We start from the raw sequence: 567,506 nt of genomic DNA on the forward strand, positions 1-567,506 counted from the left end.
GAGAATGCCAAGAGTGTGCAAAGCAGTCATCAAAGCAAAAGGTGGCTACTTTGAAGAACCTAGAATATAAGACATATTTTCAGTTGTTTCACACTTTTTTGTTAAGTATATAATTCCACATGTGTTAATTCATAGTTTTGATGCCTTCAGTGTGAATGTACAATTTTCAAAGTCTTGAAAATACAGAAAAATCTTTAAATGAGAAGGTGTGTCCAAACTTTTGGTCTGTACTGTATATATATATATAGATACGTGATAATTCAGCCAATGTCAGGAAAAAAAAATAGGGTATGTTTATTAGGACGTCCCGTATAATGTTTCATCTATATAATATCTGATTCATTGATATGTGCTCTGAATTATGGACTTGTACACACATATGACAGGGATCTTTGGAATGATATCTATGTATACATATCAGGGCGCCTTCCATCGCAGTCTATCAGATTTCTGCTGATCCCCATGGATACGTCCTGAATGCTAAACAGGGCGCGCATGCGCTGAAACCAAGATATGCGCTATACCTGTCTATTGGCCTGGGCATATGTCTCTAAGGAGATGACTAGTACACTGTAGAGGGAGCACATTCGCACTATACACTCTTTTAAACATTGTGCATGCGTGTAGTGCGCTCTATACTTTATGTTTGACCCGGTGTAACAGGCCAGATTAACCCCCCGCCCAGAATATATCTGGGGTTAAAGTAGCCTAGGCCAAACTATACCCCGGGATATAAATTGGCCTAGGCCAGATTATACCCCTCCGGGTCAAAATATACCGCAACTGCTGTAGATCAGATTTTTCTAGCTTTTGAGAACTATTGAGTGATATACTCAATAAAGGGGCCCCAGGCAGCACACGGGGCCCCAGGCAGCACACGGGGGGCAGAGACAGCGCACGGGGCCCCAGACAGCGCACAGGGGGCAGAGACAGCGCGTAAGGGGGGGAGAGACAGCGCGCAGGGCCCCTGTGTGCTGTCTCTGCCCCCCAATGCTCTGTCTCTGCCCCCCTGTGCACTGTTTGGGACCCCCTGTACGATGTCTGGGGCCCCGTTCTTGAGTATATCACTCAATCCTGTGCAATGTCTGGGGCCCCTGTGCGATGTGTGATGTCTGGGGTCCCTGTGCGTTGTCTGGGGTCCCGTTCTTGAGTATATTAAAGATTAAAGTATATTAAAGATCAGATTTTTCACGTTTATGAGCACCATTGAGTGATATACTCAAGAATTACATAATTTTTCAACATTTTATTGTTTAAAACTCTAAACACACAGACTTTTTTTTTTTTTACTTCAACCAGAAAACCTTGACGGTTCATAAAAAACTTGACTGTTCAGGATATAATAAAAGTCATAACATTCTGAAACTTCAACTTATAAAGGTACCTTTACATGGGGCGATTATTGGTTCCAGAGAGGCTTTCGGCTGATAATCATACACATGGCTGGTGACAGGACACTACAATATAAACGTTCAAAGGTAAACATTGATAACAACATTAAAATGGTTAGTAAACACTGATAACATTAAAATGATCATCCTTGTTTTTAAAGATAAAGTGCATGTTCTGTTGTTGGCTGCAGATTGATGCTTGCGGGATAGGTCAACCAATCCATGGTGTCACCGACTTTTGTGTGGATGACGATGTCACAACTCAACAGATTTGCTGTGGCCATGACTTCTGCACCAGTTGCTCAGACTCCATCACGAGAGATGCCAGAGTGTTCACATATTCATTCCCATCTTGATTAAAGTAGCCCTGTAGTTTTTTGGACAAGTCAGTTTTCATATGGTGGATGACTTTAGCTCTGATAAGGGAGTAGTTGTCCTCTGTTCCTGTCAGGATATAGCTGATGGCCCAAAAGTAGCAGTTTCCATCACCTTTGGTTTTATATGTATTTGACGCCTCTACTCAGAAAGCCCGTGTTTTACCCTGGGTGTTGGGGGACTCGGTGTCGGGCCCTGTGTTGAAGAGATGGGATGCAGCCATGGCCCGGGCCCGACCCGTGCTCAGGGCCGTCACATTAGAAAGAGATGGTGTGGGCTATTCCGGGTTGAGTGGCTGATTAACGACTACGCCACCTGTGGTGTCTGGTGAAGGGCCACCAGCGCCGCTACAGTCCGCTGAGGCCTGGTGTCATGGCGGCTAAAGTCCTCACTGCTCCCCACAGGCGGAGCAAGGCCTCAGAGCAGGCAAGACAGGATGAAGGGGGGGTAGTAGTGCAGGGAGTACGGGCACCGTGTCGCGTGGTATGGCGCGTAATGAACAGTCCGAAGGTCATAGGGGTGAACTTCCAAAGCTTTACTCACTCAGAGATGTTAGCGGGAAGGCGACTCCCTGCTCCCCGCGGAGTCCTGCGGCCACCAGGGACGGGGGTCCGACTACCTCCGAGGAAGTCCAGTGTTCGGTAGCGACCCTATACCAGAGTGTTCCTGCACTACAGACTTCACCCTTTCCCGTCATTGCGTGTGTGGATAGGCCGGCTCTCCCTCTGAGCTCCTCTCAGGTGTAGGGCTCGGGTGGCAATTCCTCTCCATCCGACGCCTGGCGGGATCCTCAGGGCCTAACCGGGCTTTCCCGTCCTGGACGTAGAGTACGAGGTTGGGTGTCGGGGGCCGGTACCCCTCTTGCAGCCGGAATCCCTCTGAATAGATCAGGTAGGCGAGGACAGGTGGCGTGCTCCGCTCCGTCTGCATCCTCCCCGGGACCCATTTGCTAGGGAGCCACACTCTAAAGCTCCCGGGACTTCTTGATCCTGGTCCTCGGCTGGGTTGAGACATTCCTTGTCTGCAACCTACCTCTCGTCCCAAAGATTGGGGTACGAGGGCTGTGTCCCATGAGGGTGCAGGCCCACACAGGATCTGCGCTCCCGGAGGGAAGTCACATTACACACAGTATTTTGACAGCACAGTGACAGCTGACAGACTAGCAAAGGCTAGACTGATGGACCAGAGAAGAAACAGCAGAAAAGATCAAAAAGAACCTAAGGACCAAGATCAAAGATGGCATTCTATTAAATATGAAATTTGAAGTGTAACTAACTAGTGTTCCTCCACCCACACCCACTAACTGGTTCCTACCACTTTGTGTTCCCTAGTCTCCCTGTAACCAGGGGAGCAGCACTTAGTGCATACTAGCTCCCTCTGGTGGAAATGTGGTGTTGGATGCAAAAGGCTAGATCACTACCATCACACCGGCCTTACCTCAGAGGAGGAACACCACACTCCATTGGAGAAGTGCAGCATTCCTGTGGCGGTCGAACCCTCAGGGGCGCCACATGTACGCCGTGGTTGTCCAAGATCTCTTGTGCATCCAAAGTACACAACCCTACTAAGCGTAAGGTCAAGAGTGGTGGTAAGATACTTCCTTCCTGAACTTGGTAGTGGGTTGAAAGTCTTGCTTTGCTTGTGTTTCTGTGTGGCAGAGTCACTGGGACAGTCATCAGGGAACTGGGGTGGTAGAGCAGTCTCTTCATCCTGGTAGAGAAGTCTCTTCATCCTGGTAAATCTTAAGGTTGCTGGCATGGTAGGTGTTGCTTAGTATCTTGCCAGTTTTATTGTTCTTACGTTTTACTCGTCCTTTGGTTAAGGATTATACAACTAAGTAGGGTCCAACCCAGCGTGGTTCCATCTTTGAACCCATGCGATGAATACGACATTGATTCTTGACATAAACAATGGTGCCAGCAGTGATTTCTTTGTTGCTGTTGTGTCGGCGATCAAAGGCACACTTTTGGTGTTCCTGAGCAGAATGAATGTTGGTACTTACAGTTAAGTGGATCCTGTTATGAATGGTTGTGAGTGTACTTAGCACATCAGGGTTGGCATCATCTGAAAGAGACATGACATCCACAGTGTCATGTGCTGATGGATTGAGGTCAATAGGAAGCTTGGCCTTTCGTCCATACATGACCTCAAATGGAGTGCACTTGGTTGAGGCATGCACAGATAAGTGATAGGCAAAAAAAACACCAGGGAAGAACTGGTCCCAGTTGGTTCCTTGGTCATTGACAAGCTTGCTAAGAGATTCTTTGAGTGCTCGATTGTCACGTTCCCTCTGGCCATTTGTTTGTGGAGGGTAGGCAGATGAAATGCAGTGATCTGTTTGAAAATGATCCATCAGGTTGTCGATGATCGAGTTCACAAACTCTCTTCCCTGGTCAAAGTGTCCATACAAAGTGTCCATACAGCCTAAGCGGCAAATAATGGTGTACAAAAATTTTGCTACTGACATGGTACTCTTGTCTGGAACAGCTGTTGCTTCAGTCCACTTGGAGAAATGATCAGTGACAGCAACTATATATTTGTTGATGTTTCCTGATGAGAACCGATCATATCAATCCCAACTAAGCTCCATACTTTTCCAGGCACTGGTATACTGTGAGTGGCGGAGCTTCTTTGATGATTTTGGGACTTGTGACAAAACATTTTTGACAGCCTTTGACATGTTGGTGAGCATCGTTCTTCATTCCCTTCCAGTAATAACGGTCAGAAATTTTGGCAAATGTTTTATCTCTGACAAAATGGCCACCAGAAGTTCGGTTGTCGTGACAGGCCTTCAGGATATTTGGCAGTCGGCTTTTAGTGAGAACCTCCTTTTTTCCATAGTAAATAATCCCTTTCTCTGCTCGATATGGCTTAGATGTTTGTCTAAACTGGCACTTGCCATTTGAACATTTCTCTGGAGGTAGATCGTAGATCCACTCGGGGTACTTTTGTTCTGTTGCAGTGTAGAATCTCAAAAGCTGATCATACAGTTGGTCTTCCATTGTTGTCAAAATTGGAAAATTTATTTTTTTGTTAGAGGTGTTCCAAGTTCACTTTATATACCTTATCAGGATAGAATAGGAACTCACACTGGAGAACTTAAAGTGCATATCATAGAGAGCAAGGAGAAGCATACATAACAAGTTACAACACATAACATTAACTATGCACTGATGGAACTGCACCATCTACTGTCAGTTCAATGTAATGCCTCCAACACATGCTGTAAGTCTAGTCCACCCGTTCCCATGCACTAAATTTGCTGCTGATTTTCCACAGGGAAAAAATCAGCAGCCAATCTGCATCAAAATACGCATCCCAATGATGTGGATTTTTTGTGCGGAATCTCAGCAGATTTCTCCATGTCACGTGGAAGAGGGAAATCTGCTGCAGACCGCATCAAAATCTGACAAAAGCCGCATGAAATGGTATATGGTTTGTGTCTGTGCATCTATATATACTGTAGCATTACAGCAGCAAAAACACACTAATATTCTGCCCTAGAGGAGTATAGACCATGGGTATTTTATAGCCTAGGCCAAACTATACCCCGGGTTATAAATTGGCCTATGCCAGATTATACTCCTCCGGGCCAGAATATACCCCTGCTGCTGTAGATCAGATTTTTCACGCTTATGAGAACCATTGAGTGATATACTCAAGAACAGGGCCCCTAACATCGCACAGGGGTCACAAACAGTGCACAGGGGCCCAAGACGTTGGACTGACTGGGGCCCCGTTATTAAGTATGGTTCTCAATGGTTCTCAAAAGCATGAAAAATCTGATCTACAGCAGTTGGGGTTTATTCTGACCCGGAGGGGTATAATCCGGCATAGGCCACTTTAACCCCGGGTATATTCTGGGCGGGGGGGGGGGTAATCTGGCATGTTACACTGTTACACCGGAATTATTGATATTTCACTTCTCGGTCATTACCCTGTATTCCTCTGTCCTGACTTACTGCTCATGGACATGGGCAACATGGTGGCCGGTCTGATGGCGGCTTTCCTCAGCTGATACTGTTTAAGGTAATTATTTAATGATATATAAAATACTTGACTAGATGAATTTCACCATCATTATTTCCTCCCTTGATGAAGCCACCCCAGTAGTGGCGATACGCGTGAGGTCGGGGGTCTCTTTTTAACCTATTTGTGTATCTTTGTATTCACCACATGCATGGCATTATGGGTATTTCTCCCAGGTAAAAGTTCTCCATTTTTCTAAATATGGTTGTGGCTACAGCATAATAGATTGTATGTGAGTATCACTTCTCATGTCCTTTGCCTTACCTTGTATTTCAAGTGGGTATTAGGTATAATGCTATAACTTTGGAGTGTGACAGCTTGTACTTACCATGACCCTGTGCTTGGGGTTTAGTCCACATAATATTGTGGTGTAGCTTGTTGTTACATTTAAGCCTTGCGCTTTTTAAATGTTTTTAATTTTTGGAATGTTTGTCTAGTTGTTTGTTCAATAAAAGTATGTGATTAAATATTGGTGATCCCTGTCTATATATACTTCTTTCTTCTTGCATACGATATCCGGTTTTGGCTGCAGAAAAAAAAGCATAAAAAGCAACGTGTGAATATAGCCTAACATACACAATACATTTATTTAGTTGAGAATTGTCCTTCATTAGTACCACTTACTTTTCCAGCCTTTTGTTAACCCTGTAACAACTTCAATTTCTAAATACAGTAAGCTATTTTTTCTATTTTTTTCAAATGAATGGATAAAAGTGTCACTTTCACATTACACTTGGATTGAGCAAGGTCGCGACCATCTAGGTGGCACTTGACCACATATATGCAAATCACATGCATTGCGGTCATGCGGGCGCCATAGCATCCTCACAGGGCGCAGTGTGCCCAATGTGAGGATTCACACGTCTGCAGTGGCTCATGCTAACTGAGAGGCTGCACCATACACCAGATCTTTTGGCCACATAAAGGGTGCGCTGAGCACTTTAATTTGCATATCAAACTATATGTTCTTTAGGTGCAACAAATGTATACTACAACAAAGTTATGTTTTTTATAGGGGCCAAGTCCTCCATATGATTATGGGCTGAATTTAAATAGTGATTTTGTGGTAGCAGAATCCTTTTAACATTTAAACCTGTTTAAACAAAAGGTTCTTCTCCGATGACAAATTCCGTTAATGTCTTGTTGCATCATTTTAGTTTCTGTCTCATGACACCAGTCGCCCTAGTGTACCCCTTTGATTATAACGGGGTCTGCATTATGATAAGAAAAGCACAATGTAGAGTTATGAGAAAAGAACTGTTGTTTATTGAAAAATACAAGTACGGTACGAGTATAAGAACAGATGTCCAGCAAGATGACCGGACCTGTATAATCATTGTACTGCATGTCATGTAATAGTTTTCTGTGTTCCATATGTGCATCATAAAAAGCGGCTTCGGTTTTCAGACACTTTCTATGAACATCAGGAGACGTCGCGCACCTTCCTGTATGGTTTTACCCCTTTCCAGATACTGAGTTTATGACTGATTGAGTCTTTATGTGAAATCAATTTGTATAAGCCGCTGTTCTGTGGTTGTTTTATGACAATACTTAGTACATTTCTAATAGTGATGAGTTACACAGAACATTACCTCTATATAGATGGAATCGAAAGGAAACGCGCTGGGGATGTATAAACTGAAGGTCGTATTGATCTAACATTCTTGTTCTATTTAATAGAGATGTTTTTTCACCTCCTGACATTGAAGTTCTAATGACAAAAGCAAATCCCATTAATACAATGGATATTTTCTTATGCGATGTATCCTATAGATTAACACATATAGTTAATTATACAGGCTCTGTGTATCCACTGGAAATATTAAACCTAAAAATATGATACACAATTAAGAAAATTATAATCAAATATCAATTTTTATTATTACAATAAACAGAATAAAATTAAAACCAGTTAGGGAAAAATATCCATAAATGGTCTAAAAAATATGCAGGAGGTTGGCTTGATAATAAGACACAATTATAAAATATTGAAATTGATACACCAATATAATAAGAATAACAAGATATTTCAAAAATACTTATTATAAGGAATGAACGGATGTATATTAAATAAATATATCGATACAAATGTTATAAAGACTAATATAAAACTTATAGAAATCAATAAAACAACTGTTCGGACCAAATAAATTAATACTAGTATAAGATCAATAAATAACAATTAATGTGTCACAGAATAATATGGCCAGTAGAATCATATTACTATAATTTTAGAGTATTAATACATATAGATTAACAAAAATAAATAATAAATAGAATGAAAAAGTGTAAATATATGTATATATAAATAAATAAGGAATACATTTCATATATAATGTATATTAAATATTAAATAATGTAGCCCATGATTAAATAAAGTGACAATGCTGAAAATGTTCAAGAACTACATAATCCGGTGTATGAATAAATAAATATACATACACTACAGACCAAAAGTTTGGACACACCTTCTCATTTAAAGATTTTTCTGTATTTTCATGGCTATGAAAATTGTACATTCACACTGAAGGCATCAAAACTATGAATTAACACATGTGGAATTATATACTTAACAAAAACGTGTGAAACAACTGAAAATATGTCTTATATTCTAGGTTCTTCAAAATAGCCACTTTTTGCTTTGATGACTGCTTTGCACTCTCTTGGCATTCTCTTGATGAGCTTCAAGAGGTAGTCACCGGAAATGGTCTTCCAACAATCTTGAAGGAGTTCCCAGAGATGCTTAGCACTTGTTGGCCCTTTTGGCTTCACTCTGCGGTCCAGCTCACCCCAAACCATCTCGATTGGGTTCAGGTCTGGTGACTGTGGAGGCCAGGTCATCTGGCGTAGCACCCCATCACTCTCGTTCTTGGTCAAATAGCCCTTACACAGCCTGGAGGTGTGTTTGGGGTCATTGTCCTGTTGAAAAAATAAATGATGGTCCTACTGAACGCAAACCGGATGGAATAACATGCCGCTGCAAGATGCTGTGGTAGCCATGCTGGTTCAGTATGCCTTCAATTTTGAATAAATCCCCAACAGTGTCACCAGCAAAGCACCATCACACCTCCTCCTCCATGCTTCACGGTGGGAACCAGGCATGTAGAGTCCATCCGTTCACCTTTTCTGCGTCGCACAAAGACACGGTGGTTGGAACCAAAGATCTCAAATTTGGACTCATCAGACCAAAGCACAGATTTCCACTGGTCTAATGTCCATTCCTTGTGTTCTTTACCCCAAACAAGTCTCTTCTGCTTGTTGCCTGTCCATAGCAGTGATTTCCTAGCAGCTATTTTACCATGAAGGCCTGCTGCACAAAGTCTCCTCTTAACAGTTGTTGAAGAGATGTGTCTGCTGCTAGAACTCTGTGTGGCATTGACCTGGTCTCTAATCTGAGCTGCTGTTAACCTGCGATTTCTGAGGCTGGTGACTCGGATTAACTTATCCTCAGAAGCAGAGGTGACTCTTGGTCTTCCTTTTCTGGGGCGGTCCTCATGTGAGCCAGTTTCTTTGTAGCGCTTGATGGTTTTTGCAACTTCACTTGGGGACACTTTCAAAGTTTTCCCAATTTTTCGCACTGACTAACCTTCATTTCTTAAAATAATGATGGCCACTCAATTATCTTTACTTAGCTGCTTTTTTCTTGCCATAATACAAATTCTAACAGTCTATTCAGTAGGACTATCAGCTGTGTATCCACCTGACTTCTGCAAAACACAACTGATGGTCCCAACCCCATTTATAAGGCAAGAAATCCCACTTATTAAACCTGACAGGACACACCTGTGAAGTGAAAACCATTTCCGGTGACTACCTCTTGAAGCTCATCAAGAGAATGCCAAGAGTGTGCAAAGCAGTCATCAAAGCAAAAAGTGGCTACTTTGAAGAACCTAGAATATAAGACATATTTTCAGTTGTTTCACACTTTTTTGTTAAGTATATAATTCCACATGTGTTAATTCATAGTTTTGATGCCTTCAGTGTGAATGTACAATTTTCATAGTCATGAAAATACAGAAAAATCTTTAAATGAGAAGGTGTGTCCAAACTTTTGGTCTGTACTGTATGTACCAGTATGGGAGACATATATACCAGGATGGGGAACATAAATACCAGGTTGGGGGCCATATATACCAGGAAGGCCCCAGGATAGGAGACATACCAGTATATATCAGGATAGGGGACACATGTCTCCCATCCTGGGCCCATCCTCGTTTGGTCTGTACTGTATATAAGTAGAAAAGTGCAAAACTGAGGCATGTCAGTCAATCAGAATACCATTAAATCTATCCAAATAAAAAAATGCCAGTGCAAAAAATGAACAAGCTGACCAATTACTACAGACCCCACACACACTGCAGCTGCCCAACGTGCGTTTCACCTGAGCTTTGACAAGGGAATCATCCTATGGATCATACACAAGTGCAGGTTCAGGTCTTCTCAGCATATAGAAAGCATGCAGCTGATTTAAAGGGTTTTTCCTATTTTGGAAAATCCCAATTCCTCAGCTAAAATTTGTTTTATAAAATTAAACTATGCCTTACTCATCCTCCCTGGGTACAGCACTGAGTCTGTGTTGCTGCTCTCAAAGTCTGTTGTTCCGTGCAGTGCTGATGTCACAGCCACAGCATTTGCAGCCAATAACTAAGCTGCGCAGCTATGCCCAAGCTGAAGGCACAAGCCACCCGGAGCCACTGGACTCATTGATTTGGCTGCAGCACTGTCAGCATGACTTCCTTCAGTGCTATGAGCAATAACAGATACTGTGAGCAGTGGCGGAGACTCAGTAATGGACCTGGGAAGGGTAAGTAAAGCTCAGTTTGTTTGTTTTTAAAGAAACTGCAGCCAGGTGAACAGGGGTGTTCTGAAAAGGGAAACTACTTTTTACAAATCTCATCAACACATTGTTGATATTATCTGCACCTGAATTGTCTTGCAGTACAGATTTTCTAATCCGCAACATGTAGATTCTTTTTGCGGAAATTCTGCAGATTTCACACTTCCAAGTGCACTTACAGCTTGTTTTCTACACTAGATTTTGTATGACTGCAACAATGGATTTCTACAAAAAATGTATCATCTTTATTAGGGGACATGCGCTTAAACAGCCATAACGTGATGACTAGTTCCCTTTAAGCAGAGGTGAATCTAAGTTGTCCAGCACCCAGGGCAAAAAAATTCAGTTTGGGTCCCCTCTCCTATAAACAGCCTAAACAATTTGGGTAGTCGACAAGTAATCACTCACCTGCAATTTGCACACTTATAATGACGTGCTGACTAGCTGCTTTTCCCAATTCTCTCAATGCTCAATGAAATACTATAGCCCCTTCTTTGTTTGATAGAAGCCTTAAGAGGAGCTTTTTGTCAGGTGACCATAAGAAAAACACATATGAGTGGTCATATGATGACCGCTCAAACTGGCAAGCAGATCTAAATCCTGACAGAGTATGTTACATTTTGTTAGGATTGGGCATGCTACAGTGATTCATTTTATAATTAATTATCCTAATATAAATACAGATGTATTAACCCTTAATTTGTCAACCGACACAATACTTAATGTGATACATGACTATGTTAATAATCTGACAAGTTATGGATTGTTACATGTGTACAGGATCAGAACCAATAACAGTACAAGAATACAGCACCAGAACCATCATCAGTACAGAAATGCAGCACCACAACCACCATCAGAACAGGAATACATTACCAACCTTAGCACAGCGATCAATTGTAAGTCAGCTCAATATACAATGATATCGCATGAACCTACAATTCCTAAGATGTCCTTAAAAATGTTAAGGAAATAGTTGGAGTTGTTACCAGCCATCACTAGACTGCAAACCATACAGTAGCCACAGCACTGATGAGATGCAGTCAGTATCACAAATAAACATTTACATCCAGTTACCTTATAGGTGACATCTTCTGTGATTAGAGTCGTTCTTTTTATTTTCTTCTCCATCTTATCCAGGTGCCATGATGACTTTTCACATCCACAGCTCATCTCTGCAGACTTCCCTTTTCACAGGCCTTCTGTAGCACATCCTGACATGGCGTACTTAAAAATAACAGTGCTATTATAATGCTCCTGAATAAAAATATCTGCCCTATGCAGTGCCCCTTAATAATTGCCCCTCACTGTGCTCCCTGCACAAAATATGACCCCACAATATTCCTCTTATTGTACATGCCCTCTATACTGTCCCTCACATTGTGTTCCCCTATACTTCCCAGTCTCTATACTGTGTCCCCTCCTCACACTCTAACCTTTGCATACTGTCCACTCCATACTATGCCCTCACACTGTCCCCCATGCTGCTCCCTCTCTATACTGCCTCCCAAACTACCCAGTCTCTATACTGTGCCCCCACAAACTTTTCTCCCCCATACTTTCCACTCACACATTTCTCCCCCCATACTGTCTCCTCACACATTCCCTCCCTGCCAATACTGTGTCCTCATACATTCCCCCCCCCCCCACCCACACTATCTTATCACACCTTCCCAGGCCCCGTGCCCATACTGTGTCCTCATACATTCCCAACCCCCCGCCATATTATCTCCTCACATATTCCTAGCCCCCCTGATTTGTATTGAAGTAAACTGCTCCAGATTTATTCAGAGGTGCATGCCTCCTCAATATATTTTGCCCATCTTTGTCTATGTGCAGATATAAATTTGAGCTACAATCTGTACCAATATCTGGAGTAATAAAAAGTGTATTCAGATTTTAGTAAATGATGGCATTTAAATAGGACACCACTGATCCTGAGAATTACCGTAAATGCTGCTTCTGTGTGTACCCCTCAAAGCTTTTCCACTGCCCAGCCACTCACTACAGCCTGGCTCCATCAAAAACAAAGTTGGCAAAGTGCAAAGTTACTTTTTTTTATTTTAAATGCCATTCAGCAATTTGAACATGTTTAAAAATGTTCACATATCCTTCATAATATACCGATGAGTTTAGCAAATCACAATAAGGCTGTGTGCTCACTGTGCGTTTTTGGTGCATTTTCACAGCCGTTTTTTTCCGCACGGAAATGGTCCAAAAACACAAGGGAATCCGTGTGCCAGCTAATGCAATGACAATCCTGAAGTGCTGTGCACATGATCAGGAATTTTCCTGTCTGGATTGTCATTGCATTTAAATCTGCAGCATGTCAATTCTTTGTGGGTTTTTGCAGTGTTTTTCACCCATTAACTTCAATTGAGTCAGTCAAATCCGCAGCAAAAAATGCAGGTATAAAAATATTTGCGTATTTGCAGTGGAATTTTGCTACGTATTTGACGGACTCAATTCAAGTCAATGAGTCAAAAACGTGGCAGAAACGCACAAATAGGGAGACTATTCCTCACATCAGCCTACGGTCGCTCTTGCTAATAATAGCAAGAGCACTCGCCGCTGAGGGGAGAAGTAATCTCTTTCAGCTGGCGTCTGTGCTCAGTGTAAAAAAAGTTAAAATAAATAGATATTAAAATAAAAAACACCTTATACTCACCTATCCGTCGTAATAGGGAGTGTCCCATGGCGATGATCAGCTCATGAACTACGGTGACCTCACTTACTGCACAGCTGTGTGAGAATTTTTTTCTGGGGTTCCCCTGTAATATAACCAGCAAAGGCTAAGCAAACAGCTGTGGGCTGTTATTAATAGCCAGGGAACATTTTTGGCTAATGGCCCCTTCCCTGGATAGTAATATCAGCCCCCAGTGGTCGGCTTTCCCTCTGCTGGTTATGAAAATGACGCAGGAGCCCACGCCATTTTTTTAATTTTAGGCTATGTGCCCACGATCCGGACATTTTGCTGCGTCCAAAATGCTGCGTTCACTGAACCATGTGGATTTACTGCATTCCATACATTCTAGTGGTCAAATTTCTGTTGTAGAGACTAGCAACTCCACAAGAGAAATTGACATGCTGCGGTCCTGAAAGACGCTCCGCATGTCAGTGACTGTGGGTAATCCGCAGCGTCAGATGCACGCATAGTGGACATAGGATTTCTAGAAATACCATCCACTATGCTGTAACATTTGGCCACTGTGCGTTTGATGCTGGATAAATACGCAGTTTCAAACCAGCAGCATTTCCCGATTGAAATGTCATTCCATGCTGTGGATCCCCATGTACTGACAAAACAAGTGTGGCATTAGGAGTAGTGTTGAGCGAACATGCTCGACACTGCTCGGTACTCGCCCGAGCATCACGCTACTCGGGATGTTCGGCGAGCACCGAGCATTTCCGGGTTACTCGGGCGGGAGCTCGGGTCTCCGCCCTGCATGTTTGGCGCTCTTTACAGAGCCAATGAACATGCAGGGATTGCCAGCCAGTCACTGTAATGCTGCAGCCATGTTGGTTGTGGGCATTACAGTGATTGGCTGGCCGCACAGCGTCACCTCGAGTATTTAAAACCGGGCGCCGCCATCTTGGACACAGTCGCTCCGGATTAGACAGTGTAGGGACAGCGCTGCTGATTTAGGGAGAGATATAAACTGCGAAATAGTTAGTGTAGGGTCTGTAAAGGCTGCCAGAACAAACAAACAGTCCTTTTCAGGACTAATATCCATCCCAGATACCAGGCAGGCAGGCTGTATAGGAGACACAGTGTTTATACCAGCAAACGCTGCATTACAGTCCTGTGTGCTCCTGTTGCTGAAATTGCTGGACTTAGCACCAGGTGTCGGGGGCCAGGAAAAATCCTTTTTTTTTCATCTAAATCCTCCTTTTTTTTTCCTCCTTCACACTGAACAAATACCCGTCTTATTAACCTTTTGGTGTGTCCCCCCCCCCCCCCAAAAAAAAGCGTGTCTCTGATTTTTCAGACACAAATATAACTGTTGAAAATAGTCTGGTGTAGGCTAGAGAAACAGAAGTGTTGTTTTGCACTTCCACGGTTCAAACCTCTGTATTATCCATTTTGGGCCATTTGTTTCTGAAAAAAAAAAACAGTTTGAGTGTGTCGCTCACTGTTCAGCCGCAAATATCTCTATTTAAAAAAGTGTGGTATACCCCAGTAAACAATAACTGTGGTTTTGCCATCCCACGGTAAAAAATCCCTATTATTCAGCTTTTGGTAGTTTTTTCCGTAAAGAAAAACAGTAGTGTCTCCTGACTGTTGTGACGCAAAAATATATCTGTTGAAAATAGTCTTGTGTAGGCCCGACATCCCAGTGTGGTTTCGCAGTTCCACGGGTCAATTCGCTGTACTATCCAGTTTTGGGCCTTTGGTATCTAAAAAAAAAGCAGTTTGAGTGTGTCGCTCACTGTTCAGCCGCAAATATCTCTATTTAAAAAAGTGTGGTATACCCCAGTAAACAATAACTGTGGTTTTGCCATCCCACGGTAAAAAATCTCTATTATTCAGCTTTTGGTAGTTTTTTCCATAAAGAAAAACAGTAGTGTCTCCTGACTGTTGTGACACAAAAATATATCTGTTGAAAATAGTCTTCCACGGTTCTAATCTACTCTTTATTACCCTTTTTCCATTGATAGTGCAAGTGTAAGCTATTTTATTTCATTTACATTGGGCAAGGCGCGTGGCAAGGGACATGGAAGTGGACGTTCTGGTGATGGTTCGTGCAGAGGACGGGGCCGTGGCCAAGGTGAAAATGTGCCACAACCAACAGCCACATCTTCTCGCTCCCACTTCTTGACCGAATTACTAGGGAAGCACAGAACAACACCAGTATTGAAAACTGATCAGTGTGAACAGGTTATTAATTGGATAGCAGATAATACTTCAAGTTACCTGGGCACCACCACCTCCGGTCTGTCTTCCACACGGTCAACTCTTAGTAGCCGTGAGTCTCGACTGCATACTCCTCCTCACCCTGATGCTCCTTCCTCCCACCATGCCGAGTGTCGTCAGACAGCAAGTGATCCCACACTTGGACACTCTGAAGAGCTGTTCACTGGTCCATTTCCATATTTGGGCCCCTCGCCTGATACGCTTGAAGTGGTGGAAGAGGAGATCCCATGTTGCGATGCCCAAATATTTGAACAGCCACGGCCACAGGAAGTCGACGTTGGCAATCTGTCACAAGAGGTGGACGATGACGAGACACAATTGCCAGGAAGTGAGGAGGAGGATCGTGGTGCGCAAGTGGAAGAGGAGGAGGTGGTGGATGATCTAGTAACTGACCCAACGTGGAAGGAGGACATGCAGAGTGAGGCCAGCAGCACACAGGGGGAGGGAGGCAGAGTACCCCAACAGGCAGGAAGAAGCAGTGTGGTGGCCGCAGACAGAAGGCAGGCAACCGTTCCCCGTAACACCAACACGAGGGACGTTGCCAGTACAAGCGGTAGGTCTTCCAGAGTCTGGAATTTTTTTAAAGACTGTGCTGATAACCCCAAAAAGGCCATATGTTCCACCTGCCATGCCAGCATCAGCAGGGGTGACAAAACTACCAGCCTGACCACCACCAGCATGATCAGGCACATGGCAGCAAAGCACCCGACTTTGTGGGGCGAAACCCAGGGTCCACGACCAGTGTCAGCGGGTTTCACCACTGCTTCTTCCACTGTTGTGCGTGCAATAGAACCCCCTGTTGTGTGTGCAAGGCAATCCCCTGTCCATACTGCATGTAAAGATGCCCCCTCCTCTCAGTCTTCACTTGTTATGGCAGTTTCTCAAGAAACAGCATCAACGTCCACGTCCACGTCCCACCGCAGCGTTCAATTGTCCATATCCCAGACCTTTGAACGAAAGCGGAAATTCGCAGCTAACGCCCCACAGGCCACAGTCCTAAATTCGCACATTTCACGACTGCATGCATTGGAAATGCTGCCTTTTAGGCTGGTGGAGACGGAATCCTTCCGCAATCTAATGGTGGTGGCCGTCCCTCGGTACTCGGTCCCCAGCCGACACTATTTTGCCCGGTGTGCCATCCCCGCACTACACAAGCACGTGTCCCAAAGCATCTGCCGTGCCCTCAACAACGCAGTTACTGGGAGAGTCCACCTGACAACGGACACGTGGACAAGTGCTTGTGGCCAGGGACGGTACATCTCTCTGACGGCACACTGGGTAAGCATAGTGGAAGCCGGGACCCAGTCGGACCTTGGGACGGAACACATCCTCCCCACACCGAGGATTGCGGGCCCTATGTCAGTCAGAGTTGCCCCCACAGTGTACAGCTCCTGCGCATCCTCCTCCTCCTCATGTTCAGCCTCCATCTCAGATATCACCACATCAGTTACAAGCTGGAAGCATTGCAGTACTGCCTCCGCCAAGCGGCAACAGGCTGTGCTGAAACTCATAAGCTTAGGTGATAAACCTCACACTGCTTGTGAGTTGTGGACAGCTGTGAAAGAGCAGGCAGATCTGTGGCTGAGACTGCTGAACCTACATCCCGGCATGGTCGTGTGTGACAATGGCCGTAACCTGGTGGCGGCTCTGAGGCGAGGTGAGATCACACACGTACCATGCCTGGCTCATGTGCTTAACCTCGTGGTTCAGCGGTTTCTTAAATCGTACCCCGAGTTGCCAGATCTGCTCGTGAAAGTACGCCGCCTGTCAGCTCATGTTCGCAAGTCGGCTACAGCTTCCGCCGCCCTTGCTGTGTTGCAGCAGCGTTTGCAGCTTCCAGCACACCGACTGATGTGTGATGTCCCCACACGTTGGAACTCTACCCTCCACATGTTGAAAAGGATTTGTGAGCAGAAGAGAGCAGTTGTGGAGTACCAGCTGCAACAAGGCCGTCGATATTCAGGTCAGACTCCACACATAAGACCTCAGGAGTGGACCTGGATGTCTGACATATGTACCATCCTGACAAACTTTGAGGAGGCCACCAAGATGGTGAGTGGCGATGATGCCATCATTAGTGTCAGCATCCCACTTGTCTGTCTTTTGCAACGCTCTCTGCAGAGAATTAAAGAGGAGGCATTGCAGCCAGAGTATGATGAGATGGATCAAGAAGCCGTAGCGGGCGATTACACACAGCCCAGCCTCATCTCATCCCAACATGCATTGGGGGACAATGAGGGAGAGGAGGAGGAGGAGGAGGAGGAAGAACAGGAGCTGCTATCATGCGTTGTAGACGGTAGTACCTGTACAAGTGTCATACCGTCGGTTCAGCGTGGGTGGCCTGAGGACAGGGGGGAGGAGGAAGAGGAGGAGGAGGAGGAGAGCATGGTCAGTCGTCATCTTGGTGAGGACACAGAAATCTTGCCCGTTACCAGTCTGGCACGCATGGCTGACTTTATGTTACGCTGCCTTAACCGTGTCCCTCGCGTTGTCAAAATGTTGGGTGACAGTCATTACTGGTTGGTGACACTTGTAGACCCCCGCTACAAGGAGAACTTTCACTCTCTTATTCCTGAGGTGGAGAGGTCTACAAAAATGGGGCAATACCAGAAGCCCCTTGCTGCAGAACTCTTAAAAAAATTCCCATCTGAACACGCTAGCGGCAGAGGTCACAGTTCGTTGCCCAACCAAGGCGTACAGGCGAGAGAGATGCAACTCCAATCCAGCAGAGGCAGGGGAACACTGTCAACGTTCTGGGACAGTTTTCTGACACCCGCCCAGCTTACAGGCCCTGAGGCGCGGGGTACTCTCACAAGGAGTGGAAAGTTTCAAACCAGGGGAGGAGTCCTGAGGAGATAATTTGCATATTCCCACTGCATTTTGGGGTAAGTGAAGAGTCTCCGCGAGCTCAAAGAACACTGGATTTTGGCTGTTGGAGCTGAAAAGAGGACATCGGTAAACCAGGGGAGGAGTCCTGAGGAGATAATTTGCATATTCCCACTGCATTTTGGGGTAAGTGAAGAGTCTCCGCGAGCTCAAAGAACACTGGATTTTGGCTGTTGGAGCTGAAAAGAGGACATCGGTAAACCAGGGGGGGAGTCCTGAGGAGATAATTTGCATATTCCCACTGCATTTTGGGGTAAGTGAAGAGTCTCCGCGAGCTCAAAGAACACTGGATTTTGGCTGTTGGAGCTGAAAAGAGGACATCGGTAAACCAGGGGAGGAGTCCTGAGGAGATAATTTGCATATTCCCACTGCATTTTGGGGTAAGTGAAGAGTCTCCGCGAGCTCAAAGAACACTGGATTTTGGCTGTTGGAGCTGAAAAGAGGACATCGGTAAACCAGGGGAGGAGTCCTGAGGAGATAATTTGCATATTCCCACTGCATTTTGGGGTAAGTGAAGAGTCTCCGCGAGCTCAAAGAACACTGGATTTTGGCTGTTGGAGCTGAAAAGAGGACATCGGTAAACCAGGGGAGGAGTCGTGAGGAGATAATTTGCATATTCCCACTGCATTTTGGGGTAAGTGAAGAGTCTCCGCGAGCTCAAAGAACACTGGATTTTGGCTGTTGGAGCTGAAAAGAGGACATCGGTAAACCAGGGGAGGAGTCCTGAGGAGATAATTTGCATATTCCCACTGCATTTTGGGGTAAGTGAAGAGTCTCCGCGAGCTCAAAGAACACTGGATTTTGGCTGTTGGAGCTGAAAAGAGGACATCGGTAAACCGCGCGCCGATATTTTGAAGCTTTTTTTTTAAGCTTTTTTCACTGTTTTCAGAAGATTAACAATAAGAACATGGAAGAGTCCAGGAGCCATTTGGTGAGCTGCATATCCTGCTACATGTTCACAGACTTGCCAGTGGAAAAGCCAGACTTCACATGCCAGAAATGCAAGCTTGTGTCCCTGTTGGAGGAAAAGTTGCGAAATCTAGAAGAGAGGTTAACTACCTTGAAAATCATTAAGGAAGGTGAAGAGTTCTTAGACAGAGCAGAATTATCTCTTCATGATTCAGAAAGAGAAGAAATTCGAACTGCACCTGACGAAACAGAGGAATGGAAGCATGTGACCCACAGAAGCAGGAGGATCGAGAGGCAGTCAGCACCCATACTGCTCAGGAACCAGTACCAGGCTCTCACACAGGAGAACCATGAAGAAATACAGCAAGATAAGACTTTGCCAGCAATGAATAACCTTGTAAGCCCTCAGAATCCTCCTGGATGGAGAAAGAAGAACGTTGTGAAGAAAAAACGGAGAGTGGTGGTCATGGGGGATTCCCTGTTAAGAGGAACAGAGGCCGCTATCTGCAGACCAGACATAACCTCAAGAGAAATGTGCTGTCTTCCAGGAGCAAAAATTAAAGATGTGTCTGACAGGATATCAAGACTCTTCAGACCTACAGATCACTACCCATTCCTGCTAATACATGTGGGGACAAATGACACCGCAAGAAAGGACCTGGAAACCATCTGCAGTGACTTTGAAGACTTAGGCAAGAAAGTGAAAGAATTGGGAGCGCAGGTGGTCTTCTCATCCATCCTCCCAGTGGATGGCCATGGAACAATGAGGTGGAATAAGATTCTACAGGTGAACAACTGGCTACGTCGATGGTGCCATCAACAAGGATTTGGATTTCTGGATCACGGAATGAATTACCTATACGATGGACTACTTGCTAGAGATGGGGTGCACCTTACGAAGACTGGAAAACATGTATTTGGAAGTCGCCTTGCTACACTCATCAGAAGAGCTTTAAACTAGAACAATGTGGGAAGGGAAGCAAAAGGCCAGAAAAAGCCATACAGCTGACAAATACTATTGAGATCTCTGCTACTGGAAGTGGAAAAGAAGAACAAAGACAAAAAAATCTAAATAATAAAAATATGGGAGGAAGAGAAACCAATCACAAACTAAAATGTTTTTATACAAATGCACAAAGCATGGGCAACAAACAAGGAGAATTGGAACTACTAATGCAGGAAAAGGAATATGATGTCATTGGAATCACTGAAACTTGGTGGGACGATACACATGATTGGAATAAAAGGCTAAAAGGATACAACTTATTTGCAAGAAACAGACTTGATAAACGAGGAGGAGGTGTTGCATTGTATGTTAGAAAAGCGTATATCTGCACAGAGATTGAAGCTTCAGAGACTGGGAGTTCTGTGGAAACTGTTTGGGTAAGAATACAAGGAGAGAACAACGGAAAGGACACCATTGTAGGCATTTACTACAGGCCACCTGGGCAAGCTGAAGATATGGATGAACTCTTTATGTATCAAATGACCAAGTTCTCCAAAAAATATGACGTAGTGGTCATGGGAGATTTCAACTATCCAGACATTTGTTGGGAATCTCTCTTAAGTAAAACTAACAGGTCAAGCAAATTCTTATCCTCTCTTGCTGACAACTTTATCTTCCAAAAGGTAGGGGAGAAAACAAGGGGATCTGCTACTTTGGATCTAATCCTTATAAACAGGGAGGAAATGGTTGAGGAGGTAAAGGTGGCTGGGACCCTAGGAGGCAGCGATCATGCTATTATAGAATTTTGGATAACTAGAGGAGGAAGACATGTGAAGACTCAAACTTCAAGGTTAGATTTTAGAAAGGCAGATTTTAAGAGACTCAGAAAGAGAATAGGAGGGATCCAATGGCTGGATGTCCTTAAGGACAAAAATGTCCAGGAAGGATGGGAAATTTTTAAAAATGAGATTCTCAAAGCACAATCGTTAACAATCCCGAAAAGTAGGAAGAATGGGAAGCATTTAAGGAAACCAGGATGGATGAACACAGAACTTAAACACATGCTAAAAAGAAAGAAAGAAATGTTTATTAAATGGAAAGAGGGAGGCATATCTAAAGAAGATTATAATGCAGTCTGCAGATCTTGCAGGGCACGTATCAGGTTAGCTAAAGCTGACAATGAATTAAGGCTTGCAAGAGATGTCAAAAGCAATAAAAAAGGATTTTGGGGGTATGTCAAAAGTAAAAGAAAAGTCAAAGATGCTATAGGATTTTTACAGGATGAAAATGGCGAAATGGTAAGAGAGGATGTTGAGAAGGCCGAACTTTTTAATTCCTATTTTGCATCTGTTTTCTCTCAGAAAGAAAATGTAACATCAACTGATCTTCACTGTCCTTTTAAAGGAATAGAGGAATCCAAGTTATCAGTAAACAGAAAGATTGTGAGGGAATATTTAGCTAACATAAATGAGTTCAAGTCTCCAGGTCCAGATGAATTACACCCCAGAGTACTGAAGGAGATTGTAGAAGAAATTTTAGAACCACTCTCCATAATCTTTGAAAATTCTTGGAGAACAGGAGAAGTCCCAGAAGACTGGAGAAGAGCAAATGTTGTTCCTATCTTCAAAAAGGGGAAGAAGGTGGACCCAGGGAACTATAGGCCGGTGAGTCTGACTTCTATACCAGGAAAGATCTTTGAACAAATTATTAAACAACATGTATGTAAGTACATGGATAAGAATGAAGTGATTAACCAGAGTCAGCATGGGTTTGTAACTAACAAGTCATGTCAGACTAACTTAATTTCCTTCTATGACAGAATCACTGACTGGGTGGATCAGGAAAATGCTGTAGATATAGTATATCTTGACTTCAGCAAAGCATTTGACAAAGTATCTCACATCATCCTTATTGAAAAAATGACCAAGTATGTAATGGACCAGGCAACTGTTAGGTGGATTCATAACTGGCTTAGTGATCGGACTCAAAGGGTGGTTGTAAATGGCTTCACATCCAGCTGGATGAATGTCTCAAGTGGGGTACCACAGGGCTCCGTCCTGGGACCTGTATTGTTCAACATCTTTATCAATGATTTAGATGAAGGAATTGAGGGTAAACTGATTAAATTTGCTGATGACACAAAGCTAGGAGGGATAGCTAATACTAGAGAAGAGAGAGAGAGGATTCAAAAAGACCTAAATAAACTGGAGCAGTGGGCAGCAACCAACAGAATGGTTTTTAACAGGGAAAAATGCAAAGTACTACATCTGGGCAATAAAAATGAAAAAAGCATATACAGAATGGGAGGAATAGAGCTAAGCAACAGTACATGTGAAAAAGACTTAGGTATACTAATAGATCATAGACTGAACATGAGTCAACAGTGTGATGCAGCAGCAAAAAAGGCAAATACAATTCTGGGATGTATTAACAGGAGCATACAGTCTAGATCACGTGAAGTCATTATCGGTCTTTACTCCTCTTTGGTCAGACCTCATCTGGAATACTGTATACAGTTTTGGGCACCACATTTTAAAAAAGACATCGACAAACTGGAGCAGTTCAGAGAAGAGCGACCAGAATGGTGACTGGTCTGCAAACCATGTCCTATGAGGAACGGTTGCAGGATTTGGGAATGTTTAGCTTGCAAAAAAGAAGACTGAGAGGAGACTTAATAGCTGTCTACAAATATGTCAAGGGCTGTCACATTGTAGAAGGATCATCTTTATTCTCATTTGCACAAGGAAAGACTAGAAGCAATGGGATGAAACTAAATGGGAGGAGACACAGATTAGATATTAGAAAAAACTTTTTGACAGTTAGGGTGATTAATGAGTGGAACAGGCTGCCACGAGAGGTGGTGAGTTCCCCTTCAATGGACGTCTTCAAACAGAGGCTGGACAGACATCTGTCTGAGATGATCTAGTGAATCCTGCTTTGAGCAGGGGGTTGGACCAGATGACCCAGGAGGTCCCTTCCAACTCTACCATTCTATGATTCTATGGTGAGGGAGTACCTTGCCGATCGTACCAGCGTCCTCCGTGATTCCTTTGTGCCTTTTAATTATTGGGTATCCAAGCTGGACACTTGGAATGAACTCGCTCTGTACGCCTTGGAGGTCCTGGCCTGCCCTGCCGCTAGCGTGTTATCGGAGTGTGTTTTTAGTGCCGCTGGGGGAATTATAACTGATAAGTGCACTCGCCTGTCAACTGACAATGCTGACAAGCTGACCCTTATCAAAATGAACAAGGGCTGGATTTGGCCAGACTTCTCATCACCACCAAATGACAGCAGAGTAACATAAAGTCAAATCCACTGTGTTATTTCGGGAGGTGTATTCACATGCACCGCTTCACACCCACACATGGGTATACGCTTCCTCGTTTCGGCTGTTTAATCTTCTTCTCCTTATCCTCAGCCTCCACCACTACTATACCACCAGGGTGCCAGCATTGCAAGTTCCTCCGTCCTTATTTTTGGCAGCTTTTGCTTGCAAGGCATAAGCAAATACTATGGGACACCCACTCCCCAATAATGGGACTTATGTTTGTAATATGCTGTACTGCATGGCTCTTGTAAGGGGCATTGCAAGTTGCTCCGTCCTAATTTTTGGCAGCTTTTGCTGGGAAAGCATAAGCAAATACTATGGGACACCCACTCCCCAATAATGGGACTTATGTTTGTAATATGCTGTACTGCATGGCTCTTGTAAGGGGCATTGCAAGTTGCTCCGTCCTAATTTTTGGCAGCTTTTGCTGGGAAAGCATAAGCAAATACTATGGGACACCCACTCCCCAATAATAGGACTTATGTTTGTAATATGCTGTACTGCATGGCTCTTGTAAGGGGCATTGCAAGTTGCTCCGTCCTAATTTTTGGCAGCTTTTGCTGGGAAAGCATAAGCAAATACTATGGGACACCCACTCCCCAATAATGGGACTTATGTTTGTAATATGCTGTACTGCATGGCTCTTGTAAGGGGCATTGCAAGTTGCTCCGTCCTAATTTTTGGCAGCTTTTGCTTGGAAAGCATAAGCAAATACCATGGGACACCCACTCCCCAATAATGGGACTTATGTTTGTAATATGCTGTACTGCATGGCTCTTGTAAGGGGCATTGCAAGTTGCTCCGTCCTAATTTTTGGCAGCTTTTGCTGGGAAAGCATAAGCAAATACTATGGGACACCCACTCTCCAATAATGGGACTTATGTTTGTAATATGCTGTACTGCATGGCTCTTGTAAGGGGCATTGCAAGTTGCTCCGTCCTAATTTTTGGCAGCTTTTGCTTGGAAAGCATAAGCAAATACCATGGGACACCCACTCCCCAATAATGGGACTTATGTTTGTAATATGCTGTACTGCATGTGACGCGCCCCCTAGGCCGTGTGTACACGTGTGTGGGATACCCGGTGCCGGGTCTCTGGGGTCTGTAGTCTTCGTGGCGGTGACCCGGTCCCGTGGCTCAGGCTGGTCAAACCAGTGGCAGTCTTTCTTAGGTTTTGAGGTTAATTGTCCGACTGCGCCACCCGTGGATTGCGGTCAGGGAGTACCACCGCTGCGAGGCAGACCGCTGAGGCTGGTGTTGTGTGCGCAGCATAGAATGGGATAACTCCCCTCGGGAGGAGTATAGCCTCAGGGCAGTGAGTGTGGATGATGGGGGTGATGGTGCACGAGCGCAGCAGGAATGACTCAGAGTCTTTGCAGTGCAGTTCAGGGTCTTTACTGATGATTATAAGGTAGACCCTCCCGGGAGTACTGGCTAGCATAAGAGGCCTGGTCAGTCTGTGAGCAAGCAGGAGTTACCCTGGCCAGGTGGAGTTGTAGGCCTCCCCGTCTGTCTGCACTCTTCCTGGCTACCTTGCTGTAAGCGGGTAGAAGTAGCCCACGTCCCTGAGTGTACCGTGTAGTGCTCACCCGTATGGCTGGTGACTTGGGGCCTTCTGTTAGCCTCCGCTCCACGACGGCGGTGCTGGTCCCTTGCTTGTGACTGAGCCTCCGGGCTTCTATGGCCAGAGGACCTGAAATCCCCTGCCGGCTGGTTTCTGCTGCTGGATATATAAGTCCTCACAGCTTCGGACTCCTGTGTCCAGTTCCTATTGTCTTCTGCCAGGGCGAGCTCTGCTCAGCTTCCAGCCCCTGGTCTTTAGCTCCTAGCTCCTACAGAGCTCCTTGCTGTTACTTTCCCTTGCTCTCACTCTGACTCTGACTGTTCTCTGACTCACTCAACCCCGCCCCAGATCCAGTTTATAAGGGCAGAATTCTCCCCTCCCAGGATTGGGGCAGGAGGATGTTGCATGTTTAAGGGATCCTGACCAGGAAACCTCCCACTTGCTCTCCGACGTAATATCTCTATTACTGTGGTGACCAGACCCCTGGGTGCCACACATGGCTCTTGTAAGGGGCATTGCAGTTCCTCATAATTTTTGGAAAGCCTTCCATTCACTGCTTAGGCCAACAGTGCACGGGAGACCCAGTTGCTATAAATGGAAAAAAAGGTTTAGTTAACGCCCTCTGACCTCCATGTCATTTCCAAGGGGCATTGGAGTGGCTCGAAATTTTTGGTAGGCATTGCACTCACTGTATGCCCTATAACTGTGTAGCCGAACCACTCCTTTTGTTACAGAAACATATCCTACAAGACATATCTGGTTGACTGGCCTGATATTGATGTGAATGGTCCCTGTTCCTCCTGCTCTTTCTCCTTTGCCACTACCTCATCCATCATTTATCACCTGAAGCTTTGTTTTAACGGGAGTCATAGAACTTGGATAGTAGCAGGAAAACATCCAGCAATCCTCGGAGGAGGTAGGATATGCGCCAAAACGCTGACCACCTCAGGCCTAGCCGCTACTACATACATGCACTTGCATTACAACAAAACAAAGCAGATGCTAACTTCTATCATCCTCATCATGCTCCTCACCTTGACACTCTCAACTCCCCTGATGGAGAAGCCAGGGCCCACCGGAGGAGTCTGATAGTCCGGTGGGCTCGGCCAATGCTGCCCTAAAGCAGGCCAGGCTAAGAAAAGTGTGGGAAAGGTTACCGGGACAAATAGGGGTGGCTGGGGACCGAATATGTACACCCGGCCACCCCCTGGAGGCTGGGGAGCAAGCGGGGACACCCGGCCACCAGGCGGCTGGGGACTGGGTATGGATACCAGGCCGCTGACACAGCCATGGCGTGGTGGCCAGATTCCGCCTCCACATGCCTAAAAGGCCCAATTTAAAGTGCAAGCAAGCAAGCAGTATGGTATTGCAGCCTGGGGGTGGGTGGGTGGCAGGCTGCATACTTGCGCTTGCATTGCAAGAAATGGGAGAGGTACAATTGAACACTGCCCTGGGACAAGGACTTGAATGGGGATAGTTGCAAGTCTGCAACGACAGGTGCAAGGTGGGAGGCATCCTCACATGTACCATGAACAGGGGTTTGGCATGCACACACTACAGCGGAATAGGCTCTCCTTCCCACTAAATGCACTGGGGAGGGCACAGGTAATGTTTTGGTATACGCGCTTAATCTTATGTATAAGGCACACCAGGACAAATATGGGCGGCTGGGGACTGAGTATGGATACCTCGCTGCCGAAGCAGCCATGAGGTAGTGGCCAGCTTCGGCCTCCTCCAAACTAAAAGGCCCCATTTCAAGTGCAAGCTAGCAGTATGGAATTGCAGTCTGGGGGTGGGTGGGTGGCAGGCTGCACACTTACACTTGCATTAAAAGAAAACATAGCAGATGCTAACTTCTGTCATCATCATCATGCTCCTCACCTTGGCACTCTCAACTCCACCGATGGAGAAGTCAGGGCCCACCGGAGGAGTCTGGTTCTCTGGTGGGCTCGTCCAATGCTGCCTAAAGCAGGCCGGGCTAAGAAAAGTGTGTGGGGGGATGTTCCAAGGAGAAATAGGGGCGGCTGGGGACCGTTTATGGACACCCCGCTGCCCCCAGGCGGCTGGGGACCGTGTGTGGACACCTGGCCGCCGGGCGGCTGGGGACTGAGTATGGATTCCAGGCCGCCAACACAGCCATGACGTGGTGGCCAGTCTTCCCCATGCTGTTCCCTTGTCTTTTCAGCACTGTATGCATGTGTCACACAGCACATGGCCAGATAAGGTTGTAAAATGTTAAAATGACATTTCACGGTGAATGCATTTGTCATAGTTGAAAGCAATATAAAAGTGCAAAAACGCATAAAAAATGCTACTTGTGAACATAGCCGAAGGTGTGGAGGAGTATTTTTGTTTTTGGTCATTTATTTTAACTTATACACAAGTCTTTACCCTGGAAAGGATGTTCCTTAACATATTTCACAGGAAAAAAGTTTCACTTTCGTTTTTGAACGTTTTATTGTGAGCCTGTAAAACTGGCTTAATACCTCTGACCACATGGTTGACAGCAGTGACCTGGGGGTCAGAAATGCTTCCTGGGGCGATCCCCATGCTGTCCCCATGTCATTTGAGCACTGTCACTATCGTTTTGGGCACTTGTTAGGCTTTTAAAAGACTGCCGGGGGTGCCACCGCAAAAATGCTCGAGTCTCCCATAGACTAACATTGGGCTCGTTGCTCGGGTCGAGCACCCGAGTATCACGGCGAGCTCGGCCCGAGCTTCGAGCACCCGAGCATTTTAGTGCTCGCTCAACACTAATTAGGAGTAATGGGATTAGGGTTAATGGGATTAGGTGTCACTGACACCTAACAATAGCTTTGGTAATGAAGAGGTGACAGCCAGACAACTTCATTACTAAACCTGTAAGTAAAGAGTTAAATAAACACACACACTTAGAATAAAACACTTTATTTGAAATAAAACAGACACATTCTTTAATCGTTTAAATTAACCAATATACTTACCCCAGGTCCGACGGTAATCCAAGGGTTAAAGCGATGTCCCACGTTTCTTTTTTCAAATATCTTTATTTAGCTCCAAAAAGCATTCTTTTCAGCAGCCACATGGACATAAGCAGCCATACACTGATTGTGACACTATTGCGTAGTATTGAGGTATAAACGAAGCATGGTCTGAGCTGGGCAAATATCATTCTGAAGGGAGGGAGAGGAAAGCAACTGTGAAGGGAGAGAGAGGAAAGCAGCTGTGAAGGGAGAGAAAAGAAAGGAGCTGTGACATCACCTATAGTGAATGGTGGATCCTGGGTATAGAGGTGTTATCTTTTATTATAATCCTGTATGTAATGCTAATAAGACTTCATAAAAGTATTTTAAGTATGAGTCTAGTATTAGCTTATTGGCCAGTGCGAAAAATTGTTGTTTTCATCTAATATTTGTATTGAAATAAAAAAAATAAAAAGATCATATAAATAAAGGGTTGTTCCCAAAAAATCAAGGTATCAGTGGGACGGGGGATAACTTGCTGGTTGTTTAACCCCTTAACCCCCGAGGGTGGTTTGCACGTTAATGACCGGGCCAATTTTTACAATTCTGACCACTGTCACTTTATGAGGTAATTACTCTGGAACGCTTCAACGGATCCCCCTGATTCTGAGATTGTTTTTTCGTGACATATTTTACTTCATGATTGTGGTAAAATTTCTTCGATATCACTTGCGTTTATTTGTGAAAAAAAAACGGAAATTTGGCAAAAATTTTGAAAATTTTGCAATTTTCAAACTTTGAATTTTTATGCCCTTAAATCAGAGAGATATGTCACACAAAATAGTTACTAAATAAAATTTCCCACATGTCTACTTTACATCAGCACAATTTTGGAACCAAAATTTTTTTTTGATAGGGAGCTATAAGGGTTAAAAGTTGACCAGCAATTTCTCATTTTTCCAACAAAATTTACAAAACCATTTTTTTAGGGACCACATCACATTTGAAGTCACTTTGAGAGGTCTTTATGACATAAAATACCCAAAAGTGACACCATTCTAAAAACTGCACCCCTCAAAGTGCTCAAAACCACATTCAAGAAGTTTATTAACCCTTCAGGTGCTTCACAGGAATTTTTGGAATGTGGAAGAAAAAAATGAACATTTAACTTTTTTCACAAAAATGTTACTTTAGACCCAATTTTTTTTATTTTCACAGGGGTAACAAGAAAAAATGGACCCCAAAATTTGTTGTGCAATTTTCCCTGGGCACGGAGATACCCCATATGTGGGGAAAAAACACTGTTTGGGCGCACGGCAGGGCTCGGAAGGGAAGGAGAGCCATTTGACTTTTTGATTGTAAAATTTGCTTGAATAATTAGCGGACGCCATGTTGCGTTTGGAGAGCCCCTGATGTGCCTAAACATTGGAGCTCCCCCACAAGTGACCCCATTTTGGAAACTAGACCCCCAAAGGCACCTATATAGATGCATAGTGAGCACTTGGAGCCCCCAGGTGCTTCACAAATTGATTCGTAAAAATGGAAAAGTATTTTTTTTCCACTTTTTCATTTTTACGAATCAATTTGTGAAGCACCTGGGGGTTCCAAGTGCTCACTATGCATCTAGATAGGTGCCTTGGGGGATCTAGTTTCCAAAATGGGGTCACTTGTGGGGGAGCTCCAATGTTTGGGCACACAGGGACTCTCCAAATGCAACATGGTGTCCGCTAACAATTTGAGCCGATTTTCCATTCAATTTGTTAGCGGACACCATGTCGCGTTTGGAGAGCCCCTGATGTGCCTAAACAGTGGAGCTCCCCCACAAGTGACCCCATTTTGGAAACTATACCCCTCAAGGATTTTATTAAGGGGTATAATGAACATTTTGAACCCAGAGGTACGACACAGAATTTGATGACATTAGGTCATCATATTGAATAAGTTGTCATTAGTCTTGAGCGCAAGTGCTCGCTACTTGAGTTTGCATCGGGTACTCAGGTATGCACCATGTACTGCGTGCGCTCGAGTGACATGCTCGAGTCCCTGCCCCGCATGTTTCACGGTTATTAGACACCCAAAAAAAAACATGCGGAGATCGCTCGTGTATGACAGGCAATCCCCGCAAAGTTTTTTTGGCCGCGAAGCATATGGGGCGGAGACTCGAGCATGTCACTCAAATACCCACGATACTCAATGCATACCCGAGCACCCAATGCAAACTCAAGTAGCAAGCACTTGCGCTCAACACTAGTCGCCATCTTTTTTTCTTACTTATGAAAAAAATCCCAACCCCATCACAACCCTAACCCCAAACCCAGCCTTAACCCTAGCCCTAAGCCTAGCCCAACCCTAACCCGAGAGTTTATTTTTTACGCCTTTCCTCGTGCGGTATAAGTGATTAGACGACTTTATTCTTCGAGTCGGTGCGATTACAGTGATACTAGAATCATATGAGGTTTTTATGACTGACAGCTGTCACACACTAAAAGGCGCATTTTTTGTAAAATCTAGTTTTTGCATCGCCATATTTTGAGAGCTATAATTTTTCCAGATTTTGGCAGACAGTCATGTGGCGGCTTGTTTTTTGCTGGATGAGTTGACGTTGTTATTGATGCCATTTTCAGGCACGTGACATTTTTTGATCGCTTTCTATTCCGATTTTTGGGAGGCAGAATAAACAAAAACCGACAATTCAGGAATTGTTTTTTTTTTTTATTATTTTATTCTGTTCCGCGTGTGGTAAAATTGATAAGGCAGCTTTATTCTTCGGGTCAGTATGTTTACAGCGGTACCACATTTATATCGTTTTTCTATGTTTTGCATTTTTACATAATAAAAGCAATTTTATAGAAAAAAATATTTTTTAGCATAGCTTTATTCTGAGAGCTATAACTTTTTTATTTTTCGGCTGATGGAGCTATATGGCAGCTTGTTTTTTGCGGGACGAGATGACGTTTTCAGCGGTACCATTTTTATTTGTATTCGTCTTTTTGATCGCGTGTTATTCCATTTTTTGTTTGGTGGTATGATGATAAAGCAATGTTTTTTGATTCGTTTTTTTTTTTTTTTTACCGTGTTCACTGAAGGGGTTAACTAGTGGGACAGTTTTATAGGTCAGGTTGTTCCGGACGCGGCAATACCAAATATGTGTACTTTTATTGTTTTTTTTGTTTGTTTGTTTTTATAATAATATTTATTGATGGGTACATTATATTTTTATTTTTGGTGGATTATTATTATTTTTTTTTTTATATTTTTACATTTTTTTTTTTTTTTTTCACTTTCTGACAGTTTTTACACTTTTTTACTCTGTCCCACTCTGGGACTTTCATTTATTTTATTCTGATCGCCTGCATGGCACAGGAATGCAGCACCATCCCTGTGCCATGCAGGCTGTCAGCGCTGGACAGGGAGAAGATAGTTTGGAGATGCACTGCGCATGTCCAAACAATCTTCCTGTTGTCTGGTGACCCGGATGTTGTCATGACGACATCGGGTCGTCATGGCAACATCCTGGAAGCCACGGCAGACAGCGCTGGAGGCCGGAAGAGGAGGTGAGTATCTGCGATCACCTCCCCTTGCCACCGCAAAGCTGCGATCGACTTCGATCGCAGCATTGCTGGGGTTAATGTGCTGGGAGCGGTGCAGGACCGCTCCCTGCACATAGTACCGGGTGTCAGCTGTGACAATCAGCTGACACCCGGCGGCGATCGCGCCCGCACAGCCTGTGTGTGCGGCGATCGCGATGACGTACTAATACGGGTCTGGCTGTTAAGTCCCAGGGCACAGACGCAGGGCTGGCGTCAGCACCCAGCGCACCCGGGCAAGTGCCGGGGCCCTGGACAGCAGAGGGGCCCTCTCATCTTAATTGGCTGCTATGTGAGCGCTGGTGCTGCCCGCGGCGTCCTGTGTTACCGCCGGCCGGCAGATCCTCTTCTGGACAGCGGGGTGCCCGCACTCACCTTGGTTGCTATGTGAGCGCTCCCGCCGCGTCCTGGGTTACCGCCGGCCGGCAGAGCCGCAGATGCATCCTTAGCCTCCTGGTGCCGCAGAGCGCGTGCGCAGGCAGCGCACACATCCAGTCAGATGATGGCACCATCTATTTTCACCTGTCAATAGCGCATGCGTTGCCTTCAGTCTGTTTCCCTCCTCCGAGCTCGAGCTCCTGAATATTCAAGCACCAGCCACAGCCAGCAATCACGGACCGCCGGTAACTTTATCTGACTGACAGACACTGCATTTCTTATGTAAAGTCTTTCTATATATAGATACAGTGACAATCACATGCATCATCATGTACAGTATCTTTATATATAGAAAGACTTAGATATATTAAATATAGTCAGCACAGCACTGTCTGCAGTCTGTCTGCAGCATCTTACAGGAAATCCTGGTCTGACCTGTCTGTCTGTGTGGAATGGCAGAGAAGGAAGTGGCAGGCAGGGGCAGGGATGATGGTGACAGTCTTCTCCACTATATGAGGGCTATACTGTAATGGTATGTGACCCTTTCTCCTGGCACTGTCTGACCACCTTGTGCCCATCTCTCCACTATGTGGGGTCACTGGGTGAGTTACTTCCATGGCTCCTGTCAGGACTATGTGGGGCCCATTATAGTGTATAGAGGACTATGTGGGGCCCATTATAGTGTATGGAGGACTATTTGGGCCCATTATAGTGTATGGAGGACTATGTGGGCCCATTATAGTGTATGGAGGACTATGTGCGCCCATTATACTGTATGGAGGACTATGTGGGGCCCATTATTCTGTTTGGAGGACTATGTGGGGCCCATTATACTGTATGGAGGACTATGTAGGGCCAGTATACTGTATGGAGCACTATGTGGGGCCCATTATACTGTATAGAGGACTGTGGGGCCCATTATACTGTATGGAGGACTATGTGGGGCCCATTATACTGTATGGAGGACTATGTGGGGCCCATTATACTGTATGGAGGACTATGTGGGGCCCTTTATACTGTATGGAGCACTATGTGGGGCCCATTATACGGTTTCTGAGCTATTGTAGAATTTAGATATCACTCATGTAATGTAAGAAGTGGAATCTTTGGCAATGAGATATATATATATAATTAGTCTGCTGTATCTGTGCATCATGAATCATGGTATTTGTTAAAGGGGCCCACTGAGACTCTTTCGCCCGGGGCCCACGAAATCCTGGAGCCGGCCCTGCACAGACGTGTATTAGTACGTCTAATGTTGTTAAGTGGTTAAAGTCCATCTGCTGAGACCATTAGTGATCTAGAGATCGGGGCTCTGCAGCCCCAACCAGAATGGAGTGGAGGAGCGCATGCTCGACCTCGGCTCCACTCAGTGCCTCCTGCCAAGTACTGAATTCGGCTTTCTCTGGAAGTCCCGCAGAGATGGAGCACCTTTGCTCCATTCAGGATGGGACTGCAGAGCCCCAATCTCTAGACCCCCAGCGATCCACAAGTTATCCCCTATACTACAGACAGGGCATAACTTGATTTTTTTTGGGAATAACTGTCAGGGATTCCAACTCACACTGAGGAACGACACCGTGGAGATGTTGCTGCCACTTTATACAACACCACAACCGCTGCAGCTCTCGATTCGGTCGCCCCCCTCACACATACCAAGGCTCGCACAATCAACAGACAACCCTGGCACACTAGCCTAACTAAAGAACTGCGACGGGCCTCCAGGGTTGCTGAGCGTAGATGGAAAAGGTCCCACTCCCATGAGCACTTCATCGCATTCAAACAGTCCCTCACTACCTTCAAGTCCACACACACTGCAGCAAAACAAACATACTTCACGTCTCTCATATCCTCCCTGTCTCACAACCCCAAACAGCTATTCAAAACCTTCAAATCTCTCCTCCGTCCCCCAGTGCCTCCTCCCTCTCCTCTTATTTCAGCCGAAGACTTTGCCTCATTCTTCAAGCAGAAGATTGACACCATCAGACAAAGCTTTTGCCTAAAGCCCCCACAGCCCCTCCCCACACCTACTCAACCCTCTTCCTCCAAAACCACCTTCTCCACCATTTCTGAAGATCAACCTTCCTCCTTACTCTCCAAATCACACCTCACCACCTGTAAACTTGACCCAATCCCGTCCCAACTCATCCCAAACCTTACCACTATCTTCATCCCAGCCCTAGCCCACCTCTTCAACCTGTCACTAACAACTGGTGTCTTCCCCTCATGCTTCAAACATGCCTCAATCACACCCATCCTCAAAAAGCCCTCCCTTGACCCATCCTCTGTGTCTAGCTATCGCCCCATATCACTTCTCCCCTATGCCTCAAAACTACTGGAACAACATGTCCATTCTGAACTGTCCTCCCACCTCTCCTCCTACTCCCTCTTTGACCGCCTACAATCTGGTTTCCACTATTCTACTGAAACTGCACTGACTAAAGTCACCAATGACCTACTAACAGCCAAATCTAAGCGACACTACTCTGTCCTCCTCCTCCTAGACCTGTCATATGCCTTTGACGCAGTGGACCATTCCCTCTTACTACAGACTCTCTCATCTATCGGCATCACAGACTTGGCCCTATCCTGGATCTCCTCCTACCTAACAGACCGGACATTCAGTGTCTCCCACTCACACACCACCTCCTCATCTCACCCCCTATCTGTCAGTGTCCCCCAAGGTTCAGTTTTAGGACCGCTGCTCTTCTCCATCTACACCTTCGGCCTGGGACAGCTCATAGAGTCTCACGGCTTTCATTATCACCTTTATGCTGATGACACACAGATCTACCTCTCTGGACCCGATATCACCTCCTTACTAACCAAAATCCCACAATGTCTGTCTGCTATTTCATCCTTCTTCTCTGCCAGATTTCTAAAACTTAACATGGACAAAACAGAATTCATCATCTTTCCGCCATCTCATTCAACCACCCCCAACTGACCTATCTATCAACGTCAATGGCTGCCCACTCTCCCCAGTTCTTCAAGCTCGCTGCCTTGAGGTAACCCTGGACTCTGAACTCTCCTTCAAACCACATATCCAAGCCCTTTCCACTTCCTGCCGACTCCAACTCAAAAATATCTCCCGGATCTGCACATTCCTCAACCATGAATCTGCAAAAACACTAGTACACGCCCTCACCATCTCCCGCCTTGCAACCTCCTGCTCTGTGGCCTCCCCTCTAACACTCTCGCACCCCTCCAATCTATCCTAAACTCTGCTGCTTGACTAATCAACCTGTCCCCCCGCTATTCCCCGGCCTCTCCTCTCTGTCAATCTCTTCACTGGCTCCCCATTGCTCAGAGACTCCAGTTCAAAACCCTATCCATGACATACAAAGCCATTCACAACCTGTCTCCTCCTTATATCTCTGACCTAGTCTCCCGTTACATACCCGCATGCAACCTCCGATCCTCACAAGATCTCCTTCTCTACTCACCTCTTATCTCCTCCTCCCACAATCGCATACAAGATTTCTCCCGAAGAAGCTAATGCGAAACGTGCGCGTCGGGGCAGGAAGCAGGAGCATCTACATTGGTATGGAACAAGTACCTTATACCTTATTGTTTTGATATGCCTGTGTATTGAACGTACCCATTTAGTATTAGGTGTTAGTGACAGCGGGAGATCTTTGTTTATTTATATGCACTGGTTCGATCACTTCGGCCGCAGGTGCTGGTCATGCTATGAATGAATAGTGCTGGTCTATGCACTTATGTGCACGAGAGCACTAGTATGCTACAGCGCTGCTGCCCTGTGGATTCGATCCAATGTGTGGCATTATGAATTAACTCTTTCTGACACTCCACGCTGCTATATATAACACCACTATATTCCTTTTATTTGTGATGAGTGCTTCATCCACAGCATAATCTAATTATCATAAGACTACTCAAGTTTTCCCAAAGATTTCAGTGTTGTTTCTCCTGCCTCCTCATGTTTGGTACCTTTCTCTTTTATGGTTCTATTTTGGATTTTAACATGTCTAAATAAAATATTTATTTTTAAATTATTTTTGGTACTTCATGTTTTACTGGGTAATCATAATATATCCTGGTAAAAAAATGTTGTGTGGTAATAAGATTTCTCCCTTGCTTCCCCCCTACTCTGGAACTCTCTACCCCAACGTATCAGACTCTCGCCTACCGTGGAAACCTTCAAAAGGAACCTGAAGACCCACCTCTTCCGAAAAGCCTACAACCTGCAGTAACCACCGCTCCACCATACCGCTGCACGACTAGCTCTATCCTCACCTACTGTATCCTCACCCATCCCTTGTAGATTGTGAGCCCTCGCGGGCAGGGTCCTCGCTCCTCCTGTACCAGTCGCTGTCACATTGTGTTCAAGATTATTGTAATTGTTCTTGTATTTCACATGTAAAGCGCCATGGAATAAATGGCGCTATAATAATAAATAATAATAATATCTCGCCGTTGCTGTCACGCCGTCTGTCTTTCATCCGGAGGCATGAGCACGCGATCCAGACTACTCGCTACTTGGATATCGGCAAGCGACCAGTGAGCGTATGGCGCCACACCTCGGGGATTCCAAAGCCTTGAATCCGTGTTTAACGCCCTCTGTATGGTCACTGTCAGCTTCACGATAGCCCAATTATTAATATTCGCTGATACCACCGACCGAGTTTAAAATATAATACAGGCCTGGCCGGACGCCTGCATTTTGGTAGCGTATATGGCTTCGGGGAAGGGAACGATTACAGAACAAAAGAAACAGAGCTATAAAATTTTATGTTTAATCCAAAAGGGAGGCAGTGTTTAGGAAAAATATATACATAAGGATGTTACAAAAGAGACATTAAAATACATAAGCAGTTACATAAAATAAACAGGATAAAAGAAGATAACTTACACTAAATGAACATGGAGACGAATCAATATAGGTGGAGGAGGGGTTCCCCAGTTGGATTATGCTGTTATTGAACAGGACCCGTTGCTTATAATTCTTGTTCCCCCCTGGCAATGAGTGCTCCTGTCTTCTCCATGGATTCTCTTATACCTAAGGGGAGATCTGCCCACACGCCCCTTGTGGTGACATCATGTGGGCCGGTCTCCAGCCTGTACATTTTTTATTAAAAACGCTAACTTCGGCGATGACTCATTACTCGTTGATCGCAGAAGCTTGCAAACTATGCCATTTTTTCCCTTATGATTTTATCTTTATTTAGAGATCACACATCACATAGCTGCAGTCTGCTATTCTAGTGTCTTTGCGTTACAGCTTCCTGATTTTGCTTACAGCCCTGGAAAACTACCTATACATTCCTGGGCTGATTTGGTCACTAAACACATGGGTCCTGTTACTGTCAGACGTATGGAACTCACAATATTTCACAGTTCATATCGTAGTCAGCGCGTATGCAAATTTCCCTTTGAGGCTCGGGAAGCAGCCTCACGGTTACACGCAAATTAGTGCAAGCCTGCGTTTTAATTACCTCCTGCATCTTTCAGAGACAAGATGCTTGCTTCCTAATGAAGTTATAACACTCCTTGTCAGGAAAATGTTCTTCCATATTTGCCTGACAATAACCCTTTAACATAAATTCTGATTTAAGAAAAAATATGTCAATTTCTGATGACACATTCCCTTTAAATGAATATACTATGTTTCTTTCCTTCCTCTTAAACCATTGCTCCAGGTCATACAGAACTAAATCCAGCGCCTCCTGTTCCCTTTGTTTGCTATCCTCTGACTGCTGGATAAATAAGTGATCAATCTCCTGACACAATTATAGTGTACACACAGTGCATGTGCAGATCCTGGCCACAGATAGCTGTTTATCTCTGTTATGAGAAGTTTGCTCTGCTTTTGGCAAGCTATTAGATGAAGCCATTGATTATCAGCCTAGAGTAAAAACATTACAGGGGCCTGTGCTGATTAATGAGTTAAAAGGATAAGGTGTCATGCACCAGGTTGTACAGAGAGGTTATAGAGCCACCGCAGAGGTGCAAAGGGCTTTACATCATGCCACTGTAGGCCTCCTAGTTATTTCTTTTACTCACTTATATAGTGCCATTAATTCCACAGCGCTTTACAGACATTATCAGCACTGTCCCCATTGGGGCTCACAATGTAGATTCCCTATCAGTATGTGTTTGGAGTGTGGGAGGAAACCGGAGAACCCGGGGGAAACTCACGCAGACACAGGGAGAACATACAAACTCCTCGCAGATGTTGTCATTAATTAACAAAACTACAGTGCTAATCACTGTTTATTTCTGAGAGACATCAAATTCTGCATCAATCAATCATAATATGTTTGGGGACACATATTTTTTTATGCTATGCCACACCAATAACCATGACCAAGTCCTTTTTATGCACCCACACAGATAAAAATGCACCTATTGAAGCCCCTTAGTGTTCCCAAACACAGTACACTACCCCGCATAGAGTATGATGTCCTAAAGATACTTCCAAACACACACATTATGGTGCCCCCAAAATGTATTCACCCATGCAGTATGACACCGCCACACAGTATTATGCCCTCACAATGCCCCCGCAAACACACACAGTGCTCACTCTACATTGTATTTCCCCCACAAAGTATGTGGTCCCACAGTGATTCCACACATATTATGATGCCCCCCACTGCGCGACCACACACTAAGATGCCCACTCAGTTCATGCCTTCCACGGTATGATGTCCTGACAGTTCGCCATAAAGATAATTTCATTGCTTTTATTAGAGGATACCTGTGTACTAATTAATAAGATGAAAAATGCCACCAAAGAGTGAAAAAAAAGAGACAAAGAGAGGAGCAGCATGGAGGCAAAACAGATCATTTTTATTTTATCTTTTATTTTCAAAAAATACTGCAGTATCATGAACATCCACTAGGTGGTGAATGTGTCCGTCCTCTAGACACTGAACACCCATAGTCATCTTATCACATAGTTATGGTCATGGTCCCTATAACATAAAGCAGGTTATCGATCATGAACATATTTTATTGATAAACTTTGCATGAGCAATATTTTTTGTCATAATAAATTACAATCCTATAACACTCAACAATATAAAAAAATATTAAAAAGTGTGTATGAAATTGCACAGAATGTTACACAGGCCGCCAATATAGTATGTCTGCCCCTGTTGCTGTACATACGGTTGTAACTGTAACTGTTGCTGCGGCTCATTCCCATTCACTTGAATAGTAGAGATGAGCAAATCTATTGAAATTTGAATTTACCCATTTCGTCGAATTTTCCCAAAGAAACTCGATTCATAGTGAATAAATGTGTGCAAATTTCAGTACTGGAAAGCTTGTAATTGGTCGTAAAATACACGTGGGGGTGAGCAGAGAGAGGACCCCACGGGGTGCATTCTACTTCTGCTATGGGGCCCCATGACTTCTATTAAAGAACGGCAGAATGGGGGACATATACCAGGATGGGGAATATATATTTAAGGATGGCGCCCAGGATAAGGAACATGTACCAGCTGTTAATGATGGCTTAGGTTTAGCTTTTCTGTATGTAAATTCCATTTCCTTTAGGCGGCTTCTTACAGTTCGGTCACAGACATTGACTCCAGTTTCCTCCCATTCATTCCTCATTTGTTTTGTTGTGCATGTCCTGTTTTGGAGACATATTGCTTTAAGTTTCCAGTCTTGACGCTTTGATGTCTTCCTTGGTCTATCAGTATGTTTGTCTTTAACAACCTTTTCATGTTGTTTGTATTTGGTCCAGATTTAAGACACCGCTGACTGTGAACAACCAACATCTTTTGCAACATTGCCTGATGATTTACCTTCTTTTAAGAGTTTGATAATCCTCTCCTTTGTTTCAATTTACATCTCTCGCGTTGGAGCCATGATTCATGTCAGTCCACTTGGTGCAACAGCTCTCCAAGGTGTGAACACTCCTTTTTAGATGCAGACTAACAAGCAGATCTAATTTGATGCAGGTGTTAGTTTTGGAAATGAAAATTTACAGGGTGATTCCATAATTTTTTCCTTAGAATTGAGTGATTGCATAATTTTTTCCCTCTGCTTGGTCTGAAAAAAATTACCCTTACTGAGTACCACATTTTTAATCTTGATTTCTTTTAGTGTTTCTTAAAGCCCTAAAGTTGCCATTTGAAATGACTTTAGTTTTGTGCCATGTCTGTGATCTGCTTTTTTTCAACAACATTAAACAACTGAATGAACATCCTCCGAGCCCGGTGATTCCATAATTTTTGCCAGGGGTTGTATACAGTGGGGAAAATAAGTATTTGATACACTGCCGATTTTGCAAGTTCCCCCACCTACAAAGAATGGAGAGGGCTGTAATTTTTATCGTAGGTACACTTCACCTGTGAGAGACCGAATCTAAAAATAAAAAAAATAAAAAACAGAAAATCACATTGTATGGGATTTAAATAATTAAATTGCATTTTATTGCATGAAAAAAGTATTTGATTAACTACTAACCAGCAAGGATTCTGGCTCTCACAGACCTGTTAGTTTTCTTTAAGAAACCCTCCTACTCTGCACTCATTACCTGTATTAATTGCACCTGTTTGAACTCGTTACCCATATAAAAGACACCTGTCTACACACTCAATCAATCACACTCCAACCTCTCCACCAAGGCCAAGACCAAAATGCTGTCTAAGGACACCAGGGACAAAATTGTAGACCTGCACAAGGCTGGGATGGGCTACAGGACAACAGGCAAGCAGCTTGATGAGAAGGCAACAACTGTTAGCACAATAATTAGAAAATTGAAGAAACACAAGATGACTGTCAATCTTCTTTGGTCTGGGGCTCCATGCAAAATCTCACCTCATGGAGGAAGGATGATTCTGAGAAAGGTCAGGAATCAGCCCAGAACTACACTAGAGGACCTGATCAATGACCTGAAGAGAGCTGGGACCACAGTGCAAACATTACCGTTAGTAACACATTACGCCGTCATGGATTAAAATCCTGCAGGGCATACAAGGTCCCCCTGCTCATGCCAGCACATGTCCAGGCCCGTTTGAAGTTTGCCAATGACCATCTGGATGATCCAGAGGAGGCATGGGAGAAGGTCATGTGGTCAGATGAGACCAAAATAGAACTTTTTGGTATTAACTCCACTCACCGTGTTTGGAGGAAGAAGAAGGATGAGTACAACTCCAAGAACACAGTCCCAACCGTGGAGCATGGTGGGGGAAATATCATACCTTAGGGGTGCTTTTCTGCAAAGTGGACAGGATCACTGCACAGTATTGAAGGGAGGATGGATGGGTTCATGTATCGCAAGATTTTGGCCAACAACCTCCTTCCCTGAGTAAGAGCATTGAAGATGGGTTGTGGCTGGGTTTTCCAGCATGACAATGACCCGAAACACACAGCCAGGGCAACTAAGGAGTGGCTCCATAAGAAGCATTTTAAGGTACTCGAGTGGGCTAGCGAGTCTCCAGATCTGAAGCCAATAGAAAATCTTTGGAGGGAGCTGAAACTCAATGTTGCCCAGCGACTGCCCCAAAACCTGAAAGATCTGGAGAAGATCTGTATAGAGGAGTGGGCTAAAACCCCTGCTGCAGTGTGTACAAACTTTGTCAAGAATTACAGAAAACGTCTGACCTCTGTAATTGCAAACAAAGGTTTCTGTACCAAATATTAAGTTCTGTTTTTCTATTGTATCAAATACTTATTTCATGCAATAAAATATAAATTAATTACGGTATGTAAAACTCATACAATGTAATTTTCTTCATTTTTCTTAGAGTTCGTCTCTCACAGTTGAAGTTGTAGGTGGGAAAACCGGCAGTGTATCAAATACCTATTTTCCCCACTACAGTGGCATGTTAAAGTTTGGGAGAGGTTTTCTTCTGATGACTCTTCCATGATGGCCATATTTGTGCAGGTGTCTCTGAACTGTACAACAATGTACCACAACTCCAGACTCTGTTAAATCTTTCTGGAGGTCTTTTGCAGTCAAGTAGGGGTTATGATTTGCCTCTCTAGCCGCTGACCTTTACAAGCTTACACTCTACAGAAGAGACAGACTTACCCTTTGACTCTGGAGATAGAAAACGACTCTGCCGTGCAAACTGTGCTCCGTTGGGAATTGGTGATCTGTGTTGTCCAGGGTACTAAACACCACTGTGCAAAGTATGATCATCCGCTAGATGTCTTAGCTGCAGTGCATTATGGGGAAGCCTGTATGGCCATGCAAAATTACATTAGCCCGCTCTCTGATGCTTCAGGAGTGTGAGAAATTGTGTAATGTGCATGGGGCAACTTGTCTGTCTTGTACTTATGATTAGTGATGAGCGAACACTAAAATGCTCTGGTGCTCGATGCTCGGGTCGAGCACATTGGAATACTCGGGTGCTCGACCCGAGCAATGAGCCCAATGTAAGTCTATGGGAAACTCGAGCATTTTTCAGGCGGCTCCCCCCAGCAGTCTGCAGAGGGCCTAAAAATTGCCCAAATCGATGGGAACAGTGTTCAAATGACGTGGGGACAGCATGGGGAAGACCCCTGGAAGCATTTCTGACTCCCAGGTCACTGCTGTCAACAACGTTGTCAGAGGTATTACACCACTTTTACGGACTCACAATAAAACATACCAAAACGAAACCAAAATGGATTTTCCTGGGAAATATTTTAAGGAACATCCTTTCCAGGGTAATGACTTGTATATAAAGCAAAATAAATAACCAAAAACAAAAATGTTCCTCCTCACCATGGGCTATGTTCACACGTAGCGTTTTTGATGCGTTTTTTCACTTTTGCATTGCTTTCAACCGTGACAAATGCATTCACAAGGAAATGTCATTTTAACATTTTACAACCTTATCTGGCCATGTGGTGTGTGAGATATCATCAGACACATCCTGTTTCATTTATGAAGGAGGGATTCTGAAAGTCACAAAGCCCATTTTTATAGGGCCATCAGGCGGCCTTTAATATTCTTAAAGGACTAGCAGTCGGCCCTCACTATTCCGGCTATGTTTTATTGTTCCCATTACTAAAGAGTGGGTCTCCTATACTGTTATTGCGTATGCAGTGAGTGCCAGGGCTGCCCAAAATTTGGACGTACCCAAATACCACTTTGAAAATTTGGATGCACCCCAATACCCCTTTGAAGAGGCTTAGAGGAGGGCCTCCTGAAAACAACGTTCCCATTATTAAGAAGTAGGTCTCCCATTGTGTTTGCCTATGCAGTGAATGCAAGGGTTGCCAAAAATTTGGAGGTACTCCAATGACCCTTGGAAGAGACGTAGAGGACCTCATGAAAAAATGTTCCCATTATTAGGAAGTGGGTCTCCCATAGTGTTGACCTATGCAGTGAATGCAAGGGTTGCCAAAAATTTGGAGGCACTTTAATGCCCCTTGGAAGAGACATGGAGGTCAGAGGGCCTCCTCAAAACAATGTTCCCATTATTAGGAAGTGGGTCTCCCATAGTGCTGGCTTATGCAGTGAATGCAAGGGTTGCCAAAAATTTGGAGGCACTCCAATGCTCCTTGGAAGAGATGTAGAGGGCCTCATGAAAAAATGTTCCTATTATTAGGAAGTGGGTCTCCCATAGTGTTGACCTATGCAGTGAATGCAAGGGCTGCCTATAATTTGGAGGCACTCCAATGCCCCTTGGTAGAGACGTGGAGGAGGGCCTCATAAAAAAAATGTTCCCATTAGAAAGGAGTGGGCCTCCTATACTTGTAATGCTCATACACTAAGTGTATAGGCTGACAAACATTTACCCCTGGGGGGTATACATGAACATACTGTATAAAACATTTTTTCTACGGGCATCATAAACACCCTTTAAAAAAATTATGTGGGTGTTGCATTACGGACCACGTTCACCCTGGTGATATGGTGGTGGAGGATGAGGAGAAGGAGGAGGACAAGAGCAAATAGCCAAAATCAGGAAGCATATACCCATGTCTGGGTGTGAAAAGGTGTATGGGAATACACCTCCCAAGAAAAGACACTGGATTTGAGTTTATGTTACGCTGCTATCATTCGGTGGTTGTGAGAAGTCTGGCCCAATCCAGCCCTTGTTCATTTTTAGAAAAGTCAGCCTGTCAGCATTTTCAGTTGACAGGCGGATGCACTTATCAGTTATAATTCCACCAGCGGCACTAAAAACCCGCTCTGATAAAACGCTGGCGGCAGGGCAGGCCAGGACCTTCAAGGCATAGAGAGCCAGTTCATTCCACGTATCCAGCTTGGATACCCAATAATTATAAAGCACAGAGGAATCATGGAGGACGTTGGTACAGTCGGCAAGGTACTCCCTCAGCATCTTCCCAAACTTTGCACTCCTTGTGAGAGTACCCCGCGCCTCAGGGCTTGTGCGATGGGAGGGGCTGAGAAAATTCTCCCAGAACTTTGACAGTGTTCCCTTGCCTCTGCTAGATTGAAGTTGTGTCTCTCTCGCCTGTACTCCTTGATTGTCCAACGAAGTGTGCCCTCTGCCGCCAGCGTTTTCAGATGGGAATTTTTTTAATAGTTCCGCAACAAGGGCCTTCTGGTACTGCCCCATTTTTGTACACCTGTCTGCCTCAGGAATAAGAGATATAAAGTTCTCCTTGTAGCATGGGTCTAGAAGTGTCACCAACGAGTAATGACTGTCACCCAAAATTTTGAGAACGCGAGGGTCATGGGAAAGGCAGCGTAACATAAACTCAGCCATGCGTGTCAGACTACTAACAGGCAAGACTTCCGTGTCCTCACCAAGAGGATGACTGACCATGCTCTCCTCCTCCTCCTCTCTGTCCTCTGGCCATCCTCGCTGAACAGACGGTATGACAGCTGTGCATGTAGTACCATCTATAGCACATGAAACTAGCTCCTGTTCTTCCTCCTCCTCCTCCTCTTCCTCATTGTCACCCAATCCACGTTGGGATGAGATGAGGCAGGGCTGTGTGTAATCACCCTGTATTGTTCCTTGCTCCAACTCATCGTGCTCCGCCTGCAATGCATCCTCTTTGATTGTGAGCAGAGAGCGTTTCAGAAGACAGAGAAGCGGGATGGTGACACTAATTATGGCATCATCGCCGCTCACCATCTTGGTGGAGTCCTCAAAGTTTTGGAGGATGGTACCTATGTCTGACATCCATGTCCACTCCTGAGGTCTTATGTGTGGAGTCTGAACTGAATACTGATGGCTTTGTTGATGCTGGTACTCAACAACTGCCCTCTTCTGCTCACAAATCCTTCCCAACATCTGCAGTGTAGAGTTCCAACACGTGGGGACATCACACACCAGTCTGTGAGCTGTGAGCCGGAAGCTGCAAACGCTGCTGAAACACGGCAAGGGCGGCGGAAGTTGTAGGTGACTTTCTAAAATGGACACACAGGCGGCGTACTTTAACAAGCAGATCCGGCAGCTCCGGGTAGGATTTGAGAAACCGCTGAGCCACGAGGTTAAGCACATGGGCCAGGCATGGTACGTGTGTGAGCTCGCCTCGCCTCAGAGACACCACCAGGTTCCGGCCATTGTCACACACAACCATGCCTGGCTGTAGGTTCAGCCGTGTGAGCCACAGATCTGCCTGCTCTTTCAGAGCTGTTCACAACTCTTCAGCATTGTGCGGTTTGTTACCTAAGCATATTAGCTTCAGCACAGCCTGTTGCTGCTTGGCCGAGACAGTGCTGCAGTGCTTCCAGCTTGTGACTGATGTGGTCATTTCGGAGATGGAGGCTGAAGAGGAGGAGGAGGATGAGGTGCAGGAGCTGTAGACCGTGGGGGCAACCCTGATTGACCTAGGGCCCGCAATCCTTGGCGTCGGGAGGACGTGTTCCGTCCCAAGGTCCGACTGGGTCCCGGCTTCCACTATGTTAACCCAGTGTGCTGTCAGCGAGATGTACCATCCCTGCCCACAAGCACTTGTCCACGTGTCCATGGTTAGGTGGACTTTCCCGGTAACTGCGTTGTTGAGGGCACGGCTAATGTTTTGGGACACGTGCTTGTGTAATGCGGGGACGGCACACCAGGAGAAATAGTGGCGGCTGGGGACCGAGTACCGAGGGATGGCCGCCGCCATCAGGTTGCGGAATGCTTCCATCTCCACGAGCCTAAAAGGCAACATTTCGAGCGCAAGCAGTCGTGAAATGTGAGAATTTAGTAGTGTGGCCTGTGGGGCGTTGGCTGCATATTTGCGCTTGCGATCCAAGGACTGGGGTATGGACAACTGAACGCTGCGCTGGGACTCACTACAAATGACTGAGTTTGGAGCGAACTTGTGTGTGATCCGTGTGACGGAGAAAACAGAGGTTTAAATACCTGGCCTGTAGGTAAGTAGTTTGAACAGCAAACTGGTGGGAATTGCTTCACTGACACACTGAAACAAATTTTAAATGGAGGCCAGAAATGCCAGTATTTTCTGACAACGTACATGTGATCCGTGTGATGGAGAAAACACAGTTTTGAATAGCTGGATTTCTATCGCTTTAATATGTAATATTCAAGCAAATGGTGCAGAAAAACGGTGTTCTCTGGATTGCTTTTTAAGCAAATAATGAGGATTAAGATCCAAAAAAAGTATTCCTGGCCCCTGAGTCCTGGGCCTTTGTCTAGAAATATCTAACAGCAGCAGAAGGCAGAATTGGAATGGATCCTCTTCAGCTATATGCACTGCAGTCTGCTATATACACTGCCTGTCTATATACCCATACCTGCCTGATATCTCTGCAGATGGATTAGTCCTCAGAAGGACTGTTTGTTAAGATGGATATGTGTAATGTACATTTTTTCTCCCTACACTACCTAATACACAAGCAAATCACTCCCTGACGCAGCAGAACCTCTCCCTACTCTGCCTGATTCCGCAGTGACTGTGACGAGCACAGCGGCGCCAGGTCTGGTATAGACCTGATGACGCTGTGCGGCCAGCCGATCACTGTAATGCCACAACCACCATGGCTGCGGCATTACAATGAGTGGCAGGCAACCCCTGCATGTTGATTGGCGCTCTTTAGAGGGAGGGGACCTGAGCATCCGCCCGAGCATCTCGCAAGTACTTGGCGAGCTCTGAGCATCTCGAGTACTGAGATGCTCGGGCGAGTACCGAGTACTTACGAGTATGCTCGCTTATCACTACTTATTATGTTTCCCAGATTCTGAAATCTGCTTTGTTATAGACCTTGCAGCCAGAAATCATGAGGCCCCATAACAAAAGTCCAAATTTGGGAAAGAACAGGCGATTAAATATCTGGGGATCAATATTTCAGCCTCCTATAAAACTCTGTACTCATCCAATTTCCCAAATCTTTTTAGGGACCTAAAAGGACTATTAACCAAATGGAAGACACTAACAATTTCTCTAATAGGTAGAATATCAGCAATTAAAATGACCTTACTGAATGTTCTTTTTTGAAACCCTCCCAGGTAAAGTCCCAATGAGTGACCTTAAATCCCTACAGGCTAGTCTCATGAGATTTACAGTGCATTGTGAAAGTATTTGGCTCCCTTAAACTTTTCTACCTTTTGCCACATTTCTGGCTTCAAGCATAAAGATATAAAATTCTAATTTTTTTGGGAAGAATCAACAACAACTGGTACACAATCGTGAAGTGGAACGAAATTTATTGGATATTTTAAACTTTTTTAACAAATTAAAAACTGAAAAGTGGGGAGTGCAATATTATTCGGCCCCTTTACTTTCAGTGCAGCAAACTCACTCCAGAAGTTCAGGGAGGATCTCTGAATGATCCAATGTTGTCCTAAATGACTGGTAATGATAAATAGAATCCACCTGTGTGTAATCAAGTCTCCGTATAAATGCGCCTGCTCTATGATAGTCTCAGGGTTCTGTTTCAAGTGCGGAGAGCATCATGAAGACCATGGAACACACCAGGCAGGTCCGAGATACTTTTTTTATATAGAGAAAGGCAGAGTCTTCACAGTTTAGAAAATAGTACATATTTTATTAGACAAAGTACATTAGAAAAAAGAACCCAAAACATCAGGGTAAAGTGCAAGGTGAACAATGATATGAACGGCCAGACTAAACACAGCCCACTATATAAGGTGCTATATACTCATTCAATTTGTGCAAAGTTGCAAGAATTGGTACCTAAACAGCCAAGGAATTAAGACACTACACCTGTAGCCCCCGTTACTGGACAGAGGATAATCAATCGCTTATTATTAGAGCCAAAGTCACAGAAAAATATGTAGTACACCTGTGGCTCCGAGAGCTTATTGAGGGTGATAGTCACACCATGACTGGCAGGCTGACAGTAGGCTGGCCAAACTGTTGTGGCGAAGTTTAAAGCTGAATTTAGATACAAAAAGATTTCCCAAGTTTTAAACATCTCAAGGAGCACTGTGCAAGTGATCATATTGAAATGGAAGGAGTATCAGACCACTGCAAATCTACCAAGACCCGGCCGTCCCTCTAAACTTTCATCTCGAACAAGCAGAAGACTGATCAGAGATGCAGCCAAAAGGCCCATGATCACTCTGGATGAACTGTAGAGATCTACAGCTGAGGTGGGAGAGTCTGTCCATAGGACAACAATCAGTCGTACACTGCACAAATCTGGCCTTTATGGAAGTGGCAAGAAGAAAGCCATTTCTCAAAGATATCCATAAAAAGTCTTGTTTGAAGTTTGCCACAAGCCACCTGGGAGACACACCAAACATGTGGAATAAGGTGCTCTGGTCAGATGAAACCAAAATCAAACTTTTTGGCCACAATGCAAACGATATGTTTGACGTAAAAGCAACACAGCTCATCACCCTCAAAGCACCATCCCCACTGTCAAACATGGTGGTGGCAGCATCATGGTTTGGGCCTGCTTTTCTTCAGCAGGGACAGGGAAGTTGGTTAAAATTGATGGGAAGATGGACGGAGCCAAATACAGGACCATTCTGGAAGAAAACCTGTTGGAGTCTGCAAAAGACCTGAGACTGGGACGGAGATTTATCTTCCAACAAGACAATGATCCCAAACATAAAGCAAAATCTACAATGGAATGGATAAAAAATAAACGTATCCCGGTGTTAGAATGACCAAGTCAAAGTCCAGACCTGAATCCAATCGAGAATCTGTGGAAAGAGCTGAAAACTGCTGTTCACAAACGCCCTCCATCCAACCTCAATGAGCTCGAGCTGTTTTGCAAGGAAGAATGGGCAAGAATTTCAGCCTCTCGATGTGCAAAACTGATAGAGACATACCCCAAGCGACTTGCAGCTGTAATCGCAGCAAAAGGTGGTGCTACAAAGTATTAACTCAAGGGGGGCCGAATAATATTGCACGCCCCACTTTTCAGTTTTTAATTTGTTAAAAAAGTTTAAAATATCCAATAAATTTAGTTTCATTTCACGATTGTGTCCCACTTGTTGTTGATTCTTCCCCAAAAAATTAGAATTTTATATCTTTATGTTTGAAGCCAGAAATGTGGCAAAAGGTAGAAAAGTTTCACAATGCACTGTATATGGGGGGAGAAATATCACAGAATATCAAAACAAATATTAATTTCTCACAAACGTGATGGGGACCTATCGGTTCCTGATATTACCAAATACTACTGGACGGCCCACCTGAGAAGAATTCCCTCTTGGTCCTCACTGTGGGCATATAACAAAGAGACAGAGATAGAAAAACTGTGGTTAGCTCCAATACATCCAAACTCATTATTATGGTCCTCCAAGTCTCCTAAAACGACAACCCCACTTTTGGGACCTATTCAGTTCACAAGAGATATTTGGACAACGTGTAAGAAAAGGTTTGGTCTATTGTCACAAAACTCTCCAATGGTTTCTTTTATATTTCAACCTCTACTACCTAATAGCTCGCACCCCTCAATGATTTACCCTTGGATCTCGGCAGGTCTCTTTAGATGCGCAGACATAGTGGATAAAGATACACTTGAGATCCTTCCATTTGACAGCATTAAATCCAAGTTCCAAATAACAAATAGGGAATTATTTCAATATTTGCAAATCAAGCATCTGGCCTCAACCCTTTATGGATCGGCAAAAGTTTCTAGACCAACGGATTTTGAGATGTTGTGTAAGAGAAGTCCTTCAACCAAGGGCTTGATCTCTAACATATATAGCATTCTTAATGCCCCCAAAAAGGATTCCTTTATTAAGCATTCTTATATGGATAAGAGGGAGAGGCTCCTCCAAAGGGTTATTTCACCCTAGGACTGGCAGACCATTTGGAACAAGGCGTCAAAAACATCCATTTGTACATTGTACAAGGAGAGTCAGTACAAAATATTAATGTTTTGGTACCATACTCCAGAATTTTTGCATAAAATTGATCACCAAATACCAGATCTCTGCTGGCGCTGTGGTTCCTCGGGAACCTCTCAGTTCCATATTTTTTGGTCCTGGCCACTGATAACTTGGTTTTGGGAATCAGTGAAATCCCTTCTCCAAAAGGTATTATTTGTGGATATCCCCCTTGACCCACTTATATATTTGCTTAATACTACTCCGAAGGGATTGGGGAAAAGTTCTGCTAAATTGCTCCTTTACTTAATGATGGCGGCCAGATGCTTGATAGCGCTTCACTGGAAGAGAAGGGCTCCTCCTTCCTTGAGTGATCTAATGAATAGAATATCGGATATTAGAAGAATGGAACATATGACGTCTATATTGAATGACAAAGTGTCCGTATTTGATACAATTTGGGCCCCCTGGGATTACTACTGGGCTCAGTATAATTGTTGATTATCTCACTTCACTTTATCCCTCCCACCACCCTTCCTTATGTCTCTGTCTTTGTCCATTAGTCTGTTTTATTTATGTTAATAAGCATTGTTTTCTTTAATGACTTGGAAAGGTTTTATAACAATAAATGGAAGGCCTTGACACAAAGGTGGGATAAGAGACTGGTCTTGGGGCCCGTTTGTGCCCTCATCTTCTCGAGCTTATTACTTCATTGTCAACCAGTCATAGGATAAAGAAGGTCTTCCTAACTATAGGAATGTTGGTTTTCCATTCAATCAGACTACAATGTAATGTGTTATTTGTATTATTTGTGGTAGGTCGACTCGCTCGGCTGCTTCCGGAAGTAGACTCAGGAACCGGGTTTTCTCTGCAGGCTTTATTATATGGCATAAAGCCCTGCAACTCCAGCAAAAAATAAACACGGCCTTACTGGTAAAACAAAACAAAAGATAAACGATAGCACAGTCCATATGTGTGTGTGCGGTTCGCTCACACAGGTTAAGCCCAGCCTTCAGCTCCCTCCTGAGCTATGGCTGTCCAGTCTGGAGACCTTGCTTCTCCTAACACAACACAGAGAAAAAAAACAGGACTGAGCTTTTAAACGTTGCTCAGCCACACCATGAGGTGGAGGTATGGGGAATGACGTCCCTCCCATCTCTATGTCATTCACATAAAACCACGCCCTTTAAAAGAGTTACCCCCCCAGCATATAACATGCTGGAAGAAAGTTTATTGGTTCTAGTTCACACAGGCTAGCAACCTGCGTGACACATACCTCCTGACATAAACCACACCAGTGACTCTGTCACATATTGTTTTGTATTATTCTATTTTATAATTCAATAAAAATTACAGTTAAAAAAGTTCAAATTTGACAGAAGCAGTTGGGTGAAAACGTTAGAAGGTATGGCTGGCCAAGCTACAAATCTTGTCTCTGTATTTTGGCCAGCTGAATCTACTTATGTTTCTGGCTAGACAGGATGCCAGGGCCCATGAGTCCAGGATTCGGCCCTTCCCATATCACAAACCATATAGCTGCTTGTTGGCAGGGGCGTACAGTACATAGTGGCAGCCCACACAGCTGCTATGGGGCCCATAAGACTGGGGGGCCCGATGTGAAACAGCATCGGACACTTCCATCCCCCATCACAATTTCAACAGTATCTGCATTCTAGGATGCAGATACTGTTGCGAACAGAACAGCAGAGTGGCTGTTTACAGCATGGCCCCTGCTCTCCCTGCCCCCCTGCTCTGTATGTTAGTGCTCTGCTCTCCCCCTCCCGCTCTGCAATTACAGCAAGAGAGGAGCGAGCTTTGCAGTCGGGCCCCAGGAGGACGGGAGGCTGCACCACAGAGGAGATGGAAGTACAGGCTACAGGAAGAAGAAGCTGGCAAGTGAGGGCCCCACTGCTGTCCAGTCATCTGCAGAGAGGGTAAGTGCATTTGTAATGTGTATGTGTGTCTAATATGTTTCTGTGTGTATCATGTCCATGTACATATGTGTACATACTGTATGTGTATGTGATGCCCATTTATTTAGTACATCCATGTATTCATATATGGTCATATGTGGCATTTCAGCTCCATTACAAGTGTAAGAAAGACCCCGTGTCCTGGGGCTTAAGTGCCCCATGTGACCATAAGGCTATGTTCACACATGTTGTATTTTTTTCTGCAGCTAAATCTGCTGACAACTTTTCTCTGGCAGGAAAACAGCTGCGTCAAAAATGCAGGTTTTGCTGCTTTTTTTCAGCGTTTTTTTTCACTGTCCTTCTGTCTCTATTCATGTATATACATAAAGTTCTGTGAAGTTCTGTGAAAAAAAAATCTCCTTCTGTTTTTGGCATAGTGGGGGAGGTGAATTGTTTTGTATTGCCCAGATGTAGTACTTAGCATTTTTCCCTGTTAAAAACCATTCTGTTAGTTGCTGCCCACTGCTCCAGTTTATTTAGGTCTTTTTGAATCCTCTCTCTCTCTCTTCTCTAGTATTATCTACCCCTCCTAGCTTTGTGTCATCAGCAAATTGAATCAGTTTATCCTCAATTCCTTCATCTAAATCATTGATAAAGATGTTGAACAATACATTTCCCAGGACAGAGCCCTGTGGTACCCCACTTGAGACATTCATCCAACTCTATGTGAAGCCATTTACGACCACTCTTTGAGTCCGATCACTAAGCCAGTTATGAATCCACCTAACAGTTGCCTTGTCCATTCCATACTTGGTCATTTTTTCAATAATGATGGTGTGAGATACTTTGTCAAATGCTTTGCTGAAGTCAAAATATACTATATCTACAGCATTTCCCTGATCCACCCAGTCAGTGATTCTGTCATAGAAGGAAATTAAGTTAGTCTGACATGACTTGTTAGTTACAAACCCATGCTGACTCTGGTTAATCACTTCATTCTTATCCAGGTACTTACATACATGTTGTTTAATAATTTGTTCAAAGATCTTTCCTGGTATAGAAGTCAGACTCACCGGCCTATAGTTCCCTGGGTTCACCTTCTTCCCCTTTTTGAAGATAGGAGCAACATTTGCTCTTTTCCAGTCTTCTGGAACTTCTCCTGTTCTCCAAGAATTTTCAAAGATTATGGAGAGTGGTTCTAAAATTTCCTCTACGATCTCCTTCAGTACTCTGGGGTGTAATTCATCTGGACCTGGAAACTTGAACTCATTTATGTTAGCTAAATATTCCCTCACAATCTTTCTGTTTACAGATAACCTGGATTCTTCTATTCCTTTAATAGGACAGTGAAGATCAGTTGATGTTACATTTTCTTTCTGAGAGAAAACAGATGCAAAATAGGAATTAAAAAGTTCGGCCTTCTCAACATCCTTTCTTACTATTTCACAATTTTCATCCTGTAAAAATCCAATAGCATCTTTGACTTTTCTTTTACTTTTGACATACCCCCAAAATCCTTTTTATTGCTTTTGACATCTCTTGCAAGCCTTAGTTCATTGTCAGCTTTAGCTAACCTGATACGTGCCCTACAGGTTCTGCAGACTGCATTATAATCTTCTTTAGATATGCCTCCCTCTTTCCATTTGATAAACATTTCTTTCTTTTTAGCATGTGCTTAAGTTCTGTGTTCATCCATCTTGGTTTCCTTAAATGCTTCCCATTCTTCCTACTTTTCGTGATTGTTAACGATTGTGCTTTGAGAATCTCATTTTTAAAAATTTCTCATCCTTCCTGGACATCCTTAAGGACATCCAGCCATTGGATCCCTCCTATTCTCTTTCTGAGTAGCTTAAAATCTGCCTTTCTGAAATCTAACCTTGAAGTTTGAGTCTTCACATGTCTTCCTCCTCTAGTTATCCAAAATTCTATAATAGCATGATCGCTGCCTCCTAGGGTCCCAGCCACTTTTACTTCCTCAACCATTTCCTCCCTGTTTATAAGGATTAGATCCAAAGTAGCAGATCCCCTTGTTTTCTGTCATATGCCCCTAACAGCCGCGGGTGGAATCGCGATCCCGGGATCTGCAGGAGACCCCTCTGGTTGTCATAGTTGATCAGCTATGAGCGCTGTTCAGTGGTCGGAGCTCATAGCAGATGAGCACTTTTGTTACACTTAGCAGGGCTGAAGCCCTGCTGTGTGGTAGCACAGGCGACTCCTCCTATGCGCCGTTACCCCACCTACTCTACCGAGAGGGAAGGGGGGGCCCAATTAGGATTTTTGCTATCGGGCCCCATGATTTCTATGTACGCCACTGCTTGTTGGTTTTCCTGCATTTGCGGTATGCCACTGTTCACACCTGTACTATAAAAGGCTTTATTGGACTTTTTTTTTAGACATAAAATATATTTATTTATTTTTTTCTGGAGGGGGAATCCAGTCCATTTGTCTGTGTACCTTTGTGCCTTTTGGCCTATCATTTGTAGACCCATATCATTCTTGATTTCTAACTAACCCTACTGTAAAAATTCCCTGGCCCTAAGATACCTGCCTATTTTTGTGGTGGCGAAGCATGCCTAAGCTCATGCCCATGCCATCGTGTGTTGGCAATTTAAGAGCAGAGATCATCCTACAGCAATGACCAGATTCATGTCAAAGGTCACATACCCTCTATTTTTTGTGTCCTGAAAAATAATAGCTCAGTCAGATGACTGTGTAAATCGGACTGAGATCGGACGGCAATGTTCGGATTGGCTCTACTGACCCAAGCATGACAGCTTTGTATATTTCTATGCAGCTGTCACGCTTGGATCAGCTGCTGGCCAGTCCGTGCACTGCTGTCTGATCTTGGTCCCATTTATATGGCTGTCTGACTTATCCCTTATGGATACTCATAGACCTGCACGGCCAAATCTGATCTGCAATAATGGGTCTGAATAGGACATGAACTGAGCTTAAGGGAACAGACACACGGATCTGTTAAAAAAATAAAGTGTGAATAGTTTCTTTAAATTATATAGGTCTGTTTTTAAAATGGAAAACCCACTGAGGAGAAATACAATAGTGTGAATGTGCCTTAAAGAGGTTGTCCACTACTTTTAGATTGATGCCCTATCCTTAGGATAGGTCATCAATGTGTGATCGGCTGGGGTCCGACACCCGGCATCCCCGCCGATCAGCTGTTATCGGTGGCGGAGGCTGCCGGCCGGAAGTACTTAATTGCGGAGCTGGCCGTCTACTTGTAGTTGATGGGGCTTGGGACTGCACATCCCCCTCCTATTCAAATCAATAGGCGGATGTGCAGTACCAAGCCTTGTCCACCGATAACACCTGATTGGCGGGGTGCCGGGTGTCAGACCCCGGCCGATCAGACATTGATGACCTATGCTAAGGATAGGCCATTGTAGCATCGGCGTCTCTGCCCCCTGCCAGGCAGAGACGCCGTCCCACTCACCTCCTCGCTCCCCGCTCTGCGTTCACCAGCGCTCCTCTTCCTGCTGCCGGCGCACGCAGCTCCCCAGGCACTGTGCTTAGGGCGCGCGCGCTCTCTCCCTCCCTCTTAAAGGGGCCGCGCGCGCCATCCTAAGGAGTCCCCGGCCAATAGCTGAGGGTCCTCCCATATATAGCGCACCTCCTCCAAAATGGAGGTGCCCGAGCAAAAGTTGTTGCACAGTGTTTCTGACCTCTGCTTCAGCCCTCAGGTCCCGCTGCTAGCCTGACTATCAGTCTTGCCCGCCAGCCTGTTACCTGCCTGTTACCTGCCGTGCCAGCCAGCCCGCTCACCTGGGAGCACTTGCCTGTTGCCTGCCTGTTACCTGCCGTGCCTGCCAGTCCGCTCACCTGGGAGCGCTTGCCTGTGACCTGCCTGTTACCTGCTTGTTACCTGCCGTGCCTTCCCGGAGGCTCCTGCCGTCACTTGCCATGACCACCTAGACTCCTGCCGTCACTTGCCGTGACCACCTGCCAGCCCACCTAGAGACTCCTGCCGTCACTTGCCGTGTCTACCTGATAGCCTACCTGGAGGCTTCTGCTCATCAGTCTGCCTGCTGTGCCTACCTGCTATTCCGGTCAGTCCCTGACATCTGTACCGTGAGAGTCACCTGCTCCCTTACAAGGTCGTCCCCATAGTAGCACCTGGTCCACCGGCTCGGTCCCTCCCTGGTCACGGAGTCGTTAGCCGCCGTACGACCAGGGTCGGTCCGGGTTGATACTTAGTTACGCCCCTCTGGGTCCCTCCTTGCACCGTAGCACAGAGGTTCCACCCCCCGGACCAGTAACAGTTTGCTCGGGCTATGGAACTCGGTGACCCCAGACCCCTGTAATCTCCGACCTGCACCAGGAGGTCTTACGTCAGAGGGCTCAACAGGAGTCGGTCCTGTCCTTCCTTCGGTCTGTTAACTCTCGCCTAGGCGCATTGTCCGATCCGTCTGTGTCCATCTCTGGTCAGGCAGCGCTTGCTTCCGCGGCACCACAACCTAGTCCTATTATGGCGTCCGGCTATGGACCCCGGCTCTCGGCACCTCCACGTTTTGCTGGCAACCCCGCCTTAGCTCGAGGTTTCATAAACCAGTGCACGCTGCACTTTGAACTCTTGGCATATCAGTTCATCTCCGACCAGGCCAAGGTGGCATTCATCATGTCCCATCTCACTGGGGAAGCACTGGCATGGCTAAATCCCCTGTGGGAGAGAGGGGATCCCCTGGTGTCCGACCTATCGTCTTTCTTCGCTGCTTTCCGGAAAGTCTTCGATGAACCAGGACGAAAATCCTCTTCAGCCTCCTCTCTCTGCTAAGTCTCTGCCAAGAGAGTCTCATCGTGGGCCAATATGCCATACGGTTCCGTACCCTCACTTCTGAGCTTGCCTGGGACAATGAGGCTCTGGTGTCCGTCTTCTGGGAGGGTCTTTCCGGTCAGATTAAGGACGAGTTAGCCGGTCGGGACATTTCTACCACCCAGGATGACCTAGTGTCACTAGCTACTCGGATTGACTACCCTGGAGAGAAAGTTTCCTCGCCTTGCTCCTACTTTCCAGAGACCTGCCTCTCAACCAGTCACTCCCCGCACTCGCCCAAACCTATGCAGATCGACCAGACCAAGATGGTCAAATCTCGCCAGGAGTCACGCCGAGCCGAGGGGAGTTGTTTCTATTGTGGCAGTAAGGAGCATTTCATCCGTTCCTGCCCAGAGAAGCCGGGAAACACCAGTGTCTAGGACCGCTCGGAGAGGTCGTCCTAGGCAAAAGTAAGCCCTCTCCGTCCCTGACTTTGTCTGTCTCTAACGCCTGGGGAGAGAACCGTCACTTTGAAATTGCTCACCTGGATTCTGGAGCTGCTGGAAACCTCATTTCCCAGTACCTAGTAGAGAGATACCGGATTCCCACCAAACCTCTGGCTGAACCATTGTCAGTTGCCTCCGTGGATGGAAGACTCCTTCCGGTGACCATCCTGCTCGTCACTGAACCCATAACCCTGCAGGTGGGAATGCTGCACTCTGAGAAGATCTCCTTCCATGTGCTGTCAGGACTCTCTTACTCCCTATTGCTAGGTATACCCTGGCTCCAGACACATGAACCCGTGCTGAACTGGCAATCCGGTGAAGTACTCCAGTGGGGGCAGGACTGCCATAGGACCTGCCTGGTTCCGGTTCGCCCGGCTCGTCCTTCACCTACCCCGGCTAATTTACCCGGTCTACCGGCACCTTACTGGCCCTATGCAGATGTCTTCGGTAAAAAGGAAGCAGAGACACTGCCACCTCATAGGCCATATGATTGCCCGATCGACCTGGTACCCGGCGCCACTCCACCCCGTGGGCGTATTTACCCGTTGTCGTCGGCCGAAACCCGGGCCATGTCGGAGTACATCGAGGAGAATCTGGCCAGGGGATTAATCCGGAAATCTACCTCCCCGGCTGGAGCCGGATTCTGCTTCGTTAAGAAGAAAGTTGGTTCATTACACCCCTGAATTGACTATAGAGGATTCAAACAAATCACGGTAAAGAACAAATACCCCCTGCCGCTCATCTCCGAGTTGTTTGACCGTCTTAAGGGAGCTAGGATCTTTACCAAGTTAGATCTACGTGGGGCGTATAACCTGGTCCGAATCCGTCAAGGAGACGAGTGGAAGACGGCATTCAATACCCGGGACGGTCACTATGAATACCGTGTGATGCCCTTTGGTCTCTGCAATGCTCCTGCCGTCTTCCAAGAATTTGTCAACGACATCTTCCGTGATCTTCTTTACTCTTGCGTGGTGGTGTACCTGGACGATATCTTGGTCTTCTCTCCGGATCTTCCCACACACCGGAGGGATGTTCGTCAGGTCCTGCTTAGGCTCAGGCAGAATCACCTCTATTCAAAGTTCGAGAAGTGCCTCTTCGAGCAGACCTCTCTTCCATTCCTGGGCTATGTTATCTCCCAGACAGGCCTACGAATGGATCCCGAGAAGCTCTCTGCTGTCCTAAAGTGGCCCCATCCTGAGGGGTTGAAGGCGATTCAGCGATTCCTGGGCTTCGCCAACTACTATCGTCTCTTCATCCTGCACTTCTCTTCCCGGACTGCTCCCATATCTGCGCTCACCCGTAAGGGAGCAAATCCCAAGGAGTGGTCGCCCGAAGCTGAGGAGGCCTTCCTTTCCTTAAAGCTAGCCTTCTCCTCTGCCCCAGTGCTGCACCGTCCGGATAGCAACAAACAGTTCTACCTGGAGGTTGATGCTTCCTCCTCCGGAGCTGGAGCGGTGCTCACCCAAAAGTCTTAATCCGGGAGAATGGTAACCTGCGGCTTCTTCTCCAAACTCTTCTCCTCGTCTGATCGCAACTACTCCATAGGAGACCGAGAACTCTTAGCCGTTAAATTGGGGCTGGAGGAGTGGCGTTACCTGCTTGAAGGGGCTTTATACCCGGTGATCATCTATACGGATCACAAAAACCTGGCATATCTCCATAATGCCCAAAGACTCAATCCGCGTCAGGCCCGGTGGTCTTTGTTCTTCGCCCGCTTCGACTTCGTCCTACATTTCTGCCCGGCAGACAAGAATGTCAAAGCCGACGCCTTGTCCCGATCCTTCCTGTCCTCCGATCAAGAGGAGGAGCCTATGCACATCATCGACCCCTCCAAAGTGATGAATGTGGCCCCCTTGGATCTGACTAGTCTTCCACCCCGTAAGACGTTTGTAGCAGTACCAGATCGTGAGAGGGTTCTTCACTGGGGTCATTCATCTAAACTAGACGGCCATGCTGGCCAAAAGAAGACTTTCCTACTCATTACCCGGCATTACTGGTGGCCTACCCTGCGCAAGGATGTGGTAGACTTCGTCTCGGCCTGTTCGTCCTGTGCCCGCAACAAAGTTCCCAGACATCTTCCAGCCGGTCGCCTCCTGCCTCTTCCCGTACCTGCTGCCCCGTGGCAGCACATTGCCATGGACTTTATTACTGATCTCCCTGTTTCTGCCGGTTGTACAGTCATTTGGTTGGTCGCCGACCGCTTCACTAAGATGGCCCACTTCATTCCTCTGCCTGGTCTCCTGTCTGCATCGGAGCTGGCCAAGGATTTTTTCCGTCATATTTTCCGTCTCCATGGCCTACCCCTCCACATTGTATCGGATCGAGGGGTTCAGTTCACCTCGCGTTTCTGGAAAGCTACCTGTAAGCTACTGGATGTCACCCTGGATTTCTCCTCCGCCTACCATCCACAGTCCAATGGCCAAGTGGAGCGTATCAACCAAATCCTTACCAGCTACCTCCGGCACTTTGTTAACGCTCACCATACCGATTGGGTGGAGCTCCTACCATGGGCCGAATTCTCCTACAACAACCATGAGAGCGAATCTACTTCTAAATCCCCGTTCTTCGTGGTCCACGGTCAACATCCCCGGATTCCGTTTCCCATATCCGCCTCGGTGGACAACCCTGCTGCGGAGGCTCTTGTCAGCGAATTCTCCACCATTTGGGAAAATACTAGGTCCGCACTTCTTCAGTCCTCCGAGCGGATGAAGAAACATGCTGACAAGAGACATCTGGATCCACCTCAATTCCGCCCGGGAGATAAAGTCTGGCTCTCTTCCAAACATGTCCGACTCAAAATACCCTCCTATAAGTTAGGTCCTCGGTTTAACGGTCCATTTGAAGTTCTCAAAAAATCAACCCAGTGGCCTGCAAGTTAAAACTCCCGGCCACCTTACAGATTCCCAACTCCTTCCATGTATCTCTCCTCAAACCAGTTGTGTTTAACTCTTTTCCCCCTGCTCCAGTTTCCGCTGAGGACGTTTTTGAGGTAGAGAACATTCTGGCCACTAAGAGGGTAAGAGGAAAGACCCTTTTTCTAGTGGATTGGAAGGGGTTTGGCCCAGAGGAGCGAACTTGGGAACCCAGGGAGAACATTCATGCCCCGTTTCTGCTTGAAAAATTCCTTTCTGGCCTAAAAAAGAGGGGGCGTAAAGGGGGGGGGGTACTGTAGCATCGGCGTCTCTGCCCCCTACCAGGCAGAGACGCCGTTCCACTCACCTCCTCGCTCCCCGCGCTCCCCGCTCTGCTTTCACCAGCGCTCCTCTTCCTGCTGCCGGCGCGCGCAGCTCCCCAGGCACTATGCTTAGGGTGCGCGCGCGCTCCCTCCTTCTTAAAGGGGCCGCGCGCGCCATCCTAAGGAGTCCCCGGCCAATAGCCGAGGGTCCTCCCATATATAACGCACCTCCTCCAAAATAGAGGTGCCCGAGCAAAAGTTGTTGCACAGTGTTTCTGACCTCTGCTTCAGCCCTCAGGTCCCGCTGCTAGCCTGACTACCAGTCTTGCCCGCCAGCCTGTTACCTGCCTGTTACCTGCCGTGCCAGCCAGCCCGCTCACCTGGGAGCACTTGCCTGTTGCCTGCCTGTTACCTGCCATGCCTGCCAGTCCGCTAACCTGGGAACACTTGCCTGTGACTTGCCTGTTACCTGCTTGTTACCTGCCGTGCCTTCCCGGAGGCTCCTGCCGTCACTTGCCATGACCACCTAGACTCCTGCCATCACTTGCCGTGACCACCTGCCAGCCCACCTAGAGACTCCTGCCGTCACTTGCCGTGACCACCTAGAGACTCCTGCCGTCACTTGCCGTGACCACCTGCCAGCCCACCTAGAGACTCCTGCCGTCACTTGCCATGTCTACCTGATAGCCTACCTGGAGGCTTCTGCTTGTCAGCCTGCCTGCTGTGCCTACCTGCTATTCCGGTCAGTCCCTGCCATCTGTACCGTGGGAGTCACCTGTTCCCTTACAAAGTCGTCCCCAGAGTAGCACCTGGTCCCTCGGCTCGGTCCCTCCCTGGTCACGGAGTCGTTAGCTGCCGTACGACCAGGATCGGTCTGGGTTGATACTTAGTTACGCCCCTCTGGGTCCCTCCTTGCACCGTAGCACAGAGGTTCCACCCCCCCCCCGGACCCGTAACAGCCATTAATGTAAAAGTAGTGGAAACCTCTTTAAGAGTTAAAGAGAGAAAACCAGGAATGGCTCCCCAAGATTATACTTCTGGATCTGGACTCTGACAATTGGATTGCAGCTTTGGTAGAGTCCACTATCTCACTCTCCAGTAACTAAATTGGTACAAAATGTGTTATTGCAATAGAAAACTTCTATGAACTTATTAACACGTCTGCAATATTCTCATAGAAGACTACGGCATCCAAAAATCTTCCATGCCTTGTCACAAATGTCTCATTGCCTTTTAAATATTAGACCATATGTTATCGAGGATTATCGGGTTATCTTTAGGGAGGTGTCTGTGAGAAGCAGGAAGAACAACAAAATGTAGCTGCCAATATGAAATTCCTCTGTGACAAACTGCATGAAAGAATGTGTCCATCCTGAGAGGTGAAGGTCGTTCTAAGGGACAAAATATCACGCAGTGACAAGGCTTATTTTAGCCTCTGGGTGAATATAAATTTGTACATTATGGTAGAAGAGATCTGGGGCATAGGACACCTGATAATTGTCACCTGTCACAGTTCACACATAGCTATGGAGGTGTTTCCTATTAAAAGGAAACCTCCAGTGTAAGAAATTCAAGAGAAAACATTGAGATAAAAGCTACAGTTATTTCTGTCACCAGCGGAGAAGCTCACTGAATATGAATTGTGGGTTCAGGGGGAGCTGTATAAATGCCTTTGTAGTTAGCTCCCCCTTGTGGTTGCGGCAGGCAAACAGCATCCTATTATTCTACCCCATCCATAGGATTTTGAAAGCCAAATAGTGGAAAACTAAATTCCAACTCTAAGAACTAAACTCTGCCTCCTTTGTGGTCTAGTTGGCAGGAGTTTTGTGTTAAAGAAGCACACCCATTAAATGAGTGTCCATGCATGTAATGTAGTGTGAGTGTATTAATATACTCACCTACTGCTGCTCTCCGGGGTCCACTGCATACTGTCCAGGTCACGCTGTACACAAAGTGCATAGAGTGAGCAGGATAGTCGCATTTGCGGTGATGTCACTCTGATTTTGCTGATGTCACTCAAAATCGACAGCATAGAGTAAATGATGAAGGTATCAAGTGGAAGAAGAAAGCCAAAACTTTACTATCCTGTCAAATGTAAACAAAATAAAATAGTTGACAAACCATATGAGACATACTTGCTTAGCCCTATTCCTGTGCCATCTTTGTCTAGGTTTGGGAGGGGAAGCTAATGGCAAGGCAAGGCGCCAGCAAGCTTATCAGTAACGTTTTTTTTGTGCATTTGTCCTACCAAGTCCTATTATCTCCTTCTATATCCAGCCTGCACTACTATTGAAGTAAGTGTTAATTTGCACTGCTAATGCGGCTCAAATCAAAGGGGTGTTACCAGTGTGAGATATGTAATGACCTCTCCTAATTTACATGTCTCACACTGGTAACTCCCCCTTTCATTTACCATAAGCTCTGGAAGTAGATTCTCAGGGAGATCTATGTCCGGCCCATAGATCTTAACAGCTCGTTTGCATATAAGAAAAATTTGTTTTTCTCTGGAACAAAACATTGGACCGCAGATATCAAAGTATCATTTTCTTCAGCTTCCTATGACTACATGCCCATATAGATGCCTTAGGAGGGTTGATCCTACTGACAGATTTGCCTTAAGTTATTTTTTAACTAGACTTTCGTTGCTGCATTAGAGATCTTTTTTTAGAAGCACACATCATTATGGGTTAGTGTGGTTTACCCGACAGGCTTGCTTTTTAGTTCCTGCCCAGCCCAACAGAGGTGTGGCACAAATGAACTATAATAATATCTAAAATGTGGCTTTTGCAGTTGTTTTAGGCAAGATCTGTGCCTGATGATAACTGGCAATTATAGATGTTCTAGGAGCAATTTTGACAAATGATACAGTGAACATCTTGCTGACCCCTCCTTTTCAGTAAATGTAGCACCATGTATCGAAATACTGTGATACACAGATCTCGTGTCAGCAGGAAAGTATATGCAAGAATGAAGAGCCTCTCAACATTTGTTTCATCATCTCCCCCATTGCTGCCTGTTCCGTTTTTCTTACGACATGGGTGATGAGAAACATGAAAACGAATAAACCTACATGCAGATTTTTTATTTTTTAATGGTATCCTATAGTAGGCATTGAAACCCATTTGTGTCAAATTCTGTGCATGTTATCAGGCCAAAATCACCAGGGTATGTGAACTTTTGATCTGGGTCATTTGGATGTTTTTGGTTGTCATTAAGATTTAAAAAGAGAAAACACAGTAGTTTGACAATAAATGGCTTCACCCAACCAATAACCATGAGTGGAGAAAAAGTTTTTTTATCATTCATATTCTCTGAAACAAGGCCAAGAAAGGAAAAATTCTGCCGGGGTATGTAAACTTTTGAGCACAACTGTAGGAAAATACATCCTATAAGATACACTGAGACTGTTGTGTATATATCTCATAAGATACACTGAGACTGTTATATGCATCCAATAGGATACACTGAAACTGCTGTGTATACATATTATAGCATACAATGATACTGTTATATATATATATATCACATAAGATACACTTAGATTGCTTCTTTTATACATCACATAGGATACATAGGGACTCCTGTATACATCACATAGGATACATAGGGACTCCTGTATACATCACATATGATACATTGATGCTGCAGTATGCAAGATACAGGATAAACTGAGACTGCTGTGTACATCACATAGTATGAACTAAAAGTGCTGTATAAATCACATAGGATACACTGAGTTTCATGCCAGTGACTCTCACAGCTTGTAAGCACCGTCCTACTCACTGCGTGCACCGCTCTGCTCCTCCCAGTGTCAGACCCTCTTGCTGAGCTGCCTCCTGCAAACATTTCCAGCACTACTATATCCTCCTGTTGCTGGAGAGCCTCAACCTGGCTATAGAGAGGCACGGCCATACTCTGCAGGAATTTAAGACCACTGTGTGAGGCAGAGTTTTGCTTCTTTGGCATATCCCCTGCCAGCTGTGAATATATTAGGCAGCTCCTTCCACCACACCTTGCCTGAGCTTAGGTTCTGCTGCAGTTCATCTCCAGTTCTCAGTCTAGGTGTATTATTGTCTTGTCTCTCCTGTTACCGATCTGGCCTGTTACTTGTTTAGTTTGTTTTCTATGCTCCTGACCTCAGCTTTGTATTTCTAACCTGTGCTGCTCGCCCTGACCTCTACCTGTCTGACCCCATCTCTGTCTTTTCTCTCAGTAGTTTGTATCTGTGCTTTGACCCACAGGGCAGATGTTACAGGTCCGGGGACTGCCCTAAAATGGTACCTAGTGACTACCATAACTGCCCAAGCCTATCCTCAACATCCGAGGCTCTAGTGAAGACCAGGTAATCACTTAATTACGCCCCTCAAAGGTAAGCTGAACTAGTGGCGCAGTGGGTCCTCACTCACCGCCGTCACACTTAGGCTGCTGTATATACATCACATAGAATACACTGAGACTGATGTATCCATCCCACAGGATACATTTAGACTGTTGTGTATACATCCCATAGGATACACTGAGGCTGCTGTATACATCACATTGGATACACTGAGCCTGCTGTATATACATCACATAGGATACACTGGGACTGCTGTATACATCACATAGGATACTGTAATGCTGGTGGGTATGGACCCACTGCGCCACAGGCTGGGCTTACCCTGGAGGACGTGACTTAGTGTCTACTGGGTATTCACTAGAGCCTCTGATGGTGAGGATAGGCTGAGCCGCTGGTAGACACCAGGTACCACTCCAGGGCAGTCCCCGGTACTGTAGCTGCTGACCAGAGGGTCAGAGACTCGGGTACGGTACAGGTGGACAAGACAGAAGCGTAGTCAGATGGTCTGAGGTCGGGACAGGCAGAATGTTCAGAATTCGTAGCCGTGGTCAGGAGCAGCGATATCATCATAAAAGAGAAGGCAAGGCGGGTCGATAACAGGTTAAAAAAAAACAGGAAAATATCAACACAGGAATCTAGAGACTGAGCTACTAGGACCTAAGTTCAGGCGAGGAATGGAGGGTGGAGTCACCTGATATATCACCTGCAGGTGATAGGCCGGGAACGCAGATCTCTGGAGGACAGAATGGATACAAATTCCTGCAGAGTTAGGCCGCGTTCTCTGTGACTCACAAACAGCCAAGCTGGAAGTGAAGTACAAGGTAGCTCAGAGCGATGGTCAGGTACAGGGTGGAGCAGAACGAAACACGTGGTGTGTTGGGCGGCGCTTAGAGGGCATGCGAGTGACCATCGTCACAGATACACAGAGACTGTTATATACACATCACATAGGATACACTGAGGCCTCTGTATATACATCACATAGGGTACACTGAGGCTGCTGTATGCGTCATAGGATACACTGAGACTGCTGTATATACATCATATTACATAAACTGAGACTGCTGAATTTATATCACACACAATACACTGAGATTCTGCTGTATACTTCACACAGGACACACTGAGACCAGTGGCGCGAACATGCCATTGGTCTGAAGTTTTATTCTTCAGGAGCGCATCACCCCATGTCAACCAGAAAAAAGCTGGAGAGGAAAAGCGGTGTGTTTCTGAAGACAGAAAATTAGAACATTCTTAAGGTGTTAATAATAGCCTATGCTGATTCAAAATAGATACAAAAATATTGATGGGGTGCTTCTTTTAAAGGTATGTGTAACACTAATGCTGTCGCCTCTGGATGGTCCCCCCCCCCACTCCATGCAGGGAAGCCGACATACTCACCTACCTGGCCGCGTTATGAGCTCCCAGTCTCCTGCTTCCTGTCCCTGCGGTCTGTGCATGCCACACAGATTTTCCGGTGTGGCGCCTGGTGCGCGGACGCAACCCTGATCTTAAAGGTTAGGGAGGTGCCTGAGCAACGTTCTCCCGTGTTAGTTTGTGTGCAACTAGTGAGTTGCCATATCTCCTGTTCTAATCCATTGAAGTTTGTTTGTTATCCTGATTCTATTTCTGTATTCCTTTATAGTGTGTATGACTCGCCCCCTGGGCCGTGGGGCACTCGGAACCGGGCTTCAGTGTGATGATGGGGGTAGTAGTGGCAACCCGGTCCCGTGGCTCAGGGTGGTCAGACCAGTGGCAGTCTTCTATATGTTTTGCAATGTCCGACTACGCCACCCGTGGATTGCGGTCAGGGATGACCGCCGCTGCAAGGCAGACCGCTGAGGCTGGTGTTGGTGTGCACCACAGGGATAGGATAACTCCCCACGGGAAGAGTGTAGCCTCGGGGCAATATAGGTGAATGCTGGGGGTGGTGGTGCAGGGCGTCCCAGTACCGTTAGTGCTGGCGAGGTAAGAAACGCAAAGACAATGTGTTGCAGTCCAGGGTCTTTTACTCACAGTTCGTATACTCCAAGCCACTTCTGTACAGGTAGTGACCGCCCAAGCCGTGCTGCGTCCACCAGGTGAGGGGCTCGGTCAACCCCCAGGAAATTCAGGAGCATGGCACAGAACTCCCTTCTATCCTTTCTCTGGCCGTGCCCCACCAGTGACCAAACGTCTGTCCGGCTGCCTCGGGCCTTCTCTGGGAGAACTTGGCGCCAGCTTCCCTGGCCCTATGCGGTGCCTTCCTAGTAGGTTTAGCGAGGGGTCGCACCATTAAATGATCACGACCTCCGATTCTTGGCTGAGGATTATTTGCTCTCACTTTCTCCTCACAGACTGAACTTCTCCCAGAGCTAAGATGGTGCCCACCTTTTATACCTCCTTCTCTGTGTCTGAGCTCAGGTGACCTGCATCCAATGAGCTCCTTCCTATGCCCAGAAACCAGCCCCTATCTGCTCCCACATCACTAGGTTCCCCCCCTCCCCACTCCAGCCAGGGACATAGTCAGTCGTGCCTGCATACTAATGGGAGCACCGTAGAGCTGTCCCCTGGAAATGAGGAGTGTATATGTGTGCAGCTAACTGAGCCCTGGTCCATACTCCATCTTTACCCGGGAGTGGAATACCACACCTCTGGTTGAGGTGCAATACCCCTGTAGCGGCCGAACCCTCGGGGCACTACATTCCCCCCTGGTAAACCACAGCACGTCCTCGGGCTGGAAAAGAGTAAAGACATTTGATTACAAGACATGCACAACTTTTTCAAAACTTTTCACATTAGAAAACGGACGACATTGTTCAATTCCCTTTATGGGAAACACTTTTCTCTTTTTCAACATTTTTCTTTCACTGGATATCGTTAATAATACCGGAACTCTTTTGTCATATAAAACATTCTCATTATCATATAGCAGCATATAAAACTCATCATATAAAACATTTTTAAGTAAAACATATTCTTGGGTACTGGCCGCGGTGCAACTTGCGACCAGATGTTCATTCTTCTGAAAGGTGCAACACTCTAGTAAATTTGTCTTGACGTAGACGTTGCAGTTCTTTCATAAAACCAATAGGGGGCGCTTTAGGAAGCGCAACTATTTACAGGGACGGCTGCTCTCAGTCCTCGGCCAGGTGGGAAAGGGGATGGCTGTTCTCAGTCCCCAGCCAGGTTGGGAGAGGGGAGTGGCTGCTCTCAGTCCTCAGCCAGGTTACTTGGGGAAGGGGACAACTTTAACAGGTAACAGTCCCAACGGGGCAACTAAACAGTTCCTTCTACACACTCACTCATCAGTAACGGTGTCCTCCTGATGCTCCATCTTCCTCGTACTGATCTTCAGACCCGTCCGGGCCCTCTTGATATTCTTGGGCAGAGTGACGCTGTTCCTCCTCTTCTACCACTCTGTGGACGTGTAGGGCGTACCACCCCTTGACGCCTTGGTGTCTGGTGTAGGTCACCACGTCCCCAGGATACAGGTCTCGCCCTCGGTGGCCCTCCGGCAGGTGGCTCTCTACATCCCTCCGGGTCACGAACACGTCACTGATCGTGTTCGGGTCTCTGATGAAACCCCAGCCGTGCTCCATTTGGAACTTGACGACAGTCCCGGTGGCTCAGGAACTGCGGGCAGCTCGGGGGTCTCGCCGGGTCCTCATCTTCTGTTCTGCACTTTGGGCCTGTAGCTGCTCTTGCCGGACACGCCGTTCCTGCTGCTCCCTCTCAAACATCGCCAACTGCTGGCGGCAGGACTCCCGTCGGCAGGCTGCGTCCGCCCGTGTCTCCTGGGTGAACCCCATTAGATTTTCTCCGGTCGGGTCCCACTCAAACTGGGCATCCTCGAGCGGGGGTTGGGAGACTTCCATGTGCTCTGGAGTAGGTATCAGGGGTTCAGGTGGGACTCTGGCCTCCGCGGACAGGCCTCTTCGTAGGCGGGGGTTAACATATCCGGGGGGCCAGATGAAAGGGAGCCCATCCGGACCGGTGTGCTGGGCGAACAGATTCGCGCCCAGGGGTGGTACAGCAGAGGCAGGGGGCGCAGACGGGGCAGCGGCGCCCGAGGGCACTAGGCCTTGCGACCAGGCCTGCTGTGGTCGTCTCCTGGTCGCGCCCGGGGGTGGCACAACGGAGGCAGGGGGCACTGGCGGGGCAGCGGCGCCCGTGGGCACTGGGCCTTGCGACCAGGCCTGCGGTGGTCGTCTTCCGGTCGCGCCCGGGGTCAGAGGGCACGGCGTGGGGCTGGGCTCAACGGCGGCGTCTACGGCTTGGGGCCCAGTTGGTAGCGGGGGAGGTGTGATGGCAGCTACGGCCCCCGGGGCTTCGGGTGCCGTGTCGGGAGACAGGGACAGGGTTGCGGCCCTTGGACTCGGGGTAAGGAATTCCCCGTTACCTGCCTCCGCGGCTATGGCCTCCTCCGCGGCGTCGTCCTCGGCCTCCGATCCACTCTCACCGCCCTCGGAGGCAGGCGTGCTGCTGGGTGGTGGCAGTGCCTCCTGCTGCTGGGTCACGGTCCGCCGGGCCATCTCCTCCTTCCACCCAGCAATCACGTCCCGCTGCGCCCGGACCATCCTCCGGTCCAGCTCCACCAACGCAGCCCCCACATACTCCGGGTCTTCTTTGGGGAGTTGTGCTAGCAGCTCCGTGAAGCTGCATGGTGATTAGGCCGGCAGCAGGCCCCTCGCCAGAGTACTGGAGCTGGCTCCTCTCTCCATCTCCGGGTGTGGTCCGGTGAGACTGATCCAAACCACACCCGGCCCCACAGTTTTCTTCTCTTTCCGCACCCATTGGGGGTGGTCTTGGGGCAATCTGCTGACAATCACTTTCAGGGCAGCCCCCCCACCTTGATGGACATCTCCACAGCCGCACTCATGGCTGCTGGGGGTGGGCTCCTTCTTTGGCGCCATTCTGGGACCTGGCCCACGATGGGAGGTGGCTTCCTGTTGTCTTTTGGCGAGCACATTATGGCGTCCGTTCTTCTGGGGCAGGCGCCATCTTTAATACAGTGAAACAGTCTCTTTTCAGGCACGCAATACCTGTTTGTGGCGGGTTGGTCATGATCCTGCCGACTACGCCAAAGCTGACTTGCCCCCTGGGTCGTGGGGCACTCGGAACCGGGCTTCAGTGTGATGATGGGGGTAGTAGTGGCAACCCAGTCCCGTGGCTCAGGGTGGTCAGACCAGTGGCAGTCTTCTATATGTTTTGCAATGTCCGACTACGCCACCCGTGGATTGCGGTCAGGGATGACCGCTGCTGCAAGGCAGACCTCTAAGGCTGGTGTTGGTGTGCAGCACAGGGATAGGATAACTCCCCACGGGAAGAGTGTAGCCTCAGGGCAATATAGGTGAATGCTGGGGGTGGTGGTGCAGGGCATCCCAGTACCGTTAGTGCTGGCGAGGTAAGAAACACAAAGACAATGTGTTGCAGTCCAGGGTCTTTTACTCACAGTTCGTATACTCCAAGCCACTTCTGTACAGGTAGTGACCGCCCAAGCCGTGCTGCGTCCACCAGGTGAGGGGCTCGGTCAACCCCCAGGCAATTCAGGAGCATGGCACAGAACTCCCTTCTATCCTTTCTCTGGCCGTGCCCCACTAGTGACCAAACTTCTGTCCGGCTGCCTCGGGCCTTCTCTGGGAGAACTTGGCGCCAGCTTCCCTGGCCCTATGCGGTGCCTTCCTAGTAGGTTTAGCGAGGGGTCGCACCATTAAATGATCACGACCTCCGATTCTTGGCTGAGGATTATTTGCCTCCACCAACTTGGGATCCGGTACCCTTTTCTTGCCTGACCCGTCACCCGTAATCTCCTGGGTCCTTAGGGTCCCTTCTACCTTCGTGTTTCTGGGCCTTTCTGTTCTGTTCCTTTCTCTTTCTGTTCTGTTCCTTTTCTTTCTCTCCCTCTCGCCCTGCCCGTGTCCTTGGCCTGGCTCTGGAGCAGAATTCCAGCGGAGCCTCTGCTCCCCTCCTCCTCCACTCTCACTTTCTCCTCACAGACTGAACTTCTCCCAGAACTAAGATGGTGCCCACCTTTTATACCTCCTTCTCCGTGTCTGAGCTCAGGTGACCTGCATCCAATGAGCTCCTTCCTATGCCCAGAAACCAGCCCCTATCTGCTCCCACATCACTAGGTTCCCCCCCTCCCCACTCCAGCCAGGGACATAGTCAGTCGTGCCTGCATACTAATGGGAGTGTAGAGTCGGCATCCCTGCCTCCTGCTAGGCAGGGACGCCGTTTCCCTCACCTCTCCGCTCCGTGCCCGGCGGCTTCCTCCCGCTCTGCTGGCAGCGTGCGCTGCTTCCCGGCCTCTGTGCTTAGGGCGCGCGCTCCCCCTCTCTTAAAGGGGCCGCGCGCGCCGTCCTAAGGAGTCCCCGGCCAATGGCCGGAGGACCTCACCATATATAAGGCACCTCCTCCAAAATGGAGGTGCCCGAGCAATGTTGTTGCAAAGCCTTCCAACTCTGCTTCAGCCCTCAGGTCCCGTTACCAGATACCTGCCAGTTACCTGCCAGATCTCTGCTTGATACCTACCTGATTCCTGTCTATCTGCTTGCATTCCTGCGGTCCGACAGTCTGCCTTCCAACACTTGTCAGTCTGTCTATGGACCTGCCCGCCCGCTCACCTGGGAGCGCTCACCTGCTACCTGCCTGCTAGCCTACCTGGAGGCTCTGCCGTCACTTGCTGTGACCACCTGCCTGTCCAGAGACTCCTGCCCGCTCACCTGGGAGCGCTCACCTGCTACCTGCCTGCTAACCTATCTGGAGGCTCTGCCGTCACTTGCCGTGACCACCTGCCTGTCCAGAGACTCTTGCCCGCTCACCTGGGAGCGCTCACCTGCTACCTGCCTGCTAGCCTATCTGGAGGCTCTGCCGTCACTTGCCGTGACCACCTGCCTGTCCAGAGACTCTTGCCCGCTCACCTGGGAGCGCTCACCTGCTACCTGCCTGCTAGCCTATCTGGAGGCTCCGCCGTCACTTGCCGTGACCACCTGCCTGTCCAGAGACTCTTGCCCGCTCACCTGGGAGCGCGCACCTGCTACCTGCCTGCTAGCCTATCTAGAGACTCTTTCCCTGCTGTCACTTGCCGTGACCACCTGCCTGTCTAGAGACTCTTACCCTGCTGTCACTTGCCGTGACCATCCGCCTGTCAAGAGACTGTCCCCGTCACTTGCCGTGACCTCCTGCCCTTCTACCCAGAGACTGTCCCTGTCACTTGCCATGACTACCTGCCCGCCTTCCCTGGAGCCACCCGCTTCCTTACAAGGACTGCCCCTTTGTATAGTTGCTCTGAGGTTCCACCTCCCAGACCCGTTACAGGGAGCACCGTAGAGCTGTCCCCCGGAAATGAGGAGTGTATATGTGTGCAGCTAACTGAGCCCTGGTCCACACTCCATCTTTACCCGGGAGTGGAATACCACACCTCTGGTTGAGGTGCAATACCCCTGTAGCGGCCGAACCCTCGGGGCGCTACATGTACGCTACCCTAAAGCCGCTCCGGCGGTACCTGCACCCTGAAGCTGCTCCGGCGGTACCTGAACCCTGAAGTCGCTCCGGCGGTACTTGAACCCTGAAGCTGCTCCGGCGGTACCTGAACACTGAAGCCGCCCCAGTGGACGCAGAACTGTGACAGTATGGACGCCTTTGACATGGAAAAAATTGTTAAGATAGTGGTTGCCTTTGTTTATTAAAATTGCACTAAGCTTCAGACTGGAATCTTCATCTCTTTCTTCATTTTCAGACTCATTTGCAGCGTAATCTAAGTTTTAGATATTTATCTTGTGAGAGTGTGTCTCCCAGTAATATAGTCTGAATGTGAGATCTGTGTATCCAGGGTGCTACTGTCTGCAATAGTTTATATTAGCTTATATATCAGCATAGCTTCTACTCTGTGCTTACCTCCTCTTAATATGCCTTCCTTCTTTTCCACAGCCTGTATTCTCTTCTCTCTTTAAGGCCGGTTTCACACGTCCGCAGATTTCAGGTACTGGAAAAAACGGTTCCGGAGATATCAATGCCCCGTGTGTGTCACACACACGTGTCTCAACCATGTGCCACCCGTCTGCCGCATCAGGATCACACGGACCGGTGCCTGGGAATTGGCGCTATATTTAGCTCTGTTCCCAAGCACCGGTGCTGACACTGCGGGAAATAACTACTACTACCCTCATCATTGTCGCTGGTGCTGATCACGGCACCGGCAGGGAACCATGATGAGGGCAGTGTTCAGCACTAGGCGCTTGTGGACAGCGCTAACTGTACCGCTGATTTCAAGGCGCCCGTACGTATCACACGGATGACACACGGATGTCATCCGTGTGGGATGTTTTGCGCAAAAAAACGGACATGTCAGTGTGTGGAGCACACGGACACACGATCCGTGGAAACACACAAACGTGCACAGACCCATTCATTCATTCACGTGTCTCCGGTACGTGTGGAAACTGTCACCACTCGAACTGGACACACTGATGTGTGAAAGAGGCCTAAGGCTGGGTGCACACTATGCGGTTCTTCAGCTGATGAACCCCAGTGACCTCCTGCAGCACTGTATACTGACAGGGGGTAATTTTACACCCCTGTCAGTATACAGTGCTGTATTATACAGCTGTGACATCACTGATTTCTGATGTCACAGCTGTAGAAGTGACATGGATCATCGTGGGACCTTGGCGGTACGTGGATTGCGTCGCTGACGGTGGACAAGTGAAGAATATTGGGTTTTTTTTTACTTTTTTTTCAGGAGATCGAGGGCTTTGCGGAGGCGTGTAATAAAAAAAATTGTAGAACCGTGTGTGTTTTATTTCATTAAAATACTTTATTTTGGCCGTGTCTTTTATTGAAAAAGCGGCGACCATTTTACCACGCGGTATGTAATGGGAGCGTCTTATAGACGCCCTCCATTACTAACCTGGGCTTCATGTCAGCCGCCAATACAATGCTGACGTGAACCCCAACCTCATTACCCCACTCGCCACTGCTACAGGGCAGTGGGAAGAGCCAAGGATGCGCCATTTCTGGGACTGCTGAGGGGTGATATTAATAGCCGCGGAGGGGGCTAGTATTCATGGCCCCATCCATGGCTATTAATATCAGCCAGCAGCTGTCGATTTTAGCGTTTGTTGGTTAGATTTTATATATCAATTTTTTTTCTGGGGTCCCCCTGTAATCTAGCCAGTAAAGGCTAAACAAACAGCTGTGGGCTAATATTAATAGCCAGGGAACATTGTTGGCTAATGGTCCCTTCCGCGGCTACTAATATAACCTGGGAGTTATCATGCCTTGTTTGCTTTGCTTGCGTTCCACCGCTATCAGCGTGTGAAGCGCAAGCGCTCCAGATATGAGGATACCAGAAGTGACGTTGTATCGTCATTTCCGGTTGCGTTCCACCACGATACATGGTGTAGCGCATGTGACTTCCAGATGTGACGTGGACGGCGGTGCAACACGCATGACGCATCCTGTTCTTTGCGCTCCATGTCCTGGGACGCACGCTGTTCTAGGGCCGCCAATGCCTTCTTCCTTTTTTATTGCATACATCACTTAACAATGGTCACATGTTTCCCTCATTCTGGTATTTAAACACGAGCCACTCACTGGCTCATTACCCCTGACGAAGCTGCTGGTTAGCAGCGATACGCGTTGGGTCCACACACCTTGCATGTAACTATACTGGGATCAAACCTGGGAGTTATCATGCCTTGTTTGCTTGCGTTCCACCGCTATCAGCGTGTGAAGCGCATGCGCTCCAGATATGAGGATACCGGAAGTGACGTTGTATCGTCATTTCCAGTTGCGTTCCACCACGATATATGGTGGAGTGCATGTGACTTCCGGATGTGACGTGGACGGCGGTGCAACACGCATGCCGCATCCTGTTCTTTGCGCTCCACGTCCTGGGATGCACATCGTACTAGGGCCGCCAATGCCTTCTTCCTTTTTTATTGCATACATCACTTAACAATGGTCACATGTTTCTCTCATTCTGGTATTTAAACACGAGCCACTCACTGGCTCATTACCCCTGACGAAGCTGCTGGTTAGCAGCGATACACGTTGGGTTCACACACCTTGCAGGTAACTAAACTATATGTATTTACCCCATATATTCTTTTCAACTGCCTAGGTCATTTGTTACCGCACATATTGACTGTATACTAATATATTAGTGTTGTGGCTCTTGATCTAAGGTGCTGTCCTGGTTCATTTCACCTGGACTTAACATATAGAGGATTTTTCACAGTGCCTGCAAAGTTAAGAGGTTTTCCACACCTTTTGGCTACCATGTCCATACCTCTTGGTTTATAATATTTCCTGCACATGAAATGTGTTTTAATTGTTTTTACATTTTGCTTGTGTATTGTTAATAAAGTTTTTTGATATTTTGCATAATTTTTGGGAGTGCACGGCTCTTTGTTTTGCCCAACTTCATTTTCTCTTCTCCACATGAATTAAAACCCTTCTGTAGCACCCCTCCATGTGTATATATATATATATATAACTATTGAGCTGTGCACGCCAATTATTTTGTTTACATTTAGTCTATTTATCAGTATTCCTGATTTTTCTGGGCAGCTGCACGCATCAAAGGATCTCTATGTATTATCATGTTTTTCATACTCCTTGTTTATATTTCTTTTTAGATTTGTTTTCTTTATAGTTGTGACCATTGTTCAGTGGATATGGCCTTTGATTTTGATGCCAGGGAAGCAGCCTGGAATAAGCAGAATTTGACTGTCTTCCCTCATACGGTTCCGGTGGAAGATAATGATTTTAATGCCCTTGCACAGGATTTAACTGATTTGCATAAATCAATCACACGGGTTTGGTGGAACATTTCCAGCCTAGAGGAATACCAGAGATTGTCTATTATACCACGAGGATTACGAGTCCAAATTTTCCCAGCTTGGGAGGCGTCCCCCAATTTTAAAACTGCATGGGAGACTGGTCTAATACAATGCTCCAATATCTTGATCAACCTATTATTGCAGCATGACAGGGAGCTATTTCAAACATTAAAAACCCGTATTAAGGGGCTTGAGATTCAAATGGCCAAATATGATCAGGCCAAGCTAGTTTTACCATATCAAGCTAACCTAAAGGAAATTATAGATCGTCTTGACAAAGACATCATGGATAGGAAGAGGAACAAACTCACTCAGGATAAAAGGGACTATGAGAAGAGCCAGACATTTAAGTGGAGACATAGAGGTAACCCCAGAGCTCCACCATCTGGTAGATACAATGAAGCGCCCTCGACAGCCGGCACTGGTAACAGTGATTTTTTAAGCACGGAAACGAGCGATACCGACAGAGAACGAGATGCGGAAGACGTAAACAGAAAATCAGGTCCCAAGTACAAAAAAGTGACAACTGCCAGAACGAACAGGAGGAGGAATAAATACTAGGCTCTGCTAACCCTCAGCTTCAAATCGTCAACCTTACTTCACATGTTCTTACTACTTCTGAAAGGTCAGTATTACAAAAAGGGCTCACTTTTTCTCCGATGGCTCCGGTCGATAAATTTACCTTATTGAAAGATTTGTATTTATTTTGTATGAAAATTATTTTTAAGGTGATCTACAGCAAACCAGATATGGCGGCCGGCCTGTCCTCTCCAACCGACAGACATTTTTTTTCGGACCTATTAGGTCTCCTGCAGGAGAACCAGGCACACCCAGGTAGGCAGAAGTTCCCGCATTGTCTGCCTTCCAGGGTGTTACCGGAACTGTCTATGGTTCCCGCAGTCTCTACATTATTTGAAGTCATGAAAAATGAGATTAAGTGACTCCCCATTAATAATTTTACTCATTAGAACTTATCGCCCCAAGAGAAACTTGCCCTTAGTGATCTACAGAAGAACCAAGACTTCTTGATTAAAGAAGCCGACAAAGGGGGCAATATTGTACTGTCGCCCAGGGATATGTATATCTCTGAGGTACAGAGACAATTGAATAATATTAATTATTATCATAAATTCCCGTCCGATCCAACATCTGTTTTTTCATCTAAACTGGATAATCTACTGTTGAGGGCACTTAATATGGGTATCATTACTAAACAAGAAAAGGAATATATGTTCGTGAATAAACCTACTATACCTACCTTTTATATCTTGCCCAAAATTCATGAGAACTTGGAATGTCCTCCGGGAAGACCTATTGTGGCCGGAATCGGTAGCATTAGTGAGAGGGCATGTATTTATGTGGATTACTTTTTGCAACCGTTTGTGTCTAATCTATCATCTTATCTTAGAGACTCCTTGCACTTGATTCAGATCTTGGATTCTCTCAACCTGCCAAACCAGGTGCTTCTGACAACCACAGACGTTGAATCCCTTTGCTCGAATATCAAACATCAGGATGGACTAACAGCAGTGCTATACTTTTTTAACTCCACAAATGGAGGTAATCAAGCACATAATTTGTTCATTATTGATCTCCTGAATTTTGTACTGATGCATAATTATTTTGTCCTTGATTACAATTTTTATCGTCAGATTTCCGGTACCGCAATGGGTGCACGTTGTGCGCCATCCTTTGCCAACGTATTCATGGGTTGGTGGGAGTGCCAGCACGTGTACCCTTTGCTGGGTTATCAGAAATACATTTTTAGATGGTTTTGGTTTATAGATGACATCCTAGTCATTTGGACCGGCACAGAGATGGAAGCATTGGCTTTTATTGTGGAGTTAAATAATAACAATTTAAATATCCATTTGACTTACCAAATATCCTCTGTTTCAGTCAATTTCGTGGACCTGGAGATTAAGGTGATAGACAACGCCCTCACGACCAAGCTGTATAGAAAGGTGATGGCAACTAACAGCCTTCTACATTACAATAGTTTTCATCCTCTGAACCAAAAAAATGGCATACCTGTCAGCCAATTTTCAAGGATTAAGAGAAATTGTACTGTCTATGATGATCAGAAGATTTTGGCCAAACCCCGTGAAGAATTGCTGCATTCTCATGTTAAAATGGATGACAATCAAATTTGATTCATTACACGGTTTAACAACCAATGGAGCCAACTTAATAAGTTATTTTGCAGGCAGTGGGATATCCTCAAAACGGACAAATGCATCTCAGGTCTGATACCCGAGTGACCACTCATGACGGCCAGACGTGCGCCTATTCTTAGGGATAAGCTCCTAAGGAGCCACTACACATGTCCCACGCACAATACTTCTGGAGGGAAACGCTTTTGGGGATCATTTCCGTGTGGGGATTGTTCTGTGTGTCCGCATATTTTGCCAGGTAAAATTTTCACAAATCCAGGGGATAACCAACAGTATCCTCTAAGGCAGGGGTCTCAAACTCAGCTGGGTATATGGTCCACACACGGAAAAAAATTAATTTGGGGAGCCGCATTCTTTGCATGACAAAGCGACATTTTTAGTGATACAATATTTTTTCTATACACCTTTTGAACTGGTCCTCATCTTGTAGTAATGCCCCATCCTGATCCTCATTTTGTAGTAATGCCCCATCCTGATCCTCATCTTGTAGCAATGCCCCATCCTGGTCCCCATCTTGTAGTAATGCCCCATCCTGATCCTCATCTTGTAGTAATGCCCCATCCTGATCCTCATCTTGTAGTAATGCCCCATCCTGGTCCCCATCTTGTAGTAACGCCCCATCCTGATCCTCATATTGTAGTAATGCCCCATCCTGGTCCCCATCTTGTAGTAATGTGCCCATCCTGGTCCTCATCTTGAAGTATTGCCCAATCCTGGTCCTCATCTTTTCGTAACGTCCCCCATCCAGGTCCCCATATTGTAGGAATGTCCCCATCCAGGTCCCCATATTGTAGAAATGTCCCCATCCAGGTGCCCATATGTTCCCATCCAGGTGGCGATATGTCCCCATCCAGGTGGGCATACGTCCCCATCCATGTGGCCATATGTCCTCATCCAGGTGCCCATATGTCCCCATCCAGGTGTCCATATGTCCCCATCCAGGTGCCTATAGTGCCTATATGTGCTCACCCAGGTGCCCATATGTCCCCATCCTGGTGCCCATAGTGCAAATAACAGAGAAAAAAAAAAGATTCTTCTCACCTGTCCTCCGTTCCCTCGGCATCCTTCTGCACATGCAGCATGCAGGCACCATAGACCCCTTGACAATCGCGGCCCAGTCCAGGAGCCGCCGACATCAGCGCTGTAGTGCAGTGTATTGCCGCGCAGAGACCGGCTCTCTGCACAGCAATACCAATGCCAGCCGTTGGCCTATCAGAGGCCAGCAGCTGACATCTGCGCATGTCAGTGACGTCATACGCCGCTGTGCTGGGACGCAGATGTCAGTTGCTAGCCTCTGATAGGCCGGCGGCTGGCATTGGTATTGCTGTGCAGAGAGCCGGTCTCTGCGCGGCAATACACTCCACTACAGCGCTGATGTCGGCGGCTCGAGGTCTATGGTGTCTGCGGGCCGCATGAAACAGCCGGAGGGGCCGCATGCGGCCCGCGGGCTGCGTGTTTGAGACCCCTGCTCTAATGGATTACATTAATTGCAGAACATCGAATGTAATCTATGCTCTGAGGTGCACCTGTCCCAAGTTATATGTGGGACAAACCTCTCAGGAATTACGGAAAAGGGTACAACAGGACATGTCTAATATCAATCTTGCGGAACAGGAACTAAAGAAAGGTCGGGCCATCACGACTGTTGCATCACATTTCTTGCATTTTCATTCTGCTAACTCTAGACATCTGCATGTGATAGGCCTGCAGAAAATACAGCCCAATTTTCGTAAAATGGACTACACGAATGATCTTTTGAGACTAGAGTCCAGATGGATTTTTCTGCTTGATTCTGTTGCCCCAAAGGGACAATGAGGACCTTTCATTCACGGGGTATCTTAACTAGACATCCTGTAATTATCCTCATTGGTGACCCTTTAAATGGCTCCTTTAGATATATTGGATTGTTTAACGACTTGCGGTCTAACATATCTGATTCATTAAGTTGAATGCATGCATCTTCTACAAGTCACAATGATTTAGCAATAACTCGTTTTTTTGTGCGTTATGGTGGGTATAAACCTGTTACATGTTGTACTGTCTGATATGTTTTTCTTGGGGTATTGATTTGTATTCACACTATGGGTGTTCTCTGTGATTGTCATTATTTTATTAGTTTGATGTTTTCTCGGTCTTGTTGTATGTTCCTTCATTTTTTGTTTCGTTTTATTTTCAATATTTTTTCATACAAAAATAACTTTTTTCTAAAATGTTTTTCTTATTTTAGTTTTATTAGTTTTTTCATTTTTTATTCACATATTTTTCTGTATTTCTACCGGTTATTCATCTGGCAGACGCGCCATCCTTTGGTCTCTCATTCCAGAATGTTCTTATCTTATTTCTGGGGACCATCTAACTTTGGGACTGGGATCAAACCTGGGGTTATCATGCCTTGTTTGCTTGCGTTCCACCGCTATCAGCGCGTGAAGCGCAAGCGCTCCAGATATGAGGATACCGGAAGTGACGTTGTATCGTCATTTCCGGTTGCTTTCCACCGCGATACATGGTGGAGCGCATGTGACTTCCGGATGTGACGTGGACGGCGGTGCAACACTCATGCCGCATCCTGTTCTTTGCGCTCTATGTCCTGGGAAGCACGCCGTACTAGGGCCGCCAATGCCTTCTTCCTTTTTTATTGCATACATCACTTAACAATGGTCACATGTTTCCCTCATTCTGTTATTTAAACACGAGCCACTCACTGGTTCATTACCCCTGATGAAGCTGCTGGTTAGCAGCGATACGCGTTGGGTCCACACACTTTGCAGGTAACTATATGTATTTACCCCATATATACTTTTCATCTGCCTAGGTCATTTGTTACCACACATATTGACTGTATACTAATATATTAGTGTTGTGGCTCTTGATCTAAGGTGCTGTCCTGGTTCATTTCACCTGGACTTAACATATAGAGGATTTTTCACAGTGCCTGCAAAGTTAAGAGGTTTTCCACACCTTTTGGCTACCATGTCCATACCTCTTGGTTTATAATATTACCTGCACATGATATGTGTTAATTGTTTTTAAATGTTGCTTGTGTTTTGCTTGTGTATTGTTAATAAAGATTTTTGATATTTTGCATAATTTTTGGGAGTGCACGGCTCTTTGTTTTGCCCAACGTCCTTTTCTCTTCTCCACATGAATTAATCCCCACGTGGGGCTTCTGTAGCACCCCTCCATGTGTATATATATATATATATATATAACTATTGAGCTGTGCCCGCCAATTCTTTTGTTTACATAATATCAGACCCCAGCGGTTGGCTTTCCCGCTGCTGGTTATAAAAACGACACGGGAGCCCATGCCGTTTTCTATTTTTTTATTTTATTTTAGGCTCTGTGCCCATAATACAGACCTAGCAGCGCTTTGGAAGCAAATTTTGGCTGCGTCCAAAATGTTGCATTCTATTGAACGCTGGTAAATCCACATGTGTTCACTGAACCATGCGGATTTATCACATTCAATACTTTCTAATGGTCAAATTTCTGTTGCGGAGACTAACGACTCTGCAAGAGAAATTGACATGCTGCGGTCCTGAAAGACGCGCTGCATGTCAGTGTCCACGGGTGATTCGCAGCCTCTGATGCACGCATAGTGGACATGGGATTTCTAGAGATCTCATCCACTATGCTGTAACATCCGGACGCTGCGGATTTGACACTGTATAAACAAGCAGCGTCATACCTGCAGCGGCTCCTGATTATGGCCATGTACCTAAACTCACCCGCAGCATGTCAATTTCTGTAGCGAACATGCCAGTCTCCGCTGCAGATTTTGACCGATTGAAATGTCATTATATGCGGTGGATTCACATGTACCGACAACAAAAGTGCGGCATTAGAACACGTTTTGGACGCAACATAAATACGTTGTGTCCAAATCGCTGCTGAGTGCTGATCGGGGATGGGAGACATAGGGGTAATGAACCAGCTGTGAGATGTTAATTATGGCCAGGGAAATGTTTGCCTAATGGCACCTTCCCAGACCAAAAAAAAACAGCTCACAGCAGTCGCATAAATTACATGAATAGAAATGCTAATGAGGATTTGGTGAATGGGACTAGCTGACACCCATCTCTTTTGTTTGATGATGTCAACGTATCAATCAGACCTTTTCATGACCAAACAAAGTAAAGAAACACACAGACACAGTGTAAACACTTTATTTGAAATACAACAGACCCATTATTTAATCATTTAAATGAACCAATATACTCACCCCAGTTCTATGGTAATCCAAGGGCTTAAGCAATGTCCCACCAAATAACTTTAGCTGCAAAAATCATTAATTGATGCTCAAAAAACGCTTAAAAAAACGCATGTAAAAACGTGTCAAAAACACATGTAAATCCGCATGCGTTTTTTTCTGCCAGGGAGAGGCAAAAACGCTCAGGAAATTTCGGCTTCTAATCCACATCGTGTGTACATATCCTTAGACTGTACATGCATTCTCTCTTTTCCATGCTGTGGAGATTTGTGTACAACTTCTTTCTCCTCCCTGCTATTATGTCTTACACTAAGATAAGGGAGGGGAAGAACAAAAGGAGCAATCAGAACCAGGAGCATTTTTTGCAAAGCACTCATCTATATAAAGGACTTACAGACAATCTACAGCAGGAAAATGTTAGAAAATTGTTAATGAAGATTTTTTACAAATTTACTTAAAGGGTAACTGTGCTTTCAAGTAACTTTTCAGAATAAGCTGTCTTATGTATGTACATAAGGTATAATACTATAGCTGGCCATTATATAACTGGTATCAAGCATTTTAACAAGTATAATGACCCCCACATAGCCCTCCAAATAGTATAATGGCCTCCACATAGCTCTCCAAATAGTATAATGGGCCCCAAATATACCTCCATACAGTAAAATGGGTTCCACATATTCCTCCTCCATACAGTATTATGCGCCCCACATAGTCCTTCATACATTATAATGGGCCCCAGACAGTCCTCCATACAGAATTATGGGCCCCACATAGTCCTCCATACAGTATTATGGTCGCCATATAGTCCTCCATAAAGTGTTATGGGCACCATGTAATTCTCTATACAGTATTATGGGCCCCATATAGTCCTACATACATTATTATAGGTCCCATGTTGTCCTCCATATGTTATTATGGGCCCCATTTATAGTCATACATACATTATTATGGGCCCCCTAAAGTCATCCATTCTTTATTATGGGTCCAATATAGTCCTACATATATTGTTATGGGTCCCATATAGTCCTACATACATTATTGTAGGTCCCATGTAGTCCTCCATACTTAATTATGGGCCCCACATTATAAATAAATAAATACTCACCTCTCTCCATTCCCCGCTGCTCCGGTCTCTGCAGCGCATCCTCTGACCTTCTGCACTGCTCAGCACAGAGGGCGTGCTGTAGTGACATAATTGTGCCCTCTGCGCTGAGACGTCACAGAGCTCAGACACAGAGGGGGAATGATGGGCGTCAGCTGCCGGCTCCTTCTCCTATCATTGTCTTCAACTGTATCGGCATCCAGGACCACTGCTCTGTGGTGTACGGTGTATTGTATCATGGGAAACACTCACCCCGGTTTGCCTTTCTACTTTATCTAACTGCATTGTCCTCCGTATCATTCATTCTCTACGGCAGGGCCGGCGTCAGCACCCGGCGCACCCGGGCAAATGCCGGGGCCCTGAGCAGGCAGAGGGGCCCACTGGCGGTCGCGCACCCCGCTGGGCTATGGGCGGAGGAGAGCGGTGTCAGCACCCGCCCTTCTCCGCCGCTTGCTCAGGGCCCCGGCAGCTGGATACTTACCTCTCCCCGTGCCTCCACAGATCAGCTGTCTTCCTGCTCTGCGCTCCCTGTGACGTCTCAGGTCAGAGGGCGCGGTGACGTCTTTACACCGCGCCCTCCCCTGAGCCGTCACAGGGAGCGCTGTGCGGGAAGACGCTGACAACGCTGGAGTTCGGACCCGAGCAGCAGGCAGCGGGCAGCAGGTAGCAGGTGAGGAGAAGGGAGGTGAGTATTTGATTTTTTTTTTTTAATGTATGGAGGCATGGGGCAGTATAAAGAGAAGGGGGGGGGGTGGCATCCTCCATGGAGCATTATAAAGAGAGGGGGGGGGCATCCTGCATGGGGCATTATAAAGAGGGGGGGTGACATCCTGCATGGGGCATTATAAGGTGGGGAACAGCCTGCATGGGGCATTATAAAGGGGGGGGGGCAGCCTGCATAGAGCATTATAAGGGGGGGGCAGCCTGTATGGGGCATTATGTGGGGGGTAACAGCCTGCATGGAGCATTATAAGGGGGGGGCAGCCTGTATGGGGCATTATGTGGGGGGTAACAGCCTGCATGCAGCATTATATGGGGGCCAGTATCCTGTGTGGAGCGTTATAAGGGGACCGGTATCCTGTATGGAGCGTTATAAGGGGACCGGTATCCTGTATGGAGCGTTATATGGGGGCCAGTATCTTGTATGGAGTTTTATAAGGGGACCAGTATCCTGTATGGAGCGTTATATGGGGGCCAGTATCCTGTATGGAGCTTTATAAGGGGACCAGTATCCTGTATGGAGCGTTATATGGGGGCCAGTATTCTGTAGGGAGCCTTATATGGGGGCCAGTATTCCGTATGGAGCCTTATATGGGGGCCATTATTCCGTATGGAGCCTTATATGGGGGCCAGTATTCCTTATGGAGCCTTATATGGGGGCCAGTATTCCGTATGGAGCCTTATATAGGGGCCAGTATTCCGTATGGGGCCTTATATGGGGGCCAGTATTCCGTATGGGGCCTTATATGGGGGCCAGTATTCCGTATGGGGCCTTATATGGGGGCCAGTATTCCGTATGGAGCCTTATATGGGGGCCAGAATTCCGTATGGGACCTTATATGGGGGCCAGTATTCCGTATGGAGCCTTATATGGGGGCCAGTATTCCGCATGGAGCCTTATATGGGGGCCAGTATTCCGTATGGAGCCTTATATGGGGGCCAGTATTCTGTATGGAGCGTTATATGGGGGCCAGTATTCTGTATGGAGCGTTATATGGGGGACAGTATTCTGTGTGGAGCGATTCACCGGTCTCTGAGCTATTGTGGAATTTACAATAGATATCACTCATGTAATGTAAGAAGTGAAATCTTTGCATTGTACTATATACAGTATATATATATATATATATATATATATATATATATATATTTCTCCGCCGTATCTCTGCATCATGAATCATGGTATGTGTTAAAGGGGCCCACTGAGACTCTTTCGCCCGGGGCCCCGAAAAACCTGGAGCCGGCCCTGCTCTACGGGACAGCTCTGTACTCATATTGTGCATTTATGCATTTAGTAGGGCTATAGGAAATTATTGCGCTTGTTCCACATCATATCTGTAGATGCGCTCACTACGGTAATTAGACTTTGGTTAGGGCAACTTTAAAATATAATAACACCAAAAAGATAAATCGGAGTACTTTACTATCAATTTTATTGAAAAAAAATCAAGATGAAAATACAGAAATTCATCACAATAATAATTACAAAGGTTAAAAGGACGACCAAAATTTGTCCCAGTATTGTGCAGAAAATTATCAGAGTATCACTGTAATTGTGTAAGTGAAGGACAAGCATTGATAAGGGATAATGTACGATAACTGACCACCACAGTAGATTTCAAAGTATGTAAATGGGTTACAAAAATACATAGAAATAAGGGATATATACAAAAATTGCTTGCTGTTAATATCAAGGTGTAGCTTGAATACTATTATAAAGGTGATCAGGTATGGTGCATAAAAGGGGTATACAGGTGAAAGGATATTAATGTCATGATCAGGAAGAGGGTTAGAGGATATGTCATCTGTATCAGGAAGTAAGTAGAGATTCTTCACCCAAATGTCATGCAGTATGCTTAATCCAAAGGTGGCCCCAAAAAGATCATAATATTTTTAAAAGAAGTGCTTACCCATTTTGTTAGAATATTGCACAAGATCGGACAAGACCCCTGAAGCGCGTTTCACGGTAGCTTTTTCAAAAGGGAGTGCTCATAAAGCCCAAAAGCTGGTGCTATATATCCTGTCTAATTAGGTTGCACAGTCAATGCGCATGCGTGCTGCCATATGACCCAGAAATAAATCTTTCAATTCAGGCATTCACTGAGGGCGCACGTCACAGGGAAATTTCCGGGTGATGTCAGGGTCCTGTGCACGTAGGTATTTGAAGCCATCATGGAAAGTTTCACATGGAAATCACAGGGCACATGCGTGCAACGGAGGCCATTTTTATGGAGTCAGATCAGAAATCGCTACACTATACTCACAGCCATATTTTGGAGGACATGCTCCCATCATCATAAAAGAAAACTATTGGTCAGTATGCATCCGGTGAAGAGAAAGCCTTACAGAAAAGGGGGGATTTTGATGTTGACTATAATGAAATCATAGAAAGTCATAAAGGAAAAGTAAAATGCACAATTATGAGTGGTTTAGGGAAGAAAAAAAAAAAGAAAAAATTGATGAAAAAATTAGACAAGTCCATTGTTATGTACCCCACAAACGCTTCACATTTGAAATGTTCAGGTGCCTTTGTGTAGCTGGAAATTCCTGATCTGAAGATTTTCCATAGCGTTTCTTCAATTGATGTTCCTCAAGACTACCATTTAACACGTATAAATGATGGTGCTCCAGTCTACCAGGGCCAAAATGATCATCATTGAACTAAATTAAAACAAACACAAAACCTGTTAAAATCAGTGAATCTAAATACACAGAGAACCTATAGAAAGATGACCATTTCCAATAAATTTGAACTTATAAAAATGGGGCAAAACTCAGTCTTTCATTTAGTCCTGTAGGGGAAACGGTGCTCAGGGTAGCAATCATCTGCATTACATTGGTGCCAAAACCCATTTCAAATTTCCTCCTCTGATGCCACAGTGCACACGAACAATGCCTATAATTTGCAGATATTTGGGCTCACAGCCATGAAAGATCTGGAAATGTTTAGGAAGAGGTTTCAGCGAGGTTAGATCTTCCACTTTTTGGGCATTAATGATATCCCGGACATGTTCGCACACGTGTATACATATCTGTCACAAAGTTAGTCCGATATAGACCTTGAAGGAAGGACATGTGGCATGGTACACCACATGTGTAGTGTTGCAAGTAATGTGGTGAACAATTTGAAAATTCCTTTTTCCGTCTGCTGAATCGAAGTGAATACCCCTAATGAGGTTTTTATTTTTGCATGCTAGACAATCACCGCATGGATAACATCCCCATTTTGAGCGTTTGTTGTCAGGATTCAAAGGGTTAGTTATTTTTGCCACGTAGTGGCTATTGACCAAGAGGTCTTTCAGATTTTTCCCCTTTCTTGCCGTAATTTGGGGAGTGTCCAATAAATTTCCAGCCAGCACTCTATCCATTAATAGAATCGGCCAGTGTTTTTAAACTATTTCTCACATTCTGTTTTAATTACAATTATACGTAGAAATAAATCTAACATTTTGGTTTTATTTGGCTCAATTGTGAGAACAAAGCAAGAGTTGTTGTCTCAGAGTTTTCTTAGTTCTCAAATATCCTTGTTTTATGCAGCGATTGCTATATCCTCGAGATCTAAATGTTACACGCACGCCGCCTAAGTTCAGATAGGGGCGAGACGGGTTTCATGAATTCTTTGGAATCCTGGGGGAACCGTTACTCAGAGCAACCATAGGCTGCAGCTTCTCTTAGGCACATGATAGATTCAATTGCTGACCAGACACATCTGACAAGAGTCTTTTTCAACAGTTTAACAGTGGAATTTATTCAAGAAAGGCCAGTACCATTTAACTCTTTGAAGAAACAGGCTTTACCACAGTACAGTCTATTAAAGCAGCACAGTAATGGCAGTCTCTTCAGTAGCATAATTCAGCATAGATTAGATCTCTTAGCAGCACACTTCTATGCATACACAACCACAGGTTTTTCCTTCACAAGGACACAATAGTACGCAGCATTCTTTATCCTACATGGAGATGGAGGGGGGGTGGGGGTGGAGGGTTTAATGAGGGAGATGATCCCTGTGACACAATTCCTTCCAGTCCTTATCTTCCTGCCCGATAATACTCTGCACTGTTAGTTCAAGGAGTTTATCTGACTTGTGTTTAGTTTCTCTCCTGATCTGAATCCTGTTCAGTTGTCTTCTGTCAGATACAGTTAACACACCACCTCACTCTTCAGCTTCAGCCAGACTACAGTACAATAACAAGTTCCCTACAATCCCCCTGGGGCTCTGCTAAAACACTCCCTGTCTCCTGTGACTGTGTTAACCCTTATAGTTGCTGGATGCTTTTGAAGCAACAGCACTACTTCTCCATGTCACATAACACTATCCTTTAGGTCATTGGATTGGCGCTCAAATCTTTGATCTGTCTAACAGATCCGTCTCATCCTGAGGAACTGTCCAACTGGGAAGGCTTTGATCCTGTGTGGAGTGTGGGATGAGGATGCATGTAGTAGAGTTTACAGAGGTATTTTTTCTGTATACATCTGTATGTATAGATCCATCATCTCCCACCTTCAAATGTATGTCCAAAAAAATCTATATTTTTCTGTGTCTTGTATGTCAGTCACACTCCACACACTCTTTAATATCTTTTCACGTGTATTCCCCTTTTATGCACCATACCTGAACGCCTTCATAATAGAATTCAAGTCACACTATGATATTATCAGCAAGCAATTTTGTATATATCCCTTAATTCTATGTATTTTTGTAACCCATTTACATACTTTGAACTCTACTGTGGTGGTCACTTATAGTACATTATCCCTTATCAATGTTTGTCCTTCACTTACACAATTACAGTGATACTCTTTGATAATTTTCTGCACAATACTGGGACGAATTTTGGTTGTTCTTTAACCTTTGTAATTATTATTGTGATGAACTTCTGTATTTAAGTCTTGATTTTTTTTAAATAAAATTGATAGTAAAGTATTCCGATTTCTCTCTTTGGTGTGATATGCTATAGGAGTTTACGATTAAAAAAGGGAAAATTTCACTAAAAAAACAAATAAATGGGGGACTATATGTTTTGATTAACAATATGCTCCTAACCTACTGTACGTGTATCATTCATATGAACTTAATATTATTTAAAACATAATAATGATAATGGTCCTGCCTAGTGTCAAGTTTATTTTACAGGCTTCTGGAGAAAAGCACAATGCCAGTCATTCAAGGGCCAATTATTTAGATCACTGAGAGGGACTTTCTAGCCAGTGAAGCATCAGTAATAAACACCTGTGGTAACTATGGCAACTGTGCTGATGTCATAACCACATACATCTATGATACAGAAGATTCCGGAACCACAGGTCATTCAGCCGTATGAGGTGCCGTACTTGATGTGTCTGGAGACCAGGAGCTTCATCACTCCACAATCTATAAGGGAGGAAGGGGATACCGCCTAGCCAGCCAGATCAGCCATACCGCCTAGCCAGCCAGATCAGCCATACCGCCTAGCCAGCCAGATCAGCCTAACCCTAGCGATCAATGAGGTGACAGATGTTGCAGCCAGATCTCCCTCACGTCCGGTAGTAGCCGCCTTCACCTTCATTTGTACGGCTTGGAGAGGTCGCATTAGGCTTCTCCATACGGCGCTCGCGCAGGGCACCTGCTTTCACCTTTTCAATTACTGTCTGTTTTCTGCTGATGTAATGTGTAATCTGTGTGACTATGTGAAGTCACTGCTATCATATCATAAGTGGATGTATATTATGTCTCACTGTAAATATGATACAATGTACAAATTCTGCTACAATTTACTGTTATGTGTTGGCATTAACCTTCTAAGCCCAAGGGAAGGGCAGTCCTTCAGCCATGGTTCCCTAGAGGTTTCCTCTACAGGGGGTTTTCCTCTCCTGAGTTCTGAAGGAGGATTCTTCGTGAGTTGGAGGTTTGCCATTTTCAGTGTCTTTTTCATAGCAATTGACTGATTCTATATTTCAGACACTGAATAAAATAATAATGTGATTTGTAATAAAATTCGGTTGATTTAACATCCAATAAAAGTGTTTTGTGCATTTCTTTCATAATTTTGGGTTGGTGGGATTTTCTTGGGAATCAGGATCCAGCATCTATGATAAAGCCATGAAGCCAGATATGGAGTCGGAGCATTTTTAACTCTTTGTGGAAGACAGGACGGAGCAGAGATGACAAAGTTGACAAAGTGTTACTGCACAATTAGCACAAGTTCACACTCTTCCTTACATTCAGATAATGGAAGTGATAAAGGTGTTCCTGGCCATGGAAGCAAAAATATAATGTTTTGTTCACTGAGCCACTTAGGACTTTTGCCTTGTGACATGGCCTCCCTCATGCTGGAAAAATCATTGTTCATCACCAAATTGCTCTAGGATCATTGAGAAAAGTTGCTCTTGGAGGAGGTTTAGATCCCATTCTTTATTCATGGCAGTGATCTTAGGTAAAATTGTGAGTGAGCCCCCTCCATGGATTAAACCCCCCCCCCCCACATGACTGGTTTTACGATGCTTTACTTTTGGCATGACAAATTGAAATGACACATTGCTGGAATCAGGTTCTCTGCCCCTACATCATGCTGCTCTCAGATTAGGTGACAAAAACTTGCTGACAGATAGTCCTTTAAAGGGGTTGTCCAGGCTGATAATACTGATGAGAAGAGGTACTCTCACCAATTAGGTGTTATTAGCTACTGGCAGAATAAAGATGTAAAGAGTCCAGCTCCGCTCAATGTGTAATGGTTGTTTTTGAGAACTGCAGCTCTGTTCCTACTGAAGTGAATAGGCACAAAGTTGCATTTCTCAGGAATGTCTATTAGGCCTCTGTCACACATCAGTGTCTCCAGTACGTGTGGTGACAGTTTTCACAGGTACTGGAGACACTTAGATACATTCAAATGAATGGGTCTGCGCACATGTCAGTGTGTTTCCATGGACCATGTGTCTGCGAGCAAAACACGTTCACATGTCCATTTTTTTCACACTGCACGGGCCGCAAAACGTCCTCACTGATGACATCCATGTGTTATCAGTTTGACATTTACCGGCACCTGGGAATCAGTGGTACAGTTAGCGCTGTTCCCAAGCACCGGGTGCTGAAGGCATCTCTCATTATTGTCCCCTGCAATCAGCACCAGCAGGGGACAATGTTGACAGTTGTATTCACCCCCCCCCCACGGCTGTGTCCAGCTAGTGTAAAGATAAGAATAAAATAAAAACACATTATACTCACCTTTACACCTAATTCCCTGAAGCCATTGTCCTCTGTAAAAAAATAAGAAAAAACAACCATAAGGCTGTGTGCCCACGATGCGTTTTTTAAGTGTTTCCGCAGCGGCAAAAATGCTGCAGAAACGCTTAAAAAACGCATGGTAGAAGGCCTGCCATGTTCCCCAATGATAATCTGCATGTGATGTGCACATGCTGCGGAAATTTCCACTGCGGATTATCATTGCGTAAAAAAACGCAGCACTACCAATTATTTTTCAGAAGTGCTGCGTTTTCGCCGCCATTGACTTGCATTAGAACGCATGTATTCCGCTTCACTAGATAAGCACATGCGGAATACATGTGTCTCAATGTGCGGATAGTACCCGGGTCTAGAGGAGAGGAGACTCTCCTCCAGACCTGGGAACCATAGAAACTGTAAAAAAATAAATAAATAAAAAATAAATATGATACTTACCTTCTGACGGTCCCCGGTGAGCTCCTCCTCCTTTGCCGGCAGATCGCGATGGACTGGAGGACCTGCGCTGACGTCATAGTCATGCGACGGGTCACGCGACGCTGACGTCGGCAGGTTCTTCAGGGGACCGCGATCTGCTGGCAGTCAGCACCGAGCGAAGCAAGAGTGCGGGGGCCATAGGAAGGTAAGTATAGATTTTCAATTTTTTGACATTCTCTCGGGTCACACTATATAAATCCATGCCTTTTGCATGGATTTATATAGTGTGACCAAGTTGACAAGCACTTTCCAAGTGATGCTAAAATCGCTTGGAAAGCGCTTGTCACCCCGCATGCGGAAATGCATGTGAAGAACGCTTCACATCCGCAAGTCCCTGGCAGGAAAACGCATGTACAATCCGCATGCATTTTTTTCTGCCAGGGAGATGCAGAAAAGCTCAGGAAAAATCCTGAGCATTTCTGCATCGTGGGCACATAATGAGAAACACAAAAGCCCACATTAAGAGATTCAAAATAGGGTGGTATGGATAAGTAACCACTCACACCCCATATTATGTAGCCAACTTGAACAAAATATAATAAGACAGGAGAAAGACAAGTATAATGGCATACAAAAGTTTATTATAATTTCACGTTAAAAAGATCCATATATAAAAAATAAAACAGTAGGGTGCTGACAAATAGATCCAAAAGACAAAAATAATAAATAATAAGATAGAACAGAGTAAGAAATAATGTGACACAGTGTATAGGGAACACAAATACCATTGTCCTGCACAATGATTCCATTGCTACAGTGTGTATAAAATACGTAGTAGGGGTAACTCAGCCCAAAGTATCACACATAGCTAGGGACATATGAGGGCCAATATCTGCCAGAAAGGGCTACCTCAAAGAATGTGACACTTAATATATGGGTAGCACATATACCATAGTCCTGCACAATTGCACCATTACTACAGTATATATCAAGTACATGGTAAAAGTAACTCACCCCAAAGTGTCACACGTGGCTAGAGACAAGGGAGGGCCAGTGTCTGTCAGAAGAGGCTGCCTCGACACGCGTTTCGCGGGTGCTTTATCAAGAGGCGTGGGCATATAGCCTAATACTCATCTGTCTGACATACTGTCCCACGCCGCCATCCATCTGACCGACAAATCTGCATCAGCGTCTGCGGTGGCTTGAGGTGGCCGCAAACGCTGAAGGGCAGAGGAGACTGACTCACTGCAACGAGCAGACCACTGACCTGCGCTGACAGGACACTGCTCACTGAGCTCAGCGCAGGGCAGGGGCCCGCTCGCTGGATCGAGTCATTCTCCTCTGCTCCTCAGTGTTTGTAGTAGCTTCAAGTCACCACAGACGCTGATGCAGAATTGTCGGTCAGATGGATTGCGGCATCGGACAGGTGAATATTATGGTCGTTTTTTATTTTATTTCTTTGTAAAGGGGACAATGGCTTCAGGGAATTAAGTGTAAAGGTGAGTATAATGTGTTTTTATTTTATTCTCATCTTTACACTAGCTGGACAGAATACAACTGTCAACTTTGTCCCCTGCCGGCACTGATTGCAGGGCAAGCAAGGGACAATGATGAGAGATGTCTTCAGCACCCGGCGCTTGGGAACAGCGATAACCGTATCGCTGATTCCCAGGTGCCGGTACGTGTGATACTGATGCGGCACACGGTTGCCACACATGTACACATGGACACGGATATCTCCGGTACTGGTTTTTCCAGTACCGGAAACATCTAGACATGTGAAAGAGCCCTTACACAGTGTAGAGCAGGACTATTCCACTCCATTCACTGTTCACATCCGACTTCTGCTGGAGCTGAGAAAAGCTGATCGGTGGGGGTGTTGGGTGTCAGATCCTCACTGACCAGATAGGGGCGGCCCATCCTGAGGACAGAACATCAGTATCAGAAGTACAAATCATATACACTTTTAACCCCTTCACGACCTACGTATCTATATGTCATCAGTCTTGTCCCTGCCTTTGATGCAGGCTCCGGTGCTGAGCCCGCATCTTTCCATGCACATGACAGCTGATTTGATGAAAAAAAGTTGTCGAGGAAATAGAAAAAAAAAATAAAATGAAAAAGTGGTAAAAAACGTCTAGAGAATAAGACACAAACTCTAAAGCCAATAAAAGGGAGCAAATTAGTCCTGAAACCTGATGAATCGGGACAGACAACTTCCAGAGGGGCTTAGGAATGGCTGCCGCACATTCCCAGCCCGGGACATCTTGCCCCACCATCATATACACCTCCAGAATTACCCCATGGACACTGTATGGCTGCCTGTAGTGCGCAGACTCCGGACTGATGATCAGTAGTGACCGCCTGCAGCGCTCACATGTACTGGTATTGCAGCAACATGTGTAGAACATGTCGGAAGACTACGCTTTATTGACACTGCGCCCAGCCAATCAGTAAAAAGGTGTGGTAGGTAAACCGATATTCTAGCCCAATCACATTACGCAATACCATATGGGCGGGGTCATGTTTTCAGCAGTAAGCCAATCGGATCATTGCATCTCTTCTTGGAGGGGGCGTTACCTCTCTTACTGCTTCAGCCAATCCCACGCGTTATAGGAGGCATCGCTGTGTGATTGACAGACTGATGTCTGTCTACATGCTGCGTTTTAGACATGAAGGAGGCGGAGCCTCTCGGCTAATAATATTGACACCTCAGCCATCCAATAATATTTCCGGTTTTTATTTCCACGCCCACCTTCCGCAGCCAGCGAACCAATGAGAGTGTAGCGTGTAACTAACGTCGGGGAATCGAGGGGGAAGAGAAAAGAATAGAGAGGCTGAGAGTGGGAAAGAAAGAATCTGGACGTTTTGCGGGAACGGGTTGGAATTGGACTCGGATGGAAATATCACCGAGAGCGGCACAGGGTGTGAATCGTAGGCGGCAGCGGTTAAAGTCAGCGGACGTGTTGATAGGAGGACAGCGGAGGAGAGCGGATCCGGAGCTCCGCGGTATTATCCGGCCCGGTGAGTGCACACAGCGGGGGGCAGCGCAGCCTGCACGTTACATCAGTCAGCTGGTCCCGGAGCTAGCACTCTAATGTGCCCTGATCTCATGACTAATGCTGCAAGCGGTGGTCACCGAGAAGTGCCTGTATGTGACCTGCCAGCAGCACAGGGGGCAGCACAGAGTACACGTTACATCAGTGCATGGCCAGACGAGACGTCAGTCCCTAATCTGGTCCCCGGAGCTAGCACTCTGGTGTGTGCTGATCCTATTACTAATGGTGCAGGCGGTGGTCACCGAGAAGTGCCTGTATGTGACCTGCCAGCAGCACAGGGGGCAGCACAGAGTACACGTTACATCAGTGCATGGCCAGACGAGACGTCAGTCCCTAATCTGGTCCCCGGAGCTAGCACTCTGGTGTGTGCTGATCCTATTACTAATGGTGCAGGCGGTGGTCACCGAGAAGTGCCTGTATGTGACCTGCCAGCAGCACAGGGGACAGCACAGAGTACACGTTATATCAGTGCATGGCCAAACAGGAGACGTCAGTCCCTTATCTGGTCCCCGGAGCTAGCACTCTGGTGTGTGCTGATCCTATTACTAATGGTGCAGGCGGTGGTCACCGAGAAGTGCCTATATGTGACCTGCCAGCAGCACAGGGGACAGCACAGAGTACACGTTATATCAGTGCATGGCCAAACAGGAGACGTCAGTCCCTTATCTGGTCCCCGGAGCTAGCACTCTGGTGTGTGCTGATCCTATTACTAATGGTGCAGGCGGTGGTCACCGAGAAGTGCCTGTATGTGACCTGCCAGCAGCACAGGGGACAGCACAGAGTACACGTTATATCAGTGCATGGTCAGACAGGAGACATCAGTCCCTTATCTGGTCCCCGGAGATAGCACTCTGGTGTGTGCTGATCCTATTACTAATGGTGCAGGCGGTGGTCACCGAGAAGTGCCTGTATGTGACCTGCCAGCAGCACAGGGGGCAGCACAGAGTACACGTTATATCAGTGCATGGTCAGACAGGAGACATCAGTCCCTTATCTGGTCCCCGGAGATAGCACTCTGGTGTGTGCTGATCCTATTACTAATGGAACAGGCGGTGGTCACCGAGAAGTGCCCGTATGTGACCTGCCAGCAGCACAGGGGACAGCACAGAGTACACGTTATATCAGTGCATGGTCAGACAGGAGACGTCAGTCCCTTATCTGGTCCCCAGAGCTAGCACTCTGGTGTGTGCTGATCCTATGACTAATAGAGCAGGCAGTGGTCACCGAGTAGTGCCTGTATGTGACCTGCCAGCAGCACAGGGGGGAGCACCTGCGCTAAATCTGTACATACTGCCCCATAGTGAGTGGACGGTGGTGTTATAAGATCCTGGACCCTGATCATAGCCGGCTACATCACTGATCTGCCAGAGACACCCCCTCCCCTCCTACCCTGGTCTGTGGATTAGACATTTATGGAGGAGCCTTCTCTCCCATTTGAGAGAGGTGCTGTCGGACCCCCTTTTGTAGCACCTTTCTTCGGCAGCATGCCGGATCTTTCCTTTCTCCTGTAGCTGGAGTAGTCGGGATTCCCCTATACACATAAGGCGATCTTCTGTCTTTCGGTGCTGCTGATTTTTTTTTCTTCCAGGACATTTTCCACTATCACTTAAAGGGGCTGTCTGCTACTTCTCACTTTACATCCGCCTTCCCTGCTAACTGACCCGCAGCGCGCTTCTCTTTTACGTTTTTAATGTAGTAAACTAGAAGTCTCTGTTCTGCCGCTGCTTAGGAAGTCTAGCTGAATTGTCCTGCTTGGTTCCTAAATATCAGGATGTGGGCCTACTATAGTGGGACTGCTAACAGTGCCAAAAGTGTCGCCTGATAGCATCTGCTACATAGCCTCCATTGTGGTGTCTGACAAGTCTTATATTCTGCAAGTAGGAACGGATGTCATCGCGATGACCCTGTGTAACGATCATTTACCATCTATTTATTATGGGGTGGTCTGAGGTGCCATGGATGCCCATACATGCTTGGGCTTCCATTGCAAGTTGCAGATGGCAGCCGGGTTCATGTACAATGGAGCAAATGAATGGCTCCTAGCACGTTGTCCACCGCTGGTCGTACAATATTCATCCACAGATTGTAGCAGCTTCAACGTCTCCAATGTTTTCCTCACTTCTGCTGGATCCATCTGACGTGGAAAGTTGGCGCATATTATGTGTGTGTGTGACTTAGGTGTTTGACGGCGTAGCACTCGCACCAGGCATCATTGCCCAGTAGTCTGATGGTGATATCAGTAGAAGTGTTGGGGGTCCGGGTTTAGAGCTATTTCTTGGCTTTTACAGAAGTGTGAGGAGCACTTGATGGTGGAGACTATCAGTGATGCCCAGAGGCCTGCAGCCAGGTGTAAGGTTGAGAAGACTTTCCTGAGCGTTCCTCAGACTCGTTGTGTCCCAGTATCCTCCTCACTATAATCATTATCTGCCCTCTGGTCCTCAGACTGTGATCACATTGTCCTCCTGGTTTCCGTTTATTGACTCATTAATAATTACTTGTTGCCTCCGGGGTATTGTCTGACTGCGGTGGTGTCTGACCCTTTCTTATCTGGATTGTGACTATTTCTATGACTAATGTTTAGTATTCATTAACCGTAAAGATGAAGAGCTTTCCTCTTCGGCCTCATTCACAGCGCAGTGAACCTCCATGACTCAGACAGCAGCTCGTGGGCCCCAATGCAAAATCTACAACAGAGCCCCATCCGTCAAGAGTCTTTAAAAGGCCTGGTCTTCTCATATGGGGCAAAGGGACCTTTTGGGGTTCTCCAGGATCCGTCTCCAAAACCGTTGGACTGTGTTTGCCTCATTAGACTCAATGGCTCCTCAGGTTCCACAATCTGGAGAATAGTGGTCCTTTTCTCCCACAGTTAGCACTTCCAGCAATGAGGAGCCTATCCAGGTGAGGGGGTCTTCACTGAGGACCATGGGTGTTTGTCACAATGCTCATAAACCACATCGGACAGTGCAAAATGAAAAGAGGGCTACCAAAGCTAATCACATTAGAATGATCTTAGTCTGCCGAACCTGCCGTCTGGTGTGAATGGGGGCTCTCCCCTGAGGAGATAAGAAACGCGGTATATTTCATTTCAAGTGGCCGACCCTTCTGTTCCAGGGAAGATAAACCACCATCAGATCTCTCCAGCAGCAGCAGCTCTTTCCCCTCTACCTACTGAGAACACATACATGCTCATCTAGGCTGATCATGACTGTGTGGGATGTAGGTTAATGGACAGTGTGATTGGCCAAAAGTCATCTAATGTGTATGGTCCGCTTAAAGGGAATCTGTCAGCAGGTTTCTATTAATCTGAGAGTAGCATAATATAGGGGCAGAGATCCTGATTCCATGAATATGTCACTTGTCAGGCTGTGTGCTGTAGTTTCAACACAATCAGTGATTTATCAGCAGGAGATTATCACCTCAGGACTAGGCTTCTGCTACTATGCCAGGTAGTGAAGCTAATCTGTGTAACTGTGTTAGCTGTTAGTGGTTGTAAGCATGGATGCCTAAGCACACTGGGTAAGCAATATACCTTATCAGAAGAACTATACTACATTTCTAATGGGAGGTATTTGCTAATATTATTATTACACCTCCTACATATTGGGATAGGATCTTGGAGATGGGAATACCTGTTTAACAGCACAAGCTACAGAACTCTGTTATCAGCTGCAGTGCTGTCAACGTTGCTGGAGACAATAAGACGTCGGGAGCAGCGGTGCAGACTCTGCACTGGACCAAGATAGGGTGAGTAAAGCACAAAACAAACTGAAGCTGGAAAACTCCTTTTTAGGTTTTAAAAATCTGTAAAATCTCATTTGTTTGTATCGTTCGTCTCTGTGTGAGATTCCTGATGGGTAATCCTTCTCAAAAATCCGCAGCAAATCCCTCTGCGTATGACATGATGTGCCTGATGGGGTTTGTATCCCTCCCGGCATATATCCTCTGCTGTGTATACACTTGGTGAGATTCCGGGAGATCGGACATTGTAACCTTCATTTCCCCCTATATCAGGATGGATGCGACGTTTACTCCTCTGTGACCGTAGCCAGATGTGTGGAGGTCACCGGCAGACTGTATGTTCTCCTCCACAGACACCTGTCTCATATAGAGCATCAACTTAACCTCAAAAACTAAAAAAAACTTTTTTCTGTGTGTGTATTTGTATGAAAAGTTATCTTTTTTTGTAAACAAACTCGACAGTTTTATTGAAATTGGTGACATTTTTTGGGGTTATTGTAGTGGTAGTATCGTCTGATTTGTTTCCTATGAAAAAGATGTTATCATATCACCTTATACATTTTTTTTTTTTTTTTTCAAACCATCTTGCTGGAGCTGCTGCTTTACAATAGGCAAGTGCAAGTAAAAACTAGCATTCGTTTACCCTACGAGATCGACGGTTGTTTAATAGCCCATGCACAGAGTGATCAGTAATAGATCCTTCTGAGTGTCACTGTTCTAGGCAGCACAGGTCTTATTTACACAGGACGATGTGCTGCCGAGAGCGATGATTTGTATGCAAACTAAAAATCAATCCCCCCCACCCCGGCAAACGAGCAAAGCATCCTTAGGGTGATCAGAGGCCTGTTTGCACTGCATGATTAGTGAAAAATAAGCGTTCTTTTCGATAATTGTGAAAAGTAGATGTACATTCAGATAGAGAACTGCTGATTTAATGTAGCACATTAGCATCTTGTTTGGAGGGGGAGTGTGCTGTGACATGGAGGATGAGAAGGTGCTGAGCTGCCTCCATCACCTGCTGTCACTGCTGTTATCAGGTGATGATAAGATGACTGCTGACATGTGCGCTCAGGAAACCTCCTCTACTGTGAAAGCTCCACTAGAGGCTCATTACACGAGCCAACCGTGGCCGTGGCTTGTTTAGACGGGTGAACCAGAATTGTATGAGCAGAGAATGTTTGTTGGTACAATTGTTGTGTGTACATAGAATATCATGTTACTGACAGCTCATCGCCTGTGTAGAGGACTGTGGTGTCGATAGTAATGACAATAGAGCCCATTGGTTGGCTGATCACTAACGTGCTTAGACAGGCCTGGAGCAAGCCTTCCTATCAACAGTCATTTTATGATTAGGAGCATTTTTTTTATTGCCCTTTCTGTTAGCCATCAATATAATTTGTGTACGGTGTGTTCATAAAAATACATACACATGGTGATCCGTTTCCAGCAGAGCTGTGGAGTCGGTAGGCCAAACCCCCGACTCCTCAATTTCCATGTCACAGACTCCGACTTCCTCATACACGGCTCATGTTTAGGTGATAAATTTACTGCAGCACAGATTCATCTCAGCTAAAAGTCTAGACCCTTATATCAGGAATAGGACAGACATTTATAGGACATTTCATAACTTTCCTAAATTCTTATGAAAAAATATTCCCCACAAAGTCGAAGTCGATCCATTTTCCACAACTCTGACTCCACAGCACTGGTTTCCAGCGCTGCTTCGGGCCTCTTGCGCCGTTTCCAGCGCTGCTTCGGGCCTCTTGCGCTGCTCCGGGCCTCTTGCGCCGTTTCCAGCGCTGCTCTGGGCCTCTTGCGCCGTTTCCAGCGCTGTTCCGGGCCTCTTGCTCAGTTTCCAGCGCTGCTCCGGGCCTCTTGCGCCGTTTCCAACGCTGCTCCGGGCCTTTCCCACATCATGTGACTGCAGCTTTTTCTTGCGGTTCACACCTTGCCTTAATTCCTTTCTTAATGTAAGCCTACTACAGCCTTGTATGGAGTCTTCTAGACTTTTATATTGAGAGAGTGACTTCTGGTCCACACAAGACTCTGTGTGATCAGTCCGATCACAACTCCAGTCACAGGATGAGGAGAGGACCGGGGTAGCGCTGGAAACTGTAGAAGACAGCAATATGTATTTGTTATGTAGATACTGTACACACATTGATAATGGCTAACGGAGGGGGCAATAAGAAAAAAAAATAGCTGGGAGTGCTCCTTTTATATGTTCTTTTACATGGGCCTGAAAATTGACCAAACATACAATCTTACAAATCAGTCTTGAGATCGGACCACAATGCACAGATTGGCCACAGCTCTTCCGACCCGAGTGACAACCTCATAGAAATATATTAAGTTGTCACGTTCGGGCCGGGAGAGCCAAGGCCAGCCTGTGTTTGGACCAATTGGTGCAGACATCTGAATGAACCTTTAAGATCACTTATTCCCGATCATTGGCCTGTGTATACACTGCAGGGATCATTCTAATACCGACCTAAAAGTTCATTTCGGCTATCATAACCAGTTTCAGAGCGGCACTTACAAGTTGTACTGAAAAGAGCCTGTAAGCCCTGCTTAATTTTTCTAATATAAGAACATGGGAACGGATCTATAAAGGGGTCCTTCTCAATCACTATGGTCCCCCCCCCCCCCCCCCCATGTAAAATAATAGTGTGAACGCCTTTCTAGCGATGTCGGTGCCTGCTCGCCTGGGGCTCTCATGATGATATCGCATGTTAGCCCTGCAGTCAATCGGCGGCCGCTTCCCTCTGGACGAAACAGACACCCCCCCCCCCTCGGAAGTGAGAGCAGACTTCTCTCTGACTTACCCGTTAAGCAATCATTTGCTTATGGTTTTTTTTTGTTTTTTTTTTACATAACCCCTTTTTCTCTGTTTTTGCAGTGGATTCTATGGTTGTCATGTGTTTCCTATACTTCTGCTTGTCATCCCCTATTTTTAGTATAGAAAAACAGAGTTGTATTCTGCTATGCAAAAGAAAATAAAAGCCTTAAAAACTAGCTTTTTCAAGAGAACTGATCTCAATGTAGAGCTGTATATACGGGTTCCCACTAATGTGCTCCATCTGAATTAGCCCTTACTGTCACTCCCGGATTAAAAGCTTCATTGAGGAGTAATTATTGAGTGTGCTAGTTGGGCACACAGCAAAAAGACTATGCAATACAGGGTAGTACATGTCATCCAGGCTGGTGACAAACGCTTCTATTACTTGTGCGAGCATGTCCATGCCGGCCTCAGAAACTGTCCTGTATTTTGGTGCTTCAGCACTGAATGCATGTGACAATAATCCGTCACCATTGTGTGAGCTCCCAGAAGCTTCAGAAACATTCGGCCAGACTTCAAGGGCTTACAACTTTGCCTAAAATATAAATGCAGACGTTCTCTGAATCTGGCGTTTTTCTTTTGATCCTGTGACTCCGTTCCCGAGATACATGGCCGCCTTCTTCCCTTTTATTATCTCTATTAATAATAGAGGTTTTTGGAGATTTGATGAATGAGGAAAACATCAACAAAATCAGATCTTGTAGTATAAAGTCAACTTCTGATTGAATTGTTCTTTAAAGGGTCACTCCATAACTTACTACTGAAATATCAGCTTCCTAAACTGTACTGTCCTACACCAACTCATTGCCCATGATTGCCTGTTCAGCCATTGTCTTCTGTACCACACTAAAAAGGAAGCATGTTATTGACCGATATTTCTCGGTTACCGGTATAATGTTTTTTTTTTTCTCCGGAACAGCGCCACTGTTGGCTGTATCTGGTATTAGCTCCATTCAATTTAAGGGAATCTTTCACCTGATTTTTCATACTGAGAGCAGCATATTGTAGGGGTAGAGACCCTGATTTCAATGCTGTATCACTTACTGAGCTGCTTGCTGTCATTTTGATAAAATCAGTGGCTTCTCTGCTGCAGATCTAGCAGTGCTATGAATGCTAAGCTCTGTATAACTGCGCTCCCACCACTGATTGTGCAGAAAAAGCTGCCAATCAGTGGTGTGAGCGGAGTGATACAGAGCTCATGAGTATGGTGACTATCGAGCAGTATGTTTACTAGTCTTCTAGCGACTCTTCTAGTCACTGTTTTATCAGCAGGAGATTATCAAAACTACACTAAGCAGCCCAGTAAGTGACACATTTCTGGAATCAGGGTCTCTTTCTCTACATTATGGTACTCTCAGATTAGGAGAGAAAAAACTGGTGACAGATTCCCTTTAAGTGAAGTAGGTAATGCCCCCACTGAATGCTAGAAGAATGGGCTGCAGGCCTGTGCTGATTGAGGGCTGGGTTTCATAAATATAGGTTACAGGTCATATTTTGCCCATAATCCTGATTTTAGGAAAGTTGACCTGAATTGTCTTGGCAGCACAACATTTTCTAGCGTTCGGACCCTCATGGATCACAACTTCTGACATTTACAACAAAGAAGGAACAGAGTGTCCTTTCATTTTCACGTACTGCATGAATATTGCATGGAGCCAGGTGTGGACTACACCTTACAACTGCGGATGCCTAATTTTTCTGTGACATGTTATAAGTTGGCCATCTCTGATACAGAAGCAGCAGGCATGGTTCCCTTCCACATTGCTGGTCTGTACAGGTTTCATGGACATAATCTGCATAATCTGGTAATGGCGCTGCCTTTACGAGCCGCTCTTACGCAGTGCTCCTTTGGTCCCGGAGAATGAAGCTTTACATGTGCTCTGTTATTTGAGCCCTGTGTCCTATACACTAGTCAGGCAGAAGAGCATTTCCACCACAAATTGAAATATGCTGTTGTCTGATATGATCTGCATGGCAATTCGGAGGGACAGAAAAAGAGATTATTTCAGTGTGCATTAGTATGCCTTTCATTGGATCCCACCTGACATCATTATTTAGTTATTGTTATTTAAGCAACTCCCTGATTTATTAAGATTGGATAAACCTGTAATATTTAGTTTATAAGTAAACTTGCAAAAAAATGGCAACTATTCGCATCTCCATAGATGAAGCCACAGAAAACAACCCTGAAATATTTCTATTGTAGAAGTCTGCCGCTTCCTGCGGAGCTGCGCTCAGTGACATCTGTACTCTGGCAGAACACAATCAGTACATAAGAGAGCGAGACACAAGTCATGCTGACATTTAACGCTTACGTTGAAGCGTCCCTGACAACTGGAGGATCGGAATCAATATAATCACAAACTGTGACAAATGCTGTGAAGATCTGGAATCCAGCACTGCGGACAAAGTCCCAGATATTTGTACACGGATATTCACGTTAAAAAAAATACTTTTATAAGGGCAACCCCCCCCCCCCCCTCCAATTGTGAGATTATTCCTAAATGTGTTATCACAGCTTATTAAATGTGAGATTGAATGGATTAACCCCATGCAGGACTGCGGGGAATTACAAAGCCTCTGCGCCTTTTATTCAGTAGCAGAGTACAAGCTGTCACTGACGCCTGGATTCTGCCTCCTCTGCACACAGGCTGTTATACCATGTAGATATGATATAGCCTGTCTGTATATGATACGAAGTATATGGCTGTGTGCCCACGATACGTTTTTTTAAGCGTTTCCGCAGCGGCAAAAATGCTGCAGAAACTCTTAAAAAAAAACGCTTGGTAGAAGGCCTGCCATGTTCCCCAATGATAATCCACATGTACTGTGCACATACTGCATAAAATTCCGCTGCGGGTTATCATTGTGGAAAAAAACGCAGCACTACCAATTATTTTGCGGAAGTGCTGCGTTTTTGGCGCCATTGACTTTCATTGGAACGCCTGGAATCCGCATCACTGCATCTGTACATGCGGAATCCAAACGTTTCAATGTGCGGATGGTACCCAGGTCTGGAGAAGAGGAGACTTTCCTCCAGACTCGGGTACCATAGAACCTGTAAAAAAATAAAAAATAAAAAAAAAAAAATAAATATTATATTTACTTTCTGACGGCACCCGCTGCGCTTGTCCTCCCTTGCCGGCAACTCGTGGTGGACTGAAGGACCTGCGCTGACGTCATAGTCATGTGACGGCAGGTCCTTCAGTGTGGTGTTCCGCGAGCTACCGGCAGCCAGGGCGGAGCGAAGCAAGACTCCGGGGGCCATCGGAAGGTAAGTTTAGTTTTATTTTTTTATTTTTTACCATTCTTTCGGTCACACTATATAAATCCATGCCGTTTGCATGGATTTGGAAGTGCTTGACAACTTGGTCACACTATATAAGTGATGCTAAAATCGCTTGGAAAGCGCTTGTCAACCCGCATGCAGAAATGCAAGTGAAGAACGCTTCACATCCGCATGTCCCTGGCAGGAAAAACGCATGTACAATCCGCATGTGTTTTTTCTGCCAGGAGATTCAGAAACGCTCAGGAAAAAATCCGGAGCATTTCTGCATCGTGGGCACATAGCCTATAAGCTGACTGAGGGAAAGTGCAGAATTACTAAGAAATCTTAATTTTTTTTTACTGCTACAATGCATTGAAGTTTTAAAACTTGCCACTTTCATGAAGATCTCCTGCTGGGCACTTCCAGGCTGGTCCTGCAGTCATGGACTGTGTATAGCCTTTCATCTCAGGTGTACGCTCATCATGTATTCCCCCCCCCCCCCCCCCAAACGCAGGTTTGTGAAAAACTGTATCCCAAGCATGTGATGACCTTGTTGATATGTTATTTTTATTTATTTTTATTTTTAAACCTCAGAAAAAAGTTATACTGACACCCATCAGCACGACAACGGCCAAAACGACACTCTATTTGCCTCCTTTAGGTGTAGGGCGGCCTACAGGTACATGTAATATATAAGTTGGCAATTTTTCTAATTTATCTTAAAGGGTTATTCCCAAAAGCAAAAGCTATCCCCAATGCATGAGGTAGGGGATTACGCGTTGATTGCTGGGGGTCTGACGATTGAGAACCTTCAATGATCCTGAGATTGGGTCTTTGGGACCCCGAGTACGCGCATCTGCAGCCCCGTTCTGAAGGAGCAAAGATGCAAATGCTGCTTCATTCATTGTCTATGGGAAAACAAAAAAACTGGGCTGGTCTATAAGCTGGCTTACGTTTCAAGAGTAAGAACAAGTTCACACTGTGTCTATTTCACAGACAAAACGCAAGAAAAAAAAGAGCATATACTCTACAGCAAGTAAATAGTAATAGTACATGTAAATAACATCAGGTACTTAGTTAATGCTATTTTGAGCAAAAAAGCATAACAGCCATCCCACCACAACAAGGTGCACCCATCAGGACGATCCTAACCTGTCTCTAGTATTAAAACCTTACCATGTGTCAAACGACCTAAGTATACTAGAGACAGATTAGGACCGTCCCAGTGGGTACATCTTGTCGTGGCAGAAAGGATTTTATGCTTTATTGCTCAAAATAGTGTTAATGGTACATGTTATTTACATTTACTATTTACTCGCTGTATGGCATATGCTCATTTTTTTTTTTTTTTTTCGGATTCATTGTCTATGGGACTGGCGGAGAAAGCAGAGCGCGGGACTTGGCTATTTCCGGCAGTCCCATTGACAGTGAATGGAGTAGAGCTCAAGCATGTGCACCTTTGCTCCATTCAGGACGGGGCGCTGCAGAGGCCATTCTTGGGGTTCATGGGCCCCAGTATCGCAATTGGGATGGTCCCAGAGGGCAGGCCCCCTACCAATCAGAAGCATGTTATCTCCAATCCTGTGTTTGGGGGTAGAACATGTTATTTTAGGAAAAACCCTTTAAGCATATGGCTAAGGCACAGGGAGCATAGAGTTTTACTCTCGCATGTCCCGTGGTAACTTGTAATTGGCATTAAGGTAAGAGAGTGTGACTGCAGTATTGTGTTCACACATAACTTCACTTTAATTTTGCAGGAGAACAGCGGTTCCACTTGTAAAATCGTGTGGGCTCTTAATACCTGCTGCGCAGGTTTGCATATAAAACATCTGTCTCCCTGCAAAATGAAGGGATCCTTGAATGAAGAGGTTGAGGCCGCTGCGGTTTTCGGCTGTTAGCATGTGGATGCTGCCTAACTCTAGACCAGGGATGTCAAACTCAAACACACAGAGGGCCAAAATTAAAAACTTGGACAAATTCTCGGGCCAACCAGTATACAGTATAATGGGCCCCACATCATAGTCCTCCATATTGTATAACAGTCCCCACATAGTGGTTCTGGTGTCATGGGCCAAGTAAAACCACCCTGCGGGCCAGATTTTCCCATGGGCCATAGTTTGACTTGTATGCTCTAGGAAGTGTTTGATAGTTAACATGGTGACATATGGGTGTGCATAAGAGCTATATACACAAAATACCAGGTTTTTAGTCACTTATTTGCATGTTTTCTTCCTTTTTCATTCTAGATACTTTGGGAAATAATTGCAGTGGTACAAATTACTCTTTAATTAGAATATAGACTATATTCTATCACTGACTTCTGACCTTTGGAGATGCTGCTTCAGGCAGGGATACAGTATGATTGTTATATAATGGTATATGAACACAATAACTAATTGTATTCTTGAGGTTTTTCTGCTTGAAAACACCAAAGATTTGACTACTGAATCATTTGAAGAAGAAAAATGTGCGAAAATGCACCCAAAAAAGTTTTTTCTTCTTATGCAGATGTTAGACGAGAATTTTTCTGCCAAAAACTGTCTGAACATACCCTCATTGTTCCTAAAGACCCACACTAAAGGACTGATTGAAACGCTATAAGGAAGCACTACAGGTCACATAGCTGTCAGAATATAGGATTATAAATTCAGCTCCTTTCCCCTAATAGCCGGAGCGTTTTCCCGTCGTTCCAGCATCGCTCCCACCAGTGATTATAATTGGTAGGTTCCCAGAGGCTGCGAGTACAATATCATCGCTGCTCTTCTAAGGCAGTTCTTCCTTACAAGACGTGACTTTATTATTCGGATTGTACATGGGGCATTTACATGTTTTTCGACTAACATTTAGTGCAGACTGACAGCAGAGACCAGGCCCGGCCTCACGGATGGCTAGCTTCCCATTTACGTGCAGTCATCGTGACATTTTGGCTTTGCCAATATTCAGATAAATGTAAACTGTTATGGCAGCAGTTACTGTGAATTGGGAATGATGACTTCGGGTCATTTATTCTCAGTGTTCGTCTTAGTGGAGCATTTTTTATGCTCAGTCATGTACCCCCAGGACTCCATAGATGGGGTCTTGCTGCGGATGGGCTGACATCTTACCCAGGGGTAGGGGCACTATGATGGGCTCAAGCACCATGAATTGCATTATTCCCTAAAAGCAATGCTTCAGGGGGATGATGAATTTCTGGTAAAGATGGCGGAATGTTTTACTTACATTTTCTTGAGTGGGATAACTCTGGTAAAGACAGACAACATCAGTAATGTTTTACTTGCCAATCATACATATTTCATATTGAAGTGTTCTCCTGTGTCTGTTCCTGAATAAGTGCAATAAATTGACTTTCTACCGATCTGTTTAACACCCCCTGCAGCTGGGTAGACCTCCAAATATTATCTTTGCTTCCATGCTTGTCTGTGTATGGCACAGGATATAATCAGGGGGGCTGGCTTAGCACAAGGGGGCTGGCTTAGCAGGACTCGGGGATGGTTCAGACATGCTGTTTGCCCCGCTTGACAGTCGTCAGCATATGGTGCCCGGCGTAGTAATCGGAGGAACTTAGAAAGCTGATTAGAGGTCACAGAGCATGGTGGCGACAGTTTGATAAAATCTGATGACATTTTCTTCTTTTTCATTTATTACCACTAATCCATATAAGCAAACTGTTTAATGTAATAAGGAAGTAAAATATTAATGACTTTACATGATCTATTGACTCTTTGAGTTTATTATATGTTCATAACTAAAGAGGACCTGGCACCAGGTGAGAAGTGGATCGTTTTTTGTTATTTTATTACCTGTGTGTGTGTGTGGTGTGTGTGGTGTGTGTGGTGTGTGTGGTGTGTGTGGTGTGTGTGTGGTGTGTGTGTGTGGTGTTTTTTTTTTTTTTTTTTTAACCTGCCATATAGTTCCAGATATAGGCCTTTTTAATTAAGCCCTTAAAATATAACTTTTATTTGTATCCACTAAAAGACAATCACAAAAATACTCTCAAATTATAAGATAAAAAAAGATAGATGTCTCCATATATTGTGTTTTATTAGGCCCCAAAACAAATTCCTACAAGGGGTAGGATACCAAGGGGCTAATTCCCTAATTTGTACCTACCTGGCACCCTCTTAATGATGGCTAGCCCTGTAAACCCTAGTATACACCTAATCTATCACCAAAGTGCAGCACTTGGTAGTGAACCAAACTTTAATATACCGAACTACCGTGGATAGGTACAAATTGGAGAATGATGGGGATAATTAGACCCTTAGTACCCTAACCTTTGTAGGAATTTGTTTTGGGGCCTAATAACCACAGTATATGGACACTTCTATCTTTTTTATCTTCTAAGTTGAGAGTGTTTTTGTGATTGTTTTTTAGTGGTCTGCTTTTCTTGCTGCTTTCATACCCAATTAGGGCCCCGCTCTATACATATTTTCTGGTTGTTTCCTTTTTAATTATGGCAAGGAAGCGTTGCTTACTGAATTCTCTGAGGGCCTTCTTGGTAAAGACCATAAAAAGTAGCACTAAATAAAAAGGCACATATATCTGGAACTGTATGGGGAGATTAAAATAAGATAACAAAAAATGAAATACTCGGGAGCAGTGGGAATTTTAAATAAGAGCAAAAACTGGTCACTTTTCACCTGGTGACAGGTCTTCTAAGGCTGCGTGCCCACTGTGCGTTTTTCAAGCGTTTTTGCCCCGGAATTTCTGCAGCGAAAACGCTAAAAAACGGTTGGTAATACGTGCCCCATGGCCCCCTATGATAATCCGCATGTGCTGTGCACATGCTGCGGAAATTTCCGCTGCAGATTATCATTGCGGAGAAATACGCAGCATGTCCATTAATTTTGCAGACACACAGCGTATTAGCCGCCATTGACTTGCATTGAATCGCATAATATCCGCATCACTACATGTACACATGCCGATATTAAGCAACTCAATGTCCGGATGGTACCTGCGTCTGGAGAAGAGGAGACTCTCATCCAGACCCGGGTAACATAGTACCTGAAAAAAAAAAAAAGAGTTTAAAATAAAAAATATACATTATATACTCACCTTCCAATGTCCCCCTGTCTCCTGTACGATGCTTCCTGGCGGCTCGCAATTGTGTTAAAAGTACCTTCCATGACGTCATTTAGTCATGGGACAGGTCACGCGACTGCTGACTGTGACCTGTCCCATGACTAAATGACGTCATGGAAGGTCCTTTTATACCACCGCGAGCCGCTGGGAAGCATCGTACAGGAGACCGCGGGCTATCAGAAGGTGAGTATAAGGTTTTTTTTTTTTCTTTTTTACCATTTTTCTTCTTTTTTTTTTTTTATTAACTATTAACTTGGTCACACTATATAAATCCTTGCCGGTTGCATGGATTTATATAGTGTGACCAAGTTGTCAAGCACTTTTCCAAGTGATACTAAAATCGCTTGGAAAAGCGCTTGATAACCCGCATGCGGAAATACAAGTGAAGAACGCTTCACAAACTCTTCTACCTGGCAGGAAAAACGCATGTAAAATCTGCATGCGGAAAAAATTGCAGCATTTCTGTATCGTGGGCACTTAGCCTAAAGGGGTTTTCACACAAACAAAGCTTTATATTAATCAATAGATCTTGGAATAATAATAATTTCCACAATTGGATGTGTTTAAATAAAATATTCCTGTGCTGAGATAATCTTATAAATGTGCCCCTGCTGTGTACTGTGTAATGGCTGTGTCTGACTGTACAGGAACATGGTCTGATCATACCACAGCTCCTGGGCAGGGGAGGAAGCAAGAGAGTATACAGATTATTTGAGGTAAAACATTGTTTAAAAACAGGAAGAAAATGTTTTACATAACAAAAAGAATGAGCAGCAATCCTCTGCTGTAATGTCTGTATACTCTCTTGTTTCCTCCCCTGCCCAGGAGCTGTGGTATGATCAGACCATGTCCCTGCACGGTCAGACACAGCCATTACACAGTACACAGCAGGGGCACATTTATAAGATTATCTCAGCACAGGAACATTTTTTTTAACACATCCAATTGTGGAAGATATTATTATTCCAAGATCTATTGATTAAAATGTACTTTGTTCATGGGGGGAAAAACCCTTTGAGGTGATGTCCTCTCTGGGCCCTCCATACTTGTATAATCCTCGATAGACCAAGCAGTGAAACCCCTGTTGTACAGCTTCTTCCGCTCATCTTCTGTAAGGTTTTGTTTGCGGCCCAGGACTTCCTGTGTGCGCTCTTAACCCCTGATGTTACAGCACTATGTGACATGTCTGCTATTTCTGTCCTGTGCCTTGGAAAAGGTGTCGATGTGACGGTGTTTGTACAGATTTCTGACGGGCACATGTGACCTTTTGTCTCGGATTGTACATACAGGTATGAGCATTCTCTTTTTCCTGGGGTCTGCCACACATGTCGCTGTCTGCTCGGCTGGTGGGACATTGTCTGGCTGGGGGCATGCTGCTGTATTTCTGTGATGTGTTCTGTCTACTAGTTGTCAGGTTCCTGGAGCAGACTGCGGCCGCAGGAGGTATGTGACAGGATGACGACTCACGAGGTGCAATTCATTGCTAAGTTACTGGATTATGTCTACATTCTTTCGTTTCTGCTCAGTGAATTCCTCTAAGGCCTAGTTCACATGATTGCATTCTGTTCCCACCTTTCTTATTTATGGTCTGTCCACGGCATATGCCATAATGTCTAATAGATGCAGGTCCCACCTCTGCTCCGGTGTGGACACACAATACAGATTGTTTTGACCGTTGTGGTCTGTATTTACTAAGACTGTTTGTTTTTTCTTTTGTAATAAATGTACCCCTGGTACCTCCACCTATCCTGAGAATGGTCCTTCCAAATTGCAGTGTGTATCCCGCTTTAGTGGGCATGTGTGACCACTGGTATATTCACTCCTGTGGGTGTATGGGGCATGTGTGACCACTGGTATATTCACTCCTGTGGGTGTATGGGGCATGTGTGACCACTGGTATATTCACTCTTGTGGGTGTATGGGGCATGTGTGACCACTGGTATATTCACTACTGTGCATGTATGGGGCATGTGTGACCACTGGTATATTCACTCCTGTGGGTGTATGGGGCATGTGTGACCACTGGTATATTCACTATTGTGCGTGTATGGGGCATGTGTGACCACTGGTATATTCACTATTGTGCGTGTATGGGGCATGTGTGACCACTGGTATATTCACTATTGTGCGTGTATGGGGCATGTGTGACCACTGGTATATTCACTCCTGTGGGTGTATGGGGCATGTGTGACCACTGGTATATTCACTATTGTGCGTGTATGGGGCATGTGTGACCACTGGTATATTCACTCCTGTGCATGTATGGGGCATGTATGACCACTGGTATATTCACTCCTGTGGGTGTATGGGGCATGTGTGACCACTGGTATATTCACTACTGTGCGTGTATGGGGCATGTGTGACCACTGGTATATTCACTCCTGTGGGTGTATGGGGCATGTGTGACCACTGGTATATTCACTACTGTGCGTGTATGGGGCATGTGTGACCACTGGTATATTCACTACTGTGCGTGTATGGGGCATGTGTGACCACTGGTATATTCACTACTGTGCGTGTATGGGGCATGTGTGACCACTGGTATATTCACTCCTGTGGGTGTATGGGGCATGTGTGACCACTGGTATATTCACTACTGTGCATGTATGGGGCATGTATGACCACTGGTATATTCACTCCTGTGCATGTATGGGGCATGTATAACCACTGGTATAGTCACTACTGTCCTTGTATGGGGCATGTGACCACTGGTATACTCACTACTGTGCATGTATGGGGCATGTGACCACTGGTATATTCACTCCTGTGCATGTATGGGGCATGTATGACCACTGGTATATTCACTCCTGTGCATGTATGGGGCATGTATGACCACTGGTATAGTCACTACTGTCCTTGTATGGGGCATGTGACCACTGGCATATTCACTACTGTCCTTGTATGGGGCACGTGTGACCACTGGTATATTCACGCCTGTGGGTGTATGGGGCATGTGTGACCACTGGTATATTCACTCCTGTGGGTGTATTGGGCATGTGTGACCACTGGTATATTCACTCCTGTGGGTGTATTGGGCATGTGTGACCACTGGTATATTCACTCCTGTGGGTGTATTGGGCATGTGTGACCACTGGTATATTCACTCCTGTGGGTGTATTGGGCATGTGTGACCACTGGTATATTCACTCCTGTGCGTGTACGGTGCATGTATGACCACTGGTATATTCACTACTGTGGGTGTATTGGGCATGTGTGACGATCGGTCCCATAGACAGTGATTGGATCAGTGGTCAGTCGTGCCTAACACTGCTCCATGTACCTGAGGCACACCGGATCACAATACTCATGAATGTCGGGAGTCTTTGAAGTTGTTCCGCCCCAGATCACCATCCTTAGGATAGGCAATATGCATTGTTTGTGGGATTGCCTCCATTAACAAAATATTTAACTATGTTTTTGGGGATAACCTCCATTTTTCTTAAGGAGAAAAGTTGCACATGTTACTGTCATCATTTGTGATTTTAGGCTTGCACTACTTAAAGGGGTATTCCAGTAGGTAGAATTGACCGTCTATCCATAGGTCAGGTAATAACTAGTGATGATGAGCGAATGTGCTCGTTACTCGAGTTTGCTTAGGGTTCTTGGGTATGCACCGAGTATTGCTGGTGCTCAATTGACATGTTCGAGTCCCCAGCCCGCATGTTACGTGGCTTTTAGGCAGACAAAAAAATATGCATGGATAACTTATAAATTAGTGGGGTTTGACTGCTGGGACCTGCATGAATAACTAGAATGCAACACATTTACCCCAATTAGAATTGGGCGGCAGTGTTTCGCTTCATTCATTTTCTGTGGGGCTGCCGGAGACAGCGGGGTATGGCACTCCAGCAGTCCCATAGAGAATGAATTGAACAGAGGTCCCAGGTGCCCACTGCCTTTGTAATGGAGATAAATGGGATTTGTGGAGGTCTCAGCAGTTGGAGCTCCACCAGTCACCTATTTTGAGGAGAATGTCTACTGAGCGGATAGCCTTAGAGTGGTTTTCCCATCCTGTACCATAAGATTGGCCATATCGCTGTCATTGGGGCCCTGCAATAGTTCCCTGCACAGCTGGATAGTCAGGGTGCCATTGTGCCGATGACAGATGTAGTGTTACGTAACATTGAACCAGCACTGGGGCCCCTTCATTCTCAGGATCAGTGGGGGTCCCAGAGGTTGAACCCCCTTAGATCCTAGGCCATTTCATGAGATGGTGAAAGCTCCTCTAATAAATGTAGGCCATATTGGTCTCCTTGGCAGTATTGCATTTTTGGCCTGGTGCTTTGGTCGTGGTCCGGTGCTGTATCTGTATTTTATACCACGGTGCTCGCGGTGAGGTAACGCCATGGGTGAGGTGTTTGCGGTGAGGTAACGCCGTGGCTGCGGTGCTGCGTCCTTGCCAGCAGTGAGGATTTCGTTCATGGAGCCGGGCACATAATGCCGGCTTTTCGGTCTTAATGAAAGCAGTTGTTCAGCATTCTCTTGATTAAAGGCTTGCTGTATGATTTAGGCCAGATTTCCCAGAATGAGAGCGTGCCCGGCCTGTTTATGAGACGCTCTTATCTGTAAGTCTTTCTGGGTAGGACTGGCAGACGTGTCCCTCTTCTCCATGGCAGTTTGTAGGAAGCGCATGGACGCTGCTTTATATAAGCTTATGGCGGTGCAGCATTAATCTGTGTCATCCTGCATCTGGCTCCCCAGGATGAGGGGCTCTGCCATCTCTGAGCGGGGATCAGTGCTTTTAGCGAGTGACTAATCTCCCTAAAACAATGAAATGGGTTCTTGTTTATTCGTCTCATCATGTGGCGGGGAGGGGGCGCCGCAAGCAACCGCCATTAGCTTCCCACTGTGAGAAGACGGGAGTCCGGGGCTGTAATAAAACTCACTTTTCCGCCTTTGTACATTGACTTTGCACACACGTATATCTGCAGCTGCCTGCCATGGGGACTTGTGAAAGAGACGGACCTGTTACCATGACTGCTGTGCGCACAGACACTTGTATCTCAGCAAGCAATGCAGGCAGCGGATTCACAGGCCACCAGCATGCAAACACCTAATGCATTTCTGGGACTAATATCTATTGTTCTCCGTTATCAACCATTGAAGGCTGAAAGGTCTGACTTGTGTGTTCTTTAATGGCTTTACTGTCAGGAAATACAAGAAATGTTTGCCCCATCACTACTTTATCTCACATACAATACAGACCAAAAGTTTGGACACACCTCATTTAAAGATTTTTCTGTATTTTCATGACTATGAAAATTGTACATTCACACTGAAGGCATCAAAACTATGAATTAACACATGTGGAATTATATACTTAACAAAAAAGTGTGAAACAACTGAAAATATGTCTTCTATTCTAGGTTCTTCAAAGTAGCCACCTTTTGCTTTGATGACTGCTTTGCATACTCTTGCCATTCTCTTGATGAGCTTCAAGAGGTAGTCACTGGAAATGGTCTTCCAACAATCTTGAAGGAGTTCCCAGAGATGCTTAGCACTTGTTGGCCCTTTTTTCCTTCACTCTGCGGTCCAGCTCACCCCAAACCATCTCGATTGGGTTCAGGTCTGGTGACTGTGGAGGCCAGGTCATCTGGCATAGCACCCTATCACTCTCCTTCTTGGTCAAATAGTCCTTACACAGCCTGGAGGTGTGTTTGGGGTCATTATCCTGTTGAAAAATAAATGATGGTCCAACTAAACACAAACTGGATGGAATAGCATGCCGCTACAAGATGCTGTGGTAGCCATGCTGGTTCAGTATGCCTTCAATTTTGAATAAATCCCCAACAGTGTCACCAGCAAAGCACCCCCACACCATCACACCTCCTCCTCCATGCTTCACGGTAGGAACCAGGCATGTAGAGTCTATCCGTTCACCTTTTCTGCGACGCACAAAGACACGGTGGTTGGAACCAAAGATCTCAAATATGGACTCATCAGACCAAAGCACAGATTTTCACTGGTCTAATGTCCATTCCTTGTGTTCTTTAGCCCAAACAAGTCTCTTCTGCTTGTTGCCTGTCCTTAGCAGTGGTTTCCTAGCAGCTATTTTACCATGAAGGCCTGCTGCACAAAGTCTCCTCTTAACAGTTGTTGAAGAGATGTGTCTGCTGCTAGATCTCTGTGTGGCATTGACCTGGTCTCTAATCTGAGCTGCTGTTAACCTGCGATTTCTGAGGCTGGTGACTCGGATAAACTTATCCTCAGAAGCAGAGGTGACTCTTGGTCTTCCTTTCCTGGGGCAGTCCTCATGTGAGCCAGTTTCTTTGTAGCGCTTGATGGTTTTTGCCACTGCACTTGGGGACACTTTCAAAGTTTGCCCAATTTTTCGGACTGACTGACCTTCATTTATTAAAGTAAAGATGGCCACTCATTTTTCTTTACTTAGCTGCTGTTTTCTAGCCATAATGCAAATTCTAACAGTCTATTCAGTAGGACTATCAGCTGTGTATCCACCAGACTTCTGCACAACACAACTGATGGTCCCAACCCCATTTATAAGGCAAGAAATCCCACTTATTAAACCTGACAGGGCACACCTGTGAAGTGAAAACCATTTCCGGTGACTACCTCTTGAAGCTCATCAAGAGAATGCCAAGAGATCAAAGCAAAAGGTGGCTACTTTGAAGAACCTAATATATAAGACATATTTTCAGTTGTTTCACACTTTTTTGTTAAGTATATTATTCCACATGTGTTAATTCATAGTTTTGATGCCTTCAGTGTGAATGTACAATTTTCATAGTCATGAAAATACAGAAAAATCTTTAAATGAAAAGGTGTGTCCAAACTTTTGGTCTGTATTGTATGTCCTTGTCTGAGGACCTTCAGAGACATTTACAGCCTAGGACTATAATAAAGCACTAAAAGGGCAGAACGGTAGCTCAGTACTGCAGTCTTGCAGCGCTGGGATCCTGGGTTCAAATACCACCAAGGACAACATCTGCAAGGAGTTTGTATGTTCTCCCCAAGTTTGCGTGGGTTTCTTCCGGGTTTTCCTCCGGTTTCCTCCCACACTCCAAAGACATACTGATAGGGGATTTAGATTATGAGCTCCAATGGGGATAGTGCCCCTAATGTCTGTAAATTGTCTGAATTGTAAAGCGCTGCGGAATATGTTGGCGCTATATAAATAAAAATATTAATAATAATAATAATATTATTCTAGAAACACGCCTATCAAAATTTTTATCTTCTTAATATATTGCAATCCTCATATTATATTGCACTGTGTACTTGCAATTGCTCATTTTGCCTTTGTACTCAGTTAATTCTTCTCTTTTCCATTCTGTCTGACATCACGTGATTAAAAAAACTGAGTAGCTGAATCCTTCTAAGCTCTGCCTAGATACAGGAGGTCAGTTCTGCCTGTATGACTCATAAGTCACTGCAAATGTGCCTACCAGGGGGGAGGAGGAACAGCTGGGTCAGGAGTTGAAGAGGGGATGATAAATGCAGGGACAAGAGACTTCCTGTTTCTACATAGAGAATAATTAACTGGGTAGAAGGGCAGAATGAGCAATTGTAAGTACACACTGGTATACAATATGATTTCAGTATACTAAAAGGATAACAACTTTGATGAGAGGAGTGCTTCTTTAATCTTTCTTTAAAGGGAATCTGTCAGTAAGGTTAAACTGACCCTCCCAACCGCATATATCTGCAGATCTTAGAGGACATGAAGGTGTTGATAGTTTTACACTTCAGTCTGTTGCATTCCTGAGAAGTTAGCATTTTTATTGTGTATGCAAATGAGGGTTTAAGTGCTCTGGGCATGATCAGAGCACTTAAAGGGGTTGTCCAGTCTTAACAGTCTAGTCGGCTTATGGCATACTCCCGGCCACAATCCGACTAGACTGTTTCATATGTTACTCATTACACCTGCAGTGAGTGAGGCTGCCGCGCTCTAGTCAGATTGTGGCCGGGAGTATGCAAATCACATACTTGTGGTCACATGACCCCCGTTCCCCGGCGCTGACACCAGAGAATCCTCAGAGTATGCAGTGCACGCAATGTGAGGATTCACAAGTCTGCAGTCACATTAGAGTGACTGCAGACTTGTAGTTTTAGACCGGTCATCCCCTGTAAGGAGGTTGTTTTTCCCACCTGAACCAGCCTATTTAGCTTGATTGATGGCTCGCTGTCTGATTTTTCTTGGCTGGCACCTGACGTCTCACACACAGTATGCGATCAATCTAGCTGAAGAGGTTGGTGCTGGGTTGGAAAACTCCCCGGGTTGTAGAGGCTCAGGAAGTGCTCTGTTACGCCCAGAGCACTTAACGCCTCCTTTTGCATATGAATAACAGCACAAATTTTTGATGACTGCTGCTGCAGATGGAAGATGTAAAGGTATTTATAATGGTGGCCTCAAGCATATCACAGGCTACATTGGCCAATATTGGATTTTTTTCGGCCAAGTCCGTGTTTATCATCTCCTTTGACCTTCTTTACTTGTCTGCTTTTAAATACGTACTTGGGAAAAAAATGGCACCGGTGTCATCAGTTTGTCCATTTTTTACCATCAGTGTTTTTCACGGATGGATAAAGATAATGAAATAAATGAAAGCTTCTCCTATACTTTACAGTGTTAAACATGGACAGCTCAGGATTACACATAGATGCCATCTGTGTACTGTATGTGTTCTTCACGGACCCATAGACTTGTATTGGCCCTTTTTATCCGTACTGCCAGAAAAACAGACGTGTCTCTTTTGCATGGATGCACAGCAGCATAGAAATATAATGTGTACGTGTTGTATCCGGATACCACACGGATTTCTGAATGAGGCCTTATACACAGGAGATTTATAAAAATACTGTCTTTGCGGCAAACAACCAATCGCTGCGCAGCTTTCATTTTTCACGAGCACTATAGGAAGTGAAAGCTGAGCTGTGATTGGTTGCTATGGGTGGTGCTTATGTTGGTTGCCTGATCCGCGCAGTCGCTGGAGGGGAGTCTCGGACTCATCTCGGGGTAACTTCTAGGCTCTCCTACTCCCTAGACCTGAAACACCAGGTTTTAATATGGACGTGTTTAGAACACTAAATGCCAGCAACATAAATATATACTGGTGGATTAGTGGCCCAAAACCAAGTACTCTGGTCCTCTACCAGATGCCGTCCCTCCAGCTCCAGCAATGATGCGTGTTCACACACGACTGCTGATGCCAGTGTTAAAATCTCATTCACTCATCTGCTACTATACATAAAATCTGCATCATTTCCACCCAATGTTTACTGGGATCTGGGAAAGCGGAGTCTTACTGCCTTCCATTTATTTAATGGTGACTTGCTTTCCAGATAGACGAGTTCACACCATGCAGAGACGTATTGAATTTTTTTGCTGCGTAGTCTCTTATGGAAAATCTTTTGGGTTTTACAGTGCTAGCATAGTACAGGAGATTTTCAAGGGAACCTGTCATGTCCCCAAATGATCTGGGGGTTAGTAGCGTCACAATTCTCCCTGTACTGAAAGCGGTGAAATCATGAGAAAATGAACATTATTCCTCCTGGGAGTCGCCGGTTTTTAGTCAGAGGCGTACACAGAGCTGCTTCATGTAGCGCTCACAGCATTGTTACAGATACGCACCGGCACTTTGATTGCCATCTTGCTCTGCATAGATGCGCTGCAGAGCGAGCGGTCCTAGTGCCAGGCATGCTTACAGTGATGGGAAGTTCACTTTTTCCCGGTATCCGCACTTTTAGTAAGGAGGCCGGACAGCGTTGTGATGCTATCGATCGGCAGATTAACAGATTTAACAGCTGTTGGGGCCATGACAGCTTCCCTTTAACATTCAGCTGGTGAGCTGGGGTTTTCCACACCCCAGGGAATTTTTGTTCGGCTGCCATTCTTTGAAAAATGCTGGTATGAGGATACGTGTCTCACTAGCTTCCATCCATCTGTAGGTGTCAAAAATTTGTAATACTCATGTGTAATCAATCGCCAATAAGAAAACCATTAAAACAAACGTGATCTTTGCATTTTCTGTAAAAATAAGAGATTTCTAAACACTGGGGTATAGGAAACCCCACATCACCAGTTGCGTGACAAAAACCCCACTTCACCAGTTGAGGGTTAAGAAGTCTCATACACATGGTGTAAAATTTTACCCGCAGCATATATTGACTGGAAGTACCTACCGCTTTGATATCGGTAGCACGTTAATTTATGCTGTTGATATAGGTGCTAATTTCACCCTGTTGCAATACAAAAGGTAAAATGTGCGGCTCCCCCACTCCTTCTTCACAATGATAATCCTCATTGGTAAATGCCGCTACAGTTTTTCCGCCATGGGAGATCTACAGTGGCGAATATCACCTTAAAGGAGTTGCCCGAGGAGAACAAGTTATATTCTACCCTTAGGCTAGGTGATGATTTGTTGATCAGTGGGGTCCGACTGCTAAGACCTACACCGATCAGCTGAACGAGAAACTATTATTCCCAGTATGAATGGAATGACAGTGCGCTTGCGCGACTGATGCTCCATGAATTTTCCATGGGGCTGCCGAGTGCAGTTTGTCTTTTTCCGGTGCCTCCATAGGAAATGAATGGCGAGGGGATCTAACCTGCGACACCATCTTGTAACTGGGATAAAAGTTTCCCGTCAAGGATAGAAGTTCTGCCAATCTATGTGGATGCCAGGTGTCGCACCCCCACCGAACAGTAAGCTGTCACCTATCCAGTAGAGAAGTGATAACTTGGCAGACAATCCCTTTAAAATTCTTGACACAATATAGTGTTTTTCATGTCCGTCACTCACACTTCTGCTTTTTAGACCTTTGAAATTTTATGTATCTATACAGCGTTACTTAATTACACAATTTTATGAACTTAAAATTCAAAGTGATTCCGATAACGTTTGACCACTGTCAGAAAGCTTCTATGTAGTAATTTTTTTTTTTTTTGTTTTAAAGGTTAAAATTGGATTCAGATTTTCTACCCAAAAAATTGCATGTGAAAAATCTGCAGCGTAGTAAGTAGCCTTATTATATTCCACTAAATCTCATTTACAAGATGCATAAGAAATCAGCAGCGTAATTTAAGCTGCCATGTAGATTTTCTATCGCCAGCAAGTTAATTTATATTAAGGATTTTCTCTGTGGATTAAACTTTCTGAAATTTGCTGTAAAATCCACAGCAAAGTTTGCAACAAAACCCTCAATTTGTGATGCAGATTTTCCACTGCATATTGGTCTTCTGTGGAGGCAGCCACATATTGCGTTTTTGCTGTGTTTTTTTTTTTTTCTGCAGGCATAACCTGCTCCCTTGGCAGTAAAGAATCTGCTTGCAAAAAGCAGGTTTTGCTGCGTATTTGCTGCCTTTTTATTGTCTCTTGTGCTTGCTGATGAATTTTAGTGAACCCAAAAAAAAAATAATAAAAAAAAAAGATACAACTTCCTAAGGTTTTTGCATCAAAAACGCAGCAAAACCTGATATCTGTATTTTTTACTGTGTTTTTGCACTTACTCATTGCTTTCTGAGTGAAAGAAGTGACATGCTGTATTTGTGAAAACGCAGCAGTTTTCCAAATCAGTCAGAAAAAAAAACGGTGTGTGTGCATGAGATTTCTGAATTCTTATAGCTTTTTCTAGTTCTCTGTAAAACGCAGCTTAAAATTTGCATGAAAATAAATGAAGCAAAAACGCAACGTGTGAACATAGCCTAAGTTTGGACCTATCACTGTATCAAGTGACCAGTTATTGCTCCTCTGAGTGTTGTGGTTTTTGTTTTTCATGGTACTTATTTAATGCTTATTTTTATGATTTTTACAGAGGGGATGTGGCTCATGGGATTCTCTAGGGGCATGTCTTAAGCATTACTACCCTGTGAGCACCTGCCCGCTTGTAGAGACCATACAAATTAGAGAATTAATTCAGAATCCATCAGTGATGAGTTTTTAACTCTTCTCTTCCTTTTGTGCCCCTCCCAGCTGATTTATGACTACATAATAGTTGGGTTGATCTTTGTGGTCATTGCTGAGATGTTGCAGTATTTTTAATAAAGCCCGATTGCAAAAATAATTTTCTGCCAAAAATATATGCCTTTGGATGAATGAAATGCCACTGAAGGTGTCCATATCCTTTAAAGAGTTATTCTCGTCCTGTTCAGGAGTGCGCTGTTCCCCAGCCTCGAGGCTTCCTGATTGCTGGGGGTTGGCTGCGCCTGGTTGACTGACAGTTTGGACCTGCAACATCGTCAATTACTGGCCTGAAGTGTGTGCTACCAATGCTGCTGTATGAATCAACATCGGATGTCTAGTGTCACTGAAGTTGGCCAAATCTGGAGATAACTATGCAATACAGCGATGCTAGCCAACCTTAGGGCAGTGCTTACAAGCTCTATTGGAAAGGGCTTGTAAGCACTGCACATGTTGGGTTAACTCTTGATGGACCACATGTGTAGGCGATGAGCAATAATAAAACAAAATTAAGATCTTGGAAACGGAAAGGATTTTTAATTTCCAATAAATCACAAACTTGCTTGTTTTAGCAGTAGCTCCTCTTAGTAGCAGTGTCTGAATAAAAAGCAATTTCACAACAACCAGACCTCTAATATGAGGCGTAGAGATAAGTATGGATTCACATTTCTATCACCTGTATGCCCATATTTGAGGTCAGATAAGTCCCAGGGGGGACAGATTCCCTTTAAAGAGTGTCTGTCTACCAGCAAAAATAAGTAAGTAATAAGTCCAAACTAAGCAGACCCTTAATACCGCCCTAATAAAAACTGACCCTTTAATGTTCTAATCTGTTTCCTCAAAATAGTTTGTTATACAGATATGTAATGATGTACTCTGTGTATCCTTGGCATGGCCAAGAGGGTTCAGTTACCGCTTTACTTACTTGTTGACATACACACGTGGTCAAAATTGTTGGTACCCCTCGTTTAATGAAAGAAAAACCCACAATGGTCACAGAAATTACTTGAATCTGACAAAAGTAATAATAAATTAAAAATCTATGAAAATGAACAAATGAAAGTCAACCCTGCTTCCACAGAATTTAAAAAAAAAAAAATTAAACTCATGAAATAGGCCTGGACAATTTTGACCACGTGTGTATGAACTTTACAAGAGTCAACTCTGTTAATCAAGAAACTGGGACAGAGATGGATACATGTCTTACAAGTAGGTAGGCAGGTCCACTGAACTACTCGGCCACGCCAAGGGTGCACTGAGCCCCTCATCATATTTGAACCCGGAAAGATTTTCGGCAATAACAGAGTAGACCATTGAAGGGTCTAGTTTTATCATGGCTATGTCCCCTATATAGTTAGTTTTGACACTGAATTGGGTCAGAGAAAATCCTTTTGGATTTCGCATCAACATCTGCTTGTTTTCCATTTTTGTTGCATATTTGCCTCAATTTTCAACAAGATATTTGCACAGATCTTTATTTCTTAAAATGTTACCCAAGTTGCTGCTACGGTAATGTGCTGTGGATATTCCAACCTCCGACCCAGACGGAAAGTCCACTGCACTTACACAACGTGTGAACGTACTCTAGAAGTTTAGACGCTGAGGCGGTAGACTAGTTTCATGATTCACTGCCAGACTCCCGATAGCATCTACTTTTTTTTTACTTAAATATACCCTGCTCAGATATTTTTATCCAGCAGTTCCATCAATCGAGCAGACAGGTAGAGTTTGGCATAGAGCAGCACACCTTATTATCATGTGCCAGATGTCGGAGAAGAAAGCAAGCACTTGAGCGCAGAGCGGCGGTCTAGACTATATTAGTGCTCTTAATTGCACTGAAGCCTGGATGGAGACCACAGTCTAGACATGTCAAGTGCTTCATCTGACTCCGTCATGTTCTAATCTCCTCCCTAGTGTTGTATATGTAGAATATAGCCATAGAGTCGACTACCCCTATGAAGAAACCTTCAGATCTGGAATCTGTTTGATTTATTGTGGCTATGACACTTTAATGATGTCCTCTTACTACAGTATTGTTACTGGCAGGGATGCGGTGTGTTCTCATCACGTTTGTTAAAAGGGTCCTACTGTACACTGCATTATTGCTTCCAGCTATTAACCTGCCTACACTTCATAGTTCTGTACACGGAAGCTAAAATTGTAGGTCTGAGGGAATTTTATGAGTTGTTCCTGCTAGAAAGTTAGACTTCTGTCAAGTTATTAAATAGTTAAAGAGGTTATGCAGCGCTTTTAAAAATTAATCTTTGATTAGTGTGGGTCTGATCGTCATACCCATCGTTCCCCAACAACTGTTTGAAGCAATTTTAATTTTTACTTTCTGCTTTTAAGGGGGTGCCGATGGTTAGATCCCTACTAATTTAATGGTGATGGCTTATCCTAATGATCCACTAGCTTTAAAACACTGAAAAACTTTTTAAAGTACCCCCTTAATTGTCTGCCGAACAATAGTTGCCTTTCCTGAGTCCCCCTTACCCAGGAACACTCGGCTAGGCTGAGCGCTCATGTGTCCTTTATGAGATAGTCCCTTGCCAGATTCCTTATTTCCCGGAGAAAAAAAGAATCGGCTCTTGGAAATCTGACATTTTAGATTCATCTCTTCCCTGACGTCACCTGTTGGGAGAGAATCGACATCGTTGGACTGTTGGTCAATCCCACCAATATTAGTTTGAAGGTGTCGGGTGGTCTTACAACTGCACAACACATCCACCATAAAACAGGTACACTCTCACCTGGAGGATGGGGATTTCTGAAAAGTACGTAGTAAGCCCAAGATCTTACCAAGCCAACATCTACCTCTAGATATCCTGCCAACAGCTCAAGTCTGCCTTTTATCATTAAAAGTTTGGCGATCAGAAAGCTTGTAACCATATTTACAAAATTATATATACTAAAGTTATGTCTCTTATGGGTTGAGGTTTCATGACAGGGGTGTAGTTATTGGGAATGTAGATGAAGGAGTTGCACCCAGGCCTGGAGCCTCAGGGGGCCCAAGTGACCTTCTACCACATAAGATACCAGTAGGACAGGGTTACTGGGGCCCTGTTTCAGGTTTTGCATTGGGAGCATTGTGTACTTGGTGCTTCTAGAAGTTTGCTCTTGGGTGCCTAATTTTTCTGTTACAATTTAGTGTCCGCAGTTGCTAAATGCATTGCACAGTTACGAAAGCTCATTCCAGTCTCTATCGATATCACCATGACAGTAGTGAGGCGTTACAGCTCACAAAAAGCCCTTTTTGAACATATCCCCAGGACGTGTGTGCTGAAAATAAGGCTGCCTATTCTTGTATCTTTACTTAAATTGAGTGTCTGAAAAATTCGGACACTGAACAAAGACAAGGTTATCCATATTTTCTTAATTGATTCAGAAATGCAGGTTTTGCTTCAGTTTTTTTAAGCCAAAGTCAGAGTGAGTCCAAATGGAAGAATAGAAATAAGAACTTATTTTTCTCCTGATGGAGCCATGTTTTGGCTTGGTTTATAAAACTACACCAAAAACTGGGCAATTTAATTCCTGTGTGTGTGTAAAAAAAAAAAAAAAAAAAAAAAAAAAAAAAAAAAAAAAATTCCCACTCTTTATCTAAACGTTACCAAAGAGAAGCCACCCAAATAAAAGAAGCCATACGCATCTCCTGAATATGCCCTCCGCTTTATCCTTGCCGCTCAAACTGTATCCAGCGGATGGGAAGTGATGACGTTTTGACCTCCAGTCACCGTGACTCCAATCAGTGGTCTTCCCAGTCAGGTTAGGGGTGGTAATCCTCTTTGGTCTGGTGGAGACAATCAAGGCATTGGAACAGATTATGGGGTATATATGGCTTCTTTTATCTGGGGGCTTCTCTTCCAAACTACCTATTCCCAGGAAACGAGTTGGCTGGTTTCAAACATTGGCATTTTTATGGTCGTCAAAATGCTTCAAATATTTTGTTGCTGATGTCTTTTTTTTCTCTGTGGTCAAAAAACTTCTCCTAAGTATAACCTTAAGAAAAAAAAGTTTGATGGAGATATTTTTTTTTACCAAACATGCATACGGGAGCTTTCTTATCCCCTTTAGTACACCTCCTGCTGTTTTGCCTGATGTATAGGCATCCATAGACAGCTGGAACTTCTAGTTCTCAAACAGATGGGGCGCCCCAGGTAGTGTCATTCTTCTCTGGATCTTATGATTGACTTGCGCTTTCTCTGCTCATTATTTACCGCATTCCAATCAAGTTTCTGATTTGCATCTATAACCGGGCGCATTTCACTGCCGTTCAAAGACATTTTTGACTCTTTGATGTAAAATTAGAAATGCAGAAAAAAAAGTACAATTCATACATTCTTACTCCTTCCTTGCTCTGCCTCTCACAGTAGGAAAGAAACAAGATTATCTCATAATTACTGATTGTGCACATTGCAGATATATTTTTGGATCACAATGTGAATTGATTATTGAGAGCTGGCTTATTTAATGTTTTATTGCAGCCCAGCGCCATATTCTTCTTGAAATGGGAATATGTTTCCTGGAAAAGTACAAGTAATTATGTATGGTGAAGTATTGGAATGCCAAGGATAAAGGAGTTCTCTTGCTTTATTTAAACGTCTTTTTGGTGTTGGGGAAAATCTCTTTCCCTCAGTTGTGGTTTAAGCCTTACTCACTCTCCCCAGGTCCGTCGCTGCCTCTCCGTCACTGACTCCGGTGTGCACAATGAGCACACTGATTAACTGCAGCGTTGTTGATGTGACCTCAGCGCTGCAGACAATAACAGACAACAGGAACAGCAGAGACTCCTTTCTTGACCCAGGTATGGGAAGCATAACTGCATCCCAGGGACAGGAGTTTTATGAGACTGGTAAACGCCTTTAACTTGTCTTTGTCGCGTCTAAAATTGCCGGCTGCAGTTGTATGGGCGTGCGATTCCAAACACATGGCAGATGCCGACTCTCCCATAGACTTGAATGGCCTGGCATGCCTGTCTGCCTATGGGTGAGATCTAATACAACCCTCCAGATCCCTGATGGAAATCATCGATGTATCAGGTTTTACCATCAGTGATTATTTAACGTGTACATAATCTCTTACCATCAGTTTGCAAAGGAGCAATTTAGGGTGAAAATGTAATGCTGTGTAAAAATGTTTTTTTTTTTTTTATAATATATATTTTCAATATAATTTTAGTGGTCGTGCTCACTCTGGCCTCATTCAGACATCTATCTTTAATGCACATGTTCTGCCTATGTTTTTCACGGGTAGACCATGTACCCATTGTATTCTATGGAGCTATTCGCTGTTTTGCGGAGACAATCTCAGAGACCTGTCTGTTTTTGATCGGATTCATGGAAAAAAATTACCCATACAAGTCTGTGTCTGTGAAAATCACTGACAGCACATGGTGGCATCAGTATACAGAACGTGTGCTGTCTGTTTTACAACAATGCTATGATAGAAGCTTTGCAAATTTTTTTTTTTTTTTACTAGAAAATAACTGCTTAAACACTAATGGAAAGGATGCTAGGTTGTGAAATGTCTGAGCGGTGTCCGATTTTTTTTTAGTTATTTTTTGGGCAGCACTCGGACCCATAGCCTTGTATAGTGTTACAGATCCATTCACACTTTTAAGGCTCATGCTCATCTGCGTTTAAAACGGACGAGTGCAATCTGATAAAAAATTGCACTCTTGACTAATGTTAGTCAATCATTCTGTGTTCATCTGCAATTTTTTTTTAATTTTTCTCAGCTGCGAGTGGCCGAGTATATCTGACGAGACTCGCCAATGAAAGTCAATGGGCGAGAGAAAAAAATTGCATGGCAAACGGACCATGCGTGTGCCGTGCGACTTTTACACACCCATCTCATAGGAAACCCGACATTTCATCTGCTGAGTACAGTAAAATTGCAACGTGACCCGTCAGAATAGAGTACAGATATGTAATTAGTGCAGTGTGTGTATGTGTGCGTGTAGCTAACTGTGCATGTAATTAGCTAATAATTAAATAAATTTAAGAACAAAATGGCTTGGGGTCCACCTTAATTTTCTTAACCAGCTGAGGGAAAGCCGACAGCTGGGGGCTGATGTCAAGCCCAGGGGTTAGTAATGCAGAGGCGTCTATAAGACACCCCCATAGTCAAATGTAATAAAGACAGAGTAAAGTCCTTTATTTTAAATAAACACTCCCCACCTTCTTTTACCCATTTATTAATGTAAAATTAAAAATAATAAACCACAGTATTCCTCACCTGTCCACTGATAATCCATTTGTCCCACAAAGAAAAGCCCAACTCTGCTACATCTGGGATGCATAGGTGAGCAGTGGCATGGTCACATCATGCCAGTGCTCAGCTATGTATGCAGATGTACAGTACAGACCAAAAGTTTGGACACACCTTCTCATTTAAAGATTTTTCTGTATTTTCATGACTATGAAAATTGTACATTCACACTGAAGGCATCAAAACTATGAATTAACACATGTGGAATTATATACTTAACAAAAAAGTGTGAAACAACTGAAAATATGTCTTATATTCTAGGTTCTTCAAAGTAGCCACCTTTTGCTTTGATGACTGCTTTGCACACTCTTGGCATTCTCTTGATGAGCTTCAAGAGGTAGTCACCGGAAATGGTCTTCCAACAATCTTGAAGCAGTTCCCAGAGATGCTTAGCACTTGTTGGCCCTTTTGCCTTCACTCTGCGGTCCAGCTCACTCCAAACCATCTCGATTGGGTTCAGGTCTGGTGACTGTGGAGGCCAGGTCATCTGGCGTAGCACCCCATCACTCTCCTTCTTGGTCAAATAGCCCTTACACAGCCTGGAGGTGTGTTTGGGGTCATTATCTTGTTGAAAAATAAATGATGGTCCAACTAAACGCAAACCGGATGGAATAACATGCAGCTGCAAGATGCTGTTGTAGCCATGCTGGTTCAGAATGCCTTCAAATTTTGAATAAATCCCCAACAGTGTCACCAGCAAAGCACCCCCACACCATCACACCTCCTCCTCCATGCTTCACGGTGGGAACCAGGCATGTAGAGTCCATCCGTTCATCTTTTCTGCGTCGCACAAAGACATGGTGGTTGGAACCAAAGATCTCAAATTTGGACTCATCAGACCAAAGCGCAGATTTCCACTGGTCTAATGTCCATTCCTTGTGTTCTTTAGCCCAAACAAGTCTCTTCTGCTTGTTGCCTGTCCTTAGCAGTGGTTTCCTAGCAGCTATTTTACCATGAAGGCCTGCTGCACAAAGTCTCCTCTTAACAGTTGTTGTAGAGCTGTGTCTGCTGCTAGAACTCTGTGTGGCATTGACCTGGTCTCTAATCTGAGCTGCTGTTAACCTGTGATTTCTGAGGCTGGTGACTCGGATAAACTTATCCTCAGAAGCAGAGGTGACTCTTGGTCTTCCTTTCCTGGGGCGGTCCTCATGTGAGCCAGTTTCTTTGTAGCGCTTGATGGTTTTTGCAACTGCACTTGGGGACACATTCAAAGTTTGCCAAATTTTTCGGACTGACTGACCTTCATTTCTTAAAGTAATGATGGCCACTCGTTTTTCTTTACTTAGCTGCTTTTTTCTTGCCATAATACAAATTCTAACAGTCTATTCAGTAGGACTATCAGCTGTGTATCCACCTGACTTCTGCACAACACAACTGATGGTCCCAACCCCATTTTTAAGGCAAGAAATCACACTTATTAAACCTGACAGGGCACACCTGTGAAGTGAAAACCATTTCCGGTGACTACCTCTTGAAGCTCATCAAGAGAATGCCAAGAGTGTGCAAAGCAGTCATCAAAGCAAAAGGTGGCTACTTTGAAGAACCTAGAATATAAGACCTATTTTCAGTTGTTTCACACTTTTTTGTTAAGTATATAATTCCACATGTGTTAATTCATAGTTTTGATGCCTTCAGTGTGAATGTACAATTTTCATAGTCATGAAAATACAGAAAAATCTTTAAATGAGAAGGTGTGTCCAAACTTTTGGTCTGTACTGTAGCTGAGTTGAGCTTTTCTTTGTGGGATAAATGGATTATCGGCGGACAGGTCAGGTATACTGTACCTTATTTTTAATTTTACATTACTAAATGGGTAAAAGAGAGTGCGAGTGTTTATTTAAATTTTAAGGACGTTGTCTGTGTCTTTATTACATTTGACTTTGGGGGTAGTAATGGGGGTGTCTTATAGACTCCTTTCCATTACTAAGCCCCGGCCTTGATGTCAGTGGCCATAAAACAGTTGATATCAACCCCACAACTATTACCCCACTTGCCACCACACCAGGGCAATTGGGAAGAGTGGAGGCTAAGCGACAGAATTGGCATAGCTGATGGATGCGCCATTTCTGGGGCGGCTGAAGGCTGATGTTCTTAGTCTGGGAGGAGTACAATATCCATGGCCCCTTCCTAGGCTATTAATATCCGCCCGCAGCTGTCAGCATAGCCTTTACTGGTTGTTAAAAATAGGGGGGACCCCACACCTTTTGTTTGCAGTGTCATCCTTTGTTAATAACCAGTAAAGGCTAAGTAGACTGCTGTGAGCTGATATTAATAGCCTGGGAAGCTCCATGTTTATTACCTCCTTCCCAGACTGTAAACATCAGTCCCCAGCTGTCAGCTTTCCCTCGTCTGCTTAAGAATAATATGGGGGACCCCATTCCATTTTTCCCTTTTAATTCTTTAATTATTAGCAAAATACATGGACCATAAGCTACACATGCATGCAATGATGATATATCTCACTGACATATTTATTTCTATCATCTATCTAATATATCTGTATAAACTTGCTTGAAATTACATAGAGAATTGCTGTATGTAAAAGCTGATGTTAAAAACGCATTGTATACGCATGTCATACGGATGCTAGGTAAGAAAAATCGCATTGTACTCGCATGACACTAGTCTGATTTTTCAGGAACAGCATCAGACCGGTTTTATAAACACAGATGAGTGTGAGCCCCTAATGATTGGTCTGGGAATGAGATCCGTGAGGCTCGGAGCTTGTCCTATTCTGATCCAATGTTGAGGATAATAGGACGTGCTCAGTGGGTCTGGTAAAAAAATAATAATAATCAGGCAGCGCTCACTCATTCATACGGATGTATGCATGCTCCCTGAATCTGATAAACCGACCAAACGCTGATGAAATCATGTAAGTAAAAGAAAAAGCGTCTGTCTGAATGAGGCCCAGTTTCTCCATGGTGAATAGCAGGGATCCAGGTTGGACTCCTCTTTGGGGCCTCTGCAGGGAACGAGCTCAGGATTTCCAGTCTCTGCATGTCCAGTCATCCATTGACAGAAATGTGGTATTATACAATTATGACATGTTTATGTTTCTACCAACCAGAAAGTCTCTGTGACCCTCCTACCGAATATCTGTTATTCTTGTCATAAATGTTTTGTGTTTGCGCTCGTGTCTGTTGTGTCTGGATGTCTGACATCAGCTGCTCCTGGTTAGAATAGCTTTTAATGGTAATGTATTAAGTCAGTATATGGTCGTCTTCTCATTTACATCCCAAGATCTAAATCCATGGCAGGTCTAATAACAGAAGCCGGTGTGCTTGAACTTATAAGGATATTCTGAGACACATTAGACGTCTATGGTGTCTTGTTGGCTCAAGTTCTTAAAGCGACCATGTCGGCAAGGTTTTACATATGGAAGTAGTGATTATGGCTGTATAGGCGCTTTTTTTCCTAATTAAAAGGACCTTTTTTGTAGAAATCAAATGTCCGTCATGAGAAATATAACATGAAAGACGTGTGCATAGTAGGCTGGAAGTGCACAAGGGCGTGTCTATGCCCTTGTACTGCTTCTTTCAAGGCAGCGACACGCCCCCATTGCACTTACAACCTGATTTGCATATGTCTTCTACACTAGATTTCTCATGACTGCACATTTAATCTCTACAAAACGGGTATTCTTTTTATTGGGGGGACAAGCCCCTACACAATCCTGGGTGGATAGGAGTGTGGTTCTGTTAACTGCTGGGTGATGCCAGTAAGTATGGCACTTAGGCTCCTGAGGCCACTGACCCTTTTAATCCTGACCTTGCGGGCACCCTCGTCTCTATATACTCCCCTTTAGGAGATTTGGGACATGACGTGCTCATGGACACAGGTGTTTTGTGTGCTACTAATGGTCATGGAACGGCTGATAACAGGGAACAATGGCTTGAGCTGCATTACACCACAATTGTATCTATGACACTGGATGCTCATTAGGAAGACTGTATTTCCATGCATCCATGTCTGTGTATTATGTGTATATGAGACGGGGAGCGGTCCTGCTTGTTGCAGGTAGTCAGACAGCTGATGTCCCTGAGGAATCGGCAGAGGCTGCAACCAGATAGACGTCTCAGGGGGTACATTCATTTCATGGATGAGTCTGCCGGTGTGTTGGGTCTCTGTTCAGACGACGTCCCCTATTTTCATATAGAGGTTTTATCCTAGTGCTGTTCACATGTCCATGTTGTGGGTGTGTGTTTGTTTAAAAAAAAAAAAAAAAAAAAAGAAAACATACAAAAAAAAAACCCTGTGGAGATTTGTCAGTTTTTCATCCTAAGTCGTTGGGTCCATGAAAATCGCACTCGGACACCAGCCATGCTGTCTGTTTTTTACATTTTTTTTTTTGAATGTGAGAAAATCACTGACAGTAAAAACAACAAAAAAAAAACTGTGAAAATCCGATCCAGCACGCTGATGAAAATGAGCCCTTAATTGCTGTGATTTCCGCATTATTACATTTATTGATATTGCTGTCTAATAACCATATCATATGAAATCTGCTTATTGTAAACAGACAGTTCTTTTGCCTGCGGTTACACACAATAGAGGCCGGAGGAGACGGCGCTGGGCGAGGAATAGAGCTGGAGTGACGGAGGCTTCAGATCTACCATAGCCCTTCAGTTTCCTTTGCATATCAATTCAAACCCTGATTTCTCAATAATGGCCAATTGGTCTGGCCATATGATGGCATTGCTGGACTTGTCCTGAAAGAGCTACTGTACACACATATAAAATGTCTAGGGGGTGAAATCCTGCTGACAGATTCCCTTTTACATTTGTCGATGATTGCTCGATCATTCCCACAACATAGTCAGCGAGTGATCAGCAATAATTTTGTTCGACTCTATCATAGAGATGTGCTGCTAGAATGTGGAGTCTTCCATGAGAATGATCGGAAGTGACATTGTGTGAATAAAGCAATGGACAATTGTTTGAACAGAGTATACGGACTGCACACGGACAAGTGAGGGAAAAAAATCAACCCACTTTTCTGGATGAAGCTTTTTATACGTTAGTGTGAACCTACCCTTATGGTAATCACTATTTTCTAGTTGGTTTTTCATAGTGTCATTTCTCCCATTAATGCCATTGTGCCTGTGCTGCTGTTCTGGCCTTGAAAGAACTAGAATAGGCTGCAGGCTGTACCTTCATATGTGACTGCATTCTGCCCAAGGTCTTCTTTGTGTGGTGGGGTAATTAACAGGGATCAATTATTTGTCTTTCATCTTGTTCCATGCATATTTTCAGAAGTTATCCTGAATGTTCTGTCAGTGATTTTTTTTTTCTTCATTTGCACACAGACACATTAACAACGTTAAATAAAAAACCACAACTGCCTGAAACGGAAAAAAAACATAAATTGAGGAACTTTGGATTATGTGAAAGTGAACATGACTGTAATAAGCAAGCCACTGTGCCCTTCAATGTATCGCATTTATGTATGTGTGTGTGTGTATATATATATATATATATATATATATATATATATATATATATATATATATATATATATATATATATATATATATATATATATATATATATATATATATATATATATATATATATATATATATATATATATATATATGTGTATGTATATATATATATATATGTATATATGTGTGTGTGTGTGTGTATATACCGTATTTTTCAGACTATATGTCGCACCGGACCATAAGACGCACCTAGGTTTTAGAGGAGGAAAATAGGAAAAAAAAATTTGAGCAAAAAATGTGGTCATGATGCCCTGTTATGGGGGAGGTGGTCTGCTGCTGACACTGTTATTGGGGTAATGTCCCCCAATTCTGGTAGTATCCTCCATCCTAGTATACAGTGCCCCCATCCCATCCTGGTATACCTGGCCCTCGTGCCTATCCTTGTATGCATGGCACCCCTTGATCCCCCATCCTTGTATGCATGGCACCTCTTGGTCCCCCATCCTGGTATGCATGGCACCCCTTGATCCCCCTTCCTGGTATGCATGGGACACCTTGATCCCCCTTCCTGGTATGCATGGCACCCCTTGAGCCCCCATCCTGGTATGCATGGCACCCCTTGAGCCCCCATCCTGGTATGCATGGCACCCCTTGAGCCCCCATCCTGGTATGCATGGCACCCCTTGAGCCCCCATCCTGGTATACATGGCACCCCTTGAGCCCCCATCCTGGTATGCATGGCACCCCTTGAGCCCCCATCCTGGTATGCATGGCACCCCTTGAACCCCCATCCTGGGCTGCATGGCACCCCTTGAGCCCCCATTACGCTGCCCACAAAAAAAAAATAAATAAACAGTCATACTCACCTCCAGCGCTGTCCTGCTCTGCTGCCGACACTTTCACTGTGTGAGCCGCGCATGGCGTCCCTGCCATGCGCCCTCAAACAGTGTGAGACTCTGTGCTGGAATAGTCACTGCTCCCCACGCCGGGACTCTGTGACCATTCAGTCTGTTAAATAGCACGCACACTGTACCGCAGCGCGGCTCCTGCTGCCGCTCTGCTGTAAGTGTGCCTTCTATTAAAGATCATGGATATTCACTACAACCCATGGGAATGGGTTGTAGGGAATATTCATGAGCATTAATAGCGGGCTGCTGCCTCCTGTACCCCGCTGATCCCCCCCCCCCCCCAGCTGCTGCTCCCCCACACCCACCACCACGCTCAGCCATGTATATAGTATTCAGAATATAAGACTCACCCCCCCGCTTTCCTCCAGAATTTTGGAGGAAAAAAAGTGCGTCTTATAGTCCGAAAAATACGGTACGTGTGTGTGTATGTGTGTGTGTGTGTGTGTGTATATATACACACTGCTCAAAAAAATAAAGGGAACACTTAAACAACAGAATATAACTACAAGTAAATCAAACTTCTGTGAAATCAAACTGTCCACTTAAGAAGCAACACTGCTTAAGGCTGAGTTCACACGATGCGTTTTTCATGCGTTTCCGCGGCGTTTTTGCAGTTGCGTAAACGCCGCGGAAACGCATGAAAAACGCATGGTAGAAGGGCAGCAATGTTCCCCAATGGAAATCCGCACGTGCTGTGCCCATGATGCGGATTTTTCCGCAGCGTAAACGCTGCGGTCAAAAATCCGCAGCATGTCAATTAATTTTGCGGAAACGCTGCTCTTTTGCCGCCATTGACTTGCATTAGACCGCATGGAATCCGCATCACTGTATATGTTGATGCGCTTTTCATGCGGTCTAATGTGCGGATGGTACCCGGGTGTGGATGAGAGGACTCTCATCCAGACCCAGGTACCATTAAAAAAAAAAGAATAAAATAAAAAATATGTATATTCTCACCTTCTGACGGCACGCGCTGCGTCCTGCCGGCTTCCCGCGCACTTCGCGGTTGAATGAAGGACCTTCGCTGACGTCAGAGTCATGTGACGGGTCACGTGACGCTGACGTCGGAAGGTCCTACAGTCTTCACTGCCGGCAGCCGGGACCGATGAAGCAGGACACCGGGGGCCATCAGAGGGTAAAGTATAGATTTATTTTTTATTTTTTGACATCACACACTATATAAATCCATGCCGGTTGCATGGATTTATATAGTGTGAAGTTGACAAGCACTTTCCAAGTGATGCTAAAATCGCTTGGGAAGCGCTTGTCAACCCGCATGTGGAAATGAAAGTGAAGACCGCTTCATTTCCGCATGTCCCTGGCAGGAAACCGCATGTACAATCCGCATGCGTTTTTTCCTGCCAGAGAGATGCAGAAACGCTCAGGAAAAAATCCTGAGCATTTCTGCATCGTGTGCACATACCCGAACAATCAATTTCACATGCTGTTGTGCAAATGGAATAGATAATAGATGGAAATTATTGACAATTATCAAGACACCCTCAATAAAGGAGTGGTTCTGCAGGTGGGGACCACAGACCACATCTCAGTACCAATGCTTTCTGGCTGATGTTTTGGTCACTTTTGAAAGTTGGTTGTGCTTTCACACTCGTGGTAGCATGAGACAGACTCTACAACCCACAGAAGTTGCTCAGGTAGTGCAGCTCATCCAGGATGGCACATCAATGCGAGCTGTGGCAAGAAGGTTTGCGGTGTCTGTCAGCGTAGTGTCCAGAGGCTGGAGGCGCTACCAGGAGACAGGCCAGTACACCAGGAGATGTGGAGGGGGCCGTAGGAGGGCAACAACGCAGCAGCAGGACCGCTACCTCCGCCTTTGTGCAAGGAGCAACAGGAGGAGCACTGCCAGAGCCCTGCAAAATGACCTCCAGCTGGCCACAAATGTGCATGTGTCTGCACAAACTGTTAGAAACCGACTCCATGAGGGTGGTATGAGGGCCTGACATCCACAGATGGGGGTTGTGCTCACAACCCAACACCGTGCAGGACGCTTGGAATTTGCCACAGAACACCAGGTATGGCAAAGTCGCCACTGGCGCCCTGTGCTCTTCACAGATGAAAGCAGGTTCACACTGAGCACATGTGACAGACGTGACAGAGTCTGGAGACGCTGTGGAGAGCGATCTGCTGCCTGCAACATCCTTCAGCATGACTGGTTTGGCTTTGGGTCAGTAATGGTGTGGGGTGACATTTCTTTGGAGGGCCGCCCAGCCCTCTATGTGCCAGAGGTAGCCTGACTGCCATTATGTACCGAGATGAGATCCTCAGACCCCTTGTGAGACCATATGCTGGTGCAGTTGGCCCTGGGTTCCTCCTTATGCAGGACAATGCCAGACCTCATGTGGCTGGAGTGTGTCAGCAGTTCCTGCAAGATGAAGGCATTGAAGCTATGGACTGAACCGCCTGTTCCCCAGACCTGAATCCGATTGAGCACATCTGGGACATCATGTCTCGTTCCATTCACCATCGTCCCATTGCACCACAGACTGTCCAGGAGTTGGCGGATGTTTTAGTCCAGGTCTGGGAGGAGATCCCACAGGAGACCTTCCGCAACCTCATCAGGAGCATGCCCAGGCGTTGTAGGGAGGTCATACAGGCACGTGGAGGCCACACACAATACTGAGCCTCCTTTTGACTTGTTTTAAGGACATTACATCAAAGTTGGATCAGTCTGTAGTGTTTTTCCTCTTTAATTTTGAGGGTGACTCCAAATCCAGGCCTCCATTGGTTAATAAATTTGATTTCCATTGATGATTTTTGTGTGATTTTGTTGTCAGCACATTCAACTTTGTACAGAACAAAGTATTCAAAGAGAATATTTCATTCATTCAGATCTAGGATGTGTTATTTGAGTGTTCCCTTTATTTTTTTGAGCAGTGTGTATATGTGTGTGTATGTATGTATATGTGTATATGGCGCCCCTCATCCCCTATCTCGGTATGCATGGCACCCCTCATCCCCTATCCCGGTATGCATGGCACCCCTCATCCCCTATCCCGGTATGGATGGCACCCAATCCCTCATCCTAGTATGCATGGCACCCCTCATCCCTATTCTGGTATGCATGATACCCCCTCACCCTGGTATGCATGATACCCCCTCACCCTGGTATGCATGATACCCCCTCACCCTGGTATGCATGATACCCCCTCACCCTGGTATGCATGATACCCCATCCCTCATCCTGGTATGTTTGGTACCCCTCATCCCTATTCTGGTATGCATGGCACCCCTCACCCCCCAATCCTTTTATGCATGGTCCTCCCCCCCCCCCCCCATCCCAAATCCTGGTATGCATGGCACCCTTCATCCCCGAAACCTGGTATGCATGGCACCCCTCATCCCCGAAACCTGGTATGCATGGCACCCCTCATCCCCGAAACCTGGTATGCATGGCACCCCTCATCCCTATTCTGGTATGCATGATACCCCCTCACCCTGGTATGCCTGATACCCCATCCCTCATCCTGGTATGTATGGCACCCCTCATCCTGGTATGCATGGTCCCCTCACCCCCCCCCCCCCCCAATCCTGGTATGTGTGGTACCCCTCATCCTGGTATGCATGATCCTCACCCCACAATCCTGGTATGTGTGGCCCCCTCATCCCTTTCACACTGTACACACATACAAAAAAATAAACACTTATATTATACTTGCCTTTCTTCTCTGTGCTCCAGCGCTGCTGCGTCCTGTTCTGCCGGAGACTGGGGAGGAGTGCGGCGTTGGAGCACCGCGCTGTCCGGCGCCATTTTGCTGAAGACAAACTGTAAATGTGTCTTCAGTAAATTGGCGCCGGATAGCGCTATGTGCATGCACCGATCCGACGCCTCACTCCTGCCCCGGTCTCCGGCGAAGAGAGGCGCCGCGGCAATGCTCCTCCCGGTCAGGTATGTAAGTATGGCGCTGGAGATCGCGGTATACGTTCAGTGCCTACGCATACCGCGATCTCCGGCACCATACACTCCTCTTACCTGTAACTGCTGGATGCCTGCTTCTGTCTGGAGCCAGACTGCACGTAGCGCATGCACAGTCTATCGAGGCTTCCGACATAGACACACATCCCCGGTTATATTATAATATCTATCGATCGATTTATCTATCTATCTTTATTTACTTTTTTATGTATAAACTATATTTTCTGCACATTGATACATCAGCCATCTTGCCTGAGCTTGTAAGTTGCATTAGAGTTCTAGTTTCCAGTACATGGATCATATGAAACTGTAGACCTGATGATCACTAACTTTTATGAGTGTTGTGTGCATGCTCTGTCATCTGTGCAGAGGTCACTGTGCAGGGAAGGGAGAAGGTGGCTCTCTCATAGAGAATATAGCAGCAATCAGCTGAGCTGTCTTCCCATGTAAAGTCAGGAGAGAGCCTTCGTTGTGAAGATCTGTTCTGATAATTTAAAATTGGGTTTTCTAATAATTTTGGAGTGATGTCTGCTAGTTATTAGAATGGCAGCGTTATTCAGACTGAACATAACGAATCTGGATACTTCGTACTTATATGCAGCTCATTCAATTATCCCAAATTATTTACAGATGGGGGTGTGGTATGCTGGATGCCATGGAAAGTGCTGCAGTCATAATGACGCCCTATGGGTGATGCATCTGGTCTGTGGAAATATTACATTTGATATTTCATATTTATTCCCTAATTGTCTATTAAACCATGTATCCTGTGGTTGTTTTTCAGTTTTACAAGGGTCCGGTTTGGCAGACTGACTGTCCTAACGGCTCATCAGCAATGTTTTAGCACCAACATATGAGGCATGTGGGGATGATGGAAAAGCATGTGAAACAATTTAAGTCTTTTTGTCCTTGTGAGCGGTCTGCCCTGCAAGACTGGGTGTGGGCAGAGAATCTGGAGTATGTTGAGTATTGGATGCCTGCTGCACAGACATGGCATTATCCTGGCTTTTTGTCCATTGTGTGAATAATTGACTGTTTTACCCAGCGGATTCTAGTTTAGGTATGAACTGCTCGTATCACGTGTCTGTATTTGGGGGCACTGCCATATCTGTGTATATGAGGGATTTAGGTACATGATTATCCCGGTGCTCCAGATTAGGACAATATGTCTCCAGAAGAGGGTAAGTCATGATGGGTTTGTGCTGTATCCCTGCTGCTGGCGATTTACTTGTAATATATAGAGTTATTTTAACCTATTACTACATGTTAATGTAATGTAGTAGCGCTACTAATTAATGCCGATTTTTAGTGAATGACTCTACTAATTTGTGTATCTGACAATTGGTTTTGGCCCTTCCTCTGTTTCTCTGGCTGCAGACCCCTCTTTCTCCTAAACATGCCAATTCGTGTAAATTAGATTCCTATAGTGATATTGTGATCAGCAGATTGTCGCTTATAAACCTTCTCGTCTTCGCAATAGGATTGCACTTGTGTGATCTCTTCCTCCTCATTTCATTTTAAGGAGCAGTCTAGCAGCCCTCAAGAACTTCTGATGTGGAAGTTTGCTGACTTTCTTATCCTATTGCGATTAGTTGTAGATGCATGAACACAATACAGGGAAAAAAAATCTTGGTGCGATCCTGTCCCTAAAGGGACCGATTAGTGAAGATGGCGCCATGCGTTGGTCTACGTTCACACCTCCATTCGGAGATTCCGTTTGTCTGTTCTGTTTCATTGACAAAAACGGATCTGTAGCATAACTGATGCAAGCCGACGCAGAGGGGCTCTATTGACTATTATGGGGCCTGTTGTGTTAGTATGGGGGGTACAAAAAGTTTGACCTTTTTTTTTTTTTTTTTTTTTTTTTTTCCTGTTCCAAAATCAGACACAGAATAGAAGCCAGGAGGACCTCATTATAATGGAGACCTCATTTGGGTCAGTTTTACAGCCAATACACTTTGGACATTACATGGGGTTGTCTCATGATTGTTAATGGTTAAATTTGTAAAAACAGGCAACTTTGCAATCTTATTTCCCATTAAAGATCATCTCCATTCTCAGCTACAGAGTGATTTTTAGTTTCACAGATGTAGTAGGTTACTGGCCCCTTCAGTGGTCATTTTCCTTGCCAAGAAACCTACACTAGCAAACTGTTTCCTGTGCAGCTTGCAAGTGCTGCTCTAAAGCTGGTTAGATCCCTGGAGCTGGCCATCTTCCGTGCCCCTATGCTGCTGCCTCTGTTAGCGGCATTGGAGATTGCATGCAATGTGTGCAAACTGCTCAGCCGCCTTCCGAAACTATGAACCTTCAGGAGCACAATGCTCCCTGACAAGCAGGAAGTTGGGGGGCAGAGGAGCGGCATGCTCCTGATGAACAAACACGAGATATTCCCTTTAAGGCCACAGCCCCACTATCAGTATTTGGTCAGTATTCGGTCAGTATTTTTTCTCAGGAGTGGGAGCCAAAAACAGTTGAGCAATCAGAGAATAGGTATAATAGAAACAAGTCACCAATTCTGCATTTATCACCCACTCCTGGTTTTAGCTCCCACTCCTGAGAAATAATACTGACCGAATACTGATAGTGGAGCCGTGGCCTAATTATGTTTCTCTGTTCTTCAAGAAGGAACAGGCGAACAATGTCCTAGCAGATGGGTGATCGTAGCATGACCTTTCATACAAAATAAATGACCTGTGAAACTTGTAGGCAACCGTTTTTATTTATTTTTATATTGAAAGGTTTTATTTTGACCTCCCCCGAGGACCTTTATCCAATTGCCCCTTATTTGCCCCGCGGTCCAAGCTACCTGCTCAGCTTCTTATTGTGATGGAAATTCCCAGTTCTGCCTTTTTCTCTCTCGGCTGAAATCTTAGACCATGCTTTGTTTTTTGTTTTCTGGGAACAGTGGCTTCCAAATTTTGATTGTGTTATGGTAGATTTTATCATCCCCTCTCAGCCGGGCTGCGATAATTAGGAAGTTGGATCAATTGTGTATTAATTTGGTAACTTGTTTGTACAGGGAGTGTGTTTCCCATACATGACTGGCTTCCCATTGTTTGCCAGTGAGAGGAAGCCTGTTAGTTCTTGTAAGAACAGACTAGAGATAAAGAGCGTCTTGGAGGGAGCTGTATGGTGAAGGGGTCTGTATCGCCATCCAGGAATGTCTGTGGGAAGAGGAGTGGGCCGATGCCGGCTGCTGCGGTTACATGTCTGGGCATGCGGCTGTGTACTCAGTGCTTTCCATCGCCCCTTCCTTACAATGTCCCCTTTCCTGCTGCATTATGCTTCAGACAAGTCACAGCGCAGATCCCAGTGACTGACTTTCGCTATTATGTCATTACATAAGACGTCTGGTAAGGCCTGAGCATGTTACCGTGCAGAAATGAGACATCTGATAGCACAGAAAGGCCACTTATTGCAGTTTTTACCTATTATATTTCCTAGTAAATTCTTATTAGTGTATGTGCACACATCGGCTTTTTCAGGCGGCTTCCTCTCAGAATCCACCTAAGAGAGAGCCGCAGAAAACATGAACAGCAATGTAACATTACTATCCACATGTTCAGTCTTATGTTACTTATTTTTTACTGCTTAAAGGGTTGTCAATTCTTCCTCAACTTGTTAATTCTTCAGGCAGCTTCCGCTAGGAAACTGCTCATTACTATAGTGGAAATTACACAGCAAAGACGCCGGCGGTAGTGCCACCGCAAAAATGACGGCAAAGCTGCCAGTGAAGCTCTTTCAGGAAAATCACTGTTTTCCTAAAGCGGTTTCACCAGAAAAAGATGATGTGGGCACATGTTCTTAGAGGGGTTTGCTGGTTTCAAAAATCCCCTGGCTTGCAGTTTGATTTAAAAATAAGCGTCTTTACCCGCCCTCCCCGGGCCCAGCACGGAGTCTTTACCCGCTGCTCCCAATGTCTGTCATTGCCTGCAGCACCGCCAACATCTCAACAGCGTTGCAGACCATAAGTGTCACGGGTGTATCAGGTTTAACAGACAGTCGTTCTGGCTCCAGCTGTGGAAGGTCTCTGCGCTTGGCTTTGCAGACGCCTTCTCGATTCTTTCATCTCTGTAGTGTAGTGGTATCCTTCTCTCACTAGGACCCAGCGGTGATCTCCACCTTCTGCTGCTAATTGACACATCCTTGCTTGATCTTCAAATGCCCGTAGTGTCTCCAGAGAGTCGCCAGTGATAGTTAATTCCTCTGTTTAGGTCTGGAGTTCTGGAAGTCGGCTAGATTAGTCTTGGAGTTCCTTTTGAGGATTGTTGTGGTAATCTCACTGTTGTCTTCTCAAAACTAAGTGGTTTCCCCTTGTCTGTTTCCCCTTGTCTGTTTCCCCTTGTCTGTTTCCCCTTGTCTGTTTCCCCTTGTCTGTTTCCCCTTGTCTGTTTCCCCTTGTCTGTTTCCCCTTGCAATGGGGCTGACTAGTGCTTACCCCTCCCCCTCCCTACCGAGGGCCCAGTTCTAGGGTCAGCCAGGTATCCTGCTCAGCGATGGGTGAAGAACCTATCTAGGGACGATAGGGGCATCATGGTGTTGTTAGATCTACCCAAAGGCCTCCATCCGCCCTTTCCCTAGTTGTTGGACCCCCCCGCCTCCCTTTTCCTGTTGTCGTTCGCTGGGTCCTTCCCATACCTAGAATGACAATAAGTAAGCTCAGCAGCTCTGCCAGAGTTCACACAAGCCGATCAGAGCTGCTTCGCTCACTGATTGGCTGCAGCGCTGTCAGCGTGACTGCAGATAATAACAAGCATCAGTGGAGACTCCGCGCTGGACTTGAAGGGTGAGTAAAGTACATTTTGTTTGTATTTTTTTTCAACTCAGACTGGACATGGGTTTTCCGCAACCAAAAAGCCCCCTCTTGGGTGTGGTGTGTGTGTGTGTGTGTGTTTAGCTTTTGCGGAACAAAACTACATGCATTGTACTTAAAAGCAAAATGTGTAATGCAAAGGTATTTCACTGCTGGACTGGCTTTAGGTCACCATTGAGCCCTATTCTGACCCAAGTGTGGTTCAGGAGAACCTTGCAAGGTCCCCGGGATTGTGGATACAAGAGTGACTGACTCTAAAATCTGATTCCATTACAACTGTATGAAAGCCTTTATGACCCATTTACAGTCCCCTACTACAGGCCAGTGACCATCGCTGGTCATCTACAAGCAACTCGTTTGGCTCTTTTTTTTGGGGCTTGTTTCCACAGGTTGATGAACAATAATGGGGACAGAAGGATCGCTTCTCATGCTCTCCCCAACACCACGTCCTTTATTATACGAGGCGATGTGCTGACTGTAGCGGGGCTTTTATGCTGTCCTCAGCCATTGGCACGGGACTGATGATCGAGAATATTTTCTGATCATAATCTGCTCATCTTAAAAACCCTTGGGCTCTTCTGACTGCAGCTACTACAAGGACTTCTAGGTCTGAGCCGTCGTATTGGCACTGCTGGGGAACCTGTATGGGTACTGTTGTTCTGACTTGGCCCCATATAAGCCTTTCATCAGTATCTTGTTTTTTTATACCAGCGTCATTTCCTTGCACAGTTGGCTATAATTTAATATTAATTGGCACCTGTTAGATGTGGCCGATACACAATAAACTTGCTCTAATACCTTGGTAAAGTTTCAATGCAGTTTCTTATGGCAGCTTGAACCCATGCCATTTTGTCTTTGAGCCATTTCCAAGACGTTGGTAGGTTTCATTAAGGCTTCCTCATGCAAATGTCTTTGAAATATAAAAGAATAGTCATTATATGCTGATTAATAACTTGCTGAACCTGAATGTCCATATTGATTTCTCTTGATCACTTTGCCAGTTCATATCAGTAGATGCGCTTAGTGACTTCTGAAACCAGGGCCAAGAAGGAATAAACCAAATATCTGGTGACCTGACACTCTACAAACACGGATTGTTGCAAATAGTTACACATCACACATGGGACTATCATCTCGACAAGACGTTCCGGCACAGCTTCTCATTTCTGCTTTCATTTCTGATCTATAGAATACTTATTTTTCTTTCCTGAAGTCTCTTGTAGCCTACTCCATTGCCAAAAAAGTATGCTTACATAGCCATCAGATGAGAAAACCCAAGCACTTCCAGATTACCTTGATGTCAGATATGGACTATTAATTATTTGGAGTTGTCTCACTTCTAATATTGAGCTTTAGAAATGTCTTTTTTTTTTTTTTAAATATTAAAGGGGTCTTCCGGTTTCAATTTTTTTTCCAGCTCATGGACTTGCGCTAGCTAAAATGAATTGTTGGCATTACTCGCCTTCCCCTTCTTCAGTGCCAGCTCAGTTGTTTTGGTGAATGGCTATAAACTACAGCTAAGCTGACTGCTGCAGCCAATCACTAGGCTCAGCGGCTCGTGGCAGCAAAGCCACTGAATAGAAGGATTGGTTGCAGCTGTCCTGTGATCTCTTGCAGTGATGGCACCACTGTAAGGCTATGTTCACACATGTTGTGTTTTTTTTTTCTGCTGCAAATCTGCTGCTAACTTTTCTCTGGCCGGAAAACAGCTGCGTAAAAAACGCACATATTTGTGCAAGTTTTTGCTGCGTGTTTGCTGCGTGTTTGACCACCCATTACTTCCTATGGGTGAAAAAACGCAGCAAAAACGCTGAAAGAAGTGACACGCTCTATTTTCCAACTACGCAAGCAAGGCAGAAAATACGCTGCAAGCAAAAAACAACATGTGTGAACAGAAAATTCTGGCTTCTCATAGACTTTGCTATGCAACGCAGCTAAAATTTACATAAAAATCTACTGCAAAACACAACGTGTGTGAACATAGCCTTAGGCTATGCAAATCCGCAGCAAAAACTGCAACAAATACGCAGCAAACACACGCGTTTTTTACACAGCTGTTTTCCTGCCAGAGAAAAGTTAGCAGCAGATTTGCTGCAGATCTGCAGAAGGAAAAAACACAACATGTGTGAACATAGCCTAACAGGGAAAGATGACTAAGGCCTCATCCAGGCGTAGGTGTTTCTCCTACAAGTTCTATCCATGTTTTTTACTGACTATAAAAGGTCCGAGCTCAATCAGTGAGTCAGTTTTCACTGTCAACGTTTCATCAGTTTTTCTTGGATGAAAAAAAATAAGTTTCTTAAACTTCTATCAAACAGTTCATTGAAAAACTGACCGCATGGACCTATAGACTTGCATTAACAAGTTTGATCCAAGACTTGGATCAAAATCGGCCTTATCTCGGTGGTTTTTGTGCGGACCTCTTGTTCTGCAAAAATGCACCAACATGTGAACAGTCCCATAGACTGTAAAAGGTACGAGTACTATGGGACTGTTCACATGTCACATGAGATCAAACTCACCAATGCAAGGCTATGGGTCCGTGCTGTCAGTGTTTCCATGAAGTGTTTGATAGAAGTTTAAGAAACTTGTATTTTTAATTTTTATTTTCATCCAAGAAAAACAACTGATGGTAAAAACCGAGACACTGACCAAACACTAATGGAACGTGGACCCTTTTTTGCATACAAGACAAATCGCTGACATCTGAATGAAGCCTTAAACTGATTTTATTACTTTTAGCTAGCACAGGCCTATGGGCTGAAGAAAATTGAAAATGGAAACCCCTTTTAATACTTGTGTTTAGTAGTAGATGATTTGACTATCATGGGTTGGTTCCACCATATAGAAGGATAATTTATGGTATAATCTGCTGATATTCATTGTTGATGACGTGCGTCATGATAACGATATACCGTAAATGCATTTTCCTCCGCGATTCTCACTTCTGTTACTAACATCAGCAGGTCAGTGTCTGTAGAAATTGTGGCTGACGTTACGTGATTGTCTGGATGCTGTAATAAACCATGTATTCCTATGTCTTCACGACATGGGAGTTGTTGTACTGCTATTAGCGCCATAATGGTTTATCAACTTGGGTCTCGTTCACACAGCAATATTCTGCTCCTTATTTATAATCCAATTGCTGCTTATGAACCACAAACCAAGACTTGGTCTAAAACACTTTTTTTTTTTTTCTTTCTCTTAGTTCCTATTTTGGTTACAAATACGGTCGCAAAATCCAAAAGTGTGAATGAGGCCTTTATCCTTCTAGTTTCTCCTCTTTTTTTTCTCCATGTAGATTAATAAAGTGTAAAGGCGAATATGCAAGAACTAGATGTGTTTTCTGAATGTTTTTTTTTTTTTTTTCTTTTTTCTTTACCAGCTTGAGACAAGATTGATAAATGTTGGATATTAAGCATTAAAGCAGAACAGCTCCGATCAATGCCTTGGGGTAAGTGTTCTACTAAATTTTTGAGTAAGTTCACATAAATCATTAGACAATCACGGGAAAGTGTCACCAAATTGGGCAGAATAGCTGATGGTTAGCAAACAAAAAAGAAATATACCAAAGTGATCCCCTGTGTCTATGGCCTCCAGTCATCACATGGAGGTCCTTGGTCTACACTCTCATCTAAACACCTCATTATTGCCCCCATATATTAGACTACTCAAAATACTGTTTTTTTGTTGTTGAGTTCGTAAGTTTCCGTCAAGGAGAAATGGCTGTTATCTGAATGATTGTGAAGGGGCTGCAGATGGGAGTGTGGACGATAACAAACCGAACCTGCAAGTGACTGGCCAACATGGAGGTTGGTGAAGTATAGTAATATAAATCACCAATGAACGTCTGAGTGTGTATTGTTCTGGTTTCAGCAGGCCGGCCCCTTCTATTTTAATAGATTGGAGAACACGGTGCCCTATAATTTTCCATGGCGTTGCATCCTGTATCACTGATTATGCATATTCTTCTGAAGTAAAAAATCAGCCTTTGTAACTCAATCAGACCACGTCCTTTTCAACATATTCAGCATTTTCCCTCTGAGAAGTTTTTGCTGGTTCAGCTCTGGTACCGTTGAATAGGCTCGTCAGCAACCAGGCCAAAGCTGCTGGACCTGGAGCCGCTGAGGCCATCTGATGATACTGGTTCACGTCAATGATTACACCTTCAGGAGAGAGGTGGCCAGTTACATCTATAGTGACGCAGGCTTTTATTGTTTTTCTTAATCCCCCAAAAGCGATCTGAAATTGCCTTAAAGGGGTATTCCCATCTCCATGATCCTATCCCAATGTGTAGTAGTAGTAATAATATTGGCAAATACCTCCAATTAGAAATGTACACTGCTAAAAAAAAAAAAAAGAAAAGGGAACACTTAAACAGAATATAACTTCAAGTAAATCAAACTTCTGTGAAATCAAATTGTCCACTTAGGAAGCAACACTGATTGACAATCAATTTCACATGCTGTTGTGCAAATGGAATAGACAATAGATGGAAATTATTGGCAATTATCAAGACACTCAATAAAGGCGTGGTTCTGCAGGTGGGGACCACAGACCACATCTCAGTACCAATGCTTTCTGGCTGATGTTTTGGTCACTTTTGAATGTTGGTTGTGCTTTGACCCTCGTGGTAGCATGAGACGGACTCTACAACCCACAGAAGTTGCTCAGGTAGTGCAGCTCATCCAGGATGGCAGATCAATGCAAGCTGTGACAAGAAGGTTTGCTGTGTCTGTCAGCGTAGTGTCCAGAGGCTGGAGGCGCTACCAGGAGACAGGCCAGTACACCACGAGACGTGGAGGGGGCTGTAGGAGGGCAACAACCCAGCAGCAGGACCGCTACCTCCGCCTTTGTGCAAGGAGGAACAGGAGGAGCACTGCCAGAGCCCTGCAAAATGACCTCCAGCAGGCCACAAATGTGCATGTGTCTGCACAAACGGTTAGAAACCGACTCCATGAGGGTGGTATGAGGGCCCGACGTCCACAGATGGGGGTTGTGCTCACAACCCAACACCGAGCAGGACGCTTGGCATTTGCCACAGAACACCAGGATTGGCAAAGTCGCCACTAGCGCCTTGTGCTCGTCACAGATGAAAGCAGGTTCACACTGATCTCATGTGACAGACGTGACAAAGTCTGGAGACCCCGTGGAGAGCGATCTGCTGCCTACAACATCCTTCTGCATGACCGGTTTGGCAGTGGATCAGTAATGGTGTGGAGTGTCATTTCTTTGGAGGGCCGCACAGCCCTCCATGTGCTCGCCAGAGGTAGCCTGACTGCCATTAGGTACCGAGATGAGATCCTCAGACCCCCTTGTGAGACCATATGCTGGTGCGGTTGGCCCTGGGTTCCTCCTAATGCAGGACAATGCCAGACCTCATGTGGCTGGAGTGTGTCAGCAGTTCCTGCAAGATGAAGGCATTGAAGCTATGGACTGGCCCGCCCGTTCCCCAGACCTGAATCCGATTGAGCACACCTGGGACATCATGTCTCGCTCCATCCACAAACGTCACGTTGCACCACAGACTGTCCAGGAGTTGGCGGATGCTTTAGTCCAGGTCTGGGAGGAGATCCCCCAGGAGACCATCCGCAACCTCATCAGGAGCATGCCCAGGCGTTGTAGGGAGGTCATAGAGGCACGTGGAGGCCACACACAATACTGAGCCTCATTTTGACTTGTTTTAAGGACATTACATCAAAGTTGGATCAGCCTGTAGTGTGTTTTACGACTTTAATTTTGGGGGTGACTCCAAATCCAGGCCTCCAATAAATTTGATTTCCATTGATGATTTTTGTGTGATTTTGTTGTCAGCACATTCAACTTTGTACAGAACAAAGTATTCAATGAGAATATTTCATTCATTCAGATCTAGGATGTGTTATTTGAGTGTTCCCTTTATTTTTTTGAGCAGTGTAGTATAGTTCTTCTGATTCGCTGTATCGCTTACCCCATGTGCAGGGCGTTGCAGTAGTAGTGTAGGTATCGAGCTAATGGTCACTATATGATGATGCCTAAAAGGCCATAAGCATGTGGTCGGTCATGAATACATTAATCCAAAATCAAGAGACCTACAAACCAATTTCATAGAAAAGACAAATATCTTTAAGTACTAACAGACAAAAAATCATGAAAAAGACAAATAGGCGGGGCTTGTGAAAAACAAATGAACAGAAAACCAAAACCGGATGATGAATGACACTCCATAGACGAGGTCCAAGTACAAATTCATACTCGCTCATATGTTGTGTGCATACATTAATAGTCAATACCCATAAGGTGGTCAATGTATATATAGTTATGTTAATTCTGTTGTAAAGGATCCCTAATATCTTCAGAAAAATTGTAGGAATAATAATAATAATGTAAAGAGATCAATTCACCACAGAGAAATTTAGGACATCATCCATGGTGGTGGAGTCGATAACACATTGCATCAATAGTTCATGATATAATAAAAAAAGATTACACAAGGTTCCCCCTTCTGATGAAGCAGCTTGATGAGGGTGTGTATTACAGAGATTTTTGGATGCCTTTATTAGGGTTTATATGGAAGATCTATGCTATCTATTGTTCAATAGCACAAAGCACTTAATATTGAGCTACATTTTTGGATATTTACTAGCTCCACTTGGAGATAGTGTGATCTTTTTTATTATATCATGAACTATTGATTCAATGTGTTTCCTATATAGTGATTCTATAAAGTACTAAGCACCTTTATTTCCTGATGCTTGTGCTCTAGATTTGCAATTCAGACATTTTGTGTTCTCATTTATGGTTCTTAACCTAGGCACCATATGACTGATACCAAATTATCGACTCCACCACCATGGATGATGTCCTAAATTTCTTTGTGGGGAATTGATCTCTTTACATTATTATTATTCATCATTAATTCCTACAATTTTTCTGAAGATATTAGGGATCCTTTACCACAGAAGTAATTAGTATAACTATATATACATTGACTAATGTATGCATATACCATAGGAGTATGAATTTGTAGTTGGACTTTGTCTATGGAGTGTCATTCATCATCCGGTTTTCTGTAAAAAAAAAATTCCTCAAACCCCACCTATTTTGTCTCTGTATGAAGTGTTTTTAATGATTTTGAGTCTGTTAGTACTCAATATTATTTATTTATAATAATATTTATTCATAATATTTGTCCTTTCTATGAAATCTGTTACTATGAGTGGTCGTAACCATGGACACCTAAGCGTCTGCAATGTCCTGCACATGGGGTAAGTGAAATAGCAGAAGAACTACACTATTTTTTTGATTGGAGATATCTGCTAATATTATTATTATTATTATTATTATTATTATTATTATTATTATTATTACACCTACTACATACTGGATAGGATCTTGGAGATGGGAATACCCCTTTAGGCTATGTGCCCACGATACAGAAATGCTCTGGATTTTTCCTGAGCGTTTCTGCATCTCCCTGGCAGAAAAAACACATGCGGATTGTACATGCGTTTTTCCTGCCAGGGACATGCGGATGTGAAGCGTTCTTCACTTGCATTTCTGCATGCGGGTTATCAAGCGCTTTTCCAAGCAATTTTAGCATCACTTGGAAAGTGCTTGACAACTTGGTCACACTATATAAATCCATGCAAACGGCATGGATTTATATAGTGTGAACCCAAAGAATGGTAAAAAATAAAAAAATAAATCTATACTTACCTTCCGATGGCCCCCGGAGTCTTGCTTCGCTCCGTCCTGGCTGCCGGAAGCTCGCGGTACACTACACTGAAGGACCTGCCGTCACATGACTATGACGTCAGCGCAGGTCCTTCAGTCCACCGCGATCTGCCGGCAAGGGAGGACAAGCGCAGCGGGGGCCATCAGAAGGTAAGTATCATATTTATTTTTTTACTTTATTCTTTTTTTTTTTTTACAGGTTCTATGGTACCCGGGTACAGAGGAGAGTCTCCTCTTCTCCAGACCTGGGTACCATCCACACATTGAAACGCATGGATTCCGCATGTACAGATGCAGTGATGCGGATTCCATGCGTTCCAATGCAAGTCAATGGCGGCGAAAACGCAGCGCTTCCGCAAAATAATTGGTAGTGCTCCATTTTTTTCCGCAGCATGTGCACAGCACATGCGGATTATCATTGGGGAACATGGCAGGCCTTCTACCATGCGTTTTTTAAGCGTTTCTGCAGCGTTTTTGCCGCTGCGGAAATGCTTAAAAAACGCATCGTGGGCACACAGCCTTAAAGGGATTGTCTTTGATGAAAACTCCTTTGTGCCTCACATTCTGCGTCGACTGCTCTTCCTGCAGAGGCCACTACACTGTACAGAATGAATATGTATGTAAGTTTACACTGAATGGCCACTTCAAAGCGCATGATTGGAGCTTCCTTATATGAATATTAGACCGTTTTCCGTGGACCAGTTTCTGTGCGACTCCTCATTATAATTCAAAAATCGAACGATCTCTGGGACTTTGAATGAAGCTCGGTCATTGGTGCTAGACCCAGCTGGGGACAGTATTACAAAAACTGACAACCTTTTGGGGTTTTCTCATGCAATGGTGTTGGGAGTTTACCGAGAAGGGTGTGACTGGGAAGAAATGTCTGACAAAAGGGTTTCCTGTGAACATGCAAAACAAATCAAGGAATGAGGTCAGAGGATGATGTCAAGAATCGTTCTCCCGGACAGGCGGTACTCTGTTGAGCAAATTGCAGCCGAAGACAATGTGGTACTCCAGCTAAAGTGTCCAAACGCTCACACAGCTCATGGCTCCTTAGCTTGGACAAAAAAATGGACAACGAAGAAGTGGAAAAACATTGCCCAGTGAGATAAATCCAGATTTCTGTTGCATCATGAATTAATGATCCCTTCCTGTCAGGTGTCAATAGTTCAGGCTGATGGAGGTGGAATAATGGTATTAGGAGTGTTAAATTGGCACACCCTGGTTCCTCTGATACCTGTAAATAAGTTTGGACAGTAGGGTTTACCAAAGCATTGTGACTGCCCATGGTCATCCCTTCATGGCATCTTTGTAGCCTATCCTGAAGGACTCTTACAGCAGAACAATGTACCATGCCACAAGGGTCGTATAGTTATACATCTATTCCAGGAACATTACAGTGAGCTTTCTTGATTGTCTACTTCTTGAACAATTGCTTTTCAATTCTTCCCCCATTTTATAAAATAGAACCTATTCTCACTGCTGGTGCTGTTCCAGTGGTGTCGACACTGGCTCTCCCCGGGCTCACATCACATTACGTCACACAAGCCCTGCAGCCAGTCAGCAGCTTCTTCACTCTTCCCTCCTTCAGACGTAACTGATATCCGGAGGAGGCGAGAGCTGCGGCTGATCTTCAGATGTCTGATTTGTCCAAAGAAGGGAAGAATGAAGAGGCTGGTGATTGGCTGCAGGTCTTGTGTGACATAAGGTGATGGGAGAGCCAATGCCGGCGCCATTTCATCGGTGAGTATGTGTGTTTATTATTTTATAGAGGAGGAACATGGTTATTGAAAAGGAGTGGGGCAACCCGTTTAATCCTATAGAGCAGGGGTAGGCAATTAATTTTCCCGAGGGGCCACATGACAGACTGAGACTGTTATGGAGAGCCGAACCAATAGGCTGAATTATGCTCAGTATTAATATTAACATATTAATTACAATTCTAATTATTATATTTATATTATCACTTAATATTGAACAAAATGAAGTATGCTGACATCCCCTTATATACAGTATGAGCCTCCACACAGCCTTCCTATATACGGTGTGATCCCCCCCACATAGCCCTCTGTATACTGCGTGGGCCCCCACGCAGCCTACCCAGTTACAGTGTGGGCCCCCACGCAGCCTCCCCGGATACAGCGTGGGCCCCTACCCTGGCCGGACTGGAACTGCCAGAAAGCCGGTGGGGCCCGCGGGCTGCACGTTGCCCAGATCTGCTATAGAGCATCTCAAAGTCCAGATAGAACAGACTGTTCAGAGCATGTCGGCACCTTCCAGCTAATTTGTGGTAACTGTGAGTTGCTATAAAGGCCACATGGTCCAACATTTCTACAGAAATCAATGCCATGCGAATTGTTTGGTTCTGAAGACCAAAAAAACTTCAGTGCCATACTCCTAGGATGTCCGATTTGCATCCAGAAAAAAGAGAGCTATTGTCATTCTTATAATTTCCATTTTTATACATCATCAGTTATTAAAATTTACAAGACCAAATACAACTTCCCATGTTAAAGAACTGCAATGGAGCCGTAAAAATCGGCAAGTCTCATCCAAACTACGGAAGAGAATATTTAAGGCTGTGACTTTCTTTTTTTCCACGCAGACATTCTGGATGTGAATAAAAAAACCCTGAACGGCCCATTGGTCAGGGTGCTGTCAGGCACTTGAAACAAACATACAGTCGTGTGATTGCAGCCTTAAAGTGGCCTTTCCCATATATTTCCCTACTCTTTTTTTTTTTTTTTTTTGCTCTTGGCTGTAAAGCCTATGAAGTACGGTAGTTAATTTTGTGACTTCTATGTGGCATATTGCTGGGCATTGTTTTGACCATGTAAGGTTGTATTTTGGGTCAGGAGTTTCCAGGCAGTGGTTCACAGCGGTGACGCTCCTGAGCGCACTTGTTTATGTTCAGCTGTAAACAGTAATTATTACAAAGTGACAAATGTGTTGTTTCCACATCATCCTCACACATGTCATTGAGCGCTCTTCGGGTGGGGAGGAATGTCCCCAGTCGGGCACTTCTACCTATAGTAATCACACGATGACCTTAACTGGGATGTGTTGTTTTTTTTTTTTTTCTTTAGTTTTTGTTGTCTTTCAGTTCCCGTGAGCTTAAAATAAAATAAGCTCTCATTGAAAAAAAAAAATACTGAAAAAAAAAAAAAAAAGTATTAAAGCTATAACAATTCTGTTATGCAAATATGTAAGTGCATTGTGGTGGTGTGATAGATGGATCTGTCTATCTCCTATAAAGATATTTTATAAAGATATTTTATATCAACCATTTATAAAATGTACACAAGCGCTGTTCACACTGCCTTTTTGGTAGTTTATCTTAACTTATCTATTACTTCTGAATAGACAGTGGGCATTCATTCAGATAAAACCCAAGTAGATCCCATTTATAAGACCATAAATGGATGGATTGTATAACGGCTTCAGCACTGTAGTGTGCCTTTTGTTAATGTGAACAGTGCCATACTATATTGACCGGGTTTTCCCAAAATAACAAATTATCCCCGAAGGATAGAGGATAACTGGTCACTGGGTGATCCAACCACTGAGATTGCCAGCAATTCCGAGAACTGGGTTCAGGAACCCGCGGAACAGGGCATTGTAGACTACCGGCTTGAATGAAAGCGGTGCATGTGCTCTGCCTCCACCACTTTTGCTGTATTTAATGGGTGGGTGTAGCCGCTCATTGGCTCTGGTGGGACTGTGGGTATGGCCCCTCTGCTCCCTCTGGTGTCTTTATCTTCTTCTTCATTTAAATTTCACATTGGCGTCATCCTTGGTGCAGACGGCACTTGCGCCGATTGATCTGGTGGCAGACTTAAGGAAAATGTAATCTCGGCTCAATGATGAACCAAGATCTCATTCTGCACAAGTTCTGCCACCTGCGCCATTTTACTGAAGACTGCCAGAGGTCGATCTGCACAAGTGCCGCCACCGACACCATTTTACTGAAGACTCCCAGAAGATCAGTCTGCGCCTGTGCAGTAACCGACACCATTTTATTGAAGCCTATCGAGAGATCAATGTGAGCACCGCCCGAGGCGAAGACTGAATTGGCGCAGAATGTAAATAAGGAAGAATATAGACAGCAGAGGGGCCATGGCAGAGCCGATGACCCGCCCCGATGCACGAAGAGTTTAGGAATCCGAAACTATTGATTTAACAAAAACCAGGCTGCAGATTTTTACACTGAACGTATCTATTAAATCCATATGACGGCGTCATTATGCCCATACCTTTTAGTTTTAACATGAATAATCCTGATGACGTTTGTTTCTTTTTACATTTGGCTCATGTATTTTTTAATATGGCAGGATATCTGGTAAATGTTAGATTCCTCAAAGTGTACCCCCTTTTTACTCTCATGACCGCTTTAAACGCCATTGCCATTTTCTCAAGTAGCTTCATCAGGTAGTCATGTGGAATGATATCCAATGAACAGGTATTCCTCGTCAGATGTTCATTGTTGCTTTACCGTCCTTCAGAAAGTGTTTGTCACCATCAGGTGTATTTTGCAGAGGCTGTGTTGGTATATAATGCTGAGCCCTATTCCACAACTGTTCTAATCCAGAATATGGTAAGAAGCACTTAAAGTAATGGAGGGACTGCTATTTCTCATTACTTAGTTAAGACATGAAAGTCGGTCAATCCAGAAAATTGCTAGAACCTTGAAAGTATTCTGAAAAGCAGTCATGAAAACATCAATATCTATGATGAAGCCAGCTCTCATAAGTACTAGGAAAGGAAGGTGAAGAATTACCTTCCGCTCCTGGGTTTGTAAAGCTGTTATCAGAGTAAGGTCACGGCCCCACTATCAGTATTTGGTCAATATTTTTTTTTCTCAGAAGTGGGATCCAAAACCAGGTGAGGAACAATCAGCGAAAAGGTATAATAGAAACAAGTCACCAATTCTGCATTTATTTACCCACTCCTGAGAAAAAATACTGATCGAATACTGACCAAATACTGATAGTGGGGCCGTGGCCTAAAAGGGGAATTACATTGAGAAGTCTAAGGATTCACACTTTTTTTTTTTTCTCAACTCCTTGTTTCCATATGTGTCTCCTTCATAGTTTTGCCTTCAGTCTGAATCTATAATGTGCACATTCATATACGAACAAAAAGCATTGCAGCTCTTGCATGTGAACTTATATCATAAGTTCCTGCAAAATCCACATCTGTTACCAACTATGTTATATACGGATTTTGGGATGCTTTGCAATAGGGGAGATCTGCAACACATAAAGCATGCTGTGTACCCCAGTTAATTATAATGTACTATACTTTGTTTTGGGAGCTTGATACTATGTAAACCTATGTATTTGAAGGTCTTAAATCTGCTTTAACCCGTTAACGACTGCCGATACGCCTTTTAATGGCGGCAGTTAAGGGTACTTATTACTCAGCACCGCTTTTTAACGTGGCTGAGAAATAAGTCAATAGCGCCCCCCAGCGTCGGACAATCTCTGGGGTTTCAGCTACCGGGGAAGCTGAGACCCTGGAGAGTATGATCGGGACCGGTTTTTATGGTCCTTTGTCACGTGATCGCCGTTATTCACCGGATAAAGGCGATCACGTAAAAAAAACAACAAAAACAAATTAAGTCTGATTTAAAAATGATTTCTCTCTCCTCTGACCTGATTGAACAAGCCAGAGGAGAGAGAAATGATGTCCCCAGACCCCCCACGGTACCTAGGTACTGGCGACTCCATCCCCTGGCCCTCCTCCTGTTCCCGTAGCAAAATGGCGGGCGCATGCGCAGTGCACACGCCAAGATCTGCTGGCCAACACCCGGCCAGGGATTTTTACTATTGGTCCCTGACTTTTGATCACTGTGATAGCAGCAATCCTATCCAGATCCTCTCATAAGAAAGTGGGTAGCAAACTGTGGGGTCCACTTTATGGTGTTACCTGTTGCAGAAGTGAGAAATTTGCAGACCCTTCAAATGGGACATGGTGCCATTTCAGCCAAATTTGTGTTCCAAAATTCAAATATTGCTCCTTCCGCTCCGAGCCCTGACGTTTGTTCAAACAGAACTTTTTGACTACATGTGGGGTATCACCGCACTCATAAGAAAGTCTGTAACAAACTGTGTGGTCCCCTTTTTGCTGTTAACACTTGCAAAAGTGAAAAAATTAAGGCTAAAGCAAGGTTTTAGAGGTAAAATTTAAATGTATTTATTTTTTATTCCACTTTGCATTAATTCCTGTGTAGCACCTGAAGGGTTAAAAAATTTACAGACAACAGTTTTTGAAGTATTTGAGGGGTGTGGTTTTTAAAATGGTATCCCTTTTGGGGAGTTTCCTATATATAGGCCCCTCAAAGTCTACAGTTAGGTCCATAGATATTTGAACAGAGACAACATTTTTCTAATTTTGGTTCTAGACATTACCACAATGAATTTTAAACAAAACAATTCAGATGCAGTTGATGTTCAGACTTTCAGCTTTCATTTGAGGGTATCCACATTAAAATTGGATGAAGGGTTTAGGAGTTTCAGCTCCTTAACATGTGCCACCCTGTTTTTAAAGGGACCAAAAGTAATTGGACAATTGACTCCAAGCCTATTTCATGGACAGGTGTGGGCAATCCCTTCGTTATGTCATTCTCAATTAAGCATATAAAAGGCCTGGAGTTGATTTGAGGTGTGGTGCTTGCATTTGGAAGGTTTTGCTGTGAAGTAAACATGTGGTCAAAGGAGCTCTCCATGCAGGTGAAACAAGCCATCCTTAAGCTGTAAAAACAGAAAAAACCCATCCGAGAAATTGCTACAATATTAGGAGTGGCAAAATCTACAGTTTGGTATATCCTGAGAGAGAAAGAAAGCACTGGTGAACTCATCAATGCAAAAAGACCTGGGCGCCCACAGAAGATAACAGTGGTGGATGATTGCAGAATAATCTCCATGGTGAAGAGAAACCCCTTCACAACAGCCAACCAAGTGAACAACACTCTCCAGGAGGTAGGCGTATCAATATCCAAATCTACCATAAAGAGAAGACTGCATGAAAGTAAATACTCAGGGTTCACTGCACGGTGCAAGCCACTCACAAGCATCAAGAATAAAAAGGCTAGACTGGACTTTGCTAAAAAACATCTAAAAAAGCCAGCACAGTTCTGGAAGAACATTCTTTGGACAGATTAAACCAAGATCAACCTCTACCAGAATGATGGAAAGAGAAAAGTATGGTGAAGGGGTGGTACAGCTCATGATCCAAAGCATACCACATCATCTGTAAAACACGGCGGAGGCAGTGTGAAGGCTTGGGCATGCATGGCTGCCAGTGGCACTGGGTCACTAGTGTTTATTGATGATGTGACACAGGACAGAAGCAGCCGAATGAATTCTGATGTATTCAGAGCCATACTGTGTGCTCAGATCCAGCCAAATGCAGCCAAACTGATTGGTCGTCGTTTCATATTACAGATGGACAATGACCCAAAACATAAAGCCAAAGCAACCCAGGAGTTTATTAAAGCAAAGAAGTGGAATATTCTTGAATGGCCAAGTCAGTCACCTGATCTCAAACCAATTGAGCATGCGTTTCACTTGTTAAAGACTAAACTTCAGACAGAAAGGCCCACAAACAAACAGCAACTGAAAACCACCGCAGTGAAGGCCTGGCAGAGCATCAAAAAGGAGGAAACACAGCGTCTGGTGATGTCCATGAGTTCAAGACTTCAGGCAGTCATTGCCAACAAAGGGTTTTCAAACAAGTACTAGAAATGAACATTTTATTTACAAGTATTTAATCTGTCCAATTACTTTTGGTCCCTTTAAAAACAGGGTGGCACATGTTACGGAGCTGAAACTCCTAAACCCTTCATCCAATTTTAATGTGGATACCCTCAAATGAAAGCTGAAAGTCTGAACTTCAACTGCATCTGAATTGTTTTGTTTAAAATTCATTGTGGTAATGTCTAGAAGCAAAATTAGAAAAATGTTGTCTCTGTCCAAATATATATGAACCTAACTGTATTTAAATCTGTATAGGTCCCCAAAGAAGCAAACATTGCTACTAAACTTTTAACCCCTTTTAACATCCCAACAAAATAAAACTAGGTTTCAATAATGATGCAGATGTCAAGTAGACATGTGGGAAATGTTGTTTATTTATTTTGTGTGCTATAAGTATGTGATTTAAGGACGTAAAAATTAAAAGTTTGAAAATTACAACATTTTTGAATTTTTTCGTCAATTATGATATTTTCAAAAGTATACTAAAGTCATATACACCAAAATTTACCACTAACATTTAGTGCAATATGTCACGAAAAAACAGTCCAGAGTTATTACCACATAAAGTGAAACTGGTCAGATTTCTAAAATTTGGCCTGGTTGTTAAAGGGGTTGTTCACTACTAGGATAAACCCTTCTTGAGCTAAATGTACTGCCTTGATTAAAGTAAAAAAAATAAACTATACTCCTCTCCCGTTCCGGCTTCATTCCAGTAGTGACGGCACTCGCTCTCTCACCGGGGCTGTGATGCGGTGGAATGAAACATGATGTCCGGCGCCCAATCACCACTGGAGTCACGGTCTTCGCCTTTGGACAAATCGTACGTGAAGAGGAATCCAGGGCTACAGCTGATTCCGGACTTCCTCTTCATGTTCATTTTGACAGGAGGCAGGGCCAGTGACACCAGTGCTGATTGGGTGCCGGGCATCACATGTCATTCCACCGCATCACAGCCCCGGGACTGAGAGTGCCGACACCGCTGGAACGGCGGCGGCACGGGAGGGGAGTATAGGGTTTTTTTTACTTTATCAGAGCCGAACATTTAGTTCAAGAAGGGGTTGTCTAGTTGTGGAGAGCCCCTTTAAGATCAAAATTGGCTCGGCCAATAAAGGATTAAAATAAATAAAATAAAAAGCCATAGCTGAGCTGTCTTCTTCTTTTTTTTTTTTTTTTTTTTTTTTTGTAGTAAGTTTCAAATAAATGGTAGCAATTACCCTAAATTACACAACAATTTGGTCTTCATTTAGAGTCAGCTGCCACCATATTAGAATATATTTACCAAATATATCCATAGTCTAGCCATGGAATATAACTTCATGCCAACGAGTATCTTATGACATTATTTCTACCTACACTGTTTAATATAGGGGCATTTTAGGGTAAAAACGAACCTGTATATCATATGGTATATTTCTTCATCAATGGGAAGTAATGGGCGACAAATACAGCTGTGTGGTGTACAGTCACATATGTGGAGTCTCTAATGTCCGTGTATATGTCAGGAGATCTTCCCGGAATAAGTGAGATCCTAAATGTATGAACACAGCCGAAAATGCACTTCCCCTGTGGTTTGGACTAATCTTTGTTTTGCACATATGTTCATGACCTGCAGGTGGAGTTGTTGTCTTCAAGTCAATCTTATATCAGTCTGCACTTCCTTAGACTGAAATAGTCAGACCATCTCATTGTAACACTGTATGTGTCAGATCTCTTCACTAGAGAGAGAAAAAACATGGAAAATAAAACCCGGCCCTGATTCATCGTCCTTTTTTACAACCTTTTTTGGGGAGTGAAAGTTTAGAATTTTGGACCTTTTTTATTTTATGGCTTTTGCGACATTTTTACACTAGTTTTTGTACTAATTTTTATATATATATTTTTTTTATATTATTTGCACAGTAATACTTCAGTACCCTGCTGGAATGCTAATGTTTTTCTTCCCTTTAAGCAGTTGAAGACTAACGTGCAACATATCAAACTTTATTGAAAGGATTGTACAACCATTATTCTAAGAGGGCAGAGGGAAATCCTAACAAAGACAGCACTTTATTTTTAATTTTTGCCAAATTCATCAAACAATTCTGCATCACTTTTGACGAATTTGGCGCAGAGTCAAAAAAACCAGGGGAGGAGTCCTGAGGAGATAATTTGCATATTCCCACTGCATTTTGGGGTAAGTGAAGAGTCTCCGCGAGCTCAAAGAACACTGGATTTTGGCTGTTGGAGCTGAAAAAAGGACATCGGTAAACCAGGGGAGGAGTCCTGAGGAGATAATTTGCATATTCCCACTGCATTTTGGGGTAAGTGAAGAGTCTCCTCGAGCTCAAAGAACACTGGATTTTGGCTGTTGGAGCTGAAAAAAGGACATCGGTAAACCAGGGGAGGAGTCCTGAGGAGATAATTTGCATATTCCCACTGCATTTTGGGGTAAGTGAAGAGTCTCCGCGAGCTCAAAGAACACTGGATTTTGGCTGTTGGAGCTGAAAAAAGGACATCGGTAAACCAGGGGAGGAGTCCTGAGGAGATAATTTGCATATTCCCACTGCATTTTGGGGTAAGTGAAGAGTCTCCGCGAGCTCAAAGAACACTGGATTTGGCTGTTGGAGCTGAAAAAAGGACATCGGTAAACCAGGGGAGGAGAGAGGACATGGGTAAACCGCGCGCCTGTTGGCGCGCGCATTTTGAAGCTTTTTTTTTTTTAAGCTTTTTTCACTGTTTTCAGAACATTAACAGTAAGAACATGGAAGAGTCCAGGAGCCATTTGGTGAGCTGCATATCCTGCTACATGTTCACAGACTTGCCAGTGGAAAAGCCAAACTTCACATGCCAGAAATGCAAGCTTGTGTCCCTGTTGGAGGAAAAGTTGCGAAATCTAGAAGAGGTTAACTACCTTGAAAATCATTAAGGAAGGTGAAGAGTTCTTAGACAGAGCAGAATTATCTCTTCATGATTCAGAAAGAGAAGAAATTCGAACTGCACCTGACGAAACAGAGGAATGGAAGCATGTGACCCACAGAAGCTGGAGGATCGAGAGGCAGTCAGCACCCATACTGCTCAGGAACCAGTACCAGGCTCTCACGCAGGAGAACCATGAAGAAATACAGCAAAATAAGACTTTGCCAGCAATGAATAACCTTGTAAGCCCTCAGAATCCTCCTGGATGGAGAAAGAAAAAACGGAGAGTGGTGGTCATGGGGGATTCCCTGTTAAGAGGAACAGAGGCCGCTATCTGCAGACCAGACATAACCTCAAGAGAAATGTGCTGTCTTCCAGGAGCAAAAATTAAAGATGTGTCTGACAGGATATCAAGACTCTTCAGACCTACAGATCACTACCCATTCCTGCTAATACATGTGGGGACAAATGACACCGCAAGAAAGGACCTGGAAACCATCTGCAGTGACTTTGAAGACTTAGGCAAGAAAGTGAAAGAATTGGGAGCGCAGGTGGTCTTCTCATCCATCCTCCCAGTGGATGGCCATGGAACAATGAGGTGGAATAAGATTCTACAGGTGAACAACTGGCTACGTCGATGGTGCCGTCAACAAGGATTTGGATTTCTGGATCACGGAATGAATTACCTATACGATGGACTACTTGCTAGAGATGGGGTGCACCTTACGAAGACTGGAAAACATATATTTGGAAGTCGCCTTGCTACACTCATCAGAAGAGCTTTAAACTAGAACAATGTGGGAAGGGAAGCAAAAGGCCAGAAAAAGCCATACAGCTGACAAATACTATTGAGATCTCTGCTACTGGAAGTGGAAAGGAAGAACAAAGACAAAACAATTTAAATAATAAAAATATGGGAGGAAGAGAAACCAATCACAAACTAAAATGTTTTTATACAAATGCACAAAGCATGGGCAACAAACAAGGAGAATTGGAACTACTAACGCAGGAAAAGGAATATGATGTCATTGGAATCAATAAAACTTGGTGGGACGATACACATGATTGGAATAAAAGGCTAAAAGGATACAACTTATTTGCAAGAAACAGACTTGATAAACGAGGAGGAGGTGTCGCATTGTATGTTAGAAAAGCGTATATCTGCACAGAGATTGAAGCTTCAGAGACTGGGAGTTCTGTGGAAACTGTTTGGGTAAGAATACAAGGAGAGAACAACGGAAAGGACACCATTGTAGGCATTTACTACAGGCCACCTGGGCAAGCTGAAGATATGGATGAACTCTTTATGTATCACATGACCAAGTTCTCCAAAAAATATGACGTAGTGGTCATGGGAGATTTCAACTATCCAGACATTTGTTGGGAATCTCTCTCAAGTAAAACTAACAGGTCAAGCAAATTCTTATCCTCTCTTGCTGACAACTTTATCTTCCAAAAGGTAGGGGAGAAAACAAGGGGATCTGCTACTTTGGATCTAATCCTTATAAACAGTTAGGAAATGGTTGAGGAGGTAAAGGTGGCTGGGACGCTAGGAGGCAGCGATCATGCTATTATAGAATTTTGGATAACTAGAGGAGGAAGACATGTGAAGACTCAAACTTCAAGGTTAGATTTTAGAAAGGCAGATTTTAAGAGACTCAGAAAGAGAATAGGAGGGATCCAATGGCTGGATGTCCTTAAGGACAAAAATGTCCAGGAAGGATGGGAAATTTTTAAAAATGAGATTCTCAAAGCACAATCGTTAACAATCCCGAAAAGTAGGAAGAATGGGAAGCATTTAAGGAAACCAGGATGGATGAACACAGAACTTAAACACATGCTAAAAAGAAAGAAAGAAATGTTTCCATTTAATAAAGAGGGAGGCATATCTAAAGAAGATTATAATGCAGTCTGCAGATCCTGCAGGGCACGTATCCGGTTAGCTAAAGCTGACAATGAATTAAGGCTTGCAAGAGATGTCAAAAGCAATCAAAAAGGATTTTGGGGGTATGTCAAAAGTAAAAGAAAAGTCAAAGATGCTATAGGATTTTTGCAGGATGAAAATGGAGAAATGGTAAGAGAGGATGTTGAGAAGGCCGAACTTTTTAATTCCTATTTTGCATCTGCTTTCTCTCAGAAAGAAAATGTAACATCAACTGATCTTCACTGTCCTTTTAAAGGAATAGAGGAATCCAAGTTATCTGTAAACAGAAAGATTGTGAGGGAATATTTAGCTAACATAAATGAGTTCAAGTCTCCAGGTCCAGATGAATTACACCCCAGAGTACTGAAGGAGATCATAGAAGAAATTTTAGAACCACTCTCCATAATCTTTAAAAAATTCTTGGAGAACAGGAGAAGTCCCAGAAGACTGGAGAAGAGCAAATGTTGTTCCTATCTTCAAAAAGGGGAAGAAGGTGGACCCAGGGAACTATAGGCCGGTGAGTCTGACTTCTATACCAGGAAAGATCTTTGAACAAATTATTAAGCAACATGTATGCAAGTACATGGATAAGAATGAAGTGATTAACCAGAGTCAGCATGGGTTTGTAACTAACAAGTCATGTCAGACTAACTTAATTTCCTTCTATGACCGAATCACTGACTGGGTGGATCAGGGAAATGCTGTAGATATAGTATATCTTGACTTCAGCAAAGCATTTGACAAAGTATCTCACACCATCCTTATTGAAAAAATGACCAAGTATGCAATGGACCAGGCAACTGTTAGGTGGATTCATAACTGGCTTAGTGATCGGACTCAAAGGGTGGTTGTAAATGGCTTCACATCCAGCTGGATGAATGTCTCAAGTGGGGTACCACAGGGCTCCGTCCTGGGACCTGTATTGTTCAACATCTTTATCAATGATTTAGATGAAGGAATTGAGGGTAAACTGATTAAATTTGCTGATGACACAAAGCTAGGAGGGATAGCTAATACTAGAGAAGAGAGAGAGAGGATTCAAAAAGACCTAAATAAATTGGAGCAGTGGGCAGCAACCAACAGAATGGTTTTTAACAGGGAAAAATGCAAAGTACTACATCTGGGCAATAAAAATGAAAAAAGCATATACAGAATGGGAGGAATAGAGCTAAGCAACAGTACATGTGAAAAAGACTTAGGTATACTAATAGATCATAGACTGAACATGAGTCAACAGTGTGATGCAGCAGCAAAAAAGGCAAATACAATTCTGGGATGTATTAACAGAAGCATACAGTTTAGATCACGTGAAGTCATTATCGGTCTTTACTCCTCTTTGGTCAGACCTCATCTGGAATACTGTGTACAGTTTTGGGCACCACATTTTAAAAAAGACATAGACAAACTGGAGCAAGTTCAGAGAAGAGCGACCAGAATGGTGACTGGTCTGCAAACCATGTCCTATGAGGAACGGTTGCAGGATTTGGGAATGTTTAGCTTGCAAAAAAGAAGACTGAGAGGAGACTTAATAGCTGTCTACAAATATGTCAAGGGCTGTCACATTGTAGAAGGATCATCTTTATTCTCATTTGCACAAGGAAAGACTAGAAGCAATGGGATGAAACTAAATGGGAGGAGACACAGATTAGATATTAGAAAAAACTTTTTGACAGTTAGGGTGATTAATGAGTGGAACAGGCTGCCACGAGAGGTGGTGAGTTCCCCTTCAATGGACGTCTTCAAACAGAGGCTGGACAGACATCTGTCTGAGATGATTTAGTGAATCCTGCTTTGAGCAGGGGGTTGGATCAGATGACCCAGGAGGTCCCTTCCAACTCTACCATTCTATGATTCTATGTATTTAATGAATCTGTGTCGCTAAAATACAAAAATACTGCTAATCCTTTATAGGTTGAATATAACATATATTGACCCGTAATAGACTTGTCACCTGATTGCACAATACAAAGCATATAATATTAAATAATCTTAGACCTGATGATTATAGTGTACTTACTATGAAAATCCATGCCCTACTGGATATATAATCCTTTATGTAAATGTCCGTGACTAATTTTAAAATTAGTATTTTGAGTCCAGCTCCTGCTAAAATGCTCATCGTACCCTCAGTATTATACTTTCATTCGGACCTAGATTTTCAAAGGCAGTGCAGCAGCCTCATCAGGTCTAATAATGTTTTTTTGTATAATGTATGCAATTTATATTGTGAAATCTGGTGACTTGTCCTGTGAATCTTGTTAATCTTGCACTTTACTTTACCATGCAGATCTTTAATTAAGTCTTCACTAAGTTTATAGTTTTAGTTGTGCGTGTGTATATCATGTACGTAGTAGGATTGGGAAATTTCCGTACATTAATAAATTAAGGCGGTTACAAATGACAAATGTGTGTACGTGCCCTGACAAACACATTACACATTAACACCCCTTAGGGCAGCTTTTTGGTTCTGTACATTTCTGACACTGGTGTAATTGTTTGTGTTATTTCAACACTTCCAAGGAGTGCGACATGTGCAATGTGCCAATCTTTGTATGCCGACAGAACATCTAGATTTCTTATGTCTACATATTTTATTTGAAATAATAGATACATATAAACAATTCAGTGTCTGTGAATAAAACGAGAACTTTTTAGCTGGCCGGTATAGTTTGTCGGAATAGCTGTAGCTAGCTCTACATATGATTAGAGATGAATGAACTCGAACTGTAAAGTTCGGGGTTCGTCCCGAACACCTAGTGTCCTTCTCCCAGAAGTTGGTTTTAGCATTCGGATGCTGAGGAGGGAGTGACTGACTCTGCTTCCTTTGTCAGCCACCTACCCCTTACTACGACCATTTTACATCACCAAAGTTCAGGTCCCCATTGAGTTTTATGGGGTTCGGGTAGAGTTCTGGTACCTGAACCGAACTTTGGACTAAACATCCACGTGTCCGCTCATCCCTACATAAGATGTAAATATCGGTCAGATTCTTCCAGACTCTCAAGGGACTTTCAGTGTTAATTCCACCATGGTTTGAGCAGCATGAAAATGATGAATAGTTCCCTATAAGCTTTTAGGCTACCTCTGATGGTGGAATCCTGAAGAAAATTTGGAGTCATATGTCAGCAAACCATTGCTCCGAGCGCTATAAACATGAGTGAAGCGGTTCAATTGCACTGAATGAACGATTGAACAATTTAAAGGGAACCTGTCAGTCGCATCATACTGCTAAAATCATTGGCGTTTTCAGAGAAAACCTAGTTTGAAGATCGGCCCCGGTCGGCTTTTCCCATTGCGGCGTCAGGTGATTGACAGATCTCTTCCTATGTGCACATATGGGAGAAACCTGTTAATCAAACAGAGTGTTGCGGGGAGAAGACGGCCGTGGCGGCGCTGGGTTAGTCACGTCTCTTCCTTTTGGTTTATGGCCACATCTTCAAACTTTATTTTCTCTATAATAAAATGAATTTGCTACTCCAGAATAGAAGCAAAAAAATACGATTTTTATTGTACAGATATTCCTCTGTTTGCATTGATTAACGTTTCGGCCAACAGTTATCTGTTCGACTGCAGAGGTGGCGCCGTCTTCTCAGCACAGAATTGCCTTAGACCAGCGCTGACACAAAGACTTTGCCTGTTCCTAGCGCCTGCCTTCCCTTGACATTAATCGCCTTCTCAGACCATAGGCCTGCATTCGAACAGTTAACTGTTCTGAAGAAGACCATAAATTGGCCAGAATGTTAATCAGTGCAAACAGATTAAAATCTGTACAATAAAATCTTATTTTTTGCTTCTATTCTGGAGTGTCAAATTCATTTTATCTAAATTGGAGTGGAACCCTATTTGAGCACCCACAATAGGAGTGCCACGCAGCCTTAACTTTTGTATTTTCTCTATATACAATTGGAACCAGAAGTTTACATTCACTATATAAAAAGACATATGCATGTTTTTCTCAATATCTGACATGAAATCAGAATAAACCTTTCTCGTTTTAGGTCAATTAGGATTACCATAATTTTTTAATATTTGCCAAACGCCAGAATAATGAGAGAGAATGTTTTAAGGCATTTTTATTACTTACTGCAAAGTGAAAAGTTTACATACACTAAGATTACTATGCCTTTAAACAATCCTGGACTTCCCATATGATGATGTCATGTGTTTTGAAGCTTCTTAATTAAAGACACCTGTGGATGTATTTTAATGCACACCTGAAACACACTGCTTCTTCGTAAGATACCAGGAAGAGAATTGTGGACTTACACAAGTCTGGCTCATCCGTGGGTACAATTTCAAGATACCTGAAGGTGTTCATCTGTACAAACAATTATACGCAAGTACAAACAAGATGGGACTGTCCAGCCATCATACCGCTCAGGAAGGAGATGGGTTCTGTGTCCCAGAGATTAACGTGCTTTGGTCCGACATGTGCATATCAACCCAAGGACAAAGCAAAAGACCTTGTGAAGATGATGGCAGAAGCTGGTAAGATTATGTCAATATCCACAGTGAAACGAGTACTGTATCAGCATGGGCTAAAAGACCACTCTGCCATGAAGAAGCCATTACTCCAAAAGAAACATAAAAAAGCTAGATTAATGTTTGCAAATGCACAGAGAATCAAAGACCTCAATTTTTGGAGATATGTCCTGTAGTCTGATGAAACTAAAATTGAACTTTTTGAAACACGAGGGTGGCAGCATCATGTTGTGGGGTTGTTTTGCTGCAGGAGGGACTTCACAAAATAGATGGCATCATGAGAAAAGAAGATTGTGGCAATACTGAAGCAACATCTCAAGATATCAGTCAGGAAGTTGAAGCTTGGGCTGAAATGGGTCTTCCAAATGGACAATGACCCGAAGCATACCGCCAAAATGGTAACAAAGTGGCTTAAGGATAACAAAGTCAATGTTTTTGAGTGGCCATCACAAAGCCCTGATCTCAATCCTATTGAAAATTTATGGGCAAAGCTGAAAGGGCAAGTGTGAGCAAGGCGACTTACAAACCTGGATCAGTTACACCAGTTTTGTCAGGAGGAATGGGCCCAAATTCTGACCAACTATTGTAAGAAGCTTGTGGAAGGATATCCTAAACGTTTGACCCAAGTCATTCAGTTTAAGGGCAATGATATCAAATACTAATGAAATGTATGTAAACTTTTGACTTTGCAGTAAGTAATAAAAATGCCTTAAAACATTCTCTCTCTCATTATTCTGGCATTTGGCAAATATTAAAAATGATGGTAATCCTAACTGGCCTAAAACGGGAAAGGTTTATTCTGATTTCATGTCAGATATTGAGAAAAACATGCATATGTGTCTTTTTATACAGTGTATGTAAACTTCTACTTTCAACTGTACATGGTTGCATGAATCAGCTGACTGGTTCCCTTTTAAAATATAAACCTTTTTAATATTTTTCTATTTGTATATTTGTATTTGGGACAGAGCCTTCAATGTCGTCAGTGTATGGGGTGTATCTTCTATAAATCACTGTCATATGATATTAGTATTTCATACTCTGTAATGATTAGACATTCTAATTATTATAGCAGTCATGTCGCCTTTCCTGTTGTCTGTTTTAGGCTATGTGCCCACGTTGCAGAAATGAAGCAGAAAATTTCTGCTTCATTTCTGCAATTAAAAACGCATGCGGAATTCCGCACGCGTTTATCGCGCGATTTCCACATGCGGAATTGCCTTGCGTTTTTGCATTGCAAAAGTCAATTCCGCTTGCGGAAACGCAAAATTAATTAAACATGCTGCGGATTTTTGTACGCAGCATAAACGCTGCGGAAAAATCCGCAGCATGTGCATAGAACTTGCAGAATCCCATTGGGGACCATGGGGTGCGGATTACCTAGCGTTTAGCAAGCATTTACGCTGCGGAAATTCCGCAGCATAAACGCTTGAAAAACGCTACGTGGGCACACAGCCTCAGTAAATAAATTCTTTACACATAATAGAATTATTCTGGAGCATCCTTTCTTAGAACTCTGCCTTGTCTTGTTTCTTGGTTATACTTCCTGGAAATATATGGATAATTTGACAGTGGACTGATACAAGTTGAGGGTGTGTGTTCCTACACAGTCTGACATTGGCCTAATCAGGGCTGTCACAGCTTTTGGATAAGGGGAAATGGTAACACTCAGTTGGCATTGTATTTTTACATTTCTAGGAGGAATAATAGAGGAACAACCACAACACAAACTTGTTATTTAATAAGGAGTGGCGACCGATCCCTCATTAAGGTGTGACATTACTTTGAGCAGGATGTGTGGATTGTAGATGTGAACTGGAGAACTTTGAGTAACTCTGCACATACTTTCCTGCACTTATGTGGTACAGAGCTTGAGTTACATCATGTCTCCTACTCCAGACACAGGCAGTGACTCCTCCACTTGTATCCCACCCAGTTTGGTACTTTGGTTGTGCGGATGTGTGTGCCAGAGGTGTGGCGTGTACCCGAGGCACTGTACAGGAGTGTAGAGAAGTCATTACATGCTAAACATTTAGGGTTGTATCCACATAATGCTGATGGATTATATTCTGCAGCCGCAGCTCTGAATGCACCACTGAATGTACGTAGGCTGTAAGACCTAATGAAACAGAAAATCAGTACAAGAAAAAGTAGAGCAAAGTATCTGCAAAGCTGCACAGCAGTAGGTGTAGCTCATGTGGATTTGGCTGTAGAGTAAGTACATCTGCTGTATAGACATCTATATATTCTGGTATATCGTACTGTGACTTCGCCCTGAACTTCACTGCCTGAATACGGTCCATGTCCCAAATAATTGATGTATGTGTTCCTCTCCTTTCTAGCTGCTGCAGCTCACTGAGTTCTGATGCTTCCTCGCCTGGCTGCCTACTCAGCTCTACTGCTCAGGCTTCCCGATATTAAGATAGATGCACTGAACTCCAGCACATCGCCGCCTCCTGACTGCAAGCAGGTAAGCACACTCTCCTTCATCACTTTCACATTAAAGAAATAAAGATAAACCTTGTTTGTCCATTTGTGTAAAATATCTTGAGGCTGTATATCTTGAGGCTGAAAACTTGTAGATGCTAAATAGCTACCTCTGTGTCACATCTAGGTAACTCCCCACAGAGGTCCAAGCACAGGTTTCCTTCTTGCCCTGACCGTTTGCCTTATTGTATCTGTGTTGGTTGAATGTAGCAGCTTGTTTAGCTGGAGGTTTGCTCAGGTTGTGCTCAACTTTTTGGCAAAGAACAGGATTAGGCCGTTGGATTTTTCAGGATTTTTTCTTCTACGAGTTAACAAGAATCCCAATCACAGATAGTAAATGGCGAACTAGAAAATGGTTGGGAATTGAAACAAAAAGTATATGGATATTAAGAGGTATTCTGTTATATAGGGTGGCTCTCTTCTTAGCTAGGCGTGGGCCGCAGCGTCCCTCTTCTTAGCCAGGCGTGGGCGGCGGTGGCTGTCTTTTTAGCCAGGTGTGGGCAGCGGCGGCGGTTCTCTTCTTAGCCAGGCGTGGGCGGTGGCGGCGGCTCTCTTCTTAGCCAGGCGTGGGCGGCTGCTCTCTTCTTAGCCAGGCGTGGGCGGCTGCTCTCTTCTTAGCCAGGTGTGGGCGGCTGCTCTCTTCTTAGCCAGGTGTGGGCGGCTGCTCTCTTCTTAGCCAGGTGTGGGCGGCTGCTCTCTTCTTAGCCAGGTGTGGGCGGCTGCTCTCTTCTTAGCCAGGTGTGGGCGGCTGCTCTCTTCTTAGCCAGGTGTGGGCGGCTGCTCTCTTCTTAGCCAGGTGTGGGCGGCTGCTCTCTTCTTAGCCAGGTGTGGGCGGCTGCTCTCTTCTTAGCCAGGTGTGGGCGGCTGCTCTCTTCTTAGCCAGGTGTGGGCGGCTGCTCTCTTCTTAGCCAGGTGTGGGCGGCTGCTCTCTTCTTAGCCAGGTGTGGGCGGCTGCTCTCTTCTTAGCCAGGTGTGGGCGGCTGCTCTCTTCTTAGCCAAGTGTGGGCGGCTGCTCTCTTCTTAGCCAAGTGTGGGCGGCTGCTCTCTTCTTAGCCAGGCGTGGGCGGCGGCGGCGGCTCTCTTCTTAGCCAGGCGTGGGCGGCGGCGGCTCTCTTCTTAGCCAGGCGTGGGCGGCGGCGGCTCTTCTTAGCCAGGCGTGGGCGGCGGCGGCTCTCTTCTTAGCCAGGCGTGGGCGGCGGCGGCTCTCTTCTTAGCCAGGCGTGGGCGGCGGCGGCTCTCTTCTTAGCCAGGCGTGGGCGGCGGCGGCTCTCTTCTTAGCCAGGCGTGGGCGGCGGCGGCTCTCTTCTTAGCCAGGCGTGGGCGGCGGCGGCTCTCTTCTTAGCCAGGCGTGGGCGGCGGATCTTTCCTTGGCCAGGTGTGGGCGGCTGCTGCTCTCTTCTTAGCCAGGCGTGGGCGGCGGATCTTTCCTTGGCCAGGTGTGGGCGGCTGCTGCTCTCTTCTTAGCCAGGCGTGGGCGGCGGATCTTTCCTTGGCCAGGTGTGGGCGGCTGCTGCTCTCTTCTTAGCCAGGCGTGGGCGGCGGATCTTTCCTTGGCCAGGCGTGGGCGGCGGCGGCGGCTCTCTTCTTAGCCAGGCGTGGGCGGCAGCTCTTCTGTATGTGTAGCTGCCCTCATCCCTGTTCTCTTGATTAGGGCCGATCATCAGTTCCAGGCACAACAGCAACCACGTATTAGCTGCAATCCATGATAATCGGTGGAGGGTCCTTGGTTCCTCCTGCTGTGCTGCTCATGGTCGATGTATGCCACTTCTAGGGGTAGACAATCAATTTTATTTTTTTTTCTAGTCTTTTAGAAAAAAAAAGCAAAAACTTTTTAAGCCTCATTTATATAGATAAGGTTTTGCCTTAAGGGGATTTTCAAACACTTCTACAGACACTCTCTTGATTTTATCTAGAAATGTCATTCAACACTATGAAAATATGGGTAATAACCAAGGCTTACTTCAAAAATTTCAAGCAACGATTAGACTGGAGTTGCACAACGGGTCGTGAGAAAGTAATTCTTTGACAAGTCACACTAATGTTTCTGGTCGCGTGACATTTCTGTGAAACGGCCTAATTGCAGACGGGTCTCTTGCTGCAGTCTGTGACCAAAAATACAACTGGGTATATATATCTTCTTCTTTTTTTTTTTGTGACGGTCAGTCTGAGTTTCAACGCTACACCATTGTCAGTCATTCCAGTTGATCTTCATGTCGCGCGACCAAAGTCATCTTCTAGCTGTAGCCCTAATGTTCTCGGCACAGTATTGTCTCTGCTCGCCCTTCCTGTCTGTCGCCAGCATTTTTTTTCCCTTTCATTATCTACCCCCTTAGCCGTACAAATTATGTTGGTGGAGAGAAGGATCTGGCAAGTCCGATTTCAGATTGCAGAACCAGAAGCCTCTACCAGGCTGTCAAAGGTGTCTGTTAGAGGCTTTCTCATAGAGTACAAAGTAACCTGGCCGAGTGCCCCTATTTATGGAGGGTTGGGAAGAGATGTCTATTGCCTGAGCAATCATTGTGACAGATATCTATTGTTTTATTTGGGGGTTTTTAGTCATTGAGGCTCTTATAGACTTACATTGAGAAAGTCACTACTGGTCCATACAGAACATGCTGTGTGAGCCGCCGAGGTGCCAGAACTGCAGTCATGTGGTTCAGAAGAGCACTGGTACTGCTCTGGGAACGGGAGAAGGCAGCGATCTGTAAATATTTTAATACATGTAACTTATACATAATACCAAATTCTAAGGGAGTACTACTTTAACCAATAACTATTTGGAGCAGCCAGCAGATTGGCTTAGCTGCACATCTCGCTGTGCTGTAAAACAGCTTGTTATGTCTGAATTACCGTCTGCCGCACAAATTGTGTCCTGGCTTCCAGTCTGTTTGTGGGAGTCAGTCGGTGATTGCAATTAATAACATCAACTTATCCATTGTTCACATCATCTTCTCTTTGGCTTTAAAAATGTAAATTCAGATCTGCCCGGAATTGCTTGCTAATACTGCGCTAATTACAATCGGACAAAAGGGAAGAGTTTGCTTTGATTGTTCCGAGGCGTCCTCCTTAGTGAGGATTTAGATACAGCCTTTCATCAATGAGAATACAGTTAATGACTTGACGGGATAAGTGGAAGCTTCTGATGACACCAGGCCTCATGTATGTTTCATTAGTTGCAGAAATGTAGATGAAAAATTGCCACATTGTCTGGTCCGTTTTATCACCCAACCAATGTTATTTTTCAGCTGAACCCTGATAATTAGCGCGTCTAATGTCGGGCTAGTCTGTTTCCTCGTCTGCTGAATACGTAATGAAGGATTTGTTTCATCTGATACATCATACAAATGTCTGGAGGATGCAGGAGACCCGGCACAACATAAACGCCCACATGTTATCTATCAGCCCCTGAGAGTCATCTCAGGGGTCTATTGCTGTATTTGTGTGTTTGATATTTTAACGTAGGGAAAAAATGCATGATCCCTGTTCAGTTCTCATTGCCAACTCTCTGATGGTCCTTTCCAGCCTTTATTTCTTTATTTTTTTTGTTTTCCTGCAGTAATCGCCTTACCTGCATCCACATGACCCCTGCAGCCAATCATTGGCCTCCATTGGTGATGCTAGAAGAAGCCTGCTCAAGGCCGTGATTGTCTGCAGCCGTGATGTGAATGTAGGGGAGGAAAGGAAATAAAAATCGGAGTGAACTGATGCAGCATCAGCACTGGAGACAATTTTTGCTGTTACTGCCCAGATTTTTCAAAATCCTGGACAGATTACTATATGGTGCTGGAAATGCTGGGCTGTCGGGGCACGCGCACACGGCGTCTCTTAGACCATGGCGACGTACCTGATGAGTGTTTTAAACAGAAGATGCTACAGGAAAACTCCGGTTTGTGTTTTTCATGAAATGTCTTTTGGTTGTGTTTGCGTCATCTTTTGCCACCAGCATCTTTCTTTTTTTTTTTGCATAACATAAACTAGTTTGTGGTTTGGAGAATGGGTCATGTCAATTCTTTTAGCCGCTTCATGGCTTTTCGAAGCCTGAAGCGATTAAAAGAAGCTCGGAAAGACAGAACATATGCACAGCAAGTCGTTGTGACATTCACTGCATATGTTCATTCTTTTCTGCATTTTGTAAGGGCTGATTTTAGGCGAAAGCCGCCTGAAAATTGTCGTGTGCACATAGTATACACTAATGGGCTTCACCCATGTGTTACTGATTCATCTGTATTGGGTATATTAGAAGAAGATGGTGAATAAACCAGCGGTGACGCACATGCAAATATTACTTTTTTCCCCTTTTTTCCCCCTTACATATGACAGCATAGTCTGATCAGCATTATAAATGGATGCGATCAGACTACTATATTGTGTTTATTCTGATTATTCCTACAATATTGAATCGTGGTTGTAATAATTTCCAAAGCTGACTATTGCTGATTGATAAAAGTAAAAGTTCTCCAATTAAGTTATATGTAGTCAGTGAAGCTGCTAATTATGAAGACATGACATTGTGGTGAGTCCTGACGACCTGTAGATGGCTATTTACAGGACGTAACATTTTAGGACTTGCACCATTAGTTGTTTTTTGTAGTTTTTGTGCTCCTACACTAAGTTATAATGAAGCCGCTCACCACGCCAGCGTTCACTTTCCTGTTCCAAGCCATTCTTCTGGGCCGCTCCTTACAGGGCAAAGGCTTTTACTAAATAAACACGTTTTCATTGATGCAGATTTCTGTGCTTAAGAAATTTCATTAGCTGGGAGGATGATGACAGATGACAGCGGCACAATGTGTTTATTCAGCCCTGCTGAATTTGTTTTTATCGTGAATATTTTTACGGTGGCCATTCACAATAGACAGTAGGAGATTGATGGTTGGACGACGGTTGGACAATCAATCATCTGGTGAATGATCGTTGCACCTTTTGGTCTCTGTTCACATATGCTTTTTTATTTTAGTATTTCTGCTCCGTTGTAAGAAATAGAATACAAATATAACGGACGTGTCAGACCCCCCTCATGTCATACACCACTGCCTCCAGGCAGACCCTATTAACTTTGATGGGGTCCATTGTGGTGTTTGACACTTTGTTTTAACACTGTACAACCCCTGTGTGTGGGGTCATGAGATGGACTTTAGTTCTACACTAATGAGATTCTTGTCACATTTAGCCCTCATTGGATACATTTTAGGAGTGTCTTAGGCCAGATCCACACATTTGGGTGCTTGTTACCATCCTACAGAAACAGACTGATTCCCCCTCCCCCCCCCCCCCCCCCTCCCCGCACCCCTGCCTCTCAGGGGTCATCCTAGTAGCCTCAGTTTTTTTTCCATCCCCTTTTTTTTTTTTGACTGACGCAGGTAGCGTGTCTGAACTATTTTATCCACTGACTCCTAACAATGTGTCCATTACAAATGGATGAAACTTAGATGGAGAACTGCAGTATGAAGTCTGTCTTCCTAGATTCATTCAATCCTCATAGACTTTAGTGGCCGCATCTCATCTGCAAAACTGCTGCAAACAGGATCTGAGTCTCTTGGTCCAGAGACCCGAACTCATATTTAAAACTGATGTGTTTATGGTTCAATGAAACTATGGGTCAGTGTGCTGTCCTAGAAACCATGGCCATCAATAGGAAGTGTGACACGGATGTGAGAGCGTGCGCTAAGGCTGGAATCAGGCAATGCCAATACGGACTCTAGACTTACACTAAATAGCCTCATATAATGCCGATACACAATTTGTGTGAAACAGGCCAAAGATGGCTAGAAATTTGCTGCTGGTGTCTTAAATTTTTTCGCTCTATAACCCTTTTTTTATTTATTTTTATTTTTTTGTCATGCACCCTAAAATGTCTGGTTTAGCCACTGCTTATAACGTCAGAGCACAAGACTCTTCCTTTTTTCTCCCAAATTTAGCATTGTGCCCCCTTGCCTCCCCGCGGGCTCCTCCCTTGCCTCCCCGCGGGCTCCTCCCTTGCCTCCCCGCGGGCTCCTCCCTTGCCTCCCCGTGGGCTCCCCCCTTGCCTCCCCGCGGGCTCCCCCCTTGTCTCCCCCCCCCCCCCCTTGCCTCCCCGCGGGCTCCCCCCTTGCCTCCCCCCCCCCTTGCCTCTCCGCGGGCTCCCCCCTTGCCTCTCCGCGGGCTCCCCCCTTGCCTCTCCGCGGGCTCCCCCCTTGCCTCCCCTTGCCTCCCCCCTTGCCTCCCCGCGGGCTCCCCCCTTGCCTCCCCGCGGGCTCCCCCCTTGCCTCCCCGCGGGCTCCCCCCTTGCCTCTCCGCGGGTGCCCCCTTGCCACATTATTTTTCTTTTTGTTACTAATATTGTATTGCTTCTCCATGAGCGATTATTATCATGCGTATACACTTATGTGACAGCGCCCAGAAGGCCGCACTCTTTTCTGCCATAGAACGTCTTTAGCTTTGGATGTGATTTATCTGGTGGGTTATGGAGCAAGTTCTCACTTGGCTTTCTTCTTGCTTCTTCCTCCCTTTAGGCCTTAGGGGGAGCTCTATCCCCATGTCCTAGGAGGCTCTCACCCTGTGTAGCAGTGTGTAGGTGATAAGACTTATCTCCTGCTGCAGACTATTACTCCTCCCTGCTCCCTGCCTTCATGCCTTATCTAGCTCCAGCTAACAAGAAGTCCTCTGGGCACTTCACCCTATCTGCGTTGCTAATTTGGTTGTTCTGTGCGGTATACTCTACAGGCAGTTATGGAGTGCCGGTGTTTTATGAAGCACATTGCAGTTATTTTATGAGGCTGCTATCTGTGGCTTTTATCAGTTTGTACAGTAAATACTGCGAGGATCTGCTCCATAACAGCTGGCTTGTTGACCTGTTCTTGTCTGGCACCACCCAGGTTCACATGACATCACTATGTAAAGCAAGCCGGGCTAGTCCACCTTAATGTTATTTCAAGGAAGCTGTGCATACACCTAACCGTGCCCTGGCTGCTGGAGCGTTGTACATTAGCTGTCAGGGATGTGATGGGACATGGCGTTTTTAAAAAGGGTAGTAGTACCCTCCTCCTTTTCGGGTGAAGTGGTCTTGGATGTAGGAAGCACCTTGCGGGAAAGTGCCCCCAGGCTCCTGAGGATGAGGAGGGTGAGCCTGCTTTCTCTAGGACAGACCATTGACGAGGACCTCGAGACACATTTCCAGGTGCAGAACATGCACAGGCCAAAGAGGAGGCCTCTAGGTACGTTTTACCTTTTCACTTTGGAGACCATGCCAGAAGTGTTGTATTTGTGTGGGAGAACCATACGTCACATTGCATTGAAAATTCATGATTTTGAGGATTATATTAATTGATTCCTTCATATTTGACTGGAAGGAAAGCGCAACATGCGACATTCCTCCTGTCAAAATGAGAGGGACTGCAAAACCTGACAGCGCATTATAAGCGGCCTGGTCTGTCTTGAACCATTGGGGTCCGTAATGTGACATGCTGTCATTTTCTTTCTTTTTTTTTTTTTCATCTTATGTCAATGTATCTGTCCTGTTCTAATAGGACAGGTGCAAAGTACAGGCTTTCTCCTAGGTATCGGTAGATGTAATGTCCCCATCTCTACTCTTCTCCTGATACAGAAGTGAGAGGAGCTGGAACAACCCTGTAAAGAACTTGTACATGTTAACGTTTTATTCCCAAAATGACATGTTAGGGGTCACTCAGACATCTGTGGATCTCGGTTTGATCACGGACTGGCCATGGGTCTCCCGACCTGTGCATGACCTCTTCATATGTTTCTATGAGGCTATTATGCACTGGTCGGGAGACCCATGGCCAGTCCATACATTGCGGTCTGTGATCGGACCAAGATCCCCAGACTTCTGCATGAGCCCTTTGTACTCTATCAATTAAATTGATTGCTGGGGATCCGACCATTAGGTGTCCCTGTGATCCTGATTTCTGCAGCCGTGTCTTGAATGGAGCGGAGATGTGTATATGGAGCCTCTGTGCCATCGCTGCTGGAATTAGCAGAGCACAATACTTGGTTTTCTACGGCCGTCTCATACACAGTGAATGAAGCAGAGGAATCACATGAACATCTCCGCTTCATTCAAGATGGAGCTCTAGAGTCCTGATCTCGGGATCCCTGGGGGTCCCAGTTGTCTGAACCCCAGCAATTAGCAATTTATCCCTAATTTTTAATGAATAGGGTATAACTGCTGATTTTGGGATTATTCCTTTAAAGACAAGTCATCTAAATTTACTGATATTATCTAATGTGTATGACAGTCTCCCAATCGCCTATGACAGGTAGGGGGGGAATGGTTGACATTTGACCCTTTTGTTCTCCCGGAATATATGTCGCTGCCCTAGAGGTCTGGCAGCTGCTTAATCCCCTCTCTCCTTTAAATACATACATGATCATGCTGAGCAAAGCGAGTGTGTATGGAAAGGGTGCTTGATGATAGCGAAGGTGTATGGCTGCTAACACTCTGATAGTAATTTTACTTTTGTTGTTTACATCTTTGTTTTGTTAGCTTCTTATTGTTTTGTGCGGTTTTGACCGCTTTGTATCCAGCCATAGATTGGTCTTCTAAATCCTTTGCGTGCAGAAAACCGAGCGCAGGTCGGGATGGAGATCCTCTCATGCTAAGCAAGTGAGGAAAAGTACACCTTTTGTAAGCTCATCAATCAGGTGTATTTAAACACTGCTCTGGGAGGGAAGTGTTTGCTCTTGGTGGATTTTAAGATCAAGATTTAAATGAACATTTAACACCCTTGTTATCTTTTTGTAAAATTGCAAATAATGACGTGCTAATCACTTATGTCGCCTCGTTTCTAAAATTACAAATTCTAAAAAAAGAAAGGGCTGTGCCACTTTACAGTATGTGCTACTAATGGTGGACACAATCCAGAAAGTTGGCAAAACAAAGAACATTTATTTTTTAATTAATTATTTTTTTAAAGCACATGCTTCAAGACCTAAATAAAGCGGTATTTACCGCCCTCCACATGGTCACACTGAAAGAACAAGAAGGAGCCTGCGCTCTTCCTTTACACCCGCAGCCACATGGCAGCATTTTTGTTGAATCAGTAGATGAATTTGAGCACCAAGAACCATGTGGTTGTGAAAATGACATTGTTTTGTGTCTTGTAGTCCCAAGTGAAGAGCAAAATGACTTGTTGAGGATTTTTGTTCTTGATCTAAAAGGAAGATTTTATTTTTTTCACTGAATTTTGAATTTTTAGTAAATGTTCCCTCAAGTTCTAGATAATTGTTTTTCTATTATTTTACATTTATATAGGTTTTTTTTTTCCACTTTCATCCACAATGTAAAAAAAAAAAAAAAAAAAAAAAAGTTTCATGATCAATTCCTGTTGTACATTAAACTACCCAAAAATGAATAAATTCATGATTGACTATAAGGAATGGCTATATTGCTATTGGTGCCAATCCTTCTGTAAAAGGGATGGATTAATGGGGAATTGTAAGACTTCTCCAATGAACTGAATTAAGTGTTCAATTAATTTATTGGATGAAAAGTGAATTAGGGATGAACTACAATACCAGTCATAGCTTATATACAAAAGTGGCGTTATTTCTGGAAGAGACCCTTGTTTCACATAAGTTTATTAATGAACTTCCTTAAACCAGGTTTGTAGCGCCGACATATTACAAAGAAAGTTTAATGAGTATACCATCGATATTACATGTGGACTAGGGGTGCATTTACCCGCCTTATTTTACAGGCCGTATTTGGGCCACAATGCGAGACCTAATCACTGGTCTCCAGCACTGGGCTAACAGCCCCGTGTCTGCCTAAGAGACTGGTTGTTTAGGTCCAGAAACCCCACAATGGGAGAGAGCATTGCAGCCTGAACACGGACTGTAAAATACCATCTCGTGAATGTACTCTTACCCATGAGTAATACCGATGGTTTGTCTTCTAGGCAGGAAATTGAACTACACAAGACTACTGCTATGAAAAATTAAAGGATTAAGTACAGTTGACATATTGATGCAATATGGAACATGTATAGGTCACATACGGCTGCATTTGTATTTTAAAGGGAACATGTCAGCAGGTTTTTACATAGGATAGTAGTGGTACCATTTTTGTAGAAATCAGATGTGCCAATCATGAGAAATGTAGTGTAGAAGCCCCATGCAAATCAGGCTGAAAGTGCACTGGGGCGTGTCCATGCATTTGGAAGAAGTGATCCATGTGCGCAGGTATCATTTTTATTGTGGAACAGTCCCCTGCACTGCTGCCGTCCCCTGCACAGCTGTACCATTACTTCCGTGTAGTAGCAGGCTGCCAGATTCCCTTTTAATCACACCTACTATGACATTTGTCGTTTTCTAGCCACAAAACAGATGAAAGTAGTTTGTGCTGCATATTTTATTTTGCCTTTGTGACTAGACTCATAGATTAACATTCGCTCTGTAGAATAGACAACACAAAGATGATGGTTGTGTGACAGCTGCCCGTCTCTTTGGCTTTATGCCTGTAATATGGCTCTGTACATCTGATTAACAGGATACCATCAGGAACAGCCTTGTACCAATTGGATCCAATCCTGTCCTTGGGTTTGGATGTAGCCTAGTCAGGCACTGGTCCTATCTGTGATTTTCACAGCTAGAACATGTATCCGTTATAGTCTATAGATCTCATCACATGCCCGTGTTTTTTACAGACCGTGTGTCCATGCAAAAATCATGGAGACATGCCTGTTTTTTCTGACATCATGGATGAAAAGTATCAATACAAGTCTATGGGTCCATGAAAATGGCAGACTGCACAAGGTGGGCACCGGTGTATCATTCATATGCTGTCCGTGATGAACATTGCAGTGTATAGGAGATGCTTTGTAATGTATTTATTTTTATATGTGAAAAACGCTGATGAAACACTGATGGTAAAAACTGACACGCTGACCAAACACTGATGAAACCTGGATCCAAAACATTGATGACATGCTTACCTTAAAGGGGTTTTCTGGTCCAAATCGATAAGTCTGCAATCACTCTGTGTGACTGCAGACTTATGAATCCCCCCCCCCATCGCAGGCACTGTGCACTGCGGGGATTCGCCGGTTTCTGAGTTATACATACTCCCGGCTTGTGGGTGTGGCCTCACTCCATACACTTGTATGGACTTCTAATCTGCCAATCCTACTGGACGCCTGCGTCACTAGATGGTGCATGGCCTCGCTGAATACAAGAGTATGGAGTGCGGCCACACCCACTGGACGGGCCCTGGCCGGGAGTATGTATAACTCATACATACCCTCCGGTCCCGGCTCAGAAACCAGCGAATCCCCGCAGCTCTCAGTGCATGCTCAGGGGGGGATTCATAAGTCTCCAGTCATACCCACTGACTGCAGACTTATCGATTTGGACTGGACAGCCCCTTATTGAGGCTTAATATGGCTTACTGTGGCCTTCCTTTCAGAGGCTAGGTTCATACTACGTTACCACCTAGTGAGCAGATCTGACATATGAAGGACACAGATTGCATCTAATGGACCCCGTTCACTATAATGGGGCCTGCAGGATTTCCTTTAGGTTGCCTGTCTTGATTACTGTATTGTGTATCGGCAGCTGGAGCGTCTTATTAGCCCTAAAATCAGTGGGAACTATCATAGATTTCTTCGCTCTGTGAGTCCTTCTGGCTTCCGCCTGGTTAGATTACATACAAAGTGATCAATGGAGATGGCTGATATAGTGAGGAACTTCTAAAAGCACTACATGGTTTCTGTATTAGTAAAAAAAAATAGAGATTATACTAAAATGCTTATATTTAATCACAGTGCTAATACGATCAGGATTTTCTGGCTTTGTACAGTATCGGCAGCAGGTAGAAATAAACATCACGCTGATCAGTCCATTTATCGTGAAATGTATTCGGGGGTGAAAGTTTTCCCACCGCAGAGACTTCTGTAATAAGTGCCTTACTTCCTGTCTATCATCTTGATTGGTCTTGGCGGCTGACATTTTCCACCTGCATTGTCAGAAATATCTGCGGTTTCTGGCATTAGAAAAGCGGCTTAAAAATGGAAAATAAATGTATTTGCTGAAAAGCTGCATCCACAAGACGCTTTTGTTTTACACTGTAGAAATCCATAGACTTTACGTTCTAATCCCATGCAATTTATAAATGTGATGTGCACATGACAACTGGAAATGCAGCTGAGCAAAGCCAGAGAATCTGGCAAGAAACTGTTGACTGATCACTAGTGTTGAGCGATACCTTCCGATATCAGGAAATATCGTATCGGATTGGATCGGAATGAAAATAAACCCTTTCTTTCCTTGTAGGTTAATTCTACATGAAGTAAAACAACTAAGAATAATGTAGAATGACATGAAAAGCCGGCAATTCATCAGCGGCATACACCGGTATCCGACAATTTACAACAGAAAGAATAGAGCTTCACACATAGATTAGATAGATAGAAACATGTCAGTCACATATATATGAAGTACAGTGACAGTGTTGATTACTGTACTTGTCATTTAGTGTAAAGGATTTATTTAAAAAAAATAATAGTGTTTTCATGCACCGTCTCTTTAAGAAAGCCGGCCGGCAATTCAGCATCTGTACCCGACAATTTAGAACAGAAAGAATAGAGAATCACACATAGATTAGATAGATAGAAACATGTCAGTCACATATATATGAAGTACAGTGACAGTGTTGATTACTGTACTTGTCATTTAGTGTTAAAATAAAGGATTTATTTAAAAAAAAATTGGCGTGGGGTTTCCCTTAATTTTAGGCTCTAGCGGAGGTTAAGCAGACAGCTGGGGCAAATGTTTGAAGCCTGGGAAGGGGGTAATACCCACGGAGCTTCCCAGGCTACTAATATCAGCCCCCAGCTGAATACCTAGCCTTTACTAGCTATTAAAATGGGGGAACCCCCCCAAAAAAATAACGTGGGGTCCCCCCTAATTTAATAGCTAGCACAGGCTAGGCAGACAGCTGGGGGCTGATATTAATAGCCCAGGAAGGGTGCCATGAATATTGGCCCCCTCCCAGGCTAGAAACACCAGCCGTCAGCTGCCCCAGAAATGGCGCATCCATAGGATGCGCCAATTCTGGCACTTAGCCTCGCTCTTCCACGCTGCCCTGGTGCGGTGGCAGGGGGTAATAGGGTTGGGGTTGATGTCAGCTTATAATGCCAGCTGACATCAAGCCCAGGTTAGTAATGGAGAGGCGTCTATAAGACACCCCCATTACTAACCCCATAGTCAAAGTTAAAAGAAAACACAAACACCCAGAATAAAGTCCTTTAATTGAAATAAACACACAATTCTTTATTGTTCTAAATTAAACCATACTTACCATCACGCCCATTCCAGCTGAAGCCAACGATCTCCTGCAATAAAAGAAAAATAATAAAGCAACCTCATCCTTACCTTTCGATGGTTCCCAGGACAGCTCCAGCTCTGCTACATCGAGATGACAGGCTGGACCGCAGCAGAAAGCTGCGATCCAGCCTGTCATCCCGCAGACACTGAGAAGCGCAGGCATGCTTGCGCTCCTCAGTGTCTCTCTGTGACGTCATCCAGATGAGCCGAGTTCATGTCCAATGAACTCAGCTCACCTCATGTACGTCACTGACAGCGTGGGAAAATTCTCCTGCACTCAGCGCTTCAGCGTGAGAATTCTCCCACGCTGTCAGTGACATACATGAGGTGAGGTCATGTCCAATGAACTCAGCTCACCTCATGCACGTCACTGACAGTGTGGGAAAATTCTCACGCTGAAGTGCTGAGTGCAGGAGAATTTTCCCACGCTGTCAGTGACGTACATGAGGTGAGCTGAGTTCATTGGACATGACCTCGGCTCATCTGGATGCCGTCACAGCCAGACACTGAGGAGTGGAAGTATGCCTGCGCTTCTCAGTGTCTGCGGGATGACAGGATGGATGGCAGCGTTCTGCTGCGGTCCAGCCTGTCATCTCGATGTAGCAGAGCTGAAGCTGTCGTGGGAGCCATGGAAAGGTAAGGATGAGGTTGCTTTATTATTTTACTTTTATTGCAGGAGATCGTTGGCTTCAGCTGGAATGGGCGTGATGGTAAGTATGGTTTAATTTAGAACAATAAAGAATTGTGTGTTTATTTCAATTAAAGGACTTTATTCTGGGTGTTGTGTTTTTTTTAAATACTTTACTAGAAATTCATGGCGGTCATGTCTAATACTGGCGTGACCCCATGAATTTTGGGCTTAGGGCCAGCTGATAATGCCAAGCTGGCCTTAACCCCTTTATTACCCAGTGAGCCACCGCACCAGGGCCCTGGATGAGTTGGGTACAGCGCCAGAAGATGGCGCTTCAATGAACGCGCCATTTTCTGGGGCGGCTGCGGACTGCAATTTGCAGCGGGGGTGGCCCAGAAAGCTTGGGTCTCCCTGCGCTGCGGATTCCAGCCCCCAGCAGCCTAGTTGTATCTGGCTGGGCACAAAAATAGGGCGAAGCCCCACGCATTTTTTTTTAAAATTATTTCATGAAATTCATGGAATAATTAAGAAAAAAAGGGCTTCCCTATATTGTTGTGTCCGGCCAGGTACAAATAGGCAGCTGGTGGTTGGGGGCAGCCTGTTCCTGCCTGCTGTACCTGGCTGGACACAAATATAGGGCGAAGCCCCACGTCAATTTTTTTTAAAATAAATCCTTTATTTTAACACTAAATGACATTTGAGGAGTTAATAAAGATGCAGTCCCTAAATTATTATTTATTTTTTAATTAATTTTTCCCAAAACTTTTGACATGGGCTTCGCCATATTTTTGTATGCCAGCCAGGTACAGCATCCAGCTTCTATGAACGCGCCATTTTCCGGGGTGGCTGCGGACTGCAATTTTCAGCGGGGGGGGCAGAAAGCTTGGGCCTCCCTGCGCTGCAGATTCCAGCCCCCAGCTGCCTAGTTGTACCTGGCTGGACACAAAAATAGGGAGAAGCTTCACGTATTTTTTTTTTTTTTAATTATTTCATGAAATTCATGAAATAATTAAGAAAAAAAGGGCTTCCCTATATTGTTGTGTCCGGCTAGGTACAAATAGGCAGCTGGTGGTTGGGGGCAGCCCGTTCCTGCCTGCTGTACCTGGCTGGACACAAATATAGTGTGAAGCCCCACGTCAATTTTTTTTAAATCATGTCAGGAAATTCATGAAATAATTAAAAAAAATTGATGTGGGGCTTCGCCCTATATTTGTGTCCAGTCAGGTACAGCAGGCAGGAACGGGCTGCCCCCAACCACCAGCTGCCTATTTGTACCTAGCCGGACACAACAATATAGGGAAGCCCTTTTTTTCTTAATTATTCCATGAATTTCATGAATTTAAAAAAAAAAAACGTGGAGCTTCGCCCTATTTTTGTGTCCAGCCAGGTACAACTAGGCAGCTGGGGGCTGGAATCTGCAGCGCAGGGAGGCCCAAGCTTTCTGGGCCCCACCCGCTGCAAATTGCAGTCCGCAGCCGCCCCGGAAAATGGCGCGTTCATAGAAGCGCCATCTTCTGGCGCTGTACCCAACTCATCCAGGGCCCTGGTGCGGTGGCTCACTGGGTAATAAAGGGGTTAAGGCCAGCTTGGCATTATCAGCTGGCCCTAAGCCCGAAATTCATGGGGTCACGCCAATATTAGACATGACCACCATGAATTTCTAGTAAAGTATTTTAAAAAACACAAACACCCAGAAAAAAGTCCTTTAATTGAAATAAACACACAATTCTTTATTGTTCTAAATTAAACCATACTTACCATCACGCCCATTCCAGCTGAAGCCAACGATCTCCTGCAATAAAAGAAAAATAATAAAGCAACCTCATCCTTACCTTTCCATGGCTCCCACGATGGCTCCAGCTCTGCTACATCGAGATGACAGGCTGGACCGCAGCAGAACACTGCCATCCAGCCTGTCATCCCGCAGACACTGAGAAGCGCAGGCATACTTCCACTCCTCAGTGTCTGGCTGTGACGGCATCCAGATGAGCCGACAATGAACTCGGCTCACCTCATGTACGTCACTGACAGCGTGGGAGAATTCTCCTGCACTCAGCGCTTCAGCGTGAGAATTTTCCCACGCTGTCAGTGACGTGCATGAGGTGAGGTCATGTCCAATGAACTCGGCGCACCTCATGCACGTCACTGACAGCGTGGGAGAATTCTCACGCTGAAGCGCTGAGTGCAGGAGAATTTTCCCACGCTGTCAGTGACGTGCATGAGGTGAGCTGAGTTCATTGGACATGACCTCGGCTCATCTGGATGCCGTCACAGCGAGACACTGAGGAGCGCAAGCATGCCTGCGCTTCTCAGTGTCTGCGGGATGACAGGCTGGATGGCAGCGTTCTGCTGCGGTCCAGCCTGTCATCTCGATGTAGCAGACCTGAAGCTGTCGTGGGAACCATGGAAAGGTAAGGATGAGGTTGCTTTATTATTTTACTTTTATTGCAGGAGATCGTTGGCTTCAGCTGGAATGGGCGTGACTGTAAGTATGGTTTAATTTAGAACAATAAAGAATTGTGTCTTTATTTCAATTAAAGGACTTTTTTCTGGGTGTTTGTGTTTTTTTTAAATACTTTACTAGAAATTCATGGCGGTCATGTCTAATATTGGCGTGACCCCATGAATTTCGGGCTTAGGGCCAGCTGATAATGCCAAGCTGGCCTTAACCCCTTTATTACCCAGTGAGCCACCGCACCAGGGCCCTGGATGAGTTGGGTACAGCGCCAGAAGATGGCGCTTCTATGAACGCTCCATTTTCTGGGGCGGCTGCGGACTGCAATTTGCAGCGGGTGGGGCCCAGAAAGCTTGGGTCTTCCTGCGCTGCAGATTCCAGCCCCCAGCTGCCTAGTTGTACCTGGCTGGACACAAAAATAGGGCGAAGCGCCACACATTTTTTTTTTTTAATTATTTCATGAATTTCCTGAAATAATTAAAAAAAAATTGACGTGGGGCTTCACACTATATTTGTGTCCAGCCAGGTACAGCAGGCAGGAACGGGCTGCCCCCAACCACCAGCTTCCTATTTGTACCTGGCCAGACACAACAATATAGGGAAGCCCTTTTTTTCTTAATTATTCCATGAATTTCATGAAATAATTAAAAAAAAAAAAACGTGGAGCTTCTCCCTATTTTTGTGTCCAGCCAGGTACAACTAGGCAGCTGAGGGATGGAATCTGCAGCGCAGGGAGGCCCAAGCTTTCTGCCCCCCCCCGCTGAAAATTGCAGTCCGCGGCCGCCCCGGAAAATGGCGCGTTCATAGAAGCTGGATGCTGTACCTGGCTGGCATACAAAAATATGGCGAAGCCCACGTCAAAAGTTTTGGGAAAAATTTATTAAAAAATAAATAATAATTTAGGGACTGCATCTTTATTAAGTCCTCAAATGTCATTTAGTGTTAAAATAAAGGATTTATTTTAAAAAAAATGGCGTGGGATCCCCCATAATTTTAGTCTCTAGCGGAGGTTAAGCAGACGGGTGGGGCAGATGTTTGAAGCCTGGGAAGGGGGTAAAACCCACGGAGCTTCCCAGGCTACTAATATCAGCCCCCAGCTGAATACCTAGCCTTTACTAGCTATTAAAATGGGGGACCCCCCCCAAAAAAATGACGTGGGGTCCCCCCTATTTTAATAGCTAGCAAAGGCTAGGCAGACAGCTGGGGGCTGATATTAATAGCTCAGGAAGGGTGCCATGAATATTGGCCCCCTCCCAGGCTAGAAACACCAGCCGTCAGCCGCCCCAGAAATGGCGCATCCACAGGATGCGCCAATTTTGGCACTTAGCCTCGCTCTTCCACGCTGCCCTGGTGCGGTGGCAGGGGGTAATAGTGGTGGGGTTCATGTCAGCGCCAGCTGCCATGAAGCCCAGGTTAGTAATGATGGGCGTCTATAAGACACCCCCATTACTAACCTACAAAGTGTTAAAAAGAAAAAACACACTACACCCAGAAAAAAATAATTTATTTGAAATAAAACACCATTTTATTTAATTCTTAGTTTACTAAAAAAAAATAGTTACCTGTCCACGTTCCTGCGCTGCCATGCACAGCTGTCACATCTGGAGATGGTGACAGCTGTGCATGGCTGCTGTAAGCTCACGCTGCCGGGAACACGTCCGCCTTCCCGGCAGCGGGAGCCACTGACTGAGGTTACCGGAGTGCATTCTGTCAGCGCAGCTCCGGAGACCTCCTTTACGGCAGTGCTGTACCGTGGGAATTTCTCACGATACAGCAGTGCCGTAAAGGAGCTAAACCGGAGCAGCGCTGCCTGAACTCCGGTGAACCCTTATGGCCCCGTCATTCTAGCGGCGGCAGCGGTTCAGAGCGGTCACATTCTATGTGGCCGCTCTGAACTGGAGATCTTCGTGGGACACTCGTGGACTGCTACGGAGGGGTAAGGATAAGGTTGTGGTTTATTATTTTATATTTTATTACAGGAGATCGATGGCTTCGGGGAATTAGGTGTCTAGGTGAGTATAGGTGTAGTTTTTTATTTTTTACTTTATTTTAGGTGGCGATCGGCGGGGACAGGTAATGTATGAACTAATTTCTTTTAGGTAACCACTGGCCACCAATGACATGTATTTAACATTTATTGGGGACACAGTAGGGCAATTTAAATAGCAGGATCAGGCTGATGGGAACTACTGCTCCCATCGAGCTGATCCTGCTGGCAGGAGTGGACGGGGGACAGACATAGGCCGATGGGAGTAGTAGTGTCACATCGGCCTATGTCTGCCTGCACGCACACACACCCCGCACACACACACACCCCGCACACACACACACCCCGCACACACACACACCCCGCACACACACACACCCCGCACACACACACCCGCACCCCGCACACACACACACCCGCACACACACACACACACACCCCGCACACACACACACCCCGCACACACCCCGCACACACACACACCCCGCACACACACACACACACACACACACACACACCCCGCACACACACCCCGCACACACACCCCGCACACACAGTAATCATGACGGGTCTGGGAGGTGAGGCTGACCTGTGCCGCCGTGGGAAAGTTCATGTGAGTTCATGCAATGCAGTCAAGCATGAACTCACATGAACCCTCTGAGGGCACCGCGGCTACTTCAAATGAACAGCTGATCGGCATCACCTGATACCTCAGCTGTTCATTTGAAATAACCGGCGGGAAAGCGCAGCACAGAACGGGAAAGCCGGCGGTGAAGTCTTTTCACTGCCGGCTTCCCCGCCCGGGTCCTTCGCTCCTTGGTGCTGCGCTCCCCGCCCGGTCCTAATTTACGATTGCGATTGGTGGTGTCGAGGCGAGCGGACGATCGGGGTGGGAGGCTGCCGGGAAGCAGTATGGGGCTGCGTGATTGTTTAAAAGCCGGCGGCTTTTTACCGCCCGCCGGCTTTTAAACAATCAGGAGAATTCTCCCACGCTGGGATGGCATTCTAATGACAAGCTGGATCGCAGCTGAGCGCTGCCATCCAGCTTGTCATCCTTCACAGACACTGCAGAGCGCAGGCATTATGGGAACTTCCGATTCCGGTATTCGATATTATAAAAGTATCGGAATTAAGTATCGGAATTCCGATACAGTGAATATCGGCCGATACCCGATATTTCAGTATCGGAATGCTCAACACTACTGATCACATAGATACATTTCTGTACCCGCAGAATTATCAGCGGCCATCACTGCAGTGTGTGCACATCTGTCCTCCTGTCTGTCTATGGCCTGCATGACCAAAAGTATGTGGACACGACAAACAAGACCTTCATGTGAGCATGTAGGACATTCACTCTAGATAAAGGGTTGCCCAGGCAGTCTGCTAGTTTTTACCCAGTAAATCCACTGCCAGCCGGGCATGTCTTTTTCAGGGGCCACTCCAGATAAAGTGTGGTCTAACATGGCGCTCACTTAGATCACTGGCTACTCTTGTTATGCAAAGATGACTCTCCATTCTGGCTCATACAGACGGATCCTGAGTAGGGGATCCAATCTGTGATGTCTGGTAGAGCAAATAGTCAGGGCTTGTCTTCATGAGATCTCCCCTTTTAATATAAAAGGTCTCAAATTGCTGATTTAGGCTATGTGCGCACGATTAGGATTTGAAGCGGAAATTTCCTGAGCATTTCTGCATCTCCTTGGCAGAAAAACGCTACGGAAAAAACACGCGTTTTTTACCCGTTTTTTTTTTTTTTAAGCATTTTTGAAGGTTTTTGTACATCAATGAATGCTTTTTGGAGCTAAAATAAAGTTATTTGGTGGGACATTGCTTAAACCCTTGGATTACCATCAGAACTGGGGTGAGTTTATTGGTTAATTTTAAATGATTAAAGAATGTCTGTATTTCAAATAAAGTGTTTACTCTGTGTTTATTATTATTATCATTATTTAACTTTCAACTCTATGTGTTATTATTTAACTCTTTACTTTAATTAGGTTTGGTCATGAAAGGGTCTGATACACCTTGTCATCACCAAACAAAAGAGCTAGGTGTCAGCTAATCCTGTTCGCCCAATGTCATTCGCATTTTCATTCATGTAATTTGTGGCAGCTGTATTTATTAACAGCTCACAGCTGGTTAGCCTCTACGTCCCCCCCCGATCAGCACTCAACAGCGCTTTGGATGTAGCGTATTTTTGCAGCGTCCAAAACGCGGTGTTCTGATGCCTCACTTTTGTTGTCAGTACATGTGAATCCACCACATATAATGACACTTCAATTGGTCAAAATCTGAGACTAGCGTGCCCGCTACAGAAATTGACATGCTGCGGGTGAGTTTAGGTACGTGGCCACGGTCAGGAGCCGCTGCAGGCTTGACGCTGCTTGTTTATACAGCGTCAAACCCGCAGTGTCCAGATGTTAGATCATAGTGGATGGGTTCTCTAGAAATCCCATGTCCACTATGCGTGCATCAGAGACTGCGGATCACCTGTAGACACTGACATGCGGCGTGTCTTTCGTCAAATTCTCCTGCGGAGTCTCTAGTCTCCACAACATAAATTTGGCCACTAGAATGTATTGAATGCGGTAAATACGCATGATGGTTCAGTGAACACATGTGGATTTAACTGCGTTCAATAGAATGCAGCGTTTTGGACGCAGCAAAAAATATGCGTCCAAAGCGCTGCTATGTCCAGATCGTGGGCACAAAAAAAAAACAATGGCGTGGGCTCCCCCATAATTTTTATAACCAGCAGAGGGAAAGCCGACCGCTGGGGGCTGATATTAGTATCCGGGGAAGGGGCCATTAGCCAACAATGTTCCCTGGCTATTAATTTCAGCTCACAGCTGTTTGTTTAGCCTTTACTGGCTAGATTACAGGGGGACCCCAGAAAAAAATTGATGTGGGGTCCCCCTATAAATTCTAACCAGCAAAGGCTAAACGGACAGCTGAGGGCTGATATTAATAGCCAGGGAAAGGGGCCATGAATACTAGCCCCCTCCGCGGCTATTAATATCACCCCTCTGAAGTCCCAGAAATGGCGCATCCATTCATTAGTCTTCGCTCTTCCCACTGCCCTGTAACAGTGGCGAGTGGGGTAATGAGGTTGGGGTTCACGTCAGCCTTGTATTGGCGTCTGACGTGAAACCCAGGTTAGTAATGGAGGGCTTCTATAAGACGCCCCCATTACTAACCGCGTAGTAAAGTGGTCGCCGCTTTTTCAATAAAAGACACTTTATTCTGGCAGTATTTTAATGAAATAAAAAACACATGGTTTTAATATTTTGTATTATTGCATTCTGTCCGCGAAGCCATCAATCTTCTGAAAAAAAAAAGTAAAAAAAGCAAACAACTATATCTCTCACCTGTCCGCCGTCAATGACACAGTCCACGATTACGCCAACGATTATCCCTCGGCAATCCGGGTCACTTCTACAGCAGTGACATCAGCAATCACTGATGTCACTGCTGTAGAAGACAGCAGTGTATATTGACAGGGGTGTAAAATCACTACTGTCAGTATACATGCTACTGCAGGAGGTCACTGGGGTTCACCAGCTGATCAGCCCCTGGGAGCTTACCACTATGGGAACATTCTTCTGAATTTTCCCACGGTGAGGTCACGTGAGCTATCAGCTGATCGCTCACATGACCTCAGGTCCTGGCAGCGCAGTACACTGCGGGGAGTGGGCGCGCTCCCCGCAGTGTACCTTCAGGCTGAAGAAATCGCCGGGGACCAGGAGGACACCAGGGGGTGCCGGACAGGTGAGTATAGTGTTTTTTTTTCCTTTTTTATTTTCACTGCTGGCACGCCGGCTCGGCAGAGCAGACTACTTCTCCTCCCAGCCGACCCGTTATCAGCGGGAGCGGCGATTGGATGAGAGGAGTAGTACTCCTCCTCCTCCCGACCTGGGTACCACCCGCACCGCGTTTCCGCTGCAGATTCGCAGCTGTTGGCTTTAATTGAAATGCAGCAAATTCGCAGGTGTAAATACTATATTTGCGGATTTGCTGTGGTTCAATCCTAGTCAATGGGCGCGAATTTGCGGCGTAATCGTGCAAACAATGGCCATGCTGCGTTTTTTTCCCCATTGCTACAGCTGGCAGACCTATTAAGCGTTTTCGCAGCCGAAAAAAACACAGCGGAAACGCATTAAAAACGCTTCATGTGCACATAGCCTTAGAAGGATATGATATTTAAGAGCATAGCGGCTAGAATTTGTGTCAGTCATAAGAGGGTGTTACATAGCCACGCATATGAGAGAGGTTGGCTCACACTAGCCATTATGGTTTTTCGCCAAACAAAAGGAGTTTGTTGGCGGGGCTGACGAGCTGCTGAGCCAAAGCGAAGCCAAAACGCCCCTATTTTTCCACACTCCGACTACTTCATAATTGGTCAATATTTAGTAATACTTATAAATGTCTGGCAATAAGAATTAAGGGTCTTGGAGCAGTAGGAAGATACCTGGCATAAGGGACAAGAGAGGCAACAACTACCTTTTCTATCACCACTAGAACACCTTAGTTTTGTTTTTTATTTTACCTCTTATTTTTACCGGTCAGTAAGTCCCCTGACCCCCCCCCAGTATTATACCCATCAGTCTTCATCTGTTATCGGCGCCGCTCCGGTTGGTAATCTGCAGATTCTGACCTGCCAGATCGCTACAGTGTTTGCTGGCCAATCTGGAAGTCGCTTCTCAATGTAAGTCTATGAGAGGCAGAACAAGGCCAGAACGAGGGTTTCATAGACTTACACTGAGAACATGTGACTGTCACCTCTCACTTCCGGTCAGTCAGAAGTTGCAGTCACAAGATGACTGATCGGGACCAGAGTGGTGGCTGGAGAGTATAATACTAGGGGCAGGGAACTTACATTAGTGGCACCAATCCAGCTCTGAAATAAAAAAAAAATAATAATAAAAAAAACGCTGGAGTGGTACTTTAATGTTTCTCAACTTAACGTTAGATTCATTGTGTTGTGTTTTTTTTTTTGTTATTTTTTTTTTTTTTTTAACTCTTAGAACATAAAATGTTTGTTTTTTTTATATATTTCTAAACTTAAATTCCTAAGACAGACAATTAATTATACAGTATTAATACCAGATAATGTGTATGAATATATAGTATTCAGCATAAATGAGTACACCCCCTTTCAAAATTAAGATTTTAATCAATATCTCACTGAACACAAGAACACCTTCCAAACTTTTGAAAAGACTGAGTTTAATAGAACATTTTTTAACCCATGAAAGTAAGGTAATATAACGTTTATTACATAATATTCCGTTTTTGTCATATTAGTTGATGCAAAAATGAACACACCCCACATCAAAAACGACTACATCTAGTATTTTGTATGACCTCCATGATTTTTAAGGACCACACCAAGTCTTCTAGGCATGGAATGAACACGTTGGCGACATATTGGAACATCTATCTTTTTTCATTCTTCAAGAACGACCTTCTTTAGAGCCTGGATGGTGGATGAAGAGTGATGACAACTTGTCTCTTCAGAATACCACATAGGTGTTTGATTGGGTTCAGATCAGGAGACACTTGGCCACTGAATCACTTTCACTCTGTTCTTCAGAAATGCAACATGTATGTTTTGGATCATTGTCATGTTGGAAAAGTGCACGTCTACCGAGGACACTGAGTGATGTCAGCTTCTTCTTTCAATATAGAGCAGTACATCTGTGAATTCATGATACCTTCAATGAAACATAGCTCCCAGCACCGGCATCACTTGTATTGCCCCACATAAAGACACTGCCACCACCATGTTTCACTGTAGGCACCATGCATTTAGAAAAATTTAATTTAGAAAAATGCCTGGTGCCTTCAGTGAAACATGGATGTGGCCATGTCCTTATGTGGGGCTACATGAGTGTTGGAGGTGTCAGTAGCTACATTTTATTGATAGTATCATGAATTCATTGAAAGAGGATGCTACCCTCCGTGCCTTTGGTAGACGTCAACTTTTCCAACGTGACCATGATACATATCACATATGTTACATTACTGAAGGACAGGGTTGAAAGTGGTTGTGTCCTCAAAGTCTTGATGCAGAGTTTAGAGCTCATGAATTGGCTGCGTTGCTGACATAGGATGATCCAGTTGCAGAATGTATGGGATAAATGAAGACTTTCTTTATGATGTTTACATGTACTCTTTTCAGGGTCAAACTGACCCCTTCATCAGGACAATATCATCATCTATTTTTTCCTTCCACTGTAGTTTTATAGATAAAGACACTGACCTCTTATGGATGTGTGCAGCCTCTGAATTGTACAGAGCAGTAATAAGACTCATAGCGGTATATATGGCCTGTCTTCCTGTAAGCATTCTGTATAGTGACCATGGATCATGGCATCCTCCATTGCACTCAATATTATACATTTATCGCACCTTGTAGTTTGCTTCAGTGGCCCATTACATGGCTTCTGTTAGTAAATTGATGCGTTATCTGCTGGTTACATACATATTATGTCCCATTATAGGGTCGCTGTATTTGAAGGGTTTGGAGCTGTGAGCTGCTGAAGAAAAAGTTTTACAACATAATTTTTATAATCCGTCATTCCTTTCTTTTGTAGTGTTAAATAAAGTTAATTTTTTACACATGGGGACATAGTTGTGCCCTTGTAAAACGTTTTACAGGAGCAGTGTGGCCTTGGTGATCATATTCATTTGCTGCCTTTTTTTTTATTTTTATAACTTTTACTGAGGATTTTCATGCCATCATAGCAAATGACGGAAAAATAAAATTTCCATGCTCATGTGGAATATGATTTTTTTTTTTTGTCTATTCCTGTATAAAGTTTTCTTGATTACTGGGACTTACTCCTTCAAAATATGTTGTTCTTGTGCAGGTTTTTCACCTTGTGGATATGTCTTCACTGTAGTGGGTGTAACCAGTAGAACCCAAAAATTTCTTAGGGCCACAAACTTTGATCCCTGGCAGTTTTTTTATGAAGCTTATTAGTCGTCCAGTCTTGCTGACCATTTTAGAATATAACAGGAGGATGAAGAAAACATTTTCAGAATCCGATGTCATCACACAACATGTGCAGATTTTTTTTTCCATTTTCCAGTAAACTGAATAGATTTAAACAGCAGTCTGTGAGAATTACATGAACCGTTCCTAATAAACTGTGACCTAATTATTCCGCCGTTAACAAGCATTTACCATGGTCTTTGAGTACCAGTGATTACAAAGGTAATTTTCCATCCTCCAGGAATCTTTATCCTCTGGGTATACTGGATTATATGCTGAACACCTGGTTTATTCCTTACTTTAATTTAGGTTTAATAACACTGGAGGAGTTCTTTCTTGTTTCCTGGACTTGTACCAACTTACATCCAAAGTTACTTTTTTTTTTTTTTTACTACTTCAATAATTTACTTGTCATGTCCTGTAATAAGTCATCCCATTTTGACAAAAGTGACTTATTACAGCCCATAACATCATAAGGTGGTGTTAAATAGATAAGAAAATATCTTTGTCTTGGAGGACCTGACATTTTTCCTTAGATGTCTCTTGTAGTAAATACTAGTATTTCCCATGAAATATTAATTCTGGAGCTTTTTTTTTTTTTTTACTACTTTGCGTTGTGCTGTTCCTCTGTTATTCCCCCTAGAAATGTATGAACATATTGGATGATGTCATTTGGGGGGTGTCCCAGCGCATTCGCACAACTCTTGATTGCACAGTATTAGAGTGCAGGGACACCCCCCCCCCCCCCCATCTGGCGACACCCAGTATTCAATCTATCTATAAATATCTGGGGGGAATATCAGGGGAGTGGTGAGAAAAGATGATCCACAATTGTTGTTAAGAATAGATAAAAAAAAAAAAGTCATTTCCTAGGTAAACAATAAAATCAGAAATGTTGGGTCTAACCTGCACACTTGGTCCTTTGCTCTTCTGTGCGTCGTTTCTCTACACCTGTGCAGAGTAGGTAGTGTCTCTGTACTGTGACATCAGGGCGTAGATGTGCACTATGACCATTCAGCTGCTCTCCCTCCCCTCTCACAGCATTCGCAGCACACATTCTTATGAAGGAAAGAGACAGTAATACATGACCTCACTTTCCCTCCATTACTCCTGTAACATACTTCTTTAACCTCTTAGTCACCAAGCCAATTTTTTTCAAATCTCATGCGTCACTTTGTGGTAATAACTCTGAAATGTTTCTACATAGCCTAGTGAGGTTTTTTTTCCAATGATGCACTGTATTGTGTTAGTACATTTAGGTCAATGTGTTTTTCATTTATTTATGAATTATCAGAATATTATGAATGATCAGATATTTATAAATTATCGGAAATTTCTCAATTTTAGCAAAATTAGCAATTTTTAAACTTAGAAAATTCATAGCCATCAGCCAGATAATCATACCACTCAAACTGGTAGTACACATTTCCCATATGTCTACTTTATGTCAGCGCCATTTTTCAAATGTTTCGTTATTTTGTTAGGATGTTAGAAGGATTAATAGTTTAGCTGCAGTTTTGAGGTGACGTGACTTTGAGGGGCATATGTATTGGAAAACGCCCCAAATCGTTTCGTTTTAAAAACTGCGCCCCTCAAAGTATTTAAAGCAGCTGCCAAATGGCTTGTTAACCCCTCAGGTGCTTCACAGAAATTAACACAGTAGAATGAATGAAATTGAAATTTATATATTTTTTTCCACTAAAATGTTGGTAACATGCCACCCTAGCTAGAAGACCCTGTGGCCAGTACTTGGCCTTGGATTGCCATGGCTACCATCGGGGCAACACAACAACGATCTTGAGGTGCCAATGGCGTTAGAGAGGGAACCCTCTCCCTCTGTTAACCTGTCACCATGTCAAAAAGGACAGTTTTTGTTGTCACTTTATTCCCGCTGCCCTCCTTTTACTTTTTTTTTTTTATCTGCAATATGGTTCTAGAGATTTGGGCACTTTTTATTGAGTGCTACATTTTTATGGCCTTTACAAGGGGGCATGGCTCATAAAATAATAATTAGAGCAGCCTAAAAACAACCCCCCTACCCCAAGAGAATCCTGTGAGCACCACCCCCTTGTAACGACTATAAAAATTAGCACTAAAAAATGGCACACATTTCTAGAACCATATAGCTGATTTTAAAATGGAATTAACACTAAATAAGTGCAAAAACTGGTCACTTTTGACCAGGTGACACATCTTCTTTTAAAGGTTTAACCTAAAATACAAGGAGGTTGATTCTTCGACACTAGTGTAAGGGAAAAGTGGAGTCGCTGCCTACAGCAAGCAATTAGATAACAGCCCAACAGTTTCTCAAAGGCCCTCGAAATCAGTCAACTAATTGGTTGCCTCTTCTCCTATGCACTTGGTTTATTGAATCTCCTGGGTGTTCGCAATAAGTTTTTGTTCTTTTTGTTACTTTTGGCCTTCATTCTGAGTCAGAATTTCTGGGTTTTGCGTTCCCTTAGGGATGGCATTATAACACCTCAAACTTAGCTGGAATACTTTTTTCTACATATTTTCTTGCTCCTGAGACTCCCTGTGTTCTGATAGCTCTCTATGGGAACAAGACTTGCTGAATCATCCTGTCTGGCAGCGCTTTTTATATTACTTTTTAAGTAACGCAATGGAAAAGAACAGATGGAGGCAAGCACCAACCTAGGAATTGCGAGTATTAAAGTACAAAGGCAGCCACTGTGGAGATGTATAGACGGATACCAGCTTAACATATGCCAAGCAACAGGCTTGTCAGGAGGTGATTATTTACCCTGTTGTGGCAGTACAGTTGTGCTCTGCATTTAATCCATGTATTTCACAAGAAATGGCTGATTTCCTGATTTCCTGTGGATCATCTCTGATTTGCAGAAAGAAATCATTAAGGGCATCTGTCAGTACGATCAACCCTGCTAATTCGTCTATATGGGCATGTAGATCGTAGAAAGTTGAATAAAATGATACCTTGGTATTTTCGATCTGGTGTGGTATTCTAGAGAGATCCATGTTTTTCTTAATATGTAAATGAGCTGTTAAGATCTTTGGGCCGGACATAGATCTCCCTGAGAATCTGCATACAGAGCTTGTTTTATATTAAAGGAGGTGTTACCAGTGTGAGACATGTAGGAGAGCAGAATGTCAGTCATTACATGTCTCACACTGGTAATGTCCCCTGTCATTTAAAAGAAGCTCTGGAGGCAGATTCTCAGGGAGATCCATGTCATTCCCTCGAACAGCTCATTTACATATTAAGAAAACTTGATTTCTCTGGAATAAAACATTGGATCACAAATATCAAGGCATCATTTTATTCAGCTTTCTATGTCCTAAATGCCCATATACTGTAGACGACTTAGAAGGGTTGATCCTACTGACAGTTTCTCTTTTCTATTATAAGTACACACACACACACACATACACATACACATACACACACACACACACACACACACACACACACACACACACACACACACACGTATATGTATACAATACATACAGTGCCTACAAGTAGTATTCAACCCCCTGCAGATTTAGCTGGTTTGATAAACTGCAAACGAAAGTAGGTTTTTGAACAGAAGCATAAATCTTACAAACCAAAAAGTTATGTTGCTCAGTTGAATTTTATTAAATTTTAAACATAAAAGTGTGGGTCAATTATTATACAACCCCTATGTTTAATATTTTGTGGAATAACCCTTGTTTGCAATTACAGCTAATAATCGTCTTTTAGAAGACCTGATCAGGCCGGCACAGGTCTGTGGAGTTATCTTGGCCCACTCCTCCATGAAGATCTTCTCCAAGTTATCTAGGTTCTTTGGGTGTCCCATGTGGACTTTATTCTTGAGCTCCTTCCACAAGTTTTCAATTGGGTTAAGGTCAGGAGACTGACTAGGCCACTCCAACACCTTGACTTTTTCCCTCTTGAACCAGGCCTTGGTTTTCTTGGCTGTGTGCTTTGGGTCGTTGTCTTGTTGGAAGATGAAATTACGACCCATCTTAAGATCCTTGATGGAGGAGCGGAGGTTCTTGGCCAAAATCTCCAGGTAGGCCGTGCTATCCATCTTCCCATGGAGGCGGACCAGATGGCCAGGCCCCTTTGCAGAGAAACAGCCCCACAGCATGATGCTGCCACCACCATGCTTGACTGTAGGGATGGTATTCTTGGGGTCGTATGCAGTGCCATCCAGTCTCCAAACGTCACGTGTGTGGTTGGCACCAAAGATCTCGATCTTGGTCTGATCAGACCATAGAACCTTGAACCAGTCTGTCTGAGTCCTCCAAGTGATCATGAGCAAACTGTAGACGAGCCTTGACATGACGCTTTGAAAGTAAAGGTACCTTACGGGCTCGTCTGGAACGGAGACCATTGCGGTGGAGTACGTTACTTATGGTATTGACTGAAACCAATGTCCCCACTGCCATGAGATCTTCCCGGAGCTCCTTCCTTGTTGTCCTTGGGTTAGCCTTGACTCTTCGGACAAGCCTGGCCTCGGCACTGGAGGACACTTTAAAAGGCTGTCCTGGCCGTGGAAGGCTAACAGTAGTTCCATAAGCCTTCCACTTACAGATGATGCTCCCAACAGTGGAGACAGGTAGGCCCAACTCCTTGGAAAGGGTTTTGTACCCCTTGCCAGCCTTGTGACCCTCCACGATCTTGTCTGTGATGGCCTTGGAATGCTCCTTTGTCTTTCCCATGTTGATCATGTCTGAGTGCTGTTCACAAGTTTGGGGAGGGTCTTAAATAGTCAGAAAAGGCTGGCAAAAGAGATCTTTAATCCACACATGTGAAGCTCATTATTCTTGGTGCCTGAACTACTTCTTAATACTTTAGGGGGACCAAACAGAATTCTTGTGGTTTGAGGGGTTGAATAATAAATGACACTCTGAATTAACTTTTTACGTTTTTTAAAAAAAAAAAAAAAAAAATTTGCTGCAGTGCATTTCCCACTTCCAGGCTGATCTACAGTACAAATGTCACAATGCCAAGATAATTCCGCATGTGTCAACCAGCTAAATCTGCAGGGGGTTGAATACTACTTGTAGGCACTGTATATATATTGTACACAAGTGCTTCTCACAAAATTAGAATATCATCAAAAAGTTAATTTATTTCAGTTCTTCAATACAAAAAGTGAAACTCGTATATCATATAGAGTCATTACAAACAGAGTGATCTATTTCAAGTGTTTATTTCTGTTAATGTTGATGATTATGGCTTACGGCCAATGAAAACACAAAAGTCATTATCTCAGTAAATACAATACTTTATAACAACAGCTTAAAAAATGTTTTTAAAATCCGAAATGTTAGCCTACTGAAATGTATGTTCAGTAAATACCCTCAATACTTGGTCGGGGCTCCTTTTGCATCAACTACTGCATCAATGCGGCGTGGCATGGAGGCGATCAGCCTGTGGCACTGCTGAGGTGTTATGGAAGCCCAGGTTGCTTTGATAGTAGCCTTCAGCTCGTCTGCATTGTTGGGTCTGGTGTCTCTCATCTTCCTCTTGACGATACCCCATAGATTCTCTATGGGACTAAGGTCAGGCGAGTTTGCTGGCCAATCAAGCACAGTGATAATGTTGTGTGTAAACCAGGTATTGGTGCTTTTGGCAGTGTGGACAGGTGCCAAGTCCTGCTTGAGAATGAAATTTCCATCACCAAAAAGCTTGTCGGCAGAGGGAAGCATGAAGTGCTCTAAAATTTCTTGGTCGATGGCTGCGCTGACTTTGGTCTTGATAAAACACAGTGGACCTACACCAGGAGGTGACATGGCTCCCCAAACCATCACTGATTGTGGAAACTTCACACTAGACCTCAAGCAGCTTGGATTGTGGCCTCTCCACTCTTCCTCCAGACTCTGGGACCTTGTTTTCCAAATGAAATGCAAAATTTACTTTCATCTGAAAACACCACCTTGGACCACTGAGCATCAGTCCAGGTCTTTTTCTCCTTGGCCCAGGTAAGACGCTTCTGGCGTTGTCTATTGGTCATGAGTGGCTTGACACAAGGAATGCGACACTTGTAGCCCATGTCCTGGATACGTCTGTGTGTGGTGTCTCTTGAACAATGACTCCAGCAGCTGTCCACTCCTTGTGAATCTCCCTCAAATTTTTGAATGGCCTTTTCTTAACAATCCTTTCAAGACTGTGGTTATCCCAGTTGCTTGTGCGCCCTTTTCTACCACTAACTTTCCATTAATATACTTGGATACAGCACTCTGTGAACAGCCAGCTTCTTTAGCAATGACCTTTTGTGGCTTACCCTCCTTGTGGAGTGTGTCAGTGACTGCCTTCTGGACATCAGTCAAGTCAGCAGTCTTCCCCATGATTGTGGAGCCTACTGAAACAGACTAAGGAACCTTTTTAAACGCATCGGAAGCCTTTGCAGGTGTTTTTTGTTAATTATTCTAATTGACTGAGATAAAGACTGTTGTGTTTTCATTGGCTGTAAGCCATAATCATCAACATTAACAGAAATAAACACTTGAAATAGATCACTCTGCTTGTAATGACTATATAATATGAGTTTCACTTTTTGTTTTGAAGAACTGAAATAAATTTACTTTTTGATGACTTTCTAATTTAGTGAGAAGTGTGTGTGTGTGTGTGTCCTTACAGAACCCGGCTACCCATATGCCTCAGGTTTCGGATTGCCTCCCTTTTCCCATTGGCAAAAATAGCTTTGCAGACTATAATAATAATTTTATTTAAATAGAGGCAGCATATTCTGCAGTTTACTATAGTATTCTTGCCATCACAAAATGTGAAAAGCGCCTTGGATAACTCCAATTTATATGACCTATGGGACATATTAAGAAGAATACCATGAACATGGGTATCTCTTGAAGGACACTTATTTATGTCAATTGTCATGGTCAAACAGATTTACAAATACCAGAATCCACAATGAATATTCCTTTGAATATTAGCTGGGATTTCCAGCATCAAAGATAGGTTTGGCTTTCTTATTTGTCAGTGGGATTTGTGATGATCTGAAGGAGACAATCCTCCAAAGTTCCTTCAAATTAGTTTTGAGCCGACTACTAGAGACCACATGAATATCTTGTCGTGTTTTAATCTTCTGTATCTTCAGTGGTGAGATCTTGGTTCCTGTGGTTGTATCAGTCCATCTGGTTTCTGATCTTCCTCTTTCATGTCCAAAACAATATAGTTTCTGTCTAGTCTCTTGGACGTCATGTAAAGAGGCTTGGTTTAGTCGAGGATCTACTAGCTTAATTCCTGTACCATCCCCCGGTATCCTCAAAAGTTTCTTTTTTTTCTTTTTTTTTTTTTGACATTTGCATGGTGACCTTGCTCTGTAGACAGCTTATTACATGGCCTATATTGTGAATGTGGCTTTGATCTCCGCTAAACATGGAGATGTTTTATCCGTGGCACGGTACTGTGTGATGCTGGGGTCTGAATTCTTTGGCTCCTGCTGCCTGGCACTGGGAGCTGTGTTGAGTACACAGGAACGCATACCCTGTCCCATTGCCGTAGTAATGTCTGACTCTGCCAGAACAATTTGTTTTCCCAGAATACCCCCGGGGTTTCCTTATGTTACCTCAGAACATCTAGGATCACCTCAATAAACAGGGGATGACAGCCGAGCTCCTTCTTGGCCGGCGCGGATGGTCAGCAGCAGTGTGCCCGTGTTCCTAAAAAATGCATCGCTCATCTTTTGTTTGCAGAGAACATCCATCTCGTAAAGATGCCGTTTGGTAACGATGGCGCTCTGAATGTCTCATGCAAGTCATTAATCTGTGTATACAAAAGTTTTGTTTTTCGTGTTTCCGGTTTATTAATGAATCCGGTATAACTTTACTAGTATTACAGAGCCTAAATGTATAAAGTTGAAGAGATTTTTTTTTGGTTTGTTTTATATGCCAAAACCTAGAGGATTAAGTGTTAAAAGTAGGAGAAGCCATTTGTCCTCCATTGGAGACGATGCCAAGTATACAATTACTGTTTGCTAATACTTACTCTAAACTAATCCTCTGCCTTATTTTATACAAAAGCCTATCACATTAAATAAATACACGTAGACTGGCGTACAAGCCCTAGAAGTGGCTGCGTATCTACACCTGACTGTGCATGTCCAGCAAGGTTATATTGTGCTCCAAAGGAAGTGCTGGTATGGTGGAGGCTTCACCAATGCCTCTGCCCCTGCTATTATGGCCAGTCCTCAAATATGAAGTATTTGGCATGGGGTGATGTTGGCATAAGAGGCGTCATCTCTCTGCTTAGGGATTGTTGTATACAGAGACCACAACTTTTTGGGTCCCACTATTTCTTTGTGACCTTGTTTCTAACTTTAATAATGGTGGATATACACATAAGATAGCTGATGGTCTAGCCCACGTTCTGCTATCAGCTCTCTTGAATCTTCCATATGCATGACCTTGGGCAGAGCAGAGCAGAGAAAGCCTGTGCCAAATGATTCTGGCAGCAACTTCCTTCCAGAAGAACAAAAGGGATGGGTGTGAAAATTAAATCCACCCGAACCCTCATTTCTCCTTGACATCATCTGTCAGGAAGCCCCTTCCATACATTAGACTGCTTGATCTTGTCAATGTCCGCAGGATCTGCCGTCTACCATCTGTGTATGGTGGCCTTTAAGCAATCCTAAGATCAGATCTCTGTCTTCATTTTGTTTGTGCCAATCAGGGCTGTGGAGTCGGTAAGCCAAACCTCCGACTCCTCAATTTCCATGCCACCGACTCCCTCATACATGGCTCATGTTTAAGTGATAAATTTACTGTAGCACAGATTCATCTCAGCTAAAAGTCTAGACCCTTAGATCAGGAATAGGACAGACATTTATAGGACATTTCATAACTTTCCCAAATTCTTAGGAAAAAATATTCCCCACAAACTGCATTGAACTGCTGTACCCAATTTATTATATATTTGAGGATTTGGAGTCTGTCCATTTTCTACGGACTCCGATTCCGACAACGACTCTACTAAAATGGTCTCCGACTTCACGACTCCGACTACACAGCCCTGGTGCCAATGATTGGTGGCCATTGAGACTTGGCTATGTTTGACACCCATTGGCTACATGTTACTTCCTTGGCTATGAACTTGCGAAATCTCTCGAACCTTGTTATTGCCCTGTGAAACATAGTTTTTCTCAGTGAGTTGATGTTTTGAGTGTAATACATCCCGCTTTAGACAAGTCATTGGGGGTTTTGGACATACATCTGCTTGTTGCATGTTTTGGAGCTCATGGGTCCCAATGCAAAATCTCCAACACTGTTACAAACTATCATGGGTCTTTAATAATATTGGCCTCATCATACGGACCAAATGGATCTTTTGGGTCCCCTTAGGCTCCCGGTTCTGAGTAACACCTACACTTACTGTGTAAAAAAACAACAAAAAAAACCAAAACAAAAAACAGAACCCTGATAGCATTTGAAGTCAATGCGGGTCTAAAAGTGTCCGTTTGCATCCATCAGATCCTTTTCTATGCCATGACTTCTGTTAACATCAACCTGAACTAAACCTTATTAGACATAAAATAACTTTTACGTTCTGAAACCGGAGTGCCCCTTTTTAGTGTGACGAACAGTAATAAACAGATTATTTACATCCATGTGTAAGTGCAAAGCGGGTTTTAAGAAGATCCCAATATTGTCTGTGCGCCCACGCTATACAGTCTGTGCCTCCCAATCTTTAAATAGCGTTTTCTGGCTGCTGTTATTCTTTCATACACTTGACAATGTGAGGAATTTTGTTCTTGGCAGAGGCTTTCAGGCATGAAATCGTGCTTATTACCACGTGGTGTTATCCTCGGTAACACTATGTTACAGACCAGGTTGGCAGATGATATGAGATGTCAGCTGCGAGGGAGCGGGCCGTGGGATGACGCTCCTCTGTCTGCGTTACACCGTCATAATATTTGCCTTTTTTCTAGGGGTAGAGCCTGTAGTTTAGTCTTCATTGCTTTTTCAGGAAATGGTCTATATTAATAAGGAGGCGCTCAGGGATTAAGGAGTCTGGGAGCTGAAAGTTTATAAAGGTTTCTGAGTTCCCTACTTTTCTACAAATGCGACCAAATGTCATCTCTGGGCGTGCATGCAACAATATGAAATTATGGATTCAAAGAGGGTGGATAACATGGAGATTTAATGAATGTTAAATAAAATGTTGGGCAGCCAAACCAAATTTTGATGGATCCCTTTTAGATCCGACCAATCACTGCTTTGTTCCTGCTGTAAATTTCTTATCTGTACCATCTTGGTATAATGCGTAATCAGAACATGTGCATTTACTAGAGTTAGGTATTACATGTCCTCCTCCATAGGCCATGACAGTAGTATGTGGCCTCTGCCCGGGAGAGGGCGTACCACCTCTTACCTGCCAACATTCTCAGCACTTGTTTTGATTACCCGACCTGGCGTGATGTCACAGGTGCGTCACCCCGCGAAAATGATTTCACAGGTGTGTCACCCCGCGAGGATGATGTCACAGGTGCGTCACCCCGCGAGGATGGTGTCACAGGTGCGTCACCCCGCGAGGATGGTGTCACAGGTGCGTCACCCCGCGAGGATGGTGTCACAGGTGCGTCACCCCGCGAGGATGATGTCACGCCAGGCCGGCTAATCAAAATAAAGTCCTAGATGCCAGCAGGTAAGAGCCGGTACTCCTCACTGTCATGGCTGATGGATAGGGATATGCAAACTGATTCGCACCAGCTTTAGCATATTCCCTCGTAGGTTGATGGCACCAATGGTGTTTTTGTGAAGTTAAAATTGACTTATTGTTATTTCTCTGTGGTTAGGTTTGAATTTTGTCGCTACATTTTATAAATGATGTGTTCCCTTTTCGAGAAGAGTACTGTATGAAATGTTCTGCTCTTGCTAACAATGCTTTTTGAGATAATCAGAGCGTTACGTGCTTGTCCGCTGGTATTGCATTAACCATCATTCACGGTTAAGTGGTAATTATACTCATTTGTACAGTGTGCTATGGAACATATTGGACGCTAGTATGAAATTGTTCAGAATAGATGTTCTTGGATGAGACGTACATTATTCAAGGCTACCGGAGAAATGTCTGAATATCCCTAGTATGCAGGGCATTTTCCTGTCACTGACGTCTTCTACATATTGCTGAGTGTTTCTCAGCTACAGCATTTCTGATGTTTTAAAAGATTTGCAACCTCCATTAGGGTCTTCTTGATTCCCTGCGGACGATGAGGACATGACTTCTCTGCTGATGGAGTGTCTCTCTGTTTCAGGATGTTGTAGATCTCAAGGGATTTTAGATTGGATTTTTGAACCACCTTCATGTTGATCTGTCTTGTGTGTTCAACTGGATTTACAGAACAGAAGGGTCACAAACATCTAGGTGATATATGTGTAAAGTGTATTAGACATTTGTAACATCAATCAAAAAATGAAATGCTCTACAGGAGGCCTCCGTGGCACCCAAGGTCTTAAGTTTTATTAGCTACGTTATTATTTTTACATTTGCCCTTTGGAGTTTATTTGACATCTGTTAAGTTTTCTACCACCCCGCCCAATTCATAAATGACTTAATTATCATTCCATCTATGTGGTTCTTAAGGCACACCTTTCCTGCCTGTAGGAAATTGAGGAATATCAAAAATCCTTATCTGTACCTTAAAATTATTTTTCTTCTTGTGTTTACCACATTTCATTGAAATAGATATTTTTGTGTTTTTATGCAGTTGGAGGGGGATATTCTAGCTGATAAGCTGCTTTAAAGGAGAATTTTCACATTGCTTAAAGTGCTTTAATTAGACAGCTTGAAAATAAGCAAATTTGCAATTGTCCAACTTGTTTTTGTATTAATCTCCTGCAATGAGAGAGGTTATCTTTTATAGTGTACAGCTGGTTTCCATGGAGCCCGGCCTAATATTCCTAGTAGTTACACAAGCCCTCTCCTGAACTCTTAACATCCCAGACAACTCACTCTAGTCTATTGCTTTCTAAACAGCAGTTAGCTGCTCACTTCCCTCTCTTCTTCTGCAGAGAGGGAGGTGAGCAGATCTAGTTGTAAATCACCAGTCCAGCAAGTTTCACAACAGGTCTCCTAATCTCCCTCTGAGAGCTGTGTGTGTTCAAATGCCTTGTTGTCTATATGTGTAAATGTAGGGATAACAGTGTAGACTTATAACAAACCATTTATGGCTAAATGTGCTATAGCAGAGCTTGTGCTGAGCTTTGTTCTACTAACACTACAGTTCTATTCCCCAGAGCTGTCACTCATTGAGGATAGCCCGCCTTGCCAGAAACCAGAAAGTAATGAAACTGTAAGGATTACATTGCTCTGAACTGCTCAAAAGAGAACATGAGAATACCCCTTTAACTGGTTATACACAAGATGGCCGTTCCCTGCATGCTCTTATCTGGCCAACAACGATTTTTCACATCTTTTGCCTTTGAAAAGCATGTTGCGTTATTTCAGAGGGGAGAAGTAAAATGAAGTACCAGATAATTCTGGTAGCGTCTTATTTCCCACAGGAACAAAGTTTGGTCAAGTTGAAATCCAACATGTCTCTCTCCCATCTACAGCCAGAGAAAGCCAGGAGGTCTTCAGACGAAATGTTGTTTTGTGTATGCATAGAATTTGCCTTAGGAATTGGCATATATAATATAAATATATATGTCGGCTATAAGTTTAGAGATAAACATGTGTATGTTATGCATGACCTGGGATCATCAGATTGTGGTGCTCTTTTTTATAATGTTTGATCATTAGGCTATGTTCACACATCATTTTTTTGGCGTTTTTTGATGCTTTTTTTTTTATGCAAATTTTCAGCTGCATTTTGCTGTTTCAGCAAAATCTATGAGATTCCAGAATTCTTAGTTCACACATCATGGTTTTTATTTGTTCAAGATTTTGTGCCTTGCATGTTTTTTTGGAAAATAGAACATGTCACTTCTTTCAGCATTTTTTAGAGCGTTTTTTTCACCCACAGGAAGTAATGGGTGGTGAAAAACGCTGAAAAAACGCAGGTAACTTTTCTTTTCTTTTTTTTAGCGTTTTTGATGGCCAAAATAAAATTTCTCTTTTTTTTTCACTTTACTTTATGTGCATACATAAGAAGAGACAGAATGACAGTGAAAAAAAACACATCAAAAACACACCAAAAAATAACCAAAACTGCAAGAAAAATCCTGAACTGATCTCCCTTGAGAGATCAGGTTTTGCTGCAGAAAATTAACGCCAAAAGAAACATGAAGTGTGAACATTGCCTTGATATTATAAAGATTGACTACCGGCTGAAAAAATGGCCAATGGATTCCTCAAATGTCTCTTGACAGTTGGCCTTTTGGGAAAAAAAATCTGACTAGTAATCCATGAAAATCATTGCCTTGTACAACCTTGTTTTATTATGGATTTTGCTGCCCCAAAGTAAAACAAACAAAAAAAAAAAGCGTTACTTTGCTCCCGGATTGGTGCCGATCCTCCACTCTTAGCCTTGTCCCCAATTATTCTCCATTTATGTCCAAACAGGAGAATAGTATCTCTTCTACTTGGGCATATTTATGAAGGCTGCAATTGATCAGCGGCCAGCGATTGGCTGTATGCTTAAGATAGGAGACTAGAGGAGCAGCAGCATCGGCCAGGAGGTAAGGCTACTTTTTTTTTTTTTCTTTAATGCAGAGCCCTAGGACCGTTGATAGTGGGATGTCCAGTGGTGTACAACCCCTTTTAAGCTTAAAAATAATTTTAGGTTTTGTAATGGGATTTTACTACTAGAAATGACTCATGCAACTTTGCTCTTGAAGAGTATTCTTACCAAAAAGACAATACTGGAATGCCCTTGAATTGTCCTTTCTTGGACAGTTGTAAGCGGGGAGTGACACAAAGCCCTGCCATAGAATTGGCTGGGAATCATAAGTATATAGAGATGTTTCTTATTTTATGATTGCTTTCCCTGAGTTACATTTCCCACAAATGTATCACAAGTGCTCAGGAGTCTGGAATTTTCTCTCTGTAACCCCCAGTTGCTATACAAAATGTGGCTGCTGCTTTCTGGCTACTTCTCTGACAGTAATTGGAGAGAGAGTGTATTGTTCCTTTCTGCCCTTCACCGTGGTGTATGGTCATAGCTGCGGAGAACAAGGATCCTTGTAGTACAGGACAGTTGGCTGACAGCAGCTGCTAATGAAGCGGCAGCATCATGGCGTTCGGCTCGGGCTCCAGAAATCATCCTAATACATGTCTGAGCATTCAACCAATCGTTGCTGTAATGATTAAGAATGTGTGATTCGTGCTGTGCGTGCAGAAGGAGGATGGCTTGTAATACAGTGAAAGATACAAGTTTACTATTCATATCAGGGCTCGTATTCAGCATTGTGTAATGATGGAGGATTCCAGATTAAAGAGAACCAGTCAGTCGATTCATGCTGGCCAAAACCTCGGGCAGCATGGATCGGAGTCTGGCTGCATGATTGCTGCCAGGTATGTCTTTCTGAAGTGGTGCATCATATCAGAGAAAACATGGTTCTGGCCGGGGACCATCGGGATAGGCATGATTAGTCCGATGCCTCCCCGACCGGCTTCTCCCCACATCACTCTAGTTGATTGACTGGTTTCTCCCAAGTGTGTACATAGGAAGAGACCTGTCAATCAAGTAGAGTGGTGCGAGGAGAGGCCGGCCGGGCTAGTCTCATCTCTTTATTCTTGGGTCTTTCAAACTAGGCACTGCAGAGAAAAACATGCCTTGCTGTAATCATATGATATAGACAATATTTTGTGACTTAGGCTGGTGAAATGTTAAGGATTTCAGACAGACAATACTATAATTTATAAGTACAATTCAGATCTGCCATGATCAGTGACCTGCTCTGCACTGCCAGAAATTGATGGGATGCCGATCTATCACCCATCGTGAACAACTTTTTAATTACAGCATGTGACAACAACCAGAAAATAAATTCCACACACCTGATCAACGTTTAGACAGACAGGTACATACTATAGGTTGCCATTGTTCGTGGCAAGAAATTTGGTACTGATGGTTGGCAGACAAGCGGAATAAATTTGCCTTATTTGGCTGTCGAAAGTTCTAGTTTGAGTATTGGATCACTTACGGTTCACCTGCATTGATCAGGGCCTAAAGGGATTGTGCAGCCTTAGGGTACAAGGCTTCAGTCATGCTATGTGACTGCCGACTTGTGAATCCTCTCAGTGTGCACACTGCGCATCGTGAGGATTCTCTGGTGCAGGCGGCAAGTGCGTGACCGCAAGTATGTGAATGGCATACATGCAGTCAAGTGCCGACTAGACGTGCCTGGCCTCCCTCAATGCAAATGTATTGAGCGATGCTGGACACTTCTAGTCAGAATGTGGCCGGGAGTATGCAAATGGCTTACTTGCACTCGCATCACTACCCGCACCCGGCACAGGAAAATCCTCGCAGTGCGCGCATTGTGAGGATTCACAAGTCTGCAGTCACAAGTGACTTCAGACTTGTACCTAAGGCCGGACAACCCCTTTAAGCTGGCCATACACATCAGATTGCTCGTTCAGACAACCGCCATCTCAGCTGCCATACACAGGAGTTCTTGTTTGGCCGAGAGTTCCTCTGTTCTCTGAGAGAGCCACCGACTGGCATGTTGACTGGTGGACTATCCTTGGGAGAACAATGCGATCAGCAATCCGAAATCGGACATGTGCAATCATCATCTACCCCAATCATCAGTTGACATGCACCCCATACTACCTATATTGTCACGAGGGAGGTAACAATGCAGTACATTATCCCTCCTATTAATCATGGTTTGTAGGATTCTAGATTATTACTCTTCTAGGGCAGGCATAGGATTACTACATTTATTTTTGTTGATTTGACATTTGAAGTTTCACATCTCAGTATAATTTGTAGATACTGAGGGGGATTTATTGAGAGTAGTGAATTCAAAGGAAAATTAAATAAGATGTCATGTAGAAAATAATCAGATTCCATATTTTATAATGATTACATTTAAGAAATGACTGACTGCTCCAGTTTTGCTTTGTACAACGTTGGTTGACTCCTTGGTTTGTTCATCTTTGCTATTGGATCTGAGTGCTCGGTGCCTGCACATTATGTAATGGGCTGCGGACAATATATGACAAGCCCGCGTTATATAAGGAAATGGTTATTTTGTTTAATATGTTGCGTTTCCATGGGTTGCAGAGAGGGACTGTTATCACACTTCTCCATTTGCTGATTTTGGCATAAATGTCATTTTCCCTAGTCAGGGGTGGTGACACAACTGGTCAATCACTTCCTGTCACATGGACACCAGGACATAGATCTATTGTTAGATTCCAGGCATTGTCACTCTGTACTATGGAGGATGACAGATTTAAGAACGGCAAATAACAGCGCTAAGATATACTGAATTCATATGGCTGTAATTGGCCCGGGTGAGTGTGGTTTTAGTAGGGTAAAGTCTATGCTGTTGTGTGTTGTAGCAGGTTGGATAGAGCGTATGTTTGCGTTTCAGAGTAAAACATACCTGGCTCAAATGATAGAGCCAGTGTCTGATTCCTCCTGCCTGTGGCTCGGGCAGCATGTGTCAGCGGTCAGGTTCCCGTTAGGCTGGGGCTATATGGCGACATTTGTCACATTGCATCTAATGATTTCCTGCAGCGTTGCATTACGACCTGCAATATCCTGCGATACAGTCTCGAATGTTTCCAAATGGATTTCATTTTCTGTAGCTAGCAACTCATTTCCCATAAACTATTGTCGCAGTTTGACTATTTTATAGCAAATCCGAGCCGTAAAATAGTCTCACAACACCAAGGCGCAGACAGGTTGCACAGATATTTTTGTCGCATGACTTTTCTGAGAATTGCTGTTGTGTGACAAATGTTGCCGTGTTGCCTTAAAGGGAATCTGATAGTAGGATCAGCCCCCCTAAGCCGTCTATATGGGCATGTAGGGCTGGACATAGATCTCCCCGAGAGTCTGCTTCCAGAGATTATTGTAAATGAAAGGGGGCGTTATCAGTGTGAGACATGTAGTGACTGACAGTTATAATCACACTCCGAGCTCATCTTTGTCTCCATACAAACCCATCTACAGCTGCAGTTGTTCTGTCATAGCGTTGTCAGCTCAGCTGTACTGCCGCTTACCCCACACAGGCTGTGTGAGATGACCGATAAAGAAGTGTTCGTTGTAGGCCGGAACAGCTCTACAGCTAAGCTTACAGCAGAAGAGGAGAGCTGCAGCTTCATATGTTTGTAATGAGACCAAGCTCAGCTCTGCTGTACTGTTACTTGTAATCACACACAGCTCTGCAGTGAGATCAGATTGTCAGTCATTACATGTCTCACACTGGTAAAGATGGAGATCTATGTCTGGCCAATAGATCTAAACAGCTCATTTACATATTAAGAAAATGTGGAATAAGACATTAGATCGCAATATCAAGGGATCATTTTATTCAACTTCCTATGACCTAAATCTCATATAGATGGCTTAGGAGGGTTGATCCTAAAGAGGTTTGTCATTTCATTTTTTTTTATTATTTTTTAATATGTTGGTTTACACCCGTTGCCCGTTTTTTGTTTCTGCATCACGTGAGCGATGCAGCCAAACATTGGACTCAGCATTAATGGTGATTTAGACGAAATTAGACTGCAGAGCGCACTGACTGGAGATGGGTATATACAGGTGTACACGGTATTGGTATGCACAGGAAACAGACTAAAAAACAATTAAGACGGAAAACCCCTTTAAGAGGAGTGCAGCCTATTGTTCCCTGAAAGCAGCTATTGTTGCTTGGAGGAAAGCTGAATGTGGTGTTCTTCAGTAGTATTTTAAAGTCTAGAGAAGTGTCTGTCCCAATGATCACTACCTTTACCTATCTTAGGACCTCATACACATGTTGACGTCCGCAGCCCATAAATCACTCACATCCTCGATGTGTCTGGGCTTGCAGCTTTAGAACACACTTAAGAAGCGTATTGCTCTACATATATTGTGGAACTACAAGTATCTGCATAGGCTTCTTATCATTAACCCGATTAAACCTTTGTAGCAGATCAGCACAGCAAAGCTAACAGGACAAATGAAAAGACAAAATAAAGGACCTGAGAACATTTATGGTGCTTCAGCGTCATCGGCGCCCTAGGTGGTCTCCATCTGTCTCTGTACACTACCCTGCAACGATGATTTCACGTACATCCCTATAACCACTGCAGCCGATCACTAATCTGAGATCTAAAGCTAGCATGTATGTCACAAACCTGCCGAGCCGAGTGATTGGCTGGTGTGGTCACATGGATGTTAATGCTGTAAGGAAGCAAAGGAGGACTAACCGAGGCCACTGAAGTGGCAGCAATGCAGCGCAGGGGACTAAACGGCAGCAGTGTGGGTTTTCTTTTCCCTTTTCTTTAATTTATCTTTATCACCTTCCCTAATGTTGCCCTTTTTTATTTTGAAGAATCACTTTAAAGAGAACCTTGTGTATTCCCATCTCCAAGATCCTATCTCAATATGTAGTAAGTGTAAGAACTATAATCTGCCCTGTCATGGGAGGGGCTCTCTCTGTCCCGTCATGGGGGTGGGGGGCTTTCTCTGTCCTGTATTGGGGATTAGGGGATCGATCTCTGTCATGGGGTGGGCTCTCTCTCTCCTGTCATAGGGGTGGGGGGCTCTCTCTGTCCCATCATGGGGGTGGGGGGCTCTCTCTGTCCTGTATTGGGGATTAGGGGCTCTCTGTCGTGGGGGGTCTCTCTCTCCTGTCATGGGGGGAGGGGGTGCTCTCTCTGTCCCGTCATGGAGGTGGGCGCTCTCTGTCCTGTATTGGGGTCAGGGGCTCTCTGTCATGGGGTGGGGAACTCTGTCTTGTCATGGGAGGGGGGCTATCTCTGTCCTGTCATGGGGTGGGGAGGCTCTCTGTCCTGTATTGGGGGTTATGGGCTCTTTGTCATGGGGGGCGGGGCTCTCTGTCCTGTCATGGGGGTGGAGAGCTCTGTCCTGTCATGGGGGTGGGGAGCTCTGTCCTGTCATGGGGTGGAGGGTCTCTCTGTCCTGTATTGGAGGTTAGGGGCTCTTTATCATGGGGGGGGCTCTCTCTGTCCTGTTATGGGGGTGGGGAGCTCTGTCCTGTCATGGGGTGGGGGCTCTCTGTCCTGTATTGGGGGTTAGAGGCTCTTTGTCATGGGGGGGCTCTCTCTGTCCCATCATGGGGGTGGGGAGCTCTCTCCTGTCATGGGGGTGGGGGGCACTCTCCTGTCATGGAGGTGGGGGGCACTCTCTGTCCTGTATTGGGGGTCAGGGGCTCTCTGTCATGGGGGTGGGAGCTCTGTCTTGTCATTGGGGGGGGCTCTCTCTGTCCTGTCATGGGGGTGGGGGAGCTCTCTGTCATGGGGGTGGGGGAGCTCTCTGTCCTGTCATGGGGGTGGGGGAGCTCTCTGTCCTGTCATGGGGGTTAGGGGCTCTCTGTCCTGTATTGGGGGTTAGGGGCTCTCTGTCCTGTATTGGGGGTTAGGGGCTCTCTGTCCTGTATTGGGGGTTAGGGGAGCTCTCTCCTGTCATGGGGGTGGGGAGCTCTCTCCTGTCATGGGGGTGGGGAGCTCTCTCCTGTCATGGGGGTGGGGAGCTCTCTCCTGTCATGGGGGTGGGGAGCGCTCTCCTGTCATGGGGGTGGGGGGCGCTCTCTGTCCTGTATTGGGGGTCAGGGGCTCTCTGTCATGGGGGTGGGAGCTCTGTCTTGTCATTGGGGGGGCTCTCTCTGTCCTGTCATGGGGGTGGGGGAGCTCTCTGTCCTGTCATGGGGTGGGGGAGCTCTCTGTCCTGTCATGGGGGTTAGGGGCTCTCTGTCCTGTCATGGGGGTTAGGGGCTCTCTGTCCTGTATTGGGGGTTAGGGGCTCTCTGTCCTGTATTGGGGGTTAGGGGCTCTCTGTCCTGTATTGGGGGTTAGGGGCTCTCTGTCCTGTATTGGGGGTTAGGGGCTCTCTGTCCTGTATTGGGGGTTAGGGGCTCTCTGTCCTGTATTGGGGGTTAGGGGCTCTCTGTCCTGTATTGGGGGTTAGGGGAGCTCTCTCCTGTCATGGGGTGGGGGTGGGGGGCGCTCTCCTGTCATGGGGGTGGGGGGCGCTCTCTGTCCTGTATTGGGGGTCAGGGGCTCTCTGTCATAGGGGTGGGAGCTCTGTCTTGTCATTGGGGGGGGGGCTCTCTGTCCTGTATTGGGGGGGAGGGCTCTCGCTGTCCTGTCATGGGGGTGGGGAGCTCTCTCCTGTCATGGGGTGGGGGGGGCTCTCTGTCCTGTATTGGGGGTTAGGGGCTCTGTCATGGGGGGGGAGCTCTGTCTTGTCATTGGGGGGGGGGCTCTCTGTCCTGTATGTGGGGGGAGGGCTCTCTCTCTCCTGTCATGGGGGTGGGGAGCTCTCTCCTGTCATGGGGTGGGGGGGTTCTCTGTCCTGTATTGGGGGTTAGGGGCTCTCTGTCATGGGGGGGAGCTCTCTCCTGTCATGGGGTGGGGGGATCTCTGTCCTGTCGGGGGCTCTCTTTCCCCCTCATACTAGTCCCTGGCAGAGCAGCTGAGCGCTAGTGCAGCCCCCCGTCCATGCCGCCCCCTCCCGTGCGGTGGATGACACAGGCCTCGGTCAGTGGAGGGAGCACGAGTGTGAGGCGGCAGCTGGGGAGACACATGAGCTCCTCACATTCTGCAGGAGCCGCGCCGGTGCCGGGACAGCGGCTGTTCTCTCCCCGCCTGCAGGGCTATGCCGGCCGCCGGGTGACACCTCGTCCTTGACATCATCCCGGCACAAAACTTGAGGCTTCCTCCGTCCGGCCGCCTCCTCTGTCCCGCACCGAGCAGCGCTGCCCCCGTCACCGTGCGTCACTGACACTGCATGTAATGAAGCCGCCGCACCGCAGCTGACAGGCGAAGGACTACCACCCCCAGCCGCGGCACAGAGCGGACTACGACCCCCGGAGCCATGATGCTGAGCCTCCAGGACTCCGTGTTCTTCGAGATCAGTATAAAGTCTCTGCTGAAGTCATGGAGCAGCAGCTGTAAGTACAGGTCATCTTCCCCTCCATCAGACCAGGGGCAAAGCTGCCCGAGCCCTGTGCGTGCAGCGGGCGAGGGGTTAATGCCCTGTGCAGGCAGGAGGCGAGGGGTTAATGCCCTGTGCAGGCAGGAGGCGAGGGGTTAATGCCCTGTGCAGGCAGGAGGCGAGGGGTTAATGCCCTGTGCAGGCAGCGGGCGAGGGGTTAATGCCCTGTGCAGGCAGGAGGCGAGGGGTTAATGCCCTGTGCGTGCAGCGGGCGAGGGGTTAATGCCCTGTGCAGGCAGGAGGCGAGGGGTTAATGCCCTGTGCAGGCAGCGGGCGAGGGGTTAATGCCCTGTGCAGGCAGGAGGCGAGGGGTTAATGCCCTGTGCAGGCAGGAGGCGAGGGTTAATGCCCTGTGCAGGCAGGAGGCGAGGGTTAATGCCCTGTGCAGGCAGGAGGCGAGGGGTTAATGTCCTGTGCAGGCAGCGGGCGATGGCTTGATGCCTTGTGCAGGCAGGAGGCGAGGGTTAATGCCCTGTGCAGGCAGGAGGCGAGGGTTAATGCCCTGTGCAGGCAGCCTTATTACTGTGCGCTCTGCCTGCAGTCATCCGGGGAGCCGGCCGGTGGCGGCACAGTGTATACTAGGGGAGTCGGGGGTCCATAGAGGATGCCCTCCTCCTGGGGTGCTGCACTGGTGATGGAAGGGTTAATGGCACCCAGGTCTTCTGACAGGACGGGTACTGTGTGCGGTTTCTGGTTCTGTAGACTATGTGCCTGTATTCTGGAACTGCTAATAGTAATTATGGTAATTACTGGCCCAACTGTCAGCGACTCCTCTAACACTTTGAGGACCCCCCTATTCTTTCCTAAAAACAAATGCATGTAATTTCTTAGAAGTGGATCCCCCCCCCCAGCCTTGGCGCTCTTATATAAAGGTGGGTGTGCGCTGAATCTTTTTGCTGCTCTCAAAAACTTTGATGTTTCTGCTTGAAAAACTTAGCAAAAAGACAATGGGGGATTTTTTTTTTTTTTAAAAAAACACAACTTTTTCAAAATTCTTTAAATTGCAGGAAAAAAAAACAAACACCAAAAACGTCTTCTAGCCTAATTCCTCCTCACTCATGAGAGAGCAGGGACCCCTGTAATCACAAGCGGGATGTAGAAAGTCCGTGGAGCTGTGGCCCCGGTCAGAATCCTATGTCATGGCCACAATATTGTATGGCAGCAGTGTCGACCCAACAGTTTTCCAAAGTAGATCACTAATCAAAAAGCGATGTGCCCCTGAATGAGGAAACTTTCCTTGTAGTTTTACTAGTAGGTCACGTTCACACTATCAGTATTTGGTCAGTATTTTACACCAGTATGTGTAACCCAAAACCAGGAGAGGGTGATAAATACAGAAGTGGTGACGTGTTTCTATTATACTTTTCCTCTGATTGTTCCACTCCTGGTTTTGGCTTACAAATACTGATGTAAAAGACTGACCAAATACTGATAGTGTGAACAAAGCCTTAACTATGAGATTCAGTGCTACAGTATAACTGGGTGATGCTCCTGTGATGGCGCTGAGTCAGCTCAGACATTGCTTTGTGGTTTTAGTCCTTTAGAAAAAATTTGATCAAAGGTGGCAGCGTATAGTGATATGGGCTTGTATTTGTAGGATGTTATGTGGTCACATGGATCCATGTGGGGTAGCGCGCCTCCTTTCCTAGAATCCCTAAAGATGACCATACACATACAAGTTGGCCAGAATAGGTTGTTTTGATTATTTCAGCCAACCATCAAATTATATCCAAATGATCAATCGCTGCGATCTGTCACTGTAACTGTGGCCTTTTGCTGTATCAGCCGTAGCCACTTGTGTATGGCCTGCTCGGGGTCTGGCATGTTACGTTTCCCCCTGTATTAGTGTATTAGGATGTATTAAGTGCTCTCTTACATGATCTACTTATAAAGAATAAAACCCCTCCGTTTGCATATGACAAGCTATGAAGGGCTGCAGAATGTATGGGCGCTGTGTAAGTGTGATCTGTATTGTGATTATCACGGCAGATTCGAGGGGAAACTTGAAGTCAGCTGAATTTTATGGCAGCGAGTCTGCCTCCGCAACACAAAAAGTGATGTCGCCCAGCTTTCCTGGCGTGCTTAGCCAACAATATGGGTGCTGTGCTGGGCAGCGCTTGATTGCAGTTGAGCGTTTTGTCTTTCACAAATAACAATGAGGTGACATTCACGTGTCCTGTACACAGGATGCCGCACCAGCGCCAGCACTTTTAGCTTTGGAAGGTCTTTTAACTCATTACGAGTCCATAGACATCGGAATACAGTGATCACCAATGCAGATTTCTAGTATAACGTACGTGGAATAAACGACATTCATACTAATAACGTAGTAACAATAATCACCCGTCAAGGTATTTATAACGTCGCTGATCATGGATGCGATTACCATGTATGATCGGGGCGACGCAGTTGGATGTCCTTTACTCAGACTTTCTGTTTCACTTCCTTTCCGGATATATTTGCTGTCAGTAAATGGAAACATTTCTGTTTACATTCAGATGATGAAAGCCCATAGAGACTAAATATTTCACACAAGGTTTGCTACAATGTATCTAGTCAACACATTACTGCAAGTGAAACATCCCAGACTCCAGATTTATAGCTTTTACTCCTACTATTTATCTCATGTAAAGCTGCTTAGACTGGATACATTGTAGCAGACTGTCAGCTGTGAGAAGCATCATGTTACAATGTTGTATTCTCATTCTAGAGATGGGGGCCTCCTTAGGCTAAGTGCCCACGTTGCGGAACTGAAGCATATTTTTTACGCTTCTTTTACATGCGGTTTTCCCGCCAGGTAGAAGCGTTTGTGAGGCGTCTTTGCAGCGTCTCTGCATGCATTTCCGCATGCGGGTTATCAAGCACTTCTCCAAGTGATTTAAGCATCACTTGGAAAAGTGCTTGACAACTTGTTCACACTATATAAATCCATGCAACCGGCATGGATTTATATAGTGTGACCAAGTAATAGTTAAAAAAAAAAGAATCAGAATGGTAAAAAATAAAGTTTATACTCACTTTCCGATGCATTCTCTGCCCCGTCCGGGGTCTTGAGCGGCTCACGCTGTTGTGTGCAGGACCTGCGGTGAAGTCATTGAGTCATGTGAAGGGTCACATGACTCAGTGACGTGGCAGGTCCTTCACACAACAGCGCGACGGAGGGAAAACATCAGAAGATAAGTATAAACTTTATTTTATTCTTTTTTTTACAGGTTCTTTGGTACCCAGGTCTGGATGAGAGTCTCCTCTCATCCAGACTTGGGTACCATCCGCACATTGATTCCGCTGCGCTTCCGCAAAATTAATGAACATGCTGCGGATTTTTGACCGCAGCATATACGCTGCGGAAAAATCCGCAGCATGGGCATTGACATTGTGGAATGCCATTGGGGACCATGGGGTGCTGATATACATGCGTTTTACAAGCGTTTACGCTGCGGAAATTCCGCAGCATATACTCTTGTAATGCACAACGTCGGCACTTAGCCTTACTCCATACTGAGGCTGTGTGCCCACTATGCTTTTTTCAAGCATTTTTGAAAACTCTTGAAAAAACACTTGGTAATACGTGCCCCATGATCCCCAATGAAAATCTGCATGTTCTGTGCACATGCTGCGGAATTTTCCTTGCGGAAAAATCCGCAGCATGTCAATTATTTGTGCATTTCCGCATGCGGATTTGAGGTCACAATGCATTTGAAAAACGCAAGTCAAATCCGCATGTAAAAACGCTGCAAAAACACTTGAAAAAACGCGTGTAAAATCTGCAATCGTTTTTACTGCCAAGAACATGCTGAAACGCTGCGGAAATTTTCGGCATCGTGGGCACATAGCCTCATTCTTATTTACTTTACTAAGGGGGCATTACTCGCAGTGTAGTCATCCATGGCTCCCTCCAGACACATCTGTAAGCAACACACCTTTGGTCTTTTTTTTTTTTTTTTATTTAAATATGGGCCTATGTGACTACTGCAGCCTATTACTGTTCTCAGTGGGCTCTCACTTCTTAGGCCAGTGATTGTCTGCAGCGGTTAATTGCCTCTACGAGTTGTTATTGTTTCAGCCCAACTAGGAAGGTTTATTGTTCATCCGTATTGGAGCTTAAGGGGGATGAGTATCTACAATATTAGCTATTCATCAAACAAGTGTTTGTTGGACACTTGTTCCTGATTATCTGTCCCTGTGTATATGGCGGCAATCCCCCCAAAAATGAGCAAAATGTTCTGGTTATCAGATCGTTTCTGCCAGCCAAAAAACAACAAACATTATTATCTGCAGCACCTGGTCCTGTTTAAAGGGAACCTGTCATGAAAAACAACACTATTAACCTGCAGATATGGGGTTAATCTACAGCTTAGTAGCTTTCTGACACCTAGCGTACAGCGCCAGTACTGAGAGCCCCACTGCTGGGAGGAAATAAACTTTATTCCTCGCTGCAGCGTTAAGCGCCCGCATGGTTATAGTCACCGGTCAGTGTATAGAGCGCATTGGCTGTGATGCCCGGCAGTGACTGACAGCCAGCCCTATTGCTTAGCAAGCTGTCAGTCAGTGCTGGGGGTGCCGGTACAGGCGCGGCTCACTATACACCGAGCAGTGACTGAAACCATGCCAGCGCCACCCTGTGACTGAAAGAGCGAAGCTGGCGGGTGGGGGTAAAGTTCACATCCTCTAGGCAGAGAGGCGCTGTGTTAGAATGCTATTAAACTGCCGATTAACCCCATATCTGCAGGTTAATAGTGTTATTTCCCATGACCGGTTCCCTTTAAACAGGGAATGTGCTACCGATATCCTGATACTGTATAGGGACAGAATGATTGTACTAGTGATCACTCTGTCCCCGTCATTGTTCATCAACCTGTGTTTAAGGGAATCGGTCACCTGTTTTGTTTTTTTTATATGTAATCTGAGAGCGCCATGTTACCCTGATTACAGCTATGTGTCACTTATTGGACTGTTTTGCTGTTTTAATACAATCGAGTATTTTACCAGCAGGAGATTATCACTACAGGACAACGGGCCACCACACCCTCACCACAGATTATCAGTTCTCTGTCACTATACAGTGTACACAGAAAGCTGCCAATCAGTGGTGGGGATGAGATTATACAGGGCTCAGTATTCAGAGCTCTGCTAGATCGGCAGCAGAGAAAACTGTGACTCTATCACAACTGGTGCATCCAGTAAACGAAGGGATACATCACTGGAATCAGAGTTTCTGTCCTTACATCATGCTGCTGACTGATTCTCTTTAACAACAAGAGACCTGTGTATTGTCAGTACACGGTTTGTCAATGGTGCATTGATGGGCTGAAAGTGGCACGTTGAAATGCTCCATGAGTTCTTTTGATTTTGTGTCACATTCAGTTTCTTTAGCTAAACTTTTTGTAGTTTTGGAAAACCCCTTTAACCCAGACTGTACAGTCTCCTTTAATATTGGTGATGCTAGGGAATTTTAGGAGACCCATAAGTAATATAGTAAAAAATTATATTTTAAACCTTTTTGAGGGGAGTATCCCAAATTACTATGAAAAGTGGCCAGCTTGGCGGAGAGTTGGCCCGCTGGAGGGTCTTCACAATGAGGTTGTCTTTTGGGGAGGTTTCACTATATTTCTGTGGGAGAAATGCCCACAATTGGCCATCTCGTCACTGAGCCGCCCACATTCAAGTCCGATATATCCGATCTCACTTTTAGGACTTGTCTAATTCACATGTCTACAAGATTCCTTGCATGTTGCATCTGTTTCATGGAAAGCGCGTGATCACCAATATGAGATTATTTAGGACACTTAAGGGCTTGTTCGTACGCTGCTTTTTTTTTTTTTTTTTGCTGCGGTTTTAATACACCTTTTTCAAGGGTAAAAAAATGCAATGTTTTTATTGTACCATAAAGTGAATGAGATTTCTGAAATCTCACGCACACGCTGCTCATTTTTTCCTTGTAGATTTGAACCATGAAAAAAGTTTTTTCAACTCTGCAACATGTCAATTCTTTCATTTTGCACCAATTCAAGCGCATAGGGGAAAAAACATGTAAAAAGGTTTATAAAATGCGTGAAATAAGCACTTTTTTTGTGTGTTTTTGATGCATCCCCCCTGATTCATTTGACTGGGTGAAAGATGATGAAAGAATTGACGAAACTGCTACAAATCTGCAAGGATAAAATGAGCCGCGTGTGCATGAGGCTAAAGGAATCTCAATTACTTTGCGGCTATTGGAAAACGCTGGGTATGGTTTTGTTTTTTTCTCACAGTGAAAAAATGCATCAAGTACATAACGTGTGCACACACCCCAAGGAGGATTCTTATTTTTTTCCCCTGGTGCATTTGAACAGGAGACAATCCTACTGTAGAGAGATCTGTAGATGCACACGGATTAGGAAAGCAGCGGTGAAATTCTTCCTGTTAGACTAGTGAAACCCCTGCTAAAAAAGGAAGAGTGGTGGAGGCTCTGTGCACAGTCTCTTTCCCAGTGTCTCTGACCCCTGCATTCACCTCCCTGTATTGGGAGCAAGCGGAGCAGAGGTCACTGAGACCCTGCAAGGAACTTTGAGCACAGGCTTTGCATACGAATGTGCACATCTGTGTGTGTCCTAGGGGGATACTACTGATGGAGAGGGAAAGGCGACCGGAGGCCTAAAATAGCCCGTACAGAAGCTTCCTTCTATGCACTTCATTCATACATTTACCAATCATTTGGGAGCACCAGTTTTATATATCCTCGGGTTATGTGCACACAGGTTTTTTTTTTTAAGGAAATTACTTTTTTTGAGCGTGCTGATTCCAAAAAAAGAACGCTTGAAAAGTCTATTCCTATTTAATCTATATTGTAAAACCACCCTGCTGTTTATTTTCTGCTTTTAGTTTTTCCACATCAGATATTGAAAAATGCTTGGTGCGAAATAAAGTTTCTTTATCTTCCTTGAAGCGGCACCTGATGGACCCCGCTCATAACCATGCGCTGTCCAATCTAAAGGCTGCAAAAACGAAAACTCTAAGAGGCTTTGGAGCATTTTTGTAAATATTTCAGAAAGTGAAAAACTACTCAAAAAACTTCCCAGAGAAGGAGCCTTTCCCGAATCTGTTTTTGAGTGTGTGACGCACTAGCCCTCTCTGGGAAATGTGGTTACTCGGAGCCGGGCCTCTTGCTGATGTAGAGGGGATGCAGTCGTGGCCTAGACCCGTTCCGTGCCCAGGGCTGTCACATAAAAATAATGGGCTTCTTTTAGGATGAGTGGTATTCCGACTACGCCACCTGTGGTGTCTGGTGAGGGCCACCAGCGCTGCTTCAGTCCACTGATGCTGGTGATATGGGCAGCTAGGATGGGACGGCTCCCCACAGGCGGAGCAGACCTCAGGGCAGTGTTTGAAGGGATGGTGGGTGCAGTGCCGTGCGGGAAATAACAGGCTGAAGCGGGGTGTGAAGTCATCCAGTTCTTTACTCATGTTAAGATGAACTTTAGCCGCAAAGCTTCCCTCTGCTCCTCGCGGCGTACTGCGGCCACCAGGTATGTTCTCCCACTGAGTCTTCACTCGACTGTTTGTGTGGTTAGAACTAGGTGTAAGGCCGGGTCCCAGTGGATAAACGCAGGCAGAGAGATACAGGTGGCGTATGCCGCTCCGTCCGTATCCCCCTGGGATCCACTAAGCCTCCGGGCTTTTCTGACAGAGACTTAAAGTAACAAAGTCAGATATCGGGGGCCGGTCACCCCTCTTGCAGCAGGAATCCGTCTGACTAGGCCAGAGTAAGAAATACAGGTGGCGTATGCCGCTCCGTCCGTATCCCCCTGGGATTCTTTTGCCTGTGGAGCTTGTCTCCTCTGCTCCCCTCCAGGGCCTTCTTAGGTCAGGACCTTGACCGGGTAGAGGCAGTGGTTAACTCTGACCCGCTCCTCGTCTCAAAGCCAGAGTACGAGAACCGTGTATCTTCAATAGGCTGCAGGTTCTAACAGAAGGCCACAATCAGCGATGAAGATCACAATCAAAGACCTTAAACTTAAGATGGCTGTTGGTTAAATATGAATTGGTAAGTGTGCTCTTAAAGTGTGTCCTCCACCCTCACCCACTACATGGTTCCCCCTATCTTTGGTTCCCCCCATCTCCTATATTCCAGGCCGAGGCAGCACCCTGGTGCATTTAGGCCCCCTACAGGACAGGAGTGGTGTAGTGTTGAATGATGAAGTAGGGTCCTGAGAAGTGCTCCATCCTTACCTGGAAGAGGAGATACCACACCTCTATCTGAGGTGCAGTACCCCTGTGGCGACTGAACCCTCAGGGGCGCCACAACTGCCTCAAAAAAAAAAAAAAAAAACAATAATACCCCCCCCCCCCCCATACCCTGCATGTTTCCCCCCTCTCGTCTCAGGCCATTGTAAGTTCTTGTGGGCTGCACATGCTCTGCTGCCCTTCATTAGGGCAGACTGACACCACAGAGGTATTAATGGTGCTCCCGGGTGTTGGGTTGGTTGTGTGCCCTTTGTACACATGCCCCCCACTCTATCTCCTCGCTGTCCTGCTGTCTCACTTGTCCCCAGTACTTTACACTGCTGCGGTTCCTGGCATGTTTGCCTGATCTTTGTGCATGTTAAACGCCGTGCGGCCGGGATGAAACAACCTTTTCTCACTATAGAGAGCTCATGCATTTTCTATATAGCCCCCTCCATGGGTGCTCTGTATCCACCATGGTTTTTTGAAACTGACCAGGGCAGTGACTTCTCTTTTGCTTGGGCTGCTAACCCATGATTATGCCAGGTCCCGCTGCGGGATGCCAGCTCTGATCACCATACTGCAGCCAGAAGCAGCATTGCACTGCGTCCTGTTACTTTCAATACTTCCAGGGCAGGGGTTGCCCTTTGCATTGGCTTTGTACAATGGCTAATGAAAGCCCCAACACCCTCCTAAACCTGAAGACACTCAGTATGGTCTAGTTCACATCCCCCTCGTCCAGCGTCATGTGTGTGAATTCTTGGTTGTCACACTTCTGTTGCCTGTAAACATTCGGCCAGGTTTGCACTGTTGCCTCTACAGTCGCTGCGCCCGTCATAGTGCTGGCATGTGGGTAAATATACAGGAGGTGTGAGCAGCAGGTCTGCGCCACATTGGTCTGCAATACCCCCCCATGGGATGAGAAGCCCTGTGGGCAAAGCCTGCGATGTGCTGGGAGGGTAGTAATAAGGCTACACCGACGGCTCTGCTATTCCTGACACTTCCCTATATACTGTGGCTCATCATGGTCGCTGCTAATAAACTTGGGAGAGGGACTGGCAGCAATACAGAGGTGGATACATCCATAGAGGCCTATATATGTAGGGCTCAGCAATGCAGAGCGCTGCCGGCATGTATCTGCTGATTTCCAGCAAACTTAGCAGAGCTGATTTTGTTATTTTTACCTTTTTAAGTTGAGATAACTCAGGTGGTGTCGGGGCTGGACTAAAATGTACATGGGTCGACCAGTCAGCTCTTTAACATGGGCCCTAAAATTATAGTTTGGTTGGCAGCACACCATTCCCTGTGAAGAGCTGCCGAGAAAATGGAAATGGCGCTGAATGTTGTGAAATATCGCCAGCTGGTGCACTTTCATGGCTTGTACCATGTTTATGCGTTTTACACTTTTTGCTTTTTTTCTGACAGAAGGGGGTGAGGCTTCCCAGAAAGTCATTGTGTGCCAAAAAAGCGCACCATCATTATGGCACAGAGTAAACCAAATAACAGGTGGTGTGAGCGTAGACTAGACAGTCTAAAGATGCCCCAAATGTATAAAACAGCATGAATCGCTGTCTAATTAGACTTTATTGATTAAATGTGCCCCCAAAAAAAACTTCATTATGGCTTCATCTGTAGCTACAGTAGCTAGGGTCGCCACTTTATTACTTTTTTTTATAAGGGTCTGTCCATCTCCGAGTTAATTATTATTTTTTTATTTATTTGCATAAATCATGTTTTCAGGACTAAAAATAATTTTTTCTTTTTGCTATTTTTTAAAAAAAGTTTTCACCATTTTGGCTTTTTCAGGCTGTTTCCCTGCTCATTAAACTCTGATTTGGTCTGTGGTCGTGAATGAGCGGAGAGCAGCTAAAAGAAAAGACCACTTGGAGTTGGAAACTGCCCTATTACACTTTCAGAATGAGCTCACTCATGGATTCTCTGTTAACTCAGAAATCAATAGATAGTGCTACACAGAGTCTATGGAAGGAAACTGCAATGTTTTTAATAAAACTCAATTACAAAAATTATTTTTAGCTAAAAATACATGTGTTCAAGTAAAAAAGCTAAGAAACAAATTGTCACCAAAGGTGAGCGGCTCCTTTAACTCCAAACAGAATTTAATCCACTAAAATATTCTCGCCTACATGCCAAAAAAATATTGTGATAGTTTGGGCGAAACGCGTGATAGCAAAACTCAGTTTTATTTTGCTCCTTTGTTTAGAAGTAAGAAATTGAAACTTGGCAAGAAGTTGGCTAATCCCTTAAATAATTTCCCCATTCTGTCTGCTGTGAGCGGTCTCGCAGTATAATGGTGTTGTCCTGGCTGCACACATCTTGTATGGTGTGTATGAAATGGGCACAAATGATTGCAAATGTAGATTACTGAATGTACAGTGTGTAGTGTAATGGAGGAGGGAGCATTTATAATCTTTTTGCTTCTTTAAAGGAATTTTCCATTTTTACATAAATATACTCCATCTGATCTGATAGAGGTGAAAAAGCAAATGGAGAGCGTACTCGCCCTCCCTCGGTCTAACGCCAACTCCCCTTCGCTTCTCTTGTGTCTGTAGTCTGTATTTTGGCAGGTAAATCACAACTTCATTGCTGCTGCAGACAATCACTGAGCTCAGCAGCTCTACTGTTGTTGATGAAAGGATCTGTCGAGCTCAGTGATTGGCTGCAGTGGTGATGCGCTCTGTAATAGTGATATAGCCGCTGCAGACAAAACACAGACGCCAGAGCAGCAGCATGGAATTGTCGCTGGACCAAGAGAGGGCGAGGACTGTCTCTATTTGTTTTTTACTTCTATCTGATCGTATAGGGTCCACTTTTCTAAAAGTGGAAAACCCCATTAACATTGTATCTTCTAAGGTTTTCCTGATATTAGAACTATATGTGTAATTGTTCCTGTCGGATTCTCATAATTTATTTGTCATTATTTGATTGCACCTTGCATGGCCATATTCAGACGTACATGATCTTACAGATAGTACATGTGAATAGCCCTATTGGGCACATGTCAGTGGTTTTTTTTTAGGCCCATTTGTCCGCAAAAAAAAATCTTCTTTGTTTCTGATCGGAGTCGTGAATCATAATTACCCGTATTGGTCCAGGAAAATCATGGACAGTATATACACTGCTCAAAAAAATAAAGGGAACACTCAAATAACACATCCTAGATCTGAATGAATGAAATATTCTCATTGAATACTTTGTTCTGTACAAAGTTGAATGTGCTGACCACAAAATCACACAAAAATCATCAATGGAAATCAAATTTATTAACCAATGGAGGCCTGGATTTGGAGTCACCCCCAAAATTAAAGCGGAAAAACACACTACAGGCATTGTCTGCATTAGGAGGAACCCAGGGCCAACCGCACCAGCATATGGTCTCACAAGGGGTCTGAGGATCTCATCTCGGTACCTAATGGCAGTCAGGCTACCTCTGGCGAGCACATGGAGGGCTGTGCGGCCCTCCAAAGAAATGCCATCCCACACCATTACTGACCCACTGCCAAACCGGTCATACTGAAGGATGTTGCAGGCAGCAGATCGCTCTCCACGGCGTCTCCAGACTCTGTCATGTCTGTTACACCTGCTCAGTATGAACCTGCTTTCATCTGTGAAGAGCACAGGGAGCCAGTGGCGACTTTGCCAATCCTGGTGTTCTGTGGCAAATGCCAAGCGTCCTCCTGCACGGTGTTGGGCTGTGAGCACAATCCCCATCTGTGGACGTCGGGCCCTCATACCACCCTCATGGAGTCGGTTTCTAACAGTTTGTGCAGACACATGCACATTTGTGGCCTGCTGGAGGTCATTTTGCAGGGCTCTGGCAGTGCTCCTCCTGTTCCTCCTTGCACAAAGGCGAAGGTAGCGGTCCTGCTGCTGGGTTGTTGCCCTCCTAAGGCCCCCTCCACGTCTTGTGGTGTACTGGCCTGTCTCCTGGTAGCGCCTCCAGCCTCTGGACACTACGCTGACAGACACAGCAAACCACCTTGCCACAGCTCACATTGATGTGCCATCCTGGATGAGCTGCACTACCTGAGCAACTTCTGTGGGTTGTAGAGTCCGCCTCATGCTACCACGAGTGTGAAAGCACAACCAACATTCAAAAGTGACCAAAACATCAGCCAGAAAGCATTGGTACTGAGATGTGGTCTGTGGTCCCCACCTGCAGAACCACTCCTTTATTGAGTGTCTTGATAATTGCCAATAATTTCCATCTATTGTCTATTCCATTTGCACAACAGCATGTGAAATTGATTGTCAATCAGTGTTGCTTCCTAAGTGGACAATTTGATTTCACAGAAGTTTGATTTACTTGGAGTTATATTCTGTTGTTTAAGTGTTCCCTTTATTTTTTTTAGCAGTGTAGATGGCATCAGTATATAAAGTTCAGCTAAATGGTACATCGCTGGAATCAGGGTCTTTGCCCCTACATCATGCTGCTGTCAGATTACATAGCAAAAACCTGCTGACTGACTGATTCCCTTTAAAGGGAATCAGGTCAGCACAGAGACTGTTCAAACCAAGTACAGATGCTTGGTGCTTCATGGCTGAACGAGTCATTTATAGACCCCTTCCCACCTGCTTGTTTTCCCTGTATCTACACCCTTCTCTGGTTCTATGAAGCCAGAGCTGTCAATCAAAGAAGAAGGGATGAAGATAGAGGGAAACCAAGCAGGTGGGAAGGTGTATATAAATGATTGGCCCTGCCGTGATGCACCAAGCGGGGGAGCTTGGTTTGAACAGTCATCCTGTGCTGACAGTCCCTTTAACACTGACCAAACACAGATGAAAGTGATGTAAAACTCTGAGCAGCGGTCTGTGCTTTTATGACTGAGGCCTTAGTGAATCTCTGCACTATAAAGAAGAGACTGCACTGCAGCAATGTGTCCTGTGTGGTGCAGGGCCCAGCAACCTCCTACATGTCAATTCAATAGACGTCCGTGCATTTTAAGTGGGCTTTACTGGCCTATGTGAACAGTGGCAACATTTTAGCACAGCTTTACAAAGACTTTACTGAGCCAATATGTTGCCACTGTTCACATGGTGCATTGGTGTGCTGCCTGCCTCTGCTGGAGACGTATAATATGGTGGCAGATGAGCTGCGTGGTGGTGGTAGGCAAGAATGGGGTCAGAGACACAGACATTTGGTTTAGAATACGGCTTCTCTTCTCCTGTTCTCCTTAGTATGCAACATGAAATGCACATCCTTTACATCCAGACGCTAAGCACACATTAACCCCTGCTTCGCTGAGCACTAACAAGACATTGGCTTCCCTGACTATATAGGTGGAAACTACCAACCACCCTCAAAAGAAAAACAAAGACGTGTGTTACTCCATACAAATTGCACCAGCTGTGGGCAAGCAGTGCACCTTGACAGACACCCCCGGCCCCTCCGCGTGCTGGGCCTTCTGGCAGTTCTCCTCTACGTCGTGCACCTCTCTTCCTCCCTGCAGGCTTGGGAAGCACAGTGTGTCACTTCTGCACATTACACAGCCTGCCGTCCTTTGTGAGCCCTGCGGGCAGTTCTGCAGGGATGGTTATTGACTCCTTAGATATAGGCAGAGTGTAGTTTCTTAGAAGTCAGGTATAATGGTAACCAGTCTATTTATGCTGCCCAAACCACGGGCAGCATGATTGCAGCCAGGCATATTTTACCCTGAAGTGCTGCAGTTTTTCAGAGAAAACATAGTTTGAGGATCCGTGGACCATAGTCCAAGACCAAACTGATCCGGTGTCGCCCATCCAACTTCTCCTCGCACTGCTCTAGCTGATTGACAGTTCTCTTCCTATATGCAGACATGGGAGACACTGGTCAATCATCTGTTGTGGGGAGAAACCACCGAGGGATGGCGCCGGACTAATCTAGTCTCTGCCTATTGTCCCCGGCCGGATCTACACCAGCTAAGCTCTTATTCATGCAGCCTGTGGTTTGGACAGCATGAGTCCAGTGACTCGTTCCTTTATAAAAGGGGTTGTGTGGTCTTCTGCTGAAAGTCTGCAGACACCGCCTGCAGATTTCTGAATCCTTACAGCGTGCGCACTGCACACGGTCAGGATTCTCCAGTGTTGCTGATGAGGCGGGCAGTCACGTGGAGGCGTGTAAGCAATTTACATATTTCTGGCTGTATTCCAACTAGATGTGGACGGCCTCGCTCAGTACAAGTGAATTGTGTGAGCCGAGCTTGTCCGTATGGATGGAAATCGCCAACTCGCTTTCTCCTGCAACACCAAAGAATCCTGACAGCGTGCGGTGCGCACAGTGTAGGCATTAAGAAGGCACATAGTGACTGCAGACTTTCATCAGGAGACCAGACAACCCCTTTGGGGTCACAGCTGTGCTGCTGTTGAGCACCGTATGCAGCTTTGCTACATGTATTGCACTGGTGTGTCATAGTAAAGTCCACACACGCCTTGTGCTCAGCTCTGCGGCACAGCGGATGAGACTGTAGAGCTTTTTATATATAGACCTGGAATTGTTTGTTTTGCTTACATTTGTAATTACTGTATGATTGTTTGGTTGCTTGGCAACTGTATCAGGAATCTTCGGTGCTTGCATGTATTTCTGTGGTCAGGTGGCGATACGTTTTCCTGTGCTGGTTACATTGTCAAGGTTTTCTTAGGAATAAGTCTAGCTATAACATAAGATTAATTATCTGTAGACTATTGGCAAATGTAGCTCATTTTAGTAATCTCATAGGATTGTCACCAAACTTTGCTGGCTCTACCAATGGTTTTTCAAACAAATATCTTGTGTATTACAAGCTTAAAAGGAGACCTTTCACTGAATCTCCATTCAAAACGTATGCCTCCTGTAATAGTTCTCAATATCACTTTAATTTCTCTGTGGACATTTGCTTTTTTTTCCTCTACGACGCTGGCCAATAAAAATATGGCCACGTCATAGTGGGGAAAAGCCACATAGGTCACAGCTGCAGCCTGGACTTCTGTCCTGCTATTGGACAGCCAGAGCCAAAGAGAACCTGACAGCTGGTACATGCTGCGCCATCCACGTGCAGCATATATCAGGCCCCGGCTTTGATGCCAGCCTGGTATGCTTGACTCTGAAATGCTGTAGTGATTCAGAAAAAAACATAAAAAGCCACCAGAGGCCGAGCCATGCTGGAGACTTGTCAGGCAGGTTGGTCCCCGGTTGCTTCTCCCCGCCCGCTGCCCTAGATTGACAGGTCCCTGCCTACGTGCATGTATGGACAGCTTTTAAAGTAAGTTTTTCTCTGAAATGCCTCAAAGTCAAACATACCTGGCTGAGATCATGTAGCCAGTGACTGATGCATGATGTCCGTGTATTAGCTGTCAGGTTCACTTTAATTGTAACATCTGTTCTCCCGGGCTGCTGCTCTCCCGGGCTGCTGCTCTCCCGGGCTGCTGCTCTCCCGGGCTGCTGCTCTCCCACGCCTTTGTTCTTGCTATTGGAGGGCCAGAGTGCAGGAGAAGGGACATGGCAACTGCAGAGTGAATACATGCTTAGCCAGGCTGCAGCAGTGTTCTTCTCTGAGGGCATTTGATTTCCCATCTCGGTTGTAATTGGCCTGCTTGATAGAGGAGAAAAAGCAAATGCTCTGTGGTGTACACCCAGTTTGTTAAAGGAAAATTTTCTTGCTGAGCACTCTTTGTACCAGAAGGCATAGCTTTGGAGTAGAGGGGAAGAGAAAAAAAAAACTTTCCAGAATCAGTGGAGTGGGAGTAGTTGTAGAGGTACTCTATTTAGATAGAGGACCTTTCCCTTGATTTTTTTTTAAGTGTTTTCCTGTTTCACAGCAGGTTGCTTAAATGGGAACGGTGGACAGGTAAGGCACTTCTTTGGAGAAAGCTGCCATGTTTTTCTAATTTTAGACAACCCTGGGAAATATGTATAAAATGGTTAGGCGTGAAAATGTGTATCTGTGGTCGGACCCTATTGGAATAGTTCACTGCAGGCTGGTTGTTTTCTGATGAGTTCTGTTAGTAAACCTGTAATGCAAGGGAATATGGATGGGGACCATTGTCTTTTGCCCATTTTGCCCTAGCCAAATCATGCTTTCAAATGACCGCTGATCAGCAACATTCAAGCAAATTAGCCGTCATTTGCTGTCCTTTTTAGACAGATCAACAATCATTGTTCTGTATGCATAGAACATCATGTTCTCGGCAGCACAACTCCTGTGTATTTAGGATGATGTGCTGCCAACAACAATGACTTGTAAGCCTGCTTAAAATCACTGCAACTGATGAGCAATTATTTTACTTGTGCATTGGGAGATTGCCGGCCTGTTTAGATAGGTTGATAGTCAGGAACGAGCAGTTCTACGAACACTTGTTCCCCTATTATTGGCCATTATTGTCCCGCTTACTACTTTATACACATTGCATGTAACTATAGGACTATGGGTAAGGGCAAGACTATGTGGAGAGGGAGCTAGATCAAGTTGTCCGTGCACCGCTGATGGCCGAATGTCACTCCTCCAATACTCCCTCAGTGCACATGCCCATTCGGCTGAGCATGCGCATATTTCTAATGGGGAGAGGGCAGTAAGCTGCTGCCAGACTCCATGAGAAGAAAGGATTACACATGTTGAAATTTAACATTCCTGATTCTTCTTTTCCCTGACCACAGATGTTGGGTTAGAGTCAGGAACCACCAAACACAAGCTGTTCCTGGCATACACTCATCTAATGGGCACCTTTGCTAATGAAGGAAAATCAGACCACACTCAACATAGTTTGTAGCTTATAACTATGGATTTGCATAGGTCAGTATTAAAACTGGATATACCAAATAGTAGGATATGTTTATTCCATCCATTTTGGAAAGCTACCCAATTTGTTTTTTTAATTTATTTTTTTATATTTATTTTAGATATATTGAAGTAATCTTAAATGCAAAAGTGCACATTGCATGTGAAGCATCCATTTTTTGTCCTCAAAGGCATTTTACAGTATTTTAAGCCATGAGAAAGAAAGGATGTAACATTAATCAACCTATGTTTACCCTATAATTGTCGTCTCCAGCTCGACCACTCCTGCGGTCCACAAAGGCATTTACTTATTTTCTGCACTGATGATATGCCTTCCATTTGCACATGACTACTGTAATCAAATGCAGACCTCGCCTCTGATTGGGGCACGTACAGCACGTGGCTGCAGCTGCCACATGATCAGCACATTGATGCAGGAAGAAAGCCGAGGCCAGTTGGGACAGTACTTTATGTACTTTTCCCTGCCTGAGGGGGGACACATAGAGGAGTGTTTCTGCTGAATCTCCAGCCCACTAAGCTCAGGCAGAAACACTCGCTCCTGTGATAAAACAGGCAGAGAAATCTCAGAAAGCAGCTTTGAGCCCCTACTGTGTCTTCTCTATTCTCTCTTATAAGTGACTTATGCTCCCCCTTTTGGCCAGGAGTTGTGTTATGTGCCTACCATGAACTGGAGCAGCGCTGCATGGTTGGACACAGCCATTACACAGTAAATACGCAAGAGGACATTTATAAGAATATCTTAACACAGGAACATTTTTTTTTTAACACCTCCCATTATGTAACTTATTATTATTCTACAGTCTATTCATTTAACTTTACTCTGTATTGGGAAAACCCCTTTAAGTCTTACATTTAAAGGGGTTGTCCAGTACTTTTAAAAATATGCCAATGTGTTTTAATGATAAATAGAATCTTCTTTCTAGTTACCTCCTGGTGCTGCTTTTGCCTGTGAGCGGCGCTATCACTGGCCGCTCACAGGCAGCACGTGACCCCCTGCTGCAGGCGGCTCTGTCATCCGCTGACGTCACGACAAGTGCAGGCTGCAACCGAGGGTCCCTCTTCTGCGTTCTACTGGGTTGTGGGTGGGGTATCCCGCGCGTCACACCCAGCATCCACCGCGCGCTCTCCCTGTCCCCATTCATTGGGAAAGCGCGTGGTGGATGCTGGGTGTGACGCAGGGGAACCCAGCAGCCACCGCGGGGACCCCAGCGCTGAGTCACGCCTCACTTGTCTTGACGTCAGCACGGGGTCACGTGCTGCTTGTGAGCAGCCACTGATAGCGCCGCTCCCAGGCAGAAACAGCACCAGGAGGTAATTAGAAAGAAGCTTCTATTTATTATTAAAACACATTGGCATATTTTTAAAAGTACTGGAAAACCCTTTTAATCTATGCGCTTATTGTGTCTTCTCGCAAAGCACCGCTGGCTAAGTTACACTCCCAATAATGTACAGCTAATTGGTTTGTGGGATTTGCTGATCTTCAGATATACACACAAAAACACTAAAGCAAGAATTTTCCTGTAAAAGCCTTCACTGGCCTTGTACACGTCAGACATGACACTGTAGAAGACAGGATCTTGGCCTAGGGGTAAATAGGAGGCGATAGCTGTGCTTGTGTGCTGCGCTCAGTGGAAAATGGGATCTACCTTAACCTTTTAATAAATAATGGAGCTGTCAAGTACTGATCTCCTCAATGCCCCACCTAATCCACATGGTCATCATACCTTCAACTTGACTCATTTCTATATGTTCCTGGTAAATCACAGGTGTGTAAGTATCTCCGCTCTGATAGACAGAGTGTGGAGCGCTGTAACCAGTTAAACTTGGTTGAAGTTTGAGATTATTTCTTTTTTTTTCTTTGTGCTCGCTGTTGTGGATGAGCGCAGATTAACAAAGATTGAGCGTTCCAGTTTCTTATTTGTAGCCGTCCTGGAATACCGCCATATAGTGCAGCTTATCTGCAGCTCTGCACCTCATTCTGCTTGTGTCATCTATTGTCCTGCAGTAGAAAACTTACCAAACTTAGAATATTGATTGCACTTGAATGTGTTGTCTGGCACTGCAGCGATACATTTTTGGATCAGATCTCAAGATGTGCACAGTCAGAATGATCATAAAGTGATGGCGTACTCTTATGATATGCAATCACTATTTGAGATGGGAATGCTCCTTTAATGCCTTATACACAGCTGTCAAACAGCTCAGCACAAACACTGTCTCCTCTGTATGCCCTCATCTGTCCTGCTTTCTTTTCCATAGATCCAGGCAGAATACAAGAGAAAATAAGGTGCCCTGTGTCATTGAACTTTGAGTTTTGGAGATATTCTCCCCTTAAACCTGGGGTGCTCAATTTTTTCTGATTCGTGGGCCACATTGTCAAATTAAGCTACTTCCAAGTGCTGCAATAAAACTTAACGGAGTATTACCTTTTGAGAGGTTTATGATGTGTCAAAAGTACATTATATGTCATAAATGTCTAAGTGGTGAAGGTTCCACTACCAGGACCCCCGCTTATCTGGAGAATGGGGTGCCCTTCTCCCTCAATTAGTGCTCTATAGAGGAGGAGACCATGCACACACATAGCTCTCTCCTTTGAAGACTATGGCTGCCCTTCACTTTTCCCTTAAAGAAGCACTAACATCAAAGTTTTTATCATCTTAATATATTGCAATCATATTATATAACACTGTGTACTTACAATTGCTCATTTTGCCTTTCTACCCAGCTAATTCTTCTTTTCTCTGCTCTATGTAGAAACAGGAAGTCTCTTCTCCCTGCATTTATCATCCCCCTTCAGCTCCTGACCCAGCTGCTCCATCCTCCACTTGCCAGGGACTATTGCAGTGATTTATGACTGAAATTCACAACGAGCGGCATCCTTATGCCAGAAACCTTACTCCCGTCAGAGACTAGACTAAGGTGTTTGGCATGGTGGCAAATGCCACTCGTCAAACGCTCCAGATTCATAGAGGCGTTCACCTCTTCATGACCCAGGAGCCTCTGGCCTTATCATGCCCCCTCATCAAAATCAGAAAGAAAGTCAGAATTTGAATTAGAAGAAGGCGCCATGCACATTACACTGTCACAGACCTGCCAGTTCCCTTGGGACTGGCCATCGGAGGTGGAGGGAGGCTATGATTCCTTTCTTTCCAGGGCCAATAAGCCACTTCCCAAGGCGGCCAGATCTGTGCCCTCTACATCTCTATAGTGCAGCTGGGTTAGTTCTGCCATGCCATTAGATGTCACCATACACATTGGCGCCTGTCTCCTGGGGTGTGTGCAGGCCATTATCTTATTTGGTGACCCTTTCAGAAAGTTGGCACCATAGGGGGCTATCTAGTTGGGCATAATCTGTTCAACTCAGTCTAGCGTTACACTGGACTGGCACGTCCGTCATTCATGGTGCGAGTATGGACGGTTCTGCCCTAACCAGCTGCCGGTCTCCTGACCCAATATCAACAACCTGCCTCATACGGGGATGGTGTTCTGATGATCTTTTCTAGTTAATCAGCTATTGCTCTCTGGTTTTCTAATAGGTGTCAGCCTGCGTCCTGGTATCGCAGCGTCCGTGTCTCCTGTCCCTTACCATGCACATATGTTCCTGTGTATGTATCTTATGGCTGGGAATGCCCACAGCTTGTGTTACCCCTGAGACAATGGCGAGTGCCAGCCGGTGGTACCTCTACATCATGGTGCGGGATCATGCTCACAGTAGCATTGCCATGCACAAGCCATAACTTACACGCGTGCGGGCACAGTACCGGTGCCATTTCTTTCCCTGCAGACTGCACTCTGCACATTTTCCATGGTCAAAAATAACTTCTGCCTTTGCCTCTATACAGACCTGAACAAAAGGAATAGCTTCATAAGATTACAGCTAGGACAGATCTTCAGTATTTGCCCACTGAAATGTAAGTCCACGATGGCCAATCTGCTGGTGTATAACGCAGATAAGCTCATTCACAATGAGCCTTTTCTTACAGGATTTGGTCTAATCCTTAATCATTGTGTTTCCTAATTATTGCAGAATATTGACGACCTTCACAAAATCCTCCGGATTCAGCTCTTCCAGTGGATTTTAGATTGCCAATGTGACATGTAGCTTTACGTGTGTGGCCATACTGAGAGAGGCCCGGGCTTCAGCGTTTGGGGCAGATGACAGTGTAACGGCCAATGTCCTGGTTGGGATGAGAAGATGGTTACAACTTGCTGTGTCTATTGGGTTAAATCTGTATGCACCATGTTATAATATGTGTATGAATGCACACCTATGGACTTGCACATTACTGTGCATTTATTGCGTTGTATCTCTGACAGCATAGATTTCTGGGAGGCATCAGTAATATCGCAACGCATAGTATGCACCAGTGATCTGCCAGGTCTGTGCCTTGTGCAATATTAATAATGGGCTCCATGCTCTCCATGGGGTAAAGTAATGGAAGTAAGGGCTTGTGGTTTACATGAAAAAAAACAAACCATTCTGCAGCTTGTCAATTCTTTCAGCATTTTTGCAACGTTTTTCACCCCTTCAAATGATTGGGTAAAAACGCATGCAAAAAAAAGGTGAGTATTTTACGCAACATTTTTCCTGCCAACACTCTGGTTTTTGCAGCAGAATATTGTGAGGGAAATACTAAACATGTGCCCATACCCTGAGAGCGGGCCTCTGGCATTAGCACAGTGCCCTACATGTGAGGCCACGTTCACACATCCGTGTTTAAACATGTACGTGAACAAAATGGTTTCTGTGTGTTTTGCAGGAACACATAGGCCGTGAAAAACATATGTGAATAGCTGCATATATATTAATGGGTGCGTGTTGTATCTGTGTTAAAAATGGATAACACACGTACTTGCAACACAGGTGTCTGAATGAGGCCTTATAGGCTGTAGAGGACACGGTTGTTTTGCTTTTCAGGTGCGGTTGGCACCCTTACCTCTTTTTTTACTTTGTTCAGCTGCAGACAGGACATATGGTACCAGAGCAAGGTGGGAAGAGTACGTCACGCACCATAGTTAGTAGGGGGGTACGTGCCACCATCTAGATAGATGTCCAAACTCCTCTCCAAGACTGTAGAATAAGAATGTCTGATATGTGATGTCACTGTATGCTGGATATATGTACCACATCTACTTGGGATGCTGCCTTCTCCTGCTACATAACATAACCGTTCTGATACTGACCATTTCCTAATGGATGTAAAGATGGGTCACGTTCACACCTTCAGTATTCGGTCAGTATTTTACACCAGTATGTGTAAGCCAAAACCAGGAGTGGGTGATAAATCCATTAGTGGTGACGTGTTTCTATTATACTTTTCCTCTGATTGTTCCACTCCTGGTTTTGTCTTACAAATTACTGATGTATAATACTGACCAAATGCTGAAGGTGTGAATGTGGCCTTGTTTGCAGACTGCAGGTACCGAGGGTCCAACCAATCCATGTTTATGAATCATGTGAAAAGTCCTTTCTTATAACCACACTTCTCAGCTGATTCTTCTCCCCTTTGCTCAGTATTACGTCCAGTCTACAGACTTTATTTTCAGCACAGGACTCTAATTTTTCCGGGGCGGTATTGGGGTGATGACATTTATCCTGTTATTCCTTCTTGTCGTTTACAAGTCTCTGCCCATTATAAAACTAAAAAGTTGGCAGTGCCCTTCTTCATGAGTATGTGATGTGGGTGGCAGCCTGTTTTCTACGTTAAATGATGCACAGGACCATTTTAATGGGTGACATTACAATTTCCACTGTTTTTTTTTTTTTGTGATTTTCCGTCCCAGAAAGCCTCTTCTTCTAACTCATTTGTTTGAATATTGAATTTACTTCACAACATTTAGGAAATTGGCAGCGCGGCCAGGTAGTTATGGGAACACAACAAATAGTGTCACACACCAGCGTAGTCTTCATAATTGAAGGCGGGTGCGAGCCGTCCGCAGAAGTATTAGCGCGCTGAGCTTACAGTCTTAATTTATACATTATTTGTATCAGGAAGCCATTAAGAAAGAAACTCTCCAGTTAATTTGGATCAAGAGGAACATGTCATCCGCACTTGACATATGTTGTCCGAGTAAAATGAATTTGAGGTTCTTTGGGATTATACGGCTTTTTTGGGGGGGTAAGGAGGGAGTCAAACTATTGTTGACTGGAAAATTGATGGCTGCCTTTAAAAGGGTGATCCAATAATTATATTTCTTACTGTATAGGCTTGCCATGGATAAGACTAAGAAAATATGCCTTACTTTACCCCCCTGTCATTCCAGCGCTGTCTCTCCATCACTACTCTGGTCTCTGACAGGCTGCAGCAGTAATGTCACAACTACAGCGCATCTAACTGCTGCAGCTAATCGCTGGGATTAGCAATGTTGGTGACGTCAGTGCAAGAACGCTAAACTTGGATATGTTTTTTGTAATTGGGAGCTGATAATTTTAGTTCAATGTCACTTCAAAGTGATAGATGCTGCCCGAAATAAATGAATGAAAAAATCTTTTACGGGAATGGACTTCCTGCTTTAACTACTGTCCGATCCTGTGTGCAGAAGTCTGTTGCTACAGGTTGGAGATTGGTGTAACCCTCCTAAATATAAGATTATGCGAAAGGTAGGGTGGTGGTGAACTGTGCGTGCCATGCAGCTCAGCTGGCTTATTTGTATTCTCCGATGTATGGCGCATATCAGTAATATTTAGCCTTTTCACTAAAGATAAGAGAATCTTCACACTTCCCTATTGATATGTACTGTATTTACAAGGGATCATAATAAATATATAAAATATAGTATAATAAATTTCTGATGTCCGTTCTCAGCCAAACGACTGGACCAATTTGCACCAATTTTTGGCACATAAAAGATTTAACACCGTGTTTTCAGCTCTAGGTCCTACTCTTGTACTGTTGTTGACATTTCCCCCCCAAAAAAAGGAATACAAAAGCAAATATTAATTGAAATTTCTTCGGGATATCACTGGAGAGACTTAAAACTTCTGGTCATAACCACTCCGATATGTTGGCTGCATATCAGAAGCAAAGTTTAAAAAAAAAAAAAAAAACTCAACAAACAAAAACAAAACAAACTAGTTTATTTTTTCTTTGCAAAGCAGTGTCAGATCTGCAGCATGTCAATTCTTTGTGCTTTTGCAGCATTTTTCACCCATTCGAATCAAAAGGGAAAAAAAGCTTCTTTATTTTGCTGGGAGTTTTTCCTGCCAATACTTGACTTTTCTGCTACAAATACTGAACATGTGCACATACCAAAATGGAATAGAGGGAACTTTATGTAAACTTGGAAGGAGTTGTAGTACTCCACAAAGCCTCTTTCCTTCAGTTCCTTTAAGAGGACCTGTCACTTAGTCAAAAATGGGCAGTTTTTGTACTCCTTTCATTCCCACTGCCCTCAATCATTTTTTTTTAATCCACCCAACAATTCCAGAGATACTGTGGGCATGCTCACAGGTTAAGAATACAGAATAGCCTCTTGACTTGTTGACTGATCCTCTATAATTGACCCCCAGCATGCCCACAGTCACACGTAGGAGCTTTATGAAGATGGCTCTTGCTTCCTGCTTGCAGTTCTTCCCATTTAGACATTCATGGTCCTGCCTATATTATGCTAGTCTGAGGGCAGAGACTAGTTCAAGGGCGTATCTAAAAATGACACACCAGAAACAAAAACTACTTTGTGTTTACCCTGGAGAAAAAGAAATGCATTTACTTGTAATGACTGCCACTAGGAGCACGGATCCTGGTTTATCGCGGTTACCCTCATGGCCATAAATGATCAGCAATATGGGAAGAGAGACCTGGAGCAAATCTCAAGAGTTAAAAATACAACATTTCTGGTGAATGAGGTCTTGCACTCACAATGAGTAGAGACCATAACAATCCAAACAGAATAGCACATTCACAGCGCCATGAACACACTGCACATTATTCCCATAAAACAATGCTATGTTTGTTTGTCCTCCGTCGTGGCTCTGCTATGTGGGAAATCTGTGATCGAGGGCCCCTGTGGTGTGAAAGGAAACTTCTCCAGCACTACATTGTTTTCTAGCTGTCAGAGACATTGCACATTATGTAGGTAATTACTATGATCGGATTAACAATGGAATTCTTCTTTTTGATGTTTTTTTTCTCTTCGTGTAGCGAGTAATTGGAGAGATATATATATATAGAAAATATAATTTGCGGTAATATTTTATACACCGTTGCATACACAATATCTGCAAGGTCAAGCATGTAGGCGAGGGGAGTGACATAAATACCTAAACCATGCCCTGCCATCAATCCTTATTTAGCAGGAGGAACAGACTACACAAGGTATGTTTGTAGTCTGTCACCATGGAGACACACAGGTCTGCAGAGAAACTGTTTTTGCAAAATGGTAGCATGTTTTAACAATTTACAAATATTCATTTTGGAGTTGCTGGAAATGGTGCTTTATTAAGATGTGAGGGATACTAGCTATTAAAGTTCTAGTTCAACAGTAATTTAGAATGTAAACGTGGTTTATAAGGGGTATTCCAGTTATTACAAGTAATTACCTATCCACCACACAGGTGAGAGCTAGTAGAGCGGGGAGGGTCCAACTGCTGAGACCCCTCCCCATCTCCCGAGTGATTGACCACTCTTTGGAGCAGCGGCCTATGTACTGTCTATGGGACTGCCGGAGATAGCGGAGCACAGTACTGTAGAGATTGCGGGAGACACAACACACAGGAACAATTCCCTTGTTTAGACCCCCACAGCTCTGTCCTGTGTATAGATCATCACTTGTAGCTACTGGGATACTCCATTTAAAGCAGATCTGTCACCAGGTAAGAAGAATCCAGTTTTTAATCCCTCTGCTCCCATGAGTATTGTTTGTTTCTTTTTTTCCCCTCGATATATGGACCCTTTTATCTTGTGCTAATTGTTATGGTCTATAGTAAGGGTGTGTGACTCGGAGTAATTATGCAGATCCACCTAAAGCCACGCCCCCAGGAGTCCTGAGAGCCACACCCCCTGGAAAAGACCATAACAATTAGCACTGAGAAGCCATTCCCACATCTCTAGAAACATATAGAAGATAAGAAAAAAATGTAATTCTCAGGGGAGGAGCAGGAATAATATAAGAGAAAAATCTGCCCCCTTTTTACCTGGCGGCAGGCCCCTTTAACTGTGTATTTCATTCAATTTATTTGCATCTTGAAGTATTGTTCCCATAAAAAAATCAAATAATACTTTTCTTTCTCATTTAAACTTTTGCCTATTGAACTATACTTTTTATGACTATTGTTTTGAAATGTAATTACTTTTTTTTACTACATTTTTGCAATGATGTGCTCCTCAAATTAGTCTAATGGTTTCCTAAAGACAAGCTCAGTGAGGATTGTGCTGTGATAAAGATCTAAACTGAAGGCTGTTTTTCCTTGTGAACATATTATTTTTGGAATGTGTTGGAAGGACTCCACTATTCCAAGAAGTTCCCCTTGTCTTGCGGAGGGCCGGTATTTGTGCTTTGTTGTGAGCCGCTGTCCTCATTGTAATAGTCAAGTGGCGATCATTGCGAGGTTCAGCATCACAGTTCACGTCCGTCAGCTCCAGGTTTAGCGGCACAGCCTGTCTTTAGGTACTACGTTCTTGGATACATTGGGAATTCTTACTAGTCCTTTCCTTTCTCCTTTTCAATGTAAATATCAGTGACTTCGGCAAAGAATGATGTAAACGCATATATGGGAAAAATTATTTTGTGTTATGAAATCACTTGTAAATTTAAAGGAAAATGGTCATCTTCTATGTGCCGACTTTTCTCTGGGCAGCATGTTAGCGAACAGGAGGAGCTGAGCAGATCTATAGTAGTCGTCGGGAAAAGTTTCACTCATTATTTTTATTACATCACTTAAATTCCTGCAATTTTTGGGATTAGGACTACAATATGCTTTAAGGGGTTATCCTGGACTTTGGGGTTTTTTGGCTATGGGACTAAGGACTCAGTGGTACTTAGTTCTTCCTATTCTGCCCTGCACTTATCTCTGCTGCCTCAGATCGGTCACAGAGCGATTCTCCTGGTGAACTGGGGGTAGCCGAATGTCAATCAGCATGATGTTGGCAGACGCCCTGTCGACAGAACAGACCAAAAGTGAAACATTGCTGTGTTGACATGAGGTCAAATGAAGCAGGAGAATCGCTGCCTGAGCTGGACACATCGCCGCAGCGCAGAATAGGTAGTTGGCAATTACCTGCCGGTAAGTTCTTTAGCCTCAAAAAGAAAAAAAAATTGTATTGGATAACCCATTTTTATAGTTATTTGTGCAAATTACACAGGGAAGACTTCAATCACTGAAAGGACCACCCAATGGACTCTTAAAGGGAATCCGTCAGCAGGTTTTTGCTATGTAATCTGTAGACCGCATGAGTTGGGGGTTAAAACACAGATTTAAACGATGTGTCACATGTCCGGCTGCGGTGCTGTTTACTTACAATGACTGTTTTATCACCTGGTGATTATCCTTGCCTGGACTACAGCAGCCATGCATGCTAGTCCGACTCCACCCCCTTCTGTGATAAGGAGACCCTTCTGTGATAAGGAGCTCACTGAATACTGATTTTACCCGTGAATTTAGAACTTTGAGAATGAATGGTCAGTTCAGGAAGAGAAAGAAGCAGATTTCTCTGATAAGATACTACAAAGTTTATTATTTTCACATGTACTATTGATTTATGAATAAAAATCAAAACCGTTACTGTAATGCGTGCAGATACCCTTACTGTTGGTGTAATGAGCAGGACACTTGTAAACTGCCCAGAGGGTCCCTGCTATGGCCGTGTCACGACCTGTCAGTATGTGACATGGCTGTAATGGATGGTTGCCCAAAGAGTGAAAGGAGGGAGGCTGATGTATGGACCTAAGCTCTGTTGCAGTGTTTTTATACGACCCTTCTCCATCACTGTGGTTCTTGCCGAGGACATGCCTATCTTGTGAAACACATAATAGTATAGCTCTGTTACATAAGAGATAGAAGATACTTAAAAACCCCATTGAAGGCTGTCCCTGGAGGGCTCTGGTATGTTTGGCTGCAGGACTATCAGAAATTTGAGTACTAATGTTGACATCATTTTGGTCACAAAATGATGGGGCAGGGTGGTTTCTACCCTCTGCTATTTGGGTTGTTTTTTTTTTTTGTTAAGGATATGTGGAAACCGAGCACGATCCATGACATTGTACTGTCACGGTGGTGCCAGCTGTCCTTGTGTATGGCCGAAAGTTGACCTTTAAAAGTGCCTTTAGCTTTATGGCTTCCTGCTGTTTGGGCATTTGCCTCTTTCTGAAATGTAACCATTTCACCCACACCTGTTCTGTCCTGTGAGTGGTTAGGTTAGTCCTAGTGTAACTAGTCATCTTGTCCTATTTTACTGCAGAATGAAGGGCATAGTCTTTCTGGAAGGTCACTGCAGTCGGTAGATCCTTATGACCACCTTCCTACTGCGCTTATAGGCCAGAAAGGGACTGTTGTGGGTCTTTTGCCAGGTTCTGTCTTACTTGGGTAATTCAGACATTCCTTCTGTATAGGGATGAGTGGACCTGTGGAAATTCGAGTTCGACAAAACTTCTGTCCAAAGTTCGGTTTGGGTACCAGAATTCTACCCAAACTTTAATCTGAACCCCATAGAAGTCAATTGAGACCCAAACTTTGGTGTTATAAAATGGTCGTATTAAGGTCTCACTCTCTCTCAACTCCGAACTGTAAAACGGACTTCCGGGAGAAGTCAGTGTTCGGGTTCACTCATCTCTACTTCTGTACAGACCTGAATGCATGTGGCTTTTTGGGAACTTTGCTGACATCATGTAATCCTCACAATCTGGGGACTTACTGTGGTGCCATTTCCATATTTCAAATGAAATCCTATGAATCCAAAATGCCGCACTATTAGATTTGTCATCCTTATGCAGGATAGGAATGCTGGCATCTTGTTATCATCTTGGTCCTCGTTACCTTTTCCGAGAACGCTGGTGCAGCTGTCGTGCCCCTCACTACTGCTCTGTTTATGTGAAAGATTGATTTTGCCAGCGTCATGGGGAATTTATCTATGACTTTGTATACATTCAGACCTTACTTCTATTTCTTTATATGACAATATGAAGTCTGTCTGTTCTAAGGACTCATTTACTTGTATTTCGAGTGCGATCTGTGTTTGAATAGTATAGTCTGTGTGGTTGTTCGCTTGTCCGTTTTTTTTTTTGCCTCCTGAATCCTGACTCAGATCAATATCGGACATGTCTCCGTGATTTTGTGTGGACCACACGAAATCGCGGAGACATGTCCAATATTGATCTGAGTGTGCGATCAAAATCGGCAATGCAAGTCTATTAATCCGTTAAAAAATCAGTAGAATGCCATGTGAGTTCTGCCCGTTTTGTTTTTGTTTGGTTCTGGTCTTAGAAAAACTGCTGAAACTCGGTTAAAACTGAACAAAATCACTGATCAAACTGGGACTGTTCTTCATGTACCTGAAAAAAACTGACATCTGAACAAGACCTAGAGTTTGTCACTGCGTCTGCTGTTATGGGGTCTAGGGTCCGGCTCCATGTGCACTTGGCAATGCCCTGGAGCACCCAGCATAGGAATGTAAAGGGCACAGAGGGCAAAAGCTGGTTGTCGAGGCTGATTCTCTAAAGAAAATAGTGCCTTTTTTTCTTTCTTCCTAACCCTGTTGTGGGTTATCTTAGTAATGACATTGACCGTTTTAGGATTCTCTTGTTGGGTAACTGGAGAATTATAGCCCTTGCTTAGAGATGGGTCATTTGGGTGTTTTCTGATTTAAAATTTGTAGAAAATTCTTCCTATTTTTTTAATAGTGAAAAACTGTTGACAGGGAGTTATATTCAGGGTTGCCAACTTGACTTTTTATTTTTTTCTGAAAAAAATCACGGACTGACAATATTTTTACGGACACATTGGAAGCCCATAATAAATCGTTGTGATTATAAGTGATCCATGTCTACAGCCCATAGTTCTGATATGAAGACGTCCGCTGCTTTCTCTGTAAACTGTAACATGATGATACTTGCAGTCAAAATATTTTGTATATGTTTCTTCAGCTTAAAAAAAAAAGTTTTTACGGACAGGGCAAAAAAGTGCCCTATTTTTACGGACTGTCCTGGAATTTCTGGGCGGTCGGCGGCCCTGGTTCTATAGAGCTTCTATACTTTACTTTACATTGAATGTCTTCAATCATTTATGGCCTCTTGTAGATGAGGCTCTTCAATTCGGTGTCTTTTCCTAACAGTATCTACTTTTTTTTTTTTTTTTATGCCCGTCCAGACTCTTATAGAGAAAAAAAAAGATTGAACGATTTGATGAACCTCATTCTAGATGTTTAGTATATGCATAGTAGATGGCAGAATGCACTGTTTTGTCAGATAATATAACTTTTGGATAGTTTATTGCATATGGCTGACCTTGGTGCAGGTAGCCACAGGTGTGGTTATAGGGGCAGAAAAGGGTAGCGGTCACATCTGAACCATAGCACCAATATAATATTATGGCACATAGAAGGTGGGGCCGGCTTGTTACAGATTTTCCATCGGATCCCAGGATCTTAAAATTTAATGGTTGTGGTCTTTCATACTGAATTGTTATTAGGCTCCAAATTTACATTTACAGTATGGAAGTAATAACTCTTGCTCTTTTATGGCCGACTGTAGAGTCCTTTTCATTCAGCTGATGAAGTTGTACCTGACTGCGGGGCAATGAAGTTTCTCTGGATACATATTCTCCAGCAGATCAATATGGCCGCTGCTTGCCAGCCACAGGAAGCTTCGCTATCACTGCCGTTATCTTGGCAGTGGTCAATATATTCTTTGTCTGAAGTGTGATATTTGTTCTCCCCTTTCAGATGTGTGTTCTGATCAGCATGGTCTATAGGTGACAGAGTGGGCTTTAATGTGTGTTTGCTCTCTCCCCAGCCTCCGCTCCGGCCAGCACTGTAAACAAGAAACGGGTCGCTCCCATTAACCACTGCACTTTGGAAAAGAGAAGTGTCACAATGTCAAACATCACTATTGATCCAGATGTCAAACCTGGAGAATATGTCATCAAAAGCCTCTTTGCAGAGTTCGCTGTTCAAGCAGAGAAGAAAATTGAAGTCGTGATGGCTGAACCCTTGGTAAGTGATCACTGTGTCGTCCTGTCTGCTGAATTTGTGTGTGATGAATGGATTACTGGCAATAGTTAAAGGGAATCTGTCAGCAGGTTTTTGCTATGTAATCTGAAGCACAGTACTTGGGGATGTGTCACTTGTCAAAGTGCTGCTGTTGTTTACTGACTGTGAAGGATTTATCACTAAGAGATTTAAGCCCCCGTCTCACATAGCGATATCGCCAGCGACCTCACCAGCGATGTCGCTGTGTGTGACACTTTGCAACGATCAGGCCCCTGCTGTGAGGTCGCTGATCGTTGCAAAGTGTCCTGGACCATTTTTTGGTCGTTGGCCTCCCGCTGGCCAGCACACATCGCTGTGTGTGACCAGCGGGACCAACGATCTGGCTGGTAACTATGGTAAACATCGGGTTACTAGGGGCACGCGCGCACTTAGTAACCCGCTGTTTACCATGGATACCACTCTGCTACGGTGCGCGGAGGCTCCCGCGCACCGTAGCAGAGTGGTATCCATGGTAAACAGCGGGTTACTAGGGGCACACGCGCACTTAGTAACCCGATGTTTACCATAGTTACCAGCCTGCTCCTGCTTGCAGCAGGCTGGTAACGGGAGCAGGACATCGTGGAACGATTCTTTCCACGATATCGCTGCTCCCCTGATCGCTGGTGAGCCTGCCTGTTTGACAGCTCACCAGCGATGTATTAGCGATGCAGCAACGATCCCTGACAGGTCGTATCGTTGTCTGGATCGCTGCTGCATCGCTTAGTGTGACGGGGCCCTAACATTGCTGGACTAGTCTGGCAACGCCCCCTCCTGTGATTTGCACCTCACTGTCTATGGACTTTGTGGGTGGGGTTAGCTTCCTCAGCTCTGCTTCATTCTAAATCTAAAAGCTCTGATTGTGTCAGATCGGCTTCACCCAGTAATCTAAGTGATACATTGTTGGACTCAGCTTCTCTTTGGCTACATTATGCTGCTCTCAGATGAGGTAGCAAAAATTCGCTGACAGATACCTTTTAAAGCACATTTTTTAATGTGATCCTTTTATACAAGTCTGCTTATCAGTGCTAAGAATCTTAAAGGAAAAATCCGTCCCTGCTCGCTTCCACATCAGGAGGTGATAGAGGTCGGTCACATCTACAGATATCTTCCAGCTCATGTGCGCAATGTCTGTCGCTAGCATATGCGAATATGCGAGCCGGCAGATATCTGTTGATGTTATGTCATCCACCCAGGACACCACCGGATGTGGAGGCAAGTGCGTCACATTAACCCCTCTAAGTCATCATTGGGGGTCAGAATGAGATCAGTACTCTGGAACCCCGAACACAGGACTCTGCAGCCCTGTCCTCAGTGGAGCAGAGGGGGGCATGTTTGATCTCCACTCCATTCAATATCGAATGGACTGTCAGAAATAGAGCCAAGCGCTGTACTCGGCTATCACTCAGTCCCTTAGATAGTGAATAGAGAGGAATTAGGGATCGTGCCTTCAGGATGGGACTGTAGAGCCCTGATCTCGAGGTTCTGGCTCCCTGATTCCTGGGTCACTGAGGGGTCTAAAAATGATGCCATTTTCTAAAATATGACTGTTCCAGCAGAAAACCAACCCTCTTATTGCTTTTTAAAAGGAAAAAAAAGTTATGCCACTTTTGTTTTATTTTTCTCATGTATGTAACATTATTTTGTATGTGACGCTCATGCACAAGATTTCTGATGGTCCTACCAAAAAGTGGAATAAATGGAGAATGTCCATCACGCCCAGCGATTAAAGGACTGGTCTGGGAGAAGTGCGGGCTAGTCCTGACTCATGTACACATGCCGGGCTAGTCCTGACTCATGTACACATGCCGTGCAGCAGATTGAAAGTGATTTTCTACAGCATAAAAAGGCTTTATTATAATGCTGCGATCAGGATATATAATGCCTTAGTGGTGGCTCCCAACAGGGTAGGAGACCTGCCAGGTGCTCTTTAAGCGTTTTAGAATATTTACTACAAATCAAGTCAAAACTGTACCAATGAAATATTTACACTTTCTTTATTTGAGTTGATTTTTTTATAGAGGGCATTATACAGGGCACTGAATATACTCTGGCACATGGAATCGCATAACTTTGTAACTCAGATGATGAATTTGTCATGTTTCTGGGGTTAATATGCCAGTTAAAGCAGTGGTTTATTAGCACCTAGTGGCAGAGGCAACATTCCGGTTTTAAGGTATGACCTTTTTCAAGCTTGAAAGGTTCATACCTTAGAACCGGAATGTTGCGTCTGCCACTATGGGCTAATAAACCACTGCTTTTTTGCCATATTGCTTTGTGTGCTGCCTCCATTCTTTACATTTTATCTGGATGGTTTGGTTTTCGCCTGGGAATCTCTGCACCCAACTTACCCTATTGCTGCTCCCCCTTTTCTGTATACCATATTTTTTTAACTATTTTTCGGACCAATAGACGCACCTAGAGTTTAGAGGAAGAAAGTAGAAAACAAATTTAAGCAAAACATATGATCATGATGCACTGTTATGGGGGAGGGGGTCTGCTGCATGGAGGAATGGGCCAACATACCAGCAACAGTGTGTGCCAACCTTGTGAAGACTTACAGAAAACGTTTGACCTCTGTTATTGCCAACAAAGGATATATATGAGATGAACTTTTGTAATTGACCAAATACTTATTTTCCACCAAAATTTGAAAAAAACTTCTTTCCAAATCAGACAATGTGATTTTCAGGATTGTTTTCTCATTTTGTCTCTCATAGTTGAGGTCTACCTATGATGTCAATTACAGGCCTCTCATCTTTTTAAGTGGGAGAACATAGACACACACATAACGAAAACCTGTCAGATCTTATAATATTGCAGTCTGCGAGGTTCATCTGCTTCTGTTTGTATCAGTAATGCAATAAAAACTTAGAAAGATGTTTTTTAACTAATACATAGTGTAAAATATATCATATTCTGTAATCTCCTGTGAAAGATTTTATGAAAACTTTAAGAGTTTGGATCTATTGCAGGAGGACCCCATTGACTATTATTATGTTTGTCTGGTTTTTGTTGTGTGTCAGTTTTTCACATGAGCCTCGTCCAGAACTTTTCCTTCTGTTCAGCCATTGCTGCTCCAGAATAGTTATTTCTGAGGAATACAGGTTTTTACTGAATTGGAAATGTCAGCAGTGGTGTCATAATCATTACATGAGTCTCGCTCCTGACATATAACATGTATACATATTTAATCATACATATTTTTGGGCAAAATATTTTGCATTATGTGCACGGCTTCAGCGTGCTGGTTGTCTGCTGCCTGAGAAGCCACCTCTTGAATAATTCCATATAATAACATTGAAGTGAAATAATCTGTAATTAATTAAAATTAAATACATATAATTAGTTGTTCTATGACAGTAATGCCTTCATTTGTAAGGATTTTAATTCACTGTAGGATGATTTCACTTGCGCTGTGTAAGGCTCGGGTCACACACCACGCCTGGTGCAGGTACCATGCATCTGAAGTGTCTGCTGTGATGCGGCTTCCTAAAAGTTGCAGGGGCTCTTTCCAATGTATCATTAGAAATTAATTGCTAACGGGTTCCCCATTAGTGACTGCACAGTATGACGTACCCCAGATAGATGCTACCCCATTGCCAAGCACTGTGTGACCCCAGCGTGCGCATAAGAGAGCATTATCCTTTTACTGTTTTCTGGTTCACACACTGTGGTTAGTAGAGATGTAGTCACACGATTAGTAATTGTAATTTTAAGCTTTTCTTTTTTACCACTTTGGTTCCATTGTCCCTTTTTGGTAAAGCCACGGTCTGCGGTTGGCTGCAGGTGTCCAAATCTTTCCCCACCAGGATGCTCAGTGACCGCACAATTTGGGTTAAAATTCTTGTGCCCATTGGGCATCATGGTGGGTGTAGTTTTGGATGCATGCAGCCAGCCGGAGTACATGGTATCGCCATTGGGGTACATGCACACAGGTCATATTATCTGTATGTGCCGCAGCCGAGGCAGTGGGCGCACACATGGCCGCACTAACACGGGACAGACATCCAAGCCCCCAATAGACGGTCACTATTGTCTGCCCTGATGATCACAGTTTAGTAGACTTTGTCCCCGCTTTACTTCTGAACGTCTATCATTTTTTCTCCCGTCTTTGCCTTTTCCTGTTTCCTTCTTCACTATAATTGTGCTGGATGATGGACCTCTTCATGGCTGTCATTATTGGCTGTAAGACACTAAATGGCTTTTTAGTATCCCCCATAAAGAGGTCCGTTGTGGAGACCTGAGTGTCGGCTCCATGACCTTCCCACAGACTAGTAGTTTAGATGATTTGTATGAAGCACCTGTCTGGCGTTATCGGGCACAGACTCCACTTGTATGAAGGCCAGTAGTCTGTAATCTGCTTTATAAAGAGCTTGTTATCTGACGTGCTGGTGGTTTGGGAAAGGCAGGTGTCTGGTCCTGTGCACGGAAACCTCCATTGTTTGCTCAGCGTAATGACTCCATAAAAAGATTAGTGATGTGGATGAAGGCCGGGCCAAGCTGGCTGCAGGGCAGATGGGCGCAGGGTGCTGTGCCAGGCACGTCACCAGGGTGCACATTTACTGCTGTGTGTTATATGGCCGCCAATGTGTGCGTCTAGTCATAAAGCAGTTCCTTGTCCCAAATCTATAATTTTATTAGTTGAACATCTAGATTTCCAAGGACCCAATAAAAATTTGGGAATGTGCCCCCAATAAAAAGAGCTGCAGTATTGCAGAGAGCCACATAATGTGCTGCACTACGAGGGTCTAGTCAGACGTAGCGGTGATCACGGTTCTTGCAGTTGTACTGCGAATTGCAGTGGTTTAGCAGGATCCACAGAGCCGACCATATTGTATAATCCACATGGTACGTGATAGCTGAAAACAACCACTTCTGAGCCAGGACTCCCGAGCAGACGGACAGCAGGAGTGTGGTGACCTTGTAAATAGCAAGTGACACCTCCACTTCAAGATTCTGGAGATCTGGCGTTCTCTCCTGCTCAGTGCAGCCTATGTTACTAAGAAAATATTACCCTCCCTCCAGCTTTGTCTATTGTTTCATTACATTTACTAAAAGACATGTAAAACCTTTGCAAAATGGAGTGGCAGACTTAGATGAAATATTCCCATTCACTCTTTATGCACTTGGAAATTCAAGTAAACCTAAGAAAACCTATTTAATTTTTTTTTTAAGAAAAACATTTCTGATCCACAGTTTATAGCTGAAATTGTACCAAAGGTAACAAGATGTCTCTTAAATCTGCTGAAAAAAAGAGCATGGACCGCACCTCCAAAAATCATACATTGATCTAATGCCTCTTACAAAAATATATATAACTGAACATCAGGTTCTTAGTTTAACATTCTGATCAGACTGTATGAAGCCAACTGGCACGTCATGGCAAACCTCTGTGGGTTCTAACTTTTATTGCCTTAAAGGAATAGCGTCATGCGCCAACCACCACCGCAGCGCAATGCACCAGCCGGGCGGGCGTCCAGGTGCCTCTCAGCACCCTCGCTGCAAGACTGAGTCCCCATGACTCCAGACCGCACTGCCCACCAGTACAAAGCCACAGCAACAATGGCCGACACACAGCACCTAATCTACCTAATAAGTGCAGAAATGCTAAAGAAAATCTGTAACATCAAAAATTCACCAAATACTCCGCATAGGAACATAGCCAGTCCTGAGTATGGGGACTCCTCTGTAGTGAGGGCACACAACCAAAATAAATGGCTCAGACAGTCCGAACATGCCCACACTTATTAGATAAGTATCAGCTGATCCCATCGTTTTTGTCAGGATCTGATGTATTTTCTATTTTATTTTTTTATGTAAAACTCTGATTACTTTCTTTTATGGTGTGCATGTCTCCTAATATGTATGTCTATCACAGTCCTCGGGAGCTTACGACGGACTGCGACTCTTCACCTATCTACCTGTGCTCTGTGTGGTGTCCTGATTATTCAGCGTGTCACCCTAGTGGCCCAATGGTTATGGGGCACATCACATCGGTGTTTGCCGGTGCAGGGAAGTATTGTTCTAGCGTATCTGTGATCCATGCCCAGTGCACCATCTGCCATCGTAGGAAGGATGGAGTTCTGTTGGGCAAGTTTAGAGTTTTAGTCTCAGATACTTGCTGGATTTCGCCTGCATCATTTTGCTATTTCTTCTAGATCTGTAAGACGACTATCTGACCCATTTATCTTCCCAGTGCACTTTTCATCTACATCTACCAATGTTCTTGTTAAATTATACAACCCGTCTTTTTATGGCTGCAATAATATTACTGGATCCAAAGTCCTCTTTATTGACGAGGCGGTAACCCTAGCATTTACTCTGTCGTTAGGATTTCAGTTTTGGTAATTATTACCCAACATACAAATATCTCTGTGGTTAGATCGTTTTAGTTTTTATTATGCATGATTATATTGATTTTGATAAGAGGCTAAAAAATGGGCATGAGTTGTTGAGATTGGGGTGTTCACGGTAACGAGGGCTAGAAATATTACTTGCTCTGATGATCTCGGAGGGTGATCCTGTTTCTCTACTGAAGAACAAGTTACAAAAGGGAAAAAAAAAGATAGGAGAATATTATCTGAAAGCTTGTGAGGAAGTTTACAGATTTATATAATATAGTTTCCCCACAGTGAACTTTTTAGGGCAATCTGTACTACAGAGCTGACTTCTAACATAGTATGAGCACCCATCCATAATTATTGAGTACCAAGTAGAATGAAAGGCCAACATTTTTAGTTGTTCTTCTGTAGTCCCGCAATTTTGGAATTTGATCTTCTTACATCCAGTACAAGACAATGACTATAAATGGTATCACTGTAATGGAGCTTTGTCAGGTACTGAAGCCACTGAACCTAAGTTCATGCTTTACAACCACTTTATAACTGCTCATACTCGGTAATCTTCATACATCAGTGAATTGTGATACGTTGTTTTTTGGGTATTTTAGAATTCTTAAAATGCCTATCCCATCTCTAACAGCACTCCTGCTTTCTCCTCAAGCTCCTTGTACCAAGATCATAGCTAAAAACCACTGTGAGCGAACAGACCAATAAGGAACCGTGCAAATACTAAAGGCGGTCATACACCTTCAAGATCTGTCTACTGAATGGCCATTTGTTCGACTGTTATTTTTCCCAAGCCCTCCTTACGGGTACATGCTTGTTTTGGCTGAGAGTTCATGTGTTCTTAGTTGGAAGGTGGGATCTCCCTAGAGATCAAAAGCTTGGACATGCTTGATCCGTTTATCTCCTGATCAGCATCTGCCAAACAACTTGTATACATTCACTGATAGACTGAGACCGCTGAAATCAGCAGGTTAAGCCAACATTAGTCTAATGCAGGAGTCTCAAACTCGGCTGGGTATATGGGCCGCACATGGAAAAAAATTGAATTGGGGGGGGGCCGCATTCTTTGCAGGACAAAGTGACATTTTTAGTGATGCCATTTTATTTCTATACACCTTTTGAACATTTTTGCTGAGTTTTTTTTTTTTTTTATAGCTTGGGTCGTAATGGATGTGGCGATAATAAACGTGCACTGTTTTTGTGTTTACTTTAGTTTACATATAAAACAGCATTTTTAGTGTCAAAATATTTTTCATGCTTTATTTTAAATTTTTTTTTTTTACTTTTACAATTTTGTTTCCCCCAATTGACCACATACATTATTATTGTCTTACAATTAGCACCATATAGTAATTCTGGCAAACATCTTGCAGTAATGCTCCCCATGCTGTGGCTATGTCCCCCATCCAGGTCCCCATGCTGTGGCTATGTCCCCCATCCAGGTCCCCATGCTGTGGCTATGTCCCCCATCCAGGTCCCCATGCTGTGGCTATGTCCCCCATCCAGGTCCCCATGCTGTGGCTATGTCCCCCATCCAGGTCCCCATGCTGTGGCTATGTCCCCCATCCAGGTCCCCATGCTGTGGCTATGTCCCCCATCCAGGTCCCCATGCTGTGGCTATGTCCCCCATCCAGGTCCCCATGCTGTGGCTATGTCCCCTATTGTGGTGTTCTTCACACACAAGAGAAAAAAAAAAGAAAGATGATTCTCACCTGTCCTCCGTTCCCTCGGCGTCCTTTCTGCACATGGGGCCCGCAGGCACCACAGAGTCAGACCCATTGACGATCCCAACCTGGTCCAGCAGGAGCCGCCGACAGCAACACTGCATTGCCGCGCAGAGACAGTCTCCCAGCACAGAATTACCAATGCCAGCCGCCGGCCAATCAGAGGCCAGCAGCTGACCGTTGCATGCCGGCGCAGCGGTGTATGACGTCACTGCCATGCGCAGATATCAGCTGCTGGCCTCTGATTGGCCGGCGGCTGGCATTGGTAATTCTGTGCTGGGAGACAGTCTCTGCGCGGCAATGCAGTGTTGCTGTCGGCGGCTCCTCCTGGACCAGGTTGGGATCGTCAAGGGGTCTGACTCTGTGGTGCCTGCGGGCTGCATAAAGCAGCCTCAGGGGCCGCATGCGGCCCGCGGGCCATGTGTTTGAGACCTCTGGTCTAATGTGTATGGGGCCTAGAGTGATTTGCAACATTTCTTATGCAACTCGGCACAGTTGGTCATGAACTGTAATGTTAATCTGCAAAAATGTATTTTAGAATACGGGGGTTTATGTCACTTTCTTACAGGAGGCATTCAGGCTCCTACATTCTCAACACACACATCATGCCATACAATGTCACCCAACACATGTACTGCACATCCTGACATTTATTAATTCCACATTTAAAGGGATCATGTCAGCATAAAAATTCAGTTTAATTTACTAGGATCCTGTTGTAGAGCAAGAGGACTTGTACAGACGGATGTATTGTTTTGTAGGAGACGATTTGTTAGAACTTGAAGCCTAGTGATTGATCTCACTGCTGATAGTAAGGTTAGGAGTCAAGTGGTTGGTCTCCATAATTAATGGATGCAAAAATGGTTGTCAGTGAGTGAGCAGGACCACCCACTGGACTCCTAAGCCCAGAATGAGCAGAGATTTACATGAATAGAAACAAGTTATACTGAATTCCCACAAACCTTATACATCAATATATTCAGCTTTTCCTGCTCTATCATGCTGTTAGCAGATCTGATTGCATCATCAGTGCTATAGGTTCGCTGTAAGGGTCTTATGGCCAGATAACTGGTCATGTACCTTTACAATGAAAGGTTATTCCCTCCTTTTTACTTGGCTGTTTGAGGGTACCAGAAATCATCCACTATGTTTTTTTAATTTTATAAACTGAGCTATGGTCCCTTAAAGTTTTATAGAGGAGTCTTCGGGTTGTAAATGATTAATAGCCATTTTAGAATAGTTTTATTCATAATATAATATATGAAAGCAGCCAAATTATATCATAAGAATTCAGCAAACATAATTTAATTTTTTCCTTTCTTGAGACTTTTTATTAAGGAAACTTACAGCCGGTTCTGTTTCTCAGCAATGATATCTGCAGAGTAAAATGACATGGCAGCCATTCAGCAGCTCTACACCGGTGGGCCTCTGGATATGCCTCTGACATTTATTCGCCCCAATAGGGCGTACAGACAGAGGTGTTAATTTGGGAAATGTAGCAAAACCCTTTTTAAAAGTAATGTTTTACTGCAGGTGACCATATACATTGCATTTTTCCACAATGTCTTGTTTGTTTTCATCCATCAATATTGCCCATCAGATCTGGTTGGTCGTAGCGGGCAGGAGACCATGACTAGTCCTTCTTCTGCAGCCCCTCCCTGGTAACTGTAAGGAACGGTATGCAGCAATTTTGAAGCTATTTTTCTTATACTAATTAACTCAAAAACATTTTGTAACATGCAGTATAGCAACATGCCCTTGGTTTTGCTTGGTAAATTAGATTAACAAGTTCTCTTTAAAGCTCCTCCAACCATTCATTCAGTTTAGGCCTGTTCTTGGCTTGAGCCAAGCCTAAAAGGGCGTAATTGACGCTTTTCTTGTTCTTAACCGAAAAAAAAATGAACTGGAGTATAAGTTGGTACAGAATACATGCAAAATAGGAGCATGTTCACACTGGCCAATAAACAGACAAAACCCAAGACAGAAGCAAAATAAACATACACCCTGCTGTAAGTAAATACATAAAAGCTATAGTCTACTTAGTGAACATCGTTTTTGATAAAAAAATCAAACTTAAAATCCATCCCACCAGCGTCAAGGTGTACCCAAATGGGGATGGTCCTAACCTCTAGTATTAAAACCTTAGCATGTGTCAATGATGTCAGTGTGAATAAGGGCCGAGAAGGACCGGGTCCTGAATATGGATACCCAGGAGTGGGAAACCATGTATAAATGTAATGTCCTGCTGAAAGAAAGGGAGGCCACACTTACCTGCACTAAGTGCAGGAACCTGAAACTTAGGCCACGGCCCCACTATCAGTATTTGGTCAGTATTCGGTCAGTATTTTTCTCAGGAGTGGGAGCCAAAACCAGGTGAGGAACAATCAGAGAAAAGGTATAATAGAAACAAGTCACCAATTCTGCATTTATCACCCACTCCTGGTTTTGACTCCCACTCCTGAGAAAAAATACTGACCGAATACTGACGGGGGGCCATGGCCTAAGCCGAAAAAAAAAATTAACTTGAGTAGAAGTTGGTATGTATGCAAAATAGGAGCATTCACACTGGCCATTAAACAGACAAAACCTAAGAAACAAACAAAATGAACATATACCCTGCTGTAAGTAAATAAGTAAAGGCAATAATGCATATAAATATATCGTACTTGGTAAGCACCGTTTTTGATCAAAAAAATCGTAAAAGCCATCCCACCAGCCAGCGTCAAGGTGTACCCAAATACTAGAGGTTAGGACTATCCCGATTTGGGTACACCTTGACGCTGGTGGGATGGCTTTTATGATTTTTTTGATCAAAAACGGTGTTTACCAAGTACGATATATTATTTATATGCATTATTGCTTTTCTTGTTCTGATAAGTGTGACAAAAAACGTGAATGTGGCTATGGAAGAGTGGGCAAAGCCTACAACTTTAGAGCTATTAGCAACCAGGAAATGGGAGACATTTGGGTGTAAATCTATGCCAGCTCATAGGAGGCTTAGATACCATCACCTTACTTTTTGACAGTCTCTGATGTGGCAAATTTATTATACAGTTATGCATTTATTCAGGCTTGAAATGCCAGTGTCTGCTGCTTCAGATAAGAGGTGTGTTCTAGTAAAGAAGGTTTGTGTCTGATTTTCCAGGGAACTGAATTGTTGCACATTTTAATTAAGAATATTTTTTACATGTTTGTAATATTAAGATTTAGAATGAGCTTCTACCGGAGTTATTATATTCACACTGCAAGGATATTTTTTCCTTGTACCTCTAAGCAGAGAAACAAATACAGAGACGTTATATTATGAGATATTTTACAGTAATCGGATGGTATTGATAAAACTGGTGAACAGAACTAATCTCCGCTCGGCTTTCAGTTTTTCAGAGCAGCGTGGGAAATGAAAACTAAGTTCTCATTGCTGTGGACATGGAGGCCTGCATTTATGACACACACATTTTACTGATGAGGCGTTTTATGGAGATTAATGATATAGAAAAGAATGAAAAGTTGTTTTAAAAGTTGGGAAAAGCTGAATTAAGGACATTATTGTATGTCCAGTAAATGTGATAATGACTTTAAAAGGAACTTTCCTGGGGTGTTTTGTGAAGGGTGAACATTTGTCTGAAAAGATCCCGAATAGTAATGATCTTGCACTTGGCAATTATTGTTGGGTTGTAGAGGTAATTTGTGATAACCGTTATCGGTTTGCAGAGAACCCCTGTACAGGCGTCCCACCCATGCTTTTAAAACCTATTAAGACTATGTTCACATATCCAGTAATCATCAGTTAGAACAGATACAACAGCGATCAGTTAACAATAAAGATATGCAGACACAACTTTTTTGTCCTGCTAAAAAAAAGCTGATTTCAACTGGATCCGTTTTTTTTTTTTTTTTTTAAATTGAAGTCTATGGAAAACGGATCCGTTAAATTGTCATCAGTTTTTCTTTCATTTGAAAAGGATCCATTATTTGCTTACTGAATCAGTTTCAAATGAGAAATAAAAAAGAAATAAACTGTCGACTATTTAATGGATCCATTTTCCATAGTCATTATTAAAAAACTGGATCCAGTTGAAGAATTTTTTTTCCCCTTTTTTTTAGCTGGACTGAAAAGTTGTCAGCTCCTGCAATGTTACGCGATCTTTGGGGAGACATCCTGGAATGGTGCCAGTGTGGGAGGTGAATATTGGGGTTTTGTATAGGGAATTATAGTATTTAAGAAAGGGTTATCCAAGCAGTGGACTAATCCTTAAAAAAATATATATATTTATCACTTTATTTCTAAAGATCCGATCCTGACAACTCCTGGTGTCATGCTCCTTTCTATTTGTCTTTTACTTGGTGACCTACTAATAGTCTGCAAGCATTAAATAGTCACATGAAGGGAAATATCGCTGCAGTGTTGGATTACATAGGGTTGTGGTCCGTAACCATGCAGATGTATTGAAATTAAGACCTGTTGCAAAGTTGCTTCAATTTTTTTTTTAAGTAATTCAGACTAAATGAATTGATTATGAATATGTATATAGCATTTAATGGTAATATACATGGGAATGAGCAGTTTGGGGAGCTCTGGGCACTATAAGGGGTCTCCATTATCACAGTTGGCCAATCATTGGCTGTGCTGGTGACTCCTATGGCAGCGCTCGCACTCAGGCTATTGGAGTACTGCTGGGACCCTGATGAAGGTCACGTCACATTCATACTGGAGGGAGCCCATGTCCCCATAGATGCTCATATTTTCAGTAGAAGTGAGGTGACTATACTTTGCTTGGTAATTTGAAGGCTGGGTTGATTTTCAAAACTATTTTTTCCCCCTTTTTATTTATTTAATTAAATTAAATTAAAATCTGTTGTGCAATTCTTGCGGAGACTTTGCCCTGAGCAGGGGGAGAGACATACGATTTCATGTTCTTAATAGGATGCATCTTTGTTCCTGGATATAAACCATCATGTGGTGAATCGCACTCAAGTATTTTCCAAACTCTGTTTAGTGTCAGACGGCACGCTCGCGGGGCCGGGGCTCGTTCTGTGTGCCGGGATCTGCAGGGGATTGAGTGATCCTCAGACAATTCTTGCTGTTCTGCGGTTATGTTTATGTTCTGGTATTGCTCATCCTACAAGGTTTTCTCTTGGAACATTTACTTTAATTTATGCTGTAGTTTTATAGCCGGTTGCTTTATTATGTCTTCTGCTTTACTTTGAAGCATGTGACGTGCTTCTGGGTTTATGTATCCTTATCTGTCTTGTAAAGCCTGTATTTACACTCTCCAACAACTAAAGCTACAATTACACTGGACTGTGCAATTGCCATATTGGACTTTTTTCCTTTTTTTAACCATCATGACACTTAAACGCCGCTTGTTCTACTACTTTTCTATTGATGGCCTATCCTTGGGATAGGTCATAAATACTGTATTTGATCGGTGAGGGTCCAACACTCGGCACCCCCGCCGATCAGCTGTTCTCCTTGTCCATGACTGTTAGATATATTACCCTCTGCTTTGTATTGCAGATCCGCTCTTACTCGTCTGAATAGGAGCAGATCGGCAGTATCCAGCAGTGGCAGCTGCTAACATCCGTCCATCCAGAAGCTGCTGGCACTGGGTACAGCTGGTTGTGTGGGATGCCGGGTGTAGGACATCCACCAATATGGTATTGATTCTGCTCTCTCCATGTAAGATTTAAACTAGACTGAGTATTCTCATTTTATTAGTTAATTCCTAATTTGGATCCTCTTGCCTTCATAGCAAGCTACAGTTTTCTCTAAAGCTCATGGAGGCCTAAATATTATGTGTCCACATGATTGATCATCAATATAAAAGTAGGAGAACAAGTCTTTAAAGAGGTTGACCCACGATTAAATGACTGTTAGCTCACCCAAAAGCTTGAACTAGTTTTATTTTTAAATGCCCAATTATTGCTATAGCACCTCTTACTGTTTATTTTGGGGGGTGGGGATTGAACACATTAGGTGGACGTTCTGAGCTGAAATAAATACATTGTTGGACAAAGTACAGCTAATAAAGGTGCTGCCAGGGCAAGTCTCTTGATAACCAGGCTAGAGAGGAAGGGAAGGATGTAATGAGACTCCTAGGACTTGTCTTACGCTGATGGCTCATATTGGTGAACTTGGTGCGCTTGTCTGTCTTTTAGGAACTACCATGGGGAATGAGTTCGCCTGGTCACCAGTAGCAGCTGAACCCATCGGCCAGAGACACTCTTGCAATTTTGTGGTTTAGCTAATAGGAGTTAGTGCACTAGGAGTGGCTTCTCCTCACAGGCATTGATCACATTAGGTGGACGCCCTGAGTGAGAAATAAATATATTTTATGTTTATCGTCCACCTAATGTGATCAATGCCTGTGAGGAGAAGCCACTCCTAGTGCACTAACTCCTATTAGCTAAACCACAAAATTGCAAGAGTGTCTCTGGCCGATGGGTTCAGCTGCTACTGGTGACCAGGCGAACTCATTCCCCATGGTAGTTCCTAAAAGACAGACAAGCGCACCAAATTAAGCCATCAGGGTAAGACAAGTCCTAGGAGTCTCATTACATCCTTCCTTTCCTCTCTTGCCTGCTTATCAAGAGACTTGTCCTGCAGCGCCTTTTAATAGCTGTACTTTGTCCAACAAGTTAGTGCCTGCAATAGTGTACAGTACTAATAACCAACACAACTGTCTGATTACACAGACAGAACCTCGAAGTCATTGTTGAAAACTCTGGCTTCGTTCACACAAGTCAGGTGGGGCAGTAAACCGGGAAGTGGCTCACAGGCTCCCTTTCTTTTTAGTCTTTACCATGTAATGTTTTTGATTAATCTAGATTAAGTAGACATGATGATGTCCTATTGTTTGCCGTTCATTTGGATGGCCACACTTTTGGCATTGGCACCATAACAATCTGTCATGTGCATTTCTATGACATCATGGTAAAACACTGGTGCATTTTTCAGTAGCACACAATGGTGATGGCTGCATCTGCTAATTATCCAGGTTGAAGGTTACACTGTGCTCAGGCCATTAATGGTTCATTATATAGCCTAGCTGTATTTTTTGTCAGCCGAGCTCTGCACGCTTGATCTTGCTGTATAAACAATACCTAATAGATCCCTTGAGCTGCGGTTGTGTTCAGCACTCAGCACATTAGGCAAGTAATGCAGCCTTTTGTTTCCTCTGATGCAAGCACATTATCTCAACCCTTCCTTAAAGACAACTCTAGGGAAATGTCAGCCTTCCTGTGTTATATTTCTCATTTATCTGTCCATCTCAAGTTGGAGTTGGTGGTTTTTCTTTGTTCTCATTGATGGCCTTCAGATTGTGTGCACGCTTAGAAGCGAGCATTGTCTGTAATGGCAAGGAATAACAACATCCCCGAAAAAAGCAGCCACAGCTACCAATACTTGGTCACAGTACTCAAGCACTCGGTGCTGGAATGGACTGCCATGGGCCCACCAGTAACACAGAGTCTGGGGGGCCCACTGCTCAGCCAAATACAAATATCACATTACCCTCATTCACGAGTTTGCCGATGTTTCAGTATAATAATCTGGGTAGTTTGTTAAATGAATAACGAGATTCTGCCCTAGCCTGTACGTTGTGAAACAAATGTACACGTTGTGAAACAAATGTACTGTGTCAACTATTTCTCATATAGGTGGAGTGGGGCCCACCGGGGGATTCTCCTGTTCTCCTGTGGGCCAGTCCGAGCCTACATGCACTGCAGGATGCAGCAGCACAGGTGCAAAATGCTGACGAGCCGCTACTCACACACCTATCATCTATGGGGAGGTGCGGTTGTTTAGAACTATAGATACACATAGATAAAGCTTGTAAAAACTAATAAAGTACAGTGCGCCACACTGAATTACAGCTAGGGAATAGCACTACGGTATGGGAATGTTTAAGCATAGCTTTTTTATTACGTTTATTTTTTGCATAATAAAATGCAGGCTATGGCCAGAAAAATGAGGCGTTAATTATGCGTATTTGAGGTGTTGTGTGGTTTTTTTGCTAGGCCATGTTGATCTCAATGGGGGAAACTGCAGTAGAAACGCAGCAAATTGACATACTGCTTTTAAAAAAAAAAATGCACCACAAGGTTAAAAAAAAATATTGCATCGTTTTGATTAATTGATGACGTAGAATGAGTCTCCCAAGGATGAGACCTACGTTAGATTAAATACAGTGAATCTATGGATTTTGATAATTATCTAATGTGTATGGAGGCTGTCCCCCAACAGATGATGCCGGAGGACATAGGAATATTGCGGTGTGAATTTGATTATTTTGTTCCCCAGCCAGTTACGCCAACGGCAGAGGAGTATGGGAGAGTAAATCGCTGCCAATCGACAATTTTAATTAGGCTGATTGTCATTTTATTAATTATTCTTTTCTTGCATGTATTTCAGTCTAAAAATGTTTCCTTTGGTTCCATTGAAAATGTTCCACCTTTTGCCTTCTGTAGCCTCTGTGCTGCACTGTGTATCGCTAGCTGCAGAATGAGTTATTTGAGAATCTGTCAGTGAGCTTACTCTGATGGCAGAGTTTGTAACTCTAGATCTGCGTTTTTTTTGTGTTCGCCACAGACAACATCAAAGTTGAATGTGAAGAAGATGTAAAAGCCAAACCGGGCATATTTGCAAAAATGTTTGTTTTTTTTAGCCCCAAATACATTTAACAAAAAATAAGTCCCCAAAGGTGGAAATCTCTTTTTAGAGCAAGTTATATTTCTCAATGAAGTTCATACAGGCACGGAAATTGTAATTTGCCTTCATTACGATTTTCACTTTCCAGTTTTTTTATGATAATTGGAATTAAAGAATAGATTGTGATTGAACAATCGACATCAGTGTTGCCCAGTAGGTCTGGATTTTAGGTCCCCGGGCAGCCTGACGGTGAGATAATTACCTCCTCCTAGCTTTGTCTCAGTGTGTAGTCACATAAGTTTTCCATTGAAGCGCTCATTGGTTGTTCATACAGGGATCAGTGTGTTTGGACCAGGGCTAATCACTGCTGTGGTCCTAAGGCCGGCCATATACATTAGATGGCTGCTGGCCGAAAGATGTTTCTGTCCATCATTCAGCCAACAGCCAACTCAGCCGACTCTCCCATACACCGGATCCACTGATTGACACGTTGGCCGGTGACTTCTCTCCGGGAGAACAATGGGGTCAACTATCCAAAAGTGGACATGAGTGATCGACATCTTGCCCAACCATCAATTGGTCAGCACCCCCATACACGTTGCCCATAAATCTCAGCAGGTTCAGCAGACATATGTCTAATTTGTATGGGGCCCTTAACACATTGGTTGATCTCTAGAGGAGAAGCAGGACAGTCATGGCTATGGAGCAAATGACTATTACAAAGCCATTTGCAGGCCCCTTTTTTAGGATGTGCAATCTTTTTATAGCAGCGCCCCCTTCTTATGGAAAATGTCTGCCCTATACTTCCTTGTTAGATCATGTAACTTATGTGGTTGCTTCCACTCCGTATGAATCCTGTAAGTTTTTTTTGTTTTTCTTTGTCTGCTGTTGACAGATCCTATAATGTTTTTTTTTTTTTTATCGTTGGTGAATATTATGCCAAGCAGAATCTTCACATTAGTCCTATTTTATAAATCCAGCAGATTTATTGATGCTCCCCCCTACTTAGACATCGCCAAGTGGGTAGATTACTCCCTTATGTTTTGGGGTTGTCACCCCTCCGGGGGACATGGAGGAGTGCACGTGTCCTCCCTCTCTATTGTGTTGTATTATGGCAGTGTGAGGCTGGACATAGGATGGAGGGGATCAGTGGGGACTCATCACAGCCATATATTATGTCTGAAGCTCTCGGCTTGTCTCCTACAGAACATAGACGTATTCTCTTGCCCTGGATGATAGGAGGATCGCTTACGTATTTCCATTGTTTTCTGTCCTTCTGGAAATGCTGAAATTTTAATAACCCATTTGCATTTTCCTACGAATTCTCTCAAGTGCTAGGAAATATTTCAACCTTCAGGCTATGCAGTCTTTGCACGGGTGTACGTCACAAGGTATAAGCAGAAAAATCCAATATGGGTTTATTTTTAGTATTGTTTGCATTGCAGCTATAGTGCTGGCACGGTGCAATGATCTGGTTACTGTGCAGCAGTGCAGAGCCAGCAGAATATACCGCAGGCTCTGGCAGCGGTGACCTACACACTCATGGCTACATGGCGCACTATCTGCAATCATCTCCGTTATAAATGTTTTACATTATCTACACCTTATTTTGCTGTCAGCATTGTGTCATTAAAGTTTAATTACCAGGTTGCCTCTGTTTCATGCTCTGTATTCAGTCCTCACTTTAATAGAGATGTCAGATTCATGGAGATCTTCATCATCTCCCAGCACCTGTCCATATTCTCTTTGTCAGGATTGAGGGACGCCGCAGATGGCCCTCCTACACATGGACTCTGTCATATTGGTACTCACGCGATCATATGCAGCTCCCATGATTTAGGGCAGGGTTCCCCAACTCCAGTCCTCAAGGCCCACCAACAGGTCATGTTTTCAGGATTTCCTTAGTATTACACAGGTGATAATTCCATCATCAGCACAGGCAATAATTCCATCACCTGTGCAATACTAAGGAAATCCTGAAAACATGACCTGTTGGTGGGCCTTGAGGACTGGAGTTGGGGAACCCTGATTTAGGGAGTCTAAAATATCCCAATCTAATACAGTATTACAGAGTGTCAACATCAGAGGGGAGACATACACTGTTAAAGGGAATCACCAGGATTTTGCTTTCACATCTGAGAACAGCATAATGTAGGGACAGAGACCCTGATTCCAATTTTATCACTTACTGTTACCATTAATCGCTGCTTGCTGTAGTTTTGATAAAATCACCCTTTTCTCTGCTGCAGATCTAGCCGTTCTCTGAATGCTGAGCTCTTTATAACCCCCCCATCACTGATTGGCAGCACTGTGAGTACCCCAAGTCCAGTTATTAAAGTCAGAGTGGAATCAATGCTGAAGACCGTGTACACTGTGCATAGGCAGAAAGCTGGCAATCAGTGGTGGGGTGGGTTACACAGAGCTCATGAATATGGAGGACGATATGACAGCAGGTGTTAGTAGTCCTTTAGTGATAATATCCAGTTGATAAAACAAAATTACAGCAAGTAGCCCTGTAAGTGACACATCGCCAGAATCAGGGTCTACGTTATTCTGCTCTTAGATTAGGTGGCAAAAACCTCACGACATGTAAAAGGTGCAATTTGGTCTCATCATGGCCATTATCTGTTGTATCAGTCATTAAGCCAAAAGGGAAAATCTCAACTCAGTAAGATCAGAGAAAAACAATCAAGTCCTCGTCAATTGATTATAATTGTGCATGTGTGAAAATGACTGTTTTTAGTGACAGTTATTATAAGGTCTTGTTTCCACTTAACCAGTAAGGGTATGTGCACACGGTGCGGATTAGTTGCTGTTACGACGCTGCAGAATTTCTGCACAATTTCCACACCTAATATGTAAATTAAATTACTTGCGTTTTTTACATGTGTTTTTTGATGCGTTTTTTCTGCATGTGTTTTTCATGTCTTCATTTTGAAATTAGAGAATAGTTTTTTTTTTAACAAACTTTATTGATCATCATGTAGCGTTTTGTGTGTGTTTACGCTGCGGAAACGCTATTGAAACACGCATGCGGTTTTTACACATGCAGATTTTCCTCACCTAATGCAAGTCTATGGGGAAAATCTGCATGCGTTTCCGCAAGAGAAATTGACGTGCTGCGGTCTGGAAAGACGCGCCTCATGCCAGTTTCCGCAGGTACACATAGACGTTCAGTGGACATGGGATTTCTAGAAATCCCATCCACTATGCTGTAACATCTGGCCGCTGCAGCTTTGATGCTGCATCAAAACCGCAGCAAATCAGCACCGTGTGCACATACCCTTATAAAAACCCCTTTAGCAAAGCGGTGAAATGTCTGAGGGAAAGTGAGGTAAGAATGGGTCCTATAGTTTGCTATGGAAACGTTCACATGTATTGACGCATGAGTTGTTGCGCCAGATACATTTCAAAGACCGGGACCAGAAAACGCTACATGTTACGATCTTCGATCCGACTCGCTAGTTTGCAGTGGCAAAAGCCGGATAAAAACTCATTCTCATTTTACCATCACCTGATGCTCAGAAAGACGGGCACAGATGGCCTGGATATTTGGAAAGCAAGGGCCTGATGCATCAAAGATTTCACACCAGAATTCTGTTAATTTTTTGAAAATTCTTTGAAAAGTCGCAATATTTAGAAGTAACTCGGACTTGTGCCGAAATGTAGTGACTTTTGGCATTCTCACACTAGTTTCTCCCAGCTCCGACAAAATGGGCAAAGCTGGTGGGTGACGGGGGTGTGGCGAACCCCTGCTAGTCAAATTGATGACCAGAGGCAATGTCTGTTACGCCACAAATCTTACTTCAGTGGGTACAGGAGTAGGATTTGTGGCGGGGTGCACACAGGTGTATGCTGCTCATCCAGCGCTCCTGATTAATGGATCAGTAGAATCTGACTCCAGTCCGCCTCCTCATCAAGACTGGCATCAGGCCCCAGGGCGTGCCATTTGTGGGGACATTAACCCAAGGATTTACTGAATGAACCTAGTTCATGGGTCTTACAAGAACTTTTCCTTGGCACAGATGCTTTTTGTCTGAAGGCTTCTCCTAATATAAATGTCCACGGTTGTTTAATTGTGTAAGCAGCACTAGTATTAGACATAAAGATGCCTTTTCACATCGAGATCAATCTGTATATACGCACTACCACCTGATGTAACGAGCTTTAACATTCAGAAGACATGATTGTATGGCTTTTTTTGCTATTTCATTGCTTTTGGATCGCTTTGGAAGGGGTTGGTTTCTCTGTTCCTCCTCATCTGCAAATGACTGGTGTATGTCTGTGTACATTAGGGATATTACACCAATAATTGATGATTTTTATGGTATCATAGAGAATTTAAGCAAAGACAAACGAGCAAATCCTTGACAATCGCTGCACAAATTTACATTGGACGACAATTGGGAATTTTTACTTGATAGTACGATATTTTTCACCTCATCTTCTCAACTCGCCGTGGAATAAATTAAAGATTTAATAATGTTGGTAAACGAGCGATGGCTGCAGGTTAAAAATGACTTGTATGTAATTATGTCAAACCTTCCTTACCAGTTGCGTGTGATCAACAACTAGGGGGCACTTCACAGTTTGAGAAGCCCTATTTAACACAATAAAAAAAAAAAAAAGAATGTGCACATACAAGATGGGAAAGTTTTGAGTACCAAAAAAACCATTGGCACTCCATTAAAGAACCCTTTACCCAATTTGATGCAAATTGTATATATACAATAATTCTGTTCTCATATAGTTGCCCGCTCATCTCACATTCATCAGTTTAATTTTTTATGCTGCACTAAATATTTGATCGGCCAAAAAACAAAAGCTGATTGCTGCCATGTTTATATACCAAAATTTAGGAATGTGTGTGATTAACAGATGTGTAAAAGTATTTTAGTGTAAGCAAGTACAGTCTGAAGAGTAATGTGGAATTTGCTAGTTAGAGATTAGCGTTTGGATTTGCGCTGCCCGGATCCGGCGTCCGGTCTCCTGTCACAGCTGTTCTTCACTCCTGCTCCCGGCATCCTTGGCGGAGTATCCTGGGGGTCTCTGGCGCTTACTAGGCTCTGTAATGTCAGAGGAGCCCAGGACGCACAGGAGTCAGGACCCCACTGCCTCTGAGGACTGGACTTCTGGCCAGAGCAGCACAAATTGAATTTCTCTCCTCTAATGCTACCGTTATATAAACCATAAGAAAAGAAAAACCTTAGATAATGTGAGTGTAAGGGACTAAATAGTGCTCTCAGCACGTATAAACTAATATATATATATCTCTACTGACCTGTATGGCAACAGGCTGCAGTACATTTCCAACCAATACGACCTAAAAAACAACTCTGAAATCGCACATTAAATTCAGTGGAACTATATAAAAATATTCTTAATAGAAATATATAAGAATGCAAAAAAAATAATACATACACAAATAACCCACTGACACGCAGACCCATACCAGACAATGCAAAAAGAAAACGCCTAAAAATATTGGACTTCTCTTACAAAACCCTCTCATACATAGATATTTCAAGATGATGCTTGAAAAAACAAAAGCACATTTGCATTTTACTAGTTATTAAAACTTGCAGCTGTTCTTGAGAAATGAACACTTTTGCCTAGGAGGCAAACGACCACTGTGGTCTAACTTGTAAGCACTGAGCTGGAGCTCGCTGGGATTAGAGGTAACTGCGCGCTCCAGCGAGAGGGCAAGAGAGGGAGATGAGACGAGCAAGCATCCTGACGCGCGTTTCTCTTTCCACTATCTTCCATTACAAAGGTATCCTGTGTATGAACAGATTTTAGGTGTTTCTTTTTGTATCGTCTTGCGTGTGTCTGTCTGCGCCATGGCTGCATGATACGTGTATTTTTGCACGTTTATGTATTTCTGTAAAAACCATTTGTATACTGTTGCAGTGGGTGTAGTACACATTCGAGCTGCTTTGTTGCTTGTAGTAGTTGAATACATTACTGGCTCGCTTGTCTTTAGTGGATTGTCCAGAATATTCCTCTACATTTCTAGGCTGCGAGATTTTGAAGAGAATAAGCACTATTTCATGTTCATTTTCATTCTGGGACATATATTCACATTTTTTCCAATTTCGGTCAATGCTTGTAAATCTGTTACATCCCAATAAACACAGTTGATGTCCTCAGAAGAGTGCAGGAGCGGCAGCTCTACAACATCTAGAGCAATAGAAGGAACATGCATGAATAGGTATTGAGTTATCCTGTCTAATTTATGTGCCAGTAAAATCCTTGTCACGTGAAGCTGCTCGCTCATCAGGATTAATGATCCATGGTATAACTTTCCAGAATATCTGTGTGGTCATCTTTAAGTTAACTAACTCATGCCGTCTTCGAGGTTTCCCTTCTGCTTGCCTCCCTGATATTTCCCTCCATTGTAATGCCTCCAGTATCTGGACTAGTCGCTTGTCCTTTACTTTCCTCTGCAGTTTGTTTCAGCACTTTTTAGGGAGGCAATGTCGTGTGGCGGTAGAAGGATATGGTTATCCCATATGTTCAGACTGAGATAACGGTGTGTGGTCTTTGTGGATTTGCTACTTACAATTTATAGTGAAATAAAGCGTCAGCGTCTTTGTTAATTGCTTTACAGTAGTGACATGCAGAAATGATTCCACCTTTATGTGTTTCTAGTAAATTTAAGAAGAGCTGCATATTATTCACAGTGATGTATAGAAATGTGACCGGACATTCTCTGGTTTGAAGATATTTGTTTCTTTTACTCACTCATACAGCACCATTAATTCCACAGCACTTTACAGATATCTTCATTGCTGTCCCCATTGGGGCTCACAATCTACATTTCCTATCAGTATGTCTTTGGAGTGTGGGAGGAAACCCATGCAAACACAGGGACAACATACAAACTTCTTGCAGATGTTGTCCTTGGTGGGATTTGTACCCAGAACCCCAGCGCTGCAAGGCTGCAGTATGGGAAATAAGGAGGCAAAATGGCTCATAGGGGATTAATACACATACTCTCCTTCTGCAAATCTGCCGTTACCTAGTACAGCTGCCCATGTACCAAACAGGAGGACATGTTGCAACTGCTGCAGCAGATAAGAGCACCTGGGTGGCATGTAACTGCTGCAGCCAATCAGTCATTGGTTGCAGTGGTAAGTTATCACTGTCAGCAGAAAAAAGCAAATGACCTTGGACTCTCATTCACCCAGTAGAGGTGTGCCGGTGAAGTGATGTGCATCAGTATACTTTGCTTTACAGTGGCCTCTCTAAAAAATAAAAAATATATATATATTATTTATAATATATTATTTATAATATAATATATATTATATACAGTATTTATATATAAATATATATAATCTATTTTCCCTGATATACTTTGTATATGATGGCGTAAGTCAGGGAGTGCTCTCAACTAGGGTTGAGTAAGGAGATTGCAGAGCACTTGTTTAGGTGTCACATCAGTAGACCACGGCCACCGAGCCAGATTCCTGTGAGACGTCTTGGTTTTAGAGATGTGGGCTTTTTTTATGCTCTTTACAAAGGGGGGGTGTCTCACAGGTGTCTCTGGTGTGTGTATTTTGGCTTAATAAACTTAGGCTAATATCTCTGAAACTGTATGATGGATTTCCCCAAAAAAAATTACTTTGAAGCAGCGGGTGTAGAATAACAACCGAAACTGGCCACATTTCATCTGGTGACAGGTCCTCTTAAAAACAGGGTCATTATGATAAACTTGACTTTGATGAACTACTGACACAGTGAAATTTAAAGGGATATTCCCATCTCCAAGATCCTATCGAAACATGAAATAGGTGTAATAATATTAGCAAATACCTCCAATTAATTAGAAATGTAGTATAGTTCTTCTGATTAGCTATGTCACTTACCCAATATGCATGGCTTTCCAGTAGCTTAAGTATCCATGGTTACGACCACTCATATAGTAAGTTAGTTACCTGTTAGTGGTCGTAACCATGGATACTTTAGCTACTGCAATGCGAATCAGAAGAACTGTAGTTCATTTCTAATTTTTTGAGGTATTTGCTAATAATAATAATATTACTACGCCTACTACATATCGGGATAGGATCTTGGAGATGGGAATACCCCTTTAATTTTGAGTGGCCGCTCTAGAGTACAATGTACACAAGTTGATGGGTGACCATAGCCTGCATTACTTTACCATGAATAAGTGGATGGGACGCTGTCCACCCAGGTCTTCTCTATGTTTGTTGGTTTCTTGTGACAAGGCAAAAGATGATGAAAGGGATAATTCAGATAAGTGAACAATGGTGCTTTCCATTCTCCCGATTTACTCTAGATACTAAATACCTGCGTATGTTTCTCTCTACAGGAGAAGCTCTTGTCAAGGTCCCTTCAAAGAGGTGAAGATCTTCAGTTTGACCAGGTGAGCGTTAAGACCTGCCAAGTGCGGTCCAGTGAAGGGTTGTGTGGCCTCAGAGGCGTTCATGAAGAGGAAGGTTGCTGTAAGGCTGACCATGTGAACATAGACTTGTCTTGCTTTCAGTATACTTTGAATTTTTGTGTCCAGACTTTTCATGTAACAAGCAGTATTACAACTTCACTTGTGAGATCTTTTATTTACAGCCTAGAAGTACTTTTATATCCTATGAAAAATAAATTGATTAAAAAGGTTTACCCATTACCATGATGAACATATTCTATCGCTTTGAGGGAACCAATTGATTAAAGACAATGTATCATCAGAAAATTACCTATTGTTTAAATTAGGTTTTTATGTTAAAGATTAAACATCATTTTATTTCGATTTCATAAATCAATAATACACATGAAAATAAGCAACTTTGTAAACTGTTATCAGAGAAATCTGCTTCTTTCTCCACCAGGACTAATAATTCAGTCTCAAAATCCTCAGTAATGTAACAATCTGTCTTTACTAAATACAGATTTTACCTGTGAACGGAGGATTTTGAGAGAATCAGTCCTGGCGGAGAAAGAAGCAAATTTCCCTGTTAACATAGATTAAAAAGTTTATTTTCATGCATACTACTGATTTATAAAATAAAAATGTAAAATTACATTATACTGTATCAATTTGATTTCTTTTTTAATATTGATTTTTTCAAATAATATTTTAATTTTTTTTTTACATTGGCTACCAAGCCAAAGACTAGACTCTAACTTCCTGTTCCGTACAGAAGGCTTTTCATCAGTCTGATTATCGTCACAGGCAGGCTTACAATGACAGATAACCCTTCTATACACAGAAGTTATCACAGGATCCACCATACACAATAGGCGATGTGCCAGGATAGAGCAGAACATGTCTAGAAAACTCTCCTGTGGAGGTCAGTGAGTTAGTCAGTGTATTCCTGCCTATGTTCATGTGGCCAGTGTGAAATTACAATTCGGTTTTTTTTGTTTTGCGTTTAGAAATACTGCTGGTTTTATGCAAGTTTAGAAAAAAAAAATATTAGAACCATTTCAAAAATACACTTAACCTAGTCTTTAAGTCATGCTTTTATTTGATGAAACGTTCCCTTTTAGAAGATTATTGATCTATTTACAGTAAGTAATAATGCTGCGCTTTTTTTCCGTTAATTTACCCGTTAATTTACCGACCTCATGAAAAGAAACACAACGTACAACATTATAGTAGATTGTTTCTGTCATGTAAGGTGTGGGAAAGACTTAGTGCAACACAAAGGGAAGAGGGAAAGGGAGCCCAGACTCTAGGGAAAGGGGGAAGTGGAGACCTCCTAGTCTGGTCTAGTGTCACCCTGTCTCAACTATCGACCCTATATTGGCTCTTATCCAAATGCTGCACGCGTGCCTCACCCTGTCTTTCCCTGGCATTAGACTCAGGCTAGGGAAGGGAGGAGATGAGCACTAGTTGATCTTCACTGAACTCTAAGACAAAAAGGAAGGACAAACGGGAAATCGCTGAGCTTTTAGACGACTCCAGACAAATGCTCACATGTCCTCAAGCACCAGAGAGGAGAAAGTACTGCTCTTACTGAAGTCTCATAAGGAGTAATGAATATCATTGGCACCTCCCTCTGGAAGGTAGCCGCTGGGTCCTAGAGAGACAGCTTCTAAGATGATGTTTGTAATGCCAAACATAGAGATCTCCTGCAACCAACTGCAGGGCGACTGTCTGTCACTTCTGACACACCCGTGACAGTTTCTGTCTGCCTCCGGTTGTAGCTGTCATTGGACGGATTTTTGCAGAAGTTCTATTTCACTGTTTTTATAACAGATACTAGTGTGAACGTAGCCTGATTTTGTTTTTTCTGCAATTAGTCCTCTAATATAGTCAGATCATAAAATGGCCATTTAGTAATTCCTTTCGTATTGTGTTTATTGTGTTTTTAATTCTTGTGCAGAAATGACCTAGCAGTAAGAGTTGGTGATGACTAGACTTTTTGCGGGCTTGGTCTCCAGCCTACGTGTTCTCAGCGGTGCCATCCTTCCCTTACATGCGGAGCTGCAGACACGTGCCTTGTGTTCATTAATAAAGTCTGCAGGAGCCAATAATTGTTAGGCCAGGAATTTCATTACTTTCCTTTTTGCACAATGTAGCTTGCGTTTTATCAATTAACCTCGGCGTCCAGGCTGCGGGATTTATTTGGTGTGGCTTTGTGAGCTGTGGCTTTGCCAAGCTGAGCTAGCGGTAATGAGGAGGATCATTGTTGGACCGGCCACTTAGCGCTGGCTCGGTTTGTGAACTGTTTCCCCTAAACATTTTTACATTTGGAGTACCAATAAAACATTTGTTTAGACTAGTGCCAGCATCTTCTAGTAAATATGGATAATAACCCCAGTCCTCTTCATGTAATGAAGCATTAACTGTTTATGGCGGCCCGGAGCCTGGAATCCATCACTCAGCAGTCGGCTTTTACGCTTCTCTGGTCCTTAATACAAATTAAAGAAGAATGTGGTGAAGAACATGACGTCCCTGCAGCTGCCTGTGCATCGGGCCTCCCTTTTCTCTGCTAGTCATCCGTTTAATACTATGTAATGTTCTGCTCTTCAGAACAAGTCTCAGGCTATGTGCCCACGATGCAGAAATGCTCCGGATTACATGTACTACATGTAGTCATGCGGATCTTATGCGATCCAATGCAAGTCAATGGCAGCGATTTTGCAGCGAAATCGCACTAGAATTGGTCTTGCTGCAGGTTTTACCGCAATGCGAATTTCGCAGCGGAAATTTCCGCATGGTGTGAACGGCACATGCGGATTTGCATGTAAAACCCGCAGCAAGACCAATTCTAGTGCGATTTCGCTGCGAAATCGCCGCTCTTGACTTGCATTGCATAAGATCCGCACGACTGCATGTAGTCATGTGGATCTTATGAGATTAATGCTCAAATGGTACCCAGGTCTGAAAAAGAGGAGACTCTCCTCCAGACCCGGGTACCATAGTACCTGTGAGTAAAAAAAGAATTAAAATGAAAAATAACCTTATACTCACCTTCCGATGGCCCCCGCTCTGCTCCCGACGTCGCTGCTGGCTCCGTGGCGGGTACCGGTAATGTAAAAGGACCTTCCATGAGGTCAGCGGTCATGTGACAGGTCACATGACCGCTGACATTTGCGGTCGCGTGACCTGTCACATGGCCGCTGACGTCATGGAAGGTCCTTTTACATTACCAGTACCCGCCACGGAGCCAGCAGCGACGCCGGAAGCAGACCGAGGCCGCCGGAAAGGTAAGTAAAAGGTTATTTTTTACTTTCTAATTATTATTATTTTTTTAACATTATGTTGGTCACACAATATAAATCCATGCCGGTTGCATGGATTTATATTGTGTGACCAACTTTCAAGCACTTTTCCAAGCGATGCTAAAATCGCTTGGAAAAGCGCTTGACAAAAGCATGCGAAATCGCATGATCAAAACGCTTGACAAATGCTTCTCCCTGGCAGAAAAAACGCATGTACAATCCGCATGCGTTTTTTCTGCCAGGGAGATGCAGAAACGCTCAGGAAAAATCCAGAGCATTTCTGCATCGTGGGCACATAGCCTTAGGCATCTTAAAAGGGGTTGTTTAGTTTAATAACCATTTTTTATATATCCTGTTAGGGAATTCAGATGAGTGGGCTCCTCTGTTTATGGTCATCTCGTGGCAAAAGTGGACAGCAGTTACTAAGAACGTGACTTCCCTTGGAGGACCTGTCCTGTGCTGGCTTAGCAAGAAAAATGAATACTGCAAGATTTCCCTTCAGAAAACGATTGTGTGGACCCAACAGAGGGGACACTTTGTGATTTGCTTAACCCCTTATTCTCTATAAACATGTAGCATTTTCAGTTGATGTTGCTTCGTTAACTCTCCAGCTCCTGCAATCTATCAAGAGCAGGTCTGGTCTCCGGCTGTGAAAGACACCTGGGGAAAAGACAGAAGCTTCTTTTCACTGCTTCTGTCTTCTCTTTTACTGAATACATGGCATTCATTGAGTGTTATTTAGTGATTAAAAGCATTGGCACTGTCGAGGTTTTTATTAGACCCTGAGATTTACGTTATTGAAGGGTGTCTGCTGCAAATAGCCGAGTGGATCTCATTATATCCATTGTAGCGCTCTGTAAGTGATGTGTGGCAGAGCAAGGGGATGTTTTTTTCTCATAGCTGGAGCTCTTATGGATGCTCCACTTGCAGTAAAAAAGTGAGCAATAATAAAAAATTATATATATTTATATACAGTGCTGAGTACACCCCCTTTTTGAAAAATACAATTTTAATCTTTCGCACCAGAGCTTGTTTTGGGTTACCTGACCAGGACAATTTTTTCAATATTGACCAGTATCCCTTTATGAGGTAATAACTCTGGAACTCTTCAACGGATCTCACTGATTCTGAGATTTTTTCGTGACATATTGTACTTCATGATCGTGGTAAAATTTGTTCGATATGACTTGCGTTTATTTCTGAAAATTTTGGAAATTTGGTGAAAATTTTGCAATTTTTAAACTTTTAATTTTTATGTCCTTAAACCAGAGCGTTATGTTACACAAAATAGTTAATAAATAACATTTCCCACATGTCTACTTTACATCAGCATAGTTTTTGAATCTTAATTTTTTTTGTTAGGAAGTTATACGGGTTAAAAGTTGATCAGCAATTTCTCCAACAAAATTTTTCAAAACAAATTTTTTTTAGGGACTACATCACGTTTGAAGTGACTTTGAGGCGCCTAAATGACAGAAAATGCCCCAAAGTGACACCATTCTAAAAACTGCACCCCTCAAGGTGCTCAAAACCGCATTCAAGAAGTTTATTTACTCTTCAGGTGCTTCACAAGAATTAATGGAATTTCGAAGGAAAAAATGAAACTTTTACCTTATCCCACAAAAATGTTACTTTAGCCCCCAATTTTTTATTTTCACAAGGGTAATAGGAGAAAATGCACCATAAAATTTATTGTGCGATTTCTCATAAGTTCGCCCATACCCCAAATGTGGTGGAAAACTGCTACTTTGGGGCCTGGCAGGGCTCAGAAGGGAAGGAGCGCCATTTGACTTTTGGAATGCAAAATTGGCTGGAATCAATAGCAGACACCATGTGACGTTTGGAGAGCCCCTGAGGTGGATAGCTAAACAGTGGGAACCCCCCACAAGTCACCCCATTTTGGAAGATAGAACTCTCAAGGAATTTATCTAGATGTGTGGTGAACACCTTGAATCCTCAGGGGCTTTACAGAATTGTATAATGCTGAGCTGTGAAAATTAAAAAACACATTTTTTCCCACAAAAATATTATGTCAGCCCCAATTTTCTCACTTTCACAAGGGTAACAGGAGAAAATGCACCACAAAATTTGTTGTGCGATTTCTCCTGAGTGCGCCGATACTCCATATGTGGTAGAAAACGACTGTTTGGGCGCACGGCAGGGCTCAGAAGGAAAGTAGCGCTATTTTGGCTGGAATAGGTTGCGGAAACCATGTCACATTTGAAGAGCCCCTGACATGCCAAAACAGCAGAAACCCCCAGAAGTGACTCCATTTTGTAAACTATACCGCTCAAGAAATTCATCTAGGGGAGTAGTGAGTATTTGTAACCCTCAAGCGATTCACAAACTTATATAACATTAGGCTGAATAAGCAAAATATTATTATTTTTTCCACTAAAATGTTACTTTGACCTCAAGTTTGCAATTTTCAAAAGGAGTAATAGGAGAAAACGAACAGTACAATTTCTCCTGAGTACATCAATACCCCATAAGTGGTTGAAAACTACTTTTGAGGCACAGCGCAAAGCTCCGTAGGGAAGGAGCGCCATTTTGGAGTCCAGATTTTACTGGACTGGTTTGAGGTGCCAGATCAACTGAACCCCCCCCCCCCCCCATAAGTGACCCCATTTTACAAACTATACCTCTCAATGAATTCATCTAGGGGTGCAGTGATCAAATTAATACCACATGTGACTCACAGAAATTTATACCATTGGGCAGTGAAGAAAAAATAATACAATTTTTACCACAAAATAATTGTTTTAGCCCCAGATTTTACATTTTCACACTGGACAATAGGTAAAAATGGTGCCAAAATGTGTCACGCAATTTCTACTGAAAGTGGCAATACCCCATATGTGGCTGTACAGAACAGTTTAGCCACACGGCGAGACTCGGGAGGGAACAAGCGCTATTTGACTCCAGGAGAACAAATTATTGTAAAATCGTTTGCGAACTCCATATACAGAGCACCCAAGTGCTAAAGGAGCAGAATCCCCCCTCAAGTGACCCCATTTTGGAAATTTGGAAATTACACCCCTCTAGGAATTTATCTACAAATGTAGTGACTATTTTGACTCCATTGGTATTTTCCAGAAACAAGCAGCAGTGGATGCTGCCAAATGAATATTGCAAGCTGCCGTTGTAGTGACCAGTACGCTGTAGTGACCAGTACGCTGTAGTGACCAGTTCGTTCTGCCCAGTTCTTGCTTTTGGAGACATGCACCTGTAAATTAGACTGGCTTTCATCGCTGCAGAAATTCCAAATATGTGGATGCTAACTGCGGTTTAGGCATACTGTGGGTCTCAGAAGGGAGCGGGGCATTTGTTGGATTTCTTTTGGGGGGCAAGGAGCCATAGCGCTTTTCCAGAGCCTTTGTAATACCAGTAACGTGGAAGCCCCTATATTTCCAATAACAGATGACTGACCAGAGTGAGAACTTGCTTTTTTTGTGAATGGAGTTGAAGCTTTTTGCTAGGAACAATTTACATAACATTTTGGATCACATCTATCCTGCTCTCTAAGCTGAGCATTTACATTGGGGTTTCCATTTAAATCTCGGAGTGACGTGATTCAGATGAAACCCCCGAGGGATCCATTCACAATAATGAGGCAGCAGAGTTACTCTGGACTCCACCTTGCCTCTGTTCAACGGTGTCCTTCTTTTCAGAAGTGCAAAAAGCTGTGGCCGGCGGCACTTTTAATCAAGATGGTACACAATGTTTTGATAAATTTGTCGCAAATTCAAACATGATCTTTTGCTTTATTTGCACTACTTTATTTTTTAGCAATATGTCACCTCTTTAGACTTCAACTGTGCAAAGAAAGAAAAAAAAATAGCTTTTGAATTCCACAAAGGTACTGGAGTATCATTGCACAAAGTCTTTTGAAAAGTCCCAAATGCTTGATCCCCAAAAACATCTGGATGATGAAAACTACACCTACATTGTCGAGCAAACCCAAAAAATGATGACTGAGAAAATTAGAGTAAACATAGCATAAAATAAAAAATGCCTACAACTCAACTCTCCCAAAATAAGACACAAATAGATTAATGTATCTGGGCACACAGGAATGTAAATATTATTAAATACCGGAACAGCATCCTTTAAAGCTCATCTGCTACCAGAATTCAAAATACAATCTGCATGCATCAATAAATTGTTCAATACGTTGTTCTGATTGAGGCTGGTGTGCTTACTGTGAAAATCCATGTCAGAATGGCTGTATAATCATATGTTAATTTTCATACAGGATAGGAAAACTTTCAAACTGGATTATACAGCCATTCTGACGTGGATTTTTACAGTTTGTACACCTGTCTCATCAGGTCCAGGAGAGCTATTTATTAATAACAACACAATCACCCAGGATGACAAAACTAAAGTGGCCATAAAATGAAACTTGCAGACTAATGTGAAAACCTTCTTCCAAGGGGATCTAACCATAAACCAGCAGGAACATAAAAAGCCATGTTTTAGTGTACTGTGCCCCTTGGAGTGTTTGGCCGAGCACCCACCAGAAATCAGTTGTAACAGCCGCAGTTTTCACCTAAAAATCAAACAGCACTGAAAGCCTCTCCCACAATGTTCCTATAAGAAAAATGCCTCAGGAGACAGCTCTATGCTTTAAATGGGGACTGTACTTTAAGAAAAATTTGCATAACTCAATAGTACATGCGATTTATAAGAAAATTAGTAATCTCTTCCGAGAAATCTGCTTCGTTCTCAACTTTTGAGCAACTTCTCACCCCCTCCCCCTCCTTTTGTTTCCTGAAATTTATAGAAAGAAGGTGAGTGATGAGGCAGGAAATGGGCAGAGGGAGACACACAAAGATCATGCTAAGCTTTCTAACAAGTCTTTTACCTCCCCAGCGCTTGACTTGCATCCACACAGCTCTGCACTGCTATGTAATGTCATCTGTACCTCTGCGCCTTTTGTGTTTGCGCTAACTTAGGAATGAAGAGCAGAAATTTCTCCCTGTGTACTGTGCTGTATAAGGCCTTATTCACACGTTCATGTTGCATTATATATATATATATTATATTATATTATATTTTATTTTATTTATTTTTGTGAGGCACTGACTGGGATCATATACGAGGGACGTTATTTATCCCCCAGAATGTGTACAGACACCTATTAAACCCATTCAAGTGCATTGCAGTCACAGACATACCTGCGGCTGCAATACAGGAATGAAGGTGAGCATAGCCTGACCGGGTCAATCTGGCTAAGACAGATTAGTAAAACCCGACAGGGCCTTCAGTCCTTGGAGGAGGCTACAGGAAGGCAGTGGGGCGGCTTCCTCCCCCAACCCGGGTTTCCCAGTGGCTCTTACCACAAGTCCTTTAAAAACCCTGCACTAAGGATTAGTGTTGATCAGTGTTGGGACCTGCTAGAAGCATAGCAGGAAAGCTCGGCAGACCTGTGTGTAGCCGAACCTACGCCTAGGAAGGCTCTGCACCCGTCAGGCTCTGAGCGGCCCGGCGCGGCCATTGCCCACGGCAACCGTTGTTATGGATTTATGTTAACCCGGCTGCGAACCGGAGGACTTTCTGTTTACCCGTAAGTTGCTGAATAAAAGCTGGTTATGTTGGACTTGCTTGGGTCACTGCCTCAGTACACCGCCGCCTATATATAAATATATATAAATAAATATATATATAGTGGTCCAAAAGTAGGTGGGCAGAAAGTGTAATAAGGTTATGAAGGGGGAGATTTGTCAAACACTAAATTGAAGCCTCCTGTCTGGATCATCCTCCAATAAACCATGAATTAGATGTGGACGATAAGCTTTCCACCCAATAGATTTCAGGATTCGCATGATAGAAGCTCGTGACATTCCCAATTCCAAAGAGGCTCTTCTGGTGGACTGTTTTGGACTCTGAACCAATGTTTCAGCAACAAGTTGTTTATTATCTCCTGTACAGACTGTTTTGGGTCGACCAGTTTTTGGAGCATTAAGGATTGAGCCAGTGGCATTGAATTTGTCACGAATGCGGTAAATGGTTTGTCTCTTTGGGGCTTGAGTACCAAATGTTTCAACCCAATTTTCTCTAATGGTTTCAGCATTTTGAGATTTCCAATACTCTGTTAAAATCCATTTTCTTTGATCTGTATTTAAATTATTTGCCATTATGTGTTATCTGAATTATCTGAGAAGAAAACAGATTTGGGGGAGATCTATCTGTGAAAACTAGATCTGTGAAACTGGCTGTTGCCCTTAGCAACCAATCAGATTCCACCTTTCATTTTCCGAAGAGTCTGTGAGGAATGAAAAGTGGAATCTAATTGGTTGCTAAGGGCAACTGAGCCAGTTTCACTTTACACCATGTTTGATAAATCTCCCCCTTCATAACCTTAATACACTTTCTGTCCACTTACTTTTGGACCACCCTGTATATAATATATATATAATTTATATTAGTATCTTTTTTTTTTTTCACGGATACAGCACCCATTAGAATCTATGCTGCTGTGTACATGTCTGTTTTTACGAACCGTGTGTCACACAGAGAAGCATCCGTTCTTTTTACCGGTATCACGGATGAAAAGGGCCAATACAAGTCTGTGGGTCTGTGAAAAATACATTCAGCACACAAATAGCCTCCGTGTGTAATCCATTTTTAACACTGATGGTAAAAACGGACACGGATGTCACACTGATGGTAAAAACGGACACACGGATGTCACACTGATGGTAAAAACGGACACACGGATGTCACACTGATGGTAAAAACGGACACACGGATGTCACACTGATGGTAAAAACGGACACACGGATGTCACACTGATGGTAAAAACGGACACGGATGTCACACTGATGGTAAAAACGGAAACGGACACACGGATGTCACACTGATGGTAAAAACGGAAACGGACACACGGATGTCACACTGATGGTAAAAACGGACACACGGATGTCACACTGATGGTAAAAACGGACACGGATGTCACACTGATGGTAAAAACGGAAACGGACACACGGATGGTAAAAATGGACACACTGATGTCACACTGATGGTAAAAGCGGACACACTGATGCACAACAGTGATAACACATTTTTCACATGTGTTTAAACACAGACGTGTAAATGAGGCCTTAGAGAGAGAGATCATAGCAGCTAGTCTCGTCCTCCTGCTCAGAGTCTATTGCAAGTTAGAGAGAACTCCTGCAGAGGGGAAAACATCTTTTAGCTGAAAAGGTCTGCTGGAGGCCCTCTCTTAAAGTGAACCTGACATTTGATATATGCTGCCCTTGAATCGAGCAGCTTAGATCTGGCACTGGCTGTGTGATTCATCCATGTATGTGTGACTCTGAAACACTGCGGCATTTCAGAGTAAAGCATACTTTAAAAGCCGCTGTGGACTGAGCTGCTCTATAGACTAGTCGGACAGGCATGTCCGGGGCGGCTTCTCCCCGCCCGCTGCCCTGGATTGATAGGTCTCTGTCTACATGTGCTTATAGAGAAAGACCTGTCAATCCCGGGACCCGCCTCTCCAATTAGTCTCTAGTGCGGCTCAGTCCCCAGCGGCTTTTAAAGTCTGCTTTTCTCTGAAATGCCGCAACATTTCAGAGTCACACACATCTGAGATCATACAGCCAGTGCCTGATATATGCTGCTCGTAGATCGGGCAGTACTTATCTGCTGTCAGGTTCACTTTAATCCCCCTCAATCTTAGATTATTTGGGCAGCAGCTGTCTTTAGCGGAGCGCTCCTGTGTTCTGTATGAGGGAGCCGCTGTCAGACATCTCTGGCGGTGGCTTATCTAGGGGAGAACAAAGATTGACAGTCCGAAATCAGACATGCCGGATTCATAACTCCCCGACAATCGTTTGTGTCTGGGAGCTGTCATCCGAATTCATCGATACCTGCAAGTTCAGTCAAAATTAATTTAGCGTTTCTGGGGGAGGGTAAATCGGGCTATAGATACTAAGAATAGTCAGAATGATAACCTCTTCATTAGGAAATTCATATTTTTAAGTGACTGTATTTTAGTGAGTATTTTGCATCAGTATCCGTAAGCCAAAAGATAAAGTTAAAATTGTATTTATATTGCATGATGAATACTGGAAAAAAACAACCATGTTTGAATTACATTTACTTTCAGTTAAACCTGCATAAAATAGAAAAAAATGCCAATCTGTAGCTTTTGTGCACCCTAAAATAATGTTAATGTAAAATCTTCAGGCCACAAAAAAACAAGTGTAAGTGTGTGGCAATGCGAAACATGTTTTTTTTTTTTTGTTTTTTTTTTCTTTTTCTATGAAAGATGCATATGTTTTGTGCAAAATCAGTAAAATCTAAAATAAAAAAATGCTTATTTGATATTGGCATAAATATTATAACCCACAGAATAAAATGTAAATCTGCAACAAGATCTACTAAGCGAATGTTCAATATTAGCATGTATACTTAGTGATACACTGGACTTTATCAAGTGGCAAGAGTTTATCTACTAAATAATGATTTGCCAGCCGCAAATAAATGCTTCATGCTCGGAAGCCGTATAACACAATCGGAGGCTCCTGAATGTGACCTGCTGTTGGCATCTGCAGATACCGTGTCATTGTTACAGCACCAGGGATGCCATGATCTTACTGACAGGTACTGTTAGCGGGAAGAAATACGTGGCGGGATGTGTCTTTTGACATTGGACATTGTATCTGCACAGCACCATCTTACTTTTCACTTCCTCTTCTCTTAACTTTTTCAAAATAATTAGTTGTAAATTCTTCAATGTGTTTTCCACTACATATTGGTGGCCTAGCCTTAGGACAGATAACCAATATCCGATTGGTGACACCTGGCACCCTCATGGATCAGCCATTACTATCTCCGACAGCGGCTAGATGTAAACCGTTTTGGAAGCGGAGCAGCAGAGATCTGTACACTGTGTAGTTGCAGTTCCCAGGTACTACAGATCATCCTGTTTACATCTGGCCACAGCCCTACCTGGTGGGACGCCTGGTGTCAGATCTTCTCCGATCTTCTATAATTAATCTATCCTACAATAGGTCATCAATATCACAGTAGTGGAAAATCCCTCTAATACATATTTTTTTCTTTTCCCATAAATACTTAATATGGAGTAACCCCATCTGGTATATTTGGTATGCCCAAATGACCTCTATGTTAGAACTAAACTATTTTATTCAATTGAATCCAGAGATGGGTCAGAGGCTTCAGATAATGATAGAACTGTTTGTGATTCCAGTCTGCAACATTTTTTCCTGCTTGATTAAGTAAATGGAAAAATGTCATACGAAGTCCTTGGATCATCACTGTTGCTTGACTGTGGCATGTCATATCAGAATTTCATCAAAATGCGGCTTCTACAAGCCTCCAAGCATCAAGAGGTCTGAAGTTGTGCATTATTATATAATAAATATACAGAATTTATTGTTTAGCTGAGGCCTTTTAACGCTGGTCCAATACTATTGTAATTGGGTTTCACATAAGGCCTCCACATTACGCATTCGATGAAAGTCAGGTGAACCCACTGATTTTTGCAGGACCAACCATTTGATGTGTGTGGAGGTCTTCTGACTTCATGCGTGCTCATGTGTACGGTGGAGTTACCTGACAACCATTTCATGCATGGATGGCCTCAAGGATCCCATACACATTAGACAGCTGTTGGCTGAACAATCGTCAGCTATCTGTCCCAACTCCGACATAAACAGGAACGCATGGCTCAGCTGAGCATCCATGTTTTTTCAAAGAGGAGGGCAGCATGTTGGCTCGGTGGTTAGCACTGCAGCCCTGCAGCGCTGTGGCCCTGGGTTCAAAGCCCACCAAGCACAATATCTACAAAGAGTTTGTCTGTTCTCCCTGTGTTTGTGTAGGTTTCCTCCAGGTACTCCGGTTTCCTTGGAGGAATCTAAATTGTGAGCCCCAATGGGGACTGTGTCGATTAATATCTGCAAAGCGCTGTTGAATAGTAATAAGTGAGTAAAATAAATAAAGAGGAGAGTAAAGGAAGCCACTACCAAATTGCTCTGGCAGCGACTTTTCTCCCGAATTTTAGACTGGACGGGAAGTCAAACTGCCCAAACCTTAACCCCACTGATACCATATCAAGGAGAGTGGGAAGACCCCTACACTAGAGATGAGCAAATTTAAAGGTGCCTGGTCCAGCTGCTACATCCGTGGTCTGTGGCCTCTGGATGGGACCCCTGCGAACTTCCTTATACCAGCTGTAATCCCTGGCACCTCATCTGATTTGTGGGGGCAGTGCAATGTCATAGTTGCTTCATGATGCACACATGATGTCACACCGGGCGTGCTCATTAGAAGAGGCGCCAGAAGATTTAAGCAGATTTAGAAGTCTCCCGTCAGGAGGCCATAGGCCACGGACGAGGCTTTGACTCAACTCGCTCATCTGTACCCACAGTAACCCAATATATATTTGAATATCGGCTAATATTGTACACATTGTTCTCTGTTGTGTGTCCCTCCTTATCTTCTGTCTCTAGCTTCTTACCAGCCTAAGTGATAAAAAAGTAGAGATACTTGGGTGCATCCTCTTTAAGGATTTTGTTTTTTTTGCAATACTCACCTGTATTAAATGATTCTGAACCTTTTATATCTAGCAACCAATTTGTGGGTGGTTAGTAATGCATGCATCGCAGTAGGATTCCAGGAAAGTAAGGTAAAGATTAGGGTCAGTCAATTTGTGTGGGAAGTTGCAAATATATATATTATTAAATATTTTTAAACTCTTTTAATTCTAAGTGTGACTATCAAAGCTTGCTGTAACCTGCGATCTGTTTGTGCACAGGTGATCAGCTGTATGAGCTCTGTAGCAGAGCACTGTCTCCCCTCTCTACTCCGCACATTGTTTGACTGGTATAAACGCCAAAATGGAACTGAAGATGAATCGTACGAGTACAGGCCTCGCTCTAGCACAAAATCAAAAGGGTAATGCATTTATTTTATTGCCAAAAAGTATATACTAAAATTACCAATTCTATTTACAGTTTTAGAAAGCGTTGTCTCAAGCTTCACTTATGATCCCCCTCAAATGCAGAACTCTGCGGCTCCTGTCCTGGCGAGCTCGAGCTGTTCTTGTCATATCCAAATGGTCACCATGTCCTACTCCATTGCTGAGGCTTTACCTTAGTCTTTTTCTGGCAAAATCCCCTTTTTGCCAGGGTGGAACCTGGGACAACCGACTAATCTTAGTGACAGGCACAATTTGAAGAAGGTGGTCTCTGATGAGACCACCACCCGTTAACCTTGATATCCATTTTTAAGACTATGTTTAATCATTGTATTACAGAGATGAACAGCAGCGAGAAAGAGACTACTTACTTGAAAGAAGAGACCTAGCTGTCGACTTTATTTTCTGTTTAGTTTTGGTCGAGGTCCTCAAACAGGTAAGCCCCCCTGTCTCGTATATGTCGTGTTATGGCCCTTTTAGGTGATCCAGTTTTTGGGTGACAAGCATTTGTGGCAAGGCTCATTCCCAATTATTGGCTAGTTTGAACAGGTCGGCAAATGCTTATTCGATAGGTGCGGTTGTATTTATGCCGGCATAAAAATCATTGTTGTCGGCAGCACATTGTCCTGTGTAATCGGGTTATGTGCTGCCAACAACATGGCACTGTATGGGGACAGAGCGATTATATTGACAAACTTTCTGTCCCCATTACGGTTTCGTCTGCCTCAGTAAACTGGCCAGTAATTGTCTTCTGATCGGCTTCTAAATTGCCGTCCAGTGCTTGTTTAGCAGCCTGGATCTGCCAGTGTGAACAGGCCTTTATTCTGCCTGCGCTGTATCATTTATATACAGTGATTGTAATTGAGAAGGAGCTACAATATGCATGGCAGAGGACGCCATATAGATACATGACAGTTTACTATTCGTAACGCTTTCATCTTGCCCTGCAGATTCCTGTTCACCCCGTTCCAGACCCCCTAATACAGGAAGTTCTCAACTTGGCTTTTAAGCACTTTAAACACAAAGAAGGGTAAGTCTCCATATATTATAGATTTTACTAGTGTGACTCCATAGACCGGCTGATTTCAATCACTAAGCCAGCATAACATTGACAGAAAAGGGGGCTATTAAAATGAACTGAACCAGTCAACCAGCCCCCTTCATGTCTATCACTGGTGACACAGGATGCTTACTAGACTCTTCACTTCAGATAAGGACGTGTAATGTGTCCGCTCACAGCTTAACCAGTGTTAATCCTAGGTAACCATTATACCTGCACTATCATTTCCTGTACTACCCTCCTCTAAACATGTTTTCTCACGTTATAGGAAAGAAAACCTCCTTTGTCTCCCCTTATCTTATTTAACTGTGTAACTGGATTTCACTGAAGAAATCTGTTCTTATCGGTTTGTGTACATATAGCTCCTGAGGACGTGTATATTCATTACTGTAGTACGGGGCTGTGAAGTCATTTATGGAGGATTTTCATAGAAGACCTGCAACGTCAATGTGTGGCTAGTGAAAAACGGGAAACGAGAGAACATTCTTATTGCTTCCAAAATGGAATAGGGCAGACGGCACAACCTGTCCTTTCAATCGAGGCATCACGAGTATCCTCGTATAGTCCTGCAATCCTCCCATACAATAATTATCTGGGATGATATTTGTCACGTTGTCCTTGGTGGTCACGGATGTTGTCTTCTTCTGTGCTGGTAATATGCAGCCCATATGGAGAAACTTTGTGCCTTCACCACACAAGAATGAGCCCCCTGCAAATGTAAAAATCCTTAGTGTTCTTTAACTTTTGGGCAGATTTATTTTGCTACATGCGGAAGGAGATTTGAAAATCTGCACATCAGATCCAGAGCGTGTGAAAATCACCTTAAGGTTTTCATCATTGGTGTTCAAAAGGCAAGACACCACCTCCGTATTTGACCAAACTTTCCCCGTAAATGTAAAAATCCTTAGTGCTCTTTAACTTTTGGGCAGATTTATTTCGCTACATGCGGATGGAGACTTGAAAATCTGCACCCCATGTCCACATCAGATCCAGAGCGTGTGAATATCGCCTTAAAGTTTTCATCATTGGTGTTCAAAAGGCAATACACCACCTTTGTATTTGGCAAAACTTGCCCCCACACTATATTACCAGATTGAACTGCTGTTCTACTTTTAATAGCGGTCTTTGCAGTGCGTATCTGTACATCAGATCTATCCTGACATTTGTGGTGGCACTTCTGTCATGCATTATACTGAGGTAGGGCCAACAAAACCTTCAAAAAAATTGAAGGTATTACAACTCAATTTACAAGGGAGGAGATAGTCATGAAAAAGGATGTTACTGGAGTTTGTTTCAAGGAGTATTGCCATCCTGTAAAGTGATATTGTGAAGATATGACCTGATTTCAGGAACGGTGGAGGTCTAACCTCTAGAGTGCCCAAAAGATCTTTAATGAAGGGGTCACCGCTCTAGTTTTATGCTGGCTTCCCTTTACTTGCATACCCTTGCAGGATAAAAATACCCCTTTTATGTTTATTTTTAATATATTCTCCCCTCCAAGCAATCCAATTAGGACTTTAGCAAATATTGGCAGAGCATTGAGCTGTACTTGTTGACTGATCCTTTCTGTATATTTCTGTCTAGGTATTCAGGAACCAACACTGGGAACGTGCACATTATTGCAGATTTATATGCAGAAGTCATAGGCGTCCTTGCACAGTCCAAGTAAGGATTTCTTAGCCTTTTTATGACATGTCAAGTGAGTTTGTTTGGCTGAGTTTTATGCCATCTCTAGGGGGTTGTAAGAGGCCGTGGATCCCCTGTGTTCACACTGCAGGGGAGAGTCGAGAATATCCGGCGGCATGGCAGTGTATTAGGATTAAGTGGAGCTCCTCCTGCTTTCTTTTCATCATTTAGATTTCAGGCTGTGAGGAAGAAGTTTGTCACAGAATTAAAAGAACTGCGACAGAAGGAACAAAGCCCACATGTGGTGCAAAGCATCATCAGCCTGATCATGGGGATGAAATTCTTCCGTGTCAAAATGTATCCCGTAGAGGATTTTGAAGCCTCTTTCCAGTTTATGCAGGTATATAGTACCTTGGTTTTATCTAAAATGCAACATGTGAACACTAGTAAAGGCAAATCTTCATATGAAAACTTTTATTTTATATAGAAATTTATCCTATAAGAGCAAAATAGATATAATTATAGACTGTCCACATAGTGAATTGCTGAGTGGTCTGCAAAGGGGCAAACTTCTTTAAAGAAGCTCTGCCATGTATATTTTTTATTATATGTGTGTATATGTGCATGTAATGTAGTGTGAGTGTATTAATATAGTCACCTAGTGCTGCTCTGCTCTCTACGTGATCCAGCGCCACTCTGCTCCTCTTCATAGTGACGTCATCCTCCTGAAGACTCCCCTGGACACGCTGCGCTCTGCGTGACCCAGAAGTGGCTTTTACAGTGTAAGCCTTTGGTGTGTCAGAACCAGCCTCAGAACCGGGCTCCATGGACTTGGGTTGTAACAGAGATGTCCGGCTCACACACAGAGCATAAAGTGAGCCGGCTAGTCGCAATTGTGGTGACGACACTGAGAAGCGAAGTAGATCGCGCTGGACTCTCACACTACATTACATGCACATATACACACATTTAATAAAAAAAATATACATGGGAGTACTTATTTAAAGGCCCCCGATACACATTGGATTAAAGGGGTTGTCCAATCTTAAGATAAGTCTGCAGTCACTCTGTGAATCCTCACATTGTGTACACTGTGCACTGTGAGGATTTTCTGGCGCTGGGAGCTTTGGACACTTGACCACATCTCCGTGACATGTATGTGATTTGCGTACATGCCGTCACGTGCCAAATAGGTGGTCGCAGCCTTGCTCAATGCTAGTGTGTATTGAGCAAGGCTGCTAATAGTCTAGTTGGGATGTGGCCAGGAGTATGCATATCACATACTTGCAGTCACATGACCGCCGCTCCCAGCGCCAGAGAATCCTCAGTGAGCAGTGCGCCCAAAGTGAGGACTCACAAGTCTGCAGTCACATTGAGTTACTGCAGACTAGTAGCTTAAGAGCGGACCACTCCTTTAAAGTCAGCTTTAGGCTAAGTGCCCACAAAGCAGAAATGCTCCGGATTTTTTCTGCATCTCCCTGGCAGGAAAAACGCATGCGGATTTTACATGCGTTTTTCCTGCCTGGTAGAAGCGTTTGTGAAGCGTTTTTGCATGCATTTCCGCATGCGGGTTATCAAGCGCTTTCTAAGCGATTTTAGCATCACTTGGAAAAGTGCTTGACAACTTGGTCACACTAAATAAATCCATGCAACCAGCATGAATTTATATAGTGTGACCAAGTTACGATGCAAATGCAGCATCAATAGTTAAGAAAAAAAAAAAGAATAAAATGGTGAAAAATAAAACATTATACTCACCTTCCGATGGCCCCCGGTCTCCTTCTCCAGTGTCTTCGGCTGCTCGCAGTGGTGTTAAAGGTCCTTCCATGACGTCATTTAGTCATGTTACAGGTCACGCGACTAAATGACGTCATGGAAGGTCCTTTTACACCACGCGAGCCGCCGAAGACACCGGACGCACTGTACAGGAGACCGGGGGCCATCAGAAGGTGAGTATAATGTTGTTGTTTTTTATTTTAATTATTTTTTAACTACAGGTACTATGGTACCTGGGTCTGGAGGAGAGTCTCCTCTTCTCCAGACCCGGGTACTATCCGCGCATTGAATCGCTTAATATCCACATGTGTACATGTACTCATGTGGATATTATGCGATTCAATGGCAGCAATTTGCATTTCCGCAAAATTAATGGACGTGCTGCGGATTTTTCCGCAATGATATTCTGCAGTGGAAATTTCCGCAGCATGTGCACAGCACGTGCGGATTATCATTGGGGACCATGGGGCACGTATTACCAAGCGTTTTTTAAGCGTTTTCGCTGCGGAAATTCCACGGCGAAAACGCTTGAAAAATGCCGAGTGGGCACACAGCCTTATAGTGGGACTGGCTGATCATCTAATGTTCCCCAACTCCGGTACTCAAGAGCCACCAACAGGTCATGTTTTCAGGATTTCCTTACTATTGCACAGGTGAGATCTGCTCCATCTCCTGTGTGATACTAAGGAAATCCTGAAAACATGACCTGTTGGTGGCTCTTGAGCACCGGAGTTGGGGACCACTCATCTGATGTGTATGGTGGTCTCCCGACTCTCCCAAGGCTAATGAATTGCTCTCACTCTTTTTGTTCACCTGCTAGATAAGCTTTTGCCAGGGCTTTTTTTTCTACCTTAGTGAAGACACATGAACGCTTGGCTAAGGTTTAACCCGGCCTTAAAGCTGGCCATACACGTTAGATAACTGTCGGTTTGTTCTCCCGACTCCCCATACATGATTGTTCGGCTGGGCCGAGCGGACACGACTTCCACTGGGAGAGAAGAAAGTCTCCCCCAGACTTCCCTTAAGACAAAAGGACCGGCCTTTTCAATGGACTGATCCTTCTCCTCCGAGGCAGAACATGTGGTCTGCCGGTCACACCTAGTCTGTAGTACATAATGATGTCTGTACTAAGTAAATGTGTTTCATTTATTTATTTTAATAAATGTTAATAAAGATGAATATTTCTGCATATAGAAGAAGGTCAATGTAATGACTGATCCTTTTTGTGCTTGGTCAGGAATGCGCACAGTACTTCTTGGAAGTGAAAGACAAGGACATAAAACATGCACTTGCCGGTCTGTTTGTAGAAATTCTCATCCCTGTGGCTGCTGTAAGTAAATCTTGTAGTATGCAATGTAAATTCTGATCATTTTCCTGATGCTATACAGCTGCAACATATTCTGCAGTGCATCCTAAACCTGTTAGGAAACGTGTACACCTATCAATATGTTTTTGCAGAGTGGGAAGAAAAAAGAAAGCCTAGAGTAAACCCAGGCAAACACAAGGAGAACATTCACTATAAATGCAGACTCTGCCCTCGTTCCGATTCAAACTCAACACAAAAAATATAATTACTCTCAATATTCCGTACAGAATTAAATCAAATAGATCTATCCCTTCTGACACCATATTGTGTACATCTGAATTAAGATCAATGGTAAATATTATTGCGGTGTTACTATTAGGCTGTGTGCCCACTATGCTTTTTTTAAGCGTTTCCGCAGCGGCAATTCCACTACAGAAACTCTTAAACGCTTGGTAGAAGGCCTGCTATGTTCCCCAATGATAATCCGCATGTTCTGTGCACATGCTGCGGAAATTTCCGCTGCAGATTATCATTGCGGAAAAATCCGCAACACTACCAATTATTTTGCTTAATTGCAGCGTTTTCGCCGCATTGACTTGCATTGGAGCGCATGGATTCCGCATCACTGCATCTGCGGAATCTAAGCGTTTCAATGTGCGGATGGTACCCGGGTCTGGAGAAGAGGAGACTCCTTCGGACCAGGGTACCATAGTACCTGTAAAAAAAAAAAAAAAAAAAAAAAATTTAAATAAAAAATAAATATTATACTTGCCTTCTAATGGCATCCGGTCTCCATAGTGATGCGTCCTGGCTTACCGGCAACTCGCGATGATCTGAAAAGGACCTGCCGTGACGTCTTTTAGTCATGTGACGCATCACGCGACCGCTGACGTCGGTAGGTCCTTTACTCCACCGCGAGCTGCCGGCAAGCCAGGACGCATCGGATAAAGACTCCGGGGGCCATCAGAAGGTAAGTATAGATTTATTTTTTTATTTTCTACCATTCTTTTACGGTCACACTATATAAATCCATGCTGTTTGCATGGATTTATATAGTGTGACCAAGTTGTCAAGCACTTTCCAAGTGATGCTAAAATCGCTTGGAAAGCGTTTGTCAATCCGCATGTGGAAATGCAAGTGAAGAACGCTTCACATCCTCTTGTCCCTGGCAGGAAAACGCATGTACAATCCGCATGCATTTTTTCTGCCAGGGCGATGCAGAAACGCTCAGGAAAAATCTGGAACATTTCTGCATCGTGGGCACATAGCCTTAAGTTCACTACAATGTCTGTAAACCTTGGAGATCCAAGGTGTCTTATCACACCATGTTTAGAAGAAAGGACTAGAAAGCAAGTAAACTCACAAATACCCATTGCAAACCCTGCCTTAAACATACATTACTCTCTAATCTTCAATGTTAGAGCACATTATTTGCTGTTATGGGTATTGCCCAAAAAAGAATTGCATTGTCCTTTATAGGTGTGTCTAAAGTCTTGAAGTTCTGGACTCGCATGCCTTGAGCTATTTATACATCTCTGCAAGTGCATTATGTGAAAATTCTCTGTGTGAGATGAATACAAGCCCCTCACATTATGCGGCAGGACCCCCACAACAATGGAGAGAACCTATCTCCCTCAAACATGTACCGCTACTTCTCCAAATTTACTTACAGAATCCTACAAGTAAAGTTTCATTGATTTTGCATTACTTTCTTTGAAAATCCGACTCACACTGAGATGGCGTTTGTTACATGTCTACTTGTAATATTCATTTGGATAAATATAAGGAGACTACCTGTCTGTGTAATATGTAGGTGGAATACAGATTAATACTTCACTTGATATAAGGATGATACATTCTGCCAAAATAATAAGCAATTATCTTGGAGCCATGTCAGTTCTTTGTGGATAATGGTTCTGTAAGACATCTACCCAAAAGCAAAAGTGCTGAGCTTTCAACATCTGTTTCGGGTATAATAAGCGTATCCTTACATAGGAGTTACTGGCATTTTCCACTTACAATCATTGTATGAAGAGTTTTGATTCTGGAGTGGAAACTTCAGAATCAAAATCGCTCTCCTTTTAAATTTATTTATCTCTATCTCTCTGCATATATCCATATCTCTTTATATACAGTCATTGCCGGAAGTGTTGGCACCCTTGAAATTGTTCCAGAAAATGAATTATGTCTTAAAGAAAATGATTGCAATTGCACATGTTTTGTTATACACTTGTTTATTTCCTTTGTGTGTATTGGAATAACACAAGAAAAAAAAAAAAAAAGAGAAAAAAAGCCAAATTGGACATTGGACACTAAACCCCAAAAATGGGCCAGACAAAATTGTTTGCACCTTTCCAAAAATGCGGGTGAACAACTTTTTCAAGCATGTGATGCTCGATCAAACTCATCTGTGGCAAGTAACCTGTGTGGGCAATATGAAAATCACACCTGAAACAAGATAAATAGGGGAAAGTTGACTCCGTATATGCATTGTGTGTCATAGAGAAAAGAAAGAGGAGACGAGAACTGTCTGAGGACTTGAGAACCAAAATTACTAAAAAATATCAACAATCTCAAGGTTATAAGTCCACAGTGCGCAACATATAATCAAGAGGTTTACAACCCATGGCACTGTAGCTAATCTCCCTGAATGTGGACGGCAGAGAAAAATTGATGAAAGGTTGCAACACAGGATAGTCCAAACGGTGGATAAGCAGCCCCAATCAAGTTCCAAAGAAATTCAAGCTGTCCTGCAGGCTCAGGGTGCATCAGTGTCAGCGCGAAATAGCCATCGACATTTGAATTAAATGAAACACTATGGCAGGAAGCACAGGAGGACCTCATTGCTGACACATAGACATAAAAAAGCTAGACTGCAGTTTGCCAAAATGTATGTGAGTAAGCCAAAATCCTTCTGGAAAAGCATTTTGTGGACAGATGAGACCAAGATAGAGCTTTCCGGTAAAGCACATCATTCTACTGTTTACTGAAAATTGAATGCGGGCTACAAAGAAAAGAACACAGTACCTACAGTCAAATATGGTGGAGGTTCAAAGAATTTTTGCAGTTATTTTACTGCCTCTGGCACTGGGTGCCTTGACTGTGTGTAAGGCATCATGAAATCTGAAGATTACGAAAGGATTTTGTGTTGCAATATAGTGCTCAGTGTCAGAAAGCTGGGTATGCGTCTTGGTTCTTCTGGCAGGACAGTGACCCCAAATATACTTCAAGAAGCACCCAGAAATGGATGGAAACGCGCTGGAGAGTTCTGAAGTGGCTAGCAGTGAGTTCGGATCTAAATCCCATTAAACACATGTGGAGAGATCTTAAATTGCTGTTTGGAGAAGGCGCCTTCAAATATGAGAGACCTGGAATAGTTTGCAAAAGAAGAATGGTCCAAAATTCCAGTTGAGAGGTGTAAGAAGCTTGATGATGGTTATAGGAAGCGATTGATTGCAATTATTTATTCTCTTACTGTTTTGATTATTCTCTCACATTTATTCATATGAGATACCTTTGTCTTCCTAGGCTGTAAAAAACGAAGTAAACGTGCCATGTTTAAAAAATTTTGTGGAGATGCTCTACCAGAACACGTTTGATCTGAGCTCAAGAAAGAAACATTCCCTGGTGAGATATTTTAATAAACTTATGTGGATGTCTGATTTCCTGTTGGCTGTTTTCACAGTTTGTCCCTGAAATGTTGACCTTAGAGGCTGCACGGTTTTGTTATGTGATCTCCATTATCGCTGTGGAGGTCAATAAAAAAGCAAATATGCCAATACATTGTGAAAATATGTATACTTAAAAATTTGCAAAAGCGCTTCCACTTAACCAACGTTATGCAAGAAGCTGCTTGAAACACCCTGCCCACATGAATAAAAAGTGCCAGACTAATAAAAAAGGTGACATGCGGTAATTTGCACAACTATGCCCAGGTTAAGTGGACTTGAATCATATAAATAAAAATAGAATATGCAAATGTAATCCTCCAGAAAGCGTGAGAACTTGGAAGGTTCCCCGGATAGATGGGACTCATCCCTGATAAAGGAGGACGTTACCTCTGAAACGCGTGGGATAACTCTTTTGTTTGAGCCCGTACCAAGTGACGTCACGTTTGCTCAAAATGCCAGTCTTTTTATCCAGCGTGTCCGAGTAAACGCTGCTGGCCGGGGCGCTAGGGACGCTGCACTACTGGCTTTTGGATTTGAGCTATTCCACACTTTGGCGATCTAAGAATTAGGAATCCCATCTATTAGGTGAACCTTCCTAGTGTCATCCAACCTATCCACAAACAGGTAGGCACAGCGGGCTTCTCACGCTCTCTGGTGGATTACATTTGCATATTCTAAGGTTGTACTAAATAAAATAACCTATGGTTAAAATTCGCGCTAATGGTAGTAAAAGAAGGATTCGGGAGAAGGAATGACTAAAAAGTATTTTTATTGATACAGGTATTTAAAAACAAAAAAGGGGGCTAAAATAGATGATATAAGAGATTGATAAAAATTAATAAATAAATAAATATGGTTCTGAGTTAAAGGATAAAACGGCTTTTCATGGAGTCTTGAGGTAGTCTGTGCTTGAGTAGCAAAAAGGGTGGACCTGGTAAAAGAGAAACCGTGTTACGGTATGGTAATATGGTGTGGTATCGCTGTACTTAAAGTATCGGTTCTTGATGGGTTTGGTATTTGTGTGGGTTACCTGTTATGATTGGTCTGTGTATCCTTGTGGTAACCCTGAGGCTCTTTAGACGGTGGACTCTAGTGTCAGTGGGAGGCTTCACATATTCTAGATACCTGGGGTGCAAGAGAAGTACATTAGAACTTGAGAGTAAATGGCTAGACGTTATTAGTGGAAGTTGTATTTTACCTGCTGTTATTGTGACGATCGGTGGGCAACAAGGACAGAGGCGTGCGGTATTTGTATTTCTTGGACCGTGATCCGCAGGGAGCCACCTATAGTGGTGGACTAGTCCGGGATGGATATGGTCCTAGGATCGTAGTAGATGTTGGTTTGGTATTGTAGGCACTTGGTTCTCAGGAGGTACGACAAAATTAGGACTTACCCTAAGGTAGATGAGTTCTATTTGAAGTTTAATAGTCGTTGTTGTCCTTATAAGGGATGCAACAGGTGGGTCTGGTTTGTCCCTGTCCTTGTGAAAAAGGTGCAGCAAGGTGCTTCTGGTTATATTCTAAGGTTATTTACAGTTGAAACCAGAAGTTTACATACATTATATAAAAAGACACAGATTTTTCTCAATATCTGACATGAAATCAGAATAGTCCTTTCCCATTTTAGGTCAATTAGGATTACCATAATTTTTAATATTTGACAAATGCCAGAATAATGAGAGAGCGAGAATGTTTTAAAGCATTTTTATTGCTTAGTACAAAGTCAAAAGTTTACATACATTTCATTAGTATTTGGCACCATTGCCCTTAAACTGAATGACTTGGGTCAAACGTTTGGGACATCCTTCCACAAGCTTCTCACAATAGTTGCTTGGAATTTGGGCCCATTCCTCCTGAGAAAACTGGTGTAACTGATCCAGGTTTGTAAGTCGCCTTGCTCGCACCTGCCTTTTCAGCTTTTCCTATAAATTTTCAGTAGGATTCAGATCAGGACTTTCTGATGGCCACTCTAAAGCATTGACTTTGTTATCCTTAAGCCACTTTGCTACCATTTTGGCAGTATGTTTCTGGTCATTGTCCATTTGGAAGACCCATTCCCGCCCAAACTTTAACTTCCTGGCTGATGTCTTCAGATGTTGCTTCAGTATTGCCACATAATCTTCTTTTCTCATGATGCCATCTATTTTGTGAAGTGCCCCAGTCCCTCCTGCAGCAAAAAAAAAAAAAAAACCCAACATGATGCTGCCACCCTCGTGTTTCACAGTTGGGATGGTGTTCTTAGGCTTCCAAGCCTTTCCCTTTTCCCTCCAAACGTAATGATGGTCATTATTCCCAAAAAGTTAAATTTTAGTTTCATCAGACCACAGGACATGTCTCCAAAAATTAAGGTCTTTGTTCCTGTGTGCATTTTCAAACATTAATCTGGCTTTTTTATGTTTCTTTTGGAGTAATGGCTTCTTCCTGGCAGAGTGGTCTTTTAGCCCATGTTGATACAGTACTCGTTTCACTGTGGATATTGACACAATCTTACCAGCTTCCGCCATCAACTTCACAAGACCTTTTTCTTTTGTCCTTGGGTTGATATGCACATGTAGGACCAAAGCACGTTCACCTCTGGGACACAGAACCCATCTCCTTCCTGAGTGGTGATTGCTGGACAGTCCCACCTTGTTTGTACTTGCGTATAATTGTTTGTACAGATGAACGAGGCACCTTCAGGTATCTTGAAATTGGACCCAAGGATGAGGCAGACTTGTGCAAGTCCACAATAATTCTCTTCCTGATATCTTGACTGATTTCTTTAGCCTTTCCTATACAAAGAAACAGTGTGTTTCAGGTGTGCATTAAAAAACATCCACGGGTGTGTCTCTACTCAGATATTCCCAAAAAAACTATCAGAAGCTTCCAAACACATGACATCATCATATGAGCAGTCCAGAATTGTTTAAAGGCATAGTAATCTTGGTGTATGTAAACTTTTGACTTTGCAGTAAGTAATGAAAATGCCTTAAAACATTCTCTGTCGCTAATTATTCTGGCATTTGGCAATTATTAAAAATGATGGTAATCCTAACTGACCTAAAACGGGAAAGGTTTATTCTGATTTTATGTCAGATATTGAAAAAAACATGCATATGTGTCTTTTTATATAGTGTATGTAAACGCCCAATATACTGGGTGACATGGGTGCATGTGCACTGTATACCAGGTGACGAAGGTGCATGCGCACTGTATACTGAGCGACAAGCACACCGTATACTGGGCGATGAGGGCGCATGTGCACAGTATATCGGGCAACGAGGGTGAATGCGCTCAGTATACTAATGCAAGTACTGTAGAGACAAATTGTATTGCTATTAGAAATGTGTGAATCCATTCACAGGACTCTGGTCTATTGTTCGTGTTAGCAGTCCTTGACTGCTGAGCAAGAGCCTTGTGCACTGCCTGCTACCTGCTGGCATCCCTGGTACTTCATCTGATTAGTAGGCCCAGCGGTGCCACAACTGATGTGGCCCCTGGACCAGATCTGTGCACATTTTTTCACTCCTCTTTAATTGCTATCCTTCCAAAAGTAAATATGGCATTAGAATAAATTAGTAATACTCACGTGCTATGGTTGCTGATTATACTGATATTGTACTGACAATGAAGATGGCATATAAAATACTAATTCGCTTGCATACTAGTCAAGCACATGGGTAATGACAGTATATATTGTGCTCACAGTCCTCACTAGTATCCTAAATAACAAGGGTGTGCACACAGTAAACAGTGTCATGACATATGAGTAGAAAAACAGCCACGAAACATTCACGATTTGAGGGGGTATGTTTGCACAGAGTTTTTTGACATGTAAAAATCTAAAATGGTTTTCAAGAGAAATTTTGTTTGGTATCCATGCAGCTTTTGAGGCATTATATACCGTATTTTTCTGACTCTAGGATGCTCCTCACCATGAGACGCACCCCAGGTTTAGACATCATAAATTAGAAACTTCCCTGGCTAACGGATATACATCATAACAAAAAAAAAAATAGTATGAATATAGATTTCTCTGGAGTGTTATTGGCGGGGGTATTTGTATTAGATTTTTTCCATTTAAACAATCTAATACTTGGAAGATGACAACTTTTATTGTATTTTATGAATAACAATAATATATAATGATACCATGTAACATTGAAAACCTCATTGTTCTACTGATCTTTCTTTGTAAAAATTATATTGTGGAATTTTCTTAATAAAAATGATCAGATAAAAAAAAAAGAAGAAACTTCCCTGGCGGTGTAAAGTGGAGGGGTTATTATTAGTGATGAGCGAGCATGCTCGTTACTCGAGATTTACGAGCATGCTCGGTTGTTTTCTGAGTATCTTCGGAGTGCTCGAATGTTATTTTTTAGTCACTCCGTGTGCATGATTTGCGACTGTTTGACAGCTTTAATACATGTGAGGAATATATGTTTGTTAGGCATTCCTTACATGTATTAAAGCTGTCACAGTCGCAAATCATGCACACGGAGTGACTAAAACATAACATTCGAGCACGCCAAAGATACTCGGAAAACACCCGAGCATGCTCGCCGAGAGGGTTAACAGAACACGCTCGCTCATCACTAGTTACTATCACTATTTTTTGCACTGGGTTAAGAGAGGGAGGTAATAGATCTTAATGTTTAGTGTTTCTCTTCAGTGTGTGTATTATATACACAAAGCACTGCTACATGCACATTTATAGACACACACAGCTCTGCTACATGCACATGTATAGACACACAGTTGTAGTCCTGGAGCTGGTCAGGTGGAAGGTTCTCTTTCTACTGGGACATTCATTCCTCAGAAGCTTCCTCTCCTGCCATGCACCAATCACATAGATCAGTGTGGGGCAGGAGTAGGGACCAGTTCTCTCAGTGATTTGGTTGGATGCTGTGTCAGCGTTCTCCTCCATCACAAGAAGCTGCCTCTAAATCGGACACTTTTTAGCAAGATTTTTTTCTTTCTAAAGTACCTCTCCTAGTCCCAAAAGTATGAGATTTGTTTTTCCCTATAGTGAGGTTTTCAAAAACTCATCTGAAAAAAAAAAAATTGTTGGGTTCCCATTGACATGAAAAGGAAGAGTATAGTATCTGAAATATATATATATTTTTTTAATCGTATCCACTTCAAAATCTACATGAAAAAACTCAATGTGAATGTACCCCAAAGGTCTCTGACAGTGCGGAGTTCTTCTTTCCAGGCTTTATATCCTCTGATCACCTGCTTGTTGTGTGTCAGCCAGAAGCAGTTTTTCCTCAACAATTGGCACATCTTCTTACAGAACTGTTTGTCACATCTGAAGGTAGGTGCCCGTCCACCACACATCGATGAGGACACTGCAGTGATTGACTAAAGATCGGTTTATTATCCTAATATTCCTCTTTGTTTGGTTAATGACTTTCTTTCCTCATCTTTGGAACTAATCAATCAATTAAATTGTCATGTCAATCTTTTCCTGATTGAATCCGTGCTGGTATTCACCGCTTCTTTCTTCCTGTTGGGTTGGACTTGACTTTCTTCGTAGTGCCGGTTGACATAAATGCATTGCTCTTCCTATCACTGTGTTGACCACAGTCCGGGTGAATGTTCTATTACATATCTTTCCATATATCCCTCTGACACTATTGCTTTCTACCCGTAGTAATGTAGATCTAATGAACTTGGAGAAGGACTCTGCACCTGATCATTAGCTGAATGTCTGATTCATGGCTGGCTCATATCATATTTCCTTCCTGTGTTTTTCCTTCACTGCTTATCATTCCATTCACGCTGAATTGATTTTTTTTTTCGTTCCCATGTCTCATCCTTATGTCTGAATATACACCACTTTTTTCTTAATAAGGCAAATTTACATTTACTTTGCTGGTTGTGATAACAATAGTAATTTAACTTATCGCTTGCTCTAATCCATCTCTAAAGTATGAGAAAAATCGCACTTTCAATATTACAACTAGTGTACTTATTCCTAATGGTTATATGCGATTGAAAAAAAAATTGTAAAACATGTGGCCATGAACATTACTATTTGTAGGGCTGTAGATGTGTTCTGTAAAAGTCTGCTAAAATATAAGAAGTATTATGAACATTAGTTTTAATACGTATTTATTTAAATAATGATTTATGTAATCCAATAGCTTTTTCATCCCTAGATCATAGCAAAAGTAAGCCTCTAATAACAACCTAAGGACTCATGCACACAGCCGTATTATGGATGACTGTTGTACAGACCTATAAATCAGTGTCTGCACAAATGTGTCATGTCGATCCTTACAGAATCCATGAACGAGGTTATACTGGTGATATATTCCATCGCATGGTATTCTCCCCAGAAGCATGGCTTGTAAGAAAGAAAACGGTGGCACCAGATGTTGGCACAAGGACTGCCAACTTTGCCATGTGCATGACGACTTAATGTTGAGGTGTGTATGTGCTCTAGCACAGCAATAGAGGAGCATGCTGTTGCTCCATTTATTCTGTATACATTGCAACTAATTATCGGTTGTCCCAAGTGGCTCTAGTAATCTTCTGACCGTGTTTACTTTGTATACCACAGCCACACTCTAACATGATATATATAATATGATTACCCCATATTGTGTGAGTGATCAGATGAAGGCCTCTTGTACATGACTGTATTCGGGGCCTGCATGTTCATTCTCACTGTCATCATGCACACAAGGAGAAATAGATTAGGAAAGTGCTAATACTTCAGTTATTAAATATGATGAGTTGAGGTTTATTAATATGTTAAAAGGTCCCAGAGTCCCTCAAAGCACCATAAATTCTCTTTAGAGCCCTATTCCAGCATCTTTATAATGTCTTTGCTGTCCCAGACTAATTTTTGTATGTGTGCCTAAACCACTTATTACAGTGTGGCTTGCCCTCTGCTGATTACCTTGGACTAGTTCGAAAGGGTGTCCCTTCTCTAAGACAAGTCCAGGGTCAGATACTGCGATCCCTTAGAAGAGAATGATGTTCTCAGCATTGGTCTGCAATGTTCCTTGCGCATGGACAGAGGGACACAGTGATGGCGAGTCCTGCTCTGTTGAGCATTGGGAAGAGCGTCAGTTCCTTGTAAGGGGGTGTGAGTACAGAATCTGATGCTGGACTAGTTTCTGAAGGAACGCCTCACCGAACTAGTAATGAATAATTGGCGAAAGGCACTAATTTTGATTTACATGCAAACATTAGTCTGAGACAGCAAAGCCATTACTAGATAAGGGCGAGTAACCAGTGTGATGGCCGCTCTCTGCTCTCACTGCAGAGCTGTGTGTGATTATACCTGACACATCTGCAGGTTCCTCTCACTGCAGAGCTGTGTGTGATTATACCTGACACATCTGCAGGTTCCTCTCACTGCAGAGCTGTGTGTGATTATACCTGACTAGTGTTGAGCGAGTATGTTCTATTAACCCTTTCGGCGAGTATGCTCGGGCCGAGCTCCGAGTATTTATAGCTGCTCGGTGATGCGTTTGAATCGCTCCCGTGTGCATGATTTGCAACTGTTTGACAGTTTTATTACATGTGAGGAATGTCTATTTCTTACACATTCCTCACATGTAATAAAACTGTCAAACAGTTGCAAATCATGCACACGGGAGCGATTCAACCATATCACCGAGCAGCTATAAATACTCGGAGCTTGGACCGAGCATACTCGGAAAGAACATACTCACTCAACCCTATACCTGACACATCTGCAGGTTCCTCTCACTGCAGAGCTGTGTGTAATTATACCTGACACATCTGCAGGTTCCTCTCACTGCAGACCTGTGTGTGATTATGCCGGACACATCTGCAGGTTCCTGTCACTGCAGAGCAGTGTGTGATTATACCGGACACATCTGCAGGTTCCTCTCACTGCAGAGCTGTGTGTGATTATACCTGACACATCTGCAGGTTCCTCTCACTGCAGAACTGTGTGTGATTGTACCTGACACATCTGCAGGTTCCTCTCACTGCAGAGCTGTGTGTGATTATACCTGACACATGTGCAGGTTCCTCTCACTGCAGAGCGGTGTGTGATTATACCTGACACATCTGCAGGTTCCTCTCACTGCAGAGCTGTGTGTGATTATACCTGACACATCTGCAGGTTCCTCTCACTGCAGAGCTGTGTGTGATTATACCTCACTGCAGAGCTGTGTGTGATTATACCTGACACATCTGCAGGTTCCTCTCACTGCAGAGCTGTGTGTGATTATACCTGACACATCTGCAGGTTCCTCTCACTGCAGAGCTGTGTGTGATTATACCTGACACATCTGCAGGTTCCTCTCACTGCAGAGCTGTGTGTGATTATACCTCACTGCAGAGCTGTGTGTGATTATACCTGACACATCTGCAGGTTCCTCTCACTGCAGACCTGTGTGCGATTATACCTGACACATCTGCAGGTTCCTGTCACTGCAGAGCTGTGTGTGATTATACCTGACACATCTGCAGGTTCCTCTCACTGCAGAGCTGTGTGTGATTATACCTGACATATCTGCAGGTTCCTCTCACTGCAGAGCTGTGTGTGATTATACCTGACACATCTGCAGGTTCCTCTCACTGCAGAGCTGTGTGTGATTATACCTGACACATCTGCAGGTTCCTCTCACTGCAGAGCTGTGTGTGATTATACCTGACACATCTGCAGGTTCCTCTCAGCTTCCATCTCTCAGGCAGATAGGGTTGTAATACAGCAGAGCTGTGAGATCTGCAGCTACTAACACGTTTGTTATGAGACATAGTTCAGTACTATTGTTCTGTGTTCGTTACATGCCTCACACTGGTAACTCTTCCTTTGATTAAAAATATCCCTGGAGGCAGATTCTCTGGGAGATCTATGTCTGACCCATAGATCTTAACAGCTCATTTACATATAAGAAAAATGTGGATTTCTCTGGAATAAGACATCAGATTGCAGATATCACATTATCATTTTATTCAGCTTCCTATGACCTACATGTCCATATAGATGGATTAGAAGGGTTGATCCTACTGATAGATTCCCTTTAATGTAACATATTTAATATCCAGCTTCTAGACAGTGCAACTAATTTACAGAAGCAACTCTAAGCTGACAGGTGGGGAGGAATGTGTTAAAAAGCTGGTCATGACGACATTGTACGTATGACCGGTACTAAATTATGCACAGCAAGTTCCTTTAAAGGGGTTGTTCAACTATTAAATATCATATTCATTGTATAGATAATAAAACTTGAGGAAAAAGATTCCTGGGATATCCCCTTTAATAAAGAGAGACGATGGGCTCATTCTCCTCCCGGCTTCTTTTAGTTTTGTGCTGTTCGTGTTGTGCTTTTTCATCTAACATGCATGTGGCTCCATTCTCATGTTTGTTTTGCTGTCTCACGTTGCTTTATTTAGATGCCATCTAACAACAGTATCAGAAAACAAATAGAAACTCTTCAGGTGAGTTCATGTCTGCCCCATGGAGCTGTATATCAGTGGACAAGAGAACAAGAGACCTCCAGTAGGGTCTTCTATCCAAGACTCCTCTTTTAGCTGCTGGAATTTTAGGACATGGTTTAGAAAATCAACAAAATATGCATAAAGATGTCAACTCCATTGCAGCTATTTTTTTTATAGTACCATTTTCTGTAAAATGAAAAAGAAACCAACTTTGTAAATGGTCTTTTTTGTATTGTTCCAACCAGTTTGTGCTTACTCCTCCTATGCAAATCTATGTGTCGTCTTGGTAACAGACTGCAAAGAAACCTTCCGTAGTCTGATCCTGGAGTCACCCTCCCCTTTACACTTACCTCTTTATTGAGAACTCGTTGAATGTATGGGACCAATAGAAAGCTGTAGCTGATGGCTCTTAACTATGGAGCTGGGTACAAGAAACCTTTGAATATTTCACATAAATGGCTTTTTTTTCAAAGTTGCCTTATTTTTAATTTTCGATTAATCAGATAAAGGAAAAATGGCTACAATGGTGGATGTAATCATCAGAATGCAATGCTGACTTTGACTTTTTTTTTTTTTTTTTTCATGGATTTTTTTGGATCTTCAGTTTTCATCTTTTCTCTGGAAATCTTCTTAAAGCTCCAAAGTTGATTGAATGATAATCCATAGATATAAAAAGAGAAGTGCTTTCTAAACCGTTTTCCTTTGTAGAATTTATTTGGGGCAGTGTGGAAGTCTAGAATGTTCTCATTTAGTATGTTCTGTGCATGTCGTACCGACATTGGTAGCCCCTCACCACCAGAGGCGTAATGACTGATACTGATAGATGAAGCATACATTTCACCTATAGATTGTGAGTAATGACCCAGGCTGGAAATACGAAAATGAGGATACAACGTGGAGCCAAAATGTGATCTTACTTCATATTGGAGAAATAATAGCTCTAAAAATCTTAAGAAATCCGTCACCGCCTCGGCATTTCGAAAGATGTGGTGATTATTAGTGTAGTTTATATAATGGTATGTTAGGACACATTTGCATTCAGCATTTTAATTGCAGTTTACCCTTACATCTTGTTTAACTAAAGCTAGAACAGATCTCTCCATTGTACGTCAGGAAAACTACCAACGCTTCATTGCCCAACATCTAAAGCTGAGTAGTTAGGATTAGTAGAGTAAAATTCCACCTTTGATCACAATTTCCCACTTAAAATATAAGGTAAAAGTTAAGTAATTTTATATACTTTTTGCTTTACTGGGTTTTTTTCTTCCAAGTTATTTTATGTTGTCTTCTCCATTCATGTGCATCTAAGTGTGTCCATGCTGAACTCTTCTTAAATTGCATTAAAGGGGTTGTCCGGCGGGTATAAGTTATCACCTGAGCAGAAAATAGGCGATAACCTGCTGATCCGGTGGATGTCCTACCGCTGGGACCCGCACTAATCTGTACACTCTTCTCTGTAGTCTCTGGATATCAGAAGCTGGGGCTTATTACCTTATAAATGAAACTGTGACAAATGCTTATATACGGGTTATATCTCTTATTAATAATCCTCTGTAAACAGGTTCTCTGCCTTTTCTGGTTGGAAGATTGTGTGTAATTTGTATTCTTGGTGGCATATATTCATGTTATGTGTGTATTTATTTCTACTTTTAAGGCATCCTGCCAGCATATTACATATGGAAGTAGTAGTATAGCTGTGTAGGCACTTATCCTCTGAATAAAAACGATACTTTTTTTTGTAGAATTCTTATCTACCAGTCATGGGGAATCTAGAATATAATCAAGATGCAAATCAGTCTGAAAGTGCACTTGGGGCGTCAGTGCTTGGAAGAAACAATCCAAAGGCTGTGGACACGCCTCCAGTGCACTTCCAGCATGATTTTCATATGGCTTTTGTTCTACATTTGGCTCTACAGAAAAATTAAGCTGTTTTTTTCTTCTTTATTCTTTTAATTGGGGAAGTGGATACACAGTTATACTGCTACCATGTGTTAAAAAGGTTCCTTTTAAGCTTCTCTGTTAGCATAAACCCCTTGGTGCGTTCATCTAACTCCCAGTATTGCTTTTATACATAACTGGGACACAATTGGTGTCTTATTAGTACTGATAACCTGCACTCTCTTACTATAAACCCATGCTGGCTGTATCAAGATTGTGGACCGCAAACTAGAGATTGAGTAACTACAGTCACAGCAAAAAGCGTCCCTCATAACATCAGTGCTACACAAATTCACATCCCTTGTTCCAGACACATTTTAGTGTTGAGAGGCACAAAACGTGTGACACATGCTATTTATTCCACGTTTTGGGGTCAATTTGTGCTTTGATTCTGCTTGGTAATTCTTATATAATGTATTCTGGTTTAACATGTATTTATTTTTACTATATATTTTGAACTGTGTTATTAAAGCAAATATCTGTGGAGTTTTTTTTTTCACACTTTGGCGTCACAGACCATTTATCTTCCTTTTTCTTTGTTTCAGAATAAGGACCCAAAAATGTCTCGAGTTGCACTGGAATCTCTGTATAGATTATTGTGGGTTTATGTTATTAGGATAAAATGTGAAAGCAACACTGTAACACAAAGGTGAGTGAACACCGCTCATGTTGTAGGAGTGCAGCCAGTAGTTTATACTGTTAGGTCCATATATATTTGGACAGAGACAACATTTTTCTAATTTTGGTTCTAGACATTACCACAATGAATTTTAAACAAAACAATTCAGATGCCGTTGAAGTTCAGACTTTCAGTTTTCATTTGAGGGTATCCACATTAAAATTGGGTGAAGGGTTTAGGAGTTTCAGCTCCGTAACATGTGCCACCCTGTTTTTAAAGGGACCAAAAGTAATTGGACAGATTAAATAATTGTAAATAAAATGTTCATTTCTAGTACTTGGTTGAAAACCCTTTGTTGGCAATGACTACCTGAAGTCTTGAACTCATGGACATCACCAGACGCTGTGTTTCCTCCTTTTTGATGCTCTGCCAGGCCTTCACTGCGGTGGTTTCAGTTGCTGTTTGTTTGTGGGCCTTTCTGTCTGAATTTTAGTGAAATGCTGCCTCAATTGGGTTGAGATCAGGTGACTGACTTGGCCATTCAAGAATATTCCACTTCTTTGCTTTAATAAACTCCTGGGTTGCTTTGGCTTTATGTTTTGGGTCATTGTCCATCTGTAGTATGAAACGACAACCAATCAGTTTGGCTGCATTTGGCTGGATCTGAGCACACAGTATGGCTCTGAATACATCAGAATTAATTCGGCTGCTTCTGTCCTGTGTCACATCATCAATAAACACTAGTGACCCAGTGCCACTGGCAGCCATGCATGCCCAAGCCATCACACTGCCTCCGCCGTGTTTTACAGATGATGTGGTATGCTTTGGATCATGAGCTGTACCACGCCTTCGCCATACTTTTCTCTTTCCATCATTCTGGTCGAGGTTGATCTTGGTTTCATCTGTCCAAAGAATGTTCTTCCAGAACTGTGCTGGCTTTTTTAGATGTTTTTTAGCAAAGTCCAGTGTAGCCTTTTTATTCTTGATGCTTGTGAGTGGCTTGCACCGTGCAGTGAACCCTCTGGATTTACTTTCATGCAGTCTTCTGTTTATGGTAGATTTGGATATTGATACGCCTACCTCCTGGAGAGTGTTGTTCACTTGGTTGGCTGTTGTGAAGGGGTTTCTCTTCACCATGGAGATTATTCAGCGATCATCCACCACTGTTGTCTTCCGTGGGCGCCCAGGTCTTTTCGCATTGATGAGTTCACCAGTGCTTTCTTTCTTTCTCAGGATGTAACAAACTGTAGATTTTGCCACTCCTAATATTGTAGCAATTTCTCGGATGGTTTTTTTCTGTTTTTGCAGCTTAAGGATGGCTTGTTTCACCTGCATGGAGAGCTCCTTTGACCGCATGTTTACTTCACAGTAAAACCTTCCAAATGCAAGCACCACACCTCATATCAACTCCAGGCCTTTTATCTGCTTAATTGAGAATGACATAACGAAGGGATTGCCCACACCTGTCCATGAAATACCCTTGGAGTCAATTGTCCAATTACTTTTGGTCCCTTTAAAAACAGGGTGGCACATGTTAAGGAGCTGAAACTCCTAAACCCTTCATCCAATTTTAATGTGGATACCCTCAAATGAAAGCTGAAAGTCTGAACTTCAACTACATCTGAATTGTTTTGTTTAAAATTCATTGTGGTAATGTCTAGAACCAAAATTAGAAAAATGTTGTCTCTGTCCAAATATATATGGACTTAACTGTATATGGCATTGGGGAGCAGGGTACCCGAAGTAGCTGAACTTTTAGATTGTGGTTGTTTTAGGCAACCACCATGGAAGTTTGTCAGCACAGAATGACTGTTCAAACTAAGCACTGGCCCTTTGTGCACCCTCGGTGTGGCTAAACATTTAAGTGCCCTTTCCAACTGACCATAATTGTTTTTCGTATATCTCCTCCCTTCTCTGGCTCCATGAAGCCAGAACGTTCAGTCAAAATAGAGGGGGCAGAGATGGAGGGAAAACAAGTAGATGGGAACATGCACTTAAATATTTGGCCCCACCATGATACACCGAGCGCCTGTTCTTGGTTTGAACAGTCATTCTGTGCTGACCGACTCCCTTTAATGGTGCTCCTCTGTGCCAAGGGGTGTAATCACTTCTAGAAATAATCCTAATTAGTATCAGTATGTGGCTGCCAATAAAATCATCTGTATTGTTCAGCACAGAAGGAAAGCATCGAGTCTCAGAGCAATGCATATGTAATGAACCACTATGTATTATTAGTTTCTCTTTTATACCTTTTTGGATATATGTGTTCCCATTGCATTTATTTTAACTCATGTTATGGTCGTAGTAATTTCCATCGAAGCCAGAGAGAATTTATGTAATGTAGCATATATGTAAAATAAGATATATTTTCATTGCTGTAAAGTTTGGCGAGATAATTTTATTGGATCGGAATTTAGAGAAGATTAGAAGTTTTTCACATTTGTTACTGTTCTTTTTCCAGCCGCCTTATGAGCATCGTATCCGCACTTTTCCCCAAAGGCTCCCGTAGTGTAGTGCCCCGCGATACTCCTCTTAATATATTTGTCAAGATCATTCAGTTCATTGCTCAGGTAAGCTGGTGAGAAGGTGGTGTGCTCGTGCTGCGGGGGGATGGAGCACTTTCTGCTGGGTTTGCCACGCTCAATTGCAGTTGGTCTATGGCAGTGGTATACCATGTGATCCTTTACAAATCCGGATGTTTTTTAAAGGGGTTGTATGGGGGGGGATGAGGGTGGGGTTGCTCATATTGGTTAAAAAAAAACCTAAAAATAAGACACTATACTTACTGATCTCCCACAGTTCCTATTATGAGGCTGATCTGTCTCATCCCAGTTTCTGCTTTCTGTTGCAGCTATGACATCTCATCACAGCTTATCACTGACTATAGCTTGTCACCACTGCAGCCAGTGATTAGCTGCAGTGGTGATATGGCTCTGTGCCTGGATGTCATCTTTGCAGGAGGAAGTATTGACTGGCAATAGGCCAGGCAGCATGGAACAAGAGCATCAGGATGAGAGCTTTTTTGTTTTTGTTTTTTAAACATATAAACCCAGATTTGAGTATTTTTGTAATGAATAAAAATATATAGTCATTAGACAACCCCACAAATGAGCATATAAAAATTAAAATTGTTACTATGTTGAAAAGCATTAATAAAAATGTATTAGAAGCTAGGTACTTTGCCTTTTATGTATAGGTATGAGACATATATGACCATGTCTGCTTCACGACCCATCCTTAGAAAAGGTGGGGGACCTAACCTGGCACCTCTCATTAAAAAAAATATACAATTTTTTATTCTCAACTGCAAAAATCCTTTTTCCATCTATGAATAGGTATCATTTACATTATTGCTATTGTATTTTACTAATTATAATGGCCAATGGTCTGTTTATATATAAATATATATATAAAAAAACAACGAGTTGACGTGTGTGGAAATTAATTATTTTTCTTTTAGCAGTTGTATACTTAATGTAATTCATATCTATATTCATTTTTTTTATAGGAGCGCTTAGATTTTGCAATGAAAGAAATAATATTTGACCTCCTGAGTGTTGGAAAATCATCTAAAACATTTACGATCAACCCAGAGGTAAAGACAAGTGATGCTGTATTCTCAATATAATCCTGGTGCAGTAGAAATGAGCTACAGGTGCCCAGAGACATTAGACTTAGATGAAAATAATGATATTGACCAAAATGATTTGTTGTCGAGTAAAACTTAAAGGGGTTGTTCTGCCCTAGGCTTCAAGTCTGCAGTTATGGAATGTGACTGCAGACTTGTGAATACTCACATTGCGTGAACAGCTTGCTGTGAGGATTCCCCAGTGTTGGCGCTTGAATCAGGCAGTCATGTGACTGCCAGTTTGCGATATACATATTTCCTGCCACATTCCAACTAGACTTGTCCAGCCTTGCTCAATACATTTGCATTGAGTGAGGCCTCGCACATCTTGTCAGCCCGGCACCAGAGAACCCTCACAGTGCACAATGGGCAGATGTAGTGATTCACAAGTCTGCAGTCACATAGTGTGAATGCAGACTTGTACCTGAAGGCTGGACAGCCCCCTTAAGAGCTACAAATTGTATCCGGTGACTGGTTGCAGATCACTGTCATCTAAAATAGCGTTGGTCATGTTTATATTTTTGAGGCGGAAACTTGACCAAAAGCTCCTTCGAGCAACATCAGGTTTTTCATCCACAAACGATCTTTCATTGAAAGCATATTCCCTGAAGGATCGTTCCTCCTTCGCCCTGTGTTAATCACATACTACAGCCAAGTGGAACAACTGTAAAGGAAATTATGGAATTAAAGAATGGTCACAGCTGTGCCAGTGCACCGATCGTTCACCAGACTATGGTTTGTTTAATGGTTTTTACATGTGAAGCGGGAGGACTGCAGAAAAGTCCCTGCTGATGCCATAGTGTTGGATCCGCTTATGTGACAAGACATTGCGCAACAGCGATAGGTTTAGGTTTGTTTTTGTTTTTTGGTTCTTTTTTATAGGTTTACACTAAATGATTGTGGTTGTCTATTTTAGAATGTGTCCAGGATGGCAGAAACTGTGTAAAATCAGAAGCTCTTAAAGGGGTTGTCCAGTGGAAGCAAGTGATCACCTATTTTGCCTGTCCTTTGGTGTCTGACCACTGGGACCCTGAAGGGCAAATTGTTATCCCGAACGGGGGAACTTTTATCCCTGTTATAAAAAGCACAAATGGGTAAAGCAGCAGGTTGACCCTCTCTATTCATTCTCAATTGGGCTGTTGGAAAGAGCCAAGTTCAACACTTGTCAGCTCCATAGGGAATGAATGGAGCAACGGTGAAGCATGTGCAGTGTCGCTCCATTCTAAGGAATAATGGTTCCCAATTCTGCCGATTCCCAGCAGTCGCACCCGCACTGATCAACAAACTATCCTGATCCTGGGGATAGGTGATGATCTGTTTTCACTGGGCAACTTTAACTAAAAGGCTACCTAAGAAAACATAGAGGTGACACTCTGGCATGAACGATAGTATTAGTGACGTGCGTCACTGGAGTCCTGGCATGTTATGCATGGCATTTGTGTGCTTTTCTTGGTTTTTTTCGGGCTCTTCACAAATATTCCAATCTCCTCTTATTGTCTAAAATTGCAGTAGAGTACACCTGTGCTACAGTGCAGTGCAGATCACTGTGGAGTCTATGCCTCCATCGCGGATTCCTTCCGAAACCCGTTTTTAGGGAAATATGAGGCACTGAATAAATGGTGTGAAAAGTGCTTTTAGTTTAAGGAAATTAATTACAGATGTTCGTGTGTCACTGCATGTGCTGGCGCTATATCAGTACGTGAAAATAGTGTCATGATGGTTCCAGCCGAGGTGGTGAAATATTCAGTGACCAGTGATACGTTCTGCTCTGTCTGTGCCGGATGTGGATCGCTCACGTGTACTGTGTGATCTGCCATCGCCATAGATGATTCCCCGATGTTATCACATCGCGGGTGTGGCAGACATGAATGGCTGTTTGTCAGTCCTGTGAATGCTCTTACTTTGGCTGTTGCGTGTCTTGCAGAGAATGAATATAGGTCTCCGAGTCTTCCTCGTCATAGCAGACAGCTTGCAGCAGAAAGATGGCGAGCCCCCTATGCCAACAACTGGAGTCGTTCTTCCCTCAGGAAACACCTTACGTGTAAAGAAAATCTTTCTGAATAAAACCCTCACAGATGAAGAGGCAAAAGTCATAGGTTTGTCCACATTGTGTGCGGGTAATGGCGATGTTTCCATGCATCGTCCAGCGGCCATGTTGGTACCCTGTGGCAGCCGGACCAGAACTCTGCAGAGCTCCTGCTATCTGCCGGCATGCTGGCCACCTCTTCTGATTAGAAGTAGGAAGTTTGCAGAGCTCTGGTCCATTTGCCACAGTGTGCCAACATGGCAACCAGACCCGGGTCTATATATGTATATTGATATTGGTTTCTGATACTACTGCCAGGGGAATGCACTGACCAGTACCAGAACACAAAAACTTGAGGCTCAGTTTTATCTACGCACAAAGACTTGAGAATCTCCTTTGTTTCTGACCATAAATTTAACCCATATCCTCAAATTTTATCCCTACAAGAAAAACAAATGCATTTCCCCCTTACTTTATTATCAGTGACCCATTGCTGTCAGTGACTTTAAAAGCATTAATTGAGCTGCCACATGGTCTGTGGGATACAGCCTTCCGTGACTGTTAGAAATATATTGCTGGGTGCAATATAAAAAATACAGTGTGATAATATGGCTCATGTAGCACTAGTCATCATTTTACTCACAGAGGGAATTTAATGCACATGTCACTTAACAGGAACAATCTAGCCGTTCTCGTTTAATTTCTATCGCTGTCTATGTATTTTATGCTGATAAAATGCTTTTATTACTGCTATGTCGTTGCAGGGATGTCTGTATACTATCCTCAAGTACGCAAGGCATTAGACAGCATACTTCGGCATCTTGATAAGGAGGTTGGCAGGCCAATGTGCATGACAAGCGTGCAGATGTCCAATAAAGAGCCAGAAGATATGATTACGTATGTATAATTTGGATGATGCATCTATTTGCACCCCACTTTCTTGCAGTTGTGAATAGTAATATGTTTGATGTACTTAAACCCAGTGATCAATAATGATCCTAGCAGCTTATGTCAGCTGGCAATTACTGTACGGCACAAAGCTTTTCAATGTTAGTAATTAGATTGAAAGCCTGGGTGTTATAAAAGTAGAGGATTAATGTGCATCATTTTGGGGTGCAGTTTGCCCAACACTGACTTCTTACTAAAATGAGATTCAACTAGTTAATATAATTTTTCCTACATATGGAAATACATCTATTTAGGGTCCTTTCATATTGCATTTTTCCCCATGTTCATTGGCCGTTTGGGGGCTTATTCCCCCCCCCCCACACACACACACCTGCAAAACGAGATTCGTACACATTGACATGGCCATTGACTACAATGATGCAGATGGATTCACATTGTTCTGTCATCTATAATTTTTGGCAGTATATGCCTATTGGAGGCAGACAGCAAGAAAAGAAAAAAACGCAATGTGTAAGGGCCCTTACAGTCACAACATAATATTTTTCCCCTGATGATAGGTCATCACTTTCAGATCAAATTTCACTTTGTTTCATTTTCTCAGTGGTTAGCAGTGCAGCCTTGCAGCTCTGGGGTCCTGGGTTCAAATTCCACCAAGGGCAACATCTGCAAGGAGTTTGTATGTTCTCCCCGTGTTTGTGTGGGTTTCCTCCGGGTTCTCCGGTTTCTTCCCACATTCCTAAGACATACTGATAGGAAATGTAGAGTGTGAGCCCCAATGGGGACAGTGCCAATAATGTCTGTAAACCGCTGTGCAATTAATGGCGCTATGTAAGTGAGTAAAATAAATAAAAATAAATACATTTTAATCCACAACATCTTTAACTTCAAAGGCACCATATACAGTCTGACTTGGGGCACTGCGATGGGCATGTGATTCGCCTCAAGGTTCACCAATCTGTAAATGGAACTTTTTGAGACCGTTTTCATCTGTCAAGATAATTCCTGGTCTGAGTAGAGCAATCTATACATAAAATAGATTGATGACTTGATCATTTGGGACAATACAGATTAATAATCTGATGACATTGAACACTTGGATGCCAATGATTAGGGTTCATCATTCACCAGTACACAATCTGCAAAACAAATAGAATATTTAGAAGTGCCCTTCATTGTCCACTCCATTGATAAAGGATTTTGTGTTCCCTCATCAAACTTTGGCAATATCACTATCTTATCAGTGGACACTGACACTCGACACCCCCACCGATCAGCTAGATTCACCCTTATTAGTCGCCAGATCTAAACTGTGTACAGGGAGGTACTTTACTTTTCCATATCTGTTTTGTACCCACTGCCGATATTAAAGAGAATAGGAACTGATCTGCCATAGCCAGCAGCAGATAAACAGTGTGCGATCTGTGCTTTTCCACTTCATACATGGATTACATCAGGCTGGTGATGTTAACAGCTGAACGGTGGGAATGCCAAGTGTCAGACTGCCACCCATCTGACATGAATAACCTATCTTAAGAACAGGTCATCAATATAATAGTAGCAAACAGTCTCTTTTAAGTCAAGTTTATTAATAGGTTTACTATAAAAAGACACATATGCATGTTTTTCTCAATATCTGACATGAGATCAGAATAAACCTTTCCCGTTTTAGGTCAATTAGGATTATCATAATATTTAATATTTGCCAAATGCCAGAATAATGAGAGACAGAGAATGTTTTAAGGCATTTTTATTACTTACTGCAAAGTCAAAAGTTTACATACACTAAGATTACTGTGCCTTTAAACAATTCTGGACTGCCCATATGATGATGCCATGTGTTTGATTCCAAAAAAGCCAAATTAATGTTTGCAAATGCACACAGGAACAAAGACCTTAATTTTTCGAGACACATCCTGTGGTCTGATGAAACTAAAATTGAATTTTTTGGGGCATAATGACCATCGTTACGTTTGGAGGGAACAGGGAGAAACTTGGAAGCCTAAGAACACCATCCCAACTGTGAAACACGGGGGTGGCAGCATCATGTTGTGGTGTTGTTTTGCTGCAAGAGGAACTGGTGCACTTCACAAAATAAATGGCATCATGAAAGATGATTATGTGGCAATACTGAAGCAACATCTCAAGACATCAGCCAGGAAGTTAAAGCTTGGGCGGAAATGGGTCTTCCAAATGGACAATGACCAGAAGCATACTGCCAGAATGGTAACAAAGTGGCTTAAGGATAACAAAGTCAATGTTTTGGAGTGGCCATCACAAAGCTCTGATCTCCATCCTATTGAAAATTTATGGGCAGAGCTAAAGAGGCAGGTGTGAGCAAGGCGTCTTACAAACCTGGATCAGTTACACCAGTTTTGTCAGGAGGAATGGGCCCAAATTCTGACCAACTATTGTAAGAAGCTTGTGGAAGGATATCCTAAACGTTTCACCCAAGTCATTCAGTTTAAGGGCAATGGTGCCAAATACTAATGAAATGTATGTAAACTTTTGACTTTGCAGTAAGTAATAAAAATGCCTTAAAACATTCTCTCTCTCATTATTATGGCATTTGGCAAATATTAAAATTATGGTAATCCTAACTGACCTAAAACGGGAAAGGTTTATTCTGATTTCATGTCTGATATTGAGAAAAACATGCATATGTGTCTTTTTATATAGTGTTTGTAACCTTGTGGTTTCAACTGTGTATAATATAAAAAAAATGTAATAAAATAATAATGTAATAAAAAGTAATAAAAAAAAATTCACAGGAGCCACTAGGCCTCATTTTCTGTTTTATAGAGATTCCGTCTCAGCAGTAATATCATTATTATCACAGGCAGGGTTACACCGAAAGGCTATAATGTTAGAGGCAAAAGGCACAACACCGATAGGTAATAGTTCACCTCTTTTCCTCATGTACAGACGTGCAAGCACGCTCACAAGAATACTAAAAGTCAGATCATTGCCAACCACCAGATTTCTGGTTCATGTGGCTACTGTAAAGCAGATGCAGTTCATGCAATTTGGCTGTCCCTCCAATAATGTGTAGAGAAGAGAATAAAGTCCTACAACCCGAAAATAAAATCAAATTAGAAGAAAAAAAGTGTTTCATGGACTGATTTTAATTAGTAAAACATAATATATGTGATACATTCTCTTTGAAAGGAAAACAGAATAAATCGTTCACTCTGTCTCTTCTCCATGTTCTTTTCTTCATTACTTGATGGCTGTTATCTATGACCATGATAGCCTTGCTTGGTGAATGAGTGTAGTAGTAGATATCTCTAGGTAAGATTGACTTGTTTTGTAGTTATTGACCTGCATCGACAGCCATTGCAATGCAGTACTGGAGATATAAAACAGATACTAATGTCTGATTTCTATTTTTTTGTTGCTTGCATGTAACAGAGGTGAAAGAAAACCCAAGATTGACTTGTTCAGAACATGCATCGCTGCTATCCCTAGGCTTATTCCTGATGGCATGAGCAGAGCGGACCTCATTGAATTGCTTGCAAGGTAAACCTATTGTGCACACTTTATTTTTTATGCTCTCTATTAGAAACAATATCGTTACTGTATCTCAATCCCAACTAATAGTAGCAATCGGCAAAAATCTAACCTCTATTCAGTGTTCTATAAAATGCCATCTATATAGCACAAAGAGATAAGCCAATAAAGTGAGTGATGGCACAGAATGATATTATACATGCAGTAGTGATCATGTATCATGAGAACAAACTGTGGGCACGTCCTAGGGTGGCACAGGATAGGTACACAATGGGTTACTGGAGGGCAGCATAGTTGGTGGGAATCATCTTTAACTTTAGCCCTTTTAGAGATCATTTAATCTTCCACTTAACTGTTCACAATAACAGTAATTTTGACCAGGTGTGCCCAAACTTTTACATGCCACTGTATCTGACACTGTATGTCTCTATGCCAACCAGCGTCCTGACAGAAAAATGTACGAATGCTGCAACAATTGAGCTGAAGGATAGTGTGAGTCCAAAAAACACATTGCTCCTCTCTATGGTGCATTGTGATAGAATATTCCATATAAATATGTGTATGGCAGAATGAAGCGGGGTGACCCCTCCTGCCGTCTGTGCATTGTGTTACACTAGCACAGCTCCGCTCTGAAACCGTGCAATGTGCGCTTAAACATAAGAATGACCAGTCCCGTGCTGTAATTTGTCACCGTTTAACCTGCTCCTTTCTGCAGGATGAGCAATGCTCGCTGCAGCCCGCTGCGGTGCATGACTGTTCTTTCTCTCCCCAGACTTACCATTCATATGGATGAAGAGCTGCGTGGGCTGGCGTTCAATACCTTACAGGCACTGATGCTTGATTTTCCTGACTGGCGGGAGGATGTTCTTTCAGGATTCGTTTATTTCATTGTGCGAGAAGTGACTGATGTGCACCCATCACTTCTAGACAATGCGGTGAAGATGCTGGTGCAGCTAATAAATCAGTGGAAGCAGGCGGTTCAAATGCACAATAAAAACACTGACGCCCAGGTATTCCCACCTCATCATAACACTGCCGGATTGGGGGTAAAGAGGAACCAGTAGTTAGCATTACTTTATTCCTGCCGCTTTAGCTTTACGGGACAGGTAAATTAAGAGTACTCTGACTAGGCTCTGTTAGAGGGGTGTTCCATTATAGGATGATATATTGCTAGAATATGATATTGCTTTCTGATTGGTGGGGATCTGACCCCCGGGGCCCCCGCAGATAAAGAGAACGAAAGAAACTGCAGCCAGCGTCATTTACGTCAATGTAGTTTTGCTGCGGTTACACTGCTCCGCTGGAAGTCAGTGACCACCATAATCCTGAGAGTGATGGTCGCACAAGTCTATTCACACATCAATCAGAAGGTGATGTATATCTTAGGAATTACTTTAAGATAGTAATGGCTCTTACCTGGTGTATCCCATTGACTTGGGGAAAGACGTCAGCAACGGCGCACTGTTTCGCCTGGAAAATGGCTATGGAAATCTGGAGGGGAAAAATCTTCCCGAAAAGATACAAATGCCAGCTCACCTCCACGTTTTTGTTCTGTGCACGCGGGCTGTCCTCGGCTAACCAAGCAATGTTGAGAGAGAGAGAGAGATCCTTCATTGTATTAGATAAAACTAAATAAAAGTCCTGATTTTTTTAATTTTAATTTATTGATCCACTTAAAATCCATAGCAAAAATACAAAAGGCACATTGATGCTTTTCAGACACATAGCGTATCCTTAGCAACATAATATAATACTATATATGTTATGAGTGAAGCTATAGAGATGTCAGTTCTGAAAAATCCAAAGTAAGCGCAAAATTTGTATCGCCCGGACGTTGGACGCATAGAGCTAAATCAATCAAAGGTTGCAAAAAAAAATTGCACATTGTGTACCGCTCGCCATTCTCACAGCAAATCTTTATAAATGCATTAAAGCCAAACAGCTCTTTTCCTGGGCTTTTACTTCCCCAATGATCTTATTGGAGAGGAAGCGATATCCGCTAACTACCCTTTATGCACTGAAACATGTCTGGTGATTGAGAATTTGATGTATATTTTTTACTTTTTGCAGCGGGGTATGCACAACGGAGCCTCCCATACGCTCCCTCTTGAAAGAAGTCCGGTCTCTAGTGTTTTCCATGTAGTAGAAGGGTTTGCTCTGGTGATTTTGTGTAACAGCCGACCTGCCACCAGGAGGTTGGCCGTCAACGTCCTCCGAGAGATACGAGCTCTCTTTACAGTCCTTGAAATTTCGAAGGTGAGCTAGTAGTTTCTCAAATATGTTTTAATAACGCACATAAGTGTCTTTGATCCTGGTTCTGCACTGAGGGCATTTATTGTACTGTATGGAGTTCTCATAATCTAGATCACATTTGGGTTACACGAATTCGGGGATGTCGCAGTTACTTCATGTGTTTTCTTTGTGTTTCTCTTCTGTAGGGTGAAGAGGAGCTGGCTATTGATGTAATGGACAGGCTTAGTCCGTCCATTCTGGAAAGCTTCATACACCTCACAGGAGCAGATCAGGTACAACTATCAATTACCTAATAGACCCAAGACAGGGTTCAAAGGCTGTGCAGTACATGGGGGGTATATAGATTATGCATAGAAAATCATATCTGTAGTGAGATAGTGCTGCAAGCATGATAACATTATCACCTCTGTCATATATTTCCATCGAGTACAGGAGGAGCAATGCGCTGTTTTTATGTACAGGGATTAGTCCAATATTACCTAGCCTTAAAAAGTATTCATACTCCATGAACTTTTCCACATTTTTTCATGTTACACCCACAAACTTAAATGTTTTTTATTGGGATTTTATATCATATACCAACACAAAGTAGCAAGTATTTGTGAAGAGTAGTGGAAAGGATACATGCTTTTCTAACTATTTTAATAAATATTGATCTGAAGATGATCAGCCCCCTGTAGTCTGATACCCCTAAATAAAATCATAAGTGACCAATTGCCTACAGAAGTCACATAATTAGTAAATTGAGCCAACTGTGTGAAATTTATTTTCCGTATAACTACAACTGTTCTGTGAAGACCTCAGATGTTTGTTTGAGAACATTAGGGATCAGACAGCATCATGAAAACGAAGGAACACACCAGACAGGTCAAGGATAAAGTTGTGGAGAAGAGTAAAGCAGGGTTAGGTTCTAAAAAAAAATAAAAATAGCCCAAGCCCTGACCGTCTCACAAAGCACATCCATCATCCACAAATGGAAGGAGCATGGCACAACTGCAAACCTACCAAGACATGGCCGCCCCCATATACTGACATCTCAAGCAAAGAGAGCACCAATTAGAGAAGAGGCCCATGGTCACTCTGGAGAAGTTGCAGAGATCCACAGTTCATTTGGGAGAATGTGTCCACAACTATTAGTCGTGTCCTCCACAAATCTGGCCTCATTGTTAGAGTGGCAAGAAGAAAGCCATTTTTGAAAGCAAGCCATAAGGAGTCCCATCTGCAGTTTTCAAAAAGCCATGTAGGGGGCACGTCTAGCATGTGGAAGTAGGTGATCTAGTCAGATAAAATCAAAGTTGAACTTTTTAAGCTAAATGCAAAAGTCTGTGGGGGAAAAGGAACACTGCACATCACCCTGAAAACACAATGAGCTGACTACTTGCACCTTTTTTTTGTGGAAATACAGTGGTAGGTAATAGTCCCTGATATGTAATTTGACTTTTAGTAAATTTAGTAAAATTCGGTAAATTAATTTCAGGTTTTAATTTTCTTTGGTGCTGGGTTAGGGATTATTTTCAGGGGATGTTTTATTTTTTTTTTCCATGAGCAACAATCCACATTTATTATTGATCAAAAAAATCAACATTTATTCAAATATAATCATGTCATCACACACGCACTGCACATACACCTGTATTTATACTCCCACACTGCACATGCATACACATGTATATACACACACTGCACATACATACACATATATACACACACTGCACATACACCTGTATTTATACTCCCACACTGCACATGCATACACATATATACGCACACTGCACATGCATACACATATATACACACACTGCACATACATACACATATATACGCACACTGCACATGCATACACATGTATATACACACACTGCACATACATACACATATATACGCACACTGCACATGCATACACATGTATATACACACACTGCACATACATACACATATATACACACACTGCACATACACCTGTATTTATACTCCCACACTGCACATGCATACACATATATACGCACACTGCACATGCATACACATATATACACACACTGCACATACATACACATATATACGCACACTGCACATGCATACACATGTATATACACACACTGCACATACATACACATATATACGCACACTGCACATGCATACACATGTATATACACACACTGCACATACATACACATATATACACACACTGCACATACACCTGTATTTATACTCCCACACTGCACATGCATACACATATATACGCACACTGCACATGCATACACATATATACACACACTGCACATACATACACATATATACGCACACTGCACATGCATACACATGTATATACACACACTGCACATACATACACATATATACACACACTGCACATACACACACTGCCTCCTCTTCAATTCCTCTAGACTCCCGCAGTTAAAGTACCTTTGGTGACATCATGGTTACATGACCGTGATGTCACCAAAGCTCTTGAAGCAGTCTTACCTTCGGAATAGAAATGTTGGTGGCCCTGGGCAATTGCCCAATTACCACCCCCTACCTTCCGTAACGCAGGCCCTCTCTGTAACTGGGGCTTATTTACTATTGACTTATGAAATAAAAATTAAAATGACGGTTACTCTTAAAATGTCGGCATAAAGTGTGTACATTAGTATTTCTTAATCTATGCTCAACCTTCAGTTTACTGAATAATCCTATATTTTGTTGTTTATTTGTGGCTTTTCCTCTGTAGACCGTTCATCTAAGTCTGGTCTGATTTTTCTTTCTTTTCTTTAGACCACTTTGCTATACTGTCCTAGCTCAATAGATCTGCAGACGCTTGCAGAGTGGAGTTCATCTCCCATCAGCCATCAGTTTGATGTCGTCAGTCCATCCCACATCTGGATCTTTGCACATGTCACTCAGGGTCAGGATCCCTGGATAATAAGCCTGTCCAGCTTCATGAAACAGGAGAACCTGCCCAAGTACTGCCCCACAGCAGTCAGCTATGCCTGGATGTTTTCTTACACCCGCCTTCAGCTGCTTTCACCACAAGTTGATATAAAGTAAGATATTCTGTGGAGTAGATACGAGTAATATAATGCATGTTATTAGCTTGGTATTTATAGATTTCCATCCTTAAAATATTAAGGAAATCAACTTTTAATTTAGGTTAATCCTTTATTCATTTTTTCAGTAGTCCCATTAATGCAAAGAAGGTGACTGCAGTCACCGGCAGCGATTCTTACATCGGCCTTTGGAGAAACTACTTGATTCTTTGCTGCAGTGCAGCAACATCCACCGGTTCTTCAGCCTCTGCTGGTTCTGTTCGATGTTCCCCTCCAGAGACGCTGGCGTCTACCCCTGACAGTGGATATTGCATCGATTCTAAAGTAAGTCATCGATGAAGGCTAATGTCACAAGGGGACTTCTGCCATTGTTAATGGAGTCCTGATCTTAGTTTTCCATTTTTTTTCTCTCCTAAAAAAAAAAAAAAAGTTGTAAAATAACTTTTAAGTTGAGCACAGTTTTTTCTGCCAATATTCACTTGTTTAAAGGAACGCTAACCCAAACACAGGCACTCGGTGCACCCTTGGTGTGGCTAGTCATTTAAATGCACCTTCCCACCTGCTTGTTTCCCTCTATCTCCTCAAATACGGGTTCAGCCCATATGATTAGTAAGGGACAAACTCTGTGCTCAGTTTGCAGTGAATGAAAAAATCCTTTTATTGGCAATCCAAATTATTTTTAACATTTCGGTCCCTATTTATACCATAGCGGGGTCGCCATTTGACTGCGCTGCTGCTCTGCATTCTATCTGGTCATCCAAACGGCAATCAGTTTCTGATGAAGGGCTGTGAATAGGGACCGAAACATTAAAAATAATTTGGATTGCCATTAAAAGGATTTTTTCATCCACTGCAAACTGAACACAAAGTTTCTCCCTTACTATAACCAAAGTGTATACAGGTACTTTGTTTTATTTGGTATAAGGTCAACTTGAGTGTCTGGAAGCATACTTGGCTTCTTCAAAAACTACAGTTTTATTTCTTCAGACTGCTATCACAGGCACAAGACTTGTAGCCAAATCTTCTTTTATCACTATTCCTTATCCAAAGCATTTGGCAGTGCTCTTGATGCTATCATGCATATTGACAAAAAGTGGTTGACGACATATTGAAACCTTGAAGGGTCATTCCCATCTTGGCAAGTTATCACCTATTCACAGAATAAATGATAACTTGCTGCTCTCTGGAGTCTGACCACCGCTCCATTCATTGTCTATGAGATTGCTCGAGATAGGAAAGCGCTGCACATAATCTGCAAACTGTATGGCGATAACTGATTGTCATTGCCACTGTTCATCTCCATACAGTTTGCATATTCTCTGAGGCATGAGGGACAGTCATGGACTTTTTGACCTACAAGATGCAATCATCTTTTTGCTTGTGTGTCCGCTGATTGCTGCAGGGCAATAATGTTAAGGTACTGTCACACTTTGCGACGCTACAGCGATCCCGACAACGATACAACCTGTCAGGGATCGTTGCTGCGTCGCTATGTGGTCGCTGGTGAGCTGTCAAACAGTCAGATCTTCCCAATGACGTAGCAACGATGCGGCGACCCGTAGCGACCTGTATAACGATGCACGCCTATGTGTCTCAGTTCTGAGTCGCCAACGAGGTCGTTGGTAAGGTGTCAAACACACTGATGCATGCTACCCAGCGGGGCCTCAACGATCAAAAAAAGGTCCGGACTATTTCGACACGACCAGCGATCTCACAGCAGGGGCCTGGTCGCTGCTACGTGTCAAACGTAGCAAGATCGCTGCTGAGGTCGCTGTTGCGTCACAAAACTTGTGACTCAGCAGCGATCTCGCCAGCGATCTCTTAGTGTGACGGGGGCTTTAGTTCAGCTCTCCAGCTGTATAAGGGGCTCGCCGTATGGGAGAACCAACAGGGTTGCTTGAATATTGGCTAAAAATAATACAACCCTTCTCTTGCATTTGGTACCTTTACCCTGTATATCTAATCTTTTGAGCTTATGTGGAAGCTTCTACCTGCACCTACTAAAGTGATTTGTCCAACTGTTTGTATTTTCCAGATCATCGGCAGTCCGTCCCCCTCATCCCTATTCAAGCACATAGTACCAATGATGCGTTCTGAGAGCATGGAAATCACAGAATCTCTTGTTCTGGGCCTTGGCAGGACCAACCCTGGAGCTTTTAGGTAAGGAGGACGCCCGATCCAGTACTTATTTCAGTGGCTTCTTATTTCATGCTTGTGATGTTTCCTTGTATTGGGCTCCAAGGCATAATGCTGGATTTCAATAAAAGTTCCCTTGTTTCCCTATGTTCTCAAAAATAATGCCACTCTTGTCTATGGGCTGTTTCTGGTGTTGCAGGATATCACCACTCACATTAAAAAGATTAAACTGCAATACCAAACACTGCCCATGAACCTGAGAATTGGAGAAAAACAAGCTTATAATGTTGTGTACAGTCTCATGAAGGGAAAGTACTCCCCGAAACGCGTTAGTGAAGCTCCAAATACTGGAATAGATTTTGCTGCACAGCCCTCTGTTCAATGACATTTTTATATACCTAAAATCACAAAATCACTGCTAATGACAAGTCTGAGTGTAAGCTTTCCCTGTTATTTGTTACACTGGAGAGTAGATTTTGGGTAAACTCTAGTGATGAGTGAGTATGTTCTGTCCGAGTATGCTCGGGCCGAGCTCCGAGTATTTACAGCTGCTCGGTGATATGGTTGAATCGCTCCCGTGTGCATGATTTGCAACTGTTTGGCAGCTTTAATATATGTGAGGAATGTGTAAGAAATAGACATTCCTCACATGTATTAAAGCTGTCGAACAGTTTCAAATCATGCACACGGGAGCGATTCAAACAGATCAACGAGCAGCTGTAACCACTTGGTGCTTGACCGAACATACTCGCCGAAAGGGTTAATAGAACATACTCGCTCATCACTAGTAAACTCCAGTGTCGCCTGCCGCAACAGCTGTTTTCACGACAGGTGTCTAAGATGACTGTATGTTGTTTGTATCCAGGGAATTAATTGAGGAGTTGCACCCCATCATTAAAGAAGCACTTGATAGGAGACCAGAGGTAATTATATTATATTATATTTCACTGTCATATTGTGTTTCCTGCTGCGATTACTTTATTTTCCTCTTTTGCATGCCAAATGAATGAACACTGAATATAATTACCTAGTATAATGAAAAAAGTCGTATGCACAGCCTAGAACTGATAAAAAAAAAAAAAAAATTGCACTTTTAGTTACTAGAATTATTTCACCGATAACCCTCTTTTTGAAAACTAATTATTGGCCAAAAAAATTATATAAAATTTAAATATACCTGTCTAACTTTGGATAGGTCCTCAGAATCAGATGGGTGGGCGTCAGACTCCAGCAAGCTCCTCGCCCCTTTAATTGTAACCAGGCACAGGAGCATACACCTGATGATGGTTATACCTGATACTCCAGCTCACTGTTGATCCATTTATCTTCAATACCAGGCGCAGCCGCTACCAGTTGTGATTGGCGCTATGCCTGGTATGCAATGAAGGGGGCACAGCGTTTACTGGACTTGGACCCCCACTGATATGTTTTGTCATCTGGGTTACTGTGTTCTGGAAAATCCCTTTTAAATATTCAACAAAATGTAATTTCCCTGTTAATTAATCTTTTTATTTCAACAGAATATGAAGCGGCGCAGGCGTCGAGATATTTTACGAGTGCAGCTGGTCCGTATATTTGAACTGCTGGCAGATGCTGGTGTGATTAGTCACAGGTAGGTTATACAAAGAAAAGCCCAAACTATCAGCTCACCATAGTGGTCATTAATACCGGAATGCAAAATCAATGCACGGAAAAAACACTGGACCAGCACCAGCCGTGCAACCACAAGAAACAAAAGAAAATCCAGCACCGAAAAAAATCTGTATAAAAAATAGAAAATGTATTGGTCCTTATTAAGAGAAAAATACATAAAGGACATAATTAACAAAAATTGAGAACTTTACTTTCTTGTTGTGCAGACTCCACGTTAGTGCTGGTAGAATTATTCTCCTATATATGTTGCATGCAGCATGGTTGAGCAGGAGTCTCATCTTTGCTTTCTCTTAGTGCAAGTGGAGGCCTTGATAATGAGACCCATTCCCTGAATAATACTCTTCTGGAATACGTGGACCTCACCCGACAGTTACTGGAAGCGGAGAACGAGAAGGACTCTGACACACTGAAAGACATCCGATGCCATTTTAGTGCCTTAGTGGCGAACATCATTCAGAACGTTCCAGGTATTCCCTGCCCTCCCTCATATATAACCAGTTACCATACAGAGCAGAACACCTTTGTCTAAATATTCTGCTGGAATAAATGTACCGAATTGAAGCACATTGCCTTGTACCAAATACATGTACTGCAGTTATTTGGGAACACGTTCGGTTCACATCTGCCTTTGTATTTCCTAATTGCTGTTCCATCATAGAATTAGAAAACTGACAATACATGACGTCAGTGAGGTTTTCGTTATAGGGTACTGTGTTTTTTTTTTCCAAGCAACTTGGGTTCCTCTGATGCAGATGTGATCCTTGTAATTGTAAAATAATTGCCATGTGCAACAGTGAGCAAAGGGTGCTGAAAAAGGCTCATAATCCTATCATTAAGAGCGCGGTGGCACTCGAAATGCGTAGGCCTAATGCTATCTTTTTTCTTGTTTTTAGAGAATTCAAATAAATGATGTTTTTTAATATTTTTTCATTTGTTTCTCTAAAAAAAAGATTTTTGCGGTAGCTTATCTTTTTTTTGCCTTTTTTTCGCTCTACTGGATCCTAGCGCCTTCTGCACCTTGGCATTGACTTCTCCACATTTACATTCTGTGTTATGAGCGTGTCACCAGAATCCACCAATATTACTACAGTTTGTGTCTGGTGTCGCCAGAATACAGGTTGCTGTAGAAAAAAGTTTCTTCAGGGAATTTGTACTTTTTGGAGAGATCTTGTGCAGGCTGAGATGCTGATGTAAAGAATATACTAGGACATGTTCTGTTTGTTTCCAGTGCACCAGAGAAGAAGTATTTTTCCTCAGCAGAGCCTGCGCCATAGCCTCTTCATGTTATTCAGCCATTGGGCCGGACCGTTCAGCATAATGTTCACCCCGCTGGACAGATACAGTGATCGGAATATGCAGATAAACCGCCATCAGTACTGTGCACTGAAGGTAATCAGCTCTTCAATATTATATACTGTCATCATAACCATGGAAGAGGATATACATCCGCTAAATGGGAATATTCTGTTCTGTATGTTAGTGCCGCACGGCAGACATCCATACAGGTGACTGGCCTCCATCATATTTAATTTCCGCCCCATACCCTCTGCCATCAAGCCTATGTCTAAATGCTCCAATACCCAAACCTGATGAGTGCTTTATTCCAGGAGCTGGCATGAATGCACTTTTCGTTAGCCACTTACATCCAGTATTTCTTGTTTTTTTTGAAGGTCAGAATTGCGTACCAATTAACGAATTAAAGTTGCACTCTGTAACGCTGTAGTTTGCAAACATGGAATACATGAAATTGGAATTGCATTTCTGCACTAGAACAAAAGTTAAAATGAAGATACTTGGCGCATAAGTTGGCCAATTCATGTGTTCCCAGTAGCCAACGACAAGGCGACCTTCTTTGCTGGGAACCTAATCTAATATGATACCTCTCCTTGGCTGATAGCCTACATTTATAAGGGTAGGTAGGATCGAGCTGTGATTAAAACAGTCATAAGCTGATGGGGGAGTTCTCAAATAGAGAGCCTATGTATACAAAAATCAAAGACTGACCGTCACTTCCAAACTAAAAAATAGGTGCAAGCTAAGAGAGCCACATCCATATGTTATGCAGGTGGCCCGCTTATCTTGCACCTGTTCACACCTGCTTTTCTGTTTGGAAGTGACTGTCAGTCTTTGATATTAGAATGGCATAGCATGCTGTGGCATTTAAGGATAAAAAAAGGGTAGATCATAAAAACCTGACGGACTCCTTTTCAAATTAAGGAAAGTAGAAAAAAAGATTGACTGATCACCGAGGTGTCAAACGCATCATGACAGAGTCTAACAGATCCATTATATGCTCCATATATCCTGTAACAACGGAAGACGTGCCAGTGTGAACAGAGCCCTTCACCTACTTTTAGTATTAATGAGAATATTGATGACCTATAGTTCGGGTACAGCATCAGAGCAGTGTTGGCCCCACGATTAGCACGCTGCCTCTTCAGCGTTCACATTGCTTTAGCTACTTAATGCATAGCTGGACTCCCACCAAGCTGATAGCGCAGACTTCCTATTTTTCAAAGAGATCTGGTCTGATTCAATGGATTTGTTACCAGCTCCAGCTTTCAGTCATTTCCCCCTTTGCCCTGCCATATACGCTGCTGCTGACCAGTATGAAAAGCTTTTCCATCCGAGAGAGGATTAAGTAGATAAATTGTAGGAGCACATCTGTTTCTAGGTCATTGCTCAGAATAACCATAAAAGGTGCCTGGATCACAACCCCACCGATCTTGTTTTCTGCAGAAGATAATCTCTCTGTATTTATAACCCCGAACACATCGACTTCTATTTAGTTGAACGTAACAGATTACTTCCTTTATTAAGCTCTGGACTGCCGCACGGTCAGCTATTGCAGATGTCTGTAGCCTGCACTAGGCTATTAAGTGTTTATGTATACACGACTAATGTGTGGTGTTAAATATTTGAGTTATTGTTTTCCTATCAGTGTACAACTTAAATAATAGTGACTAAATGTCAGATATCCTCTTTAAAGAGAACCTGTCATCACAATTTTATACCCCAAACTAATGACAAGTACAGTTGTGCTCAAAAGTTTACATACCCCGGCTGAATTTTTCCTTTCTTGGCCTTGTTTCAAAGAATATGAATGATAACAAAAAAAACGTTTTCTCCGCTCATGGTTATTGGTTGGGTGAAGCCATTTAACTACTGTTTTTCTCTTTTTAAATCTTAATGACAACCAAAAAATCTAAATGACCCTGATCAAAAGCTCACATACCCTGGTGATTTTGGCCGGATAACATGCACAGAATTTGACACAAATGGGTTTGAATGGATACTAATGGTAACATTCTCACCTGTGACCTGTTTGCTTGTAATCAGTGTGTGTGCATAAAAGCTGAGTGAGTTTCTGGGATCTAGACAGACTCTTGCATCTTTCATCCAGCCACTGACGTTTCTGGATTGTAAGTCATGGGGAAAGCAAAAGAATTGTCAATGGATCTACGGGAAAAGGTAGTTGAACTGTATAACACAGGAAAGGGATACAAAAAAATAACCAAGGAATTGATCATGCCAGTCAGCAGCTTTCAAACTGTGATTAACAAATGGAAAATCAGGGGCTCTGTAAAAACCAAACCACGGTCAGGTAGACCAGCAAAAATTTCGGCCACAACTGCCAGAAAAATTGTTCGGGATGCAAAGAAAAACCCCAAAATAACTTCAGCTGAAATTCAGGACTCTCTGAAAACTAGCAGTGTGGCTGTTTCAAGATGCACAATAAGGAGGCACTTGAAGAAAAATGGGCTGCTTGGTCGAATTGCCAGAAGAAAGCCATTACTGCGCAAATGCCACAAAGTATCTCGCCTACAATACGGCAAACAGCACAGAGACCAGCCTCAAAACTTCTGGAACAAGGTAATTTGGAGTGATGAGACCAAAATTGAACTTTTTGGCCACAACCATAAACGTTACATTTGGAGAGAGGTCAACAAGGCCTATGATGAAAGGAACACCATTCCTACAGTAAAGCACGGAGGTGGATCGCTGATGTTTTGGGAATGTGTGAGCTACAAAGGCATAGGAAACTTGGTAAAAGTCGAAGGAAAGATGAATGCAGCACGTTATCAGCTAATACTGGAGGCAAATTTGCACTCCTCAGCCCGGAAGCTGCGCATGTGATGTACTTGGACGTTCCAACATGACAACGATCCAAAACACAAGGCCAAGTCGACCTGTCATTGGCTATAGCAGAATAAAGTGAAGGTTCTGGAGTGGCCATCTCAGTCTCAATTGACCTCAATATCATTGAGCCACTCTGCGGAGATCTCAAGCTCGCAGTTCATGCTAGACAGCCCAGGAATTTACAGGAACTGGAGGCTTTTTGCCAAGAAGAATGGGCTGCTTTACCATCTGAGAAAATAAAGAACCTCATCCACAACTACCACAAAAGACTTCAAGCTGTCATTGATGTTAGAGGGGGCAATACACGGTATTAAGAACTGGGGTATGTGAACTTTTGATCAGGGTCATTTGAATGTTTTTGGTTGTCATTAAGATTTAAAAAGAGAAAACACAGTAGTTTGATAATAAATGGCTTCACCCAACCAATAACCATGAGTGGAGAAAGTTTTTCGGTTATCATTCATATTCTCTGAAACAAGGCCAATAAAAGAGAAATTCTGCCGGGGTATGTAAACTTTTGAGCACAACTGTATATAAAGGTGCTTTAATGTTGATTAAATCCTTACCATGCTTGTAGAAATCAGTTTTGCTGTTTCAGAGAAATCCATAGTTGAAAATATATGCTAATTAATTGCAAGTTCAGTGTGCGGGCTCTGCACTTACAGCTCTCCTGCCTCACCATCTATTCCCTGCCCACTGTCTGCCTCCTGTCTTTGACTGATGGCTCACATTACACTTACAGCTCTCCTGCCTGTCTGCCTTCTGTCTGACTGATGGCTCACACTGACCTTATAGCTCTCCTACCTCTCTCCCTATTCTCTGCCCTCTGTCTACCTCCTGTCTCTGACTGATGGCTCACACTGACCGTACAGCTCTCCTGCCTCTCTTCCTATTCTCTGCACACTGTCTGCCTCCTGTCTCTGACTGATGACTCACACTGACCGTACAGCTCTCCTGCCTCTCTCCCTATTCTCTGCCCTCTGTCTACCTCGTGTCTCTGACTGATGACTCACACTGACCTTACAGCTATCCTGCCTCTCTCCCTATTCTCTGCCCTCTGTCTGCCTCCTGTCTCTGACTGATGACTCACACGGACCGTACAGCTCTCCTGCCTCTCTCCCTATTCTCTGCCCTCTGTCTACCTCGTGTCTCTGACTGATGACTCACACTGACAGTACAGCTCTCCTGCCTCTCTCCCTATTCCCTGCCCTCTGTCTGCCTCCTGTCTCTGACTGATGACTCACACTGACCGTACATCTCTCCTGCCCTCTCTTCCTATTCTCTGCACACTATCTGCCTCCTGTCTCTGACTGATGACTCACACTGACCGTACAGCTCTCCTGCCTCTCTTCCTATTCTCTGCACACTATCTGCCTCCTGTCTCTGACTGATGACTCACACTGACCGTACAGCTCTCCTGCCTCTCTCCCTATTCTCTGCCCTCTGTCTGCCTCCTGTCTGACTGATGGCTCATACTGCACTTGCAGCTTTTCTGCCTCTCTCCCTATTCCCTGCCCTCTGTCTGTCTCCAGCCGGATTCTCAATTTATCTCAATCTCTAACACGCGGTTCGAGCAGCATGCATCTAATGACGGCTTCCATTTAAACCTACTATGACTTTCCCACTACTTTCTAACCAGAAAAGAGATTTGATGTTACCTGGGTTGCAACTCTGAAGCCCCATTTATTTTATCCTATCGAATAAAAAGTAGAGCAGGATCGTCATAACTTTTGCTTTCTAGCTGTTCAGCGTATTTTACAATGAATGTTAACACATTGTTTAACGTGCCCTGCTGTTCCTTTCCCCAAGTTGTAAATGTCTCTGACATTATGCTGTAGATTGGCTGTGCTTGGATGCACTTGTTATCTCATTATTTTAGGTAAATGTAGTGAAAACCGTCATAAAGTGTTCCTTTTATGTTCCAATCTGTTTATGGCCCATTGACAGTGTTCTTTATAAGCTGGAATATACCCAGCCCACAGAACAGCAGATCCTACTTTAGCAGAAAGCTACGGTCTCTTCTGATGTCTCAGCTGCAGTTTGCCATGCGAATTCATGAATTTTAATGGAAAAGATTTCTTTCTGATTAGACAAAAACTGATTTTATTTTTGGAAGCCTGTAAGAAACACACCCGTCCCATCACAAGGCATTTCGGGGGCAGTATCATACTATGGGGATTTGACTATGTGGTGGCTCTAGAAAAGTAAAAGGAATGTGTAAGTGCAGTGTCCTAAGATGGGAATAATGGAATTATATATTTTTCATGTTTTTCTTATAATTATCTTATTATTTTAGCCTATTGGTAGAATGGGGGTCCCACAGTCCCTTTTCTTTAAGCTGATGTGGCCACTTACAGAAGGAAACCAAATAGCACAGTGGTCCTCTATTGAAGTGCATGGGAGTTGCGATAAAGACATGCAAGTCATAGAAAGTTCAATAAGATGATCCACATTTTTCTTATATGTAAATGAGCTGCTAAAATCTATGGGCCGGACACTGATCTCCCTGATAATCTGCCTTCAGAGATTATTGTGAATGAAAGGAGACGTTACCAGTGTGAGACATGTAATGTCTGAGTCTGCTCTCCTGATCTACATGTCTCACACTGGTAACGCTTCCTTTCGTGTATAATAGTCTCTGGAAGCAGAGCCTCAGGGAGATCTATGTCCGGCCCATAGATCCTAACAGCTCATTTACATATAAAAAGAACATGGATTTTTCTGGAGTAAGACATCGGGTCGCAGATATCATTGTATCATTTTGTTCATCTTCCTATACATTCCCATATAGACAACTTAGTGGGGGTGATCCTGCTGACAGATTCCCTTTTAATAATTGTAATGAATGATCATCACTTGGGCATTTCGGACTCTTATTGCCACATAATAAAATATGGTGATCCTAGGCAAATAAGTATTTTCTACATGCTCTAGAGATCACTTGCCAGTGTGTATGTGATGGCTGGTCCTGATACAACGTGATAATTGCTCTTTAAGTAGAATCAGAATATTGTTGAAATGTGGTGAATGTAGTTGCTCTCGGTAGGGTTGGGCCGATTAATGAAAGGTAATTATGACATACATTAATGGACAGCGTATTACCTCTCAGTCCCACATCTGGTTACTGGACATGTAAATGGCCTGACAGCCTGCACACACGGCTGGAGACGTGGGATGTGTAGACTTTTATTTAGTTATTATATTTTATCCCCAGAGCTGCAGCAAAATACTAACTCCTCTATAGATTAACCACTACATTCCTAGGGATTGGTGACGTCTAATAATTTGTATTGGATATAGAAAATATTTAAAACAGAGACAATAGGTCGTGAGAAAAGAAACGCTATAATATAAAAATCTATAACAAGCATAATTGTAAAACACTGACTAGTAGAGATGAGTGGATCGATTTGTGGGACTCTAGTCCAGTTTCCAAGTCTGTGGCACCTAGCATCTATATGACAGACTTGCAAATCTCTTTTACCTTCCACAGTCACTGGCGTGGCCTTTGGTTTGTCAGGGCTCCCTGGCGTGGCCTTTGGTTTGTCAGGGCTCCCTGGCGTGGCCTTTGGTTTGTCAGGGCTCCCTGGCGTGGCCTTTGGTTTGTCAGGGCTCCCTGGCGTGGCCTTTGGTTTGTCAGGGCTCCCTGGCGTGGCCTTTGGTTTGTCAGGGCTCCCTGGCGTGGCCTTTTGGTTTGTCAGGGCTCCCTGGCGTGGCCTTTTGGTTTGTCAGGGCTCCCTGGCGTGGCCTTTTGGTTTGTCAGGGCTCCCTGGCGTGGCCTTTTGGTTTGTCAGGGCTCCCTGGCGTGGCCTTTTGGTTTGTCAGGGCTCCCTGGCGTGGCCTTTTGGTTTGTCAGGGCTCCCTGGCGTGGCCTTTTGGTTTGTCAGGGCTCCCTGGCGTGGCCTTTTGGTTTGTCAGGGCTCCCTGGCGTGGCCTTTTGGTTTGTCAGGGCTCCCTGGCGTGGCCTTTTGGTTTGTCAGGGCTCCCTGGCGTGGCCTTTTGGTTTGTCAGGGCTCCCTGGCGTGGCCTTTTGGTTTGTCAGGGCTCCCTGGCGTGGCCTTTTGGTTTGTCAGGGCTCCCTGGCGTGGCCTTTTGGTTTGTCAGGGCTCCCTGGCGTGGCCTTTTGGTTTGTCAGGGCTCCCTGGCGTGGCCTTTTGGTTTGTCAGGGCTCCCTGGCGTGGCCTTTTGGTTTGTCAGGGCTCCCTGGCGTGGCCTTTGGTTTGTCAGGACTAGCCCTGGCTGATCAGAAGCCAGTCCAGAAGATAAGAGATTCGTGGGCCTCTGATGTAGCTGCTAGGTGCCACTGACCTCGGTTCTGCATATCGATTGGTTGATCTCCCCTGACTAGCCATGAGGCTGCCTGAAGCGTAGGTAGATTCCTGACTTGTGATGACCTCTTTTGCAGGCAATGTCGGCTGTTCTCTGCTGCGGCCCCGTTGCAGATAATGTGGGGCTTTCATCAGATGGGTATCTGTATAAATGGCTGGATAACATCCTGGATTCACATGACAAAAAGGTAATGTACATTGTTGCTTAAATGCTGTTTTTGCAGCTGTTCCTCTTGCATTACTTCCACTACTCCCCGTGGTCTACATCTTCAGGAGGTTGTTTCATCCAGACAATGGCCTCACTACAAACAGCTGCCTCAGCGATAACTGCGGACCCTCGGGGTCTCCAGAAAGTATTGTCTGGCTACATTTCAAGTGTAGTATTATGTGTCATGTAACTACGTGGATGGCCAGGATGAGAGCAGCTCTTTTTTAACACACGGGGTGTTTATCTTCATGAGACAATTTCTTTAATGCACAGCGTAAACTCAACATCCTTATCAGGTGGCCCACTATATTAATAATTATGGGGTCACTAGTAGTTTTTTTTTTTCCATGAGGTGCACTTTAAGGGATGTTTTCCCAGTTCACATATAGAATCTAGTTGCTTAAAAAGTTACCCTGTAAAGTACATTGCCATTCTTGTTTATCTTCTGTTACTAGAGCCTGAATTGTAGCCCAGAGTTGAAATCTCTCAGCAGTCCTGTAGCCAGTCACTTAAGTTGGCTATATCCATTCCATAGCTGTCGTCTGAATGCTTTGTCGCCCGACAGCTATTTCTCCTGACCCTCCGCACACTTGTCTTGGTTGAGCAAGCATGTATTCTCGATGACTAGAGAAGAATCTGCTACCAGAGGCCTTATGTGCACTGAGGACCAGGCATGTTAATATAGAACACGCCTGATCCTTCCTTGCTCTGGCATCATCTCGATCTCGCGTGGCTGAGCGCCACTTGTCCCTCTAAGAAGCCCTCTGGCATCATCTGTCAGGGAACAGTGTGCACACTGCTATACACATAAGTTAGTTGGCCAGGTGGCACCTTGAAAGGCTAGATCATCTAGATCTGGTTTGTGAAGGTCCAACACTGCACCTCCACAGATCAGTTGTTATATCCTCTGGCAGCAGATGGACCTAATCACTGAAAGGAGCAGAACAGCAAAGCTCCGTTCAGTGTTTATCGGCCACAACTGAGGACTGTAGATCATCTTTTCTGTTCAGTTTGGTCCTCCATGAGATATGTCCTCAATATCAGATCGGTGGACATATGACACCCAGCACCGATTCTCAGCCGCTAAATGTTGTATGGAGCAGTGTGCAATTTTCTATGCCCTACACAGTCCTGGAGTGTTGGTGGGATCTGTCGATGATGGTTACTACCACAATGGAGCTAATCTGTATCCAGCACTATATGGGTTGTCTTGTGCATGAAGGAAATGAAGAGTTGTTCAATTTTTTTGTAAAAATTAATTAAGAACATAAGCCAAGTTTATAATTTTTTTTGTATACCCTCAATTAATCATGGCAGAAGAAACCTATCTGCACCCAAAGGTTTACACCTCTGAGTTCTTGTCTCCACCCATTGTGTCTCCCTGAATGTAGTTCTTTGAGATGCTCCACTATGCATTCATGATTAAGGGTCGTATTTCATTGGCTTTGTCTTTTCAGGTCCATCAGTTGGGGTGTGAAGCGGTCATGCTTTTGCTAGAACTGAATCCAGACCAGAGCAACCTCATCTACTGGGCGGTGGACCGCTGCTATACTGGCTCCAAGAGGGTGGCTTCTGGCTGCTTCAAAGCCATAGCCAGTGTTTTCCAGAACAGGTATTCCTGATGTTCTGTGTGCCTGGTTGTGTATACACGTAATACAGAGCGGGCATGTCACATAGTATGCAGAGCTCGCACAGCCTCTCCTGTGATCATAATGTTCAGTGCAATCTCTGTAATTTGTCCCCAGGGATTACCAGTGTGACACAGTTACCCTCCTTAATCTGATCCTGTTTAAGGCGGCTGACTCTGCCAGGGATATCTATGAAGTTGCAATGCAGTTATTGCAGGTTTGTGCACTTTGTTTATTGAAGTATACAAGTGTAAAGTCCAATAAGGAAGCAATGAGCAATTTCTATCATTCATGAAGGACTGCCTTCCATTCACGGGCTTTCTCAGGGAGAGCATATCGCTGCGACCTTGCTGTATGGCGTGAGCACGCTCATAAAACGGCAAGAACGATACAACACCTTATAGTAAAGTTACATTTTAAAAACCGTACTGTCATTTTTTTTTTTTTAAGAGAAAAAAAAATGTATGGGACCTTTATTTAGCTGGGCACTTCTCCATGTCATTTTTTGCCAACAGTAGCATTGAAAATCGATACTTGCAAGTAACAAATAGTAATAAAATGATAACATTACATTAAAATCTAAAGAATTCAGCTCTGATTAATATTCTGCCCCCTCTCTGCACTCATCTTTTAAAATGGATTTTTCAATAAATTTCACAACACAAACTGTTTATATTGTAAATTAATCTCTTTGACCCAGTGAGTCTGATGTACTTACTATCCAATGAGATTGACTATATAATCCTGATAATAAAATTAACCTTTAATGAGTCCAGCTATAAAGAGTTAGATAGGACTTGAGTCTGTGTGTATTCAGACTTTGCCCACCCAGCTCTACAAACAGCTGCAGCCTGTACTGAGCATTGAGAGATCTTAGCTGTAGCAGGGAGGAGGGACACTGAGGAATTGTCTATCAGGCTGGGTGGCCGGAGATTTAGTGGAGGGCACTTATTTTGACATGGATTTTCACAGTTAGTACACATGCATAATCGGGTTACGTTAGCTGTATTGTAAAATCAGGAGAAAAATACACTTTGATGCTACTTTTTATGAATTAAATAGAACAATAACGCTTTGGTGTGAAGTGTTGTTTTGTCTTTCTTTTAATATAGAAACATCATAGAAGCAATTTTATGATTCCTAATGATTTTTAGCTGGTTTAGTACTGCAGTTATGTCTGTGAATTGGTAATATCTGAACTTACAATCTATGCTAATAGTTATATCCATTGACTGCAGATTCTGGAACCGAAGATGTTTCGCTATGCTCACAAATTGGAAGTGCACAGGACGGATGGAATATTGGGTCACCCATCTCCATTACCACATTTGTACTCCGTATCTTACTACCAGCTCTCTGAAGAATTGGCTCGCACCTACCCAGAGCTAACACTTGCTATTTTCTCAGGTATATTGTGTAGCTTGTCTGTCAAGGGGCATTATTCCACAAAGGACACGTCTCTTACCCAGAAGATAGGTGACTGTAACTTGTGTGGCACCTCTCTATTCAGTGTCTGTGGAACTGATGTTGTACATCTGATTACAGCACTCGGTTGTCCCTTGGCATTGAATATAGCTGCAGAGCACATATACCCACTGCGCCATTAAAACTTGGTGCACTTTTGCAGTCAGGAGATATGAAGGTCTCTGAAACCCCATTCTAGTGCTCTAAGGGGGCCCAGCTGTGCTGTCCTCAGTGATCAGACAGTTATCACTCATCCCCTAGCTGAGTGCTAAACATCAGTTCTGGGACAACATCTAAAACCCAATATGATATGCACAGCAGTGAATTGATTCCCCCTTGCATGGCTTTTTACTCTTCCCCCATTCCTTTGTATATTTCGGTAAGGATCTCCAGAATCTTCTATGTCTTCTCCGTTTGGTCAAGCGTCTTCGGTGTATTATACACTCTTTTGTTAGGGTGGAAACTTCAATGTGGTAAGAAATGAATATGGAGATTATGAATTATTTTCGTTATGTTTTGTGTAAGAAAAAATGTAATACAGCTATGTGCAAAATAGCCGTTTAACATCCATCATTAATGTGTTTAATTACTGTTTTTGGCAGAAAAGATCATACAACATGGGGGAAAAATTCATTAATAGGTGTAGGCGAGTAATGGACAATAAACAGTTATGACATGCGCGCAGCTAATCGGGTGTAATTAACTCATTTAATGAAAGGGGGGCTGTTGTAATTAATAGCTGTGCGGAGTTTAATTTGTGAGGTCCTTCGTTCTGTGAAGAAACAGGTGTCAATTATGGCTGTTCTTTAAAGAAGGAGGACAGCAAATGTTCTATCTGCGCAGCCCTTGCTCAGTGAGTAAAATGGGTCGTTCCAGACATTGTACTGAAGGAGAAAGAACTTTGATCAAGAAGCGGTGCAGAAAATAATTAGCTGCAACACTGAATTCAAACCACAGTACACTGTGAAGACTGTAAAACGTGGAGGTGCAAGCATAGTGGTTTGGGGATGTTTCTCATACTATGGAGTTGGGCCCATTTATCACATACCAGGCACCATGGATCAGTTTGAAAATATCAAAATACTGGAAGAAGTCATGTTGTCTTATGCTGAAGAAGAAATTCCCTTCAAATGGGTTTTTCAGCAGGACAATGACCCCAAACACACCAGCAAGCAGGCAACATCCTGGTCCCAGACCAACAAGATTGATGTTATGAAGTGGTCACCCAATCCTCAGACTTCAATCTGATTGTGAATTTGTGGAGTGACATCAAAAATGCTGTTTTTGATACAAAACCTAAGAATGCAAAAGAACTGTGGAATGTAGTGCAGTCAGCTGGGGCTGGAATATCTGCTTGCAGATGTTAGGTGACTCCATTTACAGATGTAAAGCAGTTATCAGAAATAAAGGTTATACAACTTAATTTTAGTACAGTGATTAACAGAAAAGCGAAGTCTGGAAACACATTTCAGTTTATACCATAAATAATCCAGTTTGTAAATGGAAATTCAGACACTGCTATTTTTTTGGAGCAGCCAATTATTAGTATTTCTTCATTTTCAGTTTAAAATGGATATTTTGTTGATGTTTTCATTTGGAGTTGAATGTGCAGCTCCCAATGCCTTTGTGTATGTGGACATAAATGCTATTATGAGGATTGAGCTTTTTCTCCGTTGTCTTAGGCTATGTTCACACTAGGCGTTTTTTTCCTGCAGCAAAACCTGATCTCTTGGCAGGAAAGAAGCTGCGTCAAAACCGCAGTTTTTTGGTGTGTTTTTAGGGATACCAAAGTTCAGCTTTGCTTCCACCAAAAAAGCATGAACACAGGTCACCAATGCATGACATATGTGAAACCATATTAACCAGAATTACAAATGTAACAGTGGGGGGAGGTGAATTGTTCAAGAATAGTTTATCTAAGAGATTGGCAGTGCATTGAGTTTGTAGGACACTATTTTTTTTACACTATGGTCTGCCATTGAGTTGCTCAGAGATTGTTCAATTTCACACCTTCATGGGCCACAGGTATTGTTCAATCTCACACGTAGGTGAGCCAATGTTTACACTGTACAAATCACTAATTTAATTAAACTGTCCTAATCCCAACTGCCATCTCAGTGACCAAGACAAGATGGTAAAATAAATCAGTTTCACATACTGTTGTACTTGCTTTTTTTCACTAAAAACACCGCCAAACCTGTGAAGAAGTGACATGCTATATTGTGCAAAAAAACATGCAAAGCACAAATTACTGATGACACGAAAACCAATGTTTGTGCATGAGATTTCTGAAATCTCATAGACTTTGCTGCTACTGTAAAAACCAGCTGAAAATTTGCATAAAAAATGCATAAAAAAAACCGCCTAGTGTCAACATAGCCTTAAACACACAGCTATTATTTTGCACATAACTGTAGAACATGTCACCATGGGCGGGACCCATGAGATTAAGCAGATCGGAATGATACTCGAATAAAGCTCTATGGAATCTTTCCAAAGTACCGACCAGGTCATTTACTCCTTGTTATGGACACCAATTGGGGTTATGTGACACATCAATAATGTCAATTTTAATAAATATGTCTACAACCACAATGCACTTGGTGGGGTTTTTTTGTTTGTAAGTTTTTCTACTTTTTTTTTTTTTTTTTTTTGCAGAAATCAGTCAGCGAATACAGACGGCGCACCCTGCTGGCCGCCAGGTGATGTTGCACTATTTACTTCCCTGGATGAACAACATTGAGCTGGTAGATCTGAAGCCTTTGCCTACAGTCCGCCGACATGAGGATGAAGCAGAGGAGTCTCTGCGAGACCGAGACGTGATGGTGAACAGCAGGCGCTGGCTGAGAGGAGAGGGATGGGGCTCACCTCAAGCAACGGCAATGCTCTTGAATAACTTGCTGTACATGACTGCTAAGGTAAAACATTTGCCACCATAGTAAGAATAATAATTATGCGGTAGCTGTTGAGGCGTAAGAACAACTTCATTTTTCTTTTTTTTCTTTTAGTTTTCACAAGCAGCATCAAGTATTGATGTAAATTTGAGCTCTGGGCCCACACGAGGCACGGGTGTGCTTCACACAGTCATTGGCACACGATATCCCACCAAAAGTTACATAGATCACGAAATACATTGATATTCATGTGTTTACACTCCTATTTGCCTTTCAAGCCAGACATGATATAATATGTAGATAATAAGAGTTCTCACATTCTTAATGCATCAAAGGGTCGGTCTATAAAATAAAAAAATCACCAAAATATGGACTGCTTAAATATCCCAAGAATCAATATTTTCCAATTATAGCCTTCACCTAAATGTGATCACTGTTTTTCAGTACGGCGATGAGGTGGCATGGTCAGAAATCGAAAACGTGTGGACCACCCTTGCAGATGGCTGGCCGAAGAATTTGAAAATTATTTTGCACTTTCTAATAAGCATTTGTGGTGTGAACAGTGAACCCAGCCTCTTGCCGTATGTGAGTATTTGGACTGAACCCGTCCCCCCTTTTTTTTTTATAATCACAATCATTGTTTCTTTGTAAAGTGTGAATGACTGCTGATTCACTATGTGTGGCTGTCATTATACTGTAACTCCAGTTATAGCGAAAAATGATTGTAAAGCACGAGCCTCCACTAGAAGCGCTTGACTAAATCCCTTTTATTAAAAATATTATTCTCAAAATAAGCAAGAACTGAATCTCCCAGATTGTCACCAGGGCTGTACAGTCACTTTACTCTACAGCCAGGGAGACGAAAACCTAAAAGACGGGAATGCACCACGCACCGTTCATGCTGCTAAAGAGGGCAAAATCCACAACAAAAGTGGTGGTTCAGGAAAACTATTCCAGTTCAGGCTTCTTACGCTGTGTAACTGAAGGAACACTTTAAGGAACTTTATATGAGTGCTTCTAAACATCAGAATATCATTGACCTGATTAAATCAGTTTTTATGTTGAATATGTGCGTATATATGTGTGTGCGTGTGTGTGTGTGTGTGTGTGTGTATATTATATATATCTTATCACTATTGTATTTAGAAAAGAAAATACAGAAACCTTACCATTTTCTCATTGGATATTAGGCCTTCTACTAGACTTGCACTTCTTATTTGGTACATAGGACTTTTCAGCAATCTCATTATCATCATAAGACATGATGGTCATTAGAGCCATTCTTTTGCTGGCCATGTTCCATGAGGTTGCTGAAAAGAATAGAAAGTATGTTTTAGTACTAGGGTGGGTGCTTTCACACTGCATTTTTGTCCATGTTCGTTGGTTCCGTCGAGAATTGCGTCCGAACCCCACCCGCCCCCCTCAAAACAGTTTCGATTGTATGCCGGGGCCATAGACTATAATGGTGCCGACAGAGTCAACGTGTGCACTGACTTGCATCATTTTTGGGCATATACGCCTGCTGGAGGCAGACACCCAGACATAGGCGTATATGCCCCAAAATGATGCACGTCAGAGCACATGTTGACTCTGCTGGCATCATTATAGTCTATGTATCTGTTGGCGCATACATTCAAATCCCGTTTTACAGGGGGTTTTGGACACAAGCCCCGACGGGACCAATGAACGCGGACAAAAACGCATTGTGAAAGCACCCTTAGGAATGATGGGCAGTGTGAAAATTGCAACATTTCTTTTTTTCATATTGCTATTGATATAAAAAAAATGAAAGAATTTTTTAAAAATGGCATTAGACATAAAAACCTGACCTAATCAGTAGATAATTATCTGATGACACAATCTCTTTAATCTGCCCTGTTTAAAGTTTGCATGTTGACAAATATAGATTGGACATATGGAGTATGTTCAGCCCAATCTTATTGCAGAACGTTGTTTTTAACCTTGTGTCCTTGACATTCAGGTAAAGAAGGTAATTGTGTATCTGGGCAGAGATAAGACCATGCAGCTTCTGGAGGAGCTGGTCAGTGAGCTGCAGCTTACAGACCCCGTGAGTTCTGGGGTAACGCACATGGACAGTCCTCCATATTACCGCATCACATCCAGCTATAAAATACCCTCTGTCACCTCAGGTGAGCAGACACAAATGTACCCCCCGCTGTATACAACCTACAGGACTAAATGCTTTAATACTCATTTAGATATACAATAAATGTTAGACTTCTGGTTACTGGCATAGTAAATATCTTGCAAATGAACCCCATCTTTTATGTATTTCCACAACGTAATAGTCTGTTAGTTTTGGGCAGGAGATCTGAGCCTCTGTATAAGAGGACCTCCGACCCCAGAACTAACATTGTTCCATATGATACATTCATATTTACCTGCAGTTCTTGTAAATTGTGTATTGTCCTGGTAGGAACCACATCCAGCAGCAATACTATGGTGGCCCCCACGGACGGCAGTCATGAGAACAAGCATGCAAGAGATGGCATTGAGGAGAGGTAAGCATTGCACCACTTATAGTCGCTATATATGTGTATGCCGTATTAAACCCTGGTCAGGTTTTCTTGAGATACCACCTTCTAAAGTGACAGCAAATCCTACATTTTTTTATCCAGATTGTGACATACTCCTGTGTAAAGTTGTGTAAAGATATACAATATGTATAATCATGGACAATTGCCAGATATTTCTCTTTTAAAACGGGTTACCACCCTCGATTAAAGGTGTTATCCAGGACTTATTGTTTTTGTTTTTGCAATGAGGCTAAGAATTTACCGGCATGTAGTTGCTAGCTACCTTCTGCCCTGTGACATGTCTCCTGGCTCAGGAGGCGAATCTCTGGCTTCATTTGACTTCACATCAGCAGAGCAGTTCTTTCTCTTCTGCTCTGGTCTGTTGGCGGAGTATCACTGCAGACGTCATGCTGATAGGCAGCGGGGAGCCGGCTGTCAATCAGCTGGCGTCACATCAGCAGAGCAGTTCTTTCTCTTCTGCTCTGGTCTGTTGGCGGGGTATCACTGCAGACGTCATGCTGATAGGCAGCGGGGAGCCGGCTGTCAATCAGCTGGCGTCACATCAACAGAGCAGCTCCTTCTCTTCTGCTCTGCTCTGTCGAGGGAGTGTCACTGCCGATCTCATGCTGATAGGTAGTGGGTAGCCAGCTGTCAATCAGATTGATATAGTAATACCCCATCGACAGAGCGGAGGAGAAGGAGCTGCTCTGTCAACGTGACGTCACCGGAAGCACAAGAACCGCCAGCAGGAGCGATTCGTGCCCACTCTAAGCCGGACAGATCATTGCAGGACAGAATAGGCAAGTAGTTAAGCAACTACCTGCCAGTAAGCTCTTGGCCCCATCGCAAGAAAAAAAACAAAGTCTCTGATAACCCCTTTAAATTTTTGGCAAGCTGTGCAGCAACACGCCATTAGGATTTGGCTCCATTTGCCAGTTCCAGTGGTTGTCATGTGACTGCAAGTGTGCAATTTGCACGTGTCGACTAGGGTTTCTGCAGCTTTGCTCGATAGGACATTGAGTGAAGTAGCAGAGACTAGTCGGTATGTGACCTCAAGTATGCAAATCGCACATTTGTGGTTATATGATGACCACTGTAACCGGCAAGCAGAGCCGAATCCTAACGGTGTGTTGATTGTACACGGTTAGGTTTCGGCGAGCTGCACAGCTTGCAAAAATTGAATTAAGGTTAGACAAGTACTTTTAATAAATGGAATTGGGCTATGTTGTATTTATGATTATTACCTATTTTGCTAATTATCCTGAGGTGTGAAAATGCAAGGTACCATTAAAGGAAATTTGTCAGGAGCTTTATAGGTACAATAGCAACAGCAGCACTGGGTAAGGGACAAATCTGCACATACAAACATACCTTTTTGCCTGCAGTTTGACTTGGCATTGTATAAAATTGTACTTTAACGCAATTCGAATGTGAGCTGACCAATGCTATGAGGTCCATCTCAAATGAAGCAAACGCTCTGGTTCTCTGCTGTAATCTGTGCTCAGCGCCGCTCACTGGCCTTTGATTAACTGCTCCATTTTGGTGCAATATCACAACTTCTGGCCTGAAATCTCACACATGTGCTGTGCACTGCTGGTATCACAAATGTATATATGTATACCACTGTCCCATTGTGGGCAACAGCCTCACTGAAGTGCTGCACTGCGCTACCATGCTGGGCCAGGACTTGAGATTTCAGCATAGGTTGGCTCTCTGCCTTGCGGTTGGCTCTCCTGCCCCGCGGTTGGCTCTCCTGCCCCGCGGTTGGCTCTCCTGCCCCGCGGTTGGCTCTCCTGCCCCGCGGTTGGCTCTCCTGCCCCGCGGTTGGCTCTCCTGCCCCGCGGTTGGCTCTCCTGCCCCGCGGTTGGCTCTCCTGCCCCGCGGTTGGCTCTCCGCCTTGCTGCAGCAGTACTTTTAGATTTTAGTGCAGAACTCAGCAAGGCGGAGAGTCAACCAGAGGACAGATGTTGAGCAGAGCTTACGGCGGTGTGACAGAGCACTTGTATTGGGACCACCCTCTTGGCATGTGCAAATTAAGTAAAAAATAGTTCTGCAATTCTGTGTTGATCTGCTGTCACGCCAGGTGTGAGTGAAACACAGAGGGGAAAGAGAAAGGGAACCCAGACACTAGGGAAAGGGGGAAGAGATGACCTTCTAATCTGGACTAGCGTCACCCTGTCTCCCCCTAACGTCCCTATACAGCCTCCGCAGCTGTCGCTGATCATGTGCCTTGCTGTACTATCGCTGGTGTAAGGCTATAGCTGGGGGTGGAAGGAGATGAGCACTACTCAACCTCCGCTAGCACTCTAAAGACAAAAGGGGAAGACAGCGCAAGGGAATAACAACTTGGCTTTAGAAGAACTCCAACAGGGCACACAGCCTCAAGACTCCAGAGAGGATGTGATGCTGCTTCAGCCAAGTTCCAAGCAGAAATGAGTATAACTGGCGATGCACACCTAAACACTAGGTATATATACACCCAGACTAAAGGGAGGTAGTCGCTGGGTCCTAAACACAGCCTCCTATCTAGGTAGCTGTCTGCATTGCCAAACGTGGAGATCTCCTGCAAACCACTGCAGGGCGACTGTCTGTCATCTCTGACACACCCGTGACATCTGCAGTCAGAAAGGTTTCTCTGAATTTAGCCCCTACCTGCCTGTTAAGTAAGTACTCTCTAAGCTGCTGACAGATTCCCTTTAGATTATAACGTTGTAATCCAACATCAGTAGTTATAGTTTATGTAAAATCTAGATATTTATAGATGTTTCCAAGATTACCGAAAGCAGGAGGGTAAATACACGTTTTAATGCTCTAAACGCATTCCAGAAAAATGTAAGAAAGGGGCCATTATAGAAACAAGATTACTTTTATAGGAGATGTCACATGGAAATCCTCTCGCAAGGACAGATCCTCATGCAGTTTGGGAATTACACAATTCGTGGGAATGGCAATAATATGTGTTCAGTGGAAAAGCAGATCGAGGATCACATATACAGCTTATGTTAGGATACATTAGAAAAGCTGTAAATGGCCGGTGTTACCATGGAAGGGGTATTATATATTGGTGTTAGTATTTGATTATAATCTCCTTTTTTCTCATTTATGTGAGGCTGATGTATGACAGTGTTCTTGCTTTTTTTTTTTACAGCTATGCCCATCTCGATATCTACAGTGGTCTGAACAGCAACCTAAACCGCCAGCACCACAGGCTGGAGTCGCGATACAGCAGCAGTTCTGGGGGGTCTTATGAGGAGGAGAAAAGTAATTATACCACTTATTTTTCTGGTTAATACATGCCTTTTTTACAGTCCTACAGTGTTTGATCCCAGAGGCAAAAAAAATCTCAATAACAAATATGGCAACTAGAATAAATCTAGTCAAAATGTTCTAATATACAGAAAAAAAGCTTCTATAGAGGACTTGTACCAAAGAAAACATACAGCAGTGCCTAAAAGAATCCTTACTTTCTGTAAATCAGTATTGATTTAGGATTGGAGACTCCCATGTGTCTGACAGATCAGTATACCTTTGTTGTGTTGCAGGTGACTCCATGCCATTGTTCTCCAGCTGGCGCCTAAAAGTGATGGAACACAACCGAGCCGAGCCGCTCCCCTTCCCTCCCACAGGAGGTTGCTGGTCACCCCTTGTGGACTATTTGCCAGAAACTACATCCCCTGGCACACCACTGCATCGGTACTAGTCACAGCCGTACCAGTTATATTAATTGTTCTTGTTGTGTCCCAGTCTGAATTCATGGCTGGAGTTATTTTATGTTTTTAACTACTCTTAAAATATTTTGCAGATGCAACATAGCGGTGATCCTCCTGACAGATCTGATCACTGACCATAGTGTGAAGGTGGAGTGGGGAGGCTACCTACATCTCTTACTACATGCCATCTTTATAGGTAACTCCTTGTTTTTTTACCAACATGGAATTGCATTCCTTTCACTGTTTGTATTGGATTAATATTATCTTAATTAAATCAGTGGGCTACAAAGAAATATTTATGCCATGTGTTGATTTTATTATATTTTGCTGACATCCGTGGTCTTCTTTAATTTTGGAATTGTCAACTGTGAATTTAAAGGGAGTTTCTTGTGATCATAAATAAGTAAGCCGCTTTCCAATTTACCTCTTAATAAGAATTCTCTCTGTTGTGAAGAATAGAGGGATTTTTAATTCTATAGTGAATTGCTCATTGCCTAGGTCACCGGCCACCTCTGCAGTCTTACCAGCAGTGGCCAGTCTCCTAGGCCGTGAGCGTGCACTTGCAGTCTCTTTTCTATAGCGAGTGTAAGCACTGTTCTGACGCTAGCTGGGTAACTAAATGCTGCTCTCTTCAGTGCCCCTATGCTCCTCTGATGCTGAAGAGGCCATGCTGCCTCTGCTTGTAGTATGGGAGGTTGCACCATTCAGGAGCGCTTAAGCCATCCACCGACCTGAACTGTCAGTCATTCTGGAGCGTATAGTCCCCGGCAAGCTGGAGGCCAAGGAGCTGTGCGCTACTGAACAGCAACCATGAGAAGAACCACTTATGCTTGCAATTAAGCTATGACAAAGATAATTCCCTAAAATATTCTGATTATTAGCTTCTCTCATAGTTATGGTGTGGAGTGTTCCAGCAGGGAAATTTGGCAATTTTATGACCACTCTATACAAAATATTGGGGTTTGCTTACACTGCTCGCTGTGCAGTTTTAAATGGATGCCGACTAACAACATGCTTGCCAGTCAGCAGGTATTAAAAGCCAGTTTACACTTCTGATGTGCACGGAGCGATCTGTACTAAATCGTTCAAGGCACATAGGATGCCATTCTTCTCAGCATCATGAATGCGGTCTATACAGGATGATGCGTTGGCGAAAATGATGATATTTTTTTTTGTGCAGTACAAAATTATAATTTCACTCAATGAACGAGTATTTTACTCATTCATTTGGTAAACGGTTTACAATGCCCTATTATCAGGAAATGAGCCTTCCTAGGAGCTCGTTCATGATCACCATGCAGTGTAAATGGCCCTTTAGGCTGGAATCGCACACACTGATTTTTGAGCCAAAACCAGCAGGAAGGAGACGTATCAGTCCTTCATTTATTTTTTCGATTTGTATCTGCTTCTGACTTCAAAAACCCGACACCAAAAACTTAATAATGAAATCCCAATGCATTAATGGGACTTTAATTTCTCCGAGCTCCTGTCACACTAGATGCAATAAGGGGAATTATTGTGCTTTTAGGGTGTATATTTTATTTGCTGATGAGACGTAGGTGAAGAGAAACCTCTAATTATCACTGCTAGTTTCTGATGTGTTTTGTGATTCTATTATTTGTAGGTTTCGACCACTACCATCCAGAAGTGTATGAACATTGCAAGCGTCTGCTTTTACACTTACTGATTGTGGTGGGATCTAACAGCAGTGTGCAGAGCGTGGCCTCTATCCTCCTCAGAAATAGGGAGTGCAATGAGCCTCGGGTACTGACTGTAAAAAGCAATGTCCATCTAGAGTTCTCCTTCACAGGTGAGTCGCCATCCTTTGTGTAAAACAATACACAATTGATCGGTATCGCGCACGGCACCAACTGCACCAACAGCACGTTTTCAGTTGCACAATTGAGAGACATCTCTCCTTTATTTTGTTTGCATTTTCAGGTATTAATGACTTTATTCCTGAATACCAGCCTTCCCCCATGACGGACTCAGGGCTCAGCTCAAGTTCTACCTCTTCTAGCATCAGCTTGGGGAATACAAGCTCTGCTGTTCCTCACTTGCATACGAGCATCCTCAATGAGACCGATCTCTCCGTGGAGCAGGATGAGAAAGTCAAACCCCTCATCGAGTTCATTACATCAAGGTATGCATCTTCTCATTTTGCACACTAGTATATCCATGTTTAGTAAATTACCTTACATTTTTTGGGGGGCCTTTAAAGGGGTTTTTCACTTTCTAAAAAGTGCTCCCCAAAAGGACTGCAGTCACGTAAAAGAACAAAGGACGATAGTACTCTGACTCTATGGGCCCAACACATGCTCTCCATCGCAGCGCCAGTCCCCATATTTTGGCTGCAGCAGGTAGGTCACAGCTACAGTGCATGTGACTGCTGTAACAAACCAGTGATCTCAGGGACCTTATTAATGTAGATGCCACGGAGTTCTAGGATTGGCGGAAGAGTCGAAAGATATAAATATACATAGCGCTAGCAGGACTAATGCAGTTTAAAAAATCAACTTCTAATGTACAATGGGTTCAAGACTTTTATTTTACAGAGATAGCACAAGATGAGTTCAATGTATTAAAAGCACCAGAATCTCAAAGAAACAGCCATTTCTCTACCGAGATGCACCTTGTGTTAAATGACCGCTGTGTGATCCATCCATTAATGTTCGCTTGATACTCCAGGAAAATCTTGTATTGTGGACAAGCACCCTGACATAGAACATATTAATGACATAACTAATTGGAGGGTTAAAGCACTTATTATTTTTACTATTTGCATTTTAGGAAAAGAGGACCTCTGTGGAACCATGAAGATGTGTCTGCGAAAAATCCAACAATTAAAAGCGCGGAACAACTAACAGCATTTTTAAAACACGTGGTCACTGTCTTCAAGCACTGTAGGTCAGGTACGCGTCTAACCTGAGGGTAAATCCGTCAGGGTATTCAGGCTTTCCTGCTTTTTTTTTCTTCAATAAATGACAGTAACAGTCCAGTGTCGGGGACTTTTTCTATAGTATTGGAACATACAGGAGTCATTCTCTGCCCTTTGTCAGTGATGGCAGGGTGCTGCAGGTATTACATGGATGGGGTGTATTACTACTTGTGTTTCCTTTCAGGTTTCCAGCTAGAACAACATCTGAGTGAGGTGTCGCTGCAGACGGCGCTGTCTTGCTCATCTCGCCATTATGCTGGACGGTCCTTCCAGATTTTCCGCGCCCTCAAGCAGCCTCTTTCTGCACAGACACTTTCAGATGTCCTTTCCAGATTAGTAGAAACCGTGGGGGACGCAGGGGAGGAGGCTCAGGTAACTTTTATTTAGATTTTTTTTATTTTTTGTGGTAGACTTTGTTTTCCGTACTATGCAACCATGATATGTACATGGGGCTTCACCGTTGTAAACGGGGCATTTCTTCAGCTGATCATACTGGAGCCGTAGCGTCTCATTTTGTAGCTAATATGGAAACATTTCTAATTAAAACAAATATTTTTACATGGGTACAAGGGTGAATTTACCATTGTGTTGTGGTCTTTCTTGCCACTTTGGCATGATTCATATATATAAAGGTGTATATATACACCTTTCCACACCACTTTACAGTTTACAAATCTAATTAAAAATGTTATTTAGCACTATGATATAGATGACCTGTCTCTGGGATAGGTCATAAATATCAGATCTGCAGGGGTTCGACAGCAGGTACCCCACTGATCATCTTTTAGAGAATCTGGTGGCCACCAGGTGTAAACAGTGCGCAGAGCTGGGACATCGGAGCTCCATGTATCGTGTACTGGCTATTCTCAGGTTATCTAGCACCGATCCTTAAAAAGTGAATGGGAACTGAACGGCTACTACACAGCCTAGGGAGCTGCATTGTTTTGCTTATGTACAATGTGTACTTCCGCCGGCCACGAGACTGGCTAACAGCTGACCAGTGGGGACACCAGCGGTTGCTCCCTCACAGATCTGATATTGATGACCTATCTTAAGGATAAGTCTCCAGTATCCTAATCCTGAACATTCTCCTTTTTTAATCTAAATCAACAGTTTTGTAACTTAGTAAAGTGCTTGTCTTGTACTGATCTTTAGTCACAGCCTGTGTTGTTTCCCAGAGCTGCATTCACAATTCTGCAGGTTTGCATTGGAAACCGACAACAGTCTCGTCATTAGACATATTGGGAACACTGACCACTTAGATGAGTCCATATAATGTAGCGGGACAGGTAACTTTCTCATGATTAGATTACGCTGCATCCTGCAAAGAGAACACTTCTAAAAATGCAAATCATTGCATAATCTTTGAGCAGACACTCAACGAGCCGGGGATACCTGTCCAGTTGTGAATGTGGATCATACTACAGAAGCATTGCTAGATACTGTGCTTATAAAGTGCTATAATCATACCCTGTGTACCGGTATATCCTGAATAGTGCCTAAAAAGTTACAGCAGATTAAGAAATTTGGTAAATTTGTATTATTTTATCATTTTTTTCCCAGGGTTTTGTCATTGAGCTTCTCCTAACACTGGAGTCTGCCATAGATACACTGTCAGAAAGCATGAAGCATTATGACCTCCTGTCTGCCCTCGCTCAGTAAGTGCGGATTTACTTTAGTGGTTCCTTTTATATTTTAAGTCATATTTGTCTATAATAAAGGCTATTTCAATTCATACAAATATTTAATATATTGTGTTTTAGGACATCCAGCCATGAACCGATGATGGGTAATAAGAATGCTCTGAACCGGAAGAGCACCGGCCAGCTGAACCTGAGCACAAGTCCTTTAAGTAGTGGGAACTTTATAGGTTATTGCAACAATGCAAGAAGCAATTCTTTGCGGCTAAGCTTAATGGCTGACCGTAGAGGAGACCGGCGTCGAAGTAACACACTGGATATAATGGATGGCAGGATAAATCACGGGGGCAGCCTAGCAAGGACTAGAAGCCTTTCCTCTCTTCGAGAGGGAGGTGTGCATGATCTGCAGCCAACTACTGATCCAACCAATCTAATGGCCACCATTTTCTGGATAGCAGCGTCCTTGCTGGAATCAGACTATGAGTATGAGTACTTACTTGCATTGAAGCTACTCAACAAGCTGCTTACTCACATGCCTCTGGATAAATCTGAGAGCCGAGAGAAGATCGAGACGGTGCAGGACAAGCTGAAATGGAACAACTTTCCGGGCCTGCAGCAGCTCTTCTTGAAGGGTTTTACCTCTGTGTCCACCCAGGAAATGACTGTCCACCTCCTCAGCAAACTCATCACCATCTCCAAACATACACTGGTGGACCCTGCCCTGCTGGCCGGTAAGAGGCAAAACTGTGACTTGTCTGGAACAAAGTATATACACATTGCAAGACGAATATAATAATGACATAACAGTGTGTTCGAGAGTAAATAGTACTGCATTGATTATAAAATCAGTCCCTGGATGAATGGCATATATGTAATGACCTAGTACCTAGGAACATTAATCGAGGATTACTACTAATATGATAGTTATGAAAGACGTTCAGATCCCTTTTTATAATTTTGTGAATTATCTTGACCACCTTTCCCAACAAAGACTTTCATAGTGTCACTGTTCTTACAGTAAAGAAAGGGCTTGCATATTCGGGTGTAAACCTTCTTCCTTGTTATAAGTACAGTTCATGTTGTAGAAACACTTTAAACAGGTATTCCAAGGTGCAATCTTTAATTTGTGTAACCAGCTCTTGCCTTTAACAGCAGCAACCTGAGCTCTCAACCCTAGTGTTAACCATTTAGATGCTGCTGTCAGTCTCTGACTGCGGCATTTAAATGGTTCCTTTGCTAGTGCATGCTCGGACAAGATCACAGGGTGCCGATGCGCTACCATCTTTGTACTCTGATGAAACCCAGCCTATGGATTATTTTTACTATAAAGTCAGGAGTATATAGTATTAGCAATCAGTTGCAGGTTCAAGTCCCATAGTGGGACTAAACCTAGGTTGATTAATTTTACATGAGGACATAAAATGAATTAACATATATGGTAGTAGCTTGAATTTGCATTTTTTTGTCATCTCACATCCCAAAAAAGGTAAAAAAAATTGATTTAAAGTGTTGTATGTACCTTACAATGGTACCAATAAAAACTACATCTTGCCAGATGAAAAACAAGCTCCAGCAATGAAAAAATAACAAAGTTGTGTTTCTAAAATTGGTGACACAAACCCTTTTTTTTTTTTTTTTTAAGCACTAAAATATATAAAGAAAAACTATACAAGTTTGTTATCGTGGTAATCATACTGACGTGGAGAAATCCTATTGCCAGGTCATTTATACCACACAATGACCATCGTAAGAACTAATCCAGATAAACATTGGCAGAATTGGATTATTTTTTTTTTCTGCCATTTTACTTCACTTAGATTTCTTTCTTCTTTTTTTTTTTTTACACATTTTTTAGCACGTAATCTGTTAAAATGAATAGTGCATTGTAAAACTATAACTCATCCTCAAAAAAATAAACCAAGCCCTCATATGGCCATGTTGAAAGAATACTAAAGTGACGGGTCTTGGAAAGAAATAAATGGAAGCGGCAGAAACTATAATTCACCTGGTGGGAAGGCTTTTAAACATCTTGCACATTTCCTGCCAATTTTTACAAATTGTAAAAAAAAAATCTGCAACAAACATTACATTTATATTAATAAACTGTTGATCGTGATGAATATTGTCACCAAAAAATGCTTGAAATTGACATTTATAGCAGCCATTGCTGCTTTGCTTTGGCAGAATGAATCACTAGGCATCAATATTGTGCTTTACTCCGCCATAAGAAATCCTGCAGTGACAGTAACAGTGCCTATATCTGTGCCTTACTGTCATCGGGAAGCTCGCTGATAACTGTAGGCGCTATAACACCCAGGTTATGGCGTGTGCTCGTGGACGGGACTCACGGAAGGTTTACATCGTTTGATGTAGTTCATGGCAGTAATAATAATGAAGTTCCGTGCGCTTTCTGATGTATTTGGGTTAGAAATGAACTTAATGTGTGTTTTACTTACAGGGTTTCCTCTGAATATCTTGTGCTTATTGCCTCATCTAATTCAACATTTTGACAACCCAACGCCGTTCTGTAAAGAAACTGCAGACAGAATAGCCAAGGTAGGTATCCTTCTAGATGAGCCTTACTTTTACAGACCATTGTGGTCATCATGGCTTTTGCACAATCCTAAGGGTGACCATATGCATTAGGGCATAAGTGTCAGACTCTGGTCTACGGGCCAAGTCTGGCCCTCATGGTGATTATATTTGGCCTGCGACGCCATATGGAGCACTATGTGGGACCCATTATACTGTATGGAGCACTATGTGGGACCCATTATACTGTATGGAGGACTATGTGGGACCCATTATACTGTATGGAGGACTATGTGGGACCCATTATACTGTATGGAGGACTATGTGGGACCCATTATACTGTATGGAGAACTATGTGGGACCCATTATACTGTATGGAGGACTATGTGGGACCCATTATACTGTATGGAGGACTATGTGGGACCCATTATACTGTATGGAGGACTATGTGGGACCCATTATACTGTATGCAGGACTATGTGGGACCCATTATACTGTATGCAGGACTATGTGGGGCCCATTATACTGTATGGAGGACTGTGTGGGGCCCATTATACTGTATGGAGGACTGTGTGGGGCCCATTATACTGTATGGAGGACTGTGTGGGGCCCATTATACTGTATGGAGGACTGTGTGGGGCCCATTATACTGTATGGAGGACTATGTGGGGCCCATTATACTGTATGGAGGACTATGTGGGGCCCATTATACTGTATGGAGGACTATGTGGGGCCCATTATACTGTATGGAGGACTATGTGGGGCCCATTATACTGTATGGAGGACTATGTGGGCCCATTATACTGTATGAAGGACTATGTAGGGCCCATTATACTGTATGGAGGACTATGTGGGGCCCATTATACTGTATGGAGGACTATGTGGGGCCCATTATACTGTATGGAGGACTATGTGGGACCCATTATACTGTATGCAGGACTATGTGGGACCCATTATACTGTATGCAGGACTATGTGGGGCCCATTATACTGTATTGAGGACTGTGTGGGGCCCATTATACTGTATGGAGGACTGTGTGGGGCCCATTATACTGTATGGAGGACTATGTGGGGCCCATTATACTGTATGGAGGACTATGTGGGGCCCATTATACTGTATGGAGGACTATGTAGGGCCCATTATACTGTATGGAGGACTATGTGGGGCCCATTATACTGTATGGAGGACTATGTGGGGCCCATTATACTGTATGGAGGACTATGTGGGCCCATTATACTGTATGAAGGACTATGTAGGGCCCATTATACTGTATGGAGGACTATGTGGGGCCCATTATTCTGTATGGAGGACTATGTGGGGCCCATTATACTGTATGGAGGACTATGTGGGGCCCATTATACTGTATGAAGGACTATGTGGGCCCCATTATACTGTATGGAGGACTATGTGGGGCCCATTATACTGTATGGAGGACTATGTGGGCCCATTATACTGTATGAAGGACTATGTGGGGCCCATTATTCTGTATGGAGGACTATGTGGGGCCCATTATACTGTATGGAGGACTATGTGGGGCCCATTATACTGTATGGAGGACTATGTGGGGCCCATTATACTGTATGGAGGACTATGTGGGGCCCATTATACTGTATGGAGGACTATGTGGGGCCCATTATACTGTATGGAGGACTATGTGGGGCCCATTATACTGTATGGAGGACTATGTGGGGCCCATTATACTGTATGGAGGACTATGTGGGCCCATTATACTGTATGGAGGACTATGTGGGGCCCATTATACTGTATGGAGGACTATGTGGGGCCCATTATTCTGTATGGAGGACTATGTGAGGCCCATTATTCTGTATGGAGGACTATGTGGGGCCCATTTTTCTGTATGGAGGACTATGTGGGGCCCATTTTTCTGTATGGAGGACTATGTGGGGCCCATTATTCTGTATGGAGGACTATGTGGGGCCCATTATTCTGTATGGAGGACTATGTGGGGCCCATTATTCTGTATGGAGGACTATGTGGGGCCCATTATTCTGTATGGAGGACTATGTGGGGCCCATTATTCTGTATGGAGGACTATGTGGGGCCCATTATTCTGTATGGAGGACTATGTGGGGCCCATTATTCTCTATGGAGGACTATATTGGGCCCATTATTCTCTATGGAGGACTATGTGGGGCCCATTATTCTGTATGGAGGACTATGTGGGGCCCATTATTCTGTATGGAGGACTATGTGGGGCCCATTATTCTGTATGGAGGACTATGTGGGGCCCGTTATTCTGTATGGAGGACTATGTGGGGCCCGTTATTCTGTATGGAGGACTATGTGGGGCCCGTTATTCTGTATGGAGGACTATGTGGGGCCCGTTATTCTGTATGGAGGACTATGTGGGGCCCGTTATTCTGTATGGAGGACTATGTGGGGCCCGTTATTCTGTATGGAGGACTATGTGGGGCCCGTTATTCTGTATGGAGGACTATGTGGGGCCCGTTATTCTGTATGGAGGACTATGTGGGGCCCGTTATACTATGTGGATGGCTGTATGGGGATCACAGTTGGGGCATCATACTGTTTTGCGGTCACCATTCTTTGCCAGGGGAATTGAGGGTGGAGGGTACAGTAGGGTCATCACACTTCGCGTGCGGAGGGTACTGTGGAGGAATTCACTCTGGGGGTATCGTACTGTGTTTGGGGGGCACTTTTGTTGGCATCATACTTTGAGGGTAATGAAAGGGCAATCTAGGGGCTTAAATAGGAGGAATATTACTTTGTAAGGGCTGAAAATTTGTGAGATATGCTTCTCTGTGACCCCACCGAATATTAAGGGTTTTTTTTTTTCGAACGGCGGCGGGACCCAATTAGAATTTCTGCTATGGGACGCCATGATTTCTGCCTGCGAGGAAATGCCCAATGCTACGGTCATTTGGTCGGTCTCTTAAGATTTATTACAGTTTGTGGGACAACCCCTTTGTTTGTTTCCACATTAGATGATGAGGGAAAACTTCCTCAATTGTACACTTTGATATTTATTAAAAAAAAAAAAAAAGTTGGCCCTAGACTTTGTCCAAGTTTTTAATTTTTGCCCTATTGTGTATTTGAGTTTGACATCCCTGCATTAGGGTAACATCCACTGAAACTGGGGATTTTGGCCTTTTGATTTCGCTTCTGTAGGATCGGGGGCACCATACTTCGGGGGCGTGTGGTCGAAACTTGCAAAATGAGCTTCTATGTGCTGACTTTTCTCATAGTCCTAATAAACAAATACTTCATTCTTGTGTTGTAGGTTTGTGCCGAGGAAAAGTCGGCCACATTGACTAACCTGGCGCACATGATGAGTCTGTACAGCACGCACAGCTACTCCAGAGACTGCTCCAATTGGATCAATGTTGTGTGCCGCTACCTACATGACTCATTTTCAGAGATCACCTTCAGTCTGGTCACCTATCTTGCTGAGGTGAGTGAGACCCACATAATATTACTATTGATTTAAAGGCTTTGTTTCATTATAAATAGTTAAAATTGCAAATAGTGAAAACGAGCAACTTTGCAATTTACTCTCACTAAAAATCTTCTGAATGGAGTGATTTATTTTATTGTGTACGTCTTGATACATAGGTTACCGGCCGCCTCTGCAATTGTAGCGGTGGCCAGTCACCTAGGCAAGGAGCGCAGCACTTACAAGCTCCATACTGTAGAATTTGTCAGCACTGCTTTGAAGGATTCAGCCAGTTCTTCCCGGAGTTTTTGGAGCAGAAACTCAATGACAATTGCTATTCAAATTTTCCTCAAAAAATGCAAAAATACTCATAAAATGTGAGTTCCTGCTTAGTTTCCACTCCGAAAATTCAGGAAAAAGACTGTGTGTGCATATAGCGTTAGTGTATGTGCACTGCGTTTTTTTGAGGAGGCTCTTGTAAGACTACATATACCAGTATGCATCGGAAGCCTGCAACAGTCAGGGCGTGCCGGGAGTGGTAGTCTCACACTCTCATGAGTGTGCCGGATGCTGACCCTTGGTGTGGTCTGGTGAGCATACACAAATACATGCACAGCCATCGGAGCGCTTGTGCCAATGTCTCTTGCTTTCAGGGTAGCAGTTGGGTAATGACTAAGGGTCTGCACAGCTGGGATAGTTATAGGGTCACTGCTCTTTAGGTAATCTGGCTGTTTACTGGATTATCAGAATGTTACTGTAGAAGTAATTTCTAATGAGATTCATCCTATTAGAATTAGTAATGTGGTATGGTTTCCTATCTATCTAGTACTAGAGACTAATATGTGGCTTTGTCTTTTCTCTCACTGTATCTCTCTGTTGTTCCAGCTCCTGGAGAAAGGCCTGTCCAGCATGCAGCAGTCACTGCTGCAGATCATCTACAGCCTGCTCAGCCACATCGACCTCTCAGCTGCCCCAGTAAAGCAGTTTAACCTGGAAATCATAAAAATAATAGGAAAATATGTGCAGGTGAGCAGTCTTTAACTCTTCGGAGTCCTCCGTGCAGTCTTTCGCTCGTCGGAGTCCTCCGTGCAGTCTTTCGCTCGTCGGAGTCCTCCGTGCAGTCTTTCGCTCGTCGGAGTCCTCCGTGCAGTCTTTCGCTCGTCGGAGTCCTCCGTGCAGTCTTTCGCTCGTCGGAGTCCTCCGTGCAGTCTTTCGCTCGTCGGGGTCCTCCGTGCAGTCTTTCGCTCGTCGGGGTCCTCCGTGCAGTCTTTCGCTCGTCGGGGTCCTCCGTGCAGTCTTTCGCTCGTCGGAGTCCTCCGTGCAGTCTTTCGCTCGTCGGGGTCCTCCGTGCAGTCTTTCGCTCGTCGGGGTCCTCCGTGCAGTCTTTCGCTCGTCGGGGTCCTCCGTGCAGTCTTTCGCTCGTCGGGGTCCTCCGTGCAGTCTTTCGCTCGTCGGGGTCCTCCGTGCAGTCTTTCGCTCGTCGGGGTCCTCCGTGCAGTCTTTCGCTCGTCGGGGTCCTCCGTGCAGTTTTTCGCTCGTCGGGGTCCTCCGTGCAGTCTTTCGCTCGTCGGAGTCCTCGGTGCAGTCTTTCGCTCGTCGGAGTCCTCGGTGCAGTCTTTCGCTCGTCGGAGTCCTCGGTGCAGTCTTTCGCTCGTCGGAGTCCTCGGTGCAGTCTTTCGCTCGTCGGAGTCCTCGGTGCAGTCTTTCGCTCGTCGGAGTCCTCGGTGCAGTCTTTCGCTCGTCGGAGTCCTCGGTGCAGTCTTTCGCTCGTCGGAGTCCTCGGTGCAGTCTTTCGCTCGTCGGAGTCCTCGGTGCAGTCTTTCGCTCGTCTGAGTCCTCGGTGCAGTCTTTCGCTCGTCGGAGTCCTCGGTGCAGTCTTTCGCTCGTCGGGGTCCTCGGTGCAGTCTTTCGCTCGTCGGGGTCCTCGGTGCAGTCTTTCGCTCGTCGGGGTCCTCGGTGCAGTCTTTCGCTCGTCGGGGTCCTCGGTGCAGTCTTTCGCTCGTCGGGGTCCTCGGTGCAGTCTTTCGCTCGTCGGGGTCCTCGGTGCAGTCTTTCGCTCGTCGGGGTCCTCGGTGCAGTCTTTCGCTCGTCGGGGTCCTCGGTGCAGTCTTTCGCTCGTCGGGGTCCTCGGTGCAGTCTTTCGCTCGTCGGGGTCCTCGGTGCAGTCTTTCGCTCGTCGGGGTCCTCGGTGCAGTCTTTCGCTCGTCGGGGTCCTCGGTGCAGTCTTTCGCTCGTCGGGGTCCTCGGTGCAGTCTTTCGCTCGTCGGGGTCCTCGGTGCAGTCTTTCGCTCGTCGGGGTCCTCGGTGCAGTCTTTCGCTCGTCGGGGTCCTCGGTGCAGTCTTTCGCTCGTCGGGGTCCTCGGTGCAGTCTTTCGCTCGTCGGGGTCCTCGGTGCAGTCTTTCGCTCGTCGGGGTCCTCGGTGCAGTCTTTCGCTCGTCGGGGTCCTCGGTGCAGTCTTTCGCTCGTCGGGGTCCTCGGTGCAGTCTTTCGCTCGTCGGGGTCCTCGGTGCAGTCTTTCGCTCGTCGGGGTCCTCGGTGCAGTCTTTCGCTCGTCGGGGTCCTCGGTGCAGTCTTTCGCTCGTCGGGGTCCTCGGTGCAGTCTTTCGCTCGTCGGGGTCCTCGGTGCAGTCTTTCGCTCGTCGGGGTCCTCGGTGCAGTCTTTCGCTCGTCGCCGTCCTTTGCGCGTCGCCGTCCTCCGCTCCGTCCTTTGCTCGTAGCGGTCCTCCGCGCCGTCCTTTGCTCGTAGCGGTCCTCCGCGCCGTCCTTTGCTCGTCGCGGTCCTCCGCGCCGTCCTTTGCTCGACGCGGTCCTCCGCGCCGTCCTTTGCTCGACGCGGTCCTCCGCGCCGTCCTTTGCTCGACGCGGTCCTCCGCGCCGTCCTTTGCTCGTCGCGGTCCTCCGCTCCGTCCTTTGCTCGTCGCGGTCCTTTGCTCGTCGCGGTCCTCCGCTCCGTCCTTTGCTCGTCGCGGTCCTCCGCTCCGTCCTTTGCTCGTCGCGGTCCTTTGCTCGTCGCGGTCCTCCGCTCCGTCCTTTGCTCGTCGCGGTCCTCCGCGCCGTCCTTTGCTCGTCGCGGTCCTCCGCGCCGTCCTTTGCTCGTCGCGGTCCTCCGCGCCGTCCTTTGCTCGTCGCGGTCCTCCGCGCCGTCCTTTGCTCGTCGCGGTCCTCCGCTCCGTCCTTTGCTCGTCGCGGTCCTTTGCTTGTCGCGGTCCTCCGCTCCGTCCTTTGCTTGTCGCGGTCCTCCGCTCCGTCCTTTGCTCGTCGCGGTCCTCCGCGCCGTCCTTTGCTCAACGCGGTCCTCCGCGCCGTCCTTTGCTCGTCGCGGTCCTCCGCTCCGTCCTTTGCTCGTCGCGGTCCTTTGCTTGTCGCGGTCCTCCGCTCCGTCCTTTGCTTGTCGCGGTCCTCCGCTCCGTCCTTTGCTCGTCGCGGTCCTTTGCTTGTCGCGGTCCTCCGCTCCGTCCTTTGCTTGTCGCGGTCCTCCGCTCCGTCCTTTGCTCGTCGCGGTCCTTTGCTTGTCGCGGTCCTCCGCTCCGTCCTTTGCTTGTCGCGGTCCTCCGCTCCGTCCTTTGCTCGTCGCGGTCCTTTGCTTGTCGCGGTCCTCCGCTCCGTCCTTTGCTTGTCGCGGTCCTCCGCTCCGTCCTTTGCTCGTCGCGGTCCTCCGCTCCGTCCTTTGCTCGTCGCGGTCCTCCGCTCCGTCCTTTGCTCGTCGCGGTCCTCCGCTCCGTCCTTTGCTCGTCGCGGTCCTCCGCTCCGTCCTTTGCTCGTCGCGGTCCTTTGCTTGTCGCGGTCCTCCGCTCCGTCCTTTGCTTGTCGCGGTCCTCCGCTCCGTCCTTTGCTCGTCGCGGTCCTTTGCTCGTCGCGGTCCTCCGCGCCATCCTTTGCTCGTCGCGGTCCTCCGCGCCGTCCTTTGCTCGTCGCGGTCCTTTGCTTGTCGCGGTCCTCCGCTCCGTCCTTTGCTTGTCGCGGTCCTCCGCTCCGTCCTTTGCTCGTCGCGGTCCTTTGCTCGTCGCGGTCCTCCGCGCCGTCCTTTGCTCGTCGCGGTCCTCCGCGCCGTCCTTTGCTCGTCGCGGTCCTCCGCGCCGTCCTTTGCTCGTCGCGGTCCTCCGCTCCGTCCTTTGCTCGTCGCGGTCCTCCGCTCCGTCCTTTGCTCGTCGCGGTCCTCCGCTCCGTCCTTTGCTCGTCGCGGTCCTCCGCTCCGTCCTTTGCTCGTCGCGGTCCTCCGCTCCGTCCTTTGCTCGTCGCGGTCCTCCGCTCCGTCCTTTGCTCGTCGCGGTCCTCCGCTCCGTCCTTTGCTCGTCGCGGTCCTCCGCTCCGTCCTTCGCTCGTCGCGGTCCTCCGCTCCGTCCTTCGCTCGTCGCGGTCCTCCGCTCCGTCCTTCGCTCGTCGCGGTCCTCCGCTCCGTCCTTTGCTCGTCGCGGTCCTTTGCTCGTCGCGGTCTTCCGCACCGTCCTTCGCGCGTCGCGGTCTTCCGCACCGTCCTTTGCGCGTCGCGGTCTTCCGCACCGTCCTTTGCGCGTCGCGGTCCTCCGCTCCGTCCTTTGCGCGTCGCGGTCCTCTGCTCCGTCCTTTGTGCGTTGCGGTCCCCCGCTCTTCGCGCGTTGCGGTCCTCTGCGCCTTCCTTCACTCGTCGAATCGGCATCCGGCAATCCTTCCACTGCGGGTTCACAGGAAGCTTTGTGACTGCCGTGTGAACGCTCTTTTTGGGCTAGTGTCCAGTGTCGGTCTGCATTTGTGGGTGTAGCATGCGGTTTCCATGCACAGTATGTCCCCATCGCTCTCACCATTCCTGTAATCCTCCATACAGCAACTGATGTGTTGTCAGCTCCGTACTTCTACCTCACCTAAGGACAGAGACATCGGCCCCTGAGCGAGGAGCTGCTTTGTGTCAGATCTCAATGTCATTTACTTAATGTACCCGATGTGCCGAGTGTTCACTTTATTACTTCATCCAGAACAGCCAGACTTTTTTATGACTTAGGCTGGGTGCCCACGTAGCGTTTTTCAAGCGTTTATGCTGCGGAATTTCCGCAGCATAAACGCTTGTGAAACGCTAGGTAATCCGCACCCCATGGTCCCCAAGGGGATTCCGCATGTTCTATGCACATGCATTTAATTTTGCGGAAGCGCAGCGGAACTCCCGCCATTGACTTGCATTGAGACGCATAGAAACCGCGACTGTACATTTGTACAAGCGAATTCTATGCGTCTCTATGTGCGGATGGTACCCAGTTCTGGAGGAGAGGAGACTCTCATCCAGACCTGGGTACCATTGTACCTGTAAAAAAAGAATAAAATAACAAAGTTTATACTCACCTTTCCGAAGGCTTCTCTCTAAATGCCGGCATCGCTTGAGGACCTGCGGTGACGTCACAGTCATGTGACCGCAGGCCCTTCACCGCTCTGTCTCGCGATATGCCGGCAGCCAGGAACCAGACAGGAACCAGACAGGAACGAGCGCTGCAGCACATACCGGGGCCTCGGGGGTGAGTATAGCTTTATTTGTTTTAATTTTTACGGTTCACACTGTATAAATCCATGCTGTTTGCATGGATTTATACAGTGTGACCTAGTTGTCAAGCACTTTCCAAGTGATGCTATCGCCTGGAAAGCGCTTGTCAATCTGCATGCGGAAACGCATGTGGATCCGCATGTATTCTGCAGGAAAAACGCATGCACAATCTGCATGCGTTTTTTTCTGCCAGGGAGATGCAGAAATGCTGCAGAAATTTTCTGCTTCATTTCTGCATCGTGGGCACATAGCCTTATTTAGGCTGATGGAAAAAAAACAGCCCACATTATATAGCTGTGAAACCTATATGGGAATGGCCTGCAGCATGGAGCCGGCTTGTCTCTGTGCTTGGCTAGGAATACTAAAATGAGAGTCAGGCCAGCGACACTATTCAGCTGTATGCCATAGTGCAGCCTCATCTGGATGCTTACTGCACCATCTATATCTTCATAGCAGATTGCAAAAATGCTGTCAGCCACAGTTCACACAGAGGCTGAGAATGCACTAAATAGTGATAGGAATTACAGGAAGAACCCTCGTGTCTTTGCTGCATTCGTCAGTGTATTAATGTCTCCATTCTGGCCTGAAAACACGAAAGCCCAAATTCAGTCCAAAGTCTGAGACTTTGTATGGGGAAAGAAGGAGTTTAATGATTTTTCTGTCCCTATACAGTGTGAGCGCATATAAACTGCCCATAGTGTATGTAGTCAATAACTGCTCGTTTATGGCAGATATTTGCTTGGATTACTGGGCTTTAACCAGACTGATGGCTTCTTTCACCTTCTTGGTACGGCATTGGCCAGTGTATATTATTCTTCATGTACAGCATTGTACGGTGACATTTGATTTCTTTATTTTTTAATAATGCCTTTTGTGTTCCCCAACAGAGTGCGTATTGGAGAGAAGCACTGAATATCCTAAAACTTGTGGTGTCTCGCTCTGCCAGCCTGGTTGTGCCAAATGATGCCCCCAAATCCTATGGAGATTTAGGTTCGCCTGAGATCTCTTTTGCAAAAATATTTAACTGCGCCTCAAAGGAGCTTCCGGGAAAAACTTTGGATTTTCACTTTGACATATCAGAGGTGAGAAATACTTTACTGGTCAGTTGTCAGCTCAAGAGCGGCGTTTGCTGTAAATAATAGCAGATATTATAGCGTGTGCTTATTGCCGATGATGGAGTCCTAATGATTGTGGGAACCCTTATCTACAGCATTGGAAATGTATTGGTTTTCCAATTGCCGATGTTCATACGGCATGTTTTATGCAATGTCTTTTGCCCACTTTCCTCTAGGTCATATTGTTCTTATACATTACTGTTTTTCAATGTAGACACCCATAATAGGGCAGAAATACGGAGACCAGCACAGTGCAGCTGGAAGAAATGGAAAGCCAAAAGTCATCGCGGTGACTCGCAGCACATCCTCGACGTCTTCTGGATCCAACTCCAATGCTCTGGTCCCTGTCAGCTGGAAGAGGCCGCAGCTATCGCAGGTACCTGAATCCTTTAAAGTAAAATTGCATTTTATTTCCAGAATCCAATTTTTATGTTGATTTCCTTGTATGGTGGAACCTGATTGGTCCATACTTTTAATTGATGACCTACAGTACTGTGCAAAAGTTTTAGGCAGGTGTATGCTTTCAGAAAAATAGATTTTAATAGTTTATTTATAAAATACAAAATAAATGAACAAAACAGAAATCTAAATCAACTGAATATTGGTGTGACCGGCCTTTGCCTTCAAAACCTAAATCTTTAATAATATTTGGCACTGGAAGGGCTCTGAAATGCGCCATGGCATCTGCTATCTATTCCAACCAAATTTGCTCTCCAAAAGTTGCATAGCACGAGCCCCACCATGTGTCCAAACAGTAGTCTCCAGCCAAATATGGGGTATTGCCGTGTTAAGAAGAAATTGGGTAAAATATTTTGAAGACCTATTTTCTCCTGTTGTGAAGATGAATAATGTGGGGCTTAAGCCACATTTTATTTAAAAAAAAGGGTAATTTTTCATTCCTCTTTGCGTTATTGCTATGAAGCACTTGAAGAGTTAAAAAACTTCTAGAATGTGGTTGTGAATACTGAGGGTTGGGGCAATTTGGGGGGTTTCTAACAGAGGCCCCGTCAAAGTCACTTCAAAAGTGAAGCCGATCACGGTGAGGAGACTTTTAAAGCCGCAATGCTCCTCTGGGAAATATGCAAATTGTCTCTTCAGGGAGAAATGTTACCCCTTAGAGACCAGTGTGACGCCTCTCACCCAGCCAAACCAGAACTCACACTTTGCACTGACGAGGGGCAGTACCCTGAAACAATGTCTGCAAATTGAGTTTCTTATTCTGGCTTATATCCTAAGTCATGTGATAAGGCTCAGGGGTCAATACTGACTTTTGGGATTGCTACTTAATGTAGGTGGCACTAGAGTTCTAGTCCTCTTCCTCTCTGAAAAGACAATTCAAAAGTGAAGTGATTACATAGAAAAAATGCTGCAAAATTTTCAGTAAATTTCAGATTTTTTGATAAATGCGAATCATATCAACCTACATTTACCAAAAACATAGAGTACAATGTGTCACATAAAAAAAAAAAAAAAACAATCTCAATCACTGGGGTGGGAATAAACGTTCTAGAGTTATTACCACATAGTGACGCGCCTCAGATTTGAAAAATTTTGCCTGGTCAGGAAAACAGTCGTCAGTAGGAAGGGGCCAAATGTCGTTAAAAGTGGACATATCCTTGAAATTGACAGAAATGTAGAATGGAGAGATTGGAAACGATTTAGTGAGCCATCTTTAAGGGTACACACAGCGGTTTGTACTTTGCAGCCACGAAAGTTTTAAAGCATTATTCAGGTTTTGCAAAGTGTTTTTGGCCTCTCCGTCTGGAGATGTGCAGCGCACGGGCACAACATTCTTCACTTACCCGCACATAAAACCGTGACACTAGCTGCTACATTTACCGCCAGCTGCGTTTACTAGAATACTTTATTCCCATAACATTTTATCTATATATCACAGTTTTGTCACATTTGATGTTCTAAGTGGTTATTTGAAAATACCAGTAAAAATCTAGACGCTTTCCCTGCTTTTTTTTCTAACGGGGTCTGATGCGGAAGATGTTTTTCATGATTGTGTGGATGAAGTTTTGTGCCGTTGTTCTACTCGTGTTGATTGATGTAAGATCCTGCTTAATCTGTTGTGCCCAAGTCTCTCATCCCACAGGTCAGGGCTGATGTGAATATGGGATGTTACCAGTCTTCTCATACATGACATCATATCCTAGAAGTAGTCTCTACAGTGTGTATCGGACTACATTCATGCACACAAACCTCATATTTTTAGAACTGAAAGATTTGATCCTGTTTCCATGTTTTGCCCCTTTACTTCTCATTTACGCAGAATAGCCATTTACCATTTCCAGAAATGTAACTTTTCTCTGTGACCTTTTCTTTTTCAGCGGAGGACTCGGGAGAAGTTGATGAATGTCCTTTCTCTGTGTGGCCCTGATTCTGGTCTCCCGAAAAATCCATCCGTAAGAGCACCTTGTTTTCCTTCCCAATCCCCTCCCCCCACCCGAGACATTAATGAACCATTTTTTTTACGTTTCTGCTCTGGTTTATTAATCACTTGTCTGCATCTGATAATTGCTCTGAGCTGACACCACACGGAGAATGTGAGTGTTTTAGATAGTTTCTCTTCCAATTCCTTCCCACTACAGGTGGTCTTCTCATCAAATGAAGATCTTGAAGTTGGAGATCAGCAAACCAGTCTTATTTCCAGCACGGAGGAAGCCATTCAAGAGGAGGAAGTCGCTGTGGAGGACACTGGCAGCGAACAGCAGTTCGGTGTTTTCAAGGACTTTGACTTTTTGGATGTAGAGCTGGAAGATGCGGAGGTGAGACCCTTGTGTCTACATCTTAATGTCAGCAATCATCTCCCAGAATATCTCCATGTGTAAACACTAGAACAGATTTAGAAAAGGATTTTTAATGACAATTGAAAAATACAACAGTAATTATGTCTCCGAAAAAGTGAAAGATAATACTGCAGGCTGCCTCCTATCAATGGCCGTGATTGTGCGGAAGACAAAATAGTTATGATCTGAGCTTGACTAACTTTGAGTTGCAGCTATTTGGCTGCTACTTTCCTGTTAGCTCTCAGGCTCTCCCCCGAAGAACTGTTTTGGTTCAGCATCAGGACAGATCAATACACAATTTCTTTTTGCAAAATTTACAATTTCTTATGTGTAGCGTAGAAGCAGAAAAATAAATGTTCCAACACGTAGCATGTTTTTGGACCTTTGCTAATAGCACTATAGCACTATGCTGATTGACTCCTAGTGACAGATATGAGATGTCAGAATTAAATTATGATCAACCTTTGGTTTATAAATGCTTTACCCATTTGGTGATGATTTTACTTGTGGGTTTCTAAATTTAAATCTACAGCAGTTATGCAACAAAAGCTGCACGATTTCCACAATTATATGTTTATTTTTTATTGCAACCACAACAAAACAATTACCAGACTAGATGTTTAGTTTGCGAAATGAATAGGTAAAAAATTGTGCATGAGGTAACTAGATAACTTGTTTTCACTGAATAATCCATGTAATCATCATTTATCTCCGTTACAAAATGGGTTGGACGCCCGACTGCCACTCCATTCATTCTCTATGTGAAAGGCAGAGTGTGGCGCTCAGCGGGCCCGTCCGGAGTGACTGGCGCACAGGCGCACTGCTTCTCCAGTCTAATGGGGATAATATTTCTCCATTTTGTCAATTTAATGCGGGTCCAAGAGGTTAGGTCAACAAGTTATTGGCTATCTTATGGATTTACCAGACAACCCTTTTAATTAAAACTTTTACACTTTGCTGGTTCTGCAAATTGCTGCAGGTTTTACATTTAGAAAATCCATCCCAAACACAAAATTTGGGATCCCAGCCTACACGTATGTTTAGACTGCAGCTATGATGTAAGGTTTATCACATACATAAAACTATTGATCTCGGATGAATCCAGTTTGCTGCAATGAGCTGCAGTATTTCCGTGCAGCCCCTTACTGCATGCTAACAGGACTGGATACAACCTGCCTTTATAACACACCCTGTGGTTTTGTTTCTGAATGTACATGTGAACACACATTTTAGCTTTTACCCTGTCTCTTCCTCTAGTCTTGATAGATCTTTTGCCCTGTGCCTCATCTTTTCACCCTTACTTGTCCATAAACTCCACAGTATATTAAATCTATATGCTATGAATACTTCAAAAAATTAATGTGCTCTGTGCCAGGGTGATATATTCCCCTTGTTTTTTAGGGATCTGGTACTTGCGCATTATAGTCTGCGTAAAACAAATTGTGCGTCCACTGAGTGAACCCTCCTGGACGCTGTTCATAGTCTCTTGTAGGAGTTCTGTATTGTAATCATAGCTGATACTGGACATTGCACAGAGTATCTGTGTATTACTGACCTATAGGTGCGCTATCCGTGCTGGGCCTCCGTGCTGGGCCTCCGTGCTGGGCCTCCGTGCTGGGCCTCCGTGCTGGGCCTCCGTGCCGGGCCTCCGTGCCGGGCCTCCGTGCCGGGCCTCCGTGCCGGGCCTCCGTGCCGGGCCTCCGTGCCGGGCCTCCGTGCCGGGCCACCGTGCCGGGCCTCCGTGCCGGGCCTCCGTGTTCTGCCTCCGTGCTGGGCCACCGTGTTCTGCCTCCGTGCTGTACCACATTCTCCCCTTCAGTGAAGGATAGTTCTGATGGAGCGTGCCGTCATTTTTTTCTTCCTTTGTGAGGTTTGTTACTCTGGGATGTTTCTACCACCATTTGACATATCTTGGGCTTGCCCATCTACACTTCATGGTTCACATTTCTACTGTGTAATGTAAATGTGACACGATTGTATGTTTTCTCCTGCCTTTGTGTTTGTCCTCGTTACTTATGATTATTTGTGTTTTCCTTTTTGCTAACCAGGAGCTGCAGGTAAGTTGCAGCCTGGTGGAGTGGCTTGTTTCACCCCAACCCCTTGTGATGTGTGTGTGCAGTACATAAGCCATGTAAGGTCTCATTAATGGTGGTTGTATGGTGGCTAAGTCCTCTGTCCCATGTTGCTTTCCTGTATCCAGTGACACACGCTGTTCCCTCTGTGTATAAGTATAATCCTCCTCTAGTGTGGCTCTGCATTGACTTGTGACTTCCAGAGGAGGGTCCTACATATTTTGCTTACATTTTTTTTCTTCCCGTTTAGGGTGAGAGCGTTGACAACTTTAATTGGGGAGTCCGCCGACGTTCATTGGACAGTATTGACAAAGGTGACACCCCATCTCTGCAAGAATGTCAGTACTCTGGTAGCACTCCCAGCCTGAACCTAACCAACCAGGAAGACACGGATGAGTCCTCCGAGGAAGAAGCTCTGACCGTCAGCCAGATTTTGTCCCGTTCAAACATGGTATGGCGTCCTTCTCTTTGGGGTTTACATCTGTGCACAGAAACATTGCTGCTAGAAGACAAAAATCAGATCTTCTTTATGGATTTTAGACACATGAGCTGATCGGATTATTATTGATTTTTTTTTTTTTTGCTGGATCAATAGGTTATTGCTGCTAATTTTGAGTTTATAACAGATCTGGGCAACGTGCGGCCCGCGGGCCACATCTGGCCCTCTGGCTGTTCCAGTCCGGCCCGCGGACCGAGACAGCCGAAGGGCTGATAGCAGTGGCCCACGGGCCGCACTGCACCGCACGCCGTCACCGCTCGCCGTCACTGCCCGCCTGCACACCGTCACCGCTGTCTCAATCCGTGGTCTCAATCCGCGGTGAATGCATTGGTGGAGGAGGGGCCGCCACTTCCCTCTTCCACCAATCAGCGTTAGAAACAGCTGACACAATGGCATCAGCCTGCACACTGTGGAGAGTCAGTGCATCAGAGACAGGAGCGTAGGGAAACGGGGAGTGAAGTAAGTATATGCTGGACACAGGGGGGGCTTTAATGCTGGACACAGGGACGGCTTTGCTTTGATGCTGGACACAGGGGGGCTTTAATGCTGGACACAAGAGATGCTTTAATGCTGGACACGGGGGGCTCTCATGCTGGACACAGGGGGGCTCTCATGCTGGACATAGTGGGGGCTCTCGTGCTGGACACAGGGAGGGCTGTCATGCTGGACACAGGGGGGTCTCATGCTGGACACAGGGGGGTCTCTCATGCTGGACGCAGGGGGGGCTCTCATGCTGGACACAGGGGGGGCTCTCATGCTGGACACTAGGGAGGGCTGTCATGCTGGACACATGGGGGCTCTCATGCTGGACATAGGGGGGCTCTCATGCTGGACACTAGGGAGGGTTGTCATGCTGGACACAGGGGGGGCTCTCATTCTGGACACTAGGGAGGGCTGTCAGGCTGGACACAGGGGGGGCTCTCATGCTGGACATGGGGGGCTTTAATGCTGGACACTGGGGGGCTGTCATGCTGGACACTGGGGGGCTGTCATGCTGGACACTGGGGGGCTGTCATGCTGGACACTGGGGGGCTGTCATGCTGGACACTGGGGGGCTGTCATGCTGGACACTGGGGGGCTGTCATGCTGGACACTTGGAAGGGCTGTCATGCTGGACATGAGGAGGCTCTCGAGCTCTCATACTGGACATGGGGGGGTGGGTGGTGCACATGCTGGACTTGGGAGGGCTGTGTGGGGCTCATGCTGGACATGGGGGGCTGTGTATGGCTCATGCTGGATACGGGAGGGCTGTGTGGGGCTCATGCTGGACATAGGGGGCTGTGTGGGGCTCATGGTGGACACAGGAGAGCTGTGTGGTGCTCATGCTGGACACGGGAGGACTCTGTGGGGCTCATGCTGGACATGGGAGGCTGTGTGGGGCTGATGCTAGACATGGGGGGCTGTGTATGGCTCATGCTGGACACCGGAAGGCTGTGTGGGGCTCATGCTGGACATGGGGGGCTGTGTGGAGCTCATGGAGGACACAGGAGAGCTGTGTGGTGCTCATGCTGGACACGGGAGGACTGTGTGTGGCTCATACTGGACATGGGGGGGGCTGTGTGGGGCTCATGCTGGACATGGGGGGGCTGTGTGGGGCTCATGCTGGACTTGGGGGCTGTGTGGGGCTCATGCTGGACTTGGGGGCTGTGTGGGGCTCATGCTGGACTTGGGGGCTGTGTGGGGCTCATGCTGGACTTGGGGGCTGTGTGGGGCTCATGCTGGACATGGGGGGCTGTGTGGGGCTCATGCTGGACATGGGGGGGCTGTGTGGGGCTCATGCTGGACATGGGGGGCTTTGTGGGGCTCATGCTGGATATGGGGAGGCTGTGTGGGGCTCATGCTCATGTTAATATTAATATTGAGCAGAATTAATTTCAGCCTATTGGTTCGGCCCTCCCCAACAGTCACGGTCTCTCATGTGGCCCCTCGGGAAAATTAATTGCCCACCCCTGGTTTATAACAATGTATCAGGAAAAAGCAAGGAGAGATCCAGCATCCAGAAGTATTCTTTAAAATCAATAATCCTTTATTGGAAAAATATTTTAAAAAACATATGCACAAAAAGTCACAACCTCTACGACTGGAGATGATATACAGACGCTTTTCAGACCTTATGGTCCTTAATCATTGTACTATTGATATTCAGCTCCTGAAAACTCCCACTTGCAGAATGTTTCATTCCGCAGAAAGGGTTAAAAGAGAACGCACCACTCCCTGAATGGGTGCAGGACGTTGCTACCACAGTGCGTCAGTCGGGTGCTCTCCTCCAGTGTTACTCCATCTTCTAGATGTCCTTGTATAATGTTACTGACAGTCAGTAAGGTAGCGCCACTAGTGGATGATTATTGATAATACGCTTGAATTTTTGTTTTTTTTGTAGCTTCAGAATGAGACTGCAGTGGAGGACAACATGGCTGACCACGTGGACCACTTCCTCCAGTCTCAAGACTCCGTTAGTAGCGCTCTGCCAGAGGAAGTGTTACACACCAGATCTGAGACCCCAAGTGTGGAGGTGACCCCTCCAGATAGCGTTAACAGTCAGCTGCCTGAGGTGGGGAGAAATCTGGGCTGGTGCATGGCTGATTTGGGATCTTTTTAATTCTGTCTCGTAGATGAATGTTTTGATTTCAGTGCAGATGACTTCTACATCAAATTGTGATTTCTTTTTTTTCTTTCTGTTCCGTATTAATATTTCTAACCTTTTTTGGGTCCCTTATCTGCAGTATTATTTGTATAAAAGCGCATACACCCCAAAGGTTACAAATATTCTGTTCCTGTTTTTGGGTGAATTGGGTGATTTTGATTTTTTTCTTATACAATTGTGGGCATGGTTCATTTGATTCTAGAACAATGTGTTGTCCTTTTGGTGATGCTTCGTAGTGGATTGGCTTTCAGTCTGTGTGATTGGGCTGTAATTGGGGTTAGGACCTCAGGCCAGCTCTGTTAGTATCAATGGTGAGCGCTCCGAAACCAAACTCAGGATCTCAGTGTTAAAGGGACTATGTGGATGTGAGAAGGCAGCTAATGGGCCACCAACCATTTGTAAGTACTTCTGTTTCACTTCTGTATGGTTTTTACCTTTCATCAAAGACTCGAGTACAATAATTGTCTAGAATAGCGCAAAACACCACGGCACTCGCGTAGATGTCCGCGTGTGGGAATAGAAAGGGCGGCCTGGGGTTCGGTCTGTCCCAGACTTTGGTCACTGCTTATATCCTATGGGTCATAGTACATAGAGGAGCTGACTGCCTTCATCCTTCACTTCTTTTTCCCAAGTAATTCTTCTAATGGAACAGAAAAACTAAGAAAGAAACTGCTGTGTCCTATGGCGGACACAAATGACTCAAGACAGACCTCTTCAACTACCATAGGGTCCATTTGGTTACAGTACGGAAGGCAGAAATAATGGCAAAGCATGTTGATTTTTTTTTTTTCACCCCCTTTCACTACATAAAAATGATAGAGCCTGCTACAAAGTCAAGTGTAAATCTAGTCTCCTCTGTTCTCAGGCTATGTTCACATGCAGCTTTTTTTATTGTAGTGTTTTTTTATGCTAAGAAGCAGATTTTTAGATTAACAGCCAAAGCTATGAGATTTCATAAATCTCAAGCACACGATTGTTTTGTTTTTTTCTTGACTTAATTTGAGAACTGCTGCGGTTTTGAAATCTGCAGCACGTCCATTCTTTCAGCGTTTTTGCATCATTTTATCACCCATACAAAGCAATGAGAATGCAAAAACGGGTTTTACTGCATTTTTTGTGAATAAATACTAACTTGATTAAACATGTATTGTGGACCAAAAAACGCAGCTAAAAAAACCTTGTAAAACCTGTGTTTGGAACACAACATTTTCACTGCCAAGAGAAGCCGGTTTTGGCTGCAGAAAAAAAAAATCGCCACAAAAACGCTGCATGTGAACATAGCCTAACTCTCCCCACAATCGGCTGACCGCTGTTTAGAGTGTGTAGGCACTTTAAGATTATTAGTTTTAGTAAGTTTTATCTGAAAAAGTCCTATCCCATAAATAAGTTGTTTTTATTTCTGCAGATTCTTTTTAAGGAGGAAACCAGAATAAATTTCAATACACAAAAAGTCCCCTGATAATATACACCCAGTGAGCATGTTATTCTATATTAGGTAGTTGGCACCTCCACAGATTAGCTTTTTGCAGTGGCTGGTGTGCTCCTGTAACTGCCATATTGCCACAGAGAGTATGCCTAGACTGCCCCTTTAAAAAGCGCTTTCCATCCTTTTAACCAGTGCATATAAAATAAGTATTTAAATGAGTTATCCTCTTTCATAAATCATTTCTCTATATTCACAGTTCATAGTATTATAAAAAAAAAAGTACTCAAATTGTTTGGCTGCAGCGGTGACGAGATCATATCAACATCACAGCAGCCCATCATTGAGCTCCGTGGCTCTCTCAGCACAAGCCAGTGAGCTCCGTTATGGCTGCAGCGTTGTCACCTCCGCAGCCAAACATCTGAGACCGAGGCAGTGGCGGAAACACCGCACTGGACTGGGGGAGGGTGAATTAAGCGCTGTTGGTTTGTTTGTTTTTTTTCAATGAATTGTGCATATAGGGGTTTTGCATTGTATTTTGTGTATATGTTCCCACCAAAAATCTAGAACCAGTAATTACTGTAATGTTGGCTCTGCGACCTGTGTATGAGACACCCTGACTCCCCCACACATGTGGATACTGCACAGATCTGTGTTATACGACGCCTGTTCTTCACTGCTATGTATATATACCGTTCCTTTGCATACATCTAAACTACCTTTATATACCCTGTATTCAGTAACGCACAGGACAGCACTGTTATAGTATTGTTTCTTGGCCAAGTACTGAAGGATCTCATTCTCCTGGTCTCCAGCCGTGTAAGGTGCGCATGCATGCTCGTCCTATGTGGGGACCAGCCATATTCCTACCACTGGACTGTGTTGCGGGCTAGATATATCCACAACCAGAACTGCATTGTTTGAAAAGTACACTCCGGATTAATCCTCTGTTAGGGGTCTGCTGCCTATGATCCTAGTGACCCACTAGCTCCCTGTGAACTTTAAATTTTATTGGATAAACCCGATTAGGTAGGGAGATCCCAATTCTCAAGACTTTTCAAAGCAATTCGGACAAGTAAGTGACTTGTTCCTTCTCTTCCTGTTTCCCCTAGACAAATCCTTGGCACAGGTATTGCAGTATGACAAGAAGTACCCTGTATTAAATACCGCACCCGAAGTCCAAAGTTGGAGGGGCTTCCAACCTAAACACATTATACTAACAAGCAGCTGTCAGTGCACTCAATGCTTAGAAGGAATCTGTCAGCAGGTTTTTGCTATTTAATCTGAGGGCAGCATGAGGTGGGGGCTGAGACATTGATTTCAGAGTTGTCACTTATTAGGCTGCTTGCAGTTGTTTCAATACAATGAGTGTTTTATCAGCAGGAGATTATCACTGCCCAGAATTCTGCTCGCATAAGACCTGGTCCAACTCCGCCCCAGCACTGACAATGTACACAGAAAGCTGTGGTGTGGGCGGGGTTAGCTTTCTGAGCTCTGCTACTTTTTACATCTAAAAACTCTTTGTCACCCAGTAAACTAAGTGACACATCACTGGAATCAGGGTCTCTGCCCCTACATTATTCTGCTCTCAGATGAGGTAGCAAAAACTGCTGACAGATTCCCTTTAATAGGGGGCTCACTACTGCCCCCGGTGTAGCAGGTAGAAGACAGGAGAAAGGGAACACGCCAGACTTCTCAATGCAGAGAAGAGAAACCCAACATTTACAAAGCGTGACTAAATGAAGACTGTTTTAACTACTTAAATTATAAAACTGTTTTCTTTTTTTTGTTGTTGTTTTAAGAAAATTATGTTAATAACTAGTATTGGCTTTATAAGCCTTGTGGAATATAAAGCTGAGAATTTCTAGGTGCCCGCACGTCTGGTGGAGTCAGCCAATTCCCGAGCTGGGTGCGTGGCAGAGCTTCTCTGCAGTAGTAAGTTGTCCTGACATTTTGGACAGCCCGCACGCCTCCCAGCATTTACAGTAATTACATTCCTAATTATTCGCCCTATTAGGGACTGTCTCTTCCATTGTGTGTGTACAGTGTTGATTAAGCCTGTTTGCTCGCAGGATGGCAGCACAGCTGTAAAGGATGAGCAGTTGAGCACAGCGAGTGAGGACACCGGCTCATACATGGCACAAGACCAGCATGAAGTGCTGATTTGTCAAGAGCCCCTAGAAGTGGAAGAACCATGTGATGTACAGGAGCCGACCGCTCCCGACAGCCCCCCTGATTCTGTCTGTGAAGATGATGTCACGCTGGCTTTAAAAGAGCTTGATGAGCGATGTGAGGAAGAAGAAGCAGATTTTTCTTATTTATCAAGGTCAGCTTACTGATTCAATGACCATGATTAAAATGCAACAATGGGTTCAATAACCGTTAACAAAATGCAAAGTAAAATGAACAAAAGCGAAATCTAAGTCAAATCAATATTTGATATGACTGCCCTTTGCCTTCAGAATAGCATCATTACTTCTAGGTACACTCGAACATAGTTTTCGAAGGGACTTGTCTGGGAGGTTGTTCCAAACATCTTTGAGAACTAACCACAGATCATCTGTGGATGTAGACTTGTGCAAATCCTTCTGTCTCTACATGTAATCCCATACAGACTCTATGATGTTGAGATCAGGGCTCTGTGGGGACCATATCATCATTTCCAGGACTCCTTGTTCTTCTTTACCCTGAAGATTGTTCTTAATGACATTCGTTATATTTGGGGTCGTTGTCCTTCTGCAGAATAAATATGGAGCCAATCAGACACCCCTCTGGCATTATTGCATGATGGAGGTCACACCACATATTGATTTCATTAAGATTTCTCTTTTCACTTACTTTGCATTCTGTTGTAGGGGTGGTACCTTTATAATGTTGGCCTATGATCGGTGGGAGTATGACACCTGGCACCCCTGCCTAAAAGCTGCTTTTGTGCAGCCAGTGGCCGGAGGTTCTCAGTTGCGGAGCTGCACAGCTCCATCAACTGTATAGTGGCCGCGGCCCGGTACTGCTCATCCAAAACCTCGCCAGATTGATTTAAATAGGGGCCGGATGTGTAGCTCCCAGCCGCAACCACTATACAGTTGATGGAGCTGTGCAGCTCCGCAACTGTGCGCTTCCGAAGTAAACTGCTGTGCAACCGTGCCATTCTGATAAGGTAAGTATACATTTTTTTACTGTACCCATCACTCTGGAGTTATTGATGAGGGGTTTTTCAATAGTGGACAACCCTGTTCAATATTTGGGAGTGGATCTTTGTGATTTCCGCAGAATCTGGCTGTCTCTAATGTCTCCTGAACTCTGTTTCTAGACCTGTAATGCAGTCTGCGTGTACCTCTTATAATACTTTTATAACAGCGGGTCAGCCGCTGTACCGGGGTTAAATGGCAAGCTCAGGGATGCGTGTAGTATAAAGTGCTTTCCTCCCGGCTGATGCACATAGCCCGCACTTAGCGTCTGCATTGCATTAAGCAGAAGCTGCTGGTCGGTGTCACAGGATTCCTGCTGTAAACTATGGAAGGCTTTGATTCATGTGTCTGCGGAGCCGCTGCATCACGTGTCAGCTCTATTGGCAGAAAACACACTGTACAGGATCATTAAATTGATCGCCCTAGAAATGAATGCTCTTTAGGCTTTTTCTTCTCTTCCCTATACACAGATATTACTTTATATAATTAAAAAAGTGCGTCTGCAGTAGCCACCCTTGGCCGATCTCCAGCAAGTCATTGTGTATTCTGCTTGCATGTCCTGGAGATCAGCCTACCAACAAGATAGCGTGTAGATGGCAGTCAGCAGTGCGATGTTTTACTTCCTCTATGGAGATGTCGTCTTCCTTTTTGATAAGCAAGAAAGCATTGAAGTTTATCTATTCGGCCTGTGTGGTGAGGCTGTTTGGGGATCTGAGCCTGTAAGTAAGCGATGGAGACAATGCTGGTTATGTCAGATGTTATTTCTAGGAGTGTTTCAGGTGCTCTGTTCGTGGTGACATCTATCCTTGCTGATAATCACACCCTGTGCTTTATTTCTAGCCAAGATGATGGGGAACCGGATGGCTATGCAGAGGCCCAGGCATCTCCACCACCGTCCCCCTTTCTCTCTGCTATACTAGCTGCTTTCCAGCCAGTGGCCTATGAGGATGAGGAAGAAGCCTGGCGCTGCCACGTCAATCAGATGTTGTCTGAGACAGATGGCTCGTGTGCTGTGAACACCTTTCATATCTTCTCCCGGCTATTTCAGGTCAGTCCACGCTTTAATATCAATCAAGTAGGGATTATACATTGTAGGAGTCACTATAAGAAAAATTCACAGATCGTCTAATCCTGGACTAAGATAGGCTTGGTTCTTTAAAATCTCAGCATTTTAATGGCCCAAGGGTTCTGCATAAAATAAGAAAAACCTATACTTGCCTACAGAACCGGCGTTGCTCCTCTGATTCCGGCCCTGTGTCACCCACCAGTCTCCTGATGTAAACTAATGTTACATGACCGCTGCAGTCGATCAGCAGTCGCTGACCAGCTGCAACTTTCGCAATTCTGAATCAGTTTAAGAACAGTTTTTTCCGCTCATATGAAAATGTGAAGGCCATAGTTGATCAGCGACCACTGATTGGCTGCAGCGGTCACTCAATATTCACACACAGGACCTGAGCAGAGTAGCAAAGCTGAGCTGGGATGTAAGGATTGTAATATTTTTTTTAAAACAGTGGTGCCATTAATAAGAGGATGATCAGAAGTGGAGAACCCCTTAGATCAGATTGCAGAACCCTTTTATAAGGACCAGCAGGATACATTTGTCATGGTTAACTCCTTAATGCAAAGTATATGCAGACAGGGGAAGATTGGCGTGATGGGTTCTGGCGGTGTTACACAGCTAATTCCTACCCGCACCTGCTAGGATCGGAGATGAGCGACTCCAGCAGTTTAACCAGTTACATACTGTGATGAATAGTGAACACAGCATCTAAGCCCCGATGACTGCCTTATTGTTACTCCTATGAAGTAGGACTTAGTAGGAGAAAACTAACAGCTCAGCAATACAGTACTGTTTCTATGTATTGTATCAATGATCAAACTATCTGGAACTAAATGAAAAAGAAAATGAAAAAAATGTTAATACTGATAAAATACAAAAAAGGCAAAAACCCAAAATGTAATGATTTAACCCCCCCACGCTTTCTTTTTCCTATTGATTACATAAAGATGCAAAAAATGTAAGTAAACATAATTGGTACCACCGAGTTCCTGGGGATCCGAGCTATTAGGGCGCAGTCAGACGGCCTTCTTACTCGCACGAGGATGGCATCGCATTGCTCGAACTGTCCGTCTGCTCTCCTGACCTGAGAGTGACAGCTTGGATTTCTATGCCCCTGCCACGCACAGGTCAGGAGAGCCGATGGCCAGTGTGAGGATTGCGATGCCATCCTCATGCGAGTAATACGGCCCCCTGACTGTGCCCTTAACTTGTTTATCTCACATGTGAAATAAATATTAAATACAAATTACATAATTATTACTTTTTATATAGCTCACTTCCCCAACAAAAATTGGACTACAAAATATGCACTCCCAAAATAGTACCAATGAAAACTTCAGCTTGCATTGTACAAGCTGCCGAACACCTGACAAATGAGCTTTCGAAAAGTGAAATTACTTTTATGCAGACTTAAAAAATTTTCTTGGCAGCACATTTTCCTGTGTAAATGAGACCTGTGCTGCTGAGAACAATGACTGTCTATGAACACATAGCAATCTATTGCCAATCAATCTGTGCACCTAGGAAATGCAGTCTGCTGTTATTAATCTAACCTGACCTGTATGTAATGATAATGATTGGACCATTGGTCTCATCGATGACAAAATATGTGTGGAAATCCATCCCAAGCCCTGTAGGATGGGGCTGATTGGGGGATAGATAATGGATATTATTTGTCAGCTGTCTTTATGCTTGTTTTTTTTTTTGTTTGTTTGTTTGTTTTTAGAGTATTCAAAGAAAGTTTGGGACGATAACAAACGATTCCATCACTTTTCTGGGAGAAAGCCTGCAGAGAATAGGCACAAAGTTTAGCAGTTCCTTGGAGGTGATGATGTCTTGCTCAGAGTGCCCCACAGTCTTTGTGGATGCAGATACGGTAAGGGTTATTCAGAAGTTTTTCCATGTCCTAGTCATGCTGGAAGTACTGAGCATTGCTGGATATTATTTGACTTGCAGTTCATGTCGCCGACACTAAACGGCATTGTTTTTGTGACATGGAGAAGTCAGCTTTACCTTCTGGCAAGAGGCTGTATTTTTTTTTAGGCTTTATGTGTGAACTGTAACCTAATAGGGTGATCACAACAGAAAGATCAGACGAGCAGTATGGTCACGCAGCTGGTCTGAACGGTGCTCTTCAGTGCCGCTGCATGAGGCTGTAAGGCTGAAGCTGACCATGAGTAGATGCTGACCTCGCGCTACAGCGATCCAAGCCAGCTTCAGGGAATCACTTACAAGCTCCATAGAAAGGAACTTGTAAGCAGCGAGCATGTTTGGCATCTCTACTAGTCTGCAGCAGTGAGCGATAACAGAAGCCGCTGGAAACAGCTAGTGAATTGAAGACTTGCCTAATGTCTCACGGTCTAGCATTCTCTTCCTGGCTTTTAACATGACATTAAAGCTTTAATGGCTTACTACTGTGGCTATGTGTAGCTGTTTTTCATTTACTGCGATATTTTTTCTTCCTTATTTGAGCTATTACATTACGTTGCCAATAACAAAGTGTCTTCTGTCTGCAGCTCATGTCAAGTGGCTTGTTGGAGACCCTGAAGTTCAGTGTGCTAGAACTGCAGGAACATCTGGACACGTATAACTCCAAGCGAGAGGCAGCAGAGCAGGTAATCTTCATAAAGCGTTGAAGGAATATGGCCATACACCTGAGTATTCAAGTATTGAAAAAATACAAAAAAGGCAAAAACCCAAAATGTAATGGTTTAACACACACACACACACACACACACACACACTTCTTTTTGCTATTGGTTACATAACCAAGATCCTGGGGATCCGTGCTATTATTGCTACCACAATTGCTATCCACAATGTGCAAAACTGCCGTGGTTCTCTTAGAAGGAAAGGAGCCGATGCCAGACACCCATGGCGGTGACTTATCTCCCCTTAGGACAAGGAATTGTTGTAATTAAACAGTCTCATCCCTTCTTTTCTCCATTTTATGATGAATGAGAGTTGGGAAACCTACATTTACATTATGTGATTGTCTGAAATTGTCCGATTTAGTCAACTATCATCTAATATGTATGACTATTCTAAGGCTGCTTTTTGTCTTAATACTACATGGCATCTTGTAGACTGTAGGTATACTATAGGAGATCATAAAATTATGGGGACTATTAGGAGTTAACATGTGATCATACAAAGTAATGAGAGTGGGAGGAGAAGAGTCAAGGTGCAGCCAAGTAGTCAGTGACCTGGAAAGTCCTCATGTCCACAGTCATTCTAGCCTGCAGTCCTTCTTCTTTTTCGGCCTCTTGTATATTATTACACTGTAGTGATTCACAGGCACATCACCTGTTGATTAGTTGTGTGGTATGGCATTACTATTGCATGGGATGTTTTCATAGTGAGATAAGATGTCTAGTATCCTCCAATTTGATCATAAATTGCTACCACAATTGCAATCCACAATGTGCAAAACCGCCGGGGTTCTGGATAAAATGTTGTGATCTCTAGTGGGCTGCTTTATATATTTACCTACCAATTTGGTATTCACTGCCTTGTTAATGACATTACCAAGGTTGACTCTGACTTTGGCCATATATTTTATGGCGTATTATTGAGGTGAATTGATTACTTCTGGTTTTAAACTTAATTCCTTAAAGGGGTTGTCTCACGACAGATATTTATATCTATGTTATGCCATAATCCATCTCAAGAGCCGGAATTCCCCATTATCACCCTTCTGACTGGTGCCCCGGTGCAGTGACAGGAGAGGTGGCTGCGCATGTGCGGCTCTCTTAATGCACTGCAATGGGATAGTTCACACTTGTCTGTCATGAGTCAACCCCTTGCACTATAGATTATCGGAGTAGGTCAAAGCAGGATTCCCGTATGTATTCCTCCATCTTTTGCCAAAAAGTCAGTAAATAGGCATACAGTGGCAAACAATGAGCCAATTATCCTGTGTTTATGAAACTATAGTTTGCTTTCAGCCTTGCGAATCTGGAGGGATTGTGCCCCCATTAGAATTCCCCATTTCCCTCCTGTAAGTGAAGGCTTAATTACCCTGTTCTTCTAGTTGCATGCACACATTGATTGTGCAAGTGCTTAATGTATGAACTGGTTTCACATTTCTCTCACGGTTGTACTGTTTTGACATTTCTGTAAGAATTGGATTACACCTAATAAACCAGTGGAATATATTTTGCTGAATAAAGTAGAGCTGTAACCTGGGATCATCCTTCAGTAACTTTTTATTACAGAATTTTGTTGTTTTGCAGGCACGGAGCATTCTGCTGCAAACAGGTTACCCTGCAACCACGACTGTCAGTGGAAAATCAGATTTACAGTGGACATTGGGTCCATGTCACTAATTGAATCTGGCACTGTATTCCTCAGAGAGCCTTTCCTCCCCACCCCCGTCTCACTAATGCAGATCGCTACGCTTAATTCACTGAGTAGCCTTTATTAAATTGAGCCGGCCAGGCAAACACATTCTTCTTTCCTCATTGTTGCAGCGCTTGAAGGTTGGCCAGAGGTTATACTGATTACTATAAGGAGTCTATAAATAGCTGGAAATGAATGGCCAGAACTGCTTTCTTATAAAGCCATCTCGTCCTCCTGTAAGACACACGCTGCAGCACATTCAGCCTACAGTACCCTGGCATGTACGCAGCATGCATCCAGACTGTGGAAATCTGCTATGTGCAATAATAATGTATACATCCGGCCTACCTGAGCAAAGCATAGAGGGAATCTGTTAGCAGGTTTTTTTGCTGCCTCATCTGATCTAACGTAGAGACGGAGACCCTGATTCCAACAATGTGTCACTTACTTGGCTGCTTGGAGCAGGTTTGATATAATCTGTTTTCTCTGCTGCAGATCTAGCTGTTCTCTGAATGCTGAGCTCTAATAACCCCGCCCCCCACCACTGATTGACAGCTTTCTGCTTAAGCACAGGGTACATAGGAAGCTGCCAATCAGTGATGGGGGCGGGTTTATACATAACTCATGAATGTGGAGGACTACATGCCAGCAGGTTTATTAGCCTTCTAGTGATGATCTCCTGCTGATGCAACAGCAAGAAGCCTAGTAAGTGACACATCGCTGGAATCAGGGTCTCAGCCCCTACATCATGCTGTTCTCAGAATAGGTGGTAAAAACCTGGTGACAGATTCCCTTTAACTATTGCACTACGAGGTTTTGCTACTGTCTAGAATACTTTCTTTCACTTCATGGTTTTCTAAACATCTGTTTGCTGTTGTTGAATATATAGAAGCATCTTCATAAATTGGTAGTTCTGGTTATGACAACCTACTTCTGTATGTCCTATACGACACATAGATGTCACAAAGGGAAACCCCTCCATGAGCCGAAGAAGATGGCTGCAAACAACGCGCGTCTCCCTATTTTATGGATTTGACCGTCCATGCATTAGAATGGCCACCATGGTGTAGGGAGCTTTTATTTGTCTGGGAGCTCATCTATGTTGAGAAATTGATGAGCTGGTGAAGTGACTATCGCTCTTTCTTATCCTTTGGGGTTTTTTTTACTTTCCTATTCATTTTGTGTGTTGTTTTTTCAATCATAGTGGCTGGACAACTGCAAGAAAACCTTCAGTTCAGGAGACAGCCGCCATGCAGCTAATATTGAAGCCCAGGTAAATGCCCTTGAGTCCTCTCGCTATATATATGTGTGTAATATATATATTCATTTATGTTATATATATATTATTTATATTATATATAATACTGTACATCTTTCCAGTGGACTATTGTGCCAGCATAATGTTGTACAGACTGACCGCAAAATGAATTCCCAGTGACTGAAGATTTAATAAGTATTGCCGGCTGATGAGATGTGATCTGATTACCCGGACGTCACCCGCTATAACAATGTTACTGTAATGAACCTTTTAAATACTCTCTAATGCGCTGCATTCACCGCAGGTTGGGTTTGTGTGTAATACTCCTGGAATAAGAGGCCAGGATATACAATGCTGAGGTGTGCAATAACCTCTAATAACCTGTAATGATGAATGGTGATTTTACTTCTACCAGCCCATAACAGACCTATAGGAATATGACATATAGTGTCCAAGGGGCTCCGTGAGCTGCTGCACACTCCGTTAACACCACTAATGTGTGCCGGCTTCAGGAAACGGAGAGCAATTAGTCTTCCAAAAAACACATTTGCCACACTCTATTTTAGTTTATTTCCCATGAAGGTTTTACCTCCAGGATTATGGCTGATGCTTTTATGCCTCATATGACAAAGTAGCATTATTGATGTCATTCATGTTGGCTGATTTCCTTACTCTACTTTAATTAGATGTGCTTACTTCTCCTGGACCAACTCATTTTACTGTAACTTAAAAATATTTAAAGAAGAATTACGACCATAGCAAGTGGCGACATGTTACTTGGTTGTGTCGTCAGGTGATACTTAGGGAACGATTAGGACCCCTTCTCTTTCTACGGCCCAAGTGGGTAACCCAATTAAGGTTATGTGTACACTATAAGTATTTGGTGCAGAAATGTCTGCACCATTTCTGCATCTCTTGGCAGGAAAAATGCTGCGTAAAATATGTGTGTTTTTTACATATTTTTTTGGTGCAGATTTTTTTTCCCCACTCATTACTATGAGTGAAATCTGCGAAAATGCTGAAAGAATTGCCATGATGCAGATTTACATCTGAAAGTCACAAATAAGCAACGTGTGCATGAGACTTCAGGACTCGCATTCACTTTGCTGGAATCAGGAAACTCTTCAGGTATTGTGACAAATCTGCAATGTGTGCACATGCCCTTAGAGTTTAATTTAAGGTCAAACATCTTTTAGCATGTTATAGTTATTAAAAGATATCTATTTTCTAAAATGAAAAGTCTGCAGTCACCCTGTGTGACTGCAGACTTGTGAATCTTCCCCGTGCGCGCACTGTATGCTGCAAGGATTCGCCATTCTCTGCCCCGGGAACGGAGGTCAGGTATGCGATAATTCATACTCCCGGGCAGAACACATCTAGTGGGTGCAGCCTTGTGACTTCCAGTCCTGGAGTGGAGAATGGTGAATTCCTGCAGCACACAGTGCGGGCGCTGGGAGGATTCACAAGTCTGCAGTCAAACACAGTGACTGCATTTTAGACCGGACAACCCCTTTAAAGGTCCAAATCCTGAGGCCTCCCATTGAGCGCTCAACCCACTAGGTATAAATGCTGGTAATGCATGAGTGCTCCCACAGCAGCATATGAACGCGGACACCCACCGATCAACATGGCTTTTCAGTTACGTCCCTCACCTGACAGATTTTGTCAGAGGACAGAAGGATTTGGCGCATTGAATTACCAATGGCTGTACTTTTTTGTGTTCTCCGGGAGATAAGCCGTTGCCAGAGAATACAGAAGTGCACGGCCCAGCATAGCGTTACTGTGTATGGGGTAGTCCGGCTGCTAGCCAGACAATTGATCTAATGCGTATAGGGGTGGACTTAATGCCTTTATAAGGTAACATCCTTTCTCTAACCCTCCTCCTGGACAACTGGACCCAACTGAGAAGTGAACGCAGCCAATCTGCTGCAGAGAAGATGAGCGCAGCGCAGTACACAGCATTGTATCACCCATCTCCGCTGCAGGGATGTGTCTGTCGACAGAGCGCACCGGCTCTGACAGCGCCCAGAAGAATTCCAGGTCATGTGCCATTAGTAAAGCAAAAGTGCATTAATTCAAGTCCAGATGGGAAATTATGCTCTAAAGTGAACCTATGCTTTAGGTCATTGTGACTGTTTGCTTGAGGTTTTACAGAACTTGGTCTAAAACTAACTTTCCATCTTTTTCTTCCTTTGTGTTTTTGTGACCTGCTCACCTTCTTGCTTAGCAAATGGAAGTTCTAGCAGTAAGTGATGGTTCTTGATTTCTCCAATACTAAACATGTCAGATTCAAGCCTCTGACTTTCACCTGTCTTGTCCGATTGTTGAGCTAGCAGTGTCCTGCCATTGTAAGATTACAGTGTGCGCTGGCTCCACGTAGCGTTTGTCCATGAACTGTTGACCGCTCGTTAATATGTTGTAGCTCGGGATTACTGGGCTGGTACGTTCTAGTGTAATCGTGGCATTCCCTTACTGTCTGAAGAACATAGAATCGGTGATATATGATTTCACTAGAAAGGATGGAAGGTAGAACGGTCATACTTCAGAGCATATCGTGTTTCCAAGGTCTTACAGGGTCCACAGTCCAGGGCCAGATACTGATCCATACAAGTATACCTTCTATACAGGGTGTGCCAGTAATAGAAAAGCATTTCATCTGCTGCAGACCAGGTGACGCTTCATAGCAACAAATTAATTTATACATCATTTTAGGACATTTTTTGTAACTTGGCATCCAATCTATGTAAGAGCGCTACATGTCCCACCTGGTCGTATTCTTTACATTTGTCCTTTCCTTCCATGGAGCTTTCAGTCCTCATCACACAATACATTACTGGCCAGATATCATGGCAACCATTTGAGTGTGGGAGAAAACTAAAGTATAAGGGCATAAGAATAGAAACTTTGCATGTATTTACTTGGTGGGAAGGAAATGGCACCAGTACTTACAGAACTGGATTGTAGGGAGGACAGTAGGGACTATTGCCGGGGGTCTCCACCTTCTAGTTCCCAGATGTTCCCAGCGGCAAGAGCTTTTTTAAATATAGAAGACGTCATGGAGATGGCAGCAATGCGGTGTCGTTTTAGCATCCATATTTTGGCCACAAGTCGCATTGCACACTATGGTGATCTAAGTTTGGTTCACTTGAACTTTCTGGGGACTGGGACTTGCAGACATAAAAGTGACACATTATATTAGTCTGAATGAGGCCTTTCATTTTTTCTGAACAGTGGCTTGCTCCAAATTTTTCGACCATCCTTGACACAGTCCTTAGTGAATCTGTCATGTGCAGAAATGCTCCTTACCTGCAGATATTGGGGTAATCTGTAGATGAATAGCAATTATATCCTATGTAGCCTGCTTACTGGAACAGCGGCTGCAGGGAAGAAATTAAGTTTTATTTTCCGTGCTGCCGCTCGCTTCCAGTCATTGTGGAGGTGCATGGGACTCGCTCACTCTCCGGTAGTTTGATTGACAGCCTGCGCTGTACACACACACACACACACACACACACACACACACACACACACACACACACACACACACACACACACACACACACACACACACGCTGTGCACACACACACACACACACATATGCTGCACAGATGCACGCTGCGCGCACAGATACACGCTCCACACACACACACACACACACACACGCGCGCTTGCGCACACACGCATGCTGTGCACACACGCACGCTGCACAACAGGTTGTCACAGTGCCGGGGAGTGATTACAGTGAGTAGTGAGCGGTGACTGTAACATCTCCCTCCCCGATGACTGGAAACAAGTGGCTGCAGGAAGATAAAACTTTATCTCCCTGCAGCCTCCAGCTCCAGTAAGCCAGCCACACAGGATTCAACTGCTATTTACCTGCAGATTAACCCTATTTCTGCAGGTAAGTAGCGTTTCTGGACTTATGATGACCACTACGTCCCACTGTAAATTATAGCTATTTTCAGACCCATAGATTTGGTGTCTGTCATGTACAGCTGCGGTCATACATGTGCCGCTAGTGAAAACCCCCATTATTGTCCTAACCTTTAGCATGTGTGAGGGGCCGCATGGAGGATTATTCGGTACGGATCTGTGGTCGGGGGCTCCTCTCTGCATGCTTGGCATAGTGTAATAAGTACTGATGAGCCCTCCGGCAGGCAGTCCAGTCATCTTTTATGTACAGCATTGTTCCCCCATTTAGTAGAGCAGACATTCTCCCAGAAAGGTGGATATTTCTAGATTGTTGGCTTGCTATTTCTGTCATGAAATGAATTTTCTGGGCTGCTTGATTCTAAGTAGCACGTGTGATTGCGTCTTCCATGTTTTCCATTTAACCCAATTCTCGCCAGTGTGTAGTTAATAGAAGCCTGACCTTCCTTCCCTCTACTAAACCAGTAACAACATACAATTGCTCAAGCTGTGTTGCACGGACGCGGTTACTTTTGCTCATGCCATGTAAAAAAAATTTTTTTTTTACAGGAGCTGGAGCTTTGTCGGAGGCTTTACAAGCTGCACTTCCAGCTTCTTCTGCTCTTCCAAGCCTACTGCAAGCTCATCAGTCAAGTGGACACGATTAAGAAGCAGACGGAGGTACAGTACAGCGAGCACGTCAGGTGTATGGCAAGATGAGAGGAACTCATTGCTAGGTGCCCTATATATTCAAGAAGTCCGCCACCGCCCCCGTCTGCCCCAGTACGGGCCCCCGTCTGCCCCAGTACGGGCCCCCGTCTGCCCCAGTACGGGCCCCCGTCTGCCCCAGTACGGGCCCCCGTCACAGATTATGGCCTCCTTGTTCCCTCGTCGGCCATTTATCAGATGTGCTCACGATGGGAATCCATATTAGAACAATCTAACATTCTATTATGGCATTGCATAAGTTCTATGATATATAATGTACCCACTACTGTGCATTGTGGTATTATTAGGAGTAGTGAGAAGTGATTGAAGTGTAATAAAGTCTATATATTTAGGTCATAAACATGTCAGATGAGCTGTGCCAGCTGGAGGCCTCTCTGAAAGAAGCAGAGGCCACGTCTAGCGTCGGCATAGAGGACTGCGACTTCTCCGAATTCTACCAAGCAAGCACAGATGTTGCTGTCCACTCACTCATCGAAGCCCTGAGAGGAAAAGAGTTTGTGTCTGCCATAACTCAGGTCAAGGCATTCAGGTGAAGCAGGGGCGCATGGGTGGGGTTCTCTTTCCAGATGCATCCTATTAAAACTTTAGGAATGATTTTCTAGAATCACTATCCAAAATTCATTCTAATTGTAATGAAAGCTGTCAATGATTGTCCCAGTAAGTCCTAATAAAACTACGGTTGTTTATCACTAGCACCTGATTTATATATTTTCATAGCAACCTTGCCGCCTCCCATATGCATGTGAAGGTGTTTCAGCAGTAAGGTTAGAAGTTTTTTTTTCTTAAGTGCATGTATTTGTGGCGACCAAGAATTTTTCAATTGGGTGTCATTAAAATATTTTGCATTGTATGGCTTTTACAGACTTTGCTTTTGTGCACATTCAACTTTGATATGAGCTGAGAGGAGCGCTGAAAAAGAACAATTATAGATTTACAAACGCTCTCATCAGACTGAGCTCACTGACATATTCTCAGTTAATTCATTCTGCAGCCTGAAATAGTCATGGCCGCACAGAGGCTATGGAAGGAAAAACTGTACAAAAATCTTAATGAAACATGGTAGCAAAATATTTTATAGCCTCAAATACATGATTCTAGTAAAAACAAAAGATACAATCTGTGGACGAGGGCGGCATTGTTTCTTAAAGGGGGGATCAAGATGTCTGGGATTAGATAAATTGTTTAAGAAGAAATATGGTGATCTCTTGACTAATATCAAACCGAAGAACTTTAGGTTTTAAGTTCTAATAATTACTAGACTTGCACAGGACCGAAATGTCTCCGTATTTAATTGTATACTCTGCTTTTTGCTTTCTAGGACTATCTGGCCCAATGAGATATTTGGCAGCTCAGAAGACGATCCCATCCAAACCTTGCTGCACATATATTTCCGCCATCAGACTCTGGGCCAGACTGGCAGCTTTGCCATTGTTGGCTGCAAGCAGGACATGTCTAAAGCCAGCGCTAAGCTGATGGAGCTAAACCTAGAAATCCGAATGTCCCTGCGCTTGGTGCAGTCATACCAGCTCTTATCTAAGGCCAAGCCTGTCACCAGTATGGTGAGCACTGAGTTTTGAGCCCTCGCTGCTGAGTAGGCCTCAGACTTGAAGCACTGGATGTCTAATGATCTTATGAAGCACCTTCCATAATTACTGTAAAATAGAGCTGCATCCTTTTTTCTTTTTTTTTTTCTTTTCTTGACTCATAAGTCTGAGCTCCAGCAAGTGGGACGTTCAGAGCCCAGATTGAGAAGCTGAGAAAATGGACTTTTTTGGTTCTGTACAGTAGATTTAAGCGTGAAAGTTATTTTCTTTTTCTTTGTTACATTTTTACCATCCAAAAGCTAAAGGGCTAACGTGATGTACAGCTGCAATACGGCCCCTTTGCCTTGGAGACGGCAAGAACCAGAGAGGTGCAATGGTGGACTGTAGTGACTCGCCCAAAGACCGTCTTTGGTTCCTAGTCACTCAAGAGTCAATATGATTGATGAATGCTCAGCGTCATGAGGATTGTCCCATGCGCCATTGGCAGGAGATGACCTATAAAGACTTTGGAAACCATTGAACTTTTATTATGTTGCAATTTTTGTTCTTTGTGTCTTTGTTATGCGTTTTATTTTTTCTTTTGCCTGAAATGATGGGTGACCGAAGGAACGCATGGTTGTATGTAATGGTATGAATGTTTGTACATAGTCTTCACGCATGCCTCAAAGAGTGATATGACATTATTTTTGGATAAATTTTTATTTTATTAGATCTAACAACTCATAGCTTGTAAATGTTAGGGCCTCTAATTATTTTAAACTGGGCTTTCCCCAGGGTTTCTAAAAGAAATAATATATCTTAATTTTATTAGATTGCTGCTCAGTTCTCTGACCAGTGCTTATGGTATAAATATCGGTAACTAACCAAAAAAGTAGCTGCCTGCAGAGACTTTAATAATGTATATTTAGATATTTGCTGCCTAACAGCAACCTTCGTTAGAACAGATAACTTATTTTATTCTGTATATATTCTAGAATCTACATATGGTGGAAAACCAGTATTTTTTTTTCCTTGTAAATGTGTGCAATTTAGTCTTTTAGGGTGGTCTATGTACATAGTGGATCCTGGAAGGGCCACGCATCGGCAAACACGTCAGGTAGCTACGAATATATCGACAGTTCCTTGCTATCATCCATAAATTATTCTACTAGGAAACAGATATAGAAAAGACTAAACGGGAGAAGCTACCAAAAATCTACACATTCACTGTACAAAAGAAATGCATATAAAGGACACGTTCTTCAGCACAACCAAGATTACAGGTGTCTATATATACAGATCACGTATTTTGTAAAAATAAATGAATGTAGCCCCATGATTCCTGACTAAGAAGGAATACTCTGCAATTTTTATACGCCTTTTACCCACTGTGATTAAAAAAAACAGAAAGTATATATTTATTTCTGTACGCGAGGATATGTATTCTTTATAGAGGACACATTACTTGGCATCGCCTTTTCATTGGACCGCCAAAAAACAATTAAGTTCTGTACATATTAACTGTTTAACACTTGGAACCGGCTGACCTATGTACCGTAGGTGCCCTGGCTTTGAAGAGGTTAAACTGTCTGCACTCTAAAAGACTGCAGGTATGAACCAGTAAGAGGAATCCATGTCACCTGAAGGAGCCACAGGACCCTAGCGGAGCAGCCAATCTCACCAGTCATCATGGCACATTAGTACTGAGCAATCACTCTATTTTATTTCACACCAGAAGGGCATGTGGTACTTTAGATGGTCTTATCGATTTTCCTAATTTAAGAGATACTTACCGGGGACGAGTAGTTTTATTTAGCAGTGCATTATTCCTTACATCCTACCAGCCATTTCTTTTTTGTTAAATAAAAGATTGTATAATGTTACAACCTCGTTTCTTTGGCAGTTATTGTGAATGTCATAAAGGGAGAATTCCTGTTGCATTGTCACCATTCCTAAGAGAAAAAATAGTGATGACGTTTAACCATACAGCAGCTGAATCTCAAGACGTTGCAGTACGAGTTTTTGGTACCAAAACCGGAACCAGAATCCCAGTTTTTTCCTTAGGTGTTTTCTGAGCAGAATAAATTCTTTAGCACTAAATTTCTGCAGCTGCAGCCTTCCGTAGAGTCTCTCATCCAAGTGAATCAGAATGATTATGCAAATGATAAACTCTGATGAGAGTGTGATCCAATTCTCTCAGATGAGGAGAAGATGGAGAAAAAAATTCCTCCATCTTCTCCATTGTGTCAGTCGGACTGCATTCAAATGTCATTCAAGTGCAGTCTGATGTTTTCCACAGACTAATTGACTTGCATGGCTGAGTGTGATCCAAATCTTGGATGAAACTCTGGCATGCTGCAATTTTTCCTCAGACAGACTCAAGGAAATAAATCAGACAGGTGCACGGCCCCATAGACTAACATTGATCTGAGTGCGATTCAGTGTTCTGTCGGATTGCACTCGGACCAAAAATACGGTAGTTTGCACCTGCCCTTAGGATTCGTGCAGACAACAGTATTTTCAGTCTGAGTGCAATCCAATCTGATTTTTCTTTGGGGTCGTTCACATGTCCAATTTTATTCCTTAGAGAGAGTCTGCCGAAGGATAAAATGCATGATTTGCATCCGATATTCGGATCACACTCTGCCATGCAAGTCAATGAGTCCGTGAAAAATCTGGACTGCTCTCAGATGACACAAGGAGTCTGTGGAAAGATGTTCTTGGTGCTGGTGTTTGGTATCAACTGTTACTTTGTGCTGACACTCTATTTAATACTTCTGGTCCATATTTGACTAGATTGTCCCTTAAAAAAATAAATTGGCACAAAGACACTGGGTCCAACCTCACCTTAAAAAGCTTCTTCATTGGCACAGAATGTTGGATCGGCAGTTGGCTGCCAGGTCTAGGGCTCCTGTTGTATTCATTAGACTAGGATGCCAGGCCTGTGTCCTGTGAAATCATCAGTCTCATCCTCCCGATGTGGCAGTATCAGGTGCCAGCGAGCATCTTTAAGAGTGTGGTCTATTGAAGAGTATGTTCTCTACAAAAACAAACACAGGACTACATATCTTGCTATAGCACAATGCCTAAAAGATGCTTCAAATTTATTAAGAGGCACATATTTAGCATTGAATTTCTTTTGCCAATTCTACACCAGGTTTCCACAAATTAATTTTAGCAAACATTTAGCTACAACCTAAAAAAAACTGTAGTCCATTTAATAACTTTAGCCAGTTTGCCTCTGAGCGCCCAGGCAGGGTTGTATCCCCTCTTCTGCTGAGCCATAGTCTGGGCAAACTTACAAACCAAAAGGCCCAAATCATCAACACTGAAATTTTGTATGGCTGTGTTGAAGAACAGTGTCAAATTCATTAAGGTGTGTACCTTATATGAGCTTAGCCCATCTTTTAGCTTTCGGTACTAGCCTACTGTTCTGTTGCAGTTTAGTGTAGACTATAGACCCGATTCATCATCATTATTCATGCCGGTCTTGAAGAGGTGGCCGTGCTGGAGGTATACACTCCTTTGAGAATCTGGAGTGAGATTTCTGGCACGCTCTAGTCTAATTCATGACTAGCTTTGGTGACCCGCCACACCCCCGTCCCAGCTTCGTCCATTTTGTTGGAGCTGATAAAAACTGTTGTGAAAACGCCAAAAGATGCAAAATGTTGGCGCAACTCCAAGATGCACCAACCTTTTCAAATAATTTTATATAGCGCCAACATATTCCACAGCACTTTACAATTAAGCGGGGACATGTACAGACAATGAAGGCATCACAAAGTAACACATAGTTCATCAGTTACAGGAGGTTGTGAGGACCCTAATCACAAGCTTACAATCTATGACAGAATAGTGTGGGGGGACACAATAGGTATAAACTGCTTGTCATGTATTGCCCAGTCATTATAATGAGTTTTCATATAAAAGCTGTGTGATCCGGTCATCAGCCAGTATCTGTATAAGTGCAGCTAACATGTGCTATTGGAGGCATGGAGACAGATGAATAAGGGACCAGATTCTGAGGAAATTTAGAAAGTGGGAACAGGGAATAGTTAGATTAGTGAAACTAGGTGATGGGCTTGACTAAAGAGAGAGATTTTTATATTGTACGCCTATAGTGGATGCAACCAGTGCAATGACTGGTACAGGGTAGAGGCATCTGTGTAGCGACTGGACAGAAGTACAACCCTGGCTACTGCATTCAGGATGGTTTGGAGGGAAAGATTAGTAGATACATGCTGTAGTATAATAGAAACACGTGCACCACTTCTGGTTTTGGCATACACATACTGAAGTAAAAACCTCACCAAACACTCAATGTGTGCACGTGGCCTGAGGGGAAGAAGATATGAACAACAGATGGCAAATGATAGTGAAGCAGTTAGAGAGGTAGGAGGAGAACCAAGAGAGAGCAGGTTGAATCTAATAGAGTGGAGCATATTGAGGAGGAGCTGGAGATCCATAGTGTTAAATGCAGCAGAGAGATCCAGGAGAATCAGCAGGGAGCAGTGGTCATTAGAGACTTTAGGAAGGGCAGCTTCTGTACAATGAAAAGAGTGGAAACCAGATTCTAAAGGGTCAAGAGTAAGTTAACACAGATAGTGGGTTAGATGAGACTGGACTAAGCATTCCAGGAGTTTATAGATGAAGGGGAGATTAGAGACTAGTCTAGTTAGCAGAGCAGCTGTGGTTGAGTGATGTGTTTTTTTTTTTTTTTTTTTTAAAGTAAAGGGGTTATGATAGCTTGTTTGAATTAGGAGAAAGAGAGAAATATGTGTCTGGGTGATGATGGCCGAGAAGAGGGACTGAAGATGATGGGAGGGAATAGGGTCATTTGTGCAGGGGCAAGAAGAAGTGAGAAGCCTGGTAACTTCTGTGACAGGTTCAAGGGTGGAAAGTGAACTTGAGGTCCAGGCTGGAAGGGGAACCAAGCTGTGACGGGATTGAGTGAAAATGTCTTGATGAATATAATTGATTTTTTTTCTTGGAAATAAGTGGCCAGATAGTGTTGAGGTTGGTGACTGGGGCCTGTACTTTAGGGCTTAGGAGGGAGTGAAAAATTTCAGAGTAATTTTGGATTGTCAGATAGTGGCGTGATGGCAGTGAAGTAGGCTTGTTTGGCCAGGTGGAGAGCAGAATTGTAAGTTTTCAGTATTAACTTATAGATTAATTATTGTGCAGAAAGCTATTTTCTCCAGTAATTTGGCACATCTGGAGAAAACATGTTTGCAGCATGTTCTGCGCGTAGCAGGCGCTGCTTCATCCAGTGCACTTTCCAATGTCTTATAGTGTGACAGTGCCAAGGCTGGACAAGAGAGGGAGGATATTGGATCTAAAGATGACCATAGCTTGATCGTAAACTGCTGAGTATTGATGGTATGTAGACTTCTGTATGTGTGACAAGTGGGGGAGGGGTCTGCCCTTAGTGGGGTGACAATTCTTGACAAAAGGTTGTGGTCAGAGAGCTCTAGTTAGTAAAGTCCAGGTCAAGTGTATTCTCATCTTTGTGTAGAAGAGTTTATAAGTTGGAAAAGGGTAGAGAAATAACAGATTATCAATGGGGACATTAAAGTCCATGCTGAGAGTGGGAATATCACAGGATAGAAAGTGTGGAAGCCAGGTGGCAAAAATTATTCTGGCACTGGTTGGTTCTGCCTGGAGGATGATACACAACCGCCCTTACATGGAGATGTATTTGACTAATGTCAAAATAAGGTGGCAACTGAGGATCTCGGGTGAGATGAATAAGCTAGAAAGCACAGTAAGGAAAGGCATAAACCACCACCTTGTCAGCCCTCAGGTTTGGGAGTATGTGAAAAATGTTGCCCACCATATGTGAGCGCAGCATCAGTGCTTTCCAATTGCTGATTTCAGCAAGTTGGAAGGGAAGAAATCCTGGATCTAGAACAGTTTGTTACAGACAGTACCAGAGGGCACAGTTAAGAGACTGGAAAAAGCATGCAGATTTCTATGTGCAGCAGGAAGAGTGATAGTTACTAGTAAGTAGGAGGGCCAGGGTTAGGAAAGATGTTGCCAGCGACTAGGATAATAAAGAGATCAAGCAGGTGGCTCAGTGATTTGTGCAGGCATTTTGTACACTGGTGGTATTTGATGGTTTGGAGTGTTTGAGAAATGTGAAGAGCCCGAGAGCTGTATATGGAGAGTAGAGTGCAGTGTGTAAGAGGGACAGTAGAGGTAGAAGAAAGCAGCTAAAACAGATTAGCCAAGAGTTATGGAAAGTACATTAACTTGCATAATTGTGCAAGTTAACCTGCTTCTTGATCATCTTGTACTGCTAGTCTCCTGCCCAACTTCCATGTATAACTGCATGCACATTAACAATATTGCACACATGCCACCAGCACACAAACATTTTCCTGGGCTAAGTCTGAATATACAGTATAGGAAAGTTAAAACAACTATTCTGGGTTGAAAGCTTTGTCAGGCCCCATGTATTTTTTGCACATGCTCACCCACTTCAAGAAGTTGGCTGGGACTGGCAAAAAAACACCAAGAGTTGCAAAATTAGGTTTTATTTGCACCAACTTTGTGGGGCACTTAAAGCACTCCTCCCATCAAAATTTGTATCGTCTTAATACATTGCAGTCTATTATATGGCACAGTGTACTTACAATTGCTCATTTTGCCTTTCCGCCCAGTTAATTCTCCTCTCTTCCATTAGGTGTATGACATCACATGACTAAAAACTGACTAGCTGAATCCTTCTAAGCTCTGTAGAAACAGGTCAATTTTGTCTGCACAAGTCCCTGCAAAAGTCTCATGGCGGGAGAAACAGCTGGGTTAGGAGTTGAAGGGGATAAATGCAGGGACAAGAGACTTCCTGTTTCAACCCAGAGCAAACAGAAGAATCAAAGGGGTATTCCCCTCTCCAAGAACATCTCAATATGTAGTAGGTGTAATATTAGCAAATACCTCCAATTAGAAGTGTATAGTTCTTCAGATTTTCTTTGTCACTTCTCATGTAGGGTAGTGCAGTAGCTTCGGTATCCATGATTATGATCACTAAGCTACTGCAATGCCCTACATGACGTAAATGACAGAAAAGCTGAAGAGCTATACTACATTTCTAGTTGTAGACCTTTCTTACTACACATTGGGATAGGATCCTGGAGCTGGGAATACCCCTTTAACTGGATAGAAGGTTAAATGAGCAATTGTAAGTACATGGTTCTACATATGATTGAAATATATTAAGAGGATAAAAACTTTGCAAGGAGGAGCGCTTTAAGTTTTGCACTCTGAATTCTGGCAAAAACTTTGGGATGAATTGAGGCCAAAGTTTTACTTTGACATTGTCAATAGTCTTCGAACGAGTGAATTGTCAAATCAGTCAGTCAATGGTATTACAGTTGAGTCCTTCTGCCATGTACTGTGATGCATAGAGGCTGTAGCAGCCAACATTTTGCTTTTAAATAAGCGCCCATGTCCCACCCCCCACCCCCACTCACTAAACCCATGTACTGTATATGTATGTTGATCCACTCACCTACTGCTTTCGTCTCTGCTATCCATCACAATTCAGTTCCTCTTGAGTGGCATCAATACTCTTCAGACTCTGGCTCACTGAGCCTGAAGTTTTTTTTATACCACAATGTAGTCTGACCCTCCATAGACTTGTATTGTAAAATCCACTTCTGGATTTAAAGATTGCAATGTGACCCAGAGACTGAAGAGCGGTGAAGTCACTCAAGATTAATGCAATACTGGACAGACCCCAACAGACACATTTAGGGGAAGGAAAAAAAAAAAAAAAAAAAAAGTTGTTGATGGAAGGGCTTAGGTGGCTGAGAGGTGTAGTCCTAAGCATACAAAGTCAGCCAAACAATTGTATCTTAACCCAGATTATTTTATTCAGTATAATGACAGTTTTGCTGTGAGTAGATTTTTATTGCATTACATGCCGTATGTTTGATTACTCCAAAAAGAAAAACAAAAAAATGCACATCTGGCCTAACTGTAGGGAAGACTGAAGAGGAACTAAATGATGTACTTGAAACTGAAGGTACTATCACAGGAGAGCCTCTTGCCCTTGCATCTTCCACACAGGTCTTGCCGATGGGGTCTTTTAGGGTCTACGTGACGCTCTTTCACAGGACAGATGCACCTCGTCTGTTTGCAGCTCTGCAAAGAGATTTTGTTACAGATACAAGTGTTGCACATATTTTCCACCAGTTTTCTCTGTGATGGATTCTGAATATTTGAATATAACAAATTGTAACCCTGTGATAAAACTGGGCAAAATGCAGTCATAAGAACTCCTGCAAAAATCTACTGTGCCCTATGCTGAGAGTCTGCATGGGACCCTTAGCAATGCCTTCAGACTGCAATGCCCAGACCAGCTGGGGGTCTCCTGCCTCCCCCTAGGCATGTAGGACGCTGTTCTGTTTGGGTACAAGAGAAGTGCAGGTGTCACAGTCCACACTTGGGTGCGTTTACAGGACTATTAAATGTTCATGACCTATTCCGTATTTCCTGACCAGAACTGACAACCTTGTACATGCCTATGGTTGTATGGATTAAGCCCAAATGATAACCATAGAAGAGAAAAAACATCCATAATATGGTGCTTAGGGAAGCATTTACAGATCTGAATTAATTATACCTACATACAACAGATTGTAGGTGACCATGATCTGTGTGTGCACAAGCCCTAATCTGCATATAGAAAACAAACATGGCTGCCTTTAATCCTAGAAAGATGAACCATCCTCATCTAGAAACTGGATCTGAAGTTTATTATTGCAGTGAAATTAATGTGATTACATAGACACCTTGTACAACCATTTTAACAAAATTCATAATTCAGACTGCCAACTTATGAACATACATCCTATGGCCAGGTTCAGAGGTCTTTGTCCAAATAACCAAAGAACAGAATTCAGATATCTTTATTGACTTCAATGAGAAAAACCAGTCTCAAATATGAAACGTCAGACTCCATGTCAGTCTTCTCAGCCAGACACTAGTTTAGTTGACTGCACTATTGTGTCCTCATTAAAGTCAATGGCTCTGTTGGGAACATGTCCAAATCACTTTTTGGGGAGGGGCCTATAGTCAAACAGGGGCCACGTTGTGGTGGGCACCCAGCCGAAAGGTGGCCTATAATTAATGTGAACATAAGACTTATTGGGGCAGGCACTCACCTGGCACATGATGTCCTCCACTCGATAAGGGTTAAAGGACTTCTGACAAGTCCTGCAAAACTGTTTGAAATACACCTAACAGAATCAAGAGTTAGTGAGCCGTCCTGCCTTGTGCACACACCCCCCCCCCCCCCTTTTCGCCCACCGTCCTGCTGTGTGCACAAGATGGCACTCACCTTGCTGGTCCCCTGCACACACCACACATATGCACTTTCCCAGCGGATGTTGCAGTCTTTACAGTGGTAATAGCCATACTTTTGTTCTAGGAACTAGAGGAAAAACAAAAACACACTAATTTGGTATCACCTTGCTTGTATTAACTACTGCCGAATGTTTATATTATAAAAAAGCTCAATTTAAAAACACCAAATCATGTAGGTTTCACAGACATGTGTTAGTGTAGTGTAGCAAGCCCAATATAAGTTTGTGTACATGCAAGTTATTTATTTTTAATTGGGATGGGAGGTAATTTTGTTAAACTACTTCTTGGCTTGAGTACATTTATCTTGCGATAAGCAACATTCAAGACAATTATGTCACGAAATAAGATGTGCAAGGCTTGAAAAATCAGCACCAAGTCTGCGCGTGATATGTGAATTTGGAGAAATGGAAATGCAACACTTCCCAGAATACACTGTAGATATGTGGATCCTTTGTGAAATCTCAGGTAGGTTTCAGCTACTAAATTCCATAGCAGATTCATGTTGTGTTTTCCCACCAGCATAAAGCCATGATCCCACCTAGCACAAGCACTGCACTTGTGTCGTGTGTAGAAAATCACTGCATTTAACAGTTCAAGCAAAGCAGATGCGATTTCTTAAAGACACACGAGCCCTGTGCAAGTAGTCACACTGGAGCTGCACATTTAAGCAGTTTATACACAGGAAAAGACGCTTCTGCACATGGCAACTCGCCATAACCTTTAGCGCTGATATTCTAAATATAAGGGCATGTTCACACATTGCATATTTTACAGCACCAAAAGCCAGAGCATTGGCAGGAAGAGTGCCGTGTACTTTTTTTCCTACACCAATTTCTCACGTGCATCCCCTCTCCCTAATGAATTGAATAAGTGAAAGAAAAAAAAAAAAAAAAAAAAAAAAACAGTTAAAAAGACTTGACATGCCACAGAAAAACAAAACAAAGAAAAAACAGAACACTGATAGTTCACGTCTGCAAGCAAAGGATAAGCAGCATGTGCATGAGACTGCATAAATGTCATTTACTTTGCTAGCAGGGTTTGTGCCCACTGTCAGGAGTCGCCTGCAGCCCCGACGTTGCGGAATAGCCGCGCGGCTTCCGCCCTCATTTTATGCAAATGAGCGGCCGAAATTTTTTATTATTTTTTTTATTTTTTGTGTGCTTTTCTTTTCCACACTTGCGGACTTTCCTCAGATGTTAATCTATGGGGAAAGTCGATGCGCCGTATGTCAGCTTCCACCGCTGCACAGTGGACATGGAATTTCTGGAAATCTCATATCCATTATGCTGTAACATCTGGACACTGCGGGTTTGACGCTGCATAAGCGTCAAACCCGCAGCAGCTCCTGACTGTGGGCAAAACCTAAAATGCTGCATTTTTCAGCTGGAATGAGAAAGAAAAAAAAAAATCATGTGTGAACAAGCTCTAAGTGTCATGTAGATTACAGTGATCTTTAAGGAGAAGCTGCTTACCTGGAATCTTAGTCTCGTCTGCCCAGGTGAAGGGGCGGATTGGGTCTCATTCTCATCTGCTTTTTTGGCTTCTTTGCTTTCACTAGTCTGCTTTTCACCCTCTTTATCACTTGCAGTTATAGGGACATCATCTTTTGCAGCCTCTGCAGTTCTCTGCTGGGCTTCTTCATTCTCCTCTTGGAAAGAAGTCAGTCTTCCAGTAACAACAGGCGAGTACACCGCTATTGTTCTGGGGAAGCGCACAGTCTTCGTGGGAGATGCAGGACTTTCCTGATCGGACAGAACCTGCTGAGATTTTCTGAGGGTTCCTGGCCTCCTTCTTATTAGAGTTCTGGGGCCCAGAGAGCACTGGACAGACACATCCTGTCTGGGGTTCACCTGGATGCCCACATCTCTGGTATTTGCTTTCCTTAGTCTTGGGGTAAGGTTGGGATTCACCTGAGACAGGATAGCCTTTAACTGAGCTCTTTGGTAGTTATCAAAATATTCTCCAGTGTCACCATAGTTGGACAGGTAGTTCTTCTGCCTCCAGCTCATCCCTTTATTTTTAGGATTAAGATACCTGAAGGAGTAAGGATTATATGTGGAATACATGTAGTTATCCATTGCCTCATCTGTGAAGCTAGCCATAATGTCTAGCCAACAGCCTGGCTCCAGGTGCTTACTTAAATAGTGTTAGACTTGATTGACAATCAAGCGGTGGATAGGATGCGTCTGATGGCGTTTAACATACAGATATCCAAGGATCCTAGATACGTTTAGCTTCATACCTGTGCTATAACAAGAAATTCAAACACTGCAGAGGTAACCAGCGATAATTGTAACTTGTATGTTTGTATCAGCGTATTGTGATTTTTTTAGAATTTCCTATAAGGCCAGTTTTTCCCATTTTCTATTAAATGTTACACAATAGGGCACATTCTAGATACAAACGGACTCATAGAGCAAGTGTCCTGTGTGTATAAGAATGGCCAACAATAGTGAGAGCCTTACCTTTCCTGCTAAGATCTATTTGTACAGAGTTTTGGGGGCGTTTAAAAATGAGTTTTCTAAGCAAAAACAACTTCAGTAAGGAGTTTTCTTTCTCTGAAGCAGTTTTGTCGTGTTTTTGAAGAGTTTTTTTTTTCCTGAAGGGTTCTTTGCAGTCTTTTGCTTGGACATTGCTGGCTTTGGAGAGGTCTTGTTCAGGATCCGCTTCAAAGAAGTGATGTGCACTTCTTTTTTTCCATTAGGTGTTTTTCAAAACCTCTGCAGGGAAAAAAAAATAAAAAGCTGAAAAAGAAAATCCTCATGTGAGCAGCAAAGTGAATGTCCTTTCAGGTATGCGCATACAATGTTTTTTGTGCATATGTGTTCCATCTTGGAAGCTACTTGCTATTTAATGATTACATACATACATATATTCATTCATTCAGTAAAAACAACTGAAAAGAATACGGAGAAGACGCTTCAGGAAAAAGAGTGCCTCAGTTTCCTTGAAGCTTCTTCACCTTGAAAAACTTTTTGGGTTCGCCAGCCTCCTACAGACTGTGTGTGTATCTTAGAAATGAATTGGGAGTTTTTGAAATAACAATACAGCTAGTATGGATAACCTCAATTATCAATCAGGAAATAGTAGCAAGAGGTTAAATAAAACATTGAGCTTTTGAAATAGTTGTTAATGAAGATTTTGGAGAGGTTCTAAAAACTGTGTGTGAACATGGTCTAAGAGTTTGTTCACACTCCCCCCCCCCCCCCCCCCCAGTATTTGCATCAGATACAATCCAAAAACCATGAGGCAAAAGCCAAGGAATTTTGATTGTTGAGTTTCTGCTCCTGAAAAAAACTGTGTTTACTGACCCTCGGCTATGTTCCTATGATGAGCTTTTGGTGAGTTTTTGTTGTTGCAGATTTTCTGTACCATTTAGTAAAATAGGTTACTTGCATATTTTTTTTAAATACCATGGGGAATCGTGAGAAAGTAGCCTAAGGGTATGTTCACAGTGAGTTTTTTTCCAGGTGAGTTTGAAGCATGTCCACTCCGAAAAAAGTGCTACAAAAATTATCTAAATAATCTTTTTATTCCTTTCTATTTAGAAACGACCTGCTGTTCAGATCTTCAGGCTTTTGAGCATCTTTCAACTGCTTCAGATTTCCAAAATAGCCAAGCTTTGAAAAGAAGTGACCGGACCATTCTTCAAGCGTTTTCTGCTAGGAAGTCGCTCCATACTTTACAATAGGTATCAATAAAAAAGAAAAAAATAACATCAGGGAGTCTTTGGGTGTTTTGTGAGCATTTTTGCCTTCAAAAATGCTTGCGTTTTAGGCTGCGTGCCCACGTTGCGGATTACAAGCGTTTTTGATGCGGAATTTCCGCAGCGTAAACGCTTGTAAAACGCTTGGTAATCCGCACCCCATGGTCCCCAATGGGATTCCGCAAGTTCTATGCACATGCTGCGGATTTTTCCGCAGCGTTTATGCTGCGTTCAAAAATCCGCAGCATGTCAATTAATTTTGCGTTTCCGCAAGCGGAATTGCCTTTGTCCAATGCATAAAAAAACGCAAGGCAATTCCGCATGTGGAAACGCGCGAGAAAAACGCGCGATAAATGCGTGCGGAATTCCGCATGCATTTTTCCGGGAGAGGACTTGCAGAAATTTTCTGCTTCATTTCTGCAATGTGGGCACATAGCCTAAGGCCACGTTCACGTATTTGGAGTGTTTTTTACCTCAGTATTTGTAAGCCAAAACCAGGAGTGGGTGATGAATACAGAAGAGGTGACGTGTTTCTTTTATACTGTTCCTCTGATTGTTCCACTCCTGGTTTTGGCTTACAAATACTGAGGTAAAAAACTCACCAAATGCTGAATATGTGAATGTGGCCTTACTCACTGCGTAATGGACTTAAAAATAACGCTCACAAATAGCTGCAAAAAATGGCACCAAAAAACTGTCAACAGACGCCCTAAAAATGTTGAAGAAAATGGCATAAAAATGTGTACAAATCACTTTAGGAAACTCCTGAAAAAATGTGCAAGAAGGCCAAAAAGACACTGCAGGAAAAAACCCGCTGGGCGCTATCTTAAGGAGGTTTCTGCTTGAAAACCTTGTTAGTTTTGCCCATATAGAAAAAACATTGTATGAACAGACCCTAAAAGAAAAGCTTCTTGTTGTGGATGCATTTCACTGTCACTAGGCAGCAGTGAGGAAACGATTATATTACATATTACAATGACAATGCAACTAATACACAGGTGACATGACCCTCGACGCTATTAGTGCTAATAATGGCATTCACACATGAGATTTTTTTTTTTTTTTCTGTAGTTTATTCAATTGCAGTTGCAATTGAAAAAAATAAATGTTTTTTTTAGTTGTGATTTTGATGAGAAAATATTTTTGTTGCCATGTTTTTTTCTGTGTTTGTAGCATGAATTAGACCTGGGCTGGTGCAGTGAGTAACCACAATTATAAGGTAATGTTCACATGTAGCATTTGTTGCAGACATTTCTGTCCCACATCTTTAAATGCAGGTTGTAAAAATAAAAAAAAAATGCAGCTGCTGTACGACTGGGATTCGAATCTGACTGAAAATCATATTTGTAAAATGCGCTCCTTTTTATTGTAGATTACCACGGTCTCCCCTTCCCTTTCTTAAGACTTTCATAAGACTTTGATCAGAGTGGCATCAGTTTTTCTCGGACGTGGAGAGATAAAAAAAAAAAAGATTCTCCATTCTGTCAGTCCTTGAAATCGGACCCATAGACTTGCATTGCCGATTTTGATCCGACACTTGGATCAAAATCGGACATGTCTCTGATATCCAATATAGAATATCATAGGTATCCATGAAAACCACGGATAGCACTCGTACGAGAACATCGGTCGTGTGCACAAGCGTATAACAAATAGGCCAAATTTCATTTAGAAAAACGGATGTATGGCATCAGCTTTTATACATTAGCAATTATTAAAATTTACAAGGATAAATACAGTTTCCCATGTAAAAGAATTGCAATCAGATGCTATACACTTGATTTGAATGGAATCAGATTTTTTTTTTTTTGCGCACTCGCAAACTTGAATAGACGCGTCTCATCCGACACAGAAGAGAATAGGGCATGTTGGAATTTTTTTCTTCACTCTCATATTTGATCCATTAAAAAAAACAAAAACAGTCATCTGAACAGCCCTAATGAATAGCATTGGTCCAAGGGCTGTTAGTTGTTTTTTTTTGCACGGTCAGCACAGAAAATACGGTCATGTGACCTAAATGATCAACTATCTACAGGACTGTTAAATTGCCATGTCGGGGGTCCGGGATTGGTGCCCCCTGTTCTCCTCTCATTCTACTCTGGTTGCAAGACCACAGCCAGGAGGAGTTGAGGAGGTTGGTCTCACACGCGCCCTAGAGATCCAATCAAAATCTATGACCTAGATAATACAAATCTGTGCTCAGCTATCTCTGTCAGCGCCTTCATCCAGTGCATAGATAATAATTAGTGATGAGCGAGTATGTTCTGTTAATCCTTTCAGCGAGCATGCTCGGATGCTCGCCGAGTATTTGCGGCGTGCTCGAATGTTATGTTTGAGTCACTGTGTGTGCGTGATTTGCGACTGACAGCTTTAATATATGTGAGGAATGCCTAACAAACAGGCATTCCTCACATGTATTAAAGCTGTCAAGCAGTCGCCAATCATGCACATGAAGTGACTCAAACATAACATTCGAGGATGCCGAAGATACTCAGAAACCACCCAAGCATGCTCGTACATCTCAAGTAACGAGCATGCTCACTCATCACTAATAATAATAATAGATACCAGAATATTCCTTTAAGGACTTTCTAATAAGTAATGTCTACAAGTACTCAAATTAAATGCAGCACACAAAACGCAAAATCTTGCACAATTAAAGGGAACTTGTCGCATCCCTACACGCTATTAACCTGCAGATATAGGGTTAACCTGCAGGTTACTAGCATTCTACAGCTGCCAAATGAAGCAGGCACAAAGGAACAGAAAAAAGGTGGTGGTGGGGGGACAAAATCCAGCACTGAATAGAAAATCTTCAATAAGTAAAAACAAATTTATTAAAGATACTCCAGGTATATATGAATCTGAAGCGTTTCGGACTAGTATAAGTCCATAATAAAAGTTAATTCATCGCACTCTCATAATTATGATGATACAAAGTATGATTTATTTATACAGCAAAAACTAAGACAATTAATCAAACCTGAGGTGGGTGGCGACATTATTGTACCTTCAGTTTTTATGACTCTTTTCATAACAATCTTTTGATGGAGTATCTTTAATACTTTTTTTTTTTTACTTATTAAGGATTTTCTATCTGGTGGATTTTGTCCCCCTCCCCCCACACAACTTTTTCCGTTCCTTTGTACTGCATCAACATCCAGGAGTGCCGACCTGGAGGATTCTGTGCAATGTCTCCTATGGAGATATTGCTGACAGTGTAGCAGGAAGCTGATATACTTTTCCTTTTTCTACACACTGAGATCAACTTTATATCTCCCAGCAGCCCCCGGTTTTCAGTCATAGGGGTGCAGCTGGCGCGGCTTCAGTCATCGCTCAGTGTACAGTGAGCAGCGGCTGTGACCACCACAACACTGACTGACAGCCGGCTCTGTACTACTGATGCACTGTACAGCTGTCAGTCAGTGCCGGGGCGCGGTTACAGCCACCGCTCACTATGTACTGAGTGGTATCTGAAGCTGCACCTCTATGACTGAAAGTCCAAATCTGTCGGGAGGAATAAAGTTAATTTCAGTGCAGACACTGCACAGCTTCAGAACCCTCTTAACCAGCAGATTAACCCCATATCTGCAGGTTAATAGCATTTGGGGACGTGACAGATCCCTTTTAAAGGGGATTTTACTACTGGACAACGCCAGATTAATCAGTTCTGAACCCTAATTAAAATAAAAACAGTGAATATTTTGCAGCGGCGCAGTTTCAGCGATGCCATTGTTCCTGAAGGTGACATGACTGCTTGATGCAGCCAATGAGTGGACACTCGTCAACTGCAGCTCATCAATATTCTGTCGAGGCGGACATCCACTCTGATGGAATAGTAAAGGCAGCAGCTGAATTATGAACCATCAAGTCGTTCATTGGTTGCAGCCAACACATGACACACGTCACTGCCGGAACAGCAGCTCCGACATGGCTGGACCGCGCTGCTGCAGGAAGTGAATATTCATTGTTTTTATTTTAAAGACCTGAGCTGACTGAGCGGTGGTTGTCTACGATGGGAAAACCTCGTTAAAGTAGATTCACAAAGAATATTTCTGGCATCTCCGTTCTAATTCTCAATATCGGGTTGTTTTGATGGCAGGCACGTAGATTTCTGCAGGCCCCATTTAGATATGTTGGACAATCACAGGAATCTCTACAGCAAATCAGCCACATGTGAATATACCGTCACTATGTTGTATGATTGCTCTCAGTGGCAAAAACAAGATAATCTTGTAGTTATTATACCTTTTAATTTATTATATTTTTGTTAGCCATTATGTTACAAAGTAACCTTTGAGACTTCTTAGGCCTCTTCTTCAGCAAAGCTTGCTTTGTAGCATCATTTATTTTATTTTTGTTAGCCATTAAAAGGTAGAATATTTAAAAGATTATCTTGTTTTTCACACTGAGAGCAATCTTTTTTCAACTGGTTAACACGGTACCAAGCCCTTTTTTTCCTTTATGTTGTATGAAGGATACCAACAGTCTAGCCATGTTTGGCTATGGTACACACTGGTGCTTTCATGGCTTCTGTTGGGGGCTTCCTAATGGAGCCATTTATTACAATGGGATGAGTGGAGTTCAAAAACTGTACGTGCTCATTAACAGCAGTGTCTGTCTTTTTATATGGTCACGAGTGTAGTCAGCTACAGACAGAAGCTAAGAAAGCACTGTTGAATGCAGTGTATACTTAGTCTTACCCAAGTAATTGCCTGTTGTTAATTCTGTAAAAGGGCTTTTTTCTGGGCTTCACACTACAAACTGTATACATAAATAATATCTTAGACCTAATGTTGCAGGTGTACTTACTCTGAAGAGATGACGCGCCCAGGGGATGGGGACGACTCGGCGCCCGGGCCTTGTTATTAGTTTTGGGGGATGTCGCGGTGGCCGGCTCCCGGGCCCGTACCCTGGGGTCACTCTTAAAAGCAAGTAATTGGGGAAAAGGTGTATGGGATAGGGAAAGTTCATGACGCCACCCGTGGTGTCTGGTGAGGATCACCAGCGCTGCTACAGTCCTCTGAGGCCGGTGATCAGGCAGCTTAGTTGGTTCTGCTCCCCACAGGTGGAGCGGGGCCTCAGGGCAGCGTAGGAGAAGGAATGCAGGACAGAGGGGACCCAGCCGGGTCAGAAGAAGAATAGGCACACTCACAACAGTTCACTTCAGTACCTTTACTGGTGGTGTTTCAGGCACGATCCAGGGCACTGTAGGGTAAAGGGTGCATTTCAGGACTCTCCCAAGTGAGCGGGAGTGGGGCCTCCTGTTTCTTGTCTTTTCCTGATAAGTTTATGACCTGCCTGGAGCTAGGCCTAACTTGGTCTCTGTAATGCAGCGGCTGACCTGGTGGTGGGGCCTTCTGTTGGAGTTCACACTCCCTGGTCTCTTGGGCCTCTGTGACTCCTGACCCTGGTATAACAGTCAGCTTTTGGTGTTCCTGGGACATGTAGTTCGCCAGGGGTTCCGATTGCTTCTGCTGGGCCTTAGGGATCCCTGCAGACGCGGACCCGGTGTCCGGTAAATGGTTGTGGGGTGAGCTGGTTAAGCTCCTCTGCCCCCTATGTAGCTCGCTTACTCCACTTGCCTTTGGCCACGCTCGGGGCCCTCACTAGGCTTCACACTGGCAGTAGGCCTCGGTACTCTTCACCGCTCTAATGGCGTCGGCACGCCTTAGGCTCACTAACCTGAGCTCTCGGTGTCTGGGCTGGACTGACTTTCTCACTGGCTGCAGCAGACTGGCTGTAGATTCCAGACTAGACTGTAACTGGACTCCTTTCAGACTTCAGACCAGACTGACTGCCTAGCTCCACCTTCCCTATTTATATCCCTAACGGGCTCCCTCTGCTGGTCTGAGGTGGAAGGTGGAGGTGTGTGAATGCTACGAGGGCCTCTTGTGGAGGAATCTGTCCATGCACCCCTCCGGGATCTGTGGCACCAATGCGCAGCGGGGCGCCACAAATACATGTCAGAATGTGCATATAATCCTGACATTAGGATGATCATTTTATAAATCCAGCTACAAAATAAAATGGGTCATGAGCCCAAATGTATTCAATCTAAGTCTATCTACCCTCATCGCTGTAGCTTGTGCTGAGCAGTGTGAGATCTCACCAGCAGGAGGGACATCGAGAAGGAGGCAATCAGACTAAATGAGCGGATATTGAGTGAAAGTTTCATAAAGGAATATATAGCCGTTTTGACATGGGTTTTCAAATTATATACACTAGCCCCCTCAGGTCCAAGATATCTATTGCTACGCACGTGGTTGTGGAACCACTGTGCCACGGTCCAGGGAGAACCTGGTGGGGCGTAACTAAATCACCACCTGGTTCTTCACTAGAGCCCCTGATGGTGTGGTCAGACTTGAATGCAGGTGGGAGCAAGGTGCTACTCCAAGACAGACCACGTTACCTGAAAACCAAAGGGGCAGGGAAGCAGGACCGGTGAGGAACTGGTTAACAGGTGGACGTGCAGCTGGTAGACAGAACAGGTACTGGATTGGAAATGGACAAGATTAGTTTAAGAACACAGGACAGACTCTGGTACAGGGTCAAGTTCAGACAGGGCAGGCAGGACGGATGGGATGAGGCTCGGGCAGGGCAGGCAGGACGGACGGGATGAGGCTCGGGCGGGCAGGGCGGACGGGATGAGGCTCGGGCGGGCAGGGTGGACGGGATGAGGTTCGGGCGGGGCGGACGGGATGAGGCTCGGGCGGGGCGGACGGGATGAGGCTCGGGCGGGGCGGACGGGATGAGGCTCGGGCGGGGCGGACGGGATGAGGCTCGGGCAGGGCGGACGGGATGAGGCTCGGGCAGGGCGGACGGGATGAGGCTCGGGCAGGGCGGACGGGATGAGGCTCGGGCGGGCAGGGCGGACGGGATGAGGCTCGGGCGGGCAGGGCGGACGGGATGAGGCTCGGGCGGGGCGGACGGGATGAGGCTCGGGCAGGGCGGACGGGATGAGGCTCGGGCAGGGCGGACGGGATGAGGCTCGGGCAGGGCGGACGGGATGAGGCTTGGGCAGGGCGGGCAGGGCGGACGGGATGAGGCTCGGGCAGGGCGGACGGGATGAGGCTCGGGCAGGGCGGACGGGATGAGGCTTGGGCAGGGCGGGCAGGGCGGACGGGATGAGGCGCGGGCAGGGCGGACGGGATGAGGCGCGGGCAGGGCGGACGGGATGAGGCTTGGGCAGGGCGGACGGGATGAGGCTCGGGCAGGGCGGACGGGATGAGGCGCGGGCAGGGCGGACGGGATGAGGCTCGGGCAGGGCGGGCGGGATGAGGCTCGGGCAGGGCGGATGGGATGAGGCTTGGGCAGGGCGGGCAGGGCGGACGGGATGAGGCTCGGGCAGGGCGGACGGGATGAGGCTCGGGCAGGGCGGACGGGATGAGGCTTGGGCGGACGGGATGAGGCTCGGGCAGGGCGGACGGGATGAGGCTCGGGCAGGGCGGACGGGGATGAGGCTCGGGCAGGCAGGGCGGACGGGATGAGGCTGAGACAGGGCAGGCAGGGCGGACGGGATGAGGCTGAGACAGGGCAGGCAGGGCGGACGGGATGAGGCTGAGACAGGGCAGGCAGGGCGGACGGGATGAGGCTGAGACAGGGCAGGCAGGGCGGACGGGATGAGGCTGAGACAGGGCAGGCAGGACGGACGGAATGAGGCTGAGACAGGGCAGGACGGACGGGATAAGGCTGAGACAGGGCAGGCTGGACCGACAGGATCAGGTTCAGACAGGGCAGGCTGGACCGACAGGATCAGGTTGAAGGAGCTCAGGTACAGGGACCTTACAACTAGGTAGCAGGAAACACACTGATTTCTAAAGTTGCTAAGGCACCTCCTCTTCTATTGTGCAGCGCCGGGAAGTGACAGTGACTTTCAGCGCCTGCACAATAGAAACCTGCGGCGCAGTGCACGGAGAGACGGAGCCGGGATGAAGCAAAGCGCGCACTATGTGAGCAGCGCTTTGCTCATGCCCGGGAAGTCAGGGAGCACAGTGTACGTCACAGGGCCCTGTGACGTGCAGGGGAGAAGGGAATATGGTAACTACGTTCCCCGGACGCCAAGCCTGTACAAAATAGAATTGAGTAAAGCGCTTTTCTCTGCAATCAAACCTCTACTGTGGGCCATACAGGTATGTATAGATTTACTTTTCTATACCCTGTATGGCCATAGTAGAGGTCTGATAACTCCAAAGTGGTGACAGATTCCCTTTAAATACAGACTAGCTGAATCCTTCTAAGCTCTATGTCGAAACAGGAAGTCTCTTTTCCCTGCATGAGTCATGAGTCACTGCAAAAGTCCCTGGCAGGTGGGAGGAGGGAGCAGCTGGGTCAGGAGCTGAGGAGGGGAATGATAAATGCACAGACAAGAGACTTCCTGTTTATACATAGAGCAGAGAAAAGAGAAGAATTAGCTGGGTAGAAAGGCAAAATGAGCAATTGTAAGTACACAGCACTATATAATATGATAACTGCAATGTATTGAGTGCTTTTTTAAATACTGCTTTTTGGGGTCCATTTAGACCAGCCAATAACCGGGAAATGAGTGTTCCTATGAACGATCATTCCTGACATCAATCTCTCTACAATCACCAAAAAATGCTTGTTCAGCTGAGGAGATAATTTTTATAAACAAGCTTAAAAATAATCGTTCTTGGCACCTCATGGTCCTGTGTAAACAGAAAAAGTGCTGCTGATACAATTGTTCTGAGCGCATAGAATATCATTTTATCATTGATTGTTTTGTACACATAAAAGTGTATTCACTCTAAATGGGATCTTGCCTACTATTAAATTGCATATAAGAGACCACAGTTATTAAATGACTGCTGATCGTCAGTCGCTTAAAGGGGTTCTCTGAGAAATGTGCTAAAATAAATACATTAAATAATACATATTTAAATATTAAACTTTTTTTTACCTTCAAGTACCTTCAAAGGTATGCTTTATCTACTGATCTCTGTTAGGATTCCAAGATGGAAGCTACCATCAATCACAACCCATCCTAGATTTCAGAAAGGGCTGTGTAAAGACAGAGGTCTCATCAGAGCAGAGTCCTGTCAGGCATTTGAACGTTCACTCCTCCGATCACTGAACCAGACAGGACATGGAGAAGTGGAGCCGGACTGAACACAGGAATGCACGTTTACGATGATTTTAACTATCTTTAATAAAGGTTATATTTTAAGGGTTTTTCTATGTAAATATAATCCCCCCCCCCATGTGAAGAATATTCAAGATAATCCCATGTCAATCATTATGCCCTGTTTGGCGAGGATTATAGAGATCTTCAACATGCAGTGTAAGTAATTTGACACTCCTGCAAGGGAGGGGGCCGAGAGGCGGGGAGTGACATACAAGTGACATACCTCGCAGCAGTTGTGAGCTGCCACAGGAAGACCCCCTAAGGCTTACAAGCCATGAGGCATGTTCTTTGTATCAGACAATTATAATTCAACACCGAGTTACGGGAATACTATACATCCCAGTGATACACCAATTAGATTTTTGAAAACACATGAACCAGATGAACAGGGGTGGATTAAGAGTAGCAAGAGCCCTGGGCAGTTTAGAAGGTATGGGCCCCCCCCCCCCACACACACACCTGATGTATCACGTGACATGTCACATGATCCCCTGTGATAGATCATGTGATAGTTCACGTGAAATTAATTTGGCACAATATTAATTATAATAATTTATTTTAGGCTGTGTGCCCACTATGCATTTTTTAAGCGTTTCCGCAGCGGCAATTCCGCTGCAGAAACGCTTAAAAACCGCTTGGTAGAAGGTCTGCCATGTTCCCCAATGATAATCCGCATGTACTGTGCACATGCTGCGGAAATTTCCGCTGCGGATTATCATTGCGGAAAAATCTGCAGCACTACCAATTATTTTGCGGAAGCGCTGCGTTTTCGCCGCCATTGACTTGCATTGGAACACATGGAATCCGCATCACTGCATCTGTACATGCTTAATCCATGCGTTTCAATGTGCGGATGGTACCCGGGTTTGGAGAAGAGGAGACTCTCCTCCGGACCCGGGTACCATCGAACCTGTAAAAAAAGAATAAAATAAAAAATAAATATTATACTTACCTTCTGATGGCCCCCGGTGTCTTTATCCGATGCGTCCTGGCTTGCCGGCAGCTCGCGATGGTCTGAAAAGGACCTGCCGTGACGTCATTTAGTCATGTGACGGGTCACGCGACCGCTGACGTCGGCAGGCCATTAGAAGGTAATTATATATTTATTTTTTACCATTCTTTTATGGTCACACTATATAAATCCATGCCTGTTGCATGGATTTATATAGTGTGACCAAGTTGTCAAGCACTTTCCAAATAATGCTAAAATCGCTTGGAAAGCGCTTGTCAACCCGCATGCGGAAATGCATGTGAAGAACGCTTCACATCCGCAAGTCCCTGGCAGGAAAAACGCATGTACAATCCGCATGCGTTTTTTCTGCCAGGGAGATGCAGAAACGCTCAAAATCCGGAGCATTTCTGCATTGTGGGCACATAGCCTTACATTAATTGTATGACTCAATATTGAGCACGTAGCCATCTATACACAGCAGGAGGCCGCACGTAGCCATCTATACACAGCGGGAGGCCGAACGTAGCCATCTATACACAGCGGGAGGCCGCACGGCGCCATCTATACACAGCGGGAGGCCGCACGGCGCCATCTATACACAGCGGGGGGGCCACACGGCGCCATCTATACACAGCGGGGGGGCCACACGGCGCCATCTATACACAGCGGGGGCCCGCACGGCGCCATCTATACACAGCGGGAGGCCGCACGACGCTCCCCCCAGAGACAGCAGGAGGCCGCACGGTGCCATCTATACTCAGCAGGAGGCCGCACGCAGTCACGCACAAACATATACATACACGCATAAACACAAAAATACATATAAACAGATAACACACACACACACACACACACACACACACCATCCCCCAGCTCGGCTCCAGTCCTCATGCTCTTTTCCGGTGCACTGCATGACGTCACAGCTAGGAGACACGGCCGCGCACAGGGCCGTGTCTCCTAGCAGTGACGTGGCCGGGCCATCACAGGGAAGTTAACTGCTGCAGTGCTGGCCCGGCCGAAGAAGAAGCAGCGGCCGTGCGTCGCTGCTGGTGGCCCCCCCCGCAACTGTCTGCCAGTATGTGCGGCGCCGCCGCACATATAATGAGGGCAATCTGGCCATAGACACCCCGGAGTCCTGGGCGGTAGCCCGGATTGCCCTCATTATAATCCGCCTATGCAGATGAATGTCACCCTAGCTTTCAGCACAGTCCAGCGCGTAGGGAAAGGGAGATACACGACACAGCCTTGCGGGAGCCCCTAGGGCCCCTGTGCTTGGTATCCAAGCATAGCAGGGGCCTGTCTGGATCTGATTACACAAGAACCGGCTCCCTAGGACTGTTTATTAAAGAAGTATAGCCCATTCTAGTTTTTGGAGTTTTTAGCTGAGAGAGGCCAGGGGTGGAGATTTAAGTTCAGCCAGGAGGCCGGAGGGGGAGTGACCCAGCAGCAGCTAGCTCAGGGTCTCTTTTCCTGGGAGGTCGTGATGACTCGGCGTGGGGGAGAAGTCCTGCAACAAAGAGAGAGGGCCCCACAAGCCTCTCATGTGGCAGCCCCTCTCCCAAGAGCCAGGCCTGACTGGTAAATGACTGGCAATTAAATACATAATTTAACCTTGGGCTGGTCTTTTATCTCGATCAACGAACTCTCATGCCCATTGTTTGGTAGACGAACACGCTACCGGGCTGGTTTCTAGCCCGATATAAGTCTGTTATATCTAATAGAAACTGGTGACAGCTCTCCCAGGCCGACCAGGCTCTGCTTCACTGGAACTAGGGAAGGAGCCTCTCAGCCTGTCAGGGGTATGAGCAAGTGTGGTGCCACGTCAGTGACTGAGTGGACCACCTCTTCTCACTCCCTGGTGCCTTCCTGTACCTGTGTGGACAGGGGGTATCTGAGTAGAACTGTACCAATCTGTCCTTGAGGGGGTGTGGAACGTCATGTTGGTGCAAAGGGCAGATCCGTATCACGTGATCCGTCTGACATAATAGTGACGTCAGGTGGGTGGCGGGGTGTGGATCACAAGGGGTGGCAGCGGTGGGATTCTGCAGGGTCTCTCTGCTGCCATTTCTTCACACTGGTGGCAGCAGTGGGATTCTGCGGGGTCTCTCTGCTGCCATTTCTTCACACTGGTGGCAGCAGTGGGATTCTGCGGGGTCTCTCTGCTGCCATTTCTTCACACTGGTGGCAGCAGTGGGATTCTGCGGGGTCTCTCTGCTGCCATTTCTTCACACTGGTGGCAGCAGTGGGATTCTGCGGGGTCTCTCTGCTGCCATTTCTTCACACTGGTGGCAGCGGTGGGATTCTGCGGGGTCTCTCTGCAGCCATTTCATCACACCCCCACACCCACCTCTGGGGCCCAATAGAGCCCATGTGGCATCTCCACCCATGTCATAATTCTTTCATGTGTAAGATTGTGGAGTTATTCTGATTGAGACAATTATTTTTATCTGTCAAGTTTTGCATAATGTTATATTAACCCGTCTATTCCTGCACCTAAAGATGTTTGCATGTTGCTACTCCATGTACAGTACATGTATAGAATATGGTTCAATGATATTTGATTATTGCCTGATGATGTTGCATCTGACATGAGGTGTATTGCTTTATTGTAATGATGAACCTTTAAAAAATAATGTTCTAGTGGTGGCTGGCATATTGTGAGTTTTCCTCTTTGTTCCCAGTAGTTTATTCTTCCATGTCAGTGGAACAATGATGAGGAAAGTTGACCTTAGGTGTCACATCCATGGGGCGATTGGGTGTCTTATGTGTAGGCCCATGGCATATGGGTAGACTGCGCTGTTACTAAAAATAATCTCTATACAAAGACCAGCACTGATATTACCGCCATATGGTGACATATATTGATAGATGCCAGTCCTGCAGAACATATAAGAGATCACAGCACGGTTATATATTGTAGCTTACAGCTGACGTTCTTTCTAATTAAATTGTTCATTTTTCCCATCTTTTCCATTTGGCCCAGACCGACACGACAACTCCTCCATCCAGGACTCAGAGTCTCAGGTCTGCAGAGATTACAACAAAGACACATTTGACTCCTTACATTTCAGGCCCCGTCCCCACCTACTCCCAACCTGCACAAACACCTCTTCCTGCTGATACCCCAATACTGAGCCTCTGTTGCTGTACGTGTCCATATTACTGCACCTACTGTATGCCCTCGAGATGGTAAAACAACCCTTTAGAATATAGTAATGGACTTTGCAAGTGCCCTAGAAAACAGTGACCATATTTTACCCCCTAGAAAGTAATAATGCCCTCTGTGTGCCCCTTTGACAGTCATAATAACCTGAGTTCCCCTATAACGATAAGTGCCCACTTAACATTTAATAATGTCCTGAGTCTCCCCCCCCATGTACAGCTCCCTTTACACCGTATGATGCTCTCCTATACACAGTATAATCCCCCTTCACTGTATAGTACACAACACAATATACTGACCCCTTAGTAGCCTCCAAATTGATGGCTCCAACACTGTATGATGGCCCCCACACTGCACAAAGACCCCACATTATCTTCCACACTGTATGATGGCCCCACACTGTGCCAAGACCCCAAACTATCTTCCACACTATATGATGGCCCTCACAGTGTGCAAATACCCCACATTATCTCCCACACTGTATGATGGCCCCCACATTATACAAAGACCCCATATTATCTCCCACACTGTATGACCCTAACTGTAATCACCACACTGTATAAATAGCCTACAAATTGTATAATGCACCAGATAATCCTCAATATAGTATAATCCCCCCCCCACCAGGCAGTCTGTAGCATCATCCCCCCCCCATAAGCAGTCTGTAGCATAATCCCCCCCCATAGGCAGTCTGTAGCATAATCCCCCCCCCCCATAGGCAGTCTGTAGCATAATCTACTCCCCCCCCCCCCCCCCCCCATAGGCAGTCTGTACCATAATCTCCCCCCCATAGGCAGTCTATAGCATAATCCCCCCCCCCCATAGTTTGTCTGTAGTAAAATCTACTCCCCCCCCCCCCCCCACCCCCATAGGCAGTGTGTAGCATAATCTCCCCCCATAGGCAGTGTGTAGTATAATCTCCTAACCCCATAGGCAGTTTGTAGCATAATCTCCCCCCCCCCCATAAGCAAAGTATGTAGCATAATATCCCCACCATAGGAAAAATAAATAAATAAACACAGTACTCGCCTCTCCTCCTCGTTCCCTTGCTGCTCCGAGCGCCCGGCCCGCACACATCTTCAGCACAGCGGCCGGGCACCAGGTGATGACGTCAGACGCAGAGGGGGGACTGATGGGAGAGGGAGCGTTGCGCTCCTTCTCTCATCAGTTAATTTGCGGCGGTGACGGGCAGGGGAGCCTGATGCTGGCACCGGGGCCCCCCCTCTTCCTGCCCCCCCCCCCCCCCCCTTGCTCAAGGGCCGCACATCCAGTCTCCCTGCTCTGCCCGGAATGTAACTGTAAAGGAGTGCGTAGCTCTGGGTGGGCCCCCTCAGAGCGCGGGGCCCGGGGCAACTGCCCTCTCTACCCCCCCCCCCCCCCCCCTCCCCGGTACGGGGCTACTTGCTATAGCTTGGATAAAATCACTATTTTATCAGCAGGAGATTATGGCTAGAGGACTAGTTTATAAGGGTTAAAAATTGACCAGCGATTTCTCATTTTTAGAACAAAATTTACAAAACCATTTTTTTTAGGGACCATATCATACTTGAAGTGACTTTGAGGGGTATATATGACAAAAAATACCCAAAAGTGACGCTATTCTAAAAACTGCATCCCACAAGGTGCTCAAAACCACATTCAAGAAGTTTATAATTCACAGGAATTAAAGAAATGTGAATTTTTTTCACAAAAATTTTACTTTAGACACATTTTTTTTTTACTTTCTCAAGGGTCACAGGAGAAAATGGACCCCAAAATCTGTTGTGCAATTTCTCCTGAGCATGCAGATACCCAATATGTGGAGGAAAACTACTATTTGGGCACACGGCAGGGCTCTGAAGGAAAGGAGTGCCATTTTACTTTTTGAATGTAACATTTGCTAGCATAATTAGCAGACGCCATGTCGCGCTTAGAGAGCAGCTGTACCTAAACAGTGGAAAGCCCCCACAATATTTTGGAAATTAGACCCCTCATGGGACCTACCGTATTTAGATGTGTGGTAAGCACCTTGAAACCCCAGGTGCTTCACAGAAGTTTACAGTTGAGCCGTGAAAATTAAAAAACAAAACACATTTTTCCCGCAAGAATATTTTTCAGCCCCAAATTTTGCATTTTCACAAGGGTAACAGGAGAAAATGGACCCCAAAATTTGTTGTGCAGTTTCTGCTGAGTACATAGATACCCCATATGTGGCCAAAAACTACTTTTGAGGCATAGTGCAAAGCTCAGAAGGGAAGGAGAGCCATATTGGAGTTCAGATTTTGCTGGACTGGTTTGACGGTGCCATATCACATTGGCTGAGCCCCTGAGGTGCCAGATCAGCCGAACCCCCCCCCCCCCATAAGTGACCCCATTTTACAAAATACACCTCTCAATGAATTCATCTAGGGGATCATATTAACACCATAGGTGTGGCACAGCATTTTATACCATTGGGCAGTGAAGAAAAAATAATTACATTTTTACCACCAAAATTTTGTTTTAGCCCCAGATTTTACATTTTCACTCTGGGAAATGGGTAAAAATGTCATCAACTTTCCCTGCCCCGATCGCTGATCTAATACTCTGCAGTTCATCTGCACTGCAGAGCATCAGATCAGCGTCTGGTGGGAAGGAGGCATCTCAGGTCCTGCTCTCTGAGCAGGGGCTGAGTGGCCACCTTCCTGCAGGATCCTGAAGGACCCCGCGACTTCCCTTACAGGCGAAGTACTTAGTATATATTGTTCAAAATGATAGAATCCTGTTCACCACTCCCAAGTCCATGCTATTGGAAGAGTGCTGGACTATACTGTCGCGTTTCTGCCCCTGAAGACAACAATCGCGTTATATAATGATGTCATGTGTTTTATACATATATTGTGTCATGTGAAGTGTGAACTCTGTATTACAGCGTTGGTATGGAATCGCCAAATCTATCAATATAAAAAAAGAAATAATCCGATGCGTAAACGGTGTAACAGGAAAAAAAATATCAAAACTCAGAATTACGTTTTTTTTGGTCGCCGCAACATTGCTTTAAAATGCAATGTAGAAGAAAAAAGAAAGTAACCAGCTCACCTTCCTGTGGCTTCAGTCAGACCCGGAGACCGTGATCAGCACTACTGCGGGTGCTTCAGCATAGACTGGAAAGAGAAGAAATGATACAGCTCCTGGGACACCACGTAATGGTAATGTGACGCTCACAGCCCTCCCTGGGAGATGGGGAACTCGGAGCCGGGTCGGATGTTGGGGGAAGCAGTCGTGGCCTGGACCCGTTCCATGCCCAGGGCCGTCACATTAAAAAGGATGTAATGGGCTATCCGGGTTGAGGGGTTGCTATCGACTACGCCACCTGTGGTACCTGGTGAAGGCCACCAGCGCTGCTGCAGTCCTCTGAGGCGGGATGTTGTTGCAGCCGACGTTGATACTACTCCCCACAGGCGGAGCAGGGCCTCAGGGCAGAGACAAGGATGAAGGGGGCTGTAGTATAGGAGGTCTGGTGCTACGTGGTGCGGTGCAGTGCAGAAATAAAGAGTCCAGAGGCCATAGGGGTTGACTTCCAGGGTTTTTACTCACGTTGGAGAGTACAGCTGCAAGGCTTCTCCCTGCTCCTCACTGAGTTCTGCGGTCACCAGGGACGGGGGTCCGACAACCTCCGAGTAATTCAAGTGCTTAATCAGGACCCCGCACCAGAGTGTTCCTAGACTTCAGACCGAGTTCTTTCCTGTCTGTGTGTGTAGATAGGCTGGGTCTCCCTCTGGACTTCGCTCAGAAAAAGGGTACGGGTGGCAGCTCCGCTCCTTCCGTTACCCGGTGGGATCCTCTGGGCCTGCCGGGCTTCCCTGACTAGGACGTGGAGTAGCAAAGTCAGGTGTCGGTGGCCGGTAACCCCTCTTGCAGCCGGAATCCCTCTGACTAGGCCAGAACAGCGAGGACAGGTGGCATATACCGCTCCGTCTGCATCCCCCTGGGATCCTTTTGCAGTGGAGCTACACTCCTAAGCTCCAGGCCTTCTTGGTTATGGTCCTTGACCGGGTTGAGACCTTTGTTTACTCCAACCTGCCCCTCGACCCAAGGCCAGGGTACGAGGGCCGTGTCTCCATCCGCTGCAGGTTCACCCAGAAGCCACGTTCAGGGATGGAGATCACAATCAAAGAACCATGAGCCAAGATGGCTGTTTATTAAATATGAAATATTAAGTGTAACTAAATGTGAGTCCTCCACCCTCACCCACTAATTGGTTCCCCAGTCTCCCATTTTCCAGTAGGGGCAGCACTTTAGTGCCTACTAGCCCCCTCTGGTGGGAGAAGTGTGGTGTTGGATGTGGAGGTGGGGTCCTGACCATTGCATCGTTCTTACCTCGAAGGAGGAACACCACACCCCATTAAAGAGGTGCAGCATCCCTGTGGCGGTCGAACCCTCACGGGCGCCACAGTAAAAAGACTTGTTTCTTTATTCTGAATGCATAATAAAAAGCCAGAAACGGACATGACTTACAAAAGCAAAGGACTATAGTCCATATTGGAAAAAAAGTGGTAAGAGCACGGGAAAATGGATAATAACCAGACGCGTTTCTAACGTCAGACATGTTCTTAGACTTGGTATGAATGTATAGTCTTTTTACCATTACGTGGTGTCCCAGGAGCTGGGTCATTTCTTCTCTTTCCATTAAAATGCAATAACGGGCAATCAAAACATCGTATCTACCCCAAAATGGTATCAATAAAAAAACGTCAGCTCAGCACGCAAAAATTAAACCCTCACCCAATCCCAGATCCCGAAAAATGGAGACTCTACGGGTCTCAGAAAATGGCGCCATTTTTTTTCTCTTACAAACTTTGGATTTTTTTTCACCACTTAAATAAAAAAGAACCTATACATGTTTGGTATCTACAAACTCGCAATGACCTGGAGAATCATAATGGCAGGTCAGTTTTAGCATTTAGTGAACATGGTAAAAAAAAAAAATTGTGGAATTGCACTTTTTTTGCAATTTCACTGCACTTGGAATTTTCCCGTGTTCCAGTACAGTATATGGTAAAACCAATGGTGTCTTTCAACAGTACAACTCATTCCGCAAAAAACAAGCCCTCACATAGCCATATTGACGGAAAAATAAAAAAGTTGTGGCTCTTGGAAGAAGGGGAGCAAAAAACAAAAACGCAGAAGCGAGAAAACCCAAGCTGTTGAAGGGGTAGTTCAGGACTAGTCCACAGTGTGACGGGAAAGCCCCAGTAAAAATGGACTGCTTCCTGATAGCAGATTAGAAAATGAAAGAACAGTAATTAAGGTCAAGTTCAAGTTGCAATGGGCAAGCATCTATAATTTGGGGTGGTAGAAGGCCTTACTGGGATGCATTGCAGACATTTATGCAGCACCCGGAGCTCAAGGCTCGATACAAGTACTACGAAGAGTGCCTTATCTTCTGGTGTACAGGGGATGATGGACGCGGAACCGCGTTTAGGGAAGGTAACGGATTCCAGGTGAACTGCGGGACTGGACGGGAAATCCCTGGAGCTGTCAGAGCCAGTAAACATAGAGATAGTCCAGGAGGTATGGATAGTAATGCTGGAAACGTACTGTATTAAGGAAACAAGGAATAAGAAGTGTTGTGCCCAATACTGCGTGTTACTATCTGATGAACTTGAACTGTCCAGCAAACTTTCGGTTGTTAAAACAAACTGGGTGCCCCCTGAAATATGTGCGGCAGCTCCTGGAGATGGAGGCCTGGAGACAGCGGATGCCTGCTGCCTACAAGTGCGTGTGATACACCCCACACCTGACAGCACATTGGGACTGGGACACAATTTTCCTGTAAAGTGCCAGGGCGTTATTGAGCAGCAGCTCGTCCCCGGCTACCACTCTTGGTCAGTTTACACTATCTCGGTCCAACTCTGTCTCCACCCTATTGCCAGTAACAGAGTAATGGCGGTCCAAGGCACCAGACATTCCATTAAAAAACTCCTTTATTGGTTACAGCATAGAGAAGAATGCGATGTTTCAGCTACACATGGCCTTTCTCAAACCATATGTAGTGAAGAAACCACTATACATGGCTTGAGAAACACCGAGTGTGGCCGGCATGTTGCATTTTTCTGTATGCTGTAACAAATAAAGGAGTTTGAGGAGCACGTATGGTGCCTTGGACCGCCATTACTCTACTTAGTGTATACTGTCAGGTTAAGATGACAGACTCCCATAAATACCAGAATTAGTGCTCTGTGGCTGTAGTGTGGGCTCCCGCCAGCGGTAATGTACTCAAATCATCCCAAATTCAATAAAAGACGGCATTTTAGAGAAATAAATGACACCATCCCTCGGCTGAGTGCAGACATGATTCAAGATATTTATGGTCACATTCACATGCTGAAGACACATCTGTCACCTCCACACAAACCCCCGTCACTCGGTGTACAACCTGGGCAGCTCGGGATTCTTGGTGGTGACTGAAGCATGCAGACCGAATAACATTAACCTCCTGGAGCAGAGCGTCCCCTGGTTACACACGACAGTCAATAATGGTACAGTTTTGATAATTCAACATTTACATTGTTCTCCGCACTAGCGAGTGCAGGTAATGCTGCATTCTGTCACCTAGTCAGACATCCTGATATATACAGCACTAGTCATATTTTAGTCATACACCGATACCAACTGAATCTAGTCTGCAAAGGAAGCAGAAATTGTCCCTGAAAATGTCCATATCTTCAATATATAATAATTTGGCATGGAAAATAATGTGACTTGTCCTCTTCTCCATATTTTAAGGTAAACTCCACTTTTACACAACATATTTGTGAAGATATGTATCATTTTATGTTGTTTTTTACTGGGAGATTAGTTTAATACTTCGCTTTTTTTCTTTGTTCACACACCTTCAACCAGAGAGCAGTGCATTGTGGGTGCAATAATTGCAAACATTTCGGGGGTCATGTAAATTCTGCCCCAACCACCAACATTCCTGGCTTTCTCGGTAGCACCCTTCCGGCAATACCACGCTGGAAGACTGACTTTTGGGAGGTGTTGCCATAAACCATACCCCAGGTTCAACCCACAGGTTTGGGGAAATTCAGGACAGTTGGCAACCATGAAATGACAGCTAAAGTTATATGGCCTGATTGATTATTGCATTTGTGTCTACATTTTGTCTAGTTATTCCTATTTGAAGGCTGTTTTTTTTGTTTTGTGACAAATTCTTTTAAATTTTGCCTATTTTGTCTTTTTGTTGGTACTTGCTTTTCTGTTCTTTTTTTGTCTGCTTTTTTTTATCTGTGTGCCATTGTGGTCATGGATTTTGTAATCCGGATAGTTGCGTCTGATTAATAATTTGCGACTTTGTTAAAAAAGGCTAAATTTTTTGCGCACATGTACTCCAGTACCACAGAGTGTTTTTTTTTTTTTTTCTTCTTGTACACCAGAAATTTTTGCACAAATGCTAGAGCTGCATGAGACATTTTATCGAAGCATGCAATTATTTACTTTTTGCTCTAAAAAGTAGTAAAAGACAAAAATAAAGACTTTTTTTTTTTTATTTAGCTCAAAATTCATTATTCCGCTCGCTACTTTGAAGAATTTGGCACAAAAAGAACGGAAATAAATACAAGCCAAAAGAGCGCAAACGATTAATCCCTTAAAGCTCAGATGTATAGTCTCATGAATTTCTGGGGATCACAGGTAACAACAGACATATTCTTATAAAGGACAAGCAGAACTTTTACTTTAGATGTGATTGAAAAAGGAAAATAACCTTCCCTGACCGGCGACATCATCGGGACCTTATTAGCTCAGGTCCTAATGATGTTAACCCTGAGCTATCTTCTAGATATAGCGATTTCTGTATTTAGAAGTTTGTGAGAGGGAATGGGCTCCTTGTTTCACCCCTCTGACACACCCGCGATGTGATCACGGGGAGTGGTGGGGGCTGGGGAAGCCGAGGGCTGTCATGGCAGCCAGAATTCAAATGATGACCTCAGAGTCTACCAGCCATGGTGGCCTGTTAGACATAGCCAGAAGCAGGGTCTAACAGGCAATGTGCTGTGTAAAGTTGCAATGAGAACAGCGGTCAGTGAAATAAAAGGTGAAGTCCCATACAGGGACTAAGTAAATACATTTAAAAAAAAGTTCTTATTTTTTTAACTATTTAAAAAAATAATCACAAAATAAATAAAAATATTAAACCAATAAATACGTATATTCATACAAAAAATGTACACATATTTAGTATCGCCACGTCACAGTAGTTGACCCCTTCAGTAAACACCGTAAAAAAAAAAAAAAAAGTGCCAAAAAAAAAGATAGAAATCTGGTTTTGCTGTAATTACACAGATGCAAAGAATAAAGTCATCTAATCACTTATACCGCACTGTGAACAGCGTGAAAAATATATAAAACCAATTCTTCACCTACTGTTGATTTTTTTTTTTTTTTTTCATTCTGTCTTTCAAAGATCGCAATATGGCTCGGCTCACATTTATCCTGTGCACTACGCTGAGCGCTTACACCGGGGTTTCAGTGTAAATCTCTGAAATATGTGATTCAGACTGAACTCCCAGAGGAAGATTCCCTATAATGAGGCAGATGGAGGCACTGTGGACTGGATGGAGTAACTTTGCTGCCTCATTACAGTGAATGAATCCTTTGGGGATTAAATATGAATCTTGTCATTCAGAGATTTAGATGGAAACCCCGATGTAAGTGCTTTTACTTGGATCCAGCACAAAAGGACAGATGTTATCCAAAGTTTCGACCAATAGAGCAGTACTGCCTATGCACCAATTTCTTCATGTCCAGCTGTAATCAACATGGATGCCCTTGATAAAGACTATCTATTTTGGTCAAAACGTTGGACATACTATCTATTTTTCCTTTTGTGCTGGATCCAAATAAAATATATATTTGCAGCAAGATTTACCGCTTTTGTCTTCTTCGGTGCTGAAATCTTCACTACAGTATTCTAGGACTATTGTCCTTCCCTCAAGCACGACTATTTCTATAGCAGTGTTGCTGGCTTTTATCCACTTGAGGGGATTGGTAAAGTCATCATTAATACTTTTGTTATTGAATATCATTGTATAAAATTTGTATACAATTTTTAATGGGGCTGGAAACCCTTTTTAACATTTTATAGAAGAGGACTCGAGTGATTTATGGTATTTGGGTAAAATGCTCTTAAAAAGAATCTGTTACCCCCAAAATTAAAATTAAACATTTATAAAGGGGACTTGGCCCCTATAAAAATCCCACCAGCAGTATACATTTTAGAGATTTAATGGCAGAGAAATCAATTTTTATTACTGTACACATAGATTATGAGCCCCAATGGGTACAGTGCCGAAATTGTCTGTGAAGCGTTGTGGAATTAATGGCGCTATATAAGTGAGTAAAATAAATAAATAAATATGCAAGTGAGCGGGCTTCAGTGCCCCCTCGGTGTGGTCAAGGGCTGAGTGCACCGTTACACCCTCAAATCTGCATATCGCTCACATTCCCTGACTTTGATTGACAAGCGAGCGCTGCCTGAACTCAATCCACATTTTTGCATGTGCGCACTGACACTGGAGGGACTTAGTGTGCGCACACAATGCCAGTTGAGGCGTGCTCTCATCCCTGGCTCCTCTATGTAGCCGCTTGCTTGCTGCCCATCTGGATGTAGCGTGCGGTGCACTGAGTGTGCACCATGAGGCTCCTACAGTGTCAGTGCAAACGCGCAGAAATGCAGATTGAGTTTATGCAGAGCTTGCTATGGGCAAGCGAGAGCTGTCAATCAAGATCAGGAAAAGTGATCAATATGCCGATTGGAGGGCGTAACGGTGCACTGAGATCTTCATCACACCATAGATGTACCAAAGCTTCTTCATTTCCATAATAAAAGTTGATTTCTTTGCCACTTAAACACAGGAATGTATACAGCTGGTATTATATTTATAGAGCTATGGCCCCTATATAAATGTTTAAGTAGTTTAATTTGCATTTTGGAGGTGACTGTTTCTTTCTAAAGTAGACAAAGTTGTTAGTTGTGGTCAGTGTTATATATGACCATTTAGATATATCGTACATCTAAGGTAAGAATACAGTGAAATTCCTTTCATGCAGCTCCATATAATCCAGAAATTCTGATAATCTGGCACCCGTAGCAGTGGAATGAGCAGTGAGAATACAAATGAGTTTTACATAGATTTCTGTGAACCTCTAATTATTTGGAATATCTGATAAATTGGCACATAAAGGATCCTATTGATGCTGAATTAAAGGAATCTTACTATATATGTGTGTGTGTGTGTGTGTGTATATAATTTATAGCTAGTTATGAATGTCTCGGCAATGTGAACTTTCATGTAAACTTGACTATAGACATGTAGAGGGTCACATAGGACTAGTGCGGGTGTGATGGAGGCTCCGTGGGGACAGCATTTTGGTCTTCTGATGTCACTGTCCCATAGGATACTTCATTAATTTCTTCCTCTTTCAGCTTTTTATAAGAAATATCCGTGTTGTCATCTTCGTCCATAGGTTCTGGTTTGTGAAGAACTTCCTTTCGGTACAGTTTATATACTAGGACATATATCCCCGCCTCAGCGGCCTGGAATAGTGCATACAGCAGCGGAAACATGTACATGCTTCCTATGAGATGTGCGGGGAAGGCGAGCTTCAGCAGAGCCGTGCAGAGCTGGACATTCTGACACCCGGTCTCCAGAGACACCGTTCTCCTGCAGTTGGGGGGCAGGTTGAAGAGAGTGGCTAGCCCATATCCCATTGAATAGCCTATCATGGGCATGATCACTGCCACAATATACACAGAGGGGGGTATAGTAGCCAGTAGTTCTGGTCCCAGCATCGCCCCAGTAAGGATAAACAGAAGGACCAAGGTGACCAGGAGAGACCAAAGAGAGACCTTAAAGAGAAGAACAAGAGATGACAATGATGTTCTGCAAATATTGGCAATATAGTCTGAGCAAGAATGGTCATATACAGGAGTGTGTTGGCATGGAGGCAATGCCCCAATGCACAACTCATAATTGATTCAGGGGTATATTTTAACAATACAAGCAAGACAGAAGGGAATAGAAATTGCCAAATAACCTAATCAACGCCATCACAACCTGTAGGATTTGATAATTGTCAATAAACCACTTAGCTTGAAAACATCAGGTATGTGAAAAGGAATATATAGTTATAAAATAACCTATTTTGTAAATCAAGTTTTTATATGAAATATACAGTAGTGTTCAAAATAATAGCAGTCCAATATGACTAACCAGATTAAACACTGCTTTTTGTATAAATTATATATTACCACATGTCAAACAATTTACCAGTTGGTGCAGTAGTTTCTAAGAAAGCCAACAGACTCCGCATTCATGATCTGCATGTTTTTGAGTCTGTGTATTAGAATAATTAATTGAAAGGGAGTGTGTTCAAAATAATAGCGGAGTGGAGTTCAATTAGTGAGGTCATTCATTCTGTGAAGAAACAGGTGTGAATCAGGCGGCCTTTATTTAAGGGTGAAGCCAGCACATGTTGTACATGCATTTCTCCTTGACAGCCTGAGAAATATGGGTCGTTTGAGATATTGTTCAAAAGAACAGAGTACTTTGATTAAAAAGTTGGTTGGAGAGCGTAAAACTTATAAAAAAGTGCAGACAATGATAGGCTGTTCAGCTAAAATGATCTCCAATGCTTTAAAATGGAAAGCAAATACGTGGAAGAAAAGGGAAGACTACCATTCAAATGGATCGAAGAATAGTCAGAAAGGCAAAGACTCAGCTAATGATAAGCTCCAGGATGATCAAAGACAGTCTCAAGTTGCCTGTGAGTACTGTGACAGTTAGAAGACGCCTCTGGATCAACTTGTTAGGCTATGGGTTGAACTAGATGGACTTAGTTTTTAAGGTTGAAGGAAGACTATGTTACTATGTGTGAAGCTAATCTCCAAAGTCCCACTGTTAAAAAAAAAAAAAAAAAAAAAAAAAAGACATGTACTTAAGCAGATACAATTTGCCAAAGAATACATCAACTGGCCTAAAGAGAAATAGAGAAACATTTTGTGGACTGATGAAAGTAAAATTGTTCTTTTTGGGTCCAAGGGATGCAGACAGTTCATCAGATGACCCCCAAACTCTTCATTCAAGCCACAGGACACTCTGAAGACAGTGAAGCATGGAGGTGCAAGCATCATGATATGGGCATGTTTCTCTTACTATGGTGCCGGACCTATTTACCGCATACCAGGGTTCATGGACCAGTTTGCATATATTAAAATACTTGAAGATGTCATGCTGCCTTAGGCTGAAGAAGATATGCCCTTAAAATGGGCGTTTCAACAAGATAATGACCCTAAACACACCAGTAAATTAGCAAAATCTTGGTTCCACTCCCACAAAATTGAGCTTATGTAGCGCCCAGCCAAATCCCTGTGTGAGGGGCTCAGGGTGGTAGTGGTGGCGAGAGACTGCTGTGTTCCTTAACCATTCTCTATGGGGTATTGTCAAGAGGAAGATGAACCTGGGCTTCCATAACACCTCAGCAGTGCCACAGGCTGATCGCCTCCATGCCACGCCGCATTGATGCAGTAATTGATGCAAAAGGAGCCCCGACCAAGTACTGAATGCAGTTACTGAACATACATTTCAGTAGGCTAACATTTCGGATTTTAAAAACATTTTTCAAGCTGTTATAAAGTATTCTAATTTACTGAGATAAAGACTTTTGTGTTTTCATTGGCTGTAAGCCATAATCATCAACATTAACAGAAATAAACACTTGAAATAGATCATTCTGTTTAGAATGACTCTATATAATATGAGTTTCACTATTTGTATTGAAGAACTGAAATAAATTAACTTTTTGATGATATTCTAATTTTGTGAGAAGCACCAGTACATTTCTCTTCATGTATTGAATTAGAAAACAGTGTGAAATGTTGCCAATGCATGGAAATAAAAACTAGTATAAAGATTTTCTGCTTAATTCATGTTTTTGAACACACTGCTATTATTTTGAACAATACTGTATATTATTTTTTAAATCATGAAATCTTGCAGTTTTCACTTTAAAGACCGCACTTCACAATAGACTGACACTTGCTGTTCTGTAGTGATCCCCTCTCTTCAGTCACTTCATGTTCATCATGGGCAGTGTTACAATAAAATGTAACATCTTTATAATACAACAGGAGGCAGAAAATATGGGATCCATACATTAACAGTAGGTGATGTCGCAGCCCACCTCCTCTGTCTTCCTGCACACCTCTCTCATGTCACAAACTATGCTTACAACACTCTCGTAAAAGTCTAAGTTTTTTTATGCTAAAGAAAACATGGGCCAGCACACCTGTTGGTATAAGTGTAATATTTCGGTGCACATTCACACTGTGGCCATTAACAGAAAAATCTAACCTTGTACAGTATATTAACAATGAACGTATTCCCTGCAGAAAGTGACTAAATAGTAGTAAAACATGTAAAAAAAAAAAAACATAAGTTACTTAGTGGACATTTTTCGAAAGTGTAAACTCCATCCCACTGAGACAATGTGTACCAAATCTGGATGGTACCTAACTCTAGTAATTCACCTCGCTATGTGCCGCGAATCTCAAAATAGACAGGAACAAAGCAGAACCTGGACCTGACTGTGTTTTACTCCTGCCTGTGGAAAGCTAAATAGACAAGGTGAGCAGACAGGTCCAGGTCCTTCTCTTTTGAGGCCTGTTGGCACATAGTGAGGTGAGCTACTTGAGTCAGGGGCCATCCTGACTGGGTACACCTTGCCCCGATGCGATGGCTTTTACACTTTTTTTTTATAAGAAAAAATGTTAGTTAAGTATCCTATGTTTTTTTTTTACATGAATTACTACTATTTACTTACCAGTTCCAGGATATCTATTCATTCCTCTAATTTTAGGTTACACTAATCTTTCTTATGTCCACGTGGTTTCCATAAAGAAAATCTCTGAAATGCTGTTGTGATACATTCCTTTTAAAATGAAAATAAAACTAGTCGACAGAGAAAACAAATATGTGAAAAAGGGTGAGATAGATGGCAAGAACAGAGGTGAAAATGGTGAATAACAAAATGTACTGTGACATGCAGAAGTAGTGCTGTTGCTTCAAAAGCATCCGGCAACTATAGGGGTTAACACAGTCACAGGAGACAAGGAGTGTTTAGCAGAACCCCAAGGGGTTTGTGGGGAACTTGTTTACTGTCTGGCTGGAGCCGAAGAGAAAGGTGGTGTGTGATCTGTATATCACAGAAGGCAAGGGACAAGAATTCAGGTCAGGAGGGAAGCTAAACCAAATGTCAGTTAGACTCCCTGAGCTAACAGTGCAGAGTATTATCGGAAAGGAAGATGAGGACTGGAAGGAATTGTGTCACAGGGATCATCTCCCTCATCAGACCCTCCACCCCCGCTCCCCCTCCATCTCCATGCAGGATAAAGAATGTTGTGTACTATTGATTCCTTGTGAAGGAAAAGCCCGTGGTTGTGTATGCATAGAAGTGTGCTGCTAAGAGATCTAACCTATGCTGAATTATGCTACTGAAGAGACTGACGTTACTGTGCTTGCTTTATTAGACTGTACTGTAATGAAGATTGTTGCTGTAATATCCCTGAATTGCACAGGCCGTGTTTCAGATTAAATTCTACTGTTAAACTGTTGAAAAAGACTCTTGTCAGATGTGTCTGGTAAGCAACTGAATCTATTGTGTGCCTGAGAGAAGCTGCAGCCTATGGTCGCCCTGAGTAATCGTTCCCCCAGGATTCCAAAGAATTCATGAAACCCGTCTCGCCCCTATCTGAACCTAGCGGCGTGAGTGTAAAAGTACCCTCTTACCAAATGTTGCTCCCCAAGGGTGGGGAAGGTTTACACCAATCATGCAACAAACTTCTATATTGGGGGACAGTAATTAAGCTAAAAGCAGCAGAGTTCTGTCTACCAAGATTTACACCATGTCTATTATGTATTCTATGTCTTGTCTGGCAAGGGGACATGGCCTTAAGAAAAAGTGGTACGGCTTGCTATAGATTGGTTTAGCTTAGCATTCCAATTTTTTAAAGGAATTTTCCTGTCTTGTCTTTCTGTTTTTGCTGATGGAATTTATGAACTTGGTGCAAAAGCTTATTTGCACCATTTGTTTAGAGTAAATTATTGAAATAAGCTTTAAAATGTTAACATGTAAGGCTATGTTCACACATGTTGGGTTTTTCAGCGTTTTTTACTGCAGATTTTTTATGCAAATTTTCAGCTGCGTTTTGCAGTACCAGCAAAGTCTATGAGAAACCAGAATTTTCTGTTCATACATCTTGCTTTTTTTTGTTGCACATTTTGTGCCTTGGTTGGGTTTTTGGAAAATAGAGCATGTCACTTCTTTCAGCGTTTTTTCACCCATAGGAAATAATGGGTGGTGAAAAAAACCGCTGAAAAAACGCATCAAAAGCACACCAAAATTAGCATCAGCGTTTTTGCTGGCTAATTAGAATGGGGTTCTTTTTTTTTCACAGAACTTTATGTACATGCATAAATAGAGACAGAAGGACAGTGAAAAAATGCAGCAAAACCAGCGTTTTTTATGCTGCTGATTTCCTGCCAGAGATCAGTTTTGCTGCAGATTTGTGACGTAAAAAAAAAAAACATGTGTGAACATAGCCTGTCTTCAACTTTGCAAGAAAAAAGATTTTGTTTAGGGTGCTGGAGTACCATTGTTCAAACATTTTGCGACATTATGGAAAGTTGCAAATTATGAATTAGCCGAAAACATGTGGATAATAAAAACCACAATTGCTGAGCAAACACCCAAAAATTTTGAGGATTGAAAAAACTAGCATAAAAATGGCATAAAAGTGTGAATGAATTCAACACAACATAATAGTGACTAAAATCCAAACTTTAAAAAAGGTGCAAAAAGAATGATAAATCAGGGTCTTACGCTAGACGGTGCCACTTATATTCTATACAATTATTACAATACAATTATTATTTTGGTAGAGAAAAACGAGGAGAATTCTCTGATGCTAATGATTGATTACATGACTGGTGGGTTATGTGTTATTGACTGTGACAAGGAGAGTGTCGGTGCTCTCAGTAAATTGGCAGATGAGAGGATGGATATATATCACATCACCATATCGAGAGCAGGGAGCGCCATTACTCATAGATGTGCCGGTTTTATGTCTGCCATCTATAAATCAGGGAGTGCCTCTTACTGACAAGTGAGGAATATGGCTGCGCTGCACTTACCAATAATACATTACCCCAATCAGATATAAATGGAGATGAATAGAATACGCATGCAACAAAGCAATACATGACTACACAATGTAGCTACTAAAGAAGGTCTTAAGGCCCCCACATACAGATAAAAGTTGGCTGAACCGGCAGAACAGGCTGTCTATCTAATGTGCATGCGGGGGAGAGATGGCTGTTATCTGATGTGTATGGCCAGCTTTAGTTTGTTACACAATGTCAATCTCCTAAATTTTTTACTGGAAACCTCTCTTAAAGAGGTGTTCTTAAATTGCTTTAATGAGTTAGACAGTATGAAAATAAGCAAGTTTGCAATTGACTTGCTTTTTCTACCTGGTGTCATTCTCCTGTAATGAGAGCTTTTATCTTTTATAGTGTACAGCTCATTTCCATGGAGCCTGACCTCTAGTGCCCAGCCTAGTATGCAGTAGTTACATTCCAGGAGAGGGGTTAACGCTTACCATCCCAGTCAGCTCTCTCTAGTCCACTGTTTTCTATACATCAGTGAGCTGCTCACCTCCCACCTCATCCCTCCTCTCCCTCTTATATTCTGAAAAGTTAGGCTATGGTCACATGTCCAGTAGTGATCAGTTAGAACGGATCCAGCCGCAGTCTGTTGGCAATAAAGTTGTGCAGACACAACTTTTATAGTCGGTTTTTAAATAACTGATCTATGCAGGATTTTTTTTAACACTGAAGTCTATGCAAAACGGATCTGTTAATTAGCCATCTGTTTTTTTTTTTGTTTTTTTTTTTATTTGGATCCAGTAAGCAAAAAACGGATCTGTTACAAATGGAATAAAAATGGATGGCTAATTAACGGATCCATTTTCCATAGACTCTAATGTTAAAAAAACGGATCCAGCAGACACCAGCGCCATTTTCCTGAAGCCTGCCGAGAGATGACTGTACGCAAGCGCTGGCCACAGTTAGGCTGGCGCGAACTTTTAAACAGCATGAAGCTACTTTATACCCATACCTTTTAGTTTAACGTGCATGTTGCTGATGACAAATTCTCTTTAATCTAATAATCTACCCACTTCTCTAATGTACTTCTACTCCGTCTTTGTTTTTATGAACTCCGATGAACATTTGTTTGAGTCTCCCAGCATGCACTGGGGATTCTGGAATGGATTGTCATCGGGGTGCTGGGGCTGCTGTCACTCCCACTCCTTTCTTTTCCGACCTGAAATTAAGCATCTTGTTCCAGTAGTGATGATGGAGAAGTGACTGCAGCTTCTATCACACTACCATACTTCTTATGTCCCCGCCACTCCACATCTTCAGTCCACACTTTTTTTCTGTGCCCATCGTTTCATTTAGTGAAAGGAAACATCTTCAGGGGATGGTAATAGAAGCAGGGTGAGTGACAGCAGCGCCGTCCCACAGCTTCTGTCACTACCTTGAAATGAATTGCCATCTACTTACCTTAAGTAGAATATCTGCAATCCTGCTGTAGCGGTAACGTACAAACACCCCCAGACCAATAGGCAGTAGAGTACTACAGAGGGTGAGGGTGACCGCACCGAGAGGTAAAAACTGCACGAGTGGAGTGTTAATCCATGGGCGACTGTAAATCCACAGGCAGAGCGGCATCAACAGCAGTGCCAGGAGTGTAGACGATATGGTCATGATGATGCTGGGAGTGGAGGAAAATAGATTGCTGTTATTAGTATTACAATAATTAATACAAACATTTTTAGAGGAAGTTAAGGCTGCTTAAAGGAAACCTGTCTCATGATCAGTCTGCCCAAACCACGGGCGGCATAAATCTGAGGTCAGCTCCTACATTACAAACCTGCATGTTTTAGTCTGAAATGCTGTGGAGTCCAAAGAAAAATATAGTGGAAAGCGTGGATGGGAATGAGATGACTAGCCCAACAGGTAGGTCCCATCCGCTCAGCTAGGCTGACAGGTCTCTCCATATACACACAAAAGGAGAATATGTCAGCCTAGCTAAGCGGTGGGGAGAAGCCACTGGGGAGCTACCTGTGTCTGATTAATTCTAGCCATAGTTTGAGTAGAATGAATTATGCGATGGGTGCCCTTTAAAAGAAAATTACTGAAAGGCAATCTGTCAGCAGGTTTTGCTATGTAATCTGAAAGCAACATGATGTCGAGGAAGAGACCCTGGTTCCTGCAATGTGTCACTTACTGGGCTGCTTTTTGCCTTTTAAAAAAATCAATGTTTTATCAGCAGAAGATTATCATTAGAGGACTAGTTGTCTAGTGCCATGTAGTCCCCTTGCCCTGTGTAACCCCGACCTCACCACTGGTTGGCAGCTTTCTTCCTATGCACAGTGTACACAAAAGCTCAGGAGTTATTAATGGCTCAGCATTAAGAGCTCTGCTAGATCTGCAACAGAGAAAGCAGTGATTTTATCAAAATGAATCAAGCAGCCCAGTAAATGATTCATTGTTGGAATCAGGGCCTCTGTCCCTACATCAGGCGGCTCCCGGATGGGGAAGCAAAAACCTGGATTCCATTTAAATATATGAAGAAAATTCATCTTCTTTCTAAGAACAAAGGGGCCTAGTAATCAAAGCTTTTACGCCAGAAAACTGACAAAAAAAGCTATGAAGAGTTGCAAAATTTGTGCGATACAAGGAGCTGCCCAAAAATGTTGCATCTTTTGGCGTTTTCATGCCACTTTGAACCCAGTTTGGGATTTATAATATTATTTATACTTGGTATGGTCAAAAATTGTTGCTAATAAAGATATTGATGTGATGTACTGTTTCCATCATCATGCAGCATTTGTATTCTTATTTCGGAAGTGGAAGTCCAGAACATATACAACACTCTAGTGATGAACCAGAAAGCTCAGGATGAACAGATTAGTTCAACTAGCGTAAATAGATAATGACTAGTGATGAGCGAGCATACTCGTTACTCGAGATTTACAAGCATGCTCGGGTGTTTTCTGACTATCTTTAGCTTGCTTGAATGTTGTTTTAGTCACTCCGTGTGCATGTTTGTTAGGCATTCCTCACATGTATTAAAGCTGTCAAACAGTCGCAAATCATGCACACGGAGTGACTCAAACATAACACCGAGCACGCCAAAGATACTCGGAAAACACCCGAGCATGCTCGCCGAAAGGGTTAACAGAACACACTCGCTGGTCAAAATCCTGGCAGTATTTTTGTATGTACAGTACACAATATAGCGAACACTTATGTTTTGTATGTCAGTCTTAATAAAGGGAGCGCTGGAGTAGGATGAGCCAAATTCGCTAACAGGCATGTGTTCCCTAATGAATTTGGTGCATCTTTCAGCTGCCATTGTACTGCAAGGACTGGAGTACATTTCTGTCGTAACTTGCACCACTTTTTTGGCATAAATTGTGATGAATTTGCCAGACATGATAAGCTATGCTACCTCCCATGAAGCATTGCGCTCTTTTGAAAAAGATGGTGGAGCTGGCCAAGACTGGCGCAAAAACGACAAAAGTCGGGAAATTTTTGTATAACTACTACCAGTTGTACCAAATTTTTGCAACATTTCAAGCATTTTTACGCCCAAGTTCTGTCGAAAACTGTTTGATAAATTGGGCATCTTATACAGATGGATGTTGATTGATCAAATTGTGTTTTACAGGAGTTTTACCACATAACATTGTCCCATAATAGTGTAATCAGAGAAGGTTCTAACCTGTCTCTCTATTTCTGAGAATTGGGGTGATCAGAACCTTGTTTTACTTCCTTATAATCTATGGAAGATACAAAAGCCTATAGGAGATACAAAGGTTTCATCAAACGCTCTGCTGAGAACGGGCACAGGGCAGCCCCAATATCAGGTTCTATGGAGACCTTAATGAACATTAACAAGACTCTTGATTAATCAAACCTTATAACATTAACTTGATCTGTAACACGCATGATTTGTTGAAAAAAAAAAATTAAATGCTCACATCCACAACAAATGGAACAAGACATCTATTTCCCCTACACCCACCTATCTCAGGCACAGCATAAAGATGCTAAATTGAGTTGGAGGTGTTCTTATAGTCATATGAAATTAATATTACCCTTATGAGGTCAACCACAAAGCCTGGGTGCTGCCGTAAACTCCATATTGCCATCATTAATTTTGATATTTCCATTTTATGTCCAGAATGTCTTATCATAAAATACATTGGATATTTACAGCTATGAATGCTTGAGATATCATCACATTAGATTATGAGGATTTGTATGTTATTCTGCACATTACTCCAGGATTATTGACATATAACATATTTTTATATTAATCCTGCATGTATCTAATACAATGGTGTGAAAAAATGTTTGTCCCCTTCCTGGTTTCTTATTCTTTTGTATGTTTGTTACACTTATATGTTTCAGATCACAAAACAAATTTAAATATTAGACAAAGATAACACAAGTACACACACAATTTTGTAAATGAAGATCTTCATAATTAAGGGAAAAAGAAATCCAAACCTAGAGGGCCCTTTGTGAAAAAGTGATTCCCCCCCCCCCCCCCCCTTGCCCTTAAAGCATAAATTAACTATGGTTTATCGCATCTTTGGGAAGCTGAGTTCAATTTCCCTAGCCACACACAAGCCTAATTACTGCCACACCTTTTCTCTGTCAAGAAATCACTTAAATAGGACCTGCCTGACAAAGTGAAGTAGACGAAAAGTTCCTCAAAAGCTAGACATCATGCTGCCACCCAAAGAAGTTCAGGAACAAATGAGAAACATATTAATTGAGATCTATCAGTCTAGAAAAGGTTCTAATGCTATTTTAAAGCTTTGGGACTCCAGCAAACCACAGTGAGAGCCATTATCCACCAATGGTGTAAACATGGAACAGTGGTGAGCCTTCCCAGGAGTGGCTGGCCGACCAAAATTACCTCAAGAGCACAGCAACGACTCACCCGAGAGGTCACAAAAGACCCAACAACAACATCCAAAGAACTGCAGGCTTCACTTGCCTCAGTTAAGGTCAATGTTCATGACTCCACCATAAGAAAGCGACTGGGCAAAAATGGCCTACATGGCAGAATTCCAAGAAAAAAACACTGCTGTGCAAAATGAACATAAATGCTTATCTCAGTTTTGCCAGAAAACATCTTGATGATTGCCAAGATTTTTGGGAGAATACTCTGTGGACTGACGAAACAAAAGTTGAAATTTTTGGAAGGTGTATGTCCCATTACATATGGCGTAGAAGTAACACGGCATTTCCGAAAAGGAACATCATACCAACAGTAAAATATGGTGGTGGTAGCGTGATGGTCGGGGGCTGCTTCAGGACCTGGAATACTTGATGTGGTAAATGGAACCATGAATTCTGTTGTCTACCAAAAAATCCTGAAGGAGAATGTCCAGCCATCTGTTCGTGACCACAGGCTGTAGCATGCTTGGGTTATGCAGCAGGAAAATGATCCAAAACATACCAGCAAATCCATCTCTGAATGGCTTAAGAAACATAAAATTAAGACTTTGGAGTGGCCTAGTCAAAGTCCTGACCTTAATCCGATTTGAGATGTTGTGCTATGACCTTAAAGGGTTCATACTCCGAAACCCTCCAATGTGACTAAATTACAACTATTTTGTAAAGATGAGTGGGCAAAATTCCTCCAGAGTGTTGTAAAAGACTCATTGCCAGTTATCGCAAATGCTTGATTGCAGTTGTTGCTGCTAAGGGTGGCCCAACCAGTTATTAGGTTTAATGGTCAATCACTTTGTGTCACAGGGCCCTATAGGTTTGGATTTCTTTTTCCCTTAATAACAAAGACCTTAATTTAAAAACTGCATTTTGTGTTTACTTGTGTTATCTTTGTCTAATATTTAAATTTGTCTTGTGATCATCTGAAACCTTTAAGTGTGACAAACATGCAAAAGAATAAGAAATCAGGAAGGGGGCAAACACTTTTTCACCCCACTGTATGTGAGATAAAAGATTTTATATAAATTCAGACAGAGACCCGATGAAGCTGAGTATCTGTAGCTTGTGCAATGGATTATCTTCTGCAGAGTTTTCCCTTTGGCCAACCACTGTGATTGACAAGGATTGACGACATGTATAAATTCATTTCTCATCTTGCTGATGGCATCAGACAAAGTCCAAAGAGGCGAGAGAACTATCCAGTGTGAAAAATATCAGATCTGAGAGTTTACAGATATCACATTCGTTTACAATTCATATACAGTATGCAGAGCAATGAAGGGGCATCCTGCAGGCAACAGGGAGAGTTAGGCTATGCCAGAAATAAAACCGTAGCTTCATTATCCACTGATGATACTGACTACTGGACAGATATTCACACTATGGGGGAAGGGTTGGATCCCTGAAGTAAATTTCCAGCAGAGGGGATTCCGTAGTCAACACTGTGTTATCTTGTAGTTGTAGGGTTCTGTGATAGAATAAACTCCTTTCAGATATTGTCCTTGGTGGTATATGTTCTAATTTTCCAAATGGGGTTTTCCCGATTGTGTGATCCCTCGTGTGAATGGATATGCACATGGTGCTTTAATGCTCAGAACATGATGCCTCACTGGTTAGCACTGTTACTTTGCAGCGATGGGGTCCTGGATTCAAATCCCACCAAGGACAACATCTGCACGGGGTTTGTATGTTCTCCCGTCTTTGTGTGGGTTTCCTCCTGGTTCTCTGGTTTCCTCTCACACTCCAAAGACATACTTATAGGTAATTTAGACTGTGAGCCCCAATGGGGACAGTGATGATGATGTCTGTAAAGAGCTGTGGTGGCAGTGGTGATGTCGTACATAGGAGGTTTTCTTTCTGGGATTGAATTGGTTTTCCCAAAATTGCAACTTATCCACGACCTGTAGGACTGTTGGAGTCCGATTGCTAGAACCCCCAATGATTTTGAGAAACAGACTCAGGAAACCCATGAACGGGGCTCTACAGAGATGTGCCTTGAATGGAGTGAAGGTTTACATGCTCTAACTCTGCTCCATTTATTGTGCGTAGAACTGCCAGAAATTATGGAATTCTGTACTCTGCTTTCTGACAATGAATGAAGAAGTAGAGCAAGTGAACATCTACTCCATTGAAGACAGGGCTACAGAGGCCCTTTCTGGAGGTTCATTCTCAGAAAGGCTGGGGTTCCCAGCAGTAAGACCATCAGCGATTTACCAAGTTTTTCCCTTATCTTGTAACTTTGGGTAAAACCCCTTTTTAAGCAGTATTAGTCCTCTATAGTTATTAGGTATTGAAGAGGAGTGACTGCCTGGAACCATGTCCGTAATATAGGGTCCAGACGTTACTGCCAGAGATAGAGGGGTAATTGGCCCCTAAATTAATGATGTACTCAAGTGGATCACTTAAAAGCTAAGCTGCAGCCAGGATCATACTGGAAGCCTAAACAAAGGTGTAGACCTGAATTGGCAATACATGTTCCAATTAACTATCTGAGATAAATGGGCTCAAGGGAATAGAGACAAGGTAAACTGTTGTTGAACCATTAAAATACTGATCTTCCAATGGAAGGAGTAAAGTTATCTGTTCCACACAGGTGACTTGCTTCCTAGGTGGGGACGAATTCCCCCGCTAAGTGTGTGGATCATATCATTATCTTAATCCTACATGCCAATTAAGGGAACAATAAACCCACTTGCTTTAGAGAAGGGATGTCAAACTCAAACACACAGATGGGCAAAATTAAAAACTTGGACAAAGTCACATGCCAACTACTATACAGAATAATGGGCCCTACATAGTCCTCCATACAGAATAATGGGCCCTACATAGTCCTCCATACAGAATAATGGGCCCTACATAGTCCTCCATACAGAATAATGGGCCCTACATAGTCCTCCATACAGAATAATGGGCCCCACTTAGTCCTCCATACAGAATAATGGGCCCCACTTAGTCCCTCCATACAGAATAATGGGCCCCACTTAGTCCCTCCATACAGAATAATGGGCCCCACTTAGTCCTCCATACAGAATAATGGGCCCACTTAGTCCTCCATACAGAATACTGGGCCCCACTTAGTCCTCCATACAGAATAATGGGCCCCACTTAGTCCCTCCATACAGAATAATGGGCCCCACTTAGTCCCTCCATACAGAATAATGGGCCCCACTTAGTCCTCCATACAGAATAATGGGCCCACTTAGTCCTCCATACAGAATAATGGGCCCCACTTAGTCCCTCCATACAGAATAATGGGCCCCACTTAGTCCCTCCATACAGAATAATGGGCCCCACTTAGTCCCTCCATACAGCATAATGGGCCCCACTTAGTCCTCCATACAGAATACTGGGCCCCACTTAGTCCTCCATACAGAATACTGGGCCCCACTTAGTCCTCCGTACAGAATACTGGGCCCCACTTAGTCCTCCGTACAGAATAATGGGCCCCACTTAGTCCTCCGTACAGAATAATGGGCCCCACTTAGTCCTCCGTACAGAATAATGGGCCCCACTTAGTCCTCCGTACAGAATAATGGGCCCCACATAGAGGTGGGGGTTCTGGTGTTGTTGGCCAAATAAAACCACCCTGCGGGCCAGATTTGGCCCATCAGCCAGAGTTTGACATGTATGCCTTAGAACTATTAATAAAACATAACTTTTAATTACCATAACAAAAGCTATATTACAAATCCATTGTGGACCTCTGTATATAATTAAAATCCCAAGAAAGTGTGAAACAATTAGTGTATGAATGTATCAGAAAGTGTCAATATACCATGGATTTAATACGTATCCTTATTACTATAGCCAAAGGAGCACCATGCAGATGCAGTCTGCCTTAGACATCTCTTGCGTTGCGCTCATTTCTCTGAATTAATTGCATTTTTAACATGCTTTATTTAAAATATAACTAGTCTCCCCATCCTGTCTCACTGTAAAACCAGCCTCATTTCCCTTGACAAAGCCAGTGTTCTGGTGAAACATGTTGGGGAGTTTGATTATTTTAAATCAAGGATAGTCTATCAAAAGTGCGATCAATAGAGACACACTTCTTTGGGATTTCATACAGGAAGTGACAGAGTTTCTCCACATTGTAAAAATAGGTACGCAGCTCCTTTTGTTAGGTATGATCTATTGGTCTCTGTACGTCTATCCTGTTACTTGTTTGTTTATATCTTATTTATAATCTATAGAAAATCAATGTTCTGTATTTCAGATGACAAATATATTAACAACTATAGGACTAAAGAAAAACATTTAAAGAGGTCATAGTAAGAGATCTCATTTAGTGATTTAAAGAACGCTCCACCCTATGAAATTACAACTTGAAACACAGGGGGAAAAAAGGCCCCAGAGGAATCCACAGCGAAACGCGCATCAGGTGTGTTTTCCCACAGATAGGTATATGTACTATATATTTAATGGCTTAACATTATGATACTTATCTTGACTTTGTTCTCCCTTTTGGCTGCTGAGTTATTTTCCATTTCATTGGCTACAAGATAGTGGTCTTATCCTTTTTTCCACCTTTACTCTTACTATATACAGTTGTGCTCAAAAGTTTACATACCCTGGCAGAATTTTTCCTTTCTTGGCCTTGTTTCAGAGAATATGAATGATAACATAAAACTTTTTCTCCACTCATGGTTATTGGTTGGGTGAAGCCATTTATTGTCAAACTACTGTGTTTTCTCTTTTTAAATCTTAATGACAACCAAAAACATCCAAATGACCCTGATCAAAAGTTCACATACCCCAGTTCTTAATACCATGTATTGCCCCCTCTTACATCAATGACAGCTTGAAGTCTTTTGTGGTAGTTGTGGATGAGGTTCCTTATTTTCTCAGATGGTAAAGCTGCCCATTCTTCTTGGCAAAAAGCCTCCAGTTCCTGTAAATTCCTTGGCTGTCTAGCATGAACTGCACGCTTGAGATCTCCCCAGACTGGCTCAATGATATTGAGTCCAGGAGACTGAGATCCAGAACCTTCCAGAACCTTCACTTTGTTCTGCTGTAGCCAATGACAGGTCGACTTGGCCTTGTGTTTTGGATCGTTGTCATGTTGGAACGTCCAAGTACGTCCCATGCGCAGCTTCCGGGCTGATGAGTGCAAATTTTCCTCCAGTATTTGCAACATTTATCTTTCCTTCAACTTTTACCAAGTTTCCAGTGCCCTTGTAGCTCACACATCCCCAAAACATCAGCAATCCACCTTTGTGCTTTACTGTAGGAATGGTGTTTCTTTCATCATAGGCCTTGTTGACCTCTCTCCAAATGTAACGTTTATGGTTGTGGCCAAAAAGTTCAATTTTGGTCTCATCACTCCAAATTACCTTGTTCCAGAAGTTTTGAGGCTTCTCTCTTTGCTGTTTGTCTCTTTGTGGCATTTGCGCAGTAATGGCTTTCTTCTGGCTACTCGACCATGCAGCCCATTTTTCTTCAAGTGCCTCTTTATTGTGCATCTTGAAACAGCCACACTGCTCGTTTTCAGAGAGTCCTGAATTTCAGCTGATGTTATTTGTGGGCTTTTCTTCGCATCCCGAACAATTTTCCTGGTAGTTGTGGCCCAAATTTTTGTTGGTCTATCTGACCGTGGTTTGGTTTTTACAGAGCCCCTGATTTTCCATTTGTTAATCACAGTTTGAACGCTGCTGACTGGCATTATAAATTCCTTGGATATTTTTTTGTATCCCTTTCCTGTGTTATACAGTTCAACTACCTTTTCCTGTAGATCCATTGACAATTCTTTTGCTTTCCCCATGACTCACAATCTAGAAACGTCAGTGGCTGGATGAAGGATGCAAGAGTCTGTCTGGATCCCAGAAACTCACTCAGCTTTTATGCACACACACTGATTACAAGCAAACAGGTCACAGGTAAGCATGTTACCTTTAGTAGCCATTCAAACTCATTTGTGTCAAATTCTGTGCATGTTATCAGGCCAAAATCACCAGGGTATGTGAACTTTTGATCAGGGTCATTTGGATGTTTTTAGTTGTCATTAAGATTTAAAAAAAGAAAACAGTTTAGTTTGACAATAAATGGCTTCACCCAACCAATAACCATGAGTGGAGAAAAGTTTTTTTTGTTATCATTCATATTCTCTGAAACAAGGCCAAGAACGTAAAAATTCTGCTGGGGTATGTAAACTTTTGAGCACAACTGTAGGTGATTTATGATCTACTGTATGAATAAATCGGCACCCTATTTGTCATACTTGATATAAAACATACTTTCTATCCTTAAGGCAAAATTTAACTCCGTGACCAAATCAGACTATAGGTACTAATGATGACTAACTTTGCATCACACAGTCAATGTACTAATTTCATACTAACATTGTTTTAGCCATTCTTTCTATGTATTCACATATTCTCTATGTCAGCCATGTCTTTGATCTTTTTTTTCCCCCTTGTTAAACATTTTGACCTTTATCATTATAATTAACAATGGATCATTTGTATTCTCATTTATGGCAATTGTTTCCCCTTTTCATCATATCTATTTATTTATGCCTGGAGACACACTGCATGGCTGGTTACTGCCCTGTAGTAATAATATTAAAAATTGCATCAACATTGACAAATTAAAAATGATATCTAAATAGTGCAGGCATCTAGATACAATTACACCTCGTCACTGTCACAAATGTACACTAGTAATTTATATTTAAAATTGACAATGGTATGTTACCTAGTCACACCCCGCAGAGACATATTTTTTTTTATTTGTTGTATATGTCACGGAACAATATTAAAAATGAATATGGCGCACATCACTTTTCTGGGGCAATTTATTTAATATGAGCCCCAATGTTTTCTGTAGTGATTTGATGCTTTGTCCCTTTCTAATATTCTAATACTTGATTTTATCTTGCAAACTGGATGACCTGTGTGTTTCTCCCATTGCATCCTGAGAGTTGTAGTACTATGCTGTGCCGAGGGCTACAGGTTGCCTTCCATCCCTGTAAGCAATGATTTCTCTTTGATAGAATATGCATTGTGCTAGACATCCCCCTACACACAAAATTATCTCCCCAGAGCTGAGGTCATTTACCTGAGATTCATGTCTCCATTCACAAGAAGTGACATGATATTGGAGAGGTTTCCTCCAGGACAGCAGCCACACAGCAGAACAGCAATAGCTGCTACTTCATTGAGCTTGAAGATTAAAGCCAGGAGGAAAGCCATCAATGGCATGAGGACAAACTGACTGATGAGCGCCAGGAGGACCCCAATGGGTCTTCTCAGATGTTGTCCTATCTGACTTACTTCCACAGTGCAGCCCAAGCCCAGCATGGTGACACACAGAGCCATTCCAACAAACACACTCAGCCCATGGTTCAGTGGGCTATCCCAGAAAGGTGGAGAGGTGGCTAGTATCTCAGGAAGAGCCCCTTGAAGCATTGCAGTCATGCTGCTTGGATCTGTCCTGTTATCTCCAATGATATAGGTGTCATCCAGGAGTGACCCTTCTGTGAAGTTTTCCCCAAAGTTCCATATTGTAGAGTTGGGTACATCCAGAGAGTTGGCACTTGAGTTTTCCATTTTATAAACCAGTTTTCCTCCCTTTGGTTCTGAATGAGCTGGTACTAGTGAAGAAGGAGGTGGTGGAAAGAGGAGGAAGGAGGAGGCAGGTTGCCCCTATCTCATCTTCAAGCAGCAGCCAGGCAGTAATGTCCTCTATCACATCTCATGCAGGCGTCCAACCTCGCCCTCCTCACCACCCCTCCTCACAGCAGCTCAAGGAGAAGGTCTATGCCAGCCTGGTCAACCTGCTGCTCAGACTGATGTCTCCTCTTCAGTGCACTGCCTGCTCCTAACAAAGGAACTCCTATAGAGAAATGTTGGCAGTGCCCCACAGTGTAATAACATTATTGCCATTTGTCTTTGTGCTTGTTGCAATTATCTATGTGATCTATTGTCAGCAGCTGCAGAGTTCCTGGGACAAAGTAACCTCTCAGCAGGGAAGTGATGTCCATGTAAAATATGCTAGAAGATTCAATATGTAAAAAATCATACAACTCATTGAGGACATCTGTTACATTTATGAAACCACGTGACAACCTTACAATATCTGGCAAATGTCAATAATAATAATAATAATGCTAAACGTAATTATACAAGCAGTAATAAAATATGAATAATAGGCACAATAACACGTAATAGCAGCAACAATAATAATAATAGTAATTGTCATAATATTGTGTACTATTGAATTACAGGATGAAACAATGTTCTTCCTACTATAAATAATAAAACTACTGGATTTCACAAAGAATTTCCATATGATACATAAAGTGCCAAAAGCACAGCTACAGTAAAAAATCACTTAATTTCATCTGCCAGTTGCAGTTCTGTAACCAAATCTGCAGTGTGTGATTATATACCTACATATGTGTGTGTATTATGAGCCACATGTGGCTGTTTATGAGTAATATCATGAGCTTAGTGCTGGTGTTATTGATGTGCCTGTAGATGCTGACAGCCCCTGTATATTTGCAGAAAGCGGCTGTAATCCTACAAGTCTCTTTTTCCAGACATTGTTTGCTTTACTATTTGGGGTTACAAAACACAGGCATAAAATCAAGTGATATGTGATATATGTGACTGGAAATATCAACGTTTCGACTTCTGAGACCACATTGAAATGTAATGGATATATTACCAGGTTGTTGTTGTTTTTTTTTCAAGGTTTTCACAACAAATGTCTGTAAAAACATACCGAACTATGTAGGTAAACATGGTGAACATCCCACTTGTTGGAGGATATAACAGCAGGGCTAATTTCTGAATTCTGCAGTATGGAATATTGAAATGATCAGTGAGGTCATTTTTTTTTTCTATACACCTTTTGAACATTTTTGCTGTTTTATTTTATTTTTTATAGCTTGGGTCGTTACGGATGTGGCGATAATAAACGTGCACTTTATCGCCATCTTGTAATAATGTCCCTATCCTGGTCCCCATATTGTAGTAATGTCCCTATCCTGGTCCCCATATTGTAGTAATGTCCCCATCCTGGTCCCCATATTGTAGTAATGTCCCCATCCTGGCCCCCATATTGTAGGAATGTTCCCATCTTGTAGGAAGGTCCCCATTTTGTAGTAATGTGCCCAACCTTGTCCCCATCTTGTAGGAAGGTCCCCATCCTGGTCCCCATCTTGTAGGAAGGTCCCCATCCTGGTCCCCATATTGGAGGAATGTCCCCATCCTGGTCCCCATATTGGAGGAATGTCCCCATCCTGGTCCCCATATTGGAGGAAGGTCCCCATCCTGGTCCCCATATTGGAGGAAGGTCCCCATCCTGGTCCCCATCTTGTAGGAAGGTCCCCATCCTGGTCCTCATATTGGAGGAATGTCCATTGTGCCATTCTTCACATACACATATAAGGAAAAAAAAAAGATTCTTCTCACCTGTCCTCCCTTCCCTCGGCGTCCTTTCTGCACCTGTGGCTTGCAGGCACCATAGCCCCCTTGACGATCGGCTGGCATTGGTATTGCTGTGCAGAGAGCCGGTCTCTGGACGGCAATACACTGAACTAAAGCGCAGCTGTCGGCAGCTCCTGGACCGGGCCGTGATCGGGGTCTATGGTGCCTGTGGGCAGCCTGAAGGGTCGCATGCGGCCCGCGGGCCACGTGTTTGAGACCCCTGCTCTATTCAGTATAATGTGCCCCATATATTGCTCCATTCAGTGTAATGGGCCCCACATAGTGCTCCATTCAGTGTAATGGGCCCCACATAGTGCTCCATTCAGTGTAATGGGCCCCACATAGTGCTCCATTCAGTATAATGGGCCCCATATATTGCTCCATTCAGTGTAATGGGCCCCACATAGTGCTCCATTCAGTATAATGGGCCCCACATAGTCCTCCATACATTAAAAATAAATAAACAAATACTCCCCTCTCCCTTCTGCTCCGGTCTCTGCAGTCTCCGATCTTCTGACCCTCTGCACTGCTTGGCACAGAGGGCACACTGAGACGTCACAGAGCTCAGACGCAGATGAGGATTGATGGGAGAGGGAGCGTCAGCTGGTGGCTCTCTTCCAACATTGTGTTCAACTGTATCGGCATCCAGGATGCTGAAACAGTTGAAAGTACAATGCGATGGGGGCCCGGTGCCAGCGTTGGCACCAGCCCCCCCATGACTCACAGACCCCATAGCAGACGCGTAGTCTGACGCCATTGAGTGTGCCTCCCCCCGATTGTTCAGGGCCCTGGCACTTGCCCGGGTGGTGACGCTGGCCCTGTCCATAACCAACCAGATGGAAAGCAGTTAAAGAAAAAAGTTAATACAATCACAATAAATGTATTGTCACAATAGTTGAAGGATGCATGTGTTTTTTTTCCCAGTGTGCTTCTTTAATTTATGGCTGATCACAGTTCTCTGCTTTTATATCTTTTTGTGTTCTCATTTGATTTGCTTTTATCTGATTAGTTCAATACATTTTCATTTCCTAATGCAGCATGGTCTTCTTTGGTCCATTATCTTTCTGCTTTGTGATGAATGAAAACATCGTATTTATAGATCACTTATTATTCCAGGGTACGTCATGGACCCGTGTGCTGCATGGTATTATCATCCCATCATTGCTCCTGGAAGGTGGGCTCCATCAGCTCTCCAAGTGTCTCTTTCTGCATTTTGTGTGATGGTATCAGTAAATGATCTTCTCTGATAAGCGGCCTCTCACCTATGGAAAACAAGTGTTAATTCCTATGTAGACAAGATAATAATCGGTGAATGAGCATTCATAAATATCATCTCCTGATTATTCTAGTGATCAGCTAATTAACATTCAAAATACTCATTTGTAAGGTGACCAGATTGTTGGTGTAAATTCGGGGTATCCTGCTAACAACATGATGCTGTATGGGGACAGAATGATTGTCTTAAAGTCCAAATCGATAAGTCTGCAGTCACTCTAAGACTGCAGACTTCTGAATCCCCCCCAGCGCATGCACTGTGCACTGTGGGGATTCGTCAGTATCTGACCTGGGACCGGAGGGTATGTATGAGTTATACATACTCCGGGGTGGGCGAGGCCTCACTCCATACACTTGTAAGGAACAAGGCTGTGCCCCTTCTAGTGACGTGGCCGCCCAGTGCGCGTGGAAAACTAGAGGGAGCGGCCTCGCTCTATACAAATGTATGGAACTTGAGGGAGCGGCCGGGATTATGTATAACGCTTACATACCCTCCAGTCCCTTATGGGGGAATTCATAAGTCTGCAGTCACACAGAGTGACTGCAGACTTATTGATATGGTCCGGCCAGTGAACAAGCACTGATCTACTTATGTAAAGCTGAGCTGAAATATAACATCCATATGGAACTGATCCACAACAGACTTTTCTGCATCGTTAAACCACAGTAAAATCTGCAACTGACAAAACTGTTGCAGATTTTGTTGCAGAAATGCTGCGGAGGATTTGCCACAGATTGCGCTCTTTGTATTGCATTCTATGGTGGAAACCTGCAGCACAAATTGATATGGAGTGGACATCACATACATACCACAAGTCAGGGGCCGACATATAGCAGGTGCAGCGGTGAGCCCTCTCAACTAGAAAAGGGCCATGAACTCTGTATTAAATATTTTATATGGCCAGGGGTCAGACTGGCCAGGAATCAGGTGAAGATCCCAATGGGAGCCGGAACTTGTTGAAAAGCTCCCCTGAAGTTCTGCAATATGCCCCACCCCTCCAATGGCTGAGTAAGAGTGCGGGGTAGAAGATGGTTAAGACTCACCGCTCAGGAGAGGATGGAGGCTGCAGCATTTGCAGCCATTGATGAGAACAGGCCTGCAGGATAGGAGGGCAGAGAGAGCAGAGCTAAGGACACAGAAGGAAGATGGAGGTCGTACAGCTCCACATCCAGTCTAATGCTTCTGGACACAAAAGACACAGCAGAAGAGGAGTTCCAGGACACAAATCCTGAGGGTCTTCTGCAACTTATGAAGAAACAAAGAGGTAATTATACTAGTTGGATATGTTTTTTTTCTACATACAATTTGTGCTGGTTATACTGTATACCGTATATGTGTGTATGTGCATTTGTATATATATATATATATATATATATATATATATATATATATATACAGTACAGACCAAAAATTTGGACACACCTCATTTAAAGATTTTTCTGTATTTTCATGACTATGAAAATTGTACATTCACACTGAAGGCATCAAAACTATGAATTAACACATGTGGAATTATATACTTAACAAAAAAGTGTGAAACAACTGAAAATATGTCTTATATTCTAGGTTCTTCAAAGTAGCCACCTTTTGCTTTGATGACTGCTTAGCACACTCTTGGCATTCTCTTGATGAGCTCCAAGAGGTAGTCACCGGAAATGGTCTTCCAACAATCTTGAAGGAGTTACCAGAGAAGCTTAGCACTTGTTGGCCCTTTTGCCTTCACTCTGCGATCCCGCTCACTCCAAACCATCTAGATTGGGTTCAGGTCTGGTGACTGTGGAGGCCAGGTCATCTGGTATAGCACCCCATCACTCTCCTTCTTGGTCAAATAGTCCTTACACAGCCTGGAGGTGTGTTTGGGGTCGTTGTCCTGTTGAAAAATAAATGATGGTCAAACTAAACGCAAACCGGATGGAATAGCATGCCGCTGCAAGATGCTGTGGTAGCCATGCTGATTCAGTATGCCTTCAATTTTGAATAAATCCCCAACAGTGTCACCAGCAAAGCACCCCCACACCATCACACCTCCTCCCCCATGCTTCACGGTGGGAACCAAGCATGTAGAGTCCATCCGTTCACCTTTTCTGCGTCGCACAAAGACACGGTGGTTGGAACCAAAGATCTCAAATTTGGACACATCAGACCAAAGCACAGATTTCCACTGGTCTAATGTCCATTCCTTGTGTTCTTTAGCCCAAACAAGTCTCTTCTGCTTGTCGCCTGTCCTTAGCAGTGGTTTCCTAGCAGCTATTTTACCATGAAGGCCTGCTGCACAAAGTCTCCTCTTAACAGTTGTTGTAGAGATGTGTCTGCTGCTAGAACTCTGTGTGGCATTGACCTGGTCTCTAATCTGAGCTGCTGTTAACCTGCGATTTCTGAGGCTGGTGACTCGGATAAACTTATCCTCAGAAGCAGAGGTGACTCTTGGTCTTCCTTTCCTGGGGCGGTCCTCATGTGAGCCAGTTTCTTTGTAGCACTTGGGGACACTTTCAAAGTTTTCCCAATTTTTCACACTGACTGACCTTCATTTTTTAAAGTAATGATGGCCACTCGTTTTTCTTTACTTAGCTGCTTTTTTCTTGCCATAATACAAATTCTAACAGTCTATTCAGTAGGACTATCAGCTGTGTATCCACCTGACTTCTGCACAACACAACTGATGGTCCCAACCCCATTTATAAGGCAAGAAATCCCACTTATTAAACCTGACAGGGCACACCTGTGAAGTGAAAACCATTTCCGGTGACTACCTCTTGAAGCTCATCAAGAGAATGCCAAGAGTGTGCAAAGCAGTCATCAAAGCAAAAGGTGGCTACTTTGAAGAACCTAGAATATAAGACCTATTTTCAGTTGTTTCACACTTTTTTGTTAAGTATATAATCCCACATGTGTTAATTCATAGTTTTGATGCCTTCAGTGTGAATGTACAATTTTCATAGTCATGAAAATACAGAAAAATCTTTAAATGAGAAGGTGTGTCCAAACTTTTGGTCTGTACTGTATGTATATGTGTATATGTGTGTGTGTGTGTGTGTATATATATATATATATATATATATATATATATATATATATATTATATATACAGTGCCTACAAGTAGTATTCAACCCCCTGCAGATTTAGCTGGTTTGATAAGATGCAAATAAGTTAGAGCCTTCAAACTGCAAACGAGAGTAGGTTTTATGAACAGAAGCATAAATCTTACAAACCAAAAAGTTATGTTGCTCAGTTGAATTTTATTAAATTTTAAACATAAAAGTGTGGGTCAATTATTATACAACCCCTATGTTTAATATTTTGTGGAATAACCCTTGTTTGCAATTACAGCTAATAATCGTCTTTTATAAGACCTGATCAGGCCGGCACAGGTCTATGGAGTTATATTGGCCCACTCCTCCAAGCAGATCTTCTCCAAGTTATCTAGGTTCTTTGGGTGTCTCATGTGGACTTTATTCTTGAGCTCCTTCCACAAGTTTTCAATTGGGTTAAGGTCAGGAGACTGACTAGGCCACTCCAACACCTTGACTTTTTCCCTCTTGAACCAGGCCTTGGTTTTCTTGGCTGTGTGCTGTGGGTCGTTGTCTTGTTGGAAGATGAAATTACGACCCATCTTAAGATCCTTGATGGAGGAGCGGAGGTTCTTGGCCAAAATCTCCAGGTAGGCTGTGCTATCCATCTTCCCATGGATGCGGACCAGATGGCCAGGCCCCTTGGCAGAGAAACAGCCCCACAGCATGATGCTGCCACCACCATGCTTGACTGTAAGGATGGTATTCTTGGGGTCGTATGCAGTGCCATCCAGTCTCCAAACGTCACGTGTGTGGTTGGCACCAAAGATCTCGATCTTGGTCTCATCAGACCATAGAACCTTGAACCAGTCTGTCTCAGAGTCCTCCAAGTGATCTTGAGCAAACTGTAGACGAGCCTTGACATGACGCTTTGAAAGTAAAGGTACCTTACGGGCTCGTCTGGAACGGAGACCATTGCGGTGGAGTACGTTACTTATGGTATTGACTGAAACCAATGTCCCCACTGCCATGAGATCTTCCTGGAGCTCCTTCCTTGTTGTCCTTGGGTTAGCCTTGACTCTTCGGACAAGCCTTGCCTCGACACGGGAGGACACTTTCAAAGGCTGTCCAGGCCGTGGAAGGCTAACAGTAGTTCCATAAGCCTTCCACTTACGGATGATGCTCCCAACAGTGGAGACAGGTAGGCCCAACTCCTTGGAAAGGGTTTTGTACCCCTTGCCAGTCTTGTGACCCTCCACGATCTTGTCTCTGATGGCCTTGGAATGCTCCTTTGTCTTTCCCATGTTGACCATGTCTGAGTGCTGTTCACAAGTTTGGGGAGGGTCTTAAATAGTCAGAAAAGGCTGGCAAAAGAGATCTTTAATCCACACATGTGAAGCTCATTATTCTTGGTGCCTGAACTACTTCTTAATACTTTAGGGGGACCAAACAGAATTCTTGTGGTTTGAGGGGTTGAATAATAAATCACACTCTGAATTAACTTTTAACGTTTAAAAAAAAAAAAAAAAAAGTTGCTGCAGTGCATTTCCCACTTCCAGGCTGATCTACAGTACAAATGTCACAATGCCAAGTTAATTCCGCATGTGTCAACCAGCTAAATCTGCAGGGGGTTGAATACTACTTGTAGGCACTGTATATATAATATATATATAATATATTAGCAATCGAACCTGTTTTACGCCCGGGTGGTATTTTTATTGGTACATTTTTAATTTTATGCCATTTTTTGAAGACACTGTGTCTGTGAATTCGCATATACAGTGTCTTCAATAAAATGGCGCTGCAATTTTATTGAAGTAATGTACTACAAAAGTGATGGCGACACCGCAATTTAACCTGAATACTGAGTTTTTAGTTTAGAAAAAACAACTCCTACAGAGAGCAGACAGGGGAGAAGAGAGCAGACAGGGGCAACAAAGTGCAGCCACAGACAGGAACATGGATAACAGAGTGCAGATATACTGTAAAGGAATATTCTTCCCCATCCTGGTATATTCTCCACCATCCTGGTATATGTCTCTCGTTCCTGGTATATGCCCCCCATTCTGGTATATGGTCCCCCATGTTTCTATATGGTCCCCATCCTGCCTGCGCTGCGGTTGTTTGATACATAAAAAAAAAAAAACAACATAAAACACTCCTACTCACCTTCTCCCCTCTCTCCCTGCAGCGCGTCTTCATGTTCTGAAGCCGGCAGCTGTCTTCAGTGTCCAAGCGACGGGGCGCATGACGTCACTGCCATGCACCCAGGCACGTCGACGTCAGCCTCCGATTGGAGGCAGCATGTATTGCCGGGCACTGACCCAGCAAGTTCGTGCGCTGCAATACATTCAGCTGGATGAGGACGCACATCCAGCTGAAGTAGGGGATGGCGTCTTCAATAAAATGGTGACTGAGCAGGCGCCAAGGCTTCAGACAGAATGACATATCTCCGGTTGTATTATAGATGTGCCTATGTATATATACAGTGGGGAAAATAAATATTTGATGCACTGCCGATTTTGCACGTTTTCTCGCCTACAAAGAATGGAGAGGTCTGTAATTTTTATAGTAGGTACACTTCACCTGTGACAGACAGAATTGTAAAAAAAAAATCCAGAAAATCACATTGTGTGATTTTTATATACTTATTTCATGTAATAAAATTCAAATTAAGTATTTGATACAATAGAAAAAAAGAACTTAATATTTGGTACAGAAACCTTTGTTTGCAATTACAGAAGTCAGAAAGTTTCCTGTAGTTCTTGACCAAGTTTGCACACACTGCAGCAGGGATTTTGGCCCACTCCTCCATACAGATTTTCTCCAGATCTTTCAGGTTTCGGGGCTGTCGCTGGGCAACAGCTCCCTCCAAAGTTTCAACTCTCTCCAAAGATTTTTTATTGGGTTCAGGTCTGGAGATTGGCTAGGCCACTCCAGGACCTTGAAATGCTTCTTACGGAGCCACTCCTTTAGTTGACCTGGCTGTGTGTTTCAGGTCATTGTCATTCTGGAAGACCCAGCCACGTAGCATCTTCAAGGTCTTACTGAGGGAAGGAGGTTGTTGGCCAAAATCTCGTGATACATGACGCCATCCTCCCTTCAATACGGTACAGTCATTTTTTGCAGGAAAGCACCCCCATAGTATGGTATTTCCCCCACCATGCTTCACGGTTGGTACAGTATTCTTGGGGTTGTACTCATCCTTCTTCCTGGTACCTTTAAAATTGTTCCAGAAAATGAAATATTTCTCCCAGAAAATTATTGCAATTACATATGTTTTTTATACACATGTTTATTTCCTTTGTGTGTTTTGGAAAAACACAAAAAACAGAGAAAAAAGGCAAATTGGACATCATTTCACAGAAAGCCCTTTGTTGGCACCTTTCCAAAATTGTGGGTAAACAAACAACTTTGTTTCAAGAATGTGATCTCGGCCATGACTGTACATAGTATGTGTCTGTATATATGGTATCTGTGTATGTGCCTGTGAATACTGTACATGTTTTTGTTGTGTCAAATAATGTTACTTAAAGGGGTTCTCTGTTTTAATTATTTTAATGCCCTTAGGCTTACACTAGGGAAAAACAATATGATCAAGATTACTTCTCCTCGGGGCCAGCAATTCCTCTTTGCCTCTGCTCGGGTTTTTGTTTTCAGGCTGCAGCCGTGATGTCATTATTAAAGCACATGAGTACCGAAGCTAATCACTGAGCTCAGCAGTCATGCCAAGGTAGACAGAACAAGTTGCTGAGCCCAGTGATTTGCTAAAGTAGTCACGTGTGACATTACCACTGCAGCCTGTAAACATAGATGTAACAGTAGCAGAACCAGTGAACCAGGTGAAAATGAGTAACTCAATTTTTATTATTTTATCCCTAGCACAAGCCAATGAGCAAAAAAGAAAAATGAAAATGGAAGACCCCTTTAATAGGAGGGGGGACCATACACAATTCTTGCACAGAGGCCTTTGCTCTCAGTGTCCGCCCCTGCCACAAATCAATTTCCATTGCAGATTTCCTAAAAATATAACCAACCTATCTGTAAAAAGCAGTGGGTTATATGACCCCTGAAGACGTACTAAATAAATTTCCAGATTAAAAATGTTGTCATCGATATAGTCAGAGGTTCCTGTGCCGGACATCACAAATAACCTCATTGATGACGTGTCCTGTGTGTGCACTGATGCCTACAACATTGACCAAAAATTAAACAAATCGGCCATGTTTGGTTACAGGTGGACTTGTTTCTTCTGATCCGCTGTATTTAGATTGTAAAATGAAAATTTGATTATCAGCTGATGTGGTGAGACTGAATGTAGTTTAGCACTGACAGTGATATTAGGAAGATTCTGACACAGAAATGCCACTTAATCCCCAGAAATATGGCAGCAGAAAATAAAAATCTGCTCTGTAGTAAAATAACCCCATGAAATAAACGTTCTAGCTTTGTAATGCAGCAAGTGCCGTCAGTGTGTCATCTATGGAGCTGGCGTAAGTGATGGTGTTCAGTCCTGTCTGTGCTTCCGTGTCATTTATCACCGATGCACGAGCACAAATAGAAGGGACGGGATTACAGGCGGCTAATGTTTCCTGGGGTCATGCATCTCATTCACAGCAACCAAAAGATTAAGTTGTTTATCAGAACTGGTAACATTGTAGAAATGCATCCAACCCTGATAGCTATTGTCAAAAATAAATCAATATTAGGCTGTGTTCACACGATGCGTATTTCATGCGTTTCCGCGGCGTTTTTGCAGTTGCGTAAACGCCGCGGAAACGCATGAAAAACGCATGGTAGAAGGGAAGCAATGTTCCCCAATGGAAATCCGCATGTGCTGTGCCCATGATGCGGATTTTTCCGCAGCGTTAACGCTGCGGTCAAAAATCCGCAGCATGTCAATTAATTTTGCGGAAACGCGGCGATTTCGCCGCCATTGACTTGCATTAGAACGCGCCAATTCCGCAAGACAGCATTTGTACTTGCGTAATTGGTGCGTTCTAATGTGCGGATGGTACCCGGGTGGAGAGGAGAGGAGAGTCTCATCCACACCCAGGTACCATTAAAAAAGCTGTAAAAGAAGAATAAAATAAAAAATAAATGTATTCTTACCTTCTGTCGGCCCGCGCAGCGCTCCCGCTTGGTTCCCGGCACTTACAGTGAGTTGTAGGACCTGCGGTGACGTCAGAGTCATGTGACGGGTCACGTGACGCTGACGTCGGCAGGTCTTTCAATTCAAAGTTGCCGGCAGCCGGGAGAACAGATTGAGCAGGACAGCGCGGGCCATCGGAGGTAAGTATATACACTCTCTCGGGTCACACTATATAAATCCATGCTGTTTGCATGGATTTATATAGTGTGACCTAGTTGTCAAGCACTTTCCAAGTGATGCTAAAATCGCCTGGAAAGCGCTTGTCAATCTGCATGCGGAAACGCATGTGAATCTGCATGTGGATCCGCATGTATTCTGCAGGAAAAACGCATGCACAATCTGCATGCGTTTTTTCTGCCAGGGAGATGCAGAAATGATGCAGAAATTTTCTGCTTCATTTCTGCATCGTGTGCACATACCCTTACTAGCAAAGAAGAAGTAGTCCCAGTCAACAAGTAATATAACCAGATTTCAGTACAACTAGTACTGGGAGACGCGCTATACATATGTGCTGTGTGTGTGTGTATTTATATATATATATATATATATATATATATGTATATGTGTGTGTGTATGTATATATGTATATATGTGTGTATATATATATATATAACACACACACACACACACACACACACACACGTGTGACATATACTCTCCTGCTCAGAGAGAGGAGATAGGTAAACTATCCTCTGGGATATAGGAGTACGTAGCTATTAATCTTTATTACAATGAATATTGCTCCTACCATCTTTGTGATATATTGAGACCATGGCGAATAAGAAAATACATTCTCTCTGACAACTTTCCTTTGTATTTATTTTTATATCTGTTAACACTGTTCATAGTTTACTATTTTGCTTGTTTATTGTATACCTATAAAATAATTTTTCTATTTATAATGTTACTATACCCTAGCAAACTAGAAAAAGGAAGTGGGGAATGTTGAGACCCAATTGTTAATTTAAGGCCACGACCCCACTATCAGTATTCGGTCAGTATTTTTTCTCAGGAGTGGGTGACAACACCAGGTGAGGAACAATCAGAGAAAAGGTATAATAGAAACAAGTCACCAATTCTGCATTTATCACCCACTCTTGAGAAATAATACTGACTGAATACTGATAGTGGGGCCGTGGCCTAAGGCTAAAGGAGGAAGCGCATATCACTGAGTTATGAGAAAAGAAGTACCCGATCAGGTCTTTCATGAGGAATACAAGTATTTAGTGAAACAGACAAGTCAGGGGAGTTGACAAGTCTTCCTTAGACGGGACATACACAGTAGATAAATTTTGCTGAAAACCCCATAGGTACCGGTGCCCATACACCTTACATAGTGCTCCGCTGACAGTCATCTCTCCCTACCTCTTGAAGCATTCATGTGTTTTCAATGTGGAAAAAGATGAAAGCTGCTGACAGACACTCCAAACAGCTGATTATTCAGTAAAAAGAAAAGGATCGGACATTGAAATTCCAATGGAAATTATGCTGAAATGATGTCAGGTGAGAGATGTGAGGCCCCAATACACATTAGATGGTCGGCCAATAACACCTAAACCTATGGTGTATGGAGGCTTTAAAGGGTTTTTCCAGACCAGGTATACATTTTGGCCAGGACTTCATTTGACTGTTTATTCTAACAGTGTGTAATATACACATTCTTAGGATTCTGCTTTGGTTGCCTGTTCGACTGGTCGTCACGTGGCTAATGATGCGCACTTTGCATACATGCCAGTCACAAGCAGAATAGTTTCTCTCAATGTTCCATTGAGAAGCATGTAGGAACGTGACCACAAGTACGCATTCTGCAAATCGTCTCTTCAGAGAGGAAGACAACTTGAACTCTAGTGCCACCTATTGGAAGTAACAATCCTAAAAGTCAATATTGACCTTGTAAAGAGCCTTGCCACATGACTTAAGATAAAAGCCAAACCAGAATCTCCAATTTGTAGACACATGTGCTGGTATTTTAGGCATGTGACTCTCTATAAGGAGAAACGTTACACCTTAGAGCCCAGTCTGAGGCCTCTCACCTAGCCAAGTCAGATCTCCTACTTTACACTCGGGTGGGGGGGCAACACCTCAAAACACCTTGAGTATAACACCTTGATTATATAATAGGTTGAATAGTAATGAATATGTATGTGTAAAGGAGTAGAGAAGCTGCTCACACACCCAGTGTCGGACTGGGGTGTTTGGGGCTCACAGGAGGAATTGATCCTCAGGGCCCACCCTACAGCTATATGCAAATACCTGATAGCCGATATCCCCGTTATAGCAGAGCGTCTGCTGTAAATCACAGGCGGTTCCTGCACATATACTGTGCACCACTATAACTGGGATGTACAATTACGGTAGTTTGTAGTAAAGGGGTTCTTTGGTTAAAACAAGTTATCACCGATCCAAGTCCTCTACAGGATCGGTGATAACTTACTGATCGTTTGGGTCCGAACACTGGAAACCACACCGATCGGAAGAATGGGGAAGTTTTATCCCTGACAGGACACTTATCCCCATTTTAAAATGCAGCAGCAAGTGGGGCGTCTGACCGCAGCTCCATTCATTCTCTTTGGGGTTTCCAGAAAAAAACAAGAACAGCCACTGAGGGAATGAATGGATCAGTGGTCAAGTCACACATGAGCTCCAGTCTAATGGGGATAAAAGCTCCACATTCTACCAATTGGTGCGGGTCCCAGCAATCAGACCCCCACTAATCAATAATGTATCACTTATCCTGTGGAGAGGTGATTACTTGTTTTCCCCTGAGAACCCCTGTAAGTGCATCTTTTTCCAAGTATTTAATCACTAATGGAAATAAAGAATCTTCTCCTAATTAATATCAGAGAGAAGAAATGACCACCATATATAAGACAATAAGACAATCCACTGTACCAACACAAATAGTACCACATACAAGGGAGAAATGTAGCACCCTGAGGATTCGGCTGCTACAGGGGTATTGCACCTCAACCCAGAGGTGTGATATTCCACTCCCGGGTAAGGAAGGAGTGTGGAACTGAGCTCAGATAGACTGCATGCACTACACACATCCCACTTCAGAGGAGCAGGCCGACGGTACTCCCACTTAGAAATGTGCAGGTACAACCGAGCCTGTTCCTGGCTGGAGTGGGAGGGGGGTGGTACATCCCATGTAGTGTAGGGGCAGATAGGGGGAGCAGTCTGGGTAGTGATAGGAGCTCATTGGGTGCTGGTCACCTGAGCTCACACATAGAGGGATATATAAGGAGGGCACCAACTAAGATCAGGGTCAGACGCTGAGAACAAGTCAGTTGGAGAGAAGGAAGGAAACAGCAGCCCTGGAGAGAGAGAGAGGAGAAAGAAAGAGAAAGACCCAGAGGGGGAAGACTGAAGGGACCCAAGAACCCAAATTAGAGCACCGGGTGAGGAGTCAGCACAAGGGTACCGGAACCCAAGCTGGTGGGGGCAAAAACATCCCTAGCCAGAGACCGGAGGCTGTGGGCAGCATCTGCCACGGCCACCCACTACATCCACCCTGAAGGCATACCACATGGAGGGTCAGGGAACCTAAGGCCAAGGGTTGCCCAACAGAAGGCCCGAGGGAGCTGGACCTAGGTGGATCACTGGTGGGGACGGCTGAAGAAAGGACAGAGGGAGAGCTCAGGGCCACGCTCCGGACTTGTTTGGGGGTTGGCCGGATCCAGGACCTGGTGGACGCAGCACGGCTCGGGTGGTCACTAACAGCTGGAGTGACCGAAACATCAGCAGTAAGTAAACTCCCTTAACTGCACAACCCGAGTCTGTCTTCATTGCCGGCTGCACCGCACCACCACAACCCCCATCCTCTGCGCCTGTCCCCTCTGAGGCTATACCCCTCCCGTTGGGGGCTATCCCACCAAGCTGCACATCCACCAACAGCCTCAGCGGACCCTGCTGCAGCGGCGGCCACAGTGACCGCATTACAACGGGTGGCGTAGTCGACACAAAAGAACTCTTATAACATCAGTAAGGACTGCCACATAACACTTAGCTTGACGCCCTGGGCACGGGACCGGGTCACAGCCGCTCGGAGACTACAACCCCCCATCTGATCCGGTGCCGGGTATTCCCCTCAAAAAGGAATATGTCCCAGGGGGCGCGTCAACTTTGGCGTAGTCGGCAGGATTACGTGCCCGCAACACCCGGGTACTGCGTGCCTGAAGAAAAGTGCAAGTTTACCTCAGAAAGAAGTCTCCCGCCGGTTCCGGAGGGTCCACGCCATCGGACTCCATCACCAGTCGTTTCCCGCCGATTGTCCGCCATTTCCAGCTTGTTCCCGCCATCTGCAGAGTTTCCCGCCACTGGGAAGCGATTCCCGCCAAAACCGCAGATTTCCCGCCTTGGAAGAGCAGCGGACGCCATTATGGGCGTGCCAAAGGAGGGCAGGAGGCCACCTCCCATCGTGGGCCAGGACAGAAAATGGCGCCAAAAGTGGAAACCGCCCCCACCAACAGAGACTGTGATGCTGGAGGTGTCTGTCAGCGTGAAAGAACTCCCCCTGGAGCTGACAGGCTCCGAGTTGCCCCGGGACCGCCCTCGAAGTGGGAGGAGACGAAAGGGAAGGGCAAAGATGGGTGTCGCTTGGAGCAGTCTGGAGCGAGCGCACCCGGAGGCAAGAGGTCTAACGAGGAGTAGCGGAGGAGCTTACCCGGAGATGGAGAGAAAGCAGAACAGCACCGGCCCGCTGGCCAGGAGTCTGCTAGAGACCGAGGAAGGAGGGCAGAGCAGCACCGGCCCGCTGGCCAGGAGCCTGCCGGAAGCAGAGCAGAGCAGCACCGACCCGATGGTCAGGAGCCTGCTAGAGTCCACAACCCCGCTAGGTCTAGCGGAGATCCTAGCGCAGCTCCCCCGAGACCGGGAGTGTGCACAAACTGCCCTGGAGGGCCTCGCAAGGAGGATGGCCCGGGTACAGCGTGAGATACTGGCGGAGTGGAGCCGGGAGATGGCCCAGCAAGCAGAGACCAGTCAACGGAGCACGCTACCCTGGAAGAGGAAGCAGACCGCCTCTGAGGATGGCGCGGGAGGACCTAAGGCCGGAGACGGCGCCGAGGAGGGAGCCGAGCGCATGGAGGCAGGTAAAGGGGACGCCTATACCCCAAGCCGTGACACCGCTTACCTGCCCCAGCTCCCCGTCGCAGAGCCCGAAAGTCCCCCTGCTGTGCCCGTAGCCGCCAGGTCACCGCCATGGACTAGGCCCCGACCGGAAGCCGCCGCCGCGACCCCTGTGACGTCACGCGCCTCGACCCGGAGCGTGACAAAGCAGGAAATACCACCAGCCTGGTCGCAAGGCCTAGTACCCCCGGGCGCCGCATCACCAACAGCGCCCCCTACCCCCGCGGAGCCTCCGGCCTGGCCGCAAGGCCAGGTAGCCCAGGGCGCCGCCGTATTAACGGTGCCCTTCACCTTCCAGGTGCCCCAGGCCTGGCCGCAAGGCCTGGGCAACCCGGGCGCCATCACCACCGCGCCCGCGCCCGCAATACCAAGGGTGCCACACCTGGGGGAGGACCTCTTCAGCCAGCTCACATGGCCGGACGGGCAGCCCTTCATCTGGCCCGAAGGATACCATGAGCTGGGGCGGCAACAGAGACGAGGGCCCTTGTGTGAGCCCCTGATCCCGGCTCCGAAGCCCGTGACTCGGGTCTCGCCTCCTTTGGAAGACGCACAGTTTGAGTGGGACCCCACCGGAGAAGATCTAATGGGGTTCACTCAGGAAACTCGGGCAGTCGCCGCTGAGCGGACTGAGTGTTGTCGTCAGCAGCTAGCAGAGTTTACGAGAGAACGGGAGGAGAGGCGGGTCAGAGAACAACAGGCCCAAATCCGGAGCGCGGAGCAGAAGAGCCGGACTAGGAGGAACCCCCGTGCAGCGCATTGTCCCCGCACCATCGGGACAGTGATAAAGTTCAACCCGCAGCATGGGTGGGGCTTTATTCGGGACCATAACAACCGCGGTGACGTTTTTGTGACTCGCAGAGACGTCGAGTCCCACCTGCCGGAAGGTCACAAAGGCCGTGACCTCTACGTCGGAGACGAGGTCACCTTCACCCGGCACAAGTGTGCCAAAGGACCTTACGCCCTCCCCGTACACCGCTTGACGGAGGAGGAGTTGCGGTACGGAGAGGAGGAGCCAGAGGACCCGGACGGGTCTGAAGTTCAAAGAGCAGGAGGAAGACGCCGTTGAGTGCGGCAGAGCAGGAGCTGTAAATAAGTTACCCAATCGGGGTATATAGAAACTGAAACTGTTGCTGCTAAAATAGTCCCCGTTGGGACCAGTGAACTGTTTTACCCGTTAATCCCTTCATCCTACAGGCTGAGGACTGTGAGCAGCCATTCCCTTTCCTCTACCTGGCCGAGGACTGAGAGCGGCCAACTTCCAACTTTCCCTGTATATAGTTGCGCGTCCTAAAGCGCCCCCTACCGGTTTTATAGGAAAACCAGTTTTTCTAAGAGACTGTCGCACTTTTCCCGGACACACGTTGCACAGTGTCCGGAGGAGGAACCAGAGACAAGAGAAGTCTACGAGAATGTTTATATAAAAAGTTTTATATATATATAATGTTTATATGTTTTATATGTTCATATAAAATTTTGTATGTTTTTGGTGTTTTATGTCTTACAGCCCGAGGACGTGCTGTGATTTACCAGGGGGGAATGTAGCACCCTGAGGATTCGGCTGCTACAGGGGTATTGCACCTCAACCCAGAGGTGTGATATTCCACTCCCGGGTAAGGAAGGAGTGTGGAACTGAGCTCAGATAGACTGCATGCACTACACACATCCCACTTCAGAGGAGCAGGCCGACGGTACTCCCACTTAGAAATGTGCAGGTACAACCGAGCCTGTTCCTGGCTGGAGTGGGAGGGGGGTGGTACATCCCATGTAGTGTAGGGGCAGATAGGGGGAGCAGTCTGGGTAGTGATAGGAGCTCATTGGGTGCTGGTCACCTGAGCTCACACATAGAGGGATATATAAGGAGGGCACCAACTAAGATCAGGGTCAGACGCTGAGAACAAGTCAGTTGGAGAGAAGGAAGGAAACAGCAGCCCTGGAGAGAGAGAGAGGAGAAAGAAAGAGAAAGACCCAGAGGGGGAAGACTGAAGGGACCCAAGAACCCAAATTAGAGCACCGGGTGAGGAGTCAGCACAAGGGTACCGGAACCCAAGCTGGTGGGGGCAAAAACATCCCTAGCCAGAGACCGGAGGCTGTGGGCAGCATCTGCCACGGCCACCCACTACATCCACCCTGAAGGCATACCACATGGAGGGTCAGGGAACCTAAGGCCAAGGGTTGCCCAACAGAAGGCCCGAGGGAGCTGGACCTAGGTGGATCACTGGTGGGGACGGCTGAAGAAAGGACAGAGGGAGAGCTCAGGGCCACGCTCCGGACTTGTTTGGGGGTTGGCCGGATCCAGGACCTGGTGGACGCAGCACGGCTCGGGTGGTCACTAACAGCTGGAGTGACCGAAACATCAGCAGTAAGTAAACTCCCTTAACTGCACAACCCGAGTCTGTCTTCATTGCCGGCTGCACCGCACCACCACAACCCCCATCCTCTGCGCCTGTCCCCTCTGAGGCTATACCCCTCCCGTTGGGGGCTATCCCACCAAGCTGCACATCCACCAACAGCCTCAGCGGACCCTGCTGCAGCGGCGGCCACAGTGACCGCATTACAACGGGTGGCGTAGTCGACACAAAAGAACTCTTATAACATCAGTAAGGACTGCCACATAACACTTAGCTTGACGCCCTGGGCACGGGACCGGGTCACAGCCGCTCGGAGACTACAACCCCCCATCTGATCCGGTGCCGGGTATTCCCCTCAAAAAGGAATATGTCCCAGGGGGCGCGTCAGAAATACTGCCACATCATGACTGGACTACATATTACCACCACATAGTGACCGAATAATACTACATACAAGGGAGAAATACCACCACACCATGACCGGACAACATATTGCCACCACATAGTGACCGAATAATACCACATACAAGGGAGAAATACCACCACACCATGACCAGACCACATATTACCAGCACATAGTGACCGAATAATACTACATACAAGGGAGGAATACCACCACACCTTGACCAGACCAGATATTACCACCCCATAGTGACCGAATAATACTACATACAAGGGAGAAATACCACCACGCCATGACCAGACCACATATTACCACCACATAGTGACTGAATAATACCACATACAAGGGAGAAATACCTTGTTAACCGGGGACCCCCGTCCGGTGTCCCGGTGCCCCAGTCCGACCCTGCACACACCCCTTGAAGAACTTATGATTATATAATGCATTGTACTGCTTCAAATGTGGTTTCATCTATTTTATGGCCTGCAGCACTTAGCTAACCAGTGGATAGGTTTAACAATTGGGGCCAGCCCATGGCAGGAGAAGTTACTTGGGCAAAAGAAACTTAGTTCCTGTTGTCAGGCAGATAGGAAAGAGTACTGAAGAGAGAAGGACCTATGATCCTAATGTTCGCAGACTTGAAATGAAACGTTGTGTGTTTGAAGAAGGGGGACAATATTCGTATAGCACATTGTGAATTGAACAAGCCTCAAGTGGTAGAAGGATTTCTTATCTCCAGGTACCTGGGGCCTACAGAAAATGTTATCTATACTAGATAAAAAGTGGAAATGTAGCCAGACCTGAGGGTCATAGAGGAGAAGATGGACAGGCTGGGACTTCTCCTACAAGACATTGAAGATGCAGTGGCACACCAAGGAGCATGTGGCCCTCATCAACTTTGAGAATAGTTTTGAGGAGTCGTAGCGATGCACCTCAACCAGTGAGGTCCTCACATTAAGGGAAGATGGAGATTCCTATAGCGGTTTGCTGGTCTAGTGTAACATGTAACAGAAGTAATGTACCGCCACGTGTAACCATGAAGTTCCTGCCTGTGGATTGTGCAGAAGATGCATTCTTTAAGTGTTATGCCTGCTATCTGATGTATATACTTCTCATCAGTTTGTTCAGTAAAGAAAAGTTTATTTTTGGACTCAGGTCTCCCTCATTCATCTCTACTAGGTAGGGTTCTGGCCTGCCATGTCATGTGGCAGCATGCGGTCTGCAGTGGCGTATCACTAAGTTAGCAGCACACACCGAGCCAGGATACCCATTTTCCTGTAGTGTGACGGGGTGCAGATGTCACCCATGGACACAGCGCACCGCCCGTTACCTATGTGACAAGTGATAGTATAGGACGAGGATTACTAGGTGTACTCTAGCGGACTATGTATGATACTGGGATGGTGCGCAGTGCTGTCTGACAGTGGAAACAGGCTGCACTATTACCATGTATAAGTCTCCGGCTGAAGTTGACATCTGATTTCAGTGCAGACTTACTATCACAGGGAAGCTGGAGATTCGTGAATACTCTTATTATTCTGACAGGGTTACTTGGCCTAATGCAAATATCTTCAGATCACATCCTCACAGCATTCATCATCTGCCAGCGAGGAGAATAGACAGAACTGACAGCGTGTTTTGATAGAAGAGCGCTTGTAAACAGATGTGTGGTGTCAGACTCCTCCATAGAAGCTGCCTATTAGGAAGATGTCAGCGAGCACAGTGATTAATGAGCATCAGGATGAAAATCTAACAGCGGCACAAACCATCAATGTATAGATCCATACGGTGATCCTGATTACTGGAGAACTGGACATGTATTCATTATGTCTGTGAAAATTCATGTGAATAAGGTTAAAGAAAATAACATTGCACAGAGTGGAATATTTTTCCAACTGTAATATGTCAGCGCTAAAATTATTGAGGATCTACAATGCACTGGCTGAAATCCACGGCTAATCTGCTGCTAAATCCTTGACAGTATCACATGTAACACATTCAGAATTTGCCATGAACTTGCTACAGATCTGCAGTAGATTCAGATAGAAAAAGTCTGCAGCACGTGGGCTAAGCCTTATGCCACGTCCACACATTCAGTATTTTGTCAGTATTTTACATCAGTATTTGTAAGCTAAAATCAGGAGTGGATGAGAAATGCAGAAGTGGTGCACATGTTTCTATTATATTTTTCCTCTGACTATCCCACTCCTGATTTTGGTATACAAATACTGAACGTGTGAAAGTGGCCTTAAAGGGGTTTTGCCATTAATGACGTATGACTTATTAATAGGATAGGTGATAAATATACGATTGCTCAGGGTCTAAAACAGTGTTCCCCTGTATGGACATATTGCCCTGTTTTCCCTTGAAGACATCAGTGCTGTGTACAATGTAAAGTGTAATGTGAGAGGGTGATGTGTAATGTGAATTGTGTTGTGATGCATTGTAGTTTTTTGCACTGTACTGTTAGGAAGCTGAGTTCTGCCCAGCAACAGAAAGTGAGTGGGGTAAGACCTAGTTAAGTGTTGGAACTTGGCCAGACAGGGAGAGGCTATGTAGCAGGATTAGAGAGGACTTCCTGGTAGTGACTCAGACAAGGCCTAGCTTGCAGCTAGAGCAGATGTTTGGTCTGAATGCTCAGCAAGGCCACATTCAGTGGGTGTTCTGTGGCAAGAGAGAAAGAAGATTGGGACGGAGATAGCGTGATCCTGAGGAATGGACAGAGAGAGAGAGAGTTGCTGAGATGCAGAGAGAAGGACAGTGCCAGTGCCAGAGAAGGGTCCAGAGAAAGTACGCTAGCGGCAAGGCCCCGAGTAGCTTACAGCTCTTAAATGTAAAGGGCCAGGACGGAATAGAACGTGAGATGAAGTGAGTGTCCAGGGCGGGAGTTCTCGCTTGAAGCTCAGTTCAGCCATATTGTCAAACCCTCTCCTCTACGAGGAGATTCAGACGCGGAACCGGGGGAAGAGGAAACGACTTTCACGAACTGTACTGTGGTGTGAAGGAAATTAGATCAGTGGAGACAAAAATGTGTGAGGCCGAGGAAGTAATGAGACTATGTATTGAGATGCTCTGTATTAATGAAGAAACGTGCGAGAAGTTGTGTACCCGCTATCCTGTGTACATGCAATGGCTGTTTAGTGAAGCTTTGTTTAAGAACTGGTGGTCTCGTTTCATGAACTGGTTAACATCAGGTCCTGACAAACCAGTGTCATCAGTTACATGTGGCCTGCACGGGCGTACCACCCCTACGACACAAGTCCACACACCCAGCCAGGACCCCCACCTTCATGTAACGTGCCGGGGCACAAGAGATGAGTACCGCCCCGCTCCATGTTACACCCCAACTCCAGTCCTCCAGAGGCACCAACAACAACATGTTTTCAGGATTTCCTGAATATTGCACAGGTGTCAATTCCATCTCCTGTGCAGTATTAAGGAAATCCTGAAAACCTGATCTATTGGTGGCTTTGGAGGACTGGAGTTGGGGAACACTGGTCTAAAACCCATTGGATTATGGAACAGCTACTGTACTGTGTTGAGTGGAAAGCAGTTAGTATTCCAGCTCGTTGATGTGTGTAGTTCCCTTCTTGACTGTACAACCTCTCAGTTTTTATGTGAGTCTGTTGCCTTGTTGTAGTCCTCTGTGGATGAAGAAGATAATGGTTGCTGTATGTCCCAGGTAAAACAGTTCATTCTCACACAGTGTCTGAGTGCTGATGGATTCTGCTAAAAACTAAAATCTGCAAAAGATTATGGCCCCATACCACAGGGCCACAGAGCACATTGCAAATTGGTGAAAATACCTGTTTATTCAAGGAATCTTCCAGAGATTCTCATCTCCTGTCTACAAATAAGAAACTCCGTACATATAAAGGAGAGAAGGAAGAGCTTACATTTACAGTAGCAAAAATGAATAAGGACAACGTTACTACCAATGTAAATGTAAGTTAAAATGTTAATGTCCAGAGAAGACATGTGGCAGATTGTTACTACAGAGAGACCTCATATTAGGCCGGGGGTCACACAGCCGTCACGAGAGAATCGGGCCGATTATGCAAATGACAGTAGGATCAAACTCTGTAAGAGTTTGAGCTGACAGTCTGTGCACTGTGCTTCTTAATTTCTCCATCTCCTCCATTGCCGGCGTCTGCGGTAAATGGACTGCACTTGGGTGACATGCCAGTGCAGTCCGATGTTTCACAGGCACCAATAGACTTGTGCTTGGGTGCGCGTGATCCGATTCTTGGATGCACTCGCATCATGCTGCGATTGTTTTCTCATGCCGAATCTGCATGAGAAAATAATCGCAGATCCTGCACTGTCCCATAGAATAACATTGGTCCGATTTATACGCTTGTGTGGGGGCAAGAAAAATAGGCAAAAGTCATTATAAGCTTATTATTGTCAAATTACCTACTTATCTACATAAGACACAAGAACACTGCTAAAAGCTTGTGCGATGCATCGCACAAGCTGCATGACAGATCCAATATAAAAAGCAAGTAATTTCTCCAAAAGAAACTGGACAAAATGAGACTCGGCAAAGAAAAGAATATACAGGCGTGTAAAGATACAGTAATCAAACAACTCAGATCAGTGGGTGAGGATATAAAAGGCAGCCATGTTTCAGCCATACTGCTATTGCAGTTTACCTGACACACTAAAGACAAAATCTGAGACAGACCTGACGTTAGAATTTCTAATGAGCAGGCTAACAGATGAATACTAGAAAAGAGGAACTTGTGGGTGTAAAGGTGGAGAAATCGTTCAAACACCATCTCTGAAGACTTCTCTAATATACTATATGGACCTGCTGTTTTATGTGACATAGTTATGTGGTTTTATATTCACTAGCCTATAGCAGCTTGTTAGCCTGGGAAAGGGTTAACACTTTGTGCCAGCCCAGCTGGGGAGGAGTTACTAGGGCATTTGTACAGGAAGCTAGTTTTTGTTAGGCAGTTATGGTTGAGCTACTGGAGTAGCAAGAAGCATCATCTAAGCTACAGGCCACAAGTGGAAAGTGTGCTGAGATTGAGAATGAAGGGGTTAAAGTGCAGAATGGTGTTACAAAAGCCGGTTACCATCTAAAGGCCGGAGTGCAGAGGGAGAAAGGAGGTCCCAGCGACACACTGACACCCGCATGACTACCATACAAGAAGGATCCTTCACGTTTACTGAGTATATGCAGTGGCATAAATATAGCTGACGGAGGTGTGATTCCCGTAGACAGCTAGTGCGGAGTGGGCTACTGACGTGTTTAACCGTTCCTGGAGAGCAAGGGTGCTGCACTGTAGTGTGTGATATTGACAGTGGTAGAAGAAATACTCTGTTACTCTGCAACTGTATTGAACATCATTGTTATCCTGTTGGTAAAGAAATAAACTAAGATGTGAGCCTCTGTGTTATGCAAAATAAATATTTAAAGAAATGCATATGTGACGCCCTGCTGTGCATGGAGTCACAGACCAAAGGGGGGTGCATTTCAGGTTTTCTCCACAAGAGGCCCTCAGAGCATACACACACCTCCACCCTACCTCAGAACCACCAGAGGGAGCCCTTTAGGGAATATATAAAGGAGGGTGGAGGCAGGAAGAGAGAGAGTTCAGTCAGTTGTCTAAGGAGTGAGTCCAGTCAGGAGTCTCTGCTGAGACACAGAAGGTTAGTGACTCAGCAGGTTTCTGCTGAGAGGAGTTGTTTGGAGTCTGCTGCAAGCAGCTCAGAGAGAGACAGCTAGGAGCGTTGCCGACGCTCTAAAGAGCGGCAGAAGAGGCAGCCAGCTTACTGCCAGTGTGTATAGCCTAGTGAGGGCCCAGAGTAGGCCGAAGGCTAGTGGAACAGTAGCATCGGGGACCGAGGAGCTTCATAAGCTCACCCCAGAAATATACCGGACACCGGCTCCGAGTCTGCAGAGCAGTATACCCTCTGTGGAAAACAACCGGATCTTTCCTAGAAGACTTCAGGTCTCAGGATAGCCCAGGAGCTGACACGTAACAGGACCAGGAGGCACGGAGGCTCCGCCATACCAGGAGCGTGCTCTTCAGCAAAAGGCCCTAACACCAGGTCAGCCGGCGCAACACAAGGACTAAGTTAGGCCTAGTTTCAGACAGGCCATAAACTACACAAGCGGCAAGGATACAGGAGGCCCTATACCTGCTCACTGGGGAGAGACCTGCAGTGCACCCCTCACCCTACAGTGCTCCGGGCGGTACCGCAACTCCACCAGTAAAAAGGTACTGAAGCCAAACGTGAGTGTGTCTCTCATTTATCCTTGGACCCGGCTGGGTCACCGCCATATAGTGCACCTTACCGAACGCCGCTGCCCTGAGGCCTAGCTCAACCTGTGGGGAGCTACCCCATCATAGCTGCCGTAACACCAGCCTCAGTGGACTGCCGCAGCGCTGGTGGTCCTCACCAGATACCACAGGTGGCGTCACGAACTTTCATTTTCCATTTAACCCCTTTTTTTAAGAGAGACCCCAGGGTACGGGCCCGGGAGCCGACCACCGCGACATCCCCCAAGGCCAGGCATTAAGGCCCGGGCGCCGAGTAGTCCCCATCCCCTGGGTGCCACATCTCTCTAACTGGCGTCACGAACAGGATTGCGTGCCCGCGGCAACAGAAGGAGTTGTGCCCGTTGCCACCGGGTACTGTGCGCCTTAAGAAACTGTAAAAAACTCACAGTGGTGAAGCTTTTCCCGCCATTTTCTGGAGTTTCCCGCCATTGGCCGCCATCTTTTCGGTCGCCATGCGAGAAGGGTGTAACCGCGGGAAAACTAGAGGGCGTAACCGCTGAAAGCGCGCAAAGTCGAGGACACGCCCCACGCACTGACACAGCGTCAGGTCCTGGCAGGAAGCCCAAGCGAACGCTCTGACGTGGAACGTAAGCGACGCAAGGTCCTATCAGAAGACCTCCGCCTGCGGAGCTGCGGCCTACAGAAGGAAGGTAGGCCACGGTTCACTAGGGGGGCGCCAAGATGTTGCAGCAACAGCCCGACGTCGCTGACCAGGCTGACAGCCCCAATGATGCGCCCGCAGCCGCCGCGCAAGACGGAGCAGCTGCCCCATTACCAGGGCCTGTAGCCCCTATTGTACCATTGACTTTACCGTACATGCCTGGAGCAAAGTGGCTCCCCCAGTACAACGGCAAGCCGGACACCCTGTCCGGATTCAAGCGCAAAATATGCAGCATCCTGGACATGTATTCTATGACCGGCAAACAAAGAGCTGCAGTAGTAGTGGGACAATTGACTGGTGCTGCGGAGAGAGAAGTAGAGACTTGGTCGGCCGCAGACCAGGAATCAGTGTCCACAATTTTCAAAAAGTTACAGACTGCCTTTGAGGACCGCACTGAGGCAGACCTCCGGATGAGGTTCTACCAATGCTCTCAGAAGCCGGAGGACAGTATTCGGGACTATGCCTGCCGTTAACAGGTGGCCCTGCGAGCTCTAAAACAGGTTAGTCCAATTAGCATAACCAATGAGAGTAAAATGCTAAAAGAACAATTTGTCCGGGGGCTGAGGTCCCAAGCGGAGAGCAGGACTGTGCGTTGGTGGTCCTTGGACCATCCAGATGCTACCTTCGACACCCTTAAGGACATGGCTATCAAGGGACTGCAACCCCTGGAGACAGCAGATACGTCTATCCAGCATTACCAGGGCCACTCCAACGCCAGCAGCACCCACCTTTTCCCCGCTGGCTGCTGAAGCCAAAGTGCAGGCAGCGCCCCCTACTGAGCTGGACTGTCTGCGCTCAGAAGTGCGCCAGCTGACCAAAAACCTGGCCACTGTGATGAGTGCCCTGCAACTACGGACTGAGCCAGAGACGGAAGGAAAGATCCTGCTAGCCGACTGCCCTGAGGATGTCCCCTGGATGAACCGGAGGAGAAGGAGGACGTCGCCACCCCGGAGGAGGACATCGCCATCCCGGAGGAGGACAACGCCACCCCCAGGAAGGACCAACAACCAGCGCCATCCTCACCAAGAGTTCGTCTGCCACCGCTGCCAGAAGGCAGGTCACTCAGTGCACCAGTGTCCTTTAAACGAGCAAACCCTGGGTCCGAGGGCCAGCACCCAGGAATAGACTCAGCTGGCCCCTCAGACTGACACCGCAGGTTCGTGGGAGGAAGACCTTTCCTATCCATCATACTTGACGGCATTGCGATACCTGCCCTGCTGGACACCGGATCCCAGGTAACAATCATACCTGATATCCTCTATAGCAAATACTGGTCCATGGACAGTCTCCAACCCCCAAACCCAGACTTTTCAGTATATGCCTCTAACGGCCTCCCTCTTGACCTACTCGGGGTTAAGAATGTAGCAGTAAAAGTGGGGAGAGTGGAGTTAAAGGACCAGGGACTCATTGTAGTGAAAACTGTCAATGAGGAAAATGGACTGAATATGGTACTAGGCACTAACATTGTTGGTAACTGTTTGGAGGAGGTTGTGTTTTTACTCCAACAGCTCGCTGACGTTGCCAGACCAGGGCAGAGGAGATCCGAGCCCTGACGTACCAGCAGCAAGCGCAGCTGACCGGCGGTGAGATTGGTAACGTGCGGGTAACTGACCCGATACCCATTGTAATTCCCCCAATGAGTGAAATGCTTATCTGGTGTAGAGCAGCAATAGGTCTTAAAGGACAGAGCTACCAGGCGGTAGTAGAACCCCTTAGCTCAGAGCACAGACCTACACTCTTAACCGCCAGGGGGGTAGTAGATGTACGCAATGGGAGGGTGCCCGTCCGTCTTCTTAACTATGGGGAAGACGAGGTTAAATTACCACGTTATGCCACTATTGCCAAACTCTACACTGTAAATAATAACTCTATTCACACGGCGGAGTCCTTAACCTCCCCAGACCAAGTGGAAGATAATGACCCTACAACACAGGAGGGGGATTGGTGTCAACAGCTCCACGTTGGGACAGACACCACTCCTGCCCACCAGAAACAGGGAGTACACCGGGTGGTTCAGGAATACGAGCAGGTATTCAGCAAACACCCGCTTGACTTTGGGAGGATTAAGGGGGTACAACATCACATCCCCACAGGCAACCATCCCCCCATCAAGGAACGGTACAGGCCTATACCTCCAGCACACTACCAGAAAGCCAAGGAGATGTTGCATGACATGAAGAAGGCAGGGTTAGTAAGGGATAGTTGTAGTCCCTGGGCAGCTCCCCTAGTTCTAGTCAGGAAGAAGGATGGAAGCATGAGAATGTGCGTAGATTACCGTCAAGTAAATCGCATTACACATAAAGTTGCATACCCTTTACCACGTATTGAGGAATCCCTGGCTGCCTTGAAGTCTGCAAATTACTTTTCCACCCTTGACCTCACTAGTGGGTACTGGCAAGTAGCTGTGGCTGAGGAGGATCGGGAGAAGACGGCCTTCACCACCCCGATGAGACTCTGCGAGTTCAACAGTATGCCGTTTGGACTCTGCAATGCCCCCGGAACGTTCCAGAGATTGATGGAGTGCTGCCTGGGACACCGCAACTTCGAGACTGTGTTATTATACCTGGATGACGTGATTGTGTACTCCAAGACGTATGAGGACCACTTGAAGCACCTGGCGGAGGTATTTGAGTCACTGTCCCAGTATGGGATGAAGTTGAAGCCCTCCAAGTGACACCTGCTCAAGAAGAAGGTACAGTACCTGGGACACATTGTCAGTCCAGAAGGGGTAGCACCAGACCCGGAGAAGGTCACTGCCATCCAGAAATGGCCGGAGCCGAAGAACCTCAAGGAGGTGCGTCAGTTCCTGGGACTGATAGGATACTACCGGAGGTTTGTAAGAGATTACACCAAGAGAGCAGCACCTTTGCAAGACCTCCTGGTAGGACAGTCCCCCAAGGGCAGAAATCCCCTGATCCACTGGGGTAAAGAACAGGCTGAATCATTTCAAGAAATGAAGGAGATCCTGACAGGTGATGAGATCCTAGCCTACCCTGACTACAGCCAACCGTTCCTGCTGTATACTGATGCCAGCAATGAAGGATTGGGAGCTGTCCTAAGTCAGAAGCAGAATGGCCAGGAGAAAGTCATCGCGTATGCAAGCAGGAAGCTCCGCCCGACCAAGAGGAACCCAGAGAACTATAGCAGCTTCAAGTTGGAGTTTCTGGCCTTGGTCTGGGCCATTACAGAAAGGTTCAAGCACTACCTAGCCTCCAGCAAGTTCACTGCCTACACTGACAATAACCCCTTAACTCATCTTGAAACAGGCAAGCTAGGAGCCATGGAACAACGATGGATGGCTCGGCTGTCAAACTACCAATTCACCATAAAGTACCGGGCGGGCCGCAAGAACGCCAACGCCGATGCCCTGTCCAGGATGCCTCACCAGTCAGACACAGAAGAAGAAGTGGATGACCTGGAAGAGGTTGAACTACCTGCCTTCCACCGGAATGGGATGACCCACGAGCTACGAGCCTCCAGGAGGCAACGCGGTAAGACGTTAAACCCCTTGCCTCACCACAGCTGGAAAGAGACCCAGGAAAGCGACCCGGTTGTCAGCCATATCAAGGAACTGATAACCCAAGAAGGTTCCTCCCTGGAGAAGGATGCGTCTCTCCAAGCAAAGCAGTTGTGGAATGAGAGAAGCCGGCTGTTTATCTATCGTGAGAAGTTGTGCCGGAGGTACGTCAATCCCAAAACCCACGAGATGGTGTGGCAGATAGTGGTCCCCAAGACGGACATCCAGATGGTGTTGGAGACCTACCACGATCAAGCGGGGCACTTTGGCTGGAAAAAGCTAGAGACCCTGTTGAAGTGCCGATTCTACTGGGTGGGGATGCGCAGCTCCATTGAGAGGTGGTGCAGAGACTGTGGACCCTGTGGCCTCAGAAGAAGAGACTACAGCAGCCAGAAGGCACCTCTGCAACCCATCAAGATGACTCGCCCTTTGGAGATCGTGGCCCTGGACCATGTCAAGTTGTCACCTAGTCGGTCAGGATACTCCTATGCCCTGACCATGGTGGATCACTACTCCAGGTTCCTGGTGGTCGCCCCTGTCAAAGACCTGACAGCAGAGACAGCAGCCAAGACGTTTCAAGCGTACTTCTGCAGACCCCATGGATACCCTGAGCAGGTACTGACTGACCAAGGCCCGGCCTTTGAGGCTGAATTGTTCAAAGAGTTCTGCCATCTGTACGGGTGTAAAAAGATCAGGACTACACCGTACCACCCCCAAACTAACGGTCTCTGTGAAAAGATGAACAACATCATCATCGATCTACTGAAGACCATACCACTAGAAGAGAGAAACCAGTGGCCAGACCTACTACCTGACTTAGTGGATCTGTATAATCACATACCAGTAAGCTCCACCAATTGCACTCCGGCATATCTAATGTGGGCAAGACCTGGGAAGTTGCGCATGGACCTGGAGCTTGGTGTGGTAGAACCTGAAGCTGATGCGACCACTGAGGACTGGGACACAGCCAGACAGGAGCAGTACAGAAGAGTACAAGCCTGTGTCGAAGACAGTCTCACTCGGGTGAGGGATAAACAAGAGGCGCAATACAACAGAAGTGCACCAGCAGAACCCTTCACACCAGGAGAAGTGGTATTGAAAAGGAAGCGGAGGAACCACAAGCTTGATGACCAGTGGGAGAGAGAACCCTACACTGTGTTGAATTCAAGGTTTGACAACAGGAAGACGTGTTTGATCAGCAAAGATGGAGGGAGAACCACTGCAACAGTATCTCGGGACCATCTAAAGTTGTGTCCGGATCTGCTAAAACCCCAAGAAGAAGTGCCCCTCATCATCCAGGAGGAACCTGAAGAAGCAGTAATCCATACTGACTTAGGTGACTTCCCGGCAGATTGGCCTCAAATAGGAGGAGCGGTGATCGTCCCAGTACTCCACTTCTTCCAGCAACCAGAAAACTCTCTACAGCAAGTTGGACCTGTAAGTGCTGCTGAAGAGCCAGCTCAAGAAGGATCTCTGGCTGGAGCAGAGCAAGAAGGCCCAGCCAATGGTACACTTGCCAGTCCCATAGAGAGGTTAAGGCAATTTTACAACTTACCCACACGAAGGGCAGACAGGGTAACTGATGATACAGACATTGATACCCCACAGACCACTGCATTACGCAGATCAGTACGCAGCACGAGAGGTAAACCCCCTGCTAGGTACATTGAATAAAATAGTACAATTTCTGAGAATGTAGATAGTTACCCCTGAGGTATTATGTATTATACTACGTATTGTATTAATGTGTGTAACTTATATTTCTTCCCTTTGAATGGACAATTCAAGTGATATGGACACTTTAACCCTAACCTGTTTATTCCTTATATATGAACTCTGAGGCTGAGGACTTTGTGCAGCCCAAAGATTTTCTTTGTAAATATTTGCGCTCCCTGGAGTGCCCCTTTGAGCAACCTCTCCGGAAGAGACTTGGACTTTCTCCTTGCTCACTGCCTACTGCTTTTGCAATGTATATATATATATTTTTATTCATGTTTTGTTATGCAACGTTCAAGTGTTCTAACCTCCCATAAAGGGAAGCTTGTTATTTCTCTTGTTTACAAAATGTGCTTCAGCCCGGGAGTGCTGACTTTAACTAGGGGGGAATGTGACGCCCTGCTGTGCATGGAGTCACAGACCAAAGGGGGGTGCATTTCAGGTTTTCTCCACAAGAGGCCCTCAGAGCATACACACACCTCCACCCTACCTCAGAACCACCAGAGGGAGCCCTTTAGGGAATATATAAAGGAGGGTGGAGGCAGGAAGAGAGAGAGTTCAGTCAGTTGTCTAAGGAGTGAGCCCAGTCAGGAGTCTCTGCTGAGACACAGAAGGTTAGTGACTCAGCAGGTTTCTGCTGAGAGGAGTTGTTTGGAGTCTGCTGCAAGCAGCTCAGAGAGAGACAGCTAGGAGCGTTGCCGACGCTCTAAAGAGCGGCAGAAGAGACAGCCAGCTTACTGCCAGTGTGTATAGCCTAGTGAGGGTCCAGAGTAGGCCGAAGGCTAGTGGAACAGTAGCATCGGGGACCGAGGAGCTTCATAAGCTCACCCCAGAAATATACCGGACACCGGCTCCGAGTCTGCAGAGCAGTATACCCTCTGTGGAAAACAACCGGATCTTTCCTGGAAGACTTCAGGTCTCAGGATAGCCCAGGAGCTGACACGTAACAGGACCAGGAGGCACGGAGGCTCCGCCATACCAGGAGCGTGCTCTTCAGCAAAAGGCCCTAACACCAGGTCAGCCGGCGCAACACAAGGACTAAGTTAGGCCTAGTTTCAGACAGGCCATAAACTACACAAGCGGCAAGGATACAGGAGGCCCTATACCTGCTCACTGGGGAGAGACTGCAGTGCACCCCTCACCCTACAGTGCTCCGGGCGGTACCGCAACTCCACCAGTAAAAAGGTACTGAAGCCAAACGTGAGTGTGTCTTCCATTTTTCCTTGGACCCGGCTGGGTCACCGCCATATAGTGCACCTTACCGAACGCCGCTGCCCTGAGGCCTAGCTCCACCTGTCGGGAGCTACCCCATCATAGCTGCCGTAACACCGGCCTCAGTGGACTGCCGCAGCGCTGGTGGTCCTCAACAGATACCACAGGTGGCGTCACGAACTTTCATTTTCCATTTAACCCCTTTTTTTTAAGAGAGACCCCAGGGTACGGGCCCGGGAGCCGACCACCGCGACATCCCCCAAGGCCAGGCATTAAGGCCCGGGCGCCGAGTAGTCCCCATCCCCTGGGTGCCACACATACAGTTTATCAGATGTTAAGAACCATGTTCAAGAATTCAAGTAAAGCTGTTGTTAACTTTTTAAAACAGTTGTTGGCCTCCCTGATTCATTGCATGAACTTAAGGTCACCATTCCATCATACAACTTGTCCCCCAAAAAGGGATGAACAGCAAGTTCCCATAACATACACGCGCACTCAGCGGTACCATAGCAAGGTGTTTTGGGAAACAGCAGTAACCACTGGCCAGTCCCATCCCTTACACAGGACTTCACAAAAAGTGACAGTGGAATAAAGTGACAGATACAAGGTGACACAAGAAGGAAACGAGCATGTTTCAGACTTGGCAGTCGTGTAGATATTAAATAGAAGTTTTAGGTCAAAAGACCTGTGGCCAGTTTGTGAATGATGGTCTGTACTCAGACCGCGACAAACAGATGTGTGAATGCAGCCTTAATTGAATAAATTATCACTATTCTTCTATCGGCAGTCTAGCAGTGTACAATTATCCCTCCCAATATCAGACTGTAAGAACACATCCCACATAAAACGTTATGTGAGATTTTCCCGTTTTCCATGGATTTCCTTTTAACTGTGTCAAGCAATTTTTAACAATAAACTTTTGGCTTTTTTGGAAGCTGGATTTCCTCCTCTCTTTTTGCTGCGGTGTCTTATCTCTGTTCCACCTCAGCTTTGCCCACTTTGGCAGAGCTGGATGAAACTGCGTATGAAATTTACTGTACGTAGATGCTTATTTTGGATCACAGTGTGATATCTCCATAGTGAATTCTTCTACAGTACCCTTAACACATGGTATGATGACTCTACTGTACACCCCTCCCCCTCAACCCTCCCCCGGCATACTTACCTCCTGATTCAGATGACATATCCTCTAACCCTTTTCCTGGTCATGACATTAATATCCTTTCACCTGTATTCCCCTTTTATGCACCATACCTGATCGCCTTCATAATAGAATTCAAGTCACACCTTGATATTATCAGCAAGCGATTTTGTATATATCCCTTAATTCTATGTATTTTTATAACCCATTTACATACTTTTGAGCTCTACTGTGGTGGTCAGTTATCGTACATTATCCCTTATCAATGCTTGCCCTTCACTTACACAATTACAGTGATATTCTTTGATAATTTTCTGCACAATACTGGGACGAATTTTGGTCGTCCTTTAATCTTTGTAATTATTATTGTGATGAATTTCTGTATTTTAATATTGATTTTTTTTTCAATAAAATGGATAATAAAGTATTCCGATTTCTCTCTTTGGTGTGATATGCTATAGGAGTTTACGATTAACAAAGGGAAAATTTCACTAGAAGAACGAATAAATGGAGGAATATATGTTTTGATTATCAATATGCTCCTAACCTACTTTACGTGCATCATTCCTGTGACCTTGATATTATTTAAAATATAATAATTTTAATGGTCCTGCCTAGTGACAAGTTTATTTTACAGGCTTCTGGAGAAAAGCACAATGCCAGTCATTCAAGGGTTAATTATTTAGAACACTGAGAAGGACTTTCTAGCCAATGAAGCATCAGTAATAAACACCTGTGGTAACTATGGCAACTGTGCTGATGTCATAACCACATACATCTATGATACAGAAGACTCCGGAACCACAGGTCATTCAGCCGTATGAGCTGCCGTACTTGATGTGTCTGGAGACCTGGAGCTTCATCACTCCACAATCTATAAGGAAGGAAGGGGATACTGCCTAGCCAGCCATCCAGATCAGCCATACCGCCTAGCCAGCCAGCCAGCCAGATCAGCTATACCGCCTAGCCAGCCAGATCAGCCATATCGCCTTGCCAGCCAGATCAGCCTAACCCTAATGATCAATGGGGTGACAGATGATGTTTCAGCCAGATCTCCCTCACGTCTGGTACTAGCAGCCTTCATCTTTATGTGTACGGCCTGGAGAGGTCGCATTAGGCTTCTCCATATGGCGTTCGCACAGGGCACCAGCTTTCACCTTTTCCATTACTGTCTGTTTTCTGCTAATGTAATGTGTAACTTGTGTGACTGTGATGTCACTGCTATCATATCTATAGTGGATGTATATTATGTCTCACTGTAAATATGATACAATGTATAAACTCTGCTACAATTTGCTGTTATTTGTTGGCATTAACCTACTAAGCCCAAGGGAAGGGCAGTCCTTCAGCCATGGTTCCCTAGAGGTTTCCTCCACAGGGGGTTTTCCTCTCCTGAGTGCTGAAGGATGATTCTTCGTGAGTCGGAGGTTTGCCATTTTCAGTGTCTTTTTCATAGCAATTGGCTGATTCTAAATTTCAGACACTGAATGAAATAATAATAATGTGATTTGTAATAAAATTCGGTAAATTTAACATCCAATAAAAATGTTTTGTGCGTTTCTTTCACAATTTTGGGTTGGTGGGATTTTCTTGGAAATCAGGATTGAGCATCTATGATCAAGCCATAAAGCCAGATATGGAGTCAGAGCATTTTTAACCCTGTGCTGGAAGACCGGACGGAGCAAAGATGACAAAGTGTTATTGCACAATTAGCACAAGTTTACACTCTTTCTTTCATTCAGATAATGGGGGTGATAAGCCAGCAATAAGACATTTATCACCTATCTCATTGATAGGTAATAAATGTCATTCATGGGAAACGCCTTTAAGCTGCCCAAGTTCATAAGATAAAAGTCATCAGAAATGGTCACATTTGCTTACAAACCAATGTTTGGAAATTATACTATTGTCTGACAAAAACATGGTTTGTTGGATTGCATTTTCCATCTGATTTTATTTGCTGAAAATATAAGTGTAAGCATGATTGGCCAAATGTGAATGATAAATTGTCACTTTAGGTAAGCAAATTATTTTTTTTAACCAGTTCTCCTCCTTTGTTAGTTCAGTCTGGCATGCTGATGTTCAGATCATTCATATGAACAAAGAAATAAAAGACTGACCAGCACCTTCTAACAGAATGAACAAGTGTGAACAGGTGCAAGCTGCTGTAACTGCACTATATATAAACTAAAGAATACAGCAGCACTCTGTGTGCCCTAAGATGTATGCAAACATTGGAAGTACAATGACTTGAAAAAGTATTCATACCCTGTGAACCTTTCCACATTTACACCCACAATTAAATGTTTTTAATTTAGATTTTATGTGATATACCAACACAAAGTAGCAAGTATTTATGAAGTGTAAAGAGAATGATACATGATTTTCTAATTATTTAAAAAATCTAAATCTGCCCGAGTCAATACATTCAGGGCTGCCACTAGGAATTTCAAGGCCCCATACTGTCAAAATTTCCAGTCCCCCTTGAGACTCCGCCCAGGCTCCACCCCAGCTCCACCTCCATCCCGCGAACCTTCCACAGTCCCACCGCCCACTCTTGGAAAAGCTCCATTTCTGCACCACGTCCTCACCAATCACACATTAACAGTTCCCATCGAACACCAGATAACATACAGAGCCAGCAGCTTTTGTTTTGGCCAAAAGATTTCTTAAGCCGCTACCAGGACTTCTGGTCGGGCCCTACTCTGCTCTAACCTATTAAACATTTCTTAAAATATACCTAAAAAAAGTATTGGGTATTTTATTTATTTTTCTTTAATGGAATGTGTCACCTACATTTTTTTAAACTAATTGTAACCAGATTGTGACAATTTTTTTTATAATCTGTATTTCTGATTGCAGATTCCATCAATCATTCCCTCCCCAACCAAAATGTATAAGCTCCTGGAGAATCCTGAGCGCGGCCGCCTGATGTTGTAATTCGGCATTTGGTTTGGCAGCATCGCTCAGGATCATCCAGTAGTTTATAAGTTTTGGTTGGGGGTTGGAAGGGGGGAGGGGAGGGAATGATTGTATCATACAATCATGTACTGAAATGGTGGACAAATTAATACATGGACTTAAGTTAGCTACTCACATAGCCAGTGGCGCCACCGTGCCTGCCGTCCGGTCAAGAAGAATCTAATGGTCGCCTCAGCTTGTCCACCACCATCACCTGCCCACCGCCGCCACAGCCTGCGATCAGCAAATTAATAGATGTAAACAGGGTATATTATTGCATATATATTTACCGATTATACACTACTAAAAATATCTTTATTGGTATTCATTAAAAACCTATAAATTCTAGAATATAAATACACCTCAAAACATGATAACTCAAAGTGATAATATAAAAAAATGATCAAGTAGTCAAGAGTAAAAGGGAGCCACCCCATTTAGCAACTACTCGCCCCTACCTGTCTGCAGAGGTTGGCACCCTCTTGAAACAAAATTGGCGCCCCTGCTCCGCATCCACTTACCAGAGTCCCCTCACCAGCATGCCCTCACCAGCCTCCCTCTCATCAGCCTCCCTCTCATCAGCCTCCCCTCACCAGGCTCCTCTCACCAGCCTCCCTCTCATCAGCATCTCCTGAGTAGCCTCCCTGTCATCAGCCTCCTTCTCATCAGCCTCCCCTCGGCAGCATCCCCTCAGCAGCATCCCCTCAGTAGCCTCCCTCTCAGTAGCCTCTCTCTCCGCAGCATCTCCTCAGTAGCCTCCCTCTCATCAGCCTCCCCTCAGTAGTCTCCCTCTCAGCAGCATCCCCTCAGTAGCCTCCCTGTCATCAGCCTCCCCTCAGCAGCATCCCCTCAGTAGCCTCTCTCTCAGCAGCCTCCACTCAGTGGCCTCCCTCTCAGCATCCCCCCTCACTATCACACACAGACACACTGCACGCCTCCTCCTCACTAACAAACACACACAAACACAATGCCTTGCCTGACTGACATACACACTCACTCACTTGCCTGACCGCCCGCCACCGTCCCCGGCCGCAACAGATTTAAGATGAATGCGCACAGCCGCGCAGCCTGTCAAAGGACCATGATGGACCCGGCGGATTAAAGGTACAGCACTCATTTCCATCTGCCAGGTGCATCATGCGCTGAGCTGCTGTCCCTAAGAGCCCGGTAAGCAGAAGCAAAGAGAGCGGGGGCCCCGGTCCATGGGCTTGGGGCCCAGGCTGGCGGGGCCCCTCCTTTTTGCTTCTGGTCACCGGGCCCCATACAGCAGTAAGGGCAGTAATGCCCTGATGGCGGCCCTGAATACATTGTAAGACCACCTTTCGCAGCAATTACTGCTGCAAGGCTTTTGGGGTATGTCTCCGCCAGCTTTGCATATCTAGAGGCTGAAAAATTTTCCCATTCTTCTTTGCATACTAGCTCTAGCTCAGTGAAGTTGGATGTAGGCGTCTGTGAACAGCAATTTTTAAGTTTTGACACAGATTCTGAATGGGATTTAGGTCTGGACTGTGACTGGGCTATTCACACACATAAATATGCTTTGATCTAAACTATTTCATTGTATCTCTGTCAGTATATTTAGGGTTATATTTCTGCTGGAATGTGAATCTATGCCCCAGTCTCAAGTCTTTTGCAGCCTCGAACGAGTTTTCCTCCAGTATTGCCCTATGTTTAGCTCCATCCATCTTCCCATCAACTCTGACCAGCTTCCCTGTCCTTGCTGAAGAAAAGCATCCCCACAGCATGATGCCACCACCATGTTTCACTGTGGGGATCGTGTTTTCAGGCTGTTGTGTAGTGTTAGTTTTCCGCCATACATAGCGTTTTGTATGTAGTCCAAAAAGTTCTACTTTGGTCTCATCTGACCAGAGAATCTTCTTCCAAATGTTAACTGTATCCCCTACATGGCTTTTTGAAAACTGCAAACGGGACTTCTTATTGCTTGCTTTCAAAAATGGCTTTCTTCTTGCCATCTTCCAAAAGGAGTATACGACTAAGGCCACGGCCCCACTATCAGTATTCAGTCAGTATTTTTTCTCAGGAGTAGGATCTAAAACTAGGAGTGGGTGATAAATGCAGAATTGGTGACTTGTTTCTATTATACCTTTTCTCTGATTGTTCCTCACCTGGTTTTGGCTCCCACTCCTGAGAAAAAACACTGACCGAATACTGACCAAATACTGATAGTGGGGCCGCGGCCTAATAGCTGTCCTGTGGACAGAATCTCCCACCCGAGCTGTGGATCAGTACAGCTTCTCCAGAGTGACCATAGTCCTCTTGGCTGCTTCTACAATTAGTGCTCTCCTTGCATGGGATGTCAGTTTAGGTGGACGACCATCTTTTGGTAGTATTGCAGTTGTGCCATACTCCTTACATTTTTGGATGATGGATTGAGAAGTGCTCATTGAGGTATTTAGAGCATGGGATATTTTTTTTTATAACCTAACCAGTACATTGTATGGAAAAATGGGTGATGTCTTTCAAAGCTACAGTACATCTCACAAAAAAACAAGCCCTCATATGGCTGTGTTAGCAAAAAAATAAAAAGAGTTATGGCTGTTGGAAGAGGGGGAAGGAAAAATGCAAACCATAAAAATGAAAATTAGCTTTGGAGGTCACAGGTTAATAGGATTGTCTAGTCTTGAAACAAAAGTTTACAGGCAGCGTCTTTCAATTCACTGGTACGGAGAGAAGTTGAGCTCGCCTAGTCGGCAAGTGACCGTAAATTGCATACATGCAGTCACGTGACTGCCCGCTTGCACTGGCAATACTGGGGAATCATGTCAGTCCGCATTTGACTCCTTACTCTGATGAAGCCCATAAGGGTGAAACATGTTGGGGAGCATCTTTCTCTATGTTATTAGCACCTTGTTCCTCTCGTCATTAGACATTACAAAATAGGATACAGTCTCTGGTGGTTAGATAATGGACGGCAGCCCTTTTGCTTTATGCAGTTATACAATTTAAGGCTATTGAAGCTATACACCTATGTAGCTACAGATAGGCAGATCTATCCATATGTATATTACAACTGAATGAGTCAACTAGTGCAGCAATGTGACCGCTTGGAAAACATCTAAACATAAGTAAGATCAATAAGAAACTGAGTGGAATTTTAATGCCGCATCCTACATATGATTTGCCCTAGTTACTCATATTTTTAATTTAACAATTAAAAATTAAGTTTTATTTAGGATTGGTTAGAGTGGTATTTTTTGGCCTTCGGCTGTTGGATTTAGATGTTAACTTCACTCATCACTGTTATGCTCACAATGCAATGATGCTGTGCCGCCATGTGTACCAATGACACCTGTGCCTGGCATTATGTATGGTAATATCATGGGCAGCACAGTGGCTCAGTGGTTAGCACTTCAGCCTTGCAGAGCTGGGGTCCCGGGTTCATTACCACCATGGACAACATCTGCAAGGAGTTTGTATGTTCTCCTCAGGGCCGTAACTACAACCAGGGCAGCTGGGGCACTGCCCCGGGGCCCCAACCACACAAGGGGCCCCAAACTGATGGTAAAAAATTGTATTTTAATACTTTCATTTCTCATAAAATACCCAGCTCCTATATTCCTGTCAGACAATGTCACCCGGAGGACAGGCGAGACTATCATTTCAATAATTTCCAGGAGCTCTGCCTGAACAAATTGGTAATGTTTAAGTAATGTTATGTTTAAGTGAACAAAGTTTAAATATATACTGCTTAAAACTACTTAATATTTAATAAACATATACAGTTATTTGAAAATTGTGCAATATTTGGAATTATTCACCTTATTAATTTTCCAAACATATTCACTGAATATTTAACTTCTAAAACTTGCATCATAAACAACAAAATCTATTCAAGGTCTTGCGGAACGTGGTGAAGCCTGTGTGTTGTATACAACAATGCGTAGCAGCTTCACCATGTTCCGCACAACCTCTAGTGATTGAAATGTTGAGGGGCCCCACTATGAAGTTTTGCCCCGGGGCCCGAAGTTTATAGTTACGGCACTGGATCTCCTCGTGTTTGTGTGGGTTTCCTCCGGGTTCTCTGGTTTCCTTCCACACTCCAAAGACATACTCATAGGGAATGTAGATTGTGAGCCCCAATGGGGACAGTGATGATGATGTCTGTAAAGCGCTGTGGAATTAATGGCGCTATATAAATGAGTAAAATAAATATTACCAAGACTGTCACAATGAGCTTGTCAGGAGGTGGTAAGAACTTGGTAGTCAGGAAAGTCTGCGTTTAAATATTCCACATTTTAGTATTTGTCAGTCTTCCTAATTACAAGTCTTCCTAATTTGTGGTCAGTACAAGAGACTAGCACATGACTTATTCCTTCCAAAGACCATAATAAAGGACCAAGGAGCACTCATTACGGGTGGAAGAAAGGCGATTCTGGCACCTAAACAGGAAAGGGTTCTTTACAGTCAGAGCAGTCGGATTGTGGAATACCGACCACAAGAGGTAGTGATGGCAGATACTATAACAGCATTCAAAAAAGGGCTGGATGATTTCCTCGATACACATAACATTGTGGGCTACAGTTAAATTAGACAAATTGTTACACCTATAGTAGTACTTTTGATCCAGAGTTCTTGTACTGATCGCCTTTTCTTGGGGTCAAGAAGGAATTTTTCCCCCGTGATGCAAATTGGCGGAATGTATCCTGGGGTTTTTGCCTTCTTCTGGATCAACAGATTTGGATACAGGGATTTTAGTAATACCATAACAGTAATACAAAAATAAAACTAATTAAAAAATTATAAACTGGTTTATTTGTAATTGTAATAGTGCAATAATGATAAAAAAGGTAATTCATTTGTGAGGCCAAGTCCCAGTAAGTTGGTGTAGTGTTGGTATGGGAAGTACAATTGGGGGAGAAAGGGTGAACTTGATGGACCTAGGTCTTTATTTAACCTACGTTACTATGTTACATAGGGTCTCTGTAGACTTTCATACACTGCAGGGAAGTAACAATGGAGCTACCCAAAAATTGTACCCTGTTTAGGAGCCAGGAAAAATCAAACTTTTCTAGATTTTATCAAACCCCAAATCGGAAATGAATAGTGGCAAAGCGGAACTGGGATGAAATGAAGAATTGGGAATGAACATAAAGAGGCAACACACCTATATTGCTGTCCTGGATCCCTAGAAGTGATTGCATGCTCTCTTCCGCTTGGCCCTGCACAATATATTGAGTAGGAACGATAATGATCTCTGCATAGAGGATTTAATATCCGCCTGGATACAGTCTCTCCTTTACTAAGATGTGTCATTAGATGAATATAAAACAGAGAATGACGTGATGTCTAACACAATGGAAGACGGACAGCAACATGTAAGGTCAGTGCACCGCAGCAATCCAAGGCGATGACAACAGCCGAGGACATTGCCCAGTGCAAAGGGAAATTATGAGCAGATACTGTATGAACACTATAGTAACAATGATCATTTATTCAGGAAAAAATTCTAATATTGTAAATCTAGTTTCCACTGACATCAGATTTAAAAAGGTCACTAAAGTTGTGACATGTCAAGCCTCACACTATGGCTCTCTGTGTGACCCCGACACCAGAAAAGCTCCCAACATAACACAGGGCAGCGACATTCCAGCTCTACAGGCGGACAGTGGGATACGTCTCCCATAGGATCCTATTATAAAAAAATGCATGGGATGTAAATCGTTAAAGGTGTTGTCCGGTGAAATGAAGTTATCATCTTTCCACAGGATAGGTAGTAACTTACTGATTGGTGGGTGTTCGACCACTGGGACCTGCACCGATCTGCAGAACGGGAACGGGAACTTTTATCCCTGTTAGAATGCGCATGCTCGGCTGCCTTTGCGTTCCTTCGCTGTGGGGCTGCTGCTCGACTTTTTCTCACAACCCTATAGAAAATGGAGCTGTGATCGAACATCAGATCTTCAGCTCCATTTTGTAACGAGGAGAAAAATTCCCCATTCTGATGATCAGTGCAGGTTCCAGTGGAAGGTCACCCATCAATCAGCAAGTTATCACCTACCCTGCCGACAACCCCAGTTAATAATATTCTGTCCAATCTATTATCTATCATCCCCCATAGAAAATACCATATAAGGTAGAATCTACTGACAAATATCGAATGTCAACAGAAATCCTTAATAACGTCATGTTTATGTCAAATCACAAATGTGCACCCCATGATGAGATGCCCAAACCAGGTCACATATCAAGGTAGAGAATAGCAATCCAGGTATAAATGACAAGTCATAAGGAAAGCGGAAATCTACGTGTATATACCATTAAAGAGCGCCCTCTAGTGGAAGTAATTAAAAAATCTGGAGAATTTTCTGCGTTTACTTTAAAAATAATTTTAGAGCATATGGACAGGGGTTGACTTCATAAGAATATGCTTTTAAGAGCCTTTATTAAATTTTTGATCAGCAATTGCATATTTTTTCAAGAAAACACAGTTTGCAGCCAAAAATAACAGAACCGCTAGACTCTATTAAAGTTAGAGGGATCTGTTTGTGTTAGCTTAGAACTGCTTGTAACCGATCCATCGCAGGGTCTTAGCTTCTACTATAAAATGAAGCCATAACACTAGGATGATGAGCTCAATACTTCTATTAACAGCCTAATTGATATCAACTGAATGGTTTATAACAAGTGCCATCAGTTGGCACCTGTTAATCTGATCTCCATTTTATTAAGAAATCTTGTTTTTTTGATGAGTAGAATAGTGTAGTCCACCAATCCATTACTCTGGGAATTCATCAAGGCTTTTTGCCAGTTTTCTGGCATCAAAAAGTTTCAAATTATGTTGCACGTGGTTTTTGCACAAAAACTTGCAACTTTCTGCTATTTTAGGCTAGTTTTACCATTTTTGAAAAGTAGTTGGTAAAGGGTGTATGGTTAGTTATGTAAATAATCTGTAAACCAAATTTATGTATTGTGGTTTAAAAAAAAATCAATTCTCACTCCAGTAGGGGGTGGTGTGAAAAGTAGTAAAACAGATCTAATCAAAAGAGGGTATGTTCACACGTGGGGTAGTTCCGGTGTATTTGCTGTGTAAAATACATAGCATTTTACAGTAACAGCACAATCTATGAGTTTTCTGAAATCTCATGCACAGGGATTTTTTTTTTGTGCATTTGGAGCCCTGCTGCGTTTTTTCAGGGCATTTGCCCTATTTTAACCCTCATTGAAAGCATTGACAAACTCCAAAAATGCTTATGGAACACAGCATAACCTTTAGGCTGTGTGCCCACGTAGCGTTTTTCAAGCATTTATGCTTAGGAATTTCCGCAGCGTAAACGCTTGTTAAACGCTAGGTAATCCGCCCCCCATGGTCCCCAAGGGGATTCCGCAAGTTCTATGCACATGCTGCGGATTTTTCTGCAGCGTTTATGCTGCGTTCAAAAATCTGCAGCATGTTCATTAATTTTGCGTTTCCGCAAGCGGAATTGCCTTTTGCAATGCATTAAAAAACGCAAGGCAATTCCGCATGTGGAAATCGCGCGATAAACGCGTGCGGAATTCCGCATGCGTTTTTAATTGCAGAAATGAAGCAGAAATTTTCTGCTTCATTTCTGCAACGTGGGCACATAGCCTATTTCAGAGAGGGATTCTGGCCTGTCTCTCCAAGACACAACTAGTCTTGTGCACACAGCCTGTGTATTCATCAGGTATACATTGCCTCTGCTCCATCCAGCCGATGGACACTCCCTCAGGAGACTGCCACACACTGAACCAACTTCCTGCTTCTTAAAGAAACACTGCATGTGCTTCTAATAAAACACTGCAGAGCTGGGATTTAACCCTGTTCTTCCCAGCTATGCTATATATATTGGGTGTCCAAATAGAGGTAGCACCTCTGGTAGAGGGCTTGCTCATCTTTGTTCCTCAGTTGGTGTTCAACTCTCACCTGTACCTCCAAGTAACTGCTATCATGCGGCAGTGGGTACACCCTGGAACTGGAACACTGCCTCGGCAGGTGGACCAAACCAGGTGGGGGTAGCCATAGGTTTTTGAGGCCCACGGTGACTTTAATAGTTTGTCTACCCATGCATGTGACGGAAGGTTAGATTTGGTGGACTGTGAGGAAGAAACCATCTAAGATTCAACGGACAGAAAATCGATTCCCAGCAAAGCATTATGGAGAGGTGAGAGAGCGCAGCGAGGCACATATAGGACACTGCTGGTCATCCATTGCATAGGGACCTATCTCCAGTCGTCTCGACTAGCTCTTGCTACTGGCAATTGATAAGGATGGACGAGAGAGTGAGGCGGATGACCTTTGCAACTCTTCCTCACTTTAATCAAGTGCAAGTCGTGCATGTCAAGTGCAAGTTGTGACTTCAATCACCGCTCAACTCTGAAGTCTACGATTACGAAGGACAAACAGCAATATATATATATATATATATATACAGGGTGGGCCATTTATATGGATACACCTAAATTAAATGGGAATGGTTGGTGATATCAACTTCCTGTTTGTGGCACATTAGTATATGGGAGGGGGAAAACTGTTCCAGATGGATGGTGACCATGGCGGCCATTTTGAAGTCGGCCATTTTGGATGCAATTTTATTTTTTTCAATGGGAAGAGGGTCATGTGACACATCAAACTTATTGAGAATTTCATAAGAAAAACAATGGTGTGCTTGGTTTTAACGTAACTTTATTCTTTCATGAGTTTTTTACAAGTTTATGACCAGTTATAAAATGTGTTCAAAGTGCTGCCCATTGTGTTGGATTGTCAATGCAACCCTCTTCTCCCACTCTTGACACACTGATAGCAACACCACAGAAGAAATGCTAGCACAGGCTTCCAGTATCCGTTGTTTCAGCTGCTGGCCCACCCTGTGTGTGTATATATATATATATATATATATATATATATATATATATATATATATATATATATATATATATATATATATATATACTGCTCAACAAAATAATGGGAACACTAAAATACCACATCCTAGATATCACTGAATGAAATATTCCAATTGCAATTCTTCATTCATTTATTCATAGCGGAATGCATTGAGAAAAATAAAGCATAAAAATGATCAATGTGAATCAAAGTGAATATCCCATGGAGGTCTGGATTTGGAATGACACTCAAAATCAAAGTGTAAAATCAAAATACAGGCTGATCCAATTTCAGTGGAAATGCCTCAAGACAAGTAAATGATGCTCAGTAGTGTGTGTGGCCTCCATGTGCCTGTATGATCTCCCTACAACGCCTGGGCATGCTCCTGATGAGGTGGTGAATGTTCTCCTGAGGGATCTCCTCCCAGACCTGGATTAAAGCATCAGTCAATTCCTGGACAGTCTGTGGTGAAACGTGGTGTTGGTGGATGGAACGAGACATGTTTTCCTAGATGTGTTCGATTGGATTCAGGTCTGGGGAACGGGCAGGCCAGTCCAAAGCACCAATGCCTTCATCATGCAGGAACTGCTGACACACTTCAGCCACATGAGGCCTAACAATGTCATGCATCAGAAGGAACCCAGGGCCAACCGCACCAGCATATGGTCTCACAATGAGGATCTCATCCCGGTACCTAATGGCAGTCAGGATATACCTCTGGCTAGCACATGGAGGGTGAAATGCCTCCCAACACACCATTACTGACCCATTGCCAAACCGGTCATGGTGAAGGATGTTGCAGGCAACAGAACGTTCTCCACGGCGTCTCCAGACTTAGTCACGTCTGTCACATGTGCTCAGTGTGAACCTGCTCTCATCTGTGAAGAGCACAGGGCGCCAATGTGGAATCTGTGGAATCTTGGTGTTCTCTGGCAAATATCAATTGCCCTGCACGGTGTTGGGCTGTAAGAACAACACCCATTTGTGGACTTCGGGCCCTGATATCACCCTCATGGAGTCTGTTTCTGAGTGTTTGAGCAGACACATGGATGTTAGTGACCTACTGGAGGTCATTTTGCAGGGCTCTGGCACTGCTCCTCCTGTTCCTCCTTGAACAAAGGAGGAGATAGCGGTCCTGCTGCTGGGTTGTTGCCCTCCTACGGCCCCCTCCACGTCTCTTGCTGTACTGGGCTGCTCCATGCTGTGGACACTGTGCTGACAGACACAGCTACCCTTCTTGCCACAAATCACATTGATGTGCCATTCTGGATGAGCTGCACTACCTGAGCAACTTCTGTGGGTTGTAGACACCGCCTCATGCTACTGTACATCTAGGTGTGAGAAATGACAAAATGAGAAAGTGACCAAAACAACAGCCAAAAAGGATGAGAACAGAGAAATGGTCTGTGGTCACCACCTGCAGAACCACTCCTTTATAGCGGGTGTCTTGGTAATTGTCGATCATTTCTACCGGTTGTCTGTTCCATTTGCACAACAGCAGGAGAAATTGATTCACAATCAGTGTTCCTTCATAACTTGACAGGTTGATTTTACACAAGTGTTATTGACTTGGAGTAACATTGTTTTGTTTAAGTGTTCCCTTTATTTCTTTGATCAGTGTATGTATATACTGTATGTGTGTCTGGTGTATCTAGATCTATATCTAGATCTATATCTATATTTATATATATATATATATATATATATATATATATATATATATATATATATATATATATATATATATATATATATATATATATATATATATATATATACAGTACAGACCAAAAGTTTGGACACACCTTCTCATTTAAAGATTTTTCTGTATTTTCATGACTATGAAAATTGTACATTCACACTGAAGGCATCAAAACTATGAATTAACACATGTGGAATTATATACTTAACAAAAAAGTGTGAAACAACTGAAAATATGTCTTATATTCTAGGTTCTTCAAAGTAGCCACCTGTTGCTTTGATGACTGCTTTGCACACTCTTGGCATTCTCTTGATGAGCTTCAAGAGGTAGTCACCGGAAATGGTTTTCACTTCACAGGTGTGCCCTGTCAGGTGTAATAAGTGGAATTTCTTGCCTTATAAATGGGGTTGGGACCATCAGTTGTGTTGTGCAGAAGTCTGGTGGATACACAGCTGATAGTCCTACTGAATAGACTGTTAGAATTTGTATTATGGCAAGAAAAAAGCAGATAAATAAAGAAAAACGAGTGGCCATCATTACTTTAAGAAATGAAGGTCAGTCAGTCCGAAAAATTGGGCAAACTTTGAAAGTGTCCCCAAGTGCAGTTGCAAAAACCATCAAGCGCTACAAAGAAACTGGCTCACATGAGGACCGCCCCAGGAAAGGAAGACCAAGAGTCACGTCTGCTTTTGAGGATAAGTTTATCCGAGTCACCAGCCTCAGAAATCGCAGGTTAACAGCAGCTCAGATTAGAGACCAGGTCAATGCCACACAGAGTTCTAGCAGCAGACACATCTCTTCAACAACTGTTAAAAGGAGACTTTGTGCAGCAGGCCTTCATGGTAAAATAGCTGCTAGGAAACCACTGCTAAGGACAGGCAACAAGCAGAAGAGACTTGTTTGGGCTAAAGAACACAAGGAATGGACATTAGACCAGTGGAAATCTGTGCTTTGGTCTGATGAGTCCAAATTTGAGATCCTTGGTTCCAACCACCGTGTCTTTGTGCGATGCAGAAAAGGTGAACGGATGGACTCTACATGCCTGGTTCCCACCGTGAAGCATGGCGGAGGAGGTGTGATGGTGTGGGGGTGCTTTGCTGGTGACACTGTTGGGGATTTATTCAAAATTGAAGGCATACTGAACCAGCATGGCTACCACAGCATCTTGCAGCGGCATGCTATTCCATCCGGTTTGCGTTTAGTTGGACCATCATTTATTTTTCAACAGGACAATGACCCCAAACACACCTCCAGGCTGTGTAAGGGCTATTTGACCAAGAAGGAGAGTGATGGGGTGCTACGCCAGATGACCTGGCCTCCACAGTCACCAGACCTGAACCCAATCGAGATGGTTTGGGGTGAGCTGGACCGCAGAGTGAAGGCAAAAGGGCCAACAAGTGCTAAGCATCTCTGGGAACTCCTTCAAGATTGTTGGAAGACCATTTCCGGTGACTACCTCTTGAAGCTTATCAAGAGAATGCCAAGAGTGTGCAAAGCAGTCATCAAAGCAAAAGGTGGCTACTTTGAAGAACCTAGAATATAAGACATATTTTCAGTTGTTTCACACTTTTTTTGTTAAGTATATAATTCCACATGTGTTAATTCATAGTTTTGATGCCTTCAGTGTGAATGTACAATTTTCATAGTCATGAAAACACAGAAAAATCTTTAAATGAGAAGGTGTGTCCAAACTTTTGGTCTGTACTGTATATATACATACATATATATATATATATATATACATATATATATATATATAGATATATATTTTTAAGAAAGAACTTATGTGACCAAAGATGCTAAAAGTCAAAGCATTTACTTTACTATACACCAAACTGCAGTTTTGGAATAATGGCGGAGCATAATAGATTACTGTATATTGGCTCATCTCCTCTTACCATGACGCCGCCCTGAATTATGCTTTTCTTGTACTTGTGCTGCATTAAAACAGAAAGTTTGCGTCTGCCCGTACTTATGATGACTCAGGAGTCTCCGGGCTGGGTGAGATAATGGGTAAAAATAGCTGCATACAGATGAAACTCATGATAGGCGGAGATCCATATTACAACTGCTCGTCCTCTAAGTGACTGAACTTGCAGTAAGCCTTTATATCCAGGAAAGACTGACGTATCCTATAACAATACCATCATAGACGTATAAAACATAGATTTGTGAAATGTACAGTATAATATTTGTTGTACAATATTACCATCGCTGTTGTAATCAATTCCATCCCTGTAGATTACATAACGCAGTGTCATTCAGTTTGATTCAATGCGGGATCCTGGACAAGAAATACAAGCTGACGGAGTTTTCAAAGGTTCAGATGACTTTCAGAAAACCTCTTCTATTTACTGGATATTGGAAAATTACAGCTTCATTCACATAGTCGTTTCATGATTGGCTGCCATACACGTTATGTATCGTCATGATCCAGAAGAACTGCGGCACAGCGGTGGTAACAAAACTATGTACAGTATATTAATATTTTGTAGAGAGATTATTAGATAATTGTACATTATCCATAAGGTTAATAAATAGATTTTGTTTAAATATAAAATTTGAATGCAGGCAGAATCTAAATCATATATATAATCATAGGGCGTTCCTAAAATTCACATACTTCTCAGGAGTCCCCTTTAAGAGTTCCAGGATTAATTGTAATTGCTCTTACTAAAAAATGAAATGTCTAAGGGCAAAAGTGCCTTGGGTAAGCAGACTACATATGCTCATATACAATGGATATAAAATGTCTACACACCCGTTAAAATGCCAAGTTTTTGTCATGTAAAAAGATTATACCAAGAAGAATCATGTCAGAACTTTTTTTTACCTTTAATGTCACCCATAATCTGTACAATTCAATTGAAAAACAAATCTTTTCAGGTGGAAAAAGAAAAATAAAGACTAAAATAATGTGGTTGCATAATGTGGTTGCTTAAATTAATACTTTGTGGAAGTACCCTTTCAATTCAGCATTCAGTCTTTTTGGGTAGGAGTCTTATCAGAATGGTACATCTAGAAATGGCAATCTTTGTCCACTATACCTTGCAGTAGTGCTGCAGATCTGTTAGATTACCAGGGTATATCCTGTGTGCAGAACCCTATTCAGGTCAATCCACAGATTTTCAAATGGATTAAGGGCTGGGCCATTCCAAAACTCTGATCTTCTTATGGCAAAACCATTTTTTTGTTGTTTTGGAGGTCACTTAGGGTCATTGTTGTGCTGAAAGGTGAAATTTCCCTTCATCTTCAGCTTTTTAGCAGAAGCCTGAATGTTTTTTTTTTTTTTTTTTGCAAAATTGTATGATATATTTAACTGTTCATAATTCTCTCCACCTTGACTAAAGCCCTAGTTTCAGGTGCTTAAAAACAGCCCCAAAGCATAATGCTGTCTCCACCATGCTTAACTGTGTGTATGTTGTTCTTTTGGTGATGTGCAGTGTTGGCTTTGAGCCATAAATACCTTTTGGAATTGTGGCCAAAAAATTCAACCTTGGTCTCATCAGATTATAACAGGTTTTCCACATGATTTTATCAAACTTGATATAGGTTTTGACAAAACATAGCCAGGCTAGGATGCTTTTCTTTGTAAGAAAAGGCTCCCACCTTACATCCCTACACCACAGGCCAGACATATGAAGAATATGGGAGTATACAGTACACGATCAATACATGACAGAAACTGCTACAGCCAGGGGCGAACAGTCCATAGCGGCAGCCCACGCAGCTGCTTGAGACAGGGGGGCCCGATGTGAAACAGCATCGGACCCCTCCATCCCGCATCACAATTTAAACAGTATTTGCATCCTTACTATGCAGATACTGTTGAGAACAACCAGGCTCGTTCAGAACCTCCCAGAGGATTCGGTGGCCCGGAGTCGGCAGGACCCACCTCTTCACCTCGAGCTGCACTGTCCTGCGCGCAGACGATGCCTCAGTGTCTGCTTTGGAAGTGCAGGAGAGGAGGCTCCGCACATCTGCTCTGGCCTTCAGAAGAGCAGAGCGGCATATCCCCTGCTCTCTCAGCCTCCCCTGCTCTGTAATGTACAGCTCTGCTCTCCCCCTCCTGCCTTCAGCCCTGCAATTAGCAAGAAAGCTCTGCAGTCGGGCCCTGAGAGATAGGAGGTTGCACCAGAGAGACATGCATCATGTGGAATCATCTACAGAAAGGGTAAGTCCGTGTGTGTGTATGTGTGAAAATATGTGTATGCATATGTGTGTCTATATATATAATATATATATTATAATTTATGTGCATATATGCAGTGGTGTACTGCCAATGGCGGCAGGCCACGCCACTGCTATGGGACCCGTGAGCCCACACCGAGCCTCCACCGCAGGGGGTCCTCTATGCACCGGGCCCCACCTCCGCCCGTTAGCACCCACACTGCCCGGCCGCCTGCCTGCACAGAATGATGGGGGTGGAAGTGTCTGCTGACGCTCCCTCCTCCATCATCATTGCTTGCGCTGACGGCCGGAGGGGGGGCCCAGTGCGAGCAATGATGATGGAGGAGAGAGCGTCAGCAGACGTTTCCACCCCCATTATTCTTCCTCGATGTATGACGTCATTACAGGGCGGTTGCTGCTCTTAGATGTCCAGCACTTCTCACTGCACACTGAGGAGACTGGAGCATCAGCTGGAACCAGGAGAGGCATTGTTTTTATTTTTTTTAAATCATTGACTGGTGGCCATAATACAATATGAGAGGTGCATTATACTGCATGGAGGACCATGGGGGTGCATTATACTGCGTGGAGGACCATGGGGGTGCATTATACTGCGTGGAGGACCATTGGGATGCATTATACTGCATGGAGGACCATGGGGATGCATTATACTGTGTGGAGGACCATGAGGGTGCATTATACTGCGCGGAGGACCATGGGGGTGCATTATACTGCATGGAGGACCATGGGGCTGTATTATACTGCATGGAGGACCATGGGGGTGCATTATACTGTATGGAGGACCATGGGGTTGCCTTATACTGTATGGAGGATCATAGTGGGTTCATTATATTGTGTGGAGGACCATAGGGGGTGCATTATACTTGTATAGAGGACCATGGGGGTGCATTATACTGTATGGAGGATCATAGTGGGCGCATTATATTGTGTGGAGGACCATAGGGGGTGCATGATACTTGTATAGAGGACAATGGGGGTGCATTATACTGTATGGAGGACCATGGGGTTGCCTTATATTGTATGGAGGATCATAGTGGGCGCATTATATTGTGTGGAGGACCATAGGGAGTGCATTATACTTGTATAGAGGACCATGGGGGGTACATTATATCGCGTGGAGGACCATGGGGAGTGCATTAAATTCTATGGAGGACCATGGGGAGTGCATTATACTATATGGAGGATTATGGGGGGGTGCATTATATTGTATGGAGGACCATGGGGGGGCATTATACTGTATGGAGGACCATGGTGAGTGCATTATATTATTTGGAGGATTATGGGGGACGCATTGTACTAAATGGAAGGCTATGTGGGGCCATTATAATATGTAGGGGTCCATTATACTGTATGCAAACAATTATACAGTGTGAAGGTTTGTGTTGGGTCCTTCATACTGTGTGGCGGCCATTATACTGTTTGGAGGGCTAGTGCAGGCCATTATACAGTGTAGGGCCATTATACTACATGGAGAGATGTGTGGTGGTCACAGTTGGGGGATCATACTGTGTTGGGGTCTCCATACTTTGCCGTGGGAGTTGAGGTGGGGTACAGTAGGGTCCGTATACTGTGCATGTGGAGGAATTCACCATGGGGGCATCATACAGTGTTTAGGGGGGGGGCACTTTTGTTGGCATCATACTTTATGCGGCAATAAAAGAGGAATCTAGGACTTCAGCAGGAGGAAAATTACTATGTAAAGGCTGAAAAGTTGTGAGATCTGCTCTTCTGTGACCCGACAATTATTTATTTTATTTTATTTCTTTTTTTTGGGGGGGGGGGCCCTATTAGAACTTCTGCTATGGGGCCCCATTATTTCTATGTACGCCCCTGCCTACAGCTCAGTTAGTGTTGCTGTAGGCCTCAGGCAGGGCTGTGGAGTCGGTAAGCCACAGTTGCGACTCCGACTCCTGGATTTTATCAGGTTCCGACTCCGACTCCGGCTCCGACTCCTTCATAAATGGCCAATTCGTAACAATAAATTTACTGTTGTAAAATATTAACATCGTGCTTATTCAGTTTCTCACCATCATATAAGTAATCAGACCACTTAGAGCAAAAACTATATTTATTAGAATACAATTAGAATATAGCAAATAACTTTTATAAACTCTTGTAAGTAAATATGCAATAAACACTGTTATGCAGTTAATAAGAAGAAATCTATAAATTTGTCCTCAGAAAAAGTATTGCCTCTGTCAGATCCTCCTTCATGGATGCCCTCAAATCTGATCTAATTATTTTGAGAGCAGAGAACAACCTCTCTACACCAACTTGGGTTGGTGGCAAAGCAGTAACCACTCGGGCAACATCTCTGACAATGTCAGGATACAGAGGAATCGCTTGTTGCACTGTTATTTTTGATGAACGGTCAAATTTCTCAATTTCTTTTAGTGCACATGAAAAATTCTGCTGAAATGTACTGGCTGTGTTCTTTGATGGGGATGACTCTTCTTCTATGCGGGAACGCTTTGCGCAGTCCTTGTGATCCAAATATTTTTCGAAATTAAATTCTTCATCAGTTGATGATGAAGGTGAAGATGTGGCAGGACGACCAAATTCTTCTTGTTCCTCCCGACTGTTCTGCAACCCTTTCATCCTTACTGCTATTTCAAACAGAGCTTCTTTTCCTTTAGTTAGCTGTTGATCATCTAGAAGAATCCGCTGCATTGGGTCTACATAAACAGCTGACAAAAGAATGTCTCCGTTTCATTGATGTAGCAATGCCACTTGCAATTAACCCTCCTCTTTGGGACAGGCGAAACATCAGGTTCTTCCACTCCTTTAAGAAAATACCTGGAGTTAAGTCCTCTGCTTGTAATTTTTTAATCACTGTAAATGGGTGCTCTAGCAATTTTTCCAGCTCAGTCACCTGATTCCACTGACTTTCATTTAGCGTCAGTTGAGGGTTAGCCATGTCTACAAGAAAGGTTTTCAGTTCAACCAAGCGCTGAATCATTAAGTAAGTACTGCCCCATCGTGTGGCTTGATCAATAATTGCCCCTTTTCCAGCAGGTCTCTTCAAAATTGAGTCAACTTTAGGGGTTCTGGCAACAGTAGCCAATTTTCTCACCTTGCCAATCAGTGCAGCAGCATGTCCTTCTTGCAGACTGTCTCTTATAGCCAGCTGTAGCGTATGCACAACACAGCGCATGTGATGAATGAAAGAACGTATTGACACAGTTTCAACAAGATCATCTAAACTATCATGTTGCTGTTCATCTGAAGCAACTTCAGTTTGCTCCTCAGTTACAATACTGTGTTCCTCTATTTCAAACATTTCTGTGTCTGTGGACCCAGAATGTTCTTCTAGCTGCTGGTCACCATCATTACTCTCATTCATTAGCTTAATAGTACTTATCATATTTGAAGCATTGTCAGTTACAACAGAAAGAACTTGCTCTTTTTTAAGTTCATAGTCTTGCAGAACCTTTTCCACCAAGACCTGGAGAAACTCACTGGTGTGATGAGCTTTGGTGTCTTTTACTGCCAATGTCTTGGTAACTATTTCATTTTTGTCACAAACAAATTGGACATTGATGGCAAAATAGTTCACTCTGTGACATGTGCAGGCATCCATTTTAAGAAACAGAAAGCGTCCCTTGAGAGTTTTTTTAAGTTCTTCCTTTTGTTTAAAAGCTTCTTCGATTACTAATTTTCTAATGCTCTCTCTCTCTCCAGAGAAACACCAAGCTTGCGGGCCATTTACCCATTCAGACACATAAAAGCTGGTCGTGAAAATAATGAAATAGGCACACTATCCTTTACAACAAGCTCTATGATCTGTTTTTTAAATGTATCTACTGTCATTGTCACAGTAACTTTGTCACTGACAAAATATCTCGCAACTGATGGCTGCAAAGTTCTCTGCTCCTTTGTTTGGCTGGAAGAGCTGGGCACTCTTTCATTGGTTTGGATGCAGTCTTTCTCATCCACCGCTTTCAGTACTTCTGGATGAAAGCGCTGTAAATGTCTCTTTAGATTAGAAGCTCTGGTAGGAGCATTTTTATCTTTGCCTGAATATGCACTGATCTTGGCTTCACAGCATTTGTTTTCGTCTGGATCATTTGTCATACACTGACAGACATAATGTTTTCTATCTTGAGTGATGGTGAAATGTTCAAATACAGCTGATTTAATGTGACGCTTCTTTGACATTCTCTGGTTTTTAATTCTGCATTCACAATCCAAATGACAATTGTTTTTCCTAAAAACAATTGTACAAAATTATTGCCAGGTCGTACAACTTATATAGTGGTCAGTAATACTGTTATTCCTCATGTACTCACAGTTAACTGATGCAAAGTTTGTTGAAAGGCTAATACTTCTTACAGTCTTTCTCTTCTGAGTAGCAGCTGTGAGATGCTTGGAAGACGCACACCTAGTAAACATCTAGTCTAGAGGAGGAGCTTTACTACTAAGAATTTGCAACACATTTTCACTTTTAGTTTCATACATTGTAAGTAGGGGGGTTGGGGCAGCATGAGGTTAACCAAGTATAAGATTAGATAAGGGCAGTGGAGAACAGTGACACACAAGAAGTAAAAAATGTCTCTTTCTCCAGCAGAACTGCTTATCACTGTTGTTCATAGTTTGATAGAACATATATATTTGAGTAACATTTATAAAATTCATATGAAAGTTCAATTACAAAATATTAATAAATATTAATAATTTTTTTTTTAAAGCTGGAGTCGGAGTCGGAACATTTCTACCGACTCCAACCAAAACTAACTCCGACTCCACGACTCCGACTCCACAGCCCTGGCCTCCTAGTCCAATTTTAGTCTAGCCTTTTCATCAGTTTTCGCAGGACGTGCAGTTCTAGGTAATGTCACTGTTGTGCCAAATTTAAGCCACTTCTCGATGACTGTCTTCACAGTGTTCCTTGCAATATCTAATGCATTGGAAACATTTTTGTACCCTTCTCCTGACTAAAAACTTTCAACGAGATACATGCTTTTGCTATGTTGTAAGCGGTTTACAGACCATGGTTTTGCTGCGAAATGCATAAGGAAAATCCTACTAGAAAAGTTAAACTGTATATCGGTTAATCAGAATCACTGTAAATGATGGCAGCTGTGCACTGTCTATTATGTAACATGAATTTAAATGTGATTGTCTGTTTGATGCTTTGAAAAAAAATGTTGTACCCTTCTCCTGACTGATAACTTTCAACAATGAGATTCCTTTGCTGTGTTGTAAGCTGCTTACAAAATGTAAAATTTTACTAAAATAGCTAAACTTTATATTGGGTTACTCAGAATGACTGTAAATGTTAGCACATGTGTACTTACTATTTAACATTGTTTAAATGTGATTGGCTAATTCTGAACACAAGCACATCCCCAATTAAAATGATTTCAGCTTGTTTGTCCATGGATTTGTACAGATTATGGGTGACATTAAAGGTGGAAAAGTTGTAGAATTCTTCTTCTTGGTATGATCATGTTAAAAACAAAAAAAGGCATTTTAACAGGATCTTACGTCAACCGTATGGAAGTCTGATGGACAGATGTGTGGTTGGTAGATGCCAGGTGTCTTCCCAGGTGAATGTATGCGACCAGCTGTGATCATTGGGGAATGATGAACAATGATCCTGGACTTCGGTTCCCTCTTTAGAACATGGCACGCCTCAATTTTATTAGGAATGGTTTGGAGAAGACCTTATTCTGGTTTAGCGCCACTATTTTCCCTGATAGAAATAAAATTTGCAATACACTGTAGTTTGGTGTTGAAAAACTTGTCCGTCTGGAAATGTAGCACAAGGATCTGCCGCAGCCCTCACTGGCTGGCCTCATTCACATTGGTGACTGCATGTGTTTTTAGGACTGGTTAGATATTTATTGTGATCAAAATAAACCAGTAATTCCGGCTTATATTATAGCAGAGTCTGTAATTAGTGGTCTGGAATCAGAAACTAATTAAAGCCGTCATTACCTTCTCAGAGTAAAGATGCCTATTAGGACTCCCAGTGCAATCATCAGGGATCTGCAGAGTAACATAAAGCCCAGGACGGGGCTCTCCGCGGGAAGGCTTGGTTTTCTTAATGTAGACAAGCCGGCATGTCAGTAACTACTTGTGACTCGCCCTGCAGCACCACAGCTTTATTTGTTCCTCGCATAGATGTGTTGTGAGCTGGAATTGAATATACTGGAGCCACCATTTACTGCTTGTTGTAGGATGTTATCTTACTCCATTAATTGCCAGTTAACAGCATCTTGCATTTGCAGAACTTCCCCTGCAGCTCATATTCCCTCTAATGGAGTTTTGGAGAGTCCATCCCTGCTGTCATTGTAAGGATTGTTTCTGCGGGTCTTGATCCCTTTAATATCTTTTCCGATCCATAGTTGTATTTATCTGGTCTCTTTTAAGCCGAAAAGCCCTGCAGCCTTCTCACAGAGTTGCTTTGTACCGGCTCCCAGTAGTCTCCATTAATGTAAATCCAATCGGGCGTAATGCGGCCCCATTTTGCCATCTGTATGAGGCAGAGTTCTCATAAAAGCTCCCGACCTACACATGAAATGGAAGCAGTGATGGATGCCAAACAATAGCTTCCGAAAGTCAACCTAACCGAGCTTTTCATGACGTGCCTATTAAACAGATGCCATTATAGTCTATAGGTGACTGATGTCAGTGTTTTAGGCTTAGCGTACCGCATTATCGGATGGGGCCATGCAAAGGCATCCATCACCCATAGGCTCCAGTGTTATAAAAGAACAAAAATAAAAAATAAAAAAAATCAGATATTTTTTGGACTATGGGATACTCCATACCTTTACCCAGTAAACTGATCTGTACCAGAAAGGAGGAGGCCAAAAGGACACTTTAGTATCTGATATACACACTAAGGGCTCGTGTAGACAACCGGAGTGCCAACCAATAGAATAATATGGGGATGAGTGCGATCCGATGTTTTATGTGGCAGTGCACATGTCCGATTTTTTTTTCCTCAGATCAAGTCAATGGAAAATATTGGACTGCACTTGGATGACATCTGAGTGCAGTCCAATTTTTACGTACTGACAGAATGGAGAAGGTGGGGAAATTTTTTTTACATCTTATCCGCATCTGAAAAAATCAGATCACACTCTGATCAAAGTGTGAGTAACACAATCGGCCGAATTCTCTTGCATGAGAGAATATACGGTTGTGTGACCCTAGCCTGACAGAAAATGAAAAACTGGAATAGCTCCAATCTCCCTGCAATTGAAGTAAACTGAACTTCACTACCATCTACAATATACTGTAGATAGCTGTTGGCCAAATAATGGCTCGGCCTATCATTTTGCCGACAGCTATCTCCCCTGTCTCTCCCATACACAGGCGCACTAACTCTGCTGTGTTCTCCGGTATGGTCTATGAAGGAACCACTGTGCACAAGATGTAGTTTGCAAGTGGATTTCGCCTGGAACCAGCCCGAAAAAAAGCACTAAACTCCACCCTCCCTTACCAACAAAACCCACCAATTCTTTGGTCCATTCTTCTGGTGGCTTCCACTCACACGCTTTCTCCACATACCCTTAGAGAACAAGAAGGATCAGCAGTGAGAAAGTGGACATCACAGAACATTATCATTATCTGTCGGGGGACAGACTGGGGCCTCCATACACATTAGACTGTCTACAAATTCTGTCGATATTGGCAAGTTCCACTTAGACTGATTTTAGTCTAATGTGTATAGGGGCAGTTTCCAATTTTGCTATTGCAAAAAATAGATTTTTGAAAAACAGCACATAATTGGCTTTCTTATCTTTGACTGCAAAAACTCTTACTGTTGCTCTTATTCATTCTTTTCTGGACTATTGCAACTCTATACTAAAAATCTGTCTCCCTCTTGCTAAACTTTCCCCTCTCCAATAAGTCCTGAATGCAACAGCCAGGATTATATTCCTTTCCAACCACTACACCGATGCCTCTACCTTGTGCCAGTAATTGCCCATCTGCTACAGAATCCAATATAAACTTCTCTCACCCACCAAGCTCTCCACCGCCCTACATTTCCTCCCTCATCTCTATCACCCTATCCATGCTCTCCGCTCCCCAACTGATCTAAGACTAACATCCTCATTAATCCAAATCTCCCACGTCTGTCTCCAGGACTTCATGCAAGCTGCACCAATCGTTTTTTTCGGACTATAAGACGCACCCCAAAATTTGGGGTAGAAAATAGGAAGAAAAGACGGATTTTGGTAAGACCTTACCTGTAAAATCCTTTTCAGCGAAGGAAGGAAGGGAGACACAGATCCATTACTAGTGGGGGTAGGCGGAGCCCCATAGGATAGTTCACCTCAGATTAGAAAAAGTGACGACCGGCCCCTCCAGCTTAGGCTTCTCCTACTCCCATGTCCTTCAGTTTAAAATTTGAGGTCGCAGAGGATAGTCGCTGCCTTTGCAGCTCCTCAGAAGAATTTTTTATTTTACAAAGCAGTCCAGAACTCAATGGTGGGTAACAGTGGCAGAATCGCCAACACCCCAACAGCTTAGGCAAGCGCGCAACAAACGCCAAAACTAGATAAAGAGATAACCTAAACCACCGCCGCCTGCAGGACCCTGCGTCCCAAGGCCGTATCGGCGGAAGCACTCACGTCCACTTTATAAAATTTAGTAAAAGTGAGAACGGAGCGCCAGGTAGCTGCCCGGCAGAGCTGCGCTGCCGAGGCCCCCTGACGAAGAGCCCACGACGAACCAACAGCTCTCGTGGAATGAGCTCGAACCTTAATCGGACAAGGCTCGCCCTTGTGCCGGTTCGCCTCTAGGATAGCCGAACGTATCCACCGAGCTATAGTATCCTTGGAAGCCCGCTGACCACGCCGACGACCAGCAGGAATCACAAAAAGAGAGTCCGACTTCCGAAACCCTTGCGTGATAGCAAGATAGAACATCAATGCCCGCACCAAATCCAACGAGTGCAAGGCCCGCTCCTTTGGATTCTTCGGATTCGGACAGAGAGAGGGCAACACGATGTCCTGATTGACGTGGAAACACGACACCACTTTAGGCAGAAAATCGCCACGGGTACGAAGCACCACGCGATCCGAGAGGAACTCCAGAAAAGGGGGCGAGCAAGACAGTGCCGCCAACTCAGAAACCCTTCTCAAAGAGGTGACCGCCACCAAGAAGGCCACCTTCCAAGAAAGCAAGTAGAGCGTAGCTGAATCCATAGGCTCAAAAGGCCCATGCTGAAGAGCCTCCAAGACTAGATTGAGCCGCCAAGGAGCCACAAACGCCGTCCGAGGCGGAAACTGACGTGCAACCCTGCGAAAAAACGAACGCACATCCCTGCGTGAGGCAATAGCCTTCCGAAAAAGCATGGATAGTGCAGATACTTGACCCCGCAAGGTACCAACCGCCAGACCCTTAGCCAAACCACATTGCAGAAAAGCCAAGAAGTTGGGAATGGAAAAAACCCTCGGATTCCTTGACGATCCAGAACACCATGAATAGAAGGCCTCCCAAGTTCTGTGATAAATCCTAGTCGTAGCTGGACCTCTGGCCGCCCGCAAGGTGGCAATGACCTCGGCCGAAAACCCACGACAGGTCAAGATCTCGGTCTCAAGTGCCACGCCGTCAAATGAAGCGACTTCAGGTCCGGATGATGAATGGGCCCTTGAGTTAACAGGTCCGGGCGAAGAGGCAGTGGAAACGGAGGCGCCGCCAGAAGAGATACCAGCGTTGAATACCACGCCCTCTGCGGCCAATCCGGCGCCACCTAAATCGCGGGAATTCGTTCGAGTTTGATCCGCCGGATCACCAGAGGAAGTAAGGATACCGGCGGAAACACGTAGATCAGCTCGAACTGGTCCCACGGGGCCACTAGAGCATCTACCACCACAGCCTCCGGGACCCTGTACCTGGACATGAACGTCGGAATCCTGGCGTTCAGCCTGGATGCCATCAAGTCCACCTGGGGAGTCCCCCAACGGGAGCACAGTAGTATAAAAACTTCCGGATGAAGACTCCATTCTCCGGGATCCACCTGCTCGCGACTGAGGAAGTCCGCCGTGATATTCAGCACTCCTGGGATGTGAATCGCGGAGATGGCTGGAACCCTGGACTCGGCCCATACCAGGATCCGAGAGACCTCCATCATGAGTCTGGAACTCCTCGTCCCGCCCTGATGGTTGATATACGCGACCGCAGACCGCTCAAGGGGACCGTCCAATGTCGGAGGCAGAGAAATATCGCTCTCAACTCCAGGATGTTGATCGGCAGAGACGACTCCTCTGGCGACCAGACCCCCTGAACCCAGAGATCGTTCCAAACCCCCCCCCCCAGCCAGTCAGGCTGGCATCGGTGGTAAGGACCGACCACCGTGGGAGGAGGAAGGATTTCCCCAGGGATAAAGCCTCCGGACGTAACCACCATCCAAGAGACTCTCGCACCCTGCGGGAGATACCGACACAGCGATCTAGCGAAGTCGGCGATCGGTCCCAACGGGTCAGAATAAGATTTTGGAGACCCCGGGAATGAAATTGTGCAAACGGTACCGCTTCCATTGCTGCCACCATCAGACCCAGAAGGCGCATACACTTCCGAAGGGACATCGCCATCGCCGACCTCATATCCTGGACATGGTGACGAAGGTTCGCTTGTTTGTCTGGAGGCAGGGACACCACTGCTCGTACCGTGTCGAAATGCATCCCCAAGAACAGGATTGACTGCGACGGCTCCAATGACGACTTCTTCCAATTGACCAGCCACCCGAAGTCCTCCAGGTGCTGAAGGGAGAGATCGCGAGCCGTCACCGCCTCCTCCGCTGTGGGCGACACAATTAACAGGTCGTCCAGGTAGGGGAGAATCGTAACTCCTTGCCTTCGAAGGAGAGCCATGAGCGGCGCCAGAATTTTTGTAAAAACCCTGGGCGCCGAGGCCAACCCGAATGGTAGGGCCACAAACTGGTAATGGGCCTGACCTATGGCGAAACGCAGGAAGCGCTGGTGAGCCCTGCCGATAGGGACATGCAAATAGGCGTCGCGGATGTCGTTCGACACCAAGAAATCGTACTGCGACAGGGCCGCCACGACAGAGCGAAGAGACTCCATACGGAATTTCCGGGTCCGGACATGAACAGTAAAATCTTTGAGGTCCAGAATGGGGCGAAACTTGTCCTCCTTTTTGGGGACCACAGAAAGGTTGGAGTAAAACCCCCTTTCCCCGGTCCTCCGGCGGAACCGGAACCACCACACCCTGCTGCAGAAGAGAGTCGACCTCCCGCAGCAGTGCGGCAGCCAGCTTGGGCTCGGACGGGATGCGTGACTGACTAAATCTGTCCGGGGGTCGAGAATGAAAATATGAAATAGCCTGCCGACATAACCCGCGTCACCCAGGCGTCCGATACGCTTGACGCCCAAATCGACCCGAATTGAAGCAGACGACCTCCCACCCGAGAGCCCTCGAGAGGGTTCCTGGCGTCAGTCCGCCTTAGCGGGCTTTTTGTCAACCTCTCGTTTGTCCTGACGGAAATGTTGTTTCCAGGGTGTACGGGATTTCTGGGTGGTCATCTTTCCGGAAGACGAGGGACGACCCGATCTCCAAGAGGGCTGACCGAACCGTCCCCTGGGCCGAAAGGACCGACGACCACTACCGGCACTTGACTTGCCAGACGTAGAAGCTGCTGCTTTCCACTGCGGCAAAGCCGAATCCTTAGCCTTGGCCTTAGCAATCAGCTCCGTGAGGTCCGAACCAAAAAGCTGACCGCCCTTGTACGCCAGACTCAGCAAACCTTGTTTGGATACTGCGTCTCCAGTCCACTGTTTAAGCCACAGTGCTCTCCTGACTGTGACGGCCGAGGATTGAGCCCTGGACAGAACCGAAGTAGTATCCAGCACTGCGTCCCTGCCATATCGGGCCGCCTCTTCCAACAGCTGGAAGAGCCCTTCCACCTCAGACAGCGGAGTCCCATCTTGCCACGCCGTCCGCAGCTGATCCAACCACCGCAGAGAAGCCTCACCAGCCCACATGGCCCCCAAGGCCGCTCGGAATCCATGACCCGCGGCCTCGTAGATGGACTTCACCGCTAACTCCGTCCTTCTGTCCAGCGGTTCCTCTAGACTCGCTTTCCCTTTAACAGGAAGCAAAGAGGATTTGCTCAGCTGAGACAATGGCACGTCCACTTCAGGAGAGGGGACCCAATTAGCGATAGTCTCCGTGGAGCAGGGATACAGAGCATCAAAAAACCGCATCCCCTGGAAGCGTTTATCTGGATACAGGCGTTCCTTCTCCACCGCCTCGTTAAGTTCATCGTGCTCCGGCAGCGTCGAACGAGCCCAACGTGACTCCTGATACAGCCGGGCCGACTTGCCAGGGCGCCTCGTCACCTCTTCAGACAGCTGTAACGCTTCCCGCATAGCCCCAATAAAAACGTCCACGTGGCCCGAAAGCGAAGCAGAGCGACCCTGCCAATCCTCTTCATCAGAATCGGAAATCTCACCAGCAGAGTCTGTCGGTGATTCCGAAGCTGCAGCAGCCGCTGAAGCACTCGGAACTTGATGAGCACTTACCCACCCAGCTGAGCGCCACAGGGACCCCCAGGGATGTGTGGCGCCGTGGCCCTTTGCTCCCCCCCCACGGCGGAGCGCGCAGGGACCCCACAGAAGCGGTGTGCGTCTTCGCCAGGGAGCGCCCTGTATCCTCCGGGGCCGGCAGGCTTCTGCGGGGACCTCCTTAGGGGGTACACAGATCAGCCAGGGGATGGTCAGGGGTCCCAGCAGCGCCGAAACCCCCTGAGACCTCTAGACCACGGGGGGTCCAGGTCTCCGGAAATGTAAAATAAAAAATTCTTCAGCGACTATCCTCTGCGACCTCAAATTTTAAACTGAAGGACATGGGAGTAGGAGGAGCCCAAGCTGGAGGGGCCGGTCGTCACTTTTTCTAATCTGAGGTGAACTATCCTGTGGGGCTCCGCCTACCCACTAGTAATGGATCTGCGTCTCCCTTCCTTCCCTTCTGCTGCTGAAAAGATTTTTTATAAGATGGGGATCCGTCTTATAGTCCGAATTTAAGGTATATTACCTGGGGGGTAGTGGTGGTGGAGCTAGGTCACAGGAGGCATGGTCCCTTCCTCAGGAAGCCGGCGGCAGCAGAAGTGTGGTGATGCTGCAGGCCCGGTGTCGGTGAGCAGAGCGCATCATTGCTTTCCCGGCGGCCATTTTCCTTAAGCCGTGGGCCGCCTCCGGAGTCATGTGCGCAGATTGGGATCTCGGTCCAGCTGAGAACTCAATCTGCGCACGCGCTGCCGGAGGCGGTCATTTTTCTGAAGCCAAGGGCTTACGAGCTCAGCTCGCCAAGACGTTTAAAGCTTGACTTAACTGTACTCATCAAGTTTAAGCCACAGACATTAGTACATGGCTCAGAAAAATTAAGAGAACACTTAAATCACACATTGGATGCCTACAAATGCAAGATTCAAGATGAAAATCTTTACAGCTATAAAATGAGTAAATCAATGAGAACAAAATGGCATCATTGGTCAATAGAAACCAAAATCATCAACTAATTCTGAGCTGGACTACAATTCACCCCAAAAACCAAGATTAAAAAAAAAAAAAATTAAATCACACGCTAATTCACTTTGCATGAATTTCATCATGGCAAATCATAATGTGACTCAGTAGTGTTCATGGCCTTCACATCCTTGTATGTACCCCCACCACCGTTCTCTTGAGGATATGTAGGATTATGTCGTGGGGATCTCCTGCCACACCAGAATAAAGGCACCCATTAAGCTCCTGGAGCGAAAATATATAATGTCCCAGATGTTCTAAAGTGGATTCAGGTCTGGGGAACATAAGGGATAGTCTGTGTCATCAATGCCTTCATCATCCAGGACCTGCCTACACAGCATAAAGCCTGACCATGGTTCTGAGGATTTCATTCCAGTACCCAACAGCAGTTAGCCATCGTATGAAAGTCTGTGCCTCTCCAGACCATTACTGACAACTAGCAAACCACTCATGCTGGATGTTGTTGGAGGCAGCATAACGTCAACCACAACATCTCCAGACTCTTTCACGTCTTTTCAGTGTTAATCTCCTCTCATCTGTGAAGAAAGCAAAGCAACAATGGTGGACCTGCCAGTTCTGGTATTCTCTGGTGAATGCATATCAAGCAGCTGGGCTGTGAGCAAAGGTCCCAATACAGGATATCTGGCAATCATACCTTAATCACAGTGTTTGTTTCTCAGTTTGGTACAAACATATACATCAGTAGCCCCCTGGAACACCTGGCTTTTCCTTCTCACACAAATGAGCAGATACTGGCCCAGCTCCTAGACGGACACCCTTCTATGGTACAGTTAAATGGGCTGTCAGCACAGAATAACTGTTCCAACTAAGTTTTAGATCTATCTCCACCACCCCCTTTTCTTTGATTGACAGCTCTGGCTTGATCGAGCAGAGAAGGGTGGAGATAGATGGAAACAAAGTAGGTGGGAATGTGCACTTAAATGTTTGGCCGTGTGGTGAAACACTGAGCGCCTGTACTTGGTTTGCAGGGTCATTTTGCGCTGACAGTCCCTTTAAAGAGAACCTGTCAGCAGGATTGTGTTATGGAAACTACAGACAGGGCCATATTAGTGCTGTAATATTGATTAAAATGATACCTGCAGTGAAGAAATCCATTTTGTGGTTCTTGTGTAATAGGTCTTTAAAGTTTTGCTGTAATCATAACTTTGTGCATCGGGACGGGACTATGGTCAGTCGCTTTTCTTGTTGCTCTGGTCCATCCGTCGGCATCTAGTTTGAATGACAAGTCAATGATCCGTCAGTGACCTGCCTCTCATTTTAAATATCGTGCCTGTACAGTCTCCAAAAACCATTAGGTCTCTCACAAAATGGCAGCGCATGCGTGGTCGCATCCAACAGTCTATGCTAATTCTCAATGTGCGCATGCATCACCCACCATGCTCAAACATCTAGTGTGGCAGCGCGCAGAATTGGAGACTGGCAAGATCGCACTGGTTTGTTCCTCTCCAGTGTACATGTCACTGTCATTTGCACCAAAAAGTTGAAATTGATTCACAATGGCTCAGGTTTCCTAAATGGAAAGATTAATGTCCCTGAGGTTTAAATTAACTTGGGATTCTACTATATTTATTTACTCACTTATATAGCGCCATTAATTCCACAGCGCTTTACAGACATAATCATCACTGTCCCCATTAGGGCTCACAATCTAAATCCCTATCAGTATGTCTTTGGAGTGTTGGAGGAAACCGGAGAACCCGGAGGAAACCCTCTCAAACATGAGGAGAACATACAAACTCCTTGCAGATGTTATCCTTGGTGGGATTTGACCCCAGAACTGCAAGGCTGAAGTGCTAACCACCGAGCCACCATGCTGCCCCGACACGCAAGTGTTCCCTTATTTTTTTAAAGTTGCTCATTTTAGGTAGACCCAATACTATCCTAAATGGAGATGTACAGCGCAAGGAGCCTCACATGTAACAAATACCAGGCATAACACATACTGTTAAGAATAAATCTGTATTTTTACAATTTGTACACTTTTTATTAACACACATACAAAAATTTTAAATAACTTTGGAAGCAGTAAGTTACACAATCTGCTTGCTTACATAAAGAAAAAATGAAAAGTCAACTGCATTGGCACAAAAATAATCCACATTCAAAAAGATCCTTTTTTAATACGCAAACATAAATAAATCATAGGCACTATATCATATCCACACGTTTCTCAACAATATCATGAAGTACAAAAAGCAAACCCAATTCCTGATTCAGAAAAGTAGAACAGGCAGGTCTCGCATCAAGAGTCTATAAACAGAGGTACCAACTTCATGTATGGTCGATAAATGTATAGTGGAGGCGTGCATGTATGGTGGAGGCATGTATGGTGAATGAATGGTGGATGCATGCATGCATGTATGTATGTATGTATGTATGTATGTATGTATGTATGTATGTATGTATGTATGTATGTATGTATGTATGATGGATTCATGTATGTAGGATGTATGCCAGCCTGGGGGGGGTGGAAGAAGCGACGAAGAACTCAAAATAACGGGACAGTAATACCTCAACTACAGTAAAGTGTTCCTCCACCCGACAACGACATTCATGAATTGTAGGATTATGGAACATGCATTTAGAGACAAAGTAATATAGAACAAAAAGAAAATACATGAATATGCTGTCAGTAATGTAGAAATGGTGTTTGGCTAGAAATATTCCATATTTTTAATCTGCAAATCTGAAAGTTTGCGATTCATTTCTGGTGCATTAGTCCCAATGGGTCATAAAAAGTCTTCTTATGGATGTATATGGCAGCTTCAGAGTAATTTTGCATAGAAAGTTTAATAAATTAAAGATTGACGTTTTGCTCATTACAACTATTGTCCTAGCGTTTTATTAGCCCATCATGTACATTGTGCTTCACTGAGTCACTTGGCTTCCCAAAGAAAAAAGAAAAAGCTTTTATTCCCACTGTTCTCTGTAAAGCTAATGTAAAATGATAGTAGCGTGAACTAAGTATTTTCTATAATTGAAAATTTCTATTTTTTTACTGGACTGAATGTATGTATATTTGACAGATAAAAACTGATTTGGTATAAAATGAAGGTAATATAAATGTCAGAACGCTAGACAAATTCTGTTAAAAAGATTTCAAATATATATAAAAAAATAAATACAAAAAATGCACATGTGAATATCAAGTCATAAGAGAAAGTAGAGTAGAATAAGTAGAGCACTCAATTTTCCCTGTATAAGTCATAAGCCACTGCAAAAGTCCCCGGCAGGGGGAGGAGTTGAAGTGAGGGATGACTCATGCAGGGACAAGAGACTTCCTGTTTCTACATAGAGCAGAGAAAAGAAGAATTAGCTGGGTAGAAAGGCAAAATGAGCAATTGTAAGTACACAGTGTTATAATAATAATAAATTTTTTTTATTATATATATATATATATATATATATATATAATATTTATGATTATAATATATTAAGAGGATAAACCCATTAATGGGAGGAGGAGTGCTTCTTTAAGCTTCACCTGGTAATTCAGGATCAATGCTAATGATGCTCCAATGCCAAACTACCCGCCCCATCATCCTTATACAAGTCATTAGCAGGCACCCTAACGCTGCATGGATGCTTTAGCAATTTATGTGCTTGTTTGGTAATACTTTGGTCATTGGTGGTTTTCTCTACATAGACAATAAAGTCCCTTTTCCCTGTAAATAGCCATTAGCTGACATGCATGTAAGTTAAAGGGTTGGCCACTTTATCAAAATTTTCCAAAATGTGAAGGAAACCTCATGCCTTGCTCAGTCAGGCGTATTTTCAGGCACTCTTCGCTCCGTGTGCTGGTTCACTAGTGTGCGCATGAGCAATTTTCCACATGAACAGAAAAAAACCCAAAATGAAGCATGGCTTGTTTTATGGACGTAAATGGCGCATGTAATAGTGGCAGCACCTGCAATGCAGAAGAGCACTCAGACACTCATATTTATGGAAAATGGAGACAGCACTCCTAGAATTAAATGACATCTGAGAAATGTATTTTGCCATATTCGATATATTAATTATACAATATTCATGCCAGTCAGTGAAGCCGGGACTCTGATAGCAGTTAGTGCTCACTGTCAGACCTGAAGAAGGGCATATAGGAAGTGCCTGAAACGTTGTCTGTGTAATGTATCCAAGGTGGCAGGGAATGTAGAACATTTCTGAAATATCAACTTAGAAGTGTTGTCTCACTTTCCTTTCTAGACCGGTGGTCTTTGGGAGGCACGCTCCAAGCCAAAGAAGTTGTGCTACTGTCCAATGTAAGAGGACTGCCTCTATTGTGCTCACAAAGTAATGTCTGCAATTCGCAGATGTGACTGCCTCAATTATGACAGTGGACATCTGAGCCCGTCCTTAGTCTCCTGCTCATATCGTTATTATCCGATCAGCGATTATATTCTGATTTGTAAAGTCCCGAGCCGCGGATTACTAGAGGCTCCCATCTGCAGAGCAATCCAGCGCCAATATAGCGGCTGATGGAGGAGCGTGTGAGCCGAGACCTTCACAACCCTATAACTGTGGTTGTGAAAGTATCAGTGATCAATACCTAAATTCCCCAGATATACTATATTATGTGTAACTCAATATTAGGGACATAGCAACAACAAACCGACATTCAAGAGCAAAATCCTAAAAAGTAAAAGCCAAGTTACCCGATCTGTAAGGTATTACTGTCCCTCTAAACATACATTACATGTGTGATAATAGTGCAATCTGTATGGTAGAAATGGTGAGCGCGTGATTGTGAGCATCTATACAATGCCCATCGGCTTTATGCCATTATTCAGGCATACGATACAACATATGTAGTACGTATGCTGACTGTCTTTAGCCCGATCCAGTGGAAAGCACAGGAACGTACAGATGTTGTATCCTCCATTATACACGGGCTATACAGTCACTGCATGTATTACATAGTGAGTATATAGCCACGTCTCCATTGCATGATGTGGATGCTTACACTGTACCCAAAACCTACCTGGATATAATCTATAGTTACCATTTAGCACTTTCAAAGCCTCACATCACATACAAGTCCCTCCATGTCTGTTCTGATTGCTACTAGCGCCACAAGATATAGGACTTATATGGTGCAAGAGCCCAGGAGAAGCTTAAGAAGCTGCCCTCCAGTAGTGGAAAACGTTTGTGGACAAACTGACCCAATCAGTATGAGTGGTATATGGATCATCAGAGTCTCAGTTATATCTGGTATATAGTAGTCTGGTATGTGTTCCCCAAGGGGTAAACGCTGGGTCTGGGGGTTGTGCTTTTAATAGATGGAGAAATATGCATCATCAAAGCCTCAGAGGTACTTTAATATAATTTTTTTACATAAATAATGCTAAAATAATGTACAAGAGTGAGCAGAGGATACCTGTTACACATACCCCAATATTGGGTCAACTTTAGCAGGAACTCCCTTTAAATTAATCTTAAAGGGATTTTCCACTACTTGGACAACCCCTTCTTGTACTAAATGTTTGGCCCCAATAAAATAAAAAAAAAACAACCTATACTTCCCTCCTGTACTGGCGCCGTTCCAGCGGTGTCGACACTCGCGGTCCAGGGGCTGTGATGCGGTGGAATGACATGTGATGCCCAGCGCCCAATCAGCGCTGGTGTCACTGGCCCCACCTTTAGACAGATCAAACATGAAGAGGAATCCAGGGCTGCAGCGGCTATTTCTCCTCTTCATGTCCAATTAGACAGGAGGCGGGGCCAGTGACGCCAGCATCGATTGGGCGCCGGGCATCACATGTCATTCCACCGCATCACAGCCCCGGGACCACGAGTGCCAACACCGCTGCGCCAGCACAGGAGGGAAGTATCGGCTTTTTTATTGGGGCCAAAAATTGAGATCAAGGGGTTGTCCTAGTAGTGGAGAGCCCCTTTAATGCAAGCGTAAAAGTAAAGATGGCTATAAAAGTATAGTCATTTCTTCATTAATTGTTTATGTTAAAGCACAACACCACGTTACCATCACTTTTCCCCTATAGGGTATAAGCCTAAGGACATTGGTTTTTCCCGGTCTGCATGTTTTCGTCTGTTGGAGGATACACTCATTGCTGCCTTAGCGGCAAGAAACATTTTGCTTTTATAGCTGCTAGGTAGGAGAAGCCTATAATGAGCAGCTCTGCCTGTAATGCTGCACATATAACGCCATAGACTACTAGTGATCACTGGTGGTAGAGGGCAATGGTGGCAACTGAAGACACACAATACCAGTGGAAGAAAATGTTTTGTTGGTGAAGAACTGAAAAAGAGAACTAAACAATCCACTGAACTTTTAAGGGGGTAGATATGGTTTCAGAAAGAACAGATTTACTGACACTTAGTAGAAGTGGTAACCTGTACTTACCAGTCTGGGTATGGACAGCGCAATGACAAAGGCTGGCACAGACAAAGTTAAGTATGGGAGCAATACTGAGAGGCGAAAGAAACAAACTTAGTAAGTGATAATGGAGAATACATGAAAGCTTTCCAATATTTAACCCAACGAAAACAGAAAGGGAATGCAACAGTACAGCGCAAACAACTATTGGCCCACTTGGCACATGGAGTTTCACTCTCCAGAGATCCTGACAGTGAAAGGTTTTTGGAGGATTACACATCAATGTGTATAGTCTTGTCATTTTAGAAAACAAGGACTACAAATCAGTACTTTCAATGTTAATCCTTAGAAGCGTATAAAACTTGTGTCCCCCTCACAGCAGAGATAAAGCAAACAGCAGGGCTTTGATGTGCAGTCTACACTAAAGTAAACCATTGCGTTAAAGCCTATCCACTTGGTCTCCCTGCTCCTTATAAAAATGCAAAACAGATCTGTAAGACTAGGAGGTATGGGGTAAGAGAAGGGTGGACACCTAAAGGGTTTTTCTCACCTTTCTCCAAGAGTGTACTGCTTCCCTGCTTATTGGAGGACTGTGCGCTCCTGATAATTGACAGTTCAGACCAGTGGCATGGTTGCAGAGGTGGCCCAAACTGCGCTCTCCAGTGCGGCCACATTGGTGCAATGACGCTGGCCATGTCCAGCCAACTTCAGGGCAGCACTTACAAGCGCCATCAAAAAGAGCAGTGAACACATACTAAAAATCCCTCCACTCTTGAAAACATAGGAGATTTTTAATAACAAAATGCAAAGTTGAATGTTATTTTTTAGAAGGACTTTGATCATTTTGCCAGGATCAGCCCACCATCTAATGCAGTTTCGTCCAAAGTTCAACTTCAACTTTAGTCTAAACCACAACTCTAATCAGTGGAGACCAAGCAGATAGACACTGCCTTTTTGGCAAGCTCATGACTCGGGGCAATAAGACGTTGTCCACTCTATTCTTTCAGTTGGCAAGTTTTCCTGCAGGCTCCTTAATCAAACAGCCATATGGAAATCTAACAAATAGATTTTGACATACTTTTCGTTTTAGACCTCTTAGTGGTCATTAATGAAGATACTGTGAAAACAGTAATTATATGAAAGCAAGACAACATTGTCTGATGTGAAGTAAAGTCCTTTCACTGTCAGAGGATCCTGTGACGAGCTAACGATTGTGAAAGACTCAACAGCCATTGTGTAGGATACACGGCAAAAGAACCATGTCTATGTATAAAACTGTAAAATCACTACTCAAAATATTCTGCCAGCCCATATACCTTCAGAGGCGATTGCTGTGTTAGTGCTTGATGCATAATAAACTCTTAATATATTTTATCTATATATAAAAAGAAATCTTTTGAGCAGTTGTTCTTTGGCATTAACCTCATATCTTAAAAACTAAAAAAATATGCCATTGCCAGATGTTATTCCTATACCTCTATTTACTAAAGAAGCCAATTGGAATCGCAGTGCATTTAGTTTCTTAAGGGTTCAGACTGTAGAAAGCTAAAATCAGATGATGGGTGATGACACGATAGAGATTGTATGACTAAATATCTGATGGTCAACATCAATAAAGTGCTCTTCTTTGTAACCTCTGCCGCTTGTGCTAGATACGGACAGAGGAGCCTGGGATCAGGTAGGTCAATCCCAAAGTGTCCCATGAGGGCGGTTTGCTCTGAAGTCACAGTGTGGATGACGTGTCCATCGAGCAGTGAAGCTTAAGGATTTTGTGGATCAGTAGCAGCCTTCTTTCCAGCTATCATCTTTCATGGCGCCATATGTTTTAGGAGCTGGCAATGATCTGCAAAAAAAAAAAAAAAAGTGATTGCATGTAGTAGGTTATATAATGATGAAGGACAGATAAAGGTTTGTGATACCCAGTTAGTACTTGTGTCCTAAAAGTAACAAAAAAAAATATGTAGCAGATGACCCACCAGTCTACATGTTTCCACCTCCGGAGGACTATGTCACGTGCCTGCTGCAGATTGGTGAAGTTTCATCGGAGGCAAAAGAGAGAACTAGGAGACGGTTTCTTTCAGCTCAGACATTGGTTGAAGCAGTCATGTGCTGTCCTTCTCCAGAAAAGAAGTAAGGAGACCGGCAGTGGTCACTGTAGGTGGTGCGGAGGAATAGTGGGGTCACGTAGACAAGAACCTTTTTTTTTTCCCTAAAAGTTCTAAGAATAAGCTCAGCTTTTAGTCATTTGTCTTATGTAAGGAGAAAAGTAATAACTGTGATTACAGCTACAGATGTTATTCCAAGAGCATCTCACATTCTTGTCAGAAGCACAGAAGGCACATCAATCAGCTCTGACATCAAAGCTTAGGGTTCAGCGGTCACGTGACCATCAGCTGACTAAATGACATCACCACAGCTCCTGCAAGTACACCGCGGGCCGCCAAGGAGAGAGGATCGCCGCCGAGAGAAGACCGGAGAGGTGAGCATACAGGTTTTTGGTTGTTTTTTTTTTTTTTTAACTATAGATGCAGCATTTAAAGCATCTAAGTTGGTCACACTATATACATCCACGCCGGTTGCATGGATTTATATTCTGTGACCAACTTGTCAAGCACTTTCCAAGCGATGCTCAAAATCGCTTGGAAAAGTGCCTGAAAAAACGCATACGAAAACGCATGTAAAAACGCGTTTTTTCTGCCAGAGAGAAGCATGTAAACCTGCATGCATTTTTTTCTGCCAGAGAGAGGCAAAAACGCACTGCATCAAATCTGCTACATGGGCACATAGCCTAAAGGCCCCATACACAGACTAATTTTGTCCGAACCAGCAGTTATCATCGGGATCCACCGACAATCTAACAAGTATGGGGGTGCCGGCCAACTGATGGTCAATGGATAAGTCAAATGGTTCTCCTGGAGTTGTCTGTTGGCGGCTTTCTTATAGAGAACACAGAAGAGCTCGGCATAACGAGCGCTTCTGTATATGGGAAAGTCGGCTGAGATGTCTGTAAGCCAAAGCATCATTTGGCCGACAGCCATCTAATGTGTATGGGAGCCTTAAGGTGCCCATACACCTTGGATAAATGTCAGCGCCAAACTTGTGCAGCTTGTTCGGCTGAAAGCGATATCTCCTAACTTTCACATACACAAGTGCTCAGGCAGGTGCTCCCTATAGAGAGAGGGTGGAGTACGTCCACCCATAGAACAAAAGATCGGACAATTAAATTCAAACCAGTCTGATCCCAATCTCCCATAACAGAGGATGCTAGAAGCTCCCCTTACACATGAGATTGTTCAACTGTTTGGCAAACTTCTCTCATGTGTATGGGGTCCTTAAGAAAAAAATAAATAAAATCAAAAACATCACTTCTACAGTCATGGCCAAAAGTTTAAGACAAACACAAATTTTGGGTTTCAAGAAGTTTGTTGTTTCAGATCTGTTAGTCAGATATTTCTGTGGTTAATAAAGTACAATGATCAGCATCTCATTAGTTTTTAAACTTAATATTTACCGTTTGACCGTTATCCAGCATGCCGGGCCAAATCCTGACTGATGACCTCCCATTCTTGTCTAATGAATGCTTGGAGTTTCTCATTTTTTATTTTAGTTTTTGTTTGTCCACCTGCTTTTTGAGGATTCACCACAGGTTCTTAATGGGATTGTTACCTAGGGAGTTTACTGGCCATGGACTCAAAATGTCAATGTTTTGTTCACCGAGCCACTTATTTATCGCTTTTACCTTGTGATGTGATGCTCCACTATGCTGGAGAAAGTATTGTTCATCACCAAATTGCTCCCGGGTCATTGAGATTGAAGTTGCTCTTGGAGGATGTTTAGATCCCATACTTTATTCATGGCAATGTTCTAAGGCAAAATTGTGAGTGAGTCCACTACCTTGGGTGAAAAGCCTCCACACATGACTGGTTTACGATTGCTTTATTGTTGGCATGATACAGGACTCATGGTAGCACTCACCTTTTCTTCTTTGGGACATCTGCAAGAATGATTTTCCAAACAGTCTGAAGGGGGCTTTAGAGAAAATAGCTTTACCCCAGTCACCTGCAGACCAATCCCTGTAATTCCTGCAGAATGTCAGTCTGACCTCGATGTTTTCCTTTGATAGAAGTGGCTTCTTTCCTGCCCTTCTTGAAACCAAGTCAGCCTCCCAAAAAAGTATTTGGCTCAATATGTGTACTGGCATCGGCCTGCTGCCATTCCTGAGAAAGTTCTGCACTGGTGTTGAACTGATCCCGTAGTTGAATCCTCTTTGAAAAAAATAATCCTGACACATGCCAGACTTTCTGTGAAGAAGGCTTCAGGGTGCTCAAGAAACGGAACATCGCTCTATGAAGTTCTTGATGATCCAACAAATGGATGATTTTAGCACAATCTTACAAGTAGCAATGTCCTCGCTTGTAAAGCCCTTTTGATGCAAAGCAATGAGGACTGCTCGTGTTTCCTTGGAGATGACCATGGTTAACAGAAGTAGACAATGATTTCAAGCATAAGCTTTAACGACCTCTCAGCTCTTATAATTACACAAGCATCACACACAGATATCCTTGTCCTTGTTAACACTTTCTCCTGAGCTAACAAGATCACAGAAATGATGCAAGCAGGTAATTTTGAGGTAAAGCTGAATTGACTTTTCCATTTTTTTTTTTTTTCATCTGATCATTCTTCATAACAATCTAGAGTAAACGCAAATTGCCACTATATAGACTAGAGCAGCAAACTTCAAGAAAAACAACATTTGTGTCAATCTCAAAACTTTTGGCCACGACTGTAGGTTTAATAAAAAGTGTCAGTATTTTATTTAAAGGGGTTTTCACAAGAACAAAGTTAATTTCAAATTTCGTTTTAATCAATAGATCTTGAAATAATAATAATTTCCACAATTGGATGTGTTTAAATAAAATGTTCCTGTGCTGAGATAATCTTATAAATGTGCCCCTGCTGTGTACTGTGTAATGTCTGTGTCTGACTGTACAGGAACATGGTCTGATCATACCACAGCTCCTGGGGAGGGGGGAGGGTGCAAAAGAGTATACAGACAGGACAGCAGGGAATCGCAGCTGATTCTTCCTGCGAGGTAACAAATTTCCTGCCTGTTTTTAAAAAAATGTTTTACCTCACAGGAAGAATCAGCTGTGATCCTCTGCTGTCCTGTCTGTATACTCTTTTGCACCCTCCCCCCTCCCCAGGAGCTGTGGTATGATCAGACCATGTTCCTGTACAGTCAGACACAGACATTACACAGTACACAGCAGGGGCACATTGATAAGATTATCTCAGCACAGGAACATTTTATTTAAACACATCCAATTGTGGAAATTATTGTTACCAAGATCCATTGATTAAAATGACCTTTGTTTGTGGAACAACCCCTTTAAGCAATAATATATCAAAGTAGATTTACAACAGGAAAAAAGCAAGTTAACAATAAAACGTGTTTTTTTAGCACTCTCTTGAGAGTACCTATCGTGAAAAATCACCCTTCGTATTTTTCTATCAATATATCATTGATAAAAAAAATTCTAAATATAATTAAAAAAAAATCAGTTGAGAAAGGCATTTACATACCAGGTGATATGCAAATGATATGCTAATTTGACTTTGAAAGTCGCGGCCAGTACCCAGCATTCCTAGCACACATACAGCACTACCAGGATTGGAAGTTGATCTCTCTCCCCTGAACTCTCTGCTTAGAGGGGAGAGAAAGCTGGGAGTGCAGTGTATTACATGTCTGCGCTGCCGTGGGGGGGGGGGCATAGTTTTCTTTGTCTATAGTTTTTCACGGTCACATCCCTCTATGTGTGAGAACATGCTGTTGAGAGCAGGGAGACAGTCAGGCAGAGGGAAGCGCTGTGGAGACGTCTGGGAGACACACACTGATAAAGTAAAGGTAACTCTCCCATCAGTGCGGATATTAGTCACTACACACCATGTCTGCAGGAAACAGTGAGCGCTCAGCGAGCTCTTCGGCAGAATGATAACCGGAAGCATGCTGCAGTGAGGCCTCAGCGCACGTCCCGTTTTCAATCACTCAGCCTGTGCATGCGCCATAGTGGTGTGAGTAGTGCAGAGGGATGATCAATTGAAAACCCTGCCATCCACAAGATGGCAGCTCACTTTTAGCAAATTTAAGCCATATAATATGTAAGGTTTAGATAGAAATATAAGGTTTTTGATAGTATCTATCTATTTAGATAAACGCACAAGTATTTTTTTTTTTATCTAATGTAATATGTAATTTTTTGTGATACACGCTCTCCTTAAAGTGAACCTATTAGAAGAGCAGAAGTTCTTTATATACCTACCTTCGGACAGGTTGTGCAAGTTTGCTGCGAGGCACTGGTATACTGCCACCGGATGGTGTGCTAGGTCTGGGCAAACCGCTCTTCATGGGTGTGCTAGCTCGAGCGACCGGACTTGCAGAGCCAGACTGTGGGTTGGACGGTGGGCCCGATGTAGGTGGATTCTGGGCAGCAGCAACAGCTTCTTGTGTGAGGCCGGGGTTCGATAAAGCCTTCATTGGCTGCCGTAGTGCTAAGGGGGATGGAGCTGCAGGAGAACGGAACTTGCATGGAACTTGAGGGAGAAATAATAAAAAAAAAAAAGTTGTGAGACAGTTAATAAAATGCTCAAGAATGTTATGATCATGTTAAGAAAACCTATAGTCATTCCCATGGCATGATTTGTAGGACATGAATTTACGAGCAGGCAAGTTAGTCGTTTTCCAAGATTGTAGGGTAAACAAGCATATAACAGGCTGGATAAAGGTAGATAAGGGAGACAATGAGGTGCCCAATGCAATAAAGTAACAACCTAGGGAGAAATGTTTTTAAAGTGAACCTGACATCTGATACATGCTACCCATGGGTCAAGCTGTCAATACAGGGCAGCCGGTGGGGAGAAGCTGCCAGGGGCCCGCCTGTCTGACTAGTCTCCAGCTCACCACCAGGGAGTTTGAGAAAGTGCCTGGCTGCAACCGCGCAGCAAGCTTCTGATTCATGTTTTCTGTGGTTCGAAGACAAATTAAAGGGAATCTGTCGGCAGGATTTTGCTATTAATTCTGAGAACAGCATAATATAGTGCAGGAGGATTGCAGGGATGTGTCACTTATTAGGCTGTGTTTTGCACCTTCAATACAAAACAGTGTTTTATCAGCAGGAAATTATCACTGCTGGACTACAGCTCACGTGACCAGCAGTCAGACTAATCTGTGTAATCCCGCCCCCACCACTGATTGGCAGCTTGCTCACATAGCACAGTGTACATAGGAAGCTGCCAATCAGGCGTGTGGGCAGGTTATACACAGAGCACAAGTCTCTGCTCTGCTACATCTACATTACACAAAACAGGTATTCTCTGAAAACTACACCAAGTAGCCCAGGAAGTGATACATCTCTGGAATCGGGGTTTATTGCCCTATATTGCGCTGCCTTCATTTTATATAGCAAAAGCCTGCTGACAGATTTCCCTTAAGCAGGAGAATGGGAAGAGAAGTGGCTCATAAGTGAAGAAAGATGCACATTTCTCTGAGGAGATCTATTACCAAAGTTTCCTAGATCTATTTCCTAGATTTATGCAAAGTTTACTGAAACGACAGTGACCATTTAAAGTGAACCTGACATTAGGATCAACACAAAGAGAACAATTTATTAGGATTTAACTGCTTAGGGTCTGTTCATAAGCCACAATGCAGCGCAGGATAAAATACATGGACTCCGACTTCAGCATGAACAGAGCCTCTTATGAAAACATAGCATTGTAACTGCTTACCTTGCACTCCACATAACATTTCCATTTCATTTATTTAACTCAATTATATAGTAAAACTAGAAACTCCTTGCAGATGTTGTCCATGGTGGTAATGAACCCAGGACCCCAGCGCTGCAAGGCTGCAGTGCTAACCACTGAGCCACCGTGCAGTCCTTGTACCCATTTCACATTTTGAAGTGTTTATTAACCTGTCCACCAGATGAATTAGTATTTCAAGAGCTTTTTAGAACTGAACATGTGTGAGACAAAGAAGGATTGAAGCTAAACTTTGAATAGACACATAGGGGACACTCAAAAGCCCCAAAAATCAATGAATACAAATCCAAGGCATGACCCTGTGGCTATACTAGTAAATGGACGTCCACCACTGAGGCCAGCCCTCACGCTCCTCTGTTTGGCCAGGCGACAGTACAGAGAGGTGTAAAAGCTGAAGTAGATGTAGAAAAAGGGACTGCGGTGGATAAACTACAAATGCTAATTCAGGAGCCGGGCTCGGGGCCTACAGATAGGTCATCTTTGTTACTTTGCGCCATGAGCTTACGGGCGGTACGAGCCCTAGCTAATAGTTTTAGGCCATCTACATTACGGTACTAAGTGGTGGTGGCTGGACATTACCTCCTTTAGGGGCTGCAATACCCCGTTTTGCTTTCTGGGACGTACGTGGCAGACTTAACTGCCTTTTTGGTGCTGTTGAAACACAATGAAATATTCAATTAATCTAGAAAACATTCTGGAAGACTTCATTGTGAGAATGTTCTAGAACGTGGTGACTAAATGCAACAAAGGTGCAAGTATAGAACAGAAAAGGTTATAATCCATAAGGTGGGTGAAAAAGCTGGGAAAAGGGTGTGCAGGTTAGCGTGGTCAAGGTGAGGAGCCAAGATTAAATGACGTTGTATGCTATACTTACCTTTATAAGATATACCAAAGGCTAACATTAGCATGGACCTGTCACCAGGTCAGAAGTGACAAGCTTCGCATATATTTTATTATCCTGGAGTATTCCACTTTTTTCTTTATTAATTAAATCCGCCATATGGGCCTTTCTATTTGGTGCCATTTTTCTGGTCTGGCCTCATCTACCTACTCAAAACGTCGGCGGGTGCAGAGATGGGCCAAAATATGGCACAGAATGTGGTCAAACAACCTCGGCACATTTACCTGACTGATGAGAGCAATTTTATATAGTGGAATATATTGAGTACGTACATCGGGTCAGAGACCTTCTCCATTATGTGATCACAATGGGATCTCAATCAGTGCAGGCAGCATCCAATCCTGCAGGGGATCCCAGACCCTAATAGATCAGGCAGGACACTACTGAACTGGCAGGTAGAACCAAGAAGGGCGGCCTTCGCCAACCACTAGTCCTCTTCTCCCAGCTGTGATCATAGAGGGGAGTACAAAGGGGAGAAGAACAGGAAGGTGACCCATCCAGTAGAACAATGATGGAGCCTGGAGGGGCACGTAACCCACTGGACAACACGTATGCAGCATTTACACTTCCACTGCCTTTCACCAGTGATCCTGAAATTAACCACTGGACTGCCCTTTACCAGACCCCATTTCTCTAGCTCCTTAGGGTGCGTTCACAAGAGGGGACCACTCACATGGATTGCTGCAGGTTATTTTATACCAAGAACCATGGATAATTCTCCTCACAAGGGAGTGCATCGTGTGGATCCGTGGCACTAAACCATAAATCCATAGCAGCAATCCAGACAGTCAGAATTTCTGCTGCTGAATCAGATTTTTCCACATGGAAAGGTGATCCCATGGATATAGATTTGAATTCAAAGGGTATTCACATCTCCAAGATCATATCCCAAAATGTAGTAAGTGTAATAATATTAGCAAATACCTCCAATTACAAATGTAGTATAGTTTTTCTGATTCGCTATGTCTCTTTCCTCATGTGCTTGCATTGCAGGACCTTAGGTATCCATGGTTATGACCACTCGTTGTGACAGTTAGCTAATTGCTAGTGGTCATAACCATGGATACCTAAGGTCCTGCAATGTCTGCACATAAGGAAAGAGACATTGAAAATCAGAAGAACTACACTACATTTCTAATTGGAGGCATTTACTAATATTATTACACCTACTACATATTGGATAGGGTCTTGGAGATGAGAATACCCCTTTAACCATCTCACTTCCCTAGACCACAAAGGACACCGACAAGCGCCCTACATTACTTGATCACCTTTACACCCAGACATCTGTGATGCTGGCATTAACCCCTTCACTGCTCTAGACAAGAGATGGGGGTGCTGTGTAATATTATTGCTGTAAAGCAAATTAGGGCACTGTATATGAGAACTAATTTGATGCGGTCCTGTATTTCCCAAGTCACCTGGGCGCTATTCTTCTACCACCAGCTATAATGTCTTAGAGGGATCATTGGACTCTCTATTCTGGAACTCAGATTAAATACCCAAACTAAAGAAGCAGAAAAAAAAAGGCACTGGACGTCTCTGCAAATAAAACAGACAGATGTAGACGTCATGTGTCAGCGTATGGCAGCTGTCACTCAGTAGATAAAGGGGGCATTGCCCTCAGGAATACAGTGGCGGGGTATGCATGAATGTGCTCCATGACCGGCGGTCATTATGCACAAAAGTGTAGTGCCGTCTGTATAATGTCAGGACCCCGACACTAACCTGGCATAACACATCAGAAATCAGAACAGACAAGGACAAAAGACAAGAAAAGGCAACAAAAGTGACCACACAAGGCTTCTGCACCTGTAAGAATAGCAGGCAGCTGTGAGAGGAGCACATGCAGGGAGCCGCGCACAAGACTCACCCCCCACTACTGCTGCTGCTTCTACTCCATGCACCATATACCAGTCATCTAATGCAGACAGGACATGCACTTAAATGGCAGAAGTGGTGAACCCCCCCCATTAACCACCTACCCACTAAACAGGTAATAAATGTTTATGGCTGTATGCTGCCTTTATCACCTATTTTGTGCAAAGGTGTTAAATTGTGATTGTAGAGAAATCCCCTTTAAAAGGGGTCAATCACAACAGGACAATTTAATAGTAGTCATTTGCTTCACATTAATGCTTGCATGCTGCAAATGGTCATAAATTAACGATAATCCAACATTAGGAAAAAGGGCTTATTTTTGTCTCCAATAACAGCGCCACACTTGTTTATAGGTAGTGTCTGGTATTGCAGCACATTGACATTCACTTAAAGGGGTTGCCTGGTACTGTTAAATTGCTGGCTTACCTTTAGGATAGGTCATCAATATTAGATCAGTAGCTAGACGTGCTCAGCTGTCAACTGTATCGCGGCTGCAGTGGGGTAATGCAGATCCACCACCATTCATTTGAATAGGGACAGATGTGCAGTACCTGACTGTGGCCACTACACAGATGATGGAGCTGTGCAGCTCCATAATGGAGTACATCTGGCCAACACTGGGAAGAGCTGGGATGTTGGGTGTCGCACCTCCACCCCACCTGGTATTGATGACCTATCCTAAGGATAGGCTGCAAATATGAAAGTACCGGACGACCCCTTTAAATGAGGATTTTTTTTTTTCTAATCCCAGACAACAAGTCTAGCAGAACAGAAATCTCATGCAGGTGAGAGGTTTGTCACTTACTGGAAGTACTCTGTACTCGAGGCGCTCCACCATTTGGCACTTGTAAGTTTGACTCATAGCTTCTGCTATTTTTTACAGCCTCCGCTGTCTGACTGCCCGTTACCCTGGAGAGATTTGGAAGACTCCGTCTCAGTTTCTCTACATGGAGACATGCAGATGAAGACAGTTAGTAGTCGACCATGTACATGAGTCCAGAATAAGGGAAGCATCACTGGAAAACGGTCAGAATACCAGATAAACAATGCTCAGGTGACGATTTCATTCGCTCTGTTCTTCTGGCTGACAATCATTTCTTTTCAGAGATCCTTGACTGATGGGAGATAAGACATATGAAATGGCTGATAACCTCTATGATGCATCGCCCGCACTGACGTACAGCGCCTATTAGGCTTTTGACTTTAGAATAAGCGCTACATGGAGAATAGTATTGGGACACCGGTCTTGGTCACGGAATTCATGATTTTCATTCAGACACATTGCCCCCGTACAGTCTGCGGCTATTGACATCTGTGTAATGGCTCGTTCCATAGAGCACACCGATTCCAGCGCGGTCCTGTAAGGTCACCAGTGTAACAGGTCGCTTAGAGGAGGCTCTTCCCTCCTAAATATTCCACCATCAACTGTGAGAGGTAATAATCATAAGTGCAAATAGTTATGAACTGCAGCAACTCAGCCACAAAGCAGAGACCACGTAAAGTTACAGAGTGGGGGTCTCCGAGTGTGTACAAGTCACCAATGCTCTGACAACTCAATTGCCCCGACTCATCATTGTTTCTCTACTTATTTTGGAGTAATTCACTCCTTTTTATTGGCCTTAGTATTTGCACCACTTCTCAATTTTTCGATCTTTTTTATTTTTCATCGACTGCTTTGCTTATCCAGGTATTTTTAGACAGGTGTAAGGTTTCTGGAGTTTTCAATTTGATGTGTAATTCTGTCACTTTTTGAAAGATTTGAGACTTTTGGTATTAAAAAGCCAGAAAAAGTGGCGAAAGAAAAAAAAATAAAAGTGCAAAATTTATCGCCAAATTCATGAATCGTGTGCGCCATTTTGAAGAACTTGGCAAAATAAATGTCAACAAATATCACAAGACAAAAAAAGAAAAAAAGTGACTTCCATAAATGGCAATTGATGAATCGAGCCCAATAAATGTCCGAACCTCCTCTGGCATTATCCATATAAAAACTGTACACCGGGAGCTTCATGGCATGGGTTTCCAGCTGCATGCTGCCTTACATCACCAAGCACAATGCCAAGCATCGGATAGAGTAGTGTAAAGTCGCCACTGGACTCTGGAGCAGTGGAAACGTGTTCACACTTATCTGGCATCTGATGGACAAGTCTGGGTTTGATGAATACCAGAAGAGCGATACTAGCCTGACTGCATTGTGCCAACTGTAAAGTTTGGTGGTGCAGGGATTATGACACTGGGTTGTTTTTCAAGGTTTGTCTACAGCTCCTTAGCCTCAGTTAAGGGAAATCTTAATATTTCAGTGTAGCAACACATTTTGGACACCTGTATGACTTCAACTTTGTGAGAACTGTTTGGGGAAGGCCCTTTTCTGTTCCCCAGGAGACAAAGCAAAGTTCATGAAGACATGGTTGGGCGAGCTTGACGTGGAAGAACTTTACTGGCCGCACAAAGCCCGAACCTCAACCCCAATCTAACACTACTGAGATGAACTAGATCGGAGAAAGTGAAATGCTCTTCTGGATGAAAGGGCAACAATTCCTAAGAGAGTGGGAGCTGTTATAACCGCAAAGGGACCAACTCTATGGATTTAGAATGGGATGACACAATGGCTCCTGTAGGTGTAATGTGGATATGCCCCGATAGATATTCACTATATGAACTAAAGTGACACAAAAAGACAAATGCAAGTGAGAACACAGCCTAAATCACATTTACTAGCAGTCAACATTTCGTTATTTCACTTTGTAATGACTGGGAATACTGATGAGAACCTCTATCAATCAACACGCTAATCTGCTCATGGTTTGTCTATGACAAGAACAGAAGAGGACTCAAAGTCACTGAGCCATAGGAAAGGTGGGAGAGGGGAAGCCCAGCTGCGGGCATGTCCAGGGGAGGCGCTGCGGGCATGGAGATCCTGGCGCTCCAGATCACCAGAACTGTCACCTTGTAATGAAGAATGACATCCACCTTTGAGGCATCACTCCTCCATAGAAGCAATATACATTATCTACACATCTCTAGTGCCCCAATCGTTACTTTATTATTCTGCCATAAAGGAAGTAAAAGAGGGAACTAATTAAAAATAGAAGATACACACAGCTGCCGCTTACAGCACTGCACTCTAGATCAAGTGAGATGCCATAGGTTATGTTCGCACATCGCAGTATTTTACTGTCCCAGAAAAGGGAGTGAGATTCCTTTAGTCTCATGCACATGCGGCTTATTTTTTCCTTGCAGATTTGAAGCAGTTTCATACCTGCAGCATGTCAATTCTTTCAGCATGTCATTCTTTGGCAAACGTCACGTCCATATTTCACAGTCTGTGCATGGACTGGCAGCGGGACACTTGATCTGAAGTACGAGCCGCATAGGCCGAGCCTGACAGTTTGAGTCAGGAGACCCACAGGACAGTCCAGAAACCGCATTACGTACACGGACATGAAATGTGGATGATAGTCCATCCATTAAAAAAAAAAAACAATAGTTTTGTGGTTGTCTTGGAGAAAATTTAAACAAAAGGGGCATCTAGATAGTGAATTCCCAACCCTGCCCCTCGATAAGCTGTCTGAAGGGGCCGTGGCACTAATGCTGCAGCCAGCCTTTCAATGTACAGTACTGTGCAAAAGTGTTAGGACGGTGTGGGAAACATGCTGCAAAGAAAAATAAGCTTTCAAAAGAAGAAGTGTTAATTTGCCTTTTGTTAATTGATGTACATCAAATAAGAGAAAGAACAAACGAGAAATCAACCAGTCTTTGCCTGCAAAACAGCATCAGTTCTTCTAAGTACTTGTACAGTTTTCAAAGGGAATCGGCAGGGAGGTTGTTCCAAACATCTTGAAGAACTAACCCCAGACATTCTATAGATGTAGAAATGTTCTTGTTCTTTATGACATTGGCTGTATGTTTTTGGTTGTTATCCAGCTGCAAAATAAATTCTGTGCCAATCAGATACCTTCCTGATGGTATTGCATGATGGAGAAGTATCTGCCTGCAGATCAGCATTAACACCCAAGATATGGCAATATTGAGGACAGAAGATGTGGTGGTCAGCCAAGGAAAGTTACAGCAGCAGATGGAAGATTCATCATCCTTATTTCCCTTCGAAATCAGAAGTCCAGCAGTGCCTTCTGCACAGAACTGGCCACAACTAGTGGGACCCAGCTACAACCATCTACTCTTTGGAGAAGTCTGGCCAGAAGTGGTCTTTTGGAAGAATTGTGGACAAAAGTCATACATAGAAACAAGGCTAAGTGACTCAACTATGCATGAAAACATAGGAACTGGGAAAATGTCAGCAGGTGCTCTTAACTCATGAGCCCAAATCTTAGATATTTGGCTGTACCTTCAGGCAGTTTGTTCGTCAAAGGGCTGGAGAGCAGGACAATAAAGAACGTCTGTAGGTCACAGTGAAGCATAGTATAGGGTACTTGCAAGTTTGGGGCTGCATATCATTAAGTGGAGTGGGGATTTGGTAGGCACTAATAGTGTCCTCAATGCTGAGAAATCCAGGCAGATACTTATTCATCATGGAATACTATAAGGGAGGTGACTGATTGGCTCCAAATCTATTCGCAACAGAAAAATGACCCCATATATAAAGCTAATGTCATTAAGAACTATTTTCAGCGTAAAGAAGAACAAGGAGTCCTGGAAGTGATGATATGGCCCCACAGAGCCCCTGATCTCAACATCTTTGTGTCTGCCTGGGAGTACATGAGAAGACGTGTACATCTACAGATCTGGAGTTAGTTCTCCAAGATGTTTGGAACAACCTCTCTGCTGAGTTCCTTCAAAAACTGTAAAAGTACCTAGAAGAATTAATGCTTTGAAGACAAAAGGTGATCACACCAAATATGGTTTTGATTTAGATTTCTCTCGTTCAGTCACTTTGCATTTTGTTGTTAACTGATAAAAATAAACTAATTATTTCTTAAAGAATTTCTTACTTTGCAGAATTTTTTCCGAACCTGCCTAAAACTTTAGCAGAGTACTGTAAATACTGGCTTGCAGGCTTGTTTATACTTACACACTCCATACTTTTTTTTAGTGAATAATGGGACAATGGTGCAATACCTTGCACCACCCTGATAATATGGTGCTGCTATCCAGTCCAAAAGTTGAAGAAGCTTCTGTATTTGTCTGAGCGCTGCGGCTCCTTCAACAGCTGATTCACAGGGAAGGGTTGCCTAGAGTCAGACCCGCACCTATCCAAATATAGGTGATCATTTTTAGAAGGCTGGATAGTTCCTTTCATGCAACTTATAATAACTTCAAAACAGCAGTGTTAAAAGAGCCATATGGATACACAGAAACTATCCCTATTAGTCGCTCACCTTCGTTTTTTACCACGTTTGTTTGCATGTCAGTGGCATGTCCCTGAAGCGAGAGGCGAGGCTGCTGGAGACGGCTGAGCATAGGCTGGGGCGAAGATCCTCTGTACTCCATGCTGCGGGCTGGAGATCGGGAGCGTGGAGAATTTCTGGGCGAATGTCTAGGAGAAGGCCGGGGAGAGTGACGTGGAGAAGGAGAGAACCTGCTCACAGACAGATGTGCAGAGTGGCTGATTGCATCCTCCTCATCTTCTAAACTGTGAGCATCAAGCTCCTGGTCACTATATGTCCCCTTCCTCATGGAGTGACACGATGAGCCAGAGCTGCGCCGGGAAGCCGAAGCTGCATATTCCTGCCGCAGACCTGTGCAGGTTCAGAAAGAATGGAAAACCAGAGATATGTGATAAAAAAACAGACAATGAACAGGAATAAGAGATAAAGAGGAAGACATCATGGAAGGCAACAGATATGAATGAACACGGCTCCTGGCACGCTGCGCTGGGTTCCCAAACCCATCCAATGCAGAACCAGATTGGCCGTGGCAAAACCCAGTGCTGAAAGGTACACTGAGGGGCACACAAAGCCCACCCTCTTTCTTAATGTCCACCTGCCTCATGATAGAGAACTCTCCTTTTAGTGAAAATGTGAAAAAACGTGAAATCAGTATTTTCCATATGAAAAGAAAATCCATTTCTTCTCAGGACCAGTCTTATGTAGGTGTAAAATGTGACAGGTGGCTGCGATATTTAGTGCAGATTGCCTTTCTTACACTTTCTGTACTCACTTTCCTCTTGCATCCGGGCGAGAATCTGGACATCGGTGACGTCATTCAGCTTGTAACCTGACCCGACAGAGTCCTCATCCATCTCAGACGTACTGAGCTCGCTGTCTACAGAGGACTGCGGGCTGACCGGGGGAGGGATTCGCTCCGAGGAGTTTTTATAGTACCCTAAAAAAAGAACAGACAATTACTGATGAGCTCAGATATGCACGTACGAAACGCATATTACAGCTTTGTTCATATCATGTTTTCAGCCTCCATTTAAAGAGAATCTGTCAGCAGGTTTTTGCTACCTCATCTGAGAGCAGCATAATGTAGGGAAAGAATCTGAATCCAGCGATGTATCACCTAGTTTACTGGGTGCAGCCGTTCTCACACAGTTTTTAGATTCAGCACGAAGCAGAGCTTAGGAAGCTAACCCCGCCCACATCACAGCTCTGCATATACAATGTACATAGACAGTGAGCTGCCTATCACAGGAGGGGGCGTGTCAGACTAGCATGCACTCGCTGCTGTGTCCAAGCAGTGATTAGCTCCTGGTGCAAAAAAAATCATTGCAGGCAAAGAAAACCACAGAGCTTTCCCCACATACACGTCAAGCATAGATACTCAATAAGATGTGAGCAGGGCTGGCTTGGTAAGTAAAACATACAAGTGTGGAAATGTCTGGTAATGCTGTATACATGCACTTAAAGGAGTATATCATCAGAAAGTGACCCATTATTAAGTCAGGTTTTAAATTATAATTTTAACATTTTTGATATTTATTTTTCATATTTTGGTCAATAGAGAAAAATAAAAATTACAAATTTCACACTGCCCACAAGGCCTAATTTAAGACTCCTACTTTTAGTTAGACGCATGGACAATAGCAGCAGTACACTCACTCACACCTTATGTCTGTAAATAATAAAAAAAGGGAATCTGAGCATGCTCTAATCTGGGCAAAAGTCATTGTGAAGAGAGGGGAAGGAGGTGAGCTGTGACCTATGGTTAATGATGGAATTGGTGTCATCTGCTGTATACACGGGGGTTAACTTTCATTGTTATTCTGCCTGTGAGGATAATGAGACTGCTGAAAAGCCATCAGTACCGGACAGAAATGAGAGTCTAGAATAAGGGCTGGAAGCTAGTGTTGAAAATAAAGATTTCAGTTTTCATGTCATATATTGATAGTAATATGGGAAACTGAAAATCGATCTATCCAGCTATCTATATTAAATACTGTACATTTAAAACATAAAAATCTGATTTAAACACTATGTAATTTTCTGGTGACACATTCCCTCTTGCAGAGGTCCTACCAGCAGAAACATTCAGCACCAACCCTGTACATTAGGTGGGTAATTGGGGGCACGTGCCCCCCTAGACTCACTCTCAGCAGCGCTCTGTGTGAACGAGATATGAGATATTGTCGAGTTCTAGGAACTTAGGACTATTATAACATGATTACGTGATTATGAGTCAAGCAGCGAGATCTGATAAGTCTGTGGACAACGTGAGGCTACACCTTGTTCTTTAATTTTCTTGTGTCATTAAGTATGTAAGACACAAGCCAGCAGCCTCCCTGCGCCAAGAACACCGGTTATATATATCATTTGTGGCACTTGACTTTGAATATAGGAAAAGTAGCCGGTAATGCGTTGTATCTGGGTGCGTGCCAGGCCCGGCCCCGCTTTGTATTACAAGGAACATGATAGTCACACGCTTGAGCCCGGCCAAAAATATTCTCCTGTTTGGAAAATAATGTGTCTCTCAGGAAACAAAAGAGGCAGCGAGTCATAACACGGTACAGGGGTGTAATTACTGCGGACGGGGATAGATAACGCGACTATCTGTATATAAACATATACGCACCACAGGAACACACCAACAAGCCGGACTGGTATTGTGCAGGAAACCCATTACTCACCACTCCACCCTGACGGGGCCACTTAGGGCCACAACCTGTACTAACCAGTGTGTTAAGCCGTCCGTACACAATGGTGACCATCAAAGGTCTGAGATCCATTTACTAATGTATGTAGTCTGGATTGTGACATGTGGGAGAGCTGAACAGTGCAGGAGAAAGCCATCAACTAGAGACATGGGATGCACGACCTTAAAGAGTACCCGTCACCAGATCAAAAGGGGCCAGTCTGTGCTCTTATTTTCTTATTTCTGCTGCTCCCGAATATACATTTTTTCTTTTAAATCCGCCATATGGTTCAAGAGATATGGGCCTTCCTATTGAGTGCTAATATTTATGGTCTTTACCAAGGGGGCATGGCTCATATGGTAATAATGCAGAACAACCTAAAGACACACCCCAGGGAACCTAAGAGCCATGCCACCTTGCAAACAACATATGGAAAAAAAGTTCCTTATCCCTGGAACCGCATGAACCATTAACTAAAATCTCTTTAAAGCCAAGTTCACATCACACGAGTAACATGGGAGCACTTTGAAAGCTTTGGCCTGACTGCAGGTGTAATGATTTCCACCTGCGGTTAATTCAGCCCATTACACCAGCTGTTAGGCTGGTGCTGTAATATGGGTGCAAAAATGACCAAACTAAGCAGATATGCCAAAGAATGGAAATGAAAGCAGTAACAGAGGCCTGTTTCCCCCAAAAAGACAAGGCTGAGGATTGGTAGTCTAAATGCAAAGGTCTTCGCCTCAGTGTAACAACTAATTCCACAAGATATGCCATCAATGTCCATCGAAGGGGGTCCATCTGTGGAGACCCTCAATCATGGCTAGAAGGACTCGGCGGTTCTAGGAAAGCATCGGGCCACCTCTCTTATACTCTGCTTTTGTCTGCATTGGTGTGCACAAACTATAATAGGCCAACCATGCTGTTTCCAGGAAAAAGCCAATCAAATGGTCACCAATCCCGGCGATAAGCCATCAATGCTTGTGTGGAGAGGACTTCTAAAATCTAGAAATTGGTTAAAAATATAGCATCACCTTCTGCTGTTAGAAGTACTAAAGAAAAACGTCTGAAAGGTTTCCCATCTCGATAATACCCAACAGGTACTGTAGCACATGTGGTCAGATTATTAAACGGCTAAAGGCATATTTATTTATTTTACTCACTTATATAGCGTCATTAATTCCACAGCGCTTTACAGACATTATCATCACTGTCCCCATTGGGGCTCACAATCTACATTCCCTATCAGTAGGTCTTTGGAGTGTGGGAGGAAACTGGAGAACCCGGAGAAAACCCACACAAACAAGGGGAGAACATACAAACTCCTAGCAGATGTGGTCCTGCAGTTTTGAACTACGACTCCCAACAGCTGCACGACAGCCATCGCAGTCAAGGAATTGTACAACAACTGCAATGCCAGAGGTTGCTGATCCACACTGTTTGGTGGGGGGCTGCCCACTAACAATGGAAGAAGACACAGCTGGTTTAGCGCTGTCTCCCTTGTTTTCGTGCACATTACCGCTCCAGGACCCCAGCCGGTGCAGAGAACGGAAGCCAGCCCCATGTAAGTGAATAGGATCATTCAGCATTGTACAGCAAACGAAAAAATTGTGAAGGGGACCAGAGCTGCGCCGCCCTTATTTGCAAAAATGATGGTGGCCATAGAGGTTGATTGAATATCTTAATACACCATAACTTTACACCCCTTTAAGGGGTACATTGTGGTCCGTACAGGGTGACCATTAGAGAGTCTGTGCACAAGGCTGATGAATATAGAAGGGATAGGCGGAGTAAGGTTGAGTACAGACCCCCGACAGCCCCTTATATCAGACCTTCTGTATATACGGCTGTATATTTCTCACCTGTGCTACTCGGCAGAACCAGCTGCCTCACGACCGGAGGTCTCCCAAGGGTGGAGGAGGGCGAGCTGAGCCCACTGTTATATGGGCTCCCACTAGGATTCATGTTGTAGGGGTTGGCGTAGCCGGGGGGGCTGTAGGGAATGCTGTACATGCTCTGCCTCTTGCTGGCTGCAATAGAAAATATTCAGCAGATTCAGATACATGTAACTTATATACCTCCGATTCCTACAATGCCGGTGTCAGGCTGTAATAGTATCATTCTCCACCTTACTCACCTGGACACGCATTGCTCATATTGACCATACAGGGGCGCAGCACACACACTGTATGAGAGGGAAGCCGCCATTAGATTCACGCTGCCCGAACCTCAGGCAGCAGACGATTGCAGTCAGGTTCTTCAGAGCGGCGACATTTCAGAAAAAAAAAAACATACTTTGAAAAGGTGACTACTTATATGGGCTGAGTAGTCAGGTCCTTGGCGGCTTGTCCCTTGAGAGGGACCAGAGCAAGGAGAAACCACCGAGGACCCACCCTGGACTACTCAGCCCAGACAAATAACCACTGGCTGTTTCTCAAAGCATGTTCACACTGAGGCACCGCAGCGTTTCAGAGTAGGTCACACCTGCCTACTATTGTGTCCGATTCTTGTTGCCTGGGGTTCTTGAAGCATTAATTTAATATTGGTTCCCCTCAATCTGGCTTCATAAAACATATAATAAATGTAACCTGCGGTCTTCCCCAGGACCCCCAAACTGCCACCAGGTATTTATTGTTGCCTTTATATACGCCCTAACAAGACCCTTTTTGTTCATTATAGATTCTTGAATATGCCTAAAATCAATGTTATAACAGTGGTCCCGATATGCTGCCTAGTGGGAGACCGCTGTGGGGAGGTGGTTTTTGCCTGAAGGCATGAGTGACACGATTTGTAAGGGTGGTGGAGCTGTCAGCTCTGAGCAGATCTCCGGCAATGCGCAGTGCAGCGGGTATAGTCTTCACTGGCACAGTGCACATGCCCTGGGTGGCAGCGGTGACAAAGGACTCAGCCAGCCATTAGCCCTGGTTCATTGCAAATCTCACTGCTGCCTCCCTGGGCATACACCGAACGCAGATGAAGCCAGGGTGCGGACACTCCGCTTCACTGCGCATAGCCAGGGAGACTCAGACTTGTAAAAGAGCCACTCACACCCACAGGGATATGATAACGATTACTGGGAAGAAGAGTCTGGGGTAAAAAATGCCCCCACCACTAGTCACCCACTAATTAGCATATCACCACCGCAGTTATAAAATAGATTTTATGCATATTAAAAAAAAATCTGTGAGCTACGAAAAGGGGCTTGTTAGGCTGCGTGCACACTATGCGTTTTTCAAGTGTTTTTGCAGCAGAATTTCGGCAGCGAAAACGCTTAAAAAACGCTCGGTAATACGTGCCCCATGGCCCCCAATGATAATCCGCATGTGCTGTGCACACACTGCGGAAATTTCCGCTGCGGATCATCATTGTGGAAAAATACGCAGCATTAAAATGGTACCACGGACACAACCATATTTCCTTTAACTATGGCAAAACAAGTGGTAACCGAGCGAACGCCAGCCAGAGACCCTAATCCAATGTAATCCAACAGATTAGAAAAAGAGGGGTCAACTCGGGATTGTCAAAATGTGACCAGTCCACACCCGAAATCTGCTGTACACTTAGATTTTCCGTTTTATATACAGTAACTTCATTCAGCCATTTAAATACAGGGAGGAAGAGATGACATACACATTCATGGGCGGTAATTCAGCAGGACTGGCGTTCTGTAAACCAGAGTTGATCCACTGAAACAAGATGCTCCAGATTCATTACGAGGTGGACTTCTCTAAAGGATAACTGTACTTTCAAGTAACTTTTCATAATAAACTGCAGTGTGTGTATATGAAGAATAACTACATTTCTGGCCATTATGTGACTCGTATACTGTTTTTTTTATCAGTTTTCTCCTCTTTAGGCTCTCTCTAATAATTTGCAATTGACTGAGCTGCTGGGTTAGGCCTAGCTGCTATGATCACTCCCTCACACAGCACAGAACACAGACTCCTGATCTTCATACCTTAGTTATTATTAAGAGAAACAGCAGCAGCATGGAGGGCATTTTACAGCAGTCAGGAGATGTGAATCCAGCTCTGTGGCAAGTTAAAAGTTTGGTCAAAAAGCTCAGTACAATCTTTGTGTCTCCCGCTACCTGTTTTCTCTCCCTGCTCCTCACCTCACCATAGAGTTTAATAGGAGTTGTAACCCAATACCTCACAGTACTGGCAGCGTCTCTAGTCTTGAAACAAACAGAATTGAGAAGTGCTTTACCAGAGTGGATGGCGAGTTCAGGAAGATGTAGAAGTGGCTTAGAAGGCCACGTTCACACATTCAGTATTTGTAAGCCAAAATCAGGAGTGGGTGAAAAATGTAGAAGTGGTGACGTGTTTCTATTATACTTTTCCCGGATTGTTCCTCTCCTGGTTTTGTCTTACAAATACTGATGTAAAACACTGACCTAATACTGAACATGTGAATAAGGCCTTAGTGGAAAAAGAAAGAAGCAGAATTCTCTGATATTACAAAGTTTCATACATTCAACATGATTTTTGCAAAGTTTGATGAAAATAGTGTTCACTTACAATGAATTAGGCATAGTTTGGCTGCCCATGTCCCAGCATCCAAAAAATGTACTCCAGTCATGGACTGGAGTATATTTCAGCTATTATTTAATTATAATGAATCTGTGGGGCCACATCCTTTCCTGTAGGCTTAGATTTATTTTCAAAGAGTTGAAGGGCTGGTGTGAAAACAACAAAAAAGTCAATAGATTTTTTTGCCCAACTGTGTCTTGGGCAAAGATTTTTCACTTTTCATTATCACCAGAAAACTGGTGGAATATATTTGATGCATTGGCCCCTTAACATTTTCTCACAAAATGTAACAATTTTGCCTTTTCTATTTCAGAATCATTTTCTATCCTTTTTAATGTCATTATATAGCAAGCTTCACTATAAAATACAAAGGAATTGTGGGATTTGGCTGAAGAGCAGCATGTACAAAATGTTCAACGTGCCCCAGATTTTTCTGGAAGACAATTTGTAAAACAGATGGCATATTCTCAGAAACACAGAAAACTATTGACATGAAGAAATACAGACAATGAAAACCTGTTTTTACAGTTCAGTCTATGAGGCGTCTATTTATACACAAGAGTGGAACGTAGCAAGACCAGAGTGCATGTGTCTAGGAGCAGCGCCCCTCCAGATTTTCACGCATCTCCTCAGAAGACGGCTCAGAATATTAGGCCATCTTAGGTCGCTGAAAGAAAAGCTGACAGCAGCCAAAGATACAAGACACTCGGCCACAGACAGCAAAATGATGTACCTGTATTACAGGTAGACGAGCTACAGCACAAGTCTTATTATTGGGCACAAGTTTGCATGACTAAGGCTTCATTCACATGTCCGAGTTTCATAGCCTGTGTACAGACTGCGATTTCTGAACCAGACCTGGAAAAAAAAAAATTGTATTGTATATATATGGGGCGACGAGTCTGGAAATAGTGCATGTACAGACTGACAAACCCAGACATAATAGTGCAACCTAAGAGACAAATATTTTCTGTGGCCGCGAGTTCTCCAGTTGGATTTACTGTAGTCCGTATGAACATTTTAGTTCCAGAAAATTACTTGCTACCAAGTGACTGCACATTAAAATATATATCTATGGACATTGAACTCACCTGACATGGTTTGGTCGAGCCTGTGGATGAGGGACTTTTTTGCACTTTCCACATCAGGTGTGGGACTATCAAAAACTTGCCGACACCAGACTAGCGGACTCACTGATTTCTGTGAGGAGGATAGCCTTTTCTTTGGTGACGTGTACAACCTGTACATGAAAACAAGAATATCATCAGTATTAAAAAAAGACATGTTCTGTATTTCAGAGTATTCGGCACAATTTAGACGTTCGTGTTCCACGATCACTGTACGAACCGCGATACCGCCTGGTGATGGGTTTCCGGACCTGAAAATGACAGCTGCATTTATGCTTATGAGGCTGTCAAGTTCAGGTCAGGAGACCTGCGGCAAGTCTGTGCATCGTCTGAACATGGATGAAAGTCACATACAATTGGAAAAATGTATAGAAAAGAGCTCAAAAGATTTTCTGCTGTGTGGGGAAGCTTAGAGGGGGTAACCAGACCTGCACTCCATTTTTAGGAGCAGGGAAAGTCCTACAGATCAAACCCCCACTGACCATAAAGTAATGGCATATCATAGTGAGGTTCATCCATTTACATGAACGGGATACTCCTTTAATAGTGAGAAGTTCCTTGTTCAGGACCCCCTGAAGAATTATTATTAGCCAGAGAGAAGAATAGATACAAAAAATAAAAGAATCTGACAGGTCCACCCAAATCACAGGCAGTATGCCGTTAGTTCTCCTGTGGGTGCAGGTCCCTACACAGGTTACATCTGATCCCTGAGTATCCTGGTGACCAAATTATCATTAAAGAGCACAGAAAACAAAAATGGTCTCCTGACATAGGACAATAAAGAAATAAAGATTCACGTCACATCCAATGTGAAAGTTCACTTCTTGACTAGATCTTTTCAGAATGTCTAGATGTCTTTGTGGAGCTATCTTTAATGTCTTATGCGTCATTGAACCATTCCTGCATTGCCCGCCAGACAGTACACATAATATCCAAGTTATTACTTTGAACACTAAGTCCCAAGCTAGATGTACAAGCTAGCAGGGTGCGCCTGCTACCAGAAGGGAATTATGTGGTCACCACCCAAACACAAGCTGCATTACTTTGTTCTAGTTTAGCCTTCTACCGTGTGATCAGGATTTATGAGATCCACACCTATATATTCCAGTGGCCGCTGAGTGGTTTTATAAGGCCTAGGAGGCTTTGGTAGGAGAAGACATTCACTCAATATAGAATAGTATCTCCACTATGAATAAAGGGGGCAGCAATCTGCGGCCGGACAACCTGCGACAGGACAGCTTTATGAATGAAGCTACTGACCACACAGGTTCTCTGGCCAGCGATGGAGCCTCCAAGCTGTAGAGCTTCTCATAAAGAGGCAATGAGCGGTCAGATGGACAACGCAATGATTAAGCTTCTAATGTGACTTCTCTGAGGAAAGGCAGCGCTGTCCGTTCTCATCTTTCTCAGAATCTTGAGTCATTTGAAATCACAGCCTGAAGCCTTCTGCTAACACACTCCACAGAACGCATTACAAGCAACCCCCAGCTGACCGGTCTCCTCTTCAGAGCGCCGTATTTAGGATTATACTCCCACAGAGCTCGCTTTCACATTACAGAATAATTCCAAAGAAACTGAACATTGAGCAAAGCAGCTTTATTATGTGGGGGATATAGGAACACAGCATCAGTACAGAAGCTACAAGATTCGGAGGGGCTTGTGTTCTATGACTGGATACCAAACAGTCACAACATTTGACCACCTGCCTTAGGGGGTTGTTCCCATCTTCATATATACATATTTTTGGATAGAGTTTGTAAAAACAAGCATTTTTACAAGTTTCTACTTATTAAAATTTGCAGCTGTTCTTGTGATATTAGCACTTTTACAGCCAGTTGCCTAGGAGACCGACCACCACTGTTGTCTAGCTTGTAAGCATAGCACTGAAGCTGGCTGGGATTAGGAGATAACAGCACGATCCAGCGATCCTTGACATCTTCAAAACAGTGCTTTCAAGCTCAGTAGAAAAGGGTTTGTGAACTGTGCATATTCTGCTATCTAAAAGGGTGGTCGGTCTCCAAGGCAACAAGTTGAAAACAAAAGAAAAGTGTTAGAGGGGCTGTGCACTGCTCGGACAACCCAGTCTCGCCCCCAGTAAAATAACACCTATACTCCCCTACAGTGCCTTCCCAGCAGTGACAACACTATATTGTTATGCCACGCGAGACCTAGTTAACCAGCACCCACTTCACTCTCCCCTCCCTTGGACAGTACGGTAAATTGCTTCCATTTACAAGCACTATCCAATAATAGCCATTTCTGAAGATGTGAATAAGCCTTTACAGATATAGTTCAGATGAGAAGTGTTAATTTGTAGGTTTGTCACATCCACAGACTGTCAAACTAGTAGTCTCCTCCGCAGAACAGGAGACCAATGAACAAGCATGGGGATAACACCTTCCAAAATCAATCAGTCTTGGGCGCCCATAACTGTGGCCTCCGGTTGCATTCTCAGACCAGGTCGGGCAGTCACTAACCAGATCATCTCGGAATCAGCCTGCACATCTGGAGAACCTCTGGCCCAGTGATCTAGCCAGCACAATTTAGCCGTTGCCAGTGGCTCACCTGGCATCTCTGTACATATTGCAGCAATGTGGGAGCTTGATAATCCCAAGAACCAATAAAATTAGGAATGCTTATCACATTTAGGAAACTTTCCTCCACTGCTTGTTGTCACCTGAAATCCATCTCAACAACTTATGGCAATTAGCCAAAGTAGCAGGCACAAGTACAAGACGTCAACGTCATGTTAGATAACTAGAGAGATCTGTACTTTCCATGTCATCACATTAGCCATCATAGAAGCGCAAGTTGCTTCAAAACAACAGCGACCTTTTAAGAAGGTCCCAACTCCCTGATAAACATGTACGCTCATCCAAGCATGAAAGGTTTAACTTCTACAGGAATATACATCCCAGAGACTAGATCCTTCTGTCCACCAAGACTTGCTGCTGAGGAAGAGCAGCGCTAAGTCCTCACATAAGAGATTGCCCGTACATCCCAGCAAAACCAGCGGGCTGGCCATGAGGGGTGACCCTATTGCCTCCTACATTACTGGAAACCAAGCCGCATGGAAGTGTGTGATCTGACCCAACTCTGCCATGGTATGTAGTGAAGGAACCCCCTGAATTATTGCTCTCCAGTAAGTGTATAACTAGGGTGAGACTACTCCGTGCAGCTGGAGCATTGCCCGCCTATGGAGGCCAATGGCGGCATGATTTTGTGCCGTGCCCGGCATGGCTGAGCAGTTTCGGCCATGCAGCCAGCCTCACATAGTCTTCCCTCTTGGGCATCTGTTATTTACCCCAATGTAAATCAGTCTTCTTTAAAGAAATAAGAAAAAATAAAATGACTGCCAATAAGCGAAGGACAAGCTACAATGCAGTCTGTGTTTATTAAAAACAGAAGATATTTTTTATTAGAGGCGAGACAAAGCAGAGTCATATTGAGATTAGAAAATGTGGAGCACCAGGGTAGGGCTTCATCTGCAGACGTGGAGATGTAAATTCTTATTTCATAGAGTCATCATAGTTTACAAGCTGCACAATACAATACTAAGGGGACTGGGAATATAATGTGCACACAAGCTCAGTATCCCATTATACACGGGACTGAAGTGAGTAGACGCAGCTTACACCATCACTTACTGATGGGAGTGACAGCAGTCCGCAGCTCTATTCTAGAGCAGAGGTCCCCAACCGCCGGTCCGCGGACCAGGACCGGGCCGTTGGGGTTTTTCAGCCGGTCCGCGGGGAGAGGGGGCCCCTCCAGCCTCCAGCAGGGCCGCCATCAGGGCATGACTGCCCTGACTCCAGTATGGGGCCCGGCCGGTAGGAGCCCCCCTCTTGTGCGTCTCTCTCCTCATGGGGCCCCCGGCCGCATGCTAAGCGCCGGGTCCGGGACATCTTAGCGCTGCGCTGCTGCGGCAGCACCTTCATGATTCCCCTGACTTCCGGTCATGTGACGGCGCCGTCACATGGCCGGAAGTCAGGAGAACCTGGTGTCAGCGATTTGGACGAGCGCCAGGATTCTGCAGGGATCGCATGGGGGTAAGTATAACAAGTTTTATTTTTTTTTAAATACAATTAACTAGGAGTGGGGGGAATGGGAGATGCACATGGGGGGGGAGGGGAGAGATGAGAGATGCACATGGGGGGGGAGGGGAGAGATGAGAGATGCACATGGGGGGGGAGGGGAGAGATGAGAGATGCACATGGGGGGGGAGGGGAGAGATGAGAGATGCACATGGGGGGGGGAGGGGAGAGATGAGAGATGCACATGGGGGGGGGAGGGGAGAGATGAGAGATGCACATGGGGGGGAGGGGAGAGATGAGAGATGCACATGGGGGGGGAGGGGAGAGATGAGAGATGCACATGGGGGGGGAGGGGAGAGATGAGAGATGCACATGGGGGGGGGAGGGGAGAGATGAGAGATGCACATGGGGGGGGAGGGGAGAGATGAGAGATGCACATGGGGGGGAGGGGAGAGATGAGAGATGCACATGGGGGGGAGGGGAGAGATGAGAGATGCACATGGGGGGGAGGGGAGAGATGAGAGATGCACATGGGGGGGGAGGGGAGAGATGCACATGGGGGGGGAGGGGAGAGATGAGAGATGCACATGGGGGGGGAGGGGAGAGATGAGAGATGCACATGGGGGGGAGGGGAGAGATGAGAGATGCACATGGGGGGGAGGGGAGGATGAGAGATGCACATGGGGGGGAGGGGAGGATGAGAGATGCACATGGGGGGGAGGGGAGGATGAGAGATGCACATGGGGGGGAGGGGAGGATGAGAGATGCACATGGGAGGGGAGGGGAGGATGAGAGATGCACATGGGAGGGGAGGGGAGGATGAGAGATGCACATGGGGGGTGGATGAGAGATGCACATGGGGGGGAGGGGAGGATGAGAGATGCACATGGGGGGGAGGGGAGGATGAGAGATGCACATGGGGGGGAGGGGAGGATGAGAGATGCACATGGGGGGGAGGGGAGGATGAGAGATGCACATGGGGGGGAGGGGAGGATGAGAGATGCACATGGGGGGGAGGGGAGGATGAGAGATGCACATGGGGGGGAGGGGAGGATGAGAGATGCACATGGGGGGGAGGGGAGGATGAGAGATGCACATGGGGGGTGGATGAGAGATGCACATGGGGGGTGGATGAGAGATGCACATGGGGGGTGGATGAGAGATGCACATGGGGGGTGGATGAGAGATGCACATGGGGGGTGGATGAGAGATGCACATGGGGGGTGGATGAGAGATGCACATGGGGGGTGGATGAGAGATGCACATGGGGGGTGGATGAGAGATGCACATGGGGGGTGGATGAGAGATGCACATGGGGGGTGGATGAGAGATGCACATGGGGGGTGGATGAGAGATGCACATGGGGGGTGGATGAGAGATGCACATGGGGGGTGGATGAGAGATGCACATGGGGGGTGGATGAGAGATGCACATGGGGGGTGGATGAGAGATGCACATGGGGGGTGGATGAGAGATGCACATGGGGGGTGGATGAGAGATGCACATGGGGGGTGGATGAGAGATGCACATGGGGGGTGGATGAGAGATGCACATGGGGGGTGGATGAGAGATGCACATGGGGGGTGGATGAGAGATGCACATGGGGGGTGGATGAGAGATGCACATGGGGGGTGGATGAGAGATGCACATGGGGGGTGGATGAGAGATGCACATGGGGGGTGGATGAGAGATGCACATGGGGGGTGGATGAGAGATGCACATGGGGGGTGGATGAGAGATGCACATGGGGGGTGGATGAGAGATGCACATGGGGGGTGGATGAGAGATGCACATGGGGGGTGGATGAGAGATGCACATGGGGGGTGGATGAGAGATGCACATGGGGGGTGGATGAGAGATGCACATGGGGGGTGGATGAGAGATGCACATGGGGGGTGGATGAGAGATGCACATGGGGGGTGGATGAGAGATGCACATGGGGGGTGGATGAGAGATGCACATGGGGGGTGGATGAGAGATGCACATGGGGGGTGGATGAGAGATGCACACGGGGGGTGGATGAGAGATGCACACGGGGGGTGGATGAGAGATGCACACGGGGGGTGGATGAGAGATGCACACGGGGGGTGGATGAGAGATGCACACGGGGGGTGGATGAGAGATGCACACGGGGGGTGGATGAGAGATGCACACGGGGGGTGGATGAGAGATGCACACGGGGGGTGGATGAGAGATGCACGGGGGGTGGATGAGAGATGCACGGGGGGTGGATGAGAGATGCACGGGGGGTGGATGAGAGATGCACGGGGGGTGGATGAGAGATGCACGGGGGGTGGATGAGAGATGCACGGGGGGTGGATGAGAGATGCACGGGGGGTGGATGAGAGATGCACGGGGGGTGGATGAGAGATGCACGGGGGGTGGATGAGAGATGCACGGGGGGGTGGATGAGAGATGCACGGGGGGGTGGATGAGAGATGCACGGGGGGGGTGGATGAGAGATGCACGGGGGGGGTGGATGAGAGATGCACGGGGGGGGTGGATGAGAGATGCACGGGGGGGTGGATGAGAGATGCACGGGGGGGGTGGATGAGAGATGCACGGGGGGTGGATGAGAGATGCACGGGGGGTGGATGAGAGATGCACGGGGGGTGGATGAGAGATGCACGGGGGGTGGATGAGAGATGCACGGGGGGTGGATGAGAGATGCACGGGGGGTGGATGAGAGATGCACGGGGGGTGGATGAGAGATGCACGGGGGGTGGATGAGAGATGCACGGGGGGTGGATGAGAGATGCACGGGGGGTGGATGAGAGATGCACGGGGGGTGGATGAGAGATGCACGGGGGGTGGATGAGAGATGCACGGGGGGTGGATGAGAGATGCACGGGGGGTGGATGAGAGATGCACGGGGGGTGGATGAGAGATGCACGGGGGGTGGATGAGAGATGCACGGGGGGTGGATGAGAGATGCACGGGGGGTGGATGAGAGATGCACGGGGGGTGGATGAGAGATGCACGGGGGGTGGATGAGAGATGCACGGGGGGTGGATGAGAGATGCACGGGGGGTGGATGAGAGATGCACGGGGGGTGGATGAGAGATGCACGGGGGGTGGATGAGAGATGCACGGGGGGTGGATGAGAGATGCACGGGGGGTGGATGAGAGATGCACGGGGGGTGGATGAGAGATGCACGGGGGGTGGATGAGAGATGCACGGGGGGTGGATGAGAGATGCACGGGGGGTGGATGAGAGATGCACGGGGGGTGGATGAGAGATGCACGGGGGGTGGATGAGAGATGCACGGGGGGTGGATGAGAGATGCACGGGGGGTGGATGAGAGATGCACGGGGGGTGGATGAGAGATGCACGGGGGGTGGATGAGAGATGCACGGGGGGTGGATGAGAGATGCACGGGGGGTGGATGAGAGATGCACGGGGGGTGGATGAGAGATGCACGGGGGGTGGATGAGAGATGCACGGGGGGTGGATGAGAGATGCACGGGGGGTGGATGAGAGATGCACGGGGGGTGGATGAGAGATGCACGGGGGGTGGATGAGAGATGCACGGGGGGTGGATGAGAGATGCACGGGGGGTGGATGAGAGATGCACGGGGGGTGGATGAGAGATGCACGGGGGGTGGATGAGAGATGCACGGGGGGTGGATGAGAGATGCACGGGGGGTGGATGAGAGATGCACGGGGGGTGGATGAGAGATGCACGGGGGGTGGATGAGAGATGCACGGGGGGTGGATGAGAGATGCACGGGGGGTGGATGAGAGATGCACGGGGGGTGGATGAGAGATGCACGGGGGGTGGATGAGAGATGCACGGGGGGTGGATGAGAGATGCACGGGGGGTGGATGAGAGATGCACGGGGGGTGGATGAGAGATGCACGGGGGGTGGATGAGAGATGCACGGGGGGTGGATGAGAGATGCACGGGGGGTGGATGAGAGATGCACGGGGGGTGGATGAGAGATGCACGGGGGGTGGATGAGAGATGCACGGGGGGTGGATGAGAGATGCACGGGGGGTGGATGAGAGATGCACGGGGGGTGGATGAGAGATGCACGGGGGGTGGATGAGAGATGCACGGGGGGTGGATGAGAGATGCACGGGGGGTGGATGAGAGATGCACGGGGGGTGGATGAGAGATGCACGGGGGGTGGATGAGAGATGCACGGGGGGTGGATGAGAGATGCACGGGGGGTGGATGAGAGATGCACGGGGGGTGGATGAGAGATGCACGGGGGGTGGATGAGAGATGCACGGGGGGTGGATGAGAGATGCACGGGGGGTGGATGAGAGATGCACGGGGGGTGGATGAGAGATGCACGGGGGGTGGATGAGAGATGCACGGGGGGTGGATGAGAGATGCACGGGGGGTGGATGAGAGATGCACGGGGGGTGGATGAGAGATGCACGGGGGGTGGATGAGAGATGCACGGGGGGTGGATGAGAGATGCACGGGGGGTGGATGAGAGATGCACGGGGGGTGGATGAGAGATGCACGGGGGGTGGATGAGAGATGCACGGGGGGTGGATGAGAGATGCACGGGGGGTGGATGAGAGATGCACGGGGGGTGGATGAGAGATGCACGGGGGGTGGATGAGAGATGCACGGGGGGTGGATGAGAGATGCACGGGGGTGAGCTGCACATGGGGGGGTGAGAGATGCACATGGGGGGGTTATGTTTACATAACTTTGTTGCCTTATGAAGGGCGGGGGGGGCCCCCAAAAATTTCTTGCACAGGGGCCCACTACAGTCTGTGTCCGCCCCTGGGATGAAGTAAATGCAGCTGAACAGCAGCTGTCAGGACAGCTGCCCTGTCCTGCTGCAGGGCGTGATGGGGCCTCAGTGATGCGGCTCCTGGCACAGCACATTATGTGGGGCTCCTGGCATAGCTCCTGGCGGGGACCTGGTCTACACTATATGATAAGTATGCACTAAACTCCAAATCCCTCCATTACCCCGGCCCCATATGACCAAAGCCCCGCCCACCCCACCCCCTCCTTGCTGGGCCATGGAAAAATGATCTTGCTTCAAGCCGGTCCCTGGTGCAAAAAAGGTTGGGGACCACTGCTCTAGAGGATGGAAACAGTCACGAGTCCTTGGGACCAAAGTGGATTTGTCACTGAAAAAGGAATCCACGACGCCCGTGTGTACACACAGAGAGAGGATTTATCGCCCTGTAAACGCGCACCAATACTTTTCACATAATTCATTTTCTCCTACACTAGCCAAACTGATGATTACAGGTCTATGGAATAAAACAAAAATAACCAAAATTATTATTCCATTATTGACATTTTTAATCATCTGAAGAACCTTTATGGGAATCTATCAGTAGGATCAGCCCCCCTAAGCCATCTATATGGGCATGTAGGTCATAGGAAGCTGAATAAAATGATACCTTGATACCTGTTATCCGATGTTCTATTCCAGACACTTAAGTTTTTCTTAGTATGTAAATGAGCTGCTAAAATCTATGGGCCAGACACAGATCTCCCTGAGAGTCTGTCTCCAGAGATTATTATACACGATAGGAGGAGTTACCAGTCTCACACATGTATATCTGGAGAGCAGACTCAGTCATTATATGTCTCACACAAGCAACCAAGGTTGAAAGGGATTGTTTTTCAAGAGGTGTAACTATCCCTTTCACTTAAAACAAGCCCTGGAGGCAGATTCTCAGGGAGATCCATGTCCGGCCCATAGATCTTAACAGCTCATTTATATATAAGAAAAATATTGATTTCTGTAGTATAAGATATTGAATTGCAGATATCGTTATTTTATTCAGCTTCCTATGACCTACATACCCATATAGATGGCTTGGGGGGGTTGATCCTACTTACAGATTCTCTGAAACATAGGACTCGGGAACTACCCCCAGTAGGTTTACACAACTCCTTGCTTCGCTGTCACATTACTTTCATCACGAGTTTTGCTCTTTGATAGTTCCCGTCCATCAATGCAGACAGTGCTCAGTGATACTGGCTGTTCAGACGAGTGCATGAGGCCTGGAGTATGTGTGGGATGGAGCCTAAGAAACTAGTGAGCACCCAGCAGGACAGGCAGCGTAGTGTGAGTGCTGCCAACAAGTCGTGCAGGGACCATGCACACTCTGAGGATGCTGGAGAACAAGTGGTCCACAGACGTGACATAGAAGACTCAAGAGGCCGATGCCCTCTCCACCTGAGGACATGGGCTGGAAGAGCATGTACAGCAATGTCAGCAGTAATAACAGCTCCAGTCTTTGGGGGCATGATGTATTACCCAGGTGGATGCACTTTTGGTGAACACATTGTATTAGAAAGTAGCTTGAAATGTGCATATAATTTACAACTTCACTTGACTAGCTCTGGAAAACCTCTTTAAGGCATTTCACAATAAAGCCATACAGGTCGCAACATTACAACAATACTAACATTTGAACAATAGGATATTATCATAATCCTTTTATAAAAAAGGGAACAGTCAACACTGTACCATACATAAAGTCTCCAGAGAAGCCCACATTAGTCCATTTAGGGGAACTCTATGGCACAGCGGCTCTGAACATGAAAAACCTGTAAATACGCCACCCCCAGAATAACTGCATATGGCAGGAATGTAGGGACCAGGACGAGCAGGACGCTTCATGCCTGGGCTGTCCGCATTCAGCAGACATCTATAAATGGAAAAGCGTGCTCATGTGCGCTGCCAAGATAGTCCATGCTGACGACAAAGGATTACAATATATTCATCTTGTTGGCCGGCTGGGAGCAGGCCGTAGTCACAATAAGTAGGATGTATTTGCAGTGTATTATGTCGCTGGTACAGACAACAGATCTCTTTGTCGGGGTATTGCACAGAGGCGGCATGTGATACAAGTGTTATTCGGTTATTTAGCATCGAGCTAACTGAACAGTTTTTACTTTACTTCAATGCCCAACATCACTGAACACCTAGAAGATGCCGTGAACCCATCACCAAGAATGGTCAGAATAGCAGGTATATTTCTGATCATAGTGTGCCAACATTTTTTTTGCCAGATTGTTAGGATTTCTGGTGCAAAAACTATTCTTGTCTAATTTTAGAATAGGCACAGAAACAAAAAAGAAAACCCTTACATTAAAATTGAGCAAAAAAGATTTGTAGGACCCTGGTCCACTGGCCATGTCGGTGGTCTGTGACTGCCGGACCAAAGTCATGGGAACCTCCTGCTACCTGCTGGCATCATATCTGCATTGTGCAACAACGATGGTGTCGCACCAGACCTGCTAATCAGAAGCAGGACCAGGGCCCTGAAAATATTATTGCTCAACTCAAGCTTACATAAAATGCCTCACTATTCCAGCGTGTGATCAATCTAATAATCTCTGCAATACCAGGAAATGAACTGGGGTCATTGATGGGATCAGATTCCAGGGAACTGTCAAAAAGGTCACCTTTTTCAGGTCAATCTCTAGTATGAATTCCCATAGTGGGGGTGTCCTTTGATTTTTCGTGAGCTGCTTTGGAGGTAAACAATGAATCATACACAGTGCGTACAAACAGCAGCATTCTTAAAGGGAATCTGTCACCAGCTTTATGCTTCCCAATCTAAAAGCAACATAAAGCAGAGACAGGGACCCTGATTACAGTGCAGTGTCACTTACTGGGCTTCTTACTGTAGTTATGATAAATCCCTGTTTTATCTGTTGTAGCTGTAGCAGTGCTCTGAATGCTGAGCTCTGTATAACCCGCCCACACCACTGATTGGCTGTTTTCTGTCTCTGCACAGTGTAGTCAGAAAGCTGCCTATCAGTGGTGGGGGTGGTGATAGCCAGAGCTCTTGAATATTGAGGACTATATAGCAGGGGCTCATCAATAATAAGCAGTGAATTAAGAAGGCTTTATCAAAATTACAATAAGAAGCTGTTCCCTACTTTATAATGCTCAGCAAAGTTTGGTGGCATCCTCTTAAATTATCTTATTATTTTATTTTTTGTATTTTCGATCATGTCACAGGGCTTTTGCAGATTGGTGATGGTTCGGGTCCTGCACCCCCTACGGATCACTGACAGCACTTGTCACGTGCACTGTGCAGGAAGCAGGAGCGAGATCACAGAGCGGTGTATGGGCTCAATAGACAGTTCATGAGCCTGTACACCGCTCTCTGCACAGCACTTTTGCTTTCTGAGCAGCACAAATGTAACAAGTGCTTTTAGCGATCAGTAACGGGTCTCAGGACCCGAACCGCCACCGGTCTGCAGGTGTAACATGTTAGAAAATCAAAGTGTAGGTAGCCTTTAAATAGAACATGTTAAAAAATTGTCAAAATCTCAGAAATAAGAATCACTGTGAGCACAGCATCAAGAGAACAGAACACCTTCACTATAAAACACAAAGTATCTACTTTAATAGAGAGGTTAATCCATTAATCAATGTTATATCAAAAATAAATACCCATCAAGTAATTTACATTGCTCCTATCATTAAAAAAAATCTATACAAACAATCATTTTTTGCTGCCAGTTGTCCCCCTTAGTGCTGCTGGTGGCAGACCGTAGACAAATTCAGTCTCCTTCCCCCTCTGGCAGACAATATAGTCCCTTTTTATCTCCCCTACCATAGAAGCCTTCTTTGCCATGTTACTGAACAGATTCTGCCCTTTCTCCAACAAGCAGGACAGAAATTCACTATGCAGAGATCTAGTTGTGGGGAAAGTGACCGGACATGTGTGTCCACAAGCACTCGGCCCCTGAGGAGGACTTATACGTTAAGTTACTTTTAAGAAAATGTCACTGATGTCCCAATGTCAGACCCCCTTTCAGTGTCTCGGTGGCTCAAACTTTGCTTTTATTTCCAGAGATTCCAGATATGTGTATTTAGGGGGCTGGTAAACTGGCTCCATATAGTCGCCAAGCCAGCCCCCATTTTCTGTCCCTGCATCGTATACACAGAAGGGGGCATCACGTCAGTGAGGTGACATCATATCACGCCACTATACTGGGAAATAAACAATATTGTGGAGGGCGATCAATGGTTCAGGCACAGAGACACCTCATACAGTGACAAGACTGGGACGGATGGCGTATGCACAGCTACAATGAAACATCTCTAGGGTATGTGCACACACGTTGTGTTTTGCTGCAGATTTTTATGTAAATTTTCAGCTGCATTTTGCAGTACCAGCAAAGTCTATGAGAAACCAGAATTCACTGTTCCCACATGTTGCTTTTTTGTTTGCTCCGTATTTTCAGTGATTAGAAAAACACTGAAAGAACTGACATGTCACTTCTTTCAGCGTTTTTTCACCCATAGGAAATAATGGGGAGATGACAAAACGCTACAAATACCCTGCGTATTTTTCTGCGTATTTGCAGCGTTTTTGATGGCAAAATAGAATGGGAGTCTTTTTTTTCACAGAACTTTATGTGCATTACTAAATAGAGACAGAAGGACAGTGAAAAAAAGCTGCAAATACGCAGCAAAAATGCAAGAAAAAACACAGCTAAACCTGCGTTTTTGACGTCGCTAATCTCCTGCCAGAGAAAAGTTATCAGCAGATTTAGGTGCAGAAAAAACAACGTGTGCGCACATACCCTTACATGAACTCAAATAACAGATCAAAAATGTTGCGTTTCTCCTGATGTACATGACTCAGGCCCCTGATGTAATCTCATCCGGTAAGTGTTATACTAATGGACTGCGAGTACCATTTACAGCATCTCAAGACGGTTTATAACGAGAACCCCACAAATAAGAGTCACTGGGGGGCACGGCTACAATGCCATGATATCACACAACACAATACAACTAGGACAGAGGCAAGATAAACCCTCAATCACGAGGGAAACCAGACCCTGGACACAAAGGGCGCAGGGATGCTGTATACGTGGTGGGTGCGAGGCCGTAATGGCTGAAGGTTCATTATCAAGTGATGTCATAATTGTAGTGGACACAGATGCAAAAAGGAAAGTTTTCACAGTATGGGCAAATCTAGAGGACTGGTGGCAACTGGAAAAAAAAGTATGTAAATATGAATTTAGAAATGGCCCAACTTAGAATTACATGATCAGGGGATCAGAAGTGGCCAGACTTGAGAGTATTCCCATCTTCAAGATCCTATCCTAATATGTAGCAGGTGTAATAATAATATTAGTAAATACCTCCAACTATAAATATAATATAGTTCTTCTGATTTGCGATGTCGCCTACCCCATGTGCAGGGCATTGCAGAAGCTTAGGTATCCATGGTTATGACCACTAACAGCTGTCATTATATGAGTGGTCGTAACCATGAATACCTAAGCTACTGCAATGCCCTGCACATGGGGTAAGTGACATAGTGAATTAGAAGAACTATACTACATTTCTAATGGGAGATATTTGCTAATATTATTATTATTACACCTACTACATATTGGGATAGGATCTTGGAGATGGGAATACCCCTTTCTTTTTGTCGGGGGGGGGGGGGGGAATCCTTTAATGCTATACCAACAGGGTCAGTCCCAATCAACAAACTGCCAGCGAGGAGGTAGAATAGTGACAGGCAGCTGTCAGGTGTACGACTGACAGCCGTCCTATGTCTATGACCTGCCTTAGCAAATGGTGAATGACATAGTAGGGCACCCCAAATCAAGCCCAGAGATATGTCTGGTGATAGACAGAATGATTTAACACTTGCAGCAGGCATATTATAAGATCCAATACAATAGGTAAAAGGCTGACAGCACATTACACTCCAGCCTGGGCTCTGAGAAATCCTGACAATGTCTCCATGCGGAGGACACCCAGGTGTACTGGTCGCACATGTACTATTGCCGGCAGGATGGCCTCTCGCCTTATTACTTTATGAACACGAACTAGAGATAAGTAAAAGTGACAGTCATATATCCAAGTATGAGCGTGCACCTCAACTTCCACCCACAGAAGAATGAGCTGGGCAACAAGTTCTCTGCACTGCTGTGCCCCCATAATCTGGGTGATGGGGTCAAAACACTACTAATCCGGTTTGCTTCCCTTTTAACTTGTGGATTTACCAGCTTTCCATCAATGATCAGAGTACATTCACATCTGGCATAAAAATATGCCACAAATTCCAAAACACAAGTGGAATTTACACCATGTATAGCACAAAAGAAAAACGTAAATCTGTGGCATAGACGGCACATCCCGCTCAGTACGTGAGTAATAATGGTCTACTGACCTTACAAGTGCAGGACTCAATACACCTAGTGGTAATCAAACTCATTTTAGGCTGGCTGACCAAGATGGGACAGAGGCCAATAGTGCTTTAAAATAACAAAATAAGCATTACTTTCTGCCTGGATCCAGCACCACCTCTACTGCTCCCCTCCAGTCTTCTCTTACTGGACTCTGATGAGGCATCTACAACGGGTCATTGGCCTCAGTGGTGGTAGAGAAAACCTGGGATTGGCTGCAGGAGTCACATGTTGTAGATGTGACATCACCACTGTAACCATGTAAACAAACACCGGCGGGGAACAGGAGCTTAACTTCATATTTCAAAGGGAATCTGTCAGCAGATTACACCCCAAAACTATTCATATGTGCATATAGCTCCAAGTCCAGCAATATCTTTACATGGACAGACAGATCCTGCGTTACTGAGAAAACAGTGTTTGAATTGATATGCAAATGAGAGTGAGGGGCTATGGTAAATCTGAAGCCTCCGTCACTCCAGCTCTATTCCCCGCCCAGAGCAATCTCCATTTGCTTAACTGTCAGCTTCTATGCTGTCTGACTTCAGGCAAAAGAGCTGTCAGTCAAGTAAGAGGCAGCGCTGGGTAGGGAATAGATCTGGAGTGACAGAGGCTTCAGACCTACCAAAGTCCTTAATTCTCATTTGCATATCAATTCAAATGCAGACTTCTCAGTCATGGAAGAATGGACTGGACATATAAAGGTTTTGCTGGAGGGGTCTTTCAAGGAGCTACATGCGCATATAAATAGTTTGTGGTGTGAAATCCTGCTGACAGATTCCCTTTAAATCATTACAAGTCTAAGGCCCAATAAACCCAGGGTATTTACTACAAAAATGGATACAGGGAAAAATGTCAAGTATTAAATGGTTTAATGTGAACTGAACTTATGACATGAATACAAAGCTCCGACTACACTAAGTGGTCACTGATCGGATCTCTGCAGTGATCTGAGTGGCCAGAAATTGTCAAGTGAGGAGTATGCAGACATCGATACAAGAACGACAGGATCAGTTTGTGAAGTGTAATGAGCCATTTTCTATCCCTAGAAAGCCCCATTTACCCCTTATATTACATATAAAGTAGGTCCATACCTCCAGGTATAAAGTACAGCGAACCCAGCCATAACATTCATCCCGGGCTGCTACAATGCGTGCGCTACGTGTCTGTAATACGGTTGTGAATACTGTCCCTTGTATATCCGCTGTATAGAAATCACCACCCACAATGGAAGGGAGCATCAGTAACAGACCGATCACAACCCCTACCACTCGTGCCTCCTTCATAACTCAAATACTTTTAAAACTTTTTTTTCCCCCACATTTTTATTAAACTCTGGTATATGTGTATATTGTGGTTTGAGGTGAGCTGGACTGCAGAGTGAAGGCAAAAGATCCAACAAGTGCTAAGCATCTCTGGGAACTCCTTCAAGATTGTTGGAAGACCATTTCCGGTGACTACCTCTTGAAGCTCAAGAGTGTGCAAAGCAGTCAAAGCAAAAAGTTGGCTACTTTGAAGAACCTAGAATATAAGACATATTTTCAGCTGTTTCACACTTTTTTGTTAAGTATATAATTCCACATGTGTTAATTCATAGTTTTGATGCCTTCAGTGTGAATGTACAATTTTCATAGTCCTGAAAATACAGAGAAATCTTTAAATGAACAGGTATGTCCAAACTTTTGGTCTGTACTAATTTATATACATATATATACACCCCAATATCTGCACAACTGTCTTCACCCAGCTATGTGCCCTCAGCACCAAGATCGGCACCCGAGGCTCTGTTACTTCTCCAGCATTGCACAACACTCAGCTTTAGTACAAACTACTTCTAGGACGCACCTTTCTACTGTACAAGACCCCGTTTTCGAGAGAGATGTGCTAGGACCCGCACCTATCATACATTTATGGCATGCCCTTTACGTCTGGAACTAAACAGTGAAAGTCACAAATTGTGGTCAAATCAAGGTTGACATGCAAATTTCTCTATTCCGCAGAAGTAAAAAAAAAAAAAAAGAAAAAAAGTTGCAAGTGACCTTGCAACGACTGCAAAATTTCCAATTGCGTCAGCAGGAGAGACTTGGCACAGCAGGGACAGAATGACAGCATCACCCGGCACTGTCTGCAATCAATAGTGATCGCAGCCCAACAGACACAAAGATCAGAACGGGCCCAAACAAACCACACTTTGTCCTCTGGGCCATAAAATTGTACGGTATGGATACAGAAGAAAAGCCACTGCTATATCCAGTATGAATGATATGGTTATATAACCTCATGGATGCCATAAACCCCAGCACAACAGGACTATAAGGGGACAAAGAATAGGTGTTATTTTTTGAGGTTTAATATTTGCTACATAGAAAGCCAATTACCGGAGGTGGAACAGGTTTCCGCACTAGGACCAGCTGCCTGGCCCCGCGCACTCCCGGATAAAGTCTTACTAGACGCAAGGTAAGAGGCTTTATATAATGAGCTCATGCCGTGAACTTTGCAGATTACATTTTTCCTTTTTGGTAGAATGACTCTTCAAAAGCCTAATGAACAGCAGCACTTATAGTGTATCCACCCAAGTGTGAGAAAGCTCAGGAGCCTACGTGACAACGCTGGAAGGAGGCTATAAGAGTGAAAACTGCTGTGATGGCAGATACATAATGTGAGTATTATACCATAAATGACGAGGAGGTTATTAATACAAGAAACTGCGACAAAGAAATCCAGGAAAGGTGTGAACCGCATTCTGGAAGTTGTATAAACATGGCTCCCATTGGTTTGGAGATCCTTGGTATCCTAAAGCTACCCAATGCTGAAAGACCTATCTACATATGGTCCTCACTGCCCTGGAGATCACTGGTGTCCTGTAGTCAGCCAAATGCTTAAAGTCCTAACTACATGGTCCTCCCTGTTTTTGAGACCCTTGGTGGCCTGTAGCCTGTGCAGTGAGGGTTGCTGTCTTACCCAAAATGGAACATCTCAGACAATACTGACCAAATACTGATAGTGGGAGTCAGAGGGGACAATAAGTATAGCTCTGGTAGACACAACCTGCGTGTTTGTAAGGCCAGCTGATCCCCTGGGGCTAGACACACTGAAACCATCAGCTAATTACTGGGCCCGGGTGACTTCATTAGAAGCTCTCCCCTCCTGTCCATGTGCCCAGTGGCCGGTACTCACCAGCTCTCCCCCTCCTGTCCATGTGCCCAGTGGCCGGTACTCACCAGCTCTCCCCTCCTGTCCATGTGCCCAGTGGCCGGTACTCACCAGCTCTCCCCTCCTGTCCATGTGCCCAGTGGCCGGTACTCACCAGCTCTCCCCTCCTGTCCATGTGCCCAGTGGCCGGTACTCACCAGCTCTCCCCTCCTGTCCATGTGCCCAGTGGCCGGTACTCACCAGCTCTCCCCTCCTGTCCATGTGCCCAGTGGCCGGTACTCACCAGCTCTCCCCTCCTGTCCATGTGCCCAGTGGCCGGTACTCACCAGCTCTCCCCTCCTGTCCATGTGCCCAGTGGCCGGTACTCACCAGCTCTCCCCTCCTGTCCATGTGCCCAGTGGCCGGTACTCACCAGCTCTCCCCTCCTGTCCATGTGCCCAGTGGCCGGTACTCACCAGCTCTCCCCTCCTGTCCATGTGCCCAGTGGCCGGTACTCACCAGCTCTCCCCTCTTGTCCATGTGCCCAGTACTCACCAGCTCTCCCCCTCCTGTCCATGTGTCCAGTGGCCGGTACTCACCAGCTCTCCCCTCCTGTCCATGTGCCCAGTACTCACCAGCTCTCCCCCTCCTGTCCATGTGCCCAGTACTCACCAGCTCTCCCCCTCCTGTCCATGTGCCCAGTGGCCGGTACTCACCAGCTCTCCCCTCCCGTCCATGTGCCCAGTGGCCGGTACTCACCAGCTCTCCCCTCCTGTCCATGTGCCCAGTACTCACCAGCTCTCCCCCTCCTGTCCATGTGCCCAGTGGCCGGTACTCACCAGCTCTCCCCCTCCTGTCCATGTGCCCAGTGGCCGGTACTCACCAGCTCTCCCCTCCTGTCCATGTGCCCAGTACTCACCAGCTCTCCCCTCTTGTCCATGTGCCCAGTACTCACCAGCTCTCCCCCTCCTGTCCATGTGCCCAGTGGCCGGTACTCACCAGCTCTCCCCTCTTGTCCATGTGCCCAGTACTCACCAGCTCTCCCCCTCCTGTCCATGTGTCCAGTGGCCGGTACTCACCAGCTCTCCCCTCCTGTCCATGTGCCCAGTACTCACCAGCTCTCCCCCTCCTGTCCATGTGCCCAGTACTCACCAGCTCTCCCCCTCCTGTCCATGTGCCCAGTACTCACCAGCTCTCCCCCTCCAGTCCATGTGCCCAGTACTCAGCAGCTCTCCCCCTCCTGTCCATGTGCCCAGTACTCACCAGCTCTCCCCCTCCTGTCCATGTGCCCAGTACTCACCAGCTCTCCCCCTCCTGTCCATGTGCCCAGTGGCCGGTACTCACCAGCTCTCCCCTCCCGTCCATGTGCCCAGTGGCCGGTACTCACCAGCTCTCCCCTCCTGTCCATGTGCCCAGTACTCACCAGCTCTCCCCCTCCTGTCCATGTGCCCAGTGGCCGGTACTCACCAGCTCTCCCCTCCCATCCATGTGCCCAGTGGCCGGTACTCACCAGCTCTCCCCCTCCTGTCCATGTGCCCAGTACTCACCAGCTCTCCCCTCCTGTCCATGTGCCCAGTACTCACCAGCTCTCCCCTCTTGTCCATGTGCCCAGTACTCACCAGCTCTCCCCTCTTGTCCATGTGCCCAGTACTCACCAGCTCTCCCCTCTTGTCCATGTGCCCAGTACTCACCAGCTCTCCCCCTCCTGTCCATGTGCCCAGTGGCCGGTACTCACCAGCTCTCCCCTCCTGTCCATGTGCCCAGTACTCACCAGCTCTCCCCCTCCTGTCCATGTGCCCAGTGGCCGGTACTCACCAGCTCTCCCCTCCTGTCCATGTGCCCAGTACTCACCAGCTCTCCCCCTCCTGTCCATGTGCCCAGTGGCCGGTACTCACCAGCTCTCCCCTCCTGTCCATGTGCTCAGTACTCACCAGCTCTCCCCCTCCTGTCCATGTGCCCAGTGGCCGGTACTCACCAGCTCTCCCCTCCCATCCATGTGCCCAGTGGCCGGTACTCCCCAGCTCTCCCCTCCTGTCCATGTGCCCAGTACTCACCAGCTCTCCCCTCCTGTCCATGTGCCCAGTACTCACCAGCTCTCCCCTCCTGTCCATGTGCCCAGTGGCCGGTACTCACCAGCTCTCCTCCTCCTGGAAGTCCACCATCCCGTCCAGCTCCTCCGGCCGCAGCGGCACCACCTGGTCCAGCAGGAGTCCGCTCTCCAGCTCCTTCCTCCTCTCCTCGGCCACCGCTTCCATAAACTCCTCCCAGGCGGCCCCGTCTCCTCGCCCTCCCACAGGCCCGGGAGTGATGCTGAGGCCGCCGGTGCCCAGCAGCATGGAGGCAGGAGTGGTGTGCGGGGAGGGCCGGGGCGCGGGGGGCAGTGCGGGGGTCCTGGAAGAGTTCGGGACATTGGTGGAGCGGGAGCGCAGCTGCTCGTTCTGCTTCTCCAGCTTCTTCACCAACTCCTGCAGCTTCCGCACCTCCAGGTCCGCGTTCATGTTGGAGTTGACGTCCTCCATAGTTGCCGGTATGGTCCGTCCGACACTCCGTACAGCCTCAGCCCCGGCTGGAGCTCATCGCTCGCTTACTTCCACCAACTGCCACTCTCTGCCAGCTAACCACGCCCCGACGCGGCCGAGCCAGTGACAACTCCACAACAGACAACGCCTGCCTGAGCTCTGTTCCACCAATCAGCGCACTCCCAACAGACCTGTTGTACTTGTTGACGTCATCGCGTGCCCATGGAACGTGGCAGAGCGTGCTGTCCACACCCTCGGATTTCCATTGGTTCACAGATCCGGAAGTTGCAGAGTGGCCATATTTAGGACTGGCAAAGGAATGCGTTCATGCGATTGGATGGAATTTTAATACTTCTTCTGACGTCATGAGAACTAGAGAGAAGTTAGAAAACTTCCTGAGGAGGAGACACTGGAGAAGCTGCAGATGTGAGGCCGGGTCACATAGCCGAGCACAGAGCCCTGCACATGGCCGGACCGTTCTATAGCACAAAAATGTCAATATTAGACCACATTCACATGGTCAGTATTTTGCATCAGTATCAAAATCAGTAGTGGAACAATCAGAGGAAAATAGAAACACGTCACCACTTCTGCATTTATCACCCACTGGCTTGGGCTTACAAATACTGATGTAAAATACTGACCAAATACTGAACATGTGAACATGGCCTTAGTAATACAGAGTCCTAGTGTGCAGAGACCTGGAGGCAGAGAAGGGATTGGGCCATTAACTCCTTACTGATGGCGATTTAACATTTTTGCGCTTTCATTTTTTTCTCTCCTTATCCAAGAGCCATCAGTTGTTTTTCTGTATGGGGGTTATTTGTGGTGGGACAAATTGTAGTTATGAATGACATCATTCATCCATATAATGTGCTGGGAAACGGGGAACTAAATTCCAATGCAGTGAAAAAACTCCATTCTGCCATTACAATGTGCGGGGTAAGTGACCGGTATCATGAGTCTCCAGGTCCGTGTGATCACTGACACCATTTTCTAAGACCTTTCTTATTTTTCTGGGCAGTGAGGGCTCGGTTTTTTTTTTGGCGTGATGAGCTGACGTTTCCTTAGTGATGCCATGTTGGAGTGCAGACAACTTTTTGATCTCTTTTTAATGATTTTTTTTATTTTTTGGGGTGGGGGAGTGCATCAACTCCCCAAAAATGACAATTCTGGCAATTCCATTTTTTTTGCTTTACAACATTGACTAAACGGATTAAACTGTTTTAGCGTTTTCCCTGTGTCAAAAACACAGCGTCTTACAGTTCCAGCAAAGTGGATGGGATTTATATCTCCTGCCCACTGCGCTTCTTATTTACGCTGTGTAATGGGACCTGCTATGCGAGTCTCAGATCCTCAACATGTCAATTTCTCTTGTGGGTACGCTGAGTTTTATATGCAGATTTTTCCCATAGACTTACATTAGATGCAGAAAATCTTCAGGTAAAAAACTCACATACATGCGGAAATGCATGAAATATGCACATAATCCGCACCAAAGTATAACAATAAAGTTCAGTGAAATCAAAATACTAGGAAGTTTCACAGAGACAAAAATCACAATGTCAAAAACGCAATAAACACACACGTTAAAAAAAATACAAACGCAATGAAAAAAACGTAACCTAATTTAAATAATAGTTGCAGAAATTCTGTAACGTCAAAAGCTCATCGTGGGAACGTAGCCTTATGGATCGGGTTATTACAGACACCGCAATAACAAATATGTTTATTTAAAAAAATAATTACATTTCTTTATGATTATTTTTAGTTTTTAAAACATTTTAATTTTTGCATTATTTTTTTCATCTTCCAAAGGGACTTGAACCTACAGCAGTGCAGTATATAGTAAAATCACTGCTTTGTTTTTTCTGCAAGTCCCCTAGATAATGAATGGAGCGGAGGCTGAGCGTGCGCTGCGCACCTCTACTGCATTCCAGATGGGGCTCTGTTCGGCCCAGTTTCCGAGTCCGGAGCCTCCTTCTCCGTATCGCTGTGGGCCCCAGCAGTTATCTGTATCTTACTACCTTGGTAATAACCCTGTAAATGTCTTCCAGTGAGCTCATTCTGGTTGAAAGTTTGTAACTCTTTTCTCTATCTTTTGCTGAGCTCCTCTCAGATGATTTATGATCACATGAACGTTCTCTCCTTCGATGTTTGCGATTATACTTTACCTGACAGGAGCACAGTAACTCCCGTTTCACACATCCATCACACACGGAGCCTTCTGGCATCAAAAGACCTAGTCCAGTTGCTGGTTCTCCACCACTTTCATGACTTTAGTGGGGTCATAAATCAGCTGAGAGGAGCTAAAAAAAAGACAGGAAAAAGTTACAAACTCCCTGGCACTGACTGAAAGATTCTCAGTTAACTCATTCTGCAGCCAGCAATTCAGTGCAGCACAGGGGCTACAGAAGGCAAAATGCCCCGTATTCTGACTCCATAACTGGGCTGCAGGTGTGGGGCTCAGCGTTTCTGTGGCTGTCTGTATGAACCAGTACTCACACCAAGAACTTCATCAGATAGCTTGACTCAACTGTAGATGCTGTTAGGAAGATTCCAGAAGAAGTTTATTCTCAGGCCAAATTCTTGTATTATGCACAATAGTAACAACAGCTGCAACAGGTGAAAAGACAATTCTGAACCAGGGATGTACATAGATGAACCTTGAATGATGGCCGACAAACATTAATTGGGGAAGAAGGGAGGGGTTACTTATATCAGAGCTGGGCTATAGGGAGAGAGACAGGACAAACTCCTAAAGGCAAACCTGATTGCATAGCAGTGTAACAACAACAATAAAATGGTAAATACTGTATGATTCCTCACAAGGTGTTTATGTCTTTTAATCAATAAATAAAGGATGTTACATTAGGAATACTTGTTTTACAATGCCACTCCTTACACAAAAAATCATGAAGAAGTTGTAAAAATAAAGTAATTACAGGGAAAACCTAACATATTTTATTTGATCCTTCACATAATTTTATGGTGAGCACTTCACAGACTTTCTGACGCACAATAAAGTCTCTGGCTTCTCAGTAAAGCTGAATTGAAAAGACCGAGAAACCAATGAAAGTTGATATTTTTAGAATTCATTTAATTCTTGTAGGGGTAGAATACATCCTTTGGACGGTGTCATCCTGTACTACTCAAATGGGTCACAATAAAACTGAAAGGGTCAGAGAGGATCTCATTTATATGTATAAATATATGTGTGGTCAGTACAAAGGACCGGCACTTATTCCTTCCAAAGACCATACTAAGGACCAGGGGGCACTCATTACGGGTGGAAGAAAGGCGATTCCGGCACCTAAACAGGAAAGGGTTCTTTACAGTTAGAGCAGATAGACTGTGGAATGCCCGACCACAAGAGGTAGTAATGGCCGACACTAACAGCTTTTAAAAAAGGGCTGGATGATTTCCTCACAACAAATGGCATTGTTGCTTATAAATAATCTAGTGACAGAGGATGTATAACTGGTGGAGAAAAACTGACCTTGATGGATCAGTCTTTTTTCAACCTATGTCACGGTTATTAATAAAGTTAAAAGAAGAGACTGTTCCATCTGGGACATTCATTTATTAGCTGGAGTGAACAACAAATACAAAGACCATCTTTTGATACGGAGGACCCACCACTACCAAGCATAACACAGGCAGCCTATTGATTTCAGTAAGGAACTGTGATTGATCACCAAAAATCCTACTCCAGTCCCAGCCTAGAGTAAGATTGGCAAAGCGAATGCTGCCGCTTGTCGTGAATTTAAGCAGCTGTTGCAACACTCCTGTCCCGACCTGGCTCTGCCTCATTTGTTGGTGCTTGGTGAAAATGGCTCGAGAACGCCATTTGCACTTTGGCTTATTTCACTATACCCTGTAGAGACCAGAGACACCACTCTGCTGCCTGCTTATTACTATTCATCTATACAGTCAACAGACCGGACGCTGCGTTCATTGCACAGGGCACTGGGGGGAGACTTAGTACAGGAGAGACACTGCACAAGGGAGACACTCGGACACAGAAGGGACAGCACCGCCCCTGAAATGAGCGTCACTGATGATGCTTAGTTTCAGGAAGGGGGCAGAGCCTGTGACTAGAGATGGACGAACCCATGAATGTTTGGGTCCGGCAGGTTTGGCCACATATATAAAAAAAAAAGTTCGGTTCGGGTACCAGAACGGTTCCCGAACCCAAACCCCATTCATTTGAAATGGGGTCCGAACATCTGTGGTTTCCCACGCTGTCATCTGTGTGACTGCGCAGGAAACATGGGCTCTGATTGGCGGTAAGTACTACTCTCATCAGTCTACGCCTGCTGTCAGTGATATCAGCGAGAGCAGGCCCCGTTGATGGGAGTATTCATGAGCTCGAAGTAAAAATTGAAATAAATAGTGAAATAAAAATAAAAAAGCATTATACTCACCTTAATGCCTTATCCCCGTTGCCCTTGTCCCCTGTAAAAGGGGGAAAAAAATACCATAATACTCACCTTGACACCTAATCACTGATGCACTTGTCCCCTGTAAAAGAGAAAAAATAATAAATTACCACAATACCTGTCCGCCATTAAGATAATCCAAGTAACTGCTGTCCCCGGCAGCCGGCTCACACTGACAGAGAACGTTTGAGCTAATGGCTGCCCCGTCTTTCCCTCTGCTGGTTATGAACAATCAGCGGGAGCACACGCTGTTTTTATAATTCTTTATTTTATACATAATGTACACTGTGAGTGCTGACTACAACTCCCATCATTGTTGCCTGGTCATGTTGATCTCAGGGTGAACAGCCGACAATGATGTGAGCTGCACTCAGCACCCTACGCCTGTCTGGCACTCGGCACTCTGTCATTCAAAAGTCCGGCACTAGAGCTACCGTGAGACCCAGTG

General features: G+C 44.4%; 4 protein-coding genes across 16 annotated transcripts; 1 reads left to right on the top strand and 3 right to left on the bottom strand.

The window, feature by feature from the left end:
- The first annotated feature begins 94,365 nt into the window (after positions 1-94,365).
- FRYL (FRY like transcription coactivator) lies at positions 94,366-393,025 on the top strand. 10 transcript variants are annotated; one of them, XM_073645520.1, is made up of 66 exons: positions 94,366-94,625; positions 120,508-120,566; positions 146,266-146,334; positions 169,997-170,124; positions 247,493-247,692; positions 272,788-272,841; positions 286,933-287,072; positions 287,434-287,530; positions 288,045-288,124; positions 289,739-289,819; positions 290,012-290,180; positions 292,794-292,886; positions 296,391-296,489; positions 301,728-301,829; positions 305,900-305,944; positions 308,428-308,531; positions 310,963-311,071; positions 312,010-312,096; positions 314,054-314,225; positions 314,920-315,052; positions 318,473-318,580; positions 319,344-319,581; positions 320,642-320,827; positions 321,010-321,096; positions 323,597-323,865; positions 323,997-324,192; positions 325,904-326,028; positions 326,870-326,927; positions 327,525-327,616; positions 327,952-328,124; positions 328,886-329,046; positions 336,203-336,313; positions 337,791-337,945; positions 338,079-338,178; positions 339,200-339,368; positions 342,084-342,343; positions 342,764-342,904; positions 344,301-344,469; positions 344,757-344,841; positions 348,005-348,117; positions 348,399-348,549; positions 348,659-348,762; positions 350,191-350,376; positions 350,508-350,709; positions 351,357-351,478; positions 351,689-351,876; positions 353,068-353,162; positions 353,268-353,875; positions 355,603-355,700; positions 358,939-359,109; positions 359,977-360,117; positions 365,486-365,680; positions 365,928-366,089; positions 368,050-368,124; positions 368,311-368,487; positions 370,831-371,031; positions 373,460-373,630; positions 377,219-377,472; positions 379,175-379,382; positions 381,124-381,273; positions 381,914-382,012; positions 384,943-385,011; positions 387,224-387,241; positions 389,477-389,587; positions 389,968-390,164; positions 390,954-393,025. In XM_073645520.1, the coding sequence occupies exons 5-66, from the start codon at positions 247,573-247,575 to the stop codon at positions 391,210-391,212; spliced, it is 9,093 nt and encodes a 3,030-aa protein (XP_073501621.1). In that variant the 5' UTR covers positions 94,366-94,625; positions 120,508-120,566; positions 146,266-146,334; positions 169,997-170,124; positions 247,493-247,572; the 3' UTR covers positions 391,213-393,025. The 10 variants fall into 10 exon arrangements, with proteins under 10 accessions (XP_073501621.1, XP_073501620.1, XP_073501622.1 ...); XM_073645519.1 differs by lacking the exon at positions 120,508-120,566; XM_073645521.1 differs by lacking the exons at positions 120,508-120,566; positions 146,266-146,334.
- A 6,078-nt stretch (positions 393,026-399,103) lies between these two features.
- ZAR1 (zygote arrest 1) lies at positions 399,104-402,629 on the bottom strand. The gene is made up of 4 exons (XM_073656905.1): positions 402,000-402,629; positions 400,502-400,594; positions 400,326-400,400; positions 399,104-399,303 (listed from the first exon to the last, which is right to left on the bottom strand). Exons 1-4 carry the CDS (start codon positions 402,627-402,629, stop codon positions 399,160-399,162), a joined length of 942 nt encoding a protein of 313 aa, XP_073513006.1. The 3' UTR covers positions 399,104-399,159.
- A 21,172-nt stretch (positions 402,630-423,801) lies between these two features.
- On the bottom strand, positions 423,802-446,352 carry SLC10A4 (solute carrier family 10 member 4). Its single transcript, XM_073645523.1, has 3 exons — positions 445,666-446,352; positions 435,139-435,349; positions 423,802-428,363 (listed from the first exon to the last, which is right to left on the bottom strand). The coding sequence occupies exons 1-3, from the start codon at positions 446,154-446,156 to the stop codon at positions 427,845-427,847; spliced, it is 1,221 nt and encodes a 406-aa protein (XP_073501624.1). The 5' UTR covers positions 446,157-446,352; the 3' UTR covers positions 423,802-427,844.
- Positions 446,353-513,089: 66,737 nt separating this feature from the next.
- Positions 513,090-562,757, bottom strand: SLAIN2 (SLAIN motif family member 2). 4 transcript variants are annotated; one of them, XM_073645524.1, is made up of 9 exons: positions 562,231-562,756; positions 541,731-541,879; positions 537,970-538,137; positions 534,196-534,360; positions 533,415-533,774; positions 528,884-529,021; positions 525,876-525,947; positions 523,796-524,066; positions 513,090-519,318 (listed from the first exon to the last, which is right to left on the bottom strand). In XM_073645524.1, exons 1-9 carry the CDS (start codon positions 562,614-562,616, stop codon positions 519,252-519,254), a joined length of 1,776 nt encoding a protein of 591 aa, XP_073501625.1. In that variant the 5' UTR covers positions 562,617-562,756; the 3' UTR covers positions 513,090-519,251. The 4 variants fall into 4 exon arrangements, with proteins under 4 accessions (XP_073501625.1, XP_073501627.1, XP_073501626.1 ...); XM_073645526.1 differs by lacking the exon at positions 537,970-538,137 and having other exon boundaries at positions 562,231-562,757; XM_073645525.1 differs by lacking the exon at positions 525,876-525,947 and having other exon boundaries at positions 562,231-562,754.
- Positions 562,758-567,506: the final 4,749 nt, after the last annotated feature.

The sequence above is a fragment of the Phyllobates terribilis genome, unplaced genomic scaffold (assembly GCF_046119375.1).
Source record: "Phyllobates terribilis strain yellow unplaced genomic scaffold, ASM4611937v1 Scaffold_1__5_contigs__length_1240528914, whole genome shotgun sequence".
Taxonomy (NCBI): domain Eukaryota; kingdom Metazoa; phylum Chordata; class Amphibia; order Anura; family Dendrobatidae; genus Phyllobates; species Phyllobates terribilis.

Bases quoted from the DNA above. Each gene is read 5' to 3' on its own strand.
- SLC10A4 (XM_073645523.1), bottom strand. From the start codon at position 446,156: ATGGAAAACTCAAGTGCCAACTCTCTGGATGTACCCAACTCTACAATA. The intron at 435,350-445,665 runs GTAAATGACCTC...CTCCACTCCCAG, and splicing joins AATGGAGACATGAATCTCAG to CATCATCATGACCATATCGT. The intron at 428,364-435,138 runs GTAAGTAGATGG...CTTCTCTTTAAG, and splicing joins TTGCAGATATTCTACTTAAG to GTCTCTCTTTGGTCTCTCCT.
- SLAIN2 (XM_073645524.1), bottom strand. From the start codon at position 562,616: ATGGAGGACGTCAACTCCAACATGAACGCGGACCTGGAGGTGCGGAAG. The intron at 533,775-534,195 runs GTGAGTACAGAA...GAACCTGCACAG, and splicing joins CGCCCGGATGCAAGAGGAAA to GTCTGCGGCAGGAATATGCA. The intron at 529,022-533,414 runs GTGAGCGACTAA...GTCTCCATGTAG, and splicing joins AAACGTGGTAAAAAACGAAG to AGAAACTGAGACGGAGTCTT.
- FRYL (XM_073645513.1), top strand. From the start codon at position 177,130: ATGGCGTTTTTAAAAAGGGTAGTAGTACCCTCCTCCTTTTCGGGTGAA. The intron at 350,377-350,507 runs GTGAGTCGCCAT...TTGCATTTTCAG, and splicing joins TCTAGAGTTCTCCTTCACAG to GTATTAATGACTTTATTCCT. The intron at 366,090-368,049 runs GTACCTGAATCC...TTTCTTTTTCAG, and splicing joins AGAGGCCGCAGCTATCGCAG to CGGAGGACTCGGGAGAAGTT.
- ZAR1 (XM_073656905.1), bottom strand. From the start codon at position 402,629: ATGGCTAGCTTCACAGATGAGGCAATGGATAACTACATGTATTCCACA. The intron at 400,401-400,501 runs GTGAGTGCCATC...TGATTCTGTTAG, and splicing joins GTGTGCAGGGGACCAGCAAG to GTGTATTTCAAACAGTTTTG. The intron at 399,304-400,325 runs GTGAGTGCCTGC...ATCTCTTTGCAG, and splicing joins TGGAGGACATCATGTGCCAG to AGCTGCAAACAGACGAGGTG.